This window comes from Rhinopithecus roxellana, chromosome 16, assembly GCF_007565055.1.
Source record: "Rhinopithecus roxellana isolate Shanxi Qingling chromosome 16, ASM756505v1, whole genome shotgun sequence".
Taxonomy (NCBI): Eukaryota; Metazoa; Chordata; class Mammalia; order Primates; family Cercopithecidae; genus Rhinopithecus; species Rhinopithecus roxellana.
In genome coordinates this window covers 13986263-14499527 of record NC_044564.1, presented here as the reverse complement: position 1 = coordinate 14499527, position 513265 = coordinate 13986263, and the positions used below count along the sequence as shown (strand labels likewise).

Below are 513265 nucleotides of genomic sequence, written 5' to 3'. Positions count from 1 at the left end.
GTGGTGATGATTGCACAACACGAGTGCACTTAATACTACAGAACTATACACTTAAAAATGGCTAACGTGGGCCGGGCGCGGTGGCTCACGCCTGTAATCCCAGCACTTTGGGAGGCCGAGGTGGGCGGATCATGAGGTCAGGAGATCGAGACCATCCTGGCCAACATGGTGAAACCCCGTCTCTACTAAAAATACAAAAATTAGTTGGGCATGGTGGTGTGTGCCTGTAGTCCCAGCTACTCGGAGGCTGAGGCAGAATAATTGCTTGAACCCAGGAGGCAGAGGTTGCCGTGAGCCAAGATCATACCACTGCACTCAAAAAAGGCTTAGCTAACCTGGGCATGGCATACCTGTAGTCCCAGCTACTTAGGAGGCTGAGGCAAGAGGATCCTTTGAGCCCAGGAGTTCGAGACCAGCCTGGGCAATATAGTGGGATCCTATCTCTACCAAAAAAAAAAAAAAAAAAAGACTCAGATGGCAAATTTTATGTAATGTGTATTTTACCACAGTAATCAAAAATTGGTGAAAATATGAGATTATTGGGCCCACAGCTGATGTCTACTAGTGTGAGAGGCCTGAGTGCTGTCATTTCCTTAAACAAGTCTGTAAATCTTACAGATGACCTAATGAATGGGGCAATTGTGCCAGTAACCTGGTAAAAAGTGATAAGCAAACAGCGAGTGCAAGCGCACACACATCTCTTCTGCCCCCTAGTGAACATCTAGAATTCTAAACTCCATTTGCTTAACATCTAAAGAGCAATGTACTATAATTTTACAGTTCTTTAAATTGTTAAATCTCACAGGAAATATGTGCTTATTATTTAAAAAAAAAGGAAACACATATATAAAATAAAAACTGGAAGTCCCACTTTGACTCATGAGAGTTAACAGTTTAATGTACTCCTTCCATATTTTTGTCTATTAAAAATATATCCATGTATGCTTTTTTTGTTTCCTTTGAGACAGGGTCTTGCTCTGTCTCCCAGGCTGGAATGCAGTGGTGTGATCTTGGGTCACCGCAGCCTTGACCTTCTAGGCTCAAGCGGTCCTCCCACCTCAGCCTCTTGAGTAGCTGGGACTACAGGTGTGCGCCACCATGCCCGGCTGATTCTTAAATTTTTGTAGAGAGGGCGTCCCACTGGGTTACCTAGACTGTTCTCAAACTCCTGGGCTCAAAGTGATCTTCTTTCCTCAGCCTTCCAAAGTGCTGGGATTACAGGTGTGAGCCACCGTGCCCAGCCCCATGAACACATTTATCGTGTTTTGTATGAATGGGTTTATTTTTTTATTTTTATTTTTTTATTTTTATTTTTGAGACGGAGTCTCGCTCTGCCGCCCAGGCTGGAGTGCAGTGGCCGGATCTCAGCTCACTGCAAGCTCCGCCTCCTGGGTTTACGCCATTCTCCTGCCTCAGCCTCTCAAGTAGCTGGGACTACAGGCGCCCGTCACGTCGCCCGGCTAGTTTTTGGTATTTTTTAGTAGAGACGGGGTTTCACCGGGTTAGCCAGGATGGTCTCGATCTCCTGACCTCGTGATCCGCCCGTCTCGGCCTCCCAAAGTGCTGGGATTACAGGCTTGAGCCACCGCGCCCAGCATGAATGGGTTTAAATGGTACACATCAGTTAGCGAGACAGAGCCTGGCTAAATGCTCACCAAACCTATTTTTGGGGTACACGCTGGACTTGTCTCCCAGTTAGGTGTGGCCAGGTGCTCTGAACAATAGATGAGGGTAAAATAATGATTGCCACTTCCGTGCCCCACCCATAAATTTCTCCAGTACCTGATGGTTGACATTTTCCTTTCTCTTTTGACTTTGATGATGTGTGGAGACAGAAGGAGCCTGGGTCCCTGAATGACTGTCTGGAGTAGAGCCGCCCCCTCCCAATGGACCTGCTTTGGGCTGTGACATCAGAAAGAAATATAGTTTTACTGGATTTGTTATAGCAGTTCACCTATCCTGTCCAATGCAGTCTACAACTTGCATTTTTCATTAAGTATATTAATATATTGAACATCTTTTATGCTGGTACGTATATTTCTGTTGGATATTTTAAGTCATTCAAGTGTATGAATGTATAAAAATGTATTTAAGCATTCTCTGCTTTTTATTTTTATTTTTTTTTTTGAAACTAAGTCTCACTTTATTGCCCAGGCTGGAGTGCAGTGGTGCAATCTCAGCTCACTGAAACCTCTGCCTTCCAGGTTTAAGTGATTCTCCTGCCTCAGCCTCCCCAGTAGTTGGGATTACAAGTGCACATCACCATGCCTAGCTAATTTTTGTATTTTTAGTAGAGACGGGGTTTCACCATGTTGGCCAGGCTGGTCTCAAACTCCTGACCTCAAGTGATCTGCCTGGCTTGGCTTCCCAATCCCCATGCTGGGATTACAGGCATGAGCCACTGCGCCCAGCCTCTCATTCTCTTCTTGATGGATACTCATATTAAACTCCTGGAGCCAAGCGATCCTCCGATCCTCCTATCTCAGCCTCTGGAGTAGCTATGACCACAGGTCTGTGCCACTGTACCCAGTTAATTTTTAAAAAAGTTTTTTTGGGGCTGGGGGTGGTGACTTACTCCTGTAGTCCCAGCACTTTGGGAGGCCAAGGCAGGCAGATCACTTCAGGTCAGGAGTTCGCGACCAGCTTAGCCAACATGACGAAACCCCATCTCTACTAAAAATATTTAATACAGAAATCAACCATGTGTGCTGTCTCATGCCTGTAGTCCCAGCTACTTGGGAGTCTGAGGCACAAGAATCGTTCAAACCCGGGAGGGGTTCCCCTCTGGAGTTTCCTCTCAGGAAATGTCACCTCCTTCCACAGGTTGCTCAATTCAGAAGTCTGGGCTTGGAATCCACCCAGCAACACCTCCAGCCCTTGGTCTGCCCTCCAGCCCTACCTCCACTCTCCTTGCTTGTCAGGCATTGTGATCTTCTGCCTGAGTCGCTTCTAACGTGGCTCCACCTTCTTTCTTGCCTTCTCACAATTTCTTCTCCACTTTGTGACCAGGGGGATCTTCATGCTAAACCAACAGTGGAATCACTCTCCAGGTTCAAATGCCTTCAGGGAGGGGCACGGTGGCTCCTACCTGTAATCCTAACACTTTGGGAGGCCGAGGCGGGTGGATCACAAGGTCAGGAGTTCAAGACCAGCCTGACCAACACGGTGAAATCACATCTCTACTAAAAATAAAAAAATTAGCCTGGTGTGGTGGCACGCGCCTGTAATCCCAGCTACTCGGAAGGCTGAGGCAGGAGAATTGCTTGAACCTGGGAGGCAGAGGTTGTAATGAGTCGAGATCGTACCACTGCACTCCAGCCTGGGTGACAGAGAGTCCATCTCAGGGAGGAAAAAGAAAGCTTTCAGAGGCCGGGCACGGTGGCTCAAGAATGTAATTGCAGCACTTTGGGAGGACGAGGCGGGCGGATCATGAGGTCAGGAGATCGAGACCATCCTGGCTAACACAGTGAAACCCCGTCTCTACTAAAAATACAAAAAAATTAGCCAGGTGTGGTGGCGGGCACCTGTAGTCCCAGCTACTCGGGAGGCTGAGGCAGGAGAATGGTGTGAACCCGGGAGGCGGAGCTTGCAGTGAGCCGAGATCACGCCACTGCACTCCAGCCTGGGCGACAGAGAGTCCATCTCGGGAAAAAAAAAAAAAAAGCTTTCAGATACTCCGCATCTTCACAGCACAGAGCCCAATCCCATGGTGGTCTTCAGTCTCCTCTCTCCCACCAACCCCATGAGGCTCATGCTTTTCCTCCTGGTCGTGCTTAACCAGTGGAGCTCTCTGTGCTGGGCCCACCCCCACCGCCTTCCCATCTTCCATCATTGTCTAGATGGTCCCTCCTGTAGGGCTCACTTTAAAGGTAACCTGTGAGAAACCTATCACTTTATGCAGAAGGAGCAGCATTGGAAGAAAAAAGAAAGAACGAGAAACCTATTACTTTAGCTTATCACTCAACCAAAACAATTTTTTATCAAGCAGAGTCTAATACATGCCCAATAAACGGCATCAATTGAAAGTATACAACGTATTGCGTTTTGACGGATGTCTACTCCCATGAAATCACTGCTGTCAGTCAAGATGCAGAACATATTCATTCCTCCAAAGGTCTCCTCATGCCCCTGGGTCGCTAAACCTTCTTGCACCACCAGCCCCAGACAACCACAGCAGTGTTTTCTGTCACTGGAGATGAGTTTGCATCTTTTAGAACGTGACATAATGGAATCATCCATTTTTTTGGTCATATGTCAATTTTACAATTTCTTTTCTTTTCTTTTTTTTTTTTTTTTTGAGACAGTCTCGCTCTGTCGCCCAGGCTGGAGTGCAGTGGTGTGATCTTGGTTCGCTGCAACCTCCGCCTCCCCGGTTCAAGCAATTCTACTGCCTCAGGCTTTTGGGTAGCTGGGACCACAGGTGTGCGCCACCACGCCCAGCTAATTTTTGTATTTTTAGTAGAGGCTGGGTTTCACCATCTTGGCCAGGCGTGTCTCGAACTCCTGACCTCAGGTGACCCACCTGTCTTGGCTTCCCAAGTGCTGGGATTACAGGCGTGAGCCACTGAGCCTGGCCTAGAATTTCTTGGGTTGAGCATCTCCCCCAGCATAGCATAAGATACACAAGGACAGTGTCTGTCTTTTTTTTTTTTTTTTTGAGGCAGAGTCTCACTCTGTCACCGGGGCTGGAGTGCAGTGGCCGGATCTCAGCTCACTGCAACCTCTGCCTACCGGGTTCACGCCATTCTCCTGCCTCAGCCTCCCGAGTAGCTAGGACTACAGGCGCCCACCACCATACCCAGCTAATTTTTTGTATTTTTAGTAGAGACGGGGTTTCACCATGTTAGCCAGGATGGTCTCGATCTCCTGACCTCGTGATCCGCCTGCCTTGGCCTCCCAAAGTGCTGGGGATTACAGGCATGAGCCACTGCGCCTGGCTGAGGCATCCTTTTGAAAATCAACTACTTTTTTTTTAATAATAAAGAATTTACGCTGTGGTAAAATACACATAACCTAAAATTTACTACCTTAACCCTTTGGTTTTTTGAAGAGGCAGGGTCTCCTTCTGTCACCCAGTGGTGTGATCATGGCTCACTGCAGCCTCAAACTCCTGGGCTCAAGTGATCCTCCTGGCTCAGCCTCCAGAATAGCTGGGATTACAGGCACGTGCCACTAGGCCCAGCTATCTTAGCCATTTTTAAGTGTGCATTCCAGTGGCATTAAGTACATTCACATTGTTATGCAACCATCACCACCATCCATCTCCAGAATGTTTTCATCATCTTAAACTGCAACTCTTTCTCCATGAATCACCGCCTCCCCATTTTACCCTTCCCCAGCTCCTGGCAACTGACATTCTATATCCTGTGTCTACCAATTTGACTATTCTAGCACCTCATATCAGTGGAATCATCCAGTATTTGTCCTTTCATGACTGGCAGCTTATTTCACTTAACACACATCCTCAAGGTTCTGTATTGCAGCACGGGTCACAACGTCACTCCCTTTTCAAGGCTGAATAGTATTCCTTTGTATGGATGAATGGACCACATTTTGTTTATCCATTTGTCCATCAGTGGACACTTGGCTTTTGGCTACTATAAATAATGCTGTTATGAATATGGGTATATAAATATCTCTTTGAGACTTTACTTTCAATTCTTTTGGGTATATACACAGAAGTAGGATTACTGGATCCTATGATCATATGATAATTAATTTTTTTTTTTTGTTTGTTTTTTTTTTTTTTGAGACGGAGTCTTGCTCTGCCGCCCAGGCTGGAGTGCAGTGGCCGGCTCTCAGCTCACTGCAAGCTCCGCCTCCCGGGTTCACGGCATTCTCCTGTCTCAGCCTCCCGAGTAGCTGGGACTACAGGCGCCCGCCTCGTCGCCCGGCTAGTTTTTTGTATTTTTTAGTAGAGACGGGGTTTCACCGTATTAGCCAGGATGGTCTCGATCTCCTGACCTCGTGATCCGCCCGTCTCGGCCTCCCAAAGTGCTGGGATTACAGGCTTGAGCCACCGCACCCGGCCTGATAATTAATTTTTAATTAATTAATTTGTTTTTTGAGACGGAGTTTCGCTCTTGTTGCCCAGACTGGAGTGCAGTAGCACGATCTCAGCTCACTGCAACCTCCGCCTACTGGGTTCAAGTGATTTGCCTGCCTCAGCCTCCCAAGTAGCTGGGAATACAGGCGCCACCACGCCTGGCTAATTTTTTGTATGTAGTGGAGATGAGGTTTTGCCATGTTGGTCAGTCTGGTCTTGAACTCCTGACCTCAGGTGGTCCACCCATCTCGGCCTCCCGAAGTGCTGGTATTACAGGTGTGAGCCACTGTGCCCGACCTTAATTAATTAATGTATTGAGGCAGGGGTCTCACTCTGTTGCTCAGGCTGGAATGCAGTGGCGTGATCCTGGCTCATTGTAACGTCAACCTCCTAGGCTCAAGCGATCCTCCTGTCTCAGCCTCCTGAGTAGCTAGGACTGAGTATAGGCACGTGCCACCACACCCAGCTAACTTTAAAATGTTTTAAATTTTAAAATTTCACTATGTTGCCCAGGCTGGAGTATGTTGCCCAGGCTGGGTCTCAGCCTCCTGGGCTCAGGTGATCCTTCCGCCTTGGCCTCCCAAAGTGATGAGATTACAGGTATGAGCCACCACATCTAGCAGATTATTCGATTTTTAATTATTTGAGAAACCACAGTACTGTTTTCTCAGCGGCTGTATCAATTTACATTTCCAACAGTGCATCAGGATTTCATTTTCTCCACATCCTCATCAACACTTTATTTTCTGCACTTTTTTTTGTTTTTGTTTTGAGACAGAATCTTGCTCTGTTGCCCAGGCTGGAGTGCAGTGGCATGATCTCGGCTCACTGCAATCTTCACCTCCTGGGTTCAAACAATTCTCCTGCTTCAGACTCCTGAGTAGCTGGGACTACCGGCACGTGCCACCATGTCCAGCTAATTTTTGTATTTTTAGTAGACATAAAGTTTCACCATGTTGGCCAGACTGGTCTCAAACTCCTGACCTCCAGTGATTTACCCACCTCAGCCTCCCGAAGTGCTGGAATTACAGGCGTGAACCAGTGCAGCCAGCCTATTTTCTGCTATTTTATAATAGCCATCCTAATGGATGTGAGGGAAAGCCGACTTCTGAGGACTGGCTTTTGTTTCGTTTTTTGAGATGGAGTCTCACACTGTTGCCCAGGCTGGAGTGCAGTGGCACGATCTTGGCTCACTGCAACCTCCGCTTCCTGGGTTCAAGTGATTCTCCTGCCTTAGCCTACCAAGTAGCTGGGATTATAGGCAACCGCCACCACACCTGGCTAATTTTTTGTATTTTTAGTAGAGACGGGGTTTCACCATGTTGGCCAGGCTGGTCTCAAACTCCTGTCCTCATGATCCTCCCACCTCAGCCTCCCAAAGTGCTGGGATAACGGGTGTGAGCCACCGTGCCCGGCCGAGGACTGGCTTTTTACCTCTGCAAGGTGTCCTCCCCCAAGAACCCTGGTCCCTTAAATCACACAAATCTCAATGCTGGGAAATCTCAGCTCTGTCTCAACAGCGATTCCTCAGCCTGAGAGACATCAGTGGAAACCTGGGGCCGTCTGGACTTTTTAGTGTTAAATATGCATTCACTTCATGCTTGTGAGAGCCTGTTCTGGATGCACCTGGCCGGTGGGGGGGAGGGGGGCTGCCTGCTGACTCCAGTTCCTGCTTTGTTCCTCCCCCTGCCCCCACCACTGGGAATTCCAGAACAACAAGGCCTCTGGTTCAGCTCACCTGGATATGGAGGAGGGGCCGAGAAGACGTCTGGTTGCTGGCTCCAGTTGGCACCCAGCCTTGTTCTCCTCTCTTCTGCCAACTGCTTTTAATTTTATACTCTCTTGTCTTATTTTTATGAGCACTTGTGAGACATGCTTAATTGTTTTTCTTCTTCCAGAACAAGGAGGGTATAAATAAATAAATGAGAAATTCACAAAAGAGTGGGCTGGGCACAGTGGCTCACGCCTGTAATCCCAGCACTTTGGGAGGCCAAGGCGATGGGGATTGCTTGAGCCCAGGAGTTCGAGACCAGCCTGGGCAACATGGCAAAACCTCTTCTCTACCAAAAATACAAAAAAACAGCCAGGTGTGGTGGCATGCGCCTGTCGTTCCAGCTACTTGGGAAGCTGTAGTGGGAGGATCATCTGAGCCCAGGAAGTTGGGGCTGCAATGAGCCATGATTGCGCCACTGCACTCCAGCTTGGGAGACAGCAAGACCCTGTCTCAAAACAACAGCAACAAAAAAGAATGGTCTGTGGATATAACTAGCAAGGGTCTCTTCTACACGCTGACTTCATAAAAAATCGACTCTGCAAAGTCTCCAGGATGTAACCACCACCAGCCTTACAGGTGACTTCACATCCCCTCTTCCCCACCCCCCAGCCCCGATGTGCGTGGCATTAGGACCGGCTCTTCCTCCCCGGGGGCCTGCTGCCTTCCCTGGCAGTACAGTGAGGTCTTACTGAGTGCTGAGGATGTCAGCCTTTGCTGTCACCTGGTGGCGCTGTGGAGCCCTGCGTGGCTTCTGGTTCCCCACTTCCTCGCTCCCCTGTCGTGGGAATGAACTACAGGTGCTGCGTGTTTTCTGCTTCTCCCTTCCTCCTGGAGATTCTTTCCCAGGTTTTCTTTCCTGCTCCTATGCCACTGGCACCTTGTGGCCCCCGCCACCACCCTCAACTTGTCACAGAAACATTTGTTACTGTGTGTGTTGTTTGTTTGTTTTTTAGAGATGGGGTCTTGCTATATTGCCCAGGCTGGACTTGAACTCTAGGGCTCAAGTGATCCTCCTGTCTACAGGTGCATGTCACCATGCCTGGCTAATTTTTGTAATTTTTGTAGACATAAGGTTTCACTATGTTGTCCAGGCTGGTCTCGAACTCCTGGATTCAAGCCATCCACCCTGTTTGGCCCCTCAAAGTGCTGGGATTACAAGCACGGGCCATCGCGCCTGGCCCTTTTTAGTTTTTTTTTAATTGAATAATACTGTTATAGACTTTTTTCAGTTAACAGAAAAACTTAGAAGGAGAAAGTAAAGACCACTCCGAATCCCACAGTTGTGTGATAACCACTGTTAACATTTTGGCAGAGAGGCTTTCTGACCAGCTTCGCAGAGTATGCTCCCTGGAAGACTAGCCCTGAGAAATGCTCCTTAGGGGGAAGACGTGGGGGATCCCTTAGTCAAAAGATCCCGGGAAGAGCTGCATTCTTCTCATTGAGCATCACACATCAGTAAAATAAAGGCTCAGAGTTCTGCTTTGTCGAAATCAGTGAGCCCCTCAGAATTTTCCAGGGGAATCCCTGGGAGTGCAGTTTGTAAAATGCTATTCCAAGTTCTTTGCTATGAGTGGACCCCATGTATAGCCACAAAAGCACATTCTTTGAAAAAAAAAAAATAGAAAGTTTTGGCTGGGCGCAGTGGCTCATGCCTGTAATCCCAGCACTTTGGGAGCCCGAGGAGGGCGGATCACCTGAGGTCAGGAGTTTGAGACCAGCCTGGCCAACATGGCGAAACCCCATTTCTACTAAAAATACAAAAAACAAAATTAGCCAGGTGTGAAGGCACATACCTGTAATCCCAGCTACTTGAGTGGCTGAGGCAGGAGCATTGCTTGAACCCAGGAGGTGGGGGTTCTAGTGAGCAGAGATCGCGCCACTGCACTCCAGCCTAGATAACAGACTCCATCTCAAAAAAAAAAAAAAAAAAAAAAAAAAAATTTACAAAAATTAGAATATACCAAATAACCCTCTTGTAATATTTTTTCTACTCAATATGCTGGCATTTTTTTCATATTAATAAGCATAGCTGTATATCATCAATACAGCTTTTAAATTAATTTTTGATAGATAGTACATCCACATGAACAGAGAACCCAGAAAGGGAGCGCTGCAGGTATGCCCAGCTAATTTCTTGACAATGATGCAAAAAGAATGCAATAAAGTGGCTCATGCGTGTAATCCCAGCACTCTGGAGGCCAAGGCAGGTGGATCACTTGAGACCAGGAGAGTTCAAGGCCAGCCTGGACAACATGGCAAAATCCTGTGTCTACTAAAAAAAAAAGAAAAAGAAAAAAGAAAAAGAAAAAAGAAAAAAATTAGCCAGGTGTGTTGGCATGCACCTGGAGTCCCAGCTCTCAGGAGGCTGAGGTGGGAGGATCACCTGAGCCTAGGAGGTGGAGGTTACAGTGAGCCGAGATCTTGCCACTGCACTCCAGCCTGGGTGACAGAGTGAGATCCTGTCTCAAAAAAAAAAAAAAAAAAAGCAATAAAAAGGAATGAAGTAGGCCGGGCGCGGTGGCTCAAGCCTGTAATCCCAGCACTTTGGGAGGCCGAGACGGGCGGATCACGAGGTCAGGAGATCGAGACCATCCTGGCTAATACGGTGAAACCCCGTCTCTACTAAAAAATACAAAAAACTAGCCGGGCGACGTGGCGGGCGCCTGTAGTCCCAGCTACTCGGGAGGCTGAGACAGGAGAATGGCGTGAACCCGGGAGGCGGAGCTTGCAGTGAGCTGAGAGCCGGCCACTGCACTCCAGCCTGGGCGGCAGAGCAAGACTCCGTCTCAAAAAAAAAAAAAAAAAAAAAAAAAAAAAACAAAAAGGAATGAAGTATGATCTATTGATACATGAAACAATCTGATGAATCTTCAGAGAATTATGCTGAGTGAAAAGAGTCATCCCGTAAAGGTAATATATTGTATTTTTCCATTTATATATAATTCTTGAAATGACAAAACTGTAGAAATGGGAAACAGATTAGTGGTTGCCAGCAGCTGAAGAGGGGGCGGGAGTGGGAGAGAAGTGGGGTGGCTAGAAAAGGAAACCAGGGAGGATACTTGTGGTGATCGAATGTTTTGGATCTTGACTGTATCAATGTTAATAGCAGGGTTGAGATAGCTTTCTATTGTTTTGCAAGTTGTTATCATTGGGGAAATAGTAGCAGAGATCTCTCTGTATTATTTCTTTCCTTTTTTTGTTTTTGAGATGGAGTCTTGCTCTGTCGCCCAGGCTAGAGTGCAGTGGCGCATTCTCGGCTCACTGTAAGCTCTGCCTCCCTGGTTCAAGCGATTCTCCTTCCTCAGCCTCCCGAGTAGCTGGGATTACAGGCACCTGCCACCGTGCCTGGCTAATTTTTGTATTTTTAGTAGAGACGGGGTTTCACCATCTTGGCCTGACTGGCCTCAAACTCTTGACCTCGTAATCCACCCGCCTCGGCCTCCCAAAGTGCTGGGATTACAGGCGTGAGCCACCGCGCCCAGCCTCTCTGTATTATTTCTTACAATTGCACGTGAATCTACAATTATCTCAAAGTAAAACTTTTTTAAAAATCACAAGAGTACTTAGACGATGAAAAGTACATTTCTTCCCCTCCCTGGGAGCAACCACTGTGCTCAGTTTCTCCATCCTTGCTTCTAAAAGCTGTGCTGTTTTTCTCTGGGTGACTGTGCCATATTTTATTGGATCAATTCCATATTGTTAGATGTTTAGGTTGTTCCTAATTTTCACCATTACAGACTGTGTTATTATGAGCATCCTTGTATATATCTTTGCTAGAAGTGAGATTTCTGGGTGGAGAAATACGTATGTGTGAACTGTTGAAATGTTGATACATGTGGCCATATTGTCCTCTACAAAGTGTGTATCAATTTACACTTTGCCTGAGCGGTTTATCTTCTGACTCTAACAAGCTGTTAATACTTTTCTGCCCCACTAATCCATACTTTTTTTTTTTTTTTTTGAGGCGGAGTCTCGCTCTGTCGCCGGGACTGGAGTGCAGTGGCCGGATCTCAGCTCACTGCAAGCTCCGCCTACCAGGTTTACGCCATTCTCCTGCCTCAGCCTCCCGAGTAGCTGGGACTACAGGCGCCCGCCACCTCGCCCGGCTAGTTTTTGTATTTTTTAGTAGAGACGGGGTTTCACCGTGTTAGCCAGGATGGTCTCGATCTCCTGACCTCGTGATCCGCCCGTCTCGGCCTCCCAAAGTGCTGGGATTACAGGCTTGAGCCACCGCGCCCGGCCTAATCCATACTTTAAATTAAGAAAAGGTGCCACCAATAAAAATCCCGGAGAAACCTTTGCCTGTAGTATTACGCACAAACCAGGGAGTCAGAATGGGAAACAAAGACATAGCTTCCCGGCCGGGCGCGGTGGCTCAAGCCTGTAATCCCAGCACTTTGGGAGGCCGAGGCGGGTGGATCACGAGGTCAGGAGATCGAGACCATCCTGGCTAACCCGGTGAAACCCCGTCTCTACTAAAAAATACAAAAAACTAGCCGGGCGAGGTGGCGGGCGCCTGTAGTCCCAGCTACTCGGGAGGCTGAGGCAGGAGAATGGCGTAAAACCCGGGAGGCGGAGCTTGCAGTGAGCTGAGATCCGGCCACTGCACTCCAGCCTGGGTGACAGAGCCAGACTCCGTCTCAAAAAAAAAAAAAAAAAAAGGCATAGCTTCCTTATTTACCAAATTTCTAAAAGGCAAATACATCAACTCATCGCATAGACTTTTTTGTTTTTTAAACAGTGAAAGGACAACCCCGTAGACTTTAAAAGATCAACCATGCCTAGTTTTGCTCTAGCATTTCCTTTAATCTTCACCTAAAAGAAGCCTTCTTGAAATCCTTTCTATCCTCACTTCCACTGCTCTGAAAAATAAACTCCGTAACCTCTTATTTCCTAGGGAGGAAAAAACTTGATTTTCACATTCTAACATGCCCAGCTTAGAACAACAACAACAAAATGGAACAGTCAATGCCAGACGGAGCATGAGCTCCATGGTGGGAGCTGTGTTCTGGGCCAGAAAGCTCTGGTTGTAACTTGCTGCACTGTCACTTACGGGTTAGGGGGTTTTGGGCAAGTTATTTCAACGCTCTTAAACCTGTGCTTTTGAGTGTAACATGGGGATAATAATGGTGATTGACCTTGTAAGACAGGGATATATGCTTCTACAACAGCTTCCAGGAAGGATGAGCCAGGTAGAGGTGGGGGTCTGCAGAACATCCAGGCAAGAGAAGGGTCAGGACTGGACAGTGGAGCTCCTGACTGCCACCCAGGGTCAGCCATCTAAGCCACTGTCACCAAAGCCACTATAAGCCAGACATTTACTAGCTGTGTGGCGTGCACCACGTCATGCTTCAGTTCCTTCCTCTTCTAAATGAAATTGATAGTTGTACCTGTCTTCTAACTTGCTACAAAGCTGAGAAGGGAAAGCCTGCAAAGCACTTAGTTGAGTAAGCAATTAAGGGAGGGCGCAATCTGATGATTCATGGAGACAGCTACTCTTGCATTTGTATTAATAAAAAGGCTGCTACCTCCTAGACAGGAGAAGCAGGCAGAGGCAGTTTTGGCCAAAAGGCTCCAAACCCCCCACTCTTTCCCCGACTCAAATAACCTTAATGCTCTTAGAGTCTGCCTTTCTGCAAACTCCACAAATCAGAATCTGCACACACAGCTTTTTCCCTTTAATTAAAATAGCTCTTATTGCTTTTTTGCATGTCACAAAAGTTATAACACATTTATTGTAGAAAAATGCAAAAATACAGACAAGGAAAAAGAAGGGAGGAGGGGGAAGCGACCATCCTATTCTGTAGCTTTGAACTAGGAAATTAAGTATGTTTCATAAAAGGAAGATGTCTAGGAGGACCCTCTGGGGTTTTGAAAATAATGATCAGAAGCCAGTATGCCTGGGACTTCTCTGTGCCTGTACTTTGCCAGCATTATCTCAGTGAGACCCTACAGCAATCCTAAATCCACTTGATCACAGCCCTAAGTCCCCTCTGCTCAGAGCTGCCGCCAGCAATCAGCCCGGCACCCCTCCCCTTCCTTCATTGTCTCTGGGTTTTTCTTTTATTTCTAGATTGTTTTTAAAGTTTTTCTTTGATTTTTTTTTTTTTTTTTTGAGACCGAGTCTTGCTCTGTTGCCCAGGCTGGAGTGCAATGGTATGAGCTCGGCTCACTGCAATCTCTGCCTCCTGGGTTCAGGCGATTCTCCGGTCTCAGCCTCCCGAGTAGCTATTACAGGCTCACGCCACTGTGCCCGGCTAATTTTTGTATTTTTAGTAGAGACGGTATTTCACCATGTTGGCCAGGCCGGTCTTGAGCTCCTGACCTTGTGATCCACCTGCCTCGGCCTCCCAAAGTGCTAGGATTACAGGCATGAACATTGTGCCTGGCCTGATTTTTTTTTTTTTTCTTTTTTTAGGGATAGGGTCTTGTTCTTTCACCCAGGCTTGAGTGAAGTGGTACAATTACAGCTCACAGCAGCCTCAAGGTCCTGGGCTCAAGTGATCCTCCTGCTTCAACCTCTCAAATACCTGGGACTACAGGCATCTGTCACTATGCCCGGCTAATTTTTTGTTTGTTTGTTTTAATGTTGTAGAAACGGAGTCTCACTATGTTGTCCAGACTGGTCTCAAACTCCTGGTCTAAAATGATCCTCCCACCTTGGCCTCCCAAAGTGCTGGCATTACAGGCATGGGCTACCATGCCTGGCCATTTTTAAGATTAGCAGACATAAAATAAAGCGGGATAGTCTTACATGTATAGCTTGGTGAGATTTTACCCCTAGATAAACACCATCCAGAACAAAATCTAGAACCTTCCCGGTATCCCCCTCCCCCACCCACCAAGGCACCCTTATACTGCTTCCAGTCAGAAGGCCTCACCCTGCTGGAGTTAATCATTAGTCTGATGTGTATCACCATAGATACCTTAGGCCTTTTTTTTTTTTTTTTTTTTTTTTTTTTTTTGAGACAGAGTCTTACTCTGTTGCCCAGGCTGGAGTGCAGTGGTGTGATCCCAGTTCACTGCAACCTCCACCTCCTGGGTTCAAGTGATTCTCCTGCTGCAGTCTCCTGAGTAACTAGGATTACAGGTGCCCAGCACCACATCCAGCTAATTTTTTTTTTTGAGACAGACTCTTGCTCTCTCGCCCAGGCTGGAGTGCAGTGGTGCAATCTTGGCTCACTGCAAGCTCCGCCTCCCAGTTCACACCATTCTTGTGCTTCAGCCTCCCGAGTAGTGGGGACTACAGGCACCCGCCACCATGCCCAGCTAATTTTTTGTATTTTTAGTAGATGTTTTGTATTTTTAGTAGATGTCATGGTGTTAGCCAGGATGGTCTTGAACTCCCAACCTCAAGTGATCTGTCCGCTTCGGCCTCCCAAAATTCTGGGATGACAGATGTAAGCCACTACATCTGGCCCTTAGACCTGGTTTTGAACTTCATGTAAGTGGGAAGTTTGCATCTAGCATCTTTTGCTCCACATTATGTCTGACATCTGCTTATGCTATTGCCGTCGTTCTTGTTTTTTTTTTTGGTCTTTTCCTTTTTTTTTTTGGAGACAGGGTCTCGTTCTGTTGCCCAGGTTGGAGTGCAGTGGTGCAATCATAGCTCACTGCAGCCTTGATCTCCTGGGCTCCAGCAATCCTCCCACCTCGGCCTCCTGACTAGCTGGGACCACAGGCACATGCCACCACACCTGGCTAATTAAACATTTTTTTTGGTAGAGACAGGCTGTCACTAGGTTGCAGGCAGGTCTTAAACTCCTGGCCTCAAGTGATTCTCCCACTCTGGTCTCCCAAAGTGCTGGGATTACAGGAATGAGCTACTGTGCCTGGCCAACATGTAGTTCTTTTTCACTGCCATGTAATATTTCATTATATGAACTATATATGACTACCACAATTTGTTCATCCAATCTACTTTTTTTTTTCTTTTTTTTTTTTGAGACAGGGTCTTTCTCTGTCATCCAGACGGGAGAGCAGTGGTGTGATCTTAGTTCAGTACAGCCTCCATCTCCTAGGCTCAAGTGATCCTCCTGCCTAGGCCTTCCAAAGGGCTGGGATGACATGCATGAGCCACCATGCCTGGCCCATTCTACTATTTTTTTTTGTTTTTTTTTGAGACACGGTCTCGCTCTGTCTCCCAGGCTGGAGTGCAGTGGCTGGATCTCAGCTCACTGCAAGCTCCGCCTCCCGGGTTCATGCCATTCTCCTGCCTCAGCCTCCCGAATAGCTGGACTACAGTCACCCGCTACCTTGCCCGGCTAGTTTTTTAATATTTTTTTAGTAGAGAAGGGGTTTAGCTAAGACGGTGAAAACCGTGTTAGCCAGGATGGTCTCGAACTCCTGACCTCGTGATCCACCCGTCTCGGCCTCCGAAAGTGCTGGGATTACAGGCTTGAGCCACTGTACCCGGCCGCCTACTTTTTTTTTTTTTTTTTTTTGAGATGGAGTCTGGCTCTGTTGCCCAGGCTGGAGTGCAGTGGCGCAATCTCGGCTCACTGCAAGCTCCGCCTCCCAGGTTCACGCCATTCTCCTGCCTCAGCCTCCCAAGTAGCTGGGACTACAGGCGCCCACCACCACTCCCAGCTAATTTTTATTTGTATTTTAGTAGAGACGGGGGTTTCACCGTGTTAGCCAGGATGGTCTCGATCTCCTGACCTCGGAATCCGCCCTTCTCGGCCTCCCAAAGTGCTGGGATTACAGGTGTGAGCCAACGCACCCGGCCCCATTCTACTATTGATGAGTATTTGCGTTGTTTCCAGGTTACAACAACCTGTGCCTGTCTTTTTTAAGTGCGTGCGTGCGTGCGTGTGTGTGTCCAGATTTCCGTGTGCACACCCAGGCATGGAGCTGCTGGCTCTCAGGGCACACGTATATTTCACTTCAGCAGCCAAACATTTCCCGAGTCGTCGTCGTACCAATTTACACTCCTGTGTGTTTCCTTGGCTTTAAAAATGTGCAGTGATGATATTGGTAGCTGCAAAACATACACCAGGAAAGAGTCCCAACATTTCCCCAAATCCCCGCTCAGTATGGCATTGAATTTGCAGGTGACAGGGTACGCAGTTTGCACTGGAATCCTGCCTTGCTGTTTTCCTTCTCACCTATTTATGCTGCCTTCACATGATCCTGACACAGGAGCACACACGCACGCACACACACGCTTGCACGCTTGGTCCAAGGCATGTAAGTGGGGATTCAGCGTTGCCCCTTGACCCAGCCACTGGGAGGGTGGCACTGGTTTCGCCCTGGCCCCGGCGCCTGGCGAGGCCTGTAGGCTGCCCCGGCAGTGGCTACCATCTGTTCCAGGCCGGGCGGGGGCCATCGTGTGGACGACGTGGGGTGTCTGCAGCTCTAGGGTGAGGAGGGGCTAGGATGGAACAGTGGCGGCCAAGGGCGGGCGGCCCTCTGGCGGGCCTGCCTGCTGGCGGAGTCCTGCCGTGCAGCCACCAGAGGGCGGCACAGCCCCACAGAAGACAGCCCTGCCCGGCGCCACCCAGGAGCCACCCGGGAGGACCTGAGAACCAGCGGCGGACTTCGCTGTGAACTGGGTGTTGGGAGCTCACGTTCCCCTGGCCTCACACCCTGCTGAGCCCGGGGGAGGAAATCCAAAGGCCGCTTGGCTTCTCTCACTCACGAGCTCTGGGACGTTGGGAAAATGATTCGGCCTCTCAGTGCCTCAGTTTCTGCACCTGTAAAATGGCAACACCGTAATGATAATGCCCCACCCCACTGGGGTCCTATCCCGAGGCTCAGTACCGATAACAGTGTTAGAATAATGATGACGGTCATTGCTGAAAACATTGCAGAGCTGAAAGCTAAAATAAAAATAAAAAATAAAATGATAGTGATGGCCAGGCATCCTGGCCCACGCCTGCAATCCCAGCACTTTGGGAGACCGAGGTGGGAGGGTCACTTGAAGCCAGGAGTTTGAGACCAGCCTGGGCAACATGACCAGACCCCATCTCCTCAAAAAATACAAAAATCAGCCGGGTGTGGTGGCTCCGGCCTGTAATCCCAGCTACTCAACCAGACAGAGGTTGGAGGATCCCTTGAGCCCAGGAGGTCAAGGCTGCAGTGAGCCATGATCATGCCACTGCACTCCAGCCTGGGCAACAGAGCGAGACCCCATCTCAAAATAATAAAATAATAATAATCATAATGATAATAATAATAATAATAAAAACTATGGTCTATTGAGCGCCTACTCCGTGCCAGACGCTGGGCTGGTGCTTCCAAAGCCTTCGCTTATTTAATCCTCACAGCCACCCTCTGAAGATGTGAAGGCAGGTGGGATGGGAGAGCTTCAGCATCAGTGCCGTCTCCACCCCGAGCATGCCCCCAGCTGTCCTGCCTTCCTGGGTCTGTCTTTCTCTCCTGTCTTCAGATCACAGCCCACCCCAGAGGACACTGTGATTATCCCCACTGGACAGATGGGCAGACAGAGGGCAGAGGGGCAAGCCAGCCTGTCCAAGCTGCAGAAGCCAAGCTGGGGCTCCCCGACTCCACCCCACACCGTCTGGCCAGAGCACCTGGTCAGAGTCGCTGGGCAAGAGTCAGTGGCCATTGGTAAGGCCCGAGGCACATGCAGATATGTGGCTGTCATCTCCCTGGGAGAAGTGAGCATGGAGTTGGCCGGCCTAGGGCTCCCTTCCCCTCCCTCAGCCTCTGCTGCTTCCTCTGTAATGTGAGGGGTAGAAATCAGTGCTTTGTGGCCAGGCTCTGTGGCTCACGCCTGTAATCCCAGCACTTTGGGGGACCAAACTGGGCGGATCACCTGAGGTCAGGAGTTCGAGACCAGCCTGACCAATATGACGAAACTCCATCTCTACTAAAAATACAAAAATTAGCCAGGCGTGCACATCTGTAATCCCAGCTACTCAGGAGGCTGAGACAGGAGAATTGCTTGAACCTGGGAGGCGGAGATTGTAGTGAGCCGAGATTGCGCCATTGCACTCCAGCCTAAGCAATAAAAGTGAAACTCTGTCTCAAAAAGAAAGAAAGAAAGAAAGAAAGAAAGAAGGAAAGAAAGAAAGAGAGAGAGAGAGAGAGAGAGAAGGAAGGAAGGAAGGAAGGAAGGAAGGAAGGAAGGAAGGAAGGAAGGAAGGAAAGAAGGGAGGGAGGGAGGGAGGCAGAAGGAAATAAATCAATGTTTTGCACTCATTGCTTCCTGGAGTGCTCAGATGTTGGGGAGTAAGAAGGGCAGTGAAGGTGGGGAGAGTCCCATGAATGTTGAGGCCTTTCCACCCCACCAACCCAGGCATGCCTGCTAGAGTAGCTCTTACAGGCTTTGCAATTTTATTTTATTTTATTTTTATTTTGAGACAGAGTCTTGCTCTGTCGCCCTAGCTGGAGTGCAGTGGCTCCATCTTGGTTCATTCAACCTCTGACTCCCCAGTTCAAGTGATTCTCTTGCCTCAGCCTCCCAAGTAGCTGGGACTACAGGTGCATGCCACCGTGCCCGGCTAATTCCTTTGGTATTTTTAATTGAGACAGAGTGTCACCATGTTGGCCAGGCTGGTCTTGAACTCCTGACCTCAAGTGATCTGCCCGCCTCGGCCTCCCAAAGTGTTGGGATCACAGGCGTGAGCCACTGTGCCCAGCCTGCAATTTTCCTTTGAAGAAAACAGTCCTGATGGTAACATTTTATTTTTTATTTTTAATTAATTAATTATTTTTTTGAGACAGGTTCTCACTCTGTTGCCCAGGCTGGAGTGCAGTGGTGCGATCACACCTCACTGTAGTCTCGACCTCCCGGGCCCAAGCATTCCTCCCACCCTAGCTTCCCAAGTAGCTAGGACCACAGGCATGAGCCACCGTGCCTGGCTCTGATGCTAAAATTAACCAAAAAAATGTTTAAAACCACCAGACTAGATAATTCCTGAGGCCCTTCCTAGTTCTAAATATTTTATGAAAACTTTCTTGAACCTATTTGTATTTTTGGCTGGTAAGTTCAATATACTTTTACCCTACTGGGTCCAGACTTCCTCCTACTCCTCGTCCTCTTCCTCCTCCTCCTCGTCCTCCTCCTCCTTTTTCCCCTCCTCTTCCTCCTTCTCCTCCTACCTTCTCCTCTCTCCTTCTCTTCCTTCTCTTCTTCTATCTGAAAGATTATCTTTCTCAATTTTTAGGTACTCGCCATTCCAATCCCAGTTTTGACATTCCTAGGTTTTCTGTTAAGTCTCCTTTCTACCCTGCTTAGCTCTGTTTCCGTGGCCTCACTCATGCCCGTCCTTCCCTCTCAGTTTCCTCTCTGGATCAGCTTTCTAGCTTTTCCCTCTTTACCATTATCTGTCTGATCCTTCCCTGGACAAGATCTGTGGCATTTCTCAAAGAAGATGGCAACTAGGAGACCATGTGGTGTTCTGGGAATGGGTCACCTGGGTCTGGGAGGAGTGAATTTGTTATTAACAAGTGAGAGAGAAAAGAGCTGTTCCTGTGACAAGAAGGAAAAAGAGCATCATGTACAAAAGCACGCTTTTTCATCATCATCTTCTGGTCTCTGCTTCCAGCCTTTTCTTTTGAATGTAGAGATAAATCCACTCTATTTTAATAAACTCCACGTTTTACGCAGTTTTCAAGGTGTATTGGAAATAGGGTGAATTTTGAAGCTAGCATATCTGAAAGCATTTTTAATAGCACCTATTCTGCTGGGGAATCAAGTAGTACGGCAAGAAACACTACTTTGCCTGTCCATAAACTACCTTCCATCCTAATCTGTAGCCCTGCTCTGAAGGAGAGGCTGACGCTTTCTACACAACACTGGTGGAGATGTCCACATCTTCCAGAGGACTCAGTGTCCTTCAGGATGACATATCCCCTTCTGCTGCATAAGAATGAGATGATCAATCAGTATCAGCTAGTCAATCAATCAATCAATCAATCCAGGAATGTTCCTTATCTGCTTAACATGGACCTTGTAGTGTTACAAGCATCGGGGAGGGGCAGAAGATAAAAAAAACTAAGCATCACCTGTAACTCCTGCTCCCAGTGCACAGAAACACGTGTCTCCAGAGCAACATCAGCTTCAGCTTTGGGTGCTGCTGTGAAATGCAGCATGAACAATGAGAGAAGAGAGTTTAGAATAAAATCTGTATCCTGCCGGGCGCGGTGGCTCAAGCCTGTAATCCCAGCACTTTGGGAGGCCGAGGCGGGCGGATCACGAGGTCAGGAGATCGAGACCATCCTGGCTAACACCGTGAAACCCCGTCTCTACTAAAAAATACAAAAAACTAGCCGGGCAATGTGACGGGCGCCTCTAGTCCCAGCTACTCCGGAGGCTGACGCAGGAGAATGGCGTGAACCCGGGAGGCGGAGCTTGCAGTGAGCTGAGATCTGGCCACTGCACTCCAGCCTGGGCAGCAGAGCGAGACTCCGTCTCAAAAAAAAAAAAAAAAAAAATCTGTATCCTTGCCCTGACCCCCAAGGCTGTGCCTAACCCCCTCCTCCTGGGTGTCTCCATCTTTGCTCCCCATGCTCTGGCCACACAGCCCTCCTTCAGCCCCTGCTGGACCAACCTCCTGCCCCCAGCCTTGCACATGTGGAGTCCCCAGATTTCAGCTCCTCTTCAAGCCCTGTCTCTGCTTGGCAGGATCAGGATCCCTCAGAGATTCCCCAAAGGAAACCAGGTCCCAGCATTAATTCCCTTTTTCAGCACCCTTGATCCAAGTGGGTGATTAAATTTTTTTTTTTTTTTTTTTTTTTGAGACAGAGTCTCGCTCTATTACCCAGGCTGGAGTGCAGTGGTTTGATCTCAGCTCACTGCAACCTCCACCTCTCAGGTTCAAGTGATTCTACCTCAGCCTCCTGAGTAGCTGGGACTATAGACACCTGCCACCACGCCCAGGGAATTTTTGTATTTTTAGTAGAGACGGGGTTTCACCATGTTGGCCAGGGTGGTCTCGAACTCCTGAACTCAGGTGATCCATCCACCTTGGCCTCCCAAAGTGCTGGAATTACAGGCGAGAGCCACAGCAACCGGCCGTGATTACATCGTGTTCATTTAATTTTGGCCTCCCTGGCTGGACTGTGAGTTCCGTGTCTGTCTGTGTCATGGTATCCTCAACGTCCAGCTCCGTGTCCGCACAGGTGTCCTGTGAGTGTTTGCTGAATAAACAAGAGTGTGTGCTGAGGCTCGCTGAGCAGCCACGGGGGCAGAGTGTGGGTGTAGCAATCAGTCCTCCCGGGCAGGAACTGCCAGGCAATTACCCCAAGGGATAAAAAATCCTGTGTCCAGCACAGGGATTGGCCCCCCAGGGATGTGGGGGAGAGGGAACAATGGTGGGCAGGGGGAGAATAAGACAAACCATGGCGGAGGTGGTGAAGGCCTGAGAAGGAGACGGAGCCGTCGCAGGTGTGCCAACTGTGGCTGTGTGCCAGGGAGAAAGAGATGAGTCCAGCTTCAGGCTTAGGGCAGGTCCTCACCACAGCAGGGGCATCAAATAATCCAGCTGATGTTATTGAGTGCTTACTACGTGCCGGGCACAGGCTCCGAATGCGTGGATACAGCTATAGGCAAAGTCCCTGCTTTCATGGAGTGTTCGTTCCAGGCAGGAGAGAAAGATTACATGCAAGTAAATATCCATTTATCTCTGTTGATGAATATTTGGGGATTTTTTTTTCCAGCTTTTGGCTATGCCCAATTAAAAAACCTGTGGTTTATTCATTTCCTAGCAGAGTGGTTAGCAAAAAAAAAAAAAAAAAAGAAAGAAAAAAGGACTGAACTACAGGTACACACAACATGGAGGAATCTCAGAATAATGATAATGTTATGTTCAGTGAAAGAAGCCAGATCAAAAAAAAAAAAAAAAAAAAAAAAAGAGTAAACAGGGCGCAGTGGCTCACATCTGTAATCCTAGCACTTTGGAATGAGGACAGATAACCTGACGTTAGGAGGTCGAGACCAGCCTGCCCAACCATGGCCAACATAGTGAAACCCCGCCTCCACTAAAAGTATAAAAATTAGCTGGGCGTGGTGGCAGGCACCTGTAATCCCAGCTACTCCGGAGGCTGAGGCAGGAGAATCGCTTGAAACCAGGAGGCAGAGGATGCAGTGAGCTGAGAAAAGAAAAAAAAAAAAGTACATATTGGAGAATTTTTTTTTTGACATGGAGTCTCACTCTGTCGCCCAGACTGGAGTGCAGTCGTGTGATCTCAGCCCACTGCAACTTCTGCCTCTTGGGTTCAAGCGATTTTCCTGTCTCAGTCTCCCAAGTTGCTGGGACTACAGGCACCTGCCACCACGTCCAGCTAATTTATTTTATTTTTTTTTTAATTTTTAGTAGAGATGGGGTTTCACCGTGTTAGCCAGGATGGTCTCGATCTTCTGAACTCATGATCTACCAGCCGCAGCCTCCCAAAGTGCTGAGATTACAGGCATGAGCCACCGCACCCGGCCTGGAGAATTTCATTACATAAAATTCTGGTAAATGCGAACTAAACTACAGTGATGAAAAGTGGCTCCGTGGTTGCTTGGGGACATTGGGGGCTAGAGGTTAGTACCTCCAGGGTACCACAGGGCATGAGGAAATTTGGGGGGAATAATAGCTATTGTACTAGTTTGCCAGGTCTGCCACAACAACGGACCACAGACTAGGGGGCTCAAACAACACAAATTCGTCTTCTCACGGTTCTGGAGGCCAGAAGTCCAAGACGTCGGCAGGATGGGTTCCTTTCGAGGGTCGTGAGGGAAGGATATGTCCAGGCCTGTCCCAGCTGGTAGACAACCGTCTTCCCCTGGTCTTCCCTCCGTGTGTCTGCATCCAAATCTTCTCTTCTTATTTTTAATTTTTACTTATTTATTTATTTATTTTGAGATGGATTTTCTCTCTTGTTGCCCAGGCGGGAGTGCAGTGGTGCGATCTCGGCTCACTGCAACCTCTGCCTCCTGGGTTCATGTGATTCTACTGCCTCATCCTCCCAAGTAGCTGGGATTACAGGCACCTGCCATCACGCCCAGCTGATTTTTTTGTATTTTTAGTAGAGGCGGGGTTTCACCATGTTGGCCAGGATGGTCTCGATCTCCTGACCTCAGGTGATCCACCCACCTCAGCCTACCAGAGTGCTGGAATCACAGACGTGAGCCACCGCACCCAGGAAAATCTTCTCTTCTTATGAGGATACCAGTTAACATTGGACTAGGGCCCACCCAATTACCTGATTTTAAATTAATTACCTCTGTAAAGAACTTGTCTTTAAATACACTCATATTCTGAGGTACTGGGGGTCAGGGCTTCAACAAAAAAAAATGTTCAGAAGATCTCATTTCACTGCCTAACAGGCATATTCACTCTCTTGACCCTAGTGATGGTTTGACGGGTGTATACATATGTCCCAAAGTATCAAATAGTGCACTTTAAACATGTGATGTCAATCACGCCTCAAAAAAGCTGTTAGGAATACAAGTCAATGAACATATCACCCATGGGGCAGTGCTTCCTATGAAGGGAGAGGGCTGCCAGCATTGGAGAGGGCTGGTGGGAGGCTCCATCTTTCTCAGATGGGGAAGAGGCAGAGCATTGCCTGAAAGGGAACGGCAGGAGGGCCTCGAGGTGGGAGCCATGGGGCTCATTCAACAATGGAAGGAGGCCGGGCACGGTGGCTCACGCCTGTAATCCCAGCACTTTGGGAGGCCGAGACGGGTGGATCACAAGGTCAGTAGATCAAGACCATCCTGGCTAACACGGTGAAACCCCGTCTCTACTAAAAATACAAAAAACTAGCCGGGCAAGGTGGCGGCGCCTGTAGTCCCAGCTACTCGGGAGGCTGAGGCAGGAGAATGGCGTGAACCCAGGAGGCGGAGCTTGCAGTGAGCCGAGATCGTGCCACTGCACTCCAGCCTGGGTGACAGAGCAAAGACTCCGTCTCAAAAAAAAAAAAAAAAAAAAAAAAAAAGAATGGAAGGAAACCCAGAGAAGCCACATGGACAGGAGTAGTGGGGACTTCTGGGGAGGTCAGAACTGGAGATAGAGATTGGAGATTCATTTTCTATCCATAGTTTCTCTTTCTTTCTTTCTTTCTTTCTTTCTTTCCTTCCTTCCTTCCTTCCTTCCTTCCTTCCTTCCTTCCTTCCTTCCTTCCTTCCTTCCTTCCTTCCTTCCTTCCTTCCTTCCTTCCTTCCTTCCTTCCTTCCTTCTTTCTTTCTTTCTTTCTTTCTTTCTTTCTTTCTTTCTTTTTCTTTCTTTCTTTCTTTCTCTCTCTCTGTTCTTTTCTTTTCTTTTCTTTTCTTTTCTTGACAGAGTCTCATTCTGTCATCCAGGTCGGAGTACAGTGGCATGATCACAGCTCATTGCAACCTCTGCCTCACGGGTTCAAATGATTCTTGTGCTTCAGCCTCCAGAGTTGCTGGGACTACAGGTGCACATGACCACATCTGGCCATTTTTTGTATTTTTTTTCTTAAGTAGGGACAGGGTTTCATCATGTTGGCGAGACTGGTCTCGAACTCCTAACCTCAAGTGATCTGCCTGCCTCGGCCTCCCAAACTGCTGGGATTAAAGGTGTGAGCCTGTTTCATAGTTTGAATGATGAGAAGCACTTCATAGGGAAGACGGAGCAGCCTCAGGACATCCTGAGCAGGGGGTGGAGGTTTCCCAAAACGCCAGGGGAATTCGGTAAGTCGTTCAGATCCCACACATGCCTTTAGTGTTCTTACTGTTACTACCATTTTGGCTAGACGAACAAGAATAAGAAGAACTTTTAAAAACACCCATTTCCATAAATACGTTTAAAGGCACACGTTAAACAAACTCAAAGAGAAGAAATGTAGAGCTTATTAGAGGTGATGATGACTTTAAAGAAAAACTCACCACTGCTTGTCGCAGGACTGGCAAAATGTTTCATCTTGCATTCCAACTCTGGCTCATTCACTTCTTCAACAAATGTTTATGAAACACCCACTGTGGACCCAGGCACCATTCTTTTTTTTTTTTGAGACGGAGTCTGGCTCTGTCGCCCAGGCTAGAGTGCAGTGGCCGGATCTCAGCTCACTACAAGCTCCACCTCCCGGGTTTACGCCATTCTCCTGCCTCAGCCTCCCGAGTAGCTGGGACTACAGGCGCCTGCCACCTCGCCCGGCTAGTTTTTTGTATTTTTTAGTAGAGACGGGGTTTCACCGTGTTAGCCAGGATGGTCTCGATCTCCTGACCTCGTGATCCGCCCGTCTCGGCCTCCCAAAGTGCTGGGATTACAGGCTTGAGCCACCGCGCCCGGCCCAGGCACCATTCTAGGATGTGAATGAAATGGACAGAGTCACCGACTGTGTGAGCTTTTTGGCTAGCTGGTCTGGAAGACAGGTTGAGACTGGCTGCCAGGAGGGCCCCCTTTAGCCAGGACCATCTTTATGGCTGTCATCTCGGTGTGATCACTAACAGCACCCTTTTGCCTGTTGAGATTCTGGCTTTGAGGTTGGTGGCAAGGCAGTTTTCCTGTCCCTGTTAGCTCAGAAGAATGCTACAAAATGCAACGCCCTCTGCAAATCCTGGAAGGCCTAAAAATCTTCCTATTACCTTAAACCCCTGTGATCAGTCACCAGATTTAGATTGTTCTAGATTTAAGTTAATTTTGTTGATTGTATCCTTTAGACCCAAACTTGAAGATGTCTGTCTCAGGGGGAAAAAAATCCAATCAATTGTAAATTGAAAACATTATTTTGAGGATAATGTCATGGGGAAGGAATTATGAACTGCATGTGGGAGATTGACCAAAACAGTCAGGGAGAAGATGTAAGGCATGTTTTTGATTTGTAGTATCGTTTAAAAAATTAACATTTGTTGCTTTTAAAAAATTGATCACCTGCTCTGTGCCAGACCCCATGCTAGGTACCGGAGCATCACATTTAATTCTCTTAAAAGTCATCTGCGGTATGCATTTTTTTTTTTTTTTTTTAATCAAAGGGGAGCCCATGAGGCTTGGAGGAGGAAGTGAGTGAGTCAGAATTTGAATCTGGTTTGCCAGGCTCAAAAGCGTGATCTTTCCATGCGCAACACAACCTCTTGAGCCTCGTGGGAAAGACCATATTTCCCAGGGAATATCTCACTTCCCCTCAAAACTCCAAGCAAGCAAGTCATCATCGCCTCCTCTCAGGCACTAGAGACTTTTAGTCTCATTATTTCATCACCTACAAGCCCCTGCTTCATAATAACAACCCCTAATGCCTGGGATGGAGCCTCCTCGCTTGCTAAGCTAACTCGTTTATGATGTGCAACGTCATTCATTCAGGCACTGGATGCCAGATGTATAGGGGTGTACAAGACAGATGTGGGCCCCACCCTCAGGGAGCCCATATCCCAGTGGAAGGGACAGATAGTTAAATGGAGAATCCCCTGTGAGGGCTGCTGGGATGCAGAAAACACAGGTGCTGCAGGGCATGCAGCAAGAGTGCTTAACCCAGGAGTGCTTCCTGGAGAAGGTGACACTGAGATTGAGACCTAGAAGCTGGGTAAGACTTAGCTGGGGAAAGAGGAGCTGGGGGAGTATTCCATAGCACATGCACAAGCCTGGAGGAGTGCAAGAGCATGGAAGCTTCCAGAAGCAGAGGAAAGTTCAGGGTGGCTAGAATGTAGAGTGCAAGTGAGAGAGTAACAGGAAACAAGGCTGGAGGTGTTACTTTAAGAGTAATCACTTGTTGGGCATGGCTCACGCCTGGCCTGTAATCCCAGCACTTTGGGAGGCCGAAGCGGGTGGATCATTTGAGGTCAGGAGTTTGAGACCAGCCTGGACAACATGGTGAAACCCCATCTCTACCAAAAAATACGAAAATTAACCAGATGTGGTGGTGCCTGTCTGTAGTCCCAGCTACTCGGGAGGCTGAGGTAGGAGAATCACTTGAACCTGGGAGGCGGAGGTTGCAGCGAGCCAAGATTACACCACTGCACTCCAACTTGGGAGACAGAGCGAGACCCTATCTCAAAAAAAGAAAAAAGAAAAAAAAAAAAAAAGAAAAAAGGACTCACTGATGATGGATCAGTAGGCCCTTCCAGTGAGTCAGATACACTCATCATCTCATTGCTTCTTCCTGTCTGCCTGTGAGGAAGTACTTTTATTATTCCCACTTTATGGGTATAACTGAGACCATGAGGTGGAGTAGACTGCCTGAGGATTTAACAAAGGTACGCTTGGCTCCAGAGCTTGCAGTCTCCACTTGGCACTGTGGCAGGCCCTGGCTTCATCCTGAGGCACTGTGCAGCAGATGCGTAGCCACGAGGCCGGCATGCCCAGCCTGCAGACCCCTGGCCCACGCCTGTTCTGTTCCTCCCACTTGGCTTGTGCTGAAGCTCCTGTGGCATCCCTGAGCTCCGCCTAAGCTGCAGCTCAACTCTGCAATGGCTTCTGGCCCTCTGTGGGGTCCAGCTCTTCTTTTCTGGCCAGCAGAACCACAGCTGCACAAAGGCACTTTGAGGCCCTCCCCACCTCTGCCCGGAAGCAGGGCTGTTGCTGCACTGGAAGAATAACCCCCATCGATTGGGGTGTCCCCAGGGACCTCCCTTTCTCTGTGGCCAGGAGATCCTTCAGTACAGCCGACGGGATGTGAAGGTGACCCCAGGCTGCCTGCAAGAGGACTCTTCCAAACAAAAGCCTGACCAACAAACAGCCATGCCAGCAGGGAATACAATCAATATTCCAAAGTCACAAAAACAGGCTCTGAAGCCAGCAGTGGCTGGGAAGCCAGGATGAGGGGCCATGGAAGGTTCTGCTCACTCCTGCTCTGTTGCCAGGGCCCAGTGGCGCTGGCGAGGGGAGTGGCAAAGGTGGATGGTAAAATGGTTAGGCTGGTGGAGCTGACATGGGGCCCTGGAATCAGAAACCCGCTCTCTGTACACTGAGTACAAATTAACTCTACGGCCTTGGACACATCTCCATCTCTCTGGGCTTCAAAAGAGGAGAAAAATGAAGAGATTGAATAAAATGCTCTTTCTGGGGTCTGAAGAGATTAGGTAATTCCCCTGAGGTCCCCCAACTGTGAAACAGAGCCTGTTCTCAAACTCGAGTCTGACTTCTGGGCCCACGCAAGCTGTCCATGGTCAGGCTAGATGGAGCCATGTCAGAAGCCACCCCCAACATGTGGTCCGGGGTCAGAGCCCCGCCCAGCACTGGCTGGACCAGGTCTCTCTGATCAGGAAGACGAGGCATGGCTGGAGGCTCTCTGCAGGTGGAGAGTTGGAGGAGAGCCTGTCAGCGGGGACAGAGTGGGTCCTGGGGCTGACTCACCGCCATGCCAGTACCCTTCCTTGGGGGAACTGCCCTTCTTCTGAGGGGTCAGTCGCTGCCCAGGAGTTTGGGCCCGACATCCATCCTCTGTATGAATCCTGCCTTTTATGTTCTGCATTTTCATTGCTTTGACATCTTGGGGCCTTGCTGACTCTGGAGGGACTGCCCCCCAGCAGGGCCAAGTCCTAGGGGTAGAAGTCCTAGGAGCACGCCTTTTGTATGAAAACTATGCAGTCTGGTGATTACACCCCAAAAGTCCCCTTTTCCTCACTCTGACACTCTGGGCCACTGCCTACCCATCCCAGTCACCCCAGGGCCAGGTACCAGACAACTAGAGATGGCCCATTATGCCCCAGAGAACCTGAAATTATTCAAGTGAGCCGACCCCAACCCTGTTCACCCCTGTTCATTCCCATGGTAACCACAATAAAGGCTCTTGGCCACACTTTCCCCTGGCTCCCTCTGCATCCTGACTGACCTCGGTGTTTCCCTGTGTGGCGCTGTGTGATGTGGTGAGCCCCTCCTCTCGGGATCTGTGGGTATAACAAACCTTTTTTTTTTTTTTTGAGATGGAGTCTTGCTCTGTTGCCCAGGCTGGAGTGCAGTGGCGCGATCTCGGCTCACTGCAAGTTCCGCCTCCCGGGTTCAAGGAATTCTCCTGCCCCAGCCTCCTGAGTAGCTGGGACTACAGGCGCCCGGCCACGCGCCCGACTAATTTTTTTTTTTTGTATTTTTAGTAGAGATGGGGTTTCACCGTGTTAGCCAGGATGATCTCAATCTCCTGACCTCGTGATCGGCCTGCCTCGGCCTCCCAAAGTGCTGGGATTACAGGCTTGACCCCCCGCGCCTGGCCAACAAACCTTCTTTCTAATGGCAGTCCCTTGATCTGTTAGCCTCATCCATACCTGAATGATAATAAAACATACATTTTCGAACGCCTTCATATGTGAATGCCCGCGTTGGTCCCTCCTTGGATAGCCTGGGAGAAGAGCCTGCTCCTGGGGCATTGATGTAGTGGAGGGAGCCCTGGATGAAGGCTAGGTGTCTGAGGATTTGAGTCCCACGCGTGGCTGTTTGGTGCCCCCTCGCCAGCCTCACTGTGAGGCAGGGCAGCCTGGCAGGGGCTATGAGTCCCTTTGCTACATCAGAGACCGGAGTGACTGTCCAAGGTGCTGAACTGGGCTAGTCCGCCCACCCTCTCCCACTCAATTCTTTCTGACTCCCAGACCATGGCCATAGGTCCTTATTGGGACACCTGTGGGAGCAACTTCCTGCTCAGGATGAAGGGCGTTGGGAATGCCCCTCCCCTCACTCGGAGGGTGGGGGTTCTCAGCTAAGAGTTCAGACTGTGGCCATAGCTGATTGGACGAGGTGAGCACATGACCAAGGAGGACCAATCCATTTACTCTCCCAGGTACTTGCAGGCGGGGCCAGGAAGGGTCTGTAGGTCCAACGGGGGTTGGTGAGTGGCCATTCTTTTCCCCGTGGTTTGGAGAATACAGAGAGGAGTGGGGCAACCCCTCCAAGGAGGGTTCAGCAAGAAGCCAGGAGCCTAGGGGTTTGATGTCTAGGCCTCAGATTCTGCTCTGTCCAGAGGCCTGGCTGCCTCTTGCTCCTGGGTAATGGAGGACACTCTGGTAACTTACAGAGTCCCCCTGCCCAAGGGCTCTGGCTCTTTGCCTGCACAGCCTCCTCTGTGGAACCCCAGGGCCCCATCCCTCCCCTTCAGCTTCATGAAAGCCCTCATTTCACAGATGGCCTGAGACACAGAGAGGTTAAGCTGCCTCCCCCAGGGTTTGGGGGCTCCAGGGCAGCTGGGGTGGCAGTTGTGGAAGGGGCACTGGAAAAGGAGTCGGGCAGTGGCTGGGAGCTGGCAGCTGCACCCTGTCCAACAGCTCAGGGCTCACCAGCCTTGCTGCGAGCCCAGCCTTGCTGAGCCAGCACTCTGGCCGAGCCTGAGGGAAGCTGGGGCAGTTTGTGAGGTCTCAGGAGACTCCCAGCAGCAGAGAGCTGGCTCCCCCAAGCTCCTTGCCTGGGGCCCAGGCTGTTTGCTGTGTCACTGCAACCACCCCAGCTTCTCCTGGGGAGAGAGGACAGACAGAACGGCAGCCAGGAGAAGGCAGGCTGGCCTGCCAGATCCTGGGATGGGCTGGGAGGTCTCAGCCCTGTTTGAATGCGGCTACCTTTTAGGAGGCAAAATCCACCCGAGGCAAGGCCAGGTCACTGGCACCGCAGACTTCGGGGCCCAGGCCTCTTGCCCATGCGTGTCACGTCACAGCCCATCTGTGAGTCCCCCTTCACTGCTTCTGTTTCCTCTAACCTTCTCCTCCTCTGTGTTGAACCAAACACCTTTCAAAGGAAGTCAAAGCAGAGAGAGGGTTTTTTTTTTTTGTTTTTTTTGTTTTTTTTTTCAAAAGCAACACCAGGCTGTTTAATTTAAACTCTCCATAAGCTCTTCCATCCAGAGAGCTTTCCCGGCTCATCTGAAAGTCTGGCCCCATGCCTGACCTTGAGGAAGGGATGACCTCTGACCTGGGGGGAAGGATGACCTCTACTTTTGAGGCTGTGAGTGCCTCCCTGCCACCTCCTCCCTCTGTGTGGGTGGCACCACCTGTCCTTGCCACCTTCCCACATGCCTCAGATTGCACACCTGTGCCCAATGCAGCTCTGCCCCATTGAGAAACTCTGCCCACTTGGCTGTTCCATCCTGGCAGAGAACTTAACCATTTGCTGGGCAACCAGAGGCAGAGTGACCCTGGTCTTCTGGAAAGCCACAGCCTAGGGCTAGAAGGAGGAGTGACAGGAGGGCAACAGCTCATGTAGGTCACAGAGCTTGAAATGGACTTGAGAGACCATTAGGACCACTGCCCCTTCCCTGCTTCTCAGAAGAGACTTCCCTAAGACCAGCCTTGAAACCAGTAGACTAATTTATCAGTTGAATAATTTTAACACCCACCACTTACGTGTTGGATATTTACTGCATGGTATGCACTTCACTGGGTCCTATTATCTGTTAGCACCACAATGAGCTCATGAAGTGGGTGCCCCTTTGTGTGGTTGAGAAAGTGGAGGCGGCCGGGCGCGGTGGCTCAAGCCTGTAATCCCAGCACTTTGGGAGACCGAGACGGGCGGATCACGAAGTCAGGAGATCGAGACCATCCTGGCTAACACGGTGAAACCCCGTCTCTACTAAAAAATACAAAAAACTAGCCGGGCGATGTGGCGGACGCCTGTAGTCCCAGCTACTCGGGAGGCTGAGGCAGGAGAATGGCGTAAACCCGGGAGGCGGAGCTTGCAGTGAGCTGAGATCCGGCCACTGCACTCCAGCCTGGGTGGCAGAGCAAGACTCTGTCTCAAAAAAAAAAAAAAAAAAAAAGAGAAAGTGGAGGCGACAGGAGGCTATGCCACTTTCCCAAGGCGTAATCTCTGGTTAGCAAGAGAGAGGGTGGAACTCGAACCCAGGGATGGTAGATTCCCAAGTGCAAGTCTGAAAGCTGCCCCACCCAGCCCACCTCCTGAGAGATGAGAACACCCAGCCATGGGGGCCTCGTAAGAATTCAGCAAAGGTACAATTCCTGGTGTCCCAAGCCAGCCCCAACTCCCTCCCTGCCCTGAACAAGGACAGAATGCCTGCAGTTCCCCACGGAGTGGCAGGATGGCACATCCCTGTGGGGTGCCTGAAGCCTTGGGCCTCAGCCACTGGGTCTGTGCCAGCTCTACCACGGGCATCATTTGAGAAGGTCAGCGAGGCCCTCACTCCCTGCAGCAGGCTTGCAGGCTGTTTATGCCAATATTTTTGTGGGACATCCACTCTGCCCAGATCTGTACTTTGTGCTGACCCCTGTCCTTCAAATGTCAGCCATCCAGTCCAGAAAAAGAGCCCAAGACCCTTGACAATCCATTTGGGATATAAAGGATCTAAGAAGGCAGCCAGCAGGAGCCCTGGAGACCATCTGATCTGTCCTGCCCATCTTTCAGATGGGGAACCTGGGGCTGGGAAATAGGGTAGGACTTGCCCAGGGCCGCACAATCCACCATTGGGCAGGCTGGGATGTGAACCTCAAGCCTCAGGCGGTGCAGGACCCTGGACAGCTCCCAGGACCCCTGGGACTCCAGGCCTGGGTTCCTGGTGAAGCTTAGGCTTGATCCACCCCAGCAGGGAGGGATTGCACACAAGTTCCCCACCTGGCCTTCTAGTGACCAATCATAGGATGTGCAGTAGCGGAACAGCACAGGTGACAGTCCAAGAGCCAAGTCCCTTCCTCGGAGAAGTGGTACCAATGGTCAGACTGTGAGGAAAGAGATGTGACACCAAAAAACAGAGAGGTCAGGCATGGTGGCTCACGCCTGTAATCACAGCACTTTGGGAGGCGGAGGCGGGTGAGTCAACTGAGGTTAGCAGTTCGAGACCAGCCTGTCCAACATGGTGAAATCCCATCTCTACTAAAAATACAAAAATTAGCCAGGCATGGTGATGTGCACCTGTAGTCCCAGCTACTTGGGAGGCTGAGGCAGGAAAATCGCTTGAACCTGGGAGGCAGTGGTTGCAGTGAGTTGCGATTGTGCCACTGCACTCCAGCCTGGGCAACAGAGAGAGACTCCGTCTCAAAAAAAAGAAAAAAAGAAAAGAAAAGAAAAAGAAAACAACAACAACAACACACACACACACACACAAAACAGAGAGAGCCCAAAACAGTAGACGCACCTCACAGCCCAGAACAGGAATGCATCAGGTCAAAGGCTGCACCGTGAAACTGATAACCGAGAACATAAGTGTTGCAATGCAGACAGACTTGACTTTTCGCCCTCTTCTTCCTCTTCCAGCCCCTTATATTTCATTCCTTCAAGGAGGACCTTCAGTTATCTAGAAAATACACCGTATGACAGGGCACAGTGGCTCACGCCTATAATCCTAGCATTTTGGGAGGCCAAGGCAGGAGAATTGCTTAAGCCCAGAAGTTTGAGACCAGCCTGGGCAACATGGTGAAACCTCGTCTCTACAAAAAATACAAAAATTAGTGGAGTGTGATGGTGCCAGCTATTTGTGGGGGCTGAAGCCAGAGGATCGCTTACACCCTGGTGGTCGAAGCTGCTGTGAACTGTGTTCGTGCCACTGCATTCCAGCTTGGGCAAAAAAACAAGACCCTGTCTCAAAAAAAGGAAAGAGAATGCACCATATGAGGCCTCTCTTTTCTCAAAGATGCCATGTTCTCCAAACACTTTTCATATCTGCAATTAAATGATTATGTGCTTAACACCTAACTCTTGCCAAACCACTAGTCCTACAAGGGCATGGGCCCCATCTGCCTCTTTTCCAGCTGCATCTGAGTGCCTGGCACAGGGCCTGCCCCAGAGTAGTTGCCTGATCAATGTGTCTTGGGTGAAGGAGTGAAAGGAGGAAACAGTGCAGTGCCCTTCTGACAGGCTCAGCAGCTTGAGGGGCAGCTGAGTGTCCACTGCCCCTGGAGTTCTTGCAGCTCTCCAGTGCCATGAAGCTAGACATAGATGCAGTGTGTCAGCTCCCTAGACCTCATGCAGGGATTCCTGCTGGAACAGGGAATGCTGGGTTCTAGATCCCAGCACCCCTTCCCAGGGAGTGACCCTATTAGGCTGGCAGGGGATAAAAGTTGACAAAGGGGCCAGGCAAGGTGGCACACGCCTGTAATCCCAGCACTTTGGGAGGCTGAGGCAGGTAGATCACTTGACGTCAGGAGTCGGAGACCAGCCTAGTTAACATAGAGAAACCCCATCTCTGCTAAAAATACAAAAATTAGGCCGGGCTCAGTGGCTCATGCCTGTAATCCCAGCACTTTGGGAAGCCGAGGCAAGTGGATAATCTGAGGTCAGGAGTTTGAGACCAGCCTGACCAACATTGAGAAACCCTGTCTCTACTAAAAATACATTATCTGGGTGTGGTGGTACATGCCTGTAATCCCAGCTACTTGGGAGGCTGAGACAGGAGAATTGCTTGAATCCAGGAGGCGGAGGTTGCAGTGAGCCGAGACTGCGCCATTGCACTCCAGCCTGGGCAACAAGAGTGAAACTCCATCTCAAAAAAAAAAAAAAAAAAAAAAAATTAGCCCAGTGTGGTAGTGCATGCCTGTAATCCCAGCTACTTGGGAGTCTGAGGCAGGAGGATCGCTTGAATCTGCCCATCTTTCAGATGGGGAACCTGGGTCTGGGAAATAGGGTAGGACTTGCCCAGGGCCGCACAATCCACCATTGGGCAGGCAGGGATGTGAACCTCAGGCCTCAAGCGGTGCAGGACCCTGGACAGCTCCCAGGCCCCAGGGGACTCCAGGCCTGGGTTCCTGGTGAAGCTTAGGCCTGATCCACCCCAGCAGGGAGGGATTGCACACAGAGGTTTCAGTGAGCTCAGATTACACCACTGCACTCCAGCCTGGGTGACAGAGTAAGACTCCATCTCAGAAAAGAAAAAAAAGAAAAAAAAAGGGGCCTCACCCTGACACTGGCATGAGGTCAACCTGATTGGGTGTCAGCGCCTCCGCCCCAGATTTCTCTGAGCTGCTCCGAGGGAGTGAAAGGGGGATTTCCTTCCTTCATGGGCTTCTCATAGCCTCTCAGTGAAATCTGAGCTTTCTTATGGAACCTTCTGTCATTTGTCTTTTCCCCACCCCTCTCCACTCACTGGTGACAAGCATAGTCTTTGGAGGGAAGACAGTTGTGGGAGACAAAACAATGCTCCCCTCCAAGATGTTCCTGTCCTAATCCCTGGAATCTTTGAATGTATTCCCTGACGTGGCAAAAGAGACTTTGCAGATGTGATTAAATCAAGGGTCTTGAGGTGGGAAGATGATCCTGGATTATCTGAGTGAGCCCAATGGAATCACAAAGGTCAGAGCCAGAGAAGGAGGTGTGATAACAGAAGCAGAGGTCAGAAAGAGACAGGAAGAGGCTATGCTGCTGGCTTCAGAGATGGAAGAAGGGGCCAGGAGCCAAGGAACACAGGCAGCCTGTAGAAGCGGCAGAAGGCAAGGAATAGATTCCTCCCTGGAGGCTCCAGAAGGAATGCAGCCTTGCTGACACCTTGATTTTAGGTCTTTTGACCTCCAGAACTGTAACACATTTGTGTTGTTTTAAGCTGCTGAGTTTGTGGGAATTTTTTAGGGCAGCAAGGGGAAACAAATAGAACAACTATGCAACTTTGGATTTGCCTCTCGCTCTTTATTTTCTTTTTCTTTTTTTTTGAGACAGAGTCTCACTCTGTTGCCCAGGCAGGAGTGAAGGGGCACGATCATGACTCACTGCAGCCACGCCCTCCTGGGCTCAAGCAATCCTCCCACCTCAACCTCCCGAGGAGCCGGGACCACAGGCAGGCTCCACCATGCCTGGCTAATTTTTAAATTTTCTCTAGATATGAGGTCTTGCTACATTGTCCAGGCTAGTCCCGAACTCCTAGGTTCAAGTGATCCTCTCATCTTGGCCTCTCACAGCGTTGGTATTACAGGCATGAGCCATCGTGCCTGGCCTTTGTTTCTATTTTATAGTGAGGCGATACAGTGTAGGATCCTGGTATGGGACCCCGTGGCTTCACAGGTGCCCTCAGTCTGGCTCTGCTGCTTTTGCAGATGTGTGACTCTGAGAAACTGCTTGACTCCTCTGAGCCTCCATTTCTTTGCTGATAAAAGGGGAAGAGCAATCCTCATCCCATTGCACTCTTGCGAAAGTCTCATGAGACAGAGTGTGCAGAGGGCTGAGAATAAATCAGATGTGTTGTGAGAACCCATATCTGGTTGGTGTTCTTTTTTTTTTTTTTTCGAGATGGAGTCTCACTCTGGTGCCCAGGCTGGAGTGCAATGGCATGATCTCAGCTCACTGCAACCTCCCCATCCCAGGTTCAAGCGATTCTCCTGCCTCAGCCTCCCGAGTAGCTGGGATTACAGGCATTTGCCACCATGCCCGGCTAATGTTTGTATTTTTGGTGGAGACGGGTTTTGTTTAAAAAAAATTGTTTAAAGGCTAAATTGTTTAAAGGCTAAATTGTTTAAAGGCTGCAGAGCTGGGCAGCTGATCACAGACATCGGTAAACTTCTCCAGGCCTCAGTTTCCTCATCAGCAAAGATGAGAGGCTGTAAACTGTGGTTCTCAGGTTGCGGTCAGCCTGCAGACAGGTATTGTCTGGCCCGTGCCATGGTTTTAGAAAGTAAGAATTAGTTAACAGTGTTTGAAAACTGGGAAATACCAGCTGAGCATGGAGGCTCATGCCTGTGATCCCAGCACCTGGGCAGCCTGGGCAGCATGGCGAAGCCCTGTCTCTATGAGAAATGCAAAAATTAGCTGGGCATGGTGGCATGCGTCTGTAGTCCCAGCTACTTGGGAGGCTGAGGTGAAAGGATCACTTGAGCGCCTGGGAGGTCAAGGCTGCAGTGAGCTGTGATAGTGTCACTCCAGCCTGGGTGAAAAAGCAAGACCCTGTCTAAAATAAATAAATAAATAAAATAAAATGAAAAGAAAAAAGAAAATTGGGAAATCTCATATTAAATTTCGATTTACACTTTTTTGAGAAAAATGAGATCTGACCCCAGTGGCCCAATTCTTCCATTGCAGAGGTGGCTAGAGCTGAGGGACAGCTGCATTTTTAGACTGAGTCTGTGGTCTCCACTTTGCCATAGTCCCCACCACTCCCTATTACCACACCCTCTTGTTTTTCTCTCCTTTACATGAGCTGTCCACCCCCATAAAGGCGTTCATGCTTGTGACCCCTGGGTTATATGCTTTGAAAAATTTCAGTTCTGCCCACTGTGATCATCAGCTATAAACCAGCAATGAATCTGTGGTCTCTCATTTCTCAGTGATGCCATTTCTCTGAAGCACTTTTCATAATGGCTTTAAATTTAAGCAAGTTAGATTTGCTTAACGTCTAACTCCTTTGTCAAACCAGAAGTCCCATGAGGGTGTGTGCCCCACACTAGATGGCCCAAGCTGGTTCTGCTGCTGCAGTTCTCACAGCCACGTCTTATACACCCTCTATCCTGCTTCTGGTCTCGCTGGCTCTGGTCAAGTTGTGCTGTCTACAAAGTCTCCTCTCCACAAAGTCCCTCTTCACTGCTTCCAGCCTGCCAGGGAGAAAAAAAAAAAAGATATCCCAAGCTTCTTAGAAATGAGTCTTGAATGAGTCTCAATGACTCATAGGGACATCTCCTATGGATCAAGTTCATGAACTTTCGTGCAAGGGTTTCGAAACCTTGAAAGGCCTCCTTCCAAGGGTTGTTGCTTTTTTTCGTTTGATTTGCCTGATGTGTTTTAGTTATTTGCATTTCTTTTCTTTCTTTCTTTCCTTCTTTCCTTTCCTTCTTTTCTTTCTTTCTTTCCTTCCTTCCTTCCTTCCTTCCTTCCTTCCTTCCTTCCTTCCTTCCTTCCTTCCTTCCTTCCTTCCTTCCTTCCTTCCTTCCTTCCTTCCTTTTCTTTCTTTCTTTCTCTTTGAGACAGAATCTCCCTCTGTCATTCAGGCTGGAGTGCAGTGGTGCGATCTCGGCTTACTGCAAGCTCCACCTCCCAGGTTCACCCCATTCTTCTGCCTCAGCCTCCCGAGTAGCTGGGACTACAGGTGCCCGCCACCACTCCCAGCTAATTTTTTGTATTTTTAGTGGAGATGGGGTTTCATCATGTTAGCTAGGATGGTCTTGATCTCCTGACCTCATGATCCACCCACCTTGGCCTCCCAAAGTGCTAGGATTACAGGCGTGAGCCACCGCGCCCAGCCATTATTTGCATTTCTTCTTCTTTTTTTTAACTTTTATTTCAGGTTTGGGGGTACATGTGAAGGTTTGTTACATAGGTAAACTCGTGTCACGGGGGTTTGTTGTATAAATTACTAAATCAACCAGGTATGAAGCCCAGTACCCAATAGTCATCTTTTCTGCTCCCCTCCCTCCCTCCTCCCACCCTCTACCCTCAAGTAGACCTCAGCGTCTGTTGTTCCCTTCTTTGTGTTCATGAGTTCTCATCATTTAGCTCCCACTTACAAGTGAGAACATGTGGTATTTGGTTATCCTTAGTTTGCTAAGGATAATAACCTCCAGCTCCATCCATGTTCCCGCAAAAGACATGTTCTTTTTTTTTTTTTTTTTTTTAAGACATGTTCTTTTTTAATGACTGCATCATATTCCATGGTGTGTATGTGCCATATTTTCTTTTTCTTTTCTTTTTTTTTTTGAGGGGGTACAGAGTTTCACTTTTGTCACCCAGGCTGAAGTGCAATGGCGCAATCTCGGCTCACTGCAGCCTCCGCCTCCCTGATTCAAGCAATTCTCCTGCCTCAGTCGCCAAATAGCTGGGATTACAGGGGCCTGCTAACCATGTCTGGCTAAGTTTTTGTATTTTTTTTTTAGTAGAGACAGGGTTTCACCATGTTGGCCAGGTTGGTTTCAAACTCCTGGCCTCATGTGATCCACCCACTTCAACCTCCCAAAGTGCTGGGATTACAGGTGTAAGCCACCATGCCCGACCACATACCGCATTTTCTTGATCCAGTTTGTCATTGATGAGCATTCAGGTTGGTACCATGTCTTTGCTATTGTGAAGAGTGCTGAAATGAACATTTGCATGCATGTGTCTTTATGGTAGAATGACTTAAATTCCTTTGGGTATATATCCAGTAGTAGGATTGCTGGGTTGAATGGGAGTCCTGTTTTTAGCTCTTTGAGGAATTGACACACTGTTTTCTACAATGGTTGAACTAATTAACACCAACAGTGTATAACGATTCCCTTTTCTCCACAACCTCACCAGCATCTGTCATTTTTTTGACTTTTTAATAATAACCATTCTGATCGGTGTGAGATGGTATCTCACAGCCATTTTGATGTGCATTTTTCTAATGATCAGTGATGCTGAATCTTTTTTCATGTGCTTGTTGGCTGCATGTATGTCTTCTTTTGGAAAGTGTCTATTCATGTCCTTTGCCTACTTTTTTTTCTTTTGCCTCAAAAAATGATATTTATTCAAGGAAAAAAAAATGACAAGATGTCCATCCCTTGGCTCCCTTCCTTCCCCTCTCCTGCTGCTCCTCAGCCCTCCAAGATTGAACACTGACTGGGGCTAGGGAACAGGACACCCCCTCAGTTGAAGTCAGGAACATTGAGGGGAATTTCCTCAATGGAGGTGTTGTAGAAGGTCTCGATGTCTCGAAGAGCCCTTTTGTCTTCTTCTGTCGCCATGTTAGTAGCCACATCCTTACGGCCAAACTACCCACCTTGACTGATTCTGGATATAGTTTTCCCTGTTGGTGGGAAGGTCATAGTTGACTAAAGAAACCTGCTGCACATCAATGCCTCTGGCCTAAGTCAAGAAAGACAACTCTTCAGCACGTGCATGAGATCTATCCCAAAGGGAAGAGACTTAGGTGTCCACGTAGGCAGCCAAGGAAGGCAGAGGAAATAAGCATCCATGTTCCCCAAAGATCTTACTTTGCCCACTTCTTAATGGGGTTGTTTTTCTCTTGTAAATTTGTTTGAGTTCCTTATAGATGTTGGATATTAGACCTTGGTCAGATGCATAGTTTGCAAATAGTTTTTCCCATTCTCTTTGCCTGTTTACTCTGTTGATAGTTTCTTTTGCAGTGCAGAAGCTCTTAAGCTTAATTAGATCCTACTTTCCAATTTTTGCTTTTGTGGCAATTGCTTTTGGTGGCTTTGCCATGAAATCTTTGCTCATTCCTATGTCCAGGATGGTATTGCCTAGGTTGTCTTCCAGGGTTTGTATAGTTTTGGGTTTTACATTTAAGTCGTTATTCCATCTTGATTTGATTTTTGTATATGGTATAAGGAAAGGGTCCAGTTTCAATCTTCTGTGTATGGCTACTCAGTTATCCAAGCACCATTTATTGAATAGGGAGTCTTTTCCCCATTGCTTGTTTTTGTCAGCTTCATCAAAGATCAGATGGTCCTAAGTGTACAGCCTTATTTCTGGGCTCTTTATTCTGCTCCATTGGTCTATGTGCCTGATTTTGTACTGGTACCATGTTGTTTTGGTTAGTGTAGCCCTGTAGTATACTTTGAAGTTGGGTAACATGATGCCTTCAACTTTGCTCTTTTAGCTTAGGATTTCCTTGGCTGTTCAGGCTCTTTTTGGTTCCATATGAATTTTAAAGTAGGTTTTTACTAGTTCTGTGAATACTGTCATTGGTAGTTTGATAGGAATAGCATTGAATCTGAAAATTGCTTTGGGCAGTATGGCCATTTTAATGATATTTTTTTCCTATCCATGAGCATAGGATGTTTTTCCATTTTTTTGTGTCTTCTCTGATTTCTTTGAGCAGTGTTTTGTAATTCTCATTGCAGAGATCTTTTACCCCCCGGGTTAGCTGTATTCCTAAGTATTTTATTCTTTTTGTGGAGATTATGAATGGGATTGCCTTCCTGATTTGGCTCTTGGCTTGGCTGTCGCTGGTATATAGCAATGCTAGTGATTTTTGCACATCAACTTTGTATCCTGAAACTGTGCTGAAGTTGTGTATCAGCTGAAGGAACTTTTGGGCAGTTTTTTTTTTTTTTTTTTTTTTTTGAGACAGGATCTCACTCTGTTGCCCAGGCTGGAGTGCAGTGATGCAATCACAGGTCACTGCAGCCGCCTTGATCTCCTGGGCTCAAATGCTCCTCCCACCTCAGCCTCCTCAGCCTCCTGAGTATCTGCACAGTTGTGTGCCACCAAGCCTGGCTAATTTTTTGATTTTTTGTAGAGAGGGGGGTCTCCCTATGTTGACCAGGCTGGTCTTGAACTCCTGGGCTCAAGTTATGCTCCTGCCTTGGTTCCCCAAAGTGCTAGGATTACAGGCATGAGCCGCTGTGCCAGGCCTCAAGGAGCTTTAGAAAAACAGACTTTATTTTTTAGAGGAGTTTTAGGTTCACAGCAAAACTGAGTGAAAGGTACAGAGATTTCTCATACACCCCTGCACCTGCACAGCCTCCTCTATCAACATCCCCCATCAGAGTGGGACATCAGTTACAATGGATGAGCCTCTGTTGACACATTGTTGTCACTCTATGTAGTTTACATAGAGTTCTCTCCGGATGTTGGGCACCCTGTGCATCTGGACAAATGTCTAACGACACAGACCCACCGCTGCAGCATCATATAGAGTTTCACTGCCCTAAAAACCCTTCGGATGACTGAGGCAGGGGTCAGAGCTCTCTGGTTTCAGGACATGACTCCTACTTTGCCCCCAGGTTATGCCATAAAATAGCTGGCCTTGGAAAGAGCACAAAGAGGGAAACTGAGGCACATCCAAGGGAAAGCTGGTGAGAGGCACAAAATACCACCCCCCTCCCCCAGCCCCGGCCTCCCATTGCTCTTTCCAGGTCTCCCTCCCTGTTCTGTTTAGGACTGGGTCCCTTGTGCTACCAGCAATGACAGGGCAGGCAGAGGAGCTGCAGTTTGCAGGGGCTGCAGTTTTCAGGCGCTCCAGTGGCCTGGCAACCTTGGGGAGGGGAAATGAGAGTCTATCCCTTTAAACACAGATTAGCAGCTCTCTCTCGTGCTTGCCTTCCTTAAAAAGAGAACTTGTCAAGGTTTACATCAATAATAGATAATGGTGCATCACTGTGGCAGGTTCCAGCCGGAGGCTGTTTTGATATTTTCTAGAGAATTTGTCAGCAATTGCGAAGTCAAGAACAGTGGGGGATGGGGAGGCAGGGGCTGAGACAGCGCCTTCATTAATTTTTCCTCATTTGCATTCTTGCTGTTAAATAATGTATTGATCACTCTCTAAGTCTTTAGCCCTCCCTCCTCGCCGAGCCGCCCCTCCTGGTCCTGGAGCCCTCCCCTCCATGAGGGATGAGCTTGTCACAGGCCTTTGACAGGGGGCAGAGGGGGCAGGGCTGGGATGTCTTGTCTCCATGAGGCCCCCAGATCCCCACTGGGCCTGTCCCCTGGATCCTCATGGAGAGCATCTCCCTGCTGTCTGGAGTATCATTTTCTACCATTTAAATCTTTACTATCAGCTTGTCCTAAACTAAGTGGTTTACAAGGAAGCCTCCCTGACATTTTTGTGCCATGAGGTTGGTGATGTCATTAAATCTGTTTTACAGATGAGGAAACTGAGGCTCAGAGAGGTCAAGCGCCTTCCCCAGGTCACATAGCCAGGAAATGGTGAAGCTGGACTTTGAGCCTAGGACAGGCTGGCTCTAAAGCCAAAGCTCTTTCTTTCTAAATCTGCAAATCTCATACCCCACTGTGGCCCTGGGAGGCTTGCCATGATAGTGGGGAAGTCTCCTCTCTCTCCAACCAAGAGATCAAAAAGATGGGTGTGCGGGATGGGTGCAGTGGCTCATGCCTGTGATACCAGCACTTTGGGAGGCCAAAGTGGGAGGATCACTTGAGCCCGGGAGTTCAAGACCAGTCCGGGCAACATGGTGAAATCCTGTCTCTTTACAACAACAACAATAACAAAAATACAAAAAATCAGCCAGGTGTGGTGGCATGTGCACCTGTACTCCCAGCCACTTGGGAGACAAAGGTGGGAGAATTGCCTGAGCCCTGGAAGTCGAGGCTGCAATGAGCCATGATCGTGTCACTGCACTCCAGCCTGGGTGACAGAGTGAGACTCTCAAAAAAAATAAGATGGGTGTGAGGATTGGTTTTGGGGTGGAGCCCAGGAGGCCGAGGCCAAGGCATAGACAGTGTGTGTCATCCCAAGTGCAGAATTGACACCAGTGTGAGGAAGGGCTTGGGAGGCAGATTCAGCCTTGACCTCAGGAAGGATTTCCTAACCCTGGAGCTGCCTGCAGTTGGAATGTGACTCTCTTGTGAATAGCAAGCCCCTGTCACCAGGGATGGTTCAGAGAAGCTGGATGTCTGCCTGTCCAGTCACTTGTTTCCAGTGAAAAAAACACCAATCGTTAGCTCTCTACCCCAACTGGGGATTGATTGATTCCATTAGAATCCATCCATACAATGGATTCTTACATAGCCAGTAAAACGATGTTGGAGGTGCATTTTTTTTTTTTTTTTTTTTTTTTTTTTTTTGAGATGGAGTCTCGCTCTGTCACCCAGGCTGGAGTGCAGTGGCCGGATCTCAGCTCACTGCAAGATCTGCCGCCCAGGTTCACGCCATTCTCCTGCCTCAGCCTCCTGAATAGCTGGGACTACAGGGGCCCACCACCTCGCCCGGCTAGTTTTTTTTGTATTTTTTAGTAGAGACGGGGTTTCACCATGTTAGCCAGGATGGTCTCGATCTCCTGACCGCATGATCCACCCGTCTCGGCCTCCCAAAGTGCTGGGATTACAGGCCTGAGCCACAGCGCCCGGCTGGAGGTGCATTTTTAAAACTTTATTTATTTAGAGACAAGGTCTCACTCTGTCACCCAGGCTGGAGTGCAATGGCACAATCTTGGCTCACTGCAGCCTCAACATCCTGGCCCAGGTGTTCCTCCCACCTCAGTCTCCTGAATAGCTGGGACAAAGGTATGCATCACCATGCTTAGCTAAATTTTTGTAGAGATGGGGTTTCGTCATGTTGCTCAGGCTGGTCTCAAACTCCTGGGCTCAAGTGATCCACCCACCTCAGCCTCCCAAAGTGCTGGGATTACAGGTGTGAGCCACTGTGCCCAGCTGGAGGTTCATTTTTATTGATGAAAAACAAAAATCAAACGTCCACAACACAGTCACATTGTCATGTGAACAACACTTGGGCCAAAACCCAATGCAGAGCATGATCTCATGTAGGTAAAATTGTACCTGCAAAGCCATGCATGAACAAGGTGCCTGGAAGGACGGTGGGAAGGCGTGCTCTGGAATACCACCAGCAGGTGCCTTGGGATGGTGGGATTCAGGTGATTTTTCTTCCTTCTTTGTATTTTCCTACAGTTTCTCATTTCTGACACCAGCATTTCTGGTGTCACTCTTAGGTAAGGAGATCTGTACATATGGGGGTTTTGGAGGGTCAAAAGGGAGTGAAAACAAGGGCCCTGCAGGGATCTTGCCCCAAACATCTGGCCAAAATCTGACATTACATCTCTGTGCTCCTCTTATGACCAAAGTCACCCTAAGCAACTCTTCTGTGCCTCAGTTTCCCCACCCTCCTTCTCAGTGAAGAGGATGGTCTGGTTGGGACTGTCCTTCACTCTTTACCAAGTCTGTAGCAAGGGTCCTGCTTGTGCCAGACCTTGGGGAGGGACCTGGGATCAGGCAGACAGACAGACAGCATCCTCGCGGTGCTGGGTGCAAGGCAGGCCCTGTACTTACCATCTCCTGAGGAGGAAATGAACTTCAGAGATGTTTAGTGCCTTACTCAAGGTCACACAGCCAGGAAAAGGTGCAGCCTTGCAGACAATTGTAGGTCCTGGGCTTTGCGGGCTGATGGCACCACCTCTGTGCCCCTCCTCAGTGCCAAGTGACATGACCAGTATTTCTGGGGCCAGGCCGTGGACTGAGGGCCCTGATAAAGGCCTTGGCATTGTTGTCATCATTGGGAAAGAGAGGTGACCCTCACCACATTCACGGTCCCCCTCAGCCCAGAATGGTTTCATACTCTGCATTTGGCCATTTTATTTTCAAAGCCCTGATTTCTGCTCTCTCCTGCTGTCGGGGGGCTTCCTTCTCTAATCTGCTTTCTGAAGCTAATGTCTGCCCCTCCCTGCGGCTCAGCCCTAGTATGTGGGATTCCCCTAGGAGCCTCATTTTCAAATTAGCCTAGGGCTGTATGGTCTGAGCTGAAAATACTCTTTGCAGCTGAGAAGGACTCTGGAGGCTGCCCGGGCACAGGGGGTGGGGTGGGGATAGATAAAGTAACTCTGTGCTGGGAGACCCACCTAACTGGTGAAACCTCTGGGGCCATGCAGGGTCTGTCTGATGGGCCCATTCCTCTGAAGCACCAGGCTCAGTGCTTTACACACAAAACCTCCCCTGGCCCCACGGATACCCCAACAAAGCAGGCATGAGTATGAACCATTTCACAGATGAAGAAACTGGGGTCTGGAGAGGGTTAGTGTCTTGCCCAACGTCACAAAGCAGAGTCAGAAATCGAACCCTGCTGTCTCATTTCTGAGCCTGAACTCTATGTAATGCCTGAGTCGGAGGGAGACACACCCTGGGAGGGGAGAAGAAACGTGAGAAAGAGGAGGGGCAAGCCTGGCTGGAAGCCTGGCGGAGGTTGCTGACCTGTCACTTCACGGGGGCCCCAAGGACCCGTGGGTTGACCAGTGCTTACACCTTCCACGAGCGCCTCTGGGAGCTCAGCACAGCTGACAGAGTGACATGCATGTTAGTCATTTTGTCTATGAATCTCTGTAGATTTAATAGAGATAGGCATAAATAGGAGGTGGAAATTGAGTTTATAGATACAAACAGGTATCTGGGCTGCAGCTACAGCTGTAAATATAAAGACGTGGCAATCATTTCCTCATTTGTCCATTCAGTAAACATCTCAGCCTCAGGAGGGAGGCTGGGCTCAGGGACACGCAGATGAAAAGGCGCAGCAGCCACCTGTGGCCACAAAGGGTTCCCTGCTGGGGATGCCAAGCAGCTGGACAGGTGGGTTCGAGCTGGCAGGTGCAGGAAGAGATGCTCACTGAGGGAAGCGTGAAGGAGGAGCCCCTGACTCAGCTGGGGGTGGGGGTGGGAAGGACTCTCTGGAGGAGTGAGGCCAGGGTTGGGGGGGTCTTTACATACCATACACACACGTGCATACATACAGATACACATATGTACAATGGAGGTATGATTAAGGCACAGTAAAATGCCCAGGTCACAAGTGTTCTTTTCAGCAAGTTGTATACACCCCTGTAACTGCCTCCCGGAACAAGACATAGACAATTTCCGTCACTTTCTAGTCAATACCCTCCTCTGCTGTTCTGATTTTTAATACCGTAGATCACTTTTGTCTCCTTCCTTCCCTCCTTCCTACCTTCCTTCCTTCTTGACAGCGTCTTGCTCTGCCACCCAGGCTGGAGTGCAGTGGTGTATAATCTTGGCTCACTGAAACCTCGAACTCCCAAGCTCAAGTTATCCTCCCACCTCAGCCTCTTGAGTAGCTGGGACAACAGGCACACACTACCACACTCAGCTATTTTTAAAAAATTTTGGGGGTGGAGATGGAGCCTCACTATGTTGCCTAGGCTGGTCTTGAACTCCTGGCCTCAAATGATCCTCAATAGGCCTCAGAAAGTGCTGGGATTACAGGTGGGAGCCACTGTGCCTGGCCTGGGATTTCATTTGAAAGAACCATGCCTACTCACTGAGCACATCTCAAGAGCCTTCCATGTTGTGGTGTGAACCAGGAGCAACATGGACGTTGTGGTGTTGTGGTGTGAACCCTTTCTATTGCTGAGCTATATCCCATAATAAGGATGTGCCACAATTGGCTTAACCATTTGTCTGTAGATGGACATTTGGAGTTATTCCTAGTTTCTGGTCAATACGAACAGAGCTGCTATGATCATTCCTAAGCAAGTCTTTTTGTGAACGTGTGTGTGCCTTTCCCTTGACTAAATACCTAGGAGTGGAGTTGCTGGGCTGTAGGGTAGGTGGATGCTTAACTGTGTAAGAAACTGCCCAACGGTTCTCCACTGAAGGCGTGTAATCTTACGCTCCTGCAGAATGCATGCAAGTTCTAGTTGCTCCTCATCCTCACCAACATTTCGTGATGTCGGTCTTTGGGATCATAGCTATTCCAGTGGTGCTGAATGGAGTCCTGGAGCATGACTTGGGGTTATCTAGGAAACAGAGAGGGGCCAGAGACAGGGCACTCCAGGCATGGGGGTGAGAAAACCATGGGCAGGTGTGGCATCTAAAGAGACTTTGTGGGGGAAAAATAAAGAGCCTTTGGGAAAGGTGGGAGTGCTGGGCAGTCTGGAGGTGGGGTCTGTTGTGCCCAGCCAGGTCAGTGACTCTGACCTCTGGGGGTTTTCTCTGGAGCACCCCACATGCCTCCTCTGGGGCCAGGCTCTGTGGGGGACCCCAATGTGGCCTGGGGTTCGGGCTTCTTTGGCAGTCAGTATTTCCCTTGGTCCCTACTGGGAGAGTCAGGGAGGCCCATGACTGCTGACCCTAATTAGACCGGAGGGTCTGATGTAGAGTTCTGTGGCTGAACTGTGCAAGAAACTGCTCAACAGTTTCTTTGGTGTCTCCCACTGCATGATGCTGCCTTCCTGCTCTGGGACCCCACAGCTCTGCACCGTCCTAGGCTCCCCGAGGAGGCAGGAGAGTTAGGATCAGGGCCAAGTCTCAGCCAGACTCAGGCTGAGACCACACTCAAGAAAACCCAAGTGCTGTGGCTTGAACAGTGGTCCTCAAAGATAAGTTCAAGTCCCAACGCCCAGTGAAGTCCTCACCCCAAGTGAAGTCCTCACCCATGTGGATATGACCTTATTTGGAAGTACAGTCTTTGCAGGAGTCATTGGTTAAATTAAAATGAAGACCTACTGGATTAGAGTGGTCCCTGAATCCAACGACTGGTGTCATGATGACAAAAAAGGTGAAGAAACAGAGACATGGAGGGAAGAGGGCAGGGGAGAGACAGAAGCAGAGATGGGAAGGGTGCAATCATGAGTTGAGACACACCCCAGCCACCGGAGGGCAGAGGCTGGAACAGATTCTCCCTCAGTGCCTCCAGGAGGAACCTGCCTGCCAATGCCTTGATTCTAGACTTGTGGCCTTTTGTTTTTTTGAGACAGAATCTCACGCTGTCACCCAGACCGGAGTGCACTGGCACGATCTTGGCTCACTGCCACCTCTCGGGCTCAAGAAATCCTCCTGTGTCAGCCTCCCAAGTCTTTGTGATTACAGGCGCGTGCCACCATGCACGGCTAATTTTTGTATTTTTAGTAGAGACAGTTTTTCGCCATGTTGGCCAGGCTGGTCTTGAACTCCTGGCCTCAAGTGATCCACCTGCCTTGGCCTAGGACTTTTGGACTTCTGAACTGTGAAGAAATGGAAGTTGTGTTAAGCTACCCAGTTTGAGTTAACATGTTACAGTGGGCCTAGCACCTGAATATACGAAGCCAGGAGGGCCACTGTGCCTTCTGCCCCATGTTTCCCTCTGGATCCGTCCATTGGCATTCTTTTCTCCCTGGAGAATCACCTTCCAGCATCCTCTCCAATTTACTCACTGACCCCTCCAAATTCCAGCCCCCGAGCAGAGCTCCCCAACTGAAGTGAGACCCACACAAGGCCCGTGTCCCCCTTGTCCATGTGCAGAACCTGACACCCTGAGCCTCTCAACCAGCATTTTTTGAATGAATGAATGGATACTTGCATTCTGCAGCAGTTTGCAACCCCTCAAGAGGTTCTGCTGCAGAACCATGTTTCTGCAAAGCAAACCTGACCCAGAAGGCACAAGTATGTGAGCTGGATGTGGGGTGACAGCTCCCCTCTCCGCAATGGAGCACGGAGATTGTTTTACTTCAGCCAGCCCCAGCTGGGCTCTCCCCTGCACAGGTGATTAGCAGGCAGCTTAATTGGCCTGGCAGAGCCGTGGGCTAAGCGGTGGGGAGGGCAAGCTTGCTCATTACTTCCCTGACCCGCTGAGACCTTCCAACCACAATGCAGGACAAGCAGCGATCTCTGCAGGGAGAGGCAGGAGCCTGCGGGTCCCCAGAGCACTAGATACCTGGAAAGGACCCAGGGCTGGGAGGTTCTGCATTGTGGCTGTAGGGCTCGCTGGCCACAGGTCTCCCATCCTGTCAGCACACAGCCTTGGCTCTCCATGACTGCAGGGGCTGGTCTACTGGTTGCCGTGTCCCCAGTGTCCAGCCAGCACAGGCCGAGGCAGGGCTACTGCGTCACAGAGCCCCGGGGGCTCCTTCCACCTCAGCTTCTGTGTGAATGGTCCCCCTTGGACTTGTGCATCTTGGCAGCCCTAGCTCCCAGCACCCACCAGGAACTCAATGAGTGTGCACAGCAGTGGAGGGCACAGGCCACCGTGCTCAGACTCACAGCACTGACCAGCTGGTCCAGGGGCCGGGGGCACAAATGCTGTTCCCCTAATGCAAGCTTCTGGGTCCTCCTGAGCCCAGCCCAAATGCCAGCTCCTTCACGGTGCTCCAGTCAGAGCCAGTTTCCCCTTCTTCCTGCCTGCATACAAGCCCCTACCCCCACTTCCAGTGAATGCCACTGTGATGGTAACTGTCACCAAGGGTTTGCTGCGTGCTTACTGCTTGCCAGGCACTGAGCCATGGCACTGAGCGAGTGGCCGCATTCCATCCTCACTGCAACACGGTGGGGCATATGCTATCACCCCATTTTAGAGATGCCCAAACTGAGGTCCTGAGAGGTGGAACAGTCTACCCAGGTCATGCAACTTGTAAGACGCAGAGGCAAGAGGCCGACCCAGCTCCAACCCAGCCCCGCCTTCCAGCATGCTGAGTGCCACTGTAGCAGGCGCCTGGGGTCTGTGCCTGCTGTGCCACCCTTGAACCCTTGAGGGAAAGGAGAGGGTGCCCTGGTGCTCTCCCCAGGCTCCAAGCACAGAGACCCACTTGGTGTTTGGAGAACAGAGGCTGTCCAGCTGCAGGCCCAGGCTCCGGCCCCTACCTCCTTTGAACTGTTTACTTATGACCTCTCTCGACGTTTTGCCCCCCAGATGCCCAGTGCCTAGCACAGGACCTGGCACGAGGAACGCCCAATGAAAGTTGGTTCCATTCAACCCAGTTTGAGTCATGAGCCCAGAATTGGGAGTGACAGGGAAGGCTCCCCTGAGACCAACAGCAGCCTGACATCCCCTTCACCCTCTGGGACCCCACCTGGGTCTTGGTCTGTTTTCTCTCTGCACGAGCCCTGGTGTCCTTCCAGGCTACGCTTGTTGCTGTGACAGTAGCCCCTTCCCCACACGGCAGGGTCTGTGACATCCCAGCCATGCCCACTGCAGCCTTTTCATGATAACTGGAAGGAGAGAGAGGGTTTTCTTGGTTTTTGTTTTTTGATAAAGGGTCTTACTCTGTTACGCAGGCTGGAGTGCAGTGGTGTGATCATGGCTCACTACAACTTCCACCTTGCAGGCTCAAGTGATCCTCCTGCCTCAGCCTCCCAAGGAGCTGGGATTACAGGCATGCACCACCACACCTGGGTAATTTCTTCTATTTTTTATTTAAAATTTTTTTGAGATGGAGTCTCACTCTGTCATCCAGGCTGGAGTGCAGTGGCGTGATTTTGGCTAACTGCAACCTCTGCCTCCTGTGTTAAAGTGATTCTCCTGCCTCAGCCTCTTAAATAACTGAGATTACAGGCATGCACCACCATGCCCAGATAAATTTTGTATTTCAGTACATGTTGGCTAGGCTGATCACGAATTCCTGACCTCTGGTGATCTGCCCACTTTGGACTCACAAAGTGCTGGGATTACAGGTGTGAGCCATCACAGTCAGCCTATTTTAAAATACTTTTTATTTGAGGCCTCACATGTGCCCAGGCTGGTCTTGAACTCCCAGCCTCAAGTGATCTGCCTGCCTCGGCCTCCAAAAGTGCTGGGATTACCGGTGTGAGCCATTGCGCCCAGCAGAAAGAGAGGTTTTTAACGAGGTAAGAGCAGGAGACACCAGAACACGTGAGGGTGTGTGAAGTGGCCATGGATGGCTGCTGACCCCCAGAGGGAGGGTAGGAAGAGGTGGGGTGACTGGGGGTCAGCTGGTGACCTCTGGAGCAGGCCACACTCCAACTATGCTCCTGTGGGGCCCAGATGACCATGGAGGAATCCCCAGGGAATGGAGGGTGGAGTCTAGCAGCTCCTGGCAGTGGCCCCATTGGTGGGGACACTGCCATTCTCCTAGGGTCGGAGGGAAATACCCCAGGTCTGGACTGTGGGCAGAGGCCAGGACAGCAGAGGGGAGCAGGGTGAGGGGCCATGCGGTGGCTGCGGATGAAACCGCTGTAGAGGCACGCATGATGCCCACTTCAGGAGCTCCGGGAGACCTCTGGGAACCTGGGGTAGGTGAGGTGGGCAGGGTCCTGACACCATGTGGGGGAGGCCGAGCCCGTGGGCATTAAGCATTCCCTGAAGGAGAAGGTCCTGGTTGAAGGCATTCACATCCTTTGATTCTGAAACAGATGGGAGAGACAAGGAAGGGAAGGGGTAGAGCGATGGAGTGCCAGGGAGAAAGTCAGAACGGAGGCACCTCCAGCTAATGAGTAGAGAGGCAGAGACACGGGAGAGGGCAGCGTGGGAAGAAAGGCAGAGACGAAACGTGTTGAAAGCGCTCAGTTAATGGAACTACTAAGTGGTTCATATTTCCCAGCTAATAAGACCCCCTCTGCAGGGAGGAGGGGACGGGACAAGAAAGCACCGTGGCTCGAATGACTCAAGGCGCTGGAGCTAATGAAGTCACCAGAGACTCCGAATTCCTTGGGTACGTCGGACACGGCTCTGTGGCAATGTTATTTTAATTCAGTCTGAGGATGACAAAAGGAAGGGAAGTCTCCGGCTAACACGATGAGCTTGGGGTATAGGAATTGGGGGTTGAGGGGACAGGAACTCTGCAGGGGGTTGTCTGACAAGGGACAAAGGACTCAGGATGGACGCAGAGACAGGGAGGGGTGAGACACGGTCCTGGGAAGCAGTGAGCACACGACAGACACACTCAGGGTGAACTGCACTCCTCGAACACATCACAACAAAGCCCATCCGTCCATCAGCTAGTATTAATCCAGAGCCGCAGGCGTGGGGAGGGCAGTGACCAGCCAGACTTGGGTCCCATGGGGTTGACCTCTCTCAGATTCCCAGCTGGAAGCAGCATGCTGTTCTTTCAGCAGAACGTCCAGACTCCTCTGGGGCAGGGGAGTCTTCCTCTGCCCACCTCTCAAGAAGCATCTGGTGTTACCTCCTCCCTCCCCAACGTGGCAGTCCTCTGGGTCTTTCCTTCCTTCAGATCTTCTTTCCTGCCTCAGGGTCTTTGCACCTGCTGTTTCCTCAGCCTGGAATGCTCTCTGCTGCTAACTCCTATACCTCCTTTAGCTTTCAGGCCTCTGATCAAATGCCACTTCCTCTAGGGAGCTGTCCCTGATGCCCCAGACCAGGACAGAGCCTTGGACATTGTGTTAGTTTCCTGCAGCTGCTGTAACAAATGATCACAAACTGGTTGCTTAAAACAATGGAAATTTATTCTCTCACAGTTCTGGAGGCCAGGAGTTCAAAATCAAGGTGTTGGCAGGGTTGGGTCTCTCTGGAGGCTCAGAGAGAATGTATTTCGTGCCTCTCCTGACTTCGGGCAATCCCTAGTCTTGCTTGGCTTTTGGCCACATGGCTCCAATCTCTACCTGTCTTCACACAACCCTTTTCTCCATACATCTGTGTTTTCTTTTTAGTCTCTTAAAAGGACACTACCATTGGGTTTAGCGTCCACTCCAATCCAGGATGATCTCATCTTCAGAGTCTTACCTTAATGACATCTGCAAAGACCCTTATTCCAAATAAAGTCAGTGTCCTAGGCTATTCTTGCACTGCTATTAAGAAATACTTGAGACTGTAATTTATAAAGAAAACAGGTTTTTTTTTTTTGAGACGGAGTCTCGCTCTGTCGCCCAAGCTGGAGTGCAGTGGCCAGATTTCAGCTCACTGCAAGCTCCGCCTCCCGGGTTCACGCCATTCTCCTGCCTCAGCCTCCCGAGTAGCTGGGACTACAGGCGCCCGCCACCTCGCCTGGCTAGTTTTTTGTATTTTTTTTAGTAGAGATGGGGTTTCACCGTGTTAGCCAGGATGGTCTCGATCTCCTGACCTTGTGATCCACCCACCTCGGCCTCCCAAAGTGCTGGGATTACAGGCTTGAGCCACCGCGCCTGGCCAGAAAAGAGGTTTAATTGGCTCACAGTTCCACAGGCTGTACAGGAGGCATGGCTGGGGAGACCTCAGGAAACTTACAATCAAGGCAGAAGGTGAAGGGGAAGTAGGCACATTTTAGATGGCCTGAGCAGGAGGAAGAGAGAGAAGGGGAAGGGGAAGTAGGCACATTTTAGATGGCCTGAGCAGGAGGAAGAGAGAGAAGGAGAAGGGGAAGTAGGCACATTTTAGATGGCCTGAGCAGGAGGAAGAGAGAGAAGGGGAAGGGGAAGTAGGCACATTTTAGATGGCCTGAGCAGGAGGAAGAGAGAGAAGGGGAAGGGGAAGGTGCAACACACTTTTTATTTTTTTTTGCGATGGAGTCTTATTCTGTTGCCCAGAGTACTCTTGACTCACTGCAACCTCCACCTCCTGGGTTCAAGTGATTTTCCTGCCTCAGCTTCCCCAGTAGCTGGGATTACAGGCACGTGCCACCACACCTGGCTAATTTTTGTTTCACCATGTTCAAGGCCGGACTGGTCTCAAACTCCTGACCCCAAGTGATCTGCCTGCCTCGGCCTCCCAAAGTGCTGGGATTACAGGTATGAGTCACCGTAGCTGGCACAACACACTTTTAAACAACCAGATCTCTTGTTTAAAAATGTGGCACCCTCCCTTTCTCTCTCACTCCTACTCTGCCATGTGAGACACCTGCTCCGCCTTCACCTTCCTCTATGACTGGAAGCTCCCTGAGGACTCCCCAGAAGCACATGCCGCTATGCTTCCTATATAGCCTGCAGAACTGTAAGCCAATTAACCCTTTTTTTTCATAAAAAAAAAAACCCAGATGTCTTGAGAACTCCATATCATGAGAACAGCAGCCAGAGGATAGTGCTAAACCATTAGAAATGGGTCTCATGATCCAGTCGCCTCCCACCAGACCCCACCTCCAACAGGCCTGACCCAACTGGATTGGGTCACGGCCCTGCTGCATCCATGGTGTCCAGCAGCCTTGCAACCACTGCCAAGTGAGTGATGGGACTGTTGGGCCCTTGGGAAGCCTGGTGGGAGCAAGGGGGAGAGGACACACCCAGGGCCACCCCACCCGAGGCCGTAGCTTTTGGTCCCACAGTGAGGAGCAGCCAGGAGGCCCCCGCAGACAGCCAGAACTGGAAGGAGCTTACAGGTCAGCCAGCTTAGTGCCTGTGTTTACAACTGCGGAGAACAAGACTCAGAGGAGGCCAGGCATGGTGGGTAGCTCATACCTGTAATCCCAGCACTATGGGAAGCCGAGATGAGCGGATTACCTGAGGTCAGGAGCTTGAGATCAGTCTGGTCAACATGATGAAACCCCACCTCTACTAAAATACAAAAATTAACCAGGCGTGGTGGCGTGCGTTTGTAGTCCCAGCTACTCGGGAGGCTCAGGCAGGAGAATTGCTTGAACCCAGGAGGCGGAGGTTGCAGTGAGCCAGTATCACACCACTGTACTCCAGCCTGGGTGAAAGGGTGAGACTCTGTCTCAAAAAAACAAAAAGACTCAGAGGAGACCAAGGGCCTCTCTGAAGGACACAGTGTGACCACATCACATCCTCAGCACTCTTCCTGTCCCCTTGTACTGTGTCCCCTGCCCACAGCATGGATCTGAAACTGAGGGCCAGTTCTCAGGACAGGATAGGGAAGGCATGGGTAGGAACCCTGAGATGCCAAGGACAAGGTGTCGTTGGTTGGAGTCACTCCCTCATGCTTAGCCTTCAGAGGTTTCCTCTCAGTGTCTTCAAAGAACTCCAGTTTTCCTTAAGTAGTTTCATTTTGCCTAATTATCCTCCAGCCGCAAAGCGAATAAGAGGCATGAGGGATTAAGGAGAACCAAGAGGAACAGGCATTAGGGCTGTGAGCTGGAAGTGGGGAGGATGGGGAAGCCAGGGCAATTGGAGGGTCGGGTCAAAGCATACACAAGTTGCACTCCCTTTGAGAAACTGTATGTCAGAGTGGCTTAAGAGACTGGGCTCTGCACTCAGCCTGACCTGGGTTTGAGATCCATATGGCCACTGGCTAACTCAGGGACCTTGGGCAAGTTCTTTGACCTCTCTGAGCCTTATTCCACATTTGTAACTTCAGAATAACGATGTCTACTCCAAACATGGATTGTCAGGATTTACTGAGAGAATGGCACCATGCCTAGCTCTCAGTAAGGCTCAATAAATGATAATGATTATGCACAGAGGTCAGAGATGGGAGAGGAACTCGGAAAGTTATAAAAAGGCTCAGCATCTCTGAGTTTGATTCTAAATGTCTTTGCAATCTAGTCCAGGAAGGCAGGGTCACGTCTGTCTTGCGACTACTGCCCTGGTCCCAGCAACCAGCATAGGTTCCTGCCTATTGGAGGGCCTCCCTGGCTCCTGATTGAAGGGAAGAATCAGTGAGTGGGTGAGTGAATGAAGGGCAACAGCCTTTCTTCTTTGCAGTTGCAGAGGCTGGGCAGTTATTGGGCCATGCAGGTCTCAATCAGTCTGCCCTTTCTTGCTTCCTGGTACCCTCCAGCCTCGAGGCCACGTTTAGACCATTGATATTCACAGAATAATTTTCACCATTGATTACTGAGACAGAACACCTCCCTCCCAAGCTCCACCACCTTCCTTAGTCCTCCCCATCACGGGCAACTCCACCGAGTTTCCTGATTAATTCCCCTCCATAAACATTCTGATGAAGCTGCCAGCTCTCGCCAGGCAGCCTCCCAGAGCAAGGATTATTTCACAAAGCTGCTTTTCTCTTTATGACCTGTGTTCATTAGCTTCTGCAAGGGTCACAGTCTAGGCTGCATCAGTAGGGCCACCTCCGGGTGGGCAGTTCCCCTAGAGGAGAAGCTCTTCCCAGCCTGCCCAGGGTGGAGAAGGTCACCCCTGCCTAGACCCAGTGGCCTGGAAGCCATGGGAAGAAGCAGATTCCTGGCAGGGGAAGAGATGCTCTCAGAGGAGAAAATACTAGGTGGAGGCACATGACACTTCTGATATTCAGCCATTTGCTGACCCACGTAAATGGCAATTCAACTTAATAGGACTCTCTGTGGTTGAGCCTAGAGAGAGGGAGGGGAGAAAGGAGTGAGGGGTCTGGAGTCAGAAACACAGGGAGTCCTGCTCTGCTACTTCTCAGCTGTGTGGCTTGAGGAATGTGGCCTCATCCCTCTGGGCTGTCTTGTCAAGTGTTGATAGTCACAGCACCGCCTTGCAAAGGAGTGTGCAGTTTCAGTGCAATCATTACATCACAGCCTGCTTCCGTGGCTGCTGCAACATCCCTGTGCCCTCAACAGCAGCTATTTTAGCAATAACAAGTGAGTCGGGGGCACTGGGAGGGTGCAGCTGCCCACTGACTGGTTCCCCAGGTGCCTACATTCACTTCTTCGGAGTCACTTCTCTGGCAAAGGCACCCAGGGATCCAGGAGACTTTGGGGACACTGGATTTTAGTGGCAACCAGAGAGATCCTCCGTATCCCCCTCCCATGAGTGGATAAACATGGCGCCTGGCACAGACGGGATCCTCAACAAACGGGATTGAATGAGAGAAGTGTATCAGCTGATCTCTTAGAACACAGAATTCAGCTTTGAGAAGTAAAAGATATTTAAAAAAGTCATAGGAGGTTGGAGAGTGGGCATGGCAGGAGAGCAGCAGCCAGCTTCTGGGGGTTGGTTAGCAGGTGCTTTTATGGGGCCCTGGAAGTCACTGGCACTTTGAGCCTAAGGTTGTGGCAAGTGCCTGGGGCGCTGTCCGTGGTGCTGAAGCACCATCACTGGTGAGGGCAGCTGTCCTTTCTGTGCCTGTGCTCAGCGGAGGCCTGTCCACCTCCTTCAGGAATCCTGAGTCCAGGAAGGAAAGAAGTGGTGGAGAGGGGAGCAGAGAGTGAGAGGTGAGGCCTGCACAAAGGTTATTGGTCAGACAATCACTGCCAGACTGGAGGAGGCACTTTTGTTTTCACATTATTGCAGTCACCAAACACGAATTTCCTCCTAAGGGAAACGTCAGCATCTCTCCCACCAGTATGCTTCGAATGCCGTCCTTTTTTCATAGCTGTGTAGTATTCCACTATATGAACTATATATGACTATCACTATTTGTTAATTCGTCTATTTTTTTGTTTTGTTTTGGTTTGTTTTGACAGACTCTTGCTCTCAGGCTGGAGTGCAGTGGCACGATCACGGCTCACTGTAGCCTCAACTTTCTAGGCCCACGTGATCCCTCTGCCTCAGCCTCCTGCAAAGCTGGGGCACAGGTATGGGCTATCATGCCCAGCTAAGTTTTTTTTTGTAGAGATGGGGTCTCCTTATGTTTTCCAGGCTAGTCTTGAACCCCTGGGCTCAAGCAGTCCTCCTGCCTTGGCCTCTCAAGATGCTGAGATTACAGGTATGAGCCACTGCACCTGGCCCCAATGCCATCATTATGGCAAAAGTCAAATCAATCTTGTGTCTCCAAATTTGTGATGTGCACCCACCCTCCTTCCTCTTGTCTGGAAGCTCTCTGCAGGCCACTGCCCACTGCTTCTTCCAGCTCCAGGCCTTTTGCCTTTCCTACTTTCCATCATCTCATCTGACCCATCCTTTAGAGCCTGTCTCCAGATTCTCCTCTTCCAGGAAGCCTCCCTTGGCCACTTCAGCCCACTCTACCTTCTTGTTCCTCTGACCTCCTACTGAACTTGGAGCCACGTTTAGCAAGCACTGCTTTTCAAGATATTCTCCATAAGTGCTCTCTTTCTCCCCACTCAGTTGTGAGCCCTCAGGGGACCCAGTTCTTGCTTCTCTTACCTCCTTCCAGCAGAGCCAAACCTGAACTCTGCATGAATATCAACACCAGCAGCAGTGGCATCAGCCACCATGAATGGGCACTAAGACTGTGCTGGGGCTGTGCTGCACTTCCTGTGCTTTATCTCACGGAAAACCCACGGTAACTCTGTGAAAGCAGATCCTATGATTACCACCATTATAATAGGAAGCTCAGAGGGATGAGGTAACTTGCCCAAAGCCATACATGCACGAGAGCCAGGGTTCAAGCAAAGGTCTGCCTGACCTCAGGGTCTAGTTCTTAACCAGCAGTCCCTCTGATTCATAGCAGTGACCCATAATGGCAGCACACATCTGAAACCAGCCCCGCTCTGCTGTTTACTTATGTTGGGGCTGTGCCCCCAAAGAACCAGGGCTAGAAGAATTGGGGATAGCAAGGTTTTTTGTTTTGTTTTGTTTTGTTTTATCAGTACAGAGCAGAGAGCACTGCATTCTTTTTCTGCCTCTAAGAACATTCTCATTACTTACAAATTACATTAATTTCTACAAACACTTATTGACACCCACTGCCTGCTGTGCACCATGCGTTATGATGAGTACCGGATTAGACAGTCATAAATAAAACACACACTGGCACAGTCAGTCCATGATAGAAGCTTTTAGAGAGAGAATTAGAAAGGGCTCTGTGGCTCAGCCCCATCCTGGGGGCCCAGCCAATAGATGACACCAGCTTCTATGCTTTTAGAAAGACCCTGGAGTGTCCTGAACACCGCTCAGACTCCTGGAGAGACAGGAGGGACATGTGGGGCTGGGGCTCTGGAATTTTCAGGAGACAGTGAATCTTAGACACCTCTTACCTGCTAGCTGCTTTGCTTTGTCAGGTGGTTGGATAATATCAGACTGCCCAAGAAGCCAAGCTGGCCCATCAGGATGGGTTTCTGTGTATGCGTGTGTGTGTGTGTGTGTGTGTATGTGTACATGTGTGTGCGTGTGGGGGGTGAGGGGTGCACATGCATGCCTATACACTTCTGCATTCCTTTTCAACTGGAAATATATCAGTGTTGACAAGGAACAGGGGTAGGAGCATGATATAATCACAAGGTTGCTGGAGCATGGGTGCACGGTGGGGAAAATAAGTGAAAATCAATTTTCCCCTAGATCTGTGTGTGTGTGTGCATGTGTGTGTTTGTGTGCATGTGTGTATGTGTGTGTGTGTGTGCATAAAACTCCAGCCAGTGAGATAATGTTCACTCCTCTGAACAGCACACAATGCTAATGCTGGGCAGAGCCGGGGCTTTCTGGGGAGCTCTTGGAATTGCAAGATTGGGGTGAACAGGGGTGAGAAGAAAGCTTTATGAAAGGCCTGGTCAAGCTTCTTTCCCCCCACAGTCCCCAGATAGGTCCCTCTGGGCAGCTTCTTGGTTTCACCTGGTGTCATCTTGGCCTGTACCGAGCAGCAGCCCCTCTGCTCTGAGACTTCCCTCTAATCCTCCTGAGTTCCACCCTGCATCCTCTTCCCTACATCTTTCCCAGAGGGGCTGTCATTATGTCAAAAAGCCCAGTGATTTTAAAAGATACTTTCCTTCCTTATGCTTTGATTCTGCCCCTGTTTTCCCTGGGTCTGCTAGAGAACAAAGGGCATGATTGAGTGGTAATGTGTCCCCGGTGTCTGCCTTGATTCCAGGCTCCTGTTGCTGGAGAGAATTTGGATCTCTAGTGCAGTGGCTTCCTCTTCTCCCTGTTGTGAGGGGAGAGTCAATGTCCCTATGTGCTTCCTGGGTGTAAGAAGGGCCTCTCAGTCACTGCAACTCAAAAGCAAGACCCTTTCACCCACTCAACAAATACTGACACCTACCGAATGCCAGACACTATCACAGTTGAGTGGAGTTAGCGTTTGTCAAGTCTTTATAGACAAAAACTTTGGCCCTTGTCTTAGTCCATTTTTTGCTGCTATACCAGAACACTGGAGACTGGGTAGTTCATAAAGAACAGAGGTTTATTTTTTATAGTCTGGAGACTGGGCAACCCAAGGTCAAGGGGCTGCATCTGGTGAAGGCCTTCTTGCTGTGTCATCCCATAGCAGTAGGTGGAAAGGCAGGAGGGCACATGCAAGAGAGATAGTGGAAGAGCCCCTATGACCTAATCACCTCTTAGAGGTCCCACCTCTCAACACTGTTGCATTGGGGATTAAATTTCCAACACACTAACCCTGGGGGACAGCAGCCCTCATGCAACTTGTGCTCTAGTGTAGAGTACAGTGGCTAGAGAGATACAGGGGCACATCCAGGCTCTACCATTTGCCAACTGTAAGACCTTGAGCAAATTAATTAACATCTCTCAGGCTGAGCTTTTCCATATTCAAAAGGGAGAGAACAAGAGCGTATTAGTTATCTATTGCTACAATAATGCTGCATAACAAACAACCCCAAATTCTGGTGGCCTGCAACAGTAAGCATTTGCTCTTCATGCATCTGCAGTCAGCTAGGGGAGAAGGATCACAGGTCTTACAGTTTTGTAGGCATTGGCTGGGCTCACTGCCACATTTGAGAGTCAGCTGGCTGTTGGCTGGGGTGACTTGGGTGACTTGGCTCTGCTCCACGTCTCTTTGGTTTTCTGTCAGGTTAGCCTGGGTGTAGTCTCCTGGTGATGACAGAGGTACAAGAATGAGAGCCAACCCCATTACATACATGGTTTTTGAGCCTTTGCTTGTATTAGTTTCTAACATCCTATTGGAAAATGGAAGCCTCTTGGAGGATTCCAGAGTGAGACTGGGAGGAAACTACAAATTCATATGGCAAAGATGTGAATACAAGGAGGGATAAAGCGTTAGTTTCATTTTTACAGTCTACCATGGACTTTCTTCCTGGGACTGTTGGGGGATAAAGGAGAACGGCAAAAAGTCCTTGGTTCAGCCCTTAGTTCATAGCAAGGGGAACATCAGGAGCTAACTTAAAAAGAACAGAGGTCTTTGGGTGAATGAGGGCAAGGTTCAGATAGGTCTTTTTCATTGTTATATCCCCAGTATAATAACCGCTGAAGGAATGAGCTGACCACAAGGTAAGTTGTTCTTGAGATCAAGGCAGCTGATTCCAGCAATTGTTCCATCGCACCTGCTGGAGGCTAATGGTTTCCCCTAGAAGGCCTTGGATGGAGCCATTCTTTGCCCACTATGGGGCTTCTCAGCCCTCCCAGAACTCGGTATTTGGGTGAGAGGAATAGCTCCAGGAGTGTACTGGGAGATCATTCTCACTGTCAAAGCTTCCAAAGAATGAGGAGGGAGGCCTCCTATCTGGAAATGATTGTTGTATGGACCAGAGGTAGGAGGAGGGAGCAGGTGACCACTCGGATTCTCATGCACACAAAGGAGAACTACATTTCCCATCTTCCTTGGCAGGGAGATGAGGCCACATCACTGAGTTCTGGACAGTGGGGTATGGGTGAAAGGGATGTATGTCACTTCCAGACCTGTGCCCCCCAAAACCTCCTGCACAATCTCCCATAGCTCTCTCTTTCCTGGTCTTCTCATCAGATGCAGAGGGTCCAGAGAGGAACTCCAAGGCTCTAGGACAGGGGTCAGAAAACTGAGGCTCACAGGCCAAATCCAGCTCTCTGCCTGTATTTGTAAATAAAGCTTTATTGAAACAGTCTTGCCCATTCATTGCTAGGTTGTTTATGGCTGCTTTTGCACCATCAATGACAGAAATCATTAATTGTCACTGAGTGGCCTGCGAAGCCTAAGGTATTTCCCATCTGGTCCTTTAGGGAGAAAGCTTGTTGACTCCTGCCCTGGGGCATGATGGAGCCAACACCCAGGATGGCAAGGAGCCTGGGGCCCTGGATGACTGTGTGGAGTACCGGCTCCTCCTTCCCAAGCATGTGCGCTGGACAGTGACACAGCAAGAAAGAAGCTTTCACTGTGCTGAGCCACTGAGATTTGGGAACTGATTGTTTTAGCAGTCAGTCTACCCTGGATACACACAGCCCAAGAAGCTCTGACTCTGGGATGAGCAGAAACATGGCTTCCTATTCATCTTCACCCTCTCTGTGCCCTGCACACCTAGGAAGCCAACTTGTCTCCAGGCCAGGGCTCATGCAGGAACCAGTGTGACATCCCACAGTCGCTCAGACCTGGTGGCCCTGAACTGCCGTGAGGTTGCTTTGACGGAGTGGTAGGGGTCCTTCTCTCCTCATAGAAGGATAAAGCAATAAGAAGACCAGAGCCAGGAACAGGAAGCCCCTGGGAAGCCCATGCTGGTGCCAGCCTGGTGGTCCTAGAAAGGCAGCCTTGCTCTCAGACCAACCGTTTTAGGAAACTTGAGCTTGAGAGTTTGTAGATTAATGACTGCAATCCTAGATAAGTTACTTAACTCTGCCTTCCCAAGTTTCTGTTTTCTTATCTGTGAAATGTGATCAAGAGTGCCTATATCCTAGAGTTGCTGGTAATAGCAAGATCTTCAGCAGTTAGGGATGCCCCCGCCCTAGAGTGCCATTTACATGCACAGTGCCGTTTCTCTCTTACTCTTATTCTCCGTGTTCTGGGCCCTGGAGCCATGTCCCTCCCCAGGGAACCCCGCTGCCTGCAGCCTTGGCTTCCCAGGCATGGCCCTGACACCTGGCACAGCTACCTGCACCTGGTGCTCACCTGCGCTGGTTTCTCTCTTGAGATTTTGACCAAGAGGAATTGGGGGTGTGGGTGAGCTCAGAGGGTGCAAGACAGCCCTGCAGCTGGGGGCTATGCTGGGCCATGTACCAGAGGAGCAAGGAGAAGAATCCAGCTGTTAGATGAGGGAAGTCGTCCCACAGAGAGGAACACTCTGGTCTCCAGGAGACAGGCTGCCCAGTGGAACGTTCTACATCTGCACTGGCGGCCAGGTGGGGTGAGCTCTCTCAGGCTCGGTCTTGGTTTATGACACGTGGCTACTGAGTAATTGAAATGTGACCAGTACCACAGAGGAACTGGACAGTAAACTTTATTTACTTGAAATAAATTTAAATTGGATTCAGTTTTGTTTTCTGAGATGGAGTCTCCCTTTGTTGCCTAGGCTGGAGTGCAGTGGCGTGATCTCAGCTCACTGCAGCCTCTGCCTCCCAGGTTCAATCGATTCTCCTGCCTCAGTCTCCCCAGTATCTGGGATTATAGGCACCTGCTTGATAATTTTTTGTATTTTTAGTAGAGACGGAGTTTCATCATGTTGGCCAGGCTGGCCTTGAACTTCTGACCTCAAGTGATCTGCCCGCCTCAGCCTCCCAAAGTGTTGGGATTACAGGCATGAGCCACTGCGCCTGGCTGGACTTAGTTTTAATTCAAAGTGGCTAGTGGCTGTCATCTCGATCCGCGTACAGCTAGCGCTTCCTGGTCATCCCCTCAAGGCTCTAGGTACACTTGGGGTCCTTCCTGCCCTTATGCCAGGAGCTGTTTTGCCTTTACAAGGCCCATCTCCTTTGACTTGAGCCACCCTCAGTGGGGTTGCTTCTGAAATCTGGAGGTTTACGGCTGAGGTCACCCCCAGCCTGGGTTCCTGGGGCTTGCCAAGGCTGCAGTGCTGTGTGTGTGTGCATGCATGCATGTGCACATGTGTGTACCTGCGGTGGGAGAGAATGGGCAGATCGTGACAGAAAGAGCCAGGCAGGTACGATGGAGATGCAAGCCAGACGCACGCTTTCCCCTTGGTGGGCGTGGCCTTGAACTGAGCTCAGCTTTTGCCTGCAGTTTCCATTGCACGAAGCTCTCAACAGCAGAACATTTGAAATGAGCTCTTCGGGGAATGTGTTTCCCAGGCCATGCATTCCCGAAGCAGCATTATTTATCCTGTTCCTTCTCAGACCCACTTTTCTTTTTGCCTCCTGATCTGGCAGCTCCAGAGGTGTCAAAAAGAACAGGTGGAAGAGGAGGGGATTCTCAGATTTGCAGGACACCGTGGCACGCAGGGGCTATGCCACCACAGACTGGAGCAGAATCACGTGAGCTCCAGCACCAGTGGTGCCACTGGTTTGCTGGGTGACCTTGGGCAGGTCAACGAACCCCTCTGGGTCTCCGTGGCCCCATCTGTTGAGAGGGTTAAGTGAGGGATAGGATAGGCCTGTGAGGAAGGGAGGGGCTGGTGTCATGGGTGTCTTGCCACACATCTGCTGAGCCCAGAGACACCAGGAACTTGCTTCCAGGGAACAAACGCGGACTAAGTCAAAACTGCCATAACCCGGTGGCTTGTCACTTGGAGAGCGAAGGAACTCCTCGGCTAAGTAAGATCTGAAGCCAAAGCGAATGCATGAAGGGGGAAAGGCAGTGGGGTGGTGAGGAGGGGCTGAGGAGCCAGGGCACCTCCCAGCACTGTGGGGAGACCTAGCCTCTGGCCAGAACCATTGTGGGGCTCTTGAGAAGAGGATTTGGAGGTCCAGAGGCTGTGTGCCCCTACCCCCGCCCCAACTTGGCTAACCTGTTGGCATATTCTGTAACCCTGCTGGAGCCTCGGCTTTCTCATCTGCAAAATGAGGATGACGACAGCAACTGGGTCCTGTGAGGGCAGCTGGGACAATTCAGTGTGCTATTGTAGCTGAAGCCTGGCACACAGTAGGCGTGCACAAAATAAACAACTCCAGCTTGTGCAGAGAAGAGGGCTGTTCAGAGAGGAGACTGGGATAATGGGATCTGCTTATACCTGTTTTAAATAAAATTTTTTGGTCTTTTTTCTTTATGCAAACCATTCATTCCACAAGCTTATACTTTTTTAAGAGCAGCCCTTAAGCTGAGAGAGAGCAGAGGAGCCTGAAGTGGGAGAGGTGCCCAGAGGAAAAGCCCCTGCCCTGGCTGTGACCTTGGGCGACCCTTCCCCTGCAGGGCCCTGGAGCTCTTCTCTAAAGGGAGGGGTTGAGCCAGAACACCTGGAGGTCCCTCCAGTCTGAAGGCTTCCATAGGTCCCCTCCCTGCCTCCCCCACCTCCCCGCTCTAAGAGGGAGCCTGGAGGAGAGCGCCGGTGGGGGAGGAGGCCTTCTGGCTTCCTTCCACCCAGCCTTGCCCTGGGGTTCCCAAGTACCTTGAATTCATTAGCGACTGCAGCTCTGAGCGTTGATTAAAAAGATGCTGTTTTTTTTTTTTTCCTTCTCTTTTCCCCTTGGTTCTTTCCTGGAGCAGTGATTTCAATTTGCAGCCGGCTCCCTCTGGGATGGAGGGGAGGGTGGGGCTGGGAGCTTGGCCACGTCTAGCTGGGGGTGGGGGCGGGGGTGGAGACCTGGGTGCCCTCTCTTCCCTTTCTCTGCTCCTCTCCTCACTTCTTCCCCTCCACGCGCCTGGCTGTCCCTCCACTCCCCCTCCCTCAGTTGCAGGCCAGGATCTGACACACCTGCAGTGCACATTGATTGCCTGATTAAGGGGAAATTGATTGGTCCCTGCTGTCATTAGCATATAGTTAGCGGTGACCCCTCTGCTTGGCCTCCAGCCTGCGCTGACCTGAATGGCTCCAACAGCTCAACAGGAAATGGGAACTCGGGGAGAGGAGGGGCTGGTCTGGCCTGGTCCGGCTGTCAGCCCTGGGCCAATAGGGGACCCCTAGAGCTCTCTAGCCTGGCTGGGCCCTGGACCTTCCGCGGGGATCAGTGGACTATTTTCCTTTCTTCTGAATGGGGAGGTTGAATGCAATGCTTCCTAAGTGAGAAGAGAGTTGTGCAGCCTTACCTCCCCAACCCTGCACCATCTTCTCCCGACCCTCCCAGCTCCTCCGCACACCTTGTACTGGAAGCCCCTTTCCTCTCCTTCTTGGAGACTTTTTTTTTTTTTTTTTTAAAGAGACAGGGTCGGCCAGGCGCGGTGGCTCAAACCTGTAATCCCAGCACTTTGGGAGGCCGAGACGGGCGGATCATAAGGTCAGGAGATCGAGACCATCCTGGCTACCACGGTGAAACCCCGTCTCTACTAAAAAAAAATACAAAAAACTAGCCGGGCGAGGTGGCGGCGCCTGTAGTCCCAGCTACTCGGGAGGCTGAGGCAGGAGAATGGCGTGAACCCGGGAGGCGGAGCTTGCAGTGAGCTGAGATCCGGCCACTGCACTCCAGCCTGGGCGACAGAGTGAGACTCTGCCTCAAAAAAAAAAAAAAAAAAAAAGACAGGGTCTTGCTCTATTGCCCAGGCTGGAGTGAAGTGAACACGACTCACTGCAGCCTCAATCTTCTGGGCTCAGGTGATCATCCTGCCTCAGCCTCCCGCATAGCTGGGACTGCAGTCGTGTGCCACCACACCATCTAATTTTTAAGTTTTTTTGTAGAGACTGGCTCTTGCCAAGTTTCCCAGGCTGGTCTCAAACTCCTGGGCTCAAGTGATCCTCCCGCCTCAGCCTCGCAAAACACTGGGATTACAGGCGTGAGCCGCCACACCCGGCCTCTCTGGGAGACTCCTGCTTTCAAAGCACATTCACTCTGGTTTCCCACAGGGAGAAGCAGCCAGCTGCTGGGTGTGTCAGGAGGTCCAAGTCCTCCCTTGGGCTTTCACAGCTCCTCCGTAGGCCACTTGCTGCAGAACTTGGGATTTTTCTGTTGAATGATCATCTCCCGCTTTGAGTCGCAGAGAGTGGGGAACCTGCTGTATCTGTATCTGTGGCCCAGCACAAACACCAGAGGTTAGAGTGCATATCTCCCCCTCCCCACCCATTTCCAGGGGAAAACTATTCTGAAACTGTCAAGAGTACATAAAACTAGCTCTAAACACTGAAAGGAAGCCACAGTTCTATTTGCTTGGTGGCTGTAAAAAGGTCTAGTTTTTGGCCGGGTGTGGTGGCTCAAGCCTGTAATCCCAGCACTTTGGGAGGCCGAGACGGGCGGATCACGAGGTCAGGAGATCGAGACCATCCTGGCTAACATGGTGAAACCCCGTCTCTACTAAAAAAATACAAAAACCTAGCCCAGCGAGGTGGCGGCGCCTGTAGTCCTAGCTATTCAGGAGGCTGAGGCAGGAGAATGGCGTAAACCCGGGAGGCGGAGCTTGCAGTGAGCTGAGATCCGGCCACTGCACTCCAGCCTGGGCGACAGAGCGAGACTCCGTTTCAAAAAAAAAAAAAAAAAAAAGTCTAGTTTTCTCCTCTAACAAAACCCAGCAATGCCACATACTTTGGGAGGGGTCAGGTGGATGACCCCAGAGCCCCGGGTCCAGCTGAATCTCCCAGCCACGCCTACTAGGACGGTGAGGTCGCTGCAGGTGGGAGCGCCTGGGTGGGGCTCATTCATTCTCCCTCCCTGTCCTGAGAACCCCACCCTGTGCAGAACCCATGGCCGAAGCCTGGAGCCGGGACATACCTTGAACACAAGCTTCAGGGCCAAGTTTGAATCCGACTCAGTCACTTAGCAGTTTTGTCACCTTCTGCAAGCTCACCACCTCTCGGAGCCTCATTTTCCTCCTCTCTGAAACAGGATGACAGTAACTATCCTAGAAGGATTGCTAAAAGCTTCAATTGAGATAATCTATGTGCACAGCACATCGTAGGCACAAAGAAAAGGGAAAAGGAAGACTAACGTTTGATATTTTCACTCTGCCATATTATGGTTTGCTTACTGGCCTCCCAAAAGCATGTTATTTGAAAACAAATATAAAGGATATTATAAGCTCTGTCATCACAGGGAATATGCCTCATTCATCCCAGCACCACTGCTGGTGCCTGCACAGTGTCAGGGACATGGCAGGTGTGCAAGAGATGTTGGGTGAGTTGATGGATTTTGGACTCAAGGTGCTCTGGGGCCCTGAGCAGCGCCCCTTGAGAAGGTGCCTGGCTCAGCCCTGTGGGCTGAGATCCCTTGGCCAGGGCTTTTAGAGGATGACAATGATGGATGAAGTCAAGCCTAGGCAACCCCTCCAGCAACTCTGAAGGGAGATTCTCCATCTGGCTACAGTGAGGGGAGTCATGGACCCGCGGATGGCAGTGGGGGACTCTCAGAGGGGTTGGGAAGGAGATGAGGTCTGGTGAGCATCCTTTGGTCAATAAGAGACAAACTGTACCCACTGGGTTTGAGCAGATGTCCATGTTCCCAGCCACATGCTGAAATCCTGAGGAGGTGGAGCTCAGTGACACCAGTAGCCTCCTGGGCAAGGTCACTTTGAACTCAGGCCAAGGGTGGCACCGTGAAGATGGCCATGGTCCACCTTGCTGGTGGGCACACAGGAAACCTCAGGACCCAGGAAGCCGCAGTTCTCCGGTATAGGAATGGGGTTGGAGGGTACCCTGCTGCAATGCCCAGCATACAGCAGCCTCTGGCAGGGCTAGGCAGAGCCAGGCGGTGCGAGCCAGGGGGGCGAGGCAGTCCCAGCTGGCTGGGCCAGAGAAGGCTTCCTGCGAAGTCGCAGCCCTTTGAAACTGACTAATAAGGTTTTCTTCCCTTTCTAAGTTGAATGAGTCAGGAGCTTCATATAGGATCCCATCTGTCTGCTCCATCCCTGCCAGTTGGATTCTAGGCCTCTAGCCAATTAAAAAACCCAAACTAGCTCAGTGGGAATCTGCTTGACTGGTTTGGTGAGAGCTCTGTTTTCCCTTGGTGGAACAGAGGCCTCTTGGCTGCCCTTCTGGGTCGTGCCTGAGAAGGAGTCTGGAATCCTGCAGCCAAGGAGCTGGGATGGCTTGAATTAGGACCAGGAGGTAGGAAGCTGCAAGGAGATGGAGCCCAGCTACACAGAGGAAAGACGTTGTTCCCCAGGCTGTTCATGGCTGGAGCCCACCGCACTCTGGGCCTGCTTTGGTCGCAGTGCTTGGCCAGGCATCAGGGGAGCTCAGCTTGACCTGGATGTCTTCCCCGCAGTGCTCCAGGCCTTCGAGGACTCAGCGCTGGCTGTACCTGAAATGAACGAACATGTGCCCAGGCGGGGGCAGGGCGATCTCATCACCAGAGCTGGTCATATACGGGCTTTCAATCCCTTGTTCACACCACAGCTGGCCGGTTGGATGGGACAAGGCCCTGGGATTCCCTGAGGCTGAACGAGCTGAGCTGCCGGAGGTGTGGGCGGGATGGAAAGTGGGTGGCCTGTGTGTCGCTGGGATTAGGCTTCCTGGGCCATCATCTGCTTCTCCTCGGAGAGGGGTGACAGCGTGAGGCTCAGGAGGGCAGGTGCCACCCAGAGGCCAGATTCAGCAAAGAGTAAGCAAAATCCCTTGGGGATGGGGTGGGAAGAGTTGCTGCAAAACGTGTGCACTTTGCTCAGACAGGACTATTACAGCTATAAGGAGAAATGAAGGTGTCTGCAGCCAGCCCGCAGCAGAGTTAGACGAGCTCTTGAGAAGGCACCTGCTCCTGTTAGAGGTGGACCCTTGGTAGCAAAGAGACAACAGCTGTCAACAAAACAAATGGGGGCTGGATGTAGTGGCTCACGCTGGTAATCCCAGCACTTTGGGAGGCTGAGGCAGGCAACATAGTGAACATTCATCTCTAAAACAAAACAAAACAAAAAAGGAGATGGGTATGGGACCATGCATTTGGGGGCCATTTAGTGCTGGGGAAGCACCAGGCAGAACATGTAGCTATTAATTAATGTGCTTATCATGTCAACCCCTCCCCACATGCAATAGCCCATAAATTCTGTTTTTCCTTTTCTTTTTTTCTTTTTCTTTTTTTCTTTTGAGATGGAGTCCTGCTCTGTTGCCCAGGCTGAGGTGCAGTGGCACAATCTCAGCTCACTGCAACCTCTGTCTCTGTTTCAAGCGATTCAAGCGATTCTCCTGCCTCAGCCTCCCAAAGTAGCAGGGATTACAGTCTCCTGCCACCAGGCCTGGCTAATGTTTTTGTATTTTTTAGTAGAGATGGGGTTCCGCCATGTTGGCCAAGCTGGTCTCGAACTCCTGACCTCAGGTGATCCACCCGCCTCTGCCTCCAACGTGCCGAGATTACAGGCATGAGCCACCGCACCTGGCCAATTGCCAATAAATTCCACTGTTTTTAGGATCAGGCCCGCCATCCTCACCACGTTCCATCATAGCCTCATCTCATGCTTCCGTCTCCAGCCACTCTGACCTCGTTCCCCAAGCCCTCCGCACCTTGCCCACATCACCGAGGGCCTTGGCACACACAGTCCTTTCTGCCCAGTGTTCTCTCCTCCCTTACCTCAGCTGCCGGCCTCTCTCTATGGACACCCTGGGGGTCTGATGTCAACCCTAGCCCTCCCTGACCCCAGGGCCAGTCCACGCCTCTTCATTCATTGGGTTGTCACCAATGCTCACCCCTTTCCCTCAGAGCGAGCCTTGAGCCTTGAATGCCACCTGGTCTCTCTGGGGTTGCTTGATTCATGCCTTGTCTGCCCCATCTGACTGTAGGACCCTCTGGAGCAGGGATGTCGTCCTCCTTTGTCACTGTTTTACCCTGAGCCCAGCACAAGGCTGGGCTCATAGAGGCTCCCTTGAAGCTGTTCTCACCTAAGAGTGACCCTGAAAAGTTCAGGACACTGGCATGGAAAGGGTCACTGCTTCTCACGAGGCCAGAGTCCCTGACATGGAATTCAGCAGTTTAGAGAGGGTTTGCAGACTCAGCCTGAATGCACGTTTTCACTCTGGTGCCACTGGCTGGCTTAGCGGTGACCTTGAGAAAGTTGAATTAGCTCTCCGAACAGGTGTCGTCACCTGTTCCTCGGACAGGGCAGAGGGAGGAGTCGCTGAGATGACACAGCACACAGAGCCCTTGGCACAAATCCTGACACGGGGTGCTTAGTGGCCAGTGGTGGGGAGGCGGGGCAGCGGTTCTGAGGCCTGGACACCTCTCATTTCTGGCTAGGGGTCGGGTGAGGAATTTTCCCTGGCTGCCCCAGAGTCATCCAAAGCAGCAGCTGCCCGGAGCTGGCAGGGTGGGTGAGGCCCTGCGGAGACCTGGAAGGCGTTCAGGCCACGGGCTGCAGGCACGGTTGGCAGCAGCGGCTCCACTCCAGCCTGGTGATCTCTGCGAGAAACTGCCTCTGCTCCCCTCTGGCTACTGTCTGTCCACAGCCAGGACAGCCTTCAGGAAGAAGAAGGAGGACCGGAGTTCCTCACAGGATGTCAAGCCCTCCCAGTGCCCAGGTTGCCGGCACCTACCCTGAGCTCTTCCCGAGGAAACTGGAGCTTCCCCAGGACTGCCCTTTTCCCCTCGTCAGCCCCCGATAAGACACCCAGCTGCACGTTAACCAGCGCACTGTGTCCAGTGGCTCACAGCACACGAGACGGAGTCTTACTCTGTCGCCCAGGCTAGAGTGCAGTGGCACGACCTCAGCTCACTGCAACCTCCACCTCCCAAGTTCAAGCGATTGCCCTACCTCAGCCTCTCAAAGAGCTGGGATTACAGATGTGCGCCAACACGCCCAGCTAGTTTTTGTAGTTTTAGTAGAGACGGGGTTTCACAATGTTAGCCAGGCTGGTCTGGGACTCCTGACCTCAGGTTATCTGGCTGCCTTGGCCTCCCAAAGTGCTGTGATTACAGGCGTGAGCCACCGCACCCCGCCCTGCTGTTGTTTTTCTTTTCATCACTGAGGGTTGGCAGTACGTTTGGCCAATTCATCAACCCCAAACCCTCCTCCCCAGCAGCATAGCTGAGGGAATGCAGCTCGAGGCCTGGGGAGGTGCAGACGTTTCCAGAATCCTAACAACCTGATGTCTTTGAGAGCACACCTCATGTTTGGCCTTGGACTGGCTAGCCGTGTTGGTGGCTGGGTGGGCTTCCAGCGTGGGGAGGGAGGCCCCGTGAGGCCAACTGTGTCCCAGAACCTCTGTTTGTTCATAAGTGAAGCTGCTTCCTCTCAGGGCTGCCCGGCGCTCTCGAGGGCCTGGCCAGTGAGAACAGGGGAGCCCAGGCCACAGCATCAGGGATGGGGCTGGAAATGGAGAGGGCTGCGAGTCGGAGGACTTTGGACACGCAGCATCTCGAGGCCATGGGTGGGTGGGGTTTCCTGGACCCGCCTGCAGGAGCAGTGACCCTGGCCACCCTGCCGCTCACTGTGGGCGCTCTTGGCACTTCCCCAGAGGTAGCTTTTTAGTGCTCTTAGGTGGAGGGCGCTGGGAAGCTGGTCCAGGCCCCGCAAGCACAGACTGAAGGGGTCGCCTGGTTCCCCAGGTTCCTGAACTAGGGGCAGTGGGGCCACCTGGGCTGATATCTGGGAGGAGGGATCCCCCTGCCGCCAGACCCCAACAAGAGGAGCAGGGCTTGGCCAAGGCAGCTGAGAACTCCAGCCTGAAGTGGGACTCTGAGGACAGAACTGGGCAAGAAAGCACCTCTGTCCCCAGCTCTCCTGCCCACAGGAAGCAGAAAGGCAAGAAAGTCCCAGTGATGTGGAAGGGGCAGGCAGGAAGGTAGGGGAGACCCCTGCCCTGGCCAAGGCATGAGTGAAGGAGGGGGGTGGCTGTGTTCCCATCACACTCCATCACAGCCCAGGAAAAAGCTCTCCCCATGAAAGCTCTGCGCTTCCTCTCCCCTCCCTGGATACGATTTTTCCATGGGGTTTGCTGCCACCCTGGTGGGAAAAGTAATTAAGTGACCAAGTACCCACCGTCACACACCTCTGACCCCCTCCCAGGTGGAGCTCACCCCTCTTCCTCCAGGAGATTACCTTCACCCCCACTGAGCACCCTTTATCCCTCTGGGGCCCAGTCACCCCTCAGGCGGTTGCCGTGGGGTCCTATGGAGACACAGGGGAAGGGGTCAGTTCACATCCATAGAACAGCAAGTCCTTCACGGTGACCCACTCAGCACCGTGAACTCAGAACCGTCCAGTTCTAAGTTCTTAGCAGCATCCAGGTAACTTCCCAAGCTCCCAGTCAATATCTGCCAAGGGACCAGCCCTTCCTCTGCATGAGTCAGCTGTACTGAGGGCAGGGAAGAGCGGGCAGAGGGTGGGAAGAGGCTTTGAATCTTTCTCTTTGGCTGATTCAGCATCATCAATGACATGAGATGCCTGTTCAGTAGGCTACAGTTAGAAAACAGCAATGCGGGCCAGCCATGGTGGCTCACGCTTGTAATCCCAGAACTTTGGGAGGCCCAGGCAGGTAATCACTTGAGGTCAAGAGTTCGAGGCCAGCTTGGCCAACATGGTGAAACCCTATCTCTACTGAAAATACAAAAATTAGCTGGGCATGGTGGCTCGTGCCTGTACTTCCAGTTACTCAAGAGGCTGAGGCAGGAGAATTGCTTGAACCCGGGAGGCAGAGGTTGCAGCCTGAGTGACAGAGTGAAACTCCATCTCAAAAAAAAAAAAAAAAAAAGGAAAGAAAACAGCAACGTTACCCAGCATTTTTCGAGCACTTCTTGAAGGCCAGGGACAAGGCTAAGTGCATTCTAAGTGCGTGCCCTCCCTGTGTTCTGACTGCATCTTTGAGACCACCTACTGTTCCCACTGTTTGGTTATGGAATGGGAGGCTGAGAGGCTCGGAAATGACCTGGGGTCTCGAGGCTGTAGCAGGAGCTGGTGCTTGTCAAAGGCTACCTGTGCCCCTGAGAGGGGAGAGCACTTGAGCCCAATTTAATAACCAGTCTCTCTCCTACATTCATCCCCGTTCTACGGATCAGAAAACGGGGGCTGTGTGTTCAACAATCAGCTGGAGATATCACGAGGAACCAGGGGCTGATCTGGAGCTACAGCCCAGGTTCCTGATTCTAAATCTGGTCCTCCTTCTACCCTAAATATTTCCCTGACCCACTCCCATCAGTCACTATTGCTGCCTGGGGCAGTGGGCTAAGAAGGATTCAGAAGCCATGCTGGGGATCGGTGGGAATGAGCACAGGGATGGATTAGCAATGCCTGCCAAGGGTGTGGGTAGGGGAGTGGCAGACTGCCTGCTACATGTTGCCATCCTGCATGCTACCCTGCTGGCCCTGAGCTGATTGATGCCTTCCTGCCCCAGCAGTTGAGAAGTCCATTTATTTCCCTCCAGGGGCCTCACAGACCCATTCAGCCCAGAGCTGTGGATCTGGGGGATTCACAGAGAGACCTGGTGACTGTGCCAGCCTCTGGAAACCTGAGTCGACACTGTCCACTGGGCATTACTGGTGATGCCCCAGGTACTCAAGCCTCTTTGCACTCTAGGTTTTAGACTGAGCCACTGGAAGGAGGAAGCTGGGGTTTTTAGTAAACCTTTCTGGAGAATGTCTTTTGGAGCTGGTCTGTATTAACCTGGAAGAATTCCCCTGGGGTCTGAATCCAGAGGCAAGGGTTTGGGGGGCATTTGGAATCTACTGCATCATTTTCCTAAGAGCCAAGTGAAACGCAAGCTCCAGCTGCCTTTTGCTCCCAAACCGCAAGTTCATTCTGTAGCTTGAAGCTGCAGTAATAAATTTTCCCCTGTGAAACCTGCGGAGGTGCTTCTCATCTACTCACCGTGGTTGCAGCCCAGGTTGTTGCAATAGTAAGCGCATACTGCATGTGAGTTGCAGAAAGTAGGGAACAGATGGTGAACACATTGCACCTGGGTACTGTTTAGCTGTGTTGACCATGTGGGTTATAAAGACTTCATCAGTTTGCTACTTCTGTTGGAGATGGGATATTATCGTACAGGTTTGAGGAAAGGTGAGTTCACAGACCTCATCTAGAGTGGTGATATCTAGAAGCAGAAATGAACTAAAGAGTGAGTAAGGAGAGTGATGGTAATGAGAGTCAGCGTGCTAGGTCCCGTGTGCCGAGGGCTGTGTGAGGCTCGGTGCTAAGTGACGCTTTGTGAATCTTCCAGTTAATGTCCACGACAACCCCGTTAACAGGGGTTTAGGCCCATGCTGCAGATAAGGGAGTGGAGGTTCACAGATGGTATATAACTTACCAGGGTCACACAGCCAGGAAGAGGCAGAGCTGAGATTTGTGCAGCTGGCTTCTAAAGTCCCATCAGCGGTGGGTTGGGCTGCCTGGCTTTGCTGTGCAGAGCCTGCAGTGCCAGCCTGTGTCAGCAGAGAGCCTGGAGAGGCCCTCTCTCCCTGGAGGGGTGTGGGCTGGGCAGGGCTCCCCAGTGGCTTCCCTGTGCTGGTCTTGGAACTGGACACTGAGCCAGGGTGAGACCCAGCTTTCCCCAGGAGGTTTTGGATTTCTGAATTGTCAGAACCCTTATTTATCTATTTATTTGTTTACTGAGATGGAGTCTTGCTCTGTCACCCAGGCTGGAGTGCAGGGGTGCCATCTTGGCTCACTGCAACCTCCGCCTCCCAGGTTCCAGCGATTCTCCTGCCTCAGCCTCCCGAGTAGCTGGGATTACAGGCATGCACCACCAAGCCCGGCTAATTTTTGTATTTTCAGTAGAGACAGGATTTCACCATCTTGGCCAGGATGGTCTCCAACTCCTGACCTTGGTGATCCACCCACCTCTGCCTCCCAAAGTGCTGGGATTACAAGCGTGAGACACTGTGCCCGGTCCAGAATCTTTATAATGTGGCAAACAACAATGGCACCTGGATCTGCTGGTGGCACAGTGGCAACTGGCTTGTTGGCATGATTCCAAATCACACCTGGGAACAAAGATGGCCTACTGGAGGCCTCTTGGGACCAGGAGAAGGGGTCTTGGAGATAGCCCAAGTCAGAGGTCACAATGTCAACTGAGTGGCATATGGTAAGCCAGAGCCACGCCCCATCTTTTTGTCCCCAAATGTTTGTGTTTACTTTTATTTAAGTATAACTGACATAATAGGAAATATGTATTTGTTCTCTGCCCTGGCTCTTGGCTCCTGGCACAGAGCTTCTAAAACCCTTGTAATTTCCTGAGTGATGAGGTGATGGGGGCATCTTTTGTTAATAATTTTTAATAATATTTGGTCTTGTTCCTGGTTCCTGATCCAAGAGCTTCTAAGACCCTTGGCATCTCTGGAGTGATGAGTGTCTTTTCATATGCTAATGAGATGACTGGTGGCTGGGCGCCCCTAGGTAGCTTCAGGGTGGGGGCTGGTAGCCACAGGAACCAACCCTGAAGTTGGAGGGCTGGAATATTCAGTCCCCTCATCTCTGAGGAAGGGAGAGGGGCTGGAGATTGAGTTAATCCCCAATCCTCATTCACACCAATGGAATGGAACCTCTATAAAAACACTCAATGCCGGAATTTGGAGACCTGTGTTTGTGAACACACGGAAATGCTGGGAGGGTGCCATGCCCAGAGCGGGCATGGAAGCTCTGTGCTCCTTGCCCATGTCTTGCCAGGTGCAGCTTTTCCAACTGGCTGATCCTGAGTCGTGTCCTTTATAAAAACTGGTAAATGTAAATAAATGTTTCCCTGAGTTTTATGAACCATTCTAGCAAATTATTGAACATGAAAGGGGGTTGTGGGAACCCCCAATTTATAGTCAGTGGTTCAAAAGTACAGGAGGCCCCAACTTGGCCTCCGATGTGGGATGCAGTCTGTGGGATTGTGGGGTCTAAACTAACTCTGGGCAGCTAGTGTCAGAATCCAGTTAAATGTAGGACACCCAGTCGACGTCTGCCAAGAACTAAAGAACTGGTTGGTGTGGGGCAAACACAGCAGACATCAAAACACATGTGATGTCTGAAATGTTGCGAGGATTTAGAAAGACAACTATTTCCCTTTAATAACACACATAGTAAAGTGCCCATAAGTGTCCAGAGTATATGCATCGGTGAGTATCTATGAATGGATGGATTTTCACAAACTGGTCCCATGGAACCAGCACCTCTGAAGGCCCCTCGTGTCTATGTCCGTGCTTCATATAAGTGGGATGACACAGCATGTACCCTTTGGTGTCTGGCTTGTATTTCTCAGCATACATTGGGGAGATTCATCCAAGTTGCTGTGTGTTGAGGTAGATGATTAATTTTCCTTGCCGTACAGTATTCCAATGCGTGAGAATACTACACTCAACCCATTCTACTATTGTTGGGCTTCTGGGTAATTATAAATAGTGCTGCTATGAACATTCTGGTGCATGGCTTTTCTTTTCCTAAGTGTTGTTCTCATTTTCCTCCCACCAGCAGTGTAAGAGAGGTGCATTGCTCCACATCCTCACCAACTCGTATTATTATTTTCTATCTTTTTTGTTTTAGCTTTTCTGGTGGGTGTATATTGACATTGCACCGTGGCTTGTATTTTCATTTCCCTGTTGGCTAATGAAACTGAGCCTCTTGTTATATGGGGTATTTTTTTGGTCCATTTGGGAACTCTGTTGGCCTCTCTGCCTATCCAGGCCCATTTATCTCCTGGGATGTCTGTCTTTTTCTTATTGGTTTGTAGGCATGTTATAAGTATGAATCCTTATATTGCATTAATTACACTGTATGGATGACCTTTTCACTCTCTTAGTAGGTTCTTCTGATGAATAAACATTCTTACTATAGTCCAATTTTTTTTTTTATGGTTAGTTTTGTGTCCTATTTAAGACATTTTGCCAAGTCCAAGATCACAAAAGTGTTTCTTGTAAATGCTTTATGGTTTGCATTTCACATTTAGATCTACAATCCACCTGGAATGGATATTTTGTTATTTGTGAGATACATTTGTTTTGTTTTATCACAGAGACAGCAGCTTGCTCTGTTGCCCAGGCTAGCGTACAGTGGCATGATCACAGCTCACTGCAGCCTCCACCTCCTGCGCTCAAGCAATCCTCCTGCCTCAGCCTCCAGAGTAGCTGAGACTACAAGCACCCACCACCACACCTGGCTAATTTTTATATTTTTTAGAGATGGTCTCACTCTGTTGCCCAGGCTGGCCTCAAACCCCTGGCTTCAAGCAATCCTCCTGCCTCAGCCTCTCAAAGTGCTGGAATTACAGGTGTGAGCCACTATGCTTGGCCTTGTGAGATATGTTTTTGAGATGACCCTCTTTTCCCCATTTATGGCTGGGTTGCCCTGTTGAGTACACTGTGGGGAGGGTAGGTCTCTTTCTGGATGCTCTCTGTTCCATCGGTCAGTTTGTCTATTCTTGCGCCAATCCCACACTGTCCTAATTATTGTGGCTTTTCCCCCCACTGTCTTGTAGTGTGAGTCTTTCAGCCTTGTTCTTTGTTTTCAAGATCTTCTTGGCTATTCTTGACCCAATACTTTCCTATATGAATTTTAGACTCAGCTTGTCAATTTCCATGAGAAAGAAACCTCCTGGGATTTTGACTGAAATTGCGTTGAATCTAGATATTTAGGGGAAAGCGATATATTTACAGTATTGTAGTTTCCCAATCCATGAACATGGTATATACCTCTATTTGTTTAGATCTTTGTGAATTTCTCTCAATGGCATTTTGTAGTTTTTAGTGTAGGCTGCACATCTTCATTAGACTTCTTTCTACTCTCAAACCTACAGCTAATCTGCAAGAATGGAACAATGAAGACTCTCAGACCTACTCACCTGCCTTAAAGATACAGCTATTCTCCCCCAGAGAGGTGGCAAAATGTTTCGTATTTTTGTCTTAAGCCTTGGACTTTTAAAATCCTGGATTTTGGTGTGTGTGCAGAAGAGAACTAAGATAGCATGCTTGAGACCACTCTCCTTTAAAAGGCCTGCTTGCAAGAGCAGCCTCTGACTGGCATCTGGGAACTTGGATCTCAAGAGAGTTGCCACCATTCTCTAACTATTAATAGTGCTTTGCTGTGCCTGAACTGTTTGCACACAAAGTGGGGTTTATGCAGAACACCTGCTTGCCCTCTGGAGGTCTGGAATTTTGCTCCATGCTGGATAGAGAATGCTATGTGGGCCGGGCACGGTGGCTCAAGCCTGTAATCCCAGCACTTTGGGAGGCCGAGACGGGTGGATCACGAGGTCAGGAGATCGAGACCATCCTGGCTAACATGGTGAAACCCCATCTCTACTAAAAAATTACAAAAAACTAGCTGGGCGAGGTGGCGGGCGCCTGTAGTCCCAGCTACTCGGGAGGCTGAGGCAGGAGAATGGCGTAAACCCGGGAGGCAGAGCTTGCAGTGATGCAGTGAGCTGAGATCCAGCCACTGCACTCCAGCCTGGGTGACAGAGCGAGACTCCGTCTCAAAAAAAAAAAAAAAAAAAAAAAAAAAAAGAATGCTATGTGACCAGATCTCCATAAAAACCCCGGACACTGAGTCTCTAACGAGGTTCCCTGGTAGATGACACTTCGAATGTGCTGCTACAACACATTGCAGATGGAATCGCTCCCATGAGACTGCCCTGGGAAGGAACTCTTGGAAACTGGCACCTTCTTGCCTGGGACTTTACCCAATGCACCTTTCCCTTTGCTGATTTTATTTTGCGTCCTTTTGCTGTAATAAGTCATAATTGTGATACAAACAGTATGCTAAATCCCGTGAGTCCTAGTAAATCACTAAACAGGAGGCAGGGGTGGTGTTATGGACCCTCGACACAGTGTGAAGGTTCCAGATGTTTTATGTTGATTCAAAATGAAAACTTCTCAAGCTCACATGAATTGTATCTGTAGACAAGACATGGCCTATGAGCAGGCACTTTGGGGCTTCAGAGTGAGCTCGAGCCCCTCACTGGACAGGGGTCAAGTGAGGCTTAAGGTGGGACTTGCCCCGCCCCAGGTGCCCAAGCTGGAAAGAGGGCCGGCCTGGGCTTCCCAGGCCAGAGCTGCTTTCAGGAGAATGTACCTGGTGGGAGAAGTGGTGGAAAGAAGGAAATCACGTCTCAGTTTCTGACGGGAGAAGGTTTTCAATCTATGTTGTGTGAAAAAGCAGTTGGTACAGAGACTCTGTACCCATAAGATGATTTTATTTCATAGATAGGATCTCTATCTCAGCTTTAGAGAGAAGGAAATTCTGATGCATGTTACAACCTGGATGAAGCTTGAGGACATGATGCTGAGTGAAATAAGGCAGTCACAAAAAGACAAATGCTGCAGAATTCCACTTCTACGTGGTCCCTGGAGTTGTCAAATCCATAGAGACAGAATGGAGGTTGCTAGGGGATGACAGGGAATGAGGAGTGAGGGCTTGATAGGGTGGAGTTTCAGTTTGGAAGATGAAAGCATTCTGGAGATGGATGGTGGTGATGGCTGCAAACAATATACACCTAAAAATGGTTAAAATAGTAACTTTTATATTATATATATTTTACCACAATAAAAACATAGTCAGGTGAAATAGCCTGTCTCTCTGTTCACATCGCTATGGTCCTGGGAAGACACAGACCAAGGTGCTCATGGTTGTCATCTCTGGATGGAGGGATTGTGGGGGAGAGTTTTCTTTTTGTTTATATATTTGGTTTTAGAGATGGGGGGGGGTCTTGCTGTGTTGACCAGGCTGGTCTTGAACTTCTGGCCTCAAATGATCCTCCTGCCTCAACCTCTCAAAGTGCTGGGATTACAGGTGTGAGCCACCGTGCCCAGCCTGGGAGATAGTTTCTTTCTGCTTTTCTATTTTCCATGATTTTTTTTTTTTTTTTTTTGGCATGCAATATATATTATGTTTTAATGTTGAAAAAAAAAATTTTATTTTTTTGAGATAGAGTCCAGCGCTGTTGCTCAAGCTGGAGTACAGTGGCACGATCTCGTCTTACTGCAATCTCTGCTTCCTGGGTTGAAGCAATTCTCCTGCCTCAGCCTCCCAAGTAGCTGGGATTTCAGACGCATGCCACCATGACCGGCTAATTTTTTGTATTTTTAGTAGAGACGGGGTTTCACCATGTTGGCCAGGCTGGTCTTGAACTCCTGACCTCAAGTGATCCACCCACCTTGGCCTCCCAAAGTGCTGGGATTACAGGCATGAGCCACCGCGCCCGGCCTGAAAAAATTTAAATATAGAAAAGCATGGAGAATAATAAAACATTTATTTATGTATTAAATTTGCAATTTGGAAAAAATCTATTAACAATAAATACTATGAAAAAAAATCAATGTTGTCAACCAGAAACACTGGGGAAAAAAGGACAACCTAATTGTTTATCAGAAACACCTCCAGCCACCCTCCAGTTGGAAAATATCGTGGAATTAGGCCCAGGCCTCTTCCCAGGTACCTGTTTCTGGCCAGGCAGCGGCCATCTGGGTCACATCAGAAGAACTGCGTGGATTCCTGGTCCACCAGGACCTCTGAATCTGAATTCCTGGGGAGGCCCAGATGCTGTCCTTTGCAAACTCTAGGTGGTTCTGCTGTTTTGCTGGACTTGTGAACCACCTCCCAGGGTTCTGAGAAACGAGTTTGACAAGGCTTTCTCTACCCGATGGTGGCTCTGTTCTCTGCTCCTTGGTCTAGCATGGGTCATCATGGTTTGTGCCTCAAGGTCTGAGTGTGAACCAGGTCCCAAGACTCTGCCTATGACCGCACCCCAGGAGATGGAGCCCGGGAGCCACGTGGAAGAGGGGGATGGGTGTGACTTGCTAGCAGAATTCCAAGAGGCCATTGCCTCCAACAGTGCCCCTGAAAGCTGGGTTGCAGGTGGAAGGGAAGCGCCTTCACCTCTTCTTCTTATTATCCCTGTGCTTTTGCAGGGAAAGAGTGTGACTCAGGCCGACTGAGTGACCTGCGCAAGGTCACCCAGCTAGTCGTGTGTGCAGGACTGTGGCCCCAGGGCATCCCTTAGGGGCTGCAGCCTCCTCTTGGCTGGCCATCAGGAAGGGTGTGCTCAGGCTTCCAGGGGGCCGATGGGGCAGGGCCCCTGCAGTCCCCTGTCTCTGAGATGATGGACTGTGCCCGTGGCCATCCCCACAGCCCCTGAGCCTCCCTTGAACTCTTCTCTGCACCCTGGAGAAGCATCTCCCGGGGGCGGCGGCAGCCAGGGGAGCGGCAGAGGAAGAGAGGAGGGGTAGGCCCCATCTCCCTGTCCCAGGTCTGGAAAATGACGCCCCGCCCTCGGAGCCCTTCTCTCCCGCCCAGCTCCGTCTGTGTCATAGAAAGTCCTGCTCAGAATTCACAGCTGCTCAGGGGCTCATGAATTATGTATGGCTCCAGATCAATCCGTCAGCGCCCTGTCAGGGAGGAATCAAAGGCCCCGCGGCCGGCAGACAGCTCTTTCTGCGTGGGGCCGCCGTGGAGAGCCCGGCGCCGGCGAGTTGGTGGAGCCCCGTGGGCGCTCTGCTCCCTGTCCCTCCCAGATGCCCCGTCTCTCTGTTTCTCTGCCAGACGCAGATTTGACAAATGTCTTTAAAGGCGGGATGGGGGTAACAACAAAAAGCCCTGGCCCGTGTGTGTTGAACGCGTTCCAAGGTGCTTGGCGTGAATAATTGATGCCAGCGCCGCGTCTGTCATGGGAAGGTCACCCTGGGTGCCGTACAGTCTCTGCCACCACAACAGCACAAGCTCCCGCAGCACTGATGAGACGGCCCCTCCTCGGCCAGGTCACCATTCTGGGGCTGGGCAATCTGGCCATGAGGGGATGGCGGCCTTGCTCCTGAGAAGGGCCGTCCTGCTCTGCTCTGTTTGGGCCTCCAGCCTCAGCAGCGAGGGTTGACAGGGGAGCTGCGGGGAGCCGCAGGGAGCGGCCTGTCGCCCCTGGGCACTGCTGGCTTCTGGGAGGAGCTGGAGGTGGTTGAGATGCATGGGCTGGCTGTGCACCAGCGTCCTGGAGCTGCTGTGACAAATAAGTGCGAGCTGGGCTGCTGAACGGTGATCCCACAGCTCCGCGGCTGGAGGGCTGGAGTTAAGGCGCCCCTGGCGATGGCTCCTTCTGGAACTTAGAGGGAGACTCCGGTGGCCTCTGTCCTGGCGCCTGCTGCCTGTGGGTTGTCCTCCCTGTTCTTTGACCCTGTCCCTGTCTCTGCCCTCAGGTGGCCTCTTCTTCTGTGTCTTTGTATCCTCTCCTCTTGTTATAAGGACACCTGTCATTGTCATCCCGGCCCAGTCCAGGATGATTGCATCTCAAGATACTCATCCTGATGACATCTCAAAGACCTTTATTTCAAATAAGGACACTTCTGAGGGTCTGGGTGGACCTATCTTTTTCAGGGCCACCATCTAATCCACTACGGCGGGAGACGCAGCAGCACGAGCCACAATAGGGACAGGGCCACCCAGGCCTGATGGCCGCTGTGACCTTCTCATCTCAAGGCATGACTGGGCCCACACCCCCGCCCAGGACAGAGGCAGGGACCCCCGAAAGAGCGCCCCCTGGAACTACTCCAGCCTGGCTTCCGATGGCACCAGTGTCCCCACCTCCCAGCTGCTCTGGGTTGGCCAGGAGGTTGTGGTGCCCATTTAGCAGATGGGCAAAGTGAAACCCAGACGGGGAAGTGATTTTCCCCAGGTTCCAGGGTGGGGCTGGCAGGGCCGAGATCAGTGTCCATGTGACTCAGGAAGGTGCACGTTCTCCTGCGCCAGGTTGCCAAGCTGTGCTTGGGCCCCTCTGTTCTAGCTGGCCCCTCCCACCCCAGCCTCATCTCTCCCCACCCACACTCTCCAGGTCAGCCTCACCGGCATGCCAGTCCACGGGTCTCAATCCTGCTGCACATTTGGGTCCCCAACTTTGGACATTCAGGTCTCATTTGAGTGAGGTGGGAGCAGGTGTGAACTGTTAAGACTCTCTCCAAGTGACTCCAGTGCACTCCTACAGGCTCCACGCTCCCCCTGGCACAGGCTCTTCTCTCTGTCTGAGATCCACTGGTTTTGGTCCTGACATCTGCTCAGTGGTCACCTTATCAGGGAGGCTGCCCCAGTCTCCCTGCCAGGGTCTAGACTCCCTATTTAATGCAGCATGTCTTACTCTCACCGGATACAGCCCAGCTGGAACATTCATATCTGTATGTAATTCTTCGTTTCGTGTCATCCTCTTTGTATCAGGTAGAATGCCTTAGGCTGTAATAGCATATCCAGGGAAAAGTGGCTTTAATAATAGGAGCTTATTTTTCTCACATAATAAGAGATTTGGGCCAGGCACAGTGGCCCTGTAATCCCAGCACTTTGGGAGTCCTAGGTGGGAGGATCACTGAGGTCAGAAGTTCGAGACCAGCCTGGCCAACATGGTGAAACCCCATCTCTACTAAAAATATTTAAAAATTAGCTGGATATGGTGGTAGGCACCTGTAGTCCCAGTTACTCAGGAGGCTGAGGCAGGAGAATAGCTTGAACCCCGGGAGACAGAGGTTGCAGTGATCCCAGGTAGTGCCACTGCACTCCAGCCTGGGCAACTGAGTAAGACTCTGTCTAAAAAAAAAAGAAAAAGAAAAAAGACTTGATTCAGCAGCTCAGTAACAGCAGCAAGGAGCTAGCATTTTACTATTCTTTACTTCCCCAGCATAAAGGCAAGGCCTCACCTCATGGTGACAACATGGCTGCCACAGCTCCAAGAATCACATCACATAATAATAAGGTCTACAAGGAAGGAGGGGAAAATGCTACCCCGAATTCTTCTTGTTGGAGATGCAAAGCTTTCCCAGAGCCCCCCCAGCAGACCTCAGGTCCTAGTGGATAGAACTGGGCCACCTGCCTACGCCTACATGCAAAGGAGTCTGAGGAGGCAGGTATTTCCCAATTTTATCTTCTATGTGGGAGCAGCGCTGTGATAACAAGGAACTCGGGGAGGGTCGTGTCTCATGGGTGGGTCACCCAAAACGTCTCAGTCTCCCTGACTATGGTGTAGACTTCATGAGGGGATGAACTAGGTCTAAATTTGCTCCCATATAACCCGAGTGCCTGGCAAGGACCTGGTGCTCACCAGATGTGGGCTGAATTACTTCCCTGGCACAGCTGATTCTCCAATCAGCCTTGAGCTCCTTTAGAGCAGGGGCTCCTCTGCTCATGTTCATAGCACGCCTACCTCCCCCATCCCTCCCTGCACACAAGAGGGGACTATAGCTGTGGTCCCGCTGCAAGCAGGGTGCTAAGAGAGGGCACAAGAGAGAGTGCCAGCTCTGACGGACTCCTTAAGCTTCTGTGGTTCTGACACGAGCAAGTCTCCCCTCTAGGATGAGTCAGGGTTATTCTGTCAGCAGCAGAAAGTAACTCTGGCTAATTTCAGGAAGGATAAAGAAGGATTTATGGAAGGAATGAGGCTCACTTAATCAAAAGCAAAGGTGAACACTTCACGCCCATTAGGATGGTTCATATTAAAACAAAATAGAAAATAGCAAGTGCTGATGGGGATCTGAGGAAATGGGAAGCCTCGTGCACCATTGGTGGGAATGCAAAATGAAACAGGCACGGTGGAAACCAGCATGGAGGTTCCTCAGAAACGCAACAAGGAATGATCATGTGATCCAGCAATTCCATTTCTGGGTGTACACTCAAGAGAACTGAAAACAGAAATTCAAAAAGATATCTGTATACCCATGCTCACAGCAGCATTCTTCACAATAGCTAAGATGTGGAAGCAGCCAAGTGCCCATTGCTGGGTGAATGGTAGATGAGGTGTGTTCCATCCATACAACAGAATATGACTCAGTCTTAAAAAGGAAGGGGATTCTGACACAGAATACAACTCGGCGGAACCTTGAGGTCATTATAGTGAAATCAGCCAGTCACAAAAGGGCAAATACTGGGGGATTCATTTCTACAAAGTACCTGGAAAAGTCAGGTCCACAGAGGCAGAAAGTCCAATGGAGGTTGCCAGGGGCTGGGGGAGGTGGAGGGGGAGTGAGTGTTTCGTGGGGACAGAGCTGCGGTCGGGAAGATGAAGTTCTGGAGATGGATGGGTGATGGCTGCATAATGCAAATGTGCTTAATGCTACTGACTTGCACACTTAGAGATGGCTAAAATGAGAAATTTTAGGTCATGCCTGTTTTATCATAATCAAAAATTAAATTAAAAAACAAAAAGCACAGTGAAGAATCCAGGGGTGGAAGGGCAGGTGGGGCAGCATGTCGGCCTGGGGAGCAGGAGTGGGGCCAGGTTCTTCCAGGCCCCTCTGCTTGGAGCAGTGCTCCAGCTCTGGCTCAGTGTCTGCATCATCTAGCCCAGGAGTCGGCATTCCAGGGCAGGGGTCCAGCCAGCATGACATGGGTCTCATGTCCATCCCTCCACCAGGGGAGGGAAGGGGGTCTCCCTAATGACAGTCCCTCTAAGGCAGTGCACATGCATCTGTGCCAGGGGATTCCCAAGGCAGCATGGGGTGCGGCTTCTGGAAGAAGGCGGGGTGGATGCTGGGCCAACAAAAGCAACCGAGCCTGGGCAGGGGGAGGACAAACCGCGCTTCAGGGGCCTTCACAAGGCCTTGCACAAGTCACCTGGGAACTGGGGGACCGCTGCGTGGTCCCGACCTCCTCTGTCTGCTATAAGGGAACTAAGATGCCTCATCTCCTCTGCACACCGCAGGCTGGTGAATGGGGATCTGGAGTTGCAACCTGACGGACTCAATCTCATGTGACAGCATGAACCACTGACATGGAGGCCACGGCAGCAGTGGAGTAGGGAGGGGTCTGCTGGGTGTGGCTGCCCAGGTGCCTCCAGGACTGAGCACTCCTGGATGCACTGCAGGTAACCTTCCCAGGGGTCCCTCCTGATGGGCCCCAGGGGCTTTCGGCTGGCCTGGCCCCCTCCCTAGCTCTCTCTGGGTCTCTTGCGTGTCCTCTACATGGTCCCTGGCCTCCAACAACCGCCCGCAGCCTCTGCTGCAGGGTCTCTTCCCCTCTGTGTGTGGCTCCCATGGACTCTCCGTCAGTGCCTCCTGGGCACATGGGAGCCCCGCAGTTCATTCAGGCCACATAGGAGCTGCAGGTGGAGGGGAAACTCATCCCTTCCCAACCACACTATGCTGCTGAGTACCCTCTCATGTGGCCACACCAGGTAGGCGGGGGCTGCCTGCCTCGGAGGCAATCTCTTACCAGAGTCCTAAATGCAACCTGGACAGAACCTCCTTGCTCCTAGTTTTCCTCTTTTCCTACCCAATGTGGCAGCCCTCTGGCCAAAGTCTGGGAGGGGACAAGGGACACATTTGGCTCACCTCCTGCCTTTCCACCCCTTACCCCTTCCTGCCTACCTGTAGCTTCCTCTAGTGTGCATGGGCAGGAAGGGCTGGCTTAAGGTTTGCCTCTTCCTCTGTGTCATCAGGCGAGTATGCAGGGATGGATTAGTAATGTCTGCCATGGGCAAGGCAGGGAGGAAGATGGTTTGTTTTCCACCTGGGCTTCTGCACTTCCGGCTCTGAGACATTCTGGCCATGTCAGGCAAACTTGTGGAGTGGGATGAGGGCACCCTGAGCCAGAGCTCCTCAAGGAAAATACCAGGTGACCAGCCTGACTCAGCAACAAACCTCAGTGGCCCCAGGTGGGACAGTCTTGAGTTTAACCCTCAGGCCTAATTTCTCAAAGATTCATAACCATGTGCAGAGGACAGGGAGGAGATCAGTGAAAACAGAAAGAGCAGTTTCATTAGAAGCTCTGAAAGATCCCAAGGGCCAGGTAATATTCCTTCAAGAGCTCTCTAACAGACCACAATAAAATGGGAGTTGGGGACGTGCCCCCGCCTTGCCACAGCCCCAAGAGCAGCCTGGCCCTCGAGGGGCTCAACAGGCCCATCTGGGGCAGGAGCGAGCCCTGTGGGAGTGACAGCAGTGCCTGTTGGGAGCAGACGCAGCAGTACCAGAAGCGACAGAGGCCAGTGGTGCCAAGTCCTGGAGGACCTGTCATATCTGGGGAGGACAGAGCCAGACAGAGAAACAGGACAAAGCTCATGTGGCACCTGGTGGGATTCCTGACTCTCAGGAGTCCCTGGAGCAGGGGAAATCTCTGCATGGAGTTGGGGTGCCACACCAGAGCGAAGACCCCAGAAACAATGGTGGGCCAGCCCTGGGGCCCACACGTGGCCCTGACTGGTAGAGCCTGGGGAATTTCCTTCCTAGGAAGACTGCACGGTGCAGAGAAGCCAAGTAACTGGGAGGCAAGACAGGGCTTCCGGGTCCAGCTTCAGCGTCACCTGTGACCCGGTTTCAACGTCTGTTCAAGTCCGGGCAACGTAGCCTGACGGGGGGCTTAGGGGATGTGGTTGCTATGGCGATGAGTCATCACTGTGGCGGTAAGTGCAAGTGAACCGGTGAAGGGGCTGAATGTGGGCAGTGTGATTCACTCATCACTCAGGCAGAGAGCAAGAAGGAGAAACCTGTGCACTGCGATGGTCTAGTGGTATAAGGAGCTGGATCTGGGGGTGGGGGTGCTTGGCCAGGCTGCTCCGGCTGGAGATCCCACTGAGAGCCTGGAGGGTGGAAGACTTGGAAAGTCCTCCGAGAAGCTCGCCTAGACGGCGATGCTCCACTCGATTCCAAGATTGCCTCCGTTTTGCTGGGAAGAGGTTGATCATTAATTTTTATTCGCTTCTTTTGATGTCTTTTCCGAGGACGTCGGTTTCAGCATTCTGGCTCCTCCAAGGGAGGCCTCGGCAAAGCTGGCTTCCAGACGTTGGCTCCCGCCAGCAAAACCATCCATCATCGCGTGTGAATTGCTGGCCTCCTAAAGGCCATGTTATGAGAAGATGCCAATAAGTGTACTTACATTCGCTGTACCCATCAGGGCAGCCTTGCAGAGGCATCTGCTGAATCTGGACTTTCACTCAACAGCCCGATCTACTCCTCCGTCCCTCCTCATCGATTGCAGGTTGAGTCCATCTTTGGTAACCAATCACCCGGGGTTGGTGGGCATTTTGTTTTTTTTTAATTTTCTGTATGAGGTTTAATTAAACCAATGTGTGCCTGACCCTGTCAAATCATATCAAAAAAGGCCTCTCTGCTGCAGGAGGAAAAACATCAGCATAAATTATTGATTAATCCTCATTCAATCTAATCTATCAATGACTTTCTCTGGCTTGGTGGACCTGGGGAGCTCTTAGATGTTTCCATGCAAACGGCATTTGAAAGCTCCATTTCAAAGTGATCTGAGGCCCATTAAAGCAGTCAGCAGCCAGTGGGGGCTGCCCCTGAAATTCTGAAGTGCAACCATTCCCTCTGGCTTCAGTTCCATGGTGCCTAGACGTGTCCTGTCTGGGCAGTGAGTTCCATCTGGTCCCTACGCCTGGCAGTGGGGAGTTCACAGTTCAGCGGGGGGCAGAGGAGATGACAAAGACAGACACATACAAAAGACATGCTGATGTACTTTGGCAAGGGCTATGATACGGGCGTACAGTGCGTAAACCTCTAATCATACAGAAACCTCTTGTAATCCTACAGAGGTCTAATGTTTAAACAGAATGGAAGAAGAGAACAGAGCAGCTTTTGTGGATACATTTGAGAATTAAAGGAAATAGGCAAAGTATTTTAAAAACACAACTTACCAAAGCTGTCACAAGAAAAAAAAAATATCCATTAAAGAAATTGAGCCCCAAATTAGGAATGATCAGGTAAAGAAAACTCGGGCCCTGGTGATGACTTCCCTAGTGAATTCCACCAAACACTGAAGGAAGAAAGGATCCCAGTCTTACATCAAATCTCCCAGAGAAGACAGAAGGCAGGAGCACTGTCTAAGTCATGTTATGAGTCTAGCAAAACTTTAATGCTAAATTCTGATGAAGACATTACAACAAAGAAACATTATGGGTCAATTGTTCCCATGAAAATGGATGTGAAAATCCTTAAAAAATATTAGCAAGTCAAATAAAACAATATCACAGCCAAGTGGGATTTATTTCAAAATGCAAGGTTGGCTTACCAGTCAAAAATCAATCACATGGCCCGGTGTAGTGGCTCATGCCTGTAATCCCAGCACTTTGGGAGGCTGAGACGGGAGGATCATTAGAGGTCAGGAGTTTGAGACCAGCCTGACCAACACGGTGAAACTCCATCTCTGCTAAAATACAAAACAAATTAGCCAGGCGTGGTGGTAGATGCCTGTAATCCCAGCTACTTGGGAGGCTGAGGCAGGAGAATCGCTGGAACATGCGAGGTGGAGGTTGTAGTGAGCCAAGATCGCACCACTGCACTTCAGCCTGGGTGACAGAATGAGACTTCGTCTCAAAAAAAAAAAAAAAAAAAAAAAAAAAAAAAAAAAAAAAATCACAGGCCAGGCTCAGAGGCTCACACCTGTAATCCTAGCACTTTGGGAGGCCAAGGTGGGAGTATTGCTTGAACCCAGGAGTTTGAGAGCAGCCTGGGAAACATAGTGAGACCCCGTCTCTATTGAAAGAAAAGAAAAAAGAAAAAAAAAACTGGCTGGATATGGTGGTGCACACCCATAGTCCTAGTTACTTGGGAAGCTGAGGCAGGAGAATCACTTGAGCCCAGGAGTTTGAGGCTGCAGTAAGCTGTGTTCATGCCACTGCACTCTAGCCTGGGTGACAGTGAGACCTTGTCTCAACAAAAAAATAAAAAACAAAAAAACGAATAAAAAACATAATACAAAGAAAAATTGGCTAGGTGCGGTGGTTCACTCCTGTAAGCCCAGAACATTGGGAGGCTGAAGCAGGAGGATCGGTTGAGGCCAGGAGTTTAAGGCCAGTTTGTGCAACATAGTGAGATCTTGTCTCTATATAAAAAATTAAAAAAGAGAAAAATCATATGATCATCTTTATCGATGCAGAAAAATTATTTGATGGAATTCAGTACCACTCATGAAAAAAAGCTCTTAGAAAACTAGAAATAAAAGGGAACTTCTTTAATTTGATAAACAATATTAACTAAAAATCTACAGTAAACATCATATTTAATGGTAAATTACGGAAAACTCCCCTCTACTGCCTTCCTTTATTCTATATTTTACTGTCCTTCCTGGCCAAGGCAGCAAGGGGGAAAAAGTAGAAAGATGGAAAGAAAAAATAAAGCTGTTGGCCAGGTGCAATTGCTCACACTTGTAATCCCAGCACTTTAAGAGGTGGAAGTGGGAGGGTTACTTGAGGCCAGGAGTTCGAGACCAGCCTGGCCAACATGGCGAAATCCCATCTCTACTAAAAATATGAAAATTAGCAATATGTGGTGGTCCGTGCCTGTACCACTTACCTGGGAGGCTGAAGCATGAGAATTGCTTGAACCTGGCAGGTGGAGGTTATAGTGAGCTGAGATGATGCCACTACACTCCAGCCTGGGCAATAGAGCAAGAAAAAAAATAATAAAAAAGGAAGGAAGGAAGAGAAAGAGAGAGAGAGAGGGAGGGAGGGAGGGAGAGAGAGAGAGAAAGAAAGAAATAAAGAAAGAAAGAGAAAGAAAGAGTTGTCATTATTCACAGATGATAAAATTATATACATTGAAAATCCAGGGCTAGGCGCGGTGGCTCACACCGGTAATCCCAGCACTTCGGGAGGCCTAGGCGGGTGGATCACCTAAGGTCAGGAGTTCAGAACGAGCCTGGTAAAACCCTGTCTCTACTAAAAATACAAAAATTAGCTGGGTGTGGTGGTGCATGCCTGTACCACTGAACTACTCGGGAGGCTGAGGCAGGAGAATCACTAGAACCCAGGAGGCGGAGATTGCAGTAAGCCAAGATTTCGCCACTGCACTTCAGCCCAGGCGACAGAGCCAGACTACATCTCAAAAGAAAATCCAACAGAATCACAGATTACCAGAATAAGTGAATTCAGCAAGATTGCTGGATACAAGGTCCATAAACCCAGCCTTCCTATTTCAGAAACAAACAGAAAGGCAATAAAATAGGAAATTACATTTGCAATAGCATCCAAAAACCAAAGACTGAGGAATCACTCTATGGCCAGCTGCAGAAGACCTCTAAGCTGAATAAGGACTGTGGCCTATGGAACAGTGCTGGGCCACTGTTAGGTGATATGTCACCACTGGGGGAAGCTGGGGGAAGGGTATATAGGACCCGCTGTACTATTTTTGCAACTTTCTGTGATTCTATAATAATAATAATAATAATTATTATTATTATTATTTTTTTGAGACGGAGTCTCGCTCTGTCACCCAGGCTGGAGTGCTGTGGCCCGATCTCAGCTCACTGCAAGCTCCACCTCCCGGGTTTACGCCATTCTCCTGCCTCAGCCTCCCGAGTAGCTGGGGCTACAGGCGCCGCCACCTCGCCCGGCTAGTTTTTTGTAGTTTTTAGTAGAGACGGGGTTTCACCGTGTTAGCCAGGATGGTCTCGATCTCCTGTCCTCGTGATCCGCCTGTCTCGGCCTACCAAAGTGCTGGGATTACAGGCTTGAGCCACCGCGCCCGGCCGGTTCTGTAATTATTTTAAGAGACCGCTTTTAAAAAGTGCCTAGCCTTTGATTTAGTCATCCCATTTTTGTGATTCTAGCCTAAGGAAAAATTTAAATTGTCCCCAGAGGTTAAAAGTTAAAAGGGTTTTGTATTAGTCGGCTTAGACCGCCATAACAAAATACCAGAGACAGGGGGGCTTAAACAACAGAAATTTATTTTCTCACAGTTCTGGAGGCTCAAAACCCAAGATCATGTGTTGGTGGGGTGGTTTCTGCTGAGGCCACTCTCCATGCCTGCAGGTGGCTGTCCTCTTGCTGCTGTGTCCTTACCTAGTTGTCTCTCAGTCTCTGCTGTTTGTGTCTTAATCTCTTCTTCTTCTTCTTCTTCTTTTTTTTTTTTTTGGACATGGACAGGTCACCCAGGCTGGAGTGCAGTGGTGCGATCTCAGCTCACTGCAGCCTCTACCTCCCAAGTTCAAGCGATTCTCCTGCCTCAGCCTCCTGAGTACCTGGGTTTACAGACAAGTTCCACCACGACCGGCTAATTTTTGTATTTTTAGTAGAGACGGGGTTTCACCATGTTGGCCAGGCTGGTCTCAAAATCCTGACCTCAGGTGATCTGCCTGCCTCGGCCTCCCAAAGTGTTGGGATTACAGGCGTGAGCCACTGCGCTCAGCCTTTGACCCACTGCGCCCAGCCGTAATCTCTTCTCATAAGGACACCAGGCCGATGGACTGGGTTCCACCTGTATGACCCTATTTTACTTGATATGCTACTATCTAATTAATTTTTTGAGACAGGGTCTCACTCTGTCACCCAGGCTGGAGCACAGTGGTACAATCAAGGCTCACTGCAGCCTCAAACTCCCAGGATTAAGCGATCCTCCTACCTCAGCCTCCTAAGTAGCTGGGACCACAAGTGCATGCCACCACACCTGGATAAGTTTTAATTTTTTTGTAGAGACAAGGTTTCTTTTTTTTGTTTTTGAGATGGAGTCTCACTCTGTCGCCCAGGCTGCAGTGCAGTGGTGCGATCTCGGCTCACTGCAACCTCCGCCTCCTGGGTTCAAGTGATTATCCTGCCTCAACTTCCGGAGTAGCTGGGATTACAGGCACACACCGCCATGCCCGGCTAATTTGTGTCTTTTTAGTAGAGACGGGGCTTCACCACGTTGGCCAGGCTGATCTTGAACTCCTGACCTCAAGTGATCTGCCCGCCTTGGCCTCCCAAGGGGCTGGGATTACAGGCGTGAGTCACTTCAGCTGGTCAAGAGACGGGGTTTCACTATATTGCCCAGGCTTGTCTCAAACTCCTGGTCTCAAGTGATCTGCCCGCTTTGGCCTCTCAAAGTGCTGGGATTACAGGCAAGAGCCTATAATATTATATTTATATTTATTTATTATATATTTATATAATATTATAATTAATGTTATATGACATGAGCCATTGAGACTGGACAAAAGAATTTTTTTTTTTAAGAGACAGGATCTTGCTGTGTTGCCCAGGCTGGAGTGCAGTGGTGCCATCACAGCTCACTGCAGCCTCAACCTCTTCAAGTGATCCTCCCACCTCGGCCTTCCAAAGTGCTAGGACTATAGGTGTATGTCACTGTGCCTGGGCTATGCTTCTCCGAAGGCCCTGTCTCCAAATATAGTCACATTCTGAGGTGCTGGATGTTAGGACTCTAGCATATGAATTCTGGGGAGGACACAATTTGGGCCATCACAGATGTTTATTCAAGTATCGTTTCCAGTAATGAAAGATTGAAAACAACCTCTATGTACACTAATGGGGAGTGGTGAAGTGACCTGGGGACCATCTATACCAGTGGTCCCCAACTGTTTTGGCAGCAGGGACTGGTTTCATGGAAGACAATTTTTCCATGGACTAGGCAGCAGGGGATGATTCAAGTGCATTACATTTTTTTTTTTTTCTTTTTGAGAAGGATTTTCTCTCTTGTTGCCCAGGCTGGAGTGCAGTGGCGAGATCTCGGCTCACTGCAACCTCCGCCTCCCGGGTTCAAGCGATTCTCCTGCTTCAGCCTCCCTCAGTAGCTGGGATTACAGGTGTGCACCATCACGGCTGGCTAATTTTTGTATTTTTAGTAGAGACGGGGTTTTACCATGTTGGCCAGGATGGTCTCGATGTCTTGACCTCGTGATCTGTCCGCCTCGGCCTCCCAAAGTGCTGGGATTACAGGTGTGAGCCACCACGCCCAGCCCAAGTACATTACATTTATTGTGCACTTTATTTCTATTATTATGACATCATAGTATATAATGAAACATACAACTCACTGTACTGTAGAATTGGTGGGAGTCCCAAGCTTGTTTTCCTGCGACTAGACGGTCCCATGTGGGGCTGATGGGAGATAGTGACAGGTCATCAGGCATGAGATTCTCATAAGGAGCACGCAACCTGGATCCCTCGTGTGCGCAGTTCACAACGGGGTTCGTGCTCCTATGAGAATCCAACACTGCCACTGATCTGACAGGAGGTGGAGCTCAGGCAGTAATGCGAGCGATGGGGAATGGCTGTAAAGACAGATGACGCTTCACTCACATGCCCGCTGCCCACCCCAGCTGTGTGGCCTGGTTCCTAACAGGACATGGACAGGTACTGGTCCGTGGCCAGGGGGTTGGGGGTCCCGTGATCTGTACTAGGCTTATTTTATTTTATTTTATTTTATTTTATTTATTTTATTTTTTGACACAGAGTCTTACTCTGTCTCCCAGGCTGGAGTGCAGTGGTGAGATCTCGGCTCACTGCAACCTCTGCCTCCCGGGTTCAAGAGATTCTCCTGCCCCAGCCTCCTGAGTAGCTGAGATTACAGCCACATGCCACTACACCCAGCCAATTTTTTTGTATTTTTAGTAGAGATGGGGTTTCACCGTGTTAGCCAGACTGGTCTTGATCTCCTGACCTCGTGATCCTCCCGACTTGGCCTTCCAAAGTGCTGGGATCACTGCGCCCGGCGTAGGCATTTATTTAAAAAGATGTAGGCCGGGCGTGGTGGCTCACACCTGTAATCCCAGCACTTTGGGAGGCCGAGGCGGGCAGATGACCTGAGATCAGGAGTTAAAGACCAGCCTGGCTAACATGGTGAAACCCCATCTCTACTAAAAATACAAAAATTAGCCAGGTGTGGTGGAGGACACCTGTAATCCCAGCTACTCTGGAGGGTGAGGCAGGAGAATTGCTTGAACCTAGGAGGCAGAGGTTGCAGTGAGCCAAGATTATGCCACTGCACTCCAGCCTGGGTGACAGAGTAAGACTGTGTCCCCGCCCCATCCCCCAAAAAAGATGTAAACGTATGCTTATTGACATTAAAAGATGCTCATGATATGCCAGCAAGTAAAATAGCCAGTCAGAAGATGGCATATAATATCATCTCATTTTCTTGTAATAAAAAAATCTGTATCTATCTCTGAAAGGGTTTGCCTCAAAATAGTAATTGTGCTTATTATCTCTGGGTGCTGTGATTATGAAAAATTTTTATTTCTTCTTTGTATTATTCTTTATTTCTTGCTTTTTAAAATAGCGAATGTGTATTATTTATGTAATAATTTTCTAAAAACAACTTATTAAAAGAAGAACGTTATAGCCCATTTTTCTGCCCTGGAAATTCACTAGAGAAAAGCACGAAGAGAAATTCCAACAACTGACAGGGCTCTTATTTGTAGGCCCCGGAAATAGTTTCCAGCTGATTTAAGCAGAAAATGAACTCATTCAAGGGCACTAAGACTTCCAGAACCTCTGGAGGCTGGAGGACCCAGCTTGGAGCCCGTGAGGCTGGGAGGGAAGAATGGGCTCCAACAGAAGTGGTTGGTGAAGACACCACGGTCATTGCTGCCCTGCCCAAGCTATGTGGGGGCCTCTCCCTTCTCTGCCACCAGGCAGCACCACACCCCCCTGGGCACTGTCACGTGCCTTGGTGTCTAGGGTCACCACCCATCCCAGAATAGTTCCCCTTGGTCCCTGGTTCCCAGCACGTGCCTCTGGTAGAGGTGGGGGCAGCAGCTGCCAAAGGCTGTCTGGGACCCATGTGCATACTGGCCACGTTTGGCTGTGACAGCAGAAGGCGGGCTCTGCCTCAGAAGGGGGAGGCCTCCGCAGGCCCAGAAGTAGGTTCAGGAGCTGAGTGACCAAACCACAGGGCACCCTTGGCCTTTCTGGACTAAGACTAGGGTTGGCGAACTATGGCTTATGGGCCTGATCCAGCCCGCTGCCTGTTTTCTGTGCAGCCCGCGAGCTAAGAATGGGTTTTACATTTTTAAATAACAATCAAAAGAAGAATGATATGTCTTGAAGTGTGAAAATTTTATGTAATTAACATTTCAGTGTCTGTAAAATTTTATTGTCGCATAGCCCCATTCACTGTGAATCTGTTGTCTATGGTTGCTTTCGCACCATGAGGGCAGAGGTGAGCAATTGTGACAGAGCCACAAATCCTGACCATCGGGCTCCCTGCAGAAAGTCTGTCGACCCATGATTGAGAGTGACGATTCTCTCTAGCTGTGTCTGCACTCTGTTCGTTGCTCTTGGTTCACAAGGACCCAGGATATCTTGTGAGTCTCCTGCTCAGGATGAGACTAAAGGGTGGGAGAATACACCACCCTCAAATGTGCCTCTTTGACATAAGGGTTATTTTGAACTAAAGGCACTTAAAGAAATAGCAGGTGTGTCAGGCGCAGTGGCTCACACCTGTAATCCCAGGGGATGGGAGGCTGAGGTGGGCAGATCGCTTGAGGTCAGAAGTTCGAGACTAGCCTGGCCAATATGATGAAACCCTGTCTCTACTAAAAATACAAAAATTAGCTGGGTGTGGTGGTGTGTGCCTGTAATCCCAGCTACTTGGGAGACTGAGGCAGGAGAATCACTTGAACCCAGGAGACAGAGGTTGCAGTGAGCTGAGATGGCACAGCTGAGATCACACCACTGCACTCCAGCCTGGGCAACAGAGCGAGACGTCAAAGAAAGAAGGAAGGAAGGGAGGGAGGGAAGGGAGGGAGGGAGGGAGGGAGGGAGGGAGGGAGGAAGGAAGGAAGGAAGGAAGGAAGGAAGGAAGGAAGGAAGGAAGGAAGGAAGGAAGGAAAACCGAAAAAAAGAAATAGCAGGTGTGACTAAAATACTCTAACCTCTTTTTCTTCCTAAAAGTAGGAGATAAAACCCTCGCATAGAAGATGTCCCCTCTATACCAGACAGGAAGTAACATTCTTATCTCCAGAGATGGGGAGTCGAGGCAGAGAAAGATCTGTGCAAACACACGTGGTTAAACTGATCCTTATCTTCCTACTTTTCCATCATAAACTACCTTAGCCCAAGCCCCTTTGTCTTGTCACATTTTCCTAATTTACTACTTTGTCCAGTTTAGTTCATAAATGTTCCACTCTGCCTGCTGCTTTAAGTGTTTATTTCCTTATGAGGGCACCAGATCCTGTAAACATACATGAAAGCAGTATGTATGTTTTTCTCTTGTTAATCTGTTTTTGTTTTTCTTTTGTTCTGGTTTTTTTTGGTGATGGAGCCCCTGCTGAGAGCCTAGAAGGGTAGGAGGAAAGGACTTGGTCTTCCCCTGTGTGGTATAAGATGGCTTCTCAGAGTCCAGAGAAAGATCTTCACCAGCACATCTCAGCTAAGTCTCATGGTCTCTGCTTCTCCTCCATCGCCTTATCAGAACCCTTGCATCCACTCGCTTCCTGCCCCTGTTCTCTAGAGCTTTCTGTGTCAGCTCCCAGCTCTGCTCCTGAAGGCTGTGAGCTCTCGCTTGCCCCAGCCCCACCCAACCCACACTCCACACTGTGACTGCTCTCTGCATCTTTTCAGCTCATCTCTGGCTGGCGTAGACTCTGGTTGGACCATTCTCCACAGGCAAAGCTTCTCATGCCATGTCCCTTTGTGGGCCAGTGACCAGCCTCTTTTTGTTCCCTCAGCTGTGGACAACAGGGGGGCCATGGGATGCATGGCATGGGCACCTGGGACCACCCATATGTGGGGGATGTTTCCCTTTGCAGGTGCTATGGGACTGGCAGTTACCAGTAGCAAACCACACAGTGATGCAGATCAGCCATGCCTGCTGCCCACATGCTCAGAGGTACTTAGAGAAGGGGAGGATGGCCATTCAGGGCTGCCAATGGTGTGTCAGGCATCCTTTTCATGTCCTCCTCACCTCAACCTTGGGAGGGAGACCCATGGACTGTCCAAGCCTGTCTCCCTTCCCTCCAGGCACACAACTGAATGGCATTTCCTAGCCTCCTTTGCAGTTCAGTGGAGCCATGTGCTGAATTCTGGCCATGAAATGTGCATGGAAGTGAAATATGCCTGGGTCTCTGAGTCACTATGTGGAGCTGAGCCCTTCCTGGCCTAGGTCTCTGAATCACTGTATGGAGCAGGGCCCTTCTTGGCCTGGGTCTCTGAGTCATTGTGTGGAGCAGAACTCCTCCTGGCCTGGGTCTCTGGGTCACTGTATGGAGTTGAGCCTCTTGTGGCATGGGTGTCTGAGTCACTGTGTGGAGCACAGCCCATCCTGACCTGGGTCTCTGAGTCACTGTGTGGAGCAAAGCCCCTCATGGCCTGGGTCTCTGAGTCACTGTGTGGAGCAGAACCCCTCCTGACCTAGGTCTCTAAGTCACTGTGTGGAGCTGAGCCCCTCCTGGCCTGGCTCTCTGGGTCACTATATGGAGTTGAGCCTCTTGTGGCATGGGTGTCTGAGTCACTGTGTGGAGCACAGCCCATCCTGACCTGGGTCTCTGAGTCACTGTGTGGAGCAGAGCCCCTCATGGCCTGGGTCTCTGAATCATTGTGTGAAGCAGAACCCCTCATGGCCTGAGTCTCTGAGTCACTGTGCAGAGCAGAACCCCTCCTGACCTGGGTCTCTGAGTCACTGTGTGGAGTCGAGCCCCTCCTGGCCTTGGTCTCTGGGTCACTGTATGGAGTTGAGCCTCTTGTGGCGTGGGTGTCTGAGTCACTGTGTGGATCAGAACCCATCCTGACCTGGGTATCCGGGTCACTGTGTGGAGCAGAGCCCCTCCTGGCCTGGGTCTCTGAGTCACTGTGTGGAGCAGAGCCCCTCCTGGCCTGGGTCTCTGAGTCACTGTGTGGAGCAGAGCCCTTCCTGACTGCTGATTGTACTTTTCATAAGTGTGGTAAAGATGGTTACCAATTCTGTGAGCTTCTCCCATTGAAATGAGGAGGTCTGTTCTCCTCCCTTGAAATCTGCGTAGGCCTATTAACTGCTTCAAACAATAGGATATGATGGAAGTGACACTCTCCATTTCTGGGCCTACTTCTGCCTTCTGTCTCTTGGAGCACACTTGGAGGTCTGAGCTGCCATATGAAGAGTCTGACCACCTTGCTGGGTGGGGAGGAATCAGGACCAATAATTCGGTGCCTCTCAGGAGGCTCGGTCGACAATGACCAGGAAGGCGGCTTCAGGCTAAAGGAGAAATCCCGTGGGGCTCCTGTGAGGCCCTACTCTGATTAATATTTTAGTTCCTGTGTGATGGTCACTAATACTTTAGTTCCCACCCTGGGTATTTCGTCCCTTCTCCTTCTTTGACGTGGCTGAGTTCTCGTCACACCGGGGGTGAGCTGTGGCCCTCTGCCTGGTCCCAGGAGGCCCTGGGACCCCTGAGCATCGTGGCTCAGAGCTCAGCTCCCCTCCTGGGAGGCGGAGCTGCCTTTCTCTGAGGCCATGAGCGGGGGCCCTCCACTGCCCTCGGGGCACGTTCTGGCTACTGCCTTCCTCACAGCCTTTGATCACCTAAGGATTTCTAATCCTGCCCACTGCCACTCAGCCATCGCAGGCCCGGCGGCCTGGGGGAAGATGAAAGGTGTCGCCCACCTCGCTCCTCTTGCACAAAAGCAGGATCAATTAAAAAGTTTCTATCCACGCAGCCGGAAGACTTGTCAGAGGAAGCTTTGGAGAGAAAATCAGGCTCCAGAGGGAGAGGCAGTCCTTAAAAGTAAAGGTATTTTTAGCTGGAAAGTTGAGCAGAAGAAAGGCTGCGTCAGGCCTGAACGGACCCGTCATCCATCACAGGCCGGCCTCGGAAAGTGGGGAAGAAACCCCAGAAAGGCTTGAAAAGCCGTCCTCCCATGTGGGCGGGCCCCTCCCCGGCTGTCGGGGGATGTGCGAAAGTCATTGCGGCTCAGGGCTCTGCAGCCCCACCTTCAGCTTTTCCAAGTGTAAACGGAGCCTTTCTGCCTTGAACAGCTGTGTTTTTCCTTTACTTGGAGCGGATGCAAAGTTCGGAGGCTGTCCGGGGGCCCTCCTCTCTCCCCCTCCCCCTCCCCCAGATGCTCAGCCTTAGGCCTTCTGCAGGGTGTGGAGCCTGCGGAGTCCTGGGCCTTTAATGGGGGCTCCAGACCCTCTCTCCACAGCCACACACCTTTGCCAGTGATGCTGGGAGCCGGGAGAGGGCCTTGGGTTTGTGCAACCCAGATTCAGACTCACGCGATCTCCCTAACTCCGGCCCAGGGACTTGGGGCTTCCCTGTCCTCTCCTCTCCCTGCACGCCCAGCCTCTGGGCAGGCACAGGGCAGCTGCATGGTGTTGGAATTCCAGCTCGTCTGCTGAGGGAGGTGGTGGGAGGGGGTGGGTGTGCCAGGCATGTGGGGCCCTCGGGTGTCCACGGCTTCTGGGACCCCCCCCCCGCTAGTTTCCCACGGATTTTCCCAACCCTGACTCCTCTTGGTCAAACCCTACTTATGTTTCCAGGCTCATTTCAAATGCCACCACCTCCAAGAAGCCCTCTTGGATGTCCAGACAAGGGCACACGCTCCCCCTTCTGAATTCCCTATGGCCTTTTGTCTCTTCCTTCCTGGTACCCTCCTGACCCCACCTGACAGGATGTGTCCCGAAGGAAGAAGCAACGTAGCTCTGGAGCACACAACCCTGGGGTGGAATCCTCCTCCTCTACTTTTTTTTTTTTTTTTTTTTGAGACAGGGTGTCGCTCCGTTGCCCAGGCTGGAGTGCAGTGGCGCGATCACGGCTCACTGCAGTTGGCCTTCTGGGCTAAAGCAACCCGCCTGCCTCGGCCTCCCAAAGTGCTGGGACTACAGGCGTGAGCCACAGCGCCCGGCCTACGCCTCCTCTACTTCTTAGCTTGTGATCTGGGGCAAGTTTCTTATCCACTCCAAGCGTCAGTTTCTCCATCAGTAAAAGGAAAAAAATAACACAGTCTTCCCTACTGGGTTCCTGTGAGGATTCAGTGAAGCGACACGTGGGAAGCCCTAACCCCATGCTTGGTAGCGAGGTGCCTGTCCTCCTGAGAGGAGCCCGGCGAGGCCCTGTGACTGAGACTTGGGCACCTGGCTCGGCTCTGGCCCCCCCACAAGACCCCGACTCCTAGTCTCTGGATTCAGACCTCGCCTGCAAAAACAACGTGACCACACCAGCTCAGCCTGCGCCACCAACTGCTCTGAGATGAGACGTGAGGTTCCCTTTGGAGGTAACTCTGGGGAAGCGAGAGTGGCGGCCGGTGTCACAGGGCCACCTGCACATGCCCTGAGGCTCACCGCACCTGCCTGGAGCTGGATTGATGTTTTGGAGGACCCGGGACGCAGCAGGCGAGCTCCGGCACCCGCAGACCCCCTTTCTCTCATTTCACGTCCCTGGGCTGCAGGGGGAAGGACCCTCTAGCCTGGGCAACATAGTGAGACCCTGTTTCTACAAAAAAATTTAAAAAATTAGCCGGGTATGGTGGTGCATGCCTGTAGTCCCAGCTACTCGGGAGGCTGGGGCGGGAGGATCACTTGAGCCTGGAAGGTCAGGGCTGCAGTGAGCCATGATCGCAGCACTGCACTCCAGCCTGGGTGACAGAGCAAGACCCTGTTCCCACCACCAAAAAAAAGACCCTTGTTAGTTTACTTGGGAGGAGCTGGGCCTGTAGTGAGCTGGGCAGGCATAGCCCTGTCCTGGTGCTCACTGTTCTGGGGTGGGGGTGCAGATGAGCAGGCAGAAATTCTACTATGGTGGGGCATGGGCTCTGATGCCCATAGAGAGCAGGTGTCTAAACATGGAATGCTTCCTGGAGGAAGGTGCATTTGAGTCAGACACCTGTGCAGTTAGTGGGAAAGTGGGATGGGCTGGATGGTCTGAGCCCTGTTGGGGAGAAGCAGGAGCTAGAGCAGCCTGGCATCTTTGAGCATCTGAGGTCCAGCCTAGCACTTGTCAGGGCATAGCCAGGAGCAGGGCAGGGACAGGGATTGGCAGGACGGAGACCAGGTCAGGCTGGGCAGTGCCCCTGTCTGCACTGTGGCTACTGCAGGCTGATGGCAGGAAGAGGCAGTGGGACTCCAGGGGCCACTGGGAGGCAGGGCAGGGGTGCTCAGGTGAAACATGGTAGCAGCCCTCTCTGGAGTTACAACCGAGGGCTGGAGAGAGGCAAGGGATTCTGGAGAGAATGAGGAGCCAGAATGTTCGTGACATGTGGGGTCTGGGGAAGGAACGGGAGCGGGGGCCTGGGTTCCATGTCTCCATCACCCTCCTGCCTTCCTGGGCTGCCCAGGGGAGGTTGGGCTGAGGCTGACCGTGCCCTTGCCAGTCTGTGCCTGGGCTTGGGGACTGTTAGTCCGGGAACAGCCTGCACATCTTGAGTGTCTGTCAGCTTTTTCTGGGAGCAAGATTCCCAAGCAAACCCTGAACACCCCCAAAATGTACACACCTCTCTGCTCTGTTCCCAGCTCCTGCTGTCTCCCCCAAAACACACAGCCCTTTGCTCTGTTCTCAGCTCTGGGTGTCCCCTCTGCTCCTGCCACCCCCCACCCTCACCTTAGATCAATCTGTCCTGAGCTGCTCTGAACACTTCGTGTTACTTTGAGGGGCGTGGGACCTGCACTTCTCAGCAGTGTGACCCAAGTTTGCCCCTGGGCGTCTCCGTTTCCTCCTCTGGGAAGTGGGCTCATGGTCAGTCCCGCCCCGTGCAGGGCTGCTGTGCAGGTGGGATGGGAGGAGCGAGGCAGCCCTGGGTCAGTCCCGCCCCGTGCAGGGCTGCTGTGCAGGTGGGATGGGAGGAGGGAGGTAGCCCTGGGTCAGTGCCTGGCTCTGGACTCATCAGGACCATAAATGGGGTTCCTGGTGGTCGCTGTCTAATTCTTGGACTGCTGGCCTACGAGCTGCCCTGAGTGACGTGTGGGGTGATGCCGCCAACACCTGGCTGCAGAGGTCCCTTCAGGGAGGACAGAAGAGCCTTGCAGTGAGAAAGCCTCTTCGGAAAGTGAGACGCAGTCATCAGAGATCACTGTACAGGTGACAGGCTGCCGGGGCTGGACCTGGGGCAGGGGGCGTCAGGCGGACCCCCATCCCCAAGGCACTCAGCTCATCCTGAGGGGGCAACCATGGCCTCTGTTCCAAGCTCCCCCAAGGATCCGTGGGTGGCCTGAGCCCCGCCCACCTCACCCTCTCTCCCGGCCTGACCCTTCCCCACTGCTCAGCCTCTGGTTCTGCTCTCAGCAGATCCCTCTGCTCAGCCTTCTGGAACCCCTCCCATCTTAGCCTCTTCCTGGGGGCACTGCTGTGCAGCTCCATGCCGGTCCCACCCTCTAGGCCAGAATTCATTCATTCATTCAGTCGTTCAGCACCACTGCCTGAGGGCCCACCTTGAGCAGGTCCCACGCTGGCTGACACCCGCACGCCAGAGACCCCGGGCCGAATACACAGTGCCACCCACAGAGCCTCAGCAACGTTTGCTGCAGGCGGTCCGTGAAGCCCCCAGGCCGGGAGGCTGCTGCAGGGAGGACTGAGTGGGCCTCAAGGGAGTGAGTGGCTGGGAACAGAGGGGTGCAGCCTTCCCAGGGAGGGGACAGCGTGTGGAGAGGGAGAGGGGCTGAGGAAAGGTGAACAGGCGTCTCCCGCTGTCTGAGGAGCTGGAACCTGGTCTGACCCAGAGGGCACCCCGGCATGGTCCAACCCAGGGGGCGCTTCTACCGTGGGCTTCGAGAGGGCAGGGGGAGGGGAGGGGAGCTGCAGATCCCCTGGCTCCAGGCGACAAGGACCTGATCTCAGGTGGGGCTAGGGGACAATGAGCAAACTGAGAACTACTCCCAGGCCTGGATGGAGGAGCCGGAGTCTGGGGTCTGGCCTGCCCAGAGTCTACAGCCCACTTTGCCAGGGAGGCCCAGGGCTGGTGAGGGACCAGCTGAGGTCCTGCCACCACCCTGGGTGCAGTTGAGCTTGGGGAGGAAACCAGGTGTGGCTTGGGGACGTCGCTGCTCTAACTGCCCGCAAAGGGTGCGTCCGGGTGAGGAGGGTGAGGAGGCCTCTCTGGAGGTCATGGGGCCCCTGTGTCTTCCCTTCCTTCACACACCTGGGCCTACAACCTCACAGAGGCCACAGCGTGCCCTGTCTGTCCTCACCAGCTGCAAGCAGGAGGCGGCCTGGCTGTAACACCGGCCTGGGAAGGCCGAGCACATTTCAGCAGCCTCATGGAAAGTTCTGGCGTTTATGACAAAGGATTATCTGGTGGTGAAAGCAGATCTGGGATGGTGCTTCCTGCCCCCTGCCTTCTCTCTCTTTGAAAACAAAATCAGCCACACATTTTGAAAGCTGGGCCCTTCTGAGGTGGTTCAGGATGGAGCCAGCCCTGAACTGACGGGGAGGCTTGTCCCACAGAAATGACGCAGATTTTTCCAGGGACAAACGCACCCTTCTCTTTCCACCTGAGGACACTCAGTCTCAGCCTCGAAGCCAAAGGAGGGGCTGGGCAGGTGCTGTGATTTAGGCTGAATCATTGTCATAGCTGTAACCAATTGTAACCACAACAAACACGGCAGCAGCAGCAGCTCACTTTGCTCTAACAGGCTTGTTGCATCTGCACTAAGTCAAGGTGTCGTTCTTGTCAAGGAGGCTTCCAGCCTGTGCTTGTTTGCTTCTCCTGACGGAGAAGCTCACTACCTGGAGCAGCTATGTGGTGTCCCCCAGACGTGTGTCCAGTGTCCTGCTGGGGGTGCTGGCCCCCGATGTGCCTCTTTTGCTTTCAGACAGCCAGGACCTCGGGCTGCAACAGCCTAAACTGGCTCTGGCGTCTTACACAGCAAACAGAGGAACTGGAGGAACAGCTGAAGCTACTGGAATCCACGGGGAGGCAGGGAATGGTGGAAGCCACGGCCAGTGGGGCAGCTGGAACCACAGCCCAGAGCCAAGCTAAGCGTGCACTCTCAATGATCTCCCTTAGCCCAAAATTTGAAACCAGAAGGAAGCATTTGATTGGCTGAGCCAGGCAGAGGCCCCGCCCTGGCTGCTAAGGGTGGAGGAGGCGGAAAGGGGAGGAGAGGAAGGCGAAAGGAAGGGCCGGGACTGCCTCCAGCAGGGTGAGCTGGCCACCCATTTCCTCCCCATTTACCGAGCTCACCGCGGGCCAGGTCACCAGGCCAAGTTGGACAATGTTTTATGTGACACCGCCTCGTCCCAGGGTGTCTCCTCTCAGCACCATAACCGCGCACACCCCATAATAAGCAGTGGGCTAGCTGGAGAGGCAGGAAATTGCCTTTGGGGTCCCATTGTGGGATCATCTGTTGTGGGTTCGCCCTTTTATGGCATCAGCCTCCCTGCCGGTGCTTCTCTGAGAGGGACTCAGCAAACCAGTATCTTGGTACCAACCATGGTGCAGAACAACTCTTCCCTTTCCTCCTTTGGCATCAAAGACAGAACAAACCCAAATGACATCCATCCCAGAAGCTGCTCCCAGTTTCAAAGGACAATGAGGAAGGGAAACGGGAAGGAAAGTGGGGTGGCACTGGCTGGGCCGATCTGCAGACGAGGAAGCAGAAACTCCCGAGGGAGGAAGCCAGGCCACCGGAGAGGGCAGAGGTCTGTTCCCTACGATGACAGAGCACACAGCACCTCAGTTTCATCTTTTCAAATCTCATTATTTGGCTGGGTGTGGTGGCACGCACCCATGGTCCCAGCTACTCAGGAGGCTGAGGTAGGAGGATTGCTTGAGGCCAGGAGATGGAGGCTACAGTGATCTGAGATTGTGCCCTGCATCCAGTCTGGGCAATAGAGTGAGACCTCAACTCTAAAAAAAATATATTCCACAAATTCCACTATTTAGCCTGAGAGGCAGTGCAGCAATGGTTATGAGCATGGGCCTGCAGCCAGAAAGATCTGCGCAGACCTCCAGCTGTGTGACTGTGGGCGAGCAACTGAATCTCTCTGAGCCTGTTGTCTCACCTGCAAAACAGTCCCAGGGCATTGCGGTGAGGGTGAAGTTGGGTCACATAGATGAGAGGCGCCGCCCAGATCATCTTCGGGAAGGACCTGCTGCCCAGCTGCAGGGCGTGGTCACCAGACAGGCTCAGCTCTCAGTTCCTTCAGGGTGGGCTGCAGAGATCCGCCTCGCTCAGGCCATGTCTGAGGTCCTGCTGGGCTGGTGGAGGGCTCCTGGGACTGTGCATCAGTTCAGCTCCTCCCTCTGCCCAGTCCTGCCACCTCCCCATTCCCTTGCAGGTGCGGGCCACTGGCAAGCATGTTCATCCATTCTCAGCACCCGCCACCCCAGGAGCCAGCCTGCATAGCCAGGCATGCGGTGAGCCCTGTCAGCATCCCGTGACTACATTATTATGATGAAGCCTGCCCTAGTGCACGTATTAGGCTGGAAGGCAAGAAGATGAATTCAAAATTGGGAAGAAGTGAAAAGCCAGAGGCAGCAGGGGCTTGGGGCATTTGCCCTCAAAACGGCTGAGACCTCAACAGCCCCAGAGCCGGGTGAGCCTGAGAAATGGACATACATTGAGGGAAGACAAAAAGCCGAGAGAAAAGCGGTTTGAACGGGTGGTGATGTCACCGGTTACACGCGTGGTTTCTGATGGTTTAACGCGGGCCCTGGAGATATTTGCAGAACCTGTGCTCAAATGCCAGCTTCTTGCTGGCGATGTCACCGCCCATCCCGGTTCACGGGAGCAGGTGACGATGTCTCACACTCCTCAGCATGCACACCCGCGTGAATCAGGGCTTGGGGGAGTGGGAACTCGGACCAGAATATCTTGGTATTTAGTAACACAGGAAAGGACACGGATGGGAAGCTGCCGCTAAATGCCTAGCGAGAGCCGCTCACGGGGGGCTGAGGGGATGTTGTTAAGTAAATTCCACGCAGCCACCCCATGAACCCCTTGAAACCGGCCGTGGAGGAGCTCGCTTGGTGATGGTCAGGGCACACCTCGGAGGCTTCTCAGGGGGCAGGAGGGTGGGGACGGGCTCTGGGCTGCTACTGGGGAGACTGTGGTTATCTGGGGTTGTCATCAATGTGGGCTTGGTGGAAATCGCCTGTGGGGAGATGACTCCAGGAAAAGCCCGGGAAGCAGCTGTGGACCTCTGGCGGGTTGGTGTCCTGGGTTCTCTGCTTCTGTGTTGTGTCCTAGGAAAGCAGGGGTGACGTGGAGCATATCCCACCGCCGGCTGCGGCACCAGAGTCAGCCCAGGAGCCTCCCTTCTCCAAGAGCAGCTTGGAGGGGAGCCGTGGGACCCCACAAAGACCATCCCGCTGGCTGGCCGCAGAGGAGTCGTGAGGTTTCATCCCACATCCAGGCAAGTTATTGGCAACAGGGGCACCTATCCATGAGCCCCGCTTTTGGGCTCCTCTGGAGAGCTGGGGTCTCCTGGTCTGGTTCTCCCATCCCTCTTACTGCCACACTGACTTCCTACACGACAGAGCTAATCACGCCACGGCAGGGCCACCTCGGGAACAAGCTCTTTGTCCTGGGCCCAAACCCCCCACAACTGGTGCCAATCTCCCTTCTCTACTCCCGACCCGCCGGGTGAGCTGATGACCAAGCCGGTGGAGGTGACTGGGTGGCCACTGAGCCCTCATCCAGTCCCCAGGTATTGGCGGCCCCACAGGCCAGATCCTAGTGAGGTGACATGGTCCCTGCCTTTCAGTGTATGGGGAATGCAAGACCATGCCTGGCACAGGGCCCTACTCAGAGCGGACGGGTGTTCTGAAAGCAGAAACTCCCCTCTCGCACCCCAGGGTGTCAGGGGACACAGTTGGGGACCACAGAGAGGGCAGGGATGGGGACTCTCAGGACTCCAGGTTAGGAAGGAGTGGCCAGGCTTGGCGTAAGCTCCTACAGGGGAGCCAGGCAGCTGTGCCTACAGCAGGGCTCGGGGCCAGGGGCGGCCAGCATGCCTTGCATTTGACGCCAGGGGCATTAGAGATTGATGGGGAGTGGACTGGGGTAGCTGGCAGTGGACGGGGTTGGAGAGTAGGAGTCTGGAGGGGGCCGGAAGGGGTCATGGGGAGGGAGGTGGGAGCCAGGCATTGCACTGGGTGAGGGAGGCCGGGCTGCCTGCCCCTGAGATGCCCATCCTGACAGGCTGGCCGTGGGAGAGGCTTTTCTTGTCCATGGTGTGCAACTTTCTCTGCAGGCCTCTGGGCTGCTGTCTGGCAGTTTACCAACCTTTTACCTGTCTTCAAAGGCCCCAAAGGCCACAGAGCCCTCTGAGGAACTTGGTGGGCACCCCCCCACCTTCTTTTTTTTTTTTTGAGATAGAGTCTCTCTCTGTCGCCCAGGCTGGAGTGCAGTGGTGCAATCTTGGCTCACTGCAAGCTCCGATTTCTGGGTTCAAGTGATTCTCCTGCCTCAGCCTCCCGGGTTGCTGGGACTACAGGCACCCACCACCATGCCCAGCTAATTTTTAGTAGAGATGGGGTTTGACCATGTTGGCCAGGCTGGTCTAGAACTCCCGATTTCAGGTGATCCGCCCGCCTCGGCCTCCCAAAGTGCTGGGATGACAGGTGTGAGCCACAGCACCCGCCCTGGTGTGCCTTCTGTATGCCCATTTACCATATGCCCATTTGCCCTCGTCTGTCTCCTCAGAGCCAGCATGAGAGGGCAGCTGGTTCCTGGGGCATTAAACCCTTCAAGAGGACCCAGATGTCATCAGGTGAGGAACGTCTCACCTATGGAGGTGTTTAAAGCTGAGTCCGTGCATCTCACAATTCCTCATCTCCCTTCACTGACTGTTCACATTTTGCCACATTTGTGCACCAGCCTGCTCTTGTGCTCTCTCTCTCCCCCCACACCCCTGCCCTGCCAAACCCTTGCAGGCAGGCTGAAGCCACCATAGCACTTCCCCGTCACACTTTGGGCTGTGCCTACTGAGAACACGGTGCACTCCTACAGAAAGGTTCTGTCATCCGCCCCAGAAAACAGACACCGATGCCACCATCGAATATTCAGTCCACGTCCCAATTTCTCCAGTGCTGGGACTGTGTCTCAGGCTGCCCTGCCTGGCAACTCTGATTATCGGCTATTCCACTTCTCCACTCCTTCAGTCCACAAACACTTATGGAGCACTTACTGTTTGCCACGTCCTGTTCTAGGTGCACGGGACACAGTGAACAAGGCAGATCAGGCCTTACTCCCTGGCTCCCCTGCTAGCGGGGAGAGGAAGTCACCGGGAGAAGCTGGAGTCATTCCAGAGGGTGCCAGGGTGTCAGGATGGTGATTGGAGTCAGGCCCCAGCTCGTGGTGGGATTTGGAGGTTGCGGGTGAGCTGGGACCTGGGTGACGAGCCGGAGCTGACCACGCATCTTTGCGTCTGAGTACCAGGCTGTTCCCTCCATGGCTCCCTCACTCACTGTCTGGGTAGTGGCGGTGCCCCAGGTGCCCAGCGTTGTGCCAGGAGTGAGGGATGGGGGAGTGTATTGCGGTTACCCCAGACTGCCCTGCTGTGGGTGCAGGGCCTGTGGGGCCGACCGGTTGGCTTTCCGCATGCAAGCCTCCAGGTGGAGCGGCTCTCAGGCGAGGTGCTGACCCAGGAACAGTCCCGGGGAGCTCATCCTCACCTGGATGAGATCCCGGACTCGGAACAGAGGCTGTGACAGGTTGAGAGTTTTGGGGTCTGCTGGGAGGGGGAGCGAGGATATTTTGCACAGGAAGAAATGCAGGACTTGGTGGCCAGAGGGTGGAGGGTGACACTTTGAAATGTGTCCTCAAATCCTTGGGCCTGCTTGTCAAACGGTGGGGCCTAATGCAGCACTTCCCCTGAATGTGGGCCAGACTTGGTGACTCGCTTCTGACAAACAGAAAAGGAGCAGAGTGACGGTGGACACGCGAGACCAGGCCATTGAAGGCACCGTGGCTCACCACTGGCCCTCCCTAGGATCCCTCACCTGCGGGGGCAGTGGCCACATGACCACATGGGAGGACACGCCAGACGCTCAGATGGGGACGTCCACATGGCGAGGCGCAGAGGCCTCCTACCGACAGCCACGTGGGTGCCACCACCTCTGAAGGGGAGCTGCCCACTCGGGGGCGTGTCAGATAATGGCCCCTGACTCTGTGACTGCACTTTCAGAGTCACAGAGTGACACAGGGAGACAGAGAGCCAGGCCACGAAGACACTCTTGAATCCCTGACCCTCAGATGCTGCGGGACATTAAACAGCTAAGTTCTGGGGTAATTTTTTTTTTACTTTATTTATTTATTTATTTATTTATTTTTGCAGCAAAAGAGAACAAATATGGAGTTTGAGTTTTGAAAGAGGGGTCCTCTCTAGAGGTGTAATTAAAAATGATAATAAAGTTGTCCAGGCACAGTGGCTCATGCCTGTAATCCCCAGTACTTTGGGAGGCTGAGGCAAGTGGATCACCTGAGGTCAGGAGTTAAAGACCAGCCTGGCCAGCATGGTAAAACCTCGTCTGTACTAAAAATACAAAAATTAGCTGGGCGTGGTGGTGCACACCTGTAATCCCAGCTACTCCGGAGGCTGGGGCAGGAGAATCAGTTGAACCCGGGAGGCAGAGGTTGCAGAGAGCTGAGATTGTGCCATTGCATTCCAGCCTGGGCAACAAGAGTGAAACTCCGTCTCAAAAACAAAAAAAACAACAACAAAGAAAACCATGCCGGGTATGGTGGGTCACACCTGTAATCCCAGCTACTTGGGAGGCTGAGGCAGGAGAATCGCTTGAACCTGGGAGGCAGAGGTTGCAGTGAGCCGAGATCATGCCACTGCACTCCAGCCTGGGCTACACGAGTGAAACTCTGTCTCAAAAAAAAAAAAAAAAAAAAAAAAAAAAAGAATAAAGTTGTGGGTATTCTGTTTAGGTGACAGGTGAAGCATCATTCAGGAAGAGGCCTGGGTTCTCAACAGTTCATCTTTTGATGATTGGAACACACCTGCAACATCAGGGCGGGGCTGGAGGGGTTCGAGGCGAGGAACACAGTGATAGGGATGGAAAAGAACTCAGGCTCCAGGGTTAGAATATTAAAGCTGTTGGCTGTGACTTGATGGCTTAATCAGCCAATCAATATGGTTCCCAGGCAGAAGGAGTTGATGAAAAATGCATGAGGGGGGCTGGGGAGGCCTGGGAGGAGAAAATGAGGAAACAGGCTGCTCTGTTTGTCCAACACTGGCCAAGAGATTAAATCGGCAAGGCGGACACGGGGCGCCGCGGGCTGACTGTGACTTAGCACATAACACACGTGCGCACAGCCTTTCTCTTCATGAGGCAGAAACCCGCTCATTAAACTGCTTTTCTTGACTAAAGATGGATTTGATAACCTTTACCAGTGTTAAACACCAGCAGAAACTGAAATCATGTGGGGTGCAAGAGAGGCTGGTGGAATCGGGTGGAATCGGGGTGTTAATGATCGTAGGGAAGGCAGCCAGCAAGAGGCGAGTGGGAGGGGGCCCCAGCCCCGGCTGGGCCTTGGGTGTAACTGTGGTGAACACCACAGTCAATAACAAAGTCTGGCAAAGAGCTGGAACTCTTTTTTTTTTTGAGACAGAATCTCGCTCTGTCGCCCAGGCTGGAGTGCAGTGGCGCAATCTCTGCTCACTGCAACCTCCACCTGCCAGGTTCAAGCAATTCTCCTGCCTCAGCCTCGAAAGTAGCTGGGATTACAGGTGCCCGCCACCACAGGTGGCTAATTTTTGTATTTTTAGTAGAGACGGAGTTCCACCATGTTGGCCAGGCTGGTCTTCAACTCCTGACCTCAAGGGATCTACCCACTTCGGCCTCCCAAAGTGCTGGGATTACATGTGTGAGCCACTGCGCCCATCCTGAGCTGAGACTCTCGGTGAGCTCCTCTGAAAGGGGACTACTGTGGATTGTTTTAAAGCGCCAATTTTCACTTGACACCCTTGTGACAAGTAGGATCAAATCCAGCTGCCAGTGACAGAAAACCCAGAACATTAGTGGGTTAAACAAGATAACTTAGTTCCCTCCAGTACAAGAGAAGACCAGAGATGGATGTTCAAATTGCCAGTAAGCCAGCCTCTTACCTTGCTGCTCTGCCATCCTCAGCATGTGGCTTCTACCTCAGGGTCTAGAGTGGCTGCTTGAGGACCAGCCATCATGTCCACACTTCAGCCAGCAAGAAAGAGGAAGGGTAGAAAAGACCTCCCTCCTCTCACCACTCCCCTAAGGACACCTCCCAAAAGTTGTGTGTAACCTCAGTCGCACCTCCACAGCCACTCCGAATTGTAAAGAAGCTGGTTGATGAAGTCTTCGTCCCAGGCTAAAACTGGGAGCTCTATTAGAGAGGAAGAATGGAAGCGTGACCACTGGGGAGGGAAGCAACCGATTCTGCCACGACCTAAAGTTAAAATACATTCAGCCCGAACAAAACATCTTGGTCAAAAGAAGACACTGACTTTGAGCGCAGCACCAGGGACAGAAGGATGACAGAGAGGGAGCGTAAGCCCCCCCTTGAAGGGGGAAAATGTCACACGGCGGGATGTTAACAGTACACGGGGATTAGTCACATAAACTGTGACATTTCAGTCGTGATGCGATACATGTAGAAACAGCAAACTTCATCCAGACAGAAAACAAAAATTTACCTGATCACATCCGAGTAAGAGGTCCTCCCGCCGTCCCCTCCACCCCCGCTGCAAGGCCCTTCGTGGGGACCCTGGGCTGCACAGCTTGGGGAGGATACGCAGAGTTCATCCTCTGAACCCCCAGTTAACAGTGAACCAGCCATGAAATCCTGGGTTCCGAATATATACTCACTGTGCGCTGAAAACCTGCCCGTGGACAACACACACCCCATCAGACGCGTGCACGGACAAACGGCACTTTCCCAAGCTGTAGGTGCTGAGAGAGCCCGTCACAGCGGGTGTATGAGTTGGGACCAAGTTAGGGGTGAGGGACAGAAGGCCCCGAGTCACGGTGGCTTGAACAAGGCAGAGGCTTCTCTCCTCTGTCTACACCCGGGGGTGAGTGGGGAGGGCTGGTTGAGGACCCACAGTGTCTTTAGACCCCCAAGTCTGTCCTATCTGTTCTGGACGGGTGGGCTCCATTCCCAAGACATTCCATTCCCACTTCCTGGTCCAAGACAGCAGCTCCACATCCCACAGCAGGAAGAAAAGGGCGTCCCCTCCAGGTGTAACTGTGTCTCCTTGGCGGGTGAGATCACATGCCCATCCCTGGGCCTGCCACAGTGTGTATGTGGTGTGTGTGTGCATGTGCGTGTGTGCAAGTATGTGTGTGCATGTGTGTGCGTGTGTATGCGTGTGTGTGTATGTGGTGTGTGTGGTGTGTGCATGTGGTGTGTGTGCATGTGTATGTGGTGTGTGTGCATGTGGTGTATGTGGTGTGCGTGTGTGTGTGCATGGTGTGTAGGTTGATGTGTGTATGTGGGCTGTGCAGTGTGTGTGTGGTTGTGTGTATGTGGTATGTGTGCATGGTGTGTATGTCTGTGTATGTGGTGTGTGTGCATGTGTGTGGTGTATGTGGTGTGTGTGTGGTTGTATGTGTGTGCGTGTATGTGGTGTGCGTGTGTGGTTGTGTGTATGTGGTATGTGTACATGGTGTGTATGTCTGTGTATGTGGTGTGTGTGCGTGTGTGTGGTGTATGTGGTGTGTGTGGTTGTGTGTATGTGGTGTGTGTGTGCGTGTATGTGGTGTGCGTGTGTGGTTGTGTATGTGGTGTGTGTGAGTGGTGTGTAAGTGTATGTGGTGTGTGTGCATGTATGTGGTGTGTGGTTGTATGTGGTGTGTGTTCGTGCGTGTGCGTGTGTGGTGTGTTCATGTGTGTGTGCACGCGTGTGTGTATGTGGTGTGTGTATGCGTGTATGTGGTGTGTGTATGTGGTGTATGTGGTGTACGTGTGTGTGGTTGTGTGTGTGGTGTGTGCGTGTTGTGTATGTGTATGTGGTGTGTGTGCGTGTGTGTGTCTTTGTGGTGTGTGTATGTGGTGTGTGTGTGCATGTATGTGGTGTGCGTGTGTGGTGTGTATGTGGTGTGTGTGCATGGTGTATATGTGTACGTGGTGTGTGTGTGGTTGTATGTGGTGTGTGTTTGTGTGTGTGTGCATGTGTGTGCGTGGGTGGTTCTGACGCTAAGACTGGCCTGGATCTCCTTACTCTAGGGTGCAGTGGGGAGGGGTAGTTTGATTCGAGCCAATCTAATCAAAGGATGTGAACTGATGGGACGCTGAGGACGGGTTCCTCCAAAGCAAATCGAGGCCTGCATCTCTGGCGTGAGTTCAGCAGCCTTCAGTGACCCCCAGGGTGGCCCCCACGGTGTCCAGCAGGTGTCTGCTAGGCCCCGGAACCTGGGAGCACGTTAGGTTACACGGCAAGAGGGAAGGAGGGCTGCCGCTGGAGATGTGGCTGCGAATCGGCGGAGTTTTGAGTAGGGAGCACAGCCTGGATTATGCTGGTGGGCCTCGTGTCGTCCCCACCATCCTTAAAGGGGTAAGAGGGAGACGGAAGGGAGTCAGAGTGACAGCTGTGAGGCCTCCACCCAAGCCTGCTGGCTTCGAGAAGGAGGGAGCGGCCGTGACCAGCAACCAAGAAATGAGGTCGGCCTCTAGAAGCTGGGAAAGAGGAGGAAATGGAGTCCCCCCCAGCGTCTCCAGAGGGGAGCACGGCCCTGCTGTCCCTGGGTGTCAGCCGTGCGAGACCTGCCGCAGACTTCCAGCCTCCGGAACTCCGGAATACGTTTGTCTATGTGAACCACGCAGCATGGTCAATTATTACAGCAGCCACGGGGGAGGAACGCACTGCCCGAGGGAGGCGCTCATGGCACCCAAACCTCACTGCCCACAGGGAGGGCCCAGCGCCTCCCACCCTGCCTGCCACACTCGGAACCACGTCTAGTTCCCCAAAGGGCCGGCTGTGCGACAGCTCCAGCTTCTGTCCTCTGCTCTTTTTGCCTGGGTCTGTCCTTTAAGAGTAAACGTCTTTTCTTTTTTTTCTTTTTCTGAGACAGGGTCTCACTCTGTCGCCCAGACTGGAGTGCAGTGGTGCAATCTTGGCTCGCCGCAATCTCCACTTCCCAGGCTCAAATGATTCTCCTGCCTCAGTCGCCCAAGTAGCTGGGATTACAGGTGCCCACCACCACACCTGGCTAATGTTTGTATTTTTAGTAGAGACAGGGTTTGCCATATTGGCCAGACTGATCTTGAACTCCTGACCTCCAATGATCCACCTGCCTTGGCCTCCCAAAGTGCTGGGATTACAGGAGCGAGCCACCACGCTTGGCCGACTAAATGCCTTTCTAGTTACCACTGCCGCTGCTCAGAGCTAACTGCTCAGAGTGCCCGGTCCACGCAAGCCCAGCATCTCTCACTGGGGCGGCTGTGGTTTGATCATGCATCTGCTGCAGCTCCTCATCCGAGGCGGCGCATGGTGCTTGGCCCAGTGTACAGAAAGGGGTTGTGGGAACCTCCCAATTTCTGGTGAGAGGGGCCTATTGTACAACAACGTCAGCCTGGTTGCAGCTGAGGACCAGCAGGGTGAGTGTGTATGAAGCGCGTGGAGGGTGTGTTGGAATTTAATCTCTGGGTTTACCAGCTTTTGCTACCATAGTATAGTAAACGTTGCTAAAAGGTTTCTAAGTATCACTAGCAAGCCTCTGTTAAATACTGGCAGGAAGCCCTGTTTCTTTGCTACCTTCTGCTCCTAGGAGAGGCTGTGCAGCCGAGGCACAAGGATCCAGGCTTGTCGAGCCCATCAGACCCGAGTTCAAATCCCGACTCTGCCTAGAACCCCCCTGAGCTGCAGTCTCCTTGGTGATGAAATGGGGAAGCTGCCAAGAGGCAGGCTGAGGGTCACATGTTCATCCCCTTACAGGCTGTCCCGGCCTACCATGCGCCTGTCTGCAGCCAGGATGTAACCAGCTGCCAACACAAAGTTGCCACTTAGTGAATTGGCGTCTCTTGCTGGTAGAGGCTCACAATTGCCCCTTTTGCTATGGCTCCAGAGTTTGAAAAACTTTAGAACTACCTGTCTGCTTCCTAATGAGATCCCTACTCTTTGGTGCTCAGAAGTTTTCTTGAACTTTGCTGGTTTGCAAACTAATGGAATGAAACAGGACAGCAAATTAACTATGGCCTTTTGGCGATCATTAATTTGACCAACTACCCTTTGGAAAGGAAAGGCCAGTGCCTATTAGCTTTAGGGGCATCGTGTGCAAAGTCAAATATCAAAAGGCCACAGCAAAAAAGGGACTGCGTTCTAATCAAGGCAGGAAGATGCAATGTGTTCACAGAAATGCAGAGAGGCCCACGAAAACGGGGCAGTGCCATGATTCTACCATAGTCTCAGACACTTGCCCTTTTTTTTTTTTTTTTTTTTTGAGACAGGATCTTGCTCTGACACCCAGGCTGGGGTGCAGTGGTGCAATCTCAGCTTGCTGCATGCAACCTGCACCTCCCAGTGAGACCTTTGCACTTTCTAAGTGGCATTGTTAAGGCCCTGTGCTGAGAACAGGTCACGACCCATACCTGAAGATGTCTCGTGTCTGCAGCGAGGAAGCTCTCATGGGATTCCCATACACCTCCTGGACTCCTTTCTTTCTTTTATTTTTTCCTTTTTTTTTTTTTTGAGACAGGGTCTCGCTTTGTTGCCTGGGCTGGAGTGCAGTGGTGCAATCATGGCTCACTGTAGCCTCGACCTCCTGGGCTCAAGCGATCCTCCCATCTCAGCCTCCCAAGTAGCTGGGACTGCAGGTGTGTGCCACCATGGCTGTCTAATTTTTAAATTTTTTTGTAGAGATGAGGTCTCACTATGTTGCCCAGGCTGGTCTCGAATTCCTGGGCTCAAGAGAGTCTCCCACCCTGGCCTCTCTAAGTGCTGGGATTACAGGCGTGAGCCACTGTACCCAGCTTGGATTCCTTTCTCTGAATCCTTTCCTCAGAGTAAGCAGGGAGACATGAGGAGTCTCCCCGTTCCTTGGAAGATGGAGCAGGTCCCACGTGAATGAGCACTTCCCTACAGCATCCACACTTCTGCCTGTGCACACAAGGTGGGCTTCGCTCTCTGATTCTCTGCTCTTCTGACACGTGAACTGTAACCCCGGCACCCAGCACCTGTACGCAGTGGCCGTGCAATACACATTTGGTGTTCAGGACTTCCACAACAGAGGGCTAGACTCACTGGCCAAATTCACAGCTGTAGAATCCACGCTTAGAGGGATCAAGTTACTGGCCCAAGGCCACCAATTTAGGAGCAGACCAGAAACCTGGGCCTGGCATTCTTACTCCATTCCAGTCGGCAGGTATTCACTGAACACCTGCTGTGTGCGAGGGCCTAGAGCAGCATCCAAGACAGATGCTCCCCTGCCCTGTGGCACCTGACACTTGTGGGGGAGACAGATGACAAGAGAGTTAGCAGCAGTGTGCGGGGAGCTCAGAAGGACGGGGCGGAGCTGGGGGAGGAAGGGACGGGGCGTGCACACTTTTATTCTGAGTGGTCAGGGACAGCCGAGCTAGAAAGGTCGCTTCCTGGAGGAAGTCAGAGAATGAGCCACGTGGCTTTCTGGAGGAAGAATGTTCCAGGTAGAGAAAGCAGCCCAGAGGCCAGGAGATTGAACACATGGAGAAGGGCTGGGCGATCTGCTGACTCAGCAGATTCTTGCACCCAACCATCAAGGTGCCCTCTCCTGCCCTTCCCAGGGCAGATCCAACCACAGCAGCTGCCCGTGATAGGGCATGGCGAGGCATCCCTGGCACCCTTCACTCCTGACTGAGGCTCCTCCGCTGAGCACCATGACCTGGGCCTGGTGGGCCTGGGGCCGGGTTGTGGAAACCAGGCTGCCGCCGCCAATGTTTTCCTTCATTCACCTGTGTGGTTGCAGGGTCCATTTCATCTTGACAGTGTAGGTCAAGTGTTACCCTGAGACAGGTTTGGGGACGTGAAATCATGTTGACTGAGGGGGGTTTGGTTCTTGCCTTCGTGCTGTCATGCCCCTGCTGGGTGAGCCAAGCACGTCTCCAGGCCTTGGACATGGCTGCTGTCAAATGCACGGATGAACTAGAAGGTATCCAAAGTCCCTGTTGAGTGCGTGAGGTGGCAGGGAGGAGAGAGCAACCACATTCTTCCAGCAGAACACCACTCACCACTCACTGAACCCAACGCACTACACCTGACACCAAAGCACCAGCCATAAAAGGGAAAATGGATAAACTGGACCTTGTTGGAACTGAACACGTCTGCTCTGTGAAAGACCCTGTTAAGAGGAGAAAAAGGCAAGCCAAGGACTGGAAGAAAATATTTGCAAATCACAAAACTGACAAAGGACTTACAGCTCAAAGATGGGAAGCGCTCTCAAAATTCAACACAAAAAAATCAATTAGAAAATAGGCAAATGGCTGGGTGCAGTGGCTCACGCTGGTAATCCCAGCACTTTGGGAGGCCAAGGTGGGTGGATCACTTGAGGTCAGGAGTTTGAGACCAGCCTGGCCAACATGGCGAAACCCTGTCTCTACTAAAAATATGAAAAATTAGCTGGGCGTGGTGGCGCATGCCTGTAGTCCCAGTTATTTGGAAGGCTGAGGCGGGAGAATCGCTTGAATACGGGAGGCGGAGATTACAGTGAGCTGAGATTGCACCACTGTACTCCAGCCTGGTGACAGAGCAGACTCCATCTCGAAAAAAAAAAAAAAAAAGCAAAAGACATGCAGAGACATTTTGCTTAAGACACCAGATGGTAAATAAGCACACAAAAAGATCTTCAACATTATTAGCCAATAGAGAAATGCAAATAAAAGACGCAAGACATCACTACACACCTATCAGAATGGCTAATGTAAGAAATACTGACAACGCCAAACGCTGGTGATGCTGCAGAGAAACTGGATCACTCACACTGCTGGCAGGAACGGGAAGCACTGCAGCCACTCTGGAAAATAGTTTGTTCCTTAAAACTAAAAATGGACTTACCATACACCCAGCAACAAGATTCAAAGGCATATATATAAAGGCACAGAAATGAAACTGATTTTCATGCAGTGACTTGTACGCAAAGGCTCAGAGTAGCTTTGTAATAGCCCCGAGCTGGAAACCACCCAAATGTCCTCCAGTGGGTAAGTGGTTAAGCAAAATGTGGTACATGTACACCGTGGCACATTACTCAGCCAGGAAAAGGAGTGGACTGTACATACTGGTATGTGGAACAACTTGAATGACTCTTAAGGAAATGATGGTAAGTAAAAAAAGCCAATCTCAGAAGAACACATACTGCGTGATTCCATGTGTATAACACTGGTGAACTAAAATCATTACAGAGATGGAGAACAGATGGGTGGCTGCCAGCGGTTGGGGGCGGAAAGAGGGGGTGTGTGTGGCTAGAGAGGGGTACGATGGGGAGTCGTAAGGATGGTACCGTTAGTCATCTTGGTTGTGGTGGTGATGGTTTCACAGAGCTACACATGTGATGTAATTGTACAGAGCACCAGCCTGGGCAACATGGCAAGACCTGGTCTCTACAAAAAATGCAAAAATTAGCCGGGCATAGTGGTGTGCACCTGTAGTCCTAGCTATTTGGGAGGCTGAGGTGGGAGGATCAGTTGAGCCTGGGAGGTTAAGGCTGCAGTCAGCCGTGATTGCACCATTGCACTCCAGCCTGGGTGACAGAAGAGAGCATCTCAAAAAAATAAAAACCACTATATATATATATATATTTTGCATAGAGCCGTACACTCACATACACACACACACGAGTGCATGTCTAGCTGGTAAAATTGGAATAACCTCTGCATCATCCTGATGTCAGTCCCCTGGTTTTGATACTGTACGTTAGTTATGCAAGATATTAACACAGGAGGAAGCTGGATGAGGGGTACATGGAGCCTCCCTATATGTTTCTTTGCAACTTCCTGTGAATCTATAATGATTTCAAAATAAAAAGTTAAAAAAAAATCCAACAGGAGATTAATTGTGTAAGTATGGCATGCATTATGGTGTGCAACTGAATAGAGGAATTTCCTGGTAACCTAAAACCCAAGGATGGACACAACCAAGAAATAAACAAGCTGCTAAGGACAGCACCACGGATCCATGCTCCCTGAGACTGGAAGAGGCTCAGCACATGTTGTGCGGTGGGGGCTGCCGTTCATCCATCAGAAAGGGTTCACCCCTCGACCACAGTGAGGGTCGCAGCTGGCTCGACGGCTGCCCAGTTAGAGACTGCATTTCCCGGCAGCCCTGGCAGCTGGGTATGCTACGTGACGAAGTTTCTGCTAATGAAATTCAAGAGGAACTGACGTGGGCCAGTGCTGGGTCCGGGGCTTAACACACTGGCACGTGCTCCCCACGTGCCTTCCCCTTTCTGCAGGCTTGGAAGGTGCCTGTGACAATATCCTAAGACGGGAGAGCAGGATCCCCAGATGACTGCGTGGAGCACAGCTGTCCACTCCCTGGTGGGGATCTTAAGTGGAGGAGAAACGTGTCTGCTGTCTTTAAGCCACTGTATTTTTGGACCTCTGTGTGATAGAACCTTAGCCTTTGCTAAATGGGAAAAAGATTTCAAAACAGTACACAGTCTGATCTCATCTTTCTGAAAAACAAAACAAAACAAAACAAAACACACACACACGTCCATAGGAGGGTCTGGAAAGGTGTGCGCCAAAGTGCTCCAGGGATGAGCTCCCGCGTGTGGGAATCACAGGTATTATTTGCTTTGCTTATTCGCATTACCTCATTTTCTACAAAAGGAACATATGGATCCTTTTGTAATTAAGAAAGCAAGCCTATGATGGAGATGAGAGCCAAGGCTGAGATGAGTAACGCATTAAATAACAGTCCATTCCACCCGAGCGCAGGGTGTGAGCACGGCGGGTGCTGACAATTGCTTGCTGCCGTCCTGCGCTGGCTCTGCAGCTTGTGGCCTCAGTTTCCTCTCCCCGTCCCCCTGGCCTCAGCCCCTCCCTTGTCCCTTCTTCCCTGGAGGCATAGGTCATTGTCTCTATCAAGCCTGGGAGGAGCACGCTGCAGATGAAGCCGCTGCCAGCAGGACCTGCCTGTTGTTCCCTTAGCGCCAAACTGCAGCTCACACCGAGGACAGTCAATCTGCAGCTGAAATTTCAAACTCAATTAGCACCGAGACAGGCTGGAGCTGCTCCCAAGTAACTAATCATCGCAGAGCTGCCAAGTGCTCTACCTGGGATGTGCTGTGAACCTCAAGGTTTAGCTCTTCAAGTACTAATAACAGGGCACAGGCAGCCTGCAATTTAAAATTCAACTTGAAAGTGAGTTTCTGAAGTTCCTTTCCCCGGATGTAAGGACCTGGCTGGGAAGGAGAGTGGGGGAGGGATGGCAGAGACTGGGGTAAAAGGCCCCCTGCATGTCCTAGAGAGTGAAGCCTAATTATCCACTGCCTCTCGTCTACGGTTTCGGACGTGCAGATCATTCGGTCTTGAGTGGATTCAGCAGGTGAGCAGGTGGAATGGGGCTGGCCCACCCTGCCCTGTCAGGCCCAGAACCATGAGGCTCCCCATCATCTTCCACATGCTGCTGGAGATGTGGAGGCTGGGGGCACAGATTAGAAGGGCACCTTGTCCTTTTCTGTCTTCTACCCACAGACCTGATGGCCGAACAGTGCCTCCCGTCAGGTTTGCAGGGGCTCCAGATCTTGTGAGAATCCTGGTGCCGTCCCTGCCCCTCCCAACTCCAGTGCCCTTAAAAGGCTCTCGATTTAGCAGCAGGCCCACACTCCGACACCCTAAATGCAATGGTGAGTTTGCACATTAACACGGAAAGATCAGCCTGTCGTGCAGTCAGTGGTGTGAAGTGGAAAAACATCACTCCGTACCAAAAGGCCAATTCTCAATTTAGTTCAGAAAAAAAAAAAAAAAAAAAATCGGGACCACCTTTCATAGACCTCCTCGCTCCATTCTGTCAGTTCCTACTGGGCACCCAGGGGCTTCACCATAACCCGGCCAGCAGACAGCGTGGGGTAACGCCGTCCCGGCCTCTGGTGGCCATGGGAAGCACTGGCAAGACAGAGGAGTCAAGTTCCGGCTGAGGGTTCTGGCTCAGGCCACGCCCAATGCAGCACGGCAGGGCCAGTCCCTTGTGGCTGAGGAGCCACGGAGCCCGGCTGTGGCCAGCCTGGCAGCCAGCCCCTCCGTGTGCTGCTGCATGAGCCCCTCTGCTTGGTTTCTCATGTATAAAACAGGGAAGACACCACGCAGCCCCCACCCCGGGGTTAAATTAGCCAACAGTGTAGTGTGCCTGGCAAGCAGAGGCGCTGCACTGTAGGAGCCCTAATTAAGTCACATAAACTACCTTGTAGGTCGGGCCTAGAGGTCATTCTTGGATAGTCTATTTCTAATTGAAAAAAAAAATTCTTTTGTAGAGATGGGGTCTTGCTATGTTGCCCAGGCTAGTCCTGAACTCCTGGATTCAAGCCATTCTCCCACCTCAGCCTCCCAGAGTGCTGGGGTTATAGGTGTGAACTGCTGCACCTGGCCCACCTTGGACAATCGAGCTCATGTTCTGCTCCTGGTGACCCAGCACCCATCGATGGCCACCTTCCTTTCAGTGACAGGCACCAAAGGATGGCTCTGAGGCCTGGTGACCATCCTCACAGCAGTGGCGTCTCTGGCTTCCCTTGCAGTCCACCATCTTGGAACTGACCTCAACCCACCCTGGTCTCCATTTGTGTCAACTTCAGGTCAGTGCATTCTGTTTCGGTGAGAGACACACAAAGCCGGCCTCCCTCACGTTCATCTCCCGGAGTACTCAGCCTTTGAGGGTTTGGCAAATGAACCCATCACCCTTCCAGCCCCTCTCCCCTTTCTGGATCTCAAATATACTCCCGTTCACCCTTGATTGAAGGTGGAGAATGTCAGAGATGGGAAGGCCTTAAAGGCTAGCTGCTCAAGCTCTTGTTTTCCTCCAACCTTCCCTGTTTTTGGGGGCAGGGGGGAAGGGGACAAGATCTCACTCTGTCACCCAGGCTGGAGTGCAGTGGTGCAATCTTGGCTCACTGAAACCTCTGCCTCCTGGGTTCAAGCAGTTCTTCTGCCTCAGCCTCCTGAATAGCTGGGGCTACTGGCACATGCCACCATGCCCGGCTTTTTTTTTTTTTTTTTTTTTAGTACAGACAGGGATTCACCATGTTGGTCAGTCTGGCCTCGAACTCCTGAGCATAAGTGATCCACCCACCTTGGCCTTCCAAAGTGCTGGGATTACAGGCGTGAGTGAGCCACTGCGCCCGGTCTTAACCTTCCTCTTTAATTAGGGAGTGTTAAAAAGCAGGAAAACAGAACAGCAGGCAGCATGCGTGCCCCCACTGTGCAGCCTCCCCATGACCAATGCATGGTTGATCTGTTCCATCTCCAAGTCCCCAGCCCCTCCACCATGGCTCAATCACCAGCCTCGCATCTCACAGATGAGGGCATGGGGTTCTCAGATGAAGCGACTTCTCTAGGCTCCTGCCACCGCTAGCAGAAGGCTGGGGTGCAGGCCTGGGCAGTGCGTCCGCCCCCCGCCACCTGCCTACATCCTTCACACTTTCTGTCACAGCCACGCTTTCTGTGCTATTTATTTAATGTTTTTCTTTAATAGTCACACTTTTTCACCTAAATAATTTTAAATGGACACTTTGTATCACTCCTGTAAATGGGAAACCAGCATCATTTGCGATAAACAGGTTTCTCTGAGGACGACACAGAGAAGACAAAACCAGTGCCATTTAGTTCCAAGTAGAAACAGCGCCTGCCCCTGGCTGTGAACTCAAGGCTCTTCTCTCTTTTGAAAACAGAGACTGGAGGGAATTGGAGCGACCTTTAGTGCCAATGGGGACGTTCTCAGACTTGCTGCAAATCGGGAGGATTCAAACAGTTAAAAACCCAGATCGCTTTCTTACAATGAGATTTACCAGGACCACAAATCCATCAATCAGATAGATGCTTTTCCACATTTGAACGTCTCTGGCGTGTGCCGTCTGCCAGCTGGCAGTCACGACGTGTGTGTCACTATCTGCACATGCTCCAACTTGGTCATAGCTGGTCATACTGTCGTCACTTCGCATGAGCTATGCACATCGTTCCTACCGCTCGGGGTCAGTTTACTTGCCTTTTAAATGTCTCCGGAAAGATGTGGGGCACTGAGACAAAGTGTTATTATGGACCCGATATCCTCAATTCCATATTTTGTTGCAATGCAACAAAGAAACAAGTGTCTTACAAGACCAAACAAAGGAGGATACGGCAAGTCAATGAAGCTGTGTGCTGGTCTGTTACTGGGAGTGGTGTAAATGGATCGCCTATCACAGGCTAAACAACAAGACTGAAGGCAGAAGAAATGACTACTCCCTTGGAATAGATGAAAGAAAACGTCAAAGCAACGAAAGGCTGGTGTGACGGATTCACGTGTCACACAGGATTATCATTAAGACCAGGGTTTAATTGGCAGCATGGTTTTATTAGTGGTTCGTAATCACGTATCTTAGGAGCACTGGCATCTTGAATTTGACAAAGTAGGTGTGGGATTTAATCTACGGCCACCCCTGGTCTGGAAATGTCCTGCCCTACCCTGTGTGCCCCTCCCACTTCCCCGAATGGGCCATCAAAGCATGGCCATTTCTCCTGGGCAGAGGCCTTAGGTGCCAGTGCACATGACAGTCACCCGGACGTTGCTAAAGATCAGGTTGCTGGACCCCACCCCGGAGCATGTGTAATTCTTTCTTTTTTTTTGAGATCGGGTCTTGCTCCGTCTCCCAGGCTGGAGTGTAGAGGTGTAGCCTCGACCTCCCATGCTCAAGCGATCTTTCCACTTCAGCCTCCCGAGTAGCTGGGACTACAGTCGCACACCACCATGCCTGGCTAATTTTTTTCGGTATTTTTTGTAGACATGGGGTTTTGCCATGTTGCCCAGGCTGGTCTTGCACTCCTGGGCTCAAGTAATCCCCGTCTTGGCCTCCCAAGTGCTGGGATTACAGGTGTGAGCCACCGCACCCCACCTGGGGATGTGTATTTCTAATAAGCTCCCACGGTGGCAGTGCTGCAGGTGGGACGCCACGTGGGCAGACACCGTCCTAGAGCCCTCAGCACTAAACCCTCTCCATTCTCTGGCTCTTTTCGGCCAGGGGTGGGGGGAAGGCTGGGTGGTACCAGAAGCCAGGGAGGACCTACTGGTTCTTCTGGACATCTCAGAAGGCGTCATCTCTCTCGACGCTTTGTTCATGGCAAACAGAACATTGTTTTAGCATGGGCCTGGCCAGGTGAGCTCTGGGCGATGCCACCACCCTCCTCAAGCCCTTTACCAGGTCAACGATCTTCACAGAAACAGGCTATGGCTTTAAAAGTTGGTGCTGAGGCATTGAACAAAGTCGGGAGATGGGGCTGGGATCAAGTCACAGTAATATTTAGGACAAAACCTGGGGCCAACAAGCCGACACCCCAGCAAGTCCTGCTCACGTGCGTCTGGCCGGCTAACCCGGGCGGGTTCCTTTCCCTCTGGCGTGTGCATGTGACTGGTTGAGTAAAAATAAACTTCTGCATGCTCTTTTTCTCAAAAAGAATCATCCATTTTTCAAGCCATCACAGTGTCTCTGAAATAGAGGATCTGCCAGCACTGCCCTCTCCCCGGCAAGCAGGACACAGGGCAGTACCTGCTCAAAAAGAACCACCCTGTGAACATGGGACGTGCTGGTTTCTGTTTCCTCAAAGGGCCCAGGTCCATTACGGGTTCATGAACTGAATGTGTAGGGTGCTGTAAGAAACAGGAGACAAAGCCTTGTCCAGGGTACAAAAGGTTTATTGCTTATAAAAATAAGTTACCAAACCCAAAACTCCACAAAACACAAGAACCCTGCGTGACGCTAGCCACGAACACAAGGGCGCATTCCAGTAACAGCTCACGGAAACGACAGACAGGCATGGCGGCCAGAGGTCAGCTCACCAGCACTGCCGACACACGGACGAGGAGCATGCTGCACAGCTTCCTTCTACCAGCTTCCAGAAAAGTCTTCTTTGCCTTCAGTCCACTGGCTAGTGGCAATAATTAGTCCCATCGGCCACAGAGGGGGCCTGCTCTTTGAGAGTGGCCTCAGCACATACGGTGCTGTTTTATGAAAGGGAGGAGCGGCTGTACACATCTGGGCAGTGAGGAACCAGCTGAGCCTTCTGTGGGCTTCCTGCGTGTCTGGGAAGGTGCCGGGTGGGGTCTGAGGCTGGGGCCAGCGTGGGGGCTACTGCCGGCAGGTGTCATGGAAGGCTTCGAGGGTTCGGAAATCCCTCCACGTCGGGGGAAGGCCGTCCTGCAGAAACTTCCCGCAGCGCTGGCACGGGGCCTGGAACAGCTTTATGTAACTTCTTAACCAGGTCTAAAAAGAGAAACGAGGAGAGAAGTGAAAGGATGGGATACAGGTGCTCCCAAAGTCCTCCTTCCTATCAAGCCTAATGGCCCAGACAACTTAAGTTGGCTTTGGCCCCAGAAGATGCCCCGTGATTTCACAGGGAGCAGCAGGCGGAACCCACAAGGTCACCTGAGTGCTGATGTTCACTTGTGATGCTCGCATGCCCCTCCCAACCAAGGGGGTTTTGAAAATAGAAACCCCTACTCTCAAAAGCAGGAAGGTCTCCCTGGAGTCCCCGGGAACCACCGAGCAGCCTGGTGTCTGGGGGCCAGCACCCCGCTTTCACTTTCTGGGTCTCGTGTCTTCTGAATGTCAGTATCCATCCTCTTCTCCTTGCCCATCACGAAGAGCGGGCTGTGGGTGTGTGCTAAGGAAGCCTTGGAACCGAGGACAATTTCAGATTTCTCCGAGGAGGTCAACATGCCTTGTAGCTAATCTGATTTCAGAGGTTGTCACTCACTGTCACAGTGTGGCCTGACACACTGGGGGGGGGGTGGGGGGGGACAGCTCTGGTGCCACTAAATAACATCGTAAGCAGCAAATCCACACTTGAGTGGTTCAGAGTGCAGAGCTTTCTTGGGCGTCATACATAAGGATGAGCCTCCCGTAACTCAATTCTCAAACCCAAGGAGATTCACTACCAAAGAAAAAAATACCCACACCCCAAACGGAAGGCAAGCAAGTTCTCGCTGTGAAAGGGGCACATGAATCTTGTCATTTCATGTCCTCCTGAATGATGTCTGTAAGAGAAAACTTATTTGAAGAGGTCGGCCGAGCTGATTGATACAAATTCTTCCATCTCCATCTCCACCACAGCTGCCTTCATGGTGACAGGGCATGGCCCATCAGTACTGTCCCCCTTTCCAAAGGCCAGGTGTTTGGGGGTTTTGGCAATAAACATGAGGCCATTCAGTTAAACTACTTATTCTTCTCTAACTAGAAGAAGTTCTGTCTCTGCCACAAATAGGCACATGTCTGTGCCTCAAATCAATCAATCAACAGATTGGTATTAATTAGCTGGTGTGGGCTGAGCACAGTGCTGAGTGCTGTGACAGATGTAAAGTGTTCTTTTTTTTAAGAGGCCAGACCTCACTCTGACACCCAGGCTGGAGTAAAGTGGTGCAATCCATCATAGCTCGCTGTAACCTCCAACTCCTGGGCTCAAGCGATCCTCCTGCTTCAGCCTCCTGAGTGGAGTCACTGGGATTCAAATCTTCCCTAAATCCCAAAGTCAGTTACCAAAGGGAAAGGGGGCATTACAACATGTTAGGCTCAAAAGCAAGTCTTTGCAGCTATCTCTTGCTGAAGATGGTCAGGGGAACCGTTCCCTGGACACAGAGAAGGACCACTCCGTGAGGAGCTCTGAGCACCTGGCCGTGTCGTGCCCGGTCTGCCACCATCATGAAGCCAATCAACGCACCAGGGATGTGTCTTCCGAGGAATGAACTCCAGGCTCTCTGAGCAGTGGGACGGTTGATGCCCATGTGATGGGATGAACACTGATTTGGCCTTGCTAACCTCTGGAGTCGGTTCTCTAACCGGCAGACTTTCTAGCATGAAGAAAACAGGGAGTCCCGGCAGCGGTGGACGCTGGGGTCTGCCGGCGTGAGAGCACGCGGCCGTGTGAGCATGACAGTGCAACAGCTAGCTACGTCTGTCAAGGATGCAGGGGACATGGTGTTAGCCCTGCTTAGGCCAACTGGTGGCCGTGTGATAAATGCTGATCAACTGGCCCTGGGGGTCGGGGAAAGTCCTGACTTGCAGTGTTTGCTGACTTCCGTGGTGTCAACACTCCCACCAAGTTTGATTTCAAACCAGTAGTGGCTGAAGAACCAGCTCGCAAGACACTGAACAGGCACTGGCAGGAGCCGGCTGCAGCACACCACGGGAATGGCCGCTTTGGGGCTTCTTGCATCTCCAGCTCTAACTCTGAAAATCGAAGGAGTGAACGTCTTGGGGAACTGCGCGGTTTGTTAATTCACTGCGACATGCGCTGCGCCAGCCACAGGGCCTGGCCCAGATTAGGAGCTCAGTGAAATATCTGTGGACTAAGTCAATGCTGGGGACTATTTTGGAAGATCATTTCTGAAAACACCGCATTTTCAGCAAGTAGAGAAAGCACTAGTGAATGAAGCTAGAAGTGGTTTCTCCCAGATCCCTTCCCAGTTTAAAGAAAGTAGCAGTTTTAAACTGGCAGCCCCATCTCCCACTGGGAGGCCCTCAAAGTCTGAAGATGCAACGGCTGCCCTTCAAGCTCCCTGTTCTCACTTGAAGGGAGCCAAGGTTTAAACAGGAGACCTGAGTCCTGAAGCCACTTACCATGAAGGATCGGACCACGACGTCCGGCATCTGGGGCAGCTGATAGTGGAGCAGGGCAGTGGTGGCGTGGTCTGTTACCTGAGAGTGCAGGGCAAAGACGAGTCAGTGGCCACTCCCAGCCGGCATAGAGAAAACAAGCAGGACAAAGGCACGCCTTCTGTGTGGAAAGAGATCTGAGTATCTCGTGGAGGAAAGGGCATCTAAAATAGAATCTCTGTAGAAAAATTCGTTAGCAGAGTTGGGGAGTCAGAGCGGGAGAAGAGGCATGCTGTCGGCAGAAAGGATGCGGGCCTGGAGGCAGGGGAAGTGTGGACGATTCCAGCAACTGAAAGCCTGGTCAGGCTGGAGCACTGGCAGAGGGAGCAGCCAGAGGCCAGTGGGGGCAGATCCCGGAGAGGATCCCAAGCTTCCCTACTCAGCGAGGTGCGGCACACACAGGACACAGGCCAAGGAGCACTTCCGCCTGGTACACACACTTCCTCTTCCTCCTGGAATGTTTTTCCCAACAGGGCAACTCTTTCTGTTTCCTTGAATTCTCATTCTGTCACCATTTGTAGCCACACAGGATTCATGATGGGGAGCCTGGCAGTTTCTAAGGCTGTTCTTTTGGGCCTCACCATTGCTAGGAGGGCCCTTCGCAGGAGCTGGGCACACCTGGTGTGGTCCCCTCACCAGCTCCCTGAAGGCTGTGGCCTATGGTCAGCACCCTAGGGGTCTGCACCCGTTGTCTCCTGACTCCTCAGGAGAAGTTTATCAGCAAGGCCAAGGGCAAGGCTGCTTGAGGTCCACTGAAGGCATCAGGTGATCAAATGGAAAGAGCACATGGGTTAAGCTCCGGCACCACCCCCTGACCTTGATCCAGCTACTTATCCGCTCTGCGTCTCCATGCCCCTTCCGTCTCCATGCCCCTTCCGAGAAGCAAAGGGGCTGGCCTGAGAACCCTGGTGGTTCTGAAACTGTATGACACCGTGAATTGTTAATGCCTGCCATCAATCAGCAAATGAGTAGATTATACCTAATTTGATAGTCATGTTCAAAGTAATGGTTTACATGATTGTCCTCATTAGGGATTCTTGACATCGCACATGTCATCATTAAAAACAAAACAAGCCGGGCGCGGTGCCTCATGCCTGTAATCCCAGACCTTTGGGAGGCTGAGTCGGGGGGATCACTTGAGCCCAGGAGTTCAAGACCAGCCTGGGCAATAGAGCAAGACCCCGCCTCTATAAAAAATACAAAAAATTAGCTGGCTGTGATGCCACACACCTATAGTCCCAGCTACTTAGGAGGCTGAGGTGGGAGGATCATTCGAGCCTGGGAAGTTGAGGCTACAGTGAGCTGTGATTATGCCACTGCACTCTAGCCTGGGTGACAGAGACCCTGTCTCAAACAAAACAAAATGAAAAAACCACACCTAAAACAAAAACCCAAAAAACTCCAGAGAAAGTCCTTAGCTTTGAGAACAAGAATGAACACAGGTCTAACTTGTGCAGACGTGTCCATTTTCTCGTTTCCAATGAACGCTATGTATGCGGCTGAACCCATGCAGGGGTAGAGCAAGCTGGGCAGGTGGAGACCAGGGTCTGGGCCCCGCACAGTGACATGTGTCCACACCTGCAGCTGGAGAGGCTGCCCCACAAAGTGTGAGCAGCCAGGCAAGCCGGGGCCTGGCCCCCTGGCCTCTTATGGGGCCTCTCTATAGCCTCAGTTTCCACCTCCATAAAATGGAGATTGTCTTACATACTGAGTAAGGCTGGTGAGAGAACAGAGTGAGGCCAGTCGTGGGAAGCACTCACTCTCTGGCAATGCCACCAGCCCCGCCTGCCTGGTCTCCTCTTCTGCTCTGCCTGGGCCCTGGACTTGCCCTATTTCCCAGTGGACTTTCATGGCCTGCTCGATGGCTGGTGAGCCCCACCAGACAGACGGTCAGCTCCATGGGGCAGGAATCATGTCTGCCTGGTTCATACTGCATCCCCAAGGCCTAGGATATCACCCTGCATGCAGCAGGTGCCCAATACATATTTGTTGAATAAAGAAGTAAACTTAAAAACGCCCACTCACCAAAGGCCATGTACCATAAACACCTGCACTTTCTCGCAAATACATCAACAGTTCATGTAGCCAACACTGCTGAGAAATTCTTACCCAAGTGGCTTTCAAGATAAATGGTACTTATTCCTTCGAGTGCCAAGACTGCTTTTATTTTAGGCATTTTTGACAGACAGCTTTCTAAAATGAGCAATGCTTTTTTTTTTCTTTTAAACAGTAGTAATGATAACTTTGCAAAATGACTGGTGGTAATTGGTGGGGGGAAATTAACGGCTACAAAACACAGCAAAGTTAACTGGGCTTGAACGGTCCCTGAACTTGAACGCTTGGTTCTTGCCCATCTAGCTCCCTTGCTAAGAAAACCCGTGAAAGTGCCATTTTACAGGCTGACAAGATGTTTTTTGCAACTATACTTGCTATTACAGAAGAACCAAAGTTTTTGGAGAATTCTTTCTTCTCACCCCATTTATTTTTAAAATGTCTCCAGTGTAGCTCCTGTTGGAACAGCCGAGGCAGCTGGGCTGGCTTTGTTTGCTCCGGCCCTGCTGTTCTGTAGCTCTGGTGTGACACCTTCCCCGCGATGGGAATGTCGGTCCCTGGGAGGCCCCTGGGGTGAGACCGCCTCTGTCCATTTTGGCCTTGCAGCCACGTGCAGGCGGAGAGGCTTTGTCTGGCTGCACTTTTGTTTTTTTTGTTTTCACATTTTTAAACACAAATGACCAACACTTAAAATTTGGGAAACTTCACTTAACCATGGTGCCCAGCTCCTCTTGAAGCATTGGAGGATCTGGGGACCGTCTCACAGGCTATTGTGAAGATTAAACGGGGCCCAGCTTCTCCTCATCTGTGTGTGTGACCCTGGCACTGCCACGTGGCCACCAGCTGCAGCAGCTGAGGGGTGGTGACATGTGCAGTTTGCCTGAGCACCCTAGGGTCTTAGATCCAGACTGCTCCACTCATCAGGAGACCTGCCTGGCCCCTGTGGCCTTTGGAGTTTACAGCCTCTAACCAAACCAACAAGAGCCTGCACCCCCAAGATTCCCCAAACCCTTCCCAGCCTGCTGTTCCCTGGGCACCTGGCCTGGCTTCCTAATCTTTATTTGAGTTCATCTTCCCTGGCCTGACAGATCTGTGCCCATCTCCTCCTCCCTTCCTCAGCTGACCTCTGGACTTGACCTCCTCTGGCTGAACTTGGGTTCTCCAAGCCAAGTTCCAAGGCAACTTAGTTTTGATAACTGCAAGGTGCTCTCTCCAGGCAAGGCATCATGTGAATTACAGGAACATCTCGAGTGGTCTTCTGGACCTGCACCTCCTCCAGCGTTTTTGCTAAATGGCCTTTCACCCAGAGGCCCGAGCCAGAAACCTGGGCCCCGCCCTGTCACCTGTCTTCCCCCTGCCTCATATGTGGTTCCAAGTTATTTATCTCAAATCCTTCTACTTCTTCCCACCTTGCCTGCCTCATCACAGCTCAGAGGGAACATTCTGCAGCAAAGAGGGAAAGGGTGTGGGCTCCAACCATTCCAGCAGCGATGCCTTGGGCGAGGCACTTCATCTTTCTTAGCTGCAGTTTTCCCATCTGGAAAATGGGGATAATGACAAAGAGTGCCTACCACAGGGGATGACTGTGAGGATGAAGTAGTGGGCAGAAGTGTGTGCTGGTCAGAGAACATGAGTGATTGCCATCGTTCAACTAGAAACCCAACTATGTCAATCCCCTAAAACCCTCTTACAGCTTTCCCTGAACTCAGGATGAAATGCGAACTGTGAACGTCCATGAGAAACCCTGCAGCGCCCAGTGTCTGCCTCCTTTCCTCGGGTCCCTCAGCTCCTCAAATGCTCACCTCTGTCCTCCCTGAGACCTCCCCTTGGCATAGGCCTCTCTCCTTTCCCTCCCCTCCTTCGCGTGTTGAGGGAAGCCCCCCAGGCTCTCCCGATGGGGCTTGTCTCCTTGCCTGGCTCTCTTCTCCCACCTCAGTCCTCATATCTGAACTTGGTATTTTTTGCCACATGTGTTTAGTGTCAATTTCCCTACCTTGAGCCCATGTCCATCTAGTGCCTGACACGGAGGTCCTCAGTACATGTGTGCAGATGGAGAGAAGGGCCCCCATTCTGACTCTCTGCGGGAAGAGTGGCTCAGATGAGGTGGGTGGCGCCAGGGGCCTGGAAGGAGTGGGGACTGCAGGACCGGAGCTAGGACCTGGGCTCTGGTCTGCCTCTAAGGTGCTGGGGCATCTTGGACTTGCCCTCTGCGGTAGAAGTTACCAGCGGTCACTCGTCCTTGAGTGACACAGCCCCGTCAAAACTCAGGATGGGGATGTAATGTGAGGAAGAAATGAGCTTGAGGCGTGCAGAACTACAGCAGGTTTATCCCTCAGCATCCTCCTCCTCTCTCCAGACCAATCTGCCTCCTTGGATATTCACTGCACATCTAGAAAATGGGCCATAGTGTTGGCCAGGTCTCCCGATCCCGTTACAGTGGTGGCACAACAAGTTCAAGCTGTGGCCAAGGAACTTTCCCCTTGAGAATGGTGCTGCTTGAAATGTTTGGGGACCAGCGGCGCTGGCACCATCTGGGAGTTGGTTAGAAATCTGCCTTCTTGGGACCCTCTCTCGCCACACCATTGGAATCTCCAGGGTGGGGCCCAGACACTAAGTCAACCCCTCCAGGCTATTCCTAGGGACGCTAAAATGCGTGAGAATACAAGGCCTGTGAGCGCACAATCCCAATCACCCGGGGTCTTGTCAGATTTTCATCTAGGAGCTCGGGGAGGGGCGGAGCGTCGGCACTGCCAGCCGACTCCCAGGGGTGCCCATGCTGCTGGTTAGGGACTGGGCTTTGAGTGGCAAGGCTGGGGCATATCCCAGGCCCTACAGGAGAATGGCCCCCAGAGGGCTGGGCATTTGATTCTGGGCCATGAAACAAAGAAATACAAATCGGAAGGACAGTCGGTCTTTCTCATCAATCAAAATGAATGGCACCCCCTGGGTTTCACGATGGGCACTGTGGGGTGCCAGGGTGGAAGGTTTTCACAGCGGGTGCCTGTAGAGTGGGGGGTTTCCTTATTTCTGAAAAGTGTTTTTTTTTTAAAGACCCATCGGATATTTTATTAACTTATAGTAGCTATTATTAATAACAGCTTATTATGTGCCAAGCCCTGTGTGCCCCTCTCATTTAATTCCCACAGTAACTTGGAGATAGGTGCTTTTCTTTTTCTTTTTTCTTTTGAGAGAGGGTATTGCTCTGTCACCTAGGCTGGAGGGCAGTGGCATGATCTTAGCTCAGTGCAGCCTTGACCTCCTGGGCTCAAGCAATCCTCCCACCTCAGCCTCCTGAGTCTCTGGGACTATAGGCTCACGCCACCCTGCCCAGCTAATTTTTTATTTTTGTAGAATCAGGGTCTCGCTATATTGCCCAGGCTGGTCTCGAACTCCTGGCTTAAGTCATTAGCCTGACAAAGTGCTGGGATTACAGGCGTGAGCCACTGCACCTGGCCCACTATTCTTACTTACATTTGATGGAGGAGGAGTGCAGATATCCAAAGGTTGGGAAGATGCACATAGTGGGTGAGGGTAGCACTGTGGGAGCCCAAACACTGGGAGGCCCAGGCCTCTGCCCACCTCCCACCCACTGACTCCCATCCCTGGCTCTCCCAGTTTGCAGATAAAGGTGCAGGCCCAGGGCTGTGGCCAGCAGCTGTCCACCATCCCCTACTCCCATCCCTGGCTCTCCCAGTTTGCAGATAAAGGTGCAGGCCCAGGGCTGTGGCCAGCAGCTGCCCACCATCTCCCAGGGCGGATAAGTCTTTGGGAAGCTAGAGTTCCGATGCCAGGCACAGGCTGGGAGATTCACAAATGTGCCTGCTGTAGCGCAGGCTGCTCAAGGGTAGCACGAACTGAATTCACTAGAAAGTGTCCTCTTCAGAGGCGGCGGGAACCATGCGCCACAGCCCTGCTGGGCGTCTGGCTCACAGGCAAGGCACCTAATTAGTTTTTCCATTGCTGGTCGGCAATCTGGCCAAACTCAGCCTCTTTTTCAAAAGGTCCAGTATAAAGTATTCTCTTCCATTGCCAAGTGGTGGCAGCTTTTTCCAGCGCTGATGCAATCACTCGATTTCTTCAATTTCCCACCGCCAATTACAGAAATATTTTAATAGAAGGAAACAAAGCTGATTAACTTGGTATGTTTTCCCTCCTGTCCTCCCCAAGTCCTCCACCGCTGGTTTTCGAATTCCTGTGGATGGTTGTGGAACACAGGAGAACTTCACCTACAGTGATCTTCCTTCTTGTCAAAGCATTCCACCTTCAACATTTTTTTGTTTTACATTTTTCAACAACAAAGTTGTTTTTTTGCTCAGCATCCAAGATATGGAAAAAACAGGCCCGGGGCAAAAAAAAAATCTGCTATTAACTAATTTAAATCCACTCTGTGGCAGCCGAGGTTCAGTCCCATTGTGTGGCAAAGCTAATGAGATTCCACTGGGAGATAAAAGCCACCCTCCCTCTTGGCGGAGGCCAGGAAGGGCACTAATGCTCCCAATGAGAGGGAGGCGACTCACCCCACCAGTGAGTGCCGGTTTGAAAAAAGGCTTGTAAAAAGATCAAAGGGATGCGAGCCCAAGGAAAGGGAGGGAGGAGGAGGCAGGAGGGTAACAATAAGCCAGAAAGACAGGGGCCCTTGAAGCAAGAGGAATGCGGGGATGGGGAGACAGACCTCACAAAGAGAGGCAGAGGGCGACATAGGGGAGGGGCTTCGCTGGGAGGCGCCCTGCTCACCCCAAGGCAGAGAAGCCTCGGCTGCCTCCTTTGGGGTGTGTCCCCTCTCTCAGTGGTGACCTGCAGTGATTTACTGTGAGAAGGGTGACATCTCCATTGCCTGCCAACAGATCCAGTTCACTTGATCAATGTTACTTTCAGTTTTCCCTACCCTCTCTCAGCATATCCAAACCCAGAGAACGATGCTCAGGGAGGGAGCAGGGACTCTTTCAAGAGACCTTGAAACAGCTGCCAGTCAACGCGCTGGAAAAGGAGATGCCAGTCAAAACAGTCTCCCAAAGCTCCTCTGCCATATTGTGTGCACGGAGCTCCTGACGGCCCCCCTCCTACAATCAGAGCTGGAGGGTGCTTCGGAGATCATGAGTTATTTTAGCTAAACCCAAAGTGGCACTGCCTGCAGTAACAGCAACAACCCACATCGCCATTTACTGAGCACTAACCCTGTGCGAGAACTGGTCTACACTGCACAGCCCGGGTGTGTGGCTCCTCCAACAGGAGCCCAGCCTCTGGATCTGTCCTTTGTGAGCTGTGTGACCTTGGGTGAGGGTTAAATGGGCCAATGCAGGGACAGTGCACTGACATACAGACCTCAAGTGTCTGACGTATGGCAAGTGCCTGCCAAATGTGTCCCCTCGCGGTTTTCGCCCACTGAATCCCCACGACAACCTGACCACCTTATGACAGAGGTACTCTCACATTTGACACTTCTAAGTCAGAGGGTTAAGTCACAGGGAGGTTAAGCGACTTGCCCAAGCCAAGGAGTTGCTAGGTGAAGAGCAGGAGTTTGTTCTGACCTTTTGAACCCCAGCTTGAGTGCCCAGACTCTACGCCCCAAGCCTGATGGGCGCCCACTCCAGGCCTCTTGGGGTGGACAGAGGTTGTAGGGGGATGAAGAAAGGTGCCATTTCCAGGCCCTCTCTTCCCCAGAGGGACTGGACCTCAGCACTTTTAGGGTACAGCTGGGATTGGATAACAAGTCTCCTCACTTACACCCCAGTTCCTGTCACTGATACAATGTTCCTTCCCCTCTGAGCCAGAAGTTTCAACCTGTCTGGCTCCCTGCTAGGTGCCGGCCCCAACCCTCCAAATGGTCTGACAGAGACACCGGTGGGCCCTCAAGAAGACCTCCAGATTGAATGAACCTCCCTGCCGTGGACAAAGAAGGGGAAACGGGGCAAATACAAGACAGCTGCATCAGGTGGGCGCGCACACACATTCACCGAGGAAACGAAAGTGCAGTGTGAGAAAAGGGGCGGGGCGGGGAGAGGGGGTGGCCCTATTGTGTGCCCAGGTTTCAGTGCGCATCCTACTGTGTGCCCGGGATTTGGTGTGCATCCTACTCTGAGCCCTGGATTCAGGTGCGCGTCCTGCTGTATGTATTCAGGTGCGCGTTCTGCTTTACGCCCTGGATTTGGTGCTCACCCCACTGTACATCCCAGATGCGGTATGCAGCACCCACATGCTTTTTCCTACTCAGGCCCTCTCCTGCTGTGGGGGCAAAGATGAACAGGTTTAGGCCCAGCAAGCTGATTTCTCGCTTACGCTTAACCCCCAGAGCCCAGGTTTTATGCTGACCAGATGGAGGTTTGTTCTATAGCAGTAAGGGAAGAATAAAGGACACTGTGATGACACAGAAAGGACTGGGGAGAAAAACCCTCTGAATACACTATTGTTCCTCAGCAGTTTCCTCTTTAAAAAGCAAGGGTCTGGCCGGGTGCGGTGGCTCAAGCCTGTAATCCCAGCACTTTGGGAGGCCGAGACGGGCGGATCACGAGGTCAGGAGATCGAGACCATCCTGGCTAACACGGTGAAACCCCGTCTCTACTAAAAAATACAAAAAACTAGCTGGGCAAGGTGGCGGGCACCTGTAGTCCCAGCTACTCGGGAGGCTGAGGCAGGAGAATGGTGTAAACCCGGGAGGCGGAGCTTGCAGTGAGCTGAGATCAGGCCACTGCACTCCCACCTGGGCGACAAAGTGATACTCCGTCTCAAAAAAAAAAAAAAAGGCCGGGCGCGGTGGCTCAAGCCTGTAATCCCAGCACTTTGGGAGGCCGAGGCGGGCGGATCACGAGGTCAGGAGATCGAGACCATCCTGGCTAACACGGTGAAACCCTGTCTCTACTAAAAAAATACAAAAAACTAGCCGGGCGAGGTGGCGGGCGCCTGTAGTCCCAGCTACTCGGGAGGCTGAGGCAGGAGAATGGCGTAAACCCGGGAGGCGGAGTTTGCAGTGAGCTGAGATCTGGCCACTGCACTCCAGCCTGGGTGACAGAGTGAGACTCCTTCTCAAAAAAAAAAAAAAAAAAAAAAAGCAAGGGTCTGTTGGGCTCCTTGAAGGGGTAATGTTGAGAAGATGACAATGCCAGTCGCCAGCCTGGCACAGGAACAACAGCGCCATCCACAGCAAGCCCCTTGTCCTCTGTTTCAGGGGTGAACTTGTACTTGTCACCCAGGCTGGAGTGCGGTGGTCTGATCACAGCGCACCGCAGCCTCGAACTCCTGGGCTCAAGTGATCCTCCTGCCTCAGTCTCTCAAATAGCTGGGACGACAGGCACACACCCCCATGCTTGGCTAATTTTTTTTATTTTTAGTAAAGACGAGGTCTTGCCACGTTGTCCTAGCTGGTCTTGAACTCCTGGGGTCAAATGATCCTCCCGCCTCGCAAAGGGCTGGGGTTGTGGGCGTGAGCCACCACACCCGACCCAACCTTGCACCTCTTTCCTATCTTTTTTCCTCTGAATTTTCTGAATACTTTCAACTTGGGGTATTTGATTTGATTTAAATGGAAACTTACAGTTTCTGCCAGGAGTTCTAAAACAGGGGCCCTTGTATTTCTCAGTGATCCAGGAATTGAGTGCCCGAAGGTCACGAGCACCAGCTGGCCCCAGGGTGCATGCTTCCGGGCCAGAGTGGAGGCTGCCGGCCGGCATGCAGGTAAGGAACAGACTCTGGAGGCTGACTGTTGGGAACCGCCTTCCAGCTCCTGGTTGGTGGAGCAGCCTGGGGACCAGGACCCAGGAGTTCACAGGCTCTCTGAGATGATTCTGGGTGCAGGTGCAAGGGCCGCTGTGGGCCACTGCCTGCTTCCCACCACCAGGGGACAGGACTGTGGCTGAGTAGCGCCGGGAGAGCTAAGCTTGAACAGGGATGCTCTTCCCAACGCACCCGCTGAGGGCATTATCTGCCGGCACACAGCCCACGAGGCCAAGCGAGGAGAGTGGGCGCCTCTCACTATTCTGAGTATTTCCCCACAAGATTAGTAAATAGGGAAAGTTAAGTACTCAAGTGTTTAGAAGTTGCTTATTTAAAAGAGAAGCCTGGTAGGGACCCAGACTGTGGTTTCCCTCCAGCCAATATGGGCTTCTACATACTGTGAAGAGAAGATTCCCTCAGACGTGGGTGAAAGTGACAAAAAGGCAGAGGGGAACCATCAGGAGACCGGGGTTCGACCCTAGCTTAGTGATGAATGGCCTGGGGGGCCTCTTCCCTGCTGGCCCTTGGTAGAAGAGTGTGGTGAGGCTGGGGTGGGGCTGGGTAATTCTGCAGGCCCCTCTAGGTCTAGGTTTTCAGTGGATGCTGCTGCAGAGCCAGAGCTGCCCTAGTTACCTCCCGGCAGCATGGACATGCTGTGCCCTGAAGTTCCTGCCCTAATCCAGGAACCCACCTGCTGCCCTGATGTGAAGGCACTCTCAGGTGGGCCTCAGATTCTAGGCCAGTTCAAAGAGCTTGAGAATTCAGCTTGGAACCAGGGAGACCACCTGCATAGCACTGTTCTCTGTGTGGGAAGCCTCTGTGCCGCTCAACCAGACTCTGGAGCACTCAAGTAGCAGGCAGCAAAGCCAAACGTGTGCTAGGCACAGGTGCCCAGGTGGTTCCCACGATGCAGAGATCAGAATGGGCTTTCATTGGGTGGATGTATTTTAATGTTACACAAGGAGATTAGCCCAAGAGTTTGGGTCTCCATGAAGAGTTTCGCCAAGGACAGAGCCACCCGTAAGGAGAGGGACAGTAGGAATCTCTTGGAAGGAGAAAACCCTTTGTGGGTCCTGTGGGCAAAGTCGTGAACCAAGTGTGTTAAATGTTTAAAAAGTCAGCAATCCCTGCCAGCAGTGTTGCTCTGAGGATGTGTGCTGGTTTGATGAAGAATATTTAAAACAGTCCCAGAAGTGCTCATTCCATGAAAAGAGGAGCCATCATTATTTCAAAACTGGAATGCTATGAAGTCAGCCCTGACAGTGATGTTGGGGGGTGATGGGGAGTGCGCAGAGATGAGCTTCTCAAATGGGGATGAAAGTACAGTAGAGTGGAAGCAGGGGATTTATTTTTTATTATGCAGCTCTCATCTCTAATCTGTACCTCGGATTTGTATGCCACAGGTTCAGCGGGCCTAGCATCCTGGAGAGGAAACATCGAAGCCCTCAGGGACTTGGGATTACTTGGATGGGATCAATATTTCCTCCTCTGCTTGACGAAGGAGCCATTTGCATGGGCTCTGAAGGGCTTATAACTGTCCACCAGAGCCAGGCATGCTGCTCTGGGATGAGACCAGAGGCAAGGCTGCCTGAGCTGGAACTGGAGAGGTGAAGGCAGACACTGCTGCTTCATCTTGCCAGAAATCCCTGCTGACACTTTGGAGATCAAGCTCTGTGTCTGAGAGGGGCAAGTCTGTGGATGTACTTAGTAATATCTCTGGCACACACCAGGGCCTCTATAAATGAGATGTGGTTTGGTTTGGGGGTTCTAACCTCATCCTCTTTAAAGTCCCAGCCAGGGTGCCACTGATGCCTGAGAGGGAAGCCCCCAACTCCCTGGACCCTTGAGTGCAGACTGGTCGCAGACAGCCTTTAGGGGTGATGCGCCCCCGCTGGCCACTCCACAGTCACCTATGGCATCCTTCTGAAAGCCCTGGAGGAGCAAAGGAGGCCTTGCGGACCTGGGTCTCAGCCGCATTTCCCTTCAGTCCCCACCTTCCATGGCAGCAATGCCAGCTCGTGGAGGAATCCGCCTTCCGCCCCAACATGTTTTCCTGGCTGCATGTCTGTGCTCAAGTGGCCCCTCTGCCTGGAACGTTCCTGTCAGGCTAAGCCCTTCTCACCCCTCAGGACTCAGCTCAGGGTTTTCCCCATCCCAGCCCACCCCCCGGCTAGGGGAAGGTCCCTTGCCTGTACTCTCAGCAGCATCCTCTGCACACCCCTGCTGGGCACTTGCCAGACCTGTGATCAGATGCCTCTGTCCCCCAAGCCATGCTCTCCTTGAGGTCACACCTGCCACATCTCCATCCTCCCTGGGCCTAGCTCAGGGTCTCCAAGAGGACTGTGGCTCAGCACTGGGTGTGGCTCACCTAGCAGGAGCCTGAGTGAATGGGAGAGAAAGTGGACAGGAGTGTACGTATTGATTTTCAGCCACTGGGGAAAGGGGAGTGGAGTGACAGGGAAGGGATGGGGTAGAGAAGCAGAGGTGGGCACTGCCTGGGAGGTGGGGTCTGGGCGAACAGGGGAGCCCCTGGGTAGACACGAGGGAACTTTCCAGGGTCCTGACCACCTTCCGTGTCTGCCAAAGGCCCTGTGAGACGCTGCGCTTTCCAGGGTCCTGACCGCCTTCCATGTCTGCCGAAGGCCCTGTGCAAGGCTGGGAGGAAATGCACAGGGTCCTTGACATTTCTCAGGATTAAGGAACTATGGCTTTTTATTTAGATGAAAAGGAAAAAGTTCAGTGCTTTCCAGATGGCAAAACGTCAGTGTCTGTCCCTGGCTGCCAGGAAAGTCCAAGCCCAAAGACACCTGAATTGTTCTGCACCCACTTGGTGTGATATTATTTTCTGCAGGAACAGCCTTGCAGTCAGAGAAACATCCAAAGACATCTGGGCTCCCAGGAAACACAGACAATACCACCTACTTCTCCATCAAACTTGAGGTAATGACCGGAGAAGAACGCAGACTGCAGAGCTGGGAGAGAGACCCGCCAAGACGCAGCTCAGCCACCAAGGCGCCGGCCCCCCAGCCACCCCTGCTCAGTGGGGGAAACGGAAAACTGGGGCACAACATCTTAATCTCGGGTGCCTTCCGGAGATCACTGGTTATGCCACTGGCCCTCCCAGGACCCTAGGGACTGATCCAGGTCCTGGACCCAGGATCCTGCCTACATCAGCAATTCAGGGCTGCACAAAGGGCACTGCTGCGTGGCTGTAACCGTGGTGTCTCACAGGCTCTTCAGCCCACTTTGTGACCAGAAGCGCAGATAACATGCCTGAAAAAACAGGAAGGCGGACAATGCTTTGGTGGGAGTGGTAGGTCTGTCATAGCAGCTGGGTCTTGGGTTGACTTTACACACAACAGCTGGGTGCAAACCCAGGTCTGTCTGACTCCAGCCTATACCCTGAGCCACCGTGTCCACTGTGGAGATATGGGAAGCACAGACGGAAGGGGTGGTCACTGAGGAAGAGGCCTGTGGGAGGAAGCCTGCTCACAGGGGATGGAGGGATAACTCTCTCAGGAGAAGAGAGTGTCAACATTGACAGGCCCTTCAGAGAAGTCAGCCAGGTGGTGGACGAGAAATTCACCTTACACTTCATACCTATGAATTCAACTTCACGCCAAGTCTGTGGGGCAGGTACTCTTGTGGCTCACTGCAGCCTTAACCTCCCACACCCAAACCATCCTCCCATCTCAGCCTCCTGAGTAGCTGGGACCGCAGGCACATGCCACCACACCCAGCTAATTTTTATTTTTTGGGGAGATGGGGTTTTGCCATGTTGCCCAGGCTGGTCTCAAACTCCTAGGCTCGTGATCCCCTGCCTCGGCCTCCCAGAGTGCTGGGATTACAGGCATGACCCATGCGCCTATCTACATCTCTGTTTTACAGATGAGGAAACTGAGGCAAGTGAATCCACACAGGAAATAAGTGGGGGAGGCGGGACCTGATGACATGGCAAATGGCTCTTAGCCGCTGTGCTATATGGCCTCTCTCCAGGATGGTCGCTGTGGGGAACATGGTGGGAGGTCAGCCTGGGCTTAGAGAGCAGATGGGCGGGGGCTGTCCTGCCATGCTGGCAGCCCATGCATGGAGCTTACAGCCCCATGGGCTGAGGACGGAGGCCTGGGGAATGGGAAGGTGGGCGTTCTTCCCAGAAGCAGTTTTCAGATTTTGACCTGAGTACACTGCAGCCCTCACAACCCTTCAGGAAGAAGTAAGCTGTAGAAATGACAGATGACTACTCTGTGACTCCTCTAATGGTAGAAAGCCACAGACCACTTCCAGGGCAACATAGCGTGCCCTAAGAAAGTTAACAGGATGGCCCAGGCTTTTCTGGTTCAATTTTAGCCATAAAACTGGGTCCATGTGAGCTCCTGGGCCATGCCCACACTCAGCAGGGGCTGAGAGAGCCTTATGCGGGAAAGGTACTGGGGCGGCATAAGAGGAGAACAAATGATCAAATCTGTCCGGGGTTTAGATGCTTATGAATATTCAAACAAGATGATTAAGAGAGAAGGTGGCGGTAAAAGGGTTTTCGGCTGTCGAATTGAGCTTGCAGCTCTCAGCTCCCAGGACCCCACGCCGATGCTTCTGCCTGGTGACCTGTCAATACAGTCCAGCTGTCAGCTGAGGGAAGGGCTGCCCTCAGGGACGCCCTGGGACTGTCTGCTGCCACTCCTTCCCTGAAGCCCGTCGCCAGCCCACTAGCGGGCTCACACACACATCTCTTGGGCACACCACTCATCGGAGTCACGGAGAGGACTTTGTCTTGCTACATGAAGCGGCCCATTTCCCTTTGCAAGGATGAAAGCTGTCCCCTCAGTTCTATCTGTTTGGAACACACTTGCGAGGCAGCAACAGAACGCACAGAAACACATGAAAATGACACCACATTCTGTTCTTACAATGTAAGTTCTCCCTGTTGGAAAAAGTTAATCACCATATAAGAGGCGGGGGGATGGATGGTCAGAGGGCCGAGATCTGTAAAAGGCAGAAAGGCCTTCAACGACTCTGGGAGGCTGCTCTCGGCTGTGGGGGTCCCTCTGAATGTGGGGGTCTCACCTGTGCAGGGTGCTGAACAGGGAACAGGACTGAGATCTGGCCTGAGGTCTTAGAACTTTCATCACAACCATGGCCTCTTCCAGGCCTTCATCTGTGGCATTTGAAAAGAGGCTTTTGGAAGGAAATGCAGAGGAGGCTGGTAGGAGGAAATGTTAGAGATTGAAAATAACGTGGCTGGGTGCAATGGCTCATGCCTGTAATCCCAGCACTTTGGGAGGCTGAGGCAGATGGATCATTTGAGGTCAGGAGTTCAAGACCAGCCTGTCCAACATGGTAAAAACCTGTCTCTACTAAAAATACAAAAAAAAAAAAAAAAAGAAAAGAAAAGAAAAGAAATTTAGTTGGGTGCAGTGGTGCACACCTGTAATCTCAGCTACTCGAGAGGCTGAGGCAGGAGAACTGCTTGAACTTGGGAGGTGGAAGTTGCAGTGAGCCAAGACCATGCCACTGCACTCCAGTCTGGGCGACAGAGTGGGACCCCGTTTCAAATAAATAAATAAAATAACATAATGACTGTTGGTGGGGCCTCTTTAGTGGTGTGAAACGCTGCAGCGGCTCCACACACCCGAGTGAGGTGTGCAGCACAGCCTGACTCAGGTGAGGGTGATGGGTCCCGTCCCTGGGGAGTGATCCCATGCTGAAACAGATTCCTTCCCTAGGAGGTGGAATGAGAGATAGGTGAGGATTTGTGAATACTATTGGGGTTGGGAGTCAACTAGGTTCTCCGTGTACCCACCAACGCAATATCAGGTGTTCACCCACTTTTCAGAGAACTGAGTCTTCTAAGGCTGACTCAATCTCTTGTACTGAAAAGCACCAGGTGGCCACCAAGTAAACAGACCTTGATAAAGTCTGCCTCAGTTAGGGGCTAGTCTTGCATATTAAAAAGAATGAACAAGCCGGGTGTGGTGACTCACGCCTGTAATCCCAATAGTTTGGGAGGCCGAGGCAGGTGGATTACCTGAGGTCAGGAGTTCAAGACCAGCCTGGCCAACACAGTGAAACCCCGTCTCTACAAAAATACAAAAATTAGCTGGGCATGGTAGCGCATGCCTGTAATCCCAACTACTTAGGGGCTGAGGCAGGAGAATCACTTGAACCTGGGAAGTGGAGATTGCAGTGACCTGAGATTACACCACTGCACTCCAGCCTGGCCAACAGCATGAGACTCCATTATAAAAAATAAAATAAAAAAATAAAAAAATAAAAACAATCAACTAATAAATGAACAAAGGAATGAAGAAGCAAGTGGCACTCTGCCCAGAACATGACCCACCATGGACAATCCATTTGCTCACAGCTAAAAGTTCAGATGGTGCAGAACTGAAAGGGTTACTCATCCTTCTGCAATGACTGTGGACTGAGAGCTGGACATCTGCGGGCTACTTTCATGCTGTCCCTTACCTCTGATGAGAAAGCTGTAAAGTGTGTGCAGGTACCTTTGGGCCTCTCTCTCGATGTCCCCTGCCTACCTGGACGGTACACACACTCTACCTGTCTCTCCAGCCACCCCAGCAAGACTTAATGCAGTAAGTAGCTGTCAGTCTGCTCTCACTCTCCCTAAATTGCTGGATGAAAATGCACGCTGTTTTGAAATGAAGGGGTTAACGATCAAAACAGTGGCTGCCCCTGCAGAGTTTAAATGTCAGAAAAATATGAACACGCCTGAAACCTTTCCTAGCTCTTTGTGATTCTGCCCTTTCAGATGGTCACCCCACCACCCGCCCCGCCAATTTCTAAGTCCCATTCTCTGAATCTACTCTGCTGGAGACTTGCTGGCTATAAAAAGCTTCTTCATCCTAGGACCAAGTGCAAGGAGCCTCCAGGGACCACAGTAAATGATGGGAACCTGTTAGCAGCCACAGACCCACAGCAAGCTGTCCCCAGCCCTCTGCTACTTCCACACTTGGGTAAGGGGTCTAACGAGGAAGAGTGAAAAGGGCTTGCTGACAGCGTGAACGTCTGCAGACAAAAGGAAGGCAGAATTTTGCTTCCTGTGGTGGGATTTGCTGCAGAAGCTCAGGTGCTCAGGCTGTAAGCCAGCGGGTCAGGCACGGGCCTGAGAGAATGTGACAGGGACATGCTTCCATTCTCCTACCTCCTGACATTGTTTGCCAGAAATAAAAAGGTGAGTGTTAGCTTGGTTTGGCTCTGCAAGGCAATCCCCCTCCCCTGTCACATTGAAGGAGTGACCTCAGTGGGGCTTCCTGCTTTCCCAGTTCTGCTTTCCCTTGTTCTGGGCTGGCCACGGCTGCTTCTTGTGGGCAAGAAAATAGACCCAACACAGTGACTGCAACCACATAGTGAAGGCCTAGGAGAGGGAGCTCTCGGGGTTCTACCTCAGCTAGGGCAGGAGGAGAATTCCGCCATCAATGCCATGTGAGCTGCTGCTGGTGGCCCAGAACTCCCATCTCAGAGGTGGGCACAGCTCTGGTACCTCCCACCACTGTCAGGACATATCTTCAACCTGAGCAATCTCCTCTTCTTGATGACCAAGGAGCCTCCTCCAGCATGTCACGCTGCTCCCCAGTGCACTTCACGCCACTGCTGCAGGCTGAGCTTTTCTGGATGATGCTAGTAACTAACCCCACCCTGGCCAGTCGACTTGGCTGGGTGTAAACAGGCAGAGCAGGTGGAAGATGTCTGCCGCAGTGCTCCCAAATAGTGTCTTTCTGGGAAACACTAAAAGCAACATCAATCGTGACACCCCATGTATAAGTGGGTGGACAGGAGGAAAATAGAATCTTGAGAAATAGCAAATCCTAAAAAGCAGAGTTTAGAAATGTTGCCACCGAATCTTTCTCTTTTGGTGATTTAGGTTTGAAATACTTAACGTCACCCCATAAACTGTGCCAGGTCTCTGAATCTGCAAAGGACAACGTGGTCCCACCTCTGCATGTAGTGCAGGGCCTGGTGGTGGCACAGGGAGGTCTACCTGCTGGCCACTAAGATGAACGCGAAGAAACAGGCACGGCAGTCACTTCCCTGCTGGGATGGAGGCTACACTATGCATGCTTTGTGCTTTCTACCGCCATCTCCCACAAGCTCAGTGATACAGAAAGACATTTTTTTTTTTTTTACAAGATCCCAAACTCATTCCATGTGATGATGATTAGTTGAAGACTTTATTGATAAAGGATTAAGCTTAATTCTGTATATTATTTTCCAATACGTTTCCTTCATTTGACAGCAAATGGAAGACATTTTAGTAGGCAAGAGAGAGGACTCACTAATTTCTTACTTGTCCCTGAAAAAAAAAAGGCTTCAACGTTATCTGCCTTTAGTTGTAATCAGAAGGCACTACCACCTCTCCCAACTGTGTTTCTTTAACCTGGTACAGGTCAATATCAGAGGTTAAGTCCACTTAGTTAATAATAGGTGACAGGAGAGATGATAAAGGAATCTCAGAAAGGCTTCTGCACAAATACACATGATATGCCACTCACCAGTGACATAAAATTCCCATTCCTTAGAATTCATCAATTTTTACTACTTAAAACGTGTTACACAGACTGGAAGGAAGGAATTGGTGGATGCTCCTAAATCTCTCCAACTAGACTAATATCAAATTTTAAACACTTCTGCTTCAGAGTGTGTTTGTAATTTTAAACAAATACAAAGAGTGCCTGGCAGGTTATTTTCAAGGGAGGTAGGATAAAAATATAGCACCGTCTTTCTAAATCTGCTTCACGAAATCTGTGTTTCACACATCTTACAACTTCCTAATACACTTTCTGCTTGCATTAAAAAATACAAGAACATTAAAAACAAACAGGCAAAAGTGAGCATGTGCAAGCCCCTCCCTCGTCAAGGGTATTGGAATGGAAATGGACCATTGTTAAAGACCAAGTTATGAGCTGCAATGCTTGCGGCCCTCAAGAAGTCATCATTCACCTTTTGTGGAGCCAGGAGGAGGGAACGCATTGCAATACCACAGAGGACATGAAGATAAGGACCAAGTTGAGGGGAAAAACCGACCATTTTAATGTTCTTCACTATTAAAGCAGAGCAAGATACAGATAATGAGCAGTGTTCTTTCTCCTCAGAATATTTTTCAACCAGCCACTGGGGGAAAAATGACAAGGACAGTCAGCACGGAAAATGTTAGCATTGAAGGCTGAGACCTTTTGCATGCGAAACAAGTAAATACCTCCAGTATGGTGACTTAGATAAGAACACTAAGAGGAGAAATGTAGTTCCCTGCACTAAAGCCTGTGCATAACCATACCCTTCCTTCTTTTATGTTCCAGATCCAGGGACCAGTGAGGAAGACAGGGTGGGAAGGAGGGAGGGAGGGAGGGAGGCTATTTTCTCCATTACATTTCCAGGGAGCTCAGTTGGGTAAAGGGGTGTTAGAAGAGTAAAGCTACGATTTTCTTTGTTAAAACTTTATTTTAGAGCAGTTTTAGATTTACAGAAAAGCTGCAGAGATGCAACAGACAGTTCCCATGTCCCTCACCCCGTTGCCCCACTGTTAACATCTTCCATTACTATGCCACATTTGTCACAACGAAGAAACCAACACTGGTTACTCACTCATAACTGAACTCCAACCTTTATTTGGATTTCACCAGGTTTTCCATTAGTAACCCCTTCCTCCCTCCCCCACTTCTTTTTTTTTTTTTGATGTAGTCTCACTCTGTCACCCAGGCTGGAGTACAGTGGCTCACTGCAACCTCCCGCGTAGCTGGGATTACAGGCACCCACCACCAAGCCTGGCTGATTTTTGTATTTCTAGTAGAGACAGGGTTTCACCATGTTGGCCAGGCTGGTCTCAAACTCCTGACCTCGTAATCCACCCACCTAAGCCTCCCAAAGTGCAGGCATGAGCCACTGTGCCCGGCCCCATTAGTAACCTCTTTCTGTTTCAGGATCCAATCCAGGGTAGTACATTGCATTTAGCTGTGATTAGATCATGAATCTGTAACACTTATATAGGTTCCCTAAATGTGTGGTTTTCAGCCTCAGACTACTTCCCTAATCCTAGGCACCTGTCCTCTGCCTAGCCCTTATCACCAAAAAGGGGCCCGGGGGCGCTGTGGATTGATGTATAGTAAACACCACCAGAGGGTGGTCCATGACGCCCCTCTGATACTAAGTCCTATACTCACTGCTTAATGCACACCAGATTTTCTTCCGGGGTGAGGAAATGTTTTAGAACCAGACAGAGGTAGTGAATGTACACTATTGTGAATGCACTTAAAGCCAAGGAGCATTTACTTTAAAACGGTTAATTTCATGTCATGTGAATTTCACCTCAATCTACAAAAGAGTCCTATGCTTCCTGGCACACGGTGGACACAACCATTCTTCATCGTGGGGATAACTCGGACCAAGCTTTCAAAATCACATCCCCCTGTGTCAATTCCGTCAGTGGTTTCTCACTGAATTAAGGATAAAATCCAAATTCTGCACCAGGGCCTAGAGGTACCTTCCTGACCTGAACCCTGCCTTCTACCTCCACTTTGTTCCCCCTTCGCATGGCTGGCTCCTCCTTCTCACACTGCCTGCCTCAGTTTCCCCTACAAAGGCTTCCTCTGACTAGCCTAATCGGAAGGAGGCCCCCCTGTGGTTCCTGGCCACAACCCCCGGTTAATCACCTGGAGTTATTTGTTAGGCTTCCTTGCCTGTTGGGAGTTTCCTCTGTGGCCCTGGCACCTAACAGTACCTGGCACATGGCAAAGGGGCTCAGTGGATACTGGTTTTTTTTTTTTTTTTTTGAGACAGAGTCTCACTCTGTCATCCAGGCTGGAGTGCAACGGCACAATCCTGGCTCACTGTAACCTCTGTCTCCCAGGTTTAAGCAATTCTTCTGCCTCAGCCTCCTGAGTAGCTAGGATTATAGGCGCCCGCCACCATGCCCGGCTAATTTTATATTTTTAGTACAGACGGGGTTTTGCCACGTTGGCCAGGCTGGTCTTGAACTCCTGACCTCAGGTGATCCACCCACCTTGCCTTCCCAAAGTGCTGAGGAGTGGATACCTGTTGTTGAGCTGGATGAGGGAATGAATGAGATGATGGCCAACTCTCTTATTTCACTACTGGATGAGACCAGAGACGGAAGATGGATGAGAACAGAAGAAGTGGGCTGCTACCCTGCAGGGAGCTGGCCCTGAGTACTGTGGGGACTGGTGGGGGTGTGGCGGGGGGCACAGAACCCTCATCAGCCACAGGGCCTGAATTGGTCCAGGGAAGAGGCCCTGCACTGTCAGGAGCTGGGGAAATGAATTTTTTCTGGTCACTTTTCATTTTGTCTGACATTTCCCATAACAGTTTTTCATAAGGAAGCCCAATATCTGAAAAAGATACAGTGTCCCCAGAGCACAAAGTGAGGAAGGGGCAGGGTGAGGGACTGCCAGCCTGCCTCCCTTGGTGCATCCCTTGGGCACCGGTGGAAACCGCTAGGGCTCTGAGAAACCGAGTTTTAAAACTAATCCAGTTTTTGGAACATCTCAAAAACCTATGGTTTTCCTAAGGTATAATTTACATACAATAAGACTGCCCCTTTGTAGTAATCTAGTTGTGAGTTTTGACAAACATGTACAGTTGTGTAACACCACCACAATTAAGATACAGAATATTCCCGCCACCCCACGTTCCCTTGTGCCCCTCTGGGGTCAATTCCCTGTACCCTCCCCTAGGCAACCACCGATCTGATTTCTGTCCCTCAGGTTTTGTTTTTTCCAGAATGTCATACATATGGAATCAGACAGTGAGCATCCTTTTCTGTCTGGCTTTTTTCACTTTTTCAAAAGCCTCTGTTTTGAGACCAAATCTCAAATCATTCAGGTTTTCCCAATGCCACTTGAGTAAGAAGCAAAAAGTGAAACTTACCTTCTGGAATACTTGATAGTTGGATTTGGACCATATATCAAGCTGAGGGGAAAGGAGAGAAGGATCATCAGCATTGGTCTTAGAATTTGGGACTTCAAGAAATCATATTGTAACTACTGTTAAACCTTCTTAAACTTGAAAAAAATCTGATTATATAATAATAGGATCTCAGGGTTGAAAAGGATCTTAACTGTCCGACTTAATTTCTTCTTTATCCATTTGTAGGTAAGTTAAGAAAAGCAAATGGAGGAATACAGGAAGTCACCTTGAGGTACCTGCTGCTTCCAGGGCTCCTGCAGGCTGAGCCCCCGGCTCACTTGCAACTTTGATTCTCACCATGGCTCTTGCATTTCTCAATGCCAAGGTCAATGCTGCCTCAGGCCCTTTGCACTTGCTGTGCCCTCTGCCTGAACTGTTTTTCCCATAAACCCCTGTGTAGCTTTTCTTATACCCCCTTTAGCTCAAATGTCACCTCATCAGAGAGGCATTTCCCAGTTACCCTATCAAAGCATTCTTTCCAGTGCCTGTTACCTTGATTCTCTTTACTTTTTTTTTTTTTTTTTTTTTTTTGAGATGGGAGTCTGGCTTTGTCACCCAGGCTGGAGTGCAGTGGTGTGATCTCAGCTCATTGCAGCCCACACCTCCCGGGTTCAAGCGATTCTCCTGCTTCAGCCTCCCGAGTGGCTGGGACTATAGGTGTGCGCCACCATGCCTGGTTAATTTTCATATTTTTAGTAGAGCTGGGGTTTCCCTATGTTGGCCAGGCTGGTCTCAAACTCCTGACCTCAGGTGATCTGCCCTCCTTGGACTCCCAAAGTACTGGGATTACAGGCATGAGCCACTATGCTGGGCCTTCTTTACCATTTCAAAATTTGAAGTTTTCATAACATTTAAAACTGCCTGAAGCTCTATTATTCCTTTATTTACTTGTTTCCTGCCTGACTTGCCCACAGGATGGAAGTTCGGTGAGGACAGGAGGCTTGCCTTCCTTCCCACTGCCTCCCTTGGTCCACAAATGGGGTCTGGCATGTTGTGGGCATCAGTAGGTCTTTTCTGAGTGGAGGAAAGCTGGCAGCGTCCAGCTGCTGAGCACCTGTTCCATGCCAGGCACTGCACTAGGCCCTCCACACACACTCGTGTAATTCCCAGAACTGGCCCACGTGGCTGGTCCCACGAACAGTCTTCCTCTCCAGATGGGGAAACAACAGCTCAGAGCCGTTCACGAGCCCAAGACTCTCTGGCGAGGCATCTTACAGATGGCCTCATCTGGTGGTGCTCAAATCCCGGCTGGGCATCAGAAGCCCCTGGGGGAAGGTTTTTGTTTTTTAATACACAGATTGCTCAGTTCCTCCCCTAGAGTATGGAATCAGTGGCTGGAGCGGGCCCAAGAGCCTGTTCCATTGTTTGTTTTGTAGCCCTGCTCCCAAGGGTAACTGACGCCTGGCTGGTCAAGAGCCCCTGCTCTACGGCACCCCTACTTGACGAATGAGGAAGCTGGAGGAGGTGTGAGTTGGCATGTGGGAAGGGCTCACAGTAAACCCAGTCCAGTCCTCCTCTGGCCGCACTTGGTCACACACAGGGTACTTCAGTAGCTCATTCTAACCAAAACTATTCTGGTTTTTACTGGTTTGCATGATATACCAGATTAATGCCTTTTGTTTCAAGAATTTAGAACAAATTAAGTACAGCAAAATAGAGCTACCCACAATACAGTGCTGACAGAGACGGCTCAAGGGCAATGAGGAAATGAGAAAGCCATCACTGTGTCCCATAGGTGCTAAAAAGTTGACTTTAATATATGAGTTCAAGAGCTGAGTGAATGGAAAACCTGGTCAACGAGCCTCTGGGAACCTGCCTTTGGGGTTGGCCAGTGGTCAGGTAGAACCCTGGGCCATGGCATTTTAGGCCTGTGTGGTGTGTGATTGATTTTGGAGCACCAGAAAGCATTGGGAAGCCATTGGACAGAAAAAGTCCTTTAAGAAGAAAGGACAGGATGTGCTGCATTTGACCCAGAACACTTCAGAGCTCTGTGTCTATTCTGCGGAAGACACTAAAACCTGGCTTTCTGAAAACAGTGCTTGGGAATTAAAAGCAGGGCTGTGAACAGGCATATACATTTAGTTCTCCTGGCTTTTCCCTGTTCACAATTAGTTTCATGAAAATTTCACTGTGTTTGAAAACTTTTAGGACAGTAGAGAAGGTTAAGATGATTCTGAGGAGGCCACTCTGTACTTCTGCAGGACAGGGCAGAGGTTTAGTTCATCGCACTCCATGACAAGTCATGGAGGAGCTTTCACTGATCCAGCATTCATTCATTCAATCGGAAAAATGAACCTCAAGTTCACCCATCTCTCCCTACCCCCACTGCCTGCACCATCTCCTTCTTGGATTGCCACAAAAACCGTCAACAGATCACCCTCCTTCTACTCTGGCTAAACTGCTCTTCAGAAAGGTGGTGTCAATGGCCAGTCAGTGCCCCCAACTTAAACCACTGGATGAAGAATTTTAAAGATCTTCCAGCGCTGGAATTACAATGTGACAGCTCAACAATTTGCAAGGGGAAAAGTGACATGTTACCTCCAGATAACTCTGAGGGAAACCTCAAAAGAAACATATGAAATTAATTTCCCACGTTATCAATTCTGTTGGAGAAAACTACTGTTGGGCAGCTGGTCATACTTGGGAGGATAAATCAGGTTCATATTACTTTCTTAGTGCAGCAGTTCAGCCCAGGGCTTAACAAATGCAGCATTTAAAGATTATTCAGGGGTTGCAGGATGAATAAGAACGACTTTTGCATCTTTTAGTTGTACCAAAATCACTGCCAAGATGACAGGGAGAATCTAAAGATGCTAAATCTCAATTTTAGGAAGAGGAACACCGATGTCTGAACTTGGAACTAATACAGTTCTCCTTCCATTTTGAGCCCACAGCTGTTTCTTCTGAACTTCTTCACTGTTTACCCTTCCTGCCTGCTTACATCATACATAAGCAGACCAAGACACAAACACAGAGCCGAGAAAAACAGAAAAGAAGAATCTGCTAGATTAAAAAGTTATAGCCTTTATCTTAAGGATAAACATATTTAAAAATCCTTCAGTATCTGCAAAATGTTTTAATTTTAAAAAATCTAGAGAAAACTACGAATAGGTTAAGTGAAAACATGGCCTCTCCAGCCTCATTGTGGATTCTCAACACACACATTTATTCAAAGTGAGGATGATGCTCTTTTTAAAAGGTTTAAATATATTATTCAGGACCCTAGGGAAAAGCTCCTACCATCTGGGACAGAAGGACCTTAGACAATACGGTCTATTTACCTGGCGCGCATGGGTGGAAAAGGACCACTGAACAATAGGGCCCTCTTTTGCTAGGAGTGCACAGCAGGTGGTTCGGACTTGATTTTCTGCTAGATTTATGCCAAAGAAAGCCAATGAAATGAGCATTCTGGAGTCAATGCCCTGCCTCTCCTCAGGGCCAGGAAGATTTCAGAAATTCATTTCAGGGAGCCAGGACTGATCCAAGTGAGTATTTATTAGCTTCAGCTTATTTGCTGCAGAGGCAGACATGGCTACCAATTCTTTGCTGGCTGCAATATTCAAAAAAGGAGTATTCTGGAAGCTGCAGACCTTCAGCTTGATGAACAAGAAATTATTCTGAACTATAGTGCCAGGAAAAAGAAAGCAAAGCACCCTTCAGTATTGTGAGCAGGCATTAGAAAGATCTGAAAACACAAAAGTCAACCCTGCGGTAATTGGTGGCTGAGTCTGCAGTCTCAGAGCAGCTTCCTGGCCTCTGGGGATTGGAGTAAGTATTTTAAGGGTGGGGTGTGGTCTGTTCTCAGGTGAAATGAAAACAAACCCTGCAGATGACCAACCGCTTTAGCACAGACACATCTGTTCTTAGGGGCAAACACCAAGATATCAAAAGACCTCTTGATACACAGGAAGAACTGGTGAAAATGGTGACAAATCAAATTTATTCACTGACAAGAACAATCGGAGCGACCCGGTATCAGCAGGCAAGTGATTCTGTCTGCAATGCTGACCACCACCACCACCTCCATCACAACCAGCAAGGGCAGATGCCATTTACTGATGAAGATGATGCATTCGGCCTACCCTTTACCTGCATTATCTTTTAAAATTCCTTTGGCGATAACATGAGGTTGATAAAATCCTTTCCGATTCATAGATGAGGACACTGAGGCTCAGAGAAGTTAGGTAACTTGTCCACCACTGCATAGTTAATGCGAGGTGGGGAATGCGAGACCAAGTCTGTGTGCAGAGGCCCAGCTCTTCCCCTGGGAGGAAGAGACTGCCTTCCAGCTAGATGGCAGGCAGGATGCTGGGGCTGCACGCTCCCTAAGCTGTCACTTGCGCAGCTCTTCCGGGAGCACAGTTCTGCTTTGAGGCCTGCTGCTGTGACAACCATTGCCGCTAAAATTCATTTAACAGCACGTGAACATTTTGGCAGCTTATCAGAAAGTTATCAATTCTTTACTTCTTTTCAAAAAACAGTGGAATAGATTCAAAATTATCTAAATAAAACTCACAAGCCACACAAGGTTCCAACTTTTAGAACCTTTATTTAGCAGCTTCATCTTGCAAGGTGAATAGGTGATAGGCCTATTGGTTTGGGTAGAATGCTGTAAACCAGCTATGGTGACGGATCTCTCCATGGTTACCCATGTTTTCAAAACCATCAACTTCTATGTGGTCACCCTCTCAAATCCGCCCACCCTCCCCAGAGAATAAAAGAGTGAACAAGAGCCTCGCCCAAGAACGCAGTGTTACAGGTCTATTATTCTTCAACTTTTCACTTTCAATCAGGACATGCATTTGTTACTAAAAAACTGCTGAAAGCACAATTTCAGGGCATCCTCTGCATACGAATTAAACTGGATTCCCCTTTCCCTGGCTTTCACCCTTCCCCCTAGAAGTAACAAGAGGCCATTTTTCTGAAGGTCGTCTGAACAATTTCAAAGGCTATAACAAATCAAAATGTTCCCTGCATCTGATATCAAACAGGGCTGATGCCAACACTTATTAGAGAAATCAGATTCAGCTCCCCACCCCCTCGACCCACATGCACACACACAGCCAACTTTGAAGTGGGAAGAATGTGGGGATCAGAAATTACCCTGGAGACAGCGCTGGCTGTCTTTGAAGGTTTCCTTTGATACCACCATTTCTTTTCCTCTCTTATGCTCGGAGGCTAAAAGCTGCCTTTTTTATTGATATGGGGTAATTAATGAAGCTATAGCATTAACATAACCTAAATCCCCTAATAAGATAAATTCAACCGAGACACATATTTTTTCAGTTAAGTCTGACTGGTATAAAATCAGGACAATGGCCAGGTATTCATTTTCAATCCTGCCTTTTAACATGCTGAGTCATGGCTCTTGCTACTCCCTGATTACAATGAATAAGTGGTAAGTCCGAAAGCATTTTTGTTTTATTAGAGGAATCAGGCTATTGGTCCTTGGTATCAAAAATATGCATTGCAGGTAAAGAGACAGGAGGCTAGGGTCATGGTGGTGGTTGTTACAGCAAAGTGATAGCCTTGCTGGGCTGGATTCTGATGGGGAAAAAACCTGCAAGGTCTGGAAATTAGGGGTGGTGCTGGGCCACTACAGCAGCAATAAGGATAATGAAACTTTCGAATGTGCTGGCTGCTTCGGGCTTGGAGGACACAGACAACCGCAGAGGCAGAAGTTAAGCCCATAGGAGGCTTCCTGAGCCACACCCAGGCCTCTGTGGCTGTGCTCCAGGAGACTGCAGCAAAACACCCCCCTGCAGCCACCTAGGCACCAACTCAGCAAATGCAGGGCTGCGTCCCGGGAGCAGCGACGTCTCCAGCAACAACGTGCTCTTGCAGAACACATATCAGGCCCCAGTGGCTCCTTCCAGAAGCCACATTTCATTTGGGATGTGCCAGACAATTCAACACGTTAATTGCACTAATGCCTAGATTGTATATAAATAAAGTACACAGAGTACTCAAAATAGAGCACTAATAATGTCTGCATGGTTTATTTTTATTATTTGTGAAGTGCTCTGAAAAAAAGGGGCTAATCAAATTGGCTAGGATGAGATTCTGGGTGGAGCAGTCATTTGAGAGCTTCTCTGCCAAATGTGGTCAGTGTGTCCTTAAAGTAACAAAGGGGCCTGGTTCTCTCAGTCTTGCAATTTCCAGTGTTAGGGTCTCTGCTTACTGTTTGGGCCAATGCATACAGTTGTAAAGGGGGACACAAGGCTTCCTGTCCCACCACACTTCTGATGTCAACCAGGGCCCCAAATGCACAGCCATTTTCCTTAGGAGGAAGAGAGAAGCTGGGCTAATCTCTCCTCAGGAAGGCCCGAGGTCTCCCTTTACTCGTGTGTCTGTTTTTATCCTTTGACTTATTTACGACTTCAATTCCTGGCACTCCTTTTAGTCCCCATTTCTCATTTTTGATTCTCCACTTTGCATTCCAGCTTGAGCATTTTCATATCCCAAGTAGGCTTTTTCATCATCTCCTCCCAGACAGGACTGGGCTCCTACCATGCTCCTGGCACAGAAGTGCACCCTAGGGACAAAGAGTCACATGATGGAGCCTGTGCCCTTGAGGAGCTCCTGGCAGATGCAGGATTGAGATCCAGGCCTGTGTGGCTGTGGGCAACTTTACCATTCTAGGTCTCAGTCTCTCCATGTGTAAACTGAGTCTAAGGGCAGCCCCTACATCATGACGCTGTGAGGATTCCACAGTCACTGTGGGCAAAGTTCGCTTTGTGCAGCGCCTACCTGACCAATGTATGTTGGTACTGTTAGTATTTTTATTAATTGCAAGATGGACATGTAAATAATCATGATGCATTAATTCTAGTACTAGTAAAAGATTGTTCTGAATTCTATGGGTGTGTGGATAATGATGATTACTCTGTGCTGTAAGGAGAGGCAAACCAGGTCGGCCATCTCTAGAGCCCATGCTCATAAGCAAAGAGGCTCTTGGGAAAATGGAGACAGGATGGGAAGGAAGATGGCATTCAGCCAGTGTAAAGGGAAGAGTAAAACTTTGTCAGGTGGACTACGAGGGATCCCAGGGCAAAAAGCACAGAACGTGTAAATATGTGAAAGAGTCTGGCATGTCCTGGGAGCTACAGGGAGTACATGAGGCTGGAGATAAGATGAGGTGTGTGTAGAGAATGATGCCAGATGAGGTCAGAAAGGAAGGCAGGGGCTACGCCATGAGGCATTTAGATGCCTTGCAGAGGAGTCTGGATTTTATTCTACAAGCCAGAGTTTTCAGAAGTATGTTCTACAAAATGGCAATGTCACAATATGTTCTAAGAATAAAGGAAGAAAAAAGAATTTGGTGGTCCAATAAGTTGGGAAAATATTGCATACTCTCTACTCCCTTAAGATATTCATAAGGCACATCAGCAAACTGGTTTCCACAGTAAAGAAACCCACTGAACTTTCTCTAACCCAGAGTTTCTCCAACTTGTTTGACCATGCATTGCTTTCTGCCTCACATCTATTAATATCCTACTTTCCTACTTTGGGGAGGACTGCTTTGGGCAAGGGGGAGACGGCGAAAAGAAAGAGAATCATCCGCTCGCATGTGTATTTTAGGAAGACAGCTCTGGAAGCCAAGTGAAGGACAGACTGTGAGGGAAGCAAGACTGGAGACTAGAAGTGAGGCGGTGCGTGCATTCGTCAGTGCAGAGATAATGAGAACCGGAGAGGAGCGAGAGGGGTGGAGAGCGATGGGGGGCCCAGTTTGAGAGTGACTTAAGAGGGAGAACTGCCAGTAATCACTGACAGCCTAGACCAGCGGGATGAAGGGAAGAAAGGTTTAACCAATTAGGTGGTGGTACTGTTAAACAAGATAAGGAAAAGAGGAGGGAAACTGAGTTTAGGGAGAGAGATGATGGGTTTTGTTTTGGACAGGCTAAACCTGAGGAACATGGGAAGAAGTCTGATCTAGAAACAAATCATGAGTGATCCTTGTGTGGGTGACATGGATGGGAATGGCCAAAGAGAATGCGCAGAGGGAGAAAAAATTCTGGGAAACTGGGAAGTCAAGGGTGAAGACAAGAAAGAAGGAAGTAACTGGGGCAGCTGAGGAGGGGCGATCAGAGGCATTTTGGAAGCACCATACCTATGAGACTCTATACTCCAAGACCATTGTTTTAAGTGTAGAATAAAAATAATACCAGTTATCATTTACCGAGTATCGACTAGATGGCAAAGTGCCAAGTGCTTTAAGTGTATTATTTCGCACACGTTCAGGAAGGGGCAATTAAATAGAATGTGAAAGTTACCATGCAAAGTAGGTAAATTTCCACTCCTCCTTACGATCTCAATTCAGAGCATGCTTCATTTGCACCCTCAGTCTGGTAACTCTAGTAGCACGGTCCTGATTATGACTCACCTTTCTACGTATTTGTTCTTCATCTCACCAATTCGCTTCTAAGTCCTTGACAAGCAAGGGTTATGTTTTGTACCAGGCGTGACTATGAAGTTGTCAACTTTGAAAAAACCCAACAAGAATGGCATCTCAAAATGCCACTGCCCATGGTCTCTGCGAGGGTATACACTACCCTCAGTACTGCCTCTGCTACTGACCGACAGTGTGGAACCTTCTGGAGCAGCTGTCAGAGTTTACAAATCAGACGCACAGACCATACCTGACTGATTACTCACTTTACACGCGTGCTCCAAAGACATTTGGTTTTTCCAAAAAGAAAAAGTAAATCTCCCTTCAGTGAATGATATGGTATCAATGAGGAAATTTACGAGAACTGGGCACAGTCCTTGGAGCAAGAATAGCATCCCATGTAGACAACACTTGTGTGGAATGTGGAAATGCTGGGTTACTTGTTCAAAACACACATCTCATTATATCATGGGCCATGCTTCTTATGGAACGCCCTGCTATGTCCTAAGCCACAGTTACCACCTTTTTTTGAAGAACATTCTATTCTCATTATAATGTGGCTGTTGGGTGGTGAGTACCAGTATTCATGCTAACAAACTTTTACGTTTTAATGAGTCATGAGGGAAGGAAAGGCTCCCGATGGGGTGGGGAGACCAGGCTCCGCACTGAGAGTGGCCTGGCAGAGTATGGGGCATCTCAGGCGGGGTGCTCATTACACTCCGGTGCAAACACAAATGAAGGCTGTCAGCTCCCATCAGCATCCTCTGACGCTCTCTGTGGAGTCATATGGAGACTGTGCAGTCAAAAGGAATTAGGGGTTCACACGGGTGAACTTTCCATGAAAGAAGTCACCCATGGAAATAACACGTCTTTTTCAACAGCAGTATTCAATATATGCTGCTGTGCACAGCAACTTCCTAAGGGTGACTTGTTAGTTTTGTGGAAAAAGAGTGTCATCAGGTTGTGTCAAATGAACAGGAATTTTCCTCATGGTTCTAGGAAAAGCAAAATGCTGAACCCTGGGCTATTGAGGAGCTGTTTGACTTGGGGAAAAAAATCCATTTCCTCAGAAGACACATTTAATGAGGCAACTGGGGTCTAAGGTGATAAATTAGAAATTCAACTAAGGGCATCAGGCTTAGAGGAAAAAGCAGAAGCTTGATGAAAAATGCAACCAGAGAGAACAAGATGTTTTTTCACAAAGTGTTCACCCTCACACTGACAAATCTGTTTGTTGATCATTTCCGCTATGATTGCTAGTTTTTAATGTCATTCACCTGAGACTCGACTACATTTGTTCTGGGATACAGAAAATCAAGGAACACGCAAGACTCCAGAATGCTTACCTTGCCATCTTCGGTGTAGACATTCTCGTTATATCCCTTTACTATTGTTCGATCAATGAACAGGCTCCGCATGACGACGATCACTTTCAACACCTTTCCCAAGGTCACCTGCCAAACACATGTAAGCTGACACTTGAGCATGCAAATCACACAACGTTGGGCAGGAGTGTGAGAAAAAATGACCACCTGGCTGATCCAGTGAGACTGGATTCACGGTGCTGGCCCTCTGGATCCTCCAGCACTAGAAAACGAACTCTCAGTAACAGCAAGTTCTTTCTGTAATCACTGAAAAATGTTTTGGGCCTCAACTTGTCTAACTTCCCTAAATTTATTTATATTTTTGGCTTACAAACTCTGAGGACAGGTTTTACATGTTTACTATCTGCTGGAAAAAGTAAAATCCTTCCCCTTCCCATTTTAAGATTTTCTTTTTCAAAGGCGAGGATCCTACAATTCTGGCAATTATAGGATTTAGTGAGCGTGCTGTTTCGTACTATGTCGTGGCCCTACGTAGACCTATGCAATATGTACAGAGTACAATATACAGAGCAAAGGCAGGTACCAAATGCCTCTTGGTTGAACTATCTATTTAAAGTAACTGGTAAAAGTGGAAAAGCAATACCAAATAAAGTCAGGAGGTAAAAGGAAAGTAGCTGAATTTTATCTCCAAAAAAGAAACATGATCCTGGAAATACATTGAAGTGCTTTTACTCTCAGAACCTAAGCACATATTATACATTAAAAAAAAAAAAATCCTAAAAAAAGTGCAGTTTCATGTATGCCAGGGTAAAAGGAACCTGCTGTGCTTGCTGGAATAGGCTCAGCACCAAGAATAGAAACAGCACCTTCCTTTCTTTAGGGACACTATGGTGTGGATATGGCTGTTTCCCTCCACCAAAACTCATGTTGAAATTTTATCCCCAGTGTGGTGTTGGGATAAACAATTAAGGAGCCTAGTCGGGGGTGTTCGGGTCAAGGAAGTGGATCCCTCAGAAATGGCTGGGTCCCTTCTCGAGGTACTGTGTCCCTGCTCTGGCAAGACTGGATCAGCTCCCTAAAGAGTGGGTTGTTATAAAGCCAGGACACCCTCAGGTTTTGTCCTTCACATGTGTTGCCTCCCCTTAGACCTTCCACCATGTTGTGATGTTTGTGATGCGGTGCAACACAAAAGCCCTCACCAGCCAGTGAAGCAGATACGGGCTTTACGCTTCTTATACTTCCAACCAGCACAACTGTGAGCTTAAAATCTTTTCTTATAAATTACCCAGCTTCGGGTATTCTATTATAGCAACAATAAACAATATACGGATGAAGACAAGGGGCTCACGTAACTCTTCTAAAACTTTGCTAAAGCTTTTCATTTTGTATATGAGACCCTGGACGCAGACCCCAGCCCGGGACCCACCCGCCCATCGTCCGAGTTGCTCTGATGAGGCTTTGATGTCACAGAATTTGCTGAAGGAAAGGCCTGCTGAGCTGCACAAGGTAAGAGCCTTAGCCCCAGACAGCAATCCTGATCCTTCAACTCCAACCTGCCGTCAGTTTCTGGGGATGCCACCTCCAATCACCCCTTCCTCATGTCCCCGTTCCTTGCAGTTTCCAACTGATCGTCCCCAATAACAACCTTCCTCTTTCCTTGACTAGTCCTGGGTTATCAGTGAACACCTCCAACATTTGATTCCTTCAATAATTTCAAGTGTTAGGTTGATAGCTCTATTTCTGTATACTTTAAATAGTACTGAATGCAAACATGGTAAGAAAAAACACGTATTTACATTTAAGGGAATGCTAATAAAGGCATCCTATTTCTGCATAGCACTTTTAAATATTGTCACACCATGTAATGTTCAGTGGGTCTCTTTATTTTTTTATCATCCTATGTCCAATCAATGGGTCATTTTTTTGTGGAACTGAAAATCCCTATCTAAGGATGCCAATAAAACATGGAGGTAGGGTGAGTAACTCTGTCTTTAGTCAACAGGGAGCCTATTGGAAGAAAGGGAGGGAGGGAGAGCAACTGAGTTACAGTTTGTGTGTGTGTGTGTGTGTGTGTGTGTGTGTGTGTTTTGAGACGAAGTCTCGCTCTTTCACCCAGGCTGGAGTGCAGTGGTGTGATCTCGGCTCACTGCAATGTTCATCTCCCAGGTTCAAGCGATTCTCCTGCTTCAGCCTTCCGAGTAGCTGGGATTACAGGCAAACACAACCACGTCTGGCTAATTTTTTTGTATTTTTAGTAGAGACAGGGTTTCACCATGTTGGCCAGGCTGGTCTCAAACTCCTGACCTCAAGTGATCCGTCTGCCTTGGCCTCCCAAAGTGCTAGGATTATAGGTGTGAGCCACCGCGCCCGGCCGAGTTTTGTAGTTACAGGCACTGAAATCAGTACCTTCTCACTAGGCTAAAGTGAATGTACGCCCAACACATTCTTCACAGGTCTCCTCTGGAAGGGCCACTGTTCGCAACTGCATGTTTTAACTTTCTTTGCTAATAAGCCTAGGTGACTAAGCAATTGTTTCCTGAAACACCAAAACCTGGCTGACATTAATTAAATGATAAATTGCCTTTGTAATTTAAGTTTCTTAAGATGGATTTTAGAAATACACACTAATAACACTAGAAATTTTATATTCAAATTTTTTTGTATTAAAAGTTAATTTTGATATTTTAAAGTGAATTAATACTTTAAAAAGTTAAAAATATAAATGTTTATTATGGAAAAATCTAAATGTAGAGAATAAAGGTTCTTCCTATCTTCTTGATAGTTGTTCCGGGTCTTGCGATAGAAACATAATCACTATTAACATTTTGGGGTACTTCCTTTCAATCTTTTTATTATCAAAGGCTTATGCTTTTTGAATTTCTAACATTGTTATAATGAAACTATCTATATATATTTTCTTTTTTTTTTTCTGAAACAGAGTCTCACTCTGTTGCCCAGGCTGGAGTGCAGTGGCGCCATCTCAGCTCACTGCAACTTCTGCCTCCCGGGTTCAAGCGATACTCCTGCCTCAGCCTCCTGAGTAGCTGGGATTACAGGCATGTGCCACCACGCCCAGCTAATTTTTGTACTTTTAGTAGAGATGGGGTTTCACCATGTTGGCCAGGCTGGTTTTGAACTCCTGACCTCATGATCTGCCCTCCTTAGCCTCCCAAAGTGTTGGGATTACAGGTGCGAGCCACCATGCCCAGCCATGTATATTTTCAAATCAAATTTTCCCTTAAAACTATGACAAGTATTGTTCCATACTGCTATATAGTCTTCAAAATCAGTGTTGCATTGCTGCACGACATTCTATTGAGAGGATATCCTATAATTTCTTTAACCATTCTCTTATTGGTGGACATTCAGGTTACTTCCAAGTTTCCCCTAATATAAATATGGCTGCAGTGTATACTTTTGTTCACCACATTTGGAATTATTTCCCTAGATTTGCAAAGTTGTAATTACCGTGGCAAACAATACAAATATTTTAAGGCTTTTGATATAATCTGCCAAAGTGCTAACCACAAGGGTTATGCCAACCAGAAAGGTATGAACACACCTATTTCATTCTGCTCTTGTCAGCGATGGGCACTACTAAATCAAAACAAAACAAAGTAAAATCCAACAAACCCCTTCCCTGCCCAAAGTACCAACTTAATTGATTTTTAAAAACTTTTTATTATGGAAGATTTAAAAACATATACACGAGTAAATGAAAGAGTACAAAGAACCCCATGAACCCATCCCAACTTCAACAATGACCAACTCTTGGCCAGTCTTGTCATCTCCACCTCCACCTCCTTTTCCCTCCCTAAGTTACTCTTCTGAAACAAATAACAGCATGGTACCACTTCATCTGTAAATATTTCAGTACATATTTCTCGAAGAGCTCCAAACGCACAAAAGCAGAACCACGACACCCACATCTATAGTAACGCTCCAATATTATCAAGCATCCAGTTCAGTGTTCAGATTTCCAACAGCCTCGTAAATCCCACTTCACTACAAGTCTGCTCGTATCAGGACCCAAATATGGCCCACACAATGTGGCTGGCTGACATGTCTCATAAGTCTTTCCCAAACTAAAGAGATGCCCTCCCAACCCCGTGCCCCCATTTTATCTGTTGAAGAAACTGGGTTATCTCCTATGGAGTTTTCCACAGTTTGGATTTTGCTGATGGCATCCCAGTGGTATACTTTAACATGCTCCTCCTTCCTCTGTTTTGCCTGCAAATTGATAATAAGATGAGGTGCAGGTTTGATTTTTTTTTTTTTTTTTTTTTGCAAGATGACTTCTGGGGCTGTAGTAGTTTATGGATAGTCAGTATGAAAAGTCTTGCACTGGCTTACTTTTAGGATCTTCTGAATCCATAAAGCTCTATAAAGTTTGTCAATTCTCATTTATTTATTTATTATTTTTGAGATGGAGTCTCGCTGTCACCCAGGCTGGAGTGCAGTGGCGTGATCTTGGCTTACCGCAACCTCCACCTCCTGGGTTCAAGTGATTCTCCTGCCTCAGCCTCCCAAGTAGCTAGAACTACAGGCGCATGCCACCATGCCCAGCTAACTTTTGTATTTTTTTAGGGTTTTGCCATGTTGACCAGGCTGGTCTCGAACTCCTGACCTCAGGTGATCCACTTGCCTCCGTCTCCCAAAGTGCTGGAATTACAGGCGTGAGCCACTGCACCCGGCCAATTCTTATTTTTTATAGAGCCAAAAAAGATCCTGGTGCTCATCTAAGTTGAACAGGCATAGAATTATGGCCTGACGGATTTTTTTTTTTTTTTTGAGACAGTCTCGCTGTCTCCCAGGCTGGAGTGCAGTGGCATCATCTTGTCTAGTGCAACCTCCGCCTTCCAGGTTCAAGCGATTTCTCCTGCCTCAGCCTCTCTAGTTGCTGGGATTACAGGCGTGTGCCACCATGCCCAGCTAATTTTCGTAGTTGTAGTAGAGACAGAGTTTCACTATGTTGGCCAGGTTGGTTTTGAACTTCCGACCTCAAATGATCCTCCCACCTCGGCCTCCCAAAGTGCTGGGATTACAGGCATGAGCCACTGCGTCTGGCCTGGATTTTTAACATGGTCATAATATACCCAATTTGGAAGCCTAACATTTTGAGGCTTTGGAATCAGGTCTCGGCTCTGCTGTTGGAAAGCTTGGCCTAGCTACCTACCTACTCTGAACATCTAAATGGAAATAATGGCATTCCCATCTCAGATGACTGTGAGGAGTCAGTGAGAGAATGCGCAGGTGAAGAGGACAGCACAGGGAGTGCTCAGTGGCACCTACTGTTACTTGGCCCAAACCCCTGTTTGGACTCAATGGAGGTGAAATGGTTTGAAGCCAGTTAACATCAAAGCTGGAACCAGAACTGCTGCTGTAGCCAAGTCAGTGAACTGGCTGACCTGGCCCTTATGTTAATTTCCCTTCCTGCTCTCACTCCTGGGGCTACAGGAAGCTGAGAGGGGGTGACAGCTGTGCTGGACTTGAAGGATGAATAAGACTGTGGGGTCTGCTGAGTGACCACTGAGCAGAAAGTGCCTGCAAGCCTGAGGGTCAGGCAGCCAGACCTCCTGGCGGTGGCCATTTGTGTGCAGGTCAATTGCTCCTAGTCTCCAGCACTGGGCTTCAGGCCCTCATTCTCCACTTGCAGGCAGTGTGACCCAGGGCAACTCAGACAACCTCTGGTGCCTGTTTACTCAGCTGTGAAATGTGGTGGGACCTTTTGAGGAAACTGAAGGAGGCGAGACCATGTAAAACTTGGACCCAGAGGCGCGGCGCACAGCAAAGCTCAATGGCTGTTAGCATCCTTTCTCTTCGGAGTGTGGTGCGGCAGGAAGGGTAACATAACAGGAGCCTTCCTGGCTCTGCCATCGCGATGGAGCCTGGTGTGCGCTCTCCAGCAGTCCTCCCAGCCCTCACATCACTCTACGATGATTCCGATTCTCATGTATCTGGCATGTGCCAGTTTCTAACGTATCTGGATGCACCAGGTTGTAGAGACCTTGAACTTTTTGATAGACTGATAAGGCGATGCGGCACATACAGGCCAATGGGCATCTTTCCACAAACTAGCCAACGCTGGTCACAGTCAGCAGCAAAACGCCCACTGACGGGGCTACAGGTCGGCTCTTGGCAACTGCTATAGGATACCACTAATAAAAGCTAATGTCATCTGGTAATGAAGCGAGCTTGCTGTTGCCAAGGTAACACTTTTCTATACCAAGCAGCACATTTCCAAAGAGCTCGCTCACTACTCATGGTAGAGAGTCAGGGGAGGCACTATGTTTCCTGTGCAGGCATCATGGTGCACTTGAAGAGGAAGCCCAGCCCGCCTCCCATCTGGCCATCGCCTCCCCGAAGTGTATTTAGAAAAGCTGCCCCTGCTTAGCCCCCGATCAGGTCAGCTGCACTCTGGGCAGCGGGGGCGGGGGGGGGGGGGTGAAACTGGTGGTCTTCTCTATCTGCTTTTCCAGCAATCGCCTGCCAAGCTGTATTCCATGAAGAGAATTTCTAGTCCACTGTGGCAAGGCAAGTCACAAGACAGGAAAGGAAAAGTGGGAGGAAAGTAGAAAAAGTATTTAGTTCAGCTCTGCCAACTGATGTCTAACGAAAACCTAACAAATCTGGTGGTGGAAATGATATCTCTACTGCCTGACCATGTGAGCTGAGAAGTGAGAGGTCACTTAAAATGTTCCTCCCCTAGAACTCCTGTAGGGAGCTTTGAAACTGAGCGGTATCTGTGTCTAGTATCAGGGGAGGTGAGCTGACCAAAAGCTTACCTGCACGAGGAACCCGGGGCCAGGTGGCATCCCCAACCTGGCAGAAAGCACGTGTGTGGGGGGTAAAGGGGGGTAGTTCAGTGGTTTGTCAGTTAGACAAATGGTGGCATGTCTAAGCCCTGCTTTGGGGAGGGGAGTGTGTTATTAAAATTAAAAAGAAGCCAACTATTTCTGTAAAACCATCCATGAATGTTATTTTCTGTATACAAAATAAAAGTCTGATATGTAAGTGCCCTTAAGGGGTCTGTTTTTCCAAGTATAGCAGAAAGAAAGAGGGAGAGGGAGAGAGAGGGAGGGAGAGAAAAAAAGGGAAAGAGAAGAGGAGGGAGGGAGAGAGGACAGAGACACAGAGGAGGAGAGGGGAGACACAAGGAGAGAGGGGGAGAGAGAGGTGAGAGAGACAGGAAGAGATGGGGAGAGACAAGGAGAGACAGGAGAGATGAGGAGAGACAGGAGAGATGGGGAGAGAGAATGAGGGAGAAGGGGGAAGGAGGGGAGAGAAGGAGGAAGGGTGGAAAGGAGGGGCAGGCGGGCACTCCTGAAGGAGATTTAGGAAGTGTTTTCCTTCATACAATACTGAGAACCTTTCTCTTTGTATGAATTCCAAACAAAGAACAGGCTAAGGTGAGTGAGTGCAGTGAGCAGTGTCCTGCTGAAGAAATGTCTGTACTGTGTGCAACACTGGGCAAGGACACTGCTTCTCAGAATCACAGAACTGCAGGGCTGGAAAGGATGTAAACAATTATTATCTCTAGCTTTCCCATTTCTAAAGAAGTAAACTGAGGCCTAGGGAGGTTAAGAAGTATCAAATATGGCTGCTACCTTAAAGAAGGTGACAAAACTGACATATGCCTGGAGTCCCTGGAGGGCACCTAAAGTGCTCTGCCACCTGGAGCTCACAGTGTGCTTGAGGAACGAAGGGAGGAGGGCACTGCCTCACTGAGCTGCCTGGCACAACCAGAAAATGCCTGCTTCAGCACCTGCCCAATGCACTGCACATTCTGAAAGGGTAGAGTTGGCTGTATAGATGAGCAGTTCCCAAATGGGGTTCCAAATGGGAAGCTCCTCTAAGAGGTGTTTTTAGATGTGGTCTGTAAAAACTCATCAGTGCCCCTACACTTTTCCTGGGGGTCCTTCCTCCAGATCATGCAGATTTACCCCTTTGCTCTGGAACAAGGGCAGGTGCATGCACACAGGGCAGGCAACTTTCTCCTCTGCCTATCGACCCCAGGATTCAGCCCAGGCAGTTGTCTTATTCCCATTCTTAACAGAAGGAAGCTGAAGTTTTGAAAGATTTGAGTCCAAGGTCACTGGTTTTCTGTGAAGGGCCAGAAGCTGCCTCTTGCTGTTTCCCTACCTCATGCCTGGCCCATGACCCCACATCCGTGTCTATAAATCACAAGCAACGGTGACCAAAGAGCCTTGAGTCATGGACTCCTCCAGTCACCCAGCAATCCTCCTCCAGGGCTCTGTTAAGGAGCTCAAAGCCTTGCCAATTGAGACTCCTGGCTTCCCTCACAAATGACTTCATACACACAAAGCTGACCCCATCTCTAAGACGCTAATCAACTACTTGCTTCCTCTAATTTTAGCATTTTTAAAAAGCTAGCACTCTGAATTCTGCACAGCTGCTAGGTGTGTGTAGCCCTGACAGAGTCGTGCTGGGCGGAATTGTTCTCTTAACAGCAGGCTGGAGAGCTGCGGCAGCAAGGGGGATGAGGGAAACTGGCTGTTGCTTCTTTCTAGGAAAACTGTAAAATTGGATACAGTCAAAAGAACACAGAGACAGACCAACTCGGAAAGGCTGAAACTCTGGCAGAGCTGGGGCAGAGAAGATAAACCGTCATGCCACGAAAGAGGGGGCCACCAGGACTGTATCGTGCAGGACAGTAACTGAATCATAAAAAGAAAACAGAGCGATGTGACTTGGAAACCAAGAGGTCAGACTGAGGGACTGTCAAAGCTAAAACCGATGTTCTTCCATGCTGAAGGTCACTCATTTTGCTCTGCAAAACCAAACCAGTTGTGCCTCCAACGATAAAACACAACATAATATAATGTGATACAGGAAAGGAGAAATGGCCCCGGGGGCGGCTGCCACATATGGACTAGACTCGAGATACAAAGTTGCTACAGCCCTAAGAGGTGAATTGTATTTTTCCTCTGACAAGGACCCAGCAAAAATGAGGCGGGCAAACTGAATTTAGGGTCTATTTGCCAACAAGCCAGAAACCAACTTGCCAGCAAGATGGGAGAGCACGGCAGCTACAGTTCTGGACTCTGGGAGGAAGAAAGACCTGCATTTGTGTCTTGGCTCTGCTCCCTCCTGGCTGTGTGACCTTGAGCAAGTCACTTGGCCTCTTTAGGCCTCAGTTTTCTTGCCTGGCAACCCTGGAAGGAATGACACCATGCATGTGAAGTGCTCAGCACCACGTCTGAACCATGGCAAGAGCTGGGTCAGTCGGTGGTGGCCACAGAGTGTATTAGTCCATTTTCACAGTGCTGATAAAGACACACCCGACACTGGGCAATGTACAAAAGAAAGAGGCTTATTGGACTTACAGTTCCACATGGCTGGGGAGGCCTCACAATCATGGCAGAAGGCAAGGAGGAGCAAGTCACGTCTTATGTAGATGGCAGCAGGCAAAGAGAGAGCTTGTGCAGAGAAACTCCTGTTTTTAAAACCATCAGATCTTGTGAGACCCACTCACTATCATGAGAACGGCACGGGAAAGACCCGCCCCCATGATTCAATCATCTTCTACCGGGTTCCTCCCACAACACATGGGAATTATGGGAGCTACAAGATGAGATTTGGGTGGGGACACAGTCAAACCATATGCCTGGGTTACCCCATTAGTCCCCTCAGCACAGGGATAGGCAGTGTGGGATGAGCGCCAGGGGTTTGGAGCCTGAGACCCAGGTTCAGATACTGCCTCTGCCACGTACAGAGCAGAGTGGCCCTGGGAAAGGCAGTCCACGTGCACTTTGACTTTCTTACTTCCAACATGGAGCCCTCTCTAAGGACTGCACAGCTGATGCTATTGGGCGTCCAGGAGAGCTACTGTTGGACGCTGCACTCAGTGGGCACTCCCTGCATCATGGCAAAATATTATCACTGTTGTCATTATTAACATTTTTGAGACAGGGTCTCACTCTGTTGCCCAGGTTAGAGTGCAGTGGCGTGATCTTAGCTCACTGCAATCTCTACCTCCCGGGCTTAAGTGATCCTGTAGTTGGGACTACAGGCATGTGCCACCAGACACAGCTAATTTTTTTTTTTTTTTTTTTTTTTTAGATGGAGTCTCACTCTGTCACCTAGGCTGGAGTGCAGTGGCGTGATCTTGGCTCACTGCAACCTCTGCCTCCTGGGTTCAAGTGATTCTCCTGCCTCAGCCTCCTGAGTAGCTGGGATTACAGGCGAGCGCCACCACACCGGCAAATTTTTGAATTTTTAGTAGAGACGGGGGTTTCACCGTGTTGGTCAGGTGGGTCTCAAACTCCTGACCTCATGATCTGCCTGCCTTGGCCTCCCAAAGTGCTGGGATTACAGGTGTGAGCTGCTGCACCCAGCTCAGCTAATTTTTTGTAGAGACGGGGTTTCGCCATGTTGTCCAGTTTGGTCTTGGACTCCTGGACTCAAACAATCCATCTGCCTCAGCCTTCTGAAGTGCTGGGATTACAGGCTTGAGCCACTGCAGCTGATCTGTTATCATTATTTTTAAAAATCATTAAACACCCTGCCTAATAAGACGTGTTTTATTTTTATATTTTTATTATTTTTTAGAGACAAGGTCTTGCTCCGTTATCCAGGCTGGAGAACAGTGGCATGATCATAGCTCACTGCAGCCTGGAACTTCTGGACTAATTTTTCTTTTTTCTTTTTTTTAAATAGAGACGGGGGGGGGGGGTGGTCTCACTAAGTTGCCCAGGCTGGCCTTGAACTCGCGGCCTCAAGCAGTCTTCTTGCCTTGACCGCCCAAAGTGCTGGGATTACAGGTGTGAGTCATTCCACCTGGCTAAGAAGTTTTTATATGAGGTAGCTTAATCCACTCATGAGTGAACTGGCGTCATTTGCTAAAGAGCCATCAATGTTAACAATTTGGGCAGCACTTCCGATTTTCCTTAGCTCTTCTATATTCTCCTCTCTTCTAAATTCAGAAGTATCCTGGTTGGAGGGGAATTTCAACACAGTGGACTAATCCATTTGCCAAGTATCATAAAAGGTTTTCATGCCTGGGAAGGGTTATGAAATAGTGTTCCATCTCATATTGTAAATATAAAATTCTTCACAATCTTCCTATCTCATCTCGTCTCCCCTTCAATAATAACAACACAAGTTCACATAAAATGTAAAGAAACAAAGACAGAATAGAGAATTGTGCTTTCCAATCTTGGTTTCATGCTACCTCTGGGCTTCCCTTGCAGTTCTTGGGAAAAATCCCCCCAAACTATCAAAATTAGCTCATTTAATTTATAAAACATATATTCAAATATATAAAATATAGCCCTTCCAGGGAAAGCGAATACAGAATTAATGCCAATGCCTGTATAAAAATAGGGCCTCCAATCCAAAAAGATTCTATGTGAATCAAGTGGGATACAGGTTACCTGACAAAATGGGAAGCTACCGTTTTCTTGAACATACTGAAAATGTCAAGGTGCTCCTAACAGATGTGAAGAGGAAACCTCGACAGCACACGTCCTTTATCTATACGTGAAACTGAACATGACAGTAATGAAGGCTGCCTCACACTGTGTCCCTGTCTCACTGAAACTACCTGCCATCCAAGGAAGCTGCTGTTTTCTGTGCTGGGTGGAACCAGCTGGTCCAGTAGGCACCCTACACAGTGGCCTGGTAGAGAAGGCTCTGCCTCATACTGGTTAGGCCAATAAAACTGCCCCCTTCCAGGACCAGGCACGGTGGTTCATACCTGTAATCCCAGCACTTTGGGAGGCCAGGGTGGGAGAATTTCTTGACCCCGGGAGGTTAAGGCTACAGTGAACTGTGATCAAGCCACTGCTCTCCAGCTTGGGTGACAGGGCAAGACCTTGTCAAAAAAAAAAAAAAAAAAAAAAAAAGAAGAAAAAAGAAAAGAAAAAGAAAAAACCAACCTACCTCCTTCCAGAATTTGGACTGCAGAACATGGAGAAGAACCTAGAGCTGCCTTGGATTGCAAACTGCTTATTCTTCCAGTTCCTTCTTCCTCCTATCTACCCAACAAGTATCTGTTAAATACGTATTACGTGCAGGCCAGGCATTAGGCACCCAGAGTGAGAAATGAAATAGACGTTCACAAAGCTAACAGTCTAGTGATGGAGACAGGCAACGAAGAAGGGTATAAATACAGAAATAGAAATTACGAAGAGTTATGAAAGAAATGAACAAAACGGGGATAGCTTAAAGAGAGATTATTCAGGTAATATCTACACGTGAAAAAATGACATGTAGAACAGATCACTCAATTATTCACTTGCTCATATACTTACTAAGTACCCACCAGGTGCCAAGCATTGTTCTAAGGACTGGAGACCGAGCAGGCAATGAAACAACATGTGATCTCAGGCTTGTACGTCCTTGGATAGGGGAGGGGGTTGTGGGCAGATAGTAAACAAAAAATACTTGGTCTGTATGGGGCTATGAAGATACTAAAGCTGGACAAGGGGATTGGTTCAAGTTTGGTTGAAACCTACTGGGTAAGACAAGGTCATCCATGCCCAGTGCCAGAGCAGAGCGGCACAGACCGAGAGGGCAGCACCTGCAAAGGCCTGGTGTCCTAGGAACAGAAAGGAGGTCAGACCGGTGGGCAAGAGTGTGATTGGCCTTTGACGCTCTGATGAGGAGCCGAGTTTTGTCTGGGTGAAATGGAAAGCAACTGTAGGGCATTCAGCAGAGGAGTGGCATGTCTGGTGTGTGCTTTTAAAGGAACACCTTCCTGCTGCTTTGTGGAGGCATCAAGAGAAGAAATGGAAAGACCAGGAGAGGGAATAATGGTGTTACTGAAAAGGGGTCCGGATCCAGACCCCAAGAGAGGGTTCTTGGATCTTGCGCAAGAAAGAATTTGAGGCAAATCCATAAAGTGACAGCAAATGTACTAGGAAAGTAAAGGAATAAAAGAACGGCTATTCTGTAGACAGTCTGCTCAACTGATTATACTTACAGTTACTTCTTGATTATATGCTAAACAAGGAGCGGATTATTCATGAGTTTTCCAGGAAAGAGGTGGGCATTTCCCAGAACTAAGGGTTCCACTCCTTTTTAGACTATATAGGTTAACTTCCTGACATTGCCAGGGCATTTGTAAACTGTCACGGTGCTGGTGGGACAGGTGCTTTTCAAATGCTAATGCATTATAATGAGCATATGAGTAGTGAGGATGATCAACGGTCACTTTTCCTGCCATCTTGGTTTTGGTGGGTTTTGGCTGACATCTTTACCACAACCTGTTTCATCAGCAAGGTGTTTGTGACCTCTATCTTGTACCGACCTCCTATCTCATCCTGTGACTAAGAATGCCTAACCTCCTGGGAATGCAGCCCAGAAGGTCTCAGCCTCATTTTACCCAGCCTGTATTCAAGATGGAGTTGCTCTAGTTCAAATACCTCTGACAATGGCAGCTTCAACTAGGACGGTGGCAGTAGAGAAGTGAGAAGCCAATGGATTTAGGAACTGATATGATTTGCTGTTGGACTGGATCTGAGGAGTGAGAAAAAAGGGGAAACTAAGTAAGGAAACCTGCAGGCTTCTGGTTTGAGCACCAGGTAATGATTTTGCTATTTATTGACAAGAAGAAGGGAAAAAACCTGGAGGGGAAATATCACTTCCTTTTCACCAAGTTTAGGATACTTCTGAAATATGTAAGCGAAGAGATGTTAAATGGGCAGGCCAGGCACAGCTGAGGACTGAGCTAGAGACAGTTCAATTTTACGAACGATAATAATAGGCCCTCTTTTTCAAGGTGGCCTGGGTGAATCTCAGATGAGCTGATGCTCATCCTAAACCCACTCCTGTGAGCAGCATTAGTTTGGACTCTGAGGGGCTCAAGGGGGCTCTTCCCCAAAAGTGGTGGGCCCCGGACTTCAACAGGACTCTCCTCTTGATAAGGCAGATTCAAGTCCAGGTGAAGGTGGTCCCCACACAGCCTTGCCACTTGCATTAGAAGGGGACCACAGTGCCCTCTGTGGCAAATTCGGCCCTGTTAAATCTCCGCTTCTTCTGCTGATACCCTGTTAGGCAGCACTTGGCTTTTTAATATTTTGTCTGCAGGATATATGCCAACTTGACCTTGATGAAGAAAATTTTAATACAAATCAATATGTGGACAAGGTCACTTTAAAAATCCAATTAATATGAATGGAAAAATATGTCCCACAGTTCTGTGAGCTGAAAGTGGAACAGTTGCAAGTTAATAACAACAAAAGAGGCAACCATACAACACTGTTTAGGTTCTTGTGTGTCTGAGAATGCAGCTCTCCGTGTCCTTAGATGCATGAGGTAGTTAGAATACTGAAAACTTTTTTATTTTACTTCTATTTAGGGTAGCTTAAAATTAAACTGTAGTTTGTTTGAAGAAAAACATAAGATGTACTGAAAACTGTGAATTCCTATAACCTAATTTTAAATAAATTAAACTCTGGACTTCAACTCACCCAGGAATCCCTAGAGAAATCTAAGGCTTTTATGAGATTTGAATAGCAGCAGTTTGCATTTATGTAGAATGCATTTACAAAACTTTGCAATGATCACCATAATAGAAGGGGAAACTGAGGCGCTGGTATTTAAGAGTTTTGTTTATTCCTACAAGCATTATTCAACCAGAGCTCTCGACACTTCCTTCTCAGATTTACCACCTCTACCCCTGTATTTCACTCCTGATTGATGAGAAAATTTTATTTCACGCCAAGAATTACAGAAGCACACAATAAATTATAGGAATGTATTATGTATTACTATTGTATTATGTAATACATACTATTATTATGTATTATGTATTGGATTCTTTCATATTGTTCTATTTTCCTTGTTACATTGTATCCCATTTGGAATCTCAGCTTTTCTACCCTTAAACCAGGTTATAAGAGAACATAAATGATTAAGCATCTACCTAAAGACAAAACTACCCTGTAACTTCAAGGAACACCAGCAAATTACGTAAAAACAGAATGTGATATTAGGGGTGCCAGTGAAATAACATAAACCTGTTTCTCAATTCATTTACGTTTGGATTTTTTTTTTTTTTAAAGGGCTACTGAAGGGCCCAGAGCTGAGTGATACAGGAAAGTCCCACACTTTGCATGGCTTTTTCAGCACCGTAGGGAATCCTCACGGATTTGAAGAGCAGATGTCCTGCTATGCAGGGCTGAAAAGAAAGCTTCCATCTAAACAACACCGGCTAAGGTTACAGACAATTGTGTGAGTGTGTCTGCTCACCTCCACAGATTATACTGCAGCAACAAATTAAAAGGCGCCCAACTCTTTGCAGCCAAAGGACAAGCTGCTGCCTTGCATAATGTCTGCTCTGTCCTCCCTCCTGGACCGGTGCAGAGGATAGTTTTGCATTCTCCTTCGTTCGAAAATAATACAAATCAGCAGACTTCCCATCTATCCCTCCCCATCCCCAGCAACCTCCAGTTACCTCATCTGCCACTAGTATTAATGCTCTTCACACACTCATTATTCTTTAATGATGCCTGTTTGTAAATAGCAAGATGGGATGCAATTAAACCATGAGAGGCTAAATAAACACACATACTAATTAGGATCTTTACAAGAGATTTTTTTTTTTCATGTATAGACTGGAATTTACCTTTCATTAATCTAACTTAATTGCAATAGTGCACCAATAAAGAGTCAACACAAATTAACTGCTCTAAATGATTTCCCCATATTAAGGATGAGCAAGTGATCCTTCCTTTGGATAACAAGCTATAGTATGCAGGAGGAGGGGACTAAATGGGAAAACAGTACCACTAAACATTAGGAGAAGGATTTTGGCACTAAGATAGGTATTGACACCATTATCAGAATGCTGGTGCTTCAGATGCCTGAAGTTAATGAGGTCAAGGTCACAGGTTCAACCTGCAGCTTCACCCCTCTTGCGAGTCAGCTAGCTTTGCTTGGTTCCATGGTAGCAGACATCACCCCTTACATGTGTCAGCTGTCACTGGTTCCAAGAGAGACCAAATAAGGGTTTGGAACAATGGGTTCAAATCCATTCCCACTCCTAGAATAATAATGGCCAGGAACATTTGCTTCGTGGCAAGGCAGTAGATATTTCTGTATGGAAAGAACATCTGTTATCTGCAGGAAAAGAAAAGTTCTCATGTTTTAACCTTTGATTCTAGAAGGTGTGAAAGATTATACACATTTGGCAACTAACTTGAAGCAAGAATATGATGGTATATCAACATTAGATATAGTCTTTTAGCAAAGACGCAGAGTACCTAGCAACGTATTCATTAAACAGGTGCTGACTGAGCCCTGCCTAGATAGCAGGTGCTGTGCACAGTCAGGAATCTAGAAAAATGTCACTCATCTAGAGCACTCTCCATCCTTTACATATTTTACTTTTCCTTCCCTAATCACTGCTGTTAACCATCTATCGCCTTTCTCTCCTGGTCAAACACAGACATGCATGGAGATGCAGTGGCCCCAACTTCCCTCCTGCCCTACAGCTGAGCCAGTGGTACCACTGTCTTAGAACTGGCAAATCTTAAAAAGCCAGGGCCTGAAAAGTCCAGAAAGGCAAGAGGTCTGAGCCAACCACCCCGAGGAACTGAGACTCTACGGTAAACTATATGACCAAGAGACCAATTAGATTCTGGAGTTTCTAATTTAAAAAGAAGTATTTGGGAAGCTCTCCTTGACATTTTCCTAAGTCTATTTCATGAAAAGGGGTCTGTGGTCAAGCATGTCCAGGAAACAATATGCTCCTCTTGAAGATTCACAGTGTGTATGAATTAAAGGCTCTGAAAAGGACTGCAACTAAGGCAAGTGCTTAGCCTTCTTTAACCAGTGAGTGCTTCCTAAACTTACTGCCCACATGAACTTCCTTAAGAATTAGTGTTCCAAGAAACCCGCTTTGGGAAACACTGTTACATTAGTATCAGGAAAAAAAATAACTTGCTATTTGCAATTTGCTATTTGCAATTTGATACCACACGTGACTTCACTCACTCCTATGTCACTCCCTGCAGGTAAAAATGTGACAGCAATGCTGCTCCCCACTCCTTTACCCCAGAGTCTGGAACCCACTGAACCTGACTTCACTGTGTAACAGACCAACAGAGGCTCCAAGGATAGGAAATGGCTCCCTGACAGACTGTGGATAAAAATCTATCAACTTGGCTGGGCGCGGTGGCTCACGCCTGTAATCCCAGCACTTTGGGAGGATCACCTGAGGTCAGGAGTTCGAGACCAGCCTCAACATGGAGAAACCCCATCTATACTAAAAATACAAAATTAGCTGGGCGTGATGCTGCATGCCTGTAATTCCAGCTACTCGGAAGGCCGAGGCAGGAGAATTGCTTGAACCTGGGAGGCGGAGGTTGCAGTGAGCCGAGATCATGCCATTGCACTCCAACCTGGGCAACAAGAGTGAAACTCTGCCTCAAAAAAAAAAAAAAAAAAAAAAAAAAAAAAAATCTATAAACTCTAAGACGTTTAATCACTCCCAGTTCAAGAACTTTCAAAGATCCACTCTTAAATTCCTTTTTATGGTTACATTATAAGTCTCTGAAAACCCAGTCTTGTAACAGCATCACCAACAGCCCTCACTTAATCACTCTGGTAGATCATATATAAAAACAAAACAGAGCTAAAAAAAATCATTCCATGTTAGCGAGCAGATGTCTATCCCATTTGCAATTAATACGACCCACTTCCATACAATCAGACTGCTTAAAATTCCTGGAACAAGATGTAAAAGTTAAGATGCAAATGTTCTGATTTTAATGAGAATGAATGGAAACTATAAAATCCTCTCTCCCTTTGAGGGTAAGTACAATCTACATATAAGTCCCAACTGCACACTAAATTTATCAACAAAACAATCATTTGATAAAGGCTGTGTGAAGGAAGAAAATAGAACTGGGAAAGTCAGAAGTATTTTCAGAAAGCACTGCCTACCAAAATTACATTTGATCAAAACCATTATTCTTTTTAAAAAACTTCACTCATTTCAATACATTTCCCCTAGTCACCTACATGCACTAGGAGCTTCCTGTATTTCTTTGAATCTCTGTGACCTTTTCATGGATAGCAGCAGAGGCTGATAAAGAAAGACCAGGACTTGGGTGTTTCATGGATCTCACTTCAAATCCTAGCTGTACCACTTAATGTGACCTTGAACAAGTTATTGAACCTTCTGAGTCTCAGTGTTCTCATCTATAAAACAGTGATAACATCTTTGGCTGAGGAGTGAGTGTGAACATTAAATAAATAATCATAAGCATATAGTAAGGGGTCAAACAGAGTCCTGAGCACACAGTAGGCATATTAAGTGGTAGCAGTGATCAGAATAATATTCACAGTGATCATCTTCTATGATCAAAAGGCAAATCTCACTGTTGTGAGATAACACTGTAAAATGGTACATTCCTATCATGAATGGTTATTGGGAATTCAGCACGAGCCAGGTGCTATTGTATATGAGGGATACAACAGCATTGTACACTGAGGATACAGCAGTGACCAAAACAGTCTCTGTCCTCACAGAGCTCTCATTCTAGTGGGGGAGCCTGGAAAAAAGAAAGAACGTGGGGAAGAGATGGGTCATGTAGGGGCTTAGAGATCATGGTAAGGAGGTTTCTTGGTGCAATAGGAAGCCTGTGGAGTCTCCTGAGCAGAACAGTGACACCGCACAAGTGGCACTCTAGCTGCTGTACAGATTACATGGGTGCAAGGGTGGAGACAGAGAGGCCAGTTGGGGAAATGTGGAGAAAGATGGCAGCCTGAACTGAGTGGCACTGGGGAAAGGTGAGTAAATTCTGGATATGCTTCTCAGGAAGAACCCATGGAATTTACCAATGGATTGATTGTGAAGTATGGGAGAAAGAAGAGGCAAGGACAACTCCACGAACTCTGGCAACAGGAAGAATCTCAAGCAGCAAGTGGGGAAGTCAAATGGCGACATGAACAGGCAGATGAATCTGAGGCTGAAGTCCAGGGAAAGGCCAAGACTAAGGATGTCAACTTGGGTGCCACCAGCAAATAGAACCATTTAAAGCCATGAGATGCATGAGATTACCTAGGGACTAGGAGTAGACAGAGAGGGGACTAGACCAAAAGCTGAGCTCCCAGATACGTCAATGTTTTGGGGAGATGAGCAGCAATCTATAAAGGAGACCAAGAAAGGATAGCCAGTGACAGGGGAGGCAAACCTGAATAAACAGTAGCTAGTATTATGATAGCTTATTCTAAGGCAAGAACTAACAAAACATCTACTCCAAAATTCCATTTGGCAAGCCTCACACATCTTTGTAATGGAAAGAAGTGGACATAGATGGATGCACAGTGAAATAAGCACGATCAATAATGAGTCACCTTAAAAGCAGACACAAGAACTGCCGCCATGGAGTCTTAACTAAAAACATAACTCAAGGCGGGGAGGGGGAAAGACAAGAATTTTCACTCTAGGTTTGATTAAAGGACCCAGATTATTTACAAAGGATTTTTGAATGGAAACAATGGCACTTTTTAATAATCACAGTGTTTAGGATCAACAGTTGCTGTGGTAATTAAGTGCATGAACAAGGCCTACAACATTTCATGACTTTCAACAAGTGTCTAGTAGAAACCACTGTGCTCCCACGCCCACTCCCCACTGGCACAGCTGTAAGCAATGCTATCTGAATTAAACAGGCAATTTTCATGGCAACCCCAAAAAGGAAGGCTTCAATTAGCTCCACTTTACAGAGGAGCAAATGATGGCACAGAGACTGACTACTCAAACTTACATGACTAGAAATGGCCAAGCAAGGATTTGAACCCCAAGATGCCTGGCTCCAGAGCCTGCCCGCTAATTACAATTTGCTTACAAGTCAGGTTAATTATGATGATGATGAGAATGATGACTACTATTCCTGTAACTACATGTAGTACAATTAGTTCAATTAATTTTTATTAAAATCCAATATAATACAATTTATATAATCAATAATACCATAGACCATATTAGTGTAAATGCAGACTGATTTTTTAATTCAATTGCCAACAGAAACGAATTGTGCATGTCATTTTTATTAAAATCGAGCAACTGTTTTATCTCAATGTATAAACACCATGAAAAGATTAACTGGAGAAAAATCAACTGTGTAGACTGATATTAAGAAACAAAGTAAAATATCAAGATAAACTGCTTTTAAAATCAGTTGAAGATTTAATATAGCCCTGGAAGGTTTCAATTATTTACATGCTTGGTCTATACAGTGTAAATCCAAGTTAATGAGATTCAATTGCTGTATATAAATTTGAATCAGGACAACCCGATTGTCTACAAGAAAATAACAGCTTGGGCTTCTGTGTTAATAATTCTTCAAAACGAAGCTTACGGGTCAGGAGCAGAAACATCATTTTTGCAGCACATTATTGACCGCAGTGGGTGTGGAGAGAAATGGCTCCATTTGGTAAAATACAAACCCTAAGACAAGTTGCAAGGGATCCACAGTCTATTGATCAATACCATTGTTCTTCTAACAACGAGGCCAACACTAATACTTTACATTGTCTCTTTGTCCTATAGATATTATGAAGTCCCAAGAGAACCCTTCTTTGTGACGTTCCCTGTATCTAGTACCAAGGGCTCTGGCGTGCTATGTCACGAGGTGGAACACAGCAGACGTTAACAGGGCACTGGCCAGCTCCCAGCACTTCCCTGTTACCCCTTCCTAAAGGCACTGCGCACAGCAATATATGATACTGTGGGCACCATCAAATGGCATTCTACAGCAAAGCGATCCATGTAAGATCAATCCACGATCCCTCTTTGCACACAGCACACCCCTTCAATACAGGCTAAATGGGATTCTAGGGGTATAAAGGAAGGTGGGGCTATCTCGGCCTGGAAATAAGGGTAGGCATTTGAAAGATGACATTAGAACCCAACCTCAAAGAATGCACAGTCGTTTTGCCAGAAGGGGCAACAGGTGGAGAAGGGTGCCATGGGCAGAAAGGCAGGTACAAAGCATAAAAGCACCAGGCATGGCAATCTTGTTCCTAAGGAGCCCCTGGAAATGGGAAGGTATTTTTGCTTGTCACAGTAAGTCGAGGAGCTACTGGCATTCAGCAGATTGGAGCCAGGAATGCTAAACCTTCTGAATACACTGGCCAGTTCCACACACTGGAACTGAAATTGTTCCATCCCAAATGCCAACAGTTTCTCTACTGAGCAACATTAGAGAATACTGAGGATACCCTGGGAAGGGAGGAGAGAGGAAGAAGAGGAGAAAGGCCAACTGAGGCCGGGTTATACAGACCATGCACACTAACTATCCTAGAAAGGGGGGCTTTATCCTGCCAGTGACAGGAGCCAGCAGGGTAGTGGACTGGCGTCTCTGGAATCACGAGTCCAGTGTGGAAGACGAGGGGAGGCAGAGTGTTTCGAAGCAGGTAGACCAGGAGACCAATGAGACGGCTGGAGCAAGAGTTCAGATGACAGGAGACGAGAGCAATGCAGATGGGGCATGGGGCTGGTGTGCAGGGACGAGGCATGCTGACAGCACATAAGGAAGAATGCATGTGGCATTGTGGGTGACAATGGGGATGCCACCTGCAATGTAATCAGTGCTAGATATTACAGTTTGGGGTTATCTTTCACATAGCATTTGATCAATAAGCATTTGTTACAAGAATGAAGATAAGTACTGGAACAGAAAAACGTCAAATTGGAGACAAGTTGCAAAGGATCCAAAGGGTGTAGGATAAGCATAAGACAAGTAGTCTGGCCTGAAAACATCCAACATTTATCACTGACTAAAACTAAATCAGACAACCTTACAAAAAATAAATAAATAAATAAGTAAAGGTAGTGGTAGTACCATGCATTCACTCAAACCACTTTTCTAAATTTTAAAGAGTTTCACCCTGTCTCAAAAAGGTCAGTGCCACCTCTTTCTACCTGGCATTAATTTCACATATTCAAAATATTTTAAAAGTAAAATCCAACAAAATTCCCTTGGAGGTGGAATTGCCTTCTCCAACACTTAAATTCACTCTTGTAAATGCCAGTCATTGAAATACACCCGTTAGGGATGGAGGAATATGTTTTCCACCTCTTTGGGACAAATGCAGTTGAAATGTGTAGAAGGAAACCAGAGATCTGAAGTATGGGCTTTCAAAGGTATCTTTAGAAATTATGAGCCTGATGAGTTGGGCATATTAGCATTTTTGGAAAAGGGGGACAATCTAGATTGCCTAACTAGGCTATTGCTAATGTAGACTAAATATTTTTGTGGAATCTTAGGGAAACTGTCAGTTACCCTTAAGTCCTAAACATACATTCACTGGACAGATATAAGGGCACCACTGCCTCTGGGAATGACTGTGCTGTAGAAATTAACTAAACAGACAATGTATACCTAGTAAGTAGCATTTGTCAAGCAAACAAACAACTCCCTGAAATTAGTTCTAAGAAAAAAATATTTATCTCTAAATTTGACTTAGTATGTTTTTGTCACAAAATAAAAACTATGGAACATAAAGTGTTTTCTTTCTGTATGACTTAGCTGTCAGAAAACTGAAAAACAGGTTTACTGCCCAAGCATTTTTTTTCAAGCTGCTCCACTCTGGTGCCTGAAAGCATCAACTCCTTCTGCTTCCTTTACATGGCCATTTTCGTCAACAATAGGATCTCTCCCACTGTGCTTTAATGTGCAAGCCACCAGAAATTCACCCGGAAATGAAACACACATGTTCCAGTGTACTGAGTATGAAACAAGAGTTCAGAGAATCGAAGCTGGACCTGCAGGTCAGCAGAAAGCCTACGGAGAACAGCCTCCGAGCTCTAGCTAAGGTCTACAACCAGTGTCCTTAACCTGCTTTGGGAACGAGCCTCCCATTCTAATGAAAGTCACAGACCCTCTCCCTCAGAAGAAGGCACAGAAGGACATCCACACATAGAAAACTGCAGGGTTCAGAGGTTTCCTGAAACCCATCCACTACCTCCCAGGAGTTCATGGACCCAAGGTTAAGAGCCCTGAGATAAAGACAATAGCAATTTCAAATGAGTAGGGAGGAGGAGGATAGGGAACTCCCACAAAATGACATTACTAGGTTTTAAACAGAACGCCGTATTTACACGGAACTTGAAATCGTTTGCCTCCAAAAGATAAATAGCCAAGTACAGTTTTGGCATACATATTTAAGATGGAAGCACAGCACATATTTTGCCTAAGAGATCTCAGAATTGAGTGGGCCCAGAACAATTTCTGAGGCAGTTCTCAGCCTCAGTTGCTGGGTCCTAAGTTCACCTCTGGCTACACGGAGGCTGGAGACTCTAGGGAGCTGAGGGCCAAGTGGGTGGCACCCTGAGCAAGCAGGCACGACATGCTGCAGGCTGGGGAAGACCTGAACATTTGGCTTTGAGTGACTTTTTTTTTTTAAAGATGGAAGTTTGAGCTCTCAAGTCAGACTGGGATCCAAATAGTCACTCTGTCACTTAGTACTGTAGCTTTGTGGGCTTGAGCCTCTTCAAGCGTGTTTTTTCATTTGGAAAATGGGGACAATGCCACCCACCTCCTGGGGTCCCAAGCACGGGTGAGTGCGATGGTATGGGTAAAGAGCTGCGCATGGTGCCCAGCACAGGGAGTGCTCACACGAACAAAGACACTGGTTGAGGAGACCTCTAGCATCGGGCCACTATGTACCCCATGAATTTTACACTTGAAAGGAAACTTTATACCACAAAGTTTTTCCTTTGTAAATTTTAATTCTAAGAATAATGCATAATTCTTCTTCTTCGTTTTTTTTTGTTTTGTTTTGAGATAGGGTCTCGCTGTGTCACCCAGGCTGGAGTGCAGTGGCGTGATCATGGCTCACTGCAACCTCCACCTCCGGGGCTCAGGTGATCCTCCCATCTTAGCATCCCGAGTAGCTGGGACTACAGGCATGCATCACCATGTCCAACTAATTTTTAAAATTTTTTGTAGAGATGGGGTTTTCCCATGTTGCCCAGCCTGGTCTTGAACTCTTGCACTCAAGCAATCCACCTGCCTCAGCCTCCCAAAGTGCTGGGATTACAGAGGTGAGCCATCACACCTGGCCTTAATGCATGATTCTAGTAAAAGTGATCAAACAATACTTAGGTGTCTTAAGCAGAAAGTAAAGAAACTAACGCTCTTACCCCACCCACGAGATAAACACTCCTCTCTAACAGTGCAGTGTACAGATACTCTTCTAGCCTGTTTACAAGCGCACTTATCAATAGGTATATGTCTGCTTCCCTCAAAACCAGGATTGCACAGTCTGTATTTCAGGCTCATTTAGTAATATATCATTCCCTATCGCTCATCTCAGTATTTGAAAGAAGACATTTAATTTTCATTTCTTTACACATACATGCATGAATCTGAATCAACACTTACTCAACCAATAATTACTGAACACCTACTATGTGCCAGGCACTGTTCTAGGGGGTTGGGACGTATCACTGAACAAAAGAGACAAAGATCTCTCCTGTGTGGAACTTAGGGTCTTTCCAGAGGAAACACAAAAACAATAAGCATAACAATAAGGAAATCATATCCTACATTAGAAAGTGGTAAGTATAACAAAAGAAAATAAAGGCTGCTAAGGAGATAAGGAGTTGGGGTGTAGTCAGTTGTACATGGTGGTAGAAGGGACAGGAGAGCGGAGCCTTGAAGACTAGGAGGAATAGGCGCTTGGGGAAACCTTTGGCCAAAGGCTTTATGGCAGCACTGGGCCTAGTGGTGGGGGAAAGTGGGGTGGAGTCAGGGGCAGATGATGGGCTGTCACAGGGGACACAGGCTTTCACTGGAGGGAAATGGGGAGCCACTGCAGGTTCTGAAGAGAGAAGATACATGCCTGACTTTCCCTTTAAAAGGCTCTGGCCTCACGTGGAGAACTGACGAGAGGCAGGATGGGAGCGGGGAGGCCAGGTAGGAGGCAGCTATAATAATCCAGGTGAGAGGGACCAGAGGCTTGGAGAGGGACGGTGGCATTGTAGGGAGCAGAAGCAACAGATTCTGGGCCAAACACATATCATTTCATCCAATGTGGATATCTAAATATGCATGCTTAGAAATGTTAATTTCTTATTCTGAAATAACTTTAAACAAGTTCAGAGTCACAGAAAGTTCCAACAATAGTACAAGGAATTCCCGTACACCCATCATCTAGGTGCCCTGTTAGCACTACCCTGCACCTGCCGCACACTCACATCCGCACTTTCTCTGCACACACACCCGGTCCATCGTCAAACTGTCGCCCATAAACTTTAGCACCCATTGATGATTCTTGATTCTTGTCTGAAACAATTACTATGGCGGCGACCCAATTTTCTAATTTCTTTTACATTTCTTAGTTCACATTCTACTGTAAGAAAGAGCTTTCCCAGAGCTATTGCTAAAGAAACGAGCAATATACCACGAGCTATTGTTACACCGATAGCTCTCAACTTTCTACTCATGTATTTACTTAAATCAGTATGGACTCGACGATTATTATTGTATTCAACGGATTGTAATCCATGATGAGTGTTATTTATTTTGGTGTTCAATTGTCCTGGGTTTGGTGAGTAGGAGGCTCCTTCCAACTGGTTTCTGTGTCTTTTTTTTTTTTTTGAGACACAGTCTCGCTCTGCCACCCAGGTTGGAGTGCAGCGGCACGATCTTGCCTCACTGCAACCTTCACCTCCCGGGTTCAAGCGATTCTCCTGCTTCAGCCTCCTGAGTAGCTGGGATTACAGGCAGGCACTGCCACAGGCAGCTAATTTTTGTATTTTCAGTAGAGATAGGGTTTTGCCATGTTGGCCAGGCTGGTCTCGAACTCCTGACCTCAAGTGATCCGCCATTCTCGGCCTCCCAAAGTGCTGAGATGACAGGTGTGAGCCACCGTGCCTGGCCTGTGTCCTTTGATGTGTCCCTATCATTCTTTGGGCACTTCCTTACTTTCCGGTACAGCAAGATGCTCCAGGCTCATCTTTTCCTGCTCCCGTTCTGGAATCAGCCACTTCTCCAAGGAGCTCCTATTAGTGAGAATATTTGGAAACTAACATGTGGATGACAGTTGTGCTCACTGTTCTTGGGGTCTCACTGCTTCTAGACCTTCTCAGCAGACAGAACTGGGAAACATGGACTCGTGTGTACAGAAACATCTGTATCTATTTCTACATCCATACAATAAAAACAACCCGTTGATACTGATACTTCCAATTGCAGTCCAACATACTGAGGGTTGACTTTTGGCATTCTGCTTTCCATCTTTATAATTTCCCTCTCCAAAGGGAAGAAACCTGACTCCCATTATCCACAATTTATTTCCATATTTGCTCAAACCTAGAATACACATAGTTTCAGAACCACTAATCCAAACCACTGTGAAAAACCAGCCAACTGACTGAAGTTTAATATTAGTTCACAGTTATTATAATCCCTAGCTTAAGGGTTTAGGGTCACAATGTCAAGTTCAAAGGTTACTAGTGTTAGTTCTCTATGCCTCTCCTATCCCCTAAAGGTGTGGTCACATTATTCAATTGAAATACATTTCAATTTATTTGTTTTGTATTCTTCTTTTTTAAAGTCTTGTCCAGTTTATTTATTTTTTTGAGTATGTGAAACATTCACATGTTCTAACAGTCAGAACTACGTAAGAAGGTATACCGGTATACTCAGAGTCAGGCCTCCCCAGGACACACCTGCCTTCTCTATTCCCCGCTCCTCACCTGGGACATGCCTTTCCCATCTGCCCACCGATAACCAATTTCTCTGCTTCGGGTTTATCTTTCCCCACTACAAATGAGCAGATAATGGGTATTTTATATCTCCCTTTTTCCAGAAAAAGTAAGCGTATTAAGGATACTCTTGCATTTTGCTTTTTTTCTATTAACAATATATCTTGGCAATCACTGCATGTGAGTCACAGAGGTCTTTCTCATTCTTTTTGAAGATGGAGAAAAAAGTGATGTGGGTCCACTGTGCGACTTATCATAATGTATTCACTCACGCTCCTCTGCACAGGCATTTCGGCTATTTCCAATATTCTACAATTACAAACAAGCTTCAGTTAATAATGGTGTATATGTATTTTCATGTAGTTGGAAGTGTGATGTACATAGTTTTCTTAGACATTGCCAAAGTCCCTTCAAAACAGTTGGATGAATTTGCATTCTCATTAGCAAGGTATGAGAGGGCGTTTCCCCACAGCCTTACCAACAGAACCTGTTGTTACGTTTTTTAATTTTTGCCAATCTGGTAGGTGAGAAATGGTACCTCAGTGCAATTTTAATTTGCATTTTCCTAATTATGGGTAAGGTTGAACATCTTTTCATCTCTTTAAGTATCATATATATTTAAAATTTGGTGAATTGTCTGTTTTTTTTTTTTCCTCATTTTCTACCCCATTTTTGGTCTTTTACCCTACATTTTTATGATTTCAAAAATAATTTTAGGGATATTAGTCCTGTCTGTAATGTATCTTGCAAATATTTTCTCCCAGCTTGGCTGTCTTTTGATTTTCTAATGATGTTTTTGACCATCTGAAGGTTTTTTTTTGCTTTTAATGACAGAGGCCCTACTGACTTGAGATGCCACCTGCATCATACTAAATTTCCACATGTACTTGGGTCTATGTCTAGGCTATTTTATTCCACTGGCCTGTTTGTCTACTTATGAGCCAGTACTGCACTGTTCTAATGATAGAGGTTTTAGGGTATGTTTTAATGCTTGATGGGGTTAGTTCCTTTGGTAGCTTTTCTTTTTGGTGTTTTCCTATCCTTTAATGCATACTTATTTTTCCACACCAACATCACCTTTAAAAAGCTTTCAATAAGTGTGTTAAATTAATTCATATTCATTGATATGACATATGTGTGGTCTCAACTTGGTCATATCATTTTATAGTTATGTGTGTAATATTTTCAGCATTTCTTTCTCTAGGTGATACTTTCTTTGCTTGTTTATTTACTTAGGTCTACATTTTTGTTCTCACGCTTACCCAACAGATAACAGGAACATCACTTTCCCCAGGTCGTGACAATTAAAAATATCTCTAGGCCTTGCCAAATGTCTGCTGGGAGGCAAAAATCACTCCCAGTTAAGAACCACTGCTCTAAACCAAGCAATTCCACTCCTAGGAGTAGATTCAAGAAAAACTGTAGCCCGTGGGTACCACGGGACATGAACAAGAATGTTCCAGGCAGGACCGTTTGATTATTTGATTCTGATTTTTCTGTGGTACATAAGAGGTGTACATATTTATGGAATACATGAGCTGTTTGGACACAGGCACGCAATGCGTAATAATCGTATCACGGAGAACGGGGAGGTGTCTTTCCCCTCCAGCATTTATACTTTGTGTTACACACAATCCAATTACACTCTTCATTATTTTAAAATCTAAGAGCAGGACTGTTTATAATAGAAAAACAGAAACCCAGAAATAAATAGAATGACCATCGATTGAAAAATGGATAAATAAATTAGAATATATTCAGATAATGGAATATTTCCTATCAGTGAAAATGAATAAGCTATAGCTAAACCAATAAATTGAATGAAATTTAGTAAAAAACACAGAATGCTGAGTGAAAAATTAAGTCCCTGAAGACAACATATAATTCCTTTAAAATAAGTTAAGTTAAAAACCAGGGAAAATTAAAGAATAAATTTACGAATACACATATATATGGTGAAGCACCCCTCCAAAACAGGAGAGAGAATGATAAACATGCAGGGGGATAGCAGCTCCTGCGGGGCAGGGGAGTGGTGGGGGATGTGGGGTAGTCCCAGGCAGCACAGGCTGCCAATCATGCTCCAGCTCCTGGTCCAGTGCTATGTTCAAAGGTGTTCACTGCATTATAAATAAATCAATATGAAAGGGCCATGCCTGCGTCAGTGATGACAGTGTGTCATGAGTCAAGGGTCACGATGAATCCAAATTTGTACATCTGAATTTAAAACGACAGGGACACCTCACTAAACAGGAAGCCCTCCTCCCAGCCTGTGAGGCCCAGTCTGGTGTCTCCTGCTTAGGTGGTGTCAACTTCTGCCTTTCTTCCCCTCACTCCTGTGCTCTGGCCGTGCTGGCCTCCTGGGGTCTCCTCGGGCAAGCCCACCGCCCTCCAGGGAGGGTCTATTCTACCTGTGTGGCCTCCCCAGATGGCTTACCTGTAACCTCGCTTCATGCAGGTCTTGATTCACAGAGGGCTGCCCTGCCCCCCAACACCTTCTGCCATGCTGCAGTCCCTTACCCCGCTTCTGTTCCTCTTAGCCTTATCACCATCTGACATCATTTTATGCAAGTTGCTGGTCTCTTGTCCATTTTCTACACTACAGGCAGGCTCTGTGAGGGCAAAAACTTCTTGTGGTCCATGCCGAACAGTGCCTAGAACTATGCCTTTATCTCCAGGGGCTCAGTGAGTATTTACTGAATAAATATGAACGCCTTAGTAGCATATCTCATAAGCCAGTTTGACACTAGAGCTGGGACTTATCAAAAAGGCCAGCCTTCATCAGAACTCCAAGGGCACAAAGGAGTTCTCAAAATGTACTCCACAGATTACCTGAGACTCAGTTGAGATGCCCAAGAAACACAGCAGGAGAAAAGGTAGAGCTCCAGGACTCCACCGTCCTTTCCCTCGCTCCCTGCACTCTGGCCGTCCTGGCCTCCTGGGTTCCCCAGAGCTGCTGAATTGGAATTTCTGTACTGCCTGTCAAGAATGTACACTTCCCACAAACTACGCTGGTGACTCTTAGTCCTTTTCAAGCCTGAGCACTATTGAACTCAGTGGAGAAATCAAGGCCCCAAATAATTAAGCAGTCTAGCTACTTACCAGTCTTTCCTATCTCAAAGAACTCAGGGTGGAGTAAAATGAGATAATGTCTAAATGGTTGAAAACGGGATGTGTCATTCACAAGCAGGGTATGAATACGTTAAGGAAAGTGAAGGTCAGTTAAAATGTGGATTTAGAAAGACTGCTAAATGAGTTTTATCTTTTGCAAATCAAATAACATCTAAATAAAAATGAAAAAATATCCAGATATATTTTCAATATCATGGTTGAAGCGTTTTTCTTTTCTTACATTTTTGTACCTAATAGATCAGTCAAAAATTGTAAATTAATATTTTAAATGCCGAGAGAAGCCAGCAGCTTGTTCCAGTCTCTGATTCAGTTAAGCTCTTAAAATATTTTGACTGTTCAAAGAAAATTAATAATGGGATGTTAGGCGGTAGATTAACTGACACTAAATATCAACATAGCTAGATTTATTTTTGGATAACTGTGCTCATCTCTTCAAAGAACGGAAGCAAGATTTATTATATCATGAGTTATTAATTTACACAATACCAAAACAGCCCCGGAACAGAGCAGAGAGCACCACAATATATTTAAAGATTATGCAAGAGGCTGCAAGTTTAGATCCGACATTAGCTAGGGTGTGGATTGTATAGGCTACAGTCGATTACCTAAGGCGTACAAGGACACCAGAAGTTAAGCCAGTAACCATCTTGGCAATTTCAGAATCAAATCAGTCACAAGTGTCATTCCTTCTCCCCTGAGTAGCCAAAGAACAGATCCCCATATCCGTAATATGGACACACGGATACATATGAAAGTCAAAGATGCTTTTATTTCTGCCATTCATGTATTCATTCAGCAAATGCTGAGTGCCCATTTGTCCTTCCTCCCCTCCTCTCACCCCAACTCCTCTCCTAAGAGTGCACTCCCTGCGGGTTCACAATTGTGAAGAGGCCTCCAGCATGTGCCCCATATCAAACGGTCCTAGGCTAGGAGGTGATTGCTCCTAAGGTTCTGATTGGCCTCGAAGCCCTGGTGCTTCCAGGCCAACAACAAAAAGCTGGTTTGGCTTTAGATAAGCCAAGCTGAAATACAGAGAGGGGTCAAAAAGTGCCAGTTTGGTAGTTTCCCTCTCCCTCTTCCCTTTTTATACTCTGAAGAAACTGTCGATGATGGACTGAGACTCCCAATTACAGACCGGACCTGCCAGGAGGGACAAAGGTCAGGGTTGCTCCAGGCATGTCAGGAGCTTCTTGGCAGGGACTGCTTGATGAAGGAGGAAGCCAAAATGGAATCACCAAAACCTGCCTTTTGTCCACAAATTGCCTGAAGTCCAATGACTTTATGCTGTTTTCCCATGCATACGCACAAACAACCCCCAAGCCCTCTACACTCATATACCAAAAGCAGATGAGATTTAGAACAGCAATAAAATCAGTGGAATGTGTTATTGCAGAACCAAGGCCATTTAACAGGAGCCGCTCTGGACACCCATGTGGGCACTGCAACATCAGGTTTCACAACTCAGGTGGCTCTTAGGAAAATGCCGTCTTTCCCTACTGATCACAACCCCTCCCTGTTCCTCCAGAAAGGAGTCTGCACTGGCTCTGTGGCTTGGGCTAAGGCTTAAAAATGTATCCTGAGGTGGGTGGAGCAAGATGGCTGGATAGAAGCATCCCCTGACCATCCCTGCTGCAGGAATACCAATTTTTAACAACTATACACAAAAAAGCAACATAATAAGAACCAAAAATCAGGTGAGCAATCACAGTGTCTGGTTTTAACTTCATTTCGCTGAAAGAGGCACTGAAGAGGGGAGGAAAGACAGTCTTCAGTGACACCACCCCTCCTCCTCCTCCAGCAGCTGCCAAATGGCCCAGAAAGGATCTGCACACTTGGGTGAGGGAGAGCACAGCAACCGGGGGACTTGCCACTGAACTCAGTGCTGCCCCGTCACAGCAGAGAGTAAAGCCGTGCTGGGCTCAGCTGATGCCATGTCCACGGAGGGAGCATTTGGACCAGTTCTGGTCCGAGGGAAATCACCCACCCCAATGTGGGAACTTGAGTTTCTCAGCAAGCCTCGCCAGTGTGTGCTAAAGTGTTCTGGGGTTCTAGGTAAACTTGAAAAGCCGTCTAGACCACAAGGACCGCAATTCCTAAGCAGGTTCTAGTGTTGGGCTGGGCTCAGAGCCAGTGGACTAGGGGGGCACGTGACCTAGGGAGACAGCAGCCCGGGTGGCTAAGGGAGTGCTTGCGCCACCCTTCCCCCAATTCTAGGCACTACAGTTTACAGCAATGAAGGCGACCCTTCCTTCTTCTTGAGGGCAGGAGAGCAAAGAGTAAAGAGGACTTTGTCTTGCATCTTGGATACCAGCTCAGCCACAACAAGATAAGGCGCCAGGCAGTTGTGAGGCCCCCATTCTAGGCCCTAGCTCCCAAATGATATTTCTCGATACCTTGGGCCAGAAGGGAACCTGCTGCCTTGAAGGGAAGGACCTAGTCCTGGCAGGATCCATCACCTGCTGACTAAAGAGCCCTTGGGCCCTGAATGACCAACAGTGACACCCAGGTAGTATGCCGTGGGCCTTGGTGAGACTCTGAGATGTGCTGACTTCAAGAGAGATCCAGCACATTCCCAGCCATGGTGGCTCTGGGGAGAGACTCCTTCTGCTGGAGAAAAGCAGAGGGAAAAGTAAAGGGGACTTTGCCTTGCCCCTTAGGTACCAGCTTGGCTACAGGAGGGTAGAGCACCAAATGGGCTCTTGGGGTCCCTGAGTCCAGGCCTAGGCTGTTAGATGGCATTTCTGGACCTGCTCTGGCAGAGGGGAGTCCACTGCCCTGAAGGGTGAGTCTCAGGCACGGCAGCATTTGCCACGCCTTTATGGTGAGTGTAAATTAGTACAACCACTATGGACTCTCCACTGACTGAAAAGCCAGTGGCCTGGCACAACGCCCCATGGACCAGTGGTGGTGGTGGTCACTGGGAGAGGCTCTTCTGCCTGTGGAAAGGGGAGAGAAGAGTGGGAAGGACTTTTCTTGTGGTTTGAGGGCCAGCTCAGCTGCAGTAGAAGAGAGTACCAGCTAGATTTCTAAGGGTTTTAACTCCCATCCCTGGCTCGCAGACAGCATCTTTGAACCCACCTGGGACCTAGGGGAACTTGCTGCCCTGAAGGGAACGACAAAAACCTGGCTGGCTTCCCCATCTGTTGACTGTAGAGTCCTAGCACCTTGAGTGAACATAGGCGTAGTAGTTACAGTGAGCCTTAGGCAAGACCCAGTGCTGCGCTGGCCTCAAGTCTGACCCAGCACAGTCTCAGCAGTGGTGGCCACAGCGGTGTTTGCATCACCTCATCTCCAGCTCCAGGTGGCTTAGCACAGAGAGAGAGAGAGGCTTCCTTTGTTTGGGAGAAAGTAAGGGAAGAGAACCGAGTCTCTGCCTGGTAATCCAGATCTAAAAAATAGCCTTAAAGGGCAACTCTAAGTGTCTTAAAGAGGAGGCAGAGAAAAAAGACAGGGGTAGAAAGTTTATTCCAAGGGGTAACATCAGATCACTGTCCAAAACTAGAGAAAGATAGCAACATTCAAGTACAAGAAGATTATAGAACACCAAGCAGTTTTAACCTGAAATAGACTACCTCAAGGCATTTAGTAATCAAACTCTCAAAGGTCAGGGATAAAGACAGGATCCTAAAAGGAGCAAAGCAACAGAAAAGAAGTAACATCGAGTGGAGCTCCAATCTGTCTGGCAGCAGACCTCTCAGTGGAAACCTTACAGGCCAGGAGAGAGTGGCATGGAATATTTAATGTGCTGATGGAAAAAAACTTTTACCCTAGAATAGTATATCCTGTGAAAATATCCTTCAAGCATGAAGGAGACATAAAGACTTTTTCAGATAAACCCTGTCTCTACCAAAAATACAAAAACTTAGCTGGGTGTGGTGGTGTGGATCTGTGGTCCCAGCTACTTGGGAAGCTGAGGAGGGAGGATTACTTGAGCTCACGGGGTGAAGGCTGCAGTGAGCCAAGCTTGTGCCACTGCACTCCAGTCTGAGTGACAGAGTGAGACCTTATTTCCAAAATAAATAAATTAAATATAAATGAATGAATAAATAAAACAACAGGTTATAAGACAGTATTTGCGAACTTCATGGTAGCCTTAAATTAGAAAATATACAATGGATACACAAAAAATAAACAGCAAGAAATTAAATCATAGCACCAGAGAAAATCACCTTCACTAAAAGGAACAAAAGAAGGAAGGAAAGAAGGAAGGAAGACCTCAAAACAACCAGAAAACAACAAAATGGAAGAAGTAAATCCTTACTTATCAACAATGACATCAAATATAAGTGAACTAAACTCTCCAATCAAAAGACACAGAGTAGCTGAATAGATAAAAAAGCAAGACCCATTGATCTGTTGCCTACAAAAACAGCCTTCACCTATAAAGATATACATAGACTGAAAATAAAGGATGGAAAAAGATATTCCATGCCAATGGAAACCAAGAGAGGGCAGGAGTGGCTATGCTTATATCAGACAAAATAGATTTCAGGACACAAACTGTACAAAGAGACAAAGAAGGTCATCATATAATGCTAAAGGGGTCAATTCAGCATGAGGATATCACAATTGTAAATATATATGCAGCCAACAATGGAACACCCAGATACACAAAGGAAATATCATTAGCGCTAAAGAGAGAGACAGGCCACAATACAATAATTTAACACCCCGCTTTCAGGATTGGACAGATCTTCCAGACAGAAAACCAACGAAGAAACATCAGATCTAACCTGGACTACCGAACAGATGGACATAATAGATATTTACAGAACATTTCATCCAATGACTGCAGAACACATTCTTCTCCTCAGCACACAGATCTCTCAAGGATAAGACTACATGGACCACTCTCAAGGACAGACTGTAGGTTAGGTCACAAAACAAGTCTTAAAACATTAAAAAAAAACGAAAAACTGAAAGAATATCAAGTATCTTCTCTGACCACACTGGAATAAAATTAGAAATCAATAATGTGGGGAATTTTGGAAACTATACAAACACATGGAAATTCAACAATATGCTCCTGAATGACCAGGGGGTCAATTAAGAGATTAAGAAGGAAACTGAAAAGTTTCTTGAAATAAATGATAATGGAAACACAAAATAAAATTGGCAAACCTTTAGCCAGAATAACTAGGGGGAAAAAAAAAAAGAGAGAGAGAGAGAAGATACAAATAAAATAAGAGAGAAAAAGGAGACATTACAACTGATACCACAGAAATTAAAAGGATCATTAGTAGCTACTATGAGCAACTACATGCCAATAAATTGGAAAACCTCGAGGAAATGGATAAATTCACAGACACATACAACCTACCGAGATTGAACCATGAGGAAATCTAAAACCTGAACAGACCAATACCAAGTAACGACATTGACGCAGTAATAAAAAAGTCTCCCAGTAAAGAACAGCCCACGATCCAATGGCTTCACTGCTGAATTCTACCAAACATTTAAAGAAGAATTAATACCAATCCTACTCAAAGTATTCCAAAAAACAGAAGAGGAAGGAATACTTCCAAACTCAGTTTATGAGGCCAGTATTACCCTGATACCAAAACCAGACAAAGACACAACAAAAAAACAAAACTATAGGCCAATATTTCTGATGATTATTGATGCAAAAATCCTCAACCAAATACTATCAAAGTGAATTCAACAATACATTAAAAAGATCATTCATCATGACGAAGTGGGATTTATTCCAGGGATGTAAAGATGGTTCAACATACGCAAATCAGTTAATGTGAAACATCATATCAACAGAATGAAGGACAAAAACCATGCGATCATTTCAATTGATACTGAAAAAACATTTGATAAAAACCAACATCACTTTATTATAAAAACCTTCAAAAATCTGGGTATGGAAGGAACATACTTCAACATAATAAAAGCCATATATGACAGACTTACAGTTAGTATCATACTGAATGGGGAAAACCTGAAAGCCTTTCCTCTATGATTTAGAACTTGACAAGGATGCCCACTTGCATCACCGTTATTTAACATAATACTGGAAGTCCTAGCTAGAGCAATCAGACAAGAGAAAAAAATAGAGGGCATCCAAATTGGAAAGGAAAAGGGTCAAATTATCCTTGTTAGCAGATGATATGATCTTATATTTGGAAAAACCTAGACTCTGCCAAAAAACCATTAGAACTGAGAAACAAATTCAGTAAAGTTGAAGGATACAAAATATACAGAAATCAGTAGCATTTCTATAAGCTAAGAGTGAACAGTCTGAAAAAGAAATAAAAAAGTAATCTGATTTAACAATAGCTACACATAAAATTAAATACCTAGGAATCAACTAAAGAAGAAAAATATCTCTACAATGAAAACTATAAAACACTGATAAAAGACATTGGAGAAGACACAAAAAGATGGAAAGATATTCCATGTTCATAGGTTGGAAGAAACAATATTGTTAAAATGTGCATACTACCCAAAGCAATAAACATTCAATACAAGCCTTATCAAAATACCAATGATATTTTTCACAGAAATAGAAAAAAAAAACAAACCCTAAAATTTACATGGAACCAAAAAAGATCCAGAATAGCAAAAGCTACCCTGAGCAGAACAAAACTGAAGGAATCACATTACCTGACTTCAAATTATATTACAGAGCTATAATAACCAAAACAGCATGGTACTGGCATAAAAAGACGCATAGATCAATGGAAGACAATAGAGAGCCCAGAAACAAATCCATACACCTACGGTGAACTCATTTTTGACAAAGGTGCCAAGAGCATACATTGGGGAAAAGATGTCCCTTCAATAAATGTTGCTGAGAAAACTTAATTTCCATATGCAGAAGAATGAAACTAGACCCCTATCTCTCACCATACATAAAAATCAAATACAAATGGATTAAAGACTTAAATCTAAGACCTCAAACTATGAACCTATTACAAGAAAATGTTGGGGAAACTCTCCAGGACATTAGTCTGAGCAAAAATGTCTTGAGTAATATCCCATAAACATAGGCAACCAAAGCAAAAATGGATAAATGAGATCACATCAAGTTAAAAAGCTTCTGTACAGCAAAGGAAACAATCAACAAAGTGAAGAGACAGTCCATAGAATGGATCTGCAATATTACGGAATTTGCAAACTACCCATCTGACAAAGGATTAATAGCCAGGATATACAGAGAGCTTGAACTCTACAGGAAAAAAAACTAATGATCCGACTAAAAAAAAGAAGACATACAGAATGGCAAAAACCCAGTTACAATAGCTTTTATCCAAAGACAGGCAGTAACAAATGCTGGCAAGGATGTGGAGAGAAGAGAACTCTTGTATACTGTTGGTGGGAATGTAAATTAGTACAACCACTATGGAGAACAGTTTTGAGGTTCCTCAGAAAACCTAAAAATAGAGCTATCATATGCATAGATACCCAAAGGAAAGGAAACCGGTGTATCGAAGAGATAGCTGCACCCCCATGTTTGTTGTAGCACTGTTCACAACAGCCAAAATTTGGAAACAACCTAAGTGTCCATCAAGAGATGAGTAGATAAAGAAAATGTGGTGCACATGCACAATGGAGTACTATTCAGCCATAAAAAAGTACGAGATCTTGTCATTTGCAACAACATGGGTGGAAATGAAGGTTGTTAAGTTATGTGAAATAAGCCAGGCACATAAAGATAAACTTTGTTATGTTCTCATTTATTTGTGGGAGGTAAAAATTAAAGTAACTGAACTCCTGGAGATAGAAGGATGGTTACCAGCAGCTGAGAGGGATAGCTGGGGTGGGAGTATGGGGGCAGGATAGTGGGGATGTTTAACAGGTACAAAAAGTAGTTAGTAAAAATAAGTAATCCTTAGTATTTCATAGCACAACAGGGTGACTACAATCAATAACAATTTAATTGTGCATTTAAAAATAACTAAAAGAGTATAACTGGATAACTTACAAAACAAAGAATAAATGTTTGAGAGGATGGATAGCCATTTACCAGGATGTGATGATTACATATCACAGGCCTGTATCAAAGTGTCTCATGTACCCCATAAATATATACACCTACTGTGTACCCACAAAAATTAGAATAAAAACTTTCAAAAAAAAAAGTATCCCGGTATATGCAAGAGAATGCTCATGCCAAAATTATTTATAAAGCAAAATTGTAAACAACCCCAGTGTGCCTTGGCAAGAGAAAGGATAAAGTGTGGACAGTCACAGGATGGACATTAGATGACAATGATCAAACTGCAAGATACGACCACCATCAGGGATACAGCTCAGAAACAATATACATAGTATGACACTATTTTTACACAGCTCAAAACTCAAGGAGGCATTATTTAGCGATACAGGCACATGTGGCGAACTGCATTTTAAAAATGAGAAGGGGGTGCCTCTCAGGGTGGAGATGACCACGGGTCAGGAGGCAGGGATTGGGGAGGAGCCATATTGGTTATGTTCTATTTCTCAAATTGAGTGATGAGTTCATGGGTTTATCTAAGCTTTATAATTTACATATACATTACATATATTCTTTAGTATATATCAAATTACATAATTTAAAATTTTTAAGAAAAAACTGGCCAAGTACAGTGGCTTATATCTGTAATCCCAGCACTTTGGGAGGCTGAGGCAGACTCATCACTTGAGCTCAGGAGTTCGAGACAAGCCTGCCGTCTCTACAAAAAATACAAAAATTAGCCAGGCATGGTGGCACACACCTGTGGTCCCAGCTATTCAGGAGGCTGAGGTGGGAGGATTGCTTGAGCCCAGGCGGTTGAGGCTGCAATGAGCTGTGATCACGCCACTGCACTCCAGGCCTGGGTGACAAAGTGAGAATCTGTCTCCAAAAAAAAACAAAAAACAAACAAAAAAACAAAAAACAAAAACAACAAAAAAACAACGAAAAAGGAAAAGAAAAAATCACCAGCCTGGTGCCTGGTAGTCCAAATCTTACTTGCCATGAGCATGAACTGTCCTCAGAGACAAGAGAATCATAGCATCCTGGAGGCTTGGGGAGATAGGGATAGGTGTCCTGACCGCACAAGCCCAGGAAACAACTTCCTCCAGTTCCTACTTGTCAAATGAGCACAGTTGGTGCTACCTACCTCGAGGGCCACAGTGGGCATCAGATGAGATAAGTGCTGCGTAAGCCACAAGCCTCTGTCCACACAGACGTTCACTGTGTCATACAGACGGCTGGTTCCTCTAGGGAATTACTTTCCCTCCACTCCTTGCAGTTCTGTGGGGCTGCCAAGGCCTGACTCCCCCATCCTCGGGGCTCAGGGCAAGGAGCAACGGCAGGCTAGGCCAGCAGGAGTGTTCTTCCCAGATTGTATGCACAGGGATGGAAGGCAGTTCATATGGAATCATTTGGGCCATGGGGCCCCCTAAAAAACATTGTCCTGATCTTGTTCCTGACATGCCTGGAGCTACTCTGGTTTTTGTCCTGCCTGGCAGGTCAGCTTCATCACTGAGTCTCATGCACCTGGCACCATCAAATAGCAAAACCCAAACCAACTCTTTCCTTATGTGAGTCAATCAGAGTTGCTGTTGACCACATTCAAGGAAGCCTAGCCAATTCCGGAGGCAATGCCTTTTTATTTCAAAAGCACAGGTGCAGTTCGGACATTTGCCAAGGGAGGTAAAGGAAGGTGTCGGCTGAGACTGCTCAAGTGCACCCTGCTTCAACGACCTCCTAACTGGTCTTTCCCCATAGCCTTCCGGAACACACTGCATTCCCGGTTAATTCAATTTATTCCAGATTCATCTCCAGAAAACACTTTCAACTCTTGCCTACACCTCCTGCCTACAGTCTAGGCCCCAAAACTTTACCAGTGAAGTCCAGGGAACAGGTAACCAGTAGGTAGTGGGGGAGGTGGCATCTGTTGGTCCTGCTCCCCCTCCAGGTAGGAATTCCCGTCACCCACCTCATGATGGATGTGGTAGGAGTGAAAGCCTAGAGATTTGCCATCTCATAAAATTCCAACTTCTAATAGTAAACGCCAAACGCAGGCATTATGTTAAAAGTACGATTAACCCCGTGGCAATCTGATTCTGAATCAGATCACCTACTACTGTTCCTGTAAGTAAGCACCAGCTTCTGTGAGTTCCTGTGTCGCTGAAGAAAGATAACAAGTAGGCACCTAGATGCACATGTCTGAATTAGCGGGGGTGGATGGGTGTTGGTGGTGGTAAATAAACTGGGCATGTGAAACGTGATTCTTGCCTTGAATTGAGTCCCTAAACTTTCTCATCAGTCTATTGGGACAGAAGCTCTATGGGAAAGCAGGCGAGGTCGACCGTCACTGTGAAATACATGCCTGCCTTCTCAGGTGGAAGGAACTCATCTGCATAGCCTGTTTGCCTGGAATCTTGTTCCCTCTGCTCATTCCCTTCAATGCCAGTCCCACCCTCGTCATGAAATGGGAGCTCAATGACCCAGAAATAATTTGAACAAACCTATGTCACTGAGGACGCATTCATTTCTATCTTCATTAACTCTTTGGGACCCTGTCAGGTACGCTGAGAGCAGGATCTATGTTTCAACTGCTGGGTCTGGGGTATCTTAAAATCTGGGCAATTTGTACATTTAACTGAGAGAGACTTTTTTTTTTTGGAGACAGAGTCTCGCTTTTTTGCCCAGGCCGGAGTAAAATGGCACGATCTCAGCTCACTGCAACCTCTGGAAGCAGAACGTATTTTGTGTTCTGTAGACAGATACATTTTATGTGAAGAAAACTGTTTCCCTTTTCTATGAAAAAAAAAACATAGCATTATCTCCTTTTCTTTATGTTTTAACTGAAAGAAATTTTTTAAGTAGCATGTTATCCAGGTGGATGTCACTAATTTTTTTTCCCCACAAATGAAGTAAGAAACATTTAACAAGCCCAGATCTTTTCCTGTCTTAAGACCAAAACACACATGCACACACAATGTTCCCCTAAGATGAATGGGCTGGAGTAAATAGTAACTCATCCTGGGTGACTGGCTATTTATAAGATTTCACACAAGTAAAATGCTAAAATATGGGGAATTCACACTAGGCTCCAAAGCAGCAACAGCAGAATAGATGGAAAAAATACCCAGTCCTGAACCTTAGCTCCCTGACACCCACTGAAACCATCATTCTTATTCAATAAACTTATCTGCTTTTTTATAAAATGTGGTGGTTCCTCAAAAATCTGTGTTCAGGGAAGTATTCTTCAAGCACATACAAGTGTTATTATACAAACCACTAGAAAAGCTTCTCATCATTGAGGTCTCTATGACTTCCTAATTAATAATATAATCTAGCATTTCTATCCCACTGTATTTCCAAAACACACCTGTCTTTGGTGAATTCATGCAAATACAAACATCCACCAGGAGATGATGAGGTGATGTGTTCAGAGCAAACCATAATCAGAAACAGCAAAACCAGAAGTCATCAGTCACAAGTCTCAGAATACTTTCTTCAAATACATAATATTCTGGTTTTGTATGAAGAGAGCGTTTTCTTTAGCAGGATCCAACAGTTGAGCATCACTATTGTCTACTATACTTCTTTGGGGAAAATAGAAAACAGATTCACCAAAACATTGGGAGGTTGCATGAAGCGACTTAAGGTGAAATGGTCTTACAGTGTCTTTCCTCTCTGGTTAATTCTTACATGGGATCTGCAATTTTGTTCAAAAGCGAGGGTTCAATGTGCAGATTTTTTTTTTTTTTTTGAGACCGAGTCTGGCTCTGCTGCCCAGGCTGGAGTGCTGTGGCCGGATCTCAGCTCACTGCAAGCTCCGCCTCCCAGGTTCACGCCATTCTCCTGCCTCAGCCTCCCGAGTAGCTGGGACTACAGGCGCCCGCCACCTCGCCCGGCTAATTTTTTGTATTTTTTAGTAGAGACGGGGTTTCACCGTGTTAGCCAGGATGGTCTCGATCTCCCGACCTCGTGATCCGCCCGTCTCGGCCTCCCAAAGTGCTGGGATTACAGGCTTGAGCCACCGCACCCGGCCCAATGTGCAGAATTATTAACCTACAGATTGCCAGTAAGGAAATATGTTATTCACCATCAAATCGGAATTTAATCCCCATTCTATAAATCCTACAACACAGGACCAGAGAGTTAACTGAAAAGTCCATTTTTTTTTCCCCCAGCATCCCTACAAATCAGTCAAGCTCATCTTACCAGAAGCATTGCTGATGTTCCATTGGGTCTGGATAATTGGATGGACATTTCAGGAAACATCCTGTCAATGCGGTTGATCACATCATCAACATATCTAAGTGGGGAAAAAATAAACATGTGTGAACTATGACTCCAGTTAAGAACTACAGATTAATAGTATTCGAAAGACATTGCTTTTAAATGTAATTTTAAATCAATATAACACAGTTTTAAGAAGGCAAATAGGATTAGAAACCTTTCTGTCTTTACCTCTGTATGTCCAGATAATGTGTTTTTAATGCTAGTTCTTGATTTTTCATTTTAAGGCACGACTATTAATTTTCTTCTATAGGAGGTCAGAATTTAGCTGTGTCACCTGCTGGGTCACTGGGCTCCAACAACAAGGCCCCCTACCTTTGTCCTTCCAGTCCAGGGTGGCAGCAGTGTCCTGCTGTTACGCACCTCTGGGCTGTCTTACTGTCTCATCAGGTTTCTCCTCTGAATCACTGGAATAACCAATTCCCGGGATTAAATTCCTTTTTTTTTTTTGACAAAAACTTGCGTGACAATTGCTGTGTCACCCAGGCTGGAGTGCAGTGGCGCGATCTCGGCTTACTGCAACCTCCGCCTCCTGGGTTCAAACGATTCTCCTGCTTCAGCCTCCCAAGTAGCTGGGACTATAGGCACACGTCACCACGCCTGGCTAATTTTTGTATTTTTAGTAGAGATGGGGTGTCACCATATTAGCCAGGCTGGTCTTGATCTCCTGACATTGTGATCTGCCCGCCTCGGCCTCCCGAAGTGCTGGAATTACAAGCGTGAGCCACCATGCCCCGCCAATTCCTTCTGTTTTTAAATACCTGAAGTCATTCCTGATCTCCTGGTTGTGCTCTAATTCAAGTTATATCACAATTTTTACTTAAATCAGTAGTCTGTGATTATATTCTAAAATCTCTGCATATATTTTTAATAGCTGAGCTACATGGTAGCTCATGACTACATTTATTTACTTATACAGCTTTCTGTTTTCTTGCATTTCTATTTTGCCTTTCCTTTTTTTCTTTTTTTGAGACTGAGTCTTGCTCTATTGCCCAGGCTGGAGTGCAGTGGTGCTATCTCAGCTCACTGCAACCTCCGCCTCCCAGGTTCAAGCGATTCTCATGCCTCAGCCTCCCAAGTAGCTGGGATTACAGGCGCCCACCACCACTTCTGGCTAATTTTTGTATTTTTAGTAGAGACGGGTTTCACCATGTTGGCCAGGCTGGTCTCAAACTCCTGACCTCAAGTGATTCGCCTGCCTCAGTCTTCCAAAGTGCTGGGATTACAGGCGAGAGCCATGCACTCAGCCCTGTTTTGCCTTTTCATTTGATTAGTTTTCTATGTATCTGTTACAGTTTTATTCCTAAACTCTCTACCTGACTCTTACTCCAAACATATCAGGCAAGCTATCAGCTTCATGTTTTCCTTGGAGATATCCCACCAAAAGGAAATCCTCTGTTCTTATAGCCCAGATGAAACCTGTATCTCTTAAGGTTTAATAATAATTGAGGTCAGTGACATTAAGGACTGAGCATGAGAACTGACACATATAAAGGACTCAAAAATTGTAAGTGCCCTGATTGGTAGTTCTACCACTTACACCATAGGCCAATTCTGCAAAAATGCCCTCTCTTACTGGGATAAATTCTTCCCTACAGTGGTAGCGCATTGTGAAGACATCAGCCCATAGCACCGAGTAGGGTCTGGCTCAGGTCCTTCGAGAACAAAATCATACAAGAATTTGTGTTCACCATCCAATCACATTGGACACAAAGAGGATGTATAATATAATAGCTGACATGTAAAACTATCTATTAAGGATTTTACATTGGATTTCATATCCATTGGCTACGACAAATTAAATTACATGTCCATTAAGTCAGGGACATATAAAAGGTGTATTCTCTTGGGGTAAGAGGGAGATTAGTTCTCTGTTCACAACATGAAAAGATTTTAGTTTGAACCTGGGGCTCATGAGAGATAGCAGAAAACATAATGCCATTTGTTAAAAAGCGAATATCACATGCCAGCTCTGAAAGTCAGAAAGCGACCCTCCCTATTCTCTAAGGAAAGCCTATCAGGTTTTCCTTAGAGAATGTGATGTCGAGTTTTAAAACTTTAAGCTGAAGAAGGAAGGGGAAAAATTAGAGAGGGCCCCATGGTAAACAACGGTAACAGTAAGCAGACTGCAGCAGAGATGAGTGAGAAGGCGTGGAGGTGCACTGAAGGGTATTTGCTCCTGGAGAAAAGAAGGCCGAGGGAGACTTTGATATTCTTCAAGTACATGAATGGCTTTTATGAACTCAGTACCAAACAGCATCTCCCATCTCTCGAAAGCACCATACCGTGAGGATATGGCACCAAAAAGTGAACTTGCTCAGAAAGAATGAGAGGCACTTCTTAAAGGCAAGGCCCCATTCTGCTGAATTTTTTTTTTTTTGTAGATGGAGTCTCCCTCTGTTACCCAGGCTGGAGTGCAGTGGCAGAATCTCAGCTCACTGCAAGCTCCACCTCCCGGGTTTACGCCATTCTCCTGTCTCGGCCTCCCGAGTAGCTGGGACTACAGGTGCCCACCACCACGCCGGCTAATTTTTTTGTATTTTTAGTAGAGACGGAGTTTCACTGTGTTAGCCAGGATGGTCTCGATCTCCTGACCTCGTGATTCACCCGCCTCAGCCTCCCAAAGTACTGGGATTACAGGTGTGAGCCACCGTGCCCGGCCTCTGCCGATTTTTTAATGGTTTAATAAACAATCTTTCCTGTATGGCTAAGACACAGGCTGACCACACATCATGTCCTGTGGTTCCTTCTAGATTTACAGCATCATGACACACAATCTTGGATCTAAGCTTAAATGCTACAAAAGGGGTGAGAAGTGAAGACAAGAGGAAATGAACTCATTTTTCATCATTGCCTGACGTTTCTTGAAATGGTGAAGGCACATGACAAAAACATCATGCCTAAAGTTTATACCAGGTCACTGGAAACATTCCTGCATGTATATACTTCTTTTCTAAATCTATACGTGTGGTTTAAACCCAGTTGCTTCCGACTCAGCAGGAAGCAAACATCCACTGTCCTGCGTGAATGGAGGTCATTGCTAAGTATATGCTAATGGGGAGGAGGATAGGCGATGTCTTCTGAACTGATCCTCAATCAATAGCCATCATAGCTCTGGACAGCAGAAAGCAGATGAATATGCAGATCTTCAGCACAAAGGGAACATCATAATTTGCTTTCCCTTGTACCTTTCACCTTGAAGGCGTCAAGATACATTCTGGAAAACTAGTTTCCTTAGGAGGCTAGAAAAATAAAGAAATGAGGTGGGTTAAGTGATGATCCCAGGTCAAGCAAAAAGCCAGAAACCAAGCTCAGTGTGTAGATTTCTAGAATTCCATGCCAACTACCTAACTCTGCTTGCTTTTAGTAAGGGCCAGAGTTCTAAATGGGCAAACAAAGGTCCCTGGCCATTTTTGATTCCTTTACTGATGAGATTTTTACCTCTAAGAAAAGGCAATGGCAAAAGAAAAATAAGTTCCTAGGGAAAATATCTGCTGTAGGCACAGGTAAGTGAAGAGATCCAGGTGGGTTTCGTTGTTCTTGTCTTCTTGTTTCTTCCCCAACCCGTGACCTTAGACAAAGCTCAGCAAACTCAAAGACTGTAGGAAGCAAAAATGCATTTTCAGGAGATTGTTTTCCATTCACATGCCTAACACAAAGGAGATGCAAATTTCTTTTCTACAGGTGACATTATGTATTTGCCAAAAAGGGAAAGAGAGAAAGTCAGCTGCATCTTTAGCTGAGGAAAACAATGTCTAAATTCGCGAGGCAAAAATCAAAACACTTCATTTTCAAACAGACCCAACCTTCGAAACACAAATCAACCACTAGTGACTTGACAGAAATAAGGAAAGCTTGGAGGCTCAAATTAAAAATCTAGAGACAAAAATGACACTCTTTTTTCGCTGAGGGAGGGAGTGTTGGTATGGGAGGTGGTCTCTGGCAGTACTCTCCGACTGTTGCCTCCCGAGACAGTGAGCACTGCTAGCGTCTGCAGCGGGCTCTGCAGTGCGGCGCCCCACTTTGAGAGCAGGGCTAAGGACAGGTAGGAACAGCGTGCTCCCCTCCTACACTTCCACCATATGTTACACTCTGTTCTGTGGCAGAATCAAATTACTTTAATTTTTACCTTTGGAATATAGGCAAACAAGCAGTAACACAGCAGTGGTGACTAGTTTACACTTGAGCAGACGCAGCGCGGAAAGACATTAATTTAGTGCCAAATTGAGCAGTGAGTCACAATTTGCACATATCTGTCAACCTGTTAACAGGGTAATAACTTGGAAAGACTGCTGTTCCTATTTACATTACAGAAGACTTTCAAAAATGGAGAGCTGCTTGGTTCTCCTTCTTGAAGTATTTGGTCAATGAGCTGGCTTGATGGTCCAAGAACTGGGCTAGAAACACAAACTTCTAGAAATTACAGATTCAAATCAAGGTATGATCCATAACTTCAGTATGTTCAGATAGAGAACGAACTTTTAAACAACCAGAGCATTCTGTTTCCCTGTCCTTTGCCCCAGCTGCGGTCAGACTCTCAACGGTTTCCAACCCATTTTTTCCCAGCCCAACGCAACCATCTCTTCCTGAAGGACAGCTTCAGTCTCAACTGCCTCAACATCTCCACTGCATCAGAAACAATCCAACCATTCTCAAATGGCTAAAACGGATTTCAAGAGCCCTATACTTTTGTTCACTTCCAATTTTCTTCAAGTAGCCCAGCTTGCTCCTTTCAATGGCCTTAGTCTGAGAACTAAAGAACACCAGGACCTTAGAGGTCCTCTCATCCACTGTCTCCAAGAATTTAGGGTTTTAACAGCATCTCCAACAGGTGGTCTGCATAAATACCCCCCCATCACCACCTCATGACGCAACCCCTTGCATTGTTTGACATCTGATTGTTTCCAATCCACTTACTAGTATCTGCACCCAATCATCCTACTTTAGCCTTTAGAATGACACACAAATATTTCCTCCAAAACCTAAAGGCTTTCTGGGGTCCATGAATGGACTTTATAAAAGACTGCTAGGTTTTCTGATTTCTTTCATCAGTGGTTTTTAGTCTTTTTTCTTTGAGACAGAGTCTCGCTCTGTCACCCAGGCTGGAATGCAGTGGCGCGATCTCAGCTCACTGCAACCTCTGCCTTCTGGGTTCAAGTGATTCTCCCTCCTGCCTCAGCCTCGCAAGTAGCTGGGATAACAGGCACCTGCCATCACGCCCGGCTAATTTTTGTATTTTTAGTAGAGACAGGGTTTCATCATGTTGGCCAGGCTGGTCTCCAACTCCTGACCTCAAGTGATCCGCTTGCCTCTGCCTCCCAAAGTGTTGGGATTACAGGTGTGAGCCACTGCGCCTGGCTGGTTCTTAGTCTTTCTTGGGTCACAGATCCCTTGAAGAACGTATGAAAATTAAAACACATGTCTGTATAACATTTTATATACACACTTCTGCAGTTCACAGACCTTTAAAGTCCACAAGTATCCCTGTTCTAGCCCTGTTCTAGAACTGTGGTCCCTGGTTTGCTTTTTTGTTCTTTTCTGAATGGTTAACTTTTGTTTTTCAATAAAGCTATTTTTATTAAAAAATATATATTTATATATTTGTTGCAGCCCAGAAGTGAACATAACTGAAATGGCGTAGGGAGTACAAAGAATCTACTAATTCTTATCATCTTTAAATCATGTTTCTGTGATAGAACTGTGGGCTAGTTTTTGTTTATTTTTTAATTGACAAGTAAAGATTGTATATATTTATCATGTACAACCTGTTGTTTTGAAATATGTATATATTGTGGAATGGTTAAATCAAGCTAATCAGCACATACACTGCCTCACATATTTAGCATTTTTTCATGTGTGTGGTGAGAACACCCAAAATCCACTGTCTTAGCAATTTTCAAGAGTATAATACATTATTATTAAGTATAGCTACCATGTTATACAATAGATCTCTTGAATTTATTCCTCTTACCTACCTGAAATTTTGTATCTTTTGCTCAGTATCCCTCCCCAACCCCCACACTAAGCCCTTGGTAACTACCATTCTACTCTCTACTTCTATGAGTTCAACTTTTTTAGATTCCACATAGAAGCGAGATCATGGCCAAGTGCGGTGGCTTATGCCTACAATCCCAACACTGAGAGGCCAAGGCAGGAAGACGGCTTGAGCTTAGGAGTTCGAGATCAGCCTGGGCAACATAGCAAGATCCTGTCTCTAAAAAAAAAAAAAAAAAAATAGCTGGGTGTGGTGGTATGTGCCTAAAGTCCCAGCTACTTGGGAAGCTGAGATGGGAGGATCGTCTGAGCCCAGGAGTTCAAGGGGGCAGTGAGCGGTGATTGTGCCACTGCATTCCAATTTGGGTGACAAATAAAACCCTATCCCTTAAAAAAAAAAAAAAAAAGAGATCATGTAATATTTGTCTTTCTGTCCCTGGCTTATTTCATTTAACACAATGTCCTCTAGGTTCATCCATGTTGTTGTAAATGACAAGATTTCCTTCTTTTTCAGGCTGAATGGTATTCCACTGTGTATATACAACACATTTTCTCATTCATCCACTAATAGACAGTTAGGATGATTCCATATCTTGGCTATTGTGAACAATATTGCAATGAACATAGAGATGGGGATGTCTCTTTGACACACTGACTTCATTCCTATGGACATATACCCAGTAGCGGAATTGCGGGGTCATATGGTAGTTCCAGTTTTAACATTTTGAGGAACCGCCATACTATTTTCCATAATGGCTGTACTAATTTACAGTTCCATCAACACTGTGTGAGGGTTCCCTTTTCTCCACATTCTTGCCAACACGTATCTTTCGTGTTTGTTTTTAAACACCTGCCTCTGACTGTTACTCATCCTTCCAACAAAATCAAAGACCTACCTCTATGACTTTAGAGGTCATCCGATTGGGGTAACCACTTTTGCCCTCTAAAGCCACATTTCTCATGCTTGACACCCATGTCCTTGTTTGTATAAGCAAAGGGCTTCTGACTTTTTGTATCACTGTTAAGGCACAGCTCAGTGGTGAACTAAAATCTCAAGTCCTAGGAGGGCCAAGGGGACCCTTCGCTCCAGCTGCAGTGACTGTTACAGCCTCATCTAGGCTTCTTCCACGTCCCTGAGCAGGCTTACTCTATCTTGGACACTGTGCACACTCTTTCTGGAAGGTTCTTCTCACAAGTATTCTCACCCCCGTGCCTGGGTCATTCCTACTCATGCTTCCGTCTTTGAGTTTCATCTTAAATGATGCTTCCTCAGGGAAGTACCGTCTCACACTTCCCTTGGCACCCCATCAGTCAGTGTATCCCATTTTATCTCTTATGATACTTTTAAATTTGCTTTGTGCTCCTGTCCCCTTTGTCATTAAATAATTTTTTGAGTGACTATTTAACACCTAACTCGCCTACAGAATTCTATGGGAACCTATGACTGTCTTCTTTGATGCTGAATCCCAGCATCTTGCCACAGTGCCTGGCACCCACTAAGCATGCTTTAAATATTTCCTGAATGACTAGACTGTACATTAAAAGTAAGCCACATAGACCCAAATTAGGCCATTATAAAACAACTACAATGCAAAGTTCTCTTTAGCAGAGGAAGATGTGAGGTGTCAGGGGTTCATTACTTAGCCATCAAAAGTCACCAACAACAGCAACCAGAGAACTCCACAAAACAAACCTCAAAGAAAGCCGCAGAGATCCTTTATAGTCTTTCCGCTTAATATGCAGCTACAGAATCCCTGCATCTGTTTTAGTAGAAGCTCAGTGCCTCTTAGAAGCAAAACCTTCTAAAGAAGCACACTGTTATTGACATGCCAATTTTAAAATGTTGCTTTTAATGAACTAATTAATTCTGCAAAACATTAGTACAAAGATGCATGCTACCAAATTGGGATTACAATACCAAAATGATAACAAAACAGAATGTGGAAGACATTTCTAAAGATATCGCCTTTGCAAAACATTAATTTTTTACTCCACACATTCAAATACATTGCAAACTATTTGTTATTAAAACCTTAAAATAATTTACTGGACAGATGGCTTAGTTCTCTAAAGACTGACCCCCTCCTCAAAAGAAAACACACACACACACACACACACACACACACACACACACACACACAACAAATCTGGGCCCTAGCCAGTGATCCCATGTTAGTGTGATGCTTAGCAGCTCGAGCTGGATTTAAATAGCACTTACCCCACACAATGTGTAAAATACATGCTGTTCATTTTCTCCACCCGTACAAAATCTAAAAGTTAGGAATGCATATGTTAATAGACCACCTTTTGGGGAAAAGGGTAATGCCCAGTAGATACCAAGAAGGGAATCATTTGCACAATCTGAAAATGATTTAAGATTTCCCTCCATACCTGTCTGCAGTGATGAGACTGAGAGGCCTTTGGCAGTGGGTGGAAACAGACGGGGGCTTGTTTAATTACTTCAGGAGATGAGATTGACTGAAACTACGACTATCGATCTCGAGATGCTGGAGAAAGAGATTGGAAGCTTAGTCCAATTTGCTTACTTCTCAGATTTATAAAATGTTTATATAATGGCTGTGAAAAATTTCTGATTATTTGCTCAAGAAAATCAAAAATACTTTCTAAACTGTACAACCAGGCCGGGCGCACTGGTTCACACCTGTAATCCTAGTACTTTGGGAGGCCAAAGCAGGAGGATCACTTGAGGTCAGGAGTCTGAGACCAACATGGCCAATATCGTGAGACCCCGTCTCTACTAAAAATACATAAAAATTAGCAGGGCATGGTGGCATGTGCCTGTAATCTCAACTACTCAGGAGGCTGAGGCACGAGAATCGCTTCAACCCAGGAGGTGGAGGTTGCAGTCAGCCAAGATCACACCACTGCACTCCAGCCTGGGCGACAGAGACTCCGTCTCAAAAAAAAAAAAAAAAAACAACCACCACCACCACCAAACAAACAAAAAACAAAACTGTACAACTAAAAGCAAGACTAGATGTACTGCAGGCAGAAATAAACACATTAGCTTAGATTTCCACAAAGTTGCCCTTTGAGGTCATGGGTATGTCATGGACTAGAACACGTGACAAATATCATCATAAATAGAATTATTCTTACACATGATTTAGCATGATTTAGAGAAGAATTGTTTACTAGTCCTACAGTATCTATTAATAAATATTTTTGAGTGCCTACTCCTCAACAATGACTGTGTTCTAGGAATGATATTAAGTACTAAGGATAGAAAACAATTATGGCAGCTGGTGCACAGCAGGCCTTGTGAGAGGGGAGGATGGCCGGGGCCCGAGCTTGGCCTTCCTGCTAGAGGAGGGCGAGTGACAGAGCAGGCACTGTTTTCCAGTTTTCAAAGCACTTTTGCACCCTGTGCCTCACTCGATCTCTCACCAACTCTGGGAAGTAAGCAGGGCAAGCAGTAAACTCCTGTTTTACAAATGACAGAAAAAAGAAGTCTAAGTGACTTGCCCAGGAAAACACTATGGCTGAAAGGCAGAGCTGAGCCCAGAACCCCCGTCTCTGGATTCCCCATTCTAGGGCTTTCTTACACATAGCAGTGTTTTTATCAGGTCTGTGAGGATTCCTTGGAAAAAGCAGGTTTCATTTTTGTCATTCTTCAGGCTTCTCATAAAACAACTGAGAAATCTTTTAGCAGTGTAGTAATAACATGAAATCAATTGATGGTTTTCTTTCTTCCCAGTCATTTGGTAAATACTTTGCTGGGATTACAGGCTTGAGCCACGGTGCCTGCCCCCACAAAACATTTAAGCAACATATTAAGTTTTGGAAAGAATTTTAATGTCACTCTACATCTACCTGCTCTGCAAGCCCTTACATGTTTTACGAGACAGAAAAAAAAAAAAAAAAAACAAACTCCTAATAATGAAACACCCACATTAAGCCTTCCAGCAACACCAATTAACGATAGTTATTAAATCAGCCATTTCTGTCAGATTTGGTGAAATGGCGCTTGGAGCTCAGATAGGCAGTGAACTGAGACGCAACAATTCACATGGAGTGAAAGCAAAGCAACCTGTGGGCGGCAGACATTCAACCAGGAGCTGGCGAGGGCAGATGATGCCTGCCTTCCCACATTCCAACGGCTTTCCCTCCCGTGCCCAGGTACGGCTGAGGACTGTCACTGTGGCACCTCTTGGCAATGCTCGGATGTGGTGACTGCTTCCAGTTACTCAGTTTGTCGCACAGGTGTAGAACCATTATTTCATTTCCACTTGATTTTTTTAACGTCCCTGAGAATGTACACGGTAGATTTCACAAAAAGAAACGCCAAAGAGAACGATCACAATCACTGAACGACTTGTTCTAGCCATAACCATACATTAAAGCAAATGCACACTCAGAGTCAGAAACAGTCAACACATCTGAGGAAACGGCAGAACCCCTCCTGGGACAAACACGCTATTTGTTTGACAGTAAGTTTGATCTTCATTCATCAGACGATCAACTCCTTGAGGGGAGAGTCTGAGGCTCACGTCTTTAATTCCTGCAATAATTCTGCACATAATACATACTCAATAAATGTGGTGAATGGGACTGATTTAAGTAGACTGACACAAAGAGAAATAAAGATCCCAGAGTAAACAGAATTTTGTTCTGTAATTGTTTCTCCTACAAGTAGTAAAAATTTCTGAATCACGAAATGTCACCCAACAAAGTGAATAGACACAGTGAAGTTGTGCCCTTACTTTCCCCCTTACTGACGGCACTACTGTAGGGCAGTTGGGTTATAAAGCGGGACTGAGATGATGACAAATGGAAAATAACTCAAACAAAAAAAAGACCTTCCTGGGCAAGGTGCCTTGGCTAGAGCTCCAGGAGTTTTTCCCACCTCAGGACTCATCCCCCAACCTCTTAAGTGAATTGTCTTCAGGTGTCTGCTGAACGGAACCTTCAGTAGAGAAGCCTTCTCCAAGGCCCTCAAATGCACACCAGCCAAGTGTCATCAATCACGGTATCCTTCCCCTGTTCTTCATAGTACACATCACAGTCTATCACACATATCTGGGGGAATGACTGTTTAATGTTTACCTTGCCCACTAGACTGATAACTCCACAGGGGGAAGGCACAGGCCATCTTTCTCCCTGCCATCAGCCCCCAGCACACTGTCCAGCACACAGCAGGCTCTCAATAGACAACTGACAAATGAATCATGCACATGGAGTCCTTACAACTACATTTAGCACAACAGAGTCTGAAGCTGGGGCTTAGGAATCACAGGGACCTGGATGTTCAAGTTCTCACAGTGCCCTCATCTTGGACAAGTTACTTTAACCTCTCTAAGCTTTGGCATCCTTATCTGTGAAATAAGGATAACATCACAATCCTATTCACATAATCATTATGAGAAGTAAAGGAGTGAACACAGCACATAAAGCACTTAACACAAAATAGACAAATAATGGTATTAGCTGTTCCTTTTATGTGTACAAACACTGTCTTTTTCTGCACGAAAGGTTAGGAACTTCTGTTTGCATCTACAGAAATACAAAGCCTCAAAAACTTAATTGCAGCCATGAAAACACCTCGAAGCATGAGCTTTAAAAGTAGGGATGTTTTTTCAGGTTTCTGGTTCATTTTACTACATCAATGCATTTCAGTTAGTAAGCACAGTTCTTTTCATTATTTTTCTAAGAAGGCCAATGAGAGAGTGGACAGACTGTTCATATTTGGCATGATCCTGAAATGACCTAGTCAGGAAGTGGGCTGGAGTAAATGGATCTGGCTTCTAGAATAGGGACTATGCTGGAGAGCTTTTGTTTGTCCCTCTGCCATCCCGCACTGTGCCCCAGGAGGCTGGGCTACACACAGATTACAACAACAAGCCTTTTTGCTCTGTGGCTTCCAGCTGTGTTCTGACCAATACTGGGCACTGGCTGGAGACTCAGAGGGCAGGAGAAGCACGAGGCCAAGGGTCCTTGTCCTTGAGGGCCAGCTGTGACAACTCAGTAACAGCAAAACACCAATGACTCCAATCCCACAGCAGGAAAGGTCTGGTTCATCCCACTATTCAGCAGAGGCACCAGCAGCAAAGAGACATGGACTGGGGGGAAGCAGAAGTCACCCACGACCAATGACATCACAGACCTTGTTACTGGTGGCAGCGGGGCAGCAGCAGCTATGTTTCATGTTCACTGTTTCTCCACCCCCCGCCCCACTACCTTATGTAAAGAGCACTGGGTGGGAAATGACCAGAGCCTTCACCCTCTCCAGACTTACCCTCTCCGCAGTGGTCTGTGCCCAAAAAGCTGACCCATGTGGACTGCATCCACGGGCTCCTTTGCCCTCTGGCTGAGTTTGGCCAAAGGGAGATGTGGAAGGTGGAAAAGCAGCGAGGTCAGGGTATTTATCCTGCCTGCCAAGTCCCCAGGAACTGGCTGCATCCCTCATCATAGCTCTGTCAGGATACCTCTCCACACAGCTCTCTCTCACTCTGGGCTCCAGTAACTATGCCCTTCTCTTACCCCTGGGGGAAGGAGAGTAACAGCTCCACCCATGGGCACTAGCCCAGGTGCTGCCCTAGTCCCCTATGGGTTCCCTATACACTGCCCACACCTTTGGAAACAGTCCCTTTATTAAAGTCTCCTCAATCTGGAAATCGTTCCCTTGGACAAATTTCTTCTTAGAACAAAAAGTTCTTCCTAAATAAAACACATGACATTAAAACCAACCCTGCTAGAGTAAGAAACATGATAAATTGAAGAATATTTAAACCAACTGAAGGTAACAGTGATATAAATATTCTAGATTAGTAATGAAACAAAATTTACATGCACTCTGCTTAACTGAACAACATTCATTTAGTAATTTTTCCCCCTGGAGTATTTTAACTGTGGATGTGGCTAGTTTAGAAATTTAAGACATCCAAACAGGATAATGGAAGGATCTGCCTCCCTGAGAAACAGGTACCCCAGTCTGGTTTTCTGCTGCCTCTCTTATTTCCCCTTCCTTTTTTTTTTTTTTTTTTTTTGAGATGAAGTCTCGCTCTGTCGCCCAGGCTGGAGTGCAGTGCGCAATGTCGGCTCACTGCAAGATCTTCCTCCCGGGTTCACGCCATTCTCCTGCCTCAGCATCCTGAGTAGCTGGGACTACAGGCGTCCGCCACCATGCCCGGCTAATTTTTTTGTATTTTTAGTAGAGATAGGGTTTCACCGTGTTAGCCAGGATGGTCTCAATCTCCTGACCTCGTGATCCGCCCGCCTCGGCCTCCCAAAGTGCTGGGATTACAGGTGTTAGCCACCACGCCCGGCCTTCCCCTTCCTTCTTAAAGTGCCCTGGCACCTCCAAACTGCAGCCACAAAGTAGTCCTTCTCGGGCCACTCCAAAGTTTGCTATTCCCTTTAAGTTTTCTGTCAAATTCATATTTGCAGGTGTGAATTTGCACAAACTAACAGTTTCCAAAATGTCATACACATAAAAGTGGTTTTAGGTGATATACGGATGAACATTTTTCATTTCAATATCTGTACATAAAGAACAATATACAACTAGCAAATAAAACCTGTGATTTCATAGATATCATTGCTCAGTCATGGTACCACAGAGGCTAGGCTTTAAAAAATTATACAAATATTATACAAATTATAATTAAAATTATATTATTTAATAATATTAAAAATACTATACAAATAATAGAACAGCTAACCAAAGGTTTTGGCAAAAATCCTACAGTTGGTTTGCAAATGACTGAGTTTAGAAACACTATCTTACAGGAAGGCAGGTAATTACACAGCTTCATTCCAAAAAGGTTTTGCCTTGTTCGTAAATTGTGGGGTTTTTTTTTCCCCACTCTAAATAAATCTTCACTTTTATATCTTTTTTTTTTTTTTTTTGAGATGGAGTATCTCTCTGTCACCCAGGCTGGAGTGCCAGTGGCATGATCTTGGCTCACTGCAACCTCTGCCTCCCAGGTTCAAGCGATTCTTGTGCCTCAGCCTCCTGGGTAGCTAGGATTACAGGCCCCTACCAACACATCTGGTTAATTTTTGACAGGGTTTCACCATGTTGGCCAGGCTGGTCTCGAACTCCTGACCTCAGGTGATCTGCCCGCCCCAAGTCTCCCAAAGTGCTGGGTTTACAGGCGTGAGCCACCGTGCCCGGCCTCTATATCTTTTAAAAAAAGTTTTCATGCATATATTTGGATATATTGAAGGAGGAGAAATGGACAAGCACCCTAGGAGTGGCCAGGGTGTTTAGGTAAGCAGCACCACTAAGCAAGGGCTGCCAGTGATCAATCAGCCGGGAGCTGACCACATTGGGATATGTGTCTGGGGAAGTGTGATATGAGCACAGGAGGAGGGCCTCCTTGATAGAAAATGTCTTTCCCACAGCCAGCAGCATGCACGCTCAGTGGCTCCAAAATGTCTTTTGCCCCTTTCAAAGCAGTTAAAAACCACGCCAGAACATACTTCTGTCAGTGGAGCCAAATCTAGGATTCTACCTGAGACAGGTGGATGATGCTTGCAATGCCCTGAACAAACTTCTAGAGGGTGCCCTCTGTAGGTTTAAGGTGGCCTCATCAAACCATAAACTAGACTCAGGTGTGATCTCCTGCAGCTGAGAAATCTTATGGCAGTCTTTCAAATTCTGGCAGAAATTCTTTTATATTGTATATCACAGGAGAAATAAAGTGAATCAATTTGACCCCTCTGCTCACTAATGCTACCACTGCCCCTCTGAGTCCTCCTACCTGTTTCTCTCCCATAGCATGCCACCCCAAAGAAACTCCTCTGCGCAGAGAAAGGGGACAACTTCGGGGTGAATAAAACCCATCATTTATAAGCAAGGAAGGTCATAAGAATTCTTATTTTTTAAAAAAGCTTAGAAGGATGAGTTCATCCAGAAGATATAACAATCCTAAATGTGTATGCTTCTAAAAAACAGTCAATACCACGCCTCTCTCAGTAATCAATAGAACAAGTAGACAGAAAGTCAGTAAGAATACAGAAGACTTGAACAGAGTTAACCCAATGACATATATATTCTATATCCTAAAACGGTAGAAGGTACATCCTTTTCAAGTGCACTTGGAACATTCACCAAGACAGACCATAAGCTGGGTCTTAAAACAAGTCTCAAAATCATGCAGAATATGTTCTCTGACCAGAACTGAAGTTAAAAATCAATAACAAAAATATAACCTAAAGAGCCCCCACATATTCAGAAATTAAACACACTTTTAAACAACTCATGGGTCAAAGACGAAATCACAAGGGAAATTAGAAAATACCTTGGGTTGAATGATAAAAATATATTAAAACGTGTGGGATGTAGCTAAAACCACGCTCAGAGGGAAATTTATAGTTTTTAAAAGCCTATATGAGAAAAGAAAAAAGACTTAAATATCAAATATCTAAGCTTCCATTAAAAAAAGAAAAAGAAGAGCAAATTAAATCCAAGGTAAGTACAAGGAGGCAATGTGTGTAAATCAATGAAATAGAAGACAGATAAATATAAAAAATCACCAAAACCAAGAGCAGGTTATGGAAATAAAAATCAACAAAACTGAGAAGTCACTAGTTAGCCTGATCAGAAAAGGAAAAAGAGTGAAGATAATTTATCAGTACCAGCAATGAATGACAAGACATCATTCAGATTCTAGAGGTATTAGAAGAGAATACTATGAACCAATCTCTTCGACAGATAGATGAAGTGGATGTCTTTGAAAGACATAAATTACATAACTGACATAAGAAGAAATAAAAATCTAAAAAGCTTTACGTCTATTTTGCTAAAAGTGAATTTGTTATTAAAAATCTTCCCATGAAGAAAACTCCAGACCCACACAGATTCCTCAGTTAAATCTATCAACTATCAAGGGAAGAAATAGTATGAATCATAGGGAAATTCAGAAAACAGAGAAAAAATATTTCTCAACTCATTTAATGGGTCAAGCATTATCCTGACACTGAAACTAGAGAAAGGTACTACAAAAAAAAAAGAAAGTTAGAGACAATACTCTTCCATGAACAAAGATACAAAATTCCTTAATAAAATATTAGCAAATAGAATCCAGCAATATATAAAAAAAGATAATATATCATGATCAAGTATATTTCAGAAATGCAAAATTGGAATAACATTCAAAAATCAACCCATGTGGTCTAGCCATATCATGAAATATTAAAGTTATGAACCTTGGGGAAATTAGGCTAAGTCAGAAAAAAATAAACACTGTCTGATTCCACTTTAAGGATATACTTACAGAGGTCAAATCCATAGAGACAGAAAGTAGAATGGCGGCTGCCAGGGGTTGGTGGAGGGGGGATTGGAAGTTACAGTTTAGTGGGTACAGAGTTTTAGTTTTGCAAGACGAAGAGTTTTGAAGATGAATGGTGGTGATGGCTGCACAAAAATATGAATGTACTTTGGGAGTACATTGGGAATGTACTTTGGGAGGCCGAGGCGGGCAGATCACCTGAGGTCAGGAGTTTGAGATCAGCCTGGTCAACATGGCGAAATCCCGTCTCCACTAAAAATACAAATATTAGCTAGGCATGGTGGCAGGCGCCTGTAATTCCAGCTACTCGGGAGGCTGAGGCACAAGAATTGCTTGAACCCAGGAGGCAGAGGTTGCAGTGAGCCGAGATCACGCCACTGCACTCCAGCTGGTTGACAGAGTGAGGCTCCATCTCAAAAAAAAAAAAAGTGAATGTACTTAATGCCACTGAATTGTAACATTTAAAAGTGATTAAATTATATGTTATGTGTACATAATAAGAATTTTTAAAAAATCAATCCATGCCATGTAACTTACCATATTAAAGGAAAATCATTTGATCACTTCAATAAACGCAGAAAAAACTTTTGACAAAATTCAACACCCAATTGATTTAACACACACACACACACACATACACTTTCAGCAGAGTAGAACTAGAAGAGGGCAAAAGATCTGAACAGATACTTACTTTGCAACAAGGACAGGCCAATCTTCAGGCCAGTAAGCACCTAAAAGGGGGCTCAACATCAATAATCAAAGGAAAATGCAAAATGTACTTGGCCTGCACTAGAATGGCTAAAATAACAAGGACTGGCAATATGAAATGTCGGTGAGGATGCAGAGCAAGGAGATGTCGCATTCACTGCCAGTTGGAGCACAAAGTGGCAAAACAACTTAGGAAAGCTGTTTGGCAGTTTCTTATAGAGGTAAAGATATACATACAACATAAGATGCAAGAATTCTACTCCTAGGTATTTGCCCAAGAAAAGTAAAATGCTTTATCTATACAAACACTTGTACATAAATGCTCATAGCAGTTTTATTCTTTTTTTTTTTTTTTTGGAGACAGGGTGTTGCTCAGGCTGGAGTGTGCAGTGATGTGATCATAGCTCACTGCAGCCACGATCTCCTAGGCACAAGCAATCCCTCTGCCTCAGCCTCCTGAGTAGCGGGACTATAGATGTGTGCCACCATGCCCAACTAATTTTTTTCATTTGTAATAGACATAAGGTCTCTCTGTGTTGCCCAGGCTGATCTTGAATGCCTGAGCTCAAGCGATCCTCCCACCTTGGCTTCCCAAACCATTTGGATTACAACGTAGCATGAGCTACAGACCATGTTCCTGGCCCAGTTTTATTTTTATTACCCCCAAAACTAAAACAACCCACATGTCTGTAAACAGGTGAACAGATTAAACACATTGTGGTATATCCATACAATGAACTACTACTCCATAATAAAAAGAATATACAATGTATGAGCAACTTGAATGAATCTTAAGAATCTATGCTGAGCACAAAACATGCTTCAATGCACCGGATATGAACTCTCAAAAGACACATCTGGCTGGGCTCACTGGTTCATGTCTGGAATCCTAGCACTTTAGGAGGTCAAGGTGGGAGGACTGCTTGAGCCCAGGAATTCAAGACGACCCTGTCTCTATTTAAGAAAAAAAGAAAGAAAAGACATTTAATCTAGAGTGACAGAGAGGAGACCAGAATCTGCCTGGAGTGCAGACCGGGGGGGGGCAGATGACTGGGATGGAGCATAAAGGAATTTCTGGGGTGATTCTCCTATCTTATTTGGGGTGATGTTTACACAGATGCATATATTTGTCAAAACTCATTGAACTGTACATTCATAAACATAAAATACATAAAATTGGTGTATTTTATTTTATGTAAGTTATACTTCAATCAAGTTGATTTTTAAAAAATGCTTGGAACACACATGGAATTCTCAGCACTAATCTCAAATATTAATAGGATGAGAGTCAAATTAAGTGTTTTTTTTTTTTTTTTTTTTTTTTGAGATGGATTCTCGCTCTGTCGCCCAGGCTGGAGGGCAGTGGCGCGATCTTGGCTCACTGCACACCTCCGCCTCCCAGGTTCAGGCGATTCTCCTGCCTCAGCCTCCTGAGTGGCTGGGATTACAGGTACGTGCCACCACGCCCGGCTAATTTTTCTGTATTTTTATTAGAGAAGAGGTTTCACTATGTTGGTCAGGCTGGTCTCGAACTTCTGACCTCATGATCCACCTGCCTCGGTCTCCCAAAGTGTTGGGATTACAGGCATGAGCCACCGCGCCCGGCCAAATTAAGTGGTTTTTAATAAATAAGTCTTGGTTAAACAAGGCAAGAGAGAGGATCTCCCAGGGACTCAGGCAACGAGAACTCAGGTTGCTTGGCTCTCCAGACTGTGCCAGTGCTGGGGAGGCCGTCAGCTCCCACCGTGGTGCCAAACCAGATGAGGGTGAGCAGCTGCCTCATCACCCGTGCCTGTGAAACTACAGTCCTGAAAGGCTCAGGCACCAAGCTTGGTGTTATAATCATTGCTGCATTCCCATCTGAGCCTGTGACCGGTCTTTACAGGTATAACCTGGGTGAAAATGGATGTGAACGTGTTCAGAGATAGCTGGAGAGGAGATGCAGACTTCACGTGTTGAGCAGAATTTCAGCAGGACAACCTCATCCTGTGAAGAAGCCATTTGGCTCTTTATTTGCCCGTCTGGACTATTAAGAGTTTCACATGCGTTTGAATAGAGAAAACATTTTTGACATATTTAGACCTGGACATTACTACTGAGGTAAGATATTTCCCTGAAAACAATTCCTGAATAGAAAATTCTTTTCATGTTGAATGAGAACAATTCATAAAACAGGAAGACAGTGCTGTAGTTTAGATCATGAAATCAGGCATCCAACTGCCTCGGTCCAATTCCCCGCTCTATGAAGTGAGGTTAGTTACTGGGCTTCAACTCTCATCTTGAAATGAGGACAATAACAGTATCTTCTTCCATAAGGTAGCTGTGAAGACTAAATGAGTACGGCATGGAAGAGGCCTGGCTTATTTCCTAGCACAACACACATGTAGACCCGCACGAAGTAGTCACTTACGTGATGAAGACAACTCAGTACATTAAACTGTGACCCAGAATCCAGGTAGCTGGGTCCTTTGCCACAGTTTTCTCCACCACCTCACCTTAACCCAAAGCATATAGGGCGGTGTAATTAGCTGAAAAAATCCTGGTGCCGCTTCGGAAAAGTCTAGATTCCATCCTGGCTCTCCTCCTTGTACAGTGGGCCACAGTGGGCAAATCATCCAGCCCTCCAGCTTTGGTTTCCTCTTCTTTAGACAAGGTAATCGCTAAGGTCCTTCCAGCTCTAGTCAACTCGATACACATTTCCTGAGAGCTTACTACATGCATAAAGAAGCAATTACACAGTTATAAAGACTGTCTATCTTTAAATGGTACATATGGTAATTATTCCAGAAAACTCAAATTAATCAGAACAGCCTATTTCTTAACCTCTGGGAATAACTGGAATCTGTTATACTCGATAGATTTTAGTGAAATCTATCAGTATATAACAGCAGAACAATTCCAAGTACCATTCTGGCATAAAATATGTGGTCTTTGCCACTATCTAGAGGGGCCCATTACTAGAAATTTCTGAAGAAACTTGTAACTAGAAAGAACTATTGCAACTAAGCCTGAGGACTGAAGATGAGTATTTTAACAAGAACCCCAGGAAACAAATTTTGTAATCAAGGAAATTTACAGGAAAGACTCTGCCCACTACAGTTCACAAATGGATATTTAGTGTAGCTGAGTAGGCTGCCCTAATGTGGCTGCGTAGGATGTTCAGAGGGCATGTGTAATTAAAGGGCACATACCTAATCTGTCTTTCACTTGAGGATCTCAGAATAGAATAGATAAAAACAATTATTTACTTAAATGTCAACGGCTTTAGAAATAGAAGCCAGGAATATAAGCATCCAGGTCTTTGAATTCTTAAATTTCAGACACCCACTCTTGTAAACAGGAGATCTGTTACAATTAACAGATGCAGCTGTAACTCAGATTCAGTTGTGTCATATCAATCACTCCATTTAATGCTCCAAATATCACCATATGCACCTACCCCATGAAGGCTGCAGCCTGACGCTCTGACTTGAGAAGTGGGGTGTGTATGCGCGCTCGTGCACACAAGAAACATTTGAGTGGGTACAGCTCAAGAGCTGGGGACACGGCTCAAAATGATGCAGCAGAGTCTCTCTCACTCAGATCTCACCTTTGTCCTGACACAGGCTGGAGTGAATCACACTGTGAATGAGTCAACAACGCAACAGCGTTAAAGTCAACTGCTGAGAATTGTGTTAATATAAAGGATTACATGTAAAATGGGAGATAATCATTCCATTTTGGTAAAAACAAGTGTAGCACCAACGTGAATAATAATGAGGGATGACAAATTGGAGCGTATGTACAGAAGATGAATACAGCCAGTAATCCCTTTGAACACAGGTATACAAAGCCTTAACAACAAGGGGAGAGTGTCTGCCACAAAATAAGAGAGATGACACAGTTACTCCTAGAACATGCAAATGGAAGTTGCTGAGTGAAGACAGATCAATTATCCTCAGTCGATGAGAATAATAAGACAGAGTGACAGCAGGAAACACCGAGGTTAAATATTAGGCAAAACGAAACAATGGGAAGAATGCTAGCAGAGGAGAGGCTGCCAGGAGAGGCGAAGAAATGACCGCCTGTAGAGGCATGCGGGGTTAAAGCTGGACACCTGCCTCATTACGAGTGGAATTATTCCCGCCACAGTTCAGGGGAGCTGGAGAGGAGTGTCATCAGAGAGGTCTCTGCTGATCTAAATGGGTACGAAAACAAGGAGGCTGAACTCTTGCTTATCAATATTTTTAACCCTCCAAAATAAGTGAGGGTTTTGCCCACCGGGCAACAGTCTTGCCACTGAAACCCATCACGTGCCTGTAAAAATGGCCCGCATGTGGTATATGTCGCAGCAGGCAAGAAGGCAACACAATGGCTGCTTGTTTCAGGGACAGAAGCTCGAAGCTGTCTGGGCGGTGGTTCTGGGTAAACACATCCCAATCACAGAACAGGATTTTTCCCCTGCCTGAAATGCTCTCTGATATTTTTCAGCCTTAATTCAAAGGTTTCTTTCTTTGTTGAGTTCAGAACAGTATAGCACATTTTCTGTTGTTAAACAATGTAAAGCATTTTCACTTGATTAGCTGTAGTATGAGTATTAGCAGGACTTGGAAACTTTTCATCATCTTTATGAAGGTTCTGAGGGCCCACTGACAGCTCTGGGAAATAGCCTTTTTCCAGATTTCCACTGTAAATAATGATTGACCATTGGCCTCTGTGTTTCAAGGCCTGATGAAGGCAGCAGGGCACAGGACAGAACCGCTGCTTTCACGAACCAGCCAAGGAGCCTCACGCTGGGGAGGCGCTGCTTTCTACAGTCCCTTCCCACTTAGGGTAGCACAGCCTGGCCATATCCACAGGGACCCTAAACACTCTACGGCTAAAGAGCCTTCTTCTGCTCTCTCTCTCTCTGAAAGATGACAATATGTGCTGTGCACCTTTAGCGCTATTTTCTCCATGATATGCAAGGCACTTCAGTGAGTCAATCCATGTTTGGAAATATATTCCAAAAGTTGACAGATTTAAGAATTATAATGATAGTCTCCAAAGAAATCATATAACCCTGGAGACAGAAGACAACTGAGAGGACAGCTAGTCCAAATTTGTTACTCCATGGACAGGCTAGTTGACTTGTTTAAAGACTTCTATCCAGTGGTAGGCAAAGCTGGGATTGGAACTCAGATCCTTCTGAATGTTTTCTTTTCCCCATACACTAGTCTGAGACAGAGACATTTAAAATGCGGCTACTGATAAGCATTATGAACCAATAAACTCTTCCAAAAGGCAGATTCAAGAGACTCTTACAGCCACATGTAAAAAAGTTTCCGTTGTTATTTATTTATTTATTTTTGAGATGGGGTCTGACTCTGTCGCCCAGGCTGGACTGCAGAGGCACAATCACAGCTCACTGCAACCTCTGCCTTCCAGGCTCAAGTCACCCTCCCACTTCGGCCTCCTGAGTATCTGGCATTACAGGCATGTGCCACCACACCCAGCTACTTTTTGTCTTTTTTTGGTAGAGACAGGGTTTCACCACGTTGTCCAGGTTGGTCTAGAACTCCTGGGCTCAAGTGATCCACCCGCCTCAGCCTCCCAAAGTGTTGGGCCTACAGGTGTGAGCCATTGTGCCTGGTCTGTGATTTTTTTTTTTTGATAGGAGTATTATATTCTGATCCACTCTTACTTTTCCAGCAATAAATTCTGGTCATAGTTTACATGTAATTGAAATTATCCCACTAGGTTTTGAGAAACCTTCATCTATTTTCAAACACAGACTCAAGAAATCATGAGTTTGTGTTTAAAGTGGATGCTTGGACATACTCAACTCAATCCTGGCTGGGTGCTATTTCATGCTCAATTACTATCTGTTTTGGCATTTTCTTTAAATCTCTTGGAATAAAACAGTAATCATGTTAAATAAATTTTTGTAAATATTCTTGGCATTCTTTCCTTTAGTGAAGAGGAAAGCTGGATGATGTTCATAGTAAGATGGTTTCATTTTATCTGAATTTTAAGTAACTGGCTAATGATTTTCATTCCGCAGATGTGGACGACATTTCAGCATTGATTCAAATACACTTGATTCATCTATTTTGGTTTGCAAGAAAGTTTCTAATCCAAAAATAAAACTTTAAAAAGCCGAACCTGTGCCACAGTGGCCAGTAAAATATTAAAGCATAATGTTCAGCTAAACTATTTCCAAGCCATACATCATTTTCCGTGTGGGTCCTACCCAACTGTTTCAAAGTTCATTTTTACAGTGTTCAGGGATAATAGCAACCGTATCATTCACAGGAGCCATGGCCAGTCAATTTCTACAGAGAGGAAATGGAATTTTTCCAAATAGATTGAAGTTTTAGGGTAGAGAACAAAGACCCCCTGAGGTTAGCATTTCTGAAACAAAATGGCCAGAAATTAAGTTTGGATAATTTCAAGGGATATATTTCAAGTGTGACTAGCTTAAAATGGGAGGCCCCCTAACTTAAACATGAAAAATTTTAAAGCCCCCCGAAGCAGCAAGCAGAAAAAGAAGATGGGAACAAGGCAGATTCCCATATCACAGCGAAAGTATTTATGACACCAACAGCAGTAAGGAGCCAGGCTCAGTGCCCCAGCCTCCCCTCATTTGTCCACCACGGCAGAAGAATGCGCCCTTTCTCATTAGCAAAGGTTTCAGATCCTTCACGCCTATCTCTTCAAATGCTTACGCTTAATTTTTTCTATTTTTATGACATCTTTTTAAAACAAAGATATACTTACATTTATTCCTAACGAGAAAACAACTTAATTTTTGTGAATGTTATGAGCCTTGGCTCCTGTGCTTCATATTTATAGTTCTGCCCGTCTCCTCTCTTGTTATATAAGCATTGGCTCCTAGCTGTTGTTAGTGTGTGTGCTGCATGTTTCCAAATTCGTTACCCTGACAACCCGGAGAAAATGGGCTTTGTGAGAGGGTCTTTGACAGTATGGGAAACCGACAACAGCACTTTGGGTTAGGCCTCCTCTCATACTTCTTGGTTCTTGACTGTGTTCCAATTTGTTACGGGGGTTAAAAGACGAATAGTGCATAAGTGAGTGTGCCCTTCTATGATGTTGGCTACCCATCCAGAGTGAGTACTGATCTGATTGTGAGGAGAGTGGAGAAGGCGGTATAGAAGCTGAAAGGGTTAAAAATATGGGCTCCAGTGAACCTGGGTAAGTAATTAATTAATCACTCTAAGTTTCAGTTCCCTCATTCATAAAATGAAGATTATAGTTGCACCCAGTTCAGAAGGTTGTTAGGATTAAATAAGGTTATTCAGTGTTAAGTGCTCAGAACAGTGTCTGACAGAGTAATCACTCAATAAATAACAGCTGCTAGCAGTGATGGTGGTGGTTGATAGTGATTGTGGTGGGGGTGGTGCTGGTGATGATAGTGATGGAGGTGATGGTGGTGGTGGAGGTGCTGGAGGTAGAGGTTATGGTGCCGGTGGTGATGGTGAGGGTGGAGGTGATGATGGTGGTAGAGATGGTAATGGTGGTTGTGGAGGTGATGGTGGTGGTGGGGGTGGAGATGGTGATGGTAGTGGTGATGGTAGAGGCTATGGGTGGTGGTGATGATGTTGGTAGAGGTGATGGTGATGGAGGTGACGGTGGTGGTGGTGGAAGTGATAGTGATGGTGGAAATGATGGTGGTAGTGAAGGTGATGGTGATGATGGTGGAAGTGATGGTGATGCTGACGGTAGTGGGGGTGATGGTGGTAGTGGTGGTGGTAGTGGAGGTGATGGTAGTGGAGGTGATGGTGATGGTGGAGATGATCATGGTGGTGGAGGTGATGATAGTGGAGGTGATGGTGATGGTCGTGGTGGTGGTAGTGTTGGTATTATGACTGTGAAGCAATATCCAGGCTCCTTTGTGCCTTCAGTAGCTCCTTCAGTGCCAAGATGGTCAACGAAAATTTCAGCCACTAAGACAAATCACTCTGGCCAAGTATCAGACAGGACCACAAATGCAAAACTGGGTATTTTCAATAACATAAGAACAAGAGGAAGAAGGTGGCAAGGAGAATTTGGGTGTTATGATACTGATACCTAACCCTCATTCCAAATTCTCTTATTTAAACCTTGAACCAAGGACGTGCAATTCTTATAAGACAGTGGTCTGTTTTAGAAAGTGGAAAGCATAATGTTTAAGCACAAGGGATCAAACTGGTCGGCTTTGATGAAGTCCTTTCTGATACAAGGACATATTACCCATCTTTTAAGCTTTCCCATGGTACTATGCTAATGCATGTTCAACGCTACATCTAAAATCCCACAACCCTTCCAGCAATTCCATACCCAGTTCTTATTTTAAACTCACTGTATTTACATGCCTACACCTTTTCAATAAAGGCTTTTTAAAAGTGAAAGTACAATAAACTTACATACATTGTGTATGCATTATGACTTTTATTTATCTGGATTTACAGCATTTGTAGGTATTGTCACTTAAGTCAAAAAGGTTTGGGAAGGTGAAAAAGTTCAGATCCCGTAATCTTTTCTTCTGAAAATAAATTATTCATGAAGCTCTCTTCCTCATTCCCAAATGGTTAGGTTTAAACAATTGCTTAAAGTGCTGATTTTAACTGAAGAACACATTATTCATAAAGCCTACAGCCCAGGAAACACTTACTTGCTAACTGGTCATTTTCATCTGATCAATGACTTCACAGAGTTGAAACATACCACAGTGGAATGTGCTTCCAGCGCAAGGCCATGGCATTAAGTGCCTGACTCTCATAAACAAAGCAAGCTGGTTAATGGTCATTTTATGGTCCACATACTACTCTGAAATCTATTAGAGTGTGGTTTAGTCAACCTTATCAGAGATGACTTGGGGGTACTAAGCACAGTGGGAACCTTCCTGTAATAGGTTAATGGATCAATTTATTTATTTCAAATTTGTTCTTTTCAAGTTGAAAAGCCACTAAAGACCTTCCAAGAGATCCGCTCAATAACCACAAGGAGCGGCAGTGATGCTGGATCTGTTGCTCTTGGTCCTTCTCTGTCACTCATGGTTCAGAGCCACTGGCTGTCTCGTGACACCACAGCAGAGCTGAGTGAGATGCAAAGCCTGGCTTTGCCTCTTAGGAGTCTACAGATTGATTAAAGTCTTGGGATACCTTATGTTGCAAGGCATCACTTCACTTTTTCTTGAACAAAAAATAAAGGATTCCACTTAAACAACAGACCCTAGGCTGTTCCCCTTTCTCGATAAATATTGTTTCAAATTTCTGATAAAAACATGTCACTAGCTTTAGACCTGTATCACCACCATCAAGCGCTGGGAATTCTCTTTTTAAATTAACACTTTTTCAAAGTGTTGTTTTGCAAAATACAGTGCACCATTGAAAAGTAACCAAGCATCAGCAAGACAGCAGGTGACCTTCAGGGACCCGGGAGTCTTTAGTGCTCCTTAGCAACTATGTGCATCCCAGAGAGGACTTCCACCTTGCAGTATGGTCTGACACCTAAGAATAAAGACTGCATTTTGTACTCGGGAGGCTGAGGCAGGAGAATGGCGTAAACCCGGGAGGCGGAGCTTGCAGTGAGCTGAGATCTGGCCACTGCACTCCAGCCTGGGCGACGACAGAGCGAGACTCCGTCTCAAAAAAAAAAAAAAAAAAAAGACTGCATTTTGGCCAGGGGTGGTGGCTCACACCTGTAATTCCAGCACTTTGAAAGGCTGAGGCATGAGGATTGCTTGAGGCCAGGGGTTTGAGACCAGTCTGGGCAACACAGTGAGAGCCTGTTTCTTAGAAAAACAAAACCAAACCAAAACCAAAAGCAACCGATTTGCCAGGCATGGTGGCACTTGCCTGTAGTCCTAGCTACTCAGGAGGCTGGGACAGGAGGATCAGTTCCGCCCAGGAGGTCCAGGCTGCAGTAAGCCGTAATTGTGCCACTGCACTCCAGACCAGGCAAGAGAGCCAGACCCTGTGTTTAAAAAAAAAAAAAGGAAAGGAAAGGAAAAGAAAAAGGAAGTGCATTTCCACTAATGGTCCCCAAACTCGAGATTTCAGAGACCAGGCAAGAGAAAGTTTTATTTGTGCTGAATTTCAGGTTACATGCTATATGGCTAAAATCCCAATGTTGTCCCTAACATAAAAAAGAACAAGTTTAAAATATCTTTACTTAGGATCCCTTGTGCTCTTCTAGTACCACTTGTAATGAAATGGTTGAAAGCAAGCACTTTGGAGTCTGTCAGTCACTATACTGATGCTGGGTGGCATGATCTAGTGGACAAGAACCTGGACTCCCGACGCTTAAGTGCCCAAGTGCCTTGCTCTGGCAGGACCTGAGCTAGCTATGTGACCCTGGCCAAGTCACTTAACCTCTCTGTGCTTCAGTTTCCTCCTTTGCAAAAGATACCTAACAATATCAACCTCACAGGAATTCTGGAAGACTCAATGACTAAAAAAAATGCAGAGTACTTGGACTCGAGCACGTAGCAAGTACTATCTGGACCATCTTCACTCTTCACTAGCTGTGTGGCATTGCTTAACTTTCTCGTATCTCAGTTTCTTCATCTGATAAAAAGGAACAATAATATTTCACTCACAGCATCGCTAAATAACCATGTATGTAATGTTCTTGGCACAGGGTCTAGCATATAATATGTGCTTGATATGCAGTAGCTATCATTAATGTTCTATCAGTAATTGAATAGTTTCTTACACTGTTCTTTACTCTGTACAAAAATCTTTATGCTTGAATAAATATGCCATAAGTTTATTCAAAATATAAACCCTAGGCCATTCCAATTTGTGGGTGTTAATTCAAATTTTTCAGAAATGCATGGTACAATTTTCAGAACTGTACTTCCCAATAAACCTCTCTTAAATGTATCTCCCATGACACCACCACTGTGAATCAACAAAAAATGCTCAGTGGCTACTTGCAAAAGGATAATTGTAAAATTAAACTGAAGTATGTATTTTAAAGGTATTACTCCTGCTTTCATTATCAGGTTGCACTTACAGCAGAGTCTCCAGCTCAGAAAACACTTTCCTCTCATGATTCTTTTTTTTTGTTTTTTTTTTAGTTTTGAGATGGAGTTTTGCTCTTGTTGCCCAGGCTGGAGCGCAATGGCATGATCTCAGCTCACTGCAACCTCTGCCTCCCAGGTTCAAGCAATTTCTCCTGCCTCAGCCTTCTGAGTAGCTGGGATTACAGGCATGTGCCACCATGCCTGGCTAATTTTTTTTTTTATTATTTTCTTTTTTTAGTAGAGATGAGGTTTCTTCATGTTGGTCAGGCTGGTCTCAAACTCCTGATCTCAATTGATCCGCCCTCCTCGGCCTCCCAAAGTGCTGGGATTACAGGCGTGAGCCACTGTGCCTGGCCTCTCATGATTTTTTTTTTTTTTTTGAGATGGAGTCTCGCTCTGTCGCCCAGGCTGGAGGGCAGTGGCGCATCTTGGCTCACTGTAAGCTCCATCTCCCGAGTTCCTGCCACTCTCCTGCCTCAGCCTCCTGAGTAGCTGGGACTACAGGTGCCCGGCACCACGCTCGGCTAATTTTTTGTATTTCTTTTAGTAGAGACGGGGTTTCACCGTGTTAGCCAGGATGGTCTCGATCTCCTGACCTCCCGCCTCAGCCTCCCAAAGCTTTGTGATTACAGGTGTGAGCCACCGCGCCCGGCCTCATGATTCTTATACTCAGGAATTAGAATGGGTCTTAAGCTAAAAGATATTTATGCTTATGAGAATGTTGAGACCAGGCACGGTGGTGCATGTCCGTAATCCCACCACTCTGGAATGCCAAGGTAGAAGGATTGCTTGAACCCCGAGGTTCGAAACCAGTCTGGACAACATAGTAAGACTTCATCTCTACAAAAAGTGCAAAAATTAGCTGGGCATGGTTTTGCATGCCTGTGGTCCCAGCTACTCGGGAGGCTGAGGTGGAAGCATCACTTGAGCCCAGGAGGTTGAGGCTGCATGAGCCTAGATCACACCACTGCACTCCAGCCTAGGCAAGAGAGACACCCTGTCTCAAAAAAAAAAAAAAAAAAAAAAAAAAAAAAAATCCTAGTACTACGAGGTGAAAGTGACCCAACCCTCTTCTTTTACTGATAGTAGAAACCCTAGTGCATGAAGAGATAGGCTCAAGGTTGTATCTTTACTAAGAGGCAGAGATGGGACAAGAATCTTGCTTTGTTGCTGCTCTACGTCCATCTTTCTTCCCATTATTTTATAGGACTCCCTAATGGAAACACTTGAAAACATTGTATTTGTGAATGTAGAGCAGGAGACTGCAACCCCTGGGCCACAGACGGGTACCAGTCTGAGCCTGTTGGGAACTGGGCCGCAAAGCAGGAGGCGAGTGGTGGGCGAGCAAAGCTTCATCTGCATTTACAGTCGCTCCTTATTGCCCACATTCCTGAGCTCCACCTCCTGTCAGCTCAGCGGCCGCATTAGATTCTCACAGGAGTGTGAACCTGACTGCGAACTGCGCATGCGAGGGATCAAGCTTGCACGCTCCTTATGAGAATCAAATGTCTGATGAGCTGTCACTGCCTCCCATCACCCCGAGATGGGACCATCTAGTTGCAGGAAAACAAGCTCAGGCTCCCACTGATTCTACATTATGATAAGTTATATAATTATTTCATTATACATGACAATGTAATGATAACAGAAATAAAGCGCACAATGAACGTAATGTACTTGAATCATCCCGAAACCACCCCCCGCACCTTCCATCCATGGAAAAATTATCTTTCATGAACCAGCCCCGGTGCCAAAAAGGTTGGGGACCACTGATCTAGAGTTTACTCAGTCTTAGATATGAGGGACTCCATAACGGAAAGACAAGAGACCAAGATATCAGTCCTCTCTGCTGGGACAAGGGGAGTCTGGATTTTTAGTATTTGGTGACAGCTGATTCAGTGTATATTTCATTACTATTTTAAATATCTTCAATGGAGGTTTCCTCTTGCATTTTGTATATTAAGTGCCCTCATAACATTTTAGAAAAAGATTTTTCTTTTACTTCTATTTCAGGGTAACATGATCATAATAAAGAGGTTGAGAGCTTTTGGGGAAAGTTTCCCTGTTTCTTGGTGGCAAGGGAGGATAAGCCTGTTGTGCCCATCATTTACACTAGGCCGCTGCTATTCTAGCCCAAGAGGGATTGCAGAGGGAGCCAGATGGCCCTGGCAGACTGTAAGGATGAAGAGCAGGTCCGGGGTGACACGCGCCACACACAGAGCTCAGAGGCTTGAGAGGGCAGCTCATGAGAGTGGCTACTTGCAGGTGGTCAGGAAGGCCCTGAGGCAACCTCTCATCTGATGGAGCCAGCATAATTTTGGAATCTCTCTAAATCTCCTCCTGGAAACCAGACAAAGCAGCTATAATAGTGAGAGCTGAATGAACTCTTCAGTAAAGCCAGATTTAAAGAACTCCCCATGATCCACAGCACACAGGTGGGCAGCACCGCCCAGCACCAGCAGCTGTGAGGCTGGAGGGCTGGGGGGCGTGGAGGGGTGGGAGGGAGGGGAAAGGGGAAAAATGACCTGCTCTAGTGCCACAAGATCCCAAGATCTCCAGGAGATACTCACCTCCAGAAGAGGGCCCTGCAGCGGGAGCCTTGACAAGTGGGTCTGGGAACAGCAAGCAAATTGGGCAAAGTCCTCTGAGTGTTTGCATGCAGACGCCCACAAACCCTTACAAAAGGGTCACTGGGGGCTGCAGAACCACCCAGCGAACCTCCACTCAGAAAAGCAGCTCCTCTTCTGCGGACACGTGGCTGGGAGCTGAACTGAAACGAAGACTGCAGGACGCCCAGAGTGGAAGGAGGGTGGGCTGCCCAGGGCCTGGCAGAGCCATCAGCACAGCACCTGAAGGCTGGGGTGGCCACAGAGTGCTGACAGGTACCCAGTGCCTTCATCCTCGCTGAGGCCAGGAGGCCGCCCTGGCTACCATACTCTCTCCATGGAAGGGCCCTCCATGGGGGCAACACAGAAATACTACAATACCACTTTACCCAGTACTACAAGAGAAAACAAGGTGAACCCGAACAGGACAGTCCACAACATGAAACAGTGACCACAAGCTGGTGAAAACTGTAACCAATTATTTCAAACTGAGCTGAAAGAAATTACGGAAACAACTAACTGCTGGTTTGAAAAAACAGCACAAATCAGAAATAGACGTTCTCAGAAGCGAGATGGCTGGACAAGAACATGCGAAATGAGAACTGGCAAAACTCAGTCAAATGTGAAGGAAAACAATGTTAGAAATAAAGACCAAATTAAAAGAAACATAAGAGCAAAGAGACATCACAGAAAGCACAGCAAGATAAATGAAGGCTAAGACGAGAACAGTGGAGAAGACAAACACCAAACAGATCATGCGGAGTTCGTTTGGATCCTGATAAAAAACAGACTGTAAAAAGGCATTTTTAGACAAGTAGGGAAATACGAATACAGGCAGAGTATTGATGATATGAAGGAATCGTTAATTCTGTTACATGCGATATGGCGTTGTGATTATAAAAGTGAATGTCCTTATTTTGCAGAAACAAGTGCTCGGGGGTAGAATGACATGACACAAGGGATTTGCTTTAAAACATTGCAGTAGCAACAACAAAAAAGCAAAAGCAAAAGAGAAAGAAACAAAAGATAGATAAAACACAGCCAAAGGTTGGTGATTTGGGATTTGGGGGATTATCCCATGGGAGTTCATTTTCCCATTCTACTTTTACGGATTTTAAAACTTTAATAATAAAAAAGCGTGTTGGGAAGGACACCCAGCACACTGTGAAGAGAGCACAGCTGGCAGAAGGAACAAAAAGTGCTGAGGCAAAGGTGCTCTCAGACTTGGAGATTTCCCGGAACAGTGAAGAAGCTTAGCAAGGAAAGGGTGAGAGAGAGGAGGGTGGAAGGTGACGAGGCAGTGGAACCAGCAGGGGCCAGATCACAGAAGCCTTTGCAGACCAGCAATAAGAGGAGTTTGGAATTTATTGCGAATGTGAAGAGAAGCCACTAAGGGGTTTAACCATTAGGGACAAAATTAAATCTATGTCATGAAATGTTGCTCTGGCTGCTTTATGTAGAGGCCAGAGTAGAAGCAGAGTCCAATGAGGAGACGTTGGCAGGACCCCAAGGGTGAAAAGAGGGTGACCTGGACCTGGGTCCCATCAGTGGTGACAGGGAGAAGAGCAGGACTTGAGATGTAATCTAGAGATATTGCTTGTGAACTAGACTGGGGGTGGGGGGGTGGGCAGGGAGGTGAGAGACATTTCTTTTTGGATTCCAGTCTTAATTACCTGTCTGATTTTAATCCTTTTCCCAGAAATGAGAGGAAAACTTCGCAATTTTCTACGGTTCATCTCTATGCAAAGGAGTTTGCGTCTCTAAAAGGGAATTTCAAAAGCACTATCAGATTTAAACCATAATCAGCAGTCTGACTTACATGTGTGGTCGCTGAGGTCACTCTTCCATGTAGACATTACACTGATAAGCTTGCAGACTATGCAGGTAACTGACAGAAGGGATTTTACTGCAAGGCTAACTACTCTCTCTCAAAAAAAAAAAAAAATCTATGTTGGCAATTTCTGTTTCCCTCCCTCTAGCCCTCTTAATTCTAGTACAGATAGCTTCTAATCGGATTTGTTGTGATTAGAACATACAGGTTTCAAATATGAGAGGTTTGAACCAATGAATATTTATTTCAGATTCTTCTGGAGGAATGAGTACTAAAATGATCTAGCCCTTTTCCCTACATGGAAAGTGAGGTCAAATTTCATATTCCAATTCACAATTGGAGCAAGTCCCCAGTACAAAACAGTGTCTTTTAGATTTACCAAAAAAAAAAATGATAGCTTGAGCAGGCAGGTTTTGCTCACTTACACCTTCTTACACCAAATGCTATTCTTCAGAAGCTCTGCACTATAAATAGAGACAGACACATGCAGTTGATGGACAAAGCAAAGAAATATCCTAAGGCAGTAGACAGCAAATGTAACCTCCAGCAATAAATTCCTCAAAAGCCACACTAAAGTCTCAGCTGGTATGTCCTCACCACCCAGAATCTAGCACTCAGCCCTGTATACATTCAGGTTTAGTAAATGTACAACGAATGAATAAATGAGTATTAAATCTTTGACTCCAGTTGTCCTGCTTCTTCCCTGAACTCTCCAAGTCCCTGGGCTGAATGAAGAGAGACTCAGGCAGGGGTAAAGCTTTCGTGGGAACAAAGTCAAGAAGATCCCTGGTAACATTCACAGAAAAGAACTGTTGTACCAAAAATGCTAGTCCCAACACGGAGTAACCTACAGAGTTTGCCCCATCAGTCCTGTTCAGAAAACCAACAACAGGGAGGCTGACACGGGTGGGTCATCTGAGGTCAAGAGTTCGAGACTACCCTGGACAACATGGTGAAACCCCGTTTTGACTAACAACACAAAAAATTAGCCAGGTGTGATGGTGTGCACCTGTAATCCCAACTATTTCCAAAACTGAATACGTACCTCTCTACATTAAAATATGCAGAAAATAATTACTATCACAGAATTTATAAATGAGGGAAACTATTTAATACAATAAAATTTCAAACACTCATGCTCAGAGCAGGAAGATAACTGAAATTAATCATGAACCATCTTCCTGTCACTCCTACCTAGAAAAAATATAAACTTTCTAGTACGCTTTCTTTTTTTCTTCAACTTTCTAGTACACTTTCTTGCTTCAAGTTCCCTGTCCATTCCCTTCTTCCTCCTTGTGAACAAAACCCTGCCTGTGACAATTATCCCCTTTCAGGGAAGGGCCCATCCCCAGCTGGAGGGATCCTGAGCAGGTTGACACTATCCCCTCCAGGATAACTGGGTCCTTGGCAATGACTAGGATGCCAACAAGCATGCATGTGATGTGTGACCATTCTGGCCAATGCGACATGAAGAAATTGGTTGCAGGCCTTCTGGAAGAGGCTTCCCTTTTCTTCTTTCTTTTTTTATTTTTGAGATGGAGTCTCACTCTGTCACCAGACTGGAGTGCAGTGGCACGATCTTGGCTCACTACAACCTCCGCCTCCCGAGTTCAAGCGATTCTAGAGGCAGAGTTACCTGGGTCTTGGCTTTGTCTTGTCTGACTGGATGGGCTGCAGTCATCTTGCAGCCATCAAGGGAGCAGCTGGAGGAAGAACAGCAGTTTGGAAAGATGACATCCTTGAGCTACTGAATTACTGTATTACTGGATTCTTTTTTTTTTTTTTTTTTTTTTTTTTGAGACAGAGTCTCGCTCTGTTGCCCAGGCTAGAGTGCAGTGGCGTGATCTCGGCTCACTGCAAGCTCCGCCTCCCGGGTTCACACCATTCTCATGCCGTAGCCTCCTGAGTAGCTGGGACTACATGTGCCCGCCACCACGCCTAGCTAACTTTTGTACTTTTTTTTTTTTAGGAGAGACGGGGTTTTACCATGTTAGCCAGGATGGTCTCGATCTCCTGACCTCGTGATCCATCTGCCTCAGCCTCCCAAAGTGCTGGGATTACAGGCGTGAGCCACTGCGCCCGGCCTACTGGATTCTAAGATACATTTCCCTCCACGTTTATTAATCTCTGAAATCAGATGTGTTTTATAAGCTGTAGCATGTCATCATGTAACTGGCAGAGATTTTTCTTCCTTAGTGGAACGTAATATCAGGGCGCATCTTACAGCTGGTGACATCTCAGAGTTGACTGTAGTTCACCCTAGTGCTGCCCTCACCTTGGAATTTATTTTTATAATAAACTGTCTTATTATAAATAGACTGTCCTGTTGCGGTTAGTTACGTTAGTTCTACTGTTAAGTTAGTTTAAGTTAGTTACAGGGTTTCTGATACTTGTAGAAGAAGGTACCAGGCTTAACGGATATACAGATCAAGCAGGAATCTCTGAGGCTCCTGTGTCAGACTGACCAGCATCCTCGTTACCATTCTCACCACGCGGTTCTATTAGTGGGCTGAGCTTTTAATGATCCCAGGACACTGGGGATGTGTGACTGTATCTAACCATGTAGATAGGGTTTTCAGAGTGAGAAGGGGCCTTGGAGATTGCAAAGTTTAATTCTCTCACTTAAAAAGTGAGGAAACTCAGGCCCAGAGAGAAATGACCTACCCAAAGAAGAGAAGTGGGTCAGTGACAGGGCTGGGGACAGAAATCAGGAGTCTGGACTGTTTTACACTCACAGAGGCCTCCTTCGTTCATTTGCCTGAAATGTGGAACATGGGAGAGAAGAATGTGGTGGAGGGTTATACTTGACCAACATTTGACTGTAAACTTTCCTCCCAACTCACCTGTTAGGCAGGACTACATCCAAAGTCCTGTGCTCTTGTCACTCGAGCTGTATTCCAGTGAGTATCCTCCATTTGTCGCTTTTACCAGTTACCTCGTTTGCTACCACTTGCTCAGTTTTTTCCTACATCTCCCCCTCCTCTCCCTCAGTTCAGAAGGGCATATACCTTTTTTTAAGACCAGCAAACCCAAAAACTTGGCTGGTAGTGGGTGTTCAATGGAACCTAAATGATTTTCTACCTGATACGCTCAGTTCTAAGTTTAACTCTCATCTATTTTCATGCTGACCTTTAAGCCAAAGCAAAAAGCCACGAAAAGAAACATAATTACTTTGTAGTCATTTGTAAAACTTGTTTTAGTTGCTGTTATTTATCTCTTTTTCCTTTAAATATGTGATTTGGAGAAGTAATACTCAGATTACACCTTAGGGCCAATCTTTTTCAAAAGGAATGTAGCTCCAATTTTTTAATCAAATAAATAGCAGCTTAGCATTGTACCTCCACTATGAGAAGTTCACCTACTTCTTAAAAATTGTAAACAGTCAACTCTCTGTGTGATGAAGAATATGTAGGAATTTGGTTAGTGGGTCATCCAGACCAAGTTACTACTCCTTTCATCTTGCTGAACAGTTTGTTGCTTACTCACACCTCAACAGACAAGGGCAGAAGCAAGCACAGTGGGTAAGTCCTGAGTTCTCATCTTGTTTCTGCTGCTAAATGAACAAGCTTCATCAATTTTCAGTGAATATCATCTCTCTGGGTTAGTTTCCTTGTTTTAATTAACGTTTTTTTAAGCAGCAGTGCTCCAGTCATTCATTCTTTTGACCACATTCCTATACTGCCATAAGCGCTGGGGGAGCAAAGATAAAGACACAATCCCTGCCCCTCAAAGAGTTAATAGCTTAAGAGAAGCAAAGAGTAACACAAATATGTAATAACTGATGAGAAAGGAACGACGGAGAAACACAATGCATTATGAGGATACAGAAGACGTCGTCAGGATACAAAGAACAGGAACACACTAAAACTAAGTTGAGTAAAAAAGGACGGGGGGTTTCACTGGCACGACACCCAAATGTCCCTCACAGATTCAAATATCAGGAATTCTGCCAGCTCTCCAAGGGAGAGGAACTACAAATTGAGGGACTGTGAGAAATCTAAGCAGCATGTCTCTCTCCTTCTCTGTGAGTTTTGTTTGGGTCTCTAGGACATACTCATTCCCTTTCCTGTCCTCCATTCGCAGGGTCTGTGACCAAAGGCCATGGGGTGTGAGGCAGGCAGTTTCCCACAAAGGGTTGTGAGGGCACAGAGAGGAGAGAAGGACTGACGGAGGCAACAAGTGTCATCTCCAGGAAAGAGAAGGTTCTGTGTGGACCAGACCTGTATCATGCAGAGGAGTTCAAAGACACCTTGGGACTTGCTTAATCCAACTCCTGGTAATTAAAAGGGAAAAAATGGAGGTGAACTGAAGTCAGAGGAGCCCAAGGTCACCTGGCTAAATCAGGAGAGCCCAGAATGAACCCAGCCTCTGGTCTCTTACTCAATCCAGGCATCTAAACACACCACAGCAAAATGCTGCAATGCTGGAGATTCAATTATCCTCTCCATTATCCTAATCAGCTGATAAGTTATGCTCTTAAAATCAAAGGCCAAGAAAATAACAATAAAAACAGTCACTGGGCAGTGGGTATAATATTAGTAGGTTATCTTATTACTGAGATGAGTGATAGGATTATTCCCAGGACCCTGAGTGCAGGTCCTGTAACCAAATATGAAGAGCAAATGTTATCACTAATCCAATCTCCCATTACAAATAGGCCTTGCCAATGAATTAAAATAAATCCTGCCAGGAAAAGACAGGTAATTTAGGGAAGTTAGCAAAGAAATATCTACAAAATCTTGTTTCTTCCTTGACAAACTGAACTTTTGACCAATTCGCTTCATCATTTGCTTTAAGAAAATCTGTAAATATAAACTGTTTACAATGATTACGAAAATAGCTACCAAAAGACACCCAACCAAATAAATGAGTACAGCAATAAACTAAGCTGGTTCTGTCTCTAATCTACAACACTATTATCTCATCAGGACAGACTGAAAAACAGATCATTACGCTTTAAGAACACTATAATTAAAAGAGGCCTTCCCCCTTTCCGCTCTCCCAAACCCTGATCACAACACAGTTATTTCAAGATTCTACTTGCAGGAGCCCCATTTAAACAGGAAAAGCACTAATTGGGGCTCTGGTAGCAGCTGTACTACTTTGATGTCAGTTACAAGGATGAACTTGAACAGAATTTTTTATGGCCCTGCCAAGCCAGCCAGTCACCAGTCCAGTTAACCCTTCAGCCACTCGTTACTCCAATCATGATTTCTGGAACTGTATTCAAAAGTTGCTTCTTCAGGAACTCCACGTGTGTCACATTCTCTGCCTGGAGCCCCTATGCAGAGCAGAATGGTGACCATCACAGAGAAGTCAGGTGTCAGCCAAATAAGGAAGTGGCAGCTCTGGAACCAAAGGCAGTCAGGTCAAAGCCTGGTTTGTGGGAAGTAGTACTGAACTGAAAGTGAGAAAATGTAGGCCCTCGTTACCACTTGTCATTACTACTGTGGCCTTAGACAATATTTCTGGGCCTCATTTTCCTTGTCTGTAAGAATAAGTTGGTCTGCATGATTGTTAAGGAGTGTCCGACTCCTTGAAAACCATCGTTAGGGCAATCTGATCTGATTTCTCCCACACAGCCCTTGTTCCCAGTCAACTCTCTGGGTGGCGTGGACTACTCTGCTCTGCAGCTGGCTGTGAAGAGATCTTCCCCTCCCTGAGAGCTGTGTACTGGTCTCTCTGGAGGGGGTTCTGGAATACAGTGCAAACAGCAGCACCCCAATAGCCTGGGGCTGCTCTTGGTTCATGTAAAGGGCCTAGGTCATTGCAAAAATGAATGTTCCTCACCAAAAATAATTGTTATGTTCATTCAAGAATAATTAGAAAATAAGTAAATTGGTCATTGTTGAGGGGCGCTAGAGAACCAGCTCTATTCTGAAAACTAGAACACAAAGAAATGAATCAAGCATTTACTCTGCCTGTCCTGTATAAGTTATACCACAAAGCAACCAAATAGTTTGAGATGGGGAAGTTTGTCTTCGTAGACGTGCTCCAGCTGATAGATGAACAAGGAAGACGGCATGACTGTGTCGCGTTTCTGAACCCTGAGGAATCTAGACACTGAGCGTAAGCAGCAGCTAACGTCATCAAAAAGAGAGACAACCAGACATTTTGTGCCTCCTGCTAGAACACAATACCATCGATGAAGCAGCCTTATGAAAACAAACAAGCAAATCAAACATGACTCTGATCAAGCATCTTCACCTAGCCACCAAATCTACAGAATAGACCAAGCACAGACACATGTTTAATGAAACCAAGGAGATGAAGTCAGCAAAATCCAGACTATGGAAAACAACTTGGTGTCTTCAGCAACAAAATTTCAGGGGGAAAAAAGAGAGATGTGGAAGGAAAAACTACATATACATACATTTAAAAAGACACAAAAGACGTATCAATCAAGAAGTGGATTTTATTTGGATCCCAATTCAAACAAACTGCTTTAAAAAATTATGACACCTATGAAACAACCAGAAATTCATAAATTGACTAGACAGCTGACATTACAGAACTATAACTAGTTTTATTTTAGGTGGGATAACAGTATTATGCTTTTGTTTCTTGAAAGTCTTTACACTTTATGTATCTTGAAACTTTAGAGGTCCACAGTGAAATGCTTATGGATTAAAAGATACGATATCTCAGATTTGCTTTGAAATAGCATAAGGATCTGATGGACGCTGGAGTCCACGTGAGTTCATTTCAGTCTTCTATGTGTGTGGACATTTGAAGTTCTCCATTAAAAAGTTGGAAAAAAAAAAAAAAAACTCTTAAGAAAAATGACTGTCCAAGCATGGTTTCACTCTACCCTGACATTTAACTTTGTACCTTTCTGCACTGGATTCATACGTGCTGAAACATGCTGCTCTTCAGAACAACTGCAGAACTGGAGAAACCATCGCAACAGGGCCTTTTATTCAGGTTTCAATTGTGCATGTACAGAACCTGCAGCAAAGAAAATTTCCTTGCTGTCTATAACATGGCTAGATCATCCCTACCCTTTCTTCCACTTTCCGTGCTCTTCCTTTATACTACAAAGCCCTAAAAATTATGTCAGGGAAGAGCCCTTTATGTAAAGAAATGAATTATCATCTTTACAAACCTAAGATTAGCTACAACTACCTGGTGACAATTTGGTGCACAAGCTTGTACAGGCAAGTGATGAACCGCAGAGATGATGGGTGTCACTTGCATCACTTGCCTTTTTCTTTTTCCCTCTCACCCATGCCTTGGGCCTTGGGAGCTCCCTGGACATTATCTGGCTCTGATGAGGCACAAAGCTGGAGGCAGCAGACCGAATCTAGGTCAAATATGGCACCTAACACCTCCCTCTTTGCCTCTCCATTTTAAAGAACAGCATCGGCCTAACCAATGAATTAAATCAGGAAAGATCCAGAGTAACTCTGCAATCTCGTTTTAAGCAGATTAGAGAATGTAACCAATGCTTATGTATCTTCCTTTCTGTATTAGGAGCATATGATAGATCTGAGCAAACATTTTGTTTTTCCAACTAAGTTGCACTACTTATTTGCTACTAAATATTAAAAGCTGTTAAAAAAAAAACACCAAAAAAACCCAGTCTGGATTTTAGTACTGAAACCAGATCACCTAGGGAGCCTGGTCTTTTTTTTTTTTTTTTTTTTTTTTTTTTTTTGAGACGGAGTCTCGCTCTGTCGCCCGGGCTGGAGTTCAGTGGCCGGATCTCAGCTCACTGCAAGCTCCGCCTCCCGGGTTTACGCCATTCTCCTGCCTCAGCCTCCCGAGTAGCTGGGACTACAGGGGAGCCTGGTCTTAATGCTATCTGCCATCCCCTTTGCAGAGGGCCTGGAATATGGTAGGTGCTCAATGAAATACGGTATTGAATAAAGAATGAAGGAATCACTCTTAAACTCCCCCATTTTAGAAATGGAGAGTTTACATTTTAGAAATGTCATCTCCATAAGGACATCTGCTCAGTGGCAAAGCCACTTATGACAAAATATTCCTTACCTTGGATGGGTTCTGTCTACTAGTTCATGCTAAGTCCTTGTAGAGTAGCACCTGAAAACAAGATGGCTGGCTAGCTGGCCAGAGAATTCACCCTCGGGATTCTATGAGACTTCTTTCCTCAAAACCTTAGGCTACTTGGTTTGCCTAAATTAACATTTTAACTTTTTATTTAAAGCATAATAAAACTGTATACATTTCCAATTCAGAACTTAAGCTCAAACCTTAACTGTTTCCTTAAATGGCTTTTGGTCTATGAATTGCCAGAAGTACAAATATATCACTAACAAGAAAATTGTTGTTTCTTGGGGGATGGGGGAAGGTAATATATGTGTGTGTGTATATGTGTGTGCATATATTATAGTGCCACATATACACACCTGTACACACACATATGTATAAAAGCTTACAATGGGAAAACGGGAGGTGGGCAGGGGGGAGAGGAAGGAAAATGAGGTGCTATTTAACAAGAGCAGTTGCTCTAAGCACTGAACTGCCTTAAAAATAAGCCAGCCACCAAGTTCATTAAATATCAAATGCTGGACCAGGCAAAATTTTTCCTCACATTCAGAACACACCTGATTTTGACCCAAAAACAAAGACTACCGCGCAATCAGCAGAAGGCTTCAATGATTGAGAGATTCTAGCATTCCCGAGAGCTCAAAACAGACTGGCAGGCACCCCTCATGGACACAGCATGCTATTTCATGTGTCTGCACTTCGTCTTTCCATAAAACAAATGGACCTCAGGGCAAAAAGGTAAGGGGTACAAAATAATACATCGTTCTTCACTTATCAGGAAGCATTTGACCAAAGACAGTTATGCTTCCCAATTAGTTCTTAAAAATAAATGCACAATATTCAATCATTTTATGGATTCTGCCCTTCTTGAAAACTCTTTTAAAATGGGCTTTGACTGTTGGCTGGGAAAACTGTATAGAAACATGAGCCTGACTAGTCCCATTTAAAAAAAAAAGGTACAAAAATGTCACGCTTTAACCACTTCGCTGCTGCTCCGGAGAACCTTCTTAGTTCAATGAATTCTGACACTTCTCGCAGCAGACAGCAGGCAGCACAGACACAATCGAATTCCTTGTTAGTGAAGAAACAGTTCAATGGAGCAGAGTAGGAAATAAAACCCTGGAGGAAGAGTTTCGGTCACCCCAAATTTTTGACAGAATTTGCACATTTTTAAAGCAAGGATTAAACTCCAGGTTTAAAAAAAAAAAAAAAAAATCAGTATAGCTTTCTTTATCAAGAGCTAAATCTGGATGATGGTATCATTTCTTGAAGCAGCAGGACTCCTAATTGCAACAAAGAACACCACTGAAATTGTTACCCAAAATATAAATCTGATTTCAGAGCTGTTGGCTAGAAGCACATTTTGTGACTATATGAAACTAATTTCACACCTTGTATAAACATTTGCTCATTCACAGCAATTGTTGCAAGTTTTAAGGAAAACCACTATTTGTCTTGGCTAAATTACAATAAATCATATCCTTCTGATTTTTGCACAGGGTGATGGCTAAAGACGTTTTCCTTCAAAACTGGCGTAAGACATGTGTAAAGCCCCATGGAATCTGGGCCCATGTGCTGAAATGAAACTAAAATACGGTCTCTGATCATGAAGAAGTCACACACATAAGAAAATGCACAGATGATCCAAAATTCCTCTCTCTCAGTTTATTTTAAAATGTGGCCATTTGTGAGAACCAATCCTAACGGAGGCAAGCTGTACAGTTCTTCCTTCCTCAACTATTCCCAGGAGAAGGGACTGCTAGTCCAAAACAGGAGGAGGAGCAGAAAGGGCTCATATAATTTACAACAGCCTGGGCGGTTGAAGCTGGTGTGCATCTGCAATAGCGGGAAGGCAACTTTCCATATCAACACAATTGCAGAGCAAGGCCAGGAAATGGGGCAGGAGGCTACAGCCAGCTCTGTCACCCAGTCATCACAGCATGCGGAGCTCACGGAGAGGGGGGCACACAGCAGCCAAGGAGGCAATACACTCTCTAACAGTCCTCCAATTTCCAACCAGATTTGACAACTGACTCCACTTACTTCCTACTTTATTTTGAAGTGGTAGAGAGGGTAAGAAAAGGGACTCCAGTCAGGAGGAAAGCACCTAGGGAAAGGCACTTACTACCTCTAGACCCTCCCCTGCCCTCCAGCCCGCCATGTATATGTTTCTATCAGCAGCAGTAACAGCAGTGGTAGATACCACTTATCATGCACTTCCCATGTTCTTCCATGCTGGTAGTCTGTTTCACTCATGGCTCCCGGTGGAACACTTCCCAGTATTTATGCCCTTGTGTAGTCTCCTCCCCTTGAGTCTGGGACAGTCTTGTGACTTGCTATAAGAATAAAACATGGTAGAACTGACAAGGTGCCAGTTCCAGGCCTAAGCCTCAAGAATGCTTGGCAGCTTTTGCTTTCGCACTCTTGGGAGCCCTGAATTGCCACCTAAGAAGTTCAGCTCTTCTGCTCGAGATCACGTGCAGAGGCCACATGGAGAGGGAGGGGCTGTGAGGCTACAGGGAAAGAGAATCAGCTCCCAACCAACCATGCAACTGAATATAACTCCCTGAATGATCACAGAGAAGACCAGTAGAATCACCTAGCTGGGCCAGACCAGACTACACAATCGTGAGTAAATAAAATGTTTTGTTGTAAGTAGCCAAGTTTTGGCATGGTTTGCTATGAAGCAAACGATAAGTGATTCAACATGTATGGCCTCATTTATTATCGTGACTACTGATGAAGCAGATGCTGTTATCCCCATTTTACAGATGGGAAAACAGCAGACAAGTAACTTGGTCCACAGCTGCTGACAGGGAGGTGGATTTGAACCCAGTCGGTGGGACACTAGAGGTGGTCCTCTCAGTTGGGGACCACCAAACATCTTGAAGGCCCAGGAAGTAAATATCATCAGCTTTTCTGGTTGCAGGATCTGCTGCAACGCCTGACCTCTGTGCATCTTGAGCTGCAGTACAAAAGCAGCCATATGCAATATGCAAATGAATGGGCATGGCTGTGCTCAATAAAACTTTGTTTACAGAAACGGGTAGTAGGCCAGTGGGCCTTGGTTTGTCAATCACTGCTCTTGTCAGTGTTTTTCCAACTGTAATGATATTCACCACCTGAGGATTTTGTTAAAATGTAGATTTGCATTCAGGAGGGTCTGCGACTCTGAGTTTCAGCAAGTTCCCAGGAGACCATGCTGCTGATCCAGAGACCACACTTTCTGACTCAGGACACTCAGAAGTGCCTCATGTAATTAACGAGCACTTATTCTGTCCCAGGCATAATACTAACCACTTTCTATGCTTCCTTTAGTGAGAGGAAGCTTACAATCATGTAAGTTTTATTTTTATCCCCATTTTACAGATGAGGAAAAGGATTAAAGAAGTCACCTGGGCCAGATCTCTTCATGAAGAAAGCTACCATGGATTTTCCCTCACTGCTTGGCTCCTGTTACTGGATTCGATATAACTTACTCTTCACATTTCAAGACCACCACACTTCAGAAGGAAAATTTTAAGACATGCATAAAAAACTTTAATGATGGCTAACCTGCCAAGCAAACTTTCTCAGTGTTTCGTCATTCTGCAAACTTTCCTGTCACTGAATAGGGGAGATGGTCCTTTTATTTCAGCAGTAGCTCCTATTTCAAAGGCTCCTGTAATACTTTACAAAATTGGCTTTGACTTTGGTGAGAGACAAATGTATGGAAGCGTATTACTATATTAAACCTAGACTTCCCATCTAATCATTAACAATGAATATTTTTAGCATCTAAAAATGTGCGTTTCAGACAGATATGCAAATATTTAGCACTATACTTTTGAGACAACCTTTCATTTTCAATTATGCAGAGGAGGTGTTTTCATTAATAGTCTAATTATATCACATATTTTCATTCTACACAATATTTTGCTTCTGTATTTGAAATAACTGAATTCATCTGTGCTAATAAATATTCTAAATGGACATCTTAATAATTGAAATTAGCACATACTGTACCCCTCAAAACAATTTATAAAACAAGAACTACTGTTTACATTACACAACAGGGCAAAACCAGCCACGATCAGTAGCTTGGCTCCAGGTCACATATCAGGTGAAATTCCTCATGCGGCTCCAACTGACCCAGCTGTATTTAATCAGAGCCACTTTCTGACCTCTCGTCTCAAGAGTAAGTCCAAGCCTTGGTGTTCACGGCCCCAACTTGTCTTTACCCCTTTATGTCACTGTTCCCCATCTTCTGTGTTGCTCTGTCTGAGACACCTACCCCAGAGACATTACCATGGCTACTATGTGATAGGAATTTTCCAGCTTCATTATAATCTTATGGGACCACTGTCGTATATGCAGTTTCACCAGAACGTTGTTATGTGACACTTGACTGTGCTATAAAACATGGGAATGCAAAACTATTACTTGTATGTTTGTGGTTAAGCTGATGTCAACAAACCTACTGCACTGCCTGTCACATAGAAGCATAGCACATACAATTATGTACAGTACAGAGTGCTTGATAATGATAATAAATGACTGTTACTGGTTTATGGATTTACTGTACTATACTTTTATTTTATTTTATTTTATTTTTAGCATATACTCTTTCTACTTATTAAAAACAGTTGACTGTAAAACATCCTCAGGCAGGTCCTTCAGGAGGGATCCAGAAGAAGGCATTGTTATCATAGGAGATGACATGTGTGTTACTGCCCCTGAAGCCCTTCCACTGGGCCAAAATGTGAAGGTGGAAGACACTGATATGGACGATCCTGACCCTGTGTGGGCCTAGGCTAATGTGTGCATTTGTGTCTTTGGTTGTAGCAAAAAAGTTTAAAAAGGAAAAAAATAAATAAATAAAATAAAACAAAAATAAAAAATAGAAAAAAGCTTTACAGAATAAGAATATAAAGAAAATCCTTTTGTGTAATTGTACAATGCATTTGTGTTTTAAGCTAAATGTCATTACAAAAGAATCAAAAAGTTAACAAAATGTAAAAGTTTATAAAGCGAAAAAGTAAGGTTAATTTATTATGGAAGAAAAAATGCTCTTGGGGATTCAGTGTAGCTTAAGTGTACAGTGTCTGTAAAGTCTGCAGCAGTGTAGAGTAATACCCTGCACCTTCACTTTCACTCACCAAGGCTCACTGACTCACCCAGAGCAACCTGTAGTCCTGCAAGCTCCATGCATGGTGACGTCCCTGTTCGGGTGTACCATTTTCTATTTTTCTTTTTGGTTTGTTTATTATAGAGGCAGAGTCTTGCTATGTTGCCCAGGCTGGTTTTGAATTCCTGGCCTCAGGTAATCTTCCCACCTCAGCCTCTCAAATACCGGGATTACAGGCATGAACCACTGCACACAGCTCCATTTTTTACCTTTTATACAGTATTTTTACTATACATTTACTGTGTTTAGACATGTTTAGATACATAAATACTTACCATTGTCTTACACTGCCTTTAGTACTCAGTACGGTACCATGCTGTAGAGGTTTGTAGCGTAGGAGTAATAGGCTACACCACAAAGCCCAGGTGTGCCGTGGGCTCTACCATTTAGGTTTTTGTGAATATATGTTCGCACAATGATGGAAGAGTCTAACGATGCATGACTGTATTTACCTTCTGAAATATTATTCCTGACAATTACTTGGCCTTGGCTGTTTATTTAAACAGACCATTCACTTCACGATTTCTCATCAGAATATAAGCTAATGAACCGTTACATCCCCAATGTCTCAAACAGGGATTGGCACATAACAGGCAGTCAATAAATATTCGCTGAATGAATGAACTGACTTTGCTGATCCTTTGACTCGCTGCATTTTGTCACTGAGTAGTTTTTAAAGAAAGGCTCACGGGCCTTTCCTTGAGTTCATGGATTTTTTTTTTTTTTTTTTTTTTTAAGAATGCTACTGTCGGCCGGGCGCGGTGGCTCAAGCCTGTAATCCCAGCACTTTGGGAGGCCGAGGCGGGCGGATCACGAGGTCAGGAGATCGAGACCATCCTGGCTAACACGGTGAAACCCCGTCTCTACTAAAAAAATACAAAAAACTAGCCGGGCGAGGTGGCGGGCGCCTGTAGTCCCAGCTACTCGGGAGGCTGAGGCAGGAGAATGGCGTAAACCCGGGAGGCGGAGTTTGCAGTGAGCTGAGATCTGGCCACTGCACTCCAGCCTGGGTGACAGAGTGAGACTCCTTCTCAAAAAAAAAAAAAAAAAAAAAAAAAAAAAAAAAGAATGCTACTGTCTTTCTACATAACAAAACTTGGTTCAGTATAAAATTATTGGGTCAAACTTTCCCCTCAAATTTTGTACTGCTCCACTGCCTCCTGGTATTAAATGACAGCTGTGGAAATAATCTGATATTATGATTCCTGTAATCGTCTGTGATAACTTCCCTAGATGCACGTTCTCAAAGAGGTTAAGTCCCTTCCTGTGACTAACGCTGGTGTGTCTTTTACTAGTTTTAACTTCTTTTTTGTTTATTTTACTAAGTGTATGGACAGGAAGATTTTAGAGTCTGGGGTAACTCTACCATCTAACAGAAAGCCTCCAGAGTATCTGTAGATGTGGTGGTGAGAAGGGTCAGAAGTCTCACGCGATGTGATGTGTCCTCAAAGAAGCAAAGTGGAGTCATTTTCTCAATGGGGAGAGGGGGAATGGTGGGAATGTGCACGAGCAGGATCTTGAGCTCCTTCCAAGGCTGCATAAAACTGAGAGAAACTTCATTCTACATAGAGTCTGTCTTAAAGAAATCACCATCTCTCACTAAATCATCACACCTGACAATGCAAGAAATCAAACTGTTATTCAAATGATATTAAGTCAGTCTTTAAGGTATTTCAAAGGCATTCTTATTTTCTTGCAAATTTCCTCAATTTTCTGTCTCTTCTTGCTTTCTATTTACATTATCTTAGCTGTCAGAAGGACAATATTTTGACACAATAACAGGCAATTAAAATGCTATGGGCAGTCATGAAGGATTACGTGTGAAATTGGTCCTCTCCCTGCTAGAACAGGTACAAGAAAACCTCATTAATTCCACTGGGGCAGTGGGGAAAGCAGTCAACTAGGAACCAGGACACTGGGGATGGCCCCTGGTTCCTCTCTTAGTTGGGACGGCTGGCCCTCCCTGGGCCTCAGAGTCTCCAGTTCCACAAAGAGAGTATGCTCCAAGGTCCAATGCAGCAAAAACTGTCTGAAAAGGTCACGGTTTGTGTCCATTAAGACAAGGACTGGTTTAGGTGATTTTTAGGTTTATAGCTTTTAAAAATGTGAGCTAGGAAAATCATTTCTGTAAATACAACAGTCAAAAAGAAAAGCATGGTATTAAAAACCTCAAATTGTGAGCTCTTTTGCCTTTTTCAAAGTTTGCTATAGCATAGTGGCTACTTAATCTTTTTAATTTCAGAAAACGACATGATATTGAGAAATAGTCTTTGCTAGCTACTTAGCCATGCTTGTCTACAAAGGAATAGTTATTAATGTATCGGTGGTACCTATTCATTAAAGGAGCCATTTATTCTGGCTCTCGCCATTTGAAAAATAAAAAAAAGAAGCCATTTACGCTGACCCTTGAACAACGTGGGTTTGAACCACACGGGTCCACTTACACTCAGATTTTCTTCTGCCTCTGCTATCCCAGAGGCAGCAAGACCAACCCCTTCTTCCTCCTCAATATGAAGACAATGCAGATGAAGACTTTTATGAGGATCCATTTGCACTGAATGAATAGTAGATGTATTTCCTCTTCCTTATGATTTTCTTAGTAACATTTTATTTTCTCTGGCTTACTTTATTGTTAGGAATACGGTATATAATACATATAACATACAAAACATGTGTTAATCAACTGCTTTGCTTTTTTGGGCGGGGGGGGGGGTTGAGGCAGGACCAGGGTCTTGCTAACCCAGGCTGGTCTCTAACTCCTGGGCTCAACCTTCCCCCTTTGGCCTCCCAAGGAACTGGGGTAACAGGCATGCACCGCTGCACCCAGCTAATTGACTGTTTTTGTCACCAGAAAAGCTTCTGGTCAACAGTAGAACAGTACACTATTAGCAGCTAAATTTGTGGGGAGTTAAAAGTTATATGTGGATTTTTGGTTGTGCAAGGGTGAGCACCTCCAATCCCTGCATTGTTCAAAGGTCAACTGTACTTTGCAAACCTAGTTCTTTTTTAAATTTTACTTTAAGTTCTGGGATACAAGTGCAGAACATGTAGGTTTGTTACACAGGTACACGTCTGCCATGGTGGCTTGCTGCACCTATCAACCTGTCATCTAGGCAAACCCAGTTCTGAAGGAGGATCTTCAGAAGTGTGGAGAGAGAAATGGTGCTAGATGTTAAAATATTCATTATCTCACTTAAACTTTATAACTACTACAAGGTATGAATATTATTATCCCTATTTGTGGATGAAGAAACTAAGGATTATAGCATTATATAAGTGGCTGGCGAATGCTAGAGAAGAACATATTTATAACACTTTGAAAAGATCCCACTATTCAGGCTTCCTCTTAGAAAACAAGCTAGGAAACAGGTCTGGTTCTAATAGTTTGCCTAGAACTTCCCTTTCAGGACCACAACAGGAACCTAGGACTTCTCCTAACCTTTTATTCCATGAAAACGTGTCTTGAGAGGCCTCAGCAGTAGGTTCTGCGGCTGCTGGACAGGGTCTGATATTACCTGCTTTGTAGGTAAGATATATGTATTACTTTTTTAATTGTGGTAAAATACCTGCAACATAATATTTAGCATCCTAACCGTTTTAAAAAATTGTTTAAAAAACACATACACCAGTTACCATCTTAACCATTTTTAAACACGCAGTTCACTGGTATCAAGTAGATTCACACTGTTGTGAAACCAGTTGTATTATTTTTAATTTAACTGTATTATGGAAATGTTCAAACATACGCAAGAGTAGAGAGAACCATACAATAAACTTTTGTGAGCCAGCTCTAGCAATTATCCACGTTGCCATCCTGTTTCATGTATCCCTCCCCTCCAGATAAACATACTTAAAAAAAAAAAAGGAACAATGCAAATCCTGACATCATTATCAATTCGCCTGTAACCTACAGCTGTGATATAGCTGTACTCAAACACCTGCCGTTAGCAAGCAATGTATCTACCTGGCAAGTCACTGGGCCAGCAGAGCCCTGCTCAAAATACCATGCTCTTGACTATGTACTAGTTAAAATCTAACTTCAGCCTGCAACCAAGGCATTCCAAATTCAGCCACTATCCTCCTATACCGCAGCTTACACACCACCTGGGCTGTTCACTATGGTTCCCCCGCACACAGAACCTGCCCCACTTTAGATCCTTCCCAGACAGTGCTTCCCTGGCCCACCCCCACCACTGCTTCCCCACAGCTTCTCTGTTTACTGAAAGTCTTTGCTTCCTCCAAAGTCCAGCTCCAATCTGTCCGTGAAGGGTCAGGGCCCTTAACAATGCTTTTTCTTCCCATGACTGAGCCCACAGATGCCATGTAATAAATACCTGAGGCTCATCTCCATCAATTTAGTGATGCTCCGAGGAGTCAACCCCTCTGGAACGTTCCTTCACTTTCTGTTTTATCTATGAGCTCTACCGGAATTGTCTCTCTCTCTCACCAACTCTGAGGTCCTTGCCCTGGGGTCCTGAAATTGCACGTGCTATTTCTATGTTCACAAAAACTATCACTGCCATGAGGGCAGGGATTTGTTTTGTTGTGCAGGCCCAGATCCCTGGGACCGGGAAGAGTACTCAGAACATTCATTCTGCAATCGTCCCAGAGAGTTTATGCAGCATCCTCAAATACGACGTTCAGAACCACTGATCCAGTCCTTTTGGACTTGTGCATTGCTTGCACAGCCCACCTGGTCAATGATTTCAGTGTCACTCCAGGAGAATGTGGTCTCTCAGTTTGCCCTTGACTCCATGCTCTGCATCCTGAAAACCAGCCTTGTCCCAGGAATGTGGGTTCCGACCTGATCTAGGATTCCCATTAGTGCAGCAGCTCTGGCTGAATCGCACCTCCTGGAGGACTGCAGCTCGCAATCATCTCATGGCCCACCTCTATGCAAATCACCAGGAACAGTATTCTCTCCTCATAGTCAAGGGCACATAACACTGTGCATTAATCAGACATGCAACGGGAAATCCATAACACTTGTAGTCAATTCATTAATCAATGTAATTGGCATTACAGGGGTAGAGCGCAATGAGAAATCTGGGGGGTTCTTGCTAAAAGACAGGACTAGCTATGCTAAAGAGTGGAGCATAGCAAGTCCCATCTTTTAAAGCATAACCAAGAGCACTAAAACAAGAGCCTGTTTTCCCTTCCAAGACAACCTTGACAGCTTCTCATAGCTGCTACTTGTACCCATATATCTTTGAGGCAGCCATACAAAACAACAGACACTTGCTATGTTAAAGTATAGCTGTGTTTCAAAAAATGCAAGTGCCATCAGGGACCTAAATGCACCTGTTGACAGAGAAATACCCTCAGATACAACTGTTCAGAACTTAATTTTAAAGCAGAGTTATTATTTCTATATTCTCTAACTGAGCCAGGAATCCCTTAGAAAATAGATAGGAACAGCTGGGCGCAGTGGCTCAAGCCTGTAATCTCAGCACTTTGGGAGGCCGAGACGGGCGGATCATGAGGTCAGGAGATCGAGACCATCCTGGCTAACACGGTGAAACCCCGTCTCTACTAAAAAATACAATACAAATACAAATGCCACCTGCTGGGCGAGGTGGCAGGCGTCTGTAGTCCCAGCTACTCAGGAGGCTGAGGCAGGAGAATGGCGTAAACCCGGGAGGCGGAGCTTGCAGTGAGCTGAGAGCCGGCCACTGCACTCCTGCCCGGGTGACAGAGCGAGACTCCATCTCAAAAAAAAAAAAAAAAAAAAAAAAAAAAAAATAGATAGGAACATTCTAATTTCATTAGTTGCTGTAGAAATTCAAAGCCTCTGTTTTTCATCCCACTATTAGAAGCAAGAAAAACACCTTTAGCAATTATCCCTGCCCACATCCTACAAAGATCTGAACCAAACTCAGTCACAGTAACAGGCAAATCTTTACTGAGTGCTGTAAATGATCCATCCTCTCATAAGTTGTGATATTTTTAATCTAATTTCCTGTTTTAAGGCACCACACTTAACATACATAAATTAACAATTTTCAAAATTAAAATACTATAAAACACAACACAAAATATATAGCATGAAATTTAATTTTTCTTCGAAGGTTCAGAAGGAACTAATAGTTTTCGGTGTCTTGGAGACATCAACTATTTGTTTATTTGTTTATTTATTTATTTTAGACGGAATCTAGCTCTGTCGCCCAGGCTGGAGTGCAGTGGCGCAATCTCAGCTCACCGCAACCTCCACACCCAAGGTTTAAGCGGTTCTCCTGCCTCGGCCTCCTGAGTCGCTGGGACTACAGGCACCTGCCACCACGCCCAGCTAAGTTTTTGTATTTTTAGTAGACGGGGTTTTACCATGTTAGCCAGGATGGTCTCGATCTCCTGACCTCGTGATTTGCCTGCCTCGGCCTCCCGAGTCACTGGGAGTACAGGCACCCGCCACCACGCCCAGCTAAGTTTTTGTATTTTTAGTAGACGGGGTTTTACCATGTTAGCCAGGATGGTCTCGATCTCCTGACCTCGTGATTCACCTGCCTCAGCCTCCCAAAGTGCTGAGATTACAGGCGTGAGCCACCACGCTCAGTCACAATCAATTATTAATAACTAAGACATTTACCCAAAATGACTGTCAATTGAACTTTGTGTAAGTTCATCTAGTCACATCTGTTAGGACATTTCATTATCTTTCAATATCCAATTCCCATATTATTTGGAAAGAAAACAACATCCTTCCATGTGTAAGAAATATGAGAGTATGTGTACACAGTGGAAAATATCCACGTTGATTATAGGCGACCTAATTTTATCTGAGTTTGAACCAATGAGAAAAAAAGGAAAGGAAAGCCTTGTTATCATTTCTATCACCATTAACAGAATCTTTCTTTTGAGATGTGGACATGGAACACATCTCAATGCAAACAGGGATAAAAATCTACAAAACTCCCATCTGTCGATATTGCATCTCTTTTGGTACCTTCATTCATTTATTCGTTGAGATGGGAGTCTCACTCTGCTGCCCAGGCTGGAGTGTAGTGGCATGATCACAGCTCACTGCAACCTCGACCTCCTGGGCTCATAGGATCCTCCCTCCTCAGGCTCCTGAGAGGCTGGGACTATAGGCACGTGCCACAACATCCTGCTATTTTTAAAAGAAATTTTTGTAGAGATGGGGATCTAACTATATTGACCCGGCTACTTTTGAATTCCTGGCCTCAAGCAATCCTCCCGCTGTGGCCTCTCAAAGAGCTGGGTTACAGGTATGAGCCACTGCACCTGGCCCAGTACCTACTTTTAAAGAGGAATGCACACATTCATATAAAAGATAACTCTTCAGAGCCCATCTGCCCCATAAGCCTTCCTTCTTGCCCCTTGCTGGAATCCCTGGGAAACTCACCACCCGCAATATTCAACTGGGACATACTACTGCCACTCTAAACAACAATAATTATAATACACAAGCAGCTAGCACCTACTGAGTGATCGCCGTATCATAAATACAGTACTCTCATTCCATTATTATCCCCATTTGACAAATGAGAACACTAATGGTGAGAGGGTTTGAGTAAGATGCCCCAAGGCACACAGATGGGGCATGGGTGACCCGGATTCAAGCCCTGAAATCTCACTCCAGAACCTGCTCGTTTAGCCTATACATCTTTATTTTCATATGCAGGATGTTCCAAATCCCCAGCTTGACTATAAATTCCTGAGAACAAGGGCTCTCTGTATTTCTAGAGTCTATCACCATGCCTTACCTAAATCTGTTGGATAAATAACACCATAGTTCAACATCAGTTGTTATTCATATATATATTTTTTTAATTCAAGTTTTTCCTTACAGACCCTTATTTACCACGTTGAAAGGTTGTACCAAAAAGAATACTAGGGGAAGGGGGAGAAACGAATACAAGTATTCTTGATCGTAGCCATCCAACAACAGCATCGCAGCTGAGGACGAAAGAGGGTGGGAGACACAGAGACGTCTGCTCAGCTCCCCTCAGGAATGCTGCCCAGCTGTAGGAGGACAGTCAACACGTGGGCGCCAGCTGTTGGCTCACACAGGGTCAGCGTCAGCTGCAGAAAGCCACTTCTTAGAGTTAACACCAATTCTCAGAGACCTGAGGCTTAATCATGTCCCCGTTCCGAGTAGGGGCACATGGGGAGCAGGTAATAAATGGAGCCCTGGCCAAGGTCTAGTTTACGGTGGGTCCATCCACTGGGTCCGCAGACCCATCTCATCATGTCTAATTGAGACCGACATACAGCAGGTCCTCAAACAATGCTTTGTTCAACACATTTCGTTAACATCGATGAGAGGAAAAAAATCCATTCCCAGCTGGGGCCGCTGTCTGTGTGGGGTCTGCAGGCTCTCCCCATTGTCTGTGTGGGTCTTCTCCATGCACTCTGATTTCCTCCTACATCCTGAAGACATGCACATTAGGTGAACTGGTATATTTAAATTGTCCCAGTCTGAGCGGGTGTGTGTGAGTGTGCCCTGTGATGGGATGGCATCCTGTCCGTGGTTAGTTTCTGCCTGGCACCCTAAGCTGCTGGGATAGCTGCCAGCCACCCAATGCCCTAAAATAGAATAAGCAGGTAAATAATTATCTTGTTTCTATTAATCTTTCTTAAATGTATGTATAGCTCACATTTACTTCAATGTTTAATATCAGAAGTATTTTGGTCTTTATTTAGAAGTTTGGTGATGTTTTGCTACAGGAACTTAACTCTTGTTACTTCAATTAGCCTAGGGTAAAATTAGTTTTGTTATACATTGTTTTGCTTCAAGTCGTAATTCCCAGGAACCTATCAATGATGCTAAATGAGAACTTACTGTATTTGACAATTTCTACAACCACCACATTAGTTCCTTGGTCTATGGGGTAAGATCCACCAGAGTAGGGAAGGCTGAATGGAAGTCTCTGATACACCCTACTTCTGCACTGCCTCCTCCACCCCCAATAGTGCATTAAAGACCAATGTTGCATCCCAGGGCACTGGCAGAGATTAGTGCCACCTTGAAGGGCCTAAAGGACACAGGGGGCAGTGGTCCCACTTTACGTCTGTTTCATTTACCAGCCTGACCCCTGCAGAAACCTGATGAATCCCAGAGGACTGCAGACATCTGCAAGCTCAATCAGGCAGGGAGCCCTGATTGCCACCACAGTGTCAGATGTGGCATCTTTGCTAGAGCAGAACAATATGGCCTCAGGTCATACAAAGCCACTGATTTAGTAAATGCCTTTCTTTATATCCCAGTCAAAAACAAGACTCAGGAACAGTTCATATTTCCATGAAATAGACAACAATATACACTTAGAGTTCTGACTTAGGGCAAGTTCTCCTGCCCTCTGTTATAACATACAATACCCACCGCAGTAGTCCCAGCGGCCCTCCCCTAGCTCATGCCTGTGGTTGCCTGGGGGAATCCTACATGAGCATATGGAGGAAGGGGGAAATGTCCAAGCTTGGTTTACAGACCAGTCACTCTGGCATGTGATTGTAAAAGCCAAAAATCCATGGCAGCTGCATTACAAACTCACTCGGGGTGACAGAAAAGACAGCTGTGAGGGGAAAGCCTCCCAAAGAGTAGGGCTTCAAGCAATGCCCTTTATATGGGAAAAGCATCAGCTCAAGGCCAGACTGCAGGAAGACTCATGGGCAGCAGTGAGTTGTCTGCTCAGATTGTCAAGGTCCTAGAAGGAAAAAGATTGGAAAATCAGGACAAGAAAGTATGAGGTATGGATATGTACGTGGGCATATGGGGAGGGGACATGAAGGGTAGAAAAGCTGTGTGTCATGTGTCATCACCCACCATGGAAAAGGCATTAAACAACCAAGCAGAAAAGTGACCCAAGCAGTTGAAATCGGCCATCACATTGTTAGCATGATAGACCCATGAATCAAGTGGCCACAGTGACAGAGATGGACCCAACAGCATGGACTTGCACTTATTAAAGCTGATCTAGTTGCTAATGTCAAAAAAAATCCCCTCTACCAATGACAGAGACCATTATCAAGTTCCCAAAATGGCACTACTCCTCAAGGAGCCCAACCATCGACTAGGTGCAAGTTAATGGACTCCTTCTATCTTGGAAGGCCAGATATTTGTCCAACAGAAATAGACATGCCTTCCAACTGAGGGTTTGCCCTTCTGACTCACCAGGCCTGAGTCAGCACCACCATCCGAGGGCTTAGTGACAATCTTTGAACCTCCAGCACTGGATCCCACACAATATTATATCAAATAAAGGAACCCACTTTCTGTAGTAGGCCCATGATCATGGAATCCATTGATAACATCACATACTACCACCCAGCAGACGTGGTCTACCTACTGAAGGCACAGCTGAAGCACCAGCTTGGAGGCACTGCTCTGCAAAGATGGGGCACCATCCTGCAGGATGCAGTACATGTATTGAATCAAAGACCTTTTTATGGTGCTCTCCCCTAATAGGAAGAATACTTGGGTCTGGGAGTCGAGTGGAGGAAGCAGGAGTGTCCTCTACACTCCATAATTCCTGATATCCCATGGCAGACTTCAAGCATCCCCTCTGGGCTTTGCAGAATTAAGGATCCTGGTCTGCAAAGCCCAAGTCTGGATCCCCACATTTTTGCCTGGGAATGGCAGGAATCTCACTGCATTATAAGCTATGGCTGCCACCTGGGCACTTTGGGCTCCAGGTCCAGGGACCAGTAGTCAAAAAGAAGAGTCATCATCCATCTTGCCAAACTGATTCTGCTCATAAAAAGCAGGGGTTGCTGTTACAGAATGAAAGCAGAGACAAATATTGTGGAGCCGGGGTACCCCTGGATACTCGCTTGCTCAATTTTGACCATGAATGAAGACATAGCAACCCTGGCCTGAGAAGGGCACCACGATGAGGGGCTCAGACCTGCCAGGGATGAAGTGCTGGGTCTTGCCACTGGCGGAGCCACTGGAGCCAGCAGAGGTCACAGCTAAGGGTGAGCCAAATCTGGAATGGATGTCCAAGGAGAGAGAGAACGAGACTAACTGCAGAGGTGGAGGCTATAGTTGATCTTGATCCCACGAAGCTTCTAAGCTCTCCCTCAGGAAGGAGGCCCCATTGGACTCCTGGAGGGGCAGCTCCTCAAATGTACATAGCAGAATTGTAGAAGTAGAACTGAGCAACACGGGGTAGCTGAGAAGACACGGAGATGCAGTGATACAGAAGTGTCTGGCAGCGAAGAACACAGCACAGTTGGCCCTTGAACAACATGAGTTTGAACCACACAGGTCCACTTAAATATTGAGATTTTCTTCCACCTCTGCTACCCCTGAGACAGCAAGACCAACCTCCTCCTCTGTATCTACTCAGCATGAAGACAATGAGGATGAAGACCTTTATGGGGATCCACTTCCACCTAATGAACAGTAAATACGTTTTCACTTCCTTATGATTTTCTTCATAACATATTCTTTTCTCTAGAGTATTTTATTGTAAGAATACAGTATATAATACATACAACCTACAAAATATGTGTTAGCTATGCTATCGGTAAGGCTGTTAGTAGTTAAGCTTTTGGGGAGTCAAAAGTCATGCTCATTTTTTACTATGGTGGGGGGTGGGTACCCCTAACGCTGTGTTGTTTAAGGGTCAACTGTAGTTTAATAGTTGGTATTCATTGTAAACAATAAAATTAAAATTAAAAGTCAAGTTTTTCTCCTCTGTAAGCCCTTATCTTATCATGTTGAAAGGTTGTACAAATCTGCCACTTCAGGAGAATAAAGAATTAACTTCCAGCATGCTGGAGCTTAGCCATCTAGTAATAGTATCACAGCTGATAAAGATCAGGGTAGACAAGGAGATGCAATGGCAGATCCTCTTCCAGGAAGAACCCGCGGCCTGGCTAGGGGACAGCAATCGGCATACAGCCTCCAGCTATCGGCACGTTCAGGATCAGCCTGTGCTGCAGACAGCTATCTCACTGAGGTCACAGCTTTCCTGGAGCCACCTGCCTATGGTGACTGAGTGAGGCAGGGGTACAAAGGCCCAATCTTTCAGCCGACACAGGACAAGGCAGGTAACCCGGCTGCAGAGATCCCCTAAGTGGACCGAGGCATTGCCAGCCCTGCACCGCAGGCTGCCATCTCCCCCAGAAGTCCTGCTTCCTCCCACTTTCTTTCACAGGGGGTGATCCCAAATAAATATACTGCAGCCCAACTCCAACTCAACCTCGGCTTCCTGAGAACCTAATTCTCTGCCTTGTACTACAGCTGAGACGTGCAGATGCCGGGTTCTCTGTAGCCAGGTTTGAATCCCAGTCCCAGCACTTCCCAGCTGGGAGACTCCAGACAAGGTGGGAGCTTCGGCGTTGGCCTCTGTAAAGCTGAGGAGAGTAACGGTACCTCTCAAAGGACAGCGTTCAAACTACATGAGTGCTCTGTGCGGTGGCTTTCATTATTAACCAGTCCGATGGTGTTCCTTCCCTCACTGTAGAATGCTTTGGTTGGTGATCTCTCATCTAATTTCTTTGAACTCTGAGTCTATAAATCTGGGCTCATTTGTAGAACAGAAATATCTGTTCCCACTGGCTGATAAAGTCTTGCTGCTCTGCCAAAAAGCACTGCTAACAGGGCAGAGTTCCAGGGCCACAGGAGCACCGAAGCAGAAAGCTCTAATTCTTAGCACGCAAGTGCTGAAACCATCCCCTCCATCTACAAAGAACCAGAAGGAATGGGCAAGGTTCACATGCAAGTCTCAGAAACAAAAAGGGAAGCAGCGCACTTGGGGAGAGCTACGAACAGCAAAACGGGGTAGTGATTCCATAATACCACTCAAAAGCATCCTCTTAAAAAAAAAAAAAAAGACACAGTTTTTATATCTTGCTTTTTTTTTTCCTTCCTCCTGCATTGGCCCCTCCCTCTCCTCCAAGAAGGGAAGACAGCGGTAGATTATCAGTGGGAGCGTCACAGGAGCCGGGAAACTAAGAGGTTCCAGGCCTGGATCTGTTACTAAAAAGTCTCAGAACTCGTTGGAGAAAAACGCTTCACTTATCTGCATCCTTGTTTCCTTCACTGTGAAATGAGGGTAGAAAGGCGATGCCTTGTGGCTCTTCCAGGTCTGGGTTTTCACGACGCTCTAAATACTGCTCAATGATATCAGAGGTTCCCTAGGGGTGAGGGCGATGCCATCTACTGTCTAAACGCCTACTCAATAAACTGCACTGAATTAATTGGTCATAGGAGACCTTTACATTCTAAGTGCTCCTTTGTTTAAAATTAAAAAGTGTAAGAAGTATTAATAAGGAAAAAGAATGGTGGGGGGAGATCTGTACAAATCAATCCTAGCCCCACATTTGATGTGTAAAGTCAGGTCCTGGTCAAGCCATACTTGGGAGGCACATCCATGTTAACGGACAAGAAGAAGGAGGGAAAAGGAAATTGAAGGCTTTGATTTACTTAATGTATTTACTTAATTTCAATTGTTTTATTTTTTCCACAGTGCCCAAGTCCACCAAAAAAAAAAAAACAAAAAACAAAAAAAAAAACTAAATCTATTTTGTTACCTGTCAAATAGGAAAAGGACAGCTTTCTAGAGCAATTGTGCCTGGGATTCACGCTAGCTGAAGGAGCTGATAATATATGAAACAAAAATTTGAGACTGTCAGAGACTTCTAAGGAAACCTTTGGAACACTGTGATGCCCCAAGGTTTCTTCCCTGGGGACATTAAGTACCCAGCAAATCGAACTCCCTGTGTGGGGACCTGGGGAAGCTGCAAAGAAAGAGTTCCATTCCTTTAAAAGATAGACCTGGGGAATATCTTTGCCGGAGCCCCAAAACAGCAGGGTAAGAGACAGTTGGAGGATGACAAGAAGTTTCAGCTCAACAATCCATAATGAAGTCTATCTATGGGCTGGGTCCACTAAAAAATTCCCAGAGCTGGTCCTGTCCTATCATGATGTGTCCATCAGTGTCAGAGACCAGCGTCTTTTGTAAGTTTCATGTGAGACCCAAGTCTGGTAAAGTCTCTTGGTGTGGCTACTGAAGGGTTAAAGACGAGGTTTCTAAGGGACAAAGATGAATGGGAAAATGGGGATCACCTTGGCACTGACCCCAGAAGAAGGGCCTTCTTCTGGATCCAAAAGGCCTCTTTGCTGGTCTCCAAGGTACACTGCAAGCTCCTTAAGGGAAGGTTATTCATCACTGAATACCAGCACCCAACACTGTAGACATTAGATTTTATTTACTGAATTGCAAAAATGAATAAAAAGCATAGTGCAAATAAAATAACAATTACAGATAAAGAAGAGCAAGAATCTAGACTTCAGTGCTTCAAAGATAAGTTTTTCTACCAAAAGAAAATAAAAAATCAGGACAAACTAATTAAAAGCCTGTCAAAAGCACCAACTCCAGTCCCACAGCTATCACATCTGTACAGGAAAGGAGGTGACAAGGTTAAGAAACACTATGAAACACTCAAGCAAAACTTGCAGTGTTTGGACTCCTTGGTGTTCCAGCCCACAACTACTGTTTTCTCTGAATTCCCCACAGCAACTGGTGGAATGATGAACAGACAGTGGCTATCCAAAGGACACTCACCAATCAATCAATACAAAACTGATCTAAGAGAGGCTCTATATTAAGGCATCTTCAAAGCCATGAAAGGAAATTCTGAAAACCTGTATTTCTCAAAAGTAAAATCACTTTTGATCAAAAGTAAAATCACTTTTGAGAAATACAGGTTTTCAGAATTTCCTTTCACGGAAAAAAAACCTTAGCCTTTTTCTGCATTTCACCAAAGATACACGGATGGCAAATAAGCACACGAGAACATGCTCACCACCATTACTCATTACGGAAATGCATGTTAAACCACAATGAGATACCACTGCATACCTGTCAGAATGTCTAAACATTAAAAAGACGGACAATGTCAAGTGTTGGTGGAAGCACAGCAACTGGAACTCTCATACCCTGCTGGTGGGAAGGTAAAAATGACACAACCTTTTGAAAAACAACTTGGCAGTATCTTTAAAAAAGTTAAACACACACCTACCATATGACCTAGCTATTGTACTCCTCAATATTTACCCAAGAGAAAAGAAAGCACATGTCCACACAAAGACTAGTACATGAATGTTCATACTGGCTTTATTAATAGCCAAAGCAACCCAGTTGTCCTTCGACAGATAAATGGATAAACAAACTGCAGTATATCCAAGCGGTGGAATACTATACAGCAATAATAAGAAATAATCTACCGATACACGCAACAATATGGATGAATCTCAAAATGACTATGCTGAGTAGAAAAGTCAGATTAAAAAAAAAATTTTTTTTTTAGAGATAGGGTCTCACTATGTTGTCTTGAACTCCTGGGCTCAAGTGATCCTTCTGCCTCTGCCTCCCAAAGTGCTTAGATTATAGGCGTGAGCTACCACACCTAGCCAAAGCAGATAAACAAACAAACAAACAAACAAAAAAAGGTCTCTACAAAAAACTTAAAAATTAGTCAGGTGTGGTGACACACACCTGTAGTCTCAGCTACTTGGGAAGCCGAGGCAGGAGGATCACTTGAGCCCAGGAGTTTGCAGCTGCAGTGAGCTATGATCACACCACTGCACTCCAGTCTGGGTGACAAAGCAAGATCCTGCCTCAAAGAAAAAAAAAGAAAAAAAAAGTACATGCTGTATAGTTCCTCTAATATGACTTCTAGAAAACGCAAACTAATCTATAGTGACAAAAAGCAGATCACTGGTTGCCTGGGGTGAGGGTGAAAGGAATGATAAAAGGGCATGAGGAAATTTTCAGGGTAAGAAATATGTTCATTGTCTTGATTATGTTGAGTAAGGCGATAGTTTCAGAGGTATATACATGTGTCACAATTTGTACATTTTAAACAGGTATAATTGATTATATTTTTGTAGCCTCAAATAAAGCTGAAAAAATACAGCTATAAAGGAAAAAAGAATATACATCAGATCACAATAAACTGTATACTTCTGATTTATATAAATGACAATGCAATATGCTTAGTCACAGATACCAATTTAACTAGAAGGATCAAACCACTATTATAATATGAAATAATATATTCAAAAGAAAAAAAGCAAAAAGTCACCAGCCTATCTTTTTCTGTGGATCTGAGCATCAAAAGCTAAAACAGGTCAGGAAAACAATTGGTATTGATGATACCAGATACATTCCCAGAGCTGACAAGGAAGCAACAAAGTTAGGATCCACCTTCTTCTAAGTTCCAAATTCCAGCAGGTTCCCATCTGTGGCCTTGAACAAGTCAGCTCTGCCAACATTCCCCCTACAATGCTCGTTTCCCTTGTGGTATAGATGCTCTGACAACTCTTGGCCCAGAGACCTCCATCTCTGGAGCATTCCTTGCACCCCTTCTGGAGCAGTGATTCTGAGTCTCAGCTGCATGTGAGAATCATCCTGGGAGCTGCTTAAAAATATGGATGACGTGGGCCTCTTCCCCGAAACAATTCCCCGTAAGATTCTAATGTGTAGCTAGGGCTGGGAGTCCCTGTTCCAAAACCCCCTTACCTCCAGAGCAAAGCTGTGGCCCCGCATCAGCTGGCTGGTCCCCGCATCAGCTGGCTGGTCCCTTTAATTGGCAGCCCATTATAGTCTACTACTACTACTCAGCTGTCAGATGTCCCTACAGTGAGGCCTGGCCCTGACCACTTCTCCTAAGGGCCAGCAGGCCCTAAGCTCAGAGATTAATTGAGGTTTAGAAACACACTTGGTACCCATCCCCCTCACCACTGCCTCCAAACACAAAGAATGTCCAGTTCTTTCCACATTAACCAAAATTAGAGAGATATTTAATGTCTCAGCAAGCTAGAAATAAGTATAATCTGCACTGAAAACAGGTTTTTCATGTTATTATTAAGAATTCTTGTGTATCTATTTTAAATGAGTACTCTCAGAGTGACTGGTACAACCAGAATAAAATCCATTCTGCCCTAAAAGACTCAAGCTAGGAGACAAAGCCACTTCCCATGCATGCCTATTCTCATGTTACTGAGGTCACTGTGCCTGTGAGAGCTGGCGCAATCTCCAACACACGTGAACAGAGAAACTGGCTTACTGCTTCTTAATGACTTATAACCCTAACCAGGGACTTGCTTTCTGGGCCAAAATCTATATGGCAGAGAGACAGAAAGAAAAAGGCATCAAGAAACCATCAAAATTGGCCAGGCGCAGTGGCTCTCGCCTGTAATCCCAGCACTTCAGGAGGCTGAGGCAAGCGGATCACTTGAGGTCAGGAGTTCAAGAGCAGCCTGACCAACATGGTGAAACCCCGTCTCTACTAAAAATAACAAAAAAATTGTCCTGGCTTGGTGGTGCATGCCTGTAATCCCAGCAACTCCAGAGGCTGATGCAGGAGAACCGTCTGAACCCGAGAGGTGGAGGTTGCTGTGAGCCAAGATCACGCCACTGACTACGTCCCAGCCTGGGGGACAGAGTGAGTGAGACTCTGTCTCAAAAAAAAAAAAAAAAAAGAAAAGAAAAAGAAAAAGAAAAAAAGAAACCATTAAAATTACTTTCCATTCCAAGAAAGAACAGCAAGATCTGAAACAAAAGAGTTTCACTTACAACCAGCATTAGTTGCGGATGGCATGGTGTGAAATATTAACAATCCCGAAGCTCTTTGTTATGCAAAGAGAGATTTAAAAAAAAAAAAGGATCCAGCTTCTATGTGATGAGCTGTACTACACAACCACCCATTTCTTTTCTTCCTTTGCCCAATAATGGCCAGTGATGTAATAACCACACCAGACAGCTGTCTTCCTGGATAAAATCACCTTGTAAAGGAGAAATGCAATTAGAGGATGCAATGAAATATAATTTTTAAACTGCTTCTGCAGGCTGCCACATTCAACTTAGTGCTTAATGGCCAGGTTCTTTATTACAGTTTTCTATTTTATGCAATTTCTCTTTGAGTCAGTATCTATGGAAGACACTGGGTTTTAAATTTTAGTCTATGTCACAATGGGTCTGAGACAAACATAGGTCAGGTGAACTGAGAGTGAGGCCAGGATCAGAACCAGATAGTAAGGGCTGCAAGGGGCACATGACAGGTGGGCCTGAAGGGTTGGCTAGTGCAAGGCTAGACAGGGGGAGGCAGGGATAGGCGGGATGGGGTGGCAGGGCTCTGTCACCAACTCCTCTGCCTGCTCTTCTGGTCTCCCTCCACAATCACTGGCAGAACATATCCACTCTGAGACTTCTACCCTCCCTATCCTCATGAACAGTATCACGCTCTCATCACGCAGTTTCAACCAATCAGCAACTATTTGTCCACACTCCCCTTCCGCACCCCACCGCTCAGCACTTTTGGGAAGGGGGGATTGGAGTATTTTAAAGTGAATCTGGTTCATCAAATCATTTCACCCAAGATTTAAGGGTACCTCAAACTTCATGTGCTTCAAATGAAACCCATTAATTTTCTGTTTAAATGCAGTAGTACTTTCTGCACCTTTAGATTCCCAGCGTGGTCAAACATACACCTGGCCTGTGGAAAGTACATAAATGCTTTCAGAGTGAACACACACACACACACACACACACACACACACACACAAATTCTCTCTCTCACTCTGTCTCTCTGCTCTCCCCCTCCCCCTCCAGGACTTCCTCCCAGCTTTCTGCCACAGGCCAGTGCTTCTAAAGAGGAGGAAACCAAGGAAACCCCCCGGGATGCAGCAGGGGAGCGAATCAGTTCTCCTGTCCACCTAAAGTGTTCCATCCCTGACAGGCTACGATGTCAGTCCGTGGCTTCTTGAACTGAGTACGGTTCTCTCAAGGGGAGAAAAGTAACTTTTACAACATATATGCTAATGAAGCGTAACGACAGAGAGCATTTAAAACAAAATGTCCCTATATTTATTCTCCACAGACAGATTTTTGCATTAATATTTATGAGGGATTCCTTGTTTATTTCTCCCAGAGATTTTTCTCTTGCCCAGAGAGGGGATAAAAGATAAGTAACATGAACCAATTATCTTTTAAACAGTTACAAAGGACTATCTTATTTATCTGCATCCTGCTACTTGATTAATCTTCCTAATATACCACTTTCCACATATCAGCCCCTGCTCACAAGCCCCGGGGGCCTGCTCTCCCTGCAGCAGCGCACTGCAAGGCCTCTGCCTGGCTCTGGGGCCCCGCTCGCTGCCAGAACCTCTAGATTCAACCCTATCCATCCTCACTCAGCAGGAAGGGTCGCCACTGCCACTGGGGACAGACCTGCAGCTACAGAGCCCTACCCATAGGCATTTCTGTCTGTCCAAACGGCACTTGGTTCCTGGCCATTCAAATACCCAACGCTTACACTTCCAATCCACTAAGAGCCACGGGCAGTAGGAACACACGTCCAGAACATGCTGTGAAAAGATGTTTTGAGTCTCATCAGCCAGGTGAGCAGCACAGAGAAGAACAAGCCTTCAGGACTCATTCATTCAACCAATAGTGCACAGTGAAGACTAGGCCATAAAAGAGACACGGGCAGCGCCAGTCTTCAAGGAGTTAAAGTCTCACAACACAGGGCAGAAAGTGGCAACTGCCTTGGAAGAGACAAAACTGAAGCCTTATAGGAGTAAGAAGCTGAAGGTTTCTTTCTGCCCAGTCACTGAATCACATTTTCCCTTCCCTCATCAAAGACAGACTCAGAGAGACACTTTCCTCTTCTACCTGCCAATAACAGGAGTACATAAAATAAACACATAAAAAAGGACATTTCAGCAACTATTACTGGGTGTGACTTCTCTGATGCCTCAGATGAGAAACTCTAAAGAGCGATGAGGACAAGGCAACACCGGAGATGAGACACATAAGGAAGATGATCCCATACCCTTGGCCTTCTCAGTCTACTTCAAGACAAACGGAACAAAAAGGCAGAAGGAGAAAGAAACAGTGCTTGGGCAGTTAAACGTTTACAATCCAACCAGGCAAGGCCTTTCTCTGTTCCTGTGTGAGTCTGAGAGTGTGACTGGCTTCAAGAACTCTGAATGCCAGGTATCTGACCACGAAGGGTTTCTTTCTGTCACCGTATCAAGGTGGTCTGGTAATGTCTATAGTGCTCCTGACCCTTCATGAGCCACAATTATAAAACTTTGGCAGGTATGCTAGTTCCAACCCATCTTTTAACTTTTGCACAAAAACTGACCAAAATTGGGATCTTAAATCTTGAAATTCATTGTATCCCTCTCTTTTGGCAACCGAATAATTTTCCATCTAAGATCCTAACACGGGTAACCCTTGCTGTCTAAAACATTCCTATTCACACTCGGGACATGGAATCGATATGGATAAATGTCTGGGATAAGAGTGGCATCCCTCTCCATTCCTGGAGACAGCTCCAGTCTTGTAGGAAAAAGGCAAAAGCAGCTGTCTGAGTCAGACAGCTTAAACATGACTGATATTAATAAATGAGCTTAGGTAGTGTTGGTTATTGGAAACTGATCTCCTCCTTATTAATATGGTCCCGCAATGGAGAGAAAAGATTTCTCCATGTTCTAGAATGCAAACAATGTTTTAATCTTTAATTATATTCTCAATTTCAACTCTTCTAGAGAGTTATAGCCACCTAGGCCTAGGATTATTTCTTTATTACATAGCCTCTCTGTGGTATTTAATGAATATTGTTACTTAATACTTGCCAGTGGGGGAAAGAATGACTTAGCAAATTTCTACCCAAGTTTTGATGACTTTTTCCAAAACTCAGGAAACTTACAGCTGCAAAGTTCTGTTTCCTTTGTGGGACGTTAAGCCAGGCGACACCTCTGCCCACCAGCCCAAGCTCAGGGTGAGCTAGTCTGGGTAATAACCTGTTCCCTTTGTACAGTGTCCCTGGAAAAGGAAACTGAGGCAATGCTCTGCATTTCCAAGGCTTGTGGCAATGGACCAGTTTGCATCACATTCATGGTTTACTCACTGTTACTTTGCTCAGAGGCAAACTAAATTCAACTCCAATAAAAAAAGATGCCAGATATTCTTGTTCAAGGTTCCTGTCCCATCAAAGTTGAAGAATTTAATATAAATCAATCAGCATATAACCAAATTCTGCCCTCAACAAAATACCAAGAGTCCAGGAACAAAACAAAGCCCAGGTAATCAAGAAGAAAATCAAGTCCCTGCAAGGACACATGTTCACAGTCACTATGCAAATGGCATCTAGAGCCAGGTTTTTGTAATCGAACTGCAGAAACCTGGAGTTTCATACCTGTATGGCAAGGGGGGGGGGGTGGGGAAGAGAAAAAAAAAACCCTTAAAAAAGGTCTCAAAATGAGTAACAGAAGAGATAATGATGTAATGGTTAGGAAGCTATGAGAAGAGATTTGTTTCATGAGCTTCATCCTGGCAAGTGTTTGCCTTGCTCGGTTTAAACAGCAATGACAACAATCACCCACCCTTCATGCATCACTATTGCCAAAGACAGATTCAAGTTGCTGCTTTGCTCTCTGTGATTCCCACTGGTTTTACATCAAGCAAAAGACAACATGAGCCTCTGCCTTTCAGGAACAGAAACAGCATCTACCACACATCTTGGAAAGGATCCAATCATCTGGATAAGCACCATGTGTAATTTCAAGTCAATGATCTTCTTGGGAATTAACGTGCAAGGCGGTAGCAGAAAATGAGCCTCTTTCAGTTAAATTCCCAGAGCCAAATCAGTGGCCGTACCAAAGGCAATCTGTTGTTCAAACACTGGAAGCCCTAGGTGTGAGTGCTGTGTCATTATCCCTGTTACCTCCTGAATGGGTGGCACTTCCTTCCAGCAACACTTGTCACTGCATGCTGTTTTTGTGGTGGTGTTGTTATTCAAACCTGAGAGGCAAGTCATCCAAGAATCGAAACGGAAAGTGAGGACTCTGCTCTCTTGAAAGTATTACAAGATACTGAAACAGATGCAAACGCTGAGGAAATGGCATCAGTAAGATCCAAAGAACATCAAAAAATACTATTCAGCAATAAAATGGAACCAACCGCTGATACATGCAACATAAAGGAATCTCAAAAACATCATGTTTTTGAGTAGAAGAAATCAGAAGGAAAATATTATGTTCTGCATGACTCCACTAATACGGAAGTTCTAGAAGAGGCAAAGCTAAGGTATAAGTATAGAGATCAGAACAGTAGTTGCCTGGGGTGGGAGAGAAACTGGAGACAAGTATAATCCACTCTTTGGAGGAGTTCTGCTATAAAGAGAGACATGAGGTGGGAGCTGGGAGGCAGAATGGTGTCATGGGCGTGTGTTGTTACAGGGAACGGTTTTCAGGGTAAGCATGTTTTATCTATGAATGAGAATAATCAGGAGAAAAGGGAAAAAATGATGGTGTAGGACGGAAAAAGGAGACCAATGGAGACACGGCCAGGAGTAGGTGAGAGGGATCCATCAACAAGCAGAAGGGCTGTTCTTAGCTTGGAGCATGAATAGCTCACCCCCAGGGACCACAGAGAATGAAGCCCAGGAAACAAGTGCGCCCTTAATCAAGCAGACAGAATCTTCTCATGGAAGATAATATAATGCAAGAGAAACTGCCTGTCCCCACAACTTCCAGGGCATGGAAGTAATAGTTTTCAAAGTAAGCTTTCTGAAAAGCTATTTGTTTTCCCTCAAACCTAAATAAGATCTAGGTTTGCTAGATAAGAACACAGTCACCTCTGCCGTCACTGAAAACCGACATTTCATCAGGCCAAGTTGTTGAAACTCAGAGAAGTCCCAGGCCATTCAGCCTGGCCATACTGATTAAAAGCAATATTCCATGTTAACACAAAAGCACACAACACTGGATTAGAAAATCGAGGCTGCTAAGACAGAACATAGGTAAACATAGCTACATCTCTCAAATAATAAATACATAGATATCACAATATATAACTTATAGATCAATTAAATAAGATAGCCACTCTCCAGGCTGATCTCAATCCTATGAGGCTCAAAAGCCCAACAATGTTTACACAGCAACAGTGGACACAGCCTCTTTATGAAAACGATAGTGCCCCTTGTGCAAAAAACTTAATTTGAGCACTTGGAAATCCTAGTAGTGAGGTCACTTTATTAGTGCTCTCTGAACGCTAACACGTGATAAAATACATTTCATCGTGAACAAGATCTTGATCTTCTATCAAGCTTCTCTGGAAGGGGAGAAAGATATGAATCACTAATCCCATGAATCACTCATTCTATGGGAGCTCAGGGAGGAATCTGAGTCTTCAGAGACTACTACTGTTGGAGCCCTGGATTTTAAAAACAAACACATCGTACACAACTCCTTCATTCTTGCCATGCCTGTGTTCTTGGCACAGCTGGGCAGAACTAGCAGTTTTGCTGTAGCAGCCTTAGTGCCATCCAACTGCTAACACAAGCCACGCAGAAACCTACCCGTCACCGCACTAACACGTACGGGGTTGCAGAGAAAGGTGTGTGAGGAACCCAGATGTGAGCCTTTCACTGCTTTCCTCCATTGTTTTAAAAAAAACCTTTCCTTAGAATCCTGTAAGCCTATGCAAGAAAGCATCTAGCACTCTCAATGAAATAAACCCTCCATCCTTCACAGCCAGTAGCAGAGAAATGTGGTGAAGGGCGGCTGGGCTACCCCAAATGGACCTCCCTCCCCACTCTGCCCGTGGCCTTCTCAGGCACTGGAAGAAGGTCATGTCAGTCAACTTGGTCCATGTTGCTATGATGCTCTGCTCCTTGTTTGCTCCTGTCTCTACTTAGAGCTTCCCAAAAGCCAAGATTATATCTTATTCATCTCCGAATCCCCAGCCCAGTGTATAGAACTGAGCATTTGTAGGCCCTGAGTAAATGTTTACTGAATAAATAAGTGAATGGGGTTTACAGGCTCAGCCATTGTTCCTGTGTGCAATGTGATGGTTTTAAAATATGTCCACAGATTCTTTGACATGTCTTTCTTCAAAAGGGAGAGCCTTATCCCCTCCCCTTGAATGTCAGTCAAACTTCATGACTCATTGCAAATGAACAGAATGGGGTAGAAGTGACGCTATGTGTCTTCTGAGATTAGGTCATAAAAAGGATGGCTGCTGCCTAGCTCTCATTCTCCTATGTTGCTGGCTCTGGAGGAGCCAGAAGCCATGTCATGAGGATATTCAAGCAGCCTGTGGAGAGGCCTAGGTGGAGAGGAACCAAGATTTCCTGCCAATGGCCAGTACCAATCTGCCTGCCATGTGAGTGAGCCACCTTGCAAGTGGAACTCCTAACCTCAGCCAAACCTCAGGTGACTGCGGCCTTACAACAGGCTCTGAGTCAGAACCACCCAAACGAGCCACTCCTAGATTCCTAATCCACAGAAACTGTAAGAGATAATGCTCATGGCTGTTAAAGCACTGTTTTAGAGCAATCTGTTATGAAGCAATAGATAATTAATTAACATAGCAATCTTGGAGGATTTCAGTGTTTTATAAGGGGGTTGAAAGGATTTTCTTAATGACAAAAAGTTAGTTTATAGTTACGTTGTGCTTATAATAAAAATTTTGTAAAAAGGAGTCTTCTATAGAATACAACCATAAGATGAGTATTGATATGCAAATTTGAATATTCCATAGATCAAATTATGCTCCCTTAAATTTCACAACTATAGTCAATAAAATGTTGACATATGAAATAGAAAAATACTATAATATACTCCTTTTTTGAGATTTTTTTGCTTTTAAAACCTATTTATTGCTTTAAAAAACTATAGCTTTTAAAAACTATATATGATTTATTCATAGAAAAAGTCTAGAACAATATCCATCCTAATCTCAATAACTTTTTTCAAAATCTACATTATGTATATACTATTATTGCTCTATTTCCTAGCTTAAAAAAGAAAAACAAAACTTTTTTTAGGGCGGCAGCCATGTTGTATTTCCAGCCAACATCAAGCATAATGAGTGGCACATAGTAGGTGCGCAGTGTAAGTGCAATAAGGTGGGGTGCAGCGGCTCACATCTATAATCCCAGCACTTTCGAAGGCCAAGGTGAAAGGATCATTTAGGCTCAGGAGTTTGAGGCTGCAACGAGCTGTGATCACGCCACTGCACTCCAGCCTGGGTGACACAAGGAGAACCTGCCTCTAAAAAGAAACAAAGAGGGGAGTGGGGGAGGCAACTGATGTCTTTTAGATATAGATTCTGCCTACCGGACAGTAGTTCTATAATGGGATTCCAGGATAATGTAAGCCCAAAAAGCTCAATGATGTGAAAAGGTAGCAGTCAATTTTCACAGGAAATAGGCTACTAAGTATAGGAAATCATTTCTATGTTGTATTCTTAGGACATAGTAACCACTTCTCTTTGAAACTATTTTGAGTGATTTATTATAAATTTATAATGGCAGTTGTGAACACCTCTTGCTCTTTTTTTTTTTTTTTTTGGCATGAGAACAGAGTCTGTTGATTGCCCTGATGCTTAAAATAGTTTCTAAGTGTCCTCATAATAGCATGTCACCTGTAAACAGGTTTCAAGCCAATGCAAATTAACAAATGGTGAACAGATGGACTAAGAACTGACTTTTGTCAAGAGAGAGTTAGCAACAAACACTTTTTGGCTCCAGTCTTATGGGACCATTAGAAAGTCTTTTACTTCTCGCCAAACATCTTGCCTCAGTAGACAATCCACGCAGGGAAAATGACAAGTTACAAGGCCCGTTAGACTTTAGAGAGCTGAAAGTTGAGATTTGCAGAATCACCAAATCAACACATGAGAAACAACAGATAGAATAACAGCCCTTAAGAAGTGTTCTGCCAAATAGTAAAAACTCTGGCTTGCATCACTAAAAGCAGCTGTCCCTGTAGTGAGCTTCTTTTTGAAAAACATGGCCCCTGTGCGTGCAAGCAGCAGACACAAGCTACTTGTCGAGGCTGGCTGGTTACGTTCCTCCTATCCTGGAAGCAAGTGTGAACTGTGAAGAACGCCTGAAAATCACGGAAGTGGTGGCAGCTGGAGAAAGGATCCCCAGAGCAGTCACCCCTTGGGATCCCGCCGGCTCTTCACTGGCCTTTCTCCTCCTCATTTGTTAAGCCTCTGCCTCACGTTGGCTCCTCGGGGAAGCCTTCTTTGATCACCCTGTTTAAGCAGTATCCCCCACTCCCATACCTTCCCCCACTCTGTAGTCCCTTCCTAGCACGAAGCATAACTACAAATTACGGCATTAATTTATTAATTTGTCGAGGGGTGCTTTTGTGGTCTCCTCCCACCCCCGAAATGAAAAGCTTAACAAAGATGGGACAATGTCTGTCCCGCCCATGTTTATATCCCTAGGGCCTAGAAACACGCCTGACACATAGTAGGTACAATAAATATTTGCTAACCAAACAAAATGAGACCTTGAGCAAAGGTAAACAATCAAGTCGTATATGCAAACACTCCCTTGGACTGGAAAAGAATGCTGTTTGTAACTGAGGATGTAAACAGAGGAAGGTACACGAAGTGAGCAGGACAGGCGGGGGAATGCCTCTCAGGCGTCTGGCCCTCCCAGAGGAGTGTGCACACTGACAAAACAGGGACTGATGTGCCCACATTTCTCATTCCACATCATCAAGTGAGCCTTTGCACTCACCCACTAAGGCTTCTAATACAAAAGAACCCAACAGGTTGAATGAACCAAGTGGATGAATCAAGTGTGGCATATTCAAAGGAAGGCTACACTGCAACAGAAAAGGACAACTGGATGAATCTAACACATATGATGTTAAGTGAAAAAAAGCTCATACAAAAAAATGACACTGCATAATTCCACTTACATGAAGTTCAAGGACAGGCAATAATAACTGTTTTTTTTTTGTTGTTTTTTTTTTTTGAGACGGAGTCTTGCTCTGCTGCCCAGGCTGGAGTGCTGTGGCCGGATCTCAGCTCACTGCAAGCTCCGCCTCCCGGGTTCATGCCATTCTCCTGCCTCAGCCTCCCGAGTAGCTGGGACTACAGGTGACCGCCACCTCGCCCAGCTAATTTTTTGTATTTTTTAGTAGAGACGGGGTTTCACCATGTTAGCCAGGATGGTCTCGATCTCCTGACCTCGTGATCCGCCCGTCTCGGCCTCCCAAAGTGCTGGGATTACAGGCTTGAGCCACCGCGCCCAGCGAATATTAACTGTTTAAAGAAGTCAGAATGGTGTTAAACTTGGCAAGGAGGGCAGCACAGGTATAGACAGAGAACAATGAGGAGGAACCCTTATGGGATTCTGGAAGTGGTGGCTACATGGATGTACACAAGTGTGAAAAAATCATTAAACTGTATGCTCTGTGAATCTTACTGTATCCGTTATCCTTCCTAATGGGAAAAAGAAGAGCACATATATTACTATTTTTAAACATGAACAAATGAACCTAGCATTTATTCTAATCTCAGCTCTAGCAGGTTCTCTAGGTGGACTGCAGCTTAACCAAAGGTGCTCCTCAGCTGTCTCATTTATAATGTAAGGATAACTGTACTCATATTCTACCACCTTTGGGAATGTGATAAGGAAACAAATAATAAGCCGTGAGGTCTCTTAAAATCCTAGGTGGAAAAGTCACATACAAAATATGTAAAATAAACTGCATTATAGCTGTTTCACAAAGATCTATGCAAATTATGTTACCATCATGCTTGGTTTCTAATCCTAATAGATGCCCTTTTAAAAGAAAGAAAGAATTCAGGGCCAGGTGTGGTAGCTTATACCTGTAATCCCAGCACTTTGGGAGGCCAAGGCAGGTGGATCACCTGAGGTCAGGAGTTCGAAACCAGCCTAGCCAACATAGTGAAACCCCATCTCTACTAAAAATACAAAAATTAGCTGGGCATGGTGGTGTGCGTTTGTAATCCCAGCTACTTGGGAAGCTGAGACACGAGAATTGCTTGAACCTGACAGGGCAGGGGAGGGCAGAGGTTGCAGTGAGCCAAGATCATGCCACTGCACTCCAGCCTGGGTGAAAAAGCGAAACTCCGTCTCAAAAAAAGGAAGGGAGAGAGGGAGGAATTTTGAAGAATACAATAACTTTCCACTACCCCGAAACAAGTATAAAGTAAAAAAGTTCACCCAGTACTAAAGTAATTTTTCAAACCCATCACTCACTGAGGTGGTAGGACAAGAGTTGTGGGCTGAGCCTTTGGTCTACGTTTGGCAGATACTCCCATCTGATTAGCAGAGCGCTTCAATGACTGCTGATTCAAAAGCCCAGATGCTAGTCCTGCATGGTACTGCAACTGCAGAGAAAAACAAAACAAAAGGGAAAGAAAAATAGCATTTGGTAAAAGCAGGACAAATGGTATTAAACTAGCAATGCCTGATAATCTTATCCCTTAGAACATTTTAAGTAACTTCAAATACAACTGCTCACATTCTGCTTCAAGGAATTTATCCATAAACAGATAATCAGACAAACAGGAAATGAAACAAGAACAAGACTGTTCATCACAGCATTACCTCATGATGAAAAACTGGAAGCAGTCAAAATGTCCAACAAATGACTGTGAAATTGATTAAAATAGAGAAAGAACTTCACAATATCATTTGGTTGAATTAAAAGAAAAAAAGGTTCCATTGTAAACAGAGAGGCACTTAAAAAAAGTTCTCTAAAACGCTAACTGTACTTTTCAGTAGCAGAATTCGAGTGATTTTTACTTTCTTATTTTTCACTACTATTCATATGCTTTATGTAAATGGTTTTAAAGCCTATGTAATTTTTTAATAAGAAAATCCAGAGGTTTTCCTTAGAGACAAAGTTAGTTCTGGGAAGTCTTGCTACCATCATATCTTGCTTATAATAAAAACCACAGAATTTGTAGCCTACTGCAGCACACCATGACCACGACATGGCTTATCATACATAGATTCAAACATACTATGAGTCTGCATTCAGAACCACTGCGCTATCTCTTAAATGGTTAAATTACAAATATCAATCATAAGAACAAGCTCATGAATATATCTTACAACAACGTATACAAATGGATATAAGCTCATTAGAGAGAACAGAGTGGAGAAGCCAATTTCAAGTCCATGGACGTGCAACTGGAACAGTGTCATGGAGGTAAAGCAGCAGCATGCTTTAAATGTGTCTGGTGCCAGCATCCTTTGCTTGATCCCTGAACAAACTGCTGAGCTTCACGGTGACTCAGGATAGACAACTTTACTTCTCTGTGCTTCAATTTATTATTGGGAAAGATAAATGATACTGCCCAGTTCTAAACCAAACAAGACTTTGAATTACAATTTATGTAAAATATAATACACACATTTTAAGTGAACAGTTTAATGAGTTTTGACAAGTGTATATACCTGTATAACTACCATCCCAATCAAGATAAAGAAACTTTCCATCACTACAGAAAGCTCATTTGTGCCCTAATGCAGTCAATCCCCTTATACCTACCATCAGGAAATTCTGATTTAAAATATAACTCATCATTCTCACTCCTTGCTAAATGAAGCTTATAACCAATTTGACGTATGACAATAACTTTTAGCTTCCCTTTCTAATCCCATACTTTTGTATTTTAGATCATAAGAGTTGTCATCAATATCGCTATAATAAAATTATCCTTGAAAGGTATCCCAATTTTGAGCAGATGTAAATAAAAGATTCACATGTGAAAATGCCAAGCTAAGAACTTGGATAGAGACCATTTATAACATCCAATGTGTTTCTTCCTCTCTTCTCAAATTAAGCAAGGTCTTTCAAACATTTATTTAGAATTATCTAAACATACAAATAGTAATTCATTCTAAAGCTCTGAATCAATTTCTTCTCAAAACGCTCTTCCAAGGCACAGATTTTCTTTGCCGAGTCAGCTGCATTACAGCTCACAGTAATGAAACTGGCGACCACCATATAAAAGGGGTTGGTCCTTGGATGCAAAGGGCAATAACGTTCTGAAAAATAAATGGCCTCACCTAAAGCCACAGGGCCGCCTGTAAATAGAGAGCAAAGAAAACAAAACCAACTGAAATGATCTGCTGCTGGAAAGTGGCTATAAAAACGAGGATATCCAGTGATCTAGTATGACTGTGTTTGGAGCATCCATACTGCTTTTTAACAGGCTCTTGAGTTACTTGGTCGATTTGCTGTGGGAGCCTTACGGGTGCCCAACACAAGACAAACATACATCACATTCATAATAAAGATGGAGCTCTTTTCAGGGTGGAAAAGGGGCGGGGGGGGGGGTCATAATTTGACTCTAACAATTCATCTTAGACCAGTGAATTTTGCTCAAATTTGTTTTTTTCCTACAGATTTCTTAAGTGGGAAATCAATGGAGGCAAGGGACAGACAATGTTTCAAAATGTCAGCTACTTGGGTTTCGATCTTCCCTGCCAGAATTTGCAATGAGTGCAATATGCACGGGGCTTTACGGAATTACAGGGAAAGACAGCTTGGCAGGGGCCTCCTCCTGGCTCAAGGAATCGTCTCTCCTTTTGGCTCTCCTCCTTTGTATTTATTAGGGTCCATGCAAGCTCAGCCATTCCAGCCCTGCTGACTCTTTGAGTGGAAGAGTCCTGCTAACTATGCAGAGTCGCAGGGTGATTTTGCCCACCTGGCATCATTTTGATCATTTGCTCAAACAAACAAACAAAAAAACCCAAAACAGCAGAAATGTATGCTAACTACTGTCTGTCTTTTAAAGGGTTCCCTTGAAACCTCGGCCATCTTGGATGCTCTCAATGTACAGTGCACCTCTGATAGCACACATAGGTGGAAGGACTCTTCTTCCCCCAAAACAAAATCTGCCCTTGAGAGCTGACTCATAATGATTAAGCAGCACTTGTTAATCATATATATGTATCCCAGTTTCCAGGAACACGGCTCTGACTGTCAAGATCTATAGGGGCCCATTAAATATTTACTGAACCACCTTTATAATGGGAGAAAAGGTCAAAGTTAATAAAACTGACAGGCAGCTCCTGTCCAACTGGATTATACATTATTTAAGCACCAATACTCCATTCCATGGAACACAGTTTAGATCTGAAGAGGCTCTTGGAAAATTTTCACTCAGCCAATGGTTCTAAAACAGAAGAAGGGAGTTCAGAGTGAATCTACAAATTAACATTAGAAACATATAACTCCCCAAAATACTGCCATAAGTTCTCAATTACAGGTTCTGTAATATTTTCTATAAAAATATATTTCAATAAACATACTTATCTCCAAATGTCTGTAGCATGGAAACAACTCTATTTCAAAAAGCAACTTATAAAAGTTCTAATGTGGGGCCGGGCGCGGTGGCTCAAGCCTGTAATCCCAGCACTTTGGGAGGCCGAGACAGGCGGATCACGAGGTCAGGAGATCGAGACCATCCTGGCAAACACGGTGAAACCTCGTCTCTACTAAAAAATACAAAAAACTAGCCGGGCGAGGTGGCGGGCACCTGTAGTCCCAGCTACTCGGGAGGCTGAGGCAGGAGAATGGCGTAAACCCGGGAGGCGGAGCTTGCAGTGAGCTGAGATCCGGCCACTGCACTCCAGCCTGGGCGGCAGAGCGAGACTCCGTCTCAAAAAAAAAAAAAAAAAAAAAAAAAGTTCTAATGTGATTTTTCTGTTGAAGATCGTTTCTCCACTATCCAGCGGGAATAAAAATCAAAGAAGCAGAGAAATGATCTATTCTTTTAACTTCCATATCTTACAAGTGCGGGGAATGGGAGTGTTGACGTGGTGAGTTGGAAGGGAAGGTTCGTGACTTACTGTTAAGTTACCGCTTCACAGGAACAGCCATTTCCATGTTGCAGTGTTCTCTGAATTTTTTAGAGTATTTCTCTCAGTTACAATTTTGCTATCTATTAATTTCCACTTTCTATTTTCTATGAATGACCTAGGATTTTTCTATCAGTTCTCAACCTGAAGCCCTCTCTAACCAATTATATCTACTAATTACCTCTATACCTGAGAAAGTTTTAGCAATTAATAATGATCTGAGGAAAGACCAATTAAAATGAGGAAAACTTTGATTAACTGAATCATTTTAAAATAATGTTGTTTTAGTTATATTGAATACATAAGAGGCTCCAAGTTGTCAGGCAGGGTCCTGATGAAATGTAAGTGGGAGAGGAAGGGCCTCTGCAATCAGCAGCCTCTCTGGAAATGAGCTCCTGGGCTTTGCTTACTACCACACTGGGTGACCTTACATATCTCCTGTCCCTCTCTAGAAAATATGCATGACATTTTCTCTGAGGACCCACCAAACTCTAAAATTTGATTCCTTTGTATTTCTAAAGGTAGAAAGGTATTTGACATGAAGGAATATCCCTGCAATATTAATACAAGAGACTTAACAAATCTTTTTCTGTTGGATAGCCAAGGTCTTTATAGAATCCTCTTTTGAAGAGTCCAAACTATTGGGAGTCAAAATTCAATTAGCTTTAAAATACACTCAAATTACAAATAGCATATACTGGAAGGAAATTATATAAAAGGCAATGATAAACAGGATTCAAACGCAAAGTTTCTGACTTAAATCTTGGGTTCAGGAAATGAGACGAGCAATTACCCCTCCCCCATTCATTCTCCACTTGCTTGATGTCTTCTGCAGTGTTCTGAATGCTCCTACCCACCCCAAAATATTCATAGGTAAATGTTTTGCACTGGACCAAAGTTTGAAAAGAGAATAGAAGGAAATTCATCAAACTGATCATGTTCAATATACTAATTAAGCCAGTGGCATTCAATTAGGCCCAGTACTTAAAAGCTGAAGTGCATGCTGGAACCTCCCTGGGGTCCATGCTACAGCATCCCATCGTATGCAGCATTGCTCTACCCTTGCCATCTGGCCCGAATCCCACTTTAAGAGAACCTGACATTTGACAGTCTCACAACGTATAAGCCAGATCAATCAAGATTTGATTCTTCTCACTATGAAAATCACTATTTCTTTCTCAAGATTCACCAAAGGCTTTTTCAAGGGTGAAGGGGAAAGAAAGAGCTCTCCTGCCCATAAGTTGTGATTCACTTTATTTTTTTAAATAACTTCGCATATAATTACATATAAGGGCAAAGAATGGCACAGACCTAAGTTATAATAAATTCTGTCTGGCTTAGACCAGAGGACCCACAGGAGGGCAGAAGAGATCAAGGGGGTAGGGAGCCCCACCATCTCCTCTGCCAGTCACTCTAGGCCAATTTCCTTCTCCAAGCACAAAGCTCCTGTCTGTACTGGGAAATACGCCCAGAAAAGGCAGCCTTGTGTTATTCCTGGGTCTGGGAGTGAAGCTGCCACCCAGGGAGTCTTATCTCTAGGGCACAGACCTTGTTACTGATGACTCTATTCTGTACAATGTCCAGGATAGTGCATTGAATACAGGTGATGCTAATGAATTTGTCAACTAACAAGTAGACTGGCAGATTCGTGGGAATGCTGGTTTGGCTTGGCACTGCAACCAATCTAGAACGGACTGCCTCCATCTGACAGTCCTCTTATGGCTGGCCTCTTATGAAAGCAAATACACTGCTTTCTAGGTGCCTACTGTCATGACAGAACCATAAAAGAAACCTTTTTTCCTCTTATTCCAATTGCCCAAAAGTGGGTATGTTCACAGGCTTGAGTTCAGAAAAAGGGGTCCATAGGGACTGCCCCTGGACGACTTCAAATCACAGAATTTAACAATAGAGAAAAACCATAGTAGATGCCAATCTTCCCCCTACCCACAACCCCATTTCACATGAGAGGAGAAGCCAGCCTTAAAGAGGTCACTGACCCCAGGTCACATCATTCGCAGGAGGACGGTGGGCCATACAGGGTTTGTCTTAATAACTCTGTCCCGCGGGGACCGGTGTGCTGCATCTTTCTAACTGGAGGTACTGACGTTTATCTCCCCTTCAGCAACAGAACACAGCGATCCCTCCTGGACGGGAGCTGGCCCATGCCAAGGAGGCAGCCACGTTCCTGTCACCGGCCTCTCCTGGCTCCTGCTTGTCATGATAGAACTCTTCACTCTGCTCTCCTGCAGGCGCTGAGATGTTGCATGCTTTTCCCTCCCACTGACTCCAGTCATGTGTTAGGTGGTGAGTTTGAAGAAGTTTTAAACTCTATTGTCTTCAAGTTTTAATATTCAGGGTTAAATACTTTAGAGAAAAGAAATCAAGAAACCACAGTTTCATCAGAAAATCTAAATTCCAGATGCACAGTGGCACGTTGAACCTTCCTAGCAGTTTTGATATGGCTCTGTCATAGAGCAGTCGTGCTTCTGTCTAACGGGTTTCTAGGAGATTCCACATGTATACTCTGTTTCTACTGAAGAATTCTCTTTGCGAATATGTTATATATAATGATAGCAAGAAAGGACACTAGTGCCACTTCCCCTGTAGATCACTGACCAAAACAGCCAGAGCTGGCTGACATAAGTGCACTGAAAATCCTTCCAATGTACAACAGAACACACCAAAGCCCACAGCCACAACCTGAGGACACATGACACCTGGAACAATCCATACCACATACACCTGGATCAAGTCACACCCCATACAGCTGGGATGTGTGTTGCAGCACTGGGAGGTAGGGTGCTAATCTGAGAGTCTCACACAGTCATGTTTCCCCAGACCATCAAGCTTTCAACTAGAACTAAGAACTGTGCAAAATCAGGAAACTTTGTCACCACTGTGAGTTGCAAGGACCTTTACCCCTCATTACTGAAATATGTTTTGTTTCCAGCTAATGAGAAAGAATCATGTATTACAATAGAGCTCTGGTTCTTCTTTTGAACGTAACTCTAAGCAAAAAAGAGGCAAGCTCGTCTGGTATTATCTGTGCCAAGGAAAACAGCTACAGAAAAATACCATAAATCTAATTGTTTTGCTTGGGTTTTAATCTAAATATCAGATAATGATATTAGCTTCTTTCCTCCTTTTATCTCCTAATGCTTCTTTCAAATAGCCAATAGTTTAGAAAAAACACCTTAGACTTGAGTTTTTATGGGTAAATAATCTTTTTACTTGGTCAAAACAGCATCAGTAAACCATAAGAAGGAAGCCTTCAATTTACTTGCCTATTTGTTCTCTCCTGGAAGCTCGGTTTCAGCTCCTTCAATTACTAGGAAAGCAGGACAGCAAATCAGAGCTGCGCTTCCTGCTCCACTGTGGCATTATTTACATGCTAAATGCCATTTGAGTTTCTTTCTTCCCTACATATTAGTGCTCAAATGTCCAAACTTCAAAAGTTATCCAAGAAGTAAACAGAGACGATGGATAGCAGCCCTTTTCTCTCTTAAATATCTGTAATGGTTAAGGTTGTTTAGATGGTTCTACTGCAACTCCCCAGAATTTCCACCTTTATTAATAGGCCTTTCTCCACAACTGCTCCTGTTTACACTACAGCTGTATGCATGTTACCATCCTTCAAAGATGCCAGTCCGACAGAAGGAGAATGACTCACATATCTGAATGAATTCACTAACAAAGCAAACTAAAATGTGGCTAACAATGGAAGAAACAACCATCATAGGGATTATCTGTAAAGGGAAAGAGAAAGACAACTGAAGAAAGGGAAAAAATGGGAAGATGAGCAGCTAAGAAAAGACAGACAGGCCAGGCGCAGTGGCTCAAGCCTGTAATCCCAGCACTTTGGGAGGCCGAGACAGGCGGATCACGAGGTCAGGAGATCGAGACCATCCTGGCTAACCCGGTGAAACCCCGTCTCTACTAAAAAAATACAAAAAAACTAGCCGGGCGAGGTGGCGGGCGCCTGTAGTCCCAGCTACTGGGGAGGCTGAGGCAGGAGAATGGCATAAACCCGGGAGGCGGAGCTTGCAGTGAGCCAAGATCCGGCCACTGCACTCCAGCCTGGGCGACAGAGCGAGACTCCGTATCCAAAAAAAACAAAAAAGACAGACAAGGGTATATAAAAATTGGTGTTTTCCTGTCTCCCAGGAGCCCCCTCTCACTTCACACCAGGTGCTCACCCCATCTGCCTTGCATGGTCTCAGAGACCAATGGACAGGGTCATAAAGATCACGTTGGAGAGTCACCTGGTGTCAGGGGTTGAATGTTTTTGTCTCCCCAAAATTCTTCTGTTTCAATACACATTGGCCTAATTCCCAATGTGATGGTATTTGAAGCTAGACCCTTTGGGAGATAATCAGGTTTAAATAAGGCCCTGAGGGTGATGCCCCCATGGTGGGATTAATGCCCTTAAAGAAGAGGAAGAGATCAGATTTCTCTCTCTCCACCATAAGAGGATATAGCAAGAAGGTGGCCATCTGCAAATCAGGAAGAAAGCCCTCACCAGACACCAAATCTGCCAGCACCTTGACCTTGGACTTTCCAGCCTCTGAACCGGGAGAAGTAAATGCTTGTTGTTTACCCCAGTCTATGGTATTTTATTACGCAGCCTAAACTAAGACACATGGCCACTTAAGAAGATGCAGGCCAAAAATATAAATAGGATCAACGCAAAATTTGACAACAGTAATGAGAGCATCATCACAGATGATTGACAGGCTGTGACAACGAATGAGAATATGCCTCTCAAGAGGGACAACATGGTGGGCTATCTTGTTTGCCCATGTTTCTATTGGAGGAAGAAGGCCATGTCAGATGCACCATCATGTTCTTGTCACCAGCTAAGGGTGAACCACCCCAGAATCCTTATCCATTTGCATATTATACTTCTGGACTCAAGAAAAACAGATTGTGCATCTGATCTTTCAGTTATTAACCAAAGACAGAAGTCACAGGGAAGAAAGACACATCTCAGGATTATCTTTATATTTCTACCAGAAATGTAGGACATTAGTTTTTAAACACGTACTTAAGGCCTGAATCAAAAGTCTACAAAGTAAGGCTAGAATTATGTCTGAGGTCCTAACACTGAAATTCTGTATTTAAATGTTACTCTGAGCAGTCTGCGCTTGACTTCCTAGTACGAAAATCAACATCAGTGAAATTTAAATATGGAATGCAAACATTTTACTAGTCACCAAAAGTCTCCAATTAAGGCAGCTAGTGAGGGGGGGGGCTGGTGTATTACTCCATTTTCACACTGCTATAAAGATACTTCCAGAGACTGGGTAATTTATAAAGGAAAGAGGTTTAATTGACTCACAGTGCCACATGACTGGAGAGGCCTCAGGAAACTTATAATCATGGCAGAAGGCATAAGGGAAAGTAAGGACCTTCTTCACATGGCGGCAGGAGAAAGAAGCAAGCGAAGGAGGAACTTGCCAAACAATAAACCATCAGATCTCATGAGCACTCACCATCATGAGAACAGCATGGGGAAAACCGCCCCATGATCCAGTTGCCTCTCACCAGGTTCCTCCCTCAACACCTGGGGATTGCAATTAGAGATGAGATTTGGGTGGGGACACAGAGCCAAACCATATCAGTTGGGAAAGGGCTCCTTGAGGTGTCTTATGCCTAGTACAAGTTGAAATCAAATGCAATGCTACAGCCCTAACAGGCACTTAAGCATTTACTGACATACAATACTTTATTGGTTTTTCTTCCCAAACATTCACAGGTGAGGCATGGGGGAAGAACTAAATATTCCCACATAAGAAATATGCCCCTGAATATTTCTCTTTCCCCCGCCCCAAAAGAAAACAGACGTTTTTCAACGAAACAACGAGTACAGTGAGAACCACCAATGGACATTTCAAGTTCTAAACACTGAATTCTAAGCATTAGTCACTCATTGCCAACGTATCTAGTCAATAAACTAATAAACCTGATTTTTTGAAAATTGCCAATCTGATATTTTATAAACTTCTTCTTTTATGGGTAGTGTGAAGAAGGGATGGCTTCTCAGAAGAGAAAAATGAGTTTCTGTGCACCTCCCAGTTCATTTAGATTTAGTTGGAGAGTTTATTTAGCTGTTCTTTATTCCAGTATCATGAAATGCCTGTTTCTGCTTTAAGCACCATTTTCATTATGGTCAGATGCAGTCCCATTCGCCTCCTCGGCTTTCCTCCATAAACCAATAGTCTGCTGGGAGACACCTGGCTACAAATCAGGGATTTGATCAGCCATCCCCCTACTCCCTGCTGACTGGGGATATACAGTCAGAAGAGGCAAGGAAGAAGGACAGGCAGTGAAGAGAAAACTCAGATGGAAGGAGACAGGCAAATAGGGAGCCATATAATCACTGACTGGAAAAATATATGACAATGATGTCAGAAAAACAAAAAAGTATAGGAGGGGAAGTGAGACAGCTGCTTAGTTAGGAGGCATGCAAGAAGAGAAATCAGGAAACAGGAGAGAGCTCTTAAGAAGGAACTTTTTAAAATTGATCATTTTAACAACTGCATTGTCTTTTTAGGAACAGGAAGAACAAGGTGTGGCGGCTCAGGACTATGAGGAGGCAACGGGTCCAAGGAGGCACCTGCTTTCCTTTGTACTTGGCCATGAAGCAGCAAAGGCTGACACTCTGGAGGCAGTGTGGCCCAATGCACAGAAGATGCAGCCTTGCAGTGAGATAGCCCTGAGTTCAAACCCCAGTCCAACATGAGTGATTCTGGGTGTTTTCCCTCCCTTCTGAGCCACTTGCTTTATCAGCTCAATAAGAAAAGGCAACGTTCAATCTCGTAAGGAGAGAGCTGTTTTTGCGTTTATTGGGAACACCCCCTAAGGCAGGCTTTAAAAGTGCCTTTTCCCTATCTCACAACAAACCCATGGAGGGCAGTATTGTCAGCCTCCTTTTACAGATGAAGAATGGTTGTTGTTGGAATTAGGCGGTATAATATGTGCAAAAGTCTTAAGCATACTGCCCAGCACACTGCAAATAGGCAAAGAAAGAGCTGTTCTTGTGATTTTCACAAGTGACCATACCTAGAAATTCGCTTCCTCCAATAACACCAGGAATGACTGAATTTTCACAAAATTGATTAGAATGATCACCTTTTAAATCAAATCCTGTCACCCTAAGCATGTCAGATAATAAATTGATAAATGTAATGAGAAAAAAGGAAAAATGTACCCACTAGGTCATTCTAAATGAGCAGCTATATTGAGAAGGAAACCCAACTCAGAATTCTTCTCATACAACTGAGGAAGACAATCTATTACAAGATGATGCCTCTTGGTCAAATCCTAAGGACAATTGTATAAGGCCTGCAGAAACAAGGTGAGCACTCTAATTGAAAGGCAATCCTGAGGATTAGTTGGGCAGCTCCTTCTAATATACTGTAGAGATTGTTCTTTTTAATCTACACACAACCTAAATGCCCAGAAAGTTGGCTCAAGCTTGACGCATGAAACGATCAGGTTAAGGAGTGCTTCTTATGCATCTATCTAAGAATTCGGTACTAGAAGATCAAAGTTTCTCTCCAGACTCCCACAGCACTCTTTGTAGGACTGCTAAAGGATTTCTGTCGGTCTGTTCAAGTTCTGATCGTGATTATCTGCACACAGGAAGTATAGGAAAAGGTAACGCAGGTGGAAGCCTGTGTGTCAGGATTTTCCCATATAAATACAGGATAATGGTTTTTCCCCTTGGAAGGAAAAAAAAAAGGCAAAGTCATACATATTAACAATGGGCATGTTTTTGGTTTAAAACAAACAGATTAGAGTGAATTTTTTTTTTTTTTTAGACGGAGTTTCGCTCTAGTTTCCCAGGCTGGAGTGTAATGGCGCTATCTCGTCTCACCACAACCTCCGCCTCCTGGGTTTTCAAGTGATTCTCCTGCCTCAGTCTCGCGAGTTGCTGGGATTACAGGCATGCGCCACCATGCCCGGCTAATTTTGTATTTTTAGTAGAGACAGGGTTTCTCCTTGTTAGTAAGGCTGGTCTCGAACTCCCAACCTCAGGTGATCTACCTGCCTTGACCTCTCAAAGCGTTGGGATTACAGGTGTGAGCCACCGCGCCTGGCCCAGAGTGAATTTTCTACTGATCAACGAGACCTAGGCAGAGAAAGAGTTCTACTACTCTTAATCTAATTAAGAATGTGGGTTCATGGTCAACCATCTGGATATACGGCAGAGGCCCTCTCCTGAACCAACTCTATGATCTTGGGAGAGTTCTTCAATTTTCTGAAGACTTTGCTCTCTTCTACTGTTGGGGATAACACTGCTACTCAATACTATTGGATTACTCTAGAAACAATCTCAGGTTTCACTGAGCAAAATTACACCCTGGTTCTTGGAGTTAGTGAGGGTTAAGAACATGAAAAGGGCCAAGCCAAGTGGCTGGCACAAAGCACACATTCAATAAACATTATTATGATTAGTGTTAATAGGCTGAGATTGTTGAGTCATTAACACTTAAGCTAAGTCTTAGGAGTGACTGTGCCAATAACTGGAAGAACTTGCGTCTGATGAAAAAAGCCTTAGGAAAGATAGACAAGTCAAAAACAAGTCTGTTGCTGGTGGATTTGGGGAAGGGGAGTGCACAGGGATGGCTGAGCCACAAGAGAGTTGAGCCCAATACGAGAAGGGCTGCTCCAATGTGCATGTTCCCGACTCTAACTCCAATGATGCTCAGCAGCCTTACTCAAACTTTCCAAAATCTGCTGTGAAGAACAAGCCGAGCAACCAAAGTGAGGAGCAGCAGCAGCCAGCTGGGAATGTCCAAGAAGGAATATTCACACGTCCATCACCAACCATGTCCATCCAGAGGAAGAGCCCAGATAGGGAAAGTAGCCTGCTTTGGGACCAGGAGTGAGAAAATAAGAACAGGCAACTTGTGCGACATCTCATGTGTCCTCTTGGTCCCCAATACCCAATAAATAGGCTGCCTTTCCCTTTAAGTACCTGGCATGCAGACAGTGGTGAAGAACTGAAATTGCTCAAGCCAGACCAGAAGGCTTTCTGAAACACCTTTCCCAGGGCTGACCAATGTACATGATAGTGTGGGGGTTTCTGTGTAACTACCTTTACTCTTTTCCCAAAGTGTATGCCACAAGAGTGTCAGAACTGTCTCTAAAACCCCATTTTAGAAGCCTCCCTGCCTAGCAGAAGGGTCTACGTGAGCATTCAATAAAAATGTGCTGAGAATGGGATGGCCTGATGGATGCAGAGCACAGTGCTGGACATGAATGGACATACAAAGAAAAGCTCTGCTTTTAGAAGGTCAAGATCCGCCTAGAAGGTAAGCCCTGTAGGAGTAGGTACCTCCCCTAGTCCTCACAGCTTCATCCCCAGTGTCCAGAACAGTGCCTGGCCTATCATTTAAAAAAAATAACATCAGCTAATGTGTATACAGGACTCACTATGAACCAGGTGCTATTCTAATTCATTTAATTAATCTGTACAACCACCCTGTGAGGCAGGTACTATTAGTATCATCACTGTTTCACAAATGAGAAAAATGAGGCACAGACGTTAAGCGGCAGGGTCAGGACTGGTATCTGGAGAGCCTGGCTCTGGGGCCCCTGCTATGTAACCACTACACTCAACTGCCTCTCCAGGACTTAGCATGCTCTCAGTAAGTATTTTTAAAATAAATGAGTAAATGAATACATTAGCTGGCAGGAGATAGCCAGAGGGGATGTAAGTAAACTTCAAAGTATGGTAGAAATTTGAATTCTGAATCAACGGAGTGAGGATGATGGGGATTTAATGACTCCTCTTATTATCCAGTTGGGTCTGCAGGTTACCACGAGCACAGTTGTGCTCTGGTTGCCCAGTTAGTAAGGGTCTGCTCTGTGGGAAAGAAGATACCACAGGAGCTGTATCCACAACCAGGCCTCTTAAGAGACCGGAATGCAGCCCACTGCAGCCCAACTGCTCCAGTAGCTTCCGGCCATTTGTCCTACTCAGCTTCTGGGATTCGGATTCTTCTGGGCTGCTTCTTCCAACTCCACCACAATCAACGTCTCCTGACTCGCCTCTGCTCTCTCCTGGGACTCTGCCTGCTGCCACCTGAGCAGGCACACTCGTGTGCACACACTTTTTCACCCACTCACTGCCTTCTGATGTTTCACACCCAGAACAGAGGATGGGCCAAGAATCTGCCAGTACACAGCCATAATTCCCTTGCACAGTATAAAATGTATAAAAAGTTCTGAACATCTAAACCCTTCTCATCGACGTAGGTGCCAAAACTCATGTGGCAGCAACACCTGCCATGAACTGATGTGAGTCTATTGAAATCTTCATTTATCTCACTTAGTGTGAACACTCATACATTTTGCTGCACAGAATTTGATACAGTGCACTGCCCCAGACCCCGCTGGAGAAATTAATGGTATAAGAGCCATGCTACCATTCTATAATATAAAATGTTATAAAATCCAAAACACACTCAGATACCCAAAGCTTTGATAAGGAGCTGTGAACCTGTGCCAGGCCATGGAGTGTGAGTGTGCTGGGCACAGCACCCATGCTGGCTGGGACCTCACCAACTGCTGGCAGCCACTGGCCTACGTGCCCGTCTCTGATCTGAGCAACCACAGCCATCGTAGAGTCACAGGGCACACACACAGCAGGACAACCAGTGTGCTCAGGCCCCACCTCCTCCTTCCACCTGCCTCACCAGCATTCCACCACTCTGGCTGGCTTCTTTTCTGTTTCTGTTTTGAGACTTCTTGCACTAGCTGTCGCCTCTACCCGAATGCTCTTCACCCTGATCTCTGCATACCTGACTTCTTGTTGTACGAGTCTCACTTGAACTTTACCTTCTCAGAGAATCTTTTCTGGCCACCTAAAGGAGCTGGCAGGTGCTTTCTATCACAGCCGTTTTATCTTAATCACAGTAGTAAAGCCAGAGAGGTACTACTTCCATATCGTTTGTTTGTTTAGTTTCTACTTCTCCCACTCACCCTCTCCCTATCTCCCATACCTTAGAATATAAGCTCCAACAGGACAGAGACTTCTTAGTCATGACTGTAGCTGCAGCATCTAGGACAGTGCTTGGCACATAGTTGTGGCTGGATGAACAAAAAAAAAAAAAAAAAAAAAAAAAAATCCAAAGAGGTCTGTAGGCATCGCATAACTGCACAGCCAGACCTATATACCCTGCCTACATAAATGACAAGTCCCAATGCTCCCAAGTAATATGGAATTTTTACATCTTCTTTGGACCTCATATGGTAGACAGTTGGGGGAGGGGTGTCACTGGAGATACCGAATAGGGGAGTGGTATAATCAAGGACATGATAGCCTTCAAATCATTTTCAAAGCATAGCCAGAGATCATCTGCAACAGAATCATCTACAGAGTGTTTGCCAAAAGTGCAGATTCCAGGGGCCCACCTCCAATCTGTGAGATCAGAACTTCTACTGAGGAACCCAGGAATTCACACCGTAACAGGCACCCCCCGGCAGCTCCGAGACAAGCTAAAATCTGAGCACAAAATTAACATGTGCAGATTCACCAGTAGCTTCAGGTCAGTCTCTTGAGACCTGGAAGCCATCTGAGATATGCTACGGAGAGAAGCCTCAGACAAGTCACGGTCAACTAAGAGAAGGACACAGCTCTTGCTGGTTCACCAGAAAGATTCAGCACTGTACTTCCAGCATTGAAAGGGTTCCTTCTTTCCAACTCCTATCAAAAATCTGGCCATTTCATGCATGTATTGTTGAAGAGTCAGGGAGGGAACAGGATAGGAACAAATAGTAGAGATTGAAAGCTTTTAGAATTCTGAAACCCTACTCTAGTACCAAGTTACTTGATTAAGCAAATACAGAACATGCATTGCACAAGCCTTCAAATAGTTAAATTTTCAATCTTTATAAAAAAGAAAATCCATCAAATTTGATTGATAAGTATACTTTTTAAAACTAAGAGTAAAAAAGTAAAGATTGGCAACATTTTTTGCCATATAATTTGCTTTCTTTGCCTTTTTCCACAGCACTGCACATAAATCACAGAAATGTTAAAGAGGCCCATATATCACCAACTGGCATTTCAAAACTATTTACAAAGTCTTTAACAGACACAGGACAGAGTATGAAAAACCATGGCCAGGGAGGCTAAAATGAAAGGGAGAAAATTAACTCAAACACTGACAGAGAGTTAATTAAGTTTACAAATAACTCTCCAATGAGTAAATTATGATATTTAATAAGAGCGGCCTCGGTGAAGCGAGGTTACAAAACATGGAAGGAGGTGGGGAGGAAGACAAGCCAAGAGTTTTCCAAGCAAGAATAATGTATATTTGAACAAGCTGGCTTTCTATGATTAAGCACAGAAATCTGGGAACAAGGCAGGGGAAATGATGTTTTAATAAAGTCTGAAATAGGCCTGTGAGCTGCATTTTGTATTACCCTTGCAAACAAAAGTGTCGGGGTGCGGGGGATGGGAGAGCAGGTGCAGAGCATGGTCCAAAAATTGCAAATCAAGGTACACAGGCTATGGCATGTGAACTGCTGCTAGAGTGGCAAAGGGTGGAGTGGCATGGGCTGGCTGCGCTTCCCATACAGAAAACGTGAGGATTTCCCAAAGGCAGAAGACAACAAACTGGCGACTTATGTCTTGGTTTTCAAAGACAGGGAGGGATGTGAAAAGGTGTTACCGGTCCATCTGTTGGAGGTGGCACAAGCCTGACCAGTGTTAGGGGATTCGGGCCTCTGCCCCGTCTTCAGCGGAGTGTGCACTGGTGCCAGAGCCACGTGGTCTCAAAGACAGCGGCGCCCCTCATGACAGCGCTGCCTGGCTCTCCGTGGCCCTGACCCAAGGGAGTGGCTCTAAGTCTAGTGGAGTCTCTGCTTCTCTGAAAAATTCAGCTTCTAACACTGCCATCAAACACCAGGTACTCTTGCCCTCAACTATTCCACTCTAGAAAAGCTAACTGCTGAGAGCCAAAATCGTAAGAGCACCGCTGAGAAAGAGGTTTTTAAAACCAGCGTGCACCTAAAAGAGGGGAAGAAAGGCCAGTTCTTTCTTTGCAGGAGCTTCGTGTTTTATCATTTCTCCCTCCCGCTACGTGATGAAATACTAGCATCCGACGGATCTTCTTAGAAAGCATACTAGAGACCCAGAGACATTATTACTCTATTTCAAAGTAGCAATGTGCTTGTCTGCACACATTTCCTAGAATCATGTGATGAAAAAAAGACCCTTCATGAAAAATATAGGCCCATTAAATCAAAATGTGCTTTTGAAATTCAAAGACGCTGTAGACCTATGTGTAAAACAAAGCAAAACGTATCAAAAACAGAAGCCAGAGGCCTTCCTGTTGAACATGGCAGAATGAAGTCATGTTCACCTGCATTCTCTCCCCAAACCACTAAAATGACAGCAAATGAATAAACTCACGGTATGTGCCTACAAGGACAAAGAGAAGAGGAGACAGCAATAGAAAGAGAGGTCAACTACATTTCAGAAGACAGGAAGTAAGTGGACCAGCACTACCTTCGCAGAATGAAGTATACTAAACACCTACCCTGAACAGAAGGGAAGGCTGAGAGGGTAGGAGAAGTCTATTTTTAAACAGCAAGCTGAACTGCACTGCAGAATTTCCAAAGACTGAGGAAATGGGGGCACTCAGTGGCCTGGAAGGCCAGGGGTCAAGTATGCATAAAACAGGTGGACTGGTTAAATCTTTCTTGAACACCCAGATCCCTGCTCCATCAGAAGCCAGGTGGTGTCCTCTCTGGAGAGGCTGCCCTTAGAGGCTCAGGGTTTAGGGACAGCTGAAGACGGGGATAAATCTGCACACTAAATGGTGAGCTACCCTGTACTTCAGCATTCACCAAAAGAAATAGCAATCACAGTATCCTACATGTCTCCACTATAAAAAATATTTCATAGTCATAATAATGTAAAAACCAAGTATCAATTAAAGCAATGCAATGGGAAGATGGTGGTCTATGAAAGTCAAATCTTCATCTTCCATGGCAGAGGCAAGAGATAACATCTAAAACAGCAGTCTAAGCAGGTTATTTAGGAAAATGTGGGCAAGTATCCAAGGAAAGAGCTAAAAGAGTTAACAGAAACCAGGCGTGGTGGGGCGCACCTGAGTCCCAGCTATTCGAGAGGCTGAAGTGGGAGATCACTTGAGCCCAGGAGTTACGAGTCCAGCCTGACCCCTCCTCTAAAACAAATAAACAATAAAATAAAGAGTTAAAAGGAGTTGCCTCTGAGGAGTGGTATAGCATAGTTGGGCAAGACCAACACCTCTGGTATAAATCTTGTAGTATTATTTATTTGCCTTTTAAACGACATGCTTGAATTCCCTGGATGAAAATAAAAACTATACCGGGAGAGAGGGGGCAGAGAGAGCCTCAAAGTTAAACAGATCCTGAAAATGGAAGCCCCTACACACTACAAAATGTGCTTCATCACCTGGGGACTATTAGTTTACTAGAGTAACACTTAATTTTATTTCACGTTTTACTGCCACAGTTAAAGGTTTTTACAATAGCAGATGCCTTCCCTCCCACACATCAATTAATTTGCAAATTCACTCAGGTTGTAGAAATAATGAGGTGTGGAGAGAGCTTGTTCCACTGGTGGGCACTGCCATCAGAAGGTGGATGTGGTAGGCGAGGCACGAAGCTTGGCCGCTGCTAGCTGTGTGCCATGGGAGCTTGGGCATGGGGGATGGCTCTGCCACAAGCCCACAAGCCGAGCCCACCTTGGCTGCAAATAAAGATAAAGAACGTAATGCCCACCACTTTGAAAGCTGAAAAACCATGGAAAAAGTAGACAAGAAGGCATTTTAAGTCTCATGAAATAAAATCATGTTTTTTAGGCTCCTTTTTGTAGGTTCGTCTCTGGTGTTTACCGAGAAAGTGAACTTTCTGAAAAGAAATGATGTGGCACTCTGAATGCAACTTTTGGTCTGTACTTTGGCAAAACCACCTATCAAGCCCACACATTCGATTTTTTTTCTTCTTCTTCTTTCTGAAAGAGCTGAACTGAAGTAACCAATGTTGTTTCAAAACACAGGGGTTGAAAATAGTTACACAGTTTCTGCTCTGCCAAAGAACTGTCTCTTTTCTCATTTTCACTTAAATCTTGTTCTTTAATGACCTAAATGATAAGAGGAACAAGAAGACACTTTTTCATTTGCAGCACCTAAGCAAATACGATGTTGTAACAGAATGTGTTCCCAAATGGAGCTCTTAACTAACTTGAGGGGTTGACAGGTCCCAGGAGGCAGAGCCAGTCAGGAGGGAATGCAAAATGCCACCCATCACCAGGGCCCACTTCCCACTTCCACGCTTTAGGTGATGGCTCCTGTCACCTAGCCACTCTTTTGGCCTCCCCTGCCCCTCCTCTCACAACCCTGTGCCCAAGCCACTCTTCTCATGGGGAGCACCTAGTCCCACACTCCACACTAAGCCTCTCTCTAGTTCTATAATAAATTGTCTGAGTGTGAATAAGCATTTCAAAAGGCTTCCTGCTTTGAGAATTCACCTTTCCAACAAATTAAATAGGTGTCTACAACAGCCTGACATGTAGCTACATTTTTTCTTAACCACAATTGGTCTGAACCAGAAGTAAAATATCACTTAAATATTTTTCCTTCCCCACCAGCTAAAAGCAGTCCCATGCATGCTGTTTGTGTCTCTGAACATACCACTCTATTAAGAATGCCTGTCATAGTCTCTGGATTTTGAGGACGATAATTTTCTTTACACGATTATGAAGGCAATCCAAAGTTCCCCTGACATTTTCTGACCTGGCATTGTCTGTAAAGGGCACGGGTTAACAACGTTTAAGAAAAGATCACATATCATATCTAAACCGCGAAGCTTCCTGGGATATTCTATGGTCCAAGGCTTTGGATTCAATACCATATTACCAAGAAAGAAACTGCTTTTCTTTTCACTTACACTCCATACTGGGCTCAAAAAGCACCATTAAAATGCCAACAAAGGCATTTTTGGATCTACAATCATTTGACATTTTTTTCTAAGAAAATTTAAATTTGAAAAACTTTGGTAAATTTAGAGTCCTGTGAAGTACCACCCGCCTCCCCTTTCACTCCCCTAAAAAGGGCAAGAAAATTCATCATCAAAGGTTACCTCTCCATCGAATGTCATCAGAGTGTGGTATTTCAGCACATACATTTGTGTATATAAACTTCCAACTGTTCTGAGATCTCTGCCATTATTGGCCTAGCTGGACGAGTTAATGATGGAATGCTGCCTTCCTAAACTCCGGTTTGGATCTGGGCTTTTTGTTTTGGTTTTTGTCAGTGTAACTTAGATCTTTGGTGTTCTGTGTGTCTCCAGATTCCATTTGGCATAAAGGTAAAAGGAAGCCACTTTCTTTCCTTTCTCCACCTCCCTAACCCAAGAACCCAAGGACATTCATAACTTGGTTATTAAAAATACACTCTTTGTATTTTGAAAGTTCAACCATAATGCATTCCCTTCTTTAAAAATTTTATAGTATCTACACTTTCAATTTGAGATTTTTCATTCATGCTAGGTGAGCCTCTTATGTTCTGTATTAAATGCAAGGCATGTGTGATCAGTACTATTAATAATATAACAGTGCCAATCTCAGAAGCAGCAACACAGCACCAATACAGCCCCGTATGAATAGACGAGGAGTCATGAGTACTGCTGCAATCTTTATTAAACACATGGGAATAAAGAATGCGGCTTACTGCTCTCCCCCTCCCCCAGCTCAAGAATCAAGAGGAACTTTTCCTCTCTTCCCCAAAGGCATAACATAATATATCATTAGTTCTCATAAATATAAACAGATCTGAAGCAGAAAACAAGTGATTACCTTTATTAGATTCAAGGGAGCAAAGAAAGAGGAGTTTAAAAGTGTCCACGGACAAATCAAGATCATAAATTCATCAAAGTACATCAGACTCAAGGACTGAAGGTCACTAAAGTCACCTATTATCACAATAAGACAAACTCTGGTTCTCACCGCTCCAAGAACTACAACCCTAACAAAGCCTGCCCTTTGCTTTGGAGCCCTTGCAGCACTCTGTCCAAGGGCAAAGGGCAACTTAAGAAATGTTCTGGAAAGATGTCTACAGAAGAATCACAAGGTACATCTCACTTTTAGGCCGAAAGGTAGCTAGAACTGAGCACATGATGGAGAAGGGAACTTCAGCGTGATAGCTTGGGTTTCTGACAAGGTACCAGAAAGCCACGCCCTTCTGTCTCCTCAGCAATCTCATGTAACTCAGGGACAGCCCCTCCTCCGGCACCCAGGGGGTTCAGGAAGAGCATCAGACTATGCGCTGACTGTGGCCTTCACCTTCTCCTGTGTGGCTATGAGCATAGGTCAACCAGAAAGAAACTCAAGGTAGAGGGACGTGACATGTAGGTCTTCATTATAAAGTACCAAATTGTTATGTGTAAAAAGTGGGGACCATTTGTGTCGAGACTTCAGCTCTTAAAACTATCTGTGAAAGTGGCCTAGTTTATTCACTGATTACCACAATCAGTTCACCAGACCATACACACACACGTGCACACAAACAGACATGCCCCTGGAATGAGTAGTATGTAAACGGAAACAACCAATCAAGACTCCTAGGCTATGCAGCTTCTGAAACGATGATAATAGCCTCCAAGTGTTCACTGTGGGGCAGGCATGAAATCCCTGCAACGCAATAAAGGGGAAGGTGTTCCTACAACCCACACCATCAATCAGGAAGGAGGCTTAGAGAAGCTGTCAGTTGCTCAAAGTCACAGAGTTGGTCCCAGGTCCAAATAAGCCCAATACCTGCAGGTTGAATTACAAAGCTAACTTGTCTAGCCAAATAGCATTTCATTCATCCAATAATGAATAATAAATATTAATACATCCTATGAGTCAAATGTGCCTGGCACTGCTCTAAGGACAGTACTGGGAATAAGCAACAAACAAAACAGACAGAGACATCCATGCTTTTGGAGAGCACACTCTAGAGGAGGGATATGACAGACAAGAAACAAAGGAATAGGTACAACATGAAGGATGTTCAGTGACAAAAAGGAGGACCATGAAAAACGCGCAGGGAAGCAGATCGGGGGTGGCAACGAGAGGGCCGCAACAGTAAATAGTGTGGTCAAGGAAGGCTTTCCTGCAAAGGGGCCACTTGAGCTAAAACCTGAAGGATGCAAGTGCATCTTAGAGGCAATCAAGGAAACCTTCTGACAGAGGAAAAAAATGCAAATGATCATCTCAACAGTGAAAACTCCAAGGCCTGCCCAGGCATGGTGGCTCATGCCCGTAATCCCAGCACTTTTGGAGGCCAAGGCAGGAGAACTGTTTGAGCCCAAGAATTCAAGACCAGCCTAGACAACACAGCAAGACTCCATTTCTACCAAAAAAAATTTTTTAAATTAGCTGGGCGTGATGGCAGACACCTTTAGTCCCAGCTACTTGGGAGGCCGAGATGGTAGGATCACTTGAGCCCAGGAAGTGGAGGCTGCAGTGAGCTCTGATCGCACCACTGCACCCCAGCCTGGGCAACAGAGCAAGACCCTGTCTCTAAAAAAAACAAAAACACAAAAAAATTCTAAGACCACAGAGAATGGGACCTTTGTAGGACTCAATCCCATTCTTGTAATGGGTTGTTTAAAGCAGAGAAACAGACATTTTAGACACATGAAAAAGCTAGAAAACAAAAATATTCCCTGGCTAACGTTTATTAAGTAAGAACATCTCTTTCTCCTAACCATTTTGATGTACTCAGAATGCAGGTCTTTTGGTTTATGTATTACTGTCTTAGTTTTTTGTTTTTATAGACAGGGTCTCTCTCTGTTGCCCATGCTGGAGCGCAGTGGTGAGATGACAGCTCACTGCAGCCTTTAACTCCTGGGCTCAAGCTATCCTCCCGCCTCAGCCTCCTGAGTAGCTGGGACCACAGGCACATATTACCACACCCAGCTAACTGTTTCTATCTTCTTGTAGAGAGGAGGTCTTACTATGTTGCACAGACTGGTCTCAAACTCCTGGCCTCAACACATCCTCCCACCTTGGCCTCCCAAAGTGCTGGGATTACATGTGTGAGCCACTGCGTCTGGTCGTTACTGCTTTTTGACTGTCTTAGTCATTCATATGTCACTCATGCCAGCATGTGCTGCTTCTTAAGAAGGGCAGTGGAAAGAGCATGGCTCTACCACTTACCAGCTGGATGATTTGGGCAAGTGATTTAACCTCTCTCTATCCCAGTCTCCTCATGTGTAAAACAGAAGTTATACTATGCATACATTTCATAGGGTTGTCTGTGAAAACACAACATTTATTACAGAAATATGACTCAGTCTATTTCCAGGTACAGTGTTAGGTGCTGATAAAGCTTGGAACCTCAAAGAACTTACAGCCTGTAAGTACAGACAGACATTAAACAGGTAACCCCCTAAACTAAAAATTAATGACCTTTGTGTCAAATGCCACAAAGGAAAGACACAGGTGCTAAAAGCCTATGCCAGAAGGACAGTCCAGGCTGAAGGAACAACATGTAAAAGCAGAGGCACTGCCTGTAAAATCTGTGACCACATAAAGTGACTGAGACAGAGGGAAAGAGACAGCCCAAAGAGCAGAGCAAGGAGAGCTTGGCATGTTAAAGAAAATGAAAGAAGCTGTGGGTGGAAGACGAAATGCTGAAGCACTGCGCTGGGTACAGGTGAATGCTCAGTAAAGGATGGCAGTAACAACAGACGCTGCTGCTAGGACCGAGAAGCGCACCACACACAATCATACTCACAGACCCCTCCGTTGATCACAGAGAATAGCAAGCTGAAGTCACAACGCGAATAAACACGCTTGAAGTGTAATCCTAATCCATGAGCTTACTATATTTAGGGTTACTATATACTGGTATCTTTCTCAAACAACTTTCTGATTTAATGTTCCCTATCAGGATGAAAGCATGGACAGCAATAGTCGCATGTGGTGGTTTTCAAGCCTCTGGTTCAGTTAGATACCTAGGTACCAGTTCATTCAGCCACAATGACTGCCCAACGTGCCTACACAACAGAAGAGTAATCTAGGCTTTTAAAACGGTGATTCTAACAGTTGAAAGACTAGTTACTGGCATACAAAACAAACAGTAAGCCATTGAAATCCTTGGAGTGGTTGGTAATTCATATTTCAAAATCTAAAGCTTGGATGGTAAAGAGAACAGATGGCTGTGCAATATGCAAACAAATCCACAGCAACAATGGGCTTGGGCTGGCTTCGGTGGCACTGACAGAAAACTGGAGCTACCCTGCTGGTGATGGGAAATGACAATGGCACTGCAAAGAGGCTCTGGAAACATCACCAAAAGAAAGTGGGCAGAACGGGCAGGCTCTCACTGGGCAGCTGTCGGCTGGGCAAAGTGCTGTGTTTCTGACACATGAGCTTTGGCTGACACACAACATGTCCCAACCCCAGATAGGAGCTGAACGTAGATCTCTAGATCCAGCAATGCAGGATATGTCATCTGCCTCCCCAACACCGGCTGAATTCTGTCTGCTCCGTGAATCTCACATCCTAGGGTGGGTGAGGGTGGATTTGTGATGCATTGACACAACCAAGATGCAAAGAATCAACAGAACTTACAATTGGGAGGATGTATGTCATCTAAGCAGTACAAGCTGCTATTCTACCTTTTTTTTTTTTTAAGGCCCCAAAGAGAAAGTGGCTTCACCAAGGCTACACTCTCATTCATTCATTCATTCATTCAACAAATATTTATGGGCCAATCCCTAAAATGTGCCAGGTATCCTTCTAAGCACTTGAGAAATATCACTGAAATAAACAAAGAAAGGCTACTTCCCAATAAGCACTCTTTTTAAAAGTAAAATATATAGTATATTAGAAGATAGAACATGTTATGGTTTTTAAAATGTGCAGGGTGTGGGAGTGGGCTGCAATGTTAAACGTGGTGCTTACTGAGAAGATGGCATCTGCAATGTGATCTGAAAATGAGGATTTAGGTATTTGGGATATTTGGGGGCAGAATAGTCAGCACAGAAGCTCTAAGGTGGAGAAGGGAGTGTGCCTGGAATGACTTTGAATCAGCAGGAGACAGAGAAGAAGGAAGGAGCTGAGGTGGGTGGGGGCGGCCATTGCAAGTTTTCCTCTGGATATGATGGGTACCGTGGCAGGGCTTCGAATAGAGTGACAGGACTCAACTGTCCTCGCTCAATGACACTCTGCCTGCTAATAGAGAACAGGCAGTAGAGCGGAGAAGCCAGCCAGTCCATGGCAGGGCCACAACAAGAACATGGAGGTCAAGCTGGTTTCATCATGTCTTCAAATGCAATTAAACAGTATGATTTTGGTCTCTCTGCTTTGAACTTGGACTTCAAAATTGCAAGGAGTCCCATAAACCAAAATGACTCCCAATGGAATAAAGAGTTAATGATTTCTAGATGGAGAGGTTCTCAAGCTTGAAAGCAAAGAAACCACAAAGAACACTATTAAGAGACTTGCCATACAAACAGTTTACCTTTATTGTCAAACCTGTCACTTACCACGTGATTGCTATGTATCAGGTACTCTGCTGAGAGGCGGGAGAACTCAGGTGCCAGTGAAGAGGAAGCTGTGTAACTGAAGCTCGGTGCACCTCAGTTTCCTCGGCTCTCAAGTGAGAATGATAATAATAATAGTACACACGCCTCCAGGCTCTTGTGGGGACTAGATGTGTTAATTCATGCAAAGTACCTAGCACGGTGCCCCGCACATGGCAAGTGCTCAATAAACGCTGGCCATTGTCATCATGAGTCGTAACAGTGCAGTTCCAGTACTGACTCCATCCCGAGGTACTGAGGGAAGAGAAGGCTGGGTCTTACAGCAAGTGGTCACTGAGCTAAATTCACCGCCAGTCTGTCTGCCATCAAAGGCCACACTGGATCCAAGGTACACTTCAAGGAGGGGAGCCCTACTTCAAAGGAGTGTGAGTGAACACCCTGTGTCCCAAGGACGAGTGGAAGAGGACCCAGGAAGCCGGAGTCCACCTGCTCGGCAATCCCTCCTGCCCCTCAGCCGCCACTGTGTGCTCCGTTCAGTGCTGGCCCTGGGGAGAAAAAGACACTCAAGACAGGGTCCTGCCTCTAGGACTTTCACTGGCTACAAAGGACACCACTCGCCTCTGTGACTGCAGGTCCCTGCCTTATAAAAGATAGCACTTCTTTGGCCTCTCTGCTAATTCTGAGATCTCATGATTCCCAGCTTTGTTTTGTTGTCTTGTTTCATAAGACCATAGAAGGGTGAAAAGCATCAATAAAAAAGTGGGACATTTTGATAAAGAGAAAATATACAATATTCCCCTTTCACATACACTTTATGATATGATAAATTTCACTCATACCACTATACCAATATCAGCTCCTTACACATCACTTTTCAAAATGCTGTCAGCTACAAATTGATGACCTGTGAGATTTCACCTTGTCGTGCTCAGCATCAGTCCTCGCACATGGGCTGCCCAGCACTAAACAAAGCTGCTGCCAGCCACCGGGGGCCTCAGTCTCTTCCCTGCGGTGAGGAAATGAATTATTAAAAGATTAAAAAGCAAATGCCGTCGCCTTTTTGCTTTATTTCCCTGTGGGAGAATACTTTAAACCAAACTAGGTAAGAAACTGCATGGCAGGTTGCTTAAGAGCAGCCATTTATACACAGAGAAATCTAAGTCGGGATGAGAGGTGGGGACATGGAGAGGGGCTGACTGGGCTTAGGCGGCTCCACACGCAGATAAGGCATCCCTGACGAGAGACTGCCCGTACAAATGTCACGAGAAAGCTATAAATAGGGCTTTAGATCTATACATTGGGCAAAAGTGTGGTGTGGAAAACAAATACTAAGGCAGCATGTTTACTTTTAGCTGGGAGCAGACGGCAGAGCTTAACTACACCCAGACCTTCTAGCCCATCAGGCTTCAATCTGGTCAAGGACATGAAGGTCCCAATAAGAAGCACGCAAGGTGACAAAGTGCTCAGCTCCACCAGCACATCTCTGCTTCTGCCGGGACGCCCTGTGCACTTGCACACACTCCGCACACTCAAGCACCAGCACACACGGCAGGATATTCCAGGAAGGCCCAGGCAACGGTTTGATTTCCTCCCGTATGCTTTGTCAAACAACTGCGTGCTTCCATCATTTTCTCTCATGTTGAGATTAGGGGAGGGGAGGGGGCCACAGCCTGGTTCCAAAGAGTTAAGTTGTACCTGCAGCCAGGGCCCAGAGCCACTGCCGTCTCACCACTCCAGAGGCAAGGCGTACAATTTATCTGGAAGCAGTGCAACACAGCGGCCCTGCTGGCAGCTGTCATCAGACCACACCACAGGCAGCAGAGAAGAAGAGAAGAAGGGAAGAACAAGAAAGAGGAAATAAAGTAGAAGAAGAGGGGTAGAGAGAAGGAACAAAAAGAACAAAGGGAAAAAGAGGGTCACCAACAACTGCCTCTGTGTCCCCCAGCACCTAATGTGGGCTGCAAGGGAGATGACGAGCTCGCTAACAGAGCAGAGAGGATGGCAGTGAGGGGCCAAAGTGGGAGAGGAGACAGTCATGCTGAGAGTCCAGACCTGAGTGGACTGAACTGAGCACGCACATGTGACTAAAGAGTCTGCATATTTTCATGGCTCACACATCCACTCTCACACCATCAGCTCTGTGATTTGGATGCAAGGAAACATTCCGTAGACACCAAGCTTTGGGAAGAACCAAGTATGGCATGTAGGGGCAGCACCGAATGCACATTTAACGTAGGCGACTGCAGCTCTGCCAGACAGGAACCATCATGCTACCGACTGCAGCGTCCACAGAGCTCAGTTGCTCCCCATCTTCCTGTCGGGCACTGCAAGCACAGCCTCACGTGGCGTCAGAAGGCCCGTGGTGCCCATGTGTGCTGTGACAAAGCTCGACTGAAAGATGGACAGCCACAGGATTTATGGAACAAAATGAAAGAGATTACTTTTTAAATTTTTAAATAGTCGAATATTCAGTGTGCTGAAAAACTTGTTCTTAAGGGCCACAGTCCAAATCAGTACGGTATGGCAAAGAAAAAAAGGGAGAAGCAATTACGTGCAAGCACGTTCGTGGGGCCTGGCCTACGGTGGCAGCTGCCACTGACTTTCTTCTTCTCAAGAATGCAAATGATTAAGATAGATTAAATACCTACTTTGCTTAAATACTCTTGATAATGAGTTTCTTCCCTTCTTTTAAGGGTGTTTGATGTTGGCAGTTGATGGATCTTGAGTTAAATTGTTTTAATTCAAAACAGAACCATCTGTTGTTAGGATCTGCCGGCACTGCAGAGAACCAGAGGAGGTGACAAAGTACGTGATCTAGAGATATGCGGAGACAGGCAGGTGGCGAGGTGGAAAGAGCACTGCACGGGAAGCCCAGACGCTGCCAGTCTTGTCCCAGCTCGGCTCCTGAGTGGCCAGAGGATCTGGGACTCAGTTTCTTCCTCTACAAATGAGGAGGCTGGCTTAAGGAAAACAACGATGACGGTGACAGCCATCACCACTGGCAGTTACAGTTCTTAACGCACGCTGTGTGCCAGGCATCGAGAAAAGGGTTCACAGAAACAGTCTCATGTATACCCTATTTATACATTGTTTAAACTCATTATGCTCAAAAGTGTGTATACTGATGTTGCCCCCATTTTACAGATGAGAAAACAGGCTTCACGAGGTAAAGTCACTTGCTGCAGGTCACAAGGCAAAGAGGGCGTGCCAAGAGGTATGAGACTTCGACGTCTACACTCATAACCGCAATGCCATATTGCCCAGGGACCTCTGGGACCGAAGAGCCCACAATTCCTGCCCCTCCTTTATCCACAGTCTAGTGGCCACAATCTGCATTCACCATGAGTCAGCACTGAAGCAAATGCCAAGAAGAAGACTAAGCATTTCTGATGCTGGAAACTGAGATCTATGAGTGGACCCTGCTGCACACACCACCACTGCAAGACAGATCTTATTTCACTGGGCTTCACTTTTAATCCACATCTGTGACCTGAATGTTGATGTGAGTTACAAAAATTAGCAAAAACTGAACTAGAGCCAGTGGAAAATCCCCAGCATTTGACTTTTTGAAACGCTAGCCATCTTTCAAGATAGGTTGATTCATTTGGAACCATGGTATTGATTGTATAAAAGGAGTGATCACATACCCACTAATCAGGTGTACATTACCTTTGCCAACTCTAGGTATGGGAACAAATTAGAGAGGTCGATACACAGATATCCCACAGATCATCAGTACTTTTGTTTTTGAGGGACAAGGTAAGTGTTCTAGTAACATCTGGAGCAGGCAAATGTAAAACTCTCAGTAATAAGAGCACTACTTCCCAAAAATTTTAATTTACTCTTCAGAAATCTGTATCGTTAAAACCGATAAAGTTAAATCTACATAGGGTGAGGGTCAAAAAAACCCATAATACTATGAACAAAATGAGGAGGTATTACAGTGTTTCAGAACAGAAAGGAAAAGTCATACTTATACTACAAGGCCGAGATTTGGGTGCCAGCATCACAGTTATTTTCACTGCCAGACCCTGGGCAACTTATTTGACCTTTTAAGGCTTCTATTTTTTTCTTCTTAAAAAAAAAAAAGGAATAAAGATGTCTGTCTTCAGGAAATAATCAACTCAAAATTCAGTCAAGTGGGGTACACTGGAGGAACAAGAAGGAGAGAGGGAGAATGAGGAGGGGCTCATAAGATGCACAGGAACTGCTGCCTGCTCTGTTTCATAAGCTTGGAGCAGGTACATAAGCATTTATTATACATCTGCATTTCATATATATGATATATATATAGTTTCATACATACAATCTTTTATAATTTAAAAAAGAAAAAAACTTTCTAATTCCACTATTACAAAGATTAAATGAAAATACACGCTATCAGAAAAGAGTAAACCGAAAAAATAATTTTCAATTAAAATTTACATTAACAGATTTAATAAGGAATTCCTAATGGTAATGGAATTTATGATCCAGGGAAAAGGTTCTTAGAGCAAAAGAACCAAAGCTCTACAGTATAGCAGAAGTGGAAGGAGCATGGATATTAATTTAAAAAAAAAAAATGCCACACCAAGCAATGCAGAAAGGGTAAAGGCATGAACTTGCAATGTGCAGAAGACGACATGCAGGTCCCACCTTCCTTCAGGGCAACTGGCAAAGACTGTCTTCTCATCTCCATACCCAGTGCTGACAAACCATGAAGGGAAATGAGACTCACACACCGTAGTCAAGTGTGTCAACTGGCGGGGATGTCTTCTTGCTGATCTTTGCTACATACTCCAAAACTTCTATAATAAATGTGTTACTTTGACAATCTGAGATGTTGTTTTCTAAAGTCCCTCATGAGATAACAAAGAAAAAGACAAAAAAGGTCACAGAGGGACAAAGGATAGACGGGAAAGAAATAGGGAGGGAAGGGAGAAATACTCTAAAGTTTGGGGGCAGACAAACAAGCCTGGCTGCACTGCCTGGTAGCTGAGGGACCCGGCATGAGCCACCTAACTCTCTAGACTGTTCTCTCCTCGTTAAAGGAGGAACAATAATGCATACACCATGGAGTTGCTTCTAGGTTCAGCAATTGTATCAAGCACCTTCCACAGTATTTGCTCATTTATAAACACATGACAAACTTTCTTTTTTTTTTTTTTTTTTTTTGAGACGGAGTCTCGCTCTGCCACCCAGGCTGGAGTGCAGTGGCCAGATCTCAGCTCACTGCAAACTCCGCCTCCCGGGTTTATGCCATTCTCCTGCCTCAGCCTCCTGAGTAGCTGGGACTGCAGGTGCCCGCCACCTCGCCTGGCTAGTTTTTTTGTATTTTTTAGTAGAGACGGAGTTTCACCGGGTGAGCCAGCACGGTCTCGATCTCCTGACCTCGTGATCCGCCCGTCTCGGCCTCCCAAAGTGCTGGGATTACAGGCTTGAGCCACCTATTACGCTTCTTACTTCTCACTCCCAGTGCTTTTTCAGTGATCTTGCACCAGAAACTCCCAGAGGGAGAGGGAGGAAGAGACAGAAATAGAGACGGTAACCATGAGATGGTCTGTCCTGAGGGGCAACACGAACAGAGGGTGAAGACAAGGCTGACTTCACCTCTTCCCCGGGCGGGTGCTCTACTGGCAGCCAGGCCGCCCACTGCACCAGATTTTCAGTGTGTAAGCTAACTTTGCTTATCATTAACTGCTTTGCAGTTGGATCTGCTGACCTCACATCTGAAGGACAATTCTGTATCTGCTTAAATGATCAAAAGCAGTCCACATTTTACCCTCAAATTCCATGGCTGGAAAATTACCTGTAGAAGCCAATCAAATGAAGACACTCTAATTTTTTTTTTTTTTCCATTTCTGGTCAGTTTTCATTTAATGAGATCTCTATCATTACTAAGTCAAAAATAAAATGTACTTAATTCAGTGGAAATACATTAAAAACAGGAAAAAGTTTTAATTTGGAGTGCCACTTCACACCATACACCAGACGTAATTTTAGATCAATTAGAGTTAAAAGTATGAAATCAAATCACAGAAAAACATACGAGGAAAAAAAGATGTGAATATCTCACAGCCTCTAAGTTTCAAAGAGACAGGTGAAAAGAAAAAGACCAACAGATTTGGCTATACAATTTAAAATATGTATATGTTTTTAAAAAAGAAAATATAACAAAATGTAAGGCAGACAACAAATTGGGGAGATACTTTAAAAAACAAAAATGTCTAAAATTAATAGATTTAAGGAAAACAATGACAAATATATGTACCAAGTATGCCAAGATAGATACTCAAGACTGTTCCCTGCAGGCGTATTTGTAAACGTAAAATAACTAGGCAACATGTCTGTCGATACAAGAAAAGTAAGTTACAGTACATTCATATAATAGAACATTGTATGCATGCTGTACATACACATGATTTGTATGTCTATTATTGAATGAAAGAAAACTCTAAGTACTGTCTAAGAAGAGGAAATTACACACACACACACCTTTTACATGCATAACAAAAGGTCCTAAAAAACTGCCAGCCATTAACAGCGGTTATATTTGAGTGGTAAAGGGAAAGGATAGGAAGGAAATCCCAACCCAGCCATTCACCTTTGACTTTCTAGGCCTCTATTATGTTTGCTTGCTTGTTTTACAACAAATAGATACAATCCCAAAGGAACTAACACCATAGCAGCCACTTCTGACTGCATGGCAGTATTTATTCTCCATTACTTTTTGCGTTACAGAACTCCAGTTTTTTAAACAGGTTCTTTGCTGCCCAGCTAAACACTGTTTCCCAACAACCCTTGCAGTGAGGTAGCCAAGTGTCTAAGTTCTGACCAGTAAGAATTGAACAAAATGTTATCTGCAGGTTCTGGGAAACCTCCTTAAAGCTCATGAGTGTTCTTTGTTCCTCCTACTTCACTACTCCCTCCAGGTTGCTGCCAGGAAAGAAAGCGTGATGGCTGGAGCTCCAGCAGCCATACCAGACAACTTGGGAATAAAAGCTACATGTGGCAAAGCAATAGGATAATGGAACCTTGGTCCCTGGAAACACAGAGCTCCCATACCGGCCCTGTGATATTTTGAGAGGTTTATGTTATTTTATAGTTAAAACTGACCATGTATGAATATGAAGACTAAATTTAGCAAATAGGCAATGGATTGGAACTGACGATTCAAGAGAAGAAAAGAGATACACTAAGTTAATAAATATAAACGCAAAAGTTAAACCACACTACTAATTAAGGAAATAAACTAACACAGTAAGCTGCAGCGGTTCACCTAGCAACTAGGTAAAGATGAAAGTATTTTTATTTTATTATTTTGTTTTGATTGTTTTGACAATTTTTTCTAATGCTCACAAAAGTAAACTGAAACAGTTCAGCTAATATTGCTATGGAATATTAACTGGTATAGTTATTGTGAAAAGCAACTTAGTAATAGGTACCAAGAGTCTTTAAAGAAAAAAAAAAAAGCCATACCTTATTCTGGATGCAAGTAAGTCAGAGGGAGTACTCTCCACCCTGACTTTCCACTGAATGCAGCTATAAAAGCTGAACAGAATATATGGAGCAGTTATTTGAGGACTATGAAAAGTAAATAGTAGTGGATGAAATCATCACCTGTTGGGTTTTTCCCTTCTCTCCATTCTCTCACGTCCCAGCCCCCAAGCAATTGTAGCAGTGGTGACGACACCGGCATTAGCAGCTGCAATGGAAACCCGGAGGAGTCTAAAATGTTGAGGGTAGAGAAACTTCCTTTCCAGTCAAAGGACCAGTAGTCCCAAGACAGTGAAGGAATCTGTCCCCCGCACACACACACACACACAACCGTTGCTTTTATTCTCTCTCTCCCCTGCTACCGTTTTGTCCCAAATGCAACGTGAAAGTACCCAGCAGAGTAGGGCAAATAAAGCCCCAGTTTTCCACCCAAGGAATCAAAAGGAGAGCCTCAAGAAAAGTATAAGAGAGATTACAGAAAAAGAGGCACTTGGAAAAGTGACCTCATAAAGTTGATGAACTCCTAGCTTCATCCTTAAGCTGAACATGCATAGGTTTCACCTTAGAGAGCATGTGTGTGTATATATACATGCAATCTTAAAGATACGTATGCAAAAGATCATATATGTACATCTATCTTTAAGATTGTACTTGTTTCAGGGATTTCTCTGTCTTTACAGCTTTGCACCTCGGTTCAGTATTACCCAGAGAGAAAATAACCACATGGAATGTGAACGTGTACTGAGCAACAAAGACAGTTAGAGGCAGAGCATGAGTTGAGGGGAGGAGGAGCAAGAGTAAAGGACGTAAGAGATCGATAACCACGAGGAAGAGTACCAAATACAGTTGGGGTCCCATCTGCAAAATGGCAGAAAAAAACCACCCATATATAGGTAACCTTACAGTTTAAGGCCAAACTGCTTGGCAATTTTAAAATGCTTCATTTTATACATGTTTTAGAAACACACACACACGTCTTAGTCCACTTGGCACCTTTACAGCGGTTCAAATGGTGACCTATGGTTTTGTAATAAAGCTTGTCCAAATCCTGGGGAAAAAAAAAAAATCCATACTCTTTGACCCAATAATTCTTCCAAGACTCTATCTTTAGGAAATACTCCTAAGCAAAAGATATTTATGCCATCAATATTTGTATCAATGGTAAACAAAATTTCTAACAACAAGAAAATGGTATGAGAAATTATGGTGCATGCCCTGAATGGAATATTATACAGTTTTTAAAATCCAAATTTTCTGAATACTATATAATAACATTACCATATAACATCATAAAAAATTCGTAGGCTATGGTGGGAAACAGAGTGAGGCTAGTTTTCGCTGCATATAAAGAATGAACACAACAAAGCTAAAAATGAAAACATTTACCCAGAAAAAAAGGCTAGAAGGAGGTATAAAAATGCTGATGGTGTTTAAAGCCCATTTATGCCTAGTGTTCCATTATTGGAACACTAAGCATGTGGGAGTTATTTGTATCCTACTGCTCAAGGTCATTGCCAAGGTCTGATTGCAAAACTTCAAAAAAACTGCAACCTCAGGTATACATCGGTCAGGTGGTGAGATTATAGATAACTTTTTTCTTCGTTCTGCTTTTCTGTTTTTCAGGTTGGGATAATGAGCACATATTACTCTGAAAACAATACTTAACCATCCCCTACAAAATAATAATTTTTCTCCTATCTTGCAAACATCCTCGACATTATGATACTAAGTCATGTTACAGATTTTCCAAACACAATTTTTCTCTCAGGAATGGGAAAAAAAAAATGTTTCTGGACTGCAGGAATCTCAATTACTCGTTTCCAGTCCTTCAGTCAACCACTATGGAGAGGAAAAACATTCCTACAGCTGACAGTTAATAAATAATGTGAAATTACTCAGAACTTTCAAATCAGACCATTCCTCCTTATTAGGGAAAAAACTAGATGACACATTTGCAAGAACACCATTCCAAAGTAGTTTGGTCTCTGTGGACAATTACAGAATGTCAAGCTGTCACACAGAACGCCGCTAGTAACTAAACTGTTCTTTTGATTCATCGTAACTTAAGGTCCCCACCCTCCCAAACTGTCAAGAAGGCCCCTTCCCTTCCATCTGTTCTACAGCCCCATGCTTAACATGAAAGGCCAACAGCAGAACCCCTCTGGACCTGTCAGCTTGGTTCATCAACTGCTCGGATAAGCCAAACCCACTCTGTGGCCACGGCCCGTCCTTCACCCGACACCTGAATCACGGGGGTGGCGGGCAGGGCTTTGGCAGCATGCTGGGGTGTCATGCCATTCATGTTAGGACTTCCATGGGCAAAAGAGACCATTTCTAAACCACAGACAACTGGCTGTGACCAATTTTCAGGATAAAAAACGCAGCTTGGGTTTCTGCCCTTTAAGCACAGGTATAACTGCTGAGTAAATGAGAGCTGTGCTGTCAAGAACAAACAGCACCAAAGGACAACACAAAGCCAACTACACAACTTGGGCAATTTGGACTCTTCTTCAATCTTCCTGAAATGTGATTAAGCATGACCTTTAGAGTAGTGGAGCAACCAATCAATTTTGGTGAAACAACCTTGCACAAGACGAGCGAGCTCGTGGCATGGAGGGAGGAGACCACCATGGCAGCAGAGCCTAACCACCTCATTGTGCAGGAAAAGTTACTGAGATTTATCTCCATTGATTTTACTTGCAAGAAAAACACATCAGAAAACTGCAACCTCAGCAGGACACCAAAGGTCGGTCTTGGCTTCTGGAGGGATGAACTTGATATCAATAGTTATTAGGACACATTCATACAAGATACACAAGAGAGATGGAGAGAAGATGCTGGTAATCTTACTTAATCCTGGTGCGGCCCTAAATCAGGCTCTGCAGACTGTGGGAAAAATCAAGGAAAAACTTCAATATTCCTGAGATGAGCTTCCGCAGGCATGCGCTCAAAGTGGAGCCAGAGGGAGAGCAGCAGTCAAGTGGTCATTCTAGAGCCCAGTGGGGAGATGGCCAGCACGGATGCCACACTCTCCTCCCAGGTCTCAGGGACAGGCTGCCAAGGTCTGGTGAAATGTCCAGCAGAGTATGGTCAGCCCAGCCAGGAAACCAGCAAAGAGAATCATAGAGAACGTGGGCCTGGACAGGACCTTCCAACCAGAAAGGGCTAAGAACAAAACAAAGCAATGTGAGCACTCCAAAGCGGCCCACATAGTCGCTGGCCCACCGACTGTCAGCGAGACTGGCTCCCAGAACCCCACACCACCCTAACCACACATTCAGCTCTCAGAAATAGGAGAAAACTGAAAACGCTACCAAAGAAAAATGGGGGAAATCCAGAGAACCCCAAAAAAGGGAAAATTTCTTCTAAAGAATCCAGAATTGGAGTGTCTGTTTTACAGTATTTTAAATTATTTTTTTTCCTCAAACCTAACACTACAAAGAGTCCTTGAGTTCAAGGCCAAGAAATTAGAGAAATAAAACATGGGATGGGCCTGATCATATTTATTACCAACTCAACAAATATCAGGGCATCGCTTGTGATGTAATCCAAACAATCCCTCACCACAAATCAGGAAATAAGGGTTCCGGCCACAGCTGGGTGGGTGTGGTCAAGTGTCCCAGGAGAACGGACAGAAAGCGGATGGGAAAGATCAGGGAAGAACTGAGGAGAAAAGTTTGTTTCAGAAAAGGGGCACCACATGAACAAAAGGGAAATCAGAAAAGTACCAGCTCTGTTCCAAGGACAGAAAATGGAAGTCTTGACTACAGAAGGCAACGTGCAGGGCCTCAGATGGGAGATGAGGGGCAGTCGAGGTGCCGGGCTAAGGAGCACGCTTGCCCATGGGATCACCACTGAAGATGCTGACACAGCCCGTGGGAAGACAGCCCACCGCATGTGGCAATTAACAACCTGATTTTGGCTGAAGGTGCCCAACGAAGACAGTCGCTCTGTAAAAGACAGGGTCCAGGCCTGATTACGTTCACAGGGAAAAAAAGAGTGGGAAATCAATATAAGTTCTAGATATCAAGAGCCCCTTCTGTGACAGCAAGAAATGCTAACAGCTTCAACTGCAGCAGAATGCCTTCCAAAGACTCCAAGGCTGGCCTTGCTGTTTCCTCTGCTGGAAGGCTCTCTCCAGACACCACATGCAGGTCTCTGATCAGACTCTGCTCTCCACACAGGCCTGCCCCCAACCCCACCAAAGGGACTCACCCCAGTCTTTCTGTAGCTCTCATCCTGCATGATTTATCACTACCTGCCATTGCTTTTATAGTTTTGTCTCCCCCGGCAGAATGTAAGCTCCATGAGGGAGGGTGAGGGCTGGGACACCCTGACTTTTTCATTACTACGTTATCAACATCTCGGCATATGAATGGCGCTCAGTAACGACTGGATGGCTGAAAAGACTCAATGATGGCCTTATTTGTGTTTCTCCAATCATCACTTGTCCAGGAAACCCGAGGTTCAACACACGCATCTACACAACTGCACATTCACTGTAGCACATCCACGCACTGCAGCGGATGTTCGAATGGATCCATCCTTTTTCAAATGAAGTGTCGAGACACAGTCGTTTTTGTAATCAATGATGAGATGTGTCCCAAATAACATGTCCCCGATAACAGTTAAAGTACGCGAGATTGTCAATTATTTACTGATAAATTCGATCAGATTCAAGGTTATCCCTAATAACATTTCTGTCACTCATTTGCATTCCAGTAAGCTTTCCAGAGTGCGAAAGAAAGAGGTAGAATTACAGCTAGCTAGTACATGGATTTCTGAAAGGATTAACCCAAATGCCAAATGTACTTTGTTCTAAAATCTAACTACGTTGGGGAAAAAAGAGGGCTTGTCTTGGCCACAGAGTTCGAGGCTCCCTGTCTCAGAGGCTCTGCGTTCTTTCTCACCCCATCACTAGAACTGATGCTTTTCAAAGCCCTATCCCGTCCCCGCCCCTCCTTAGCTAGACAGAAAGACTGTGGAAATGTGCACAGTGAAGCAAAAAAGGATTAAGTTAAGCACTCATCTACACGGCCCAAGGCTCCTTCCAGCCTCCAGATCTGTGCTGCCCAACACAGTGGCCACTGGCTACGGGTGGCTATTTAAGTTTCATTAAAATTAAGTAAAATAAAAAACGTATTTCCTCAGTCACACTAGCCACATTTCAAGCGCTCAACAGTTACATGTGGCTGGCGGCTACCACGTGGGATAATGTGGATACAGAACACTTCCATCATCACATAAAGTTCTATTGGCGAGCACTGCCCTGATCCCAGAAAATATGTCACATATCACATTAAAACCAGAAGAATCCCGATGGACGAGACTGAGGTGCCAAAGCAGGTCCCTTTCCTTGCCATTTTAACTACGATGAGAGAGTTTAGCTTATAATAGTTGATCAAAAGATGAATAAAACAAAACAACTGTGTTCCAGGAAAAAGGGCAAGAGGAGAAAATAACATGGCTCCATTCAATCCGTGACTTGCTTCATCCAGCCCAAGCATGAGATTTCGCGAGACAGGGGTGGGCAGCACCGCAGCTCTGACAAGCAGAGATGGATGGCGACACAGAAAAGGAACACCAAGGGGGGAAAACGGCACCAGCAGGCCCTGGGTCTCCTGGCTCTGACAAGGTCGCCTCAAGACAACTTTATTCTTGTACATTTCCTTTAAGAGGGATCAGTTATTTGTCTACAAATTTCCGCTTCAGAAGCAAAATCAAAACACTGTGGACGAGAGCAGACATTTAATCTGCAAACAGTCCCTATTTTCAGGTTGAATAATGAAGGTTAAATCCACACAGTAGTGATCTAGTAGTTATACAATATATAGGTTTTTGAAGTATGTAATAGCTATCAGGATAAAGCCTAATAACTCTTTGTAGAGGTCACATTTCGAAGCTAAGATTTAAATACATACACAGGGAAAAAAAATCTCTCTGCAGCAAACCCCAACCAAACACAGGTGCAGTGAGAGTTTCCACACCACATTCCAAGTCAGCTGAAATTACCTGTCCATACCATTCTCTCTTTTTTTTTTGAGACGGAGTCTCGCTCTGCCGCCCAGGCTGGAGTGCAGTGGCCGGATCTCAGCTCACTGCAAGCTCCGCCTCCCGGGTTTACGCCATTCTCCTGCCTCAGCCTCCCAAGTAGCTGGGACTACAGGCGCCCGCCACCTCGCCTGGCTAGTTTTTTGTATTTTTAGTAGAGACGGGGTTTCACCATGTTAGCCAGGATGGTCTCGATCTCCTGACCTCGTGATCCGCCTGTCTCGGCCTCCCAAAGTGCTGGGATTACAGGCTTGAGCCACCGCGCCCGGCCCTCTCTCTTTTTAAAAAAAAAAAAATAGTGGTTTCAGGGTAACCATCACCTGAATAGTATACATTGTTGCCATTAGGCAATTTCTCATCCCTCTCACCCCTCCTACCCTCCCACCTTTCCCCCGTCCAACCTTTCCCCATCCCCAATGTCTATTATTCCACTCTCTGTGTCCATGTGTACACACTATTTAGCTCCCACTTAGCAAGTGAGAGTATGCAGTACTTGACCTTCTGTTTCTGAGTTATTTCACTTAATAACCTCCAGCTCCATCCATGCTGTTGTAAAAAACATAATTTCATTTTTCATGACTGAGTAGTATTCCATGGCATGCACACATGACACCTTCTCTATCCAATTGTCTGTTAATCCACCTTCCATTATTTATGAGGGTGCTTTTTAAGGTTCCCATGAAAGGGTTGCTCAGACACCTGTGAGTTTTAGGCTGGCTGCTCAGAAAACATGGTAAGGGAAAAAAGTAATGGGGTACAGAGGTGCTCATTTTGTTAGGATGAGCACCAAAGATCTGAATATAGTATACCAGAGAGAAAGAGACTTGGGTACCCAGCAGAAATGCTTACCTCTTGTAACCAAAAAAAAAAAAAAAAAAAAAAGGAAAATCTATTGAGGGGCTTACTATGTCCCAAACTCTGTAGTGAATAATTTACAGACATTACCACATCTTCACAATAACCCTATAAGGTGGACACTATCCCATTTCACAAGAGAAAACTGAGGCACGGAGACATGAAACAACATGCCTGAAGTCACACAGCTGGGAAACAGCAGAAGCAGGCTATGGACCCAGGCTGCCTGGTTCCAGATCCAGCTGGTAACTCTGGGCCACACTCCCCATCTTCCTGCTCTGCTTCTCCTGCTTTTCTCCAAGTTTTCAGGCAAAATAAGCGAGCCTCTTAGCCAAATACAGAGTTCCCCAAAGTGTGTGAGGTGTACCACTGTCACCAGTGGTACACTGTGAATCACCTGGTATTCACTACCAGGTGATGCCTGGGTAGATCCCAGGGGAACACTGCTTCTCACTTTAGTGTTTATATATTTATTGTAATATCTATCAGGAAAAAAATATATATATAATATATATATAATATGTAAATTATAAATAAAATAGATTAAATAAGTGAAAAAATTTCCTTCTTAAAGCAAATGTATTCAGAAAAAAAAAATTGCCGAAAAAGATACCAAGTAATCAAAACTAAAGATAATATGGGAGTATGGCAACAACAACAAAAACCCAAGAAGGTAGCATGCTGATACAGCTTGGATATTTGTTCCTGCCCAAATCTCATGTTGAAATGTGATCCCCAGTGCTAGAGGTGGGGCCTGGAGGGAGGTGTTTGGGTGAGGGGGGCGGATTCCTCATGGCTTAGTGCTGTACTGGTGATACTGACGTCTCCTTTAAAAGTGTGCAGCACGGCCCCTCTCCTCCCAGTGCTCCTGCTCTGACCATGTGAGGTGTCTGCTCCCACTTCACTTTCTGCCATATGTAAAAGCTCCCTGAGGCCTCCCCAGAAGCCCAGAAGCTCAGCAGATGTCCCGCCACGCTTGTGCAGCCTGCAGAACAGTGAACCAATTAAACCTCTTTTCTTTTATTTGAGACAGAGTCTCACTCTATTACCCAGGCTGGAGTGCAGTGGCGGGATTTCTGTGCACTGCAATTTCCACTTCCTGGACTCAAGCCATCCTCTCACCTTCCAAGCAGCTGGGACTACAGAGGCACGACCACACCCAGCTAAATTTTTTGTATTGTTTGTAGAGATGGAGTTTTGCCATGTTGCCAGATCTCAAACTCCTGGGATCAAGAGATCCGCTTGCCTCGGCCTCCCAAAGTGCTAAGATTATAGGCATGAGCCATCATGTCCCACTACCTGTTTTCTTCATAAATTACCCAGCCTTGGGTACTTCTTTATTGCAACCCAAGAACAGCCTAACACACCTGCAAATCTAATTTCTTAGATTAAGAAATTTAGGAACCTAGTTGTTTTGTTTACCTTTGCTCAAACTGTCCTTTCCACCTGGAATATTCTCCTGCCCTCCCCCCTACCCTCCACGTCTGCCTGTTTGAAGCAGACACCCTTCGGGGCAGGCCAACGCTTTCCTCCGGTCTTCTTTAGGGTACCCTCACCAGTGCTGCCTCCTCCTCAATCCTCTCAGAAGGGCGCTTTCGTTGACCATCCCAGCCTCACTGCTCCCTCCTGCCCTGTACCTTGTGGATCTGTTTCCTTGCTGTCCCCCTCACTGCCCTGGAAGCACTGTGAAGGCAGGGCCTTCAGTTGAGCATACATCCCTGCACACAGTGGGCCCTCAAGAAGCATTTCCTAAATGACCAAGCATTCTCAGGACGCTGGATTAGGTACTCCTAATCCAGTACCTAATTAGGAGACAGGATTAGGTACTCCTCATTTCTGCCAGCAAATAGGAAAAGGTACAAAATAGTTATGCTCCCAGTATTTTCCTGAAACAAGGGACCCAAGCAGGAATCTCCCTGGTTAAAGTTGGAAAACGGTAAAGAGTTGGAAATTCTTTTTCATTAACGCTCACCAAGTTTTATTGCAAGTCTGCAGGCCTAAACCCAGATGGAGCTTTTGTAAGTCCTCCACAATGGGCCTAGCCATCTATGAGTACTTTATAAACAAAATACAGTAATTAACCTTGGGACCATTGAAAACCACATGAACAACCAGACTAAATTAATATTTACAAGATCAAACAGGACAGCAAAGACGATTAGATCAAGGAAGATTTAGATGTGGGTCAACTCACACTGCAAACCACAAATGAAATCTGCTATTAAGATGCCTTATACTCACTCATAGCACTGATAAGCCACCTCTAAGACAGAACAGTAGGACAGGTAAAGCATCTGGACTAATAACAGTATTGAGAAGACTCCCCATTATCCATCCATTCACTGGAACCAAGAGAGCAGCCAAGACCATTAAATCCACAGATAACACAAAAGCCTCATTTTAGTCAAACCTCCACCACAGTCCAATTGTAATGATTAACAATGCTAAGAAAAGTAGCCATCTATTGAGTCCTTATGATGTGCCAGATGCCACTTTAAGTACGTCAGGGGATTTAATTCATTGAAGCCTTACAACAACCCACAGAGGCAGCTGCCACGCTTAGGCCCATTTTTCAGATTAGGAAGCAAAAGGAGATCAGTGCGCCCCCCAGGACAGCCAGGAAGGCAGTGGTAAAAGCAGGGTCTGAACCTGGCATCAGACAGGGCTCATGTGCTTCATCATCATGTCATACCGCTGTGCACCTAAAATTGCAATTTTATCCTCAAATATACCAGGCATAACATTTGCTCACATTTCCATCAAAATAACTACAGCATATTTGCTTGTTTCATGCCTTCATTATGGTGACTTCATTAAGTCAGACAAATACTAGCATTTGTTATACCTCATTATTAGTTCTACAACAGACATTGCTTATGCAAGAACACAAAGATTAACCCTCTTTCAAAATCTTAGCAGAGTCCTAGCTGATGCAGTCATGACAGGGAAAAGAAGCAGCAAACTTCAAATGTATAAGGCTGATGCCCTAGTAAATAATTACACAGTGCCCGGCCTCCCATCCCAATGATAAAATGAGAATCGCTGGGTGAAAATACCACCAACTTCCAAGCAGGTACAAGTTGAGCATCCCAAATCTCAAAATCCAAAATCCCAAGTTTTTTCAGCGCCAACATGATATTCAAAGAAAATGCACATTGGAACATTTTGGATTTCAGATTTTTGGATTCAGGATACTCAACTGGTAAGTGTAATGCAAAATCTGAAAAACCTCTGGTCCCAAGCATTTTGAAAAAGGGATACTCAACCTGTATGAGCTATTTCAGAAAAGCAAGTTCCCGACTTTCACAGATTAGGGAAGGTATAGACACCGTGACTGAGGGCTCACACCTTGCAGAGGATGACTCGGGTCTAGTCCAGCGTAACCCCTCTGTCTCTGAGAACTGTACACCCCAACTCCATGGACACATTCAGTGGACCAGAACAAAGAGCTGGCTTCAGATGCTCTCTCAAAAAATGGAACTAAAGATTCTTCATTCGGCTCATATGGCTCACTGACACTGAGGTAATATAAACTCAGAGGCCACGCGGCCATCGTGCCCTGACAAGTACACCCATCTGCTGACAGTAAAGCCTGATAGAGACTCATGAGGAAGCAGAGACAAGGGACCATGGGGCCCCACAGCACCAAGACTCACAAAGGAGTTGCACTATCCTTTGGTGCCAGGCCTTTGCAAGGTCTGGCTATATTGTTTGCCCTCTGGTCCCACAAAACACCCAAATAATGCCTCCTTTTTGTTCACATGAACTCAAGTGAATCTTTCCCTCTTAATCACAAGAGCCTAGACAAAAGCACACCACCTGAGGTAATCCTCTGCCAGTCCCACCAAACAGGATGGTCTACAGCGCTTGGCCATCCAGTGCTGTTTGGTTTTAGGCAAGGCATGTGTCCTCCCGGAGGCTTAGCGTCCTCATCTGGCAAACCAATCTAGTCTAGATTCACAAGTTACTGGGGACCAGATGAGAAACAAATGGAATGGAATCTGGGCTGTGCTCTGCTGTGAGCAGTTATTCCTATGGGGAATCACATATGAAGGCAGCACCAGCAAAGGTCTGCCAGTGGTTGGTGTGCCTTCAAGAGGGAACAGAGCTGGGCTGCGTGGGCCACAGGTCACATCCATATGGCGTTTAAACATTCTCTTGCATCTGCAGCTAGTTTCCAGACTGAAATAATCAGGAATAACTTAGTGGGACCTCCTTAAACTTCATTTGCTCTAGGATAAACATAAGCCGATATGATGGCAATTAAATCAGTTTCCCAGATACTCATCTAGGGAGTGACTAGAGAATTCTGCCTATACCTTGGATTTCCTAACAGGTGATCCCAAACATTATTCATGAAAGTGAAGAGACCTCCTGAGTTTATCTTTCTTCCAGACTCCCAAATTGTCAGTGCCCACTCCACTTCCTCAGCCCTCCCTGGTGACAACAAAGGAGACATCAGGACTGTGTTGCCCAGTGAGTGGAGCCCGGTGCCATGGTATGTGCCAACAATCCCAGTTACTTGGAAGAATGAGGCAGGAGGAGGACCACAGTCCAGGAGTTTGAATCTAACCTAGGCAATATAGTAAAACCTAATTTCTAAAAAATAAACGAAATAATAAATTAACACAGTGGAATGTTCTATCCTCAAGAAAAAAAAAGTGTCAAGCAATAATCCTATTTTTTTAAAGTTAAGAATTATATGAGGCTTGGCCACCAATTTTAAAAGTGAAAACTTTAAGCTGAGTGAAAATATGTAGAACGTGATTATCTGAAAGTCACACATAAAAAGCACAATATTCCAATCTTTCTGTGCATAACTAGGGATGCTGGTCTCCCTCTTCCTACCTCACAGAGAGATGGGTACATTACTTTTTTAGCAACTTGGAAGATGGTACAATTTGGCTGTGTCCCCACCCAAACCTCATCTTGAACTGTAGTTCCCATAATCCCCACATGACGTGGGAGGGACCCGGTGGGAGGTAACTGAATCATGGGCTAGATACCCCCATGCTGTTCTCGTGACAGTGAGTTCATTCTCACAAGATCTGATAGTATTATAAGGGGCTTTTCCCCCTTTGCTCAGCACTTCTCTCTCCTGCCGCCATATGAAGAAGGACGTGTTTGCTCCCCCTTCCAGTGCAATTGTAAGTTTCTCGGGGCCTTCTCAGCCATGCGGAACTGTGAGTCAATTAAACCTCTTTTCTTTATAAATTACCTAGTCGGGGGTATTTCTTCACAGCAGCATGAGAACGGACTACTATAGAAGGTCATGTGAAGGTCACTGGATGACACAAATATTTGGGTCCTCCAAATCCACATCTCCACAACTTCAGTGAAACCGCATCAAAAGCTAAGGATTTTATAACCAGCCCCATTATCAACATATCACTTTCCACTTATTCTAAAACCTGATATAATGATGCATCTTATGATCACAGTGTCGGAAAATTACCTATGGCGGTGCTTTATCTTTCTTAGTGGTACAAAGAATGAAGCGTCTTACACTTTATGGCACTTTATATTCAATAAAACAGAAGCGACTTGGTGAGCGTCACCCTTCCCCCCGCCCCATGCACACCTCCTTCCCATCCCTGAAGGAACTTTTAAGCCCACTCGGGCCCCATTCTGAAAATCCCACTTGACTTGAAAGAAGCAGCAGCAGCAGTCAGCTACAGACTCACACTACTTAGCAGAAAAATGAAATTTAACTCACATGCAAAGATGAAAGGGGACAGTTCTCCGCAAGTGAGACACAACATACAGGACCAGAATCCAAACAAGTCCTTTCTTCAAAGCTTCTAACTTGAACTTCGGAGAAAGTCTGGTATCTCAGAGAGGGCAAGAGGAACAGAATCACCCTCAGAAAGACTCTGGTGGAACACTACAGATCAGCCTGGGGGCTTAGTGAAAGGGAGGCCAGTTTCAAGTTTCAACAGTGATTTGTGCATAATGATCCTCTCAGGTTGACACAAGATAGTCAGATTAACTAAATTAATCAAAGTACAAATTGTGCTGGCAAGCTCTAGTGCCTAGCTTCTCCTAAGACCAACCTGCCAGCAATGCCAAGGCCGCGCCTCACAGCCACCAGCTCAGAGCTGGCAGGTGATGGGGCCGAGAGATGCAGTCACGCTCCGAGCCAGAGGCAGCAATCTGAGGGGCGGGCCGAGGGAGGGCTCTGCTGAGCCGTGACAGTAGAAGCCTTAAACACAAGATCCATTACAGCCTCAACACCCACAGCCATTTGTACATCACGGCTGGAAATAAATCCTCAGGAAAGCAGCCATTATTGCGCCTTGCCCAAAACCCAGCTGAAGATCCCTGTCTGCTGAGATGTGATACAGGGACGCAAGACTTCCTCAACTTCCTCGCTTGGTATTACCAGTCTGAAGAGCAGCGCAGGTGACTGCCATTATATTTAGTACCAATGCTCACTAATACATTTCATTATCATACCCCTCAGAGCTGACACTAAGGGAGCCCTGAGCTAAGTTCTTTACCAGGGTTAGCTCACTGAGTCTTCACAGACATCCTAGAAGGTAAGAACCATGATTCTCTCCACTTAAAGATGTGGAAACTGAGACTCAGGGGAGGTCAAGCAACCTGCCCAAGGACACAGTAAAGAAACTGCAGAGCTTGGATTTGATCTAGTTACCTAACGCTGCTGGGAAGTAGGTTTCAAGGTAGAAAAACACGAACAAATTAACAAAATTTCAGTTTCCACTTCTTTTGTAGAAGATCACTGATTAGCATAGGTATGACCCCCATGTATAGAGATTAATGGGAGAATGAGGAAGTGGGTGGCCCCCTGCTTTGGGGGAGGCAGTGACACACCATCTTGTCGAAATGCAGACACATCACCACTGGCAGACAGACACAGCGGAAGAAGATGAATGTTGACAAAAAGCTGTAGACACAAGCTTGACCTCTTTGGCTGCCAGTTCCACGTACACCCGTAAGATACAGACATACCTGTCATAAGGCAAATTTGATGTAGGCCAACTCTCAAAGGCTTTTCTCATCAGTTGGACAAATGTGCACAGGGACAGCAAAAATTACTACTCCCCCTCCCACCCAACTGACTACCTCACAGTTCCACATGATGGCTCCATTTCTATAGAAGCTTCCTCCAAGGGCCGCCCTTTCCAAGCTTCTACAGGAAACCCTTTACAGTCCCCACCAAGCACAGTGTGCTGCTCAACTTCAAAATTCAGTTTTCAGTTAAAGTGTTTTAAACATTTCCCAGCTGGGCACAGTGGCTTATGCCTATAATCCCAGCACACTGGGAGGCTGGGACGGGCAGATCACTGAAGGTCAGGAGTTCAAGACCAGCCTGGCCAACACAGTGAGACCCCGTCTCTACTAAAAATACAAAAATTAGCCGGGCATGGTGGCGGGTGCCTGTAATCTCAGCTACTCGGGAGGCTGAGGCAGGAGAATCGCTTGAACCCGGGAGGCAGAGGCTGGAGTGAGTGGAGATCACACCACTGAACTCCAGTCTGGGTGACAGAGAGAGACTCCATCTCAAAAAAAAAAAAAATTCCCTTTTTTCTTTCAGAGGACAGTGTCTACAAGTTTTAACTTTCTTTTCATCTGCTGTCACCCTACAAGTAGCTCTTTCTTCATCAACTAATGGACTGATACAAGAGCCTTTCTGCATCTATAACCATTTCTCCAACACTAAAGGACACTTAAGGACAGCAAGGGGGGCAGCAAAAGGATGTGGGTGAAACCTTGAGGGATGGAGGCTGAACCTTAACTTCAGACATAAGTTCTCCAAATGAAAAGTAAGTCAGAGCTAAAAGGACCAACGGTGCCTTATTCACAGCACATTCCTGCAGGCCCTGTCCCTTAGGGCCAGGGAGTGGCTATGGGAGGGTATGTCTCACCCAGCAAAGTTAGAATTGGAGGTGATGCTAAGGTATAAAAACAACTGTACTTCAGACCTTTTGATTTTGGTTGTAAGATACTGCTTTTTATACTGACACTGCTAGTAGTTTGTAAGTGAAGTTGATGTGGCATACTTTCAAATTGTATTGTTTTAGTTTGAATGGTCTATAATAAACTTTTATAGGGCATAGCATGTTAATCACTATAAAATTTGTTGTATTTTAAGAAGGGTCTAAACATTTTATTAATAAAATGCCTCGTTTACAAATCACTCCTGCCATCAACCTCATTTTACAGATCAGGAAACAGGAGTGAGTTGAACAACGTCACCAGTTACTAAAGGGCGGCAGCAGGGCTGGCACCCAGGCCACCCACTGGGCCCCAGAGCCCAGGCTTTGACCCCATACATCGCAGCTGCTCCTGGCTTGATGCAATGACAGGCATGTCCATGCTTCAGAAACTGTAAAGGCCTAAAATAAACATAAGGTGTGTCTATGACTTTCACTGTGTCCTTTCTTTGCCCTTTTCATAACTGCCTCAAAATAATCAGGATAATTTCCCTTCTGTTTGTATCCCCAAACTAGTTTAAAAAAAGAAAAAAACAAGCCTTAATATGCATGCTCCTTCAGCAAGCCGAGCTGTGAGTGGAATGCATAAGGCCAATATAGACATCGCAGCAGCTGTGTGCTCTGGAGACACACGGGTTAGCAGTCATCTCCCACCAACCTCCAGAAAGGGGGCCTGGAATCCTACCTATGCTGCTACCTCCTCTCAAAAATATGCTCAATTAAAGTTATCATATTGTCTTCAAAGACAATTAAGCTACTCATCTAACTGAAAGTGTTTTGTTAGTTTGTTGTCTTCTGCTGGACTTGCTAGATGTTGGAAATACAATGCGGAACAGGCCCATCTGGCCCCAGGCCCTGTCCAGGCAATCAGTACTTACACTCCAGCATGAATCAGGCCATGATGTGGGCAACACGGGAGTGGGAAAGTGGCCTGCGGAAGCACACAGGAGGGCTGCCTCGCCCCAACTTGGGGAGTTAGAAAAGACTCTCAAGTAACAAATACAGAAAAACGAAAACGTATTCACCACGCATAAAGTAAGGTGGGCCCATGTGAACACGGCAACAGCTCAGGCAGTAGCATGGGCCAGCAGGTCGAGTATGGTGACTCAAGGTGACTAAGTATCAGAGCTGGGGTGCTCTGGGAGCCAGACCTGGACCATAGCGAACTACATTATGGAGTCTGTCTTCATCCTGGGCACGAGAAGGAGTCATCAATACATTTTTTTTTTTTATTTATTAAGAGACAGGGTCTCACTCTGTCACTCAGGCTGGAGTACAGTGGGGGTGATCACAACTCACTATAGCCTCAAACTCCTGGGCTCAAGTGATCCTCCCACCTCAGCCTTCTGAGTAGCTGGGACTTAGATGATCGCATACCACCACACTTGGCTGATTTTTTCATTTTTTTTGTAGAGACGGAGTCTCACGATGTTGCCCAGATTGGTCTTGAACTCCTGGGCTCAAGCCATCCTCAGCATCAGCTTCCCAAAGTGCTGGGATTACAGGTGTGAGTCACTGCACCCAGCCATCAATACATTTTCAGCAAGACAGTTATGTGATCAAACTTGCATTTTGAAAGGTCACTCTGACTATGTGGGAAAAGGACTAGGTGTAAGACAGGGCCGTCAGTGAGGAAGCTGTTGCAAGTGTCCTAGTGACAGAAGATGGCCTGAAACAGGGTGGGAGTATTTGTTCATTCAGTTAGCAGCAAACTCATCAGTATCATCTGAGGAGATGGGAGATGCAGTCACTGGGAAGTGCCTTCCAGAGCACGCCAGGCTGCAGACAGTGACAATGTTCCCATCTGGGTTGCTTATGGGAGGCCTATAATAGGCCTTTTCCATTTTGCAACTCATAAGAATAAAGCAGTTCCCCCAGAAACCCCTTCAGCTAGCCAAGAGCTTTGAAACCCTCCTTAAAAGCAATATGAACCCACCACTACGTGACTGAGAAGGACAACACTTCACTATCTGGAGGAAGTCTCAACAGGAAAAGCAACGTTCCCCACAAGACATCTCGCTAGGAAATTACCACGTTCCGGCTTTTTGAGCTGAGGTCCCCAAGTACAACGTTTTGGCCAAGGATTCCAACCAACTGCCAGCAGGATAATGTGGTTATGCTGTCTGAGCTACTGTGAAAATGCATTAAAATCTCAATGTTTGAGCTCATCCAAGCAATTAAAATTAACACGGACTGTTCTGTTTTAGACTGGGAAAAACAAGGGATAGGGGAATGTTGGCCTCCATAATCCTCTGCTAGTTTCTTAAACATTTTAAAGGCATTTGGAGCTGGTATGTATGCTATCCAAGCCGAGTCTGAAGGGAATCTAGTCAGGCAGGAACACCTCCATCGCTCAAGTGTTCAGGGGCAGGGGGAATGGCGGATGGGAGCTTGGGGTAATGAGAGAAAAACTTAGACCTACTGGGCGCCTACTATATGCCAGACCGATCTAGGTGCATTCACCACCTGGAAAAAGGAGTGTCTTCAAAGTCATTTGGCAGGTGAAGTGGAAGAAACTTGGAGAGGATCTAAAGCACACAGAAACTATCATGGAGACACTGGAAGGAAAACGTACTTCCGCCTTGTCACTAAACAAAGCTCCTCAATGGTCACTTCGTCATTTTCTGCTCACTAAGACATCAAGAATTCAGTCTATCTTGAAACTCGGGTGATTCCAATTCTCATCACAAACAACATGGATGATGTAGTATTTTGAATCAACGCATTCAATTTTGGGAAACATGCCGAATACCAAGTGTGATTTTAAATGGCAAGGTAGATAAATCTTGCTATGATTGGATGACTGGATGAAGAGCAGGTGGGTGGTCGGACACACCAAGAGAATACAGAGCATCCGGGAACCCAGCATGCCCGGAGGAGGTGCTGAAGTCAGGGAATAAGGCCTGTCTCACACACGGCCAAAATCAGCCTTTGGGGATCTAGAGATGTAAACAGACCCAGTTCGAAATACAAGGAATAACAAATGTGTAGCTTCTTTGCTACAGAGTCACCAATACATATCTCAAAGAACATGTAGAAAGTTATCTCATGATAGAAACAGACCAACTGAGTCAGGTCTGAGGTTGATGGAACCCGAAAGCTGACTGAGTGGTTGCTTTTCCTCGATGGGCCATAAATATAAGATATATAGTGTTCTCTTCCAATCAATGAGAATTCCTTAAAGTGAGCACAGCCTTAGGCTAGAAAAGGATAAAGGCAAACTGGTGCCAAGCCAAGGGCAAATAAGCCAGAAAGGGTATATCGCTAACAATACATCTGCATTTGCATTAAGTGTGGAGCAGAATTAAAATGCACCATGCTATAAAAAGTGGGCGATATTTAAGATACCAGGATAGCAAGACAAAATTTCCTTCATGTTCAGACACTGCTTTAGATAAGTTACATTTGCCGATTTAAGTCACCCGGCACTCTGTCATGTTCCGTTCTGACAGTAAGGACTGGTAAACTGAGGCATTTAAGGCCACTGGTTAAGGAAAAAAAAAAAAAAAAAAGACAAGCAGTAGGGCCAGAAATTATTACTAAAACCAGGTGCTTTGGGCACTTTACTCCTCTATTGACCACGAAGGTGGGAACTTACTGGCTTCATTCACTGTGTTAGAACAGCACCTGGAACGTAGGAGGTGCTCAATAAATGCGTATTGACTGGATGCACTGGATATTTCCTAGCAAAAACCACACTATCCAAAAACACAGTTTGGAAATGATTAAGAATTAGCACATTGGTAGCAAGTGTGACCATCTTCTCACACGTTAATGCATATACACATTCAAAACCTACAGACTCTCACCCTTTAAAAGTTAACACATTTAGCGGCATCCAGAGAGAGCCAAGACCAGAACACACAGTGGTGGGAACTACGGATAAGTAATCAATAATCAGAGAAGCCTACTGACTAAAAATAACAGTGGTCTACCATAACCCTCCAGTGCTAAAACACACAGACACACACAAACAGGGAAAGAAGAGCGGCGAGTATCTCATCTTATGAACCCAATGGGCCACCAAGTACAAACCCTATTTAAAACAAAAAGGTGCAGGGGTGGTGCCTGTCTTGACACAGCCATTCTTTGGTGTCCCCTTCCACCCCAGTAAGGGGCTCCTGGGCAGTACCTTTCTCTTTCCTGAGACGCCCTGCAAAGATGCCAGTGAGTTGCTCAGATCCCAACTTATCATAGCTAGAGGTTAACGCACACAAGGGTGCCTGCCGCTCCCGAATCTGAGAGGCCTGTAGCTGCCTTCCTCATAAAGGTCAGGGCAATTCCTCTAAGCTGTGTCCATGCCTGGGCTGGGCCCCACATGGCTGTCTGTGGATCACACCTGTCCCCAATGATTCCCTTTGGTATATCACATGGACAGACCACTGGTCCTGCTGTACTGATGGGGGCCACCCAGGGGAAAAGTCAGTATCTTAATGGGCCTCAATGGTAGAAGAAACCTCTCTGCTTTTCTGGACATTCTACTGACATTCCCTTTTATAGCTGCCAAATACTGCTGGTCCCAGTTAGAGGGCTAGCAGCATGGCCTCGGACAAGTCACTCTCTATCAAATGAGATGTGATGCCCAACCTCGTCACCAAGGTCCCCTAACAGTCCAAGGAAGTACAGTCCCTGAAGTGTGCTTGGAAAGATGGCAGAGGAGCTGCTCCATTACGGCGTGCCTGCTCTGTACTCAGAGCCGGGCATTCCAAGATGACTCCAGTCCCCACCCTGGGGAACGGAGCTAGACCCAGAGAGCAGGCAGCTGCAGTGTGGTCAGCGTGACTGCCCAGAGGCTGTGGGGCAAAGCCGGCTGAGCTAAGCTCTGCTTGGTCGTCATCGAAGAGACACTTGAAGAGGGCTGGAGGAGAAAATGCATTCGCAAAAGTGCAAGGCATTCCAGGCGGAGGCGTGGCGAGCAGCAGGGCACAGCTGACCTCTGCAGGCTCCTTGCAGCTGACCCGGGGTGCATCTCGCAGAGCAGCCACAGATGAGGCTGGAGGAGACTTCAGACACAGCCTCCAATCCCAGGGTTGAAACAAGTTTGGCAATGTGACAAAAAGACAACAAAGTTCTTGACTTCCCAACAGCAGGTACTAGATGAGCAAACCGTCCCCTGTGTGATGTGAGGGTCTTAGGAAGTTCTCTTCACCTGGAGAGGTCAGCAAGGAAAAGCAGAAGCTGAGCCAAGACCCTGGGGAGGGACTGGCCCCAACAATAAGTCTCACCAAGCCCAAGAAACTGTGGTAAGCTGGTGCCTCCCAAAACAAGTAAGTGACTACAGCAAAGGAAATGCAGAGAGCAAGTTCCAGAAGCCAAAGAAAAGTGCAGAGAACAGGAGGCAAAACAGATGCCCAAGCTCCCCTCCCGCACACAGGCCAGAAGTCCTGAGCCAGTGCAGAGAATCCCTAAGATTAGCACAAAGCGTAGTTTGGGAATCTTCTATTGCTAGAAAGAAAATGAAAAAAAAATAATAAAAATAAAAATAAAAGCACATAGCAGCCAAAGAATTGGAGAGGAAGCCTTCTGGCACTCACTCCCAGGCCTCCTGCCTCTCAGTGCTCCTGCACCTGACAATAGCCACAACCAAAATCTGAAAAAGTTAAGGTGATGCAAACGGAGGCAGATGCAGGAAGAAAAGAAACCACAATCTAAAACTGACAGAGGAAGAGATTCAGAGGCTCCATTTTAATTCCATTCAAATACTGTTTTATTGCACACTTGGAAATCATTAATACCAATAATGACCATTTATTAAATGCCACTGTGTGTTCAACCCTGAACTAGAAACTTGACATACATTTTCCAGTTAGATGCTTAGAACAGCCCTGTGAGATCAGCGCCATGCCCGTTTCACAGTCCAGCAGGTGTTAGGTAACTGGCCCAAAGCCTCAGTGCTAATACAGGAGAAGCCTTCATCTTGCAGGGAAAACAGACAAGTAAAGAGAATCATGGGGTAAACACAGGGAACACCTAATTTGGATGCATCTCAAAGCCTGGCTTCCCAGAGGTGGTAACAACTAAGCTGAGACTTGAATGACTAAGAGTTTTCCACAGAAAGAAAGGAGGAGGAAGAACAAGTGCTAAGGCCCCAAGACGAAGAGATGATGGCCCCTTGGGGAACCGCAATTAATTCTGTAGACTAGAAGTGGCAATAAGAAGAAGAGCAGGGAAAGTGGGGAAAGAGGAAGCTGTGCACTAAAGTCTCCATAGACGAAATGCAGGATGTCTGGGCTCCATTTTCACATATGGACTCCAGTCCTCGTCCCCCCACCAAAAAAGCAAGCAAGCGTGGGGAGAGACGGGGAAATACATGCAACAAGTTTAGCAAAACGTTCTTTATTTATTTATTTATTTTTTTTTTTTGAGACAGAGTCTCGCTCTCTGTCATCCAGGCTGGAGTGCAGTGGTGCGATCTCAGCTCACTGCAAGCTCCGCCTCCCGGATTCACACCACTCTTCTGCCTCAGCCTCCCCAGTAGCTGGGACTACAGGCGCCCACCACCACGCCCAGCTAATTTTTTGTATTTTTTGGTAGAGACGGGGTTTCACCGTGTTAGCCACGATGGCCTCGATCTCCTGACCTCATGATCCGCCCACCTCGGCCTCCCAAGTGCTGGGATTACAGGCGTGAGCCACCGCGCCCAGCCCAAAATGTTCTTAATGGTTGAAGCTACTCTCACTTTTGTGTATATTTGAAATTTTGCATAATAAAAAGTTTTCATAATAAAAAGGGTTTCTTCCCCCCACAAGAAGGGAGGGAGGAAACAAGCTAGAAGAACAAGTGGTGCCAGACTATGATGACAACAACAGACCATGATGACAACAGACCACGACGACGACAACAGACCACGACGATGACAACAGACCACGACGACGACAACAGACCAAGACAACAGGCCTGCGCTGGGGTTGCTAACGGTCAACAGGTCATGTACAGACACTCCCCTGGGCCACACACTCGCATGCACTATTCATGTCATCCTCACTGCTACCGTAAGAGGCAGGACTATTTGTGGCATTTTACAGATGAGGAAACTGAGGCGAGGTAAGCCGGCCAAAGGACTCGGGCTCCCGTGTATTATTACTAGAAAGCCTCCAAGCGCCAGCGAGGGAGCTGGAATTCATCCTAAGAGAGAGGGAGGAAATCACTGAAGAGTGACAAAATCAGATCTCTACGTTTTAAAGATCCCTCGAGAGCTGCAGAGTGGAAAATAGATTAGAAAGGGTAGACTACAGGCCAGAAACCAGTGGGGAGGCTGCGGCATTGCCCTGAGCAATAATGGAGGCCCGGGGAGAGGCAGCAGCAGTCAAGATGGAGAGGAAAGACCTGAGAGGCTGTGAAGAGGGGGAATGAATAGATCTGTCAGAGGGTGTGAGGGACAGGCAGAAGTGACGGATGACACCCAGGGATCTGGGCAGGTGGCTGGCTAAGGCATTCCACCACGAGAAGCGGGTTGGTGGTGGGGGTGAGGATTTCAGTTCTGAACTGCTTCAGTCTGAGAGGCCTGTGAGTCTCCAAGGGCAGCTGTCCAGCTGGGCCCTTTGATACATGGGTCTGGATGTCGGGGGAGGGAGCCAGCCTGGTGATGGAGTTAGATGTCACTGTGTGTGGCTTGCAAGTGCAGCCACAGAACAGATGAGATGGCCCAGAGAAGGGAGAGAAGCACTAATAACCCGGCGGCCTTCTCCCAGCCCAAACCACCATGAAGAGAGAAGACAGGAAAACGGGAGGCTTCTGTACATGTAATGATATGCTTCCTTCCCACCACCAATGTGCAATTTTGCATAAGGACAAATGACAGGAGACAATTTCCTTTCTACTTAACATTCCTGGAAGAGAAGAGAAAATGCCCTTTATAGGCTCTGGTTACAATCTACAGAAGGCTCTGGACAGACCACACAAACCTGATCATCCCAGAAAAGGCTGATAGAAGAGAGTCAAGCAGGGAATCAGTGTGAGTCCCCACGGCCAGAGGCTCCCAGGGGGCAGGCTGACACACGTCCAGCAGCCTCCCTGGGGCCGGCCAGTGAGCCTTCCAAAGACAGTTCCTGCTCTTTTACAGAAAAGAATGAGGGAGTCACAAACCTGATTCCAGGCAACAATAAAGTGACTATTTTCAGAAACCACAACTAGTAAGTAGAACATAAAGACATGGAATTGGGCCAAAGCCTTGGGATAGAAACCGTTTCGCATGATAGGGGTATGGCTTGATTTTCAGTAACATTTACCCATGGTGTGTTACAAGAGGCGAACGCTGTCTGCGGAACCTTTGCAAGGTAATTTTCCACTAAAGTCCCTGGGGGCTGCTGCTCCACTCTGCACTCGGGGATATTCTGAGATGCTCTGGAGCATACACAAAGGCTGTGTGTACTTCAGAAACATTACTGGACTGGAGCTGAAGAGGTGGAAATACTCTCCATTCCTCGGATTACACTTTTGTTTCCATGACCACAGAAATGCACTGATGACTCTGATGAACCTCTGCAGGGCAAAGCTGGAAGGGACTGAAGAGCTCACCCAGCCCAACCCTTCATCCTACCGACAAGGAAGCTGCAACCCAGGCGGGGAAAGCCACTGGCATGAGGCCACAGAGCAGGACAGTGGACGGCCGAGACTGAAGAGTACTCTCTAGAATGCTCCGTCCAGAGTTCTCCTGACTGCACACCGCCAGGCGCAGCTTTACCGTTCATATTAAAATGAGCAAGAATAAAGGACAGTCGCTGCAAGCGTGCCACACTGGACACCGGCCTAGGTCCCTCAAATGTGCTCAATGCCTTAGTCCCCACAACAGCTCTGGAAGGTGGAAGCTCCTGTTATCCACATTGAACTGATGAGGAGGCTGAGGCAAAGGCACGTTCTGCAACTCATCCCAAATGAGAAAGCTGGGAAAAGGGGGATGAGGATTGAGACCCAATGAAGTCTGACTCCAGAGCCCTGCTGATAACAAGCACCCAGTTTACAACCTGGAGAGAATCCAAATGTTCTAAATTAGCCTTTGTGTTCAGATATTGTCCTCAAGAAACAGAGCTTGCCGAGCGTGGTGGCTCACGCCTGTAATCCCAGCACTTTGGGAGGCCAAGGCGGGAGGATGACTTAAACCTAGGAATTTGAAACCAGGCTGGGCAACATAGTGAGACCCCGTCTCTACAAAAAATTTAAAAATTAGCTGGGCGTGGGTGTGCATGCTTGTAGTCCCTGCTACTTGGGGGGCTGACGCAGGAAGATCTCTTGAGCCCATAAGGCTGAAGCTGCAGTGAACCACGATTGTGCCACTGTACTTCAGCCCGGGCAACAGAGCAAGACCCTGTCTCAAAAAAAAGGCTAAAAATCCCAGACCGGCCCACAGGACCTTTCCCACCAGGTGAGAAGACTATAAAACAGATCTGATTTCCTAGGTCTCACTGAGTCCCAAGGTGGGAAGAGTCCCCTTTGGTGTGCACAAATGTCCGCCTGGGGCCGAACACGCCCTTCTCACCTCCTCTCCACAGTCCTCCCACTACTCCTGTGGTTTGTCCCCAGGACTCTCGCCCTGCCTTTACTGCCCCTCGATTCCCACACCCCCCACCAAATCCCCAATCCCTTACCTCCACCCCCAGGTTCTGTGAGGAAAGAACTGCCCCCCCACACATTAATTCATATTAATGTGTGAATTGCTATCTCAGTGGAAAAGGTGCTGATTATCCAACAGAATCTCCAATGTGAAGAACTTCAGGAGAATACCAAAGTCAGGTGTGGGAGGCCTGGTGAGGGAGCAGAAGCCACTGGAAGATGGGCCACCACTGCCTGGAATCTGTCCTCAGCATTGTCTTCAGACAATAATAGCAGCCGCTGGAGAGTACTGACTCTGTGCTAGGTTAAGTGCTTTACTTGTATCACCTCATTTAGTCCTCATAACACCTTTCTGAGGTGGGTACAATTATCATTCCCATCTTAGAGAATACAGCACTGAAGCACAGAGAGGTTAGCTTCACAGCTGTTAGGTAACACAGCATGCGAGCCAGAGTGGTCAGGCTCTGTAGCCTACGCTCTGAACCACTGAGCAACACCACCACTCGATAAACGAGTACACACGCATATGAGTAACGCACACCCCATGAATGAGCACACACACAAGTAACACACACTCCAAAGTACAAACGCATATGAGTAACACTCCATGAGCACACACACATGCGAGTAACACACACCCCATGGACGAGCACGCCAAGCAGACGAGTAACCCATGCCCCATGAACAAGTACACACGCATACAAGTAACCCACACTGCATGAACGAACACGCACACGAGTAACCCGCGCCCCTGAATGAGCACATATGCATATGAGTAACACATGTCCAGGTACGAGCACACATGCATACAAGTAACGCATGCCCCATGGTGAGTACACACATACATGCACCCCATCAACAAGCACACACACACACGCATGCATAACACGCACCCCACGGACGAGCACACACACATACGAGTAGCACACACCCCATAAATGAGTACACAGGCATATGAGTAACATGCAACCCGTGAGTACATGGGCCCAGAAGTAACGCACACCCCATAAATGAGCACACACGCATATGCATAACATGCACCCCGTGAACAAGCACACAGGCATATGCATAACACACACCCCATAAATGAGTACACAGGCATATGAGTGACACGCAATCCATGAGGACACGTGCATACAAGCAACGCATGTTCCATAAATGAGTACATATGAGTAACATGCATTCCATAAATGAGAACACACATGTGTACTATCATTATGCCTGGTCATTATAACTACCATTTACTTAGCACTTACTATGTGTGAGTTATCCTAAGACATTTGATGTGCATTATCTCAATCTTCGCTTCAACCCTATGACACAAATACTAGTATTATCCCCATTCTACAGATGAGGAAATTGATACTCAAAAAGAATTTTTTCCCTTGAATCAAGGGTTGTGAGCTCAAGTATAAGCACAGAGCTGGATCAGAACTCAGGTAGTCTTGACTCCAGAACTCACATCTAGGTTTTTATATTTTTGATATACCTTCTTGACTTCTGAATCCTACCATATATCTAGCTGTCCAGGAGACTGGCTGAATTTCATTGTTTTCTCTGGTTGGCTGTTCTTTTCATAATGGCTCCCATGGTATCCAGGGTTTGCAGGTGGGAAGGGAGGATGAGGGTGTAGGGTTCAAGGCTAACCAGAGCAGTCTATACCACAGCCCAACCCACTATGCTAGCAAGTTCATTTTGAGTGATGGGGCGCTACACAGGTTAGATTTAGGTGAAAGAACACCTTCGCTAATAAAAGGACATTCCAGAAGGGTGCTCAATCCTAAAGTCATGATGATTCAACTTTGAGGAGCATTTAAGTCATTTTCTTTCCTATTACATTCTGAATGAATCTGTGTTCCCTGAACATGTAGCAGCTATATGGAGAGAAGAACGAGTCAAGGGTGGGGCTGGTGGGAAGGAAAACACGAGCAGAAATGGGTTATAGGTAACTCACAAGGTAGGATAACCCTAAGAGGCTGGTGGAGTTGACTTTCCTCTTCCCAGACAGTTTTCACATTGCTGCCAAAATGACAGCTGCCACAGAACACCTGACATCAGGTGCAGCAGCTCAAATTAGCCTGACTCAGGCAACAACAAAAAACTTCCACCAAGTCCCATTAGAAGGGCATACCAGGTGACAGATGATGTGGATAAAAATGCTACGATCAGCCTTCAAAGAGCTTATCATCGGTTCACCCAATGACCTCACCCTGGCCTTCCAAATGACCCCCAGCCCTGGCCTCCATCATAAGATCTCCAAATTTCCTGCCATCTGCAAGCACCACAACTGACTTTCTCAGTAATGGCTGAAAATGGAAATGCCCTCATTGTACTTCTTCAAACCACAAAAGGGTTGTAAATTAAAAATTCAACAGAAAATGCTTCGATTCATTTATTCTTTCATTCACTCAGCGAATCTTCACTGAATGATTACAGTGTACCAGGCGCCTTGCTAGGTGCTGGGGACTCCCAGCAAGGAACAAGACGGACATGGTGTCTCTCCCCTGGGCCCTTATAGTTTACCCTTAAAAGAGGACGGAGTCCGTAAAGGAAAGGCTCTGCGTTGCAACGTAAAACGATTCCAACCCTGTTAGTTCTGTGATGCAAAAACAGAAAAGAGCACCTTCAGAGACAGATGTGAGAAGTGAACTTTGCAATAACTTAGTCATTAAGCAACTGGATTCTGGTAAGAACGGTTCCGGAGGGCAGGACGGAGGAAATGCCTTCACACTTTTCAATGGAATATTCTTGGAATAGAAAGCTGCTCTTTCTATAATAAAAAATCAAACATAAAAAAAAAAAAAAAAGGGTAGCAGCAGCACCTCGCTCTGGGCCCATTTCCCAAGCCCAGTAAAAAGTGACACTTCTGGGGTCTTTGCAGCTTCAGATGTCGCCAGGGAAAGGCGGACGTCTTAGTCTGCTTTTCCAGGCAAATATACAAGTAGCCTGCCATAAACAAATGAAAAAAAATAAAAGCCAGAAATAAAAGCCTGGTGACAGGATGCCAGAAACCTTCAAAAGGGGACCTTCAGAATAAGTTCAGGTTAACTCTCCACATCTCTGAACATAATAAGCACTATCAAGTCTACATTGTCTATTTTATAGCAAGGACAGCGTTGATGCCAATTATTTTTTGCCCTAGTCAAGAGAGCTTGTCATCCTTCTCAGAACAATTATCTATAGGTGTATAATAGTGAAAAGCTAAATTCTTCCCCCAATTCAGTATGGGAGAAGTGCTGCTCACAGCAATTTGACATCATTCCATTAGATGAGATTAATTTTTAAACGTGTTATTCTAACAATTATGCCAAGTACCATGTAATTAATATTCCAACTGACTTTACAAAAATTACAAAAACCCCTAAAGAAAATAATTAGTCATTAGGCATGAACGAGACTTTTCTATAGCCAACAGCACATAAAACAGAAAGTTCATCTCATAATGGGTGGGTATCAAAGCCTTTCTCATATGTCCTTCAATTCTTAGCCAATAGTGCATAGAGCTGACATTGGCAAGTTACCCCAAACTTCACTTAACATATGAACGCACTTACTGGTTTAAACTCTTTTGAACGATGAACGATGAACGATGAAAGCTTTAGCAATTAAAAAGCTCTTTTCATTTGTAGGAAAGGCAAGATAAACACATATAATTAATTATTTGCGTTTTCCATGTCCCCAGCTGGAAATTAGAGTACTGGCTTATTTCTTGAGGCTACGTCTTGTGTTTATTAAAGAAATGTATATAGGCTTCCTCATCCTTGTTTTCCCGCTTTTCTTTCAGGGTTTTGTGTATTCTTATAATCTATTTTAAATCCCTTGTAGAAAAAGGTAAGGTATAAACAAGTAATAGTCGCACAGGACGTTATCTGCTATAATGGAAATAAAAAACATGTTTTCCTTGCCACCCTCTTCTGAATAATTGGCAATCACTGCCTAGTGCCAGAACAGAGAGTTGCAAGGATTCTAAGCCAATATACACACAGCCTCAGCAGGAAAGAATGCAATAGTTGATTAGTGATGTCTGCCCTAGAAAGAGCAATAGGTTAAGAATCCAGGTACCATGTATTCGCCATCTCCACCCTTTGATAAATCACTAAAAATTAGAAAAATACATACAGATTCATGAATAAAATATAATGTGAATTGTTTCCAGGATGCAAGTAAACGGGGAAAAAAATGTTTTCTACAGTTGAAAACCTTAAGCAAAACTGGACTAAAACATCAAGTTCTGAGGAAAGAACATTGAACCAGGTCAGGAAACCCAAATTCTGGTCTAGCTTGGGGAGCTGTAAACAGGTCAGTTCACTGGGCCTCAGTTTGCTCACCTCTAAAATAAGGGGCTGAGTCTCTAAACTGTTCTCTCGTGCTGGTGAAAGAACATAGTTACTTTACAGGAGCCGAACCTCAGCAGGCCGAGGACATGGCTGCAGCCTCGACACCCCCTCACATTGCTCATAGGAGATTTATAATCTGGGATAAATGCATACAGATATTTTTAACCTGTAGCATTTCCAGCACAAGAAGTTCCACATATATAATACATAACATTTCTTTTCCTTAATACAACCTATTTTCCACTGTGGGGCAAGGGTAGGGGTTGAAGTAGGAACTTCTTTTTTTTTTTTTGAGACAGAGTCTCGCTCTGTCGCCCAGGCTGGAGTGCAGTGGTGTGATCTCGGCTCACAGCAAGCTCCGCCTTCCAGTTCACGCCATTCCCCTGCCTCAGCCTCCCGAGTAGCTGGGACCACAGGCGCCCGCCACTGCGCCCGGCTAATTTTTTTTATATTTTTAGTAGAGACAGGGTTTCACCGTGGTCTTGATCTCCTGACCTCATGATCTGCCCGCCTTGGCCTCCCAAAGTGCTGGGATTACAGGCGTGAGCCACCGCGCCCGGCCGAAGTAGAAACTTCTAATAGCGGCACAATTCAGTGATTAAACTATCTTCATTCAAAAATTCAGTGTCATCACTTCAACGTAAGACTAGTCATTTCCATGAAGTGTCCCACTCACTCATGGTTTTGAGATCAGCCTGAATCTTCCCACCACTGAACAGTCCTTATCACTGTACCCTATTTCGAGAACTTTACCCACAGGATACATCAACATGGCTTCCTTTTCCAAACACCTATCTGTGTAGAGCTGGAACAGTCCCACGTCTGGCCTAAAAAAACTGCAACAGACATCTGTGATTTCTTTATCTGCCCTGCATCCATCCCTTCTGGGAACTCCCTCTCTCCCAACTCCAAGGAGCCCCATTTCCTGTGTTTCAGGTGCTCTGAGCTGAGGATCCCACCCATGGATGCAATGAACCATCTCAGAGGGCACCTATCAAGTTTGGGCCAGAATCCTTTTTCAGAGCCTGACATGGACACTGGGAGGTCACCAGGTATAAGAACTGTGTATACCAGCCGGGCGCGGTGGCTCAAGCCTGTAATCCCAGCACTTTGGGAGGCCGAGACGGGCGGATCACGAGGTCAGGAGATCAAGACCATCCTGGCTAACACAGTGAAACCCCGTCTCTACTAACAATAAAAAAAACTAGCCGGGCGAGGTGGCGGGCGCCTGTAGTCTCAGCTACTCAGGAGGCTGAGGCAGGAGAATGGCGGGAACCCGGGAGGCGGAGCTTGCAGTGAGCTGAGATCCGGCCACTGCACTCCAGCCTGGGCCACAGAGCGAGACTCCGTCTCAAAAAAAAAAAAAAAGGCCGGGCGCGGTGGCTCAAGCCTGTAATCCCAGCACTTTGGGAGGCCGAGGCGGGTGGATCACGAGGTCAGGAGATCGAGACCCTCCTGGCTAACACGGTGAAACCCCGTCTCTACTAAAAATACAAAAAACTAGCCGGGCGCGGTGGCGGGCGCCTGTAGTCCCAGCTACTCGGAGGCTGAGGCGGGAGAATGGCGGGAACCCGGGAGGCGGAGCTTGCAGTGAGCCGAGATCGCGCCACTGCACTCCAGCCTGGGCGGCACAGCGAGACTCCGTCTCAAAAAAAAAAAAAAAAAAAAAAAAAAAGAACTATGTATACCCACAACTGCTGAGACATGTTTTTTACCCAAGAGAGCATCAGCCCAAGAAAGGAAAGCAGTCCTAGAGAGGGCAGGAGAGTGACATTCCTACCACACCACCCAAGCACCCTGATCCTCCTGAGCTCAGTCACACACAAGTAACTCCCTGAACATTTTAGTTCCTTGAACCAGTGAAGTCCCCCCATGCCTTTTTTTTTTTTTTTTTTTTTTTTTTTTTTTGGCTAAATCTAGACCCAGCTGTCCAGCTGGGTTTCTGTCACTGGCAGCCCAGAGTTTTGGGGAAAGGCCTTATAGGCTACATGTATGCATTCAAGGTTCAAGTTCTTTCTTTAGTAACCCATGATAAATCACCTTCCTAAATCACAAATGCAGCTCCCAGGGTTCCACTTCAAACCAAAGAATACTAAAACACCCTCAAAGAGAAATTCAAAGAAAAAATTCTGCACACCAGGAAAACTCTCAAGGTTTATCTCTTATCCAAGACCTAAGGGGAAAAAAACCACCGAAAAGAAGAAAATGCCAATGGATTACTGGAGGGGGCACAACCCTGCATACAGTTAAACAACTAACAATTCTAACAACAATTATTCAAAGAGGCAGCACAGTATAATAAAAAAGCTTCCAAAATCATTCCTAAAGTATACATATATTCTAGTTCCCTATCAACATAAAAAGCCTGTACATACATGCACGCCACAACACACAGCACCCAAACAAAAGGAACTTGTTCATAAACAAACGAACCATTTCCAGATTCATGAGCCTAACTGTTTCTGTTATTTTTCAACTACAGTTTAGTTTTCCACTTACAGCTGTCCTAGGGTCTCTGCCACAGGCCTGCCTGCTGAAAGAAATCATGAATATCAAACTCTACAGAGCATGTTAAGAAAAATCTCCCTTAGGTAGCATCTAAGTAATTAGAGAGTCATCGAACAAACGGTATTGTAGCGATGCTCATCCATCTGTGAGAGGAAAAGACAATACAAGAACATAATGTTCGCAGCTGAACATTTAGACACCTCCTGGGGGCCACAGATTCCTCTGTGAACCTGATGAAAGCTAGGAAGCCTTCCCCAGATACACATGCACATATCACAACACACTGCATATAATTTTAAGGGGTTCATGAGAGTTGCTCCCTATACCTGGTCTCCAGGTTAAATACACCTGAGTCAGAATTTTTAATATGTAATCACCTGAGCATCATGAATCCCCAAAGACTTCAAAGGACTACAAAATAGATTACAGAAAAATTCTATAACTTCCAACTCTATAACTCCATGCCGAATCAAGAACATAACAAGCAATAAAAACTTACTCTTGCTTTCTGCATTTATGGAATATAAGAAAACTTGGCTTTCCATATATTAGTTCCATTTATTACATCTCCCTTACCTTGTTTGACCATTTATATGCTTGAAGGAGTTGACTATAGAGAGGAGTTTTGTCCTGCACAGGATCCAGGCTTAACAGCCCACTGTTATGAAGAGGATGGTTCTCAGATGGCTTGCCTACCAGATTGCTCAGACGTTCCAGCTCACTGAAAAGCAAAGAGATAAGGCAAATAAACCTAAGCCCACTTACACTCCAAGGTAAAGCCAACTCCCAGGATCAAAGACTGCTCTTCAAACCATCCATCAGAAGTCCCTTAAGAAGAAACACTTTTTGAAAGGTTAAAAAATATTTGGGACACTTAAAAAAAAACAAAAACAAAAAACCAAACAAACAAAACCCTAAATGAGAGTTTATCTGACTTTAAAACAGAGCTTCCTGGTGCCATTCCAAAGGAGGAAAAAAACATAAGGGCACTAGAATCAATAAGACTCCCACAATCAGAATTGAACAACTCAAATTCATCTCTGCAGTGGGGACGAGACTTTCTGGAATTTTGAAATGTGGCATAACACGGCCTCTCACTAAGCGTTTTCCGACCCACGTGCAGATCATTACACTTGGCAGAACAGCAAGTACCTGAATAAATGATGATTATTTATCATTCACATAGGGATAGATTTGTACATGATGCTTCACAGATGGCAAAACTTAACAAAACAAAGAAGAGATAAAATAAACAAATGGAATGGGAAGACACCACCGAGGGGGCTGTGTCAAACAAACACACTTCAGTCTAGCAGGAAAACCCTCGAGAAGCTTGGGAAAGCGAGCCAACAAGAGCACATTCCAGGAGTACGTTCTGAGGGGCCAGTCCCAAACTGCCAACAAAAGACTCTCTAGGAACAGCTTCTTATGCCACATTCATTTTGGAATCATCAGCCACCTTCTTCTTGGCACTACTGTACAAAGATTTAAGACGGCAAAGGGATAATGTCAGCACTCTTAAAGTTTCTATTTAAAATGGTGAAGGGTTATAATATCCTGAACATTACAAAGGAAAGTAACTCGGAGAGAAAATGGAAAGAAAATAGAAGGTAGGGAAGAACAGCCAGTGCATCCCCCGAAGCAGGGAAAGTATTAACTGGTGCTCGGCGCTGTGCCAGAGAACAGCAAGCGGATGTGGGCGTTGAGGACGGGTGTGTGATTTATGGCAACTACTTGGGGGAAAACAAAAAGGCACCCATCATTTGGCCACCTCCTCCACCTCCTCCTCCATCCTACCTCCTCTTTCCATCTGGTTACTAAGGAGACCAAATTGAAAAAACAAAAATCCAACCAGTCCAGAAATCAAAGGATGACTAGCTCACCAAATGCTTTCCCCTACTCAGGTCAGTTCTGAGAAGTAAAAGGCAAAAATCCTGAAATTCTAACTTTCCTGGGAAGGACTGACTCTCTTATAAAAGAGAAGGCAAGTTCAGGACCTAAGCAATCAAGAAGTGCCGACTATGTGCCAGGCCCTTTGCAAACATCCTCTCATTTAATTCTTACAACACTTGTAAAGTATAAGTGAAGAAGGTGCTTTGTAAGAAAGACTAGGAGAAGTGGAATCCTTAACCCTAAAAGACTACAAATTAAGAAGCAGGGGCGTTAAGCATAAGTAAGTGAACTGGTTAGGAGACTGAAAATTAGGTCTCTACTGCGGAAGGAACTGAACAGGAGCAGTGAGAGTGGGAGTGAGGAAACTGATCAGGTGGTTTGGGAGAGGGCAGGGGAAAGGGGGAAGATAGCTCAAGGCCTGGTCTGTTTCGTCGTGGTTGCCGGTGGGTGGTGGTGGAACTGATAAAGTCCAAGTTCAGGGCCACGGAATTGGGGCTAATCAGATCGGGTGCACTTGGGTTTGGAGCGGACTGATCAGGTCCTGTTTGTACTATCACTACATTCGGATCAGACGTGATGGGGCACAGAAGGCCTACAGGTGAGAAACCTGCCAAGCTCAGAGAAGCGGAACTTCATAGGAAGAGCATGCCTCCTTGTCAGGAATGGAACCGCCACAGAAGAGGTCGAGAATGGCGGGAGACAAACAGGACCAGGAGGCCAGGAGAAGCGAGACGAGAAAGCGGGCATGGTGATAAGGTGTCCCTGAGAGGCAGGCAGAGGCTTGGAGAGCACGAAGAGAAAGAACGGGGATCAAGGGAAATGGAGAACAGCCCCTGCCTGGGAGGACTCGAGCGACGTAGGGGCAGGGTCGGAACGGGACCGGTCCCCGACCCCGGCCCCTGCAGCCGGTACCTACTTGAGGTCCCGGTTGACCGAATGTAAGTTGTCCTGGAAGTGCGCAATGAAGGCCTTCTCCCGGCCCTCCAGCGTCTCCTTGTTCCGCATTCCATCCTTCAGGCAGTCGAACACTCTGCTCACGCTGGAGCGCAGCGCCTGGATGGCACTAATGGCCTGGGAAAAGGCCTCCAGGTTCACACTGACATTTATCACGTCCGCCATGTTGCCGCCGCCACAGCAGCTCTCCAAAGCCGGCTTCAGCAAAAAGCCGCGCTCGCTGATGACGTAACTCCGAAGACCTCTGGGAAATGCAGTTCGCGCGGGGCTACCTAGAAAGCACTTTCGAAAAAGGGTTTCCCCTTGAGCCAAACTAATGCGTGGGCAGGAAAATGATTTTTTTCAACTTGGGGAAGTTAGGTTGCACTCTCAGTTTGTTTCATGGTAACAAAGAAATACGGAAAGTTCCCGCATTTCTCCAAACTTGCATTCTGGGGAATCATAGGGAAAAGAATTGCTCAGAGCAATAGTGTAAAAAGGAAAGGAGCGTAGCCCATTCAATAAAATGAGTCCATATTCATAAATAAAGGGGGGAGAAGGGAAGTTTCTTCTTTCCAGTAGAATGCCAACTCATAAACGCAGAAAGAGTGATGGAATTAGAAAATTGTCATTTGACAACCATTAGAATAATTGATTCAGATAGAAATCGATGGATGCTAACAGTAGTGGGTGAAAGTGTCAGAAAAATAACAGGTTTTTCAGGTAATCTCAAAGTATTGTCCCCCAAGATGCTTATTAATTAAGAAGTGGAAAATAATGATCCAGAGATTCCACTTCTGGGCACATAACCAAAAGAAGTGAAAGCAGGGACTCAATAATTGTACACATGTTCATAACAGCATTATTCACCAAATAGCCAAAAGGCAGGGGCAACCCAAGTGTTCATAAACTGATGAATAAGCAAAGTGTGATATTGGCATACAACGAAATATTCTTCAGGCTTAAGCAAGAAAATTCTGACATATGCTATCTGGAGGAAACTTGAAGACATTATGCTAAGTGAAATAAGTCAGTCACAAAAAGACAAAATTCTGTGTGACTCCACTTGTAAGAGGTGCTTAGAGTAGTCAAAATGTTAGAGACAGAAAGTAGAATGGTAGCTGGTTTACAGTGAAGCACACACCTCTGAAAATAACATACATAGCACAGAGGTTGTGGAAGAAAGAGAAGGTTTGGGATTTAAACAAAACCATTTTGGCCAAATCTGGCTTTATGGAAAAATTCAATGTCTCTTTGTCCTGTTGGCTATAGACAGGTTTCTGAAAATTTATTACCTTTTTACCAAAGGGAACCTGCCCAAGTCCTCATGTTCTTTCCTTAGAGGAGCTGGGGTTGCATAGCTTGGAGCATAGAAGAGCAGGAGGTAGGTCATGATTGTCACCTTCAACTCACCTTCATGTCAACCCAAGACAAGAGTCGTCCTTGGTTAACTAGTGGCAATAACAAGAACCAGTTGTAGGAAAGCTGTAGAGAGGAAGATTTCAGCATAATACTGCAAAGAGCCACCTTTAAGTCTGTACTTAAAGAGTACAGACTTGGAAAAGTTTTACAGCTGGATGGTGGTGATGGCTGTTCAGCAATGTGATTGTACTTAATGCCACAGAACTGGACACTTAAAAACAGTGAAAATGGTTGATTTTATGTCATGCGTATTTTACCAAAAATTTTAAACAATTCATTAACGTAAAAATAAGAGGGGATGGATAGTGACTTAAGAGTGACTTCACAGTGGAGAAACATGGCAGACACCAGCTTAACCAAAAGGCCAAGGTCAACATCACCAGTGATGGGACATGTTGTGCACCTCCTGGTACAATGCACTAGAAAGAGCACAACATGACCTCCATGATATTCTTGCCAGCAGTGCATAACCTGAATCTAATCAGGACATCAGTAGAACTCAAACTGAAAAACATGACAAAAGTAACTGACTGACCTGTACTTTTTCAAGAAATATCTGTGTCAGGCCAGATACAGTGGCTCACACTTGTAATCCCAGCACTTTGGGAGGCCAAGGTGGGTGGATCATTTGAAGTCAGGAGTTCGAGACCAGCCTGGCCAACATGGTGAAACCCCATCTCTACTAAAAATACAAATTAACTGGGCTTGGTGGTGGGCGCCTGTAATCCCAACTACTCGGGAGGCTAAGGCAGGAAAATTGCTTGAACCAGGAGGTGGAGATTGCAGTGAGCCAAGATTGTTGCGTCATTGCACTCCAGCCTGGGTAACAAGAGCGAGACTCAGTCTCAAAAAAAAAAAAAAAAAAAAAAAAAATTCTATATCTATGTATGTATATATCTGTGTCCTGAAAGACAAAGAAGGCTGAGAAATTCTTCCAGATTAGGCCGCGCACGGTGGCTAACGCTTGTAATCCGAGCACTTTGGGAGGCCGAGGTGGGCGGATCACGAAGTCAGGAGATCGAGACCATCCTGGCTAACACGGTGAAATCCCGTCTCTACTAAAAATATAAAAAATTAGCCGGGCGCGGCGGCGGGCGCCTGTAGTCACAGCTACTCGAGAGCGTGAGGCAGAAGAACGGCGTGAACCTGGGAGGCGGAGCTTGCAGTGAGCCCAGATAGCGCCACTGCAGTCCGGCCTGGGCGACAGAGCGAGACTTCCGTCTCAAAAAAAAAAAAAAAAAGAAAAGAAATTCTTCCGGATTAAAAGACACCAAAGATATGTGACAGCTGAGTGCAATGTGTGAGCTAGGATTTTCTTTTGCTGATACGATTGGGACAATTGGTGAAATACGAGTAAGATCTGTGGAAGAGTTAATAGTATTTTATCAATGATTGCATTGGTCTCTTCTTAAACTGCTATAAAGAAATACCTGAGACTAGGCAATTTATAAAGAAAACACGTTTAACTGACTCATGGTTCTGCAGGCTGTATAGGTACCATGGCTGGAGAGGCCCCAGGATGCTTTCAATTATAGCTGAAGGTGAGGGGAAACAGGCGCATCTTACATGCGTAGAGAGTGAACAAGGAGGAAGTGCCACACAGTTTTAAACAACCAGATCTCGTGAGAACTAAACAACCAGATCTCGTGAGAACTCACTCACCATCGCTAGAACAGCAAGGGGGAAATCTGCCTCCATGATCCATCCGCCTCCATGATCCAATTACCTTCTATCAGGCCCCTCCTCCAACACTGGGGACTACGATTTGATATGAGATTGGGGTGGGACACAGAGCCAAACCATATCATTGACAATTTCATGATTTTGTTCATTGTATTGTGGTTACGGAAGAGGATGTCTTTGTTTTAGGAGAAATATACCCTGAAGAGAAAAAAGAGCATCATCATGTCTACATGAAAAAGAAAATAAAATGAATATGTTTATTTAGAGAGAGAAGGAAAAAGCAGATGTGGTAAAATGTCAACAGACACGGAATCTGGGTAAAAGGTATACAGGAATACTTTGTATTATTCTTGCAAGTATGAAATTATGTCAAAATAAATTGCTTTAAATGGCCATCCAGGCCGGGAGCAGTGGCTCACACCTGTAATCCCAGCACTTTTGGAGGCCGAGGCAGGAGGATCACCTGAAGTTGGGAGTTTGAGACCAGCCTGACCAACATGGAGAAACCCCATCTCTACTAAAAATACAAAATTCACCAGGTGTGGTGGTGCATGCCTGTAATCCCAGCTACTCGGAAGGCTGAGGCAGGAGAATCGCTTGAACCCTGGAGGCAGAGGTTGCTGTGAGCCGAGATCATGCCGTTGCACTCCAACCTGGGCAACAAGAGTGAAACTCCGTCTCAAAAAAAAAAAAAAGCCATCTTTAAGATGCAGGGAAAGTCTAAACCACCATCTAGATAGTAAGAAAAATCTTCAGTTCATCCAGGCTGTGCTGACAAGGATTTTGAAATTGGGTAGTTCACCTCAATTCCACCTCCTTAATAACTCCCCACTTCCTGGCCAAGTACGGTGGCTCACGCTTGTAATCCCAGCACTTTGGGAGGCTGAGGAGAGGGGATCACTTGAGGTCAGGAGTTCGAGACCAGCCTGGCCGACATGGTGAAACCCTGTCTTTACTAAAACATACAAAACTTAGCCCAGCGTGCACAAAACTTAGTCAGATGTGGTGGCGCATGCCTGTAATCCCAGTTACTCGGAAGGCTGAGGCAGGAGAATCGCTTGAACCCAGGAGATGGAGGTTGCAGCGAGCCGAGATTGTGCCACTGCACTCCAGTCTGGGCAACAGAGTGAGACTCTGTCTCAAAAAAATTCACCACTTCCTCCTAACCTGACCTCACCACCTCGGTTCAATTCCTCTAGTTCTGGAAACACAAAGATGAATTCTGCTAAGAAACTGGGCCCTGACAAACCAACTATTAAACACTATTTAAATTAATTAATTGTCTCATGCAAGAAAGCTGTTTTGTCTTGAGATTATATTTCCTGACATCTAGCTCACCTTTACGGTGTGGTCATTTATAGCTTTTCTTAAGGGAAAGGATGAAGATAGAAGGAAACTTCTAGCTGTGGAGTTTAACAAGTTATTGAACCTCCCTGAATCTGTTTCCTTGTCTGTAAAACAGGACTGGTAATAATACATATCTTCATAAAATAGCTGTGAGGTTTAATAACACCTTACAGGTAAAGCTTTTGAAATAATGCTTGGTAAATAATAAATACTCAGAAAAGCATAGCTGTGGGGAGAAGATGTCTATGACTTATGCTTCTCATCCCACTGAGAATTCTTTACGTAGACTCAAGCAAAGATTAGCAATGGGATTATTAGTTCGAATTATTTCTAATGACATGACCTTGTTGCTAATAGCTTGTCAATGAATTGTATCCCATAATTCACTGTATTTGGTGGCCTTTTTTCCTTTTTTTTTTTTTTTTTTTTTTTTTTTTGAGATGAGTCTCGCTCTGTCGCCCAGGCTGGAGTACAGTGGCACGATCTCAGCTCACTGCAACCTCTGCCTCCCAGGTTCAATCAATTCTTCTGCTCAGCCTCCCAAGTGGCTGGGATTACAGAGGCATGCCACCATGCCGGGCTAGTTTTTGTATTTTTAGAAAGATGGGATTTCACCATGTTGGCCAGGCTTGTCTGGAACTACTAGCCCCAGGTGATCTGCTCGCCTCTGCCTCCCAAAGTGCTGGGATTACAGTCGTGAGCCACCGCCCCTGGCCTTGGTGGCCTTTTTATTGCCTTTGGAATGTAGGGGTAAGGCTTTTTTCTAAGGTTTGGTAGAAAATATTTTTTAACTTTACAAAAGTAAAGGAAGTAAAAATAAATAAAAATACCTTTGTTCATTGGCTTGTTTTGGTTTTTGCTTTGGTTTGCTCATTCTCTTTAGGGAAAGAGTAGAGGAGGCAAATTCTACTATCATAGTTACTTACCTTTTGGGGGTTCAAAAGGTATCATAGTTACTTACCTTTTGAAGGATTAGAAAATGTGACTCATGCTGTATATTTTGTCCCCAGGAAAAAAAAAAAGTACCAATCTGTTTCTACCCTCACCCACATGTGCCCATAAACATGAGATTTTACATACAATTTCAGGGGGTTCATAGCACCACCTCCCCAAGCCCAAACATGAACCTCTCATTAAGGATCACTCTGGCACTAATACCGTTGGGTCTCCAGTGCCTGGGACTCAATGAGTACTCAGTATAAGTTGGTGGAAGCAATTAATTAATGCAATATGTTACATTTGCTTTTTTGGATCCTCTCTCCAAATTATTCCATCTCTTTGTATATGCAGATCCCATCTTTCCTTCATGCTCAGTCGCACACATACAATAAGATTTTTCTTTGTCTCACTCTCTGATTCAGTGGTTTAGACTCTGATTGGTGCAATAAAGTACAAATAGACTTTGCTCCCACAGCCATTCGTTTTCAGGATTTCTCTGTGGCTCCCCTCTTCTGGGAAACTCAGAAATTGATCAGTGGAAATATACATTTCCCCTGAACCTAGTAAGGAGTCTTTTATCACGTCAACAGAAAACTTTTCATTTTGGAAAGAAATGGACAGAGTTTCTCTAAGGGGTTGTAAATTCTTGGTAATGTTGGCACTTACATGGCTGCATCTGTGTGTGTTTGTGGGATATAAATTACTTTAAAGGAGTTCATTTCGAGCAATATCAGATTTTAATTATTATGATCTTATGTTTGGGTAAAAGGCAGCGCCCCGCTGTTAATATCTTCCAAAACGAACAAGCCATTAGCTTGGTGCTATTAGCTCAGGAGTATTAGAATGAGCAATCAGAATTAAAGTTGTCAGTGTTTAATTAAAATATGCTGCAACTCCCATCATATTCAGAGAGCATGTGGTTTAAGCATTCAGACTGAGAAGGCACCCTCATTAATTAATAATTATTAAGGATTCGCTGGATGCAGAGCAATGCATTCGATGGTTGGAATGTCACCAGAGAGATTTAAAATCAAATCTGCCTCAGATAAGCCACAATGTAACTAAGCCACATGTCGTAATCAGTGTGGCATAACACTTAAGACCTTGCAGGTTGCTCTGAGGATTAAATTAAGAAAGCATCCAGTTCTGGGGACAAAGTAGGCATTCGTTTGAGTCACTCAACAAATACATATTGAATGTGCCCAACATTTTGCTAAACCTCTGGGGAGTCGATGGTACAGCCCAATAAATATCACCGAAAATATCTCAAGTGGGTTTTATGTTCTTCCATGTTTACCTGGTTAAGGCTCAGAACAACCATCATTTTTAGATTGCTTAGAATCAGGTTTATTATAACTAATCTAAAACAAGTATGGTCGAGAATCCTCTTTTAGTCCTTTCTGAACTTTTCCTCTTATTTCCTTCCTATCATGATTTTGACACGATGCTGATGCTGACGATGATTACCATGAGGACAATGACCCACATGCTCCCAGGGACAAAGCAGACCCTGGAAGTCAGGAAATCCTCATAGACTAGGGCCTGTGGCTCCACTGGTATCTCTCAGGCGAATAAGTTAACCCTTCTGGACCTCAGTTCTTGCAGCTAGAGAATAAGAAAGCAAATCCCCTCTGTAGCTAACAATCCAAGGGTAGGTGATTCAGAGGAACTTGTTAATTCAAGAAGGAGGACAGGGAGAGAATCCTTAACTGCCAACCCTGATCATAACCACCATGCCAGGATTCCTGCATTCCTGATTCATTCATTTATTAGGGAGTATCCCCCCAACGAAAGGATTAAATAAAGATCCAGGTAGAACGTGTTCCTGTTCTCATGACACCCATCCACAGCTTGGTAGGGGAGGCAGACATGATCAGAACATGAAACACAGTGAGGTTCAAGTGCAAGGTAAGAGACATACATGGAGAACTGTGGAGTCCTTAGAGAAGATGGTCAGAGCATCCTCCTGGAGAGGGGAAGCTTGAGCCACACCTGCCGAGGTACGTAGGGGCTGACCAGGTGAAGTGGGGGTAAAGGTAAGGGAGAACCATTCGGCCAGTGCAAAGTCTCCAGAGTGAGAAGCCGCTTAGAGTGTGGAGGGGAGGAGCCTGCAGCAAGAAACCAGAAAGGCCTTGGATGGCATTTAATAAATAAATGGAATAACTGTCATGTATCCTGAACTTCCCTCTGTAGGTAGGGTTGGGGCAAGTGCAATCGATGGTTAAAACAGGGGTGTCATGTGATCAGACCTCTTTTTGCAAGTCCACTGTCCAGCTCTGGAGAAAGTGGGCAGATGCGTCCAAACTCAGAAGCAGAGAGACCAGAAAGGCAATGGAGACCTCCACCTGCAGAACAGCCAATGAAGGACACACAGGAGCCATACTCTTCCCATCACAGGAAGCCAGGAGGTATTTTAAATATTTTAGTAAATTATTGATTGCCCATTTGGATGCTCACTTAATCACCCACTGGGCATGTTGTTAGGGTCCTCCACTCTCTGCTATGTTCATACGTAATTAAGTACAAGACATCTCAGGAACGGACCCTTTTACCAACACATTAGGCCAAATCAAAGTGGAACAAAACACGCGTTGTTTGTGCAGCCTCAACCGCAGCCCATTTGAGGGAGGAATTGCCTTCTAATTCTATTACTGAGTTATGTGGATGGTGCATTTTAATCAAGAGGGTCAGTGGTCTGCCAGCATCAGAAGCTACTAAACCTGGAGTCTTCACCCAGCACCTGGGTGCACAGGGCAGATGCCTGGCTTCCAGGGCCCCAGGGAAGGCCAGGGCACATGGGGCAGCAGCACCTCTAGGATTTTTGTCTCGGGAGCTCCCATTCAGCTCCCCCTACCCCTCCCAACACCCTCTCTAGCTTTCCCTTCCCCAACTCTCCGTAAGACAATAAAGGGGGTGTGTGAGATTCCAGACAAAGCAACAGTCCATTCAGGAGCCTTATTTTTCTTAATGTGTTGCTTTCTACTTCCTGATTACAAAATACAAGCTTACTTTGCAATCTGGGAAGCCAAAAAAGAGTCTACATAAGAAAATTAAGGCCGGATGAGGTGGCTCACACCTGTAATCCCAGCATTTTGGGAGGTGAAGGTGGGATATCACTTGAGCTGGAGTTTAGACCAGCCTGGGTAACATGGTGAAACCATGTCTCTAGAAAAAAATACAAAAATTAGCCGGATGCGGTGGTGCCCACCTATAGTTCCAGCTACTCAGGAGGCTGAGGGAGAAAGTTCACTTGAGCCAGGGAGGCAGAGGTTGCAGTGAGCCAAGATGGCACCACTGCACTCCAGCCTGGGCAACAGAGTGAGATTCTATCTCAAAAAAAAAAAAAAAAAAAAAAAAAAAGGCCAGACGTGTTGGCTCATGCCTATAACCCCAACACTTTGGGAGACCGAGATGGGTGGATCACCTGAAGTCAGGAGTTCAAGACCAGCCTGGCCAACATGGTGAAACTCCATCTCTACTGAAAATACAAAAATTACCTGTGTATGGTGGTATGAGCCTGTAATCCCAGCTACTTGGAAGGCTGAGGCAGAAGAATCACTTGAGCCCAGGAGGCAGAGGTTGCTGTGAGCTGAGACTAAGTCACTGCACTCCAGCCTGGGTGACAGAAAGAGACTTCATCTCAAAAAAAAAACAAAGAAAAAAATTAAGTTTTGCATAATCCTACCACTTCACATTTTGATTATTTCCAAATATACATTCTTTTACAAAATTAGAATCATACTATTTTGAGACCTCTATCTTTCATAATATAGATTAAATACTGTATCATAAAATAGTCTTCCAAAACATCATTTTAATAACCATCAAAGATTCTATTCAATGGCTTTGCAGAATTTATTGAATTCCCTGTTGCTGATGGCTTAAGTTTCCTACCTTAAATGATACAGCGGTAGACATCCTTATTTGTAAATCTATGTGTGTGTAAAGTAGACACATTCCCTGCAATTGATGCGTGGTCACCGTTTGGCTAGAAAACGCCTTTCCTGTTTGGGAGTAATCATGCAGAGGACAGCCAGGAGCCTGGTTTTCACCTCACTGGTATCACCAGTCCATTATTGGGAGGCAGTGGGTGGTAGAGGTGGAGAGAGAGATGATGATATGGTTTGGCTGTGTCCGCACCCAAATCTCATAATTGTAGCTCCCATAATTCCCACATGTTGTGGGAGGGACCTGGTGGGAGATAAATGAATCATGGGAGTGGTTTCCCCCATACCGTTCTCATGGTAGTGAATAAGTCTCATGAGATCTGATGGTTTTGTAAGAGGTTTTTCCTTTCACTTGGTCTCATTCTCTCATTCTTTTTGCCTGCCACCATGTAAGAAGTGCCTTTCACCTTCCACCATGATTGTGAAGCCTCCCCAGACACGTGGAACTGTGAGTCCATTAAACCTCTTTTTCTTTTCTTTTCTTTTCTGTTTTTTGAGATGGAGTCTCACTCTGTCGCCAGGCTGGGGTGCAGTAGCACGATCTCAGCTCACTGCAACCTCCACCCCCTGGGTTCAAGCAAGTCTCCTGCCTCAGCCTCCTGAGTAGCTGGGACTACAGGAGTGTACCACCACGCCCAGCTAATTTTTGTCTTTTTAGTAGAGACGGGGTTTCACCATGTTGGCCAGGATGGTCTCGATCTATTGACCTCGTAATCCACCTGCCTCAGACTCCCGAAGTGCTGAGATTACAGGCGTGAGCCTCGGTGCCCGGCCCCAAACCTCTTTTTCTTTATATATTACCCAGTCTTGGATATGTCTTTATCAGAAGTGTGAAAACAGACTAATACAGATGGAGAGGCTTTAGGAGACAGACAGACAGACAGACATGTGCTCAAGTCCCAGCTCTGCCACTTTAGGAGTGATCCCATTATAGAAGTGTGGCCACACTAACAAACCCATAAAAAGCTACACGTGGTCTGAAGGGAGAAGAGCTTATGGTCTTGCATGATGAATGGTGTGGGGCTACATAATGAGAGGCCAATGCCAGGGTTCATCAGCAAGTCTCCTGTTTCATCAGCCCCACCACCCTTAACCTCATCCTCATTTCTGTCACTTCATGGTTGCAGGATGCATTATAGGCAGGAAGAAGGAGGAAGCGGAAGAGGTGGCACCAGCAGACATGCTCATGCCTCACTGGCCAGAACAATGTCACATGGCCACCTCTATCTGCACAGGAGGCCAGGAAGTCAAGTTTTCTCTTTCTTTTCCAGCCTCCATTAGCACTGCTGGCAAGAAGAAATAGAATGTGAGCTACATGTTTTCTAGTAGTCATGTTTAAAAAGGTAAAGAGCCTCATACCCACTAGGCTGGTTATGATCAAAGACAAAAACAGTTGGGCACGGTGGCTCATGCCTCTAATCCCAACACTTTGGGAGGCTGGGGCAGGTGGATCACCTGAGGTCAGGAGCTTGAGACTAGCCCGGCCAACATGGTGAAAACCCATCTCTACTTAAAAAAAAAAAAAAAAAAAAAAAAAAATTAGCTGGGCATGGTGGAAAATTAGCTAGGTGTGGTGGCACACACCTATAGTCCCAGCTACTCAGGAAGTTGAGGCAGGAGAATTGCTTGAACCCGGGAGGCGGAGGTTACAGTGAGCCAAGATCACGCTACTGCACTCCAGCCAGGGTGACAGAGTGAGACTTCATCTCAAAAAACAAAAACAAAAACAAACAGAAAGTAGCAAGTGTTGGCAAGGATGTGGAGAAATTGGAACTGTGTGCACTGTTGATAGGAATGTAAAATGGTACAGCCACTGTGGAAAACAGTATGGCAGTTCTTCAAAAACTTAAAAATAGAATTGCCATATGATCTAGCAATTCCACTTCTGGATATATACCCAAAGAATTGAAAGCAGGGTCTCAAAGAGATATTTGTATGCCGATGTTCACAGCAGTGTCATTCACAGCAGCCAAAAGGTCTAAGCCACCCAAGTGCCCAGCGAATGAGTAGACAAAATGTGGTCTAGCCACACAACGAAGTATCATTCACTCTTGAGGATAAAGGAAATCTGACACATGCTACAGCATGGATGGACCTTGAAGACATTATGCTGAGTGACTCTCGCTTCCTGCCACGTAAGATGTGACTTTGGTCCTCCTTCACCTTCCGGCATGATTGTGAGGCCTCCCTAGCCATGTGGAACTGTGAGTCTATTAAACCTCTTTCCTTTATAAATTACCCAGTCTTGGGTATGTCTTTATTAGCAGCATGAGAACGGACTAATACACACGAGAATTAATTTTAATAATATATTCTATTTAACCCAATATATCCAAAAGTTATTTTAATCTGCAATCAATATAAAAATTACTAATGAAATAGTTTACATTCTTTCTTTATACTAAGTCTTTGAATTCTCTGTGGATCTTACAGCACATCTCAAATTGGGCATTAGCTACCCTTTAACTACTGTGTCACACGTAACTAGTATCTAGACTACTGGACAACTCAGCCCTATGGTAAAGATGGGCATGGGAGAACCAAGAGTGGGAAACAGAGATTAGGTCAGCCAGCCTGACCCGTCTTTGAACCTTGGCTGGGACACTCAAACTCCTTGAGTTGGGAGATGGTGGATGGGTGGGTGATAATGACCAACTTCTATGGTTGATGCAAGGATTTTATTGGGAAATATGTGGAAAGCCCCCAGTAAACTGTCTGGCACACAATAGCTGCTTTTGTAAATAGTGGCAACTGCTATTCATGTTTCCATGGAGAATAGAGATAATAATAAAAAGGACATTATATAAACTTTTTTTTTAAAGTTTGTAAGATAATAAGGGAAACCTGAATATGTTTTGTATGTGTGTGGGTTTTTTTTGTTTTTGAGACGGGGTCTCACTCTGCCACCCAGGCTGGAGTGCAGTGGCTTGATCACGGATCACTGCAACCTCTGTCTCGCAGGCTCAAGTGATCCTCCCACCTTAGCTTCCCAAGTAGCTGGGAGTACAGGCGTGTGCCACCATATCAGGATAATTTTTGTATTTTTTGTAGAGACAGGGTTTTGCACTGTTGCCCAGTCTGGTCTCAAACTTCTGAGATCACGCAATCTACATGCCTCGGCTTCCTATGCCCAGGATGCCTAGGATTACCATGCCCAGCCATGTGTGTTTTTGGAGTCCTCTTTCAGAAGTACATACTGAGATATTGACGGGTAAGATTATATGTTATATGGAGGATCAAAGGTAGATGGGGGAAGGTGAAACCAGATTGGCTATCAGCTGAGAATTATTGAAACTGGGATCCATTCTACTATTCACTCTACTGAGGTTTGATAGTTTGATAGCTTCCATCATGAGTTGAGACTTTTTTTATTCTTTATTTTTGTTTTTAGGGACATTATGTAGGTACTCACATGCCTTGAGTTTTTCAGATTCTAAGTTGTTGTTTGGGGAATTTGTTGGTTCTATATTTTGTTGTTAGAAATGAGGTCTCCCTCTGTTGCCCAGGAGTGCAGTGGCATGATCATAGCTCACTACAACCTCGACCTCCTGGGCTCAAGTGATCCTCCCAACTCAGCCTCCAAGTAGCTGGGACACAGGTGTGTGCCACCATGCTCTGCTCAGGAATTTGTTGGTTATGGTGACTGCCTGGTAGAAACAAACAGGCTATGTGGACTCTTGGACACCAACCTGTCCACTATCCACTATGATGGTCATTGCTGGAAGGGATGAAGATAACATGATACTACCAGCAGTCACTTTACTTCCTCTGCATAATATCAACCAGAAAATACTTCTGTTTTTATCTTTGCCCAAAACATTGGTGTCTTGTGTTATTTGTACTGGGAGGAGATAGTTGAAGTCTGTCAAAATGGTAGTTGATTCTATTCAACTGCTTGATTTGTGTGTGTGTGTGCTTTCATAATAGATGCAAATATGTAAAAGCTACCTATGGTAATCACTTTTATCAGCTGCTTAATTACTCAAAGGTGAAGACTAATTTTTTAGAAAAATAACAGTTACATTGAGCTATAATTTACATACCATAAAATTTACCCTTTTAAAATGTGCATGCTTTATATATCCACAAAGTTGAGCAACCATCACCCATTATCCAATTCCAGAACACTTTCTGTCCCTCTCAGTCTGTGGAAACCACTTTCGGTCTCTATGGATTTGCCCATTCTGCGAAATTCATATAAATGGAATCATACAATATGTGGTCTTCTGTGTCTGGCTTCTTTTACTTAAAATAATGAGTTTTTAAAAGTTTCATCCAGGTTGTAACATGTATCAGAGCTTCATTCGTTTTTATGGACAAAAGGAGTGGATGGACCACATTTTGTTTTGCCATTCAACAGTTGATGGGCATTTGGGTTGTTTCCAATTTTTTGACTATTATGAATAATGCTGCTATGAACCTTTGGGTATAAGTTATTGTGTGGACATATGTTTCCAATTCTCTTGGATATTTATCTAGGAGTGGAATTGCTGGGTCATGTGGTAACTCTGCTTACATTTCTGAGAAATTGCCAAACTGTTTTGCACAGTGGTTGCACCATTTTTCATTCCCACCAGCAATGTATGAGGGTTCTTACTTCCCCAAATCCTCATAGACACTTTTTATCATCTGCCTTTTTGGTTATAGCCATCCTTGTATGTATGTGTACTGGAATCTCATTGTGGTTTTGATTTGCATTTCTCTAATGACTAATGTATTAGTCAGTGTTCTCTAGAGGGACAGAACTAATAGGATAGATGTATATATGAAAGGGAGTTTATTAAGGAGAATTGACTCACACGATCACAAGGTGAAGTCCCACGATAGGCCATCTGCAAACTGAGGAGCAAGAATGCCAGTAGTGGCTCAGCCCAAGTCCCGAAACCTTAAAAGTAGGGAAGCCAAAAGTGCAGCATTCATTCTGTGGCTAAAGATCAGAGAGCCCCTGGCAAACCACGGCCGTAAGTCCAAGAGTCCAAAAGGTGAAGAACTTTCAGTCTGATGTTGGAGGGTAGGAAGCACCCAGCACGGGAGAAAGATAAAGGCCAGAAGACTCAGCAAGTCTGCTCATTCCACCTTCTTCTACCTGCTTTCTTTTGTAAAAATTTTTTATTTCCATAGGGTTTTGGGGAACAGGTGGTATTTGGTTATATGAGTAAGTTCTTTAGTGGTGATTTGTGAGATTTTGGTGCACCCATCACCCGAGCAGTATACACTGAACCCAATTTGTAGGGTTTTTTTGTTTGTTTTTTCTTGTTTGCTTGTTTGTTTGTTTGTTTGTTTTTGAGGTGGAGCCTCGCTCTGTCGCCTGGCCTGGAGTGCAGTGGCCGGATCTCAGCTCACTGCAAGCTCCGCGTCCCGGGTTTACGCCATTCTCCTGCCTCAGCCTCCCGAGTAGCTGGGACTACAGGCGCCGCCACCTCGCCCGGCTAGTTTTTTGTATTTTTAGTAGAGACGGGGTTTCACCGTGTTAGCCAGGATGGTCTCGATCTCCTGACCTCGTGATCCGCCCGTCTCGGCCTCCCAAAGTGCTGGGATTACAGGCTTGAGCCACCGCGCCCGGCCTTTTTTTGTTTTTGTTTTTGTTTTTGTTTTTGAGACGGAGTCTCGCTCTGCCGCCCAGGCTGGAGTGCAGTGGCGCCATCTCGGCTCACTGCAAGCTCTGCCTCCTGGGTTCACGCCATTCTCCTGCCTCAACCTCCCAAGTAGCTGGGACTACAGGCGCCCGCCACCATGTCCAGCTAATTTTTTGTATTTTTGGTAGAGACGGGTTTCACTGTGTTAGCCAGGATGGTCTGGATCTGCTGACCTCGTGATTCACCCACCTTGGCCTCCCAAAGTGCTGAAATTACAGGCGTGAGCCACTGTGCCTGGACCCCAATTTGTAGTTTTTTATTCCTCACTCCACTCCCCTCCTTTTCCCCCAAGTCCCCAAATCCATTGTATCATTCTTATGCATTTGAATCCTCATAGCTTAGCTCCCACTTAGGAGTGAGAACATGCGATGTTTGGTTTTCCATTCCTGAGTTACTTCACTTAGACTAATAGTTTCTAGTTCCATCTAGGTTGCTGCAAATGCCAGTAAGTCATTCCTTTTTATGGCTGAGTAGTATTCCATCACAATTTTGTATGTACATATTTAGCAATATAACAATATGTAACAATTTCTTTATCCACTCATTGATTGATGGGCATTTGGGCTAGTTCCATATCCTGGCAATTGCGAATTGTGCTGCTATAAACATGTGTGTGCAAGTATCTTTTTCATATAATGACTTATTTTCCTCTGGGTAGATACCCAGTAGTGGGATTGCTGGGATTGCTGGATAAAATGGTAGTTCTACTTTCAGTTCTTTAAGGAATCTCCACACTGTTTTCCACAGTGGTTGTACTAGTTTACATTCCCATCAGCGGTGCAGAAGTGTTCCCTTTTCACCGCATCCACACCAACATCTATTTTTAAATTGTTTTTTTTATTATGGCCATTCTTGCAGGAGTAAGGTGGTATTGCATTGTGGTTTTGATTTGCATTTCCCTGATCATTAAAGATGTTGAGCGCTTTTTCGTATGTTTGTTGGGCATTTGCATATCTTCTTTTGAGAACTGTCTATTCAGGTCCTGAGCCCACTTTTTGATGGGACTGTTTGTTTTTTTCTTGCTAATTTGTTTGAGCTCCTTGTAGATTCTGGATATTAGTCCTTTGTTGGAGATATAGATTGTGAAGATTTTCTCCCACTCTGTGGGTTGTCTGTTTACTCTGCTGACTGTGCAGGAGCTCTTTAGTTTAATTAAGTCCCACCTATTTATCTTTGTTCTTGTTACATTTGTTTTTGGGTTCTTGGTTATGAAGCCTTTGCCTAAGCCAGTGTCTAAGAGGGTTTTTCCAATGTTAACTTCTAGAATTTTTATAGTTTCAGGTCTTAGATTTAAGCCCTTGATCCATCTTGAGTTGATTTTTGTATAAAGTGAGGGATGAGGATCCAGTTTTACTCTCCCCCATGTGGCTTTGCCAATTATCCCAGCACCATTTGTTGGATATGGTGTCTTTCCTCACTTTATGTTTTTGTTTGCTTTGTTGAAGATCAGTTGGCTGTACGTTTTTGGGTTTATTTCTGGGTTCTCTATTCTGTTCTGCCTGCTTTTTCTAGCCATGCTGGCAGCTGATTGGATGGTACCCCCCCAGTTGGAGGGTGGATCTGCCTCTCCCAGTCCACTGACTCAAGTGTTAATCTCCTCTGGCAATACCCAGAAACAATACTTTGCATCCTTCAGTTCAATTCAATCAAGGGGACACTTAATATTAACCATCACAACTAATGATGCCAAGTATCTTTTCTTGTGCTTATTGGCCATTTATGTATCTTCTTTGGAGAAATGTCTTTTCAAATCCTTTGTCTGTTTTTAATTGGGTTATTCATCTTTTTGGGCTATTCATCTGTTGAGTTGTGAGAGGACTTTTTTAAAAAAATGAATTCTAAATGACACCTGACAGAGTGGGCATAATTGAGCAGATAGTAAAAGTTATTTGAGATATTAATCACACTGCACCTCAACCCCACTGCTCACCAGCACTCCCAATTGACTAGGTATGAAAGGCTTTCATCATGAAATAAACATATTTCAACCTAAATATTTCCAAAACCTTTCCATTAAAAAGAACAGAGGGAGGAGGAGGACGTCATTCGTTTTTATACCTTGTGTTTCATGAGCACCTGCTGGCATCTGGGTGAGTGATTGCTCTCTGGGAATTGTTCCTAACAAGAAATACGAATACAAGTTACTAAAACTCAAGTTGCTGTGAGGTTAAGGCCACCTCCATAGTGACCACTGGGTCTGAGGAGAACACAAAGAAAGGAGAGTCACTTTATCTAAAGGGTTAGAGAGGGCTCAGGAAGGACATAGCACGAAAGCTAACGCAGTCATTCTCAAGTCTGTCTGCAGGACGTTCTGAGAGTCCACAAACTGATCTGCAAACATAAGAAATAGAACAAACATTGATTAATGGAATACTCCATGCCAGGCACAATCTAGGCCTAGGGAACACAGCAGGATACATAGTGAGATAAAGTCCCTGCTTTATGAAACTGACATTTTAGTTGTGGAAAGTGGTGAGATGCGTTAAGAAGAGAATGAAGCAGCATGAATGGACAGAGTGATGCAGTGGTGCCATTTTGATAGATAAGATCTTTGAGTAGTCACCTGTGTATAATCAGGAATCGACGAGGCTGTGAGGCTATCTGTGGGAAGGACATTCCAAAAAGGAAGAACAGCAGGTGCAAAGTCCTGGGGGAGGCTAGGCATGGCAGCTCATGCCTGTAATCCCAGCATGTTGGGAAGCTGAGGCAGGAGGATTGCTTGAACCCAGGAGTTCAAGACCAGCCTGGACGCCTGTCTCTACAAAAAATAAAAAATTAGCTGGGCATGGTGGTGTGCACCTGTAGTCCCGGCTGCTAGGGAGGCTGAGGTGGGAGGATTGCTTGACCCCAGGAGGTCAAGGCTGCAGCGAGCTGTGATCACACCACTGCACTCCAGCCTGGGCACCAGAGTGAGACCCTGACCCCCGCCAAAAAAAAAAAAAAAACCCAAACAACAAAAACCCAAAGTCCTTCGGGGGAGTAGCAAGGAGGCCAGAGTGGCTGGAACACAAAAGGAAAGGGAGAAGGTGGATGAGAGCTAAGATCAGAGAGGTGAGGGAGGTGGGGTCTCATTGGACCTTTCAGTTGACCTTGAACGTCTACTGCAGAGCAAAAGAACTCTTGGGCCACATATCGAGGATGTGCATGCACATTCCAAAAAGTCTTTGTTGGAGCCAGCTCACGTTGGGTCTCCCAATCTTGTTGGCGTGTCTTCTTCTCATGGCAGAAGAATGTCTGAGGGACCTCTTGACAGGATGGTGTGTTCCGTAGGCCATTCCCTTTGAGAACATCTCTACTAATCAGAATCTGGTTTTCAGCAAAGTCCACGCCTCCGAGGAACATACATAGAGGTTGTAGAGGGAAGAGAAGGCTTGGAATTCAAACAAAAACAAAAACAAAGAAATACATTGGCCAAATCTGGCTTTATGGAGGCTCAAGACATCCCCTTTGTCTCTCTGTCCTATCCACTATGGACAAGTTTCCCAAAAAGTTATCATCCTTGCTACTGGAGAGATCCTGCCAAGTCTTCATGTTTCTGCCTTAGAGGTGCTGGGTGTGCTTAGCTTGGAGCAGGAGAAAGATCATGGTGGTGACCTTCAACTCACCTTCCTGTCAGCCCAAGAGAAGATTCCTTCTAGGTTATCTTGTGGCAATAACAAGAACCCGTTGCAGGAAAGCTGTAGGGAGGAAGATTTCAGCCTAATATTGCAGAGGGCTTCCTACAGTTGGAAAGTCAGTGAGTTCCCTATGACTAAAGGTACCCAAGTAGACATTAAAAGGACATTCATCTGGGATTCTAGGCAGGAGATCCCTGCATTGGTTGGTAAGTTGGACCAGAACTCCCTCAGAGCTAAGATTCTGTGATCATATTGTGGTGTCTTTCTTCTGGGCAAAAATCAAGACCGTTTTTGTGACTTTGGGAATCTCCTCGGGGAAGGAGAACCCTGCGGAACGAGTTGAAGGTCGTGTATAGTACACCCTGAGTCTTCTTCCTGGAGCTGTGTGCTGTTAGGGGGTTTTAATTAAGCTTTCCCCTCCGGGCACAACCAGCTTGTTTTGGTGAGTGCAATATGCCATCCCAGAATATGTCAAACTTCATTTGCAAAATATCAGACTGCTGTTTTTTTCCCAGAGCCAATCTGCAGAGTAATACGTTCAATAACTTTTGCTCTTTTCGCTCTCAAAGACAGGTCTTTTTGGAGTCGATAGCGCAATAAATGCGGATGTGGTGCAAATTCCAATGGAAGGAAAAGATATTGTTATTTAAAGGCCAAATAACGGCTTAAAATTAGAGTTGTGAAGGCAATGAAAAACACCAGACTTCCCAGATGGTTTGGAGATAATTCACTTTGCACTCAGTCCACTCACACGCTAAAAAAAAATACTTTTGACTCTGTTTCTCCTCAGATTGAAAGTTGGTGCCTGCTTTAAACATATGTGCTTCTCTCTTTAAATTTAGCTCTGAGTCATGTTGTATTACATTAGGAATTCAGCAGGCAGCCACTTGGAAAATGTACATCAATGCGTTTATTTTTAAATTATATAAAAATAAAAATATATATGTTTAAATATATTAGGCTATATTTTTGCCCAATTTCAAAATGGTTGTTCTCCAGAACAGATTAGATAAAACAATAATAACGATGATGACACTATGGTTCTGGAACACTGCCCGTTCCCAAGGATCCCAAACCTACATGACAAATCCTGTCGCTTCTAGCCCCCAGCCCAGCTCTGTGCGGGACTTGTCACAGAAACCTCCGCCTCCATGGGGGACCAGGCAGCTCCCTGAACAGCTGCAGGATGGCCTAATTAAGATACTCCTTCCTCAAGAGTGTCAGGTCTCTGGGCAGAAGTCAGCAAAGGCTGGGGGCTGGGGACAGTCAGGGAGGCAGAGGCAGACAGTCTGGAGGGCCATCTTTAGCTTAGCAGCTAAGCTCATGGACTGAAGGCCCCAGCAAACAATGCTGGGCGCAAATCCTGGCTCTACCCTTTCTAATCTGTGCATCCTTAGAGAAGTGATGGGACCTCATTTGTGTCTCAGTTCCTCACCTGTGAAATGAGTAATGGTTCCTACTTCCCAGGGTTGCTGTGAGGACTACCAGGGATAATCCCTTTGATTCATTTAGTCATTCACCCACAACATATTTATTAACATCCATAGGACACAGTGGTGAATAAAACGAACAAACCCATAATCACAGGCCTCATAGAGCCCGTGGTCTAGTGGGTAGAGAGACATGAATGAATAAAAATCCCTGATGATTTAATCAGAATTATGGTGAATGCAATGAGGGTGAATTTGCAAAGTGAGGCTCACCCAGATCAGAAGGCTCCAGAAAGTTTCAGCAAAGAAGGAATGTAGACTGTGGTCCGGTGCCTGCCACACAGTAGGTGCCTGTTAGTTCCTATATGCATTTCCTATGGTTGCTGTCACAAATTGCTGCAAACTTAGTGACTTAAAATAACATATATAGGTCGGGTGCAGTGGCTCATGCCTGTAATCCTAGCACTTTGGGAGGCCGTGGTTGGCGGATTACCTGAAGTCAGGAGTTCGAGACCAGCCTGGCCAACATGGCAAAACCCCGTCTCTACTAAAAACACAAAAAGTAGCTGGACATCTCACGCCAGTTAGAATGGCGATCATTAAAAAGTCAGGAAACAACAGATGCTGGAGAGGATGTGGAGAAATAGGAACGCTTTCACACTGTTGGTGGGAATGTAAACTAGTTCAACCATTGTGGAAGACAGTGTGGCAATTCCTCAAGGGTCTAGAACTAGAAATACCATTTGACCCAGCGATCTCATTACTAGGTATATACCCAAAGGATTACAAATCATGCTACTATAAAGACATATACACACATATGTTTATTGTGGCACTATTCCCAATAGCAAAGACTTGGAACCAACCCAAATGTCCATTAATGATAGACTGGATTAAGAAAATGTGGCACATATACACCATGGAATACTATGTAGCCATAAAAAAGGATGAGTTCATGTCCTTTGCAGGGACATGGATGAAGCTGGAAACCATCATTCTGAGCAAACTATTACAAGGACAGAAAACCAAATACCACATGTTCTCACTCATAGGTGGGAATTGAACAATGAGAACACTTGGACACAGGGTGGGGAACATCACACACCAGGGCCTGTCGTGGGGTGAGGGGATGGGGGGAGGGATAGCATTAGGAGAAATACCTAATGTAAATGACGAGTTAATGGGTGCAGCAAACCAACATGGCACATGTATACCTATGTAACAAACCTGCATGTTGTGCACATGTACCCTAGAACTTAAAGCACAGTTAAAAAAAAAATTAGCCCAGCATGGTGGCACTTGCATGTAATCCCAGCCACTCAGGAGGCTGAAGGAGGAGAATCACTTGAACCCAGAAGGTGGAAGTTGCAATGAGCCGAGGTCATGCCACTGCACTCCAGCCTGGGTGACAGAGCAAGACTCTGTCTCAAATAATAATAATAATAATAATAATAACATTAATACTATCTTGCAGTTCTGGAGGTCATAAGTCTGAAATGAGTCTAATTTGGCAAAGAGCAAGGTGTTGGCAGGGCTGGGTTCTTTTTTGGAGACTCAAAGCAATAATCTGTTTCCTCACCTTTACCAGCTTCTAGAGGCTACCAGAATCCCTTGGCTTGCGGCCCCTTCCTCCACCTTCAAAGCACATCACTCCAACATCTGCTTTCATGGTCATACCTCCTTTTTCTGACTTTGACCCTCCTGATTTCCTTTTATAAGAATCCTTGCAGCCAGAAACAATGGTCCACACCTGTAATTCCAGCACTTTGGGAGGCTGAGGTGGGAGGATCACATGAAGCCGGGAGTTCAAGAGAACCCTGGGCAACATGACAAGACCCCATCTCTATAAAAAATTAAAAATTAGCCTGGTGTGGTGGCATACATTGGTGGTCCCAACTACCCTGGAGTCTGAGGCTGCAGTGAGCTGTGATTGCACTACTGCACTACAGCTTGGGTGACAAAGCAAGACTCTGTCTCAAAAAAAAAAAAAAAAAAAAAAAAAAAATCCGTGCTGTTTCATTAAGCCCAGCTTAATCTCCTCTCTTCTTCTTAAGATCCTTAGTGAAATCACGTCTACCAAGTTCCTTTCACCTGTCAGGTAACGTATTCACAGGTTCTGGGGATTAGGATGTGGAAATCTGTAGGGGGCCATTATTCTCTCTACAACAGTCTGGGAAGTTCAATATCCGAAAGGAGGAATTCCAGGAAAAAAAAAAAGAGAGAAAATAGAGGGGCAGAAATTATCAAAGAAAATAATACATGACAATTTCCCAAAACTTTAGGGCAAACATTTTCAGATTTAAAGAGCCTTCAGAGTGCCCAGTGCAAAAGCATGTCAAAAGCTTCCAAAGACGGAATGTCATACACAAATGGCATACACAAAGGATCAAGGATCAGGCACTGGGCTTTTTTTTTTTTTTTTTTTTTTTTTTGAGATGGAGTCTCGCTCTGTCATCCAAACTGGAGTGCAGTGGTGCAATCTTGGCTCACTGCAACCTCCGCCTCTCAAGTTCAAGTAATTTTCCTGTCTCAGCTTCCCAAGTAGCTAGGACTATAGGCATGTGCCACCATGCTCAGCTAATTTTTATATTTTTAGTAGAGATGGTGTTTTGCCTTGTTGGCCAAGCTGGTCTTGAACTCCTGACCTCAGGTGATCTGCCTGCAGGCATTGGACTTTTTAACATCATCACTGGAAACTGGAAGAAGGCACAGGCCTTCATAATCTTGAGGAAAAATATTTCCAACCTAGAACTTATTGATAATCTTATTTCGTTTTTAGAAACAGGACCTTGCTATGTTACCAAGGCTGGAGTGCGGTGACTCTTCACAGGCACGACTGTAGTGCACTAGTCAGGCTTGAACTCCTGGCCTCAAGTTATCCTTCCACCATAACCTCTCAAGTAGCTGGGACTAAAAGCATGCACCACCATGCCCAGCTGAGAATATTTTTCTTTTAGAGATAGGGTCTCGCTATGTTGCCCAGGCTGGACTTGAACTGCTGGACTCAAGTTATCCTCCCATCTTAGCCTCTCAAAGTTCTGGGATTACAGGTGTGAGCCATTGCACCCAGCCTCCAGCTGATAATTTTATCAATCAAGTGTAAGTGTGGACTAAGTACATTTCAAACATGCCTGGTCTCACTGAATTTTCCTTCCATGCCTCCTTTCTTAAGAAGCTACTAGAGGATGTACTCCATCAATATGAGAGAGTAAACCAAGAAAGTGGAAAACAGAGAATCCAGGAAACAGGGGATGCAACAGAAGAGAGAGGCAAACATTATCAGAGAGCTCCCAGACCACAGGTGTGCACAGGGCCCAGCACAGCAACCAGCCTGATTGCAGCCCAGGATGGAGGGCTCAAAGCAAGACAGAGAACTGATAGGTTTTGAAGTTTTAATTATAGTAACAAGAGCTTTAGAGTTGTGACAGAGATAAATTAGCAACCACATTGAAAATATAAAAACCCACCAAAATTACTAACTCAGAGAAAAATGAAATCGTACCAAAAAATGCAATCACAGTGCATTGGGTAGTCTGTGGCATATGATATTTTCCCAAATCATAGGACAGTAACCACTAAATATTGATTTAAACAGAACCTGTGATCTTGGGGTGGTGAGACGAGAAGATAAGTGTGTGTGTGCCTGTGTTTAAGAGCTAAATCCTCATTTTCTATAGCAGGTAGTCAATTATATGATGCTTAAAGCTGAAACATCAAGATAAAGCTGAAAGAGTTGAAGGTGGCTGCCTCTGGGACAAGGGGATCAGCACCAGTGAGTAGGGCTATTTTTAGACTAAACCTTGTAGGGCTACATGATTTTTTAAACTATGTACATGCATTTCTTTAATTAAAAAAAAATATATATATATATATATTAAAGGGGAAGAGAAGGGAAGGATGTTAATCCTCCCTGAAAAAGGAGGCATTGGCACGTTTGGGGAAGAGGCAGCCCCTCTGGCGTATTTGGGTTTTCTCTGACTTCAGCCTCATTAAATCACAGGAGGGTGATGACCTCAGCAAAGGACATCAAACCTGTGGGAGCACCTGCGAGGCCAGAAGCCCTCTGCCTTCTACCCTCTACCCTCCCCAGCCATGACAGTATGGTGGCAGACAGGGCCCTGTGAGCGGCAGGCACCTCTCAGCGCCAGAGTCCTCCCAGCAGACCTGGTGGCCCTGGTGAAAGGGTCAACTTGGGAGAGACAAAGCTTCCTGGAATGGAGTTGGGTGGGAGAGGTAGAGAGGAAGACTTCAGGGCTACATAGTACATTATAATCATACCTGTGAATAGTCACTGCACTCCAGCCTTGGAGGGAGATGGGGTGGGAGTGATGGAGAAACTTCCTTGCAGTATGGACCTGAGTGGATCCCACCCTTCTGACACCCACTGGGAATGTTAATGTGACTCAGCTTGCTGGGGCAGCCAGAGACACCCTCTATGCCTTGAGGTCCTCGACTCTCTGCTTCAGTCTCCAACTCAGAGAAAATCTCAAGAGAGGGGCATGGCCTCTGGCAGGGTGTTTGGGGAACAAAAGAAAATGTCATCTCCCATCAACAATGGGTATGTGGCCCCTGAGAGGGCTGACTCCTGGCACACCCCCACCCCAGGTCATGTAGGGTCACTTCAGATGGGCCTGCTGGGTTCCTAGAGGCAGGAGGGATTTGAGAAAGACCCCAGGTAGAACTCAAGCTCTACAGCTCTGACACCCTGGAGCTCAGCACAGTCACAAAGAAGAGTGGTGAAGAGTTCAAAGAAGATGGATCACTTCTGGCCTGAGAACAAGAGAATGGCAGGTGACCCGAGATGGCATTCTCTATCCTTTTTTAAAATATGGCCAGGCACGGTGGCTCACACCTGTAATCCCAGCACTTTGGGAGGCCAAGGTGAGCCGACCTGAGGTCAGGAGTTCGAGACCAGCCTGGCCAACGTGGTGAAACCCCATCTCTACAAAAACACAAAAATGAGCCAGGCATGGTGGCAGGCGTCTGTAATCCCACCTACTCAGGAGGCTGAGGTGGTAGAATTGCTTGAACCTGGGAGGTGGAGGCTGCAGTGAGCTGAGATCACACCATTGCACTTCCGCCTGGGCGAGCAAGACTCCGTTTCAAAAAAAAAAAAAAAAAAAGATGGTCACCATCAAATTGTACTGGGCTTTCAAGGGAAAAAAACATTTGAGATGTACTATCAAAACACTGAAAGAATAGACTTTAAGTGATGAACATTCTCAAAGGGAGAAGAAAATTCAGTGTGGAGCTGCTTCAACAGTGGACGTCTCTAATTTGAACCCAAGAAGGAATAAGCTTATTCCCCCGATTCCCCACAGAATCAAAATCCACTTTGTAGGGAACCAATTAGCATTGGTGGATGGTAACATGTTAAAGAGTAGGTGTGGGGGCAGGATGTGTCTGGGGTCAAATGTTTGGAAAATGCTGGCTTAAACAAAGTAAATGAGCAAGAATGCTGAAAACATTAATGTTCATTGTAAACATCCCAAAGAAGTTTATATCTTTTGACAGTTGCACTTGTTTTTAAGAAGCAATGGATGGAACAGTTCCGTGGAACACATTTTGGGAAACACTGGCCAAGTATCTCAAGTCCCTGAGGGCTTGGCCATCCCTAGCACCTGTCTGCAATATGCTTGGCAAGAACACACATCTGTGAGCCTCTTTGCTCCCCAAATCCCCACCTAGCTAGGAAGTTCTGAAATATTTGTGGGATGGACTCCATCGTTTTGTCATGCACCAGTCATGTGGTTTATGGTTTTCACAAAAAGGTATCTATCAGGGGAACCTGCCCCCAATACTTCAACATAGGTTCTTTCTATTTTCCAAAAGTGTCGACCAGCTGAGAAATAAAGAGAAAGAGTACAAAGAGAGGAATATTACAGCTGGGCCTCTGGGGGTGACATCACATATCAGTAGGACCGTGATGCCCACAACTAGTAAGTTTTATTAAGGATTTCAAAAGGGGAGGGTGTGCAAGAACAGGGAGTAAGTCACAAGATCACATGCTTCAAAGGGCAAAAAGGAGAACAAAGATCACATGCTTCTGAGGAAACAGGACAAAAGGCAAAACAGAACTACTGATAAGGGTCTATGTTCAGCTGTGCACGTATTGTCTTGATAAACATCTTAAACAACAGAAAACAGGGTTCGAGAGCAGAGAACTGGTCTGACCTCAAATTTACCAGGGCTGGGTTTTTTCCCCACCCTAATAAGCATGAGGTTACTGCAGGAAACCAGGGCATATTTCAGTCCTTATCTCAACTACATAAGACAGACACTCCCAGAGCAGCCATTTATAGACCTCCCCGCAGGAATGCAATTCTTTTCCTAGGGTCTTAAAATTAATATTCCTTGTTAGGAAAAGAGTTTAACCATATGTCTCCTACTTGCATGTCCGTTTGTAGGCTCTCTGCGAGAAGAAAAATAAAGCTCTTTTTGCCTGACCCAGCAGGCAGTAAGACCTTATGGTTGTCTTCCCTTGTACCTTAAAAATCACTGTTACTCTGTTCTTTTTCAAGGTGCACTGATTTCATGTTGTTCAAACACACGTTTTACAATCAATTTGTACAGTTAACACAATTATAGTGGTCCTGAGGTGGTGTACATCCTCAGCTTACGAAGATAACAGGATTAAGAGATTAAAGTAAGACAGGTGTAATAAATTATAAGAGTATTATTAGGGAAGTGATATATGTCCATATCAAAATTAAATCTTCACACTTTATGTTCCTCTGCTGCGGTTCCAGCCGGTCCCTCCATTCAGGGTCCCTGACTTCCCGCAACAGATATCTGTCTTTCATTAATTTTCTTAGACATAGGGAAGAGCCTCAGAAAATAGGACCTTAGCTGACTCGATTCTTCTAGTTCTCACTTCTTGTGGTTGTTGTTTTGAGATGCAGTCTCACTCTGTCACCCAGACTTGAGGGCAGTGGTGCAATCTTGGCTCCTACAACCTCCATCTCCCAGGATGAAGCTGTTCTCCTGCCTCAACTTCCTGAGTAGCTGGGATTACAGGTGCCCACCATAACTCCTGGTTAATTTTTTTTTTTTCTAGTTTTCACCATGTTGACCAGGGTGGTCTTGAACTCCTGCTCTCAGGTGATCTGCCTGCCTCAGCTTCCCAAAGTGCTGGGATTACAGGCATGAGCCACCAAGCCTGGCCTGGTTCTTCCTTTCTTGATTCCTTGGTTCTCTCTTCAACCCCACACGAAATTCTCTTGAGAATTTTTAGTACACATCACCCTGAGAATCACTTGTTTTCATGCCTTTGTTCCAAGAGCTGTTTGTCAAGCCTTAAATGACTCATGCTTTTGTTAAGGGTCTCTTTACCTTTTTAAAAGGTGGAATGCCACAGGCCCACTTGCAACAGGGGCTTCTCATGCAGTATTGGTGCCCTTGAGGGTGTGGAAATGTGTAGGTGACAAAAATCTGCTCTGCAGTCCATTCTCCAAGAGTCTCAGTTGATTAACGCTACTATGATACCAGAGACTGGGTATCTCATAAATAACAGAAATTCATTTTCTTATAGTTCTGGAGGCTGGGAAATTCAAGATCAAGGAGCTGTCAGGTTCTGTTGTCTGGTAAGGGCTGGTCTTTGTGTCTAAGATGGCACCTTATTGTTGCTTTCTCTGAGCAGGGCAGGGGGCAATGCTGTGTCCTCACATGGCAAAGGCAGAAGAGCAAGGGAGCTGAAGGCTGTGTGAAGCCTCTTTTGTAAGGGCCTTAATCCCATTCACACGGGAGGACCCCTCATGGCCTAATCACCTCTTAAAGGCCTCATCTCTCTTAATTCTATCACACTAGCAACATCTGAATTTTGGAGGGACTGCATTCGAACCATAGCACTAATTCAAACAACATGGTTTGGGGCTGCATCTACCTGAGTGGGGAGCAGGGGGGGTGAGGAGCACCTTTTCCTAACTGGCACAAAGGTGCTGCTGAGTGGGCCAGTGGCAGCTCTGACTTCCTGTAAGGTTGTAGGGTTTACAGACTTCACCAGATTAGCATAACCTGAGAGTAGCCTCGTGTCAATGATTTCTGGATTGATTAATGGTGTCTTTGAACTCCAGAATTGAGCTGAGCAGTTGTTAGACCCACACGAAGCCAGCAGCTCTGCACTGGTTGCTCTGAGAAGGGAGGGGGAAAAGGAAGTTTGACCAATTGTATTAAAATTGCAGGCTGGGCACGGTGGCTCATGCCTGTAATCCCAGCACTTTGGGAGGCTGAATTGGGAGGATTGCTTGCAAACAGGAGCTTGAGATGAGCCTGGGTAACATAGTGAGACCCTGTCTCTAAAAAAAAATTAAAAATTAGCCAGGTGTGGTGGTGTGCACCTGTGGTCCTAGCTACTTGGGAACTTGAAGTCAGAGGACCACTTGAGTCCAGGAGGTTGAGGCTGCAGTGAGCTGTGATCACACCATTGCACTCAGCTTGGGCAACCAAGTGATATCTTGTCTCAGGAGAAAAAAAAAAAAAGAAAGAACTGCTGCCACTCACTTCCTAAAAACAGGCCCCCTCTGCCTTCCGCTGTGGAACTGAGCATTCAGTCTTAGCCACCAACTTTGTAAATACAAATTTCCCCTTCCCCCTACACACTACCCCTCAAATCTCTCACCAGCCTGAATAGCACATGAGGGTATCATAGGGCACATCAGCACACCCTAAAGGCAACCTGGCTGTTTAATTTTTTTAATTTTATTTTTTGAGACGGAGTTTCCCTCTTGTTGCCCAGGCTAGAGTGCAGTGGTGTGGTCTCAGCTCACTGCAACCTCTGCCTTCCAAGTTCAAGAGATTCTCCTACCTCAGCCTTTTGAGCAAGTGGGATTACAGGTGGTGCACCACCATGCCTGGCTAATTTTTGTATTTTTAGTAGAGACAGGGTTTCACCATGTTGGCCAGGCTGGTCTCGAACTCATGACCTCAGGTGATCTGCCTGCCTTGGCCTCCCAAAGTGCTGGTATTACAGGCATGAGCCACCATGCCCAGCCCAACCTGGCCTTTTTAATTTTTGCCACTTCAGTGTTTTCTCACTCTGGGTGGGAGGGAATCTTGTGTATTATAGCATTTGAGAAACGTTCTTGAAGACAGGATGGAGACATGTAATGAATCTTTTTGATTTCCAAGGTATGTCCTGTGTTTGTGAGTGAGATTGTTTGGGTGTATGAGTTCCCTGGCTCAGTGCTTCTCAAATTTTAATGTGTAAATGAATCACCTCAATACTTATTAAACATGCAAATCATGATTCAGCAGGTGTCTTTCTAACAAGCAGCCAAGTAATGTTGACGTGGCCAGTCCACTGGAGGTGCAAAGCATGGCAATGGTGCTATCCATGCTTTGGGATTAGAGACCCCCGTGTTACAATTCTGCTTCTGCCTTTTACTCACTGCATGACCTTGAGTAAGTTATTGACCTTTGTGGAGCCTTAGCTTTTTCCTCTGGAAGACACAGAAAAGTGGATATCCACTTCCAAACATTCTTGTTAGAATCACATGAGACCATCTACCTCTTAACATTCTTGTTAGAATTACGTAAGCAGCATGGCTTCTGGCACATTGGAGGCTCTCAATCAATGGTGGGAATTCCATATTTTTTCCTCTGCCTTTTAAGAAACAAACATCAGAAAAAGGGAGAAAACGTCATTAAACAAAACCTCAGTAGTAACATTGACCTGGTCTTTGCCACCGAGTTTAGACCACAGGGGCTCCCAATGTTTTTGTCTCGTCCCAGTCCACCTGAGGGCCAGGACTGTGCCCGCACGTGGTTAACGCTCAGTAACTGGTTGCTGAATGAATGACTAATGCACTTCCGCCAATAATAGTAGCTGTTGCTGGCAGTGGGGCCCACTTCTCCCTAAGGCAGCAAAATTAGAATATGTGGGAGGTGGGGATAGAAAGTAGATGAGAAAAGCTCTCTCCAAGACTCTAATACTCCCCCAAGGGGGCATCCCTTCTTCCCATTTAGGAATCAATAGTCCAAAGGAACTTCCAGAAAACTTAATTTTACCTCTTCTAAAATCATACATTGTTTGGTTCTCTTGTTTCCTGTGAGCCCCTAGAGGGGAACAAAAAACCCGAACTGCAAGAGCCGCCAGGGAACCATTGTCAGCTGTGCTGGGGAGAAGGGTGGCTCTTCCCGGGTGCTCAGCCTTGGAGGCCCCGTGCTGCCTCATCTCTTCCCTGGGGGTTAGCACGGCACTCTTTGTTGAGTTGGCAGGTCTTTGGCTAAGGATTTGCACATCATCAGTGTTACAACCTGCTGCCACTGTTGTATCTCGTGGCCGCTCTGCCCTCTGTGCAGCCCGAGAAGTCTTGGCATCCCTCTGCCCAGGCATGAAGCTTCCAAGTCTTCGCCCCACTCTCCAAGCCAAATTGAGCTGTCTCTGCCTTGCCTTTCATTTTCTTTCTCTGTGGGTATAATTGTGTTGACAGCCACAAGAAACCAAATGTTTCCCTACATCATTTGGAGTTGTGTGGCCCATGAAATTCCTTTCCATTTTGTTGTTTTCACCATGACTGCAATGAGCACAGTTGTCAGGAGAAAAACCTCAAAACATTTTGGGGAAATAGAGAAAACTTAGCATCCTAGCAATGTGTTGCCATTAGACTAATGAATCACTCAGGCAGCCAGATCACAGTGACTGCCTGAACAGAATGCACCTAGCTCCATGCAGGTGTAGCCTGAGATGCCACGGCCATGGCTTGTCGAATGCATCCCAGGGCTGAGGGAAACCCAGACCCAGTTGGGAGCTGAGAGAAAGGATGGGGTGAATAACCAAGGCGGGTCACAAGTCAGATGATGAGTAGGTAAATTACGGAAAGCTGCAGTTAAGAACTGAGACTGGGGCCGGGCGCAGTGGCTCAAGCCTGTAATCCCAGCAATATGGGAGGCCGAGACGGGTGGATCACGAGGTCAGGAGATCCAGACCATCCTGGCTAACACAGTGAAACCCCTTCTCTACTAAAAAATACAAAAAAAAACTCACCGGGCAAGGTGGCGGGCGCCTGTAGTCCCAGCTACTCGGGAGGCTGAGGCAGGAGAATGGCATAAACCCGGGAGGCGGAGCTTGCAGTGAGCTGAGATCCGGTCACTGCACTCCAGCCTGGGTGACAGAGCCAAACTCCGTCTCAAAAAAAAAAAAAAAGAACTGAGACTGGGAGTTAGAAAGACAGCAAAGGTGGTAAGAGACACAAACATGGGACCTCCCTAAATCCATCACACGGATTTATTTTTTGTCTTAAAGGGATATTTCCCCCTGATTATGAGAGTTCTATTGACCTATTAAAGACAATGTAGAAAATATAAAAGTAGTTGGATGCAGTGCCTCATGCCCGTAATCCCAGCCCTTTGGGAGGCTGAGATGGGTGGACAGGTTGAGCCCAGGAGTTGGAGACCAGCCTGGGAAACATGGGAAAACCTCATCCCTACAAAAAAACTTAAAAATTAGTTGGGCATGGTGGTGCATGCCCGTAGTCCCAGCTCCTCAGGAGGCTAAGACAGGAGGATTAGTTGAGCCCAGCAGGTAGAGGTTGTAGCGAGCTAAATTAACACTGCTGCACTCCAGCCTGGGCAACATAGTGAGGCCATGTCTCAAAAAATAAAGAAAAGGGAAGAAAGAAAGGAAGGAAGGAAGGAAGGAAGGAAGGAAGGAAGGAAGGAAGGAAGGAAGGAAGGAAGGAAGGAAGGAAGGAAGGAAAGGAAAGGAAGGAAGGCCGGCTGGGTGCAGTGGCTCACGCCTGTAATCCCAGCACTTTGGGAGGCTGAGGTGGGCAGATCATGAGGTCAGTAGTTCAAGACCAGCCTGCCCAACATGGTGAAACCCTGTTTCTACCAAAAACACAAAAATTAGCCAGGCGTGATGGCAGGTGCCTGTAATCCTAGCTACTCAGGAGGCTGAGGCAAGAGAATCACTTGAACCTGGGAGGCAGAGGTTGCAGTGAGCCAAGATTGCACCACTGCACTTCAGCTTGGGTGACACAGCAAGATGTAGTCAAAAAAAAAAAAAAAAAAAAAAAAAAAAAGAAGAAGAAGAAGAAGAAGAAGAAGGAAAGGAAAGAGAAAGACAGACAAAGAAGGAAAGAATAAAAATAAAAGAAAAAGAAAAATAAAATATAGAGGTACATGAGAAAGAAAATGAAGATTGCTTACAATTCCACTTTTGGTTAAGTATACTCTTTGTATATATCCCATTAATTTCTATTTACATCCACACTAGCCAGCCTATCTTGCATGGTTCAGAAGAGCCTTGGACAATTGTAAAATAAGTACATCCCTGCTGCTCTTTACGCAGAGCAAGCTTCCTGAGGTTGTCCACCTGAGAAACAGCCCAATTTCAGCCCAACATCCGCATTCTGAACATCACCCTCATGACCTTTAAGGCTGGAATTAAAATTTGCTCTTTGTTTTCTACATTGGCGGTGTCTTAGCATGTGTGGCATGTCATCTAATCAGTCATCAAGTCCTGATTGTTCCACCATCAAAATGTATTTTGAGGCCAGGCGCGGTGGCTCACGCCTATAATCCTGGCACTTTGGGAGGCTGAGGTAGGCGGATCGCTTGAGCTCAGGAGTTCAAGACCAGCCTGGGCAACAAAGTGAGGGCCCCCTATCTCTACCAAAACAAACAAACAAACAAAACTAGCCAGGTGTGGTGTCGTATTCCTGTGGTCCATTAAACCTCTTTTTCTTTATAAATTACCCAGACTCAAGTCTGTCTTTACCAGCAGCGTGAAAACAAATGAATGCAATCTTAAACCACAGACTTTCAGAATATGAAAATCATAAAATATTCGAATCCAGATTTTACAGTCATTGGGGATTCCAGAAACCAGTCTAATAACTCCACTGTATAGATGGAGAAACTGGGCCCAGTGGGACTTAATGACTTCTTCCAGGCCCAAGAGTTAAGGGCAGAGGTAAGATCTCCCCACGTCAAGGCAGACCTATGCTTCCATAGCAGTGGTTTTCAAACTGACTTCTCCAAGGCACCAAGATTCCTTAGAAGTGTCATAAAGGTTCTGCCTGCAAGTCGTTGAATCCCACTTGGCCCAGTTTCTCCATCTATATCTTCCACTTTTACTACCCAAAATGCATGTTTTCTATTCCGGGGAAGTAACACCCCCAAACTTTAAACAAAAGGAACCAGATCAGGATTCAGTCAGCAGCAATCAACAAGGATAAATGGATTAATGACTGGCTGTGGAAAGACATTTGTCCAGGTCTACAACGTTAAATATAGATAGATAGATAGATAGATAGATAGATAGATAGATAGATAGATAAAGATAGAGATATGTATTTAGAGATGGGATCTCACTGTGTTGCCCAGGTGAGTCTTAAACTCCTGATCTCAAGTGACCCTCCAGCCTCGACCTCCCAAAGTGCTGGGATTACAGGTGTGAGCTCCCACACTTGGTCTACAATGTCAATTTTTAAAATTTACAGCATCAGCCAGGTGTGGTGGCTCATGCCTGTAATCCCAGCACTTTGGGAGCCTGAGGCAGGTGGATCACTTGAGGTCAGGAATTCGAGATCAACCTGGCCAATGTAGTGAAACCCTATCTCTACTAAAAATACAAAAATTAGCCAGGCATGGTAGCATGTGCCTGTAATCCCAGCTACTCAGGAGGCTGAGGCAGGAGAATTGCTTGAACCTGGGAGGCAGAGGTTGCAGAGAACGGAGATCCTGCCACTGTACTCCAGTCTGGGTGACAGAGTGAGACTCCATCTCAAAAAACAAACAAACAAAAACTTTGCGGCATCTTGATAAATAAACTGCTTCTACTCTAGGATACTTTGAATGGAGGATAAAGGGCGCCAGGGGAGCACACTCTTTTAGCCCCTAGCTTTACCTTTGTGCCCTGGTTCCCAGTGCAACACTCTGCAATAGGTTGATTAGAAAGACACTCATGTATTTTTTGTTATTATTTATTTATTTATTTATTTATTTATTTTGACGGAGTCTCACTCTGTCACCCAGGCTGGAGTGCAGTGGTGTAATCTCCACTCACTGCAACCCCCACCTCCTGGGTTCAAGCAATTCTCCCGCCTCAGCCTCCTGGGTAGCTGGGACTACAGGTGCGTGCCACCATGCTCGGCTAATTTTTGTGTTTTTTAGTAGAGATGGGGTTTCACTATGTTGGCCAGGCTAGTCTCAAACTTCTGACTTCGTGATCTGCCCGCCTTGGCCTCCCAAAGTGCTGGGATTACAGGCGTGAGCCACCATGCCCAGCCACTCACTTATTATATAATGTATATATAAGGCACCTAGATCCCCTCAAGATAGGAAACCTCACTTTCACTTTGCCTGGATCAAGGTTTAACTTCACCACAGTTCAGTATTTCCAGGACTGTTGAAAGATTACAGACAAGAGAGGTCTTCTATGAGAAGCTACCCAAAGCAGCAGGGACCCTCATGAGGGATAAGACCCTGTCCTGTTGCTTTCTAGCGGATTTTAAGGCAACTCTTTGTTTACTTTGTGTTTTTCACACTTGTTTTTCTACTTGTTTGTTTTTCACACACATTCAACCCAAGGATCATAAAAAAAAGCTTGGCACTCAAGGCAGTGACAACACCCTTTCATTTCGTTCAGTGTGTTTTATTTTTTTCATAACTCAAGTAACGATGTAACTTACGATCCAAATGAGACGATGAGAGAAAAAGAGAATATCAAGAAATATTGTGTGTGCATTTACTTTCCTGCATATGTTCAGTTTCCATCACCCCAGCATCCAAGCTCCACGAGGGCAGACTTAACCCAGCCCACCACAATGTCCTCAGTACCATGGACAGCGCCCAGCAGAGCGCAGGCGGGTGGAGGCTGGGCAGTGCAGTCCGCTCCTGGGAAGCAGCTGATGGGACAGGCCGGAATGTCTGCTGTGAGACCTAAAGGATCAGGGCGGGTTTTCTAGATGAACATCGGGGAAGAGAATATGTCAGGCTTCTGTACAAACTCGGAACAGAGAAAGATGAAGACTTGCTTGAAGAGCTGCCAAAATGCCACCATGGCTACAGTGGGAAGTGGAAATGTGCAGAGGGGTGAGACACACTAGGCAGGGACTCTGGAGGCCTGGACTTTATCCCAAGGGAGCTGGAAAGCCACTGAAGTATATTAAGAGAAATGACGATTCTTGGTTGCTTTTTTTTTTTTTTTTTAGACGGAGTCTCGCTCTGTCGCCAGGCTGGAGTGCAGTGGCAGGACCTCGGCTCACTGCAACCTCTGCCTCCCGGGTTCCAGTGATTCTCCTGCCTCAGCCTCCCGAGCAGCTGGGACCACAGGCGCGTGCCACCACGCCCAGCTAATTTTTGTATTTTTAGTAGAGACGGGGTTTCACCACGTTGGCCATGATGGTCTAGATCTCTTCACCTCGTGATCCACCTGCCTTGGCATTCCAAGGTGCTGGGATTACAGGCGTGAGCCACGGTGCCCAGCTTTTTTTAAGTTCATCCACATTTAATGATATCAATATATTACAGGGTATTTTTCTTTTACTTTTTAATAGGTAATATTTTTACATGATTCAGAATTTGAAAGGATTCAGTGATAAGTCTATCTGTCCCCTCTTTTTTCCCTGGAGTCATCAGTAAACATTATTAATTTCATATTTATGTGTCCAGGGATGTCTTGCAGCTATATAAGCAAATATTTTCAAAAATAATATGCTTTAATATATTTTTGTACCCCTTTTGTTAAAAGTAATGAATGCATGCTTTACACACTCTTCTGCACCTAGCTTTTTTTCGTCTAATGCAATATGCCGAGGGGATCTTCCGCATCAGCTGTATATCTTAGTTTAGCATTTAAGGCATTTCATCTACTCAAAATTGTTTCCTGCTGTTTCTCATTATCGTTTTCTGTGAGGCCAATTCTTGCCTTTGGTCTCAATCTTTAGAGTATTATTTTCTAAACTGTGTTTTATATTCACAGACATTCCTCACCCTACCCCACTCCCAAATAAGTTTGGGAAGTGCCAGGTTACACAAGGTTCAGCGTGTCTCTTTTCCGCAGAACTTCTCTGGATTGCAGTAGATTTAATGTCCTAGTCCTCGCACTGGCTCCCACAGAAAGGACTTGGCGTGCAACCTTCCCCATCTGCATTTGTTCCCGGAAACTTTTCCCCAAGCATCTCAGGGAACTGTTGTGCTGTAGAAGGGATGTAGGCAAATGCTGCTTCAGACATCGTTTCTCTCCCTAGTCCAATAAAATAAAAACTGACCAGTTCCTGCCGTCTATCTATCTTTTGTGCTCAATGCTGACCACTGCTTTTCTGTTAGTAATTCCTCTCCAGACAGGTTAGAGCAAAATCAATGAGGTTACCACTTTCTAAGTCAGCGACCAGATATACCCAGGTCACTTTGATTAGATCTGAGTGTTTCCCAAGTCAGCGAGGTGCCCACAGGCTGCTTCTCAGAGAGAGCAAATGTCTGTGTTTACATATCCTATGCTGATTCTAACTAGGTCTGCATTGTCAAAGGGACTTCTGCTCCAAAGTTGGAGTGCCTTACCCTAGCTCCCTAATGACCGGCCATAGACCAGAGGACTTTGGGCTCCATCTCCAGGCGTCTCTCTCCTGTCCCATGGCCTCCTCAACCCCTGTTCCCATACTCAGTTGTGTAGGATATTACACTGAGCACCAATCACTTTTCTCCAGCAGAATTGCAAAATTTTTCAAGTCAGAAACTTTGTTTTCTTCTTAGTGTGTTCTGTATCAACCTCCCTGCCCTCCCCCAGGGCCAGGCACCCTAGAGCTTGTTATTTTTGAGATAACTTTATGGGAAAAATAGGTACCTGATATGGTTTGGCTGTGTCTCCACCCAAATCTCATCTTGAGCTGTAGACCCCATAATCCCCCTGTGTCGTGGGAGGGACCCGGTGAGGGGTAATTGAATCATGGGGGCGATTGCTTCCATGCTGTTCTCGTGATAGTGAGTGAGTCCTCATGGGATCTGATGGTTTTATAAGGGGCTCTTTCCTCCACTTCACTCTACACTTCTCCTTCCTGCTGCCATGTAAAGAAGGATGTGTTTGCTTCCCCTTCCACCACGATTGTAAGTTTCCTGAGACCTCTCTACCCATGCTGAACTGTGGGTCAATTAAACCTCTTTCCTTTACAAATTACCCAGTCTCAGGTATGTCTTTATGAGTAGCATAAGAATACAGTAATACAGTACCTATAATCTCTCTCTTCATTTGTCAAGCAAAAAAAATGTATTGCTCAATAGAGCTCTGCAAACCAGTGGACTTGTGGGTGGGGATGCATTCTCTCTGCACCTGCCCTCCGTGTTCTCACCTGCCCCAGCTTGCAGCAGACACTCAGTGAATGCTGGGGGTGGGGGCCACAGTCTGCCCATTATTTGAATATTCACAGAACCAGTGATGATAAAGGCTGAGGGTCCTTGGGGATCATGGAGTCTGACTCCCCTCATTTTGCTTATGAGGGGCCAAAGATGGCTCCGGTTTGCCCCAGGACACACAGAGCTGGGACTCAAGCCCAGGTCTTCTGCCTGCCCTGGCTCTGCCACTGGTAACATTGTCTCCTTGGTAAAATGGGGTTAATGATGTCCACCTTGCGGGACTACCGAGGCTCACTCAGCAGAGAGGGTGCATGTAGAGCTCTTGGCACAGTGTCTGGCGCTGTTACTGCTTAATGCGTAGTGGTTATTATAGCTAAGCAAATATCCTTCACCCCACGCCTTAAAAGCTCAAAAGTATAAGGCTGATTTCTCTACATTTCTAATGTCTATCAGTCTCTTGCAGTTAGTAGAGCCCAGCAAGGATTTGATGATGACAACCAAGTATCTGGTTGCTTATGTAACTTTTACCTTATAGCCCCAAGAGAAACTGGCCCTGTCCCCTTCTGAAGGATGATAGGTGTTCACTCTGGTAGAAAACTGAGTTCCTATGTGACTTTGGTTAGACAAGACTTCCCCTTGCCTCAATTTCCCCCATCAACTCACTAAGCTTGGCCTGAGAAAGAAGATGCAGTAAGCCTTGATTTATGGATTCATTAGGGCTTGGAAAGGGTCCCTAATCCTCAGAGCCAAGCACTGTTATTTAAAGAACACTGATGGAAGAGTGGAGTTAGGTACTCAAATCGTCCTCAGAGGACCGACAAGGCGGCCAGTCATTGTAGGGCATTTAGAGAGCTAATTCCTTGTTTCAGTATTTAAGGCCTTTGAAAAAGCTGCATCCATCTTCCATGAAGAAAAAGAAAATGTTCTTGCATCTTCCTGCTATCGAGATTATTTAGTACTCTGATATTGACACCACTTCTGTAGAAAGATTTAAAGATAAAAATGCAATGTATTCAAGTGCTGATCATTTTTCATCGTCACTTAGTGACAGTACAGCCTGGAGTCAATTGCAGCAGATTTATCTTTTGTGATATTGATTATGTGCATGTGTGCTGAAGCTGTTTGCAAATACCTGGCTCCATCTATCAGAGGTCACTGCAAGCACTAGGGGTGGGAGGCTTGGACAGAGACAGGGCTCGGTGAGGACCCTGCCTCTAGCTTTTTGTACTACAGGAGAGCCTGGATGGGCACTGCTGAGAAAGACCTGGACCAGGAGTCCCAGGGAAGGCTGATCATTAAATGTCTGGGGAGGAACCTACTGTTTAGTCATCGTGCAAAGTCCCTGAGGTGTTAGGAACAAAATGGTCAGGAGTCATTTGTGTCCTGAGGCTTATAATAAACATGCAGAGCTGGAGTTCCAGCCTTCTCTGAAATTTGTGTCTCTTTCCTAAAAGTGTATGTGTCAACAGCTCCCCAGTTGGGGGGATGTGATCCCAGTCAAGTCAGTCAAACTCCCTGGTCCTCAGTCTCCTCATCTGTCAACAGCTCCCCAGTTTGGGAGACAACTAAGCCCTAGAATGAGACCCTCTTCTCTTCATAACCACAGGGCTACCATTTACAGCCACTGCACTGGCCATTTTCCACCCTCCCTTATGAAGAGCACCCCTGGGAGCAGGGGAGGGAGGCTTCTGAAGTCAGGGTGGGTGGTGGTGATCAGTATCCTTCATTTCAGAGGACACAGCTGAACTTTAAGGAGTTAAAGGCCTTGCCCTCAAACCACCTGCCTTTCTCAGTCATTTCTTTCCATCTTATCCCCACTGGTGGCCACTTCCTGGGTTATTTTCCTTCAAAGCCAGCTTCAATCCTACACTGTCTCCCTATTAGGGAGTGGTTCTCACCAGATCTCAAGTCCCCATTTAAAAAATGACGATAGAATATGATTCAAGAAAAAAAATTAAAAAGAAAAGCAATGGGTTAGAAAATAGGAGAGTAGAATTCTAGGCTTGACTCTACTACTAGCTTATTTGGTGACCTTGCTACTTATCCTCCAGAGACCTCAGTTTCCTCACCTGTAAAATGGCTTAAAATGAAAGCATATTGAGGTAAAAGCATCAAGAGTTATTTCTTAGTTCATGTAATAAATATTTGTTGAGACGGGATTCAGGTGGGGGCACCTGCTTTGTTCTGTACAGCATTGATATGCCTTCTAAGGCAGTAGAAAGTTATTGGCTTCAGGGTCAGAGACCTGGGTTTGAATCCTGCTTCAGCCTCTTGATCATTGTGTGATTCCAGGCAAGTCATTCAAACTCCCTGGCCCTCGGTCTTCTCATCTGTAGTATTGAGATGGTGATATGGTTTGGCTCTGTGTCCCCACCCAAATCCCATGTTGAATGTAATTCCAAATGTTGGAAGTGGGACCTGGTGGGAGGTGATTGGATCACAGGAGTGTTTCTAATGGTTTAGCACCATTCCCCCAGTGCTGTCTTGTGATAGAGTTCTCACGAAATCTGGTTGTTTAAAAGTGTGTAGCACCTCCCGCTTCACTGTTTCAGTCTCTCTCTCTCTCTCTCTCTCTCTCTCTCTGTCTCTCCCCGCCCCCACCTGCTGGCCATGTGAATATGTGCCTGCTTCCCCTTCACCTTCTGCCGTGATTTTAAGTTTCCTGAGGCCTCCCCAGAAGCAGAAGCCTGTACAGCTTGCAGAATCATGAGCTGATTAAACCTCTTTTCTTTATAAACTACCCAGTCTCAGGTATGTTTTTATAGCAGTGTGAGAATGGATGAACACAGACAGTTACTCCTGCCCCACAGGGCAGTTATGGGGACAGGAGAACACTCATATAAAGATTCTCAGAGATGCCTGGCCCAGCAGGGTGTACATTGGAAACAAGCACAGTTGATACCAGTTACTCAAATGACTTTCGGTGCATGTCTGAGGTCTCAGCTCTCTTCTCACCCATGCCTACCACTTGCTGGTGGAAATGGGGACTCCCAAGCACCCCTTCCCAAGCTCCCCACACTGAAAGCCATCATGGGCTTTAAACACTTTGTAGAAGCCCAAGCCCCAACCAACAAGGGTCTATTTGAGCCCCACTTCAGGATGGCTGGTCATCCTGGTTGTAAATGCCAAGAATTTCTAAGAAGGCCAATCTCTCACTGTCAGGGAGCTTTTCCTTGATATTTAGTCTACACTGACTATTCCCAAATTTCATCAATCATGCCTCCTCAGACCCAGCTAAATCATTCCTCCGCTCCTCCCCATGACTCTACACTTTTTAATACTGGTCTACTTTTTCCACCTGATACCTATTTTATGCTTCAAAGACATCAAAATAGGGATAGGACCAGGAAATAAGGTTCCCATTCCCTGCTCTGCCCCAGCCATGGACACCCAGACCTTTGGAGATGGGAAGGACCTTAGAGATTACTAAGAATTTACCCTCTTACTGTTCAGGTAGGAAAACTGAGGCCCAGAGAGGAAATAACCTGAACAAGGTCACAAGCCCACGCTTTCAAGATAGTAGCCCTTTGAAAATAAATAAATATAAAATTAAACAAAAATGAAATCAGTCCCTGAATTTGATTGGATAAAAGAATGCATATTACTGTCATGGGCAAGGTCATTTGCCGAGATCTTTAAGCTTGATCACAACTTAATACTGTTTACTGAGCACTTCTCTGCCGGTCAGGAAATGGGCTTCCCAAGGCAGGTGATTTATCTCATTCAGTCCTTGTAGCAGTCGTTGGATGTGGATACTATCACCCCCAGTTCCCAGCTGAGAACACTGAGGCTCAGAAAGGTTAAGTAACTTCTCCATGGGTCACACAGCAAGCTAGTGGCAGAGTTGAGTTTCAACTCCAGGCCTTCCCAACTCAACGTCCATCACCTCTCTCTCAATAACACTTGAGATCAGAAGTCAAGAAAGTGTCAGTAAAGCATCAAGGGGTTCAAATTCCAAAGATGGGGAAAGAAAAGGGAAAGTGCTGCCTCTAGGAACCAAGCCACTTGGCCCAGGACCTAAGGAAATAAAGGGCAGGACATTTTACTGAGTTGCTTCTTCTGCACTAGGAGCATCCAGTGAGCAGACAGGGGCTTATTTATCTCTGTATCCACAGCACCTGGCACAGAGAAGGTGCTCAATAAGTGTTTGGTGAATAATAATTGAAGAGTGTGGAAAATGACCTTACCAAAGGGAAGTCCAGGAGGGAAAAATTGCACGCAGAAAGAATATTACTGACTATGCCTCTCCAATATTACACACCTGGGAGAATGAGAGTGTTGACATCACCCCAGACAGGAAGTACTAACAACTAGCTGAGATTCTACCCCAAGATATTCAGAAAATACCAGTTTGTTGCCAATGGTCTTGTGTATAATAATAAGGTCATAAGAGTTACCATTTACTGAATACTTACCCAAGGTCAGACATAACACTAAATGCTTTAAATGTATCATTTCATTTAACCTCATACCAGCTCCCAAGAGGTAGGTGTTGGTGTTCCCATTTTGCAGAGGAGAAAACTGAGTCACAGAGAGGTTAAATGACTTGCCCAAGGTCACACAGCTAGTGAATATTGAAGCTTGAACTCAAAGCTCAGTCTGCTAACACCAAAAGTCCACTAACTCAAAGTTAACCAGTTAACTTAAAGTCAACGGCTGGTTGTCTCTACCACTGAATCGTGGACTTGAGACTCCAAACAGCCACCAGCCTGGAAGCCATCACTTAAAAATACTGTTCTAGTATCAGAGTATTGGAACATGTTGGTGATCCACATGATACTTTCTTGTTCTTATTATTTATCTTCATCATTCTAGATCCTCTCCCAAATTCCTTGATCACTGCCTGTCATCGGCTGACCTCCTGTTTATTTTTTCTATGTACTGTGTTTTGGATTTGCACAATCGCCTGAAGGATATCTTCCTAGAAAGGAATTTAATCATGTTCCCACCCTGCTTTCTGTTCCTGGAGAGGCAGGTGACCACCAAGGTCCAGTATTGTTCCTAGCATGTATACTCCAAGAGGGCAGGCACCTGTCAGATTGGATGCCTGGCACTGTACTGGGTGCTCACAAAATGTGTTTCGAGCAAATGGATTTCATATCTCTGTTCAGCAGAAATGGTATTGGCATCTCCAAGCAAGGTAAGGTAATTTCTACCATGCAGAGCGTCAAATCTCCCTCATCTCACAGGCTCTGGGAAATCTTTGCAGAAACTGCTATTTCTCTTTCTCTGGTCCAAAAAACTGCAAAGCATCTGCTTATTGGGCCAGCCCGACTGGCCAGAGTCTAGTGGCCTTCCAGGGACCATCTTTTCCTCGCCCACAGTGCCCTCCCCAAGGATAAAGTTTCTGAGAATTGTACATCTCACCTCCAAGGAGCCAGGATGATCTCACCAAGGAAATTCCCTTTAGGGACACTTTTCCAGGCAGAGGCTCTGGGCCCTAGTGACCTGTATGACCCAAAATGGAGCCTCTGGAGTTTATGAGGTGGGTGAGAAGCCAGAGCAGGGATCCTAGCATTGGATCGTATATCTCCTCTTCAAATGTCCTCCATAATCTTGGCCATTTTCACCACATCACACCTCCAGCTAAGATCGCTGCCTGCCTGAACCTCTTTCTGCATTATTTTTGCATTGTTCTTCTCTCCAGGGAATATCCTGTTTTAGACTTTCCTCCCAGTTGAATTTGTCTTTCTCCCCCCTGAGCCAAATCCTATTTTGTTATTTTCATTGATATCTTTAACCCCCTCTTTGAGATATCTGCATTACCTCTCTGCCCTTCTTGGCGACAGCAACGCCTCCCAATTAAGGATCTTATGCAAATTTCATTAGCGTGCTGTTGACTCATCTTCCAGATCATTATTAAGGATGTTAAATAAGAGCAGAACAAACATCAGTTTCCACGCACCTTCAGGGAGGCCGTGCTCTGTCATTTTTCTTGGGTTTGGATGTGTGCACCATTTCATCTGCAAAGTAAGTTCTTTTCCATTCCAGTTTGAATTTATTTCATGAGGAAAGTTTCATAATATATTAGAACCAATGTTTAAATAAAAATCTTATAGCTCTTCATGGTACCCCTGCATATGTGGTCCCAGCAGATGCCTGAATGAGCTTAGTGACCTGCTTGCTTTCAGTAGAAACTTACCTTGCTGGGGAGCCCCCAGTCTTCAGGGTGCCCTCTGAGTTTCCTTGAATATCTCTGTATTCCTTGCTGGGCTGGCCAAGAACATAGATTAAATACCTACCAGATTCAGGCTTCCACCTGTGCTGGAAGAGATGCCAAAACGGAAAAAGGGGCCCTTGTCCTCAAGAATCTTGTGTCTGACCGAGCAGAAGGAACATTCCCACACACAGACCCTCCACACACAAGGAAGTGAGCGGAGCAGGATTCTGAGGAAAGCAACGTTTAATCAGGTAAAGGCTACAGTTCAAAATGCACAAGCATGGCATGCATTTAAAACTTTAACTTTTTATTATGGAATATTTCAAACGTACACGAAATGCAATGAGTCCCTATGCACCCATTATCCAGTTCGAACAGTTGCAACATTTTGCCATTTTTATTTCGTCTCCCCACCCCGCTTTCTCTCTCTCTCTATGTCTTTTGTTGGAACACTTTAAAGAAAATCCCAGGTATCATATCATTGCACCAGTAATTACTTCAGAATGCAACTTTAACAGATAGGCTTTTTTTTTCCTAACATAATCACAATGCAACTAATACATCTAGCATTATTAAGGATAACTCCTTATGACATATCATCTCTTAACTGGTTCTTGTTCAACTTTTCCCCTGATTGTCTGAAAAATGTCTTTTTACAGTTGGTTCATTTGAATCAGGACCCAAATGAGGACCACACATTCTAGTCCTTATTTGAGGCATCTGGTGGACCTGACTCTTAAGTCTCTTAACCTGTAAAACATCCTTTCTAAAATGCCATTTATTTGTTGAAGACACTAAGTCATTTGTCCTGTAGAATTCTAAGTGTAGTTCATTTTAAAGGACATTTGTTACATGAAATATAAACATAGAAAGATAAACCAGGAGATAAAGTAAGATAAACTATGCATGCCAAAACATTTGAAACATGGACCCTTCAAGTTGGAAGGAAGCCTAGAATTTCTTCACACAAACCCAGCCCCCACCCCTTTCCCTATCTTTGCCCCAGACACAAAATCCTCATCAGCAATAACGTGACAGATGTACATTCTCTTCACTTTGTAGAAGAACCCACTTTGGGATTCTTTTCTATACCAAATCCTTCCCAAGGAGATAAAAAAAAAATGTTATTCAACTTAGCAACAATTACAAAATCTATTCATACCAATCTATAGTAAAACTCTACTGCCCCAAATGTGCTACACCTGGGAAGAGCCCTGAAATTAGAAAGAGAGAAAAAAGAGAAGGAAAGAAAGACAAAAGAAAGAAAAGGAAAGAAAAAAAGAAAGAATGGCTGGGCACCGTGGCTCAAGCCTGTAATCCCAGCACTTTGGAAGGCCAAGATGAAAGGATTGCTTGAACCCAGGAGGTCAAAACTGAAGTAAGCTGTGATTGTGCCACTGCACTCCAGCCTGGGTAACAGAGTGAGATCCTGTCTGGAAGGAAGGAAGGAAGGAAGGAAGGAAGGAAGGAAGGAAGGAAGGAAAGAAGGAAGGAAGGAAGGAAGGGCAAAAACAAAACAAAACAAAATAAAGGGCCATAGATACAAGAAATTCCAGCTAGAGTTAGAGATGTTTAGGAGGCTAAAGGTAGATGATGGTTAAGAGCAAAAGATGGCTGGGCACGGTGGCCCACGCCTGTAATCCCAGCACATGGGAGGCCAAGGTGGGCTTATCGCTTGAGCCCAGGAGATCGAGACCAGCTTGGCTAACATGGCGAAAATCCATCTCTACAAAAAATGCAAAAATTAGCCAGTCGTGGTGGTGTGCACCTGTGGTTCCAGCTACTTGGGAGGCTGAAGTGGGAGGATCGATTGAGCCTGGGAGGTCAAGGCTGCTGTGAGCCATGATCACACACTGCTGTACACCCTCTTGGGCAACAGGGTGAGACCCTGTCTCAAAAATAAAGAGCAAAAGATGATGGAAGTTTGTCAGACTAGAACACGACCCTATACCCCCTTCTACTCTTTTGTCTAAGACTTGATGGCTCACTGAGGTGGAGAGGGAGGCAAAGCTAAGTTTTGGAGGGGAATGTTGTCCCTGTTTTGAGGGAAGGTTTTAATTTTCTGAGCCTGAGTACCCATCTCAGTGACCTGGGATGATAATTCTCACCTCCAGGTTTTGTGCATGAAGCCAATAATGTGGGAACGGGGCAGGCCACCCAGTGTCTGGCACGTGGCCGGAGCTGAATGGGGCAGGGTGCTTGTTGTGTACATGGCAGGGCTAAGCTCCACCTGTAATGCTCCAGACAGACCACCTGTTCATTCTGCCTGACGGCAGGTCATTGCACTGGGGACATCTATCACATTGATTGGCTCTCCTAACAGGTTGATTGGGGGAAAATAAAACATTCAACATAAGTGAAAAAACAGGAGTAGGTGAATCCGTGAGCCCGGCGGGGAGGTGGCCCTACCGTGGGCATTCCAAATGCAGGTGAGTGAATTTGAGAACAGCTCTTCTGTTTTTTTTCTGAGGTATTTGTACCACATTCAGATCATTTTGCATGTCCAGTCTCAGTTTTATCCTTTATAATTTTCCCAAAATACTAAGTAGGTTATACAATTCCTCCAGGGCTCTCGGATGCTCGCCGCCCTGATGCGTTGATGGTGCATTTGTTTACCCAGAGGGATCCAGGTGAGGGGAGAGCCTCAGCCCCTTTCAGCCCGCCTCCTGCCTCCCTGCACCTCCTGGAAAGCCTGAACCGCTTGCATTCACAGTCAGCAGGTGCTCCCTTCATCACACGACAGGAGAAGGACCTCAGCCTGCACCTTCGGCCCCTTCCAGCCCCTCCACAAGGGATATCCAGGGGAAAGTTTAAAGCTCACGTAAGGATCTGAGCCTCTCCCAAGAGAATGGCGAAATAAACACAAGCTGTTATCGGCATCATCTCAATATTGATCAGGGCTCATAACTGCTTAATTCTTCACTTTTATCAAGTCTTCCCAAACTCCCAACTGTCTTCAGTGCTTGGGCATTTCGGCTTCATGTTGAAATGAGGTCAGTGCAGCAGCCGTTTCTGCATCAGGGGCTGTGTCTCCCCACTCCCTTGGTTATGAGCAGACTCCCAGCCCCTCCTGTCTTCTCTTCTCCACGGCCAATCTTCAGCTGATGGTTTGGTTTCCAGAGATACGACAGAGCTTTTCCAAGTCCATTAGAAACCCATTATTTAGGGTGGTCGCCCCTACTTCCTTCCAGACCCCTCACTCCCCTGAACACAAAGATCCCTCATCAGGAAAGTCGGTGTTTGGTTTCCTGAGGGGGGAAAACCCTATCTGCAGGCAGAAATGACTCCACATGCCACCCTCGGAAGGAAGGCCTTCCTGTTTGGATGCAGGAGGGCAATGTCGCTCCTTGCATGAGGTCCTGTCTCAACTCCAAACTCACCTGTCAGCCAACAGAGCTCTCCAAGTCTGGCAGGGAAAGCAAGAGGCAAAGAAAATGATCTCTGAGTCCTTCAAAGACAGAGCTCCTCTACAACTACGATTTCCAGCAATCGATCACTTCTTTTCAATAAGCAAGCCCCTTATTTCACCCTTCTATGCACGGGCCCCCGAATTAAACTGAGCTAGTCATTAACGCCCCCCCTTCTTGTTCTCATCTTTTCCAGTGCTGACTTGAGTTTCTTTTTTAACTTGGGGATTTCCTCCACTCCTGCCTGCGACCCCCTCTTAGGAAATGTAAAATCGAAAGCAGCAATAGAGCTGCGGTCTTCACGATGAGTAAAATGAGTGACTGCCAACCTGGTCCACAGCCCCCTGAAGCAAGGCTCACTGACGACTTATTCTAGCTGTTCCAATCACATTGTGATTTTAATAATTTAGCCCCAGGTGGGGTTGTCTCCGCTGGTGAGTGGCTTCGGGACCTTAAGTTATCAAAATGTTAATGCTACTGATTTGTCAGCCCTCACTGATGGAGCGTCAGAAGCTCCTGGTAGTTGCAGGGGAGGCAGACTTGCAATAACAGAGATGACACTGACCAAATGGGAATCTCTGAGTGAGGAAACACATACAGGCGTGTCCTCTGCTACTGGCTGTCCTGGGACCCCAAGGGGAAGACTGTGGCTCAGACCTTGCAGTCAGTTAGACCCTCCAGGGATCAAGGGCGAAAGGGTGATGGATGGTGTAGCAAACCTGGTGATTTAGATTTTTGAAATCTGGCATAGGGACCCCCAGTGGAGTCTCCTTATGGATTATTTTGCTGTCTGCCAACATATGGGTCGCATGGCCCTGGTGGTGAGTGGAAGGGCTTTAGTGGAATTGGGCATGGTGTTGAATAATGTTAAATCACATCGTGAGAATAACTTCCTTTTCCAATTATCTTTCAACCTTCGCATTGCTTAAAGGGAAATTTCAGGTGCTCCGGAGTCTCTAACGCCTCCCTAATACTTGCGAATCTTCTTCCTTAACAAGGAGAGCTGTCTTCAGGCTCCCAGCCTCTAGTGGGAATGCAGCTCTAGAAATTGACAGCATCGTTTGGTTTTCATTATATTTATTTGTACAGTTACCTTATGTTTGTAGCAAGTTGTACTGATTTTCCATTTACCGTGGTGATATAAAATTTCCTTTTGTTTAAGTTAATGTTTAAGTTAAACATTAGATAATTCCAAATAAAACTATTAAGAAGTAAGAGTTAGGGTGGGCACGGTTGCTCACGCCTATAATCCCAGCACTTTGGGAGGCCGAGGCGGGTGGATCACTAGAGATCAGGAGTTCGAGACCAGCCTGGCCAACGTGGTGAAACCCTGTCTCTACTAAAAATACAAAAAGAGCCAGGCATGGTGGTGCATGCCTGTAAGCCCAGTTACTCAGGAGGCTGAGGTGGGAGAATCGCTTGAACCCAGGAGGCGGAGGCTGCAATGAGCCAGGATGCTGCCACTGCGCTCCAGCCTGGGTGACAGAGCAAGACTGCAACTCAAAAAAGAAAAAAGAAATAAGAGTCTGGGTGGTATGTGGATAGAGCAGTACATCTGAAAGTGAGTTTGGGGTGAAGGGTCTACGGTCGGTGGGGAGAGCAGATCTCCACGAGCAGGCAGCTGAGCTCTCATGGTGCTCATCTCATGTCAGCCATCAGGAAACACTCACTGCCCACACATCTCTCAGGGTCTGATGTGAGCCGAGGCCAGGTGGGGCGGGGGAAGCTGAGGCTGGGGAGCCAGGGGGATGCACAGTTTGCCTCTCAGGGCCTCTGCTTCCCTGCTTGCACGTGGGAATATTTAGGTTACTTCACAAACAAATGAGAAAAGTCTGGGGAGAGTTCAGGTAAATGGGGAATAACTTCCTTTTCCAATTATCTACTAAAGGTATGTAATGGACACGTTTAACAATGTCACATACTGGATCTCTGACTGCCGACTGGCCTCGAGTCCCCCAGACCCAGCTCCCTCCCGAATAGCGCAAAAGCTTCAGGCTCAGAAGGCAGAGTGGGTTCCCATTTGTGCCACTATGGAAAATGTCCTTGCACACTCACTCACCTTCCAGCAACCCCAAAGAGGGTGGGGTCTGCCTTAGCCTCAGAGGGAGTGGAGGCCTAGCAAGGGGAGATCCCTCCACCAAGGATCATGGCCACCATGTCACTCAGCCCAGGAGTCTGACACCAAAACCCGCCCTCCTCCCTCCTCTGCCCTCCTGCCTGATCTTTTAACAGCAGTAATTACATGGTTCAGAAATCAGACTAGATAGGAAGGTGCTCACTGTGAAGGCCAGCTTCCACCCTCCATCCTCCACTACAAGGAAGCATGTTATTACCTTCTGATTTAGCCTTCCAGGTTCCATACGTAAACAAACACAAACAAACAGAGTGCATGTGGAGTTTTATGTATGTATATCCTTATTCCACCCTTCTTCTTTTTAACTCTTTTTTACTGTGACAAAATCTTTTTTTATGTGATAAAATTTTATGTGATAAAATTTTTTTTACTGTGATATATCTTTTTTATTTTTTTACCATTTTAAGTGTACAGTTAAGTGATATTAAATATATTGTAATGTTGAGTTCCATCTTCAGAACTTTTTTTTTTTTTTTTTTTTGAGACAGAGTCTCACTCCGTCACCCAGGAACCCAGGCTGGGGTGCAGTGGCGCGATCTTGGCTCACCACAACCTCCACCTCCCGGGTTCAAGTGATTCTTGTGCCTCAGCCTCAAAAATATCTGGGATTACAGGTGCCCGCCACCATGTCCAGCTAATTTTTGTATTTGTGGTAGAGACCAGGTTTCACCATGTTGGCCAGGCTGGTCTCGAACTCCTGACTTCAGGTGATCCACCCGCCTCAGCCTCCCAAAGTGCTGGGATTACAGGCGTGAGCCACTGTGCCCGGCCTCCAGAACTCTTTTCATCTTGTAAAACTGGAGCTCAGTACCCATGAAATAATAACTCCACATTCCCCTCTCCCTCCAGCCCCTGACAACCACAGTTCTACTTTTTTGTTTCTATGAATTTGACTATTCTAGGTACCGCATATATATAGAATCATACAGTCTTTGTCCTTTTGTGGCTGGTTTATTTCACTTAGCATAATGTCCTCCGGGTTCGTTCACGTTGTAGCCTGTCAGAATGTCCTTCCTTTTTAAGGCTGCATAACATCAACATCCAAAGTGTGATGCAGTGGTGCTAATTAGAGCACGGCTTACTCTGCTTGTGACCTCAGTGTGACTTAGCTGTGGTCGACCCTTTTCTGGGAAGTCACAGTGTCCACTGCTGTGGCTAGAGCTGGAGGGAGGCCAGAGAGGTGAGTGGGAAGGAAGGCGGGTGGGCTGCAGGCTCACTGAAGGTGCCTGCTGTAGGGCTCCTGGTAGACCAGGTGTCTAGGCACACTTCACAGACTGGGGGCAGGTCCTCAAAGGGCCTCAACCAGAAAGTAGTGAGTGTCGCCTGGTGCCTACGTGACAGGCACCATGACAGTGCAAAATGCAACTCACGCCTGGAAATCTCACACTAGGTAAAGTGGATGTCAGGACATGACTGCATATCTGTTCAAACATGCTCAGCATTCTGCTAGGGACCATCACATGGGGGGAGACGGACATGAGGACGGGGTCTTTGACTCAGTGTGGTGTGAACAGGATGTACCTGCAAGCACTGGTCACTTCTGAGATGCCTGACACAGCCTGCCCAGTGGGACAGCCCTGTCCTGCACCTGGGCAGGGATACTCCCCTTCGGCAGCCACCCCTACCTCGGGGCCTCAGAGCCTGCTAGTGATGTCAAGGAGCAGAAGGAGTCCGTTGGTCCTGATAGGGGTTGAATTCATCTGTTGGAGTCCTAGCTCTAAGTACTCAAAATATGACTGTGTTTGGGGAGAGGGACGTTAAAAGGGGAATTAAGTTAAAATGAGGTCATTAGGGTGGGCCCTAATCCAATATAACTAGTGTCCTTAAAAGTAGAGGAGAGTGGGGCCAGGCGCGGTGGCTCATGCCTGTAATCCCAGCACTTTGGGAGGCCAAGGCCGGTGGATCACCTGAGGTCAGGAGTTCAAGACCAGCCTGACCAACATGGTGAAACCCTGTCTCTACTAAAAATACAAACATTAGCCGGGCGTGGTGGCGTGCGCCTGTAATCCCAGCTACTCAGAACACTGAGGTAGGACAATCACTTGAACCCAGGAGATGGAGGTTGCAGTGAGCTGAGATCATACCACTGCACTCCAGCCCGGGCAACAAAGCGAGACTCCATTAAAAAAGGGGGGGGGTGGGGTGGGGAGAGGAGAGTGGGACACATAGATGCACGCAGAGGAACGACCCTGTGAGGATGCAGGGAGAAGATACCATCCACCAGCCAAGGAGAGAGGCTCCAGGAGAAACCAGCCCTGCCAGCACCTTCATCTCTGGCTTCCATCTTCCAGAACCATGAGGCAGTACATCTCTGTTGTTTAAGCCACCCAGTCCCTGATCCTTTCTTGCAGCAGAATAATACTGGTCTGGCCTGCTGTGTGATGCTGTGAGCTGCGAGAGAGAAGCCTTGCTTCCTGCTCTGCCACCTTCTCTGTGCCTCATCCTACCCTCTTCCTAGAGTGTGCCTGGGAAGCCCTAGCTCCATCCTTCCCCTGCTCTGAGTATTTTCAATCTGCCTTTGGACATCAAGATGCACATTTCTGGCACCCACAGCCTCAGCTGTAGAGTAAGGCCAGCCCCACATCACTGGAGAGTGCAATTGCTGCCAGAAGGATTAAATCCTCCACAGCTGGCCACAGATGAGCTTCTTGTCCTCTCTGAGTCTCTGTTTCCTCGTCTGGAAAGTGGGGGAAATGCGGGGTTACTGCGGGGATCACACAAAAGGTGAATGTGAGATGCAGTGCAGTGTCTGGCACATGCTTCAATAAATGGCCATTCACCCTTCTCTCTCTTTCATCTGCCAGTATTTACTGAGCTCTTACGATGTGCACAGTCCCAGGCACTGGGATACAGCTGGGAAGAACACAGGCAAAAACCCCTCAGGAACATCCTAGGCGAGGATGTTACAATAAATATAGTAAGTGAAATGTAAGGTCTTTAGATGTTCAGTGCAATGGAAGTAAAGTTCAGCAGGAGGAGGGATGGGGAGCAAGGTGGAGGCTGGGTTTGGGCTGCTCCACTCCCTGACCCACAGAGCCATTTGGGGTTATGGTCCAGGATCAAAGGATGCTTCCCTGTTTCCCTGAGCTGCTGAAGCAGCTGATTCGGTCAGGGATAAAGGCAGGACAACATGAGTCAACCGTCTCACGGTGGGGAGTGGTGGGGAACATTGGTGGGGGAAGGGTGGGGCTCTCCTCAGGCTCACAATAGCTTCTTTCTCCCCTACAGACGGTGAGGTGACAGCTGAGGAAAGGAGGTCTCATTGGTGCATACCACATTCCTGCATTCTCTCCTTAGTGGTTGTTTTTGTTGGTAATAGTAGAAACAGTAATAGGAGCAACAGCAGTGGTGGTAAATGTAGCATGATCGTTAAGGAGATTCCTCTAGGTGCCTTCTGGCTCCAAGCTCCTGAGCAGGGCTGGGCCACATGGAGCAACAAGAGCTGTCTTCCTGGACAGCTGACATTCCTTTGTTTTTCTGTTTGCTCAGATATCTGGTTAATTTCTGCATGGGAATATCAAATCCGGAGCTCCTGAGACCCTTCTAGAATGTTCTGTCCTGCACTTAGCAGATCTCCTTTCCCTTGACAAATGGACTCCATCTCCTCTCTTTAGACTGGATTTCGCTGATTTGTGTAAATTTGGCATTATAAAGTATTTATATGGCTCAGTGCTGGCAGTGGCCTCTCTCCAGCCTCCTGGCTCCATTTCTTCCTGGGAAGATGAGTGACTGGGCTGGACAGTGACTGGCCACGACTGTGGACACTGCCCCGAGTAGCTCCTGCCACCTCCACCCTTTCAGTCCAATTCCACGAGCATTTACCGAACACTCCCTCTGTACTCCGAGTTTGCTCCGTGAGAAATTCTGACATGAACAAAAGGCAGTCCCGCCACGGAGGGGCTAGCACCTGGCAGGTAAGGCAGGGATGGAAACAGCTCCACCTGGGTTGGCGGTGGTAAGTCATAAGAAAGGGATACATAGACCCCCCTCAGAGTCCCAGCTTCAGGAGGGGCAAGGAGGGCTTTCTGGAGGCCGTGGCACGTGACCCCAGGTAGAATGGGGGCACGTGGAGGGGAGGGAGGGGGAGGCGGAGTGAAGGGAGCAGCACAGAGAACATCAGGGGCAAGTGTGCAGGCAGCAGAGTGGGCGCCACAGGGCTGAGTGCTTAAGCAAAGCCTCCGCCCATGAGACAACGTGGAGGGGCAGATGAGGGCCCCAGGCTGCGGGGTTTTCTTTTGATTCTGAAGCCAAGGGAGGGATGAGGGATGGGGATGGGTGAGTCCAGACTGGAAGTGACAAGAATCAGAGGATGTTTCAAGTGGATCATTCCAGGAGCAAGAGATGGAAATCAGCTCCTACGAAGCGTCTATTCTGCGCCTGTATATTCGTTTCCTGTTGCCACTGTAGTTTGCTATGGGGCAGCAAACTATCCCACACACTTAGTGACTTAAAACAACACACATTGGTCAGGTGCGATGGCTCACGCCTGTAATCCCAGCACTTTGGGAGGCTGAGGGGGGGTGGATTACCTGAGGTCAGCAGTTCGAGACCAGCCTGGCCGACATGGTGAAACCCCCATCTCTACTAAAAATACAAAAATTAACTGAGCATGGTGGGGCATGCATGGAATCCCGGCTACTTGGGAAACTGAGGCACGAGAATCACTTGAACCCAGGAGGCAGAGGTTACAGTGAACCGTGATTGTACCACTGCACTTCAGCCTGGGTGATAGAGCAAGACTCCATCTCAAAACAAAATAAAACAAAACAAAAAAATCAACACATTTATTATCTTGCAGTTCTGAAGGTCACAAGTCCAAGATCAGTCTCTGTGAACTAAAATTAGGTGTCAGCAAAGCCAAATTCCTTCTGGAGGTGCTAGAGGAAAGTCAGGAGCCACCAAATCAGACTGAATCAGGTCTAAGCTTCAGGCTCTCAGTGATGGAGAATTAACAGAGCTGACAAAATAAGTGAGAAGATGAGGTTGAGGATAGGGGGAAGGCTAATGACTGCATTTGGGGCCAGATGGAAGGGCCCAGCTGGAAGCTTACACCAAGGCAGAGGTTGGGCTGGGAATAGTTCTGAAGGTCAAGCATAGACTTGGAGGAGTCCCTGAGATGGGGTTAAGGGAGAAAAGGGTTGGGCATAGAACCAGAGCTGGGAACAGGGCCAGGATGCAGTGGAAAGGCTCCCAGGCGTCATAAGGAGGAGAGAGGGAAGGAGTGGCCAGTAAGGCTGGTAGTGTCTAGGAATGTCGTGTCAGACACCAAAGGGAGTGAACAGAAAGATGGTCAAATGCCAAGCGAAGCTCTTGGGTTCAGCAACTTGAAAGTGTCTGGCAGCAAAAATGCAAGGGTTCCCATCATCACCAGCTCTCAGGTGGTCTTGAGAAGGGCTGTGTTTGGTGCTGTCCAGGCTAGGCTGGCTGTAAAGACTGCAAGACCTTTGTGAGATGTTTAAGCTCCTGAAAGATCCTTCTCAACCCAAAGCAAGAACCTCCTGGCTGAGCCCAGTTAGCCCCCACACTGTGAGAGATAGCAAAAAGACTCCAATGCTGTTTAAGGCACTAGGCCATGGGGCGGTTTCTTATGCAGCATTAATAGCATGGGTCAAGGATAACATTAGTAGTTTCAGGTGGAAATTTGGCAGGAAAATCAGAGGTCTGTTGGCAGATATTTTAGTTCCAAATTGTCCACGGGTACTCTAATTGGAGATGGTATTGGGAAGAAGAGAATTTTTATCTCCAGAGCTGCCTCTTCCTCCCACTAACACACCAGCCCCTCCTTTCCTAAAGCATTCTGCTCTTGTATCCTCATCATTCAAGTCTACTTTGGGGGAATCAGTGTGTGTTTCTTTCCAGGGCCATTGATGCCTTTAAACCGAGCTCTTCCTCTGAAAGGAAAGACTTGACTCCCCAGTTTCAGTGGCTAAGGGTTGGGTCGGCACTGTACTGACACTAGGTCACAGCTAAGGGTTGGGTCGGCACTGTACTGACACTAGGTCACAGCTAAGGGTTGGGTTAGCACTGTACTGACACTAGGTCACAGTTAAGGGTTGGGTTAGCACTGTACTGAAGCTAGGTCACAGTTAAGGGTTGGGTTAGCACTGTACTGAAGCTAGGTCACAGTTAAGGATTGGGTTAGCACTGTACTGAAGCTAGGTCACAGTTAAGGGTTGGGTTAGCATTGTACTGACACTAGGTCACAGCTAAGGGTTGGGTCGGCACTGTACTGACACTAGGTCACAGCTAAGGGTTGGGTTAGCACTGTACTGACACTAGGTCACAGTTAAGGGTTGGGTTAGCACTGTACTGAAGCTAGGTCACAGTTAAGGGTTGGGTTAGCACTGTACTGAAGCTAGGTCACAGTTAAGGATTGGGTTAGCACTGTACTGAAGCTAGGTCACAGTTAAGGGTTGGGTTAGCATTGTACTGACACTAGGTCACAGCTAAGGGTTGGGTCGGCACTGTACTGAAGCTAGGTCACAGTTAAGGGTTGGGTTAGCACTGTACTGAAGTTAGGTCACAGTTAAGGGTTGGGTTAGCACTGTACTGACACTAGGTCACAGCTAAGGGTTGGTTCAGCACTGTACTGATGCTAGGTCACAGCTAAGGGTTGGGTCGGCACTGTACTGAAGCTAGGTCACAGTTAAGGGTTGGGTTAGCACTGTACTGAAGTTAGGTCACAGTTAAGGGTTGGGTTAGCACTGTACTGACACTAGGTCACAGCTAAGGGTTGGTTCAGCACTGTACTGATGCTAGGTCACAGCTAAGGGTTGGGTCGGCACTGTACTGAAGCTAGGTCACAGTTAAGGGTTGGGTTAGCACTGTACTGACACTAGGTCACAGCTAAGGGTTGGTTCAGCACTGTACTGATGCTAGGTCACAGCTAAGGGTTGGGTCGGCACTGTACTGAAGCTAGGTCACAGTTAAGGGTTGGGTTAGCACTGTACTGACACTAGGTCACAGCTAAGGGTTGGTTCAGCACTGTACTGACGCTAGGTCACAGCTAAGGATTGGGTCGGCACTGTACTGATGCTAGGTCACAGTGGCTCGAGAGAGCCAATTGTTACATTTTAAAGAATTTAGTGAGATGGTTATTGTGATGGTCAATTTTAAGTGTTTAGGTGTTTTGACTGGATTAAAGGATACCCAGAGAGCTGGTAAAGCACTGTTGCTGGGTATGCCTGTGGAGGTGTTTCCAGAAGAGACTGGCATTTGAAGCCATGGACTGAGTAAGGGAGACTCACCTTCACCCAATGGGGGTGGGCACCATCCAATCGGCTGAAAACCCAGGTAGAACGAAAAGGCAGAATAAAGCTGAACTCATTCTCTCTTCTGGAGCTGGGACACCCTTCTTCTCATGTCCTTGGACATCAAACTCCAGGTTCTCTGGCCTTTGGACTCTGGGACTTGCATCAGCAACCCTGCTGGATTCTCAAGACTTTGTCCTTGAACTGAGAGTTACACCATTGTCTTCTCTGGTTCTGAGGCTTTCAGACTTGGACTGAGCCCAGCTTCCCTGGGTCTCCAGCTTGCAGATGGCGTATCATGGGACTTCTCAGCCTCCATAATCATGTGCACCAGTTCCCCTGAATAACCCCCTCTCAGATCTCTGTATATACCCTATTGGTTCTGTCTCCCTTGAGAACCTAGACTAATATAATCATTAAACACAACCATTATTAAAAATTAAATTATGGCTGGGCATCATGGTCCATGCCTATAATCCCAGCACTTTAGGGGGCCAAGGTGGGGGGCAGATCACTTAAGTCCAAGAGTTCAAGACCAGCCTGTGTAATATGGCAAAAACCTGTCTCTACAAAATATTCGCTGGGTGTGGTGGTGCCAACCTGTAATCCCAGCTATTTGGGAGGCTGAGGCACAACAATTGCTTGAACCCGGGATGCAGAGGTTGCAGTGAGCTGAGATCATGCCACTGCACTCCAGCCTGGGCGATGGAGCTAGACCCTGTCTCAGAAAACAAAAACAACAACAAAAAACCTTTTACCAACGTGCCACTTCAACTTTGGGAGAGGTTTGAGAGAGCCAGAATGGCCACCTTAGCCAGATCCTTGTAGACTTTGGAACTTTTGACGTCGTACTGCTCTCACCAAGGCTTGCAGTATGTATTTGTCACCAACAAAGCTGATTTTTTTTTTTTTTTTTTTTTTTTTGAGACAGAGCCTGTCTTTGTCTGTTGCCCATGCTGGAGTCCAGTGGCACGGTCTCGGCCCACTTGCAATCTCCGCCTCCTGGATTCAAGAAATTCTCCTGCCTTAGCCTCCTGAGTAGCTAGGATTACAGGCATGCACCACCACACCTGGCTAATTTTTGTATTGTTAGTAGAGACGGGGTTTCACCATGTTGACCATGGCTAGTCTCGAATTCCTGACCTCAGTGATCCGCCCGCCTCAGCCTCCCAAAGTGCTGGGATTACAGGCATGAGCCACTGCGTCTGGCCCCTTGGTCTTCTCATTTAAACCTTTAACACTTCACTGCCCCACCCTGCCCTCAACAGTGCCAGGGGTACCACGACAGCAACAAAGCCCACAGCTGCTCTTTCCAGATGACATTGAGAGCAGAAAATTTTATGCAATCACATTAATCTGGATCCTGCCATTTCCAAGTGTGAAACCCTGGGCTCTTTTGTTGAACTCTTTGGGCCTCAGTCTGGTCCTCTGTAAAATGGGAACGACAATGGAACGTGTGCCTTAGGGAGGTAGGGAGCGTTCAGTGAGATCCTACGCAACTTCTTCGTCCCGGGCTTGGCCCATGATGATCCCTTCACCATTGTGTTCAGACGACTGTGATGACAACTGGCCAAAACTTAGAGCTGGAAGGACTTGGAAGATGATCTTGTCCAATGCGGACACAGAGGCCTGGAGAAGGGGAGGTCATGCACCAGCTGCGGTACAGGCCTCAGTTGTGCCGCTTTCCCAGTGGCCTTGACTCTGAAGGGTCTCTGGCCAGGAAGAGCTGGTGGTGCTGGCAAGAGCACCTCCCTCCTCTGCTGGCTCCAGGAACCCTTTGAGGTGGGCGGGCCTCCCAGGCAACAGTCGCAGGAGAGGCAGCCTAGAACTGATGCCACAAAGCAGAGGCCACAGGCAGAACTGAAGAGGGGCCTCCTCCTTGCCTGGCCCTCCTGCTGGTCTCATCTTGACTGGACATTGACTCCCAAGGGCAACACCACGTACAGCATTTAGGAGCCACCCTGGACTCCCTCGGCTCTGGAATCCAAGAGACAGAATTTCACCCCAAATAAGCGTGACCTTGGGTGGGAACCAGAACCTCTGAGTATCCATTTCCTCCTCTGCAAAAGGGGCAGATAGGACCGTCTTCATGGTGCTTGCATGGCTCAGTCTTCCTTGCCTTCACGTTGACTCCCATGATTCCCACGAGACTGTGAGCACACTGCCCAGCCTCAGCACACACCCAGTTCATGCAGGTCTTCATCAATTTGTTGGAGATTTTTTTTTTTTTTCTGAGACCCTCTTGCTGTGTTGCCCAAGCTGGAATACAGTGGCATGATTTTGGCTGACTGCAGCCTCCGCCTCCCAGGTTCAAGCAATTCCTCCACCTCAGCCTCCCAAGTAGCTGGGGTTACAGCCACCCTGCAACACACCCAGCTAGTTTTTGTATTTTTAGTACAGACTGGGTTTCACCATGTTGGCCAGGCTGGTCTTGAACTCCTGAGCTCAAGAGATGCGCCCGCCTTGGCCTACCAAAGTGCTGGGATAACAGGTGTGAGCCACTGCACCCAGCCCATTGTAGGTTTTAAGATCACTGGTATCATCCATAGTAAAAAGAGAGAGGGATGGTCATGTTCATAGACCTTAAAGTGGAAAGTCACCTACACTGGGAGGCAGAGACCTGGAACCTTCCAGCCATATGACCTCAGGAAAGTCCTTTCCCTTGTTACGTCTCAGTATCCCCAATTGTAAAGCAGGAGGGAGGACCATGATGTCCAAGACCCCTCTGGCGCAGGACTGTGAAGTGCCTAGGATGGGCTCCCACGGACCGGCTGGAGTCCCCAGATCCCCAGGGCTCTACCAATCCTGCCCAAGAAGCCCACCCTGCGGCTGCAACTCCCTCCCCTGCCCAAGGGAGTGCTTCTCAGGGAAGGTTCCAAATAGCTCTCCTGCCGCTCCTCCTGCCTTGACAGGGAGTAGGCTGTGTGGAGAGGCTTTTAAAACTGCCTGGCTGCTGTGAGTATTGATCAGCTTTGTTCCTTAATGGGATTCTTGTGTGCTCGCTGCCGGCCACCCCTCCTCCAGCCCCCATTATTCTGGGCCATCGCTGCTTCAGGCCTCCTTCCCTCAGCTGAACGACACGAAAGAGTGGAAGAGCTGAGAGTGGCGCTCCTCTAAGGGGGAACGAGGGGACAAGCAAGCCACAGTGCTTGCTGGGGTCTGGGGGCTGAGCCACTGCCTGTCACAAAGGATGGCCGACTGCCGAGCACCTGTCCCAGGAGCTACAGGCTACTTGGTGGCTCCCATGCCGGGGTCAAGCCCTGGAGCCCTCTCCTGAGCCCAGCTGGGCCTGGGCCCTGCGGGGAGTCCTGCAGCCCTTCCTTCCTCTCTCATGGGTCCACGCAAGTGTGGCCCTCGGGTGTGGGTGGCCGTACCCCAGCCTCCCTCTCCCTGTTGTTGCCAAAGAACCCCCAAAAATGTCACCTATGAAAGTTCTGGATTTCCTCGACTTTGGGAAATGGCGGTTTTCAGGCTGGTCTGTTGCTATGGAATTCAAATTCATGGCAACTTTGTGCCACTGTGTTAGCTGCCTGCCTTAGCTCCTCTGACTTCCTTTACAATCAAGTCAATAAAAGTGTCACCTCGCCCTCGTCTTTTTAGTATTTATATTTCAGATCAATGTGAGGCCTGAAGCCTGTCGATTACCCTCCGATGAGTTGCAAAAAATTGCAGTATTAAAAAGGGCCGGTTCTGAGATGGAGCCGGGGAAGTTGCTGGTCATATGAGTCAAGTCTTTTTCACATACGGCGACATCTTTTATTTATACGATTGCAATGGCTACCTCTGTTGTAGCTGTTCCTGCCTTTCCTGTGACATCGGGGGCTGCAGTTCCACGCCCCAACAAGTTGCCTGGTTGTCACAAGCACTCCACAGTGGCTGGGAAACCACCCTGAAGAGCAGGGACTGTGGTTACACCTTCCGTGACAGCCCCAAGGGGCATCTTCAGAGAAGAGACACACTCGTGGCACTCAAAGGAAGCCGAATGCGCCTGTTCCTGGCTAGTCTGGGAGAAGAACAGGCTTGTGCTGGGGACATGGAACACAACTGATGGCCAATCAATACCCAAGTCACAGTATCTGCTGCCGTCAGTTTACGTTTTCCAATAGGCGCCTCCTCTGGTGGTCAGTACAGTGGTAGAGATGTTATCTTCAACTTCCTGCTGGCCCCAGGGCTGCTTCCAAGGCAGCCAGCACAGCCCCTTGCAGCCTGGAATGGAACACAGCTGCTGGCGGGCTGGGTTTACGCATCCACGTAGAGGACATGGGAATAGGCCAGAAACATACACAGCAGAGAATGCGAGCCCCGTGACTGCCCCTACCCATTTCATCCCAAACTCACAACATGATGATGTAGCAATGAGGGTGAAAAAGAGGCTCATGCAGGCTTTTTTGTCTTGTTTTGTTTTGTTTTGTTTTGAGACAGAGTTGCACTCCGTCACCTAGGCTGGAGTGCAGTGGCGTGATCTTGGCTCACTGCAACCTCCGCCTTTGAGTTGAAGTGACTCTCCTGCCTAAGCCTCCCAAGTAGCTGGGATTACAGGCAAGTGCCACCAAGCCCGGCTAATTATTTTATTTTTTTAACAGAGATGGGGTTTCACCATGTTGGCCAGGCTGGTCTCAAAGTCTTGACCTCAAGTGATACCCCCTGCCTTGGCCTCCCAAAGTGTTGGGATTACAGGCATGAGCCACCATGCCTGGCCTCGTGCAGGCTTTTGAAGCAGAGGGAAAATGTCCCAAAGCACAGCAAGAGGGGACAGAGCTGGATCAGGGAAGGAGTCCGTCGTTTTCAATAGTTTGTAATTTAGGAAGTAATGGAGTGGCATGAGGAGGGGCTTTGAATTTGCACACCCAGGTGCTCTGCTTCGTAGCTGTGTGATTTTCGGCAAATGACTTAACATATCTGAGCCACGATTCCTTATGTATAAATTGGGGGTGATAACAGTGCCTGACTGGTGGGGCGGCCCGCTGGGAGTTTAAATAGGATAACGCAGGTAATGAGTCTGGTCCAGGCAACCGGCACAAAGAAAGCGCTCCCTCCTTATTGCTAACTTGTGTTATTGTTACTGTGCAAAATGCCTGACCCTCAATCAGACATTGCACCCTGTGGCACGCTGGCCATCCCCAAGCAAGGCCTCTACACATGCTTGTGCATGCCTTCTTTGACAAGGAGGGGCTGTGTCTGCCCGGCCACCCCTGTATCCTCAGAGCCCAGTACTGTTTCACTCGTCACCAGGCTCCATTTTAAGTACTTTTCAGTGCACTAGCTCATTAGATCCTCAATAACATGATGACTAGCCATTCATCACAATAGTTTCTAGAAAATTCCTTGCAGATGTGAGAATGTGGCTGGTGTCATTGTGGAGTTTGAAGGCGTTTCTCTTGGTGGGTGATGTTGGGAGTCTAATTAGAAATGGTGGGGCAGGCCAGTCGCGGCGGCTCACACCCGTAATCCCAGCACTTTGGGAGGCCGAGGCAGGCAATTGCTTTGAGGCCAGGAATTTGAGACCAGCCTGGGCAACATGGGTGAAACCGTATCTGCACACAAAAAAAGAATGAGCCAGGTGTGGTGGCATGCACCTGTAGTCCTAGCTACTTGGGAGGCTGAGGTGAGAGGGTCACCTGTGCCCAAGGAGATAAAGGCTGCAGTGAGCCGTGATTGCACCATTCCCCTCCAGCCTGGGCGACAGAGTGAGATCCTGTATCACAGAAGAAGGGAAGGGGAGGGGAGGGAAGAAGAGAAGGAAGAGAAGGGCATGGGGAGGAAAGAAGGAAAGGGCTGGGTGCAGTGGCTCACGCCTGTAATCACAGCACTTTGGGAGGCTGAGGCGGGTAGATCACCTGAGGTCGGGAGTTCAAGACCAGCCTGACCAACATGGAGAAACCCCATCTCTACTAAAAATACAAAATTAGCCTGGCCTGGTGGCACATGTCTGTAATCCCAGCTACTCAGGAGGCTGAGGCAGGAGAATCACTTGAACCGGGTAGGTGGAGGTTGCAGTGAGCCAAGATCGCGCCATTGCATTCCAGCCTGGGAAACAAGAGTGAAACTCTGTCTTAAAAAAAAAAAAAAAAAAAAAAAAAAAAAGGAAGGAAGGGGAAGGGATGGGAGGGAAGCTGGGGAGGGGAAAAGCAAAGCTAGGGCAAGTGACCAGACCATGAGAGTGTCGAAGGACTCCTTGCTGGGGGCGCCTAAAGACCATGTGCAGCTCATGTCTTCTTGCCTGGCTTCTGGCTCACTCTTTTTTGCCTTTTTTTTTTCTTTAAGGTGAAATTTACATAACATAGAATCAGCCACTTGACAATAACCATGGCATTTAGTACATTCATGAAGTCGTGCCAACACAACCTCTAACTAGTTACAAAAAATCTTCATCACCTCAAGGTAAAACTCTGTATCCATTCGTTAGCAGTTACTTCCTACTTCCCTCCTCCCTCCTGCAACCACCAATCTGCTTTTCTGTCTATGGATTTACCTATTCTGGATGTTTCGTATAAATGGGATCATATAATACGTGACCTTTCGTGACTGGCTGCTTTTACTTAGCATAATGTTTTCAAGGTTCATCCTGGTTGCAGTATGGATCAATACTTCATTCCTCTTTAAGGCAGAATAATATTCCGTTGCCTGGATAGACCACATTTTGTCTATCCATCACCTGTCGGAGGGCACTTGGGGGTGCTCCTACCTTTTGTCTCTTGAGAATAGAGCTGCTGAAGGCATGAGTGTGCAACTCAAATACTCTTGATTTGTATCACAGCTGGACTTGCAGCTCTCAAAACCATCCCCTCTCCTGGTTCTGCCCTGGTGCCCCCATCCCCGTGGTTGACTCCTACTCACTCCTTAGGGCTCAGCTTCATGCCAGTTCCTCCAGGAAGCCACCTTGCTGTGCCTGGACAAGGCTGGTGCTCGTCTTCCTGAGGGGCCCCGTGACACTCTGGACATCCCCAAGCAAGCTCTCTGCACGTGCCAATCACTGCTTGTCAATGTCTTCCCTGATGAGGATGCAGCTGGGCCTGCGCCAGCCACAGCTCTATCCTCAGCGCTCAGCACAATCCTGGGTGCACAGGAGGCACTTTAAAATGCTTGTTGATTATCTAGGTGGCCATCACCTCTGCAATTACCGGGACTTTTGTGGCAGCTTCATAGGTTTTCTGACCCGGGAGCGATCATCATATTGCAGGTTGGAGTGAGGTTCCTTGAATAGACAGGAGAAGCCACCTCCAGTGATTATTGCCAGTGGTGAAAGGCCCTTGGGGGACTTGCTGATAAAACAAAAATGCAGTATGAAAATGGGAGCAGGCCAGGGAGCGGTGGCTCACGACTGTAATTCCAGCACTTTGGGAGGCCAAGGTGGGTGGATCACCTGAGGTCAGGAGTTTGAGACCAGCCTGACCAACATGGTGAAATCCTGTCTCTACTAAATCTACAAAAATTAGCCAGGTGTGGTGGTGCACGCCTGTAATCCCAGCTACTTGGGAGGCTGAGGCAGGAGAATCACTTGAACCCAGGAGGCGGAGGTTGCAGTGAGCAGAGATCGTACCATTGCACTCCAGCCTGGGTGACAAGAGCAAAACCCTGTCTCAAAAAAAAAAAAAAAAAAAAAAAAAAAGAAAGAAAGAAAGAAAATAAAATAAAACGGGAGCAAAGCTGCCATTAAAAATGATTAATTAGAGCCCTGCTCAACAGTCTATGAGGAACAACACTGTTAATATTCATGACCCTTGAATATTCTCCATGCACAGCCACTTACTCTTTATTTCTATACTTGCTACTGCGTGGGGTCACCCCTTACTCTGAAGCTCTCTGAAGCTTGAATTCTTCCCCAGAACGATTCCCTCTGGAGGGCACTGGGCCAGAGTTTCTGCCACTCACTTGCCTAAGGCCTGTTACCATTGTTTACCCGCTCCCCAGACACCTGCGCTGCCCGCAGCTGAGGAAGTGCTTCCCCTCCCACCCCAGCCAGGTAGCAGGCAGAATGAGCCTTTTTTACGGCTTTATTTTGTAGCCGAACGCCATGGTAGTTTCTGGGAAGAGGGGACAATGCCTGACCCCACGGGAGAGGGTTTAGCTTTCCCTAATAAGATGGCAGCAGAGAGATGACACAGAGAGAATGAAGGGACGGCTTCAATAGGGCAGCTGAAAGGAAACCATTCACCAGGGAAGGCAGAGCGAGAAACCCGCAGGGGCAGGCGCCCCAGGAGCCCATCAGCTCCACGGCAGCTCCAGCTGGGGAACATGCCAACTGCAACCTGGGAAAGCGCCAATTAAAAATATTAACCCCTGTGCAGGGCTCCGGACGTGGGCGCTGGTCATGGCAGAGCTGCCGCTCTGTGCTTTGAGGAAGATGTGTAAGAGAAAGAAGTGCAGAGAACCCAGTCGGGCTCATTGTTTTGCCTGTCCTGGTGGGAGCAAAAATCACTCCCTCGCACTTTTTGCCTGTTTCTTGCCCCCGTGGCATCTTTGCTCTCCATCGGCCTCTTGGGAAGGGTCTCCTGTCTGCAGTGCCATTCATTCTTGTGAGGGCTCCGTGAGGATAAAGACCGCGTCCACTTTGCTTGCTGGAGCCCAGCACACAGCAGGCGCTTACTAAATGCTCGATGAAGGATAATTCGGTTATTTAGCCCTATTTAATTATAAGCAACTCTCAATTGTCTTTAAAAATGATCAGGAGGGGAAGAGAACATTCAAACATGTCTATTTGTCTTGGGAGTGGGTTCTTGGGCTGATATTTCGTAATGCATGTGATTACATCAGGTGTTTTGCAGGAACTTTCTTCTCCAGGTCTGAGATGTGTTCAGTAACTTTTCCTCTTTAAAGGTAACTGGCATTCACTGGGTGCTGCATGTGCACTGGGCCGCGTCTGAGGGCTTCATGCTCACATGCTCCGGGATGGAAGCGCGATAGTAACTGCACTTCCCAGCACTAGGAGCATCAGATATGTCTCAAACAATAGCCAGCCATACACACCACACATACACACCACACACACACACCACACACACACCACACACACCACACACCACACACACCATACACACACACCCACACACACCACCACCACACCCCCAACCACAACCCACACAAACAACAACAACCACACACCACCACACACACCACACCACACAACACACCACACACAACACACAACACACCAACACACACACACACACACCACACAAACACACACACACACACACACACCACACACACATCACACACACACCACACAACCATCACACAACACACACACACCACACACCCCCACACACCACACCACACACACCACGCACACACACCACACACACACACCACACACACACACACACACACCACACACCCACACACACACACCACACACACCACACACACACACACCACACACACCACACACACCACACACCACACACACAACACACCACACACCATACACCACACCACACCCTACAAACACACCCTGCACACCACACACACACACACACACACACCACACAACAACCACACACACACCACACACACACCACACACACACCACCATACCACAACACCACACACACACACCACACACACACACACATACACACCACACACACACACCACACACACCACACACACACCACACACCACACACACACACGCCACACACACGCCACACACACACCACACACGCACCACACACACCACACACACCATACACACACCCCACACACACCACACATACCACACACACACACCACACACACACCACACACATACACACACACACCACATACACACCACACACACACTGCATACACACCACACACACCACACACACACCACACACCACACACACACCACACACACACCACACACCACCACACCACACACACCATACACACACCCCACACACACACCACACATACCACACACACACCACACACATACACACACACCACATACACACCACGCACACTGCATACACACCACACACACAACAACCACACACCCACACACACACCACCCAAACCATACACACACCCCCACACACACACCACACACATACACACACACCCCATACACACCACACACACTGCATACACACCACACACACACCACACACACACACCACACACACACCACACACGCCACACACACACCACACACACCACGCACACACACCACTCACACACTCCACACACACTCCACACACACACCACACCACCACACCACTCACACACCACGCACACACACCACACACACCACGCACACACGCCACACACACACGCCACACACACGCCACGCACCACACCACGCACACACCATGCACACACACACCACACACACCACGCACACACCACACACACATCACACACACACACACCACGCACACACCACGCACACACACACCACACACATCACACACACACCACACACCACACCGCGCACACACACACCACACACACATCACACGCACCACACATATACCACACACTGCACACACACTGCACACACACGCCACACGCCACACACACACCGCACACACATGCCATACACCACACACACACCACACACACCACACATACACCACACACACACCACACACACCACACACCACACACACCACACACACAACCACACACCACACACACCGCACACCACACACACACCACACACACATATCATACACACCACACACACACCACACACACCACAGCACACACACTACACATACCACACACACACCACACACTCACACACCACACACACCACACACATACACACACACCACAGACACACCACACACACATCACACATACCACACACATACCACACACTACATACACTGGACACACACGCCACATACACACCGCACACACACACCATACACCACATACACACACACCACACACCACACACACACACACCCCACACACACCACAGCGCACACACCACGCACACACCACACACACCACACACACACCACACACACACACCCACATACAGAGCTTCATAGCCATATTTAGTGATTAGCTAATATAAAAAGGTTTGCACAAAGCTGACTTTTCCCAGCAGGTACATTCCTTGCCTTGTGGATCTTGATGTGGAAACTGAGGCTCAGAGAAGTGACGCAACTTCCTAGGTTCACACAGCTAGAGACTGGCAGACTATAGGATATGGTGTTTGTATAAATGCAAATGTATTTGGAACCTTTTGATTCTGAGGCTAGAAGTTCATTCCAGAGGATCCCACTATCTTCTGCTGCACATAAACACGATCTCCTGCTTTGCTCTTATGTGACTGTGACTGGCTTCGACCCCTGTTGTGGAAGTGAGCTGGTGCTCCCTGCACCGCCCTTGCCTGGGGCAGCTACAGCTCAGCCTGGCTCGGCACTCCCCATCTTGCCAGATTGCCCCAGTCCCTCTGGACAATCAGGCTGGTCTTCCCCAGCCTCCCAGCTCTGTCTTCAGTGCCCTTTAATTAAACAGCAACTCTCCACGGAAAGCAATTGAATTATCTAATTATGCCCTCCTAACCCGATTGCCGTCGTTAACACCAGTGACTTGGCGAAGCAGGTGTCTACGGAGCTCGATGGGAACCTGCAGTGACCCCCAAGCCACTCCTCTCTCTCACCCCACCCAACCCCAGACCTTGTCCTAAATAATGAACAGCCCAGAACCTGATGGCTGTGCTGGCTGGGACCTCAGCTGCTGGCAGGAGCCTCAGCTGCCCTGAAATGCTCCTGAGTGGCTGCAAAGGACAGGGAGGGTAGCACATTCATCCAAGTGTGTTTCTCCCCTGGCTGGGCCCCTGGACCGCTCTGTGGCACCCACAGCATCTGGCTCCATATCCACTGGTTTGTTTTGTGTAATCATCCTGCCGCTCCCAAGCGGGCATCTCCTGTGTAAGGGCACACTGCCAGGGGCTGGGCATCAGAGATGAGGTCTTACTGTCACCTGGCTATAGTCCTAGGACATGACCTTCACCCTGACTGAAGCTGGGGCTGGCTGACTTACCCCTCCCTTTTCTGGGGCCCCCAGCTTAGAGCCCCTCTTGGAGAAGGGTTCAAGGCATATTTGAATAATAACTATTAAGATCAAGTTCTAATATCGTGTGCATAATATTGAATGTGCTTCCTATGTAGCATTCACCAGGTTCTGTTAAATTAAATGTAATTCTTACTTTTTTTTTTTTTTTTGAGATGGAGTTTGGCTCTTGTTGCCCAGGCTGGAGTGCAATGACATGATCTTGGCACATTGCAACCTCCGCCCTCCGGGTTCAAGTGATTCTTTTGCCTCAGCCTCCTGAGTAGTTGGGATTACAGGCATGTGCCACCATGCCAGGCTAATTTTGTATTTTTAGTAGACATGGGGTTTCACTATGTTGGCCAGGCTGGTCTCTAACTCATGACCTCAGGTGATCTGCCCGCCTCAGCCTCCCAAAGTGCTGGGATTACCAGCATGAGCCACCAAGCCCAGCCTTACTTTTTAATTTGAAAAAATTTCAAACCTATGCAAGTATAGCAAAACTAATTCCTGTGTATCTTTCCCTCGATTCCCAGTTTGTGAGCATCTTGCCACACATAATCTATACTGTTTTTGTTTTTGTTTTGTTGACTCCTTCTAGAGTTAGTTGCAGACATCATGCCCCTTCACCACGAATTACTTGCAGCTTGTATCATCTAAGAACAGGACACTCACAGCCTCAGGACAATGATCAGATTCAGGAAATGTAATACTGATAGCATAATACTACCCTATATGGGAGATGGTCCCTGTGCACGTTTTGCTAATTTTCCCAATACTCCTCTTTTCAGTAATTTTATATTTTCCCTTGACCCAGGGTCCAGTCCAAGACCCCACATTACATTGGGTTGTGCCTCTTCAGGCCCCTTTAGTCTAGACCAACTCCTCAGCCCACATACACACATACACACACATATACATATATACATATATACATATGTATATATGCATGTATATATGTATGTACATGTATATATGTATACATGTATATACATATATGTGTACCTTATATGTACATTTGTGTGTATATATATATATTTTTTTAATTTTGGAAAAATTTTAGATTAACAGAAAATTTCCAAAGTTAGAACAAAGAGTTCTTCATAACCCTTCATCCAGTTCCCCCTAAAGTTATCATCTGACGTAACCAGAGTACACCTGTCAAAACTGAGAAATGAGCTTTGTTACAAACTCCAGACTTTGGATTTTATCTGTTTTTCCACAAATGTCCTTTTTCTGTTCCAGGATCTCACTGTGCACTCAGCAGCAGCTGTTGATCTTTCAAGAGACTGATGGACGTTAGGTTCTTTCCAAACTTGTGTCATTTTAATTTCCTCAACAACCCGGCAAAGATGGTGTGTTATCGAGGAAACCAAGATGAGAGGAGGTGAAATGACTCGCCCAAGGTCACACGGCTAGTAAGTGGAAAAGGCAGACTCAATCCCCTCAGCCTGGCTCCAAAGCTAGTCTAACTTCACCTGCATCACAAATCTCTCTCTCTCTCTCTCTGTCTCTGTCTCTCTCTCTCTCTCTCTCTCTGTCTGTCTCTCCCTCTCATGCACACATCACACTCACACAGAGGTGCATACACAGAGCGTTTTACCCATATTTAGCAATTGGCTAACATAAACAATTATAACACTGCGTCAAATATTAAAAGAATCCCTCGCTTTATCCAACAGGTATATTCCCAAAAAGTTGACTGTAGTTCTCTAGAAGAGCTCACTAGAAAGTAGCCGTGTATCAGCCGGGTGAGGTGGCTCATACCTGTAATCCCAGCACTTTGGGAGGCCGAGGTGGGCGGATCACCTGAGGTCAGGAATTCAAGACCAGCCTGGCCAACATGTTGAAACCCCATCTCTACTAAAAACACAAAAATTAACCTGGCTTGGTGGTGCATGCCTGTAATCCCAGCTACTCCAGAGGTTGAGGCAGGAGAATCGCTTGAACCCTGGAGGCAGAGGTTGCAGTGAGCCAAGATCACGCCACTGCACTCCAGCCTGGGCAATAGAGGGAGACTCCATCAAAAAAAAAAAAAAAAGAAAGAAAAAGAAAAAAGAAACCATGTATCCTTTGCCTGCTATGGGCTCAATACTTTGTGTATATTTCATTTGATCAGTGCACAACTGTTGATGGGATGTGCTGTCACGCCCATTTTAGAGATATGAAAATGGAGTCACAGACACGAGAATTAACTCATTCTAGGTGGAATGGCCAGTTACTAGCTGAGCAGGGATTGGAACTCAGTTCCCTTTGTCCCCAGTGCCTCGTCCTTAACCACCACGTTCAACTCACTCCCAGATGAAAGGGTTCCCACTGTCCTTGTGCATCCTAGTGCAGTGGCAGTGGAGAATGCTGGACAGAATGGCTGCAGAGGCTCTGGGGTGGACCCGAGGCCACTCATGATTCCCGGGGACTCCTGTGCCTTGAGCAGCCGGTGCCACCCTGTCACTCACAGGGACGAGGCTGATCCAAAGGCTCCACTTTAATAACGGGTCCAGCTGGTGCCAGCTTTTATTTTAGCGACGTGTGAATGCTGTTGCCATGGAATGCAGCCTTATACCCAGGGTGCAGGAATTACCGAGAGGAGAAGCTGCTCTGGGCTGCGTTTTTCCCTCTATCCAAATTTCATTTCCCTCGGCTTGTTCCACCACTGATTATCTTTTTAGTCTGCGTGGAAAACTGGCACGCGGAGGACAATTTGAGTCAAGGCGCTCTGTGCTTTATAGTCCCCAGTCCCCATGTGTTTACAAGCCACCACTTCTGAGAAGGAGGGATATGAAATTGTTATTTTCCCACCATGTGTGAAAACAGCATCCGAGTAGAGCGTGGGGCAGGATTGGTCCAACATGCCAAACAGCAACTCTTCCTTCTCAGTAGGACAGCGGTCCCCAAACTGCTCCTCAGACACTCTTCACTCCTGTTAAAACTTGACTTAAAATGTCTCCTTTTGAAAAGAGGGGCTTGGGATTCCCAGGAGTCTTTGGCTGGGCATGTACACAAACCAGTGGCCCTCTCGGCTGTGCGGTGCGTGAGCCCTGGCTTACACATCAGCAGACCTGGACTTACCTTCCAATGAGCTGGGTGACCTTGGGCCAGTGACTTCGCTACCCTTGCCCTCCTCAATTGGCTCATTCATTGTTTGTTTTTTTCTTCAAGACAAAGTTTTGCTCTTGTCACCCAGGCTGGAGTGCAATGGCGTGATCTCAGCTCACTGCAGCCTCTGCCTCCTGGGTTCAAGTGATTCGCCTGCCTCAGCTTCCCAAGTAGCTGGGATTACAGGCACCTGCACCACATCCGGCTAATTTTTTTGTGTTTTTAGTAGAGACAGGATTTCACCATGTTGGCCAGGCTGGTCTTGAACTCCTGACCTCAGGTGATCCACCTGCCTCAGCCTCCCAAAGTGCTGGGATTACAGGCGTGAGCACTGCGCCCAGCCAATTTCCTCATTTGTAAACCAGGGAAACAACTGGTTACAGCTCAGAGCTGGGGGATAAAGAAAAAGGCTGTAAAGCCCAGTGCCTGGCACAAACTAACCACGCAGCGATGGGAGTTGGCAGTAGTATCGCCTTTTCTTCCCATGACCACTCCCTACTTCCTTCCTTCCTTCCTTCCCCTCTTCCTCCTTTCTGGACAAAGGGACAGGGCATGAGGTTGGGGAAGTGGTGAAGCAGTGGATAAAAGGCTAAATGGATGCTTTTAGCCTAGTAGAGGGCACAATACATATTTCCAAATAGCTGCAATGCCCGTGAGACTGTACTCATGGCCCGTGGTCACCGAGCGCAACCTCCGCCTCACAAGTTCAAGACCAAGCACTTCTGGTACATACGGTTTTAAGTGCAACCTCTGCCTCCCAGATTCAAGACCAGGCACCGGTACACGTGGTTTTAAGTGCAGTTTGTGCATGATTTTTCTCTTTTCTTTTCTGTTTTTTGTTTGTCTGTTTGTTTGTTTGTTTGTTTGTTTTTTGAGGCAGAGTCTCACTCTGTTACCCAGGCTGGAGTTAAATGGCACAATCACGGTTCACCGTGGCCTCTATCTCCCCAGACTCAGGTGATCCTTCCACCTCAGCCTCCTGAGTAACTGGGACCACAGGTGTGCACCACCATGCCCCACTAACTTTTGTATTTTTTTTTACAGAGACGGGGTTTCACCATGTTGCCCAGGCTCGTCTCAAACTCCTGGGCTCAAGTGATCCTCCCACCTCGGCCTCCCAAAGTGTTGGAATTACAGGCGTGAGCCACCGCACCAGGCCTGTGAGATCTCTTCTAATCCTCAAAATAATCCCATGGGGAAGGGGCTATTCTTATTCCCATTTTGCAAATGGGAAGACTGAGATTCAGAGAGATTCACTAATACATCGAAGTCACATGTCTGTGGGAGGGTGAGGGCTGGAGTTTCAAGCTGGTTTTCTGCAGAGCCCTAAGCTTTGTCACTGCCACGCCCTTCCCACAAGAGCAGCCTAGGGCCTCAGGGGTCGGGGCCTGGCATTAGCTCTTCCAGGTGGGAAAGCCAGGGACGGCTCCTCAGAGGAGGGAGCAGCGGGGTCGCCGCTGAAGCCTGTAGGATTTCCTGGAGACCTATGGCGAGAGCAGGCCTGGGTTGGGGGCCAGAATCCACCATTTTCAGTGCCCACTATTTTGTTTCCAAGGAAGAAACGTCCAGACCGGGGCATTGCAGGTGTGTATGGGAAACAGCCTGGACCGCCGGATTGCAGCGTGGAGGGCAGGAGGGAGCAACATGAAGGGGATGATGGGGGAAGCTGGGCTAGCGTCACTTTAGGGCCATTTGCAAACCTCATTCTCTAGGCAGTGAGAAACGGAGGGTGGTCAGGGAATGGAACGAATGGGAGAGAAAGGGTGTGGGGCCCAGATGATGGCATTGAAGGTACAAGTCAGGAACTGAACTGTCTGCTGAGGGGCGTTCATGGTCATCCATTTACTCATCTGTTGTGTCCTTGAACTGTTACATTCTTCCCAACTAACACACAAGCTCGTTGAGGTCAAGTGGAGGAGCGAATGTTGTGGGTGCTCAGGCGGCCGTGGGGAGTTTCAGCAATTAGGGGCGGTTCCCTGTTGTCAGTACCATCTACCCTCTGCCCCCGACCTGGCCCCTGGTCTCCAGTTGCCATGGTTTTTTCTTCTTCTTCCTCCTCTAGGGCAGGTGAAACCCCAGGAATGCCTGGAAGTGGGAGGAGTGGACAGCAGGTGGTGAGGGGAGCACCCCTCGGGCTGTCCAGGCAGGCAGGGGGTTCTCGGTGCCCCTCCATCTGCTGTGGGAATTCCAGGCAGCTGGGGAGAACTTAGATGGACTGTTTTCACTAGGAGTCATACCCACTAACCCACACCCACACACAGACCTCCACATTTCTCATCTGAACACGGAGAACGTATTTCAGAGCTGTGATTGTCTCACTATGTATGTGAGGGGGAAAAGCTGACAGGTAAGACAATCCTATTCAGGAGAGAGAGAGAGTGTGAGACATAGAGAGAGAGAGGAGAGTGTGCAATAGCAAGAACTAGAAGGAAATGCACTTTTATTATTATTATTATTTTTTTGAGACAGAGTCTTGTCCTGTCACCCAGGCTGGAGTGCAGTGGTGCAATTATGGCTCACTGTAACCTTGACCCCCTGGACTCAAGTGATCCTCCAACCTCAGCCTCTTGAGTAGCTGGAACCACAGGGGTGTGCCACCATGCCCAGCTAATTTTTTTATTTTTATTTTTTGTAGAGATGAGGTTTGGCTACATTGCCCAGACTGGTTGCAAACTCCTGGCCTCAAGCCATCCTCCCACCTCGGTCTCCCAAAGTGCTGGGATTACAGGTGCAAACCGCTTCGTCTGGCCAAATTTGATTTTAAATATGCCAATTAGCATCTATGCTGATCCTATTAATCCACTAATTACTTAGCTTTACCTGAGCACACAGGAGTCATTTAATATAAACTGCACATACCCCTCTTCTTACTCATTGCTTGTCAGTTCATTCAGCTAGCACACATGTATTGAGTATCTATTGTGGGCAAGGTACAGGAGGTCTTCACTGAGCCAGCCAGGCAAAGCCTTCCCACATGCAGCTTGCAGTCTGGTGGAGGTGTGAGGAGGGGGCCCCAGTAACCAGGAAAGTCACAGCACGGTGTGGGCAGGGCTCTGTATCAGGGGAAACATCGGATCAGGTAGGAGCTGCAGAGTGCTGGGCACCCCCAGCATAGGCTACATCTGACCCTCTGACTGTCTGCCTCCTGACCCCTCTGGGTTTCAGAAGGGTAGAACTATATCAGTCTTGCTCTCTGTCATCCTTCTGGATAAGGCACATGGAGCGGCCCTGGTAGGTACTTATTAGATGAATAGATATCACTTTTTAACACCTACTCAGGCACAGTCCTTGGCATGACCGGCCTGTTTCATGCTGCATAATTGCTGTCTCTATTTCCTTTATGTAGATAAGGGGACTTGGAGAGGGGAGATTGCTCGTATCAAGTTTTATGGTGAGAGAGTGGTAGAGTGGGGATTGGAACTACTTCTTTCCCAAGATCTCATTCCCCCCATTCCCCCTTCTCCCAAAGCCAGACCTGCTTCTATCAGCACCTGCCACCTTCTCAACAGCCTGCACCAGGTAGAGGTGAGGGAAGGAAGGGCAGGTGGGAAGGAGGGTGGAAGGAGAGGGCAGTCTGGAGTCAGGAATATCTGCGGCGCCCAGTCTCAGCGTCTTGTGATGCTGAAACTCAAGAGCCCCCTGACTCAGCAGGATATTAATAACCCTGGCCGGTCCTGGGAGGGCACTTCTGCCAGGGAGGAGAACAGCATGGCTGTGCACCCTCCCTGCCACCGCGGCAGCTCACACTCCACTGTGCTCACCTTGTCTGGCTCCGTACACAGGGAGCTCCCTGGAAGCCCCTTGGAGCAGATGCTGGTCTGTATCTCCAGACCCTAACACAGAGTTGGTGCACTGAAGGCACTCAATAAATAACTGTGAAGGGAATGAATGAATGGATGGATGGACGGATATATAAACAGACCTTCAAATTTCCCAGAAACATCCCTCCCAGTTCCTCTCCCTACTTTATCATCTAGTTGCACATAACATGTGCTCAATGAACACAGGTTGGCCGGGCACAGTGGTCCACACCTGTAATTCCAGCACTTTGGGAGGCTGAGGTGGGAGGATCATTTGAGCCCAGGAGTTCAGGACCAGCCTGGACAACATAGTGAGACCCCTGTCTCTACAAAAAATTTAAAAAATTAGCCAGACATGGGGGCACACACTTGTAGTCACAGCTACATGGAAGGCTGAGGTGGGAGGATTGCCTGAACCTGGGAGGTAGAGGCATGTCCTCATCACTGCAGCGGTCCTCATGGATAGCAGCAGACCCACATGCAGATGCTTCATGCCAAGAGGTTCTTTCTGGAAATTGCCTGGTCATACCTGGTTAACAGTTTCCAGCCTCACTCTGGCCTGGGCAACACAGTGAGATCCTGTCTCAAATAGTAGCAGTAGTAATAATAATAGTAATAAATACACACATATTGCTTGGTTCATGTTTAACATTGCCCTCAATTGAACACATTTCTCAAGCATTGTGTGTGTCTGATGTGGCCCTGGGCTGTCTATAGGGTGGGCAGAGACTCATCCTTGTCCTCTAGAACAGGGAGAACATGGAGTCCAATGTGCCTCTCCTGCGTCCCAGACAGACATGACAAATCCATCGCCAGGCAGCCATGACTAGTCAATCACGGCACTCTGTCCTGATAACCTGCGGTCCAGCTCCACACAGCCCCCTCATCAACAATAATACTTGGAATTATCGCCCTCTTCACCCTCTATGCCTGCTGCACTTTTCCATCTGAGTCTAAGAGACCACAGATGAGGGCAGCCAGAGAAGAGCCCCCTCTTCCATAGGCAGAAGCTACTCTCCTCTCTGGTTATAAAATGCAGAGTAGTGGGTGGGCTTAGCTGGAGGAAGGTTTCTGGGGACAGTAAAGCATAGGCTCTATCGGACCAGAAGTTGCCTTCCTGCTCTGCTGTGGGGAGACCCTACGGTGGCCCAACACCAGTGACCTGGGCTCTGAGGGGGATGCTTGGGAGTCGGGTCTTCCTGAAAACACCCTAGGAAATCCCATAGGACAGCAGAGAACCACATCACCCCAAACTCAGGGCTGTGGGCATGTGCACATGTGTGTTTGAGGTCAGCAGTGGTTATCAGGATACTGAACAACCAGCAGGCCATGGGTGCTGCTCAAGGGGACAGGCAGGTGCCAGGTGAGTGCAGGAGTGAGACCTAGAGGTCCTGCTGCTGTGCCAGGCACTAGCCCAGGTAGCTGCTGGGTTTGGGGTAGGTCCAGCTATCTAGAGGTTTCCAGGGAAAGGTGCTGAATGACCTGGGAAGTGGGACGGGGAGACCCTCCAGGGGCCCAGAATGGTGGCTCTTTGCCAACAGTAAATGCATGAAGTATTTCAATGTTTCAACAAATGGGAGTGGTGGCCCTCATGCATTCCAGCCGGATAGCAGCAGCCCCATGTGTGGATGCCTCATGCCAAGAGGTTCTTTCTGGAAACGGCCTGGTCATACCTGGTTAAGAGGTTCCAGCGTCACCCTTGGGCTCCCAAGGCCCTGCAGACACAGAGCAGTTGCTAGGTACATGTCTGGCCATTTAGCTGAAAAGGAGAGTTTTTCCAGTGTACTGTAAGGCATTTCTGGAGCTCACGTTGGCAAAAATTAAAAATCAAAGTGCAGACCGGTAGCTCAGGCCTGTCTACCCGGTCTGCTGCCTCTGTGTTCCCCAGTGGCCGCGCCACTGGCTGCCCAGGGCGTCACCTGTGCCATATGCGTGGCATGTTAATGTCAGGCTTCTAACAATCCTGTTCTTGACGCATGTCTCTCCTCTCCTTAGGGAGTTGTTATTCTGTTGATCGTTCAAGGAAACATTTGTACTGGGTGAGCTGAGACTCCTGTGTCAGGAGAGGACTTAGGAGGTTAGCAGCTTATCTGAAAATGTTAGCACTGGAAGGACCCTGAGGGCCACCAGCTCAAACTCCTCCCCTGAAGGACGAAGATCCTGAAGCCCAGAAATGGAGTCAGGGACTCAGCTATAGTCCCAAAGCTTTCAGGAAACAGAATTGGGGCAAGAAATTCTGAGAAGTGTGGGAGGGGAAAAGTCAAAGCACTGGCCGTGGGGTCACAGGCGTGTGTTTGGATCCTGGTGTAGGACTTGGATAAAGTTGTTTCACCTTTCAGAGCCTCAGTTTCCCTATCTGTAAGGTAGGGACAAGGAAGAGCCCCCTCCTTCCAGGTCTGGCACATGTTTTGTTTTGTGGGGATGCGAGTCAGGGTTTGGAAGAGAGAGGTGGTGCTTTTGGCTTCACGGTGGATGGGTGATGTAAGCTGACCTCAGAGAATGAGTTCATTTGAATAGCAGTTCAGGGGCATATCCCTCTATTTGACAGGAAAGTATATTTTCTTTGCCTTCCAATGTCACCCCAGTTCACTGTCTTATGAATTCAAAGCCAAAGGTGGCCTTTCCCCCTTTGAGGTGGGGTGAGAACTCCCTGTTGCTAGAGGCCCAAAGGCTGTTCTAGGTAAGGAGAGGTCTTTCTGCTTAGGCTGGGGACACTTTCCAGGGTCAAGGGTTCACCTGCTCCTGGCAGGGTGATCACCTGCAGGGCTCCTACACCCTTCTGAGCACTCTGCAGTCATGATTACATTCTTATCTTCTCACGACAACACTGAGAAGTGGTGCTGTTGTGCCCATTGTACAGATGGAAAAATTGAGGTGAGAAGGCGTGTCCAAGGATATAAGTGGCAGCACAGGGACTCTCAACCTCGGCTGTCAGGTTCTGAGGCCAGGCTCATAAATGTCAGGCTTACTGCAAATGTGGCCAAAGACCATCATATAGGCCACTAGAGGACCATCCTGGGGCCATCTCAGCGTCCCCACGTGACCACACCACACATGCTTGGCTCAGGGCCCCATAGGCCTCAAGGTGATCTCCAAAAGCAGTAAAAGGAGCTGGGGTCATCAGAGCTACAGAGAGGGGTCCTGGAGGAACCTCTGGGCAGGGCAGGGAGTGGGCCAGATAACCACAGAACTGCATCGTGCAGCCAAGTTGGACTCTAGAACCAGCAGGACCAAGAAGAGAGGAAGTCGGGTCCAGAACTTTTCTTTTCCCGGATTCAAAAGAAAAATCTCCTGGGAGTCCTTTTGAATGTGAAAAGCCATGTCCCTCCAATTCCCAGGTGACGCAAAAAGCAAAGCATGTGGGTAAGTGACCCTGGCCACTTCTCCCTCCCAGCCTGCACGTCTGTGTTTACTCCACCAGTAAAAAAAAAATGAACCCAGTGAAAAAGGAGTGAAGGGTAGGGATGGGAGGCAGAAGAGCCTATGAGGAATCCCCAGGGGGGACAACTCACCAGGACCCCCAGAAAGAGGAGGAGTCCCACCCACAGAAATGGGGCAGCTTGGGTTAAGTGTGGACATCCTAGAGGTCGTGGGCAACGGCCAGCCAAGTCCACGGAGCGAGAGACCAGTGGCAGCTGGAGCTGTCTCCATCCATTAGGTCGAGCGTCATGAAACGAGAAATCCATGCTGGTTCCCAAGATCAAGAGTTGACTATGTGAGCAATGGTACCTGCCACCTTCTAGGGAGCTCTGATCCCAAGGCCTTCCTTTGAATAGAAAAGATTGACCAAGAGCGTGGTAGGAGGAGGAAGAGAGAGGGACCCTGTCTCACCATGTCTTACAGCCTGGACTGCCGGAAAGCACAGACGTGGGGATGTTTGGGGAAATATCACTGTTTCCTTTTGGCAGGATTCAGAACAAGGGTCAGGGCCAAGGTCATAGGACTCAGAATTCAATGCTCTGATGGACCAAGAGTTTGTATGCCAATGGTGACAACTTAATGAGAAAATGGTTGCACACAACACAGCGTGTGTGAATGTGCACGTAAGATCGGATGGAAGCAGCCAGGGAATACCTTTCTGTTGATCAGGGTCATCGTTCAGATTTTTCAGCTGCCTTTCGTTACAAAGATTGCTGCGCCCGGCTTGCCTACAGCTGTTGTTCATCTGTGCAGGACTTTGCATGGTTGCAAGTGGGTGCTTTTGGGGTGGGGCCTACATGGGCCTCTTTTTGAACGAAGAAAATGATGAGGGGAACGGGGGTGGGGGTGCGGTGCTCTGAAGGCCGCTGCCATGAGCTCCCCAGGGCAGCGGGAGGCAGAGGGCTGAGGTGCAGAGCAAGTCGTTCTATAACTGGGTCAATTACTTAGTGACCAGCACATGTCTGAGAGGAAGACCACATCTGCTTTGCTGTCCTGGAGGCCCAGATCACCTGCCCAGTAAGGAAGAAAGATGTTTTCCTCTAGGTGAGGAGTCACCGGTGGGAGGGGCAGGCAGCTTCCTCCCACTGATAATGCGTTTTCCCTTCTGATTGCAGCCTTTCCTCAGCTCCTGCTCTCCTTGATGATGCAAACCTCTTCCCAGTCACCTCCACACACCCCTGCTGCCCCGAACGGGAGCCTGTGAGAAGCTTGCACACCTGGCGAGAGGATCAGGTGGACCCAGGAGAAAGATTCCGTGGCTCGGCCAGCTGCAGCTCCTTCCACAACTTCTCCAGCTCCCCACATTGGGAGTTGAGAGAAACTGTCCCAAAAGCAGGAGGGGAATGGGCGGCGTGAGGATGGAAATTCAGATCCAGATCCAAGAGCAGATTCTGAATTGCTTATGTGTGAAAAGAGACACTGTGGCTGGGAGGAGAGCTGCAGCTGGTGTTCCCATTTATTTTCCAGGCTTGAGGACCAGGTGACACTGGATAGTCTAACCCCATTGCTCTTCTGACATGGAGCAGCGTTTCCCTGGACTCCCCATCACTGTGGAACAGAGAGCCTTGGCCAGAGGAGAGACTTGGCCAATGATGACTAATCAGAGCTGACATTTCTTGAGCACCTACTACCTGTAGCAATTCCTACACATTTTCTCAGTGAATCCGTCCAACAATCCCAGGAGGTAGGTGCCATGACTATCCCCACTTGACAGATGAGGTAACTGAGGCCCAGCGAGGTGGGAGTGGAGGTCTGGATTCCCACCAAGCCTGGGGATTGCTCTTGGCACTCCTAGTTTGAGCTTTCCTTGTCTCCTATCCTGAGAGGCAGGACTTGTCTCCACCACTGACTTTGTGTTGTCTAGTGTTTTTGGCAACACCGCCAGGCCAGCATGCTCACACTGTGCCTGCACACATGTGTGTGTGCATATGCATACTTATGCCCACTCACACTTCCTCAGACTGCACTGCCTCCCTGGTTTGGCCTGTGTCTGGCACATAGTAGGTGCTTAGACAAGCTATGTGAGGTGCACAGGCAGCCTGGTCCATGTGACATGAATAATCCCACTAGACTTGCTGCACCCCAGAGGCAGGACCCAGTGGATCTGTCACCATGGGCATCCCCAGGGCTGGGGGATGCTGGCACACAGTAGGTACCCAGTGGGTAGCCCACAATTGCTCAGAAGATGCCCCCTGAGCTCAAAGCTGGCAGGGCTGGGCAGTTACCCACTCTCACTGAGAAAGGAGTGCCAATGCTCCTTTGCATCCTGTCTCCTGAGCCTGAGGAGTCCTCAGAGACTCCGGAATTCATGGCAGTGAGCAGTAATGGGCCCTGCCTCTGGGGCTTCCAGACGAGAGACCGGCTGCCTGCGATCCCTGGCTCTCTGCTGCTCCATGGAGGGTGGAAGGGGCGGGCTTCCTTCTCACAGCAGAGACCCCTCCCTGGGGAGCTGAGCAGCTTTGCCTTGAGGAGCCTGGACTCTTCTGGGCTGAGCTTTGCTGCTTTCCTCTCCCTGTCATGCTGCTGGAACTCGGGAAAGAGACATTTCCATGGGAACTCACGGATTGGTGGGATCCCAGCCAGGCTCCTGGTGGAAGAAACTTTGCAGAGAAAGGCACGGTGGCTCAGTAGTATTTCCACCCTGTCCACTGGGGCTGTTCTCACTGCCCAGGTCCCTGGAGAAGGGACCAAGTCACTCCCAGCTCCCAGTCCTTGTATCTCCTTTTTTTTTTTTTTTTTTTTTTGGCTCTGTCACCCAGGGTAGAGTGCAGTAGTGCAATTTGATCCCTGGAGAAGGCACCAAGTCACTCCCAGCTCCCAGTCCCTGTATCTCCTTTTTTTTTTGGCTCTGTCACCCAGGGTAGAGTGCAGTAGTGCAATTTGATCTCAGCTCACTGCAACCTCCACCTCCCAGGTTCAAGTGATTTTCATGCCTCAGCCTCCCAAGTAGCTGGGACTACAGGCACGCACCACCACGCCTGGCTAATTTTTGTATTTTTAGTAGAGACAGGGTTTCACCATGTTAGCCAGGCTGGTCTCAAGCTCCTGACATCAAGCGATCCACCCACATCAGCCTCCCAAAGTAATGGGATTACAGGTGTGAGCCACCGTGCCCAGCTAGTCCCTGTGTCTTTTGCTGGCAAGTGGAGACTGCAATGCCGGTTCCCTCCCAGGTCTGTTGGGAAGAAACAATCGTGGAATGATAAGCTTGGGACCGAGACCATATATCAGTGAGCCCAACTATGAAGCCTGGATTCAAATAGGAGCCCTGCCCTCCCAGAATAACCCAGGACACATCCTTCAACCTCGGGATTCTCGTCTGAAGAATGGCCAGGATAAGAGTCTCTTTCACAGAGTGGTGGTGGTTAAAGCAGAAATTGGAGACCGTCAGTAAACTGCTGTGCTTCGTGCCTGAGTGTGTAATACCAGAGCCACCTTGTGTTAAGCACTTTCTAGAAGTCAACTTGATTTCAAGCATTAGTTCACTAAATCCTTAGACCAAGCCAAGGTATTGGAGAACATTCTAACCTCCATTTTCCAGATGAAACAACTGAGGCTTGGCAAGGTGAGTCACAGAGCCAGGAATGGGACCCCATTGAAATCTGGACTCTGAAGCCCCAGATTTCACCTGTGACTGTATTAGGTGCTCATTTAAGATCTGGAAGGACAAACAAGGTTCAGCCACCATCCCATTTCACAGCTGAGAAAACTGAGACCCAGAGCAGGGAAGAGACCAGTCGAGTCACAGAGCTGCTGGTGCTGGAACCAGGCCTAAGGTTCCACAATTGCTGCTCGACATTTATCGAGCACTTACTGTGTGCTAGGTTCGAAATTGCTTTCTGTCCATCATTGTATTTGATCTTTACCATAACTCTAGGAAGATGGAGACTATTATAATCCCATTTTTCATTTGGGTAAAGTGAGGCAGAGAAGGAAGTAGCTTACTCAAGGTCGCACAGCTAATTAGCGGGAGAGGCACAACTCATACCCAGGGAGTCAGGCTCTAGGGCCCTCATCCAAGCCACTCTATGGCACTGCCTCCCAGCCAGGGCAGGCTGGCCTTGCCCGGCAGCCTGGGGCCTAGGCCGACTTGCCTGCCAAGGGGGTGGGATCTGCATGACTCCTGCGGTACGGCTGCCACTGGGCAAGGCAGGGTGCTACTGAGCTGCAGTACTCAGGGAGACGGGCATGGAGCTAGGACTGGCAAGCTCAGTGTGCTCGAAGGCCATTAGCCCCCTGCCTCTCCGAAGAGAAGTTTATCCAACAAAATGCAGGCAAGCAAAGAACACGTTCCACTTTATGTGTCTCTTGTTGTAGGCAGTGCACTTCTTGGGAGATGTGTGGATGAAAGGCGCCATATAAAATGCAATCAATTATGAATCACCATTACTGAATTAATCACATGTATGATTAATACAGTAATAATAATTAATGGGAGTATGGTCTAGAGATTAGAGCTGAGGACTGACAGGGAGGGGTCAGAGTGCTTCTAGCAGCCTCTGCCACTGCCTGGAGGTGTTACCTTGGGGAAGGCCGCAGGTTCCCCCTTCCCGTACCTTGGCAGTAGAAGGGGCCCCAGGATGTCTTGAATACCCCTAGATGGTCCTGGGCACAGGACCTTACCACTTCCTTAACAGCTGCATCTCAACTGCTCAAGGTCAAGGGGACAAAGAGTTTCTCAAAGAATCAAACTCTTGGCCTGGCATAAGTGAACAGAGTGAGCGAGGAGAGGGGTGAGAACTTGGTAGGGGTGTCCTTTGAGCTTGCACTTGACTTAAATCAGCAATGTGAGCTCATTTTTTCTGTCTGTCTGTCTGCATCAGGACGTGTCTTCTCTTGGAAGTCCCCAGAGGGCCCGGACCTCATCTGTTACCTCTCATTACAAAGCTAGTAGATTATTTTTGCTTGTGACTTTATAATTTCCTGTTACTCATCTATACCATGCATATTTCCTCATTGTAAAGGAGTCAAGCAACCCAGAGATGATATCTATAATAAAGCCCATTGGTCCCCCCCTCATCTCCCCTGTTCATGCTTTGGTGTATACCTTCATTGTCCACATATATAATGGATGTGTCCATATATATAGTGGACTTGTATACAATCATGTGTATATAATCATATATATGTATGGTTATATACAAATCCTTTTAAAAAATATAGATGGAATAAAATGAAATGCATTGTTCTGCAGATGCTTTTTGATAGCAAATTCCGCATACACAATTCAAATTAAAACTGTGCATTGGAGCCAAAATCCCACCAGTGAAGAGGATGATTAGGCTGCTGGTGAGAGGGGAGCCAGCAATTATTTTCGGGGAGATTCATTAACACTTTCCTGCCCCTGGTGCTCAGCTTCTTTTCATTGCTGGAAAAAGGTCATTTTTCAGAAGCTACCTTAATGAAGTTTAAAAATGAACATCCCTCAACCACCTGGTCCCCACATGGCTGAAATCCTATTTGTTCCCTATCTTGGAAAATAAGTGCTTTATGGTTCACTTGAAAGGAACATCGTCTCCTGGAGGCTGCTGTGGAGTGCAGTCAACTCAGGATCATAGCAGAGGGACCACCCTCCTGGACAAATCCCCTCATCGTGCAGATGGGGAAACTAAAGCCAAGAGCAGGGAAGGGATCTCCCCCAGCCACACACAGTGTGGTAAGTGCTGAGCCAAGAAAAGCCCATTATCCCAACTCTCAGTGCAGTGCTCTTTCCATTATCCTGGGGTCTGGAAATGAGACCAGAAGACAGCTTCTGGCATAGGTCCCCGAAAAAAACACTGTTGGCATCAGCTTGTTCCAGAGGCAGGGAGTATTGGGAGGGTGGGGGCTGGCGGAAAGGCACTTTAAAAATTGTTTCTAGTGGCACATATCTTTGCATACGGGTCACTGAAACCCTCCTGGCAGTGCTAGGGAGGAGGCACCCCGGTCCCTTTGCTGTGATTAGATGAACTACAAATAAGAAGCGGCCCCTCCATCTCTTTGGCTGTTCCTGACAGCATCCAGTCCACAGTGATGATGGAGGAGCAGGGTGGTTCCCAGGGATTGATGACCCTGCCCTGGGGTGACAGCAGGCTGAGGGCTGACCCTGGTCATCACTCACCCTGTGCAGGAGCCCCACACCCTGCCCTTCACTGCTGCCTGCAGGCTGAGTGCTTAAAAATCACGCCACTAAGATCTGTTCTCTTCTCCCAAGGAGCTTCCTCCTGCATAGAACAGGTAACTAGGGGCTGGCCCATGTCTGCCTTCTTGAGCTGCTTGGTGGGATAGGCCCATCTCCGGTGGTAGGCATCTGAGAGCATGTGCAGGTAGAGGCACACAATGGCCCTGTTTTGACCCCTCTTTGAAAAAAGAAGGATTTACCATTCATATCTCACATATGGGGAAACTGAGCCCCAAAGCAATCTTGGCCGTGTTCCAAGTTAATCAGCCAGCCAGGCCAGTGACAGAGCATCACCCAGGAACCCAAGAGCCCTGCCTCCCCGGCCAGAGTCCTTAGCTATGTGACCTTCGGCAAGTTACTTAACATCTCTAACTTGAGGCTTTGCTACTAGCAGTGAAGTCACTGGGCTTTGGCAAAGATTCAGTGAATAATGCACACAAACTGGTTTGCATGGAGTCTGGCATAAAACAGGTGTTCAATAAATATATTATTATTATTACAGCAGATGACAATCTTTAATTCTGCATCCTCTGCCTGTTATGTCACAATATTCTAAATATTATTCAGCAGTATATCTCCCTCTCCAGTTTTCAGGGCAGCTGAGAGCAGGGAAGGGTTAAGGTGGAGGTGAAGGGTGGCAGCAGGGCCGGGCACTGAGGTGCCATGTCTTGCTCCATTCCCAACACCCTCTATGACCTTGGGCTGGTCTCTCTCTCTCTCTCTCTCTGCCTCTCTCTCTGTCTGTCCTCAGGCCCTTTGTTCTTGATGCATCCAAATGATAGTGCTGGCTGCTCAAGGCTGCAGTGAGCCCACCCCAGGAGGCCAGGAGTGTCCGAAAACCACATGTGCTTCTGGAAGATGTGGAAACTCTCCCAGAAGCCCTAGGAGGCAGCCTGGCAGGAAACCACCCGGGGGTCGCAGAGTACAGGCCTGCGCGATGTGATGTTGCCAACTCGGTGGCCCCTGCCCGGGTTGCTGCTACGGGAGCCCTCCCACACCTGCCTCCCATGCTTGCAGGGGAGGGAGGCAGAGAACCCCTTAGCCAGGCCCCTCCTGCCCCCCTACTCTGCACTCTCTGCAGAGCTGGCTTGGCTTCGTCAAAAGCAAGGCCCATCAGGGTGGAGGCGGCGATGTGTCAGCTGGTATTCAGGCTCTGGTTGTGCGCTCAGATCGCTCCCCCTCCCCATCTCCCCAAATCCACCCACCCACCCCGGTACCCACTGCTTTGGGCCTTCTGGGTGGCAGCACTTCACAGGGAGAGACCGAGGAGCAGCCCTGAGCCCCTGGCTGTGGGGGGTGGGGGAACTGACTCACTTGGCCCCCCTCCCTCGTGCCGATGGGGCAGTCCCCACACCCATGGGTGCTGGCACCCCAGCAGGCCCCCGGGTTTTGGAAAAGGAAGCTACAGCCCGGCTGCGCCTGACCGGAGCCGGCTGAGGATGCGCTCTGGGCGCAGGGACCCGCTGGCCCCCGGGCCGGGAGGCGATGTTTAGGCAGCGACCCCCCAGAGGCTGCCTGGGCCACCCTGGCCGCGGGCCCGCGGGGACGCCCCTGCTCGCCGCGCCCCTCCCCGGGCCGTGGCGCGTCCCCCGAGCCGCGCAGTATTTCCTTCCTGCACCTTTAAGAAGACCGTTGCTCCGTGGTGGGATGGTGTGTTAAAGCCACACAGAGGAAGTTACGCAGCCCGGATCAGACCGAGAGATAAAAGCCCCGATGGTGATCGTGAGTGATGGCAAGAGGATTTAGCCTCGGCATTAACTTGGAGCTGAGTGCAGGGGGGCAGTGAAGCGCCCGCCATCTGGCCCGCGCCGCGCCGGGGGGATGCCCCGGCTCCCCGACGAGCCGCTGCGAAGCCCACCTGGGCCGGGGGCTGCCCGGCGCCGGAGCGCGGGTCCTCCCCGGGCCGCCCAGGGGGGCCAAAAAGTTTGCACTTGTTAGCGGCGACCTCCCGCTCCGCCCGGGCGGGCGATGCGGGCGGCGCGGGCGGCCCCCTCCCCCGGCCCGCGTCTCCGGGACGGCTGCGGGCGGCCCCCCCGGCGGCCGGAGGGCTCCCCGGCCCCGATCTGACGGCGGCGGCGGCCACAGCGGCGGGAGCTGCGCGGGGAAGGAGCAGCGGCTCGCAGCCCTCGGCCCGCGCCCCCACCCAGCGCCAGCCCGAGGGGGGAGGCGCAGCGCCGGAGGGTGGCGGTCCTCGGCCCTCCCGGGTCTCCGCGCCGGGAAGCCGCTCCAAGCCGGGGTAAGGCGGGCGGGGAGAGCCCGGGAGGCGGGCGGGGGAGAGGCTGCAGCTTGGCCAGGCTGGTTTCATTTTTAAAGGGCTTCGGTAACCATGCAGGCTTGCCCGGGCCCGGGAGCCACTTACAGCGGCCCGGCAAAGGCTCGGATGCAAAAGTTGTTTGGTGGCGGCTGCTACGAGCTGAGGACTGGAGTCGCCCCAGAGGGGTGTGTGAGGGTGCGTTCTTAGCAGCATCTTAAAGGGGTAGCTTGTCTTTCTGGCCGGCTTCCCCCGGGTCCTTTCCTTCGTGTGTGTGTGTGTGTGTGTGTGTGTGTGTGTGTGTGTGTGTCTGTCTATGTGTGTCGGGGAGGGATGTTGCAAGGATGCTCGGATGTGTCTCGGAAAAGGAAATTAACCCTGCTCCCGCGCCTCTCCCCCACCCCAATTTCACCGCCACCGCTTAGAACCACCCCCATCCCGTGCCCTCCCATCTCTCTGCAAACTGGGAGCCTGTGAGTTGCACAGAGAAACTCCCGGCCAGCCCGGCCGGGGCTGGAAACTTCTCCTGGCGCCGGGAGGGGATCGGGAGGTGAGGGGGCGCAGGCACCGGCTTGGGGCCGGCGTGGAGTCGAACCTGGAACTGAGCGGCGCGCAGGTTGGGGGAGCAGAGGCGGCGGGAAGGAGGGAAGAGAGGACCGCGGGCTCTCAGGGTCCGCCCGCTCTGGAGTAAGTTGGCCGTCTGGGCTGGGGGCGGCGGCAGCCGGGTCGCCGCAGGCTGCAGCGCCGGGGCAAAGGATCCAACTAGTTCCTGGGCGCCCTGCTCGGTGTCTTTTAATTAAGTGAGGCAGTGCCGAAAAAGGGGGCACCTCAGTCCGGGCCGGGCCTTTATTACAGGCTTAGTTATTAATTGCTCCTGTGGCTTGCACGCAACTTTGGGAAGACAAAAAGCAGCTGCGGGGCTGCGGGGTTGTCGGTGTCCCAGGCTCGCAGCCGGCCGGAAGCACTGACTCAACCCCGGCCCCGGCCCCGGCCTCGACCCCGCCCGCCGGGACCCACCCGAGGCCGGCTGCTCGCGCCCCGCCTCCCGCGTCCAACTTTCTAGGGCTCCCGCGGGCGGGGACCCAGGGGCCGGAAAAAGGGCCCGCTCCGGAGCAGGGGACACCGCGGCCGCCGGAGCCGCCGGAATTAGGACGCCCGCCGAGGCTGCGGTGAGCGCTGGGCGCCCGCTGGACCCCGCCCGGGGCGGAGGACCGGAAGGTGACCCCGCCGGCCAAGCTCCCTTTCCCTCCCGGCAACCCCCACCCTCCCCCGAAGGCAGATTTCACCCCCCTCCGCCGCCCCTGCCGAGGAGGGAGAGGGAACCCCGGGGTGGGCTGAGTCCCCTCCAATCCCAGGAGCCCCCAGCGCCCTCCCTCCAGTGCCCCCAGGGGCCCCGCGCCCGCCGCGGCAAGTTTCCCACACGGCGAGGGCGCAGCCGGCAACTCCAAGAGGAACCTGCTGGCGAGCCCAGCCAGCTCGGGAGGCGCTAATTCAATAAGACAGAGAAATCTGAGTTCAGAAATCCTGATAAAATCTAATTTTCGGGTTTTAATACCCTGGCTATCAGCCCCCCCTCGGTTCCTGACGACTCTTAAAAGAAAATAAAGCACATTGATTCTATTTGTTTCTGGGAGCTGCAGTTTCTTAATAATATCTGGTGAAGATACATTTTCCACGGAGAAAACGATCCTCCGGGATGCAGCCTTTTACTCTGAAAATTTCCCTGCCGACTCCTCACTCTCTGCGCTCCTCCTCGTTATCCGGGGACTCCTGTGTCTCTTCCCCTCTTCTCTTTTTTCTTTTTGGCAGAACCCGCCTGTAATATTCGTGTGCTGAGCTCAGAATTCCCCCTGCGATGCCAGCAACGCCCAATTGATTGACTAGTTGTAAACACATTTTTCCCCTGGCAGATTTTGTTGTTGTTAGGGTTTTATTTATTTATTTATTTATTTTCCAGGGAATGAGTGGCATTTAAACCAACAGGGCTGCAATTAATAGATTTGCGAGTTGCGCCGCGCGCGCCGCTCGCCCCAGCCTCCCGGCCTCCGGGCCTCGCTGCCTCCCCGCGCCCGGCGGCGTCCAGCGCCCTGCAAGCCCCGAGCAGCCGCGGGTCCTGCAGCTGAAGGAAGGCGGCAGCTGCGCCCTCCTTGCAAGCCGCAGCCCGGCGTCCTGGTTGTCCCAGCAGCCAGGAGCTCCCTACCTGTTAGTGAACAGTTGGGAGTCGACTGCTGGAAGAATTAATTAGGAACGTGCTGTGCTCTGGGCAGCGCGAGCTCGGGTAGTGGCATCCAAACCTTTGCCGGCCGCGCTATTTTATTTTTACTACATTTTCTCAGGTTGCAAAAATAGACACCGGGCACGTTCTTTCTGAGAGTTTTCTAGCAAGGAGCGCCTTCAAGGCCGGGCAGGCTCTATAACAGGTTCCTCTTTAAACAGCCAGAGGTGAGACGGGGAAAATGGTCCTGGCTGGGTTCTCATTCATCTCCATCAGCAGCCCTTCACCCAGAGAGAGGGGCAGGGGTCGCCCTAACGCAGATGAATGAGTCCCATGCCTGGAGCCCTGGGGCCCTGGCTGGGGGCTGCTCCGAGCCTGAGGTGCTCAGGGCAGCAAGTGTCCGCCACTTCGGTTTGTCATTTTTGGCAGGAGCGTTATTCTGTCTGGGTGGAGAACGGAGTTTCATGGAAGCACAGTTAACTCTTCAGGGGCCTTGCATGTACAGAAGGTGAAGAGGATGTCAGGAGAGAGCCAGGCTCAGACTGGACATTTGGGGAGGTTTGGGAAGTCAAATGCAATCATCAGAGGCATAGTAACCAGAATAATTAATCATGCAGGCACTTCTGCTGTAACTTCTTGCCGTAACCTTTGCCCTATTGGCCAATATTTTTGGCCAGAATCCCATGCTGGCTGGACTTGGATTCTCCCGGTGACATATCCAGTGTCTGGAACACACCACAGTACTGCAGTCATGTTATTTCCCGATGTAACGTTCATATAACTGGTATCTATTTTGATATGATATAACAGTTATATCTATTTTGATTTTAAATAATTAACAGAAGCTTAAAATAGCACAGCAATAATCATAATAGTAACCCGTTTATAGACATACCCTCTAAGAATGATTTGCAAAATGCCGGCCTTGATCAGAAAAATCTGAACTCACAAAACATTGTCACCTCTTTTGCAGTCTTCAGTATCCCTAGTTTCTTACAGTTAAAAAAAAATTAAATTTGCCATTTTAGATTGTGCCTATGATTGGGGAGCTGTTTCTCAGTGCCTGGCTCTTCATGGTTGGCCAGCACATGGAGCACTCTGTTCATCTGTACATATAGGTATGGGCCCATCTGCACCTATAGTTACATTCTCATCTTTGCCTTTAACAACTCTGACATTCTGACTTGACAGTCACGGTATTTTAAAGCAACCATTAAATCTTGGCTCCTGGGGATGCTTTCAAAAGTCTCTGACCCCCAAACAGGGGCACTTCTGCTGAACTAACACTCCCATAAATGAGAGAAAAAATGCATCATCTTTTAAATAACATGCCCGATCTCCAAATGTGCAATTCTGATATTAATAAAAATAACCCAGTTTTCTCGGGAGACTTTGCTAATGCAACCTCATTTTTTGCACATTTTGCTGGAGAGCTTTTCTTCTTATACGTCTCTATTCTCCCCCTCTTTAATTTGTTGCAGGTGTTGTTGCTAATGAGCTCTCTCTCTCCTCCCCTCTTACAATGAAAGACAAGCCAGACCCCAGGTACCTGGATGGATTGAGAGCTGAGATCTCAGAAACTTCATAATAAGTTGCCGACGGCTACCAGCCAAGGTCAGCTGGGCCCCATTAGTGCCGGCCCCCACCAAAGCAGAGCCAAATAGCCTTCTCCCCGGTTAGCACCTCAGTAGCTTTTTATGCTAGTCCAGTCACACAGCTGTTGCCACCTTAAGCTCATATGAAAGAAATCTCTTTTATTGGTCTGAGAACCCAAGTCCAGTCCCAAAGAGGAAACATGTTTCCAGCTAACATGTCCACCTCCTGATTTTATTTTATCTTTACAACGCAGGCTGGAGGGTTGTTTTGCAGTTGTGTTGAGCACGTCACCCATTAAGAGCCCTTTAAAGACCTGGATTGATTGGAAGGACAAAAATTAAAAGCAATCTGATCCGGCCTCATGCAGGATCCCTGCGGATTTTCTCCTTATCCCATTTCCATCCACTGTCACAATTTGAGAGTCTGCCTGATTTGATCAGATTCACCTCCAGGGGAGGTGTGATGACAAGGTTAGGAGGACGTGAAGTTGTGGGCAACTTTCTGATCTGTCCGTCAGCAGTCTGAGAAACGCTGGCTCTGAATTTTCCGTATCGGCCTTTTGGAAGCAACAAGTTCCTCGCTGTTCGCAAAGCTTCAATGCTTGGGTCCCTGGGACACCCGGCCACCCTCGCCTGGTAGATGTGGCATTTCCATGCTGAGGCCACAAGTCCCGCCTGACCCCGTCGCTGCCTCTCCAGGGCTTCTCTGGGCCGCGCCCCTGCGGACTGCGCAGCCATGCTGCACCTGCTGGCGCTCTTCCTGCACTGCCTCCCTCTGGCCTCTGGGGACTACGACATCTGCAAATCCTGGGTGACCACAGATGAGGGCCCCACCTGGGAGTTCTATGCCTGCCAGCCCAAGGTGATGCGCTTGAAGGACTACGTCAAGGTGAAGGTGGAACCCTCGGGCATCACATGCGGAGACCCCCCTGAGAGGTTCTGCTCCCATGTAAGTCCACTTACTGCTCTTTTGCTTGTCCAGGCCAAGTGGGAGGAGGTCTGGAGTAGATCCTTGGGGTGGATGAGCAGAGCCAGGGGACCGAGATGCAAGGCTGACTTTCCTGCCTCTTGACCAGGTCTGGACCAAACCTGGACCAGGTCTTTGTCCCACCTTGGAAATGTGTCAAAACAGAGGCCACCCTGAGGACACTGGGGTCATGTGACATTGTTCTCTGGGGTAGCGGCATTCTCGGCCAGCGGGCCACTAGATTAGTTCCCTCGGGAAGCCCATAGTATTCGGCTCCCCAGCCTTGAGGGTAAGCCCCACCTCCTGTGTAGGAAGTCAGCATTCTGGGCGAGTGAGCGAGATGCTACCTGCAACATGATACCCCTCTGTTCATCCTTTCTGCGGTGCAACCTCTTAGCCCACTCAATCCGATCCAGCAGACTGTACCATGAAGCTAGAGCATGCCAAGCACTGAGCTGGCCCTTTGCACGGGGAGGTTTGACGGAGGCTCAGAGGGGATTCATGAAGGGGGAAGTTGGGGGTCAGGCTGGGACAGACAGTGCAGCTGGGTCCCCTTTCAGTTGCATTCCTACATGCAATGACGATAGCCCCTGGGTAAGTCCGGGGAAGACAGACATTCAGGCATTGTCCCTTGCCTCCCTAGTTAGAGAAGGAGGAGTCCTAGGGGCACGGAGTACTTCAGTACTCAAGTAATGTTAACAGCAACAACAACAGCAGAGATGGTTGCATGCGAGCTGCCTGAGTGTGTGGGCTGAGCCTGATGCCATTGCCAGGAGTCCTCCCTTCAGCTAGCCAGGTGGATTCTGTGTTGTATAAAGAAGGAGTGTCAGGGGAGGGCTCTGACCCAGTGACATCTGTGGGCTTCTGTTCCATCATCTGCAAAATGGGCACACTAAGAGCACACACTCCTAGGGTCATTGTGAGGAGTTTGTGGTTTAACTAATGTAGGTAAAGGGTTCGGAATAGGACCTGGCACAGAGTAAGTGCATGCAGATGTTAGCCATTGTCATTCCGGTCATACAGGTGGGGTAACTGAGGCAGTCCAGGGGTGGTGGGTGAAGGCATCTGGCCAAGGTCACACTCCAGGAGGTGGCGAAGCTGTGATTCCCGCTTAGAGTGGTTCCAGTGTCTCTGAGCTAAGCTGCTTCCCACCAGGCAGTGCTTTGGAGGCCGTCCCTGAAGGCAGGGCAGAGCCGGGTAGGGCAGCCAGGCTGCAGGAACTCACAGGAGGGGGTCGATGCCATCCCCCAGGCAGCTTGTGCCTCTGCATGTCCTTGGAGGAGCCTCCAGGTCTCCTGGCTTATGGTGGGGCTGACCCGGCGCCCCCACCTCGGAGTCCTGAGGACTCAATCTCATGGGCCGGCTTTGCTCACATCACAGGGCAGTCAGCCTGAGAAGGTAGCTTCTTACTTGGCTTGTCAGTGGCGATGAGGCTGTCGTTGTGGGTGGTGGCTGGGCCAGGGCCAGCTGGGAGAGAGGGAGGGAGGGAGGGAAGGAGAAGGTGGCACGAAGCCAGGAGCTGGGGCTGGATAGTCTGTGGTCATAACTGCCCCGGGGACCGCAGGGCCAAGCAAGGGGGCTGGTCTCTGGAAGCCAGGAGGAAGGCCAGGATGGGGGCTGGTGCTCAGTCCACATCTCAGAGCCGGTGGGAGGGTTCTCCACACACTGCTGGGCACAGTCAACCTCTGTCTCGTGTTAGAGTCTTGACTGTATTTTTTGTCTTAAATATTAATCACTACCTCAATGTGCTTGGGGGAGCAGTTAAATCATAATTCTAGGACCAGCTTCATGTCGAGGGGTTGAGGTGGGGAGATGACCCTCAGAGGCAAGTCTGAGGCCCTCTCCTGGCCAAAGCTGGCTAGGATGTCATTGGCCCTGGACCTCTGCCCCGCCCCCACCCTCAGACAGAGAACCCAGCACAGTGGGCAGCTGCCCTGGGGAGGGGGTCACCCCTCCCAGTCCCAGTGCCGGCAGAGCCTCATCCCAGGCAGCCATCCTCAAGCCCTGGGGTCTGGAAGAGTACACTCTCCCATCCCCACCCCCTGCTCCTCTCCTGGGCAGACAGGTGGGGAAGGCAGGGGAGAAAGAATAGTCCCTCCACAATCTACCACATGGGCGAGTCCTCAGTGTCTCGCCACCTGTTTGATGGACTTAAATATTTCATCATGGGCTGCCATCCGGCTCTGCTTTGATTACAAATGTGCGTCCGATGAGGATGGGGAGGCCGCTGTGGCAGGCTGCCGGCTTTTGGAGGGCTGGCTTTGGAGGGGTGGCTTTTGGAGGGGTGGTTTTTGAAGGGGTGGCTTTTGAAGGGGTGGTTTTTGAAGGGGTGGCTTTTGAAGGGGTGGCTTTTGGAGGAGTGGTTTTTGGAGGGGATGGTTACTTCCAGACAGATCTGGGTTCAAACCCTGATGTCACAGTTTATTGTGGCTTCCCTGGGAGGGTCCAGGCAGGTCTCATTTAATCATCTCTGGGATGCTCTGAAGTGGGTCCTATTCTAATCTCATCTTAGAGATTAGAAAGTGTTGCCTCAATCCTGCCAAGGTCACTTTGTTGAGAAGGCAGGCTGGGAACTGCCTGTGGCCAAGGCCCATGCCCACCCACCAGGTGGCACAGCCTCCCCTCTCTCAACTTCTGACCTCTCTGAGTTCCACTGTCTTCCTCTGCCCAGTAGAAGCCATAATGTAGGAGTGTCACGGTGCTGGTGGGACAGCGCAGCCCAGCCATGCTGCCGTGGTACACACGGACACATAGTAGGTATTCAATGTGCAGTACTAGTCACTGGCTTATTACTGTTGTGATTATGGCCTCGGTGACTTTCCTGGCTTCTCTACTTCCCCGGAGTCCTTTGCCTCTCCCCAGCCTTGGGGACGCCATGCCTTGTATTTCTACTCTCTGGCAGCAGGTGGAAGATGCAGGCTGGGGGAGCTTCCACGTCTGCAGCCCCAGCAGCTGTTGTTAACCAGCCACCAGGGGGCACCCTAATGGCGGCCAGATGCCCACTGCCCCCCTTAGCCTTGCCATCACCCATGGGTCCTTGCTCCCCTTCGCCCCTTCTGCTAGGTGTGTTCCAACATCCAGCCTACGGGAGCGCAAGCCTGGCTGCACTCTGAGGGTACAAGAGGGGCCCAGGGGCGGACGGCCTTTTCAGAGGCAGGATGCAGACCCTCTCTCTCTCCCAGGCTTCTTGTCCTTCAGCAAGGCCACCTGAGAACTGAATTGTAAATTCCAGCCTTGCAAGGAAGGGGAGGAGGCTGAAAGACAAGATAAATGAATAAATAAAAACCTATTGGCTCTAAATGCACAATGAGAATTAATAGGGATGAGCTCTCAACCGAGGATTCTTGGGCAAGGACAAAATTGCAATGAGGGCTATGGGAGAAGAGAAGCCGCCCATATTCCCAGGGCCTGCCCCAGAGGTCAGCCCGGCAAAGCTGCAGGCCAGGGAGGAAGCAGGAAGGGCGGCGGGCAAAGGCATCTCAGCCCCTCGCAGGGCAACTGCTACTTGCAGGACCCCTTTGAGATGGGGAGGGCATGACTGGCATTGGGAGGTACCCCTTAGTGCTCTGCAAGGCAGGGCTCCCGCCGGCCACCTGTGCTCCCCGTGACAGGAAGGGGGAAACCCTTCCTTTGTGCCTTGGAGACAAAAGCTAGCCACCCGAGACTCAGGGGCAAGCTGACAAGCAGGAGAGAGAGAGGAGAGAGCTACTGCCCAGGCAGCCTCACCTTGATAGAGGTGCAGAATCCTAGACTCTGCCCCACACCTGCTGAGCCAGAATCTGCCTTTCAACAGGAAGTCTCTGGAGCACTGGGGTGGGATTGGTCCACGGTGGTGGATGAAGCCTGTCGTTGACAAAGGGGCCGGAGGTCTGTGGGTCCCATGGGGTCTGTGCAGGTTAAGGGGAGGGCATTGCTGAGGGGAGACAGGAGCCAACAGGAGAGCAGCAGGGGTCCTGGGAATGGGGGGATGGAGCTGGGAGCCTTGCTTGCCAAGGCGGGGTGGGGGGTCTGTGCTTCTGAGCAGGAGCCAGTGGAATGTACCAGAGAGAGGCAGCACTACCTCCTGACAAGAGCTACAGGCCTGGAATCTGAAGCCCTGAGCTCACATCCCAGTGTTGTCACTTGGGGTCTGGGTGGTCTGAGGTGAGTCATTCAAATTCTCCAAGCCTCAGTTTCCGTATCTGTAAAAGGAGTATGATCGTGACTGCCTTGTCCACCTCACTGACTTCCTAGGAGAGGAAATGCCTCTCACAACATACCGGAAGGTGCTTGGCGGAGACTGTAAGTTCTGTTCTAGTGTGAGGCTTGAATATTATTGTTTATCCAACCTTGATAAGCTTGCTGTTTCCACACTGACATGGGTGAACATTCGCATTTCAGCCATGTTGGAGTCTCCAGCATACGGAGGCATCTTGACTTTGGTGGACAGGAAAGCCAAGGGCAGACTGTGAACGTGCATCTTTGAACACACACCTTACTCAGTTAGAACCTGCTTTAGCTTCTCGGTGCCTCAGTTTACCCAGCTGCAGAGCAAATGGTTCCATTCCTCCCCCAGGGGGTCTGCTGGGCTGATGAATGCAGATGGCAGGCAGGTCCTGGAGTCCTCGAGCCACTCCCCACCGTGACATTGAACACCACATGCAGAATCAAGGTCACAGACGCTCTGCCTCCTGCCCGACCTCGCTGATCATGAAATGTTTCCATCCAACAATGCAGAGCTGACCAGCCCGATGGCTCTGGCCTCCTTCCCCCTCTGTGTTTCTGGCCGTAGCCTCCCTCCTCTTGCCATCACACCCCTCCCTCCTCTCGCCATCACACCCCTCCAGTTGGTAGGTGTTGCCAGGTCTGACCTCATGCCAGGCGCAGTTGTGATGGGAAAGTGAGATGACTAGAGAGAACTGAAGCGAAAAACAAGAGAAAACACAACAGACATTGAAGACAATGCCCAGCTAACAACAAATGGGGACACCGGCACCTGATATAACAGGAGCTGCGGAAGGAGGAGGGCGTGCCCCCGCCCATGAGCTCTCCCGGCCACTCCAGCCTTGGCCCGTGCTGTCTCCTCCACCCGAATGCCTGCCCCTTCCTTCCTTTGTTTTCAAGGCTTCCGCTTCTACCCAGATAACCCTGGCTCCTTTTTCAAGGTTCAGGTTGGACCCTACCTCCTCCTCCAGGAGGCCTTCTCTGACTCCCTTGCCCAGTGAGGTGAGGAGGCCCTGTTTGTTCATCATCCTGCTTACTGACTGGCCTAGCAGTGAAGAGCTCTGGCCCTAGGGATGGAGAGTTTAGAATCCCATGCTGTGTGATCTTTGATGTGAGACCTAACCTCTCTGAACCTTAGTTTCTCAAATGGGAGCTATTAATAGAACGTGCATAGGAGACTGTCACGAGCACGATGCTTGGCACATAGTAGGTGCTCACTGCGTGCTGGCTGTTGGGACCAATTCTCTAACTTTAGATGTCTGCTTTCCCCCTGGACTGTGAGCTCCTCAAAGGCAGGGCTGTCTCACTATCTTTGCATCCCCAGCACCTCCCTCTGGGCTTGGTCAGTGCCCAGTAAGCATTTCCTGAATGAATGGATGCATGGGAGGAAACATGGTGTGATCCAGGAACGCTTCTCAGAGGAGGCAGGATCAGGGCTGAGTCTGTTTTTTGGAGTCAGAGTCTCGCTCTGTCACCCAGACTGGAGTGCAGTGGTACGATCTTGGCTCACTGCAAGCTCCGCCTCCCAGGTTCACGCCATTCTCCTGCCTCAGCCTCCCAAGTAGGTGGGACTACAGGCGCCCGCCATCACACCCGGCTAATTTTTTGTATTTTTAGTAGAGATGGAGTTTCACCGTGTTAGCCTGGATGGTCTCGATCTCCTGACCTCATGATCCACTTGCCTCGGCCTCCCAAAGTGCTGGGATTACAGGCTTGAGCCACCGCGCCCGGCCAGGGCTGAATCTTGAAGAAAACACTGGGGTTTGGGTCACAACAGAGGAGACCCTGGAAGCCGCTGATTCTCTCCACTGCAGTCCCTGTTCTGTGGGATTTGCAACTGGATGAAGCCGGGAGGTCTGCACAGCTCTGTCCTTAAGTCCGTTGCAAGTGACTTTGGCGCCTGAGCTGCACCAGCCGTTAAAGCCACTCAGTCTCTTGAAATGCCCGAGGCAGGGCCCAGCCTAGGACAAGAACAGTTCCGTGAAATGACATCTTGTTGCACAGTGAAGTCTCCCTCCCGGGCAGTAGACAATGAGAAGACCGAGGCCCGGGGCCCACGGACTGAGATCCTTGCTTCTGACTTCCCTTGAGGGAATGGGGTTGGGTCCAGACACCCCGTGGAAGGCAGGCAGCCATGCGAAAGGGCCCAGAGGGGGACATCTTTCCAAAGAATGTCGGAGACTTACAGACCCCAGACCTTTCTGGTTTGCGTGTCCCCACCTTCCTGGGCTGTCTTCCTCTATGCTCCCTAGCCCTGATGTTTAATCCATTTCCCTGTTTCTCATTTATTGTGGGTATAATCACAAGCTGCCTCCAATCCCACCTGCAACGAGGCAGGCAGTGGATGGACGGATGGACGGACAGACAGGTAGATTGCACCATGCTGTGGATGTGAACTTGGGCTTCCGGAGGGAGCAGATGGGACTCGGGCACATCCCGCACTTCCGGGATGTGGAACTTGAGATAAGTCTCTGGTGACACTAAGCCCTGGTTTTCTCGTCTGAAACTGGGCATGGCACTGGACACAACCTCAAAGGAAATGTGTACAAAGAAGATGAGACCAGGTGTGTGATGCCCTCAGCTGGGTGCCAGCACAAAAGGAATGCTCAAAAAAAGGGCCAGGCGCAGTGGCTCACACCTGTAATCCCAGCACTGTGGGAGGCCGAGGTGGGTGGATCACCTGAGGCCAGGAGTTCAAGAATAGCCTGGCCAACATGGCGAAACCCTGTCTCTGCTAAAATTACAAAAATTAGCCGGGCGTGGTGGCGCTCGCCTGTAGTCCCAGCTACTTGGGAGGCTGAGGCAAGAGAATCACTTGAACCTGGGAGATGGAGATTGCAGTGAACCGAGATCGTGCCACTGCACTCCAGCCTGGGCGACAGAGCGAGACTCCATCTCAAAAAAAAAAAAAAAAAGTTGCATTTTTATTTCTTTTAATTCTAGAATTTAGCTTGAGGGACAGAAGAGGACCCCATAGGCCAAACCCATAGCCAGAGGCACAGGCCATGTGCTCAGAGGTGGGCCTTGCAGGATGGGAAGGGTCAGGAGAGTGAGGGTGTGGGCAGAAGGAATGGTTGGTGCAGAGATGCAGGGAACAGGGCCAGATGATTCGAGAGGAAAGTGTGTGGGTGACAGACAGGAGACAGTCCGCTCCCCCTTCCCACCTCATCCATGCCCCTGTAGGTCTATTACTGTGTGCATCTGACCGGTGAATATTCTGAGACTTCTCAAAGCCCACTGAGTGTAGGACCTGGGGTTCAGCCTTCCTGTGTCTGGCTCCTGACCGCTCACTAGGGTTAGGAGGGATTAGGCCATGGGCTCTGAAGGAGCAAGAGGGGCAGGAGGGCAACTGAGGGGTAATGGTGGGAACCCAGAGCAGGGAAGCCCTGCGCCACGGGGCTGGTCCAGAGCCCACCAGGCTGGACCACGTGGGCGCTGAGCCGTGGCCCCTGACCGGGGCTGACCTGGCCAGAGTCCCTGTGGCCAGTGCTGATGCAGGGCTCCTTCCTGGAGTGGCCGGGCGATGAGGAATGGGAGAAACGGCAGATGATGCAGGAACCGGTTCTATTCGGCTTTGGTTTGCAGGTTTCGATTTGTTTTTCAGCAGCAGCAGATTTGCTTAAATATATGAAAATGTGTTTCTAATGTGCCGAGCACACACCAACTGCTGGCGGGGGAGGGGGCAGTGCATAGGAGCAGAATGAACGCCACGGGGAGCCAGAGTTCTAGGCCCTGGCTGCTGAGAGACCAAGGATACGCCCCAGCCTCAGTTTCCCCAACTGAGCAACAGGGGTTTTGGCTAGATCAAGCAGTTCATTCGATGTTCCCTGGTGATTGCCAGGTACATTCCGGGAGTTTAGGGAAATCCAGATTGGTCAGAGACAAAACCACACAAAACGGTGGACTCCAGTGCAGACAGAGGGATCCCAGATGTATATACCTCGGGCTCAGCATAGCAATAAGCATTTTAAAAAAAGATTTAAAAACATTTTTTAAACTCAGGTGAAATTCACATAACATAAAATTAACCAGTTAATGTTTGGTGGGTGCAGTGGCTCACACCTATAATCCCAGCGCTTTGGGAGGCCGAGGCAGGAGGATCACTTGAGGCCAAGAGTTTGAGACCAGACTGAGCAACGTAGTGAGAACCCATCTCTTAAAAAAAAAAAAAGTCTTACTGTATCTAACATAAAACTTGCCTTTTAAACTATTTTACAATATACAATTCAGTACATTCACAGTGTTGTGCAACTAGCATCTCTACCTAGTCCCAACACGTTTCCATCACCCCGATAGAAAACCCTGCACCCGTTAGTTACTCCCCATCCTCTTCCTCTGCCCCTGAAAACCACGAGTCTACTTTACGTCTCCATGAATTTACCTATGCTAGACATTTCATGCAAATGGAATCAGACAATATTAGGCTCTTTGTGACGGCCTTCTTTCACTGGCAAAATGTTTCCAAGGTTCGTCCACATTGTCGCGTGAATCAGTGCTTTGTTCCTGTTTATGGCTGTGTAATATGCCATCGTGTGGACACACCATATTTTGTGTATCCATTTCCTAACTGATGGACATCTGAGCTGCTTCCACTTTCTGGCTATTAGGAGTGATACTGCTGTGGACATTTGGGTCCCAGTTTTTGCATGTGTGTACGTCTTCATTTCTCTTGGGTGTCTACCTGAAAGTGGAGTTTCTGGGTCACAAGATAATTCTATGTTTAATTTTTTGGGGAACCGCCAAACTTTTCTACAGGTGCTGCACCTCTTATGTTCCCACCAGCAATGTACGAGAGTTCCAGTTTCTCCAAATCCTTGTCAACACTTCTTATTTTCTGGTTTTGTTTTGTATTATTAGGACGAGCCTAGTGGGCATGGGGCAGTATCTCATTATGGTTTTGATTTGTATTTCCCTGATGGCTAATGATGTTAGCCATCATGTGCTTATTAGTTGTTTTTTGTTTGTTTGTTTTTGTTTTGTGTTGTTTTGAGACAGAGTCTTATTCTGTCACCCAGGCTGGAGTGCAGTGTGGCGATCTTGGCTCACTGCAACCTTCACCTCCCGAGTTCAAATCATTCTCCTGCCTCAGCTCCCAAGTAGCTGGGATTACAGGTACACACCATCACACCCGCCTAATTTTTGTGTTTTTAATAGTGACAGGGTTTCACCTGTCTCGAACTCCTAGCCTCAAACGATCTGCCCACCTGGGCCTCCCAAAGTGCTGGGACCACAGGCGTGAGCCACCGCCCCCGGCCTATTTTAACTTTAATAAACTCCAATGTATGTATTTTTTCCTTTTGTTGCTTGTGTTTTTGGTGTTGTATCTAAGAAACCATTGCTAAATCCAAGGTCAGCAGTACTTACCCCCATGTTTTCTTCTAAGACTTTTATAGTTTTAGCTCTTATATCTAGGTCTTTGATCCATTTTGAGTTCATCTTTGCATCTGGTATAAGGGAAAAGGTCTATCTTTATTCTTTTGCATATGGAGATTCAGTTTCCCCAACACTATTTGTTGAAGAGCCTATTCTTCCCCCACTAAATGTTCTTGGCAACCTCGTCAAAAATCAATTGAGCATAATCTATGCACTTACTTCTGGACTCTCTGGACTCTCAAATCTCTGTTTTTTTTTTTTTTTTTTTTTTTTTTTTTTTTTGGAGTCAGAGTCTTGCTCTGTCACTCCAGGCTGGAGTGCAGTGGCGCAATCTCAACTCACTGCAGCCTCCACCTCCCGTGTTCAAGCGATTCTCCTGCCTCAGCCTCCCAAGCAGCTGGGATTACAGGCACCAGCCACCACGCCCAGCTAATTTTTGTATTTTTATTAGAGACGGGGTTTCACTATTTGACCAGGCTGGTCTTGAACTCCTGGACTCAAGGGATCCGCCTGCCTCGGCCTCCCAAAGTGCTGGGATTACAGGCATGAGCCACCACGCCCGGCCTCAAATCTATTCTTCTGAAGCATCGAACATTCTATGTGCACTACTTCATCGAACCCTCTGGGATAATCCGCACAGTAGAAACTATTACTCTCCTGTTGTACCCATTTTATAGATGAGGAAACTGAGACTCCAAACTAAGTGAAGTCAAGACTCAAACTCAGATCCCAGTCATTTAATGACTATGCCACAGTGAGGCCTGAGGAGGGGAAAAACCCAAACGGTTACCCTTTCCTCCCCCTCCCCACCCTCATTTTCTTTTCCTTCTTTCAGTCTGGTATGTTGACTTGGATTCTCAGAGCAGGGGCCTTGGAAGGAGATGCTGTGACTTCTCTCTGGCCTCCAAATACCTCCTCAGCCTCCACTCCACCTCCGTCCCTCTCCCACACAGCCAGGCACTGTTCTGTCCTCTTCTTTGTCCCACAGTCAGTGCTTGCATGTAGTAGGTACTTAATAAATGCTAAAGATAATTATCCATCACTTCAAATAGAGACACACGACTTAGAAGGCATGCTGGAGATTGTCTAAGGCCAGAGAAACCCCGACATCAATAAGCATGGTACAGCGAAATTGATGGCTCCCGGGAAAGGGGACCCCAGAAGCAAGTGGCTGGTGTCCCTCTGCCTTGCCTCAGGCCCCTGAGTTCCCCAGTCCACCCCCAGGAAGTCCTGGGCTCCTGTGAAGACAATATAACACCACTAATCAGGCCAAGTGCAGTGGCTCACGCCTGTAAATCCTAACACTCTGGGAGGCCGAGGCAGGTGGATTGTCTGAGCTCAGGAGTTTGAAACCAGGCTGGGCGACATGGTGAAACCCTGTCTCTACCAAAAATACAAAAAAAAAAAAAAAAAAAAAAAAAAAAATTAGCTGGGCGTGGTGGTGATGTGCACCTGTAGTCCCAACTACTCAGGAGGCTGAGGCAGAAGAATTGCTTGAACCTGGGAGGCAGAGGTTGTGGTGAGCCAGGATTTTGCCACTGCACTCCATCCAGCCTGGGCATCAGAGCAAGACTCCATCTCAAAAAAAAAAAAGAAAGAAAGAAAAAGAAAAAACCACCGATGAGCTCCATCTCTCTCCCTTCTCATTTCCTATGGGAAAACTGAGGCCCAGAGGGTTGGAGTGACCTCCTTGAGCCCCCATGATGAGCTTCAGACCCTGAGGCTCCACCCCAGGCCAAGGGCTCTCAAAGAGGTAGACTAGAGCCATGAGGACCCTCCCCAACCAGGTCTCTGTCCATCTACACATGCCCTGGATCTGACTTCACGTGATGGCATCTGGTGGGGGACACGGGATGCCTGCCCAGATGCCACTGCAGCCAGCGGGGGGCTGGAGCTGCCTCTTCAGGGTCAGTGAGGGTGATGCATCCACTTCCCAGCCTGCTTAGGTGAGCTCCCGCCTATGTGTCACTACTGGTGACTCTGGCACGGCTCAGAGCCGGATCTTGGGGGCCCTGAGGGGATCAAGAGCGCGCCCTAAGCCCAACTGCCAGCCGTGGTCCTCTCTGTGGTGGCAGCATCACGAAAGGTGGAGAGAAAGAGTGCTCTGTGCCAGGAGGGCGAGGCCGGATAGGATGGTGGCGGGAACGCTGGCGGTCACAGCAATGCTGGCAATCATGGCATGGGTCTCAGTGGTGCGCTAGACGCCTGGGAGCCTCATGAGTGAGAGGCTGGGGCACACATGCTTCCGTCGTGCCACACACCAGTGGCGATTCAGAGAAAGGCGCTGTGCAAAGCACCCCATGTGTGCAGCTTTTTGCCTGCTCGTAACAGGATGGAGCCAGGTCAGAGTGCAGATGAGGAGAGGGAGGTGCGGGGAGGTGGAGACGCTGACCCAAGTTTGCACGGCCAAAACTGGGATCAGTCTCCAGGGCCTCCGTCACTGTCCTGTCCTGCCTTCTGTCACACAGGAGTCTGAGTGGTCATTCTGAAATTGAGAGCTAGCAGGGCTGGGATCTCACTGGGTGGCCACAGAGGGATCCCCTGACCTCTTGCGGTCTCATTGGCAGGAGGGAATTGTATTGGAAGATCCAGGTGTGTGGATCCCTGTGAATCTAGCCCTGGAGTGTTCCAGAACTGCCCACCCTGTGGAAAGGGACTCGGGCCTGTCTTCAAGGACCTGGCATCCTTCTCTCCCAGTGCAGTTTATCTTGGGGACCGTTTGGGCCTCCTCAGCCCCTCATTCCACCTCCCTCCTGCTGCCCAAGTCATTCGTCCACTTGACTCCAAGAGTCGACTGGGGAAATAAAAGGAAAGGAAACACGGCCAGCCATTTTCCCTGGGCTGGAGCAGAAGTCTGCTGTTGGGCAAAAGGTGAAGAACAGACCAATGAGAGATGAGCCCACGGTGCTCCTGCCCTCTGCCAAGGCAGGCCATCCTCTGCTGCCAGCCTGCAGTGAGGGCGGTGTCCCTCCCTTTCAGGGATCAAGAGATGGCCAAAAGCAGGTGGAGAAGCCTGTTATCCAGAGCGCACCTTGCCTCTGCCCCGTCCCCACTCAGGCACAATCCAAAACCTTTGCCCACAGTTCTGGGGCTGACACTGTCCTGGGGCCCAGCTCCTAGGGATGGGGCTCCCCCGGGCACTGGCTGCCAGGAGCGGGGTGGCCCCGGGGAAGTCTCTTCCCATTTCAGGGTATAGACTTCCTGCCTGTAAAATGAGGGAGTCTGCAGGTCAACCTCAGAGTCCCACTGTACCCCCAGATTCTGCTTCAGGGAAACAGAGAGAGAGAGAGAGAGAGAGAGAGAGAGAGAGAGAGAGAGAGAGAGAGAGAGAGAGAGAGAGAGAAAGAAGGGAAAGGTGCAATAACCTCCCAGCATCCAGGAAGACCCGGAGGGGAGAAAGGCAGGGAACCAACCCAGAAAACCCTGGAGCAGGGAGCTTCTCACTGTTAATGGTCATGGCCCCACTTGAGAATCCACAGTGCTCTTCCCAGAACCATGCATGTGCACGTGTGTGCAAACGCTGGGCTCATGCAGAGGCGCACACACACAGATAAGGTTGCAAACACTTTCAGGGACTTCCCAGATTACCCTGAGTCCACCTGTGGTCACTTTCGGTCAACCATCTGGCCTGAGCAGGTTCTGCCCTCTGAGATCTCTTTACCCTTAGGGAAATCAGGCTTTGGTTTCCTGTAATTGACAGGTCCAACTGTCTCAGGACTTTCTTTTTTTTTTTTTTTTTTGAGACAGGGTTTCACACTGTCACCCAGGTTGGAGTACAGTGGTGCAGTCTTGGCTCACTGCAGCCTCGAACTCCTGGGCTCCAGTGATCCTCCCACCTCAGCCTCCTGAGCACCTGGGATCACAGGCATGCACCACCATGCCTGGCTAATTTTTGTATTTTTGTAGAGATGGGGTTTTGCCATGTTGGCCAGGCTGGTCTTAAACTCCTGGGCTCACTTTCTTTTTTTTTTTTTTTTTTTTTTGAGATGGAGTCTTGCTCTGTCACCCAGGCTGGAGTGCAAGCGGCATGATCTTGGCTCACTACAACCTCTAGCTCCCAAGTTCAAGCAATCCTCCTTCCTCAGCCTCCCAAGTAGCTGGGATTACAGGCACCCACCACCATGCCTGGCTAGTTTTTGTATTTTTAGTAGAGACGAAGTTTCACCATGTTGGTCAGGCTGATCTCCTGACCTTAAGTGATCCGTCCACCTCGGCCTCCCAAAGTGTTGGGATTACAGGCATGAGCCACTGCACCCGGCCACAGCCAGACTGTCTTGATTCTATATCCTTCTCCTCCTCAGAGCAGCAACGTCGAACATTTGTTGAGTGCCTCATGTATACCAAGCCCTTAACCTAAGCTATAGCTCATTGAACCCTCACAGAAGACTTAAGGTAGAGCTTGTATTTAAACCCGTTTTGAATATGAGAAATCTCAGGTTCAGAGAAGTTAAGCCACTTGCCCAAGGCCACACAGCTTCAAAGTAGAAGAGCCTGGCATCTCCAGCCTGGGCCGCCCGGCCCGGCGTCCAGGTTCCTAAACAGGCTAGTCAGCTGACACGAGTCTCTCTGGATCTCAGAAAGCGCCTGATAGACGGAGGCGGCTGTCATCTGTGTGTGTGTGCGTGCATGCGGCCATGTGTGCTGGTGAGCATACTGTCCCTGTCAGCCTCTCCTCCCCCGGCACACCCCGGCGGTCTGGAGGAGGGAGGGCCTGGAGGAGTGACGGTGGTGTTCCCCACCCCCTGCCCTTTGAGACACGATGGAGTCTGCTAATCCAGTTACTTGATAATTCACTTATTTCATGTCTATTTGGCAGCAAGCGTGCTCCCACGCACCAGCTCCAGGGAAGGCGAGGTGGTTTTGCCTGGAGGAACCCGATCTGTTTTTCTGGGGAAGGAGTGGGGAAAAAAACTGCACCTAACAATGGACAATAATGGGCCTAAAAATAGAGGGTGGAGGGTGCAGGGGGCGGAGGAGTGCAGTGTCTGCCAAGGGAGGGCTCCAGGCCTGTCTGCTTGGCACGAGGCAGCCCTACCCTCCTGCCCAGTTACCTGCTCCTGCACTGGGTTGGCTGCCTCTCAGCCTAGAGGAGGGGCACAAGAAGGAGGAGGGCCAAGCGGGTGGGGGGCTGGGTGGCCTTCCTTGCTGCCTTTGCCTGCTCCAAAAACGGAAAACTGTCCCACCCAGGGGGTCCTCGAGGCAGCAGCCACGACCTCGGGTGGACACTGCACCCCATCAGTCCCGACTAGCCGTGATGCCCGAGGCCTTCCCCCAAGGGGCTCAGGCATCAGCTGAGAACTGCAGCTTTGGGTATGGGCTGTCTCCCAGCAAGAAAGGGAGGTGTCAGGGTTTTGTGGCTCTTTTCCATCTCCCAACACTTGGGGCAGTCTTCTCGAAGGCCTCAAGTCCAGCGGGCAGCTATGACCCCACCAGGGTGGAGCAGGCAGGGACCGGGCTGCCCTCCGAGCCACTTGGATGGCTCTCAGTCGGGGTGCACACTGGACTTGCCTGGGAGCTTTGCTTTCCATTCCCCCCGCTGCCTCAGCTGCCCCCCAGACCAGCTTCAGCAGCCTCTCTGGGCAGCCCAGCAGGAGAAGGCATTAAACCTCCCCAGGTGGTCCCAGTGCACAGCCAAGTTTGAGAAGCACTGATTGAAACCTCTCCCAGGCCTGCCCCGGAGCTCTTCCAGCCTGAAGCATCTTGTTGTCTTAAAACGGAAAGACCAGGAGGAAGAGAATTCCATGGCCTGCCTCGGCCCTCTCGGAGCCTCTCTCACATCTGAGCTGCAGGTTCTCCGTCCTCCTTCTGGCTTCCTGGGTGCTAAGGGGTGCCGGCTCTCCAGTCTTGGGAGAGGGCCACCTGAGCCCTCACACTTTGTTCCCAGGCTCTTCACCTGTCTTCCTGGAAGGAGGGGGGCCGGCCAGCATCAGGGCTCTCCCTGGCACTGCTTAATGTCAAGCTGCCCATCTGGCTCCTGGCCTCCCTTTGGCCTTCTCTCCTGTGCTCCCCACCAAGCGCCTGGCTCAGCGGCATGCATGTGTGAACCCATCGCTCCCTGCAGCATTTTGTGCATCTGGCCTGGCCCTTTGCTCAGTCCACCTACAGCACCATCCTCCCAGACTAGTCAAGTCTCCCTCCACCTGTCCTGAGCCCAGATGAACTCCCTCCTCCCCCAGGAAGTCTTCTGACTGCCCCAGCCTGTCATCTCCAGGGCGTGTCATCTGTGCCACTCATGGGGACCAGGACACAGGTGACTTCTCCGGTGGACACAGCAGAACGGTCGACATTCCCATAAGCGAGCAAAGTGCCCGAGTCACCCCAAGTGTGACCTTGAGCAAGCGCCTGACTCGGGGAGCCTTGGCTCCCCCACCTGTAGGTAAAATAACAGGAACAGTGTCATCATGTGGGTGCCCTTCCCTGGGCCACCTGGACCAGCCTCTCAAACCTGGCCGCACATCTGAGTCACCTGCTGAGGGTTTTGGTTAGTTGGTTGGTTAATTACTTGATGGTTTAGTTTGTTGGTTTGTTTGTTAGCTTTCAATTTGGAGTAGAACCTCTGACTTCGGGGCCCAGGAATGTTGCCACACCCCTCCCGTCCCCAAGTATTGTCATTGTTTTCATGGGTGGCCAAATCTAAGAGCTGCTTCTCTGGGGCTACTTGGTGCAGGAAGGATGTTCACAAATAGTTGATGAATAAGTGAATGAATAAATAAATGAAACTTACCAGCCCAGCCTCACTACTCACACCCACCCCCCACCGCCAGCCAGGGTTTCATCCACAAAGGGGTGTACCTGTCCACGTGTCCCCAGCTGTGGGCAGACCCAGTGGCTTTACTCTTTCCTTGGCCCCGCCGCCTCTTAACTCCTCAGAGACCAGCAGGAAGAAATTCTTGGAGGTTGCAGCTTCTTGCTGTTCTCATGGGCAGACCCCATCCATCGGGTGCTGTGTCTACTCCTGAGACGTCGTTCTGACTATGGAACACCCGGAGAGGGAAGGGGCTGAGGACGTGGAGTCACTCCACTGTGTCAGGCTCTCCCCCTGCCTTCCTGGAGTTCACAGTGGGGAGGGGACACACCCGTCATTAACTGAAGAAGCCACTGGGGAAAACTGTGACCCAGTGCTCCCCTGGGACTGGGGGGCAGGGGCCAGGGGTGTTTTCCCTGAGGAAGATAAATTTAAGCAGACACCTGTAAAAGGCTGGAGGGAGAGCTGCAGACAGAAGGTGACTCAACCTGAAAGCTCAGTGGGGTGGAGGGGGCGTCCAAAAGGCAGGAGAGACTGGCCAGTAGAAAATGAGGCCAGAAGCCAGGCATGGTGGCTTACACCTGTAATCCCAGCACTTTGGGAAGCCGAGGCAGGTGGATCACCTGAGGTCAAGAGTTTGAGACCAGCCTAGCCAACATGCTGAAACCCAGTCTCTACTAAAAATATGAAATTAGCCAGGCGTAGAGGCACATGCGGTAAATCCCAGCTATTTGGGAGGCTGAGGCAGGAGAATCACTTGAACCCGGGAGGCGGAGGTTGCAGTCAGCCAAGATCGTACCAGCACACTCCAGCCTGGACATCAAGAGTTAAACTCTGTCTCAAAGAAAACAAGGCTGGAAAGACACGAGAGAGAGGCAGGGCTGGTGGCAGAGCCAGGCCCAGGGTTTGGACTTCAGAAGGGGAAGGCCCTGGGGCTCTGAGGAGGAACTGGAGACATGTGGATGCTTAGGAAGGGAAGGGCGGCTGGCTGCAGGTTGAGAATGGGCTGGGGGTGGGGAGGCTGGAGGGGTCGGTGGAGGCCCCAACCAAGGCAGGGCAGGGGAGAGCAGAGTGAGCCTTTAGGAGAAACCACTGCTGGGGACCAGGCTTCACCCTCAGCCCATCTGGAAACCTCTTTCAGTTGATGCTTCCCCGCAACCCCTTCCCTGACCTGGGCCTCTGTTGGAACCTGGCTGAGGCCCTGTTGACTAGCAAGAAAGCCCAGGGCAGGTCTCAGAGAAGAGGAGAGGGGCCCCCCAAAAGGCCCCCAGGATCCGGGGAGGGGATCCGAGGAGAGGCAGCTACCAAGCGCCCCAGCCAGTGGGGCCTGCCCCTCACCCCACCCTGGCACTGAAACCCTCACAGCCACTTTTTTCCTCCCTCCGTGATAAAATATTCATGGCGGCAGAGTAGGCCCTCTTTGGGAAGGCTGCCTGGGTCTAGTTTATGCTTTGCGCAAGCTTTTAAAGAGCAGGGCACTGTTCCTACTCTCTAAGCATTTTCTAAGTCCTGAATCAATAATGCACTTTCCTGGGTTTCTCCGGATGTAGCCCTCTTCCTCTCAGTGCCCTTCCCCCACCCGCCCCCTTCTCTTTCTTTCCCTTTTCTTCTCTCCCTTTCTTTCATCCTTCCATCTCTCCTTTTCTTTTATTTACTTTTTTTAAAAGTATGAAAGTATTGAGCTGTTTGGGTGGCCAGTGAAGCCTTGAGTAGGGAGTGGGCAGGAAGGGAGGCACCAGACTGAGCCCCTGTGTGTGCAGGGAGGAGGAGGGGGGGGAGGAGGAGGAGGAATGGGAGGAGGAAGAGGAGGGAAAGGAAGAGGAGCAGCAGCAGCTCAGCACTCCCGCTGGCCCTGGTAGGGAAGTGTTTGAGGATCACTGAGTTCCTGGTGTGGGGGAGGAGGAGGGCTTAGCCTCACCCAGCCTCCCTCTCTCCTTTTTCTGATCAATTAGAAAATGTTTGCAGCATAGCCAGAGAAAAATAGGGAACCTGGGACAAAGAAAAGATGCAAAGCACCCTCCAAATTACAGCCCCACACTCAAAGGAGGAAGCAGTGGGGTTTGACCTGTCTGCTTTCTGTGGTAATAAAACCCCTGTCGCTGGAGGTATGCAAAAGAAGGGGAGCCTTGCCCTGTCTGAGACAGATGCCCATGCGTCTGGTCCATCTTGTCAGTCACCTGTGGGGGGCCCCAGGGATGCACGGGCACTCTTCAGCTGGAATAGCATTTCCCACCCCAAACATTCCTGGAAATCTGGCTGTGGGACGAATCCACATATGCCCAGGGCAAAGCAGAATGTGTCCTTTAAAAACACAATAATACATTTTTAAGTTCCTGGAGAGATTAACCCTTGTCTAGCCAGAGCCATGGCAATGCCTCTCCGCCCACCACACTCTGGCGGTTCAGCTGACGGAGATCAGTCATTCAGGGGTCTGCGGTCCTGGTGAGCAGTGGGTGCCCTCACCAGGCCTGGCATTTCATCCTTGGTCTCTGACCTTGGCTTCCCAGTGGACCCTCTCCTGGGCAGCTTGTCCGTCAGGACAGCCCAATGCCCTCAGGTCCTCCGAAAGGATTTCAGGGTGTTCTGTGGGGACAACCTGAATTGCGATAAGAATACTAAGCAGTCATTCTGCAAGAACAGCATCTCCAAAGCAGAGTGAGGCCCACGGGTGCCCACCGCCTCTCCCCCACGCAGCGTCCTACCTGGGTGGAACTGCCTGGAGCCACTGCAGAGGGTCCTTGCTTGGTTAGGAAATGTTTGTCAAATACCACTGTGTGCAAACAGCTGTCCGGAGTGTGGCGCAAAGGTGGGCAAGGCCCCTGCTCTCCCAGAGTTCACACTCACAGAAGGTTCTGGAAGGAGGAACACTGTGGGCAGGGTTGAAAGGCCTAAAGCGCTCCCTTTCCTCCCAAATAATGCGGGGTGAGGGGTGGCGGGGAGAGCTGCTCTGGGCAACCAAAGAACTGAGATGCATTTTCTGGAGTTCTGCTTGGGCCAAGGCAGTTCAAAAGGTGGCCAGAGACTCTGGGTTCAAGGTGGACCTGTGCCCAGGCGACGCCCACTGGGGCCCGCCTGGGGGAGGGGCAGGGGCGGTCGCTGTGGCTTCTGGAGGCTCATTGCTGGGATAAGCGAGTCCCTGGGGAGGCAGCACGCAGAGGCTTGGAGGTGGAGGCTCGCTTGCCTGCCCCTGCCTTAGTAATTGCTTGGAGCTGGGAGGAAAATTGCTCCAACCAGAAAACAAAACAGAAAAGCCACCTTGGCCAGCTGCAGCTCCAGCTCTGTAAAATGCCAGGTCGGTTTACGCTGATTCACGAGCAGGGAGGGTGACCTTGCTGTCTGTCGTCCACGGCCTGTGCACGAAGAGAATCCGGAAAGGGAAGGAGAGAGAAGCCTGCACACTGGGGAAGGAGTTAGTGGCACAGAGAGCAAGAGGGACAGCGATCAATGAAACCATAGAAGGAGAATAAGACACACACACACAAAGCGAGAGAGAGAGAGACAGAGAGAGAGAGAGAAAGAGAGAGGGAGGGAGGGAGGGAGAGCTCAGACAGTTAGAGACCATCAGGGCCGCTAGAATTAGAATCAGCTCTGAACAGAATCTCCGTTTCCGCTTTGTTAATAATTTATCCCCTCTGCAACTTTTCTTACCAATAAATAGGAAGTAATCTGTTAAGGAGAATTCCCCCAGCACCCCGGCTTTCTCCCTAGAGTCAGGGGAGGAAGATGTGTCTCTGTGCCCTTCCTCCTTAGCAGCACCAGGGGCCTGAGGAACCTGCAGAACTTGAGACTTTAGGATGTCAGGGTCAGAGGCAGACAGCGCACTCCTGCCCGGTCATTTCGTGAATGGGGAAACCAAGGCACAGATAGGGCAAGGCCCCGAGCAAGGTCACACATGGTGTTAGGGGCAGTCCCCTGAGTCCAAATTCCATGGCCCCACGGGTCAGGGCACCTACTGATTTATGCACCTGCCCAAGCCATAGAGTTTCCCCCAGATGGCAGAGGCCACGTCCAAGGAGGAGGATGGGGCTAGCTCGGCTGCCTTTCCTCGCCTTCTCCCACCATTGCTTCCCCCTGTGCTCGAGTCCTGGCCCTCTACCTGGGCACCCACACCCAGGGCCTCTCCTGGGCAGCCTCCGGCCTCCCACCTTGGATGCGGCAGCAGCCTCCCGTCCTGGTGAGGCTGAAGGGCTGAGGATGAGAAGGGTTCCGCTGGCAAATCAGCAGACAGGTTCAAAAAAAATCTGTCAGCTGCTAAACTGTTCCCCAGGCCTGCCCATGCACCTTGGTGTCAAGAGCTGTGCCGCCTGCCTCTCCATGGAACCCGAGTCTGCCGGAGCACAGTGCGGCCCAGGCAGCGGCATCCTTTTCCTTTGGGGTGAAGGGCACCACTTCCCAATTTGTCTCAGAGCCCAGCTCAGCGGGCCGTGCCCTGGCTTCTTGTCTCACCTTGGCTCCTGCCGAGCCGCATGACCCTGGGACATTGCTCAGCCTCTCCTAGTCTCGGTTTCCTAAGGATCCCTGAGAGAATGGGAGGTGGGGTTGACGCACATGGAGCACCCAGCACAGGGCCGAGGTGGAAGACATGCTCCCTAACGGCAGGGCCTGCTGTTTGCTGAAGCACCAGGCCAGACAGTGGTCATGAATGTTCTCCCAGCATCCATCACCCGTGAGCCAGCGCCACCGAGGCACTTGCTGTGGTTCACCTGGCGTTATTCCTATGACAACCCTGTGAAGCCAGTGCTAGCAACCTCATTGGGCGTTCATTCATTCTACCAAGATTTCCCGAGTCCCTGAGGAGGGCTGGGGGCTGGGGCTGGAGTGGGGACAGGATCAGATGTGGTCGCCGCCTGCATGAAGTTTCCCCTCCAACTGAAAAGCCGAGGTTCTCGGGGAGGAGAAAGATCTCTTCCTCATCCATCCTGTTAGTGGCTGAGGCCTCCTCGTAAAAGACAGATTAACACAACCAAATCATATGAGTGGATTTAATGTAAGTTTTATGTGAAAAAGGCTTTCGTTCTTTCTTTCTTTCTTTCTTTTTTTTTTGGCACAGTTATGGCTCTTATGGCTCACTATAGCCTTGACCTCCTGGGCCTAAGGGATCCTCCTATCTCAGCCACCCAAGTAGCTGGGACCACTGGTGTGTGCCACCATGCCTGGCTAGTTTTATTTTTTGTTCTTTGAGGTTTTTTTTTGTAGAGATGGCATCTCCCTGTGTTGCCTGGCCTCATGGGAGCTTTCATAAGGAATGAAGACCCAAAAACATTGGTAAACATCTATTTTTTATGCTAGGTTTAAGGGAGAAATAGTCATGGAGAACTATGATTGGCTTTAAAAAAGTATCATCTCCTGGTGATAAACTGGTGAGAACTTTGCAAGGCCTGTGTGTCCAGGTCCCTCTCTGTGACCCGTCATCTTTGGAGATGAGAATGTTCTGTCCTCCGGGCATTGGGAGGGCACCTCTCAAATGAGCCTCATGTCCTGCTTCAGGGAAGAAGGGCAGAGGAAGGTCAAAGTGATCTTCCACTTCTGTGGTTTTCTTAAATCCCCTCAGCTTAAAAAAAAAAAAAAATTTTGAGATGGAGTCTCACTCTGTCACCCAGGCTGGAGTGCAGTGGCACGAGCTCAGCTCACTGCAACCTCTGCCTCCCAGGTTCAAGCAATTCTCATGTCTCAGCCTCCTGAGTAGCTGGGACTACAGGCACGAAACACTACGCCCAACTAATTTTTTATTTTTATTTTTTATTTTTAGTAGAGACAGGGTTTCACCATACTGGCCAGGCTATTCTCAAACTCCTAACCTCAGGTAGTCAGCCTGCCTCGGCCTCCCAAAGTGCTGGGATTACAGGCATGAGCCACTGCGCCCAGCCTAAAATATTTTAAGAAGGTTTTAGGGTAGCGTGTCCCAGGCCTCATCGGGCTCAAGGAAACAGGGACTCATCCAAGCCTGTGGAACTCGTGCGCAGTTAAGGGAGTGAGCCAGTGCATCCCACCGCAAACCGCAGAGCTCTGCCTGAGACACCCTGGCGATTTCGTCCCAGCTGTGAGATTTCATCCCAGCGCAGGCTTGGGTGCAAGGCCAGCTGCATGACGTTGTCTGTTCTTCTTCGTGAGACTTGGTGACCATTCCAGTGACCGCCCCTCCATGGGCTCCTTCGTCAGGGGCCCGGAGGTTCAAATGGCTGGGCTTCCCACGGCCGCATTTACCTCCGTTCTTGCTAACGGTTCACTTTCCCATTCAATTATGTTTTTTGCCTGCAGCTTGCCTATGATGTTTACAACCTGGCCTCTGACTTTGACTGTACCCTTTGCACAGAAAATAACATAAAAGGAAAAGCATTTAAGCTCCCATCACAAGGCTTGAAAAGCATGGCATGAAATGGTTTCTCCATAGAATATTTCATGCCAGGAGCTCAGGCTTGGCGTCTGTGTGGGAGGCTCCCCATCACCCAGTTCTCTGGTGCTATGGGCCTGGCTGACTGCCTTCCCTTCACTCTGCCCACCCTCCTTTGACTTCTAGCCACACTGCCTGACTTTTCCGGTGACTTGCCTGTGTGTGTCCAGAGAGACAGGACAGCTGTAGACATGACAGGCTTGGTTTCCCCAAGATTCCTCAAGGTTGGGTCCCGTGGAATCCAGGGGATGGGTAAGTGATATGCGGCCATGGGTACTTACTGTCTTATCTGAGACATGGAGCTGACTGGAGCACCTACCTCCCTGGGGGTTGCTGAGAGGGTACAGGGAGGAGCGGCTGTGAAGTGCCCAACCCAGCCCGGGCACAGGGCTGGCACTCAGCGAATGTTATGATAATCACACTCTTCTGAGTCAGCAGTTCCTGGGACGGTCCATGCCATGAAGTTCCCGAATTTCTCATGCACAAGCCTGGTGGTCTCAGCCTCACCTCTTCCTGCTGTGGAAGGTTGCTGGGAGTGGAGTGTCCCTGAGTTAATACAAAGCTGCTGTTCAAAATAATCGCTCCCATTTGGAGACATTTCCCAGGGATTCTAGATAGTGTGAGACACAGACCATCTCACATGACATTCGGTGAGAAAACAGAGAGTCAGAGAAGTCAAGTGACTTCATCAAGGTCACACAGCCTGAAAGGAGAGAGCTGAGAGGGAACTCAGGGCTTTCAGACCCCAGGGCCCAAAACTGTATGGAAAAGGGGTATGTTACTGCATCTTTCTAGAGAAAATCCCAAGGCTGTTTTTAAAAATCAGGGGTATGGTTTTTTTGTTGTTTTAATTTTCATGAAATATTTAAAGAAGTAGCTACTACTCTTGATGCTATCACAGGGCGGCTTTGGAGCCATCCTGAAAGGCTAGAGGTGTGCCTAACAGTCTTTCCCTGTATTAGGCCACTTTGTTCTGACTGCTGTTTTTGTGATTAGTTGATCTGCTGTCCTGGAGATGGGTGGAAACGCACAGACCTGGAGGAGGCTGGCAAACCTTCACCCCCGCTCGGAGGAGACACTCCCAGTCTCAGCCCCACCCCCACGACATTATCAGTTCTCAGATGCTAACTGGAGACTGGGGTAGGGGGGACTGGGGTAAACTAGGCTTCTAATACCCCAGTGGGTCCTCAGAATTCCCCCAGAGAAGAATAGAAGGTCCAAGCGCAGTGGCTCACACCTGTAATCCCAGCACTTTGGGAGGCCGAGGCAGGCGGATCACCTGAGGTCAGGAGTTCGAGACCAGCCTGGCCAACATAGTGAAACCCTGTCTCTACTAAAAATAAAAAATTAGCAGGGCGTGGTGGTGCGCACCTGTAGTCCCAGCACCTGGGAGGCTGAGACAGGAGTATCGCTTGAACCCAGGAGGCGGAGATTGCAGTGAGCTGAGATTGCACCACTGCATTCCAGCCTGGGCCACAGAGCAAGATTCTGTCTCAGAAAACAAAACAAAACAAAAAGAATAGAAGGAAACTAAGAGGAAGCAATACTGTGTTTGCAGAGGAAAAGGAAGGTCAGGTCAGCGCCAACAGTGCCTTTGCTGGGATGCTCCACACTCCTGACCAGCTCAGTGGAATTCTGAGATCTTGGGGAGAGAAATCAGAGAGGGAAAAGGAGAGAGACAGAAAGAGAAAGAGGGAGAGAGAGAATTGTGCTGGCCGCGGCTCGGGATTTATTTATTGTACTTGCTGTTGACTGAGCCCGCACCACAGCAGGCGAGGGGCCTGTAAACACACAGGCTGATTCATTAGTTTCTGACCATCTGCTTCCCGGGCCGGGGCGGGGGCCAGAGGGCCCTGTAGGTTGGAGTAGCCAGCATGGAGCCCCCATCTCCAGCCAGAACCAGCTGTGTCAGTCTTCCCAGTGACAGGCCAGGTGCAACTGGGGGCTTTGAGGGATACCCTGTCCCCACCTCAACGCCTCCACCCCATAGAACCCATCAGGAGCCTGGGCAGGGTAGGGCTAAGTAAGGCAGGCAGATGAAGAGAGACCAGGGAAAAGGTGAAGTGTGGGTGGCTCAGTAGTTGGGGTTGACAGGAATACTATCAGCACTCAATAGGAAATATGTCAATATCGCTGTCATTTGATTAATAGCTAATTAATATGATAATAAGTATAATTGAGTGAGTGGTTACTGAGGTCCAGGCCCAATATGGAGGCCTCACTACACTGTCCCCAATAAGCACATTAACAACTCTACGATGGATGATGAGAGAACTGGGTTTAAAGATTGATTCAAGGCTGGGCGCAGTGGCTCACGCCTGTAATCCCAGCACTTTGGGAGGCCGAGGCGGGCGGATCACAAGATCAGGAGATCAAGACCACAGTGAAACCCCGTCTCTATTAAAAACACAAAAAATTAGCCGGGCGCGGTAGTGGGCGCCTGTAGTCCCAGCTACTCAGGAGGCTGAGGCAGGGGAATGGCGTGAACCCGGGAGGCAAAGCTTGCAGTGAGCCGAGATCGCGCCACTGCACTCCAGACTGGGGGACACAGTGAGACTCTGTCTCAAAAAAAAAAAAAAAAAAAAAAAGATTGATTCAAGTCAGGAGGGTCTCCTGGAGGAGGCACATGTGGGAGGGCTCTGAAAACCAGGAGGACAGAGAGTGGCCAAAGGAGCACAAGCTCCGAGGTGGGAGAGGACGAAGTGGCCTGGGAAATGGCACAGCTTCAGTGCTGGGTTGATAAAAGCTTTCTGGGGAGGTGAGGCAGTGTGACGCCACTTGGTGCCAGCATACTAAGAAACCAGGCTGGTGGAGGAGACCCCAGAGAGAGCCTCTGGGGACATCATCAAAAACTCCCGATTCATCTCTACCCCTCTGAGCCATTCCTCCCGGCCTGTTCCCTCTTTGCTCACCTGGGATGAGGCTTGTCTTAGCTCCAGCCACCATAACAAAGTACCACACGAGACCCAGGTGGCTTAAACAACAAAAATGTCTTTCCTTGTTCTGGAGGCTGAAAGTCCAAGATGAAGTTGTTGGCAGGTTTGGTTTCTGCAGAGGCCTCTCTCCCTGGCTTGGAGCCGGCCACTGTCTCACTGTGCCTTCTAAAGGCCTTTTCTCTGTGCACATGGGCCCTAGCGTCTCATCAGGCAGCCAAACTTCTTCTGAGACCACCAGTCAGATTAGACGAGGGTCACCCTGAGGGTCCCATTTAACCTCAATCACCTCTTGAGAGATAATCTGTCTCCAAATACAGTCCCATTCTCAGGTACTAGGGTTAGGGCTTCAACACAGAAACCTTGGGGGAATACCATTCAGCCCCTAGGAGGTCCCCAGGGGCAACAGAAGAAGCTCTAGGACTTCGGGAAGGGGGTGATGGCTGGGCTGGGAGAAGAGGGGCATGTACCTCAGTTCCAGAGCCCAGGTGCAAGCTCTTGGAGCGCCTGCCCACCACTCCTCCTCCCGACTGGCACAGACAGAGTCCATTCTGCGTCCAGGCTCAGAGCGCCCTTCCCGGCTGCCAGCTCCCTCACAGGTCAAGCCTACCTCCTCCAGCCCAGCACCTGCTACCCGCTCAGGCCTTTGGGCCATCCCCACGGCCTCTCAGCCCCTCACCATTCCAGGCAACAGCACAAGACAGGGCAGTGTCTTGCCCAGAGTCACCTGGCCAGTGAGTGAGGAAGCTGGGAACCACCCTCCCCTGCCCCCGCCATGTCCCTCTGCTGTCCTGGCTCGGTGGGCTTGCCAGTGGTGTGGATATCTCTGATGGTAACAGCAGACTCCTCCTCAGAGGTGCCATCCGCTCTCCAGAAGGCTGGGGCCAGTCCTGCCCTGGCCCTGGCCTCAGTCTCCCCATCTGCTTAAGGAGGTACTGGACTTCATGGTGAGCTCCTGCCACTCTGAGGTTGCATGGGGGCCTGAGGACAGAGCTATTTTGGTCAAAGAGGGATTTGTGGAACCTGCCTCAATGAACTGAGGGTCAGCCCTGCCACCGAGGAGCCCCAGGCAGCCGGGGTACCTGTCCTCCACCCTACAGGATGGAAGCCCACAGGCTGAGGCTGCTGCAGTGGCGCCTGGTGGGGGCCGCAGGGGTGTGGCTCAGTCCCTCAGAGGGTGGTGGGCCCTACTTCCCCCAAGGGGGCCAAACAGCTCATTTGAGAGTGAGAAGTTTTAACTTAGATCCAAGCCATTTTGTCTTTGAGCAAACCAGATGCCTGAAATATTCATCAAAAAGGGCCGCAAGTGGTCTGGAGCACTGTGTGGCTGTTAGTGACAGTGTTCGATTATTTGTTTGTTTAATTAATTAATAGACTTAATATTTTAAAGCAGTTTTAGATTTACAGAAAATTGAGCAGATAGTACAGAAAGTACCTAAAACCCCATGCCCCCCTCCCCCACCCACCATCTTTCCCCGCCTATTATCAACATCTTGCATTAGTGGGGGATATTTGGGTTTTGAGGGGGCTTCTTTAGAAACAGGGTCTCTCTCTGTCATCCAGGCTACAGTGCAGTGGTGCTGCATAGCTAGCTCACTGCAGCGTCAAACTCCTGGACTCAAGCAAGCCTCCAGCCCCAGCCTCCCAAGTAGCTAGGACCACAGGTGTGCACCACTATGCCCAGCTAATTTTTACATTGTTTATGTAGATACAGGGTCTTGCTGTGTAGTCCAGGTTGATCTTGAACTCCTGGCCTCCAGTGATCCTCCCAGTTCTGCCCCCTGAGTTGCTGGGACTAGAGGCGTGTGCCACCACTCCACACCCAGTTTATTTTTTATTGTTTGTACAGACAGGGTCTCTCTGTGTTGCCTGGGCTGGTCTCAAACTCCTGGGCTCAAGTGACCCTCCGGCCTCGGCCTCCCAGAGTGTTGGGATTCCAGGCATGAGCCACCATATGAGTCATGTCTGATGAGCCATTGTTGATACATTATTATTAACTAAAGTCCATAGTTTACATGAGAGTTCACTCGCTGTGTTGTACAGGTCTATGGGGTTTGTTTGTTTGTTTGTTTGTTTTTGATACAGGCTGTTGCCCAGGCTGGAGTGCAATGGCACGATCTTGGCTGACTGCAACCTCCGCCTCCCGGGTGCAAGTGATTCTCCTGCCTCAGTCTCCCGAGTAACTGGGATTACAGGCATGTGCCACCACGCCCGGGTAATTTTTTTGTATTTTTGGTAGAGACGGGGTTTCTCCATGTTGGTCAGGTTGGTCTCAAACCCCTGACCTCAGGTGATCTGCCCGCCTCAGCCTCCCAAAGTGCTGGGATTACAGGTGTGAGCCACCGCGTCCGGCCCGGGTCTACGGGTTTTGACTCATGCATAATGGCATGCATCCACCACTACAGTATTATACGGCATAGCTTCACTGTCCTAAAAATGCCCTGTGTTCGGCCTAGTCATCCCTGGGACCCTGGGAACCACTACGTTAGTGACGTTTTCAGGTCTCTCTGGCCTGTTTCCATCAATGACACTTCTCACACCAAATGCATGGTTTTTCCACACCACCAACCTATTCTCTAGCTCTCTGGACACCAACTGGGTGTCTGATGATTCCGTTCAATTCTGACACTGCCCAGAGCTGGCATCAGAACACTCAGGTGAAGGGCTCAGTCCCATCACACTGCCCCCACCTCTGAGGTAATTGCAAGTTCCGGCCTCCCATACCTGCCCGATTGGCTGCAAATCGGGGGTTCCCATGACTCCTCCCTCAGGTTTGATAGTTTGCTAGAATAGCTCACGGTACTCAGAAAGGCATTTTCCCTACGTTCACCCGTTCAGGGACAGTCAGATAGAAGAGACTCAGAGTAAGGGATCAGGGAGGGACCCAGAGCTTCCAGTCCCTCTTTGAGCACCTCAATATGTTTACCAATCCTAAGGGTACAGGTAAAAAGGCTCAGGGGCCAGGCGCAGTGGCTCACATCTGTAATCCCAGCATGGGAGGGCAAGCCGGGTGGATCACCTGAGGTCAGAGTTCGAGACTAGCCTGGCCAACATGGCGAAACCCTGTCTCTACTAAAAATGCAAAAATTAGCTGACCAGGGTGGTGCATGCCTGTAATCCCAGCTACTTAGGAGGTTGAGGCAGAAGAATTGCTGGAACCTGGGAGGTGGAGGTTGCAGTGCGCCAAGATCGCCCCACTGCACTCCATCCTGGGCAACAAAGCAAGACTCCATCTCAATAAAAAGAAAAATTAAATTAAAAAATAAAAGGCTCATGAAGGTGACTCAGCTAAGGAGATGTCTAGAGAGTCGAGAACGTGAATGGGAATTTTTGAGGCAGACAGCGAGTGGAAGGGCACATGAAGGAGAGAGAATGCCATCTGCAAAGGCTCAGAGGTACAACCAGGCAGGGGCAGGAGGACAGATGTCCTGGGGAGGCTGAGGCACAGGGTCACCAGGTGTGGGAGGGCAGGTTGGGGTCAGTATATTACAGAGTCAGGACTGTGTATTCCAGGCAATGGGGAGCCATGGAAGGCTTCAGAGCAGGGGACTAACACCCAGCCTTCTTGGTTGTCTGTATTTAGAGCAGGAACAAGTGTGCATTTTCTTGGGAAGCCATGGGATTGCACACCTCTGCACGCATTGAGGAAATGGGCACAAATCCCCCAGCTATGTCTGGGCACCAGAGCACAGGCCCTGTAGCCACAGAGCAGGCGTCTGGGCTTGCAAGCAGGGGCCAGGCTGGGCAGGGGCTTCCCAGGCCATCCTGAGTATCCAGCACCCACCCTTCCCTTCTCCTCTCCCCGCTGCAGGAGAATCCCTACCTGTGCAGCAACGAGTGTGACGCCTCCAACCCGGACCTGGCCCACCCGCCTAGGCTCATGTTCGACAAGGAAGAGGAGGGCCTGGCCACCTACTGGCAGAGCATCACCTGGAGCCGCTACCCCAGCCCGCTGGAAGCCAACATCACCCTTTCGTGGAACAAGACCGTGGAGCTGACCGATGACGTAGTGATGACCTTCGAGTACGGCCGGCCCACGGTCATGGTCCTGGAGAAGTCCCTGGACAACGGGCGCACGTGGCAGCCCTACCAGTTCTACGCCGAGGACTGCATGGAGGCCTTTGGCATGTCCGCCCGCCGGGCCCGGGACATGTCGTCCTCCAGCGCCCACCGCGTGCTCTGCACCGAGGAGTACTCGCGCTGGGCGGGCTCCAAGAAGGAGAAGCACGTGCGCTTCGAGGTGCGGGACCGCTTCGCCATCTTTGCCGGCCCCGATCTGCGCAACATGGACAACCTCTACACGCGGCTGGAGAGCGCCAAGGGCCTCAAGGAGTTCTTCACCCTCACTGACCTGCGCATGCGGTTGCTGCGCCCGGCGCTGGGCGGCACCTACGTGCAGCGGGAGAACCTCTACAAGTACTTCTACGCCATCTCCAACATCGAGGTCATTGGCAGGTAAGGCCGGGGGAAGCCCTGGATGTCACCTGCAACCTGGGATTTTATCTGTCACCTGGGATGTTATTGGATACCTGGGATGTTACCTGGTATGTGAAACATGACCGGGTTCTTGGGATGTTACCTGGTACCTGGGACATAAGCTGGTTCTTGAGATGTTACTTGATTTCCAGGAGGTTACCTAGCACCTGGGACATTATCTGGTTCCCAGGACATTACCTGATATTACATCATAGTGGCTGTCTAGGATGGCTGGGACTGCACAGACCCAATGCCTGAGCTTTTCCATGGAAGGAGGTGCATGTGTTGGAGGAAGGAAGTACATGTGTTGGAGGAAGGAAGTACATGTGTTGGAGGAAGGAAGTACATGTGTTGGAGGAAGGAAGTACATGTGTTGGAGGAAGGAAGTACATGTGTTGGAGGTGTGGAGGGCAGGAGTGGAGTCTGTCTGGACAGGGCTGGGCTAACTCCTGGTGCTGACTGTGAGAAGTGCTCTGAGGCTGTCCACTGACTCAGTGAATGGGCTCGCACATTCAGGGGTTTCCAAGACCACCCTCAGGCTCCATGATTCACTAGAAAATCTCACAGAACTCAGCAAAGCTGCTGTATTCACAGTTATGATTTATTACAATGAAGGATACAGATTAAAATCAGCAACAGGAAAAGGTGCACAGGTCTGGGTCCAGGAGATACCAGGTGCAAGCTTCTCATTGTCCCCTCCCAGTGGGGTTGTGCAGGCAGCACTTGATTCTCCTGGCAGTGACATGGGACAACGCTTGTGAGCTACCGCCAGGCAGGGATGCTTACCGAAGCCTCAGTGCGGAGTTTTTATTGGGAGTTGATGGTAGAGGCATTGCTGATGATATGGCTGGTCTTTGGCTCCAATCCCTGCAGAGGTTGAGCTGATACTACATGGCCCAAGGCCCCCCAATAAATCTCATCAGCACAGGCTTTCTGATGTGTGCCAAGACCCGCAGGCAAACATGGACACTCTTTCTAGACAGGATACTCCAAGGGCTTATGGAATAGGGGTCACCTCGCAGAAGCCAGGCCAGAGTCAGACCTTTCTTTGGAATGTGCAGGGTGTGGACAACCCAGACCTACTGAGGCAGCTCTTTCTTGCCCAGCTCTGGAGAGGAATGTGTTTTGAGGAAACTTTAAGGAAGGCAAAAGACTGTCATAGGAGAAGAAAGCAGCCTTTACCTCCCAAAAACTGTTTAGATTGTGGATGAATACATGGTTCTGTGCTGTCCTAAGTCATTGATACTTTTGGCAGATAATATGCCAGTCTGTGGGGGCAATGCCGTCTTCCCTGGGCCATCTGTAGGATGGGGATGGTAACAAGCATACTTCTCTTGCTGGATTATGGTGAGGGTTAAATGAGTTAAAGTTGATGAAGTACTCAGAACAGTGCCTGGCACATAATATGTGCTAAAAAAAAAAAAAAAGTGTTTAATAAAAAAAATTGGACAAAATAATGCAGTGAGAGGGCTGGGGTGGGCTGAGGGAGGAGAGACTTGAGACCCAAGGGTGCTGGGGCAGTCCGGGCCAGGAGCCTGGCTTAGACAGGTGCAGGCAGGGGCTGCACCTGGGGAGCCCAGCTGGGATGATCACTCACTGTGGGCATCTCTCCACTGCAGGCTCTCAATGCCCACCCAAATCTATAATTCCTGACAAGTGGAAAAAGTGATTTGCCATATGGCATGTAGAGTGTAATCCTGTTTTTGTAAAATATATGATACGCCTTGTGTATCATTTCTGCGTCTTGAACACACATTGGCTGTAAGTGTATACAAGACCGGGACAAACATCATGGGTTGGGGAGAAAGGCTGGAAGCCCGTTTGCCAGCCATGTGCTGTGGTGATGCCTGCGTGGTGAGGCTGGACAGGCCGCTGTGGTGCTACTGTTTCCAGCTTGTGTTTGCATTTTGTTTCACTTTGACAGTGTGTGTGGATTCCAGGTGGGCAAAGGCAAAGGCAGGTTGTTCACGAAGCCGGAGTCAGCTTCAAGTCTGGCAGATGGGAGTGAAGCAGGTGCAGACAGGGGCCCGTGGTTCTGATACCCGTGATCTCTAACCCACCTCAATTGGGACAGGATATTCAAAATCAGGAATGTTCTGGAAAACACCCCATATACAGGCACTGTGGTGGAAGCTGGTATCCAGACTTTCAGCCTCTGGGTATCTCTGTGACCTCTGCCCTTGGAATGCCATTGTCTGGTTGTTACTAGACACCCGCCAATCCCCGAGCTTAGCAGTTCAGGGCTGGGAACCAGCTCCCCAGGCCCTGCAGGCTCCTGGCTTGTCTTCTGACCTTGGGCTGCTCAGGGAAACCCTCATCTTCAGGCAACTGTTCAAGGACCCTGCCTTACATTTCATAAGGTGGCTCATGTGGGGCCCTCATGTCTGGGCCAGCTGTAGGGTCCAGAATAGGCCTGTGATGGTCAGGGTCTGGTGGTGCCACTTCAACCCCAGCAGAATGACCTAGGGTTCAAACCCTGCCTCTCTGCACCCTGTCTCGATTTCCCATCTGTGACAAGAGAACTGAGGCTGCCTGGAGCCCATGTCTCCCTGGAGGTGGTTCCCCTTGGCACCCAGCCTCTGCGGGCGGCAGGGAGGAGCCGAGGTGGTGGCGAGAGTGTGCAATCAATTCAGAGAGAGAGTAAACACTCTTCAGGCGGCAGCTTGGCTTGTCGTTGAATTGGGTCGGGTGAGACGGTTCAAGGAAGGGCTGAAGCTACCTCCCCTTTTACCTCTTCATTTCCCCTGGGAAAGTCCAGCCATGCTGAGAAGCCAGAGACACAGGACCCGTGGCAAAGGGAGATGTGGGACCTGAAGTTCCTGAGTGGGCACCAGGGACCCCTGGGGGTTCCCAGGGTCTGGGATTTCACACTGAACCTGTTCTGGGGATTCCTTCAGAATTTCATGACCGCCATGTTGCCCAGTGGCTCCGCTGCGGTCCGCTAACAAGAACAGCAAATGTTTATCCAGCATTTGCTACGGGCTCATTTGCTATTGAGTGCTGTTATTAACGGCTTCATGTGTATTTTCTTGTTTAATCAATAGTCATTTAATTTCCCAATGGTTATTGAATGGTTCAGATCCCACAAGCCAAGGACACAGCACTGAGCAAACCGGACCTGATCCCCACACCCTGGAGCTCTCCCTGCGGGGGCAGTGCTCCCCCAGCTTCATGTTTTCAGATGAGGCGGCTGAGGCCTGTGAGGTCAGGGAATAGAAGGAGATTGCACAGCGCCACTATATGGCAGACAGCTAACATCCAGACACAAGCGTGTCCGGGCTCAAGATGGACTCAGCCACCGAGCGGTCCCTAGCCCTGGCCTGGTGGCTGCCTCATTTCTGGTCCCAGCCCTGACTTGAGCCCACCTGGAGCTCAGATAGCCTGTATGATGGGGCCATCCCACAGGACTCCCCTCTGAATTGAAGGTTCTTTGATGGATGATGGCTCCCTGCTCTGCCACTCAAGTCAGCGATTTCCAGCTCCAAGGGGGGACCCCAATGGCAGGCAACGGTGTAGGCAGGAGGGGGAGGACAGAAGCACCTGGCTGCGGAGGAGGAGCTGGAGCAGCTGCAGCCAGCCCAGGGTCCTGGGAAGGAGGGACTGGTACAAATGGTGAGGGGGACAAGAGGTGGGGACAGACTGAGCTCCAGCCCCACCACAGGGGCAGGTGGGGTGCCAGTGGCTCTGAGAGAAGCACAAGCACCCGCAAGTCCCAGCCACACCCCCTCCCTGCCTCCCTCGAAGCCTGCTCCACGTGCCCGTTCCTGGAAGGCAGGCAGGGGGCGGGAGCTATTTTCTCCTTCCACACAAGGGGAAACTCAGGTGCGGAGCTTGGAGAGTGGTTGGCTTCAGACTGTGCAGCAAATCTGGGGCAGAATCTGGATTTGAGGAGGAATGAGATCATCCCTTCATGGTGCTTGGAGCGGGAGGGGCCTCTGCTCCCACCCTCCACACAACCATTAAGAGAAGCGGGGCCCAAACCTGACCCAGCATCTCACAGGAGAGCCGTTTAAGACAGGGTTCCCCAGCCCCACCACTGAGAGCTTTCGGACTGGGAGGCTTCGGGTGAGGTCCAGAAGTCTGTGTCTTTGCAAAGCTCCTCAAGTGAGCTGGAGAGGTGGAAGCTGCTGCCTCCATGGAGATGGATGACCATAACCTGTTGGAACCTCAGTTTTCTCATCTGCAAAATGGAGAAATAGTAATGTCGTCAGCTGCTGGTTGTGAGGAGTCAATGAAATGCTATATTCAAAGAGCTTATCCCAGTGTCTCATTCCTCTGGTTAGACGGTGGGAGAGGGAAGGCAAGGAGGCTTAGGATCAGGGCTGCCTAGATATGGGGCCATTCCTGCACCCAACCCAGGTACTAGAAGGAGTGTGGAAGTATGCCTCTGGGTTCACAGGGGTTGCAGTCCCAAATGTCTGCAGAGGCTGGGAACATAGCTTCTGTGGAAGCCAGGCATGGTGGTGTGCGCCTGTAGTCCTAGCTACTTGGGAGGCTGAGGCAGAAGGATTACTTGAGCCTGGGAGGTTGAGGCTGCAGTGATCTATGATGGTGCCACAGCACTGCAGCCTGGGTGACAGAAAGAGATCCTGTCTCTAAAAAACTAAAAATAATAAATAAATTCAAAAGAATAATAAAAATAATGAGAAGAAGATAATGTATATGGGTACCTATGGTACCATCAGAAGTGATAGGGAAGGGTGTGGCCTGGGGAGAAATGGAGACAGCAGGCCCCTCACAAGACAGCAGACCAAACATTCCAGATCTTCTGCAGTAACAAAGGAAGGTGCACAGCAGTATCTATATAAAGTCTCCTGCTTTCAAAAATATTGGCACCTACTTCAAAAAGTTGTTTAAACTCTGTGCAGGGAAAACAAAATACACCTGCAGCCCAGGGCAGCTCACTAGCTGCCAGGGGGCACTCCTGCTCTGAAATGCTCAGTGTCCTCCTGCAGGTGTGGTAGCAGCCGCATTCGATGAGCCCGAGGCAGGGCCAACACACTAGAGCCAGGGCAGGGGCAAAACAGCAAAACAGCCCAGCCAGCCCTGCGCACTCCAGACCTGGGAGTCGGAAGGAAGGGAGCATCATTCCATGCAAGTTCCTCTGCCCAGAAAACCCTTGGAAGCTCCAGGGAGGCAGCCCAGCAGGTCCTTTGCCAGCAGGAACAGGAAAGGAGGAATGAGTTCTCCATTCCTGGAGGTATTCAAGCCCAGTGGGTGGTGTTTGTGGGAGATGATGAAGGGAGGTCCTTTGCACCAAATTAAGGTCTTGTGTGCCCATTCTGCTCAACAGGAATAAATGTGGATTAAGGGAACAGGAAAGGCAGGTACCATTTATTGGTTACGTGCCAGGCATTGCATCCTCACCCCCTTTCTGCCCAGGAGGAGGTTGAAGTCCTTGAGCGAGAGGAAACCTGTGAGATCCCAGAGGCCGAGCTGGGCCCGGATGGGCAGATCTGAGCTCTGGAGTGGCCAAGCCCAGCTCCTGCAGACCCAGCTCCCCCAGACCCTGTGGGGGTCTAGCTGCTCTATGTCCCTGGGCCTCCCCCAACCTGGTTTTCCCCCCATTGACCCCCTCCCCTCTTTCTTGCCTTCTTGATTTCTTTCATAAACGTCCTGTCCCTATTGATCGCCCTGTAACCGGAGATGGACGGACACTGGACGAGAATAGAAACAGCAGAGGGAAGAAAACCGTGGAGGGTGGGCAGGTGGGTGCGGGGAGGGGAGTGCAGAGACAGGCGATTTCAGTCACCCTATTCCTGTACCCACCCTCCCTGCATCTCTTTCTCAGCTGCTCTACAGGAAAAACAGGGGCAAGAAGGGAATTCTGTGATGTTGTTCTGCCTGTGCTGACTCCTTGAAACTCTAGGAAGGCAGAGCCTCCTTCCTCAGCAATACTAACTGTCATTCACCAAGAATTCCCATAGCCCAGGTAGCATCCCGAGTCCTTTATGTGCATTTCCTCATTAAGTCCTATCCTGTGAGGATCATTGCCCCCATGACATAGATGAGGAAACTGAGGCCAGAAGGTTGAGATATAGATGGAAAGGCTGGGGTGTGGTGGCTGGTGCCTGTAATCCTAGCATTTTCAGAGGCTGAGGCAGGAGGATCACTTGAGTCCAGGAGTTCAAGACCAGCCTGGGCAATATAGTGAGACCCCCCCCCCCATCTCAATGAAAACAAAATAGATGGAGGTACCCATGAGGATGGCTGTTATTGGACAAGCAAAAAATGACAAGTGTCAGCAAGGATGTGGAAAAATCAGAACCTTCATGCATTGCTGGTGGGAACAAAAACGGTGCAGCCACAGTGGAGAACAGTATGGTGGCTCCTGAACAAGTTAAATATAGATTTAGCAATTCCGCTCCTAGGTATAGACCCAACAGAATTGAAAGAAGGGACTTGAACAGGTACTTGTACACCCATGTTTATAGCAGCTTTATTCTGAGTAGCCAAAAGGTAGAAACAACACAACTGTTCATCAACAAATGGAGACACGAAATGTGGCCCATCCGTACAATGGAATATGATTCAGCCTTAAAAAGGAGGGAGAACCTGACACACGCTGCAACACAGATGAACACTGAGGACATGATGCTAAGTGAAATAAGCCAGACACAAAAGGACAAATACCATATGATTCTGCTTACCCGACGTCCCTAGAGTCATCAAATTCATAGAGACAGAAAGTAGAATGATGGCTGCCAGGGGCTGGGGGAAGGTGGAATGGGGGTTAGTATTTAATGGAGACAGCTTCAGTTTGGGATGATTTAAAGTTCTGGAGAGGGATGGTGACAGAGCTTGCACAGCGCTGTGGATGTACTAATGCTACCAGACCGTACACTTAACAATGGCAAGGTGACTGGGTGCGGTGGCTCATGCCTGTAATCTCAGCACTTTGGGAGGCCAAGGCGGGCGGATTACTTGAGGTCAGGAGTTCGAGATCAGCCTGGCCAACATGGCAAAACCCTGTCTCTACTAAAAATACAAAAATTAGCCAAGTGTGGTAGTGGGCGCCTGTGATCACAGACACTCGGGACACTGAGGCAGGAGAATCACTTGAACCAGGGAAGTGGAGGTTGCAGTGAGCTGAGATCGCACCACTGTACTCCAACCTGGGTGACAGAGAGAGACTCCATCTCAAAAGAAAAAAAATGGTAAGGTGATAAATATATACATACATTTTAGCACACTAAAAAATAAAGGAAATAGATGGGTGGGTGGTCTCCATGTCAGACTGTCCAGGTGCAAATTCTGGATTAGGTGTGACGCTGGGCAAGTTGCCTAACCTGTCTTTGCCTCCTTCCCACCTCCACAAAATGGAGACAACCACCCTGGGGTTTAAGTGAGACCATCCAGGGAGAGAAGCCATGGCTGTTGGGGTTGCACAGAAAGAACAGCAGATCACAGAGGGCCTGGAGATTCTTCTGCTGGGGCCTATGGGCTCTTAGGAGGGCAAAGGGTGGGCCTCAATGATCCATGGACTCCCTGAAATATATGCTAAGTGTCGTGTGTGTGCAGTCAGTTGGTGAGAGCCCCTAGTTTTTGTTCCATTCTCAAAGGGAGCCCATGATCCCTAAATATTTGGAGAGTCCCTGGAAAGGCAGCTTTGTGTTGTGCTTTTCATTTTTTTAAACCCAACTCTTGGCTGGGCACTGTGGCTCACGCCTATAATCCCAACACTTTGGGAGGCCGAGGTGAGCGGATCACCTGAGGTCAGGAGTTCAAGACCAGCCTGACCAACATGGTGAAACCCTGTCTCTACTAAAAATACAAAAATTAGGCCGGGCGCGGTGGCTCAAGCCTGTAATCCCAGCACTTTGGGAGGCTGAGACGGGCGGATCATGAGGTCAGAAGATCGAGACCATCCTGGCTAACATGGTGAAACCCCATCTCTACTAAAAATACAAAAAACTAGCTGGGCGAGGTGGCGGGCGCCTGTAGTCCCAGCTGCTTGGGAGGCTGAGGCAGGAGAATGGCATAAACCCGGGAGGCGGAGCTTGCAGCAAGCTGAGATCCGGCCACTGCACTCCAGCCAGGGCAACAGAGTGAGACTCCGTCTCAAAAAAAATAAATACAAAAATTAGCGGGGCGTGGTGGCGGGTGCCTGTAATCCCAGCTACTCTTTAGGCTGAGGCAGGAGAATCACTTGAACCCGGAAGGTGGAGGCTTCAGTGAGCTGAGATCGCGCCACTGTACTCCAGCCTGGGCGACAGAGTGAGACACCATCTCAAAAAATAAATAAATAAATAAAAATTAAAAAAATAAAATAAACCCAACTCTTTGGGGACACCCAGCTCTTTGGGGACAGACATTTTGTTAGGTGCAGTTCACATACCTTCAACTGCACCTCCCAGGCCCCCTGAACTACTGCTTCCCACCAAAAAGCCGGCATGCACGATTCAAGACCACGTTGGCCTCCACTGAGAAATGCCCGTGTTGGGAAGGCGCCAGACTGTGCTAAAGAGTTGGGGAGGTCCACTGCCAAGGCGGGTGGTTGGCCCCTGGGCCTGGGGTCTCCTCTGGTCTTTGGCTCTGCTCCACTGCTGGGTGGAGCAGAGAGGGCAGGAGCGGCATCTCAGGCTTGGCCAGGGTCACAGGAGGCTCGGGGAGCCCTGCAGGTGCTTGGGAGAGAGTCACGCACAGCAATGCTTTCCCAGCGGCACTGGGCAGAATCGGGGTTCCCTCTTCTCTTGCCTGAGAAGGCATTTCCTCTGCGAGCTTTCTTGCTATCATATTAATTCACTCAACAGATGTTTTTTCTCAGACCTTGCGGGGATGAATTAACACATATTTCTAATGGGCACTGCCTTGGTTTCTTGGAGCCTCCATAACAAAGTACCACAAACTGGGTGGAGGTCAGGAGTCTGAAATCAGGGTGCAGCTGGGCTCGCTGTGGACCCTGCAGGAGGGAACCTGTCCCACACCCTCCGCCCTCCACTCGCTCCTGGCGGGGCTGGCAGCCTCTGGCATTCCTGGGCTTGCAGCTGCATCACTCTAGTCTCTGCCTTGTCTTGCAGCTGTCCGCTCCCTGAGCGGCTGTCTCCCCGTGTCTCCTCCCACCGGGACATCAATCACATCCGATAAGGGCCCGCCCTCCTCCAGCATGACCTCAGCTTAGCTTATATCCTCATCACCTCCACAAAACCCCATTTCCATGTAAGGTCACATTCACAGGCAATGGGGGTCAGGATGTCAACATATCTTTTCGGGAGACATGATCTGGCCCACAGCAGGCACCTAAGACGTGCTGAACACAGCAGGGTGCCAGGGTCCAAGAGCATGGAGGGGCTGACGCTTCCATAGTGGGAGAGCAGGAATCCACAAACCCAGTACCCCCAAGTGCCCACAGGTGAGAAGGAACCCAGGGCAAGGCCAGGCACGGTGGCTCACACCTGTAACCCCAGCGCTTTGGGAGGCTGAGGCTGGCGGATTGCTTGAGTGCAGGAGTTCAAGACCAGCCTGGGCCACATGGTGAAACCCTGTCACTACAAAAAATACAACAATTAGCCAGGCACGGTGGTGTGCGCCTGTGGTCCCAGCTACTTGGGAGGCTGAGGTGGAGGATTGCTTGAGCCCAGGAGGTCAAGCCTGCAGTCAGTTATGACTGTGCTACTGCACTCCAGCCTGGGTGACAGAGCAAGACCCTATCTCAAAACCCAGGGCAATGTGGGCGTGGAGCTGGGAACCAACCTGAGACCTGGACCCGGGGTTTGGGGAAAGCAAAGAGAAACCCGAAGGGGGAACGGGGGCACAGCATTTGTGGCAGGGGACAGCAGGTGGGACAGGCGCGGTGCCTTCTAAGGACTCAATGTGATGCGGCTGTGGTGGGTGGGTAAGATTCCAAAGAAAAGCAGGCAGGGCCCGATCATGCCAGTCCTGCAGCCGCGGGAGGAAGTTGGTTTTGGTTGAAGTTTGGTGGGAGGGCTACAGGCAGGGGTGAGGTGTGATCTGATTTCTGGTGTTTGGAAATCTGAGTTGGGGGTGATGGTGCTGGAGGCCAGCAGGAGACCGGGCAGGTCCTTCCAAGACCGACAGCAGCCTGGTGGGATTCTGGCGGGGACAGGGGCTGTGATGTGGGCCGCCTGGAGGTGGCCTTTGGTGGCAGTGTTGCTGAGTGGCTGGTGGGAGCAGGGGGCGGGAGGCATCCTGGGGGACTCCCAGGCGTCCGGCTTGGAGACACTGGGTGGATGGAGATGTTGCTTTGTCAAATGGGGACAGAGGTGAGGGAATTTTCTGGAGGGGAATTTTTAAAATTTCTTAATTTTTTTATTTTTATATTTCATATAGCAAAATGGACCTGTTGGGGGTACAGTTCTAGGGATTTTAGCACGTGGATAGCTTCATGTAACTGTCACCACAGCTTGGGTCCACAATAGCCTGTCTCTCCAAAAACTCCCTGTGCTACCCTCTGGAGCCCCCACGGTCCCGGTCCCAAAACCCCTGGAAGTCCCCAATCTGCTCCCCATCTTTTCTGAAAATCTCCTGTAAGTGGAGTCGTGCGGCAGGTGGCTTTTTCAAGGGGTCTCCTTTGTCCTCGACATGCCTCTGAGGCTCATGGCGTGGCCACCTGCGGTGGCTTAGGCTCCTCACTCCTGAGTAGGACTGTGCTGTGTGCGCGACACACCGCGGTCTGTTTACGCAGTCTCCGTGGAAGGACGTTTCGGTGGCTCCCAGTCTGGGGTGATTATGAATAGAGCTGCTATAAACATTCGTGGCAAGGTTTTTGGGTGAACATAAGTTTTCGCTTCTCTTGGGTAAGCACCCAGGTGTGGACGGCTGGGTCGTCTGGTGAGCGTGTTTAACTCCATAAGAAACTGCCAGGCCGTCTTCCAGCGCGGCTGTGCACTGGAGGAAGCCTGACTTCTATTTTGGACCTGTTGGTTGTGAGCGTTTTGGAGGCATCCGGAGCATTTGGGCCTTTTGAGTGTGAAGCGCAGGCGAGACTGGGCGCAGGGAGTCCTGAGCTCCGCGGTGCCGATGACGCCCGCCGTGGGGGCGTGCGAGACTTCCGAGAGGAGAGCCGGGGAGCCGGGCGGTCTGCAGCCCTGAGATCAGAGAGAGGGGGATCTGGCAGGGCGGTGCCCCAAAACCACGCGAGAGCCGTGCCTCCAGGGCAGCGGCCACCTGTGTCTTTGCTGCCGAGGGTCCAAGTGGAGGAGCCAGCGTGGGCCCGTGGACCTGGGAAGATGGAGGTCACAGCAGACGCACCCAGAGCAGAGCCCGGGATGAAGGCCGTCGTGGGGTGGTTTCAGGGGTGAATGCCAACACTTTTAAAAGAGTGAATAAGGGGTAAAAAAGAGGGGGTGTAGGCAAGCTTTGAAAACATTTGGCTCGGAAGGGGAGCAGAGAGATGGGGTGTGAGCTGCTGGGGGAATGGGGAGGGGAGAGGGCTGTTTCTGAAAGGCGGGAGGCGCGGCAGCGTTGGCGTTGGGATGGGAAGAATCCACCAGGACTGAAGATAGCTGCGGGGAGGGCGGGAGGGACACTGGGGACAGGAGCCGAGGAAGTGATTGGGGTGGGCGGAGAGCTGACAGGACAGAGGGCCCACCAGCATGCGTAAGGAGGAAAGGCTGACTGATTTCATATTTAGGTCAGAAACCCTGCTTCTCACACCTTCTAGAGACTCCATGTCCATCCTGACAACCCAGGGTGGCCCACCCTGGTGGCTCACAGGAGTCCCTTTGTCCTGAGTAAAGAGTGGCACATCATGGTGCCAGCGAGCAGCCTGCCTGAGATTCCAGCTCTTTCCATTTGCTCTTTTCTGGCAAGTCTCTTCCATTTCTCCAGGCCTCAGTTTCCCCACCTGTAAAATGGGATCCTGCTGTTGTAAAGATTGTCTGAAACTTGTCGGCTCAAGTCCCAACACTCAGGAGGTGCCTGAGGAAGGGGAGCCATGGATCCCTCAAAGGAGTCGGTATTTTGTCACCTGAACACACAGCCCATGTTCCTCCGTCACTCACCTGGGGGCCGAGTGGAGCTCCTCAGCCTCATCTGCAGCTCTGTCCTCTGTCCCTTTATCTGTCAACAGTCATGCAGGAATGAGAAGCTCAACTCATAGTAGATACAGCCAAAGGGACTTCGGAGGAGAGTGCTGCCACCAACAGCGGACAGGGGACTGAGCCCCACCCAGTTCTGCGTGGGCCACTCCCGCTGGGTCTGTAGCCACGACACCTGGCAGGCTCCTGTCCCCCCACCCCAGCTCTGTGGCTTGCTGGGCCTCACCAGCTGCAATTGGGCAGGACAGACGGGGCTGGAGAGGGGAAGTTGGGTGGGGAGAGGACAGGCCACATCCAGGCTCATCCTCAGGCCTCGTTCTGCCCCTGGGCTGGGCTGCCTCCCTCCACATCTCAGCAGAGGGAGCGTGGGGGGGTCATTGCAGAGGATCCCTGGCCCTTCATCCCATATGAAGCCTGTTTTAGACACACAGATGCTCCCTTAGATGTAGCCGCCAAGTCACACACACACGCAGGCATTCACTCATCTGTAACGTGCCCCTGACTCACACATAAACACACACCTGCCCCACCCACACTCGCGAATCCGCTTCCAGAAGCACCCAGTCATAGACACATCACACTCCACACGGCCGCCTTGCCCCCCTGCTCACAGACGCAGACCCACAGGATGAGCGGAGGCCTCCGCAGGGGCCCGGGGTTCACCGGAGGCCTTGGCTTGACTGCCCTGGGCTCGGGGCTTCTGTGCTTCTCCCCCATGTTGAGGCACCCACTTCATGCTTTGGTTCCTGGAGGCCTCTTTCCACTCTGTGAGGCAGAGCTTCTAACCATCCCTCCATCCCACTCTCAGCCTGAACTAGGTCCCAAGGTAGACCCCCGCATCAGCAGCCCTGCCCCCTAGAAGAGAGGTGCAGGCTGGCATCAGGTTTTGGTTTGGGGACATGACCTCCCTCCCTCCCTCCCTCCCTCCCTTCAGTCTTGCCCTTTCTGTAGTTTTTTGTCCCTAAACACAAACCCGGTCACTTCTCTGCACAGTATCTCTCGTGGTCTTCTACTGACCTAAGACTCAAGTCCATGCTCTGTGATCACAGACTCGCCCTCTCACCTCCTTCTGCAGCCTGGGCTCTGAGACTCCCAAGACCAGCCACCCCGAAGGTTGGGTCCCTCCGGCTGGCCTAGGGGCTAGTCCTTCTGCCTGGAACATGACCTGGCCTTCCTCAGCCTTCCTCGGCCTTCCTGTCTGGCAAACTCTTCACCCCTCAGGGCTTGGCTCAGAGACCACCTCTCTGGAGCTCCTGAAGGCTGGAGACCTGTGCAACCAGCCCCTCGGTCCCCTTCTCCAGCCTTGGCAGCTGGCGGCAATCCCACAGCCTTGCCATAGCTACCATAGCTATGCATGTACACGTCTGACACCCGCCCCCATAGGCTCTGAGCTCCAAGGGAGCAGGGATGGGGTCTGGCTTGTTCTCACCATAGCACCAGCACCCAGAACCAGGTAGGCGTGCTGTATATGTGTGGAATTCATTCATTAATTCAGTCATTCATTCATTTATTTATTCATGAACAAATGAACTTACATGAACAAAGAAGTCTTACTATCTGGAGCTCTTTCCAGAGAAGAAAGAGACTGGAATATAGGCGCTAGGAGGCAGAGAAGCAGGACCAGCTGGGCTTGCTAGCACCCACCCCTGTCGCCTCCCACCCTTCTACCATCACACCCTCCTTCTCCTGTTTTCCTTGTGTGAGTAATGGGCCTCTCTGGGCTACCACCTGGACCTGGTCCTTCCCTCAGGAGTGTTGGGCCTTCCTACAGGGGAAGACGCAACCTTGCTGAAGTCAGCTAGGCTGCTCAGGCTGGGGGTGCCTTCGCAGGCCCTGGCCATACCCACCGTGTTACCCCTAAGCCTCACACCCAAGCCCACCAGCACCCGCCCGTCAGCCTCTGTCTTGTATGCAAGGAAGCTGCCTCTGGCTTTGTAATGGGTAATAGGATTTATCAATAGACTGAGGAGGTGAGGTATGTTAAAGCACTTAATAGAAACGGGCTTCGCACAGAAGCCCAAATTTGATTTAGCCAATGAACTCAATTGCCGGCCTGATTGCGTTCCAGGAGGCACAGCAGCCAGCATTTGTCCACATTACCGTGGAAAAGCCAGGCTGCACCAGGTGACCGACCCAGACCGCCCAGACCTCCCCTCTGTCCCCACAGCTCTGCCGTTGGTTCCCTGCTTTCTCAGGGTCTCAGGTTTGAATGGCAGTCCTTTGACCCAAACGATCTCAAGTTCTCTGCCATCCAACAGCCTCCTTCCCTGTCGTGCCCGAGGCTCCCCCATCCCGTGAATTAGCTAGAAGTCCAGTTTGCTACCATGTTCCTTTCACCATGATCCTCAAATCCGTGTGTCCTCTGGTCACTTGTTACCTCTTAATCAAGCTGGCCTCTGCAGGCTTCCCTCCTGACCATTTGTTGCTCCTCCGGCTGCTGCCCATCTCTCCACACTGCTTGCCCGAGCCAAGGACACATTTCTCCCAACCCCGCAAAGAAGACCAAGACCCCCAGGTCACAGTGTTTCATGACACCTTGACTCAGGCCTGGGCATAGCAGATGGGAATTACCATGTAGAAAAGAAGGACTTGAGGCTGGGCACGGTGGCTCATGCCTGTAACCCCAGCACTTTGGGAGGGCGGATCACCTGAGGTCGGGAGTTCGAGACCAGCCTGGCCAACACGGTGAAACCCTCATCTTGACTAAAAATACAAAAATAAAAAAAAAACTTTTAAATTAGCTGAGCAGAGTGGTGCGTGCCTGTAATCCTGGAAACTCAGGAGGCTGAGGCAGGAGAATCACTTGAACTTGGGAGGCGGAGGTTGCAGTGAGCCGAGATCACGCCGTTGCACTCCAGCCTGGGTGATGACAGAGCAAGACTCTGTCTTAAAAAAAACATTTTAAAAAAAGGACTTGAGAGGATTTCCATTAGTCATCACCAACCTCGAGGCTGTCCATCCGTTGGCCACGGCCACCCACTGGCTGGGGAGGGGAAGCCCCTTGGCCATGTGAGCCCCCAGCCCCCTCCCAGGGTGGCATCCTTCCTCACTGCGGTCCAGGCCCACAACCCCAGCTCTGTGAGTCCTCAGGAATGTAACGCCCTTGTTGCTTCAGCCTCCTCCTTCATCCTGCAGAACACGCCAGCCTGCCGGGCGAGCATCTCCAGGCCAACGTAAGATCTGAGATTTGCTTTAGGTTATTTTGTCCATAACCCAGAAGCTCATGAAAAATGTTTTTCCAAAAACAAAAAGAACACTGTTCACCCAAAGATAAATGCACTATCTGGCAAGAGAAATTGGAAAACATTGCTGGCTGCTTTAAAATAGTACTCTAACTTTAGCCCCCAAGGTACCAGAGCTCTTCAAGGCCAGTCTCAGTATACCCGACATGTAATCATGTGGGGATGGGTGGTAACATACCATGAAAGAAGGACTAAGCAATGTGATTAATGACCAGCAACCCCCATGGTCCTACAAGGAGGTGCTTTGAGAGAAGTTGGGGACTAGCTCTCCCCGCCCAGCACCTGCCCACCCCAGTTCAGAGCCATCGCCATGAACCCTCTAAAATCCCTGTGAGGCTTTGCCTTTGCAGGGAGCCAGCCCTGGGGCATCCTCCTTCCTGCCCAGCTCTGGCACCATCCCTGGCTCGCTCACCCAAACTCACCGCTTCCTCCATCGTTCCCCCCAAGGAGTGGATGACATCACTCTTTCCGGCAGCCAGGAGTTGACCTACATTCCACCCGCCCTCCTGTCTGGGAGACTCTCCAAACCCCCCGCTCCTCTCTCCCTGGGAGGAGGGAAGGGCCCCGCTCACGATTTTTGTGGAGTGATGGTGCCAGGCCCGGGTCCAGATGGTGCCCCCGCAGCAGCTCCTAGGCACTGCCTGCCCCTCCCCGCAGGGCAGGGCACGCTCCCGCCTGGCACGGGCCAGGGTCCCCGTCATCCTTCATGTGGCTGTTGGGCCCCCAGCTGAGCCTGCAATGTTTCCTGGAGAACTGTTGTCTGGACTGAGCTTTCCCCTGGAAGTGAAGCCGGGTGCTGCCTCCTAACAGTTGTGGTCTCCGGGGGCTTAGTAGGGACTTGTCAATTCAAGAAAAAGGGAAACTTAGCTGAGAAGCTGGCTGTGACTCTGTCCTTGCTGGTAGCAGGGCCAGCATCCAGCAAGCGAGTGAGTGCGCCCCGTGTCAGGCCGTGAGAGAAGTCAGGCAGACAGCCACACGGGTGAGCAAGGTAGCAGGTGGGCCTGCCAGATGAAAGACAGGATGCCCAGTTAAACCTGAATTTCAGATAAACAAGGGAATCATTGTTTTTTTAGGATAAGTATGTCCCAAATATCTCATGGAATATACTTATACTAACAAAATCAGTAGTTATTTATCTAAAAAAATTTTTTTTAGAGACAGGGTCTTGCTCTGTCACCCAGGGTGAAGAGCAGCGCAGTGGCACAGTCACGGCTAACTGCAGCCTCAACCTCCTGGACTCAAGCGATCTTCCTGTCTCCGCCTCCTAAGTAGCTAGGAAGATAGATGCTCACCACCATGCCCTGATAAATTTAGAGTTTTTTAAAATTTTTTGTAGAGATGGGGGTCTCACTATGTTACCCAGACTGGTCTCAAACTCCGGTTGTCAGGTAATCCTCCTGCCTGGGTCTTCCAGAGTGCTCGGATTACGAGCATGAGCCGCTATACCAGGCCTAAAATTCAAACGTAACTGTGTCCTGTATTTTTATTTCAGAAATCTGCCAATCATTGTGGCATGGGGCTCTGTGGGGCAATGACCCTGAGAGGCCAGTGAGGGCTGGGCATGGTGGCTTATACCTGTAATTCCAGCACTTTGGGAGGCTAAGGTGGGTGGATCATTTGAGGTCAAGAGTTCGAGACCAGCCTGGCCAACGTGGTGGAACCCCATCTCTACTAAAAATACTAAAATTAGCCGGGTGTGGTGGTGGGAACCTGTAATCCCAGCCATTCGGGAGGCTGAGGCAGGATAATTGCTTGAACCCAGGAGGCGGAGGTTGAAGGGAGCTAAGATCAAACCGCTGCACTCCAGTCTAGATGACAAAGCGAGATTCCATCTCAAAATAAGTAAATAAATAAAGGATAAATACTTGGCAATATATTACTGAATCCTCCAAGAGGCCAGTGGGTGTGTCACCCCTTGTGGGCGGCCCCAGGGGTCTGGAGAATGAGTTGATTATCTCTATCTGGGGGAGCTGCAGGCTGCCGAGAGAGGCTCTGGGGTGGATGTTGGAGGGGACAGCCCTTGTCCCCCCCAAGGGCCCTGCCCTTGGGGCCAGGCACCTCGGGGCTGCCAGGTAAGGCCGATCTTTGCACCTGGGAGCCCCTGTACTCTCATCTCCATCCCTCCCTCTATCACCTGTTGGCTGTTGACAATAGCAGCAATAATAATAGCTGACATTTCCAGAAGGCTTGCTCTGTGCCAGACCCAGTGCTGAGCACTCAAGGGTACCAGCTCAGCTCGACCCCTGACAGCCCTGCCACGTGGAAACAGCCACTTCCTAGGGTTACAGGACGCTGACTGATTCCCCAAGGCTGGTCACCTTCCTGCCTTTGCCCAGCTTGAGGGGTCAGAGGCTTTTTTTTTTTTTTTTTGCGACAGAGTCTTGCTCTGTCGCCCAGGCTGGAGTGCAGTGGCTGGATCTCAGCTCACTGCAAGCTCCGCCTCCCGGGTTTACACCATTCTCCTGCCTCAGCCTCCCGAGTAGCTGGGACTACAGACGTCCGCCACCACGCCCAGCTAGTTTTTTGTGTTTTTTTTAGTAGAGACGGGTTTCACCCTGTTAGCCAGGTTGGTCTCGATCTCCTGACCTCGTGATCCGCTCGTGATCTCGGTCTCCCAAAGTGCTGGGATTACAGGCTTGAGCCACCGCGCCCGGCCGAGGGGTCAGAGGTTTGAACCCGTCTGTCTGGCCACCATGCAACCTGATGCTGCAGCCCAGCCGTGACACTCACCGGCCTTTAACCCAGTAGGTACCCCGTGCCGGATGCTGCACAGAGAGCTCCCTCGCATTATCGCCTTCCTCCCTTGCTTCTTTCTGCATACATTGAACGCCTTCTCTGTGCCAGGCAGTGTGTTAGACATTGACCAAAAATTAAACCTAGAGAAGTGACTTGCTCAAGGTCACCTAGCAAATCAGTAGCAAAACCTGGGTGAGAATCTGCCTGCTGACTCAGCCTCTCTCTCTCTCTCTCTCTCTCTCTCTCTCTGTGTGTGTGTGTGTGTGTGTGTGTGTGTGTGTGTGTGTGTGTGTGTCCGTCCCATGGAGCCTTCCTGCTGCTGTCTGAAGAGCTAAAGCCGTGGGATTCTGCAATGGAGCAGGGGTGGAGAGGAAACAGCCCTGGTGGCCTGGGAGGGGTCTGCCTCATGGGCTGGCCAGCTTGCCCTGTCTCTATGTTCATTATTAAATCATCCTTTCTGATGGATGAGCTGAAAAGCGCTGTGTCGGGGGATCAGGTGGCCCAGGTGATGGTTTTCTGTGAGATTGATGGTTCCTGAGGGTCAAATTCAGAGAGCAATCCCTTGGGAAAATTGATCCCACAGAAGAAGGGGAACTATCTGGGCTGGAGTGCAGCCAGGAGCCCAGACTGCCCACCCAGGTCCAGACCCAGACTGCCCACCCAGGTCCAGACCCAGACTGCCCACCCAGGTCCACATCCAGACTGCCCACCCAGGTCCAGACCCAGACTGCCCACCCAGGTCCACATCCAGACTGCCCACCCAGGTCCAGATCCAGACTGCCCACCCAGGTCCAGACCCAGACTGCCCACCCAGGTCCACATCCAGACTGCCCACCCAGGTCCAGATCCAGACTGCCCACCCAGGTCCAGATCCAGGCAGAGGCTGGTGCCGGGAGGGCATGTGGCAAAGGGGGCTTCTTTCTTCTTCTGTGGCTGCATTTCCTTGGCCGTGGCTTGGCCACAGAATTGGTAAGCAGGGCCATGGATGGCAGGCATGGGGGCATCTGGCTTAGTGGCCCCTTTCCTGGCCTTCTTTGTCCCCATGGTATGGACGCAAAGCCAGCACTGAGAGAGACGCAGGGGGCAGGGGGCTGTGAGATCCAGCTTTAGTGCCATGCAGCCCTGGGTGCCAAGCCTGCTTCTTCTACCCAGAGCCCTGGCCCTTGACCCATCTGAGTCGCACATTCTCACCTGTAAAGTGGGAAGGGCAGCGCCTTCTGGGTTTTCACGAGGATTTGGTTAAGAATGCGTGGCGTCCGTCCACATGTGAGCGCTCGGCAAATTATTTCTATGTGCTTGCTTATTTATTTCATTTACTTCATCTCCCAAGGGCCTTCCAGAATAGGGGAGAGAAATCACAGAAGGCCGGCAGCCTGACGCAGGGAGGGGAAGGGTGTGCCTGTGTCTGGGGGACCTGTGGGGTGGCTGCAGTTCCAGGAGCCTGTGTCTGTCCAAGAGCCAGCACACTGAGACTCTTCAGGCTCTGCCCTCTGCCTGCTTGAGACACTTCCTAAAGTGGGGTTCACCAGCTGTGTGACCTTGGGCAAGTTGCTTAACTTCTCTTGCCTCGTTTCCTTGTCTGTGAAATAGAGATAGTAGTAGTATACTCTGCATAAGCTTCCTATGAAGAGGTGATAACTTCACTCATTGAAAGCTCTGAGGATCCCTGGCTCTAGGAGCTCCTAAGTATAAGAAATGGAAAACTGGCATGTCCTGGGCACCTGTTTTGTCTTATGCAAGAGCTTTGTAGACTATCTCGCAGCTGATCCTTCCAACAACTCCATGAGGCAGGTGTTACTGCCATCCTTATTTTACAGATTAGGAAACTGAGGCCGAGTGAAATTCAGCAACTTTCCTGAGGTCACACAATCGTTGGCAGAAGATCCCAGGCCAGTGGGGCCCGGGGGATGGGGCTACCATCTCACAGTCACCCAGAAAAACAAAAGGAAGGCACACAAACCCCAGCGGGCACCACTCTGTGCCAGGGCTTTTGTTTCGTCCCAGCCACGATGAGCGTGGGTGATGTGGCCGGTGCGGTCCACATGTCTCCTCAGGGCCAGGGTCACTGGTGTTCGTAGCAGCCTGTGGCATACGCAAGATATTGTTTCCTGCTCTTCAGGTGAGAAAAGTGAGACTTGGTTGGTTAAGAATTTGTGCAGGCGGCCGGGCGCGGTGGCTCAAGCCTGTAATCCCAGCACTTTGGGAGGCCGAGACGGGTGGATCATGAGGTCAGGAGATCGAGACCATCCTGGCTAACACGGTGAAACCCCGTCTCTACTAAAAAAAAACAAAAAAACAAAAAACTAGCCGGGCGTGGTGGCGGGCTCCTGTAGTCCCAGCTACTCGGGAGGCTGACGCAGGAGAATGGCAAAAACCTGGGAGGCGGAGCTTGCAGTGAGCTGAGATCCAGCCACTGCACTCCAGCCTGGGCGACAGAGCGAGACTCCGTCTCAAAAAAAAAAAATTGTGCAGGCCGCACAGCTGTGTGCAACATGAGCCTGGCAGAAGCCCCGCCCAACAGCACCACGAGGGCTCCCAGCTTCTGCCACATGGGCCACCCAGGAACGCAGACACTAAGTTTGGCTCTGAATTGAGCTGCCTGGATTCAAGTCCTGCCTCTGCCCCTTACCAACTGTGGAACCTCAGGCAGCTCACTTCACCACCCCAGGTCTCAGTTTCCCCATCTGCACAATGGAGATAATAATGACATGTCATTTGGAGGACTGCTGTGAAGGGCTGTTGTGCTAATTTGGGTGGCACTCTCAGAACAGTTCTTCATGCAAAGTGAGCACTCACACCTCAGCTCTCTACCCAGGAGCCTTCCTTTGAGGCACAATGTGATAGGGTTTTTTGTTTGTTTGTTTGTTTGTTTGTTTGTTTGTTTGTTGAGACCAAGTGTTGCTCTTGTCCCCCAGGCTGGAGTGCAATGGTGCGATCTCGGCTCACTGCAACCTCCACCTCTTGGGTTCAAGTGATTCTTCTGCCTCAGCCTCCCGAGTAACTGGGATTACAGGCACCTGCCACCACACCTGGCTAATGTTTGTAGTTTTAGTAGATGGGATTTCACCGTGTTGGTCAGGCTGGTCTTGAACTCCTGACCTCAGGTGATCCGCCCACCTCAGCCTCCCAAAGTGCTGGGATTACAGGCATGAGCCACCATGCCTGGTCACAATGTGATAGGTTTATACAAATAGGAAAACAAATCTCCGAAGATTTTTAGGAGAGATACTGCAAGAAAAGCCTGTAAGCTGTCAGCATGCAGGTAAGCCCTTCACTGTTTCCACACACCCCATTCATTCATTCACTCACAGCTTTAGCCAGATGTGATTCACACATACAATCCACACATTTAAAGCATACAATTCAGTCGCTTTTAGGTTATTCACAGAGTTGTGCAACCATCACCACAGCAGATTTTAGAACATTTCCATCACCCTAAAAAGACACTCTGGCCAGGCGTGGTGGCACATGCCTGTAATCCCAGCTACTTGGGAGGCTGAGCCAGGAGAATCACTTGAACCTGGGAGGCAGAGTTACAGTGACCTGTGATCGTGCCACTGCACTCAGCCTGGGGAACAGAGCAAGACGCTGTCTCAAAAAAAAAAAAAAAAAATGCCATCTACTTATCCTAGACATTTTGTGTAAATGAAATTATATAATATGGCTGGGCCCAGTGCTTCACGCCTATAATCTCAGCACTTTGGGAGGCCCTACCGGGAGGATCACTTGAGGTCAGGAGTTCAAGACTAGCCTGGCCAACATGGCAAAACCCCGTCTCTACTAAAAACACAAAAATTAGCCAGGTGTGGTGGTGGGCGCCTGTAATCCCAGCTGCTCAGGAGGCTGAGGGAAGAGAATCACTTTAACCTAGGAGGCGGAGGTTGCAGTGAGCCAACATCATGCCATTGCCCTCCAGCCTGGGTGACAGAGCAAGACTGCATCTAAAAAAGAAAAAAAAAAGAAAAAAAGAAAGAAAGAAAAGGAAGGAAGGAAGGGAGGGAGGGAGGGAGGGAGGGAGGGAGGGAAAGGAAAGAAGAAAGAAGGAAAGAAAGAAAAAGAAAGAAAGAGAAAGAAATTATACAATACGTAGCCTTTCATCACTGACTGCTTTCACTTGGCATAATGTTTTCAAGGTTCATCCATGTCATAATGTGGATCAGTATTTCATTTCTTTTTATGGCTGTATAGTATTCCATTGCCTGTTTACACCACATTTTTTTTCCTGTTGATGGACATTGGGTTGTTCCCCCCTTTTGACTATTATTAGCAATGCTGCTACCAACATTCGTGTACACATTCTGTGTCCCTTTCTCTTGGTTATATACCTAGGTAGAATTACTGGGTAACTCACAGTTCACCTTTTGCAGAACTTCCAGACCACTTTCCAAAGCAGCTGCACAATTTTACATTCCCACCAGCAGCGTATGAGGGTTCTGATTTCTCTGCATCATCACCAGCAGGTGATTATCTGTCTCTTTGACTCTGCCTCTCCTGGCAAGTGTGAAGTGGTATCTCATTATGGCTTTGGTTTGCATTTCCCTGATGGCTGTGATGTTGAGCATCTTTTCGTCTGCTTCTTGGACATTTGTATGCCTTCTTCGGAGAAATGTCCGTGCAGATCCTTTCCTCATTTTAAAAACTGGATTATTTGTCATTTTATTATTGAGTTTTAAGTGTTCATTAGATGTTCTAGATGTAAGTTCCTTTTTAGCTATGTCATGACTTGCAAATTTTTCTCCCATTCTGTGGGTTGTCTTTTCACTTTCCTGACAGTGTCCTCTGGAGTACAACAATATTTAGTTTTGATGAAGTCTAATTTATCTGTTTTTTTCTTCTGTTGCTTTTGCTTTTGGCATCCTGTCTAAGAAACCATTGCTTAATTCAAGGTCATGAACATTTGCTGCTATGTTTCCTTTTTTTTTTTTTTTTTTTTTTTTTTTTTTTTTTTTTTTTTTTCTGAGACACAGAGTCTCGTTCTGTGCTCAGGCCAGAGGCCAGGGTGGCCTGACCTCATGCTTCTAAATAACATTTCTAAAACATGGACTTTAGGCCAGGTGCAGTGGCTCACACCTGCCATCTCAGCTCACTGCAACCTCTGCCTCCTGGGTTCAAGTGATTCTCATGCCTCAAGACCTCCCAAGTAGCTGGGATTACAGGCACCCACACCCACACCTGGCTAATTTTTGTGTTTTTAGTAGAGATGAGGTTTCACTATGTTGACCAACTTCAACTCCTGACCTCAGGTGATCTGCCTGCCTCAGCCTCCCAAAGTGCTGAGATTACAGGCGTGAGCCACCATGCCTGGCTCCCTACGTTTCCATCTAAGAGTTTTCTAGTTTGCAGGTCTTTGATCCATTTTGAGTTAAATTTTTCTATGTGGTGTGAAGGATCCAACTTCATTCTTTTTATGTGGGTTTCCCATATTCTTTATTTATTTATTTATCTAATAATTTCTTTAAATTAATATACTTTAAAAATTTGGCCTCACTTAGGTAGTATTTTTGAGATCCCAGGTCTTATGAGTTTGACATTTAAAAAAACGTACTGTGTATTCAAAAACAGATAATAGCCTGCGAAGCTGTTTTACAGTCTGTGTGCCCATCTCCCCAGTCATCTGGTACACCCCACTTTGGGAGCCAATGCTGATCGTGAGTTTTATGGAGAGGGAGAGTGTAGCAGGGGCTGATTGGAGGTAGAGGTCGTGAAAGGCCTCCCTGAAGAAGCGGCATTTGGCCTAGAATCTCTCACCACCCCTAAGTATTAGCTCTAGGAGAAGGGGCGGAGCCTGTAGTACATTCCAGGCAGAGGGAACAGCATGTGCAAAGGCCCAGAGGAAAGCAAGATGAGAACATCTCTGGACAGAGACGTGGAGAGAGAGGCAAAGAGGAGAAGGCAGAGACATAGAGAAAGGTGCACTGAGAGAGTCAGAGAGGCCAAGAGGTCATACACAAACACCACGTCCACACACAGACACAGAGGCAGTGCCACTCACAATGACCTGCAAAAGTCAGGGAGACCAGAAGCACCCGCATTGACCAGGTGCCATGTCTGTGCCAGCCTTGCCAGCCTTTCCCCACACTGTGCCAGCTCCTCCCTGCAGCCCTGCCAGGAAGGGCAGTTCTCTCCTTTGGAAGAGGAAGCACTGTGATCATTCTGGGGCTTAGCCATGGAGTTGAAGAGGCCAGGACATCTTCTGCTGTTCCCGAGGAAGACAGGACTGATAGGAGGGGCTGGCCAGGATGGCGCCTGGGCAGAGCCAGCTGGGGAGGGACGTCTGGATTTGGGTCAGGAGAAACCAACTGTGTGACCTTGGGTGACTCCCCACCTGCACCACCCAGCCTGTCCAACTCCGACATCCAATGGCTACCTATTATCACCGTTACATTATGCTTCTTGGATTCAGCCGGTCTTCCATGCATCTTTACTAAGCCAAGGTCAATGTGATCACCCAAAGTTGATGGCAATCTTTTCTTTCTGTAGCTGATATCTAAAAATATCCCTTCTTCAGGCCAGCAGTGCAGAGCACATCCCCGGTTCCATACAGCTGCAGTGCTCCTCTCCAGCCAGCTCAGGGGGGTGTTAGATAGGAATTCAGAAGAAGGGAATTAAAACCTCCCCAGGTCAGATTTTGCAGACAAACTCTTGTTAGACAAAGTCAGACAGGTTTCTTCCCTGCAGGTCTTGTCAGAGCCTTTAATGTGCTGAGACGTACTATGACCCTCAGTGGAGTGAGGTGGGATCAAGGAGCAGATGTCAGGGGATTTGGAGAGCATCATATGCTTGACCAAAAAGGTTTAATCATGGGAACTTTCTGTGCCAAGCACCATCTCTGGGATCTGGCATCTCCAGAAAGAAGGGCCGCCCGTACCAATAGGTGTCTGCTGTCCCCCTCTGTGCCTCTCCCAGAGCTAAGCACATAGCAGTCCTGCAGCACGCGTGTGGCAATGGAGAGACGGGAATGCCAGGGAAAGAGTGAAGAGGCTTTTTAATGCTGTATTTATTTCAGCTTGGTGTTGCAGTAAAACCTCGGCAGGGTTAGTGTCCAGGCTCTCAGGGGAAGATGGAGTTAAAATAACACAGACTTCAGCGGTGGCTAGCACTGCTGGCCAGGGCTCTTGCCCTGCCTTGGAATTCTGTTCCAGAGAATTCCAGAGACGTCCTTCGTCCTAGGAACTGAGCATCACAGCGCAGTGGACACATGTAACCTACAGCGGTGGGTTCCTGAGTACCGCCTCTCCCACGGCCTGTCCAGGGCCTACAGGATTCTCTCCTTCTCCTGGGAGGAAAGGCGTGAGCTCAGAAACCTGCCACCTTCTCCACCCTGGCCTGACCTCATGCTTCTAAATAACATTTCTAAGACATGGACTTTAGGCCAGGCACGGTGGCTCACACCTGTAATCCCAGTACTTGGGGAGGCTGAGGTGGGCAGATTGCTTGAACCCAAGAGTTTGAGACCAGCCTGGGCAACACAGGGAGCCCCATCTCCACAAAAAATAAAAATAGCTGGGCATGGTGGCACGAGACTGTGGTCCCAGCTACTCGGGAGGCTGAGGCGGGAGGATCGCTTGAGCCCGAGAGGCAGAAGTTGCAGTGAGCCAAGGTTTTGCCACGGCACTCCAACCTGGGTGACAGAGTGAGACCCTGTCTCAAAAAACAAAAGGATTCCATCACCTGGATGTGCCGTAATTTCCCTAACCATTCTGCAGGATAATTTGAGGACAGAGAGAAGCCCCCAAGGAAGAAGGCAGCCCTGGTGACCAAAACTGGCAGATGGGGGTTACCTGGGAGCCCCAGGGCTGGTGGATACAGGGGCCACTGTTTCCCCACCCAGATCCTTGCTCTGGAAGGCGCCCCCCAGAGGACCCTTCATTCCCAGTCAGATGGGGACAGAGGCGAGGCAGAGCCGAGGGAGGAGGGCTCAGATGAAGCACCTGGCGGGACTGAGATATGAGGGAGGCCGGATGCGAGGAGGGAGATTCGCAGCCTGTGGTGTCCAGGAGAATTTGGGGGGTGTGAGGTGAGAAAACAAAAACCCTCACCCAGCCCAGTGGAAGGGGAGCATGGAGAGAGAAGAAAATGCCAGTTACACATCCTCAAGACAATCTCTGAATGGACGAGAGCCAGTCAGGGGGACGCGGAAGCTGCAGTGAGCCAAGATTGTGCCATGGCACTCCGGCCTGGGTGACAGAGTGAGACTCTGTCCCAAAAAACAAAAAGATGCCGCGTACCCCAGGCGCAATGGGTGGGACCAGGTGCCCTGCCCTGGTCCAGGCCTGTATTCACGGGGTCTCACTGGTCTCTCCCTGCCCAGGCTTTTGTCTCCCAGACAAACCAATCTCCATGAAGCAGCCACAGCAATATAAAATACGGCCCAAGCAGGACACACTTAACCTGTCAAAGGCTTGCAGAGTAAAATCCCACCTCTGTCTCCTGGTCTGGCCTCCTCCACCCCCCAGCCTCGTTGCAGACCTCACGGGTGGAACGCCTTTCAACCCTAGGGCTTTCCTCATGCTCTTGCCTCTTTCTAGAAGGTTCTCCCCTTCTGGCCCAGCAACTCTTCATCCTCCTTCAGGTCTTAGTTTAAAACTGTTCTTCCTGAAAATCCTGGACTCCCTTAGTGCCTTCTTTGCACAACACATGGGCTCTTTTAACGGTTGAAATGAACACTTGAAGAGGTGTGTGATTCTTATTTTTATAATTAATAGACTTTATTTTTAGAGCAGTTTTAAGTTTACAGAAAGTTGAGCAGATAGTACAGAAAGTTCCCATTTCCCCACCACCCCTGCACAGTTTCCCCTATTGTGGAGTATATGTGTTACAATGATGAGCTAACACTGTTACAGTAGCATTCACTAGAGCCTGTTGTTTACATCAGGACTCACTCTGTGTTGGACACTTCCGTGGGTTTTGCCATATGCATAATGCCAGGTATCTACCATTGTGGCATCATCAACAATGGTTTCACTACCCAAAAAATCCCTGTCTGCCACCTATTTATCCTCCCTCCCTGTCCCCTCCAATCACTGATTTTGTTCATTGTCTCCCAGCTAGACCCAAAGCACCATCAGGGCAGGGAGCCATCTGCTTTGTTGACATTATACTCACTGTTCCCAGCTCAGAGCCCCTGCCACATAACAGGTGCCTGATAAATATTTTTCTTTGCATATTTTAATAAAAATAGGATTCTACTGAACCCATTGTTCTGCAATTTGCTTTTTCCAAATATTGACAATATATCTTGGAAATCTTCCCGTATCAGAATATAGAGCACACACTCTCTCTCTTTCACTTTTTGTTATGGAGAATTTACAACACAAAAGAAGACAGAATCTGCTATGACGAACCTCTGTGTACCTCTCACCCGACTGCAGTTATCAACTAGTGAACCTTCCTGTTTCATCTGTACCTCTGCCCATCAGATAATTTCATCTGTAAATATTTCTGTGTGTAGCTGTCTCTCCTTTTTTTTCCTTTTTTTTTTTTTTTTTTTTTGAGATGGAGTCTCGCTCTGTCTCCCAGGCTGGAGTACAGTGGTGCAATGGCTCACTGCAACCTCTGTCTCCTGGGTTCAAGTGATTCTCCTGCCTCAGCCTCCCAAGTAGCTGGGATTACCAGATACACCACCACACTTGGTTAATTTTGAATTTTTAGTGGAGATGGGGTTTCACCATGTTGGACAGACTGGTCTTGAATTCCTGACCTCAGGTGATCTGCCTGCCTTGGCCTCCCAAAGTGCTGGGATTACAGGTGTAAGCCACCACACCTGGCCCTTTTTTTTTCTTTTTTTTTTTTTCTGGAGACAGAGTCTTGCTCTGTCTCCCAGGCTGGAGTGCAGTGATGCAAACATGGCTCACTGAAGCCTCGAACTCCTGGGCTCAAGGGATACTCCCGCCCTAGCCTCTTGAGTAGCTAGGACTGCAGGCATGCGCCACCGCACTGGCTAATTTTTTTATTTTTTGTAGAAACAGGATCTCACTATGTTACACAGGCTGGCCTCAAATTCCTGGGCTCAATCGATCCTCCTGCCTCAGCCTCCTTAGTGCTGGGATTATAGGTGTGCACCACCATGCCTGGCCTGTGTGGTTCTCTAAAAGATAAGGACTTTAAAAAACATAACCACAATATCATCATCACACCTAGTAAACATTAATTTAATGTCATCTAATATAGGCAGTGTCCAAATTTCCAGTTATCCCATAAATATACGTTCCATTTGTTTGCGTGTTTGATTTTACAGGATGTTTGAACCAAGGGCCAGAGAGGCTTCACGTCTGCCATTAATTGGTATACTTTTGAGGTTTCTCCTGCTCTAGGTCCATCCTTTTTCCATATCAATTTTTTATCCAGTCAACTCATCCCTTGAAAAAAGTGGGTATTACTGCCAGAGATTCCTCCAGTCCAGATCTTGCAGATGGCGTCCCCTGGTGTCATTTAGGGCGATGCTCTGTCCTCTGTCTTTTTTTTTTTTTTATTTTGAGACGGAGTCTCGCTCTGTCACCCAAACTGGAGTGCAGTGGCCGGATCTCAGCTCACTGCAAACTCCGCCTTTCGGGTTCACGCCATTCTCCTGCCTCAGCCTCCCAAGTAGCTGGGACTATAGGCGCCTGCCACCTCGCCCGGCTAGTTTTTTTGTATTTTTTAGTAGAGACGGGGTTTCACTGGGTTAGCCAGGATGGTCTCGATCTCCTGACCTTGTGATCCGCCTGTCTCGGCCTCCCAAAGTGCTGGGATTACAGGCTTGAGCCACCACGCCCGGCCATGTCCTCTGTCTCTCCTCTGTGCTCACAGCTCAGTCTAGAGGCTTGATCTGATTCAGGTTCAATTGCTTTGGCTTCGGGTGAGGGTGTGTTCTTCTAGAGACGCTCACTGTCTGCTGGCCTCGCAGTGGGAAATTCTGGGCTGGTGCGGCTCAGTGCCTGAAGCCATTCATTCATCAGGGACTGCAAATTCTCCTGTGAAATGCTTCTACAAAAAAGAAGCTTCCCCTCATCAACTTTCGGTTACCCCGAGGTGCAATTTATATAGGACAGGCAGGATAAATGCTTGATTCTTTCCCTTTATTTACCAGTTTTCGGAATAATGAGTCGCCTATAAATATTTGAATGAATGGATGAATAATACATGTGTGAATGAACTGATGGGGGTGTGGGAGTTGGAGGTTCTGTCACCCTCAAGGGTGTGGCCGTGGACCACAAGCTGACAGCAGAGGTCCAGCCCGAAGCCAGGTGCCTTTCCACACAGTGAGGTGCAGCCCGTGGCCAGGTGCCTTTCCACACAGTGAGGTGCAGCCCGTGGCCAGGTCCCTGTCTCCACCAGGGGCTGGCAGCAGCCTCTGCCACCCATCAACCCACCTCAGTCAAAAGCTAGGTGATCAGAAGCTGCATTACTAAGAATCTAGCATCTGGGACCAGGGAGTACCATCACTCTCCCCAACTGAGATGTGAGGAATCCTTGAAACCAGCATCGGAGCGGAGAGGAGAGCCGCGCAGTGAGTGCAGGGGTGGCCTTCGGAACACGGCGTTGATCTCTCCACAGGAAGGGGAATCAAGGAGTTTCTGGCCTAAAGGTTGGGCTGGTGGCCTCCAGGGTTTCTTCCTGGGTGGCCCAACACCCTCCTGAGCCCCTCCTGGGAGGCTCTCCTTTCCCCAGAGGCCAGGCCAGGCTGCCCACAAGCTCTCTGACATCTCTGCCCTCTCGGTGTCTCCCCAGGTGCAAGTGCAACCTGCACGCCAACCTGTGCTCCATGCGCGAGGGCAGCCTGCAGTGCGAGTGCGAGCACAACACCACCGGGCCCGACTGTGGCAAGTGCAAGAAGAATTTCCGCACCCGGTCCTGGCGGGCCGGCTCCTACCTGCCGCTGCCCCACGGCTCTCCCAACGCCTGTACGTGCCATTCCCCGGGGCCACAAGCCTGCATGGCTGTAGTCTTCCCCGCCCATCCATTCCAGGAGCTGTGGATCATACACACGCACACATACCTGCACACAGGCACATATGTGTGCACATGCACAGAAACATACGAGCATGCATGCACAGGCATGGGCATACATATAAATGCACAAAGACACGCATGCACAGAAGCACACATGCATGCATGCCCCTCCACACACATACACTGTTCTACAGCTCCCAAGCACCAGGTCTTGTAGCAAGTCCCTCTGGCACACCTGCATCCCGCCGAACGCTAAGCTGCCCTTCCAGCCCTGGTCCGCAGGGAAACCCGAGATGAACAGCATTTCTGCAGCCCTTCCCCTTAACCCTGACGGCTGGCAGGAGGCCCCCGTGGGATGGCAGGGAGTGACGGGGTGGGACCCCCACTTCAGGTGAGGGGATCAGTAGCGTCATCCCTGATCATGAGCATCTCTGGGGTGTTTGGAGCAAGCCACAAAAGCCAAGTGCTTGCGTGTTCAGCACTTCCTCCATCCTCAGAGCAACCCCTGGGAGCTGAGCTCCTGTCATCCCATTTTACAGATGTGTCCTCTATGGCCTGCACCAGAGTCCCCGCATGTGCTCTCTGCCCACGCCTCTCCTGTCCTCACCCAGCCATGCCAGGGAGCCATCCTCAGGGTCTGCCCACTCGCATCTGCATCGTAGACCCCCTTCTGAGGACCCCCACTCAGGGGGGCCCCAGTGTAGTCCACGCTGTCTCCATGAAATCAGAATGCCAGGAAGCCCCTGGGCTGCAAGTGGAGAAGGCCACAGACTGTCCCTGGGGTGGGCTCTCCCTGACCCCCACCGCTGCCACTTTACGGATGCTGGCCGTTCTGAAGTGCGTGGTTGGTGCCCAAGGCCCTCCTAGGCACTTTGTGTATCTCGCTTCCACCTCACACAGCCCCACAGGGTGCAGTCCTTATTATGGTCCATTGTCCAGATGAGCAGACTGAGGCCCAGCAAACCTCAGGGCCCTCCCAGGTTTCACAGTGAGTTGCGTGCCAACGCCAGGGCTTAGGGCAGCTACTGGATCTGATGCCCACACCAGGCCTGGGAAGTGGGCTCCTGTACCCCATCTGGACATCCTCCCTCGACGGGTGGAAGATTTATGTGACTTTAGGCTGATCAAAGCTGAGAGCCATGTGCAAAGGCCATGACAGGCATGTCACACGTGTGCTGCAGCAGGCGGTGAGACAGGCCTTTGAAGGGGTGACTTGGCAGGCACCAAACAGCACTCTCGGGTCTTCAAAGGCACAAAGAGCGCTCCGGGGGCTGACAGCCCACTCCAGCCACTGCCTCCTCCCAGCTTGCCGTCCCCATCTCTTTGTGGTCCAAACCCTTTCCTGAGGTCTCTCTTTAGTGGCCGTCCCTCTCTCCCTGACTCACAAATTTGCTTCCCCTTTGTCTATCCTGAGGGCCTCTCTCCCTTCCCTCCTTTCTGCCCTGTTCTCTCCATCATCACACCCTCCTTTTTTTTTTTTTTTTTTTTTTTTTTTTTCTTATAGATAGGTTTCTCACTCTGTCGCCCAGGCTGGAGTGCAGTGGCACAATCATGGCTCACTGTAACCTCAACCTCCTGGGTTTAAGCGATCCTCCACTTCAGCCTCCCAAGTAGCTGGGACCACAGGTGCATGCCACCAGGCCCGGGTAATTTTTGTGTTTTTTGTAGAGAAAAGGCTTTGCCATGTTGCCTAGGCTGGTCTCGAGATCTTGAGCTCTAGTAACCCTCCTGTCTTAGTCTCCCAAAGTGCTGGAATTATAGGTATGAGCCACCACGTCTGGCCATTTCTGACTTTTTTCTTCTTCCACTTGCCTCCTGCATCTGGAGGTTCTGCAAGGCCTCCCTCTTCCCGTCTCTGGCCACCTGAGACACTTAGCTGCAGGTCACACCTAGGAGGATCCACTGTCCCCACCCTCACCCCCACTCACCACCACCGGTCTAGCCAGCGATGGACAGACAGGCCTGTAGGGTTGCACAGCTGGGGCTTCCTTATTTAGGGGAGACTCCTGGAGCTGGCCCCACCTGGGAGTCCCTGGGAATTGCCTTTGAGGCCCCCAAGCCCCAGGAAGGAGGAGTTTCTTCTGATATTTACAGGCACTGCTGTCCTCAGCACCTGAGTCTCCTGCCTTCTCTGGGGCACCAGCAGGAAACAGCCCAAGGAGACACAGAGGCTAATTTTGCCCTCACCCTGCCCCTGCCGTGACCCCTCCTCAGTAAGTGGCACCGACACACACAGGGCCAAGCTGCAAGTCTGGGGGTCACCTTGACTGGAATCCATCCTCTCCCCCACGTTCTTCCAACTTCCCTCCATCCCCCCAGGTCTCTCCCAATGCCATCCTCAGCCCTGCAGCAGCCCTCACTCCCAATGTCTTCCCACCTCCTTACCCCTCTGCCCCCACCTGGCCAGCCCATCATCACCCTCCAGGGCCCAACTTAGAGGCCCCAGGACCTCCCTGTGCCCTGCCTGATGTCCCGCCTGTCCCCACGGAGCCTCACTTGGTCACCACCCAGTCCTGGTGGTGCTTACTGTGGCTGCACCCTGAGGTGTCCTCAGGGTCTAGCAGGTGCCTGCCCAGACACGGAGGTGGAGGAAGGAGTGGGTGGGGATGGGCTCGTCCTCCCAGGCCCAGGAGAAGTCCATGAGCCACACGTCCCACTGCCGATCCTACAGCGTCCTTTCTTGGGAACACTGTGGAGAAAGCTGTGGCACCAGCTCCTTCCTTTTGCAACTGGGATGAATCTTACCCCAGGATTTCGAGGCCCCTGGTCACACCAGGATCATAGGCCTCCCCCATCCCCTGGACACACAGAGACACCCAGATTCGAGTCAGGCCTCGCCCACTCCCAGCTATATTTCTCCCCCAGCCACGTGTCCTCAGTTGTAGAATCAGGACCGTAAGGAAACTCCCTCATGGGGTTCTTATGAGGACGGCACGGTTCATGTAGGGGATGCTGACACCGTGCCTGGCACGTGGGACGCACACCACCCGCGACCGCCGCTCCCGTGGTTTCTCAGCGAGTTTTCCAGCCACACTGCACTTCTGAGACAGGAACACTCCATATAATGTCCTTGTCCTGCACTGGAGGGCCCAAAAATCTAAAATAGGAGTGTGTATGAAGCTCCCAGTGGAGCGTTTGGCACCTGTCAGCATGTCCCCAAGGGCAAGTCACGGGTCTGAGATTCAGTGTCTCCATCTGCAAAATGGGCCAATAGTGGTTCCTCCCTCCCAGGGCTGCAGTGAGGATGGAACTGGATAATCCACCCTGGTCCCCACACCCTGCAGGTCATCATTGCTAGCAGCTGTGTGGTGCAGCAGGTGCTCTTGAGGGAGGAGCACCTCCAGGCGCTCCCCTGCCCTGCTGGCCCCTCTGCAGGGAGGCGACAGCCAGGCCCCTTCCCCTGGGGCAGCCGGCTCATGCCCCTCTCTCTTCCGCAGGTGCTGCTGCAGGTTCCTTTGGCAGTAAGTACATGCCCAGGGAGGGCGGCCAGGGCCCCTCTTTGCATGTCCTGGAAAAAGCAGGAGAGAAAAAAGGGGCTTTGGTGTCCCCTCTGGGACTTGGGCCTATTCACTCCCTCCTCTAATTATGCCCCATCTGCTTCTCCACCTCTCCCCCCTCCACCTCTCCCCTCCATATCATATGCCATGTGTCATGTGTCATTTTGCTGTGGACTGCTGTCCAGCAACTCTCAGGCTCTCCCAGGAGCTCCATCAGTGCTGCTTTGGAAAATGGGACAGGACCTTTTGTAGGTCCCTTGGCCCCGGGTGGGCTCCCTGCTCCTCCTGCCACCCGGGCCTCTTCTCTCACCTGGATCTGGGAGAGGAGTCTCTCCTGCCAGGCAAGAGTGGGGTGACCTTCCCCCACCAGGGGCAGAATCCACCCCCCAGCCTGACCGTGGGGGCAGCCTCCCTCTGGGCAGCCTCTGCAGCCAGCTTGGCCCAGGGCTCTGCTCATCCAGGTCAGCTCAGATCCCAGGGGAGTTGGACCAAGGAGGGCCATCTGCAGGAGGTGGGGGTCCTGAGAGTTCCCCAGGAGGGTGAGGGTGACATGGTGCCCACAGGTTATCAGTGAATGTCATCGAGACTGTCCCCAAACACTCACAGGGTGCCAGGCACAGTCTCTCATTTCAGCCTTGCAAACCCCTCCCCCGGGAGGTCGCCATCTGCTCCGAGAGGCAGCAGGAAAGGACTGGCCAGTGTCAAAGAGCCAGCCGGGAGCAGACCCCAAATCTCAGAAATGCTTCTGGGGTGCACTGTCAGCCTCCACCAGGGCTCCGTGGGGCCCCACATCCCACCCAAGTTGTCCCTCCCAGACCCAGAGGGCCCCTGACTGGGAAGCCAGTGGGCCGAGAGGGCGCCAGAAAGAAGCCGGACCCTGCAGGGACGCTGTCCTGCACAGCCTTCGTAAGTTGCTTCTGTGTGGTGTCCCCACCCCAGCAATCCCCCCACCCTCTCTTGCTTTTCCCATCTCTCACCAGGCATCAGCAGGTCCCAGAAAGACCCCGGCCCCAAAGGCCCTGTGGCCACTGCGGCCACCACAGCCATGACAGGGGCCCCCACTGTTCCTGTCCCCTCCACGTCCACTGCCTGGGCCCCCACGGCTCCCAGCACCCCACAGCCCACAGGTGGGTGCCAGGGTACAGTGACCCCTGCCATCCCACCCTCTGCTGCTTCTAGCCTGGGTCCCCGCCTCTTTTGGGGTGGGGGGGTCGGCAGCCCCGTGCGGGAGAGCAGGAGCTTGGCTCTTAGAATAGAGACGCTAGAACCCTAGAGCTGGGAGGCCACAGGCCAAAGGGGCTTCCAGGTCACCTGGGTCAACCTGTTCCTGAGCCCAACCAGGGGATTCAAGGGTCAGTTCAGCTTCCGAAATCGTCTTCCTCCTGCCCTTCAAGCCATTGCCTAGAAGGTCTCCCAGACCAGTGTGGCCAGACAGCTGCAGGAACTGGGAGGAAAGGTGCTGGGGGCAGCAAAGCCATCCTGACATGCAGCCGAAGACCGGCCTTGTCTCCCAGTGGTGCTTCTGCCTCCACGGTGGCTGGAGCCCCGCCCACACCCTGCCCCCACCTGGCCCCCAGGGCCTCTCTGTCCTTAACCCCTCAGCAGCGCGCCGGTGCGATGGATGGAGCAGGGTTAGCCCAGAAAGCAGATGTCTCTGATCAGCGGGCAGAGGTAGCCTGTGGAGTTGGGTTTGGCTGCTGGGAATGTGGGGGCTGCGTGTGTAGTGCAAGGCCAGGCCAGGGCCAGACGTCCTGCCCCCTCAGGGGTCTGCCACAGACAAGCATGGAAACCTGGTTCTCACTCCCCTCCAAAGGAGGGATTCACATACATTCAAGGCTGGTGGTGCTGGGGTGGGCCTCTGCTCTCACCTGCACTCACCTTGGGAGTGTCCCTGGACTCTGCACACTGCAGGTGTCAGGGGTCTGAAAGGATTTTTCATTCCCAGAGGGCTCAGGAAGACAATGACCAAGGGGAATTCTTCCTGGTCCCAGCCGGGGAGGGGTGCTCCAATAACCTGCCATATCCTGTCCCCCACCACCCTGCAGGGAGGACCTGGTGGGGACTCCTGACCCCTTGGGTAGTGCCCTGGCCCTCCCTCTCTCTGATCCAAGAGGACCTGCCCCACTGCTCCTTCCCCCTGGAGGGGTGGCATTTCTAAAGGGCAGAGTCCTCTCCATCAGCTCCTGCCTTGGAGTGTTGCTGGGTGGGCACTCAGGCTCCCCAGGCGCGGGCAAATGCTGAGAGAGAGACTTCCTCCTTCCTAGGCCATCCAGAGCGGCTCCCCAGGGGGCGGCATACCCCACTTCTTTCTACATCCTTCCTTTTCTGCAGGAGGCATTTACAGGAGGCGGGTAGCCAAAAGATTGGAGGATTTCAGGGAAGCCTCCTGACCCAGGAATCCTCCTTGGAGTGGAGGACGTGGGTCACTCTGAGAATTCTGGACTTCAGACATAGGTTGGCCCAGCCACAGGGGACCTGTGCTTGGCTACTGAGCCTGTGGTGGGCAGACAGAAGCAGAAACAGTGATGGTGGGTGCTGTGCCTGCCTCCAAACAGTGGTCTGGCTGGGAGGCCAGATACTCTCCATATCACATGTGCAAGTGTACACGTGCACACACACATGCATGCACACACACACGCATGCACACACGTACACACACATGCACACACACGTGCGCGCACACACACGCACACACAGAGGAACCTTGAATCCATTTGCGGAGCTGCTTCTGACTTGGTGCCAGGGCAGCTGTGGGAGGCTGGGCAGATTGTGCAAAGTTGGGAATTAAAGAGGAAAAGTCAGAGGCCGGAGTGGGGCCTCTAATGTGGGGGAGGCGAGGGTCCCCAGGATCCCCTCGGTGAGCAGAAGGCACACCCTCCCTCTTGGCAAGACAGTGTTGCTCTGCACCCTCAGCCCTGTGTCAAGAAGCAGGACATTAAGGGAGGAGGTGGCTCCAATGTGACAGTCAGTGGCCCCCACAGCCCACATCTAGGGGCTCCTCCCTCCTTTTCAGCAACCGAAGCCCCTGTCCAGAGCCCCCATTGATAAAAACGATCATTGCAGTTGCTGAGGGTGAGTTCTCCCGGGCTAAAGGCTGTGCTCCTATCATCGTATCATTATATTCTGGGGTCACAGCTCTGTGAGATGGAGGCTGTTATTTTCCTAGTTCCACAGGTGAGGGGATCAAGGCTTAGGAAGAAGCAGCTGGATTTTGTGATATGTAAATTATACCTCAATCCAGCTGTTTCAGAAGAAAAAAGAAAAAGAGGCAGCTGCCCGATGTCCCGGGATTATGGAGAGGCACAGGCAGGATTTGAACTCAGGGTGCACCAACTCAGCCACCCAAAGCTGTTGCCCTGAAGCCTCCAGGGGCTATGAGGTAGTGCTATCTTTATTTATTTATCTATCTATCTATCTATCTATTTATTTATTTATTTATTTATTTATTTTGAGATGGAGCTTCGCTCTTGTCGCCGAGGCTGGAGTGCAATGGTGCAACCTCAGCTCACCGCAACCTCCGCCTCCCGGGTTCATGCAATTCTCCTGCCTCAGCCTCCCAAGTAGCTGGGATTACAAGCACCCGTCACCGGGTCCAGCTAATTTTTGTCTTTTTAGTAGAGATGGGGTTTCACCATGCTGGTCAGGCTGGTATCGAACTCCTGACCTCAACTGATCCACCCGCCTCAGCCTCCCAAAGTGCTGGGATTCCAGGCGTGAGCCACTGCGCCCAGCCAGGTAGTATGATCTTTAAGGCCTGGCTTGCAGGGCTTCCCAGTTCCAAAGGAACAGACCAGGCTTCCATGGGGCCTTGGCACAGCACACAGGCCATGGCGAGAACTTGCTTCCTGCACACCTGAGTGTGTCCCTGGGCAGCCCAGCCAGGACTGTCTCCCTCCCCAAGACCCTGGTCCCTGAAAGATCCTGAATATCCCCGGATGCCTCCCAACAGGTGCTTTGGGCTCTTTGACCAGAGTCCAGCTGGGCCTCTGAACTCCTGGGCCAGATGTTTCTCCCGCCTGCCAATGTCAAGCTGTCTGGAGGACAGCGCTGGGGGCGGAAAACACCGCTGGAGACACTAATCCTCTCCTGGGCTGGGCCACGGAGGGTGGAGGGAGACAGACTCCGAAGCAAATGCCTTCAGGGCTGGCTTTCTCGTGGCTCTAATTAAGCCCTTGCCAATTTGGGCCTGGCGGCCTCATCTTCCCACTGAACATCATATTAAAGTCAATTGATGTCCAAAGCTCTCCGCTCCCAGCTGGGAAGCCTTCAGCCCTTGTTAGCTGGGAGCTTTTCCTTTTCTTTCCCCGCAGCCACCATTGTGTATAATCCCTTCAAGAAGTGGAAACAGCAGCCCTCCCCTGTCCCCCGGGTTTCTCCTTTGAAATCTGGGCACAGGACAGTTCTTTGCCAGCCCTGCCTGCCTTCCTGGCTGGGTGTCCTGTTAGTCTAGGAGCTGAGCACTGTGGCATTTGGGGGCTGATTCATGCTGGGGTCCCTGGTGAAAATGGGCCCAGGCCAGGGGTCAGGAAGGTAGAAGGGCGGTGATCAGGGAAGCAGGTCAGATGCTGGGGGTGGCTCCAGTCCCTGGATTGGGGCTGGACAGGAAGGAGGCCTTCCAGAACACTTCTGGACACATCTAAGATCTTGGCCGGAACACGTGCCCCACTTTGCAGCCATTAGAGACATCAGCTCAGAGAGGTCTGGGCCCAGAGACGGGACCTAGTCTAGCTCTGTCCTTCAGTCAGAACGGGAATCACACAGGGAGTGTAGAAGGGTCGCACTGAAGCATATGCAGATTCTCAGGCATGAGGCCACCTCCCATCTATCTGGCTTTAAGTCTGCATGTGCTGTCCACAGACCGCAATAGTGTAGATGCTGCCTCTGTAGTAGATTTGGACCCAGTTCCTTTGGCCAGTGTAGACAGAACCTCTCCTAATAGTGCTGCTGCTTTAAGGGGCCTGTGGGGTGCGGGGCTGTGGTGCCTCAGTAAGTGCCCAGCTTCCCTCAGCACCACCCCCTCACATAACTTGGTTTCTTCTCTTCTTCCCCCCAAGAGTGGACCAGGCCATCTACGGCTGCCCCTCTCTCAAGCAGGTGGTCCCAGGTGGCCGCCCGTGCAGAAGGTATGGGGGCAAGGCCTGTAATGGGCCTGAGACCCCGGGGAAGCGCCCTCTTAGACTCATAGGCCCCTCCCCCTGTAGTGGAAGTAGCAGGGGTGCGTGGTGGGGACCTGGGGTCTGGGGGGTGGTGGCGCAGCAACCAACTGAGGGCACGGGTGTAGAATGTCGGTGCCTGGGAAGCTCTAGGGCATGGTGGTGAGGGAGCGGCCTGGTAGAGCAGGTCTACCAGCTCTGCCCCCAAACTTCACCAGCTTAGAGAGGTTCCATGTGGCACTGCCACGCCAAGCCCTTCCACCAGCACTCCCTCCGAGGGCTTCGGAGTCGAGTGGAGGTCCTGCCTCCCACGACAGGAATCCCCCTTTCCAGCTCCCCCTTGCTCACAGGACACCAGGGCAGTTGCTGGATCAGAGAGAGTCAGACGGGGCTTCCTGCAGGAGCGGGGGCCGTAAGACCTCGGAGGGTGGACTGTGGCGGGTGAAGGGAGAAGGTGGCATATTCCAGGCCGCAGGACCAGCCAGGGCAAAGGCTTGGCAGTGGTATGGCAGGGAGCCTGACAAAGTGGAAAATGTGTGGGTTAAAGGCGGGAGGGGGGTGTCCTGGAAGACACTGACATCCTCCTGTTACGTGGGAGGAGATGCACGGGCTCATCTGTAGCCGTAGACAGACACGCCGAGGAAACGCGCAGGCCTGCCTGACTCTCCAGAAGGGAAATTGTCCCTGGCCCCAGCTCACCAAGCCTGGGCTGGGAATTAGTGCCTGAGGTCTAGGGAACCGGTGAGCTGTTCCTCCAGCTCACCTGTTCAAATTCCCTCCGGCCCCAGCTCTGAGCAGCGAGCCGGGCTTTGAGCGCCCTCTACTGGCAGGAAGCTCTGGCGCTGGAAGCATATTTAGAGAGGGTCGGATGGTTGGTTCCTAGAAACCTGGAGGACCTGGGTCTGGAGTCCTCTCTGGTGATGGAGACAAAGCTGACGGGAGCCATCATTTCCCTACCCTGGGCCCACCAGGCCACCACAGACCCCCCCATAGGGAAGCCAAGGCAGTGACGCTTCCGGGACAGTGGCTGCTCACGCACAGATAGGGCGCTGGGGTCCCGGTGGGATTCTGGGCAGGGCATCGCTGTTCCTGGCTTGACAGCACTTGCGAGTGGGACTCCAGGGACAGCAAAGGATTCACTTTGGCTGGAGCAGGAAGATTGTTTCAGAAAGGAAGGGAGATGCCAAAGTCCTTAAATGCCAGGTTTAGTCTCTGGGTTTGATGCTCCAGGAAGTTTGAAGAGGAGGTGGGGAGAGGAAGAGACAGGTGTGCAACACGATATCCATCCGTCTAAAAGCCGTTCGGCTTCCAAGAAGGCCTTAGCAGGGCGTGGGGGGTGTCAGGGGTTACAGAAGTCATTTGGGGGAGTAATCCAGCCAGATGTGTCCATGGTCTCAGAGAGGGGACCAAGGGCAGGGCTGATTTGCAAGCTCGGGATGTGCTGTGTTTCCTTCAGGAAGGGGCCCCACCTCCCTGGGCTCTTCGAGGAGAGGGGCTGTGTGATTTGAGGCCAGAGAGGCCTCTCCCTCCCTCACATCTGAGCAGGCGACAAGGCTGCCTGTCCTAGAGCTGGCCCAGGGCCGCTTGGAAGCCTTTGCTGGGCTCTTCCCTGGGCAGCGGGACCATGGCAGACGAAAGAACCTGTTTCTCATCTCTCCAAGCTGTGGGCACCCCTGCTGCTGCCCCTGCCCCTGCCAAGGGCTACAAACTTTTCCAGCTCAAGCCCAAATCTCCTCAAGTGATGCCTATTGAAGAATTCCAAGGTAAGAGGATGGGCCTGGGGCCCCATCAGCCCTCCCCGACACCTGTTCCCCAACCACCACTGGAAAAAGACGGTGCAGGACAAGAGGGTGCAGGACAGAGGACCAATGCCTGGCTCAGAAAACCCTCCCGGAGTAGCTGGGCCAAGGTTAAACTGAGTCTGTCTTCCCTACAGGCTTCCCTCCCCAAGGGAGCTGGGAGCAGGTATGCGTCAGAAGCCAACTTGGGCACAGTGGGCAGGCCACACAGCGGGCAGAGCAGATGCCAGAAATAGCCTGTCCTGGCTCCCCTGGGAGGTGTGGCCCAGGGGCTCGTCTTGGTTGAAGCAGAATCTGGGACACATGGGTCACCGATGCTGCTCTTTGGGACACTTAGAGGATGCCTCACCTCCTCATTGTCTCTGGAGGGACAAAGTGAAGGGGGCAGATCCAGGTGGTCCACAGGTGGGAATGCCCACCATCTCTCGTGGGCACAGGCTGTTTCTCCAGGGTCTCCCATACCCTTGACCACTGGGTCAGTCCCTCCTTATCCCATCACAAAAGGAAAGCTGGGTCCTCTAGAGATACACAGATGGTGTTTCAAGAGGGTGGCCGGTGTCCGTCCTTGTTCAGGGGCAGCCACATTGGCTTTCTTGCTGGAGGGTGGGTGGGCGGGTGAATACTGTGTCCCTTCGTAGGAACATCAAGGGATGCACCCCCCATTCTTAGGGGTGGTGACCTTCCTTACCAAATCCTCCATTGACATTGTGGGGTTCACCTCCAATCCCTGAGAGCCTTGCCCCGTGCTTGTCTGGTCCTCGGAGCGGAGCTGATTAGGCAGGGGTCAACCTGAGAACCACGTAGGAGTGGGGTGCAGGAGGCGGCAGGACATGGTGGTGGTGGTCCTTGGAATGAAACCATGTGCTTCCAGGAGCAGCGAGTCACAAGCCAGGCCAGGGCCAGGGGGAGGCAAACAGGTTCCTGGGGCACCTGCTTTAAAGTGGCACTCACTCTTAGCATCCTGCAAAACAACCAAACTTGCAGAAAGCTCAGGCTAATAAGAAGGGTCCGACAGGTGGGTGTTTTCCTCCCAACCATCTTCCAAAGCAGCATGGGCAGGAGCTCCTGGCCCATTACATCTTGTCCAGTGTCCGCCCATGCATTCATCCACCCGAGGACACCACAGGGAGCGCCGGCAACCCAGGCGCCGCCCTCCCTCAGTGCACAGCCAGGTGGCATGAGCCCGCCCTCCTTGCATGAATCACTTTCTAATCACTCCGGCACGCAGGCATCCTTCAGCGAGCACTTGGCCCTGGTGCCCAGCCAGGCATTGGCAGGTGCTGCCCACTGGCCCTCCCTGGTTCCCTGCCCACAGGGCCAGGTGGGAATCCCTGGGCTCAGCCTACTCAGGTTCTCCTCCGGGCTCAAAGCAGGGAGGCCTGTCTCTTCCTGAATCCGACAGAAGGGTCGGAGGCCTAGGGCACCTTCCGGTACCTTTTCCAAAGATGCCTTCCTCCCTGCATGACCTGGGGTGAGTCCTTCCTTGCCCTGTGCCTCAGTTTCCCTGAATTCTCACTGATCATTGGTATTTTTCCTACTTGGCCGCCCCAGACTGCGAATGCTACGGTCACTCCAACCGCTGCAGCTACATTGACTTCCTGAATGTGGTGACCTGCGTCAGCTGCAAGCACAACACGCGAGGTCAGCACTGCCAGCACTGCCGGCTGGGCTACTACCGCAACGGCTCGGCAGAACTGGACGATGAGAACGTCTGCATTGGTGAGAGGGCGTGGACACGGCACAGGGAACTTGCTGGAATGTGTGCAGGGTGCACTGCACTGCGAGGTGGCCTCTAGGGCCCCCTGCATCAGAATCACCTGGGGAGGCTGTGGGAATTCTAACTCCAGGACCCACTCCATCTCTAAGGACAGAAAGCTCCAGAAGCTGCTCTATTAGTAACCTCCCCTTGCGGTTCTGCGGCAGGCACTGGAGTTGCAAAACTTACCAGTGGCCTTTCCGTCTCTGGGCAACTGGAGGGGACACTGACCCTTCCTGGTTCCAAAGAGCTGTGACTCTAGCAGGTGGCAGGCACTCAGTGGCAGAGGCCACTGAGCATCTGTCTGGGACTGGTGTCGGTGAGGGATGGTGGAGGGGACGGTCCCCCTCCATAGCTCCTTTCCAGAAGGGTGGAGGGGCCAGTTGGGGGCCAAAAGATGGCCTTGCTGCATACATTTGGGCAGGTGCCTTCCCCTCCCTGGGCCTCGGCTTCCTCATTTATCAAATCGGGAGGCAGATCAGATTCGTTTTCAGCTCTTTTTTTGTGGCTGAAGCTTTTCTTCAAATGCTTTACCAGCCCAGGTCCAGCTATAAAGCTGCTCTTCACCCCCAGTGGGCACCTGGTCTGCTTTCTTCCAAGTTCTACTCAAGGACTGGCTTTGGGGTAGAGAAGGAAGTTCATCAGGGCCTTGGGCCTGAGCAAAGACCAAAGCCATGACCACCAACCAAAACGCACCAACCTGGAATGGTTGCCCCTGTCGTCAGTAGAGGCCAGGTCTCAGCCCCAGGGGCTGTCCCCCAACCCTGCCCAGCCAGGCCCCTTGGGACACCATCGCCCATCCCCCACCCAGCAGGCGGCTCTGGTTGCACAGAGGAGGGGCTCCTGCAAAGCTGGAGCTGTCGGTTTGAATTATGGCGGCAGCCTTCAGATAATTCCATCAACTCTAAGTGATCAAAGCCGCTGACGTCACAGGGGGCCAGCTGCAGAGACAGGGCAGGGCCTTTGGATCCAATTAGAGGCGCCCCCACCCTGGCACCCTCCTCCTCTCCCTGGCTCTCCCTGCCTCCACCCCCAGAGCCATCACTGAGCTGCAAAGTTTCTCAGGGTGGAGGATATTCGCCCCTTCCCACAAAGCAGAGCCCCAAGGAAACAAACCGGGCCCGCCCGGGAGCAGGAATAGGCTGTTCCTCCACTCCCCTGGAAAGGAGCTATGGAGGAGGGCCACCCCCACAGCACAGCAGCCCCAGACATGCTCAGTGGCCTCCGCTGAGCTTCTGCCATCTGTCGGAGTCATAGCTCTTTGGAGATGGGAAGGGTCAGCGACCCCTCTAGTTGCCCAGAAAGGGGAAGGGGCTGACCCGGGCCACGCCAGAGCCAGGGCGAGGAAGGCGGGGCTGGGAGATTTTTGATCCCAGGGAAGGAAGCCGGAGTCTTTTCTCCAGGTCTGGACACCCCGGGCAGTCCCCACCCGCCGTCAAGCTGCAGGCTCACGTGGACCCAGTGGGGGGAGCATCCCCTGGGGAGTGCGGAGACCCGGCTGCGAGGCCGGGAGAGTGGGGGTCCGAGCAGACGGCGCCCACAGGTAGCCCTGACCGCACGCCCGTGCCCGTGTCCGTCCAGAGTGTAACTGCAACCAGATAGGCTCCGTGCACGACCGGTGCAACGAGACCGGCTTCTGCGAGTGCCGCGAGGGCGCGGCGGGCCCCAAGTGCGACGACTGCCTCCCCACGCACTACTGGCGCCAGGGCTGCTACCGTGAGTGCGCGCCGTTCCCCCGTGGGCGGAGCCTGCGGAAAGGTGGCGGGGCAGGACCGAGGCAGTGGACGGGGCCTAGCAAGACGGGATAGGGCCGGAGAAGTGGGCGGGGCCTAGTGGGACGGGGCAGGGGAGGTGGGTGGGCCTCACGACACGGGGAAGGGGAGGTGGGCGGGGCCTCACGAGTCTGGGCAGGGTCCGGGAAGTTGGTGGGGGCCTGGTGAGATGGGGCAGAGCCGGGGGCGGTGGGCGGGGCCTAGCGAGACTGAGCGGGCAGGTGGGCGTGGACAGGATGCTGCCGGGGTCGGGGTCCGGGCCGAGGGGCGGGTCCAAGAGCTCAGGGCGGGGCCTGATGCGACCTAGGGCAGGGTGGTGCGTGGTGGGAACTACGAGAAAGACGCAGCTGGGGTTGGTTGAAAAGGGTTTTGCGGGGACAGAGGGAGGGAGGCTGTCCGAGTCGGCGTTAGCCGCGGGCAGAGGGTGGCAGGGCGCTCCAGGCGCATGGAACAGCGTGTGCACAGCTCTGGAGACTGCAGGCGCGTCTGAAGAACCGCACCGAGGCCAGTGGGGCGGGGAGAGAGGGGCAGCGGTGGGAGGCAGCCGGGGGCCAGATCTCGCCCGGGCGCCGTTACCCTCCCAGCGGGACGTTTCACACCCAGCGCGCCCGGAGCCTCCTACACCCCCGGCCCAGACGGCGCCCCCAGGAGCTCGCACACCCTGCTTCGGAGGAGCTCAGAGGTGGGGCGGGAGGGACCGAGCCACGCCCCGTGCTGACCGCCCCCTCCGCCCGCAGCCAACGTGTGCGATGACGACCAGCTGCTGTGCCAGAACGGAGGCACCTGCCTGCAGAACCAGCGCTGCGCCTGCCCGCGCGGCTACACCGGCGTGCGCTGCGAGCAGCCCCGCTGCGACCCCGCCGACGATGACGGCGGCCTGGACTGCGACCGCGCGCCCGGGGCCGCCCCGCGCCCCGCCACCCTGCTCGGCTGCCTGCTACTGCTGGGGCTGGCCGCCCGCCTGAGCCGCTGAGCCCCGCCCGGGGGACGCTCCCTGCACCCGGGGGACGCTCCCTGCACCCGGGGGCCGGGGGTCCCGGGGCGGGGCCGGCGTCCGAAGCCGGACGGCGAGAAGGGTGCGGCCCGAGCTGCTCCCAGGTGCTACTCAGCAGGGCCCCCCGCCCGGCCCACGCTCCCGCCCGCACTGCCCTCCCCCCGCAGCAGGGGCGCCTTGGAACTCCGGTCCCCGCGCCTGCGATTTGGTTTCGTTTTTCTTTTGTATTATCCGCTGCCCAGTCCCTTTTTTGTCTTTCTCTCTCTCTCTCTTTTTTTTTTTTTCGCTGGCGGTGAGCCAGAGGGTCGGGAGAAACGCTGCTCGGCCCACACCCCGTCCTGCCTCCCACCACAGTTGCACACACGGGACTGTGGCCGACGACCCCTGGCCTGTGCCGGGCTCACGGGCGGCGGCGGACCCCGACCTCCAGTTGCCTACAATTCCAGACGCTGACTCGGTCCCGTTTTCTATTCTTTCTTTATTTTTCCTGCAACCCCATCAGACCCTAGGCCTCACCGGAGGCCCGGTGACCAAGGAACTCACCGTGTGGGGGAGGAGGAGAGAAGGAAGGGGTGGGGGGCCTGGAAATTTCGTTCTGTAGAGAACTATTTTTGTTTGTATTCACTGTCCCCTGTAGGGGGGACTGGGCGGGAGTGCCGGTCACCGCGGGGCCGAGGGGCGAGAATCGGAGGAGTAAAGAATTTGCTCACTGCTGCCTCCACGGCCTGTTTTATTTCTGTGTTGGGGACGCTGGGCAGGTTTGGGGCTTAGTGAGGAACCCACAACAAAGCCTTAAACGGTTTCCCTATTGGGGCCACCATTTCCATGTCCTCATTACCTTCTGAAGATTAAGGAGGAGTGCTGGAGGGGACAGGGGCAGCTTGGGAGTGGTGAGAGGAAGCTCCTTGATTCGGGGTTCATCCCCTGGGATCTCTGCTTCAGAGGATCCAGCAGCTCTCCCAGCTCTGCTTGGTGTCTCCAGCCCTGGGGCCACACTTCCCCCTCGGTCCAGTCTCCTGTCCACCTAAGTTTATTTCAGAGCAGTCCCAGGGATCCGGTCCCGGTTGCTAACTGCTCCCACTGCTCCACCTGCAGGTGCTCCCAGACTGACTTCTGCCACCACACCTGTTCTTTCCCGGCTGTGAGGTTTAGACCTGGGTCCTTCCCTTGAGTCCCCAAAGCTAAGCTAAGACCAAGTGGAACAAACTTGGCCTTGGGGACAGCAGGAGAGTACAACACAGAAAAAGAGGGGGAGGTATGACAGGACACTGCATAGGATTCACAGCCTCCGGAGCCCACATGCCAGCCCCTCCTGGCCTCCTCTGTTAGCTCCCACCCCCAGCACCCCGCTGACCCGGAAGTGCCTTCTGCCAGCCCAGATCCTCCCACAGCTGACCCATCTCTACCCTCACCTTCTTCCTTATGCACAAAACCCCACTGCCTGGGACCCAAAGCACCCAGATAAAATAAAACACCTCTCTGGGGCTTCTTGTGGATAGGAGTGGCCAGGGGACACAGCTCTGAGCAGTGAGATGTAAGCAGGAGTGATGGGTGGGGCTTCCAGAAAGTTCCTTAAAAGTCGTGCCTTCCTCCACACCCCACAAAGCCTCAGTTGTCCAAGTTTGTGGCTCTGTTTTTTCTCTCTCGTCCCTCCCTCTGTTTTTCAGTCAGCAGGATGGGGAAGGAGCCTTCTTGAGATACTGAGCATAAAAGTGAAGGGTGGAGCTGGGGGTGGAAGTTGCAGAGCCTGGGACACCTGCCCTGGCTGCAACCTCGGCACTGCTTTTATTTATCTACTTATTTTTTATAGAGTTGGGGGTCTTACTATGTTGCCCAGGCTGGTCTCGAACTCCTAGGCTCAAGTGATCCTCCGGCCTTGGCCTCCCAAAGTGCTGGGATTACAGGTGTGAGCCACCGCACCACCTGCATGTCTTAATGTGTGAGAAAAAAAAAATAAACGTTGATGTGATTAAAACACTAGAATTTGGGTTTTCTGTTCCATGCACACTTTCCAAGTTCTTGTGACCATCCCTGATTGGCATATGGGCCCCCTGAGTCCTCTAAGGCCAGAGAGACTGAAACCCACCCTTCCTTGGCCGCAGTCCCCTGTGGTGACCCTCAGGTCACCAGGAAGAGGACTGTCCATGACTCAGGCTGAGAAGTCCACCTCTGTTCAGAACAGGACTGCCCCTGCCTTCCAGTGAGCACAGGGCAGCCGAGCAGAACTCACCCCAGAGAAAAGCAGCACTGGCCGCAGTCAGTAAGCAGCAGGTGCTTCCTCCTAGTCATCAAGATGATAAAGTATCACCTAGAAGCAGAACTAGAGGCAGAACTTGAGACAGGGACAGCAGGGCCCAACCCCAGTGGCCAGCCCTGGTCCGATCCACGAGGCTGGGGACCCTGGAGTGTCAATGACATCCCAGCACTGTTCTTGTCTGGAGGCAAATGGGCCACCCTCTGTCAGGCACCAGTGCCAGGCTGGCATGGGGGCTGCAGTAGAAGCCCCTGGTGCAGAAGGTGGGCAGCTGGGGGCTGTGAAGAGGCCCACACAGTGGTGCAGAGGGCATACCTCTTTATGTCACCCTGGATGTGTCCCCGAATACCCTTGAGGGGTCTGGGAGGCAGGGGCCTCTGTGGGCACCCACTCTGTCCTCCTTGACCTCTGTCAGCTGGGCCCACTCTGTGTCAGCTCTTCTGGCACCGGCCTGTGCATCCAGGGCCGAGGATGTGGAGCTCGTTGTAAATCAGAGTGGCAGTCCCAGTCCCCAGGGGCACCCTCAGGCCCTGACCTCCCCGGAGGGTGGACGGAATGTTGCCAGTGGCCATTTGGAAAAACTCTGACATCTTCCAGGCAGCAGGAGAAGGAGAAAACAAGGTCGGCGGAGCCAAAAGTCCTAGACCATTCTCTTTTAAAATGGCACACCCTTGTCCCCAGAGCTCATATTTTGACACCTCGTTCTGGGAGGTGAGGAGGGAAAGGTTCCCGTTGTGTGGCTTGGATCATCATCACTGCACGCCCCAGGCGCTGTGCTTGCATTACTGCATTAACCCTCACCTGCACCCTAGGGCAAGGTTTTCAACCTTGGCACCATTGACCTTGGGGGCTGGGTCATTCTCCATGGCAGGGGGTGGGGGCATGCCCTGTGCACGTGGGATGTGCAGCAGCATCACTGGCTTCCATGTGGCACTTCGATGTGCCCTGTCCCCAGTTGTTGCAACTCAAAGTGCCTCCAGTAATTGCCAAATTGGGGGGAAAATCGTCCTAGATTGAGACTCACTGCCTCCCGAGGAAGGGATTGTCATGCCCATTTTACAGAGGGGTAAGTGGAGGCTGGGAGAGGCAAAGTCACTTGCCTGGGGTCACAGTTTCTAAGAAGCAGAGGCGAGAGTTGAACCCAGGACTGCCTGACGCCAGAGTCCAGTGTTTCACCCCCAAGCCAGGCAGCCCTGGGCAGGCATCAGGCATCCACTCCCCCGCTGGGCGGCCGCAGCTGCCCCCCACCTCCATACCTCCAGCTGCCT

The 513265-nt window shown here is 48.2% G+C and overlaps 2 protein-coding genes across 15 annotated transcripts; one reads left to right on the top strand and one right to left on the bottom strand.

Moving 5' to 3' along the window:
* Window positions 1-126251: 126251 nt before the first annotated feature.
* MED27 (mediator complex subunit 27) lies at window positions 126252-343195 on the bottom strand. 4 transcript variants are annotated; one of them, XM_030919938.1, is made up of 8 exons: window positions 342957-343195; window positions 340724-340868; window positions 276256-276386; window positions 202605-202698; window positions 160654-160761; window positions 150880-150921; window positions 129190-129346; window positions 126252-126837 (listed from the first exon to the last, which is right to left on the bottom strand). In XM_030919938.1, the coding sequence occupies exons 1-8, from the start codon at window positions 343157-343159 to the stop codon at window positions 126719-126721; spliced, it is 999 nt and encodes a 332-aa protein (XP_030775798.1). In that variant the 5' UTR covers window positions 343160-343195; the 3' UTR covers window positions 126252-126718. The 4 variants fall into 4 exon arrangements, with proteins under 4 accessions (XP_030775798.1, XP_010371140.1, XP_030775799.1 ...); XM_010372838.1 differs by having other exon boundaries at window positions 129190-129267; XM_030919939.1 differs by lacking the exon at window positions 160654-160761.
* Window positions 343196-429421: 86226 nt separating this feature from the next.
* NTNG2 (netrin G2) lies at window positions 429422-510464 on the top strand. Of its 11 annotated transcripts, XM_030919739.1 has the most exons (13): window positions 429422-429951; window positions 433210-433299; window positions 433663-433795; window positions 434031-434725; window positions 464200-464843; window positions 494551-494723; window positions 498210-498233; window positions 499250-499396; window positions 503324-503392; window positions 505084-505185; window positions 506773-506940; window positions 508559-508693; window positions 509487-510464. In XM_030919739.1, exons 4-13 carry the CDS (start codon window positions 434513-434515, stop codon window positions 509720-509722), a joined length of 1911 nt encoding a protein of 636 aa, XP_030775599.1. In that variant the 5' UTR covers window positions 429422-429951; window positions 433210-433299; window positions 433663-433795; window positions 434031-434512; the 3' UTR covers window positions 509723-510464. The 11 variants fall into 11 exon arrangements, with proteins under 11 accessions (XP_030775599.1, XP_030775602.1, XP_030775598.1 ...); XM_030919742.1 differs by lacking the exon at window positions 433210-433299 and having other exon boundaries at window positions 433711-433795; XM_030919738.1 differs by lacking the exon at window positions 433210-433299.
* The last annotated feature ends 2801 nt before the right edge of the window (window positions 510465-513265 follow it).

Coding starts and splice junctions, on each gene's coding strand:
- MED27 (XM_030919938.1), bottom strand. CDS start 343,159: ATGGCGGACGTGATAAATGTCAGTGTGAACCTGGAGGCCTTTTCCCAG. Junction 276,387..340,723: donor CATATAAATGGTCAAACAAG/GTAAGGGAGATG, acceptor TTTTCTCTGCAG/TTGCAGTACCATGCAGGACT. Junction 129,347..150,879: donor ACTATCAAGTATTCCAGAAG/GTAAGTTTCACT, acceptor CTTTCCACACAG/AAGGCGTGCCTTTGTCCTGC.
- NTNG2 (XM_030919743.1), top strand. CDS start 434,513: ATGCTGCACCTGCTGGCGCTCTTCCTGCACTGCCTCCCTCTGGCCTCT. Junction 434,726..464,199: donor CTGAGAGGTTCTGCTCCCAT/GTAAGTCCACTT, acceptor TCCCCGCTGCAG/GAGAATCCCTACCTGTGCAG. Junction 505,186..506,772: donor GCCTATTGAAGAATTCCAAG/GTAAGAGGATGG, acceptor TGGCCGCCCCAG/ACTGCGAATGCTACGGTCAC.